This window comes from Manis pentadactyla, chromosome 6, assembly GCF_030020395.1.
Source record: "Manis pentadactyla isolate mManPen7 chromosome 6, mManPen7.hap1, whole genome shotgun sequence".
NCBI classification, from domain to species: domain Eukaryota; kingdom Metazoa; phylum Chordata; class Mammalia; order Pholidota; family Manidae; genus Manis; species Manis pentadactyla.
In genome coordinates this window covers 95,558,093-96,134,808 of record NC_080024.1, presented here as the reverse complement: position 1 = coordinate 96,134,808, position 576,716 = coordinate 95,558,093, and the positions used below count along the sequence as shown (strand labels likewise).

At 43.7% G+C, this 576,716-nt stretch overlaps 2 protein-coding genes, 1 long non-coding RNA gene and 1 pseudogene across 17 annotated transcripts; 3 read left to right on the top strand and 1 right to left on the bottom strand.

The window, feature by feature from the left end:
* Positions 1–94,753: 94,753 nt before the first annotated feature.
* Positions 94,754–95,693, top strand: LOC118912190 (PAXIP1-associated glutamate-rich protein 1-like; annotated as a pseudogene).
* A 90,000-nt stretch (positions 95,694–185,693) lies between these two features.
* Positions 185,694–518,770, top strand: DTNA (dystrobrevin alpha). 15 transcript variants are annotated; one of them, XM_057503962.1, is made up of 22 exons: positions 185,694–185,931; positions 390,230–390,499; positions 398,844–398,911; positions 406,502–406,582; positions 435,644–435,857; positions 445,749–445,834; positions 450,268–450,422; positions 453,851–453,956; positions 455,948–456,114; positions 458,389–458,513; positions 462,818–462,901; positions 471,252–471,329; positions 471,871–471,963; positions 484,053–484,122; positions 485,660–485,757; positions 488,218–488,331; positions 494,694–494,790; positions 503,869–504,028; positions 506,661–506,750; positions 508,258–508,444; positions 510,669–510,801; positions 517,688–518,770. In XM_057503962.1, the coding sequence occupies exons 3-22, from the start codon at positions 398,845–398,847 to the stop codon at positions 517,826–517,828; spliced, it is 2,346 nt and encodes a 781-aa protein (XP_057359945.1). In that variant the 5' UTR covers positions 185,694–185,931; positions 390,230–390,499; position 398,844; the 3' UTR covers positions 517,829–518,770. The 15 variants fall into 15 exon arrangements, 13 of the variants coding, with proteins under 13 accessions (XP_057359945.1, XP_057359947.1, XP_057359940.1 ...); XM_057503966.1 differs by lacking the exon at positions 390,230–390,499 and adding an exon at positions 512,517–512,565 and having other exon boundaries at positions 185,695–185,931; positions 517,688–517,819; XM_057503960.1 differs by lacking the exon at positions 185,694–185,931 and adding an exon at positions 293,059–293,400.
* On the bottom strand, positions 293,411–295,990 carry LOC118912381 (proline-rich antigen-like). Its single transcript, XM_036885391.2, has 2 exons — positions 295,502–295,990; positions 293,411–293,805 (listed from the first exon to the last, which is right to left on the bottom strand). The coding sequence occupies exons 1-2, from the start codon at positions 295,781–295,783 to the stop codon at positions 293,776–293,778; spliced, it is 312 nt and encodes a 103-aa protein (XP_036741286.2). The 5' UTR covers positions 295,784–295,990; the 3' UTR covers positions 293,411–293,775.
* A 7,969-nt stretch (positions 518,771–526,739) lies between the features above and the next one.
* On the top strand, positions 526,740–528,970 carry LOC130684239 (uncharacterized). Its single transcript, XR_008998429.1, has 3 exons — positions 526,740–526,868; positions 527,612–527,689; positions 528,768–528,970. It is a non-coding gene; the product is annotated as an uncharacterized LOC130684239 (long non-coding RNA).
* The last annotated feature ends 47,746 nt before the right edge of the window (positions 528,971–576,716 follow it).

The window sequence follows — 576,716 nt, the reverse complement described above, 5'->3', positions numbered from 1 at the left end:
AGCATGCCGCATGCCCTTCTGCAGGGCATGTGCTCACGCACACATGCACACACGCTGCCCTGGCTGCTCACTGGGAAGTTACCTGCCCTCCTACACCCTGTTTCAGGACCAGGGCCTCAGGGCTGCAGGAAAATCTCTCACCCCTGAACATAATCATCATCCTTCATGGCACTGAAGCAACATGTGATGCACAGCAGAGGCTGGCTGAGGTCACACCTGCCGCAGAGCAGAAGGGCTAGTGCCCTGAGGTTGAGCAACAGCTCTGCCATTTCCTAGATTTCTGACTGTGGCCCACTCATGAACCTCTGGAAACTGTTATCCGTATGTGGAGAGAAGAGGATTATGTCCACCTTGCGGGCTGATGAATGAATCAGAGAAAACGTACCATGGTGCCTGCTGGTGCATACTAGCAGTTGGTAGATGACAGCTCTTATGTATTTACCCATTTTCTTTATCCTATTACTGATTCTTAATAATCCCTACAAATACAATTACCAATTCAGCAGGAAAAATGATCATCATGCCCACAGTGTATTCTGAACATGCCAGAAACTAGGGCAACAGAGGAGATTGGAACCTGTGGCTTCATCCTGACAGTCACTGGAATACCAGTGCCTAGAAGGATGATAACAGAGTTCCTGCACCTATATTCTCTTCATGCTGGTGCAGTAGAAGGGCTGTATAATTTGAAATTTTCAAAGGCATTGAATTTTCTTAAGAACAGCAAATAATAACAAAAAGCTAACTAAGTACTTGAAACAGCAGGGTCATAGTATCTCATCTGGAAGGGGTGTTCTCTTCCCTTCTCCCTGATGCTCTAAGAGCACAATATCATATTTACGCCCTGATCTGGAAACTCAAAGACCTATATTGTATTCAAGGCTGAAAAGTGAAGAACAAAATAACCAAACAAATCATTTCTCTACACTCAGCTAGTTCATCCCTCACCCCCACTCCCCAAACGAAGGAAAGAAAGAAAAAATAGTATAACTCATAGTAAAGGAGCTATTTAAATAAAAGATAGTATTTTTTAAAGTGACTACATTTCTTATTCTCATTTGTTCCCGGCCTGCTAAAACTCCACGGTGGGGCAGCACAGGCTGTTTGGGAGAAACTAGGGGCCAGAGCCAGAGACCAGATGGCACTGGCCGGTCAGCGTAGCCCCAGGCTGTTTTGGCTCTGCCTCTCCTGGCATCAGGAAGATTGGACTCCATCGCTAACGTCCTGCCCAGCTCTCCCTGTCAAACACCCTCCAAGTCAACCTAAGGAGTAACCCTAACCCCTCCTCAGGCAGAGGACACTGGGGAGGCCCCCAGCCTTGCTGTCTGCTGCTACCAGAATGGGGCAAGGGGGTGGGGGGTCACGAGGAAGCATCGAGGGGGCACGTCAGCCCTGGTGTACATGCACATCTCCCAGGCAGTCCTACTAATGTGTGTGCTGCTGGGAAGATATTCTGCAAGTGTGATTAAGGGTCTCTATCAGTCAATCATAAGAATGAGAGAGTATCTGCGTAGGTGACCTATCAGTCGCCCAGCCCACAGAATGGGGAGATTGTCTTCCCTGGCTGGCCAGAGGAAGGAGTCGGAAAGACTAGCTCTGCCGGGCGGGAAAGAAGCCCCCCCGGGTTGCCAGCTGCCCTCTGGGCTGCCTGGCAGGCACCGTGAGCGGCCTCTCGAAGTGAGAGCTTCCTGGCTGACAGCCCGCGGGAGAACAAGGGTCAGTTGCATGACGCACGGAAATGAATCCTGCCAGCAACCGCTGCACTCAGGAGCATGTTCTCCTGGCAGAGCCCCCAGAAGAGCGCTGGGCCCAGTCGGCACCCTGACTTCACTTCGCGACTCTCTGGAGCCACACTTCCGACCCGCGCAAGTGCGAGCCGGCGCACAGGTGCCTTCTGAGCCACGCTGCTCCCGGGACCGTGTCACACGGCTGGAGACCTAGCGCATCCGCGACTGGCGACAACGACAGGTAAGTGGGCAGCCTTCCTGTCTGTGAGCAAATACTCCCTGAACCATCAGCTTATGAACCCCTCTTCACCGAGCTCAGCTGAAATGTCATTCCGCCTCCTATGACTTACCTGCCAGAAACCCCCGGGCGGGCCTCTGTCCGGGTGTGCGGCGCTGGGCCTTCCTCCCCTCCGGGCCTCCATGGGGATGGAACCCGGGTCCCTGTGGGCAAAGGCGCCGCACACCCTGGACTGCGCGCTTCGTGCCCGTTTGGAGTTTGGGTGTGAACGGCTCCCTCCCAGGACTGCAGCCTTTGGCCCTGTTTTTCTTTTCTCAGTGGCACATTTTGTCTCAGGCTAGCGGGAATGAGTGAGCAGGCTGCTGGTCGGGACTGGCTGGAGCGCGCTGCCAACTTCCAGTGATCCGTCAGTGGAGAGGGTGGCAGGGCCCTTTACGGCCATGAGAGGAAGGCCCGAGGCGGCATCGGGGGCGTCCTGAACCCCACTCCTGCTGCTCGGAGTCAGGCGTGTGGCGCCAAGTCTTCACGCTTGGGTCCCGGTGACGGTGAAGCGTGAACCAAGCCCTGGGCTCCCACAAGCGTCCCAAATGGGAGAACGACCCAGGGGGATCTCAGAGAAAACACCGAGAACATTTTTTCCCTAAGACCATCGAAGTCTGAAGAGTGGGTGTTTTTATTTTGTGTGCGTGCGTGTGTTTTGATCAACCCTTTTCCTAAAAAGAAAATTCCAGCCATTTCACTAAAGGCGCAGCCAGAGCGCCACCACGTGGTGGAGCCGTTATGAACCGAGGGGCTTTCAGGCTGTGGGCTGCAAGAGAAAACTTGTAGGTATGGGCTTAGCATGGGGACAAAAGCCAGAAAACTTAATGCTGAAGGTCGTGCGTGTCTTTGACAGCTCGGTGTTAGGATTTTTTAACCATCGTATGTCTAGAAGGTGTGACAGTGGCTTCCACTCTCATTCAACACTACGATGCTATCGCTGATGTGGTTTTTACAAGTGAAGTTAGTTTAACTGCCCTGATTATTTTCAAAAAGAAAGAACAGGGAACAGGGGCAGTACTGCATCCATCACAGGATGGAACACTTGCTCAAGTCTCAGGAATATCGCATTCATGCAAATTCCCCGCGCCCCCAGCTCGGCCCTGAGTGGTGGGGATGATAGCCCTGTTGGTGTCTTTTTGGTTTATTTATTTGGTTGTGGGTTGTTGAGCAGATAGAAAACGTGTCACCCCATTCCTCAGCCAGAATGATCAGCTCCGCTGCCTCGGCGTTCCTTTATCACCGCTCCAGGTAAAAATTCTGTAAGAGGGTGTTTGCTAGCTGCGCTCGTTCCTCCGATCAGCTTCTGTCCAGAAGCTCGAGGTCTGGCCTCGAGGTCTGGCAGGCACACCACGTGGAGAAGGGGCGGCTCCCACAAGGGAAACAGGGCAGCAAGCAGCAAGGGAACCGCACAGCCAGCCAACGGCAAGCGCACTGTCCGTTTCCAGGACTGGACCCCCGGGACGCGGCCACACACCCAGGCACCCCGTGCCAGGGTCCAGCGCGTCGCCACGGGGTGCTGCGGGGCAAAGACTGTGTCTTTCATCCTTGCTCTGAGGAGGTGAAGGCGTGCGACCTGTCCATGCGGCTTCTGCGTGAGCGTGCGGTCTCGGCCCCTTCCGAGAGAGCTTGCTTGTGCAAGGACGGAAGCAGTGTCCGAGGATACTTACAAGCTTGCCTTTGTATTTGTACCATGTCGAAATGAACTTCACCAGAAAGTCCCTTTTCTGAGGACTTACGACTGCTTCCTCTTCAGATACTATGTAGTCTGTATGTAGATCAGAGAGGACTCTGTTATCACGTCCCAAATCAAGGAAGAGAAGGCTGGTACAAAGTGTCGCGGTGGTCCCTGAAGTCATCACCGGGATGACACCAGGGAGGGGCTTTCCTGCTACCATCACTCCGTCCCCCCGGGAGTCGGCCAGTCTCACCTCCTCCACAGGCCTCCAGGAATCCCGATGCCTCAACCTCCGTGACAGTTTCTTGGTATTTCCCGACTCCTAACTTATTGCAATCGAAAAATGAGCACAGTCTGGCCTCAGAGAGGGGACCCAGATTAGAGGGCCCCCAGACGGCTGGCTTGTGGCCCTCCGCCTGGGGTGCCGACTCTCTCTGCAACTCTGCTTCTCCACGGCTGTGATCCCTTCTCCTTCTGACATCTGCATAGCATTATTTTTATGTTAGGAGATCATGGAAATAGGATTACTAAAGCCATAGAATAAAAAGTATTAAAATTAAAAAAATAATCATTTGTGTTAATTATTAAATTATTTTAAAAATATGTTAAAATTAAAAGATATTTAATCATCCCTTTTATATTATATATATATATATATATATACATATTTGTGATATCAAATAGCTTTAAAATATCTTTACAAACTGTTCTATTTATTAGGTTCAGCCAATTTCTGGGCAGAAAAAGATTCCAAGGTTCACTTAGTACCTCAGGTTTTAATGGTTAATTTCAGAGGTATTCCTTTTCTTGGAGAATAAATTTTTAAACTATTTTCGAGATAAATGTTATATTATAAAATCTCCTGAGCTCCAGGGTGATTTTTCATCTTTCTGGTTGCCTCGTTCTAACATTTTTATGTCAAATGCTGCTCTCTCCAGCATTTTTTCTTTCTAATTTCTATAGAAAAGTCATTAGAGGGAGTAATTTTCTCCAAAACGTCCCATTATTTCTAGGCACACAGCAAGAACAAGTTGCTGCTTGAAGACAGCTTTGGCTGATGGACACGTGCTGCTCTGAGTGTGGCTGCCCCTTGTCACCTCCGTTGGGTCAGTGTGTGGCAGGTTCCTAGGTGTCCCCTTTATCAATGTCACAAAGTGGAAGTCAGCAGTGGGGGTCAGCAAAGGTTAAAGGCACCAGGTCAGAGCAGCAGTGAGACTCCATGTTCAGATTGTAGGAAACAACAGAAAACATCAAAACACTCACTCTTAATAGCAACCTCTACTTGCACCTTTTCATGTTGAGAAACATACACATTTCATCCACTTCCTAGGATATAATCTTTAAAAACTAGTTAGTAAACACAAAATGCTTCGACAAGGAAACTTCTGATATTTCCTCTGCTGCTTTCCTCTCTCCAGCCCTCAGAAAAGTCCTATAAGGCAGAGACAGATGAGCAGTTTCCATCAGCATACACTCCCTTTATGACCCATATTTATAGCCTTGAGTACCATAAGACTAACTCTTCCAATAACCCAGAGGAGGATTTACAGGGAGGCCTTTCTCAAAAGGAAAGCCCCTCACAAATCACTATCCCGTTTTCATTTTCTGGAAGGGATGGAGGTTACATTCACCTGCAAGTGAGGTACAGAGATCACTGCGATTCAGAACCGAGTATCTGTGCTTACTAGGTACTTCTTATACTGATGAGGAGCTTCATACAAACAAAACTGCAATGATGTGTATTTTCCTAGCAGCCAGAATTGTAATGCTCTTCTGATATTCAACTGTCTGCATTATTTTTGAAGATTAAGAGAGAAAATATGCCTAAGCAGCAGCAAACAAGAAGAGCCTTCTGGACTCTATGTGGAAGAGGCGCCAGGGGTATCTATCTGTTTAGCACCTCGAGCAGTCTTAAGTCTGCACTGACATAAAATAAGGAGGAATATGATGAGTAGGGTCACTATTAGATGATATTCCCTCTTGATAAACTGCAAACCTTTTGTATAGTTCACTCCAGTCTCTGAGGAACAACCGCACTCGACTCCTATACTGAACTAATTAGTCTTTAAAAAATAATCGGGGGTGAGGCGGGCAGAGTCAAGATGGCGGCATGAGTAGAGCAGCAAAAATCTCCTCCCAAAAACATATATATTTTTGAAAATACAACAAATACAACTATTCCTAAAAGAGAGACCAGAAGACACAGGACAACAGCCAGACTACATCTACACCTGCGAGAACACAGCACCGTGTGAAGAGGGTAAGACACAAGCGACAGGACCCGAGCATCCCTCACCCCAGCTCCCACCAGGAGGAGAGGAGTCAGAGCAGGGAGGGAGAGGGAGCCCAGGACTGCTAAACACCCAGCCCTAGCCATCCATACTGGAGGACAGACACACAGTGTGTGGGGTGCTGGACTCTAGGGAAACGGGACAGTAAAACCTGCGAGCAGCTCCCTGCAGCCAGTACCCCTGGGACAAAGAAAAGCGAGTGCCCTTTGAAAGTCTTAAAAGGACAGGGACCCCACAGCTGGAAGGAGGTGCCCAGGCGCAATCAGCCCAGTAACTGAGAATCCCAGGGAACTCCAGGAGCCCTAACCCCCTGGGTGGCAGAGCACCTCCGAGGCCCCTCATGGTGATAAACAGCCCCCCGCCGGTTTCCCCTCCGGCACGGCTACGCCATAGTGGCAGAGGCCACACCCACAGCAACTGCGTGCGGAGCTTCCTTCATAGTGGCCAGGCAAGAACCAGACACCCCGTCTGCGTGCAGCCACCCAGTACAAGGCCTTAGAGGTCACCATTATCCCAGGAGAGGAAGGCCACAAACTAGCAAGAAGGGACATTCTCCCAGCTGACATGTGCCAACTACCCGTGACTATCTCTAACATGATGAAAAGGCAGAAAACTTTGATACACACCAGATTAACCCAGACAGTCTCCCCTGAAAAGGAATCTGGGGAGATAGACCTAACCAATCTTCCTGAAAAATAATTTAAAAGTAAGGTCATAACCATGCTGATGGACTTGCAGAGAAATATGCAAGAGCTAAGGAGGGAGAATGCAGAAATAAAACAGTCTCTGGAAGGATTTAAAAGCAGAATGGATGAGATGCAAGAGGCCATTGATGGAATAGAAACCAGAGAAGAGGAATGCATAGAAGCTGATGCAGAGAGAGATAAAAGGATCTCCAGGATTGAAACAACATTAAGAGAACCGTGCAACCAATCCAAAAGGAGCAATATCTGCATTATAGGGGTACCAGAAGAAGAAGAGAGAGAAAAAGGGATAGAAAGTGTATTTGAACAAATAATTGCTGAAAACTTCCCCAGACTGGGGGAGGAAATAGTTGCTCAGACCACAGAAATACACAGAACTCCCAAAAGAAGGGACCCAAAGAGGACAACACCAAGACACATAATAATAAAAATGACAAAGTTCAAAGATAAGGACAGAATTTTAAAGGCAGCAAGAGAGAAGAAAAAGGTTACCTACAAAGGAAAACCCATCAGGCTATCATCATACTTCTCAACAGAAACCTTACAGGCCAGAAGAGAATGGCATGATATACTTAATGCAATGAAACAGAAGGGCCTTGAACCAAGAATATTATATCCAGCACGACTATCATTTAAATATGAAGGAGGGATTAAACAATTCCCAGACAAGCAAAAGTTGAGGGAATTTGCCTCCCACAAACCACCTCTACAGGGTACGTTAGAGGGACTGCTCTAGATGGAAGCACTCCTAAGGCTAAATAGATGTCACCAGAGAAAATAAAATGAAAACAAAGAAAGCCAACCAACCACATACTAACTAAAGGCAAAAAATAAAGTCTACTACCCACAAAAGCAGTCAAAGAAAACACAAAAGAGCACAGAATAAAACACCAAACATATAAGAAATGGAGGAGGAAGAATAAGAAGAGAGAGAAATAATCATCAGACTGTGTTTATAATAGCTCAATAAGCGAGTTAAGTTAGACAGTAAGGTAGTAAAGAAGCTAACCTTGAACCTTTGGTAACCACGAATCTAAAGCCTGCAATGGCAATAAGTACATATCTTTCAATAATCACACTAAATGTAAATGGACTGAATGCACCAATCAAAAGACACAGAGTAATAGAATGGATAAAAAAGCAAGACCCATGTATATGCTGCTTACAAGAGACTCACCTCGAACCAAAAGACATGCACAGACTAAAAGTCAAGGGATGGAAAAAGATATTTCATGTAAACAACAGGGAGAGAAAAGCAGGTGTTGCAGTGCTAGTATCAGACAACATAGACTTCAAAACAAATAAAGTAACAAAAGATAAAGAAGGACATTACATAAGGATAAAGGGCTCAGTCCAACAAGAGGATATAACCATTATAAATATATATGCACCCAATACAGGAGCACCAACATACCTGAAACAAATATTAACAGAACTAAAGGAGGAAATAGAATGCAATGCATTCATTCTAGGAGACTTCAACACACCACTCACTCCAAAGGACAGATCCACCAGACAGAAAATAAGTTAGGACACAGAGGCACTGAACAACACACTAGAACAGATGGACCTAATAGACATCTGTATAACTCTACATCCCAAAGCAACAGGATACACATACCTCTCAAGTGCACATGGAACATTCTCCAGAATAGACCACATACTAGGCCACAAAAAGAGCCTAAGTAAATTCCAAAAGATTGAAATTCTACCAACCAACTTTTCAGAACACAAAGGTATAAAACTAGAAATAAACTGTACAAAGAAAGCAAAAAAGCTCACACACCATGGAGGCTTAACAACATGCTCCTAAATAATCAATGGATCAATGACCAAATTAAAATAGAGATCAAGCAATATATGGAAATAAATGACAACAACAACACAAAGTCCCAACTTCCATGGGACGCAGTAAAAACAGACAATTTGGTACTGGCACAAGAACCACAGACCACTGGAACAGAATAGAGACTCCAAACATTAACCCAAACATATATGGTCAATTAACATTCGATAAAAGAGCCATGGACATACAATGGGGAAATAACAGTCTCTTCAACAGATGGTGCTGGCAAAACTGGACAGCTACATGTAAGAGAATGAAACTGGATCACTGTCTAACCCCATACACAAAAGTAAATTCGAATTGGATCAAAGACCTGAATGTAAGTCATGAAACCATAAAACTCTTAGAAAAAAACATAGGCAAAAATCTCTTGGACATAAACATGAGCGACTTCTTCATGAACATATCTCCCTGGGCAAGAGAAACAAAAGCAAAAATGAACAAGTGGGACTATATCAAGCTAAAAAGCTTCTGTACAGCAAAGGACACCATCAATAGAACAAAAAGGTATCCTACAGTATAGGAGAATATATTCATAAATGACAGATCCAATAAAGGGCTGACATCCAAAATATATAAAGAGCTCATGCACCTCAACAAACAAAAAGCAAACAATCTAATTAAAAAATGAGGAGAGGAGCTGAACAGACAGTTCTCTAAAGAAGAAATTCAGATGGTCAACAGCCACATGAAAAGATGCTCCACATCGCTAGTTATCAGAGAAATGCAAATTAAAACCACAATGAGATATCACCTCACACCAGTTAGGATGGCCAACATCCAAAAGACAAACAACAACAAATGTTGGTGAGGTTGTGGAGAAAAGGGAACCCTCTACACTGCTGGTGGAAATGTAAATTAGTTCAACCATTGTGGAAAGCAGTATGGAGATTCCTCAAAATGCTCAAAATAGAAATACCATCTGACCCAGGAATTCCACCTCTAGGAATTTACCCTAAGAATGCAGCAGCCCAGTTTGGAAAAGACAGATGCACCCCTATGTTTATTGCAGCTCTATTTACAACAGCCAAGAAATGGAAGCAACCTAAGTGTCCATCAGTAGATGAATGGATAAAGAAGAAGTGGTACATATACACAATGGAATATTATTCAGCAATAAGAAGAAAACAAATCCTACCATTTGCAACAACGTGGATGGAGCTAGAGGGTATTATGCTCAGTGAAATAAGCCAGGCGTAGAGAGACAAGTACCAAACGATTTCACTCATCTGTGGAATATAAGAACAAAGAAAAATGGAAGGAACAAAACAGCAGCAGAATCAGAGAACCCAAGAATGGACTAACAGTTACCAAAGGGAAAGGGACTGAGGAGGATGGGTGGGAAGGGAGGGATAAGGGCAGGGAAAAAGAAAGGGGGCATTACGATTAGTATGTGTAATGTGTGTGGGGGCACAGGGAGGGCTGTGAAACACAGAGAAGACAAGTAGTGATTCTACAGCATCTTACTACACTGATGGACAGTGACTGTAATGGGGTTTGTGGGGAGTACTTGAAGGGGGGAGCCTAGTAAACATAATGTTCTTCATGTAATTGTAGATTAATGATAACAACAACAAAATAAAAAATAATCGGGATGAGGGAAACTTGAGAGGACTTCTGGGGGTGGATTTCCAAGCCATGCTAATCAGCAGACTCCCCTAGGCGCTACCAAAAACTCCGAAATAAAGGGAACAAATTTCTGGGCTCTGAGCTCAGGGACACACTCTGCATACGGAAGGACTTCCTAGGATTCTGAAGACCAGCCAGGTTAGGAGCTGCCTCTCTTCCCTTTTCCCCACTGCTGAGGCCATCCCCAGGTCACCCCCAAGAGACAAACACTCCTTTTTAAAAAAAGAGGAAATGCCCCAGTTTTTCAAAACATATGTATATTTTAAAGGCCACCTAGAAATAACCTACATATATTGGTTCTATTTAAATATTTAACATTTTGATTGAGATTTCATTTGGCAAAGTAATTCATTAGTAAAATTACTTGTGTTCTTTTATTGTTATTTTTACTATTTTACTGTTAATGCATTTTTAAAAAGCATAAATACAGTGAAGTACAAAGGTAAAAGCCCATTGTGCCAGGATTTTTTTTGCTTCACATCCTTTTTGCTTTTGTCAGTTTGTTTTGAGAAATAAAACTTTGGAGGAAAAGTTAAGTTTCCTCTATTTCTTTTATTGGTTCTGTTCTCCACACCATATCTTCTTCTTTCCAACAAGATAAAAACCATCACAGATTTGCTATATAAACAGTTTACAATTTTATACTTTCACCCCACATCTATATCCATTAACAATATACACATGTAGATTATTTTTTAAATTTACATAGATGATTTCATAGTGTATTTAACTTTCTGAAACTTGCTTTTTTCTTTCAACATTCTATTTTGAAGATCTATCCATGTTGACACATTTATATTGAATTCATAAATTTTAAATACTGTGTGCACATTCTGTCTTACAAATATACCCCCATAATATACCTGTCCATTCCCTTGCTGGTAGATTATTTGAACCTTTTAAAAATTGTTACCTTCACAAAAAAATACTGCTGGAGTATCCATGTATTCTCCTCTTAATGATGTATACAAGAATTTCTAGGTATTTCAGTTTAACTGCAAAGTTGTATGGCATATGCACTTCCAATTTGGTAGTGTCAGATTGTTCTCCAAGTACTGATGAGAACTTTAATCAACTGCAAATGTATACATGTGGTTCCCACATCTTTGCCAATGTTGGCATTACCGGTTCTGTATAAATTACGTGAATGTGATAAAACCCCAGTGTTGTTTTAATGAGCATCTCCCCAGTTACTGATTATGTTTTTGTATGTTTATTGTGTGTCCGAAGTTCCTTAACACATTTATCTTCTGAGCAAAACATTCCTGGAGACAAATGCTTTGACCTGACATTTCTCTGCCCCTCTTCCCACTTTTACTGCCCATTCACCCAGTTGTTTGCATTTATCAGTCATAATGGGCACATTTATGTAAGAAATTTATCATGATGTGAGGAGTCTGAAAACAAGTTAGTGAAAAAACCAAATGCCTCAAAATACCTATAAACATGCATTAAATGCCCACCAAATAGTATAGCAACATGGTGAAATATGTTGTCTGAGGAGTGACCACACAGTTTCAAATCCTGGCTCCCTGTTTCAGAGCTGAGTGACCAAGGAAGATTTCTTAACCTCTCTGAACCGCAGTGGCCACATATATAGAATGGAGGTAGTAATAGTACTTAACTGTCGAAAGTTCTGTCGTACATAAACATAAGCATCCACACATGACAAGTATGCGTATCAGTCATTACCGTCGGCACTCCCCTGAAGAGACTCTAGCCGGGGGCGAGCAGGCAGGCTCATCAGGGGTGCCCTGCAATGCCCGCACAGGAAGGGAGGGAGGGAAGGGGGGCCAGCCAGACAGATGAGGTCATACTGATGCGTTCTGGCAGCGGCTCGAAACTCGCAATTTCAAAAATATCAGAAGTATCACCCCTGGGCCATGTGCTCCTGAGGAGCAGGAAGGGGTGGGGGGAGGGGAAAGGACGAGGGAGAGACAGAAGAAGCCTGGCGCTATTCTGAACGTTTTACACACTAGCTAATGTAAATCTCACAAATCTGTGCAACAACGCTTGGGTAACAAATGACAGAAATGAGGGAATTTAAATAACGAGCTCACAGTCCCACAGCTAGAAAGCGGAATAATAGCTGGAATCTGAACCCAGGCGACACAGCTGCAGAAGGCGGGCTCTCAGCCCCGCGGCTTCCGCGGCTGCCCCCGTCCGGTCTGGGGCTGAGGGCCTCGCTCGCCCTAACAGCCGATCTGGGACTTACGGTGACGCACGGCGCTGCGCTCCAGGCACGTAAGCTGGAGCTGCGGACACCAGGAGACGCTGAGTCACTTCCGCGGATCTCACGTCCTGCTTGTCTGGCTCTCAGATTCGGCGCTTTTTCCCAGTATGATGGTTTTATTTTTGACAAAGGACTTTCTTTTCCAGCAAATTGATGACTGTATTATACCTCTCATGTCATGCCTGTCCTCAGATAGTATCAGTTTAACTTCCTTATTGCTTACGTTATCTCACATTGGCATCCTTTTAATATTCTCCATGTGTGTTGCCTTATTTAATTACCAAATCAGAATTGAGCATGTAGAGATTGACAATTTTGAGTACCTAATGGGAAAAATGCCAAGTGTTTCCTACATTCTGAGTTCTCATTTATTGTTCAATGCCATAACTACCTTGTCAAGAACAGAACTGCTGTGCTGACTCATGTCTAATACGCTTTCTGAAGTGATGGATAGACTTCTTTCTATGGTGCTTGGTTCAGACTTCCTACATGTTCCATTTGTATAATTTGTCTAAAAATATGCTAAGCATGTTTACTCCTTTGCAAATGTGTGCAGTTATTACCTATGAAGGGCCCCCACCCATAAGATGGCAAAATTCCTGCTTCTCCTCCGGGTCCTCGGTTCCTGTCGGCACCATCTGAACCCCAATCACCCCTCAACCCCTAATCCCAGCACCTAGCCAATAGCCACCAGCCCCGTAGAAGTGACACCACAATCACCCATGCCCCTTCCTATATAACCCAGCACCTTTCCCTAATAAAGCGGAATTCTCCGGAGAATTGCTGCTGTGTGTCGCTCCTTTCCTTTCATTGGTGCCAAAACCCAGGAGACGGGACACCCCAACTGGGCCCCGTCTTCCCCCCGACACCAGCAGCAGCTTGCTCTCGTCCTCTTTTTCCGGTGCTGGCTCTTCACACTCACCACTCCTCTTTGGCCTTTGGGTAAGTTTTCCCCTGGAGTGGGCCACTATTCCCCGACAAGGAGGGAACTCTCCATGCCTTAGACCTTCACAGCTGCGGCGGACCCTCAGGCCCTTCTTCCAACAGCCATAAACGAGGTGACTCCTTTGCAGATGAGAATGCTCCCTTCCCCCCCACCTCCTTCCGTTCCTTCCGCCAAAAATTCCTTCAGCCGAAAATTCCTTCCGCCAAAAATTCCTAGTACTAGGTACTGCGTGACTCCGGCACTCTGCCTTCTTAGAGAAGTCTGGGTGACGACCCACACTTCCTAAGAAACCGACTCATATATGAGTTTCCACAGACCACTAAGGATCATCAGGGACGCCCTTTGTCTCCTTGTGGTCTGCTCCCAGTCTGAGGATCTCCGTTCGTCTTCCCCTGTTTGTCTCCTTCTCTGTCCTTTAGCCATGGGAGCCTCCTCATCCCTCCCTGAAAGTTCACCTCTTGAATGCCTGCTCAAGTATCTAGCCACCCTCTCCCTGACACCTGATATAAAACCAAAACTTCTCCGTAAATAGTGCTCCCAAGATTGGCCGACATACCCCCTAGACAATAACAACCAATGGCCCGCAGGGGGAATTCTTGATCCTAACATCACTCGCGATCTCTTTAACTACTGCCAGCGCCTGAAAAAATGGAAGGAGATTCCCTATACCGAAGCTTTCCGCCTCCTCCTCCTGCCTCCCTCGCCGCCGCCGCAGCCTCCTCCGCCCGCTTCCCCCCAAGTTCTCCTAGCCTGCAAGCCGTCTCTCCCACAGAAGCCTCCCATTCACTCCCTTTCCCCTCCTCTCCTACAACAACCCCTCCCCCTTCATCCACCACCATCTCCTCCCCCACCTCACCCCCCTTGCAGTTCAAGCCTGAGCCTTTCAGCCCCCCTCTAACTAAGTCCCATGAGCTTCCTCCGTCTTTGCCCCCATCACCTGTTTCTCCCCCACAGACTGAGCCAGAACCCTTCAGTCCCCCACTGCCGTGCGTCTCCGCTCTTGAGATATCTTCATCTGCTGCATAATAGCAGGTCTGAAAAACGCAGCTCATAAAGTAGTCAATTTTCAAAAGCTCCAAGACATAATTCAAAAGAGTGAGGAAGCTCCCTCCGAGTTCTTAGACAGACTCACTCAAGCCCTATTACAGTATACCAGCCTGGACCCAGAAACACCTGACGGAAGACATGTCCTTATGACATACTTCCTAGCTCAAAGCTACCCCAACATTAAAGCTAAACTCAAAAAGTTAGAACAGGGCCCGGCTACCCCACAGACTGAGATCCAAACAGTGGCCTTTAAAATCTTCCATAATCGGGAGGAGGAGAAAGAACACGTAAACAAAAGGCTGATCAGGCCAATTTCCGAATGTTGGCCCAGCTGATAAAACGACAACCTGGGCGCCCTTCTACAAACAAGCCCTGTCCAGGAGCTTGTTTCAAGTGCAGACAAGAAGGACATTGGTCAAGGCGTGCCCCTCCCCCAGATCTCCTACCACCCCATGCCCCAGATGCCACAAAAAGGGCCACTGGGGGTCTGATTGCCCAGCCACCCGAAGGGGAGGCTGGACGAACAGCCCCCATCCTAAGCCCGCCGTAGTGGGGCTGGCAGAAGGAGATTGACGGGGCCCGGGGGCTTCTCGCCTGACCATTTCCATCACCAAACAGGAGCCCAGGGTTACTTTAATAGTAGACGGTCGCCCCATCTCCTTCCTCCTAGATACAGGAGCCACCTTCTCAGTCTTGCGAGAATACCGGGGCCCTACCATGCCTGCCATTACTCCTATAGTCGGGGTAGGAGGTAAACAGATTTTCCCATTAAAAATACCCCCCTTTTATGCACAATCCAAGACAATCCCATACCTTTCTCCCACTCCTTCCTGGTTATGCCCCAGTGTCCCATCCCTTTACTAGGACGGGACATCCTTTCTCTCCTCCATGTTTCCATAACTATATCCACTCCCACAGCCCCCAGTACTCCCTTTCTGATGGTCCTCATAGCCGACGACCCCCCTCTACCCAATGAAAGCTCCAGTTCCACCCTCATAGACCCTGTAAATCCCAAAGTTTGGGACATTACAAGCCCCTCCGTGGCTCTATGTCCTCCTGCCTCTATCAAATTACGTGACCCCTCTCAGTATATCTGTCAGGCCCAATACCCCCTAACCACTTCAGCCCTCACAGGCCTCCAACCCATCATTCAAGATCTTTTAAAAAAAAAATTACCTTAGACCCACTCACTCCCCGTTTAATACCGCCATATTAGCTGTTAAAAAAAACCAACGGATCTTTCCGCCTCATCCAAGACCTTCGCCTCATCAACATGGCCATCGTCCCTATCCATCCCTTAGTCTCAAATCCATACACCCTTTTTTCGCAGATCCCTGCCTCGGCCTCCCACTTCTCAGTCCTAGATCTCAAGGACGCATTTTTTTTCTATCCCTCTGGACCCCTCCTCCCAAGATTTTTTTACAGAAAATGGCTCCTCTCTGACCTGCCCGTTCCCAAAACCAAGACAGAAATCCTTTCCTTTCTAGGCCTGGCTGGGTATTTTAGAGCGTGGATCCCTAACTTCTCCCTGTTGGCAAGACCCCTATACAACCTCAGCAAGGGCCCCCCTGAAGAACCATTATCCTCCTCACTCCAACACTCCTTCATTAAGCTCCGTCAAGCCCTTGTGGAAGCCCCAGCTCTCCATCTTCCTGATTTGTTGAAACCCTTCTCATTATACATTCATGAGAGGTCCAGTCAAGCTCTAGGAGTCCTAGGCCAATATTATGGCCCATCATTTGCCCCAGTAGCTCATCTTTCCAAGCAATTAGACCCCACAGTTCAGGGATGGGCCCCCTGCCTGCGGGCATTAGCCGCTGGACAGCTCTTGCAGAAGGAAGCTCATAAACTGACATTCGGGGCACCCCTTACCATTCTGTCCCCACATCACCTAAAGGATCTCTTAACCTACAAAAGTTTACAGACTCTCCCTCCCTCCAGACTCCTGACCTTACTGTCCTCTTTCCTCCAAAATCCCGTTCTCCCCCTTTGCCATCCATACCCGAATCATAACTTTTTCCTCCTTTACTGCTCTCTCGCTCTCTCTCGCTTTTTTTCCTCATTCCTATTGTCTTCCCTGCCACCCCAGCCTCCTTTGTATGGCGATTCAAAGTCAGACAGACTTACACACAGCATCAAACAAAAATTACTGCCCTCATTGCCACATCAGACTGCCCTCTGAAAGGCTGCTCCGAGCCTTTATACCTCCACTTTCCTCCCTCTAGCAGCTACCTTTATTCTCCCTACCTCTGCTTCCTCTATGACCAAAAACAAACCTGTTGCAGGCAATGGCCAAACACCTACAGGGATGTCCTTACTGGTCTTGCACCATTCACTACATGGGTAACTCCCGGTACCCACAGTATTACTCCTCCAACCCATTCTCTTCAATACTAACAAACCCCTTCCTTACCTGGCTTTGGCCCATTGCAGGCCCTATAATAATTATTCTCCTCGCCTGTCTCTTCTTGCCTTGTAAAGTTTTTCAAATCCCAAGTTGGTAAAATCTCTAATCAAACTTTCAACCAGCTTTTACTCAGGAACTACCAGCTTTTAGCCACAGAAGATCCCTCACCCTCACGTAACCTCCTCACCACATGCTGAGATGGACCCCTCTCTCCGCTGGAAACTGTTCCTGGAAACAATGGCCGCAGACGCCTGGCTTCTGGCACCCGTATCCTCTTGGCACCATTAGAATCAACAAGTCCTCGACCTATGGTTACAGGGAACCTTCATTGATTTCCAACCTGAAGAAGTCCACATCTACTCGTCCTTACTGTGGGGAGTCCTATCAACCCTTTCCTCCCAGTCCTCAAGCCCTCACTCCCTTCTCCGCCCCCATTCAGCAGGAAGCAGTCAGAGAGAAAGCAACGTCCACAACCCCATAGAGGAGAAAGGGGGGAATGAAGGGCCCCCACCCATAAGATGGCAAAATTCCTGCTTCTCTTCCGGGTCTTCGGTTCCCGCCGGCGCCATCTGAACCCCAATCACCCCTCACCCCCCTAATCCCAGCACGTAGCCAATAGCCACCAGCCCCGTAGAAGTGACACCTCAATCAGCTCATGCCCCTTCCTATATAACCCAGCACCTTTCCCTAATAAAGCGGAATTCTCCGGCGAATTGCTGCTGTGTGTCGCTCCTTTCCTTTCAACCTACCTAGTCCTAAGTGTCCCATCTTAAAATTAGAGCATTTCACAGATATGTACTTAAATAAAACTTAAAAACCTTTCCTTATCAGATTTATCTATACAAAAATTTCTCTTGGATAAGATGTAAAGAGAAGTTTCATATAAATTCTAATATTATTTCTCTACCACAACCCTTGGGTACAACTCAAAAATTGCACTCTTTCTAAAACATCTTAATTCTATGAGGTGCCTCAAAATATTTCTTACAAGTGTATGTGTGTTTGTATATGTTAATTTAGTCACAAATTGATGTAATGGGACTCTAAGAAGCAGGAACAGTCTAAACAATGTGCAAACTTTAGTGCCCTAAGAATACTTTACCTCTATGTGAGAAACTCTCTTATTTTGGTGGAAAACCACCACACGGGCCTCTTTGGTTTCGCAGAACTGCAAGCACTGCATTGCTCTCGAGGAAGACCCTCAGTGAAGTGGCTGGTCTGAGACAATTAATATTCCAGATAGTCATGTAAATCACATCTCTACAGACAGTTATACTAGGTTGGGAAGATGTTGATTCATTCTCTTTGGATTTAGGCTCCTTACTTGTTCTTAGATACTCTTTTTACTCCCAGTGCTCACTGGCAGAGATCCTGGGGACTCTATACGGACACACAGGTGTGTCCCTGGCCTCACGCCAGAGGGTCAGGGCAGATGGTGCTGGTCACAGCCCCACACTGGCAGAGCTCTTGGTGACTCACCACTCCTAGAGGACGGTGGAACAATTTCAAGGTCAGATTAGTGCATTCTGGTGAGTTTGGGGGGGGCGGGTCCCTGTGAGTAGGGATGTTGTTTACTTTTAAGGGGATGAATTTACCTCCTAAGTTGCCAATCATGCCATTCCTGTTTACATCCTCCCCCCTGATGCTCTCCAGTCTCATGGTGTTTAATAAAACACATATCAAAAACTTCTAAATTTTTATCTTCAGTTCAAATCTGTTTCTTAAACTCCATATTTATAAATCTATTTGTCTACTCTAGATATGCACTTGGAATAGACCTCAAACTCATCACGTGTGCAAAACTCTTCACCTTCCCAAGCAACCTTATTCTCCCTTCAGTTTTGCACTTTTCAGTCCCAAACAATTCTGTTCCTCAAGCTGTAAGCAAAACCTTGGGAAACAGCTTTGATTTCTCTGTTTCATATTCCACATCTGACACTTCTCTCAGTGCTACATTCAAAATACATCCATGATCTGATCAACACCACTCCAACTGCTAAGACATCTATGATCTGATCGACACTTCCTAGCCCAACCGCCACCCAGTCCAACGCATGGAAACCTCTCTGGCTCCCAGCAACAGTCTCCCTGCAGCTCTGCTCCGTGCTCACTGGAGGCAGTTCTCGGCCCAAGCAGCCTCCTGGGTCTCCAATCACAGGGCTCCTCTGCTCCACGCCCTTCCCTCCCACTCAGAGCGCTCTGGGTGGCCTACAAGGTCCCTTGGGATCAGATTCCCCTCAAACTCCCTGTGTTCACCCTTGTCCTGGTCCAGCTACAGCCCCGATCTCATCTCCTCCTATTTCCCCACCTTTCACCTCCCAGTATGCACACCAGCCACCTAGGGGCCTTCACCTTGCTGGCCCTGCTGCCAGCACCATTCTTCCTGCAGCTGCCCGCCTGCTTCTTCTCTCATCTCCCAGATCCTCCTAGATGTCTGCTTCTCAGTGAAGTCTTCCCCAACCCTACTTTAAACTGCAATTTAAAATAAATCATCAACATTCTTCTTCCCTTTCCCTGCTTTATTTTCCCCCAGATGACTTGTCACCGAATAACAGCGTCGGTATTTTTCCTTATACACTGTTCCCTCCTCTAGAGGAATAGACTATAAGCACTATAAGGACCAGGGTTTGCCCCTTTCACTTTTTAACTACTGGTTTCCCAGGACGCAGCACATAGTTATTCAATGAATACTGGCTGAAGATATTCATTTATTTGTAAAAATTGAAGACCTCATCTTTTTTTAATGATTTTCTCACCTGAGGGTTTCAGCCTCAGGCAAGTTCACTCTTGATTCAGTAAGACTGAAAAATGACAATAGAACATTGGGGGTAAAAGGGTTTATACACAACTTTATTCTTGTGGTGGCAAGCAAGGTGCTGGAATCCCGTCTACCTCAGGGCAAGTGTGCCTCTGAGTCCCTGTGCCTCCCCACAGCCCCAGAACACTGGGCAGAGCTCTTTACATAGAGTCAATAATAGCCGATTGTCAACATATGTGCAAGCCTGCGGCTGTGAGCATCACACATGCACAGTGGGCAAGCAAACCAGGGTCAGGTGAGGATCCTGGCCATGGAACTTCAACTTTCTCTACAATGATTATGCAGGGCATGAGAATTTAAGGACCTAGGTAGATTTTTAAGAGAGGTGAGCTACATGCATACCATTAGATTTGCAGCCATATGAAGAAGAAGTTTGATCAGATACTACCAAAGAAAAGGATGTGGGAGCCTGGGACTTGGAACAGAGGGTCTGATGGGACAGGGAGCTGCTGACACTGCTTACCTCTCAGTCTGGGGTGTGTGTCCGTGGCTCTGGGAGTGGAAGGTGCCTGAAGTATCTCCCACTGGGAGGCACATCTGCCACCCGGTGACCCTTAAGCCATTGCTTTGGAACCTTAGGTTGGTGCTTTGTGAGAAGAGACTCTGACATGGCTGGAGAAGTGCTAGGCTTTGCCTTTTGAGCCCAGAGAGGAAAGAGACAGTATGGCCAGACACAGGCCAGGTTGTCTGAGAGGAGCATGGCTCACTGGTACTGAGCAGCAAAACCCACCAACCTCTGGGCTTTGGGTAGAGAAACAGAGAAAGAGAATGAGAGTGCAGAGGGGATGCCAATGACCAGATAGGCTCTGACCTTTCACCCCAAGCACCTGCCCACAGCAGCTTCCTGCTTACTTCCCACCCACACAATATCCACTGTGGGAACAGGAAAGGAAGTTCAGAGAGTCAGTTAAAATGCATGAGGAACTAAAGCCAATTCCATGTCCAAAGAGCAAAACTTCCATGTCTGTCATGCCCCTTACAGCCCCAAATGCCAGCCCCTTAAGTCACCTCTTTGCTCTCACTACTCTGTTCCTCCTCCCAGCTGACTCATTCTTGACCTAAGCAACTCCTCACCAGGCATCCCATTTGGTAATTTGGAACTTACACCATACAGTTGACTACCCCAGTCTGACAGATTCAGTTGGCCTTTCTCAGAAATCCCAAATGCCTGAGGACAAGGGGTGTCATTTGTCTTCAGCTGCTACATGTTGGGTGAACATCCTGCAGGAACACCCCTTCCATGGGTGTCTGAGTTCCCTGGCCACCACACCCTTACCCTCCTCTCTGATATTACTTATCCGCCTTTGGTCATTTCCCAAGCCGTCTTCTGCAGTCATTCTGGGACTTCTTTGGAAACATATAAGCCACCCATCTGTCACTGCTTCATGGTCTGTGAACTTCACAACTAATTCTGATTATCCCTTTCTCCCCTATGCAAATGCTTTGTCATTCCCTACAGCCACTCCACCTCAGAAAACTGGGCACCAGTAGCAGCCTGCTTAGCACTATCCCTCCTTCCAGCTCTCACCCACCACATCTTCCCTGTCCACCCAGCGAGGACCCCGTCCTTGAACTCCTCCGACCTCTCCTGCATCCCTCTCCTGTCCCACTCAGCGTCCAGCAGGGCCCACTAGGCGACTTCTCCTGCGTCCTTCTCCTGTCCTGCTCGGCGTCCAGCAGGGCCCACCAGGCACCTCGTTCACTGTTCGCCATTCTTCTCCATCCCTTCTGCCTGTTTGGATGCCCTTGCCCTGCAGAGTCCCAATTCCCTGATGACTCTGCTCCAACCTTCTGTGATCCGCACACAGCACCTGATCTGGGTTCGTGGTCAGAAAGAGGAAGCATACCCCTAGCATGTGCCAGTGTGTTCCTTCGGCCACAGACCCAAGCATGATGAAGCTCTGGCACCATGCGACACGTCACTCAGTGCTCACACCAACCTAGGAGCAGCGGTAGTCATCAGCACCCACTTTCCAGTGAAGAAGTGAAGAGTGACCTCCTGCGGCCACACAGGCGTCCAGTGCCCCAACCTACCTTCAAACTACCACCCATGTGACCCTCGGGCCCTCTGGGCATGCCTCTCTCAGCACAATACTGCTGTTTGTGAAGGGTCCAAATGAGACTGTGTTTACGTTTTGTTTCTCTACTCAACAATCTGTTTTAAAATAGGATTTGGTTAGAATGTGATACTGTGAAATTTCTCATAAGGTAAACTAATCAATATTTTCTATTTACATGAAATCTGTGGTCTTCATAAAGTTTATTTACACTCTCTCCTAATCCACACCTTTCTCTAGCATGTTGATCTCTGTGTAGAACCCATCTGCCCAAAGCTCTCTCAGTTAAATGCTTGCTTTCTTTAGAACTAGTTAACAGTGTTGAAGGTTCAAAACAAATCAGCCTCTCCTATCAAAACCACATGGGGTACATTCAGGCACAACTGAGGAACTTAGAATGGCTTATGTGTTTCAGAATCTAGTTCTGTGGCCACCGCATGGGTCTCTCCCAGGGACAGACGTGTGTCTCCAGAACTCCCTGGGTATCAGAACAGACAACTCCCTTCTTTGGGCCCCTTGCATTTCCAAAGCACTTCCTCGTCATCTGTCCTCACTCACGTCCCCAGGCAATCTGCTCTTCACCTTCTGAAGTGGCGGACATGCCAGAAGCACTCAGCTGCGAGGACTATGAAGAGAAGCACCTGCCTCCCTGCCCTGAGTGTTACATGTGTGGGTGTGGGTGGACAGAATCTTAATTTGAGGTCCTGTCCCAGCACATGTATGACTTGTACATGTGCCATTTTAGCTCTGTGGACTTCAGCAGTCTTTCCTCTTCTCAATAGGAATAGAAGTATTTTACCTATAGGATTTGGGCCAGATGTTTTTTCTTGCAATACTTTTAGGAGACATGATTAGGTATAAATAACAGAATAGCACTCATATTTAAAAATTAAGTCAATAAAAGCTCTGCCAACATTTCTACCCACAAAAAAAGGAAGAGTATTTATTTCCTTATAATTACCACCTAATCCAAGTTGACTTAAAAATTTCCTAAAAACTGAACTGGATTCAGGTTTTCTAGCACACTCTAACCATACCTATTCACCACGTCCTACTTTCAAGTGACTTTAAAATATTTTCCAAGACAATGAAAGATAGATGGTGGTAAATCCTCTGGAGGTTAAATAATTAGTAAGAGAAATATAAGAAGACATAAAATCTCCAAACTTCAAACAATACTCTCTTACTGGCCATGCAGACCTACCCCACAAACTCCACATGTTACCAGTGCAGGCAACATATGGGCAGCACGTGATTTCTGCCCACACTCGGAGAGCAGCTTCCCTCATACGTCCCAAAAGCCATCATGACAAAAGGCAGCCTTGTGTCTTCCCCTCAAAAGCCTGAAGCAACCTTTCCAGCACCCACGCTGCTGAGACAGAGGTACAGGTAAGAGGCATTGAGGGCAGAAGAAAGGACACAAACATGAAGAATGACATGTAATTTAAATGATCATGTGAAGGGTGACTGATCAAGGGTCACTTTATTCTTTTACTCTGGAAATACAGTGCTAGTCATAAGGAAGAATTAGGAATTGAGATTTTAGGGAAACAAATCCTGGTTCACTCCGTGTGCTCAGCAGCTATATAATAATATGCTGTGTCCATTATTCATTCAATGATTGTAAAATGAATGAAGTCCTACATTCAGCAAACTACGCACATAATAAATGGAGGAAAAAAGAAAAAGGTAAGCAAAACACGTCAGCATGATCCTTATCAGAGTGAGAGGCATTCAGGACAGAAGGAGGAAAGTCAGGGACCAGGGACTCCTGTACTCAGACACACCCCTCCTTAGTCTCACGGTGCAGTAGCCACCTTTCCCCTTGAGAGTTGGAAAAATTTACCCCACACAGTTAACTAAAAATTAAAAATTGGCAAAAGGTCTGAACACAGCTCACCAAAGAAGCTGGACAGACAGCAAACGCAAACAGGTGCATGAAAAGCTGCTGCATATCGCATGGCAATGGGAAAGCAAACTCAGACAACTTGAGTTGTTTTACACGCTTACTAAATGGTTAAAATCCCAAACACTAACACTAAATGCTGATGAGAACGTGGAGCCATGGGAACTCTCACCCATTGCTGGTGGGAGTGCAAAATGGTGTGGCCACTTTGGGGGACAGTTTGGCAGTTTCCTCCAAGGCTTTGACATCCAGCAATCTTTCTCCTGGGTATTTATGGGTTGAGGCTTACATCTACACAAAACCTTGCATGATAATGTTTACAACAGCTTTATTCACAATTGCCAAAATACAGGAAGCAGCCAAGATACCACTCAGAAGGTGAAGAGATTAACTGTGGTGCTCCATACAATGGGATATTATTTGGTGATAAGAAGAAATAAGCTATCAAGGAAATACATGGAGGAAACTTAAATACGTGTTGCTAAGTGAGAGAAGGCCGTCTAAAAAGGCTAGTGCCATATGATTCCAACTTCATGATATTCTGGAAAACCTAAGACTCTACAGACAGTAAAGAGACCAGGGGTTGCCAGGAGTTCTGAGGGAGAAGGAAGGAATGGATGAACAAATAGGGAACAGGAGATTTCTAGGGTAGTGAAACTATTGTGTAAAATACCATAATGGTTTTCTACATTTGTCAAAAGTTATAGGATGTACAGCCCAAAGAGTGAACCTTAATGTAAACTATATACTTTAGTTAATAATAATCTATCAATATTGGCTCATCAAATATACCAAATGTCCCACACTAGGGCAAGATACTGATAATAGGGGAAAGTGTGGGGCAGGAGTCATATGGGGGGATTGGGTACTTTCTGTGCAATTCTACTGTAAACCTAAAACTGCTATAACAGATTAAAGCCTATTAATAAAAAATGAAAAAGAATCTATAAAGATGGCCCTTTAGTCAGGACTCTTATAGATGGACTCTGGTCAGAATCCATAGAATTTTTAGAAGTATTCTAATTTGTAAGAATTCAAAGTGAATCGTGTCTGAGAATCAAAACGTGGGTTCAGAGATCATCTTGTTTAGCCTCCTTACTCAATAAATCTTTCATCCGATATACAAATTACAAAATATAGAAAATATAACACATAACAGGTAACAAAAATCCCTGAAGTCAGAAACATATTTGGGTCAATGTGTCTGTCTGTGTGGGAAAGAAAGCAAAGGTCCTTTAATGCAGGGCTTGCTCACAAGAGGAAGTGCTTGAGAACTCGGGCGCCAGACCCTCCGAGCTCTGCTCACTGTGCTGAGACCAGGCCGTATGATTCACAGACAGAAGATGGCCAAAGGCAGCGATGATGCTCCTGGAATAAGAGCTCAGGCTGATGCTCAGGGGGCCTCCACTCTGTGTAGCACTGCCAGTTACCTTCCTTTTGAACACAAGTAGACCTACAGTGAGTATGGGCAAATGGGATTCATATCTGGTACTTGCCCAAGGAGGCTTGAGAAGAATCTAGGAAACCTGCCACCGGACTGTCTTTGATAAGGTTCCAGATGGATGTTCTCTGCCATCGAAATTCCAACAGATAACCATTAAAAATACTCAGTATAACAAAGAATGCTTCACCGAGATTTACTTCCACCTCAATATCATCAAAGGATGCTAAAATGCAGATTCCCTGGCTGATCCCCAGAGATTCTGATTCAGTGAGTTTGGAAGAGAACCTGATCATCTGAAATAAAACCTAACAGAAACTACTTTTTTCTATCTGAAAATCAATAAAAACCAGAGCAGGTAACACAGTCCCTGGCTGATACTCAACTCAGATCCTTCTCTGGTCTCCCTCAACGTGACCTCCCCTCCCCAGCCCCAGGACCATCCAGACAAAAGTGAGATGCAAGATGCAGGCATATCTGGGTCATCTCCCTCTTGACTTCTTGGTAAATAATCCCCACAAACACATCTGTTAAGACAACTCCTAGGCAATCTGAAAAATGTCTCTTCCTCTGTAAACATTAAGGTAGCTTTACTGCTTCTCTACTGGCAAAAAGAGCAAGTGGAGACAGGACACAGCAATACTTGGTTTTGAATTTTGCCCTCACTTTGTAAATCTGCAGATCTCTGATCACAGGGATTTGGTTCTCATGTGGAGGATTACACATTAGTTCTCACATGCCCCAACGGCAACTTCACTTGGGCAAGATGACCGTGCAGCGGTAGCGATATCCCTCCCCAACAGCTCCTTGTGTTTCCTCTTTTCTTCTTCTCTTGATGTCTGTGTTTCAAGTGCTCTTTATCCCAGGAAACGTTAAGAATGTGTATAGACCTCAACTCTACCTGTGTTTAACTTCATAATTCACAGGCCGAATTTATGATAAAGTGCCTAGATCAGTGATGGTAGTATATATCTTTATTTATAACATTATTTATGATTATTACAGTTTCATTGGATATTGATTATTCTCAGTTACAAAGTGAAAACAAGGATTGAGGCAGGCTGCTGCTGCTTCAGCAAAGCCCTAATTCTAACAAATTTCCCTCCAGCAATAATATTTGTTCAAAGGATGATGGACACCTAAAGGTATACTCTATCTTGCAGGGGGTAGGGCAGCCTCTGTCCCGTTTTCATTTTCCTTAGGGAAGTTCACAATATCCAGTAACAAATGTCTGCCAGGGGGCAGCAGAATGCAACACTTTCATTCCCCAGAGATTCTGGAGGATTGTATGAATGCTACAGCCATATTATGATAATTAACTCAAAATTAAGCCTTATAATAACTATGTTACACCACACTTAGCAGCTAAGTTTTAAGAGTTCCTTACTAAATCATATTAAATACTTGAGAAAACTAGAACTCTATCTTTAGACATAAAAATCAAAGGGAAATCCTAAGACATTGATGTTACTTAAATTATTTGCTACCAGATTGTGTCCTTTATAACTTCTCCAAGTTTCCCTGCTCTCTTGAACCATTTGTAAATAGTCATATTGCTTTTACAAGCAAAATAAGACACTTAAAATTTAAGAATACTTAGTTATGTTCAAAAAAAGTGACATCTTGAAAGAAGTAGAAAATTGTTATTTTTCTTGCTCATGACAGAAAAAATACTTTCATAATAAGCTGTAGCAAAACTTGATAGTAAATCACTCCTGAGTATGATGTTAGGTATATGTGAGCCACAGACCTGCACTGGACAGGACAACCCCATGGGGGGAGGAGCCACACCAAATTCCTCCAAAGTCTTATTATAAATTCAAGGAATATGTGTTCAGAATCCCAGGCAGGGCGCTTTCGAGCACATCCTTTGTCCACCTACAATTGTCTTTTATAAAAAAGTACGGACTTAAAAAGGTACCTGGACTAGTCCTTCTGGGATCTTCATTAGTTGAAGCTAATGCCCCAAATTGTATAAAGTGAGCCTTCAAATGTACCTCTTTTTAAGTAACTTGTTTTAATCTGTCTAAAAGTTCTATTTATTTTGCTTGTAATGTTTACTCTGAGTAATGCTCTTTAATAAAATGGTTTCTAGGGACTTCTGATTAAAGATACTTCACCAAAATTAAGTAATCCTTAAAAGCCACAAAACCACAGAGTTAAAAAAATCAGGAGAAAAATAAAAACAGAATTCTGGAAGCTAGAAAGCAGATGGCTATGGGGTAACTGCTTAGAAAACTTGAGATGAATTTTAAGCTTCAGTGATAGAAGTTGTGCAGTAACATGAAATAATTGCGGAACTTCCAAATGGTTCAAAAACTGATGGCTGTGAGGGTGAAGGTGTGGCTGAAAAGGGGCCATTCAAATGCTAATTAAAGGAGCAGTTAGACCCTCAGACTCCCACCCCTACTCAGATCATCTAGGAGACTCCCTCTGCCCCACCTCATCAGAAAAACGGAGATTTATTCAGAGAGGAATAAAACAGAGGTCCTGTGAGCACGAGGTGTTTCTGTAACCTATCAGTGTGCACCGAGCTACTTCTCAGTATGTGGCAAGAAATAGCCACCTACCTGTACACCTCAGATTCTAGGGCTGACAGAGCTCAGCTGGGCTCTCAACTGTGGTCAAGGCAGTTGGCGGCTGGGCTAGAGTCTCTGAGGCTTTGTAGGTTGATGTCCAAGAAGGGCTCATTCACATACCTGGCTCTTCAGCCGGGATGACTGGCCAGCTAGAGGATGTCCAGAGGCTGTTCTCTGCACACAGCTGGCCTCTCTGTGTGGCTGGCTTGTCTTCACCATGGCTGAGCAGTCTAGTTAGCTGAAATTCTTCCACAGAGACTGACTTCTTCTTAAGCAAGCATTCTGAGAGACCCACGTGAAAGGGGCAAAGGCATGTGGCAGAGAGCTGGCAGTTACACGCATGGCTTCTGCCACACAGTGCTCAGGAGAGCCACGGGCCTGTCCAGATGCAAGATGAGTGCACCACACAGAAATATAATGCCAGGAGGTGAGGTTCCTTGGAGAGAGGGAATCCTTAGGGACTTGCTGCCACAAGAGAACAAGCACCAGATACAGCTGATGCCTGAAAGATACTAAAATGGAGGGACTAAATGTAATGTTAAACCTTTCCTCACTGAACTCAGAATGTGTTGGACAATCAAGACTGAAGTGCACTGGACGATGAGCCCAGAATAAACACACAGGATATCAGTGCAGCTTTTTATTCCATACTCCTAAATGTAAGATGGTTAAGGAGCAGCAAACTAGAGAATATGCCAGGACAACCAAAGAAGTGAAAAGGAAGTGAATAAACACACCATCGTGGGTAAAGAAGACTTCAAATCATATCTTTAATCTCATCAGAGAGAAAAGGGAATATAGTGCAATCTTGAAACAAAAGCAGGATGCTATTAAAAAGTAATATTCAGAGAATAAAAAAGAGCTCTTGGAAATTATACACACAGTAGTAGTGTGTGGGTGGGTGGGATATTGTTTGTATATGACAGAAAAATATGAAAAATTAAATTAAAATATTAGAAGATACAGACTTAAAAAGAAAGACATGAAAAATAGGGGAAAAGTTGACATAATTAAGTGATCATTTCACAAGTTCCATGATCCAAATAACAAATGCTTCAGAGAGAAAAGAACAATAAAGAGGGGATTTTTCAAAGACACAATTCAAGAAAATTTCCCAGAAGTAAAAGAACTGAATTTCTAGTTCCAAAGGGTTATAATGGCTTGAATTTTGTCCCCCACAAAATGTTGAAATCCTAACCTACACTACCCCATAAAGTGACATTTGAAAATTGGGTCTTTGCACGTGTAAACAAGATGACATCAGGAGGGTAGGCTCTGATTCATCATAAATCGAGTCCTTACCAAAAGGGGATATTTGGATACAGACATAGATGCACACAGGGAGAAGGAAAGCAGAAATGTGGATGAGTTATCTACAAGGCCAAGAATGCCGAGACTGCCTTTAAACCTCCGGAATTAGGAGAGAGACGTGGAACAGATTCTCCCTCACAACCCTCAGAAGGAACCCACCCAACCGACAGCTTGACCTCAGATTTCTGGCCTTAAGAACTGTGAACAACAAATTTTTGTTGTTCAAATTTCCCACTTCATAACACTTCGTTGTGGCGATCTAGGAAACCAATCCGAGCCACTGAGTATCCGGCGACAAAGATGGACACAGACCCACAGCCAAGCACACGACGTGAACTGTGCAGACTCAAGTGAGGATAGAAAAGTCTGAGAGCTCTGGGGGGAGGTTGAGGTAGACTAGACCACCCATTGTTAGACTAGAATACAGGTGTAAAATTCCAAACATTTCATTTCTCAAGCATCTATAGGATGAAGGATGGAGTAAACAAGAAAAGGAAGTTAGGGAATTCAGGAAACAGAACCCAGCGCAAGAGACAAACGGAAGGTGTTCCGAGATGGCTGTGAGAGGCTCTTTCAGGATGAGGGCGCATGGCGGGCTAGAGGAGCAAGCAGACTGCTTCAGAGCAGGTCAGATGGCTCTACGAAGGGCAAGAGTGAGACACGGAACATGTAATCGGTTTGAAGAATTTTATACTCATGACACAGGGAAGTGGCTGAATGAATAACCATTCATAGGGAAAGAAAACTCCAAGGGAATAGCAAAAATTGTGCAAAAAGAAAATGAAAAAGTTAGAACATCTTCTGAATAAGTGTATATTTGAAGTATCAAGACAAGCCTATGGCCATTTACTCCATGGCTAGTGACTCATTGAGTGTCACAGGCCCAGGGGTCACCCGACATTTTGTTGAAAATGCAGGGCATTTGCCTCAAGCTCCCAAGAGGTGGCAGTCCCGCTTGTCCGTAGACCACGTGTTTGAGTAGCTGGGCTATAGGACAGTATTTTCAACTCAAGCTAAGTATTTACATCACGTGAGAAGTTTGAACAGTGCAGATGGTTAGGGACTTAACTCCTTCAGTGACCCCCATACTGCTTTAATCCTGGAGAGCAACACAAAAGGCTCCCGCATGCGTGATCCTGCCCCGCTCTGCTACCACGGCCCCATTCCCACCAACTCCACCTGCCGTCGGGACCCAGGCTGCCCCGAGCGCCCGCAGGAGAGGAGCCAAAGGCGAGCTCTGTGTGCCGACTGTGGGCTGTTGGCTCCTCCACGGCAGACTGAGATCTGTCAGCTCAAATGCTGGCAGGTGCCAGCGTCAAGTTTTTATTCACCCATTTATTTTTAAAATGGCCCAAACAAGCAGATTTTTAGCCATTTACAGACTGCCTGCTTTGCATGCCCCCACACCCCCCTCATATTTGCTGGTAATAGATAAACGCTTTGCCCTCAAGGTCCCAAGCTGCTGCTGCCCTGCTGAGTTCCCTGACCCAGAGAGGCCTTGCGCTGCTGAGCTATACCACCAAGGTGCGTGGTGCCCCCTCCACCTCTTCACCCGCTCTCCTCCCCTCCCCACCCACCAGACCCCCTGCCCTCCTCCCCTTTATTAGGTAAGTGCAGTCCTGGCGCCAAAGCCTGGGGCAGACGCTGCAGTGAGGTCTTCCCGCCAGCGGGGATCCGTGCAAGCCCTGCCCATAAGGCCTGGGTGCTCCCCACGTCATGGCCTCGAAGATCTCAGTGTCCCCCTACAGGGTTTTAACACCCTTCAACCCACTCTGCTGTAAGTGGCTAGTTTTCTTGTCCTTTAAGACTCATTTTAGCTGCCAAGTCCTCCAGGAAGCCTTCTTTGGCCTACAACATGGAGAGTAATTAGCGCCGTGCCTCCCAATATCTCTACATGAAACATAAACATGAACCAGAAGCTCCTAGAGTTAGGTTCACCTTTGCTGATCTAAAACAGCATGTGGAAAACCTCCCTTTCCCTGTAGATAAATGGGATCTGGGTTCTCATTCCGTCAACCAATGTTTACTGAGCAGCAGTTCTGCACCAAATACAGCCTCTAGATTGGACTTTCAATGGTAAGAAAAGAAAATAATGGAGTTTCTGCTCTTATAGAGTTTAAAGCCTACTGAAGAAAGCAGGCACTAATTAGTCACATGCTAAGTACAGGTGTGATTGGGGTAATACTCTGAAGAAAGGTACTCAGAAGGGGTCACAGGCACAGTTCATGCGAGCAGTACTGAGTACAATAGACACAAATTTCACTTTCAGTCCTCTTGGAAGCAGGGCCCTCACACAGCTTCTCTCTCTCTCCCTGTCTGTGGGCTCTGAGCTAAGATCCTTGTGCCTGTGCTCTGCAGGAAAGGACTCTGGGCCTCGTGCTGCTTTATGGCGAGGCACGCAGAACTCCAACGGAGCTCGGAGCGCAGGTGCTCACCGGGCCAAACTGGGCGTGGATGCGGAGCTGCCCTAGATCGGGCATATAGCCCAATGGATGTACATTTTCTTTCCTTCATTTCAAAAACCTTTCTGATTATAAATATTATATATCATAGAATGTTTTGAAAATACAATTTATTATGTTTAAATAAGAAAACATCACCATCCATATGTGGGCATGGTTAACAGATTAATAATCCTGCCACACACAACTTTTATTTTACGTGATCAACATACATAGTCAATTTTGTGTCTTTTTTTTTTTTTTGATTACTACATGGTAAAAACTTTATCCAAGTCATAAAATAGTCTTTGCAGACTCCATTTCCAAGTCTGCAGAATAATCCCTCTTCTGGTCTGCTAGCTGCTGAACTGGCTGCCAGTCGGCAATTTCACATAGTGACAAAAAGCTCAGGATTTGGACTCAGCCAGCCTAGGCTGGAACCCCAGAGAAGATACCTAACCCCTCAGTGCTTTCCCTGTAAAATCATTTTTTTATAAATAGGAACACTAATATTACCTATCTCACATAATCATTAGGAAATCTAGAAGTAAACATACATAAAGAGCTGAAAACACAAATAGATCAATATTGGTAGTTGTTGCTATAGTTATTTGAGTTTTGAATTGTTTCTAATTTTTAATTTCTATAAACTATGAGTATGCATGTATATAAACATGTTTTGCTTTTTACTTTTTTCGATAGAACTACAGAATTTCTATTAACAGACCAAAAGCTTTGAATCTTTAAAGGCACTGGATATATTTTGCCAAATCATTTATCAGAAAGATTATATAATTTTACACCCACACAGCAGTTAAACACTCTCCCTTCAATAAATTCTCCATCAACAAGCAGAATAATCCTTTTGAAAAACACACTGGATCAAGTCCTTCCCCAGATCTTCAGCCTGTCATTGGGGGCCCTGAACACAGTTCCTGCCCACCCCTCCCACCTCTCCCACCAGCTCACTGTATTTGGGCCACACAAACTTCCTTTCCACTCCTAAATGAGCCACTTTTCTTCTGACCTCTGAACCACAGAGCCTTAAAACATCCTACTCCTTCTGCCTGGAATGTCTTCCCTCATCACCCACAGCACCCCATCTCCCCAACTTTGTCTAGTTAACTTAATTCCACATACACACTCAAGCACCAGAATATGTATTTCCCTATTTATACACTCTTCTGGCACTATCTTTTGCTCCATCCCACTTATGCAAATACAATTAGTTAACTGATTAATCATGCAATGACTTCTTAAGTGTTCTCCTGGCTTGTCTCTAAGCACCTGAAACAGGAATTGTGAATGGCTTCAGGATGGTCACAGAATCCCTGCTGTCCTTTTTAGAAGTGCAAGGAAGACACTAAATGAATGCATACTGAGTGACAGAAAATGGATAGGGAAGAAGACTCCCATGACTGGATCAGGGCTTTCCTCCAGTAATGTTTGTTTTCCATTCACCTGTTAAAGTTCACTGTATACCCTTCTCTACCTAAATATCCCATCAGAAGCACCAGGTCTTCACCCACTAACTCAAGCTGTATCTCTCCCACCGTCAGGCTGAAGACAGAGGCTTCCTCTCTAAGAGGCTCTAGCCTGAGACCCACAGGGAGGGTGGCAAGGCAGAGCACCCACCGTGACAGCGTGATGACAACAGTAAGATAAACTGAGTCCTCTTCCCACTTCCTCAAGCCACTCAGTTCACCAACCACTCCAGGGGGCTTGCGGCCCGGCCCCCAGATGGAGGATTTCTCTCTGGGCAAACCGGCCTGCTCAGGTTCCTGACCTTGAAGAAAGCATTCAGTGTGAGAAGGAGCAAAAGAAACAAACAAAGAAATCTGGATGAAACGGAACGATACAAGCAGCAAAAGACACTTCCATGATGTGATAATATTAACATTGTAAAAGAGATGAGAGAACAAGAAAGTAATAGGACTTTTTCGAGGGATATTTCAAAAACAAGAAGAACTCGTGGAATAGAGTAGCAGAAATTGAAAAACAATTGAAGGTTTGGAAGCTAAATTTGAGAAAATCAATCCAATAACCGAAGAAAAGGCAAAAAATAGAAAATGGGAAGAACGAAAAATAGGGGATCAATCTAGCATGAGCAGCACCTAAATGATTAATGTTCCTGAAAAAAATTTTACACGTTTTTAAAAAAGAGAACAAAAACAGAGGACATTACCAAAATAAATAAATGAATAGTAAGTATGGGGCTAAGCTAAAATGTTTTTAGGCTCAAGGATGAACTCTCCCAAATGAGGGAATGACTGGAAGAGAGCAGATGGGGAGTTCGAGACAGGAGCGAGAAGGACGTGCCGGGGTTTCCGTGAGCGAAGCTCCGCAACAGCTGGGTCACTGACTCAGGACTGCCAGACCAGACGGGAACACAGAAGCCGCCCAGGGACGGCCTGACATGCTCGGAAACACCGAAGGAATTTTACGCATCATTCAGAGTTTTAGAGTTAGTGGCGGAGTATCTCCTCAAATTTAAGGTGGCAGAGATTCTAACCCGTACCATCATTTTATACAGTACCATGAAAAACAGATGGTTTTCCAATTAAGTATGACTTTTCTTTTATGTATATTGAAATTTAGGCTTATACACGAATTTACATCCCACTGACTATATGTAAAGAGGGAATACAAATGAAATAAATTTATCAAGGTATTTCTAAACTCCCATTTTTGAAGTTCTGATTTCAGATATGTTAACATGTAAAACAAAAACCAGTATGTCTTAGAATCCATAAACTACTATAAGAGCAAAATAACAAAGCAAATACAAAAACAGTAAAAAATAATATTATCAAAATAGGAAATGTAACAGACCATCGTGTGGCTCAGCTACAGTAATATTTATATAGTGACTGTCATTGAGAAGGACTTGGAGACAAGAAAAGCATATAAAATAAAACTGGATGGTACTTAAATGCATCGAGGTACTGTGACCTTAACAAATCCAAGGAATATTAAAACAATTCATAATATCATCAACCAGCATAATCCAACCAAGTGATGAAATAGCCTGACTGTGGTGGTGTGGAGTTAAAGGAATTCAGACTCAAATTTAAAAATTAAGTAATGAGTTACTGGAATCCCAGGTACATGGACCAGAAAATCAACTTTTTTTAAGGGCTCACCTTAAAAAACTAATAGTTTTAGGCTTCGGGGTGGGCCAGCACAGTCCACTGACCAGGAATTCCAATTTGCTTAGGAAGAGGTAAGTTTCCTTAGTATGACAGTCTTTGACTCTGGGAACTTTAGTATAAGATAAGACATTCCATTTAGCCCCCAATAACATGTTAACACCTTTATTTTCATTTGGTATTTAAGAACCTGATATTCCAATAGATTAATGAACCCAGCAGATTAATCCTAATATTCTGGAATTTTTTTTTTTAAAAAGGACTTGAGGCTTTTAGTTGTAAAATATAAGAGAATTTTAGAAAATAGATCAGCCATATTGGAATGTTTAAGGTAGTGGAGAGTCACCATATTTATAAATTTGCTTTGCTAGATTTATTTGGATTAAGTTCTTGGTTTGGTTTATTAGTTAGCAAGATGAAATACTTAAAAATATTAAGTAAGAAAGTTTAAAGCTGTTTAAAGGATTTTAAAGAACTAAATTTGTACAAGGGCTGAAACATTAATAGAAGATCCTTTTATAAATGACTGTTTATAATAACAGATTATGGATAGAATAGCAACATTTGTAAATTGAGCTTAAAAGCTTAAAGTAAAACATTAAAAAAATTATAACATTAAGGAATTGAATCATTGTTTTAAGTCCCAAATAAACACAAATATTAAGTAAACACAAATGTTACCCTGAACACACACACCAAATACCCAAAGTCCTAATAATGTAAACACTGCAATACTGACTTATCCCCAAATTGCAGAATAACTATATTTGGAACAAGGGAAGAAACGAAGTTGTGTGTGGGTGGGGGTGCAGTGGTCAGAGGACAAATTGTTCCTCTTTTAGAGCAGGACTCAATAAAACACATCTAAGGCTGAAAAATAAAGAAATAACAACATGAGCATAGTATTTAGAAATATAAAGGAAAATAACAGAAGGATCAGTTCAAAGAGATGGAAGCAGAACGCCTGGAAAGGGGTGGGGGAGAGCGCAGACAAGCCGCTGTGCTCGTAAGCTTGTATGAAGAAGAACACTAAGAAGATACATCACTTTGACAAAAATAGAATCTAAATTTTACAAAGAAACACCGAGAAAGTCGCTCAGTTTTTATTCTAAGTATATTGAATTAATTCAATAATTAATATTAAAATAATTAATAATTTTAAGCTACTTTGCTCACCCTCTGAAACCAAAAATTCCCATTTTCTTGAAGTCTCCATTCCTTTTTTTCTATTACCCACCCAAGATTATTCCTACCCTCCTTCCTTCTGTGTAACTCTAATCATCCTCCCAAACAAAGCTCACACAGGCATCTCCCATCGAGGGGCCAAATACAAGGAAAGACTTTGCTAGCAAATAGCCAAGCGCTTGAAGCACCTAGAGGTGAGTGTTCCTGCCCAAAGGGCTTCCGGACTCACAGGAACACCATCTGTGCACTGGAGCCTTGACACAGCATGACCACATTCTCCCAGCTAAAGCCAGACTTTGGCAAATTAATAGAAAAGCTGGCTTGCATCTGTGCTCAAATCATTATACCCTTAGAGATCAAGATGCTTATTCCTTCTCCTTGGGCTACTTAACTCTTTTCTCAGAGCCTATTCACCTGTTAATTCAAATAAAAGTTTTTGATTTGAAAACCTCAGTACTATTCATATTTCCATATGGACTTTCTTTTCCTAAAATAGTTATTAAAACATTCATTGCAAAGTTATACCTTTTTCTTCCCCATCCTTTAAAAACTTCTTATACCCAGATAAGCCAAGAAGATTTTAATAATTGCAGCGTATTATTTTTAAAGTCACTGCAAACATAATGGCCAGAGTCAAGACATCTTTATTCTCAATTAATCCTTTGACTAGACTTCTTTTCTGTCTACCTTTCTGGAAAACTGGTCTTTAATTCTCAAGACTCAACAGAGAAGTGTGACTGTAAATTCTTCTTGATCCCACCAGGTAGAATTGTTCCTGTCTGCCTCCCCCATCTCACTCTCATTCAGACTTTCTTCCTAGAACCAGCATGCCTGGTAAGCTTTATCAGACTCAGGACTTCTTGAAGGTAGATACTACATTTTGTCCATCTCTGCAGCCCCAGCACATAACACAGTGTCTTTATACAGCAGGCACTTAATAAATATTTGGTGACTAAGTGACTAATAAGAAGTACAATAAATTAGGAGCTGGAAGGGCATGGATTTAATGCTGGTTTTGTAGCATATTAGCCATGGAACTCTAAATTTTAGCTTCTACTTTTATAAACTGAGACTAACAATACCAATCATTCTATAATTGTAGAGTGGCTATGATAAAATGAAAGAATGAATTTGAAAACTGTAAATGATTACATGAAGTATTATATCTGTACTTTAGTCATCCATGCAACAAGTATATATTGAACACCTATTTGTCCTAGGCATTGTTCTAGAAATCGGGATACAACAGTGAATAAAATGTGAATATTCCTGTGCTGAGGAACTTAATTTTGGGGTGGTGGGGGAGGGAGAGGCAGACAATAATCAAATATGCAAAATACAGTGTATTAAATAACAATAATCACTATAAAGAAATATAAGGTAGAAAGAGGGAACAGAAAGTAAGGGGGTGCAGTCATATCGCGTTCGCTCCTTGTGGCGGTGACGACAGCGATACGTACACAGACCTGGTTCACTTCAGTTCTTTATTGTTGCTTGGAAGGTCGGGAGAAGGTGAGTGAGAAGAAGCAACAGCCGGAGAGAGCGAGTGAGAGGAAGAATGAGAGAAGAGAGACTCTCTCTCTTTCCTGCTTATGCCTTATATAAAGGAAGCTGGCCTATGGTGATCAAGATCATGCGTGACCTTTAAGCTGATTGGTAGCATGCCTTCTGCATGAGTTGAGCACGAGCGCGGAAACATGGGGCAAGCCTATAGGAGCAACTTCCTTATGCTAATGCCACCAAACCAGGAAGGGTGGCGCCCAGGAAGCGGGCGCCATCTTAGGGCGTTGGTCAGCTACAGTGGAAGGGCGGTGTTCAGCCATAGTGGGACTCAGCCTCGGCCGTAGGCCGGCCCCTACATCTCCCCCTTTTTTGTTCTTTAACACAATGAGGCTTGGGGACCATGCCTGTCTTAGGTTGTCAGGGAGGTGCAGCATCCTTACCCGTCATAGGGCAACAGACAGCTAAGGTCTGCGCCCTGTCTGAGGTTGGTATGCGTACCTCCTGATCTTACCCGTCTTTGACTACTGGTCCAACATATTGAGCCACACCCTAGGGGAGATGCCTTCCTCTATAGCTGCCATGGCCTGCACCAGAGCCATCCGCACTTCTCGATGTTGCCGTTGCATGGAACAGACTTTTCTCCCAAGTAGGAGAAGACCTACAAGGAGTAATATACCCATAACACCCATGCCTGACCAGGCTTTGGTGGCATTTAGCACGGCTTCAGCAAACTGAGCTACAGACAGCGCCTCTACCTTTTGGGAACTAACATTCAATATTTCTAGCCGTAGCTGAGTGGTGAGCACGTCAAACTCACTGGACCAATTGGTGGATAACATCTTGCCTAATTCCCTGGACAGATTGGCAGCTTTAGAGAGGTTATGAAAAGGAATGCCAGTAACACATAGAGCTGTCAAAGGGCAGATATGGGAGATTAAGTGTACTATTGGTAGAGAAAAAGGCGGGAAAGGTATGTGCAGTTTCAGTCACCGGGAGTGGTAGAGGCCAAGCCTTCACCAGACACCATAGTTCTCTGGGTTCCGCTATCGCCTGCTGAAGGATCAGTAGCAGGATCAGCATCAGTGGGGTCGGCATCTCGCACTTCCGGTTCTGGTCTTGCCACTCTCCATGTCAGGCATTCAGGCACCCAGATGGGATTGTTTCGGTCCTGTGGGAAAACACAAACAGAGCCTCGGTTCCAGATTAACACTGGATCCGGGCCTTTCCATGATCCTTCCAATACATCCTTCCACATAACTGCGGGCATGTCTTTAGGCCTGGAACGGCGATTATGCCACTCTGCTGCACTGTGGCCATCTTTGTCCAATGTCAAAAAATTTAAAATGAATAATATGATGTTAAGTTTGTCTCTGGGGTATCTGAAGTCTGCCCCTATTCCCCCTTTTTGTTTATAGAGAGCATTTTTAAGGGTCAGGTTGGTGCGCTCTACCACGCCTTGCCCTTGAGGGTTGTAGGGAATACCTGTGGTATGGGTGATATCCATTACCCTTAAAAATCTAAGAAAGGATTGGGATGTATATGCTGGTCCATTATCAGTTTTTACATGCTTGGGCTTTCCCCAGGCCGAAAACGCCTGAAGGCAGTGAGTTATGACATCTCTAGTTTTTTCCCCTGTATGGCAAGAGGTGAAAATGATGCCTGAGCAGGTGTCAACAGACACATGAATATATTTCATCTTGCCAAACTCTGGAATATGAGTGACATCCATTTGCCAAATGTGATTGGGTAGAAGTCCCTTTGGATTGACTCCCTCTGAAATGGTGGGTAAGAGTGTAACACACCATTTACAACTTACTACTATGGCTCTAGCTTGGTCTCTAGTAATATTATATTTTAAGCGAAGGGTGTTTGAATTCACATGAAATTGTTTGTGAAATTGTGTGACTTGTTCTACATGGTCAAATATCACTGAGATGTTAGACTCACGGGTCAGGGCATCGGCACATCTGTTTCCCTCAGCAATGGGTCCTGGGAGGGAAGTGTGGGCTCTTACATGTCCAATAAAGAAAGGTGTTGATCGATCCCAGATCAGTTGTTGTAGCTTTCTAAAAATACCGGCAACGGGGGAAGACTGGCTAATATAACTTACATTCTCTAAGATGGACACAGCATTCACTACATACTGACTATCTGCTAAAAGGTTAAAAGGTTCCTGTGAGAAAAGTGTAAAGGCTTGTGCTACAGCCAACAGCTCTGTTTGTTGGGCTGAAGTGGTTGGAAAACTGAATATCCAAGATTGGTCACCAGTGACCACAGTCCCGATGCCATTCTTTGACCCATCAGTGAACACCACCTTAGCCTTGGGTATGGGATTACATCTTGTGTTTTTAGGAAAGATGACGGGATTAGAGAGGCAGAACTGTAGCCAAGGATGTTTTGGGTAGTGGTTGTCAAAGGAAGCATTGGTGATGGTGTAAGCAACAGCCCATGCATCACAGCATGCAGTAAGACATTCAATCTGCTCAGCAGTATAAGGTGTTATTATTATGTTTGGGGGAATCCCAAATGTTTTTATAGCTGTCCTGATTCCCTTGATGATCAAATCAGCTATACTCTGAGGTTACCATCTTAATGTTTTTCCTGGAGAGTGGGCCAGATATACCCAGAGAATTGGCCCTTCCTGCCAAAGTACCCCTGTTGGGCTATTATTACTGGGTATCACTATAAGGAATAGCAATTTGCCATAGTCTATTCTATCTACCTGGGCAAGCTGCAAGCGGGATTGGACTAGGCTCAAGGCTTCCTTGGCTTGCTTACTGAGAGAGCGTGGAGATGATAAATCAGAATCGCCCTTCAGTGTCTCATATAATGGACTGAGCTCTTCATCTGTAAGCTTTAGGAATGGCCTTACCCAATTTATATCCCCAAGGAGTTTTTGAAAATCATTGAGGGTGCTTAGATGATCTGTTCTTATGATCACTTTTAATGGTCTAACAATAGTATCTTCCAATTTTATTCCTAAATACTGTTTGGTACAAGTTACCTGTACCTTTTCTGATGCTAGTTCTAAGCCCCATTGTTTAAAATGTTCTTGCAAGAAGCAGAGGCCTTCATCGACTACACTGTTCCTTTCATGACATAAGAGAATATCATCCATATAATGATAGATAATCACTTCAGGGAACCTTTTTCTAACTTCTGCCAGGGCCTTATGTACAAACAATTGGCACATAGTAGGGCTATTCGCCATGCCTTGTGGCAACACCTTCCATTCATTCCGCTCATCTGGGTGACCATGATTGAAGGCTGGTACTGTGAAGGCGAACCTTTTACAATCCTCAGGATGAAGAGGGATGGAAAAGAAACAATCTTTGATATCTATTACAATGGTCTTCCAATCTTTTGGCAGGGCCATAGGCAATGGTAAACCTAATTGTACTGATCCCATGAGAATCATCTGATTATTTACAGCTCTTAGATCATGCAGCAATCTCCATTTTCCTGATTTCTTTCTTATGACAAATATGGGTGTATTCCATGGAGAAGTAGAACTTTGAAGATGCCCTGCAGCAATTTGCTCTTGTACTAATGTGTGGGCTGCTTCCCTTTTCTCTTTAGTAAGGGGCCACTGAGGAACCCACACGGGCTCCTCTGATCGCCATTGTATTTTTAGTTCTTGTCTGTCCTCAATGGCCCCGAGAAAAAACCCAGTCCTGGGCCTCCAATCCTACTGGGTACCACTCCTGAGAGCGGGATGGGTGTCTCTCTGCCAGTCAAGTTTTTTCCTATGCCTCCAGTCCCTGTATGGCCCTGCTTCCTCATAATGGACGTTGCCTGATTACTATAGAAGGTTTCTGTTATTAGTTTAAGATTCATCTGGGTCAGTATGTCTCTTCCCCAGAGAGACACCGGTATGCTCAGCACATAAGGTTGAACTACTCCCTCATGCCCTTCCAGATCTTTCCAGGGGAGTGTGGCAGCACTACATAATGGGGCTTGAGCTATGCCCAGCCCTCTTAGAGTCTGAGCAGCTCGGTTTAGAGGCCAATCTTTAGGCCACTCAGCTTCCCTTATAATGCTGCGATCTGCCCCTGTGTCTAATAGTCCTAAGAAGTTCCTATCTCTAATCTTCAGGACAAGCATAGGCCTGTCTCCCAGCTCCATTGTGAAACAGGTCAGAGGGGCCCCAGATGATCCAAATCCTGATTGACCTCTTTTCATGTTTTTATGTCCATATTGTCTATGCTTACTAGGAAGCATAAGAATTTGAGCAATGCGGTCTCCAGAATTGATGGCTGTAACGCCTCTTTGGGAGGAGACCATAATCTTTACTACTCCCTCATAATCTGGGTCAATAACTCCTGGGTGTACTATCAATCGTGCTTTGGTTGTGGAACTCCGGCCCAATAGGAGTCCCACTGTATCCTTAGGTAATGGACCTTTAAGATCTGACTCTACTAACTGGACCCCCATCTCGGGTGTCAATACGAGTCTGGTGGTGGCACGGATGTCCACTCCTGCGCTCCCTGCGGTGGCTCTCCTTGGTTCTTCAACTCCAAGCTGGATCCTTGATCTGTCAGATGAAAATATGTCCTGGGAATTTGTTGGATCACCCCATACATTTGAGGGCCCTGAGGTGGGGGGCCTGGCCTCCCGCTTTTTGCCTGCTGCGGGGGTAGTGGGCATCCCTCCACATCTACTACTGATCTGCGCTCTCTTGCCCAATGGTTTCCTTTTCTACATCTGGGACATAATCTCGGTTGTGGTTTGATGTTGGTCACACTGGCTCCTCCTCCACCTAATTTCGGGCAATCTCGCTTTAAATGACCCATCTGCTTGCAATGGAAGCATGCCCTGGGAGGGGTACCCCTGCTACGTGCCTGTTGCAGTCCCTGAGTTATGGCTGTGGCTATCACTTGTCCTTGCACTACACTATCATTGATGTCTCGGCAAACTTTGAGGTACACATTTAAATCTTTATTTTTCCAAGGCCTGATAGCTTCTTTACACCATTTATTTGCTTGCTCATAGGCCAACTGTTTTACTAGGGGCATGGCTGTGTCAGCATCTCCAAATATATGGCCTGCGGTTTGCATCAGTCTCGCCAAGAAATCTGCATAAGGCTCATTTGATCCTTGGAGTACTCTGGATAGTTGACCCTGTAAATCACCAGAGCCCTGGAGTGTTTTCCAGGCCTTGACAGCTGCTGTAGCTATTTGCATATACACTGCAGGCGGGTAATTTATCTGATTATGCTGTCCTAAGTAAGGTCCTGTGCCCATCAGCATCTCTAGGTTCCACTGATTGTTCCCTGCGGCAGCGTTGTGCCGGGCAGTGTCTTGTGAAAGCTCTGCCCACGCAGTTTTGAATAGCAGGTACTGACCTCCAGTAAGGCATGCTCTGGCTACATTAGCCCAATCATCTGGTGTTAGATTCTGAGTGGCTAATGACTCCACTATGGCCACAGTGAACGCTGCTTGCACTCCATAGGTGGTGGCAGCTTCCTTTAGGCTTTTTACAAGCTTAAAATCTAGGGCTTGATGGTATCTTTGCTGGGTGTTTGGATCTTCTATTACTGGGAAGGCTGCATTCCCCTCCATGGTTAGCCATTCCCTCCATCTATTCTTGCTCAATTGTTCTTGGCACCCCTGGCCACCACAATATGAGTAACTCTGGTAAAGGGGTGGCTCTGCTCTATAGGTTGGAGAGCAAAATGGATGATTTGGGGCGGTTGGCACAATCTCTTCTACCTTACTGCTCTTATTGGGGAGAGGAGCCGAACTAGTCTCTCCTTCCTCTCTACTTATTCTCAGTTGGCTCAGTGAGGGGTACAATGTGGGCCGATGTCCTCTCTGAGCAGCCCTAGCCTCTAACTCTTCTCCTGATAATTCTTGGTCCTCTTCCTCATCAGAGGACCCCCCCTGTGTAGATCCTCTTTCAGATGCTCTCGCAGAGGCTCTTTCTTCTTTCACTTCCTCAAGAACCTCCTCTCCTTCCCTTATGGCCTCTCTACAACTAAGTTTATTCTCCTTTAGGCAGCTCCTAACCAGCCCCCATATGGGGAGCATCCCAGCCGGGAGCGGCTCCCTGCGATCTGCGTTGCGCAGATCCTCGCCTAACTTTTCCCACACGAGGGTAGTGATTCTTCCTTCATCTAGGAACCATGGAGCATGCTTCTCTACCGTGTGGAGGAAAGCCCTTGCGGTTTTTGTTTTTAATGGTGTTCCGTTGGCCCTCAGGAGTGCTCTCAAAGGCTCTTCTGCTCTCATTCTAGACCCTTCAGACCCCATGTTAATAGTGAAGAGATTAAGATATACTCCTGATGTCTATAGGTAGGGGGTACTCTTATCACTAATTTACATTTGTCGCTATACCGCGAACTTTCCTTGCTTCGTCGCTATCCCGCGAACTTTCACTGGCGCTCTTACTTCATCTAACATACTTAGCAACAACAAACACAATAATAAGCACAAGGATGAACAAGACAAACAGACAGAATAGAAATCCCCACCTCGGCTGCTTACTTTCGTTTTGCTTGTTGATCCACTCACCCTCCTCTTTCGAGGTGCCCTCCTGAACGATCCTTCCGAATGGAGTCCACTGGTACTGCTTCAGGGTAAGAAGCTCTATGGCATCCGCGTCCGCCAGTTTCTCCTCTGGGTGGTTGGAGAAAAACTCCCGGGTTTTGGCACCAGATATTGCGTTCACTCCTTGTGGCGGTGACAACAGCGATACGTACACAGACCTGGTTCACTTCAGTTCTTTATTGTTGCTTGGAAGGTCGGGAGAAGGTGAGTGAGAAGAAGCAACAGCCGGAGAGAGCGAGTGAGAGGAAGAATGAGAGGAGAGAGACTCTCTCTCTTTCCTGCTTATGCCTTATATAAAGGAAGCTGGCCTATGGTGATCAAGATCATGCGTGACCTTTAAGCTGATTGGTAGCATGCCTTCTGCATGAGTTGAGCACGAGCGCGGAAGCATGGGGCAAGCCTATAGGAGCAACTTCCTTATGCTAATGCCACCAAACCAGGAAGGGTGGCGCCCAGGAAGCGGGCGCCATCTTAGGGCGTTAGTCAGCTACAGTGGAAGGGCGGTGTTCAGCCATAGTGGGACTCAGCCTCGGCCGTAGGCCGGCCCCTACACAGTCATACATGAGGTCATGAAGGAAGTCCTCAAAAGAAAGCAAGAGAGCACTTGAGCCAAGACTGTAAGGAAGAGCATCCAAGCAGCAGGAATAGGGAGCACAAAAACCCTGTAGTGGATGCGTTTTGCGTATTTCTATGGCAGCCAGAAGCCAGGGTGGCAAGAGGGCTGGAACTCAGTGAGCAAGAGAAAGCAGTAGAGGTGAGGGCCAAGAGGTAACTAACGGCCAGAGACTGCAGGCCCCACTGGCTTGCTGTAGAACAGCGGCTTATTCTAAGAGAGACGGAAAGCCACTATGGGTCTGAGCAAAGCGAGGACATAAGCTCATGGATAACGATACCCCTCTGGTGGCTGTATTGGAAATGGACTGCAGAGAACCCAGGGAAGAAGCATGAGAAGGCACCAGACCACAGGGGCTCCATCCAGTACTACGAGGAGCGCCAAGCCTTCATTTCCCATTCTGTAAAATGGGAAAAGAAACAGAAGGCACTCCTTAGACTGATGAAGTCAGTTGAAGTGCACAAGGCACTTACAGAGTGCACCATAGGGTATGCCCAGCATGCCAGAGACCCAAGTACTGTCAGAGAGTTAGCTCTCAGCAGCAATAGTTGGCCTTCTGCCAAGAATGTGATTTTATCCTATACATGCTATGAATTATGAATTATGCTACAGATCAGAGGCACACTGATGTATTTAATGATAAAACTGGTGTGCTCTGACCCTCTGGCAGAGCACAGCTGTGTACCCATATTTTGACCAAAGTATTCAGACTTACTTTGTTACAGCTGAGCATACCTACTCTCATGAAGTTTTATCACAAGAAACATTGTACTGGGCAAACTGTTCAAGCAAGTGGGAAGTGGGGTTCATCTAGCTGAAACACAAGGAGAAAAGCATACAGAAAAATCAGGCTGGCTCCAAAATAGGCAAGACCTGTGCCTCCCTGTTTCATGGGAGAATAAGGAATAAATGAACAGCTCTCCGTCGCAGTCACTGTGCTTAAAGGCAGTCGAGTACTATGAGCGTTTACCAAAAGTGGCTGAGTTCCACCAGGCAGTGATGGTGGTGTAACTAATGGTGACACAACTAGTCTTCTGTGGCTCTTTTCAACCCCTCAAGAATGCCACCAAAGATCATGGCATTCAAAAGCACGACTGAAACCCGGAGTCTAAGAACTGACCTGGAACTCAAAGGAGACATGCAAGGCCTCACTCGGGGCACTGTTCTGCTGGCTTGACTTCTCGACCTGTCTTACTACGCCTTTACTGACTGACTTCTGTGGTACATTATTCTCGGTCTTACTTTATGTTGTTTGGCTATTTTTATTCAGCTTTATAGATCACCTTGTGGTCAGCATAATAAGGGCCCAAAGGTGTCCACAGCCTCGTCCCTGCCATCTGTGAAGAGTTATGCTGCCAGGCAAAAGGGGTTTAGGACTGCAGATGGAGTAAAGGTAGCCAACTGGCTGACCTTGAGCTGGGGTGATTATCCTGGATTGTTCAGGTGGACCCTGCATAATCCCAAGGGTTCCCAAAAGTGAAAGAGGGAGGCAAAAGGGTCAGAGTCAGAGGGATTTGGTGAGGGAACTCAACCCACAGGTGTGGCCTTGAAGACGGAGGAAAGAGACTGAGCTAAAGGACTGCTGGCAGCTCCCGGAAACAGAAGAGGACACGGACCATCCTCCACAGCCTTCAGAAGGACACACTCTTGCTGACATCTTAATGTTCACCTACTGAAAACCCAATCCTGACTCCTGACTCCCAGAATTATAAGATAAAAAGTTTGTGATGTTTTAAGACCTAAGTTTTTTTTTTTTTAATTTTCATTTTTTTTTCTTTTAAATAATTATTTTTTATTGAAGGGTAGTTGACGCACAGTATTACATTACATTAGTTTCCAGTGTACAACACAGTGGTAGAACATTTATATACATAATTCTAGGTTCCAGCTATAACCCTACCAAGCTGTTACAATATCTTGACTATATTCCTTATGCTATACATTACATCCCGGTTACTTATTTATTTTACCATTGGAAGTCTGTCCTATTTTTTTTTTTTTGTGAGGGCATCTCTCATATTTATTGATCAAATGGTTGTTAACGACAATAAAATTCTGTATAGGGGAGTCAATGCTCAATGCACAATCATTAATCCACCCCAAACCTAATTTTCATCAGTCTCCAATCTTCTGAGGCATAACAAACAAGTTCTTACATGTAGAACAAATTCTTACATAATGAATAAGTTACATAGTGAACAGTACAAGGGCAGTCATCACAGAAACTTTCGGTTTTGCTCATGCATTATGAACTCTAAACAGTCAGTTCAAATATGAATACTCATTTGGTTTTTATACTTGATTTATATGTGGATACCACATTTCTCTCTTTATTATTATTATTTTTAATAAAATGCTAAAGTGGTAGGTAGATACAAGATAAAGGTAGAAAACATAGTTTAGTGTTGTAAGAGAGCAAATGTAGATGATCAGGTGTGTGCGTGCAGACTATGTGTTAATCCAAGCTAGACAAGGGCAATAAAACATCCACGTATGCAGAAGATTTATCTCAGAACAGAGGGGGTGAGGTTCTAAGCCTCACCTCTGTTGATCCACAATTTGTCACCTGATGGCCCCCCTGCGACTGTGCCTGTCTTAGGTTGTTCCTCCCTTGAGGAATCTTACCCGTCTCTGGCTAACCAGTCATCTTCCGGGGCCATACAGGGAAATGTGAAGTTGGTAAGTGAGAGGGAAGCCTTATTGTTTGAAAAGGTTACCTTTTTACTTCTTTGCATATTTATGCCCTGTGGCTTCTATGCCCAGCATATGTCTTGAGGTATCTTTACCACTTGGAAGAATTATGATACTCGGTAAATTTGATATGAGGCACGAATTCTATTTAAGGGTTGTAATTAGGAAGGAAGAAGAAAAGCTATAGAAGTAGCAGGTGGAAGAAAACATGGGAAGATTGATTATTTCTTTGACATATCTTCTTGTAGAGTAACTTCAGCATGTATAGGTTTTAAGCTACTACTTAAATTGCGCACACACATTAACATAATAGGAGTATAGTTACATAACCAAAGCATTCCTGTAATTACCAGCCATCTCCAGTGAAACCAAAAACACCAGTTAGGCACCTTAGGCATTTGTGAAAACTTATCTATGAAAAGGTGGATATTGTCCAGCTGAACTTGAACAGTCTGAGAGAAATCAGACAAATTAAAACAACCCATTCCTGGGGAATGTTCACATCCCTTATGTTATTTTAACAGTAAATAGTCTGTAGTTGTAAGACTTTGGAGCGCTACAATTTGCACTTCTCCAAATTCTTGGTTGAGTTACAACAGTATAGATCCAGTCAAATTTGTTGTTTTACTGTATGCACAGGCCAGCTTAGATATCTCCTTCCTCATTCCCATGGCAAGTCCAGGAACTGGTGGGATGAGTGCATCTACAGCTGTAGCAGTGCGTGGAACTTTGTTGGGGTTTTTTGATGATCATCTTCTGGCATGAGTCTTCCAGAGAGTGCTGATGTTGGAAGTTCTCTTTCATATCGTATCTTAGTTCATTTTCAGGGTAGCCCAATTAGGCTTTGATCTTCTGTATAAAGGCAAACAGACCCTTTGCCTACACTTTTATATGCCCTTTATACCCTTGTGTAGAACTCATTGGAGGTTACCACACAGGAACTGCCCTTTTGTTTTTGTTTTTGTTTTGTTTTTGGTATCACTAATCTACACTTACATGACGAATATTATGTTTACTAGGCTCTCCCCTATACCAGGTCTCCCCTATAAACCCCTTTACAGTCACTGTCCATCAGCATAGCAAAATGTTGTAGAATCACTACTTGTCTTCTCTGTGTTGTACAGCCCTCCCTTTTCTCCTACCCCCCCCATGCATGTTAATCTTAATACCCCCCTACTTCTCCCCCCCTTATCCCTCCCTACCCACCCATCCTCCCCAGTCCCTTTCCCTTTGGTACCTGTTAGTCCATTCTTGAGTTCTGTGATTCTGCTGCTGTTTTGTTCTTTCAGTTTTTCCTTTGTTCTTATATTCCACAGATAAGTGAAATCATTTGGTATTTCTCTTTCTCCGCTTGACTTGTTTCACTGAGCATAATACCCTCCAGCTCCATCCATGTTGCTGCAAATGATTGGATTTGCCCTTTTCTTATGGCTGAGTAGTATTCCATTGTGTATATGTACCACATCTTCTTTATCCATTCATCTATTGATGGACATTTAGGTTGCTTCCAATTCTTGGCTATTGTAAATAGTGCTGCAATAAACATAGGGGTGCATCTGTCTTTCTCAAACTTGATTGCTGCGTTCTTAGGGTAAATTCCTAGGAGTGGAATTCCTGGGTCAAATGGTAGGTCGGTTTTGAGCATTTTGATGTACCTCCATACTGCTTTCCACAATGGTTGAACTAACTTACATTCCCACCAGCAGTGTAGGAGGGTTCCCCTTTCTCCACAGCCTCGCCAACATTTGTTGTTGTTTGTCTTTTGGATGGCAGCCATCCTTACTGGTGTGAGGTGATACCTCATTGTAGTTTTAATTTGCATTTCTCTGATAATTAGCGATGTGGAGCATCTTTTCATGTGTCTGTTGGCCATCTGTATTTCTTTTTTGGAGAACTGTCTGTTCAGTTCCTATGCCCATTTTTTAATTGGGTTATTTGTTTTTTGTTTGTTGAGGCGTGTAAGGTCCTTATATATTCTGGACGTCAAGCCTTTATCGGATCTGTCATTTTCAAATATATTCTCCCATACTGTAGGGATCCTTCTTGTTCTATTGATGGTGTCTTTTGCTGTACAGAAGCTTTTCAGTTTAATATAGTCCCACTTACTCATTTTTGCTATTGTTTTCCTTGCCTGGGGAGATATGTTCAAGAAGAGGTCACTCATGTTTATGTCTAAGAGGTTTTTGCCTATGTTTTCTTCCAAGAGTTTAATGGTTTCATGGCTTACATTCAGGTCTTTGATTCATTTTGAGTTTACTTTTGTATATGGGGTTAGACAATGGTCCAGTTTCATTCTCCTACATGTAGCTGTCCAGTTTTGCCAGCACCACCTGTTGAAGAGACTGTCATTTCGCCATTGTATGTCCATGGCTCCTTTATCAAATATTAATTGACCATATATGTCTGGGTTAATGTCTGGATTCTCTAGTCTGTTCCATTGGTCTGTGGCTCTGCTCTTGTGCCAGTACCAAATTGTCTTGATTACTATGGCTTTATAGTAGAGCTTGAAGTTGGGGAGTGAGATCCCCCCTACTTTAGTCTTCTTTCTCAGGATTGCTTTGGCTATTCGGGGTCTTTGGTGGTTCCATATGAATTTTTGAATTATTTGTTCCAGTTCATTGAAGAATGTTGCTGGTAGTTTCATAGGGATTGCATCAAATCTGTATATTGCTTTGGGCAGGATGGCCATTTTAACGATATTAATTCTTCCTAGCCACGAGCATGGGATGAGTTTCCATCTGTTAGTGTCCCCTCTAATTTCTCTGAAGAGTGACTTGTAGTTTTCACAGTATAAGTCTTTCACTTCTTTGGTTAGGTTTATTCCTAGGTACTTTATTTTTTTTAATGCAATTGTAGATGGAGTTGTTTTCCTGATTTCTCTTTCTGTTGGTTCATTGTTAGTATATAGGAAAGCCACAGATTTCTGTGTGTTGATTTTGTATCCTGCAACTTTGCTGTATTCCGATATCAGTTCTAGTAGTTTTGGGGTGGAGTCTTCAGGGTTTTTTATGTACAGTATCATGTCATCTGCAAATAGTGACAGTTTAACTTCTTCTTTACCAATCTGGGTTCCTTGTATTTCTTTATTTTGTCTGATTGCCGTGGCTAGGACCTCCAGTACTATGTTAAATAACCGTGGAGAGAGTGGGCATCCCTGTCTAGTTCCCGATCTCAGAGGAAATGCTTTCAGGTTCTCGCTGTTCAATATAATGTTGGCTGTGGGTTTATCATAGATGGCCTTTATTATGTTGAGGTACTTGCCCTCTATTCCCATTTTGCTGAGAGTTTTTAACATGAATGGATGTTGAACTTTGTCAAATGCTTTTTCAGCATCTATGGAGATGATCATGTGGTTTATGTCTTTCTTTTTCTTGATGTGGTGGATGATGTTGATGGACTTTCGAATGTTGTACCATCCTTGCATCCCTGGGATGAATCCCACTTGGTCATGGTGTATTATCCTTTTGATGTATTTTTGAATTTGGTTTGCTAATATTTTGTTGAGTATTTTTGCATCTATGTTCATCAGGGATATTGGTCTGTAGTTTTCTTTTTTGGTGGGTCTTTGCCTGGTTTTGGTATTAGGGTGATGTTAGCTTCATAGAATGAGTTTGGGAGTATCCCCTCCTCCTCTATTTTTTTAAAAACTTTAAGGAGAATGGGTATTATGTCTTCCCTGTATGTCTGATAAAATTCCCAGGTAAATCCATCTGGCCCTAGGGTTTTGTTCTTTGGTAGTTTTTTGATTACCGCTTCAATTTCGTTGTTGGTAATTGGTCTGTTTAGATTTTCTGTTTCTTCCTGGGTCAATCTTGGAAGGTTATATTTTTCTAGGAAGTTGTCCATTTCTTCTAGGTTTCCCAGCTTGTTAGCATATAGGTTTTCATAGTAGTCTCCAATAATTCTTTGCATTTCCGTGGGGTCCGTCGTGATTTTTCCTTTCTCGTTTCTGATACTGTTGATTTGTGTTGACTCTCTTTTCTTCTTAATAAGTCTGGTTAGAGGCTTATCTATTTTGTTTATTTTCTCGAAGAACCAGCTCTTGGTTTCATTGATTTTTGCTATTGTTTTATTCTTCTCAATTTTATTTATTTCTTCTCTGATCTTTATTATGTCCCTCCTTCTGCTGACCTTAGGCCTCATCTGTTCTTCTTTTTCCAATTTCGATAATTGTGACATTAGACCATTCATTTGGGATTGTTCTTCCTTTTTTAAATATGCTTGGATTGCTATATACTTTCCTCTTAAGACTGCTTTTGCTGTGTGCCACAGAAGTTGGGGCTTAGTGTTGTTGTTGTCATTTGTTTCCATATATTGCTGGATCTCCATTTTGATTTGGTCATTGATCCATTGATTATTTAGGAGCGTGTTGTTAAGCCTCCATGTGTTTGTGAGCCTCTTTGCTTTCTTTGTACAGTTTATTTCTAGTTTTATGCCTTTGTGGTCTGAAAAGTTGGTTGGTAGGATTTCAATCTTTTGGAATTTTCTGAGGCTCTTTTTGTGGCCTAGTATGTGGTCTGTTCTGGAGAATGTTCCATGTGCACTTGAGAAGAATGTATATCCTGCTCCTTTTGGATGTAGGGTTCTATAGATGACTATTAGGTCCATCTGCTCTACTGTGTTGTTCAGTGCTTCCGTGTCCTTACTTATTTTCTGCCCAGTGATCTATCCTTTGGGGTGAGTGGTGTGTTGAAGTCTCCTAGAATGAATGCATTGCAGTCTATATCCCCCTTTAGTTCTGTTAGTATTTGTTTCACATATGCTGGTGCTCCTGTGTTGGGTGCATATATATTTAGAATCGTTATATCCTCTTGTTGGACTGAGCCCTTTATCATTATGTAGTGTCCTTCTTTATCTCTTGTTACTTTCTTTGTTTTGAAGTCTATTTTGTCTGATATTAGTACTGCAACCCCTGCTTTCTTCTCACTGTTGTTTGCTTGAAATATGTTTTTCCATCCCTTGACTTTTAGTCTGTACATGTCTTTGGGTTTGAGGTGAGTTTCTTGTAAGCAGCATATAGATGGGTCTTGCTTTTTTATCCATTCTGTTACTCTTTGTCTTTTGATTGGTGCATTCAACCCATTAACATTTAGGGTGACTATTGAAAGATATGTACTTATTGCCATTGCAGGCTTTAAATTCGTGGTTACCAAAGGTTCAAGGTTAGCCTCTTTAGTATCTTACTGCCTAACTTAGCTCACTTATTGAGGTTTTATATACACTGTCTGGAGATTCTTTTCTTCTCTCCCTTCTTGTTCCTCCTCCTCGATCCTTCATATGTTGGGTGTTTTGTGCTGTGCTCTTTCTAGGAGTGCTCCCATCTAGAGCAGTCCCTGTAAGATGTTCTGTAGAGCTGGTTTGTGGAAAGCAAATTCCCTCAGCTTTTGTTTGTCTGTTAATTGTTTAATCCCACCGTCATATTTGAATGATAGTCGTGCTGGATACAGTATCCTTGGTTCAAGGCCCTTCTGTTTCATTGTATTAAATATATCATGCCATTCTCTTCTGGCCTGTAGGGTTTCTGTCGAGAAGTCTGACGTTATCCTGATGGGTTTCCCTTTATAGGTGACCTTTTTCTCTCTAGCTGCCTTTAAAACTCTTTCCTTGTCCTTGATCTTTGCCATTTTAATTATTATGTGTCTTGGTGTTGCCCTTCTTGGATCCTTTCTGTTGGGGGTTCTGTGTATTTCCGTGGTCTGTTCGATTACTTCCTCCCCCAGTGTGGGGAAGTTTTCAGCAATTATTTCTTCTAAGATACTTTCCATCTCTTTTCCTCTCTCTTCTTCTTCTGGGACCCCTATAATACGGATATTGTTCCTTTTGGATTGGTCACACAGTTCTCTTAATATTGTTTCATTCCTGGAGATCCTTTTGTCTCTCTCTATGTCAGCTTCTATGCGTTCCTGTTCTCTGATTTCAATTCTATCAATGGCCTCTTTCATCCTATTAATTCTGCTTATAAACCCTTCCAGAGTTTGTTTCATTTCTGCGATCTCCTTTCTGGCATCTGTGATCTCCTTCCGGACTTCATCCCATTTCTCTTGCGTATTTCTCTGCATCTCTGTCAGCATGTTTATGATTCTTATTTAGAATTCTTTTTCAGGGAGACTGGTTAGGTCTGTCTCCTTCTCTGGTGTTGTCTCTGTGATCTTTGTCTGCCTGTAGCTTTGCCTTTTCATGGTGATAGGAATAGTCTGCAGAACTGGGACGAGTGACGGCTGGAAGGACTTCCTTTCTTGTTGGTTTGTGGCCCTCCTCTCCTGGGAGAACAGCGACCTCTAGTGGCTTGTGCTGTGCAGCTGCGCGCAGACAGGGTTTCTGCTTCCTGCCCGGCTGCTATAGAGTTAATCTCCGCTGTTGCTGTGGGCGTGGCCTAGCTCGGGCAGCTACTCCAAAATGGTGGAGTCGCGTTGGAGCAGGAGCTGCTGGGAGGCTATTTATCTCCGTAAGGGGCCTCCCTGCTCCCTGCAGCCCAGGGGTTAGGGTGCCCAGAGATCCTGGATTCCCTACCTCTGGATTAAGTGACCCGCCCTGCCCCTTTAAGACTTCCAAAAAGCACCCGCCAAAACAAAACAACGTCCACCAAAAAAAAAAAAAAGAAAAAAAAAATTTTTTAATTAAAAAAAAAAAAAAAGATGGTCGTTCGTTTTTCTTTATTCTCCGGTGCCAGCCTCAGGCCTCTACTCACCGGTCTTTCTGCCCTGTTTCCCTAGTATTGGGGTCCCTATCCCTTTAAGACTTCCAAAAAGCGCTCGCCAAAACAAAACAGCAAAAAAGCAAAAAAAATGGTCGCGCGCTTTTCTTATGTCCTCTGTCGCCCAGCCTCCAGTGCCTGCTCACTGTTCTTGCTGCCCTGTTTTCCTAGTATTGAGCGCCCTGCACTCTGGCCCGGATGGCTGGGGCTGGGTGTTTTGCAGTCCTGGGCTCCGTCTCCCTCCTGCTCTGCCTGCTCTTCTCCCGCCGGGAGCTGGGGGGAGGGGCGCTCAGCTCCCGCGGGGCCGGGGCTTGTATCTTACCCCCTTCGTGAGGCGCTGGGTTCTCTCAGGTGCAGATGTGGTCTGGATATTGTCCTGTGTCCTCTGGTCTTTATTCTAGGAAGGGTTGTCTTTGTTATATTTTCATAGATATATGTTGTTTTGGGAGGAGATTTCCGCTGCTCTACTCATGCCGCCATCTTCCGCCCCTCAAGACCTAAGTTTTTGATAATATATTACAACAATAGGAAACTATCACAGTCTTTAAACTTTTAGAACTTGGTTTTTAAGTTAAAAAGTAAAAGTTTAGTTAGAATAGTCATCAACTTTTAAAAAAATATGCTAACAAAATATGTCTAAGTTCAAACATTAGAGAAAGAAATTTAAAAAACAACACAACTCTTTTAAAATTCTTAATTGCTTTAGAACCAAATTTTTTCTATTCATTTATTTATTTCAGGAACAGCTGATTTTCCTAGCTATCCCTACTGTGCCATCCAGCCATTCACATTCTCGTGTTCTATTAGGCAGACTAGACTCTAACTCAACACTGAAAGGCAGTTTTCTTTCATTGTTTTAACAGATTTTTCTGTAGGTAAGTGCCTGTAGAGCTCATTGTTAGACAGGGACCATGGATGAAGTCAGAGTAGGGTGAGGGCCTCTGGAGGGGGCAGGGCGGGATATTTGCAGTCAGAGCAATGTAACTACATGCAAGGAAACCCCCCTGCTAAAACTCTATGTTTAACATTGAGCTCTAGAATCATTCTTCAGTGAAATCAGTTAATGTTCCCCAGATAAAGAAGAGTAGCACACGTTTTATTACACTAAACATTTGTAACCATGTGTAAGATTCACTTTAGCATGCTAAAAGGCCCAGGCCTATGTGCTGTCTTTCCTCCTTCGGATCTGATGAGGTGATTCTACAAACTGAGCAACTAACTTAGCATGCAGACCCAGCTGTAGACAGCATAGCAAAAGGCAGGAAGAATTCCATCTTAAAGATAAGATTGCATTTTAACATCCCGGAAGTTCAAGAGGCAGGATTCTTTAGCAAGTAGACAATACCTCAGCCCACCTTGGGGGCTGGGCACGCAGCCTTTTGATATGCTCCCAGACCCAGGCGCAGGTGTCCCAGAGAGAAATCAAGGCAGGAAATTCCTTACGTTAATTTTTAATATTCAGGGACCACTTAACAAGTCCACACCCCTAAGTTTTTTTCATGTTCTTGAAAAATCCTCAACTGCCTATAAAACCCCCTAGACAACACACCACTACGGGCTCTCTTGTCCCGTCCTGGCATGAGCCTGGAGCTCTGTCCTTTCACTTTATCTCTAAATAAAAGCCTGTACCTTGCTCTCCTACTTTGAGTGTTTGTGAAGCTCATTCTTTGGCTTCTTGAACAAGAACCCCGGCATCATTACCTCTGGCCTCTGCAGTGACCCACAGCCAAAGTCCGTGGGCCCACCCAAGGGACTAGTTAGACAAATGCTGCTTCAGAGGTAAGCGCCATTGAGGAAATGGTACAGAAAGCTGTCAATGAGCCAAGAAGTGCCTACATATGGCACAAGGAGAGGTGCACTTGTTTTGGTTTGGTTTTTTGGCAGTTTGGCAGCTATCCTCCTTTGAATTCCTTCAGAAGCTGACCCTGAGAAACACATTCAAGTGCAAGGTGATTTTGGGGAGACAAAGGAAACATTATCAGGGGAGGCAAGTCAGTTCTGAGGAGGGAAGGCAGCCAGTAAGGGGTATGTTATCCAGCCAACTGCCACAGTGAGAGATTTGAGCTTCTCTCACCTGGGAATGCTGGTAAATGGTATAAACACACAGTTATCCCACCCGAGGAGACAGCGAAGAGAGAGGGGCCTCCCACCAGTCCCTCGGGCACCTGCGGCCAGCCCTGGGGATGAGCAGAGCCTCCTTTGCTGGCTTCGCGAAACAGCCTATGAGCAAAGACACGGGCAGTTGGATGTCAGTCAGCCAGAGCACACCAAAGCGGTGACGTTCACGGGATATGTGTACGTTTCTGCCATAGTATCTGGACTTGATCCAAGGTTTGGACAATTGCCAGCTTTATGACCCTTGGTAGGAAAGAAAAACCACGTAGTACCATGGAAACATAAACTGTGAAGTGCAGGCTTTCTCAGACTCCCTGGCAGCTCGGTAACAGGCACATGAACTAGGCTCCACCAATCAGACACACGTGAACAATTTAAACAGGAAGTTCAGCAAAGCTCTCTCCTTCTATTGAGACAGGGACCATGGGTGTAGTCAGAGTAGGGCGAGGGCCTCGCCGGGGGAAAAGCAGGGCGGAATGTTTACAGTCAGAGCAAGGTAACAATGGGCAAAGAAGTCCCTACTGAAACTCTGTGCTAAGCATTATGCAATGTCAAGGTCACACTAATTCTCTAGGGTAAAGATATAGACATTTTCAGTGAGATCAGTTAAAGGTCAAAAAGCCAGGAGCAACTTGGCCTGGAATGTTTGAGTGTTCTGCAAGGGTCTCAGCATAACCCGTGACTCCCCTGTCAGCCCTGGCAATCAGACTACGACCCAGCCCACCTTGAGGACAGGGCCGGTGATGCAAGTCCACACCCCTAAGCCTTTTTTTTTTGGATGTTCTCGAAAAATCCTCAATTGTCTATAAAACCCCCTAGACAGCGCACCACTAGGGGCTCTCTTGTCTCCTCCTGGTGTGAGCTCTATTCTCTCATTTTATTTCTAAATAAAAGCCTCTGCCCTTGCTCTCCTACCTTGAGTGTTTGTGAAGCTCATTCTTCGGCTTCGTGAACAAGAACCCCGGCATCACTATCAAGGGTAATAGTAGTTAATTTATCAAAATCAAATTTAGCATACCAAGCAGACGGCTCTTCCCAACTCGCTTCTGTCTCCAGCTTTTCTTTCTGCTAAACATACACACACCATCAGCTATAAAATTTGAAGGACCCAGTGTAAAATGAAAATATGGTTATATGGTTTTTTGTTCAAAGAGCAGAGGAAAAGTACATGTAAAACATTTTTCACTTTTTCCAGTTCTCTCTAGACTTGTCATGCTGTTTTTTATTTGCTATTTAATATTAATTTTAAATATAGTGAAGTGAAAATTAAATTTTAGCATAAATTTAACCATCTTTACATTGTGCAATGCCAGTTTTAAATGCAAATGTCAAAGTATTTAACTTATTTGTGACATCACCAAAATCATAAAATTCATATTTTGTGGCCCAGAGGAGGCCTTGAGATGGCCAGCAGAGGCAAAAAGAGGCCAGAATCAAGAAAGTTGGAAGGAGGAAGAGAGGTTCCCTCTAGTCACAGAACTTGGAGACCATCACAGCACTCAGGTGGCCCCCTCACCACGGGAGGCCCTGTTCTGCCTCCAGCATCAGGGGCGCCAGCTTCCCCACCATGCGCTATGCCTCAAGAAGGGCGGCATCTGGTAAGATCCAGCCAGTCATCTCCCTGTCACCCAAGCCACACAAATGAGTGAAACCCTGTGATCCTTCACCTCCATGCTGAGAAGCACAAAGCACCTGGATCCAAGCTGGGCTCTAGGCTAGTCCTCGCTGACAAGGGGCCTCTGGTCCCAGCAAACACTTCATCATTTGCCAGCGCAGCAGAGGATGCATGTAAGCAAACCCAGCCCAAGACAGGCCGGATGCACACGCCCAGCCCTGACCACCTGCGCTCTGCGCCAGCTCCTCCCACAGGCAGAGGCTGGCAGCCATGAGGGCGGTGGAGGGAGGCGAGGCCAAGCAAGCGAATAACAGAGCCCCTCCCGGGTTGGGGGAACAGCAGGGATGCAAGAGAGCTACACAGCCTGGCACACTGCACTGTCTGAGCAGCGTGGATTAAACGCTAGTGCGTTAAGAATCTCAAGACCACACACACACGCAGCCAGCTCGGTGCACAAACACACAGTTCCCTTGACCACAGGCAAGCTTCTTGAAAGAAAAGCTCATGCTCACTATCCTGTCTTCTCCCTCCCACTCACATGTCAACTCATTGCATCCTCTCCACAAGCAAGGATGGGTCAGGCTTTGTGGTACCTAAAGTTCACACAGTTTTGAGGCTATTTCAGAAGACAGGTTGCAAAATATGAATGTGAGGTCAGGAATTCAAAGGAGAATATGCATTTGTCTTCAATTCTTTACTTCACAGTGAATGCTCCTGAAGCTCATGGTCCTACTTACACTTCCTTAGCTTCACAGTAAATCCTCCTCCTCAGCCCACAGTCTCTCTAACTGGCCTCCCATTTCCCTTCCAACTGCCAAATCTAATGGACAAACTTCAGGCTGAATCTTGATATCCCCCCATAATAGGCATGGATATCACTGCTGGCTTGCTCCTTGAAACCCTCCAAGCCTGCTTCTAACACATCGTCCACCTTCTGGCTAATTCATTTCTTTGTCTTTCTCTGTTTAATTTCTTACACATGTGGTACCTGGATAACTTTTAGTATACAAATTTATTTCCAAAGGAAAGATATTACTTAAAATCATAATCTTATAAATATATATGGAAGTACTTTATAAATTGTGAAGAACTACATAAATATGAAATATTATTATTACTAGGTGTTAGAGTCTATAATTTATCCAGCAAAGACTTTATCTTGATTTTCTTTTTTTTCCAAATGATCTTTTTATATCCTAAGAGATATGCATGTAAGAGATTCTTGAAAGCTGCAGAAATGACTTTATGATTCATACAGTATTTCTATGGGTTTTATATATTTTGTATTCCCTGTTATAAAATAAATAACACTGAAAAATTAAATGAATGATGTTTATTGTGTGTATATCTGTTTCTCCCATTACATTAGTGAAATTTTTACTTTTATGGAATTTAGTTAGATGAAACTGAAGCAAAAATATCTAAATGTGGCAGATATATTTCCCTAAACAGAAATTAATCTGTCCAAAAGAAAACCAACCAAAACACATGATTTCTCTTTCCTTATTTGAGTCTGCTCATGTATGCCACTCAAAATAATGACTTCATTTTGCTATAAATTCTTTTTCTGCTGAATTTGTTGAGTAGTTTTGTCTTTGCCTAAATAAGGATCAACCTATCTGGAGGCAGAGATAACTTGTAAATTGTTAATATCTTGTCTCAAAGTTGATCACAGTTTCACAAACTATCTACACCTTAAAAAAAAAATCCACTTAGGTTTATGAAGGACTTCATATAAAACAATAAAAACATGCTTCATGGATAATATATTAACTACCAAAAGGAAAATGATAGTTTCCTCTTTATAATGGTGATTTAGTTGCTCTAAAGAGGGGACTAGGCAACCATGATCTTCATATTTGTAAATCCATCATTACAATGGCAAAAGCAAGTGTTAATGGCAAAGTCTTCTTTTAAAATGACTATTAAGGCTACTACTCCCTTTATTACAAGTTATGTCCAGATTTTGTTTTTCTTATTACATCAGGGAGAAAAAAACTCCTACTGGTTTTCCTAACAGTAAGTTTTCCAGAGATGCTTGGCTTCAGTGCTGGCTTTGTTCTTCTCCTGCCCATAAAATAATGAATCGTATTTCAATAATGCCCACATGGGGATGATCACTTTCCTAAATATACTCAGTGAGTCTGGAAACTCTACCCCAGAATAATAACACAGAGAAAAGAACAGCATTCATAGCTATTAAGATTTTACACCATGTCTCTGGACTTCCTTAACATGCCTGTTTCGGGTAAAGGCGTCACACCAACCGCGTTGCACTGGACTCTGAAAAAGGCAGATTTTCCAAAAAACCACTGTTAATTTAACAAGTGGGTCTGGTACCTTTGATGGGCATGGACATCTGAGCAAAACTGCAGAGACATCACTTTTTCCCATCAGGGAAACCATGATGGGAAAAAGCATGGGTAATGCATGGAGTTTGACCAGAATAATTATGCACGTTTAGAGGCCCCCTCAACTGTAAAACTGCCAGTAGAACTGATGTCATATCTGAAGCTATTAACAGTCCTGCCTCAAAAGGACTACAGCTCTCAGTCTTCATGCGTGGCAGAATAACACCTGGCTTCCAAATAAAAATTCAACCCTTTCTACAAAGAACATGAATGGACCTTGTAAATAAATGGCCCATGCTAGAGAAGGCTAAAAAATCATCATGGGATTTTGTTTAGTATTTAGCTGTTATTTTCTAGAAGAAGTAGTATTTTGATTTGTTAAACCTATCAACTATTCAACAAATATTCCTTGAGCCTCTAAGATCAAACTGTATCCATATTTAAGTTAGAGAAATTAAGCATTAAATAGCTTGTTAAATAGCATTAAATAGCTTATTTATGCATATAAACATATGGGATGTATTTTAGGGGGTTCAACAGAGTCCCTAAAATGCAAGCAAAGAACCTCATCTGTTGCAAAGCTCAAGGAGAAGCCAACTTGATGGAATCACTGAAAGATGTTCTGCATCTATCTTCTGTTTTTTATGAAGGATTTAAGTATTTTTGAAAGCATTTTCACAGACTCAATTTTTGCTTTTATGCACACTTCAGAACTCTTACCCCAACATGCTGCTGACCTCCCTTTTGCAATGAGATTCTACTCTGCTAGATATTTGGTATGGAGGAGAAGAGAACCACTCCTTGCCCTCAAGAAACTTACAGATTAGAAAGAAGATATGCTCTCAGTCAGTTCTCTGTGAAACAATATCAACCTGATAACCGCAATACAAATAAAAGGTCCCAGTGACCTCTGTCCTCACACTCAAAGTCCATTTATTTCTGAAAACTTCCTGCTACTAAAATTTTTGGGGAAAAGAAAAGGATAAACTTTGAGAAAATTTATCTGCCAAATTGTACATTTAGTTAACAAGAAATAAGTTATCAGCAATGTTTTACTCATCAGTGAATAACTTCAAGGGGTTGGCATGCATTTAATCAAGGCCCTCTCCTTACAAGTATAGCAAGTATCTACCTTAAACATACATGGATTTAAATGTTTGTGTGGCAATCTGCTTGACAGACTGTAAAATTCCATACATAGTTACTTCTATTATACTCCAAATTATATATTGAGAAACATCTCAATTAAAAAGTTACACAGAGGGGCTGAGCCAAGACGGCGGTGTGAGTAGAGCAGCGGAAATCTCCTCCCAAAACCACATATATCTATGAAAATATAACAAAGACAACTCTTCCTAGAATAAAGACCAGAGGACACAGGACAACATCAGGACCACATCCATACCTGCGAGAACCCAGCACCTCGCAAAGGGGCAGCCCAAGCCAGGCCATGCCCACAGCAACAGCGGAGATAAACTCCTTAACAGCCAGAGAATAAGCAGAAGCCCTGTCTGCATGCAGCTACTCAGCACAAGCCACTAGAAGTCGCTGTTCTCCCAGGAGAGGAAGGCCACAAACCAACAAGAAGGGAAGTTCTTCCAGCCGTCACTCATCCCAGCTCTGCAAAATATTCCCATCACCATGAAAAGACAAAATTACAGGCAAACCAAGATCACAGAGACACCAGAGAAGGAGACAGACCTAACCAGTCTTCCTGACAAAAAATTCAAAATAAAAATCATAAACATGCTGAAAGAAATGCAGAGAAATACGCAAGAGAAATGGGATGAAGTCCGGAGGGAGATCACAGATGCCAGAAAGGAGATTACAGAAATGAAACAAACCCCGGAAGGATATATAAGCAGAACGGATAAGATGCAAGAGGGCATTGATGGAATAGAAAACAGAGAACAGGAACGAATAGAAGCTGACATAGAGAGAGATAAAAGGATCTCCAGGAATGAAACAATATTAAGAGAACTGTGTGACCAATCTAAAAGGAACAATATCTGTATTATAGGGGTACCAGAAGAAGAAGAGAGAGGAAAAGGGATGGGAAGTATCATGGAAGAAATAATAGCTGAAAACTTCCCTAAACAGGGGGAGGAAATAATCAAACAGACCACGGATATACACAGAACACCCAACAGAAAGGATCCAAGGAGGACAACACCAAGACACATAATAATTAAAATGGCAAAGATCAAGGACAAGGAAAGGCTTTTAAAGGCAGCCAGAGAGAAAAAGGTCACCTATAAAGGAAAACCCATCAGGCTAACATCAGACTTCTCGACAGAAACCCTACAGGCCAGAAGAGAATGGCATGATATATTTAATGCAATGAAACAGAAGGGCCTTGAACCAAGGATACTGTATCCAGCACTACTATCATTTAAATATGATGGCGGGATTAAACAATTCCCAGACAAGCAAAAGCTGAGGGAATTTGCCTCCCACAAACCACCTCTACAGGGCATCTTACAGGGACTGCTCTAGATGGGAGCACTCCTAGAAAGAGCACAGAACAAAACACCCAACATATGAAGAATGGAGGAGGAGGAATAAGAAGGGAGAGAAGAAAAGAATCTCCAGACAGTGTATATAACAGCTCAATAAGCGAGCTAAGTTAGGCAGTAAGATACTAAAGAGGCTAACCTTGAACCTTTGGTAACCACGAATTTAAAGCCTGCAATGGCAATAAGTACATATCTTTCAATAGTCACCCTAAATGTTAATGGATTTAATGCACCAATCAAAAGACACAGAGTAATAGACTAGATAAAAAAGGAAGACCCATCTAAATGCTCCTTACAAGAAACTCACCTCAAACCCAAAGACATGTACAGACTAAAAGTCAAGGGATGGAAAAACATATTTCAGGCAAACAACAGCGAGAAGAAAGCAGGGGTTGCAGTACTAATATCAGACAAAATAGACTTCAAAACAAAGAAAGTAACAAGAGATAAAGAAGGACACTACATAATGATAAAGGGCTCAGTCCAACAAGAGGATATAACCATTCTAAATATATATGCACCCAACACAGGAGCACCAGCATATGTGAAACAAATACTGACAGAACTAAAGGGGGAAATAGACTGCAATGCATTCATTTTAGGAGACTTCAACACACCACTCACCCCAAAGGATCTATCCACCGGGCAGAAAATAAGGACATGGAAGCACTGAACAACACAGAAGAGCAGATGGACCTAATAGACATCTATAGAACTCTACATCCAAAAGCAGCAGGATATACATTCTTCTCAAGTGCACACAGAACATTCTCCAGAATAGACCACATACTAGCCCACAAAAAGAGACTCACCAAAATATTGAAATTCTACCCACCAATTTCTCAGACCACAAATGTATAAAACTAGAAATAAATTCTACAAAGAAAACAAAAAGGCTCACAAACACATGGAGGCTTAACAACACGCTCCTAAATAATCAATGGATCAACGAACAAATTTAAATAGAGATCAAGGAATATATAGAAACAAATGACAACAACAACACAAACCAGCAAATTCTCTGGGACGCAGCGAGAGCAGTCTTACGAGGAAAGTATATAGCAATCCAGGCACACTTGAAGAAGGAAGAACAATCCCAAATGAATAGTCTAATGTCACAATTATCAAAATTGGAAAAAGAAGAACAAATGAGGACTAAAGTCAGCAGAAGGAGGGACATAATAAAGATAAGAGAAGAAATAAACAAAATTGAGAAGAACAAAACAATAGCAAAAAATCAATGTAACCAAGAGCTGGTTCTTGGAGAAAAAAAACAAAATAGATAAGCCTCTAGCCAAACTTATTAACAGAAAAAGAGAATCAACACAAATCAACAGAATCAGAAATGAGAACAGAAAAATCACGACAGACTCCACAGAAATACAAAGGATTATTAAAGACTACTATGAAAACCTATATGCCAACAAGCAGGGAAACCTAGAAGAAATGGACAACTTCCTAGAAAAATACAACCTTCCAAGACTGACCAAGGAAGAAACACAAAAGTTAAACAAACCAATTACGAGCAAAGAAGTTGAAACGGTAATCAAAAAACTACCCAAGAACAAAACCCCTGGGCCGGACGGATTTACCTCGGAATTTTATCAGACACACAGAGAAGACATAATACCCATTCTTCTTAAAGTTTTCCAAAAAATAGAAGAGGAGGGAATACTCCCAAACTCATTCTATGAAGCCAACATCACCCTAATACGAAAACCAGGCAAAGACCCCACCAAAAAAGAAAATTACAGATCAATATCCCTGATGAATGTAGATGCAAAAATACTTAATAAAATATCAGCAAACCGAATTCAAAAGTATATCAAAAGGATCATACACCATGACTAAGTGGGATTCATCCCAGGGATGCAAGGATGGTACAACATTCGAAAATCCATCAACATCATCCACCATATCAACAAAAACAAAGACAAAAACCACATCATCACAATAGATGCTGAAAAAACATTTGACAAAATTCAACATCCATTCATGATCAAAACTCTCAGCAAAATGGGAATAGAGGGCAAGTACCTCAACATAATAAAGGCCATATATCATAAACCCAAAGCCAACATTATACTGAACAGCGAGAAGCTGAAAGCTTTTCCCCTGAGATCGGGAACTAGACAGGGATGCCCACTCTCCCCACTGATATTTAACATAGTACTGGAGGTCTTAGCCATGGCAATCAGACAAAACAAAGAAATACAAGGAATCCAGATTGGTAAAGAAAAAGTTAAACTGTCACTATTTGCAGATGACATGATATTGTACATAAAAAAACCTAAAGTCTCCACCCCAAAACTACTAGAACTGATATAAAAAAACAGCAAAGTTGCAGGATACAGAATTAACACACAGAAATCTGTAGCTTTCCTATACACTAAGAATGAACCAATAGAAAGAGAAAACAGGAAAACAATTCCATTCACAATTGCATCAAAAAGAATAAAATACCTAGGAATAAATCTAACCAAAGAAGTGAATGACCTATACTCTGAAAACTACAAGTCACTCTTAAGAGAAGTTAAAGGGGACACTAACAAATGGAAACTCCTCCCTTGCTCATGGCTAGGAAGAATTAATATCATCAAAATTGCCATCCTGCCCAAAGCAATATACAGATTTGATGCAATCCCTATCAAATTACCAGCAACATTCTTCAATGAACTGGAACAAATAATTCAAAAATTCATATGGAACCACCAAAAACCCCGAATAGAAAAAGCAATTATGAGAAAGAAGAAAAAAGTGGGGGGATGTCACTTCCCAACTTCAAGCTCTACTATAAAGCCATAGTAATCAAGACAATTTGGTACTGGCACAAGAACAGAGCCACAGACCAGTGGAACAGACTAGAGACTCCAGACATTAACCCAAACATATATGGTCAATTAATATTTGATAAAGGAGCCATGGACATACAATGGCGAAATAACAGTCTCTTCAACAGATGGTGCTGGCAAAACTGGACAGTTACATTTAGGAGAATGAAACTGGACCATTGTCTAACCCCATATACAAAAGTAAATTCAAAATGGATCAAACACCTGAATATAAGTCATGAAACCATTAAACTCTTGGAAAAAAACTTAGGCAAAAACCTCTTAGACATAAACATGAGTGACCTCTTCTTGAACATATCTCCCCGGGCAAGGAAAACAACAGCAAAAATGAACAAGTGGGACTATATTAAGCTGAAAAGCTTCTGTACAGCAAAGACACCACCACCAGAAAAAAAAGGAACCCTACAGTATGGGAGAATATATTTGAAAATGACAGATCCGATAAAGGCTTGACGTCCAGAATATACAAAGAGCTCACACACCTCAACAAACAAAAAACAAATAACCCAATTAAAAAATGGGCATAGGAACTGAACAGACAGTTCTCCAAAAAAGAAATACAGATGGCCAACAGACACATGAAAAGATGCTCCACATCGCTTGTCATCAGAGAACTGCAAATTAAAACTACAATGAGGTATCACCTCACACCAGTAAGGATGGCTGCCATCCAAAAGACAAACAACAACAAATGTTGGCGAGGCTGTGGAGAAAGGGGAACCCTCCTACACTGCTGGTGGGAATGTAAATTAGTTCAACCATTGTGGAAAGCAGTATGGAGGTACATCAAAATGCTCAAAACAGACTTACCATTTGACCCAGGAATTGCACTCCTAGGAATTTACCCTAAGAATGCAGCAAGACAAGTTTGAGAAAGACCAATGCACCCCTATGTTTATCGCAGCACTATTTACAATAGCCAAGAATTGGAAGCAACCTAAATGTCCATCGATAGATGAATGGATAAAGAAGATGTGGTACATATACACAATGGAATACTACTCAGCCATAAGAAAAGGGCAAATCCAATCATTTGCAGCAACATGGATGGAGCTGGAGGGTATTATGCTCAGTGAAACAAGCCAAGCGGAGAAAGAGAAATACCAAATGATTTCACTCATCTTTGGTGTACAAGAACAAAGGAAAAACTGAAGGAACAAAATAGCAGCAGAATCACAGAACTCAAGAAGGGACTAACAGGTACCAAAGTGAAAGGGACTGGGGAGGATGGGTGGGTAGGGAGGGATAAGGGGGGGGAAGAAAAAGGGGGGTATTAAGATTAGCATACATGGGAGGGTGTGGGAGAAAGGGGAGGGCTGTACAACACAGAGAAGAGAAGTAGTGATTCTACAACATTTTGCTATGCTGATGGACAGTGACTGTAAAGGGGTTTATAGGGGGGACCTGGTATAGAGGAGAGCCTAGTAAACATAATATTCATCGTGTAAGTGTAGATTAATGATTAAAAAGAAAAAAGCAGTTCCTGTGTGATGACCTCCAATGAGTTCTACACAATGATATAAAGGGCATATAAAAGTGTAGGCAAAGGGTCTGTTTGTGTTTATACAGAGGATCAAAGCCTAATTGGGCTACCCCAAAAATGAACTAAGTTACGATATGAAAAAGAACATCCAACATCTGCACTCTCTGGAAGACTCATGCCAGAAGATGATCATCAAAAAACCCCAACAAAGTTCCACGCACTGCTACAGCTGTAGATGCACTCATCCCACCAGTTCCTGGACTTGCCATGGGAATGAAGAAGGAGATATCTAAGCTGGCCTGTGCATACACTAAAACAACAAATTTGACTGGATCTATACTGTTGGAACTCAACCAAGAGTTAGGAGAAGTGTAAATTGTAGCGCTCCAAAATCTTACAACTACAGACTATTTACTGTTAAAAGAACATAAGGGATGTGAACATTCCCCAGGAATGGGTTGTTTTAATTTGTCTGATTTCTCTCAGACTGTTCAGGTTCAGCTGGACAATATCCACCTTTTCATAGATAAGTTTTCACAAATGCCTAAGGTGCCTAACTGGTTTTCTTGGTTTCACTGGAGATGGATGGTAATTACAGGTATGCTTTGGTTACGTAACTATACTCCTATTATGTTAATGTGTGTGCGCAATTTAATTAGTAGTTTAAAACCTATACATGCTGAAGTTACTCTACAAGAAGATATGTCAAAGAAATAATCAATCTTTCCATGTTTTCTTCCGCCTGCTACTTCTATAGCTTTTCTTCTTCCTTCCTAATTACAACCCTTAAATAGATTTCGTGCCTCATATCGAATTTACTTAGTATCATAATTCTTCCAAGTGGTAATGACACCTCAAGACAAATGCTGGGCATAGAAGCAACAGGGCATAAATATGCAAAGAAGTAAAAAGGTAACCTTTTCAAACAATAAGGCTTCTCTCTCACTTACCAACTTAACATTTCCCTGTATGGCCCCGGAAGATGACTGGTTAGCCAGAGACGGGTAAGATTCCTCAAGGGAGGAACAACCTAAGACAGGCACAGTCGCAGGGGGGCCATCAGGTGAGAAAATGGGGATCAACAGAAGTGAGGCTTAGAACCTCCCCCCCCCCTGTTCTGAGAGAAATCTTCTGCATATGTGGATGTTTTATTGCCCTTGTCTAGCTTGGATTAACACATAGTCTGCACGCACACACCTGATCATCTACATTTGCTCTCTTACAACACTAAACTATGTTTTCTACCTTTATCTTGTATCTACCTACCACTTCAGCATTTTATTAAAAATAATAATAATAAAGAGAGAAATGTGGTATCCACATATAAATCAAGTATAAAAATCAAATGAGTATTCATATTTGAACTGACTGTTTAGAGTTCATAATGCATGAGCAAAACCGAAAGTTTCTGTGATGACTGCCCTTGTACTGTTCACCATGTAACTTATTCACTATGTAAGAATTTGATCTCCATGTAAGAACTTGTTTGTTATGCCTCAGAAGATTAGAGACTGACGTAAATTAGGTTTGGGGTGGATTAATGATTGTGCACTGAGCATTGACTCCCCTATACAGAATTTTATTGTTGTTAATAACCTTTTGATCAATAAATAGGAGAGATGCCCTCACAGACCAAAAAAAAAAAGTACACGCTTCCAATTGTAAAATAAATAAGTAACCGGGATGTAATGTATAGCATAAGGAATATAGTCAAAATATTGTAACAGCTTGGTATGGTGATAGCTGGTACGTAGAATTATCATGTATATAAATGTTGAATCACTATGTTGTAAACCTGAAACTAATGTAATGTAATACTGTGTGTCAACTATAAAAAAAAAAAAAAGAACATATGGGATGTGAACAGTCCCCAGGAATGGTTTGTTTTAATTTGTCTGATTTCTCTCAGACTGTTCAAGTTCAGTTGGACAATATCCACCATATCATAGATAAGTTTTCACAAATGCCTAAGGTGCCTAACTGGTTTTCTTGGTTTCACTGGAGATGGATGGTAATTACAGGTATGCTTTGGTTACGTAACTATACTCCTATTATGTTAATGTGTGTGCGCAATTTAAGTAGTAGCTTAAAACCTATACATGCTGAAGTTACTCTACAAGAAGATATTTCAAAGAAATAATCAATCTTCCCATGTTTTCTTCCGCCTGCTACTTCTATAGCTTTTCTTCTTCCTTCCTAATTACAATCCTTAAATAGAATTCGTGCCTCATATCGAATTTATCGAGTATCATAATTCTTCCAAGTGGTAAAGATACCTCAAGACAAATGCTGGGCATAGAAGCTACAGGGCATAAATATGCAAAGAAATAAAAAGCTAACCTTTTCAAACAATAAGGCTTCTCTCTCACTTACCAACTTTACATTTCCCTGTATGGTCCCGGATGATGACTGGTTAGCCAGAGACGGGTAAGATTCCTCAAGGGAGGATAAAGCTAAGACAGGCACAGTCGCAGGGGGGCCATCAGGTGAGAAATTGGGGATCAACAGAGGTGAGGCTTAGAACCTCACCCCCCCTGTTTTGAGAGAAATCTTCTGCATCTGTGGATGTTTTGTTGCCCTTGTCTAGCTTGGATTAACACTTAGTCTATAGGCACACACCTGATCATCTACATTTACTCTCTTACAGCACTAAACTATGTTTTCTACATTTATCTTGCATCTACCTACCACTTCAGCAATTTATTTAAAAAAAATAATAATAATAATAAGGGAGAAATGTGGGATTCACATATAAATCAAGTAAAAAATCAAACAAATATTCATATTTGACCGATAGTTTACAGTTCATAATGCGTGATCAAAACCAAAAGTTTCTGTAATGACTGCCCTTGTACTGTTCATCATGTAAGAACTTATTCACTATGTAAGAATTTCTTCACCATGTAAGAACTTGTTCGTTATGCTTCAGAAGATTGGAGACTGACAAGAATTAGGTTTGGGGTGGATTATTGATTGTGCATTGAGCATTGAGTCCCCTATACAGAATTTTATTGTTGTTAACAATCATCTGATCAATAAATATGAGAGATGCTCTCTCAAAAAAAAATGCTTAAGATGTTCAATTTTACAGTATGTGCATTTTACCACAATAAAAAAAATGGGGGAAAAAAAGTTACACAGAAAGTCTCTGGACCTTTATCCACCTGTCAATTTCATTTAAAGTAAGCTCAGTTTATAAAGTGAGAAATGACTTTTCTAACTTGATAACATGAAAATCTAACCTTAGACCAAAGAAGATGTTTTTACTTTCTTATTTCTGTCACCGACATAAACTGACCATGAGTCTTTGATGAAACATTAATGCAAGAAAAGACAAGACATAAGGAGACATAACTTGTTAAAATTTGCAAAATGGAAGAGAACTTTTGTTTTTACTTTAACTTCCAAAGAGCGTTCCCCTGTAGTTTAAAGGGAATGCATATTTAATGCATGTTCTAGGCAATTTTATTTTACATGCCACTCACCCAGTCACTAGCTTCGTCTTTCATTTGGATTGTTTCCTACTCCCAACCAAATTCTTTCCTGTACAAACTGAAGGTTTTCTGCTCAGAAGATGATTATCTATAAAATAGGACTTAGTATCCCAGCTGTCCTTTTCCTTCATGACCCCATAAAACAAGAATGTTAAGTGGCTTAATGTGCCAAGGAGTCAGAAATTCAAAAACAGGAAAAACATAATCCACTATCCTCCATGAGGGGTGGAGACATACCAGTAAACAAATAGTTGCAAGAAGGCATAAGAAGTACTATTGTAGAAGTACGAGATAGTTCAAGAAGATAAGAAAAGCTGTGATCAACCTCCCCTAGCATGGGGTGAAAGGGTTAGCGAACACCACACAGGACACAAAGATGAAGCTTAACATCTACTTAAGTTCCACTTAGGTTAAAGCTCTCCACTCTACACAACAGGGCCCCTGAGGCAAAGAAAACGTTCCTGAAACCTGATGGCTCATTCAGTGCTCTTAGAGTGCTTAGTGCAAGGTCAGCAAACTCCAACCAGGGGCCAGCTCTGGCTCCCCACCTGTTTTTATGCAGTGCGTGATATAAGAAAGCTTTTTACATTTGTTGTTGTTGTTACCATTAATTTGCAATTACATAAAGAACATTATGTTTACTAGGCTCCCCTCTTCACCAAGTCACCCCCACAAACCCTATTACAGTCACTGTCCATCTGGGAAGTAAGATGCTGTAGACTCACTACTTGTCTTCTCTGTGTTGCACATCCCTTCCCATGACCCCCCCACATTATACATGCTAATTGTAACGCCCCCTTTCTTTTTCCCTACCCTTATCCCTCCCTTCCCACCCATTCTCCCCAGTCCCTTTCCCTTTGGTAACTGTTAGTCCATTCTTGGGTTCTGTGATTCTGTTGCTGTTTTGTTCCTTCTGTTTTTCTTTGTTCTTATATCCACATATGAGTGAAATGATTTGGTATTTGTCTTTCTCCGCCTGGCTTATTTCACTGAGCATAATACCCTCTAGCTCCATCCATGTTGTTGCAAATGGTAGGATTTGCTTTCTTCTTATGGCTGAATAATATTCCATTGTGTATATGTACCACCTCTTCTTTATGCATTCATCTACTGATGGACACTTAGGTTGCTTCCATTTCTTGGCTATTGTAAATAGTGCTGCGATAAACATAGGGCTGCATCTGTCTTTTTCAAACTAGGCTGCTGCATTCTTAGGGTAAATTCCTAGAAGTGGAATTCCTCGGTCAAATGGTATTTCTATTTTGGGCTTTTTTGAGAAACCTCCATACCGCTTTCCATAGTGGTTGAAATAATTTACATTCCCACCAGCAGTGTAGGAGGGTGCCCCTTTCTCTGTAACCTTGCCAAAATTCTTCTTGTTTGTCTTTTGGATGGTAGCCATCCTTACTGGTGTGAGTTGATATCTCACTGTGGTTTTAATTTGCATTTCTCTGATAACTAACGATGTGGAGCATCTTTTCATGTGTCTGTTGGCCATCTGAATTTCTTCTTGGGAGAACTGTCTGTTCAGCTCCTCTGCCCATTTTTTAATTGGATTATTTGCTTTTTGTTTGTTGAGGTGTGTGAGCTCTTTTATATATTTTTGATGTCAAGCCTTTATCGGATCTGACATTTATGAATATATTCTCCCATACTGTAGGTACCTTTTTGTTCTATTGATGGTGTTCTTTGTTGTACAAAGCTTTTCAGCTTGATGTATTCCCACTTGTTTATTTTTGTTTTTCTTTCCCTTGGCCAGAGAGATATGTTCATTAAGAAGTCGCTCATGTTTATGTCCAAGAGATTTTTGCCTATGTTTTTTTCTTAGAGTTTTATGGTTTCATGACTTACATTTAGGTCTTTGATCCATTTCGAATTTACTTTTGTGTAAGGGGTTAGACAGTGATCCAGTTTCATTCTCTTACATGTAGCTGTTCAGTTTTGCCAGCACAATCTGTTGAAGAGACTGTTATTTCGCCATTGTTTGTCCATGGCTCCTTTATCAAATATTAATTGACCATATATGTTTGGGTTAATGTCTGGAGTCTTTAGTCTGTTCCACTGGTCTGTGGCTCTGTTCTTGTGCCAGTACCAAATTGTCTTCATTACTGTGGCTTTGTAGTAGAGATTGAACTTGGGGAGCGAGATCCCCCCTGCTTTATTCTTCCTTCTCAGGATTGCTTTGGCTAGTCGGGGTTTTTGGTGTTTCCACATGAATTTTTAAACTATTTGTTCCAGTTTGTTGAAGAATGCTGTTGGTAAATTGATTGGGATTGTATCAAATCTGTATATTGCTTCTGCTTTGGGCAGGATGGCCATTTTGAAGATATTAATTCTTCCTAGACACGAGCATGGAATGAGTTTTGATTTCTTAGTATCCTCTTTAATTTCTCTTAAGAGTGTCTTATAGTTTTCAGGGTATAGGTCTTTCACTTCCTTGGTTAGATTTATTCCTAGGTATTTTATTCTTTTGGATGCAATTGTGAATGGAATTGTTTTCCTGATTTCTCTTTCTATTAGTTTATTGTTAGTGTATAGGAAAGCCACAGATTTCTGTGTGTTAATTTTGTATCCTGCAACTTTGCTGTATTCCGATATCAGTTCTAGTAGTTTTGGAGTGGAGTCTTTAGGGTTTTCATGAAGAATATCATGTCATCTGGAAATAGTGATAGTTTAACTTCTTCTTTACCAATCTGGATTCCTTGTATTTCTTTGTTTTGTCTAATTGCCGTGTTTAGGACCTCCAGTACTATGTTGAATAACAGTGGGAAGACTGGGGATCCCTGTCTTGTTCCCGATGTCAGAGGAAAAGCTTTCTTTTTTTTTTTTTTATTGAAGGGTAGTTGACACACAGTATTACATTAGTTTCAGGTGCACAACACAGTGATTCAACATTTATATACATGATAATTCTAGGTACCAGCTATCACCATACCAAGTTGTTACAATATTTTGACTATATTCCTTATGCTATACATTACATCCCAGTTACTTATTTAATTTACAATTGGAAGTGTGTATATATATATTTTTCTGTGAGGGCATCTCTCATATTTATTGATCAAATGGCTGCTAACAACAATAAAATTCTGTATAGGGGGGTCAATGCTCAATCATTAATCCAGCCCACGCCTAATTTTCGTCAGTCTCCCATCTTCTGAAGCATAACGAACAAGTTCTTACATGGAGAACAAACTCTTACATAGTGAAAAAGTTACATGGTGAACATTACAAGGGCAGTCATCACAGAAGCTTTCGGTTTTGCTCATGCATTATGAACTATAAACAGTCAGTTCAAATATGAATACTCATTTGATTTTTATACTTGATTTATATGTGGATACCACATTTCTCTCTTTATTATTATTTTTTTAATAAAATGCTTAAGTGGTAGGTAGATACAAGATAAAGGTAGAAAACATAGTTTAGTGTTGTAAGAGAGCAAATGTAGATGATCAGGTGTGTGCCTATAGACTATGTGTTAATCCAAGCTAGACAGGGGCAATAAAACATCCACGTATGCAGAAGATTTCTCTCAGAACAGGGGGGGGAGGTTCTAAGCCTCACCTCTGTTGATCCCCATTTTCTCACCTGATGGCCCCCCTGCGACTGTGCCTGTCTTAGGTTGTTCCTCCCTTGAGGAATCTTACCCGTCTCTGGCTAACCAGTCATCTTCCGGGGCCATACAGGGAAATGTTAAGTTGGTAAGTGAGAGAGAAGCCTTATTGTTTGAAAAGGTTACCTTTTTACTTCTTTGCATATTTATGCCCTGTTGCTTCTATGCCCAGCATTTGTCTTGAGGTGTCATTACCACTTGGAAGAATTATGATACTAAGTAAATTCGATATGAGGCACGAAATCTATTTAATGGTTGTAATTAGGAAGGAAGAAGAAAAGCTATAGAAGTAGCAGGCGGAAGAAAACATGGAAAGATTGATTATTTCTTTGACATATCTTCTTGTAGAGTAACTTCAGCATGTATAGGTTTTAAACTACTAATTAAATTGTGCACACACATTAACATAATAGGAGTATAGTTACGTAACCAAAGCATACCTGTAATTACCAGCCATCTCCAGTGAAACCAAGAAAACCAGTTAGGCACCTTAGGCATTTGTGAAAACTTATCTATGAAAAGGTGGATATTGTCCAGCTGAACCTGAACAGTCTGAGAGAAATCAGACAAATTAAAACAACCCATTCCTGGGGAATGTTCACATCCCTTATGTTCTTTTAACAGTAAATAGTCTGTAGTTGTAAGACTTTGGAGCGCTACAATTTACACTTCTCCTAACTCTTGGTTGAGTTCCAACAGTATAGATCCAGTCAAATTTGTTGTTTTAGTGTATGCACAGGCCAGCTTAGATATCTCCTTCTTCATTCCCATGGCAAGTCCAGGAACTGGTGGGATGAGTGCATCTACAGCTGTAGCAGTGTGTGGATCTTTGTTGGGGATTTTTGATGATCATCTTCTGGCATGAGTCTTCCAGAGAGTGCTGATGTTGGAAGTTCTTTTTCATATCGTAACTTAGTTCATTTTTGGGGTAGCCCAATTAGGCTTTGATCCTCTGTATAAACACAAACAGACCCTTTGCCTACACTTTTATATGCCCTTTATACCCTTGTGTAGAACTCGTTGGAGGTTACCACACAGGAACTGCCCTTATAATTATTTTTTTTTTGCTTTGTTTTTGGTATCACTAATCTACACTTACATGATGAATATTATGTTTACTAGGCTCTCCCCTATACCAGGTCTCCCCTATAAACCCCTTTACAGTCACTGTCCATCAGCATAGCAAAATGTTGTAGAATCACTACTTGTCTTCTCTGTGTTGTACAGCCCTCCCTTTTCTCCTACCCCCCCATGCATGTTAATCTTAATACCCCCCTACTTCTCCCCCCCTTATCCCTCCCTACCCACCCATCCTCCCCAGTCCCTTTCCCTTTGGTACCTGTTAGTCCATTCCATTCTTGAGTTCTGTGATTCTGCTGCTGTTTTGTTCCTTCAGTTTTTCCTTTGTTCTTATATTCCACAGATAAGTGAAATCATTTGGTATTTCTCTTTCTCCACTTGGCTTGTTTCACTGAGCATAATACCCTCCAGCTCCATCCATGTTGCTGCAAATGATTGGATTTGCCCTTTTCTTATGGCTGAGTAGTATTCCATTGTGTATATGTACCACATCTTCTTTATCCATTCATCTATTGATGGACATTTAGGTTGCTTCCAATTCTTGGCTATTGTAAATAGTACTGCGATAATCATAGGGGTGCACTGATCTTTCTCAAACTTGTTTTGCTGCATTCTTAGGGTAAATTCCTAGGAGTGCAATTCCTGGGTCAAATGGTAAGTCTGTTTTGAGCATTTTGATGTACCTCCATACTGCTTTCCACAATGGTTGAACTAATTTACATCCCCACCAGCAGTGTAGGAGGGTTCCCCTTTCTCCACAGCCTCGCCAACATTTGTTGTTGTTTGTCTTTTGGATGGCAGCCATCCTTACTGGTGTGAGGTGATACCTCATTGTAGTTTTAATTTGCAGTTCTCTGATGACAAGCGATGTGGAGCATCTTTTCATGTGTCTGTTGGCCATCTGTATTTCTTTTTTGGAGAACTATCTGTTCAGTTCCTATGCCCTTTTTTTAATTGGGTTATTTGATTTTTGTTTGTTGGGGCGTGTGAGCTCTTTGTATATTCTGGACGTCAAGCCTTTATCGGATGTGTCATTTTCAAATATATTCTCCCATACTGTAGGGTTCCTTTTTGTTCTATTGATGGTGTCTTTTGCTGTACAGAAGCTTTTCAGCTTAATATAGTCCCACTTGTTCATTTTTGCTGTTGTTTTCCTTGCCCGGGGAGATATGTTCATGAAGAGGTCACTCATGTTTATGTCTAAGAGGTTTTTGCCTAAGTTTTTTTCCAAGAGTTTAATGGTTTCATGACTTACATTCAGGTCTTTGATACATTTTGAGTTTACTTTTGTATATGGGGTTAGACAATGGTCCATTTTCATTCTCCTACATGTAGCTGTCCAGTTTTGCCAGCACCATCTGTTGAAGGGACTGTCATATCGTCATTGTATGTCCATGGCTCCTTTATCAAATATTAATTGACCATATATGTTTGGGTTAATGTCTGGATTGTCTAGTCTGTTCCATTGGTCTGTGGCTCTGTTCTTGTACCAGTACCAAATTGTCTTGATTACTATGGCTTTATAATAGATCTTGAAGTTGGGGAGTGAGATCCCACCTACTTTATTCTTCTTTCTCAGGATTGATTTGGCTATTCGGGGTCTTTCATGGTTCCATATGAATTTTTGAATTATTTGTTCCAGTTCATTGAAGAATGTTGCTGGTAGTTTCATAGGGATTCCATCAAATCTGTATATTGCTTTGGGTAGGATGGCCATTTTGACGATATTAATTCTTCCTAGCCATGAGCATGGGATGCGTTTCCATCTGTTAGTGTCCCCTTTAATTTCTCTTAATAGTGACTTATAGTTTTCAGAGTATAAGTCTTTCACTTCTTTGGTTAGGTTTATTCCTAGGTATTTTATTTTTTTTAATGCAATTGTGAATGGAGTTGTTTTCCTTATTTCTCTTTCTGTTGGTTCATTGTTAGTGTATAGGAAAGCCACAGATTTCTGTGTGTTGATTTTGTATCCTGCAAATTTGCTGTATTCCGATATCAGTTCTAGTAGTTTTGGGGTGGAGTCCTTAGGGTTCTTTATGTACAGTATCATGTCATCTGCAAATAGTGACAGTTTAACTTCTTCTTTACCAATATGGATTCCTTGTATTTCTTTGTTTTGTCTGATTGCTGTGGCTAAGGCCTCCAGTACTATGTTAAATAACAGTGGAGAGAGTGGGCTTCCCTGACTACTTCCCGATCTCAGAGGAAAGGTTTTCAGCTTCTCGCTATTCAATATAACCTTGGCTGTGGGTTTATCATAGATGGCCTTTATTATGTTGAGGTACTTGCCCTCTATTCCCATTTTGCTGAGAGTTTTTATCATGAATGGATGTTGAACTTTGTCAAATGCTTTTTCAGCATCTATGGAGATGATCATGTGGTTTTTGTCTTTCTTTTTGTTGATGTGGTGGATGATGTTGATGGACTTTCGAATGTCGTTCCATCCTTGAATCCCTGGGATGAATCCCAGTTGGTCATGGTGTACGATCTTTTTGATGTATTTTTGAATTCGGTTTGCTAATATTTTGTTGAGTATTTTTGCATGTAAGTTCATCAGGGATATTGGTCTGTAGTTTTCTTTTTTGGTGGGGTCTTTGCCTGGTTTTGGTATTAGGGTGATGTTAGCTTCAGAGAATGAGTTTGGGAGTATCCCCTCCTCTTCTATTTCTTGGAAAACTTTAAGGAGAATGGGTATTATGTCTTCCCTGTATGTCTGATAAAATTCCAAGGTAAATCCATCTGGCCCGGGGGTTTTGTTCTTTGGTAGTTTTTTGATTACCGCTTCAATTTCGTTGCTGGTAATTGATCTGTTTGGATTTTCTGTTTCTTTCTGGGTCAGTCTTGGAAGGTTGTATTTTTCTAGGAAGTTGTCCATTTCTCCTAGGTATCTCAGCTTGTTAGCATATAGGTTTTCATAGTAATCTCTAATAATTCTTTGTATTTCTGTGGGGTCTGTCATGATTTTTCCTTTCTCGTTTCTGATACTGTTGATTTGTGTTGACTCTCTTTTCCTCTTAATAAGTCTGGCTAGAGGATTATCTGTTTTGTTTATTTTCTCGAAGAACCAGCTCTTGGTTTCATTGATTTTTGCTATTGTTTTATTCTTCTCAATTTTATTTATTTCTTCTCTGATCTTAATTATGTCCCTCCTTCTGCTGACCTTAGGCCTCATCTGTTCTTCTTTTTCCAATTTCGATAATTGTGACATTAGACCATTCATTTGGGATTGTTCTTCCTTTTTTAAATATGCTTGGATTGCTATATACTTTCCTCTTAAGACTGCTTTTGCTGTGTCCCATAGAAGTTGGGGCTTAGTGTTGCTGTTGTCATTTGTTTCCATATATTGCTGGATCTCCATTTTGATTTGGTCATTGATCCATTGATTATTTAGGAGCGTGTTGTTTAGCCTCCATGTGTTTGTGAGCCTTTTTGCTTTCTTTTTACAGTTTATTTCTAGTTTTATGCCTTTGTTGTCTGAAAAGTTGGTTGGTAGGATTTCAATCTTTTGGATTTTACTGAGGCTCTTTTTGTGGCCTAGTATGTGGTCTATTCTGGAGAATGTTCCATGTGCACTTGAGAAGAATGTGTATCCTGTTGCTTTTGGATGTAGAGTTCTGTAGATGTCTATTAGGTCCATCTGTTCTAGTGTGTTGTTCAGTGCCTCTGTGTCCTAACTTATTTTCTGTCTGGTGGATCTGTCCTTTGGAGTGAGTGGTGTGTTGAAGTCTCCTAGAATGAATGCATTGCATTCTATTTCCTCCTTTAGTTCTGTTAATATTTGTTTCAGGTATGTTGGTGCTCCTGTATTGGGTGCATATATATTTATAATGGTTATATCCTCTTGTTGGACTGAGCCCTTTATCATTATGTAATGTCCTTCTTTGTGTTTTGTTACTTTCTTTATTTTGAAGTCTGTTTTTTCTGATACCAGAATTGCAACACCTGCTTTCTTCTCTTTGTTGTTTGCATGAAATATCTTTTTCCATCCCTTGACTTTATGTCTGTGCATGTCTTTGGGTTTGAGGTGAGTCTCTTGTAAGCAGCATATGGATGGATCTTGCTTTTTTATCCATTCTATTACTCTGTGTCTTTTGATTGGTGCATTCAGTCCATTTACATTTAGGGTGATTATTGAAAGGTATGAACTTATTTCCATTGCAGGCTTTAAGTTTGTGGTTACCAAAGGTTCAGGGTTAGCTCCTTTACTATCTTACTGTCTAACTTAACTCGCTTGTTGAGCTATTATAAACATGGTCTGATGATTCCTTATTACTCTCCCTTCTTATTCCTCCTCCTCCCTTCTTCATATGTTGGGTGTTTTGTTCTGTGCTCTTCTTAGGAGTGCTCTCATCTAGAGCAGTCCCTGTAGGATGCCCTGAAGAGGTGGTTTCTGGGAGGCAAATTCCCTCAACTTTTGCTTGTCTGGGAATTGTTTAATCCCTCCTTCATATTTAAATGATATTCGTGCTGGATACAGTAGTCTTGGTTCGAGGCCCTTCTGTTTCATTGCATTAGGTATATCATGCCATTCTCTTCTGGCCTGTAGGGTTTCTGTTGAGAAGTCTGATGATAGCCTGATGGGTTTTCCTTTGTAGGTAACCTTTTTGTTCTCTCTGGCTGCCTTTAATACCTTGTCCTTGTCTTTGATCTTTGCCATTTTAATTATTATATGTCTTGGTGTTGCCCTCCTTGGATCCCTTGTCATGGGAGTTCTGTGTACCTCTGTGGTCTGAGAGGCCATTTCTTCCCCTAGTTTGGGGAATTTTTTGGCAATTATTTCTTCAAAGACACTTTCTATCCCTTTTTCTCTCTCTTCTTCTTCTGGTATCCCTATAATGCGTATATTGTTCCTTTTTGATTGGTCACTCAGCTCTCTTAAAATTCTTTCATTCCTGGAGATCCTTTTATCTCTCTCTGCATCAGCTTCTCTGCGTTCCTGTTCTCTGTTTTCTAGTCCATTAATGGTCTCTTGCATCTCATCCATTCTGTTTTGAAGTCCTTCCAGAGCTTGTTTTATTTCTGTATTCTCCTTCCTTAGTTCTTGCATATTTCTCTGCAAGTCCATCAGCATGGTTATGACTTTTGTTTTGAATTCCTTTTCAGGAAGACTGGTTAGATCTATCTCCCCAGGTTCCTTCTCAGGGGAAGATGTAGCAGATGCCGAAGCTGTCTGGGTTAGTCTTGTCTGGATCATATTTTTTTGCCTTTTCATGTTGGCAGGTGCTATTGACTGTCAGCTGGGAGGGCCAAACTTTTCACTTGCTACTGGCCTTTCTTTTCTGGGACAACTGCGACCCCTAGTGGTTTGTGTTGGGTAATTGCGTGTAGGCTGGGTCTTTGTGTCTTGCCCGGCCGAAGTGTAAGAATTTTCCTTTCTCTTGGCGTGTTTTGCCTTAGGCTATTTCTATGCTTTCACAGCACCCGGAGGGGTAATGGACCGGGTGGCTGTTTGGCTGTTTACCTCCGTGAGGGGTCTCAGAGATGTAGCCCAGGGGGTTAGTGCGCCCGGTTTTCCCTGTATTTTCCAGCCACTGGGCTGTGACCTGTGTTGTTCCCGTCTAGCTGTTAAATCCCTGTCCCTTTAAGACTTTCAAAAAGCAGTCGCTTTTCTTTGTCACAGGGGCATCAGCTTCGGCTCCCGCTCAGAGGTCTTGCTGCCCTATTTCCCTAGTTTCCAGCCCTCCACGCATGCACTGTGTCTGTGCTCTGGTGCGTGTGGCTGGGGCTGGGTATTTAGCAGTCCTGGGCTCCCTCTCCCTCCCGCCAGGAGCTGGGGGGAGGTTTGCTCGGGTCCTGTCAGGCCGGGGCTTGTATCTTACCCCGTTCACCAGTCAGTGGGCACTTGTACATGTGGATGTAGTCAGGCTGTTGTCCTGTGTCTTCTGGTCTCTCTTTTAGGATTAGTTGTATTTGTTATATTTTCAAAAATATATATGATTTTGGGAGGAGATTCCCACTGTCCTACTCACGCCACCATGTTGGCTTCGCCCCCGCCTCGGAAAAGCTTTCAACTTCTCGCTGTTCAGTATGATGTTGGCTGTGGGTGTATCATATATGGCCTTTGTTATGTTGAGGTACTTGCCCTCTATCCCCATTTTGTTGAGAATTTTTATCATGAATGGATGTTAAATTTTGTAGAATGCTTTTTCAGCATGTATGGAGATGATCATGTGGTTTTTGTCCTTCTTTTTGTTTATGTGGTTAATGATGTTGATGGATCTTCAAATGTTGTACCATCCTTGCATCCCTGGGATGAATCCCACTTGGTCATGTTGTATGATCCTTTTGATGTATTTTTCAATTCAGTTTGCTAATATTTTGTTGAGTAATTTTGCATCTACATGCATCTATGATTTCTTTTTTGGTGGGGTCTTTGCCTGATTTTGGAATTAGGGTGATGTCGGCTTCATAGAATGAGTATGGGAGTATTCCCTCCTCTTCTATTTTTTGGAAAACTTTAAGGAGAATGGGTATTATGTCTTCTCTGTATGTCTGATAAAATTCCTAGGTAAATCCATCTGGCCTGGAGGTTTTGTTCTTGGGTAGTTTTTTGATTTCCGCTTCAATTTCTTTGCTCATAATTGGTTTGTTTAATTTTTGTGTTTCTTCCTTGGTTAGTCTTGGAAGGTTGTATTTTTCTAGGAAATTGTCCATTTCTTCTAGGTTTTCCAGCTTGTTAGCATATAGGTTTTCATAGTAGTCTCTAATAATTTTTTGTATTTCTGTGGGGTCCATCATGATTTTTCATTTCTCATTTCTGATTCTGTTGATCTGTGTTGATTCTCTTTTTCGCTTACTAAGTTTGGCTTATGGCTTATCTATTTTTTTTTATTTTCTCAAAGAACCAGCTCCTCGTTTCACTGATTTTTTCTATTGTTTTATTCTTCTTAATTTTATTTATTTCTTCTCTGATCTTTGTTATTTCCCCCCTTCTGCTGACTTTAGGCCTCATTTGTCCTTCTTTTTCCAATTATGATAATTGTGACTATAGACTATTCATTTGAGATTGTTCTTCATTCTTTATGTATGCCTGGATTGCTATATACTTTACTCTTATGACTGCTTTCACTGCATTCCCACAGAAGTTGGGGCTTTGTGTTATTGTTGTCATTCGTTTCCATATATTGTTGGATCTCTATTTTAATTTGGTCATTGATCCATTGATTATTTAGGAGCATGTTGTTAAGCCTTCATGTGTTTGTTAGCCTTTTTGCTTTCTTTGTACAATTTTTTTCTATTTTTATACCTTTGTGGTCTGAAAAGTTGTTTGGTAGGATTTCAATCTTTTGGAATTTACTGAGACTCTTTTTGTGGCCTAGTATGTGGTCTATTCTGGAGAATATTCCATGTGCACTTGAGAAGAATGTGTATCCTGTTGTTTTTGGATGTAGAGTTCTATAGATGTCTATTAAGTCCATCTGTTCTAGTGTGTTGTTCAGTGCTTCTGTGTCCTTACTTATTTTCTGTCTGGTGAATCTATCCTTTGGAGTGAGTGGTGTGTTGAAGTCTCCTAAAATGAATGCATTGAATTCTATTTCCTCCTTTTGTTCTGTTAGTATTTGTTTCACATATGCTGGTGCTCCTGTGTTGGGTGCATGTATATTTATAATGGTTATATACTCTTGTTGGACTGAGAGCCCTTTATCATTATGTAGTGTCCTTCTTTATCTCTTGTTACTTTCTTTGTTTTGAAGTCTGTTTTGTCTGATACTAGTACTGCAACACCTGCTTTTCTCTCCCTGTTGTTTACATGAAATATCTTTATCCATCCCTTGACTTTTAGTCTGTGCATGTCTTTGGGTTTGAGGTGAGTTTCTTGTAAGCAGCATATAGATGGTTCTTGCTTTTTTGTCCATTCTATTACTCTGTGTCTTTTGTTTGGTACTTTCAGTCCATTTACATTTAAGGTGATTATTGACAGATATATGCTTATTGCCATTGCAGGCTTTAGTTTCGTGGTTACCAAAGATTCAAGGTTAGCTTCTGTAGTATCTGACTGTCTAACTTAACTTGCTTATTGAGCTGTTATAAACATGATCTGGTGATTCTTTATTTCTCTCTCTTCTTATTCCTCCTCCTCCATTCTTTATGTGTTCGTTGTTTTATTCTGTGCTCTTTTGTGTTTCCTTTGACTGCTTTTGTGGGTAGTTGATTTTATTTTTTGCCTTTAGTTAGTATTTGGTTGGTCTGCTTTCTTTGCTGTGTTTTTATTTTCTCTGGTGAAATCTATTTAGTCTTAGGAGTGCTCCTATCTAGAGCAGTCCCTCTAAAATACCCTGTATAGGTGGTGTGTGGGTGGCAAATTCCCTCAACTTTTGCTTGTTTGGTAATTGTTTCATCCCTCCTTCATATATAAATGATAATCGTTCTGGACACAGTATTCTTGGTTCAAGGCCCTTCTGTTTCATTGCATTAAATATATCATGCCATTCTCTTCTGGTGTGTAAGGTTTCTGTTGAGAATTGTGATGATAGCCTGATGGGTTTTCCCTTGTAGGTGAGTTTTTTCCTCTCTCTGGCTGCCTTTAAAACTCTGTCCTTGTCTTTGGTCTTTGCCATTTCAATTATTATGTGTCTTGGTGTTGTCCTCCTTGGGTCCCTTCTTTTGGGAGTTCTGTGTACTTCCATAGTCTGAGCAATTATTTCCTCCCCTAGTTTGCAGACGTTTTCAGCAATTATTTCTTCAAATACACTTTCTATCCCTTTTTCTCTCTCTTCTTCTTCTGGTACCCATACAATGCAGATATTCTTCCTTTCAGATTGGTCACACAGTTCTCTTAATATTGTTTCATTCCTAGAGATCCTTTTATTTCTCTCTGCATCAGCTTCTCTGTGTTCCTGTTCTCTGATTTCTATTCCATTTACGGCCTCTTGCACCTTATCCAGTCTGCTCTTAAGTCCTTCCAGAGATTGTTTCATTTCTGCAATCTCCTTCTGGACTTCTTCCCTTAGTTCTTGCATATTTCTCTGAAGATCCATCAGCATGGTTGAGACCTGTATTTTGAATTCTTTATCAGGAAGATTGATGAGGTCTCTCTCCTTCTCAGGGGTTGTCTCTGTTATTTTGGTCTTGATCAAATTCTTTAGCCTTTTCATGGTGATAGAGGTAGTTGTGGGGAGCTGGTGCATGTGTTGCCTGGGAGATTGTCCCTTCTTGCTAATTGTGGCCTTCCTCTCCTGTGAGAACAGCAACCCCTAGCAGCTTGTGCTGGGCAGGTGTGCACAGACAGGGTGTCTGGTTCTTGCCCGACCGCTGTGGAAGTAGCTCTGCCCGGTTGTTATGGGCGTGGCCACTGATGCTATGGCAGAGTCGCGCCAGAGGGGGAACAGCTGGGAGGCTGTTTATCACCATGAGTGGCCTCCGAGATGTGCTGCCACCCTGGGTGCTGGGGCACCCGGAGTTCTGCGGGTTCCCAGTTACTGGGCTGATTGCACCGGGGCGCTTCCATCCAGCTGTGAAGCTCCTGTCCCTTTAATATTTTCAAAGGGCACTCACTTTTCTTTTTTCCCAGGGGTGCCAGCTGCGGGGACCCACTCACAGGTTTTACTGTCCTGTTTCCCTATTACCCAGCACCCCACGCACTGTGTGTCTGTGCTCTGGTGCAGATGGCTAGGGCTGGCTATTTAGCAGTCCTGGGCTACCTCTCCCTCCCCACTCCAACTCCTCTCCTCCCACCAGGAGCTGAGGTGAGGGGATCCCTTGCATCCCGCCAGGCCGCAGCTTGTATCGTACCCCCTTCACGAGGCACTGGTTTCTCACAGGTGTAGATGTAGTTTGACTGTTGTCCTTTGTCTTCTGGTCTCTCTTTTAGAAATAGTTGTATTTGTTGTATTTTCAAAAATATGTACGGTTTTGGGAGGAGATTTCCACTGCTCTACTCACGCCACCATTTTGGCTCAGCCTCTGTAATTTTTTTACATTTTTTAATGTTTGGGGGGAAATAGAGAAAGAAAAATAATATTTCATAGCATACATGACAATTATATGAAATTGACATTTTGGTGTTCATAAATAAAGTTTTATGGGAACATGTCCAAACCCATTCCTTTGTGTACTGTCTATGGTTGCTTTTGTGCTAAAATGACAGAGCTGAATAGTTGTGAGAAAGACCATTGGTCCACAAAGCCTAAAATATTTACTATCTGGCTTTTTACAGAAAGTGTGGCATGTCCTGGTTTAATGTGACGAGAGCAGAGCCTTGAAGAAGTGAGACATGAGGCAAGCAAAATGAAATGTTGGGGACTTCCTTCCTGGATAATGTGCATGTACACTATCGGTGACAGACAGTGAGGGAAGCAGGGAAGTTGTCAATTATATAGTGATACTATTAGATTTCCAGTTTTGCTGGTTTTGAAGAGCAAAGCTAGAAGCAAAGGGAGCTGTGAAACGGCCTGCGCTGAGATGGTGAGGTCTGAGCTGGAACCATCATGAGGGGATGGAAGGGAATGTTTGGAGGATTAACAAAGCTTTGTGGTGAACTCAATGTAAGGGTGAAAGGTGGAGAAGAACTTAGTTTCTGATTTGATTTCAGGATGATTGGTGGTGCCATTAACCAAGAAAAGGGCTAATTCTTTTTCCAGTTTTTTATCATTTAGGAAAACTGTATCTATATCTGTGTGTATATCTAAATACCTATTGAAGGGCCCCCACCCATAAGATGGTGAACTTCCTGATTCTCTTCCGGGTCCTCGGTTCCCGCTGGCGCCACCTGAAGCCCAATCACCCCTCACCCCTCTCCCAATCCCAGCACGTAGCCAATAGCCACCAGCCCCGTAGAAGTGACACCTCAATCAGCTCATGCCCCTTCCTATATAACCCAGCACCTTTCCCTAATAAAGCGGAATTCTCCAGTGAATTGCTGCTGTGTGTCACTCCTTTCCTTTCATTGGTGCCAAAACTCGGGAGACGGGACACCCCAACTGGGCCTGTCTTCCCCCCGACACCAGCAGCAGCTTGCCCTCGTCCTCTTTTTCCGGCGCTGGCTCATCACACTCACCACTCCTCTTTGGCCTTTGGGTAAGTTTTCCCCTGGAGTGGGCCACTCTTCCTTGACGAGGAGGAAACTCTCCCCACCTCAGGCCTTCACGGCTGCGGCGGACCCTCAGGCCCCTCCTACAACAGCCATAAACGAGGTGACTCCTTTGCGGATGAGAACGCTCCCTTCCCACCCCCTCCTCCTTCCATTCCTTCCACTGAAAATTCCATTCCTTCCACCGAAAATTCCTAGCACTAGGTTCCTCGTGACTCTGGCACTCTGCCTTCGTAGAGAAGTCTGGGTGACGACCCACACTTCCTAAGAAACCGACTCGTATACGAGTTTCCACAGACCACCAAGGATCATCGGGGACGCCCTCTGTCTCCTTGTGGTCTGCTCCCAGTCTGAGGATCTCCGTTCGTCTTCCCCTGTTTGTGTCCTTCTCTGTCCTTTAGCCATGGGAGCCTCCTCATCCCTCCCTGAAAGTTCACCTCTTGAATGCCTGCTCAAGCATCTAACTACCCTCTCCCTGACGCCTGATATAAAACCAAAACTTCTCTGTAAATACTGCTCCCAAGATTGGCCGATATACGCCCTAGACAATAACAACCAATGGCCCGCAGGGGGAGCTCTTGATCCTAACATCACTCGTGATCTCTTTAACTACTGCCAGCGCCTGAAAAAATGGAAGGAGATTCCCTATATTGAAGCTTTCCACCTCCTCCTCCCGCCCCCGTCGCCGCCACCACCTCCTCCTCCTTCCGCCTCCCCCCAAGTTCTCCTGGCCTGCAAGCCGCCTCCACCCCCACAGAAGCCTCCCGTTCACTCTATTCCCCCTCCTCTCCTACAACAGCCCCTCCCCCTTCCTCCACCACCATCTCCTCCCCCACCTCACCCCCCTGCAGATCAAGCCTGAGCCTCTCAGCCCCCCTCTAACTAAGTCCCAAGAGCCTCCTCCATCTTTTCCCCCACCACCTGTTTCTCCCCCACAGACTGAGCCAGAACCCTTCAGTCCCCCTCAGACTCAGTCCCGAGGGCCTACCAAAATTATCGCCCCCCTCCGGGAGGTAGCAGGATCCAAAGGCATCTTGTGTGTTCATGTCCCTTTCTCCTTAGGAGATTTAGCCCAACTTGAGAAACACCTAGGTTCCTTTTCCACTGAACCCACGACATATATCAGGGAGTTTCAGTGGACCCTCCAGTCATACAGCCTCACACATCATGACATTTTCATGCTCCTGGCCAATACCCTCCTTCCTGAAGAGCATAGACGAGTTTGGGACTTCGCCCAAATGCACGCTACTGAAACCCACAGGACTGACCCCACCTATCCCCCTGGCCCCACCGCTGTCCCCGAACAAGACCCGCACTGGGATTATAACACCACCGTGGGTCTCCGCTCTCGAGATATCTTCGCCTGCTGCTTAATATCAGGTCTGAAAAAGGCAGCTTGTAGTCAATTTTCAAAAGCTCCAAGACATAATCAAAGGAGGGAGTTAACTCCCTCCGAGTTCTTAGACAGACTCACTCATGCCCTATTACAGTTACCAGCCTGGACCCAGAAACGCCTGACGGGAGACATGTCCTTATGACATACTTCCTAGCTCAAAGCTACCCCAACATTAAAGCTAAACTCAAAAAGTTAGAACAGGGCCCCGCTACCCCGTAGACTGAGATCCTAACAGTAGCCTTTAAAGTCTTCCATAACCGGGAGGAGGAGAAAGAACGCCGTAAACAAAAGGCTGATCAGGCCAATTTCCAAATGTTGGCCCAGCTGATAAAACCACAACCTGGGCGCCCCTCTACAAACAAGCCCCCCCCCCCCAGGAGCTTGTTTCAAGTGTGGAAAAGAGGGACATTGGTCAAGGGCGTGCCCCTCCCCCAGATCTCCTACCACCCCATGCCCCAGATGCCACAAAAAGGGCCAATGGGTGTCTGATTGCCCAGCCACCCGAAGGGGAGGCTGGACGAACAACCCCCATCCTAAGCCCGCCGTAGTGGGGCTGGCAGAAGAAGATTGACGGGACCCGGGGGCTTCTTGCCCAACCATTTCCATCACCAACCAGGAGCCAAGGGTTACCTTAATAGTAGACGGTCGCCCCATCTCCTTCCTCCTAGATACAGGAGCCACCTTCTCAGTCTTGCGGGAATACCGGGGCCCTACCATGCCTGCCATTACTCCTATAGTCGGGGTAGGAGGTAAACAGATTTTCCCATTAAATCCCCCCCTTTTATGCACAATCCAGGACAATCCCATACCTTTCTCCCACTCCTTCCTGGTTATGCCCCAGTGTCCCATCCCTTTACTAGGACGGGACATCCTTTCTCTCCTCCATGTTTCCATAACTATATCCACTCCCACAGCCCCCAGTACTCCCTTTCTGATGGCCCTCATAGCCGACGACCCCCCTCTACCCAATGAAAGCTCCAGTTCCACCCTCATACACCCTGTAAATCCCAAAGTTTGAGACATTACAAGCCCCTCTGTAGCTCTATGTCCTCCTGCCTCTATCAAATTATGTGACCCCTCTCAGTATATCTGTCAGGCCCAATACCCCTTAACCACTTCAGCCCTCATAGGCCTCAAACCCATCATTCAAGATCTTTTAAACAAAAATTACCTCAGACTCACTCACTCCCCGTTTAATACCCCCATATTAGCTGTTAAAAAAACCAACGGATCTTTCCACCTTGTCCAAGACCTTCGCCTCATCAACATGGCCATCGTCCCTATCCATCCCTTAGTTCCAAATCCATGCACCCTTTTATCATGGATCCCTGCCTTGGCCTCCCACTTCTCAGTCCTAGATCTCAAGGACGCATTTTTTTTCTATCCCTCTGGACCCCTCCTCCCAAGATTTTTTACAGAAAACAGCTCCTCTCTGACCTGCCTGTCCCCAAAACCAAGACAGAAATCCTTTCCTTTCTAGGCCTGGCTGGGTATTTTAGAGCGTGGATCCCTAACTTCTCCCTGTTGGCAAGACCCCTATACGACCTCAGCAAGGGCTCCCCTGAAGAACCATTATCCTCCTCACCCCAACACTCCTTCATTAAGCTCCTTCAAGCCCTTGTGGAAGCCCCAGCTCTCCATCTTCCTGATTTGTTGAAGCCCTTCTCATTATACATTCATGAGAGATCCCGTCAAGCTCTAGGAGTCCTAGGCCAACATTATGGCCCATCCTTTTCCCCAGTAGCTTATCTTTCCAAGCAATTAGACCCCACAGTTCGGGGATGGGCCCCCTGCCTACGGGCATTAGCCGCTGGACAGCTCTTGCAGAAGGAAGCTCATAAACTGACATTCGGGGCACCCCTTACCATTCTGTCCCCACATCACCTAAAGGATCTCTTAACCTACAAAAGTTTACAGACTCTCCCTCCCTCCAGACTCCTGACCTTACTGTCCTCTTTCCTCCAAAATCCCGTTCACCCCCTTTGCCATCCATACCCGAATCATGACTTTTTCCTCCTTTACTGCTCCCTCGCTCTCTCTCGCTTTTTTTCCTCATTCCTATTGTCTTCCCTGCCACCCCAGCCTCCTTTGTATGGCGATTCAAAGTCAGACAGACTTACACACAGCATCAAACAAAAATTACTGCCCTCATTGCCACATCAGACTGCCCTCTGAAAGGCTGCTCCGAGCCTTTATACCTCCACTTTCCTCCCTCCACCAAAGTGTTCACTAGCAGCTACCTTTATTCTCCCTACCTCTGCTTCCTCTATGACCAAAAACAAGCCTGTTGCAGGCGATGGCCAGACACCTACGAGGGATGTACCTACTGGTCTTGCGCCATTCACTACATGGGTAACTCCTGGTACCCACAGTATTACTCCTCCAACCGTTTCATAAAATATCCCAACAGCTCATTCTCCTTATCAATCCCAGATCCCTGGGACTCTCGATGGGCCGCCAGAGTCACAGCCTCAGTTTACTATGGGGGGTCCTCGACCCCCTACGGTACCCTTCATATCTCTCGGGAGTATGTTCCCTCTCATTCCCAGATCTCTCAAGTTGCATCAGGTATCAGACCTTCCAAAAAAGTCATTATTCAAACATTTGATGGCGCCTCTTCATCTTCCTATCCCTGCCCCTCTTCCAATTTCTCCTACTCTTGGTTACAGCTCATTCAAGACACCATCATCTTTCTCAACCACACCCTCAACACTGCCAATTGTTTCTTGTGCGCATCAGTACAGCACCCACTGCTGGCTGCCGTGCCCCTTAATATTTCCAACTACTCCTTCCATGCAGAAGGACAACCCCTCCGCCCCCTGGCAGACATACCCCTATAGGAACCAGAATACGCAAACAATCTCACCATCCACCACTGTGTAGGCCCAACTCCACCCCGCTCCAGCGCACTTCACTACCTCTCTATCTACACCCTTACCTCCGGCTCTAAGACTTTTACTCAACCGGGACACTTCTTTTGGTGTAATGGCAGTCTTTTCAACTCACTGCCTCCCAACTCCAGCACACCCTGCATTCTCGTCACCCTAATCCCACAGCTTACACTTTACAGCATGGCAGAATTCCTTGAGCTCCAACCTCCCTTGCCTTTGCGCACAAGAAGGGCTGCTTTCCTTCCCATTATGGTCGGTATTTCCCTAGCCACCTCAGCCATTGGGGCAGGATTTTCAGGGGGAGCCTTGGGTCACTCTCTATGGGCAATTAGAGATCTCAACACCAAACTTGAGAGAGCCCCGACATCCACTGCTGATTCCCTGGCCTCTCTCCAAAGACAGGTCACTTCTCTAGCCAAGGTCACCCTTCAAAACCGGCGGGACTTAGATCTGCTTACAGCCGAAATGGGCGGCACCTGCGTCTTCCTTCGGGAAGAGTGCTGCTATTACATCAACGAATCTGGCATTGTAGAAACTGACATTACCAAACTCACTGACCTTGCCTCCAGCCTCCACTCTGCTTCCAATTCCAACCCATTCTCTTCAATACTAACAAACCCCTTCCTCACCTGGCTGTGGCCCATTGCAGGTCCTATAATAATCATTCTTCTCGCCTGTCTCTTCTTGCCTTGTATAGTAAAGTTTATCAAATCCCAAGTTGGTAAAATCTCTAATCAAACTTTCAACCAGCTTTTACTCAGGAACTACCAGCTTTTAGCCACAGAAGATCCCTCACCCTCACGTAACCTCCTCACCACACGCTGAGATGGACCCCTCTCTCCGCTGGAAACTGTTCCTGGAAACAATGGCCGCACACGCCTGGCTTCTGGCACCCGTATCCTCTTGGCACCATTAGAATCAACAAGTCCTCGACCTATGGTTACAGGGAACCTTCATTGATTTCCAACCTGAAGAAGTCCACATCTACTCGTCCTTACTGTGGGGAGTCCTATCAACCCTTTCCTCCCAGTCCTCAAGCCCTCACTCCCTTCTCCGCCCCCGTTCAGCAGAAAGCAGTCAGAGAGAAAGCAGCATCCACAACCCCATAGAGGAGAAAGGGGGGAATGAAGGGCCCCCACCCATAAGATGGCGAACTTCCTGCTTCTCTTCTGGGTCCTCAGTTCCCGCTGGCGCCACCTGAAGCCCAATCACCCCTCGCCCCTCTCCCAATCCCAGCACCTAGCCAATAGCCACCTGCCCCGTAGAAGTAACACCACAATCACCCCATGCCCCTTCCTATATAACCCAGCACCTTTCCCTAATAAAGCGGAATTCTCCGGTGAATTGCTGCTGTGTGTCGCTCCTTTCCTTTCACCTATATCTGTATCTCTAACTATATCACCTGTATATGTATCTGTATCTCTAATCTACATTTCTATCTGTATCTGCATCTATATCAATATATGTATCTATAACTTTATAACTATATCTATATACCTATATATCTATATCCATATCTGAGTCTGTAACTATTTATCTATATCTGTATCTGTGTGTATATCTATATATCTATATCTGTATCTCTAATCTTTATTTTTATCTATCTATATCAGTATATGTAACTATAACTTTATGACTATCTATATCTGTATACCTGTATATCTATATCAATATCTGGATCTATAACTATAAATCTATATCCATACCTGCATGTCTCTAACTATATATCTGTATCTGTATCTGTCTCCATAACTACATATCTGCATCCATATCTATATCTGTAATCTATATTTCTATCTGTATATGTATCTCTACCTGTAACTGTATCTAGACCTTTATCTCCCAGACTCTCCATCCAGGAATGCTCATCAAATCGATGTTTTTAAATAAGGAAGTACAGAATGTTAAAAAAAAGAAAAAAAGATGCATGGGAGACATCAAACAAGCCTCAGAGGTGGGGAGCTGCAGCATCACCATGAGTGTGGGGAAGGGTGGTCAGAATGCTGCAGATGATTGAAATAGCATGTGAGAAAACCAAGGGATTCTGAAACTAAAAGATATTCACTATACCTGGAGCTTCTAGTCTAAGATAGTGAAGAGTAAGATGAGAATGGAAAGTTCGCTGGGACCATATCACACAAAGACTTGTTTGACAAGTTGAAGAGTTTAAAGTTTGTCCTGAAAGCAATGAGAGTTGTTGAAAATGGAGAATGTTTTAAGTTGCAAGTAACTGATTCAGAACCAAATTTGCAAATACCACTCTGAATGAGGTTCAGGGAACACAGTGGGGGGAAGCAAGGAGTAAGACAACAAAACCATGTGACAGTGTAATGTTGTAGCTGAGACACGATTTTAGATCTGGCCCAAACTGAGACAGTAGCCAACGGGGTAGATAAGAGCAGTGGCATGTGAACGTGTTAGGAGTGGAGCTGACTGCTGACATGGAATGAGAGGACGTAACACAAGTCTGTGCACCTAGGGGCTGGCATTCACTGAAATAAGGAACAGATTTAGAGGCAAAGATGAGTTTGCTTTTGGACAGGCTGAGGGTTACATGTCTGAGTTTAAAAGGGGTGTCTGGTCTAGAGAGTCTTAGGTGTCATTAGTCAGAAATGGTGAGATGGGCCTCAGGAGTTTACTGCTGAGGAGACAAAGCACTGGGGCACACCTGGTGAGCACCAACTTCAAGGAAGGGCCTTACGAAGGATTGCAGACTTAACGGACTCTTCGAGAATCCTCAGTCATTACCTTTCTCTCCCTCTTGCCACCAGAGTGATACACGGCCTCCTCACAGTTCGGGGCATGTGGCCCCAGTGTCATCCCCTCCTGCAGGCTGATGGGAGGACTGTCTTCCCTGTGGTGGGCACTCTCAACTCGCTCTGCTGGTGACCTGCTTAAGAACTTCTGTTTTCTCTTCACAGATAATGTATGATGGTCATTGGGCTGGAGGCTAGCACTTGACAATCTTTCTTGATAATTCAGTCCCTTTCTCTTCACTTATCACTAACCCTCCGAGCTCAGTTAGGGGAACCTGAGAGGCAAGCGGCTCTTGATTCCCAGCTGTCTTCCCACTGCACGTGGGCACAGTGGGACTCCTGGATCTCCGTTATGCCCCACGAGAGCTGAAAGGCTTGGCGGGGCACTCCACCTCTGGTCCTCACCACCTCTCTCTGCTGGCATTAGGGCTGCAGTATTGCCCCTCCTCAGAAGCCAGATCCCCAGACCAATCAGGGACTTCTACCTGTTGCTTCTCCTTCTCCAAGGCTGCCCCTCTGAAGAAGAGGCCAGGGGATGGCAACGGAATTCTACACCAATCTAAATATTCTTTCCATCCTTTCATGTGATGCTGATCCCAGGTGTTCAGCATGGTGATCCCCGATCATGCATCCACGATGCTCCCCGCGGCGAGTGCGGTCACCGTCTGTCCCCACAGAGCTGTTGTGATGTTACTGACTGTGCTCCACGCACGCTTGTCACTCCAGGGACTTCTTTAGTTCATAACTGCTGTTTGTGCCTATTATCCCCTTCCCCAGTTTGGCCCCTCTCCCTAGCCTTCTCCCCAATGGCACCCACCAGCTTGTTCTCCATATTTAAGAGTAAGTCTATTTCTATTTTGTTTATTGTTTTGTTCTTTTTAGATTCCACATTTAAGTGAAATCATATGGTATTTGTCTTGCTCTAACTTATTTCACTAAGCACAATACCCTCTAGGCCCATCCATGTAGTCACAAATGGCAGTATTTCTTTCTCTTTCATAGTTGAGTAGTATCCCATTGTGTATATGTACCAAATCTTCTTTATCCGTTCATCTACTGATGGACACTTAGGTTGCTTCCCTATCTTAACTATTGTAAATCATGCTGCAATAAACACAGGGGTGCATATATTTTGTTGAAGTAGTTGTTTCGTTTTCTTTGGGTAAATACCCAGAAGTGGAATTAATGGGTCCATATGGTATTTCTATTTTTAATTTTTTGAGGAACATCCATACTATTTTCTATAGAGGCTGCACAAATTTACATCCCATCAGGATTCTTTATTCTTATTGTGAGAGGCAAAAGAGGTGTAGATGGGGGCAAAAGAGGTATACATAGAGGCAAAAAAAACTACACACACACCAACCAATGCCAACAACAGAACGCTATAGTCCTGAATTTGAATTAGAGGCATCAATAGAATTCATGATAATATATACATAGATGTTTGTATTAATATCTATTTATGCTTACATGTTATATATTTGGGGTATATGTATTTCTTCACTGTATATCCCCTGAAAACCGTTTGAAAACAATGAGGAACCCAGTAGCAATGTGCATCCTTAGCACCCAGATTGTGGTCTCTAAAATACATTTCCCACTAGAAGGAAACAGAAATTCATAGTTAAATGGCTCATTCCATCCACAGTAGACAATGTATAAAATAAATCTGAAATATCTTGTAGGATCAGACAGCAAGGAAGCCATCAATGACTAGTAAAGTCATGTCAACAGAACTTAGGAGTCAACTTAATGAGGTACAGACTGGCCAAAAATGGGCTATTTTGTCATTTTAGCTTCAAAAATGATAATAAACTATGGACTAAGAACCAAGTATGTCTGAAGAGGGGCAAGTGACCTCTGGCCTCCAAGCTCTAGCTGTGGTGGATACGATACCGGAAGCCCTTCTGCTTCGGCCAATAATGCCAAGGACGAAGGGGGAGGAGGCCGGAAAGAGGCTGAGCCTGAGGGGTCTGGGGTCGAGGAGGTGCAGGGAGAAGCCCCCAGAGCTGAGGGGGAAGAGCGAGCCAAGGGAGAATCCGAGGACTGTTGTGTGCTCTGCAGAGATGAGGAGATGGAGCTGCCTGCGAATGGGCAGCCCCGGATGCCACCCCCTCTGAAATCCAGAGGCTGTATGAGCTGTTGGCTGCCCACGGTACCCTGGAGCTTCAGGCTGAGATCCTGCCCCACCGACCACCCATGCCTGATGCGCAGAGCGAAGAGGAGAGATCCAATGAGGAGCCAGAGGCCAAAGAGGAGGAAGAGGAAAAACTGCACATGCCCACAGAATTTGACTTTGACGATGAGCCATTGACACCAAAGGACTCTCTGTTTGACTGGAGACGCACCCCAGGAAGCTCAGCCAGGAGCCAGAAATGGGAAGCCCACCTAGACAAGGTCCTCTCAGACATGAAGCGACACAAGAAGCTGGAGGAGCAGATCCTTCGCACTGGCAGGGACCTCTTCAGCCCGGACTCAGAGGACCCCAGCCCCAGCAGCCTCCCACTCCGGCCCTCAGGGAATACTCTCTTCCCCCGGCAGCGGAAATACTGACTGCTGCTGCCCTAACCCTTAAGATGCAGAGCATGTCCCTGGGCCTTGTCCTGCCCTCCCTAATCCGGGGCACTGAGAAACCTGGGAAGAGGAGAGAAACTCCAAGCTCCCAACACAGTACCTTGCCAGAAAGAGGGTATGTGTGTGTGTGTGCTGTTGAACATCTGTTTGGATTTTCTAAATCTAAAATAAAAAATATAAAGTTCTCTTAAAAAAAAGAAATACTTGCCCCTCTTCAGACATATGAGTTCATAAAGGTCATAAAAGTAAAATGTAACTGGCCCCTTTTGGAGAACAACAAAGAATCAACTCATCATCTTGAATACTGTTAGATAAAGGGAACATAGTAAGCATTTATCCTGTGTTTCCTACATGAAATGGAGCAATGGGTAAAACCAAATAAGAGCTGAAGAGAACAAATCTTTATAAAAGCCTCCCAAATAAAAAATGACCAGAAGAAAATGAGAGTTCACTAGTTTTGGAAAGTGACCGTTCTCCAAACCCCCAACTAGAGGTAGGCTCTAAGTATCAATGGTTATTGCCATCATAAAAGAGAGACAGCCAGACAGTGAGTGCTTCCTGATCAAAGAATTCACCATCTTGCCAAGGCAGTCAACCTGAATCTGATCAAGCCTCTAGAGCTAACTTTAATGTACAGGAAACTGAGAACACAGCAGCCCGTTAAACAGTTCCACAAGGAAACAGTATGCACAATTCAGACTACGGGGAAGTCCAGAGAGACACGTCAGCCAATCACCAAATATAACTCATTTAGATCTGATTCAAATAAATGGAAAAAGAAAAACATATTAAGCCATCATGATGTTAATGAATAATTAAGTAGTGGGTTAGGTTAAAGACTTTCAAAATTTCTACTTTCCTCTGTTACAAAATATATGTCCACCCAAGGAAATGATCAGAGTAGTAATTACTGTGGTCAGTATGAACCATATTCCCAAAGAAATGTAATTTCTTCTCTTACATTGCCTATGGAAGCATTTTATTAGTTACGATAATTTATGTTTTTAATCTTTTCAGTTAATATACCCAGCAGCAATAGAACTGGAGCAGCTAAGAAGGCAGAAATGAATACAATAACACAGTATTATGCATGAATCCAAAAGCATTGAGAAGCAACTCATTCTTTGGTTTCTGAAATCATGTAGGTCAAAATGTTCAAAGAAAACTATGAAATCTTTATTTTCCTTTTTGATCACTGATTTTTATAATGACAACTATGAAAAATCGCTTATAAATGTGGGAATACTGAATCACACATTAACAACTCCCATGTAGGACCAGTTCATTCCAGAGTGTCAATAGTCCCATCAGAAGTAATGTTCTGTTTTCCTAAACTTCTGGGAAATTATTTTCCTGAATATGGTACTCTCACAAATCCTACAGCTTCAAACTTGAGAGGGGTTTTAACTTACTTATTTAAAAACAAATATTCCATACACGAGCATGCCCTATGCTTCCTCTGTCTGAGGTGGGGAATGCCATCGGCTGTCTGCCCCCCATGAAGGCCGGAGGCCTGCAGTTCCAGGCCCACAGACGGCGCTTGCACCTGAGCCTCTGAGCTATCAGCCAACTTTTACGACTTTATTTTAAAGCTTTCCTTTCTCACTGGCAGAAAAAATAACCTTTACTTTCCTACCAGAACTCTCCTTTGATGACAGAAACAAGTTTGTGCATCAAAAAGATACAAGGCTCCTTTATATTTTGTTCTGTAAGGAAATAGCAGCTCATAGCCGTGCTCCTGCAGTATCTCCCCAGCCCATTCAAAGTCACCCCCAATTCTGTTTGTGCTGCTGAGATATTTTCATGCCTAGAGCACAGCAAGATAAAATCTCTATTGGAAAATTAAATAATATAAAACATTTCTCCTGATGACAAACTAGCTCTTTTGAACTCCATTGCAATGATACGTCATTTAAAAAAGTTAACCACTTTTTTCACATTTCAAAGAACCCACTAAAAATTAAAATAATTTTCTTTTTCTAGGACTCATAGACAATGTGACTGTGGTCCCCTTTTAAATAGTATTTGAATAATTCTTCAGTGAGACCATTTTCTCCTTCACAGAATGTATGAAGGGCCAGAATTTCTCTTCATGAACTATCACCCATCTTTTGAACTCATTATTACTTATGTACTTTGACTTCAACGTTTCAGTGAATTTTTAATTATATTTGAAGCTGTTAATAAAAAAGAATGAAGAAATTTAACCAAGATGACTAGTCATAAAAAAAACCACATAACTTCCAAGCACAAGAGCCATGATTCATTAATATGACAGTATCTAGCACATAGCAGAGGCTCAAACAATGTATCCTGATGAGCATGAGTAAGTATAGTGGCAGTCAGCACATGGCACGCTACAGTGAGTTCATGCGCGTTCAGACACCCACACAGTGACCTCCCGGGGCACAAGACACATGCCTGGTGGCTGGACCACCATTTGGAACATAGATCATGAATAAGTAAATATTGAAGGAACAAAGCAGGTGTGCAGGCCTCACTCAAGAGAAAACTGTCCACTAGTGTTACTTAGACACACTCTTACAGTCCATACTACTTTTGACTTCCTAACTTTGGTATAATGAAGCACAATGACTATTTTGTACAAATCATCCAAATCTTTGTCAAAAGTACACTGTGGCTGTTACCCTTGGATGTTTTTTAACTTGGTGCTTGTCTTTACTACCATTACAGAGACTAGGAAAATGCTATAATCATACAGAGTCATGTCTGTAGGCTATAGGAGGGTGCAGTATGTACTTATTTCAGGTTTCAGTAGTGCCATCCAGCTGGCCAGCTTCCCCAAGGCCTTGAGGACTGGAGAAACTGATAAACCAGGAATGTATGAAAATGCCTTCCTGAGAGTGTGAGTTGTTTTAGTAAATTGTTGAAACTGATGAGGGAGTCATGGAAGCCCCCAATTTATAGCTGGTCAGTCAGAAGGATGGGTGGCCCAGGCCCGTGACTGACACCTGAAATGGGGGCAGTCTTGTAAGGATGAGCCCTTCAACTTGGATCTGATGCTAAGTCCAGGTAATTAGTGTCAGGACCAAACTGAATGGCAGGACACACCATTTGTGTTTGTAAGTTCAGAAAATTGGTTGTTCGTGCTGGAAAACACCCCGGGGTCACAAGCACTTGGAACGTGAAAATCAAAATGTCAGACACCAAGAAAGACCTCCAAGGGGTGTGAGCTGAGTACTGAAGGGTGACCTGGAGCTTGGCCAGTTGAGGAGGTCTGGGGAGGTGGGAGAAAGCCACACAGGCAGAAGGGAGAGGGTGCGTAATGATGGAGGGATGCAGGAGAATGTGTGGCCTGCCCGCTCTGGTGGCCGGAACACGGAGGGCTGGGCCCACAGAGGTGAACTGGGAGACGAACTGGGCAGGTGGTCATTTCAGTCATTTTCAGTCAGGTGTGACTATCACCTTGAAGACTCCCGGAGGACTGTAAGCAAAGAGTGGGAAAACTCTATTTTTGTTTTGCAAATGTTAATACAAGCCCAAAAAATCCCTCCCATTCCTTGTCTGTATTTATGGTACACATTTATTATAGGTCACTAGCTACTACTGTCATCACAGCTTCCCCAGGGTTTTGTGTCAGAGACACTTCATGTAGAAACACTAAGCTATGATTTGAGATACCTGGGATTCTGCCATGATCTCTGGAAAACCAGCATCTCTCACTTGCCAGTGGGATGTATTTGCCAGAGTCCCTCTCCCATGGCAGAGGCTGGCTCTCTGCACATGAACTTGGTCCACAGACAAAGGATGTGTTTGGCTTTGGCTCAAGGAAAATAGATCCTTATCAGACCCTGTTTTGGTTCAGGGATTTTGCGCAGCACCCTTGAATACACCCAGCATTGGCAACTAAGATTGAATAGCACGTACATGCTCTCTTAGTCTCACAAACTCCCACACGTTAGAAAGGAAGGATGTGAAAATCCTAGACTCCCCAGTCCTCAGATCCCTCCATCAGCTTCTAAACACCCCCCTGCTTGGTGCCTAAGGGCAGGATGCCAAGCTCAGAGAACATAACCACACAGCAGTTCTCAAGGTGTGGTGGGGGAATCCCTGAGAGCCCCTGAAACAGTTTCAGGCGGTCCTGTAAGTTGAACTAGTTTCATAATAATCTAAAATGTTGTCTGCATCTCACTGTGCTGAAATTTACACTGATGACACAGAAGCAGTGGTTGGTAAAACTACTGGTGCCTTCTAACAAATCAAGGCCGTTACAGCAGTCACTGGGTCCTTCACTCCATCCACATGAAATGAAAAAAATAAAAGAGGCCAGGTTCACTTCAGAATGTCTCTGATTGCCTAGTAAAATGTATTAAAATATTATTAAACCCAGCCAGTGAGCACATGGCTGTTAGAGTCTGTACGACTAAATGGGGATCACCCACATGTGCCTGTAGCACACCCAGAGGATACCAGTTGTCACAGGGAAATGCCCTGTGAGGGTCAGGAGCTCGGTTGAGCTGGAGACAGCTGAGCACTGAGATGTCTGGGCCGCAAGTGTCAAAGGCGCCTCCCGAGGCAACAAGCCAGCGGGGAGAGGGAAGCCTTTACTCACTGCGCTGGCACAGGCGAGGCTAAGACTGGCAACATGCCTACCCCCTGGTCCATTTTCCCCCGTGGAAGGGCGCACCAGTCGAGGGTCAGGTGAATCTGCACAGGGTCTCTTACTGGTGAGAGACAGATGAGAGGCTCTGGCAGTTTTACGGGCTCAGGTTGGGAGATGGGCTCAAGGTCAGGCTTGGAGCAGAAAACACTGGCACTGAATCAGAGATGGGATGTCTTTACGTTTCCCCTCACCGCCCATAAGCAGAGGCACCTGAGGAAGACCTCTGCCCAAGACCTCAGATAAAGGACCTAGGAATGAAGGCACCCATACAAGGAAGGGGGTGGGGGCCCAGTCCTTGACTGCAACACTGCTCAGAGGCCACAGCACACTGGCTGTGCATCAAATATGGTGTGGGGAGGCCTGCAGATAAAGCCTTTGTAGTGGCCAATGGTCAGGTCTGAAAAATCACATAGGTTTTTAACCAGAAGCCTGCTCCTCACTAAGGACATTACATGGAAATGTGACTGAGCTGCAAGCACAACTAGCAACTTTCTCACAGAGCTCCATTTTTATTTGAAAGAGCAACTGACAACTGTGGCTATACTGAAACAGGTACCTGGCAGACATTTTCACAAACATGAACAAAGTGAGCCTGTCACTTCAAGGAAAACAACTGATAGGATTTGTTGCCAATGACAGAATGCAAGCTGCCAAGCAAAAACTAGAATTTTGGAAAACGTGTACCCATCACAGTGAGCCTCACAATTACTGCAGACTTTGAACTGAGTTCAGTGGTATGTTAATAATTGCAACTGCAATGGCTTGAATTGTGTCCCTCAAAAAAAATCTGTTGAAGTCCTAACCCCCAGTACCTCAGAATGTGGCCTTATTTGGAAAAAGGATCTTTACAGAAACAATCAAGATAAAATGACATCATTAAGGTAGGCTGTAATATGACTGGTCTCTTTAAAAGGGGAAATTTGGATGTGAAGACTGTCAACCTGCAATTTCTGAGAGACAATAAGCAAAAGCATGTATCTGGGATCAAAGAATTGCAATTTGGGGTACACATATTTGGGCAGCAACCCAAACAATGTCCCACTAGGAGGCAAAGATCAAGGATTTTTCAAGGCAAAACGGGAGTGCTTGTGTACCCTGTTCACAAAGAATTTTGACTGGTGTTGGTGGCAAGAAACCAGTCATGGCTAAACACAGCTGGTCGCTGGGCCACCACTGAGCACCACGGAGCACAGCCTGTGGCAGGCTGCAGGCATTCCTCTGTGCAGGGTCCTGGGAGTATTAGCAGTTTGGCCCAGTTCAGAAGTTCATGGTTCCATCTGGTGAGGACGTGCAGAAGGCCCACCTCCTTAATAGCCTTCCAGCTCCACTTAACAATCCCTTGATATAAGTGACTCCATTTTACTTCATGTTTCACACACCACGCACAGAGGGAAATGAACGTGAAGATGCAGGATTGCAGTGATGCACCAGCAAGGCAAGACTGCCCACGACTGCCAGCAAACCCCAGAAGGAGATCACCCCGCACTTCAGAGGGAGTACGGCCCTGCCAAGCCCTGGGATTCTGACTTCTGGAGGCAGTACATTGCTGTTGCTTGGCCACCCACTTGGTGGTGTTTTGTTACAGCACCCATAGAAAACAAACATGGCAATTCTTACACACTATGACATGAAATGTGTTGTACTGGGAAGCAAGGTGTGCTACGGTGAGCTAGTATTTTCCAAATCAATGTGTAAAATTACAAAATCATGCTTGGGTGAAATATGCATTCAAGGTTTAATGGTTTTCAGTGCAGCAGAGCATAAAGAGTCACTGACACAGTTTGACATAACACGGATCCTGCTCTGAAAATCACCACTTGTTCACTTTGCAAACCACATCAAAGGAGAATATCCACAATTATCAAAAAGGACTGTTAAAATTCTTCCTTCTAGAACTACATGTCTGTATCAGGGCACATTTTCTTTATACACTTCCCACAAAAGAACATACTGCAACAAATTGCCTGCAAAAGCAGGTATAAGAATTGTATTATATTAAGCCAAATGTTAACAATACTTGTAAAAGTACAAAACAACATCTCTATTTTATTTTGAGAAAATAATAGTTGCCCACATAAAAATATGCTAATTATGTTAACATCTACTGAGTTTGTTATTTTTTGATGAATTAATATTTTTAAACTTGCTCAGTTTTCATTTCTAATACAGCAAACATTGATAGCCTGAACATGAAAGCTTTTGGGATCCTCAGTAATTCTAAGAGTCAAGGGGCACTGAGGTCAGAGCTGGAAGACTGCTCCTCTAGCAAATGCTCGCCTTTGCGGCTTACTGCAGTCTGGTTCGCCCACCCCTGGGAGCTGAGGTAGGTTGGCTGGAGGCTAGGGATCCCTCCCTTCCTCTTTCTTGGAGAAAGTGCTGTGTTTTCTGACTCTCCTGCTGAGTAAGTGGGCATAGCAGTGCAGGCCCACTTACTGCATGGGCCACATGGGAGATGCATCCTCAGAGAGCCAATCCTAGGCAGAAGAAAAGAGCACCGGGCCCCTCCCACAGAAATCGCATGCCCAGCACCCAGAGGGCTCCCGGGGGGCCCGAGGAGCCTTCTCATCAGCACCACCAACAGCAGGTCCTGTGGGAAGTCTTAGGACTTAGGACCCACTGCAAGAGAGCCTGTGCATCTGAGCTGGACTCCAGAGCTAGCATTTTCCAGGAGCAGCTCAAAGCACTCTAGAGCAGCTGGTCCCTGGGCCACATGCGAGACACAGTGCCAGCGGGTAGGCTGTGCTCCCAAGGGTGACCCAGTATTAGGGGAGCTGCTGGCGAGCTCAGTGCTATGGGCCAGTGACTGCACAGACAAACTGCTCCATGACACCCAGAAAGAACTCACACCTCACGATTTCACACAGATCAAGGAAGATATGCTGGTTACCATCAGGAAACACTACGTGCTCTGGGTAAGAGGAGGAAAAGAGTGGTCAGTCTGGGACCCTAAGTGGGAGAGTGGCCCTTGCAGTGGACTCACCTGGGAAATAAAACTGATGCAGAAGGAGTGTCAATTACCCAGCTCCAGGGGGGCCTCTCCACCCTCACTCCCTTTTGAAATGTCATTTGCTGTTACCCTTACATGGAGTGCCCATGACAGTAATATCTACGTGCCCTTTAGACCCTTGAGAAAAGCACAGTTCATTTAACTGTGGAGTAAAACACAATCCTTGCTTCTTTCACAGAGACAGAATGACGGTACAATTGTAGGTAAAACCAAAGTCGGAAAATCACTAACGCTATATTGTATCCTTGTATAATTTGTGCAAATTATTTTTGGAGAAGGTAGAGAACATCAATATCATATGCGGTAGACTTAATACTGTACTTACCCTGTCACAAATAAGCAAATTAGCCTTTAGCTTTATAAATCAGCCTTTTGTGTTAGGTTATTCTCCTAGACTGTCCAAGTCCAGCAAAAAAACCTTCCTGCTCCTAAGATTTCCCTGCCCCCAGCCTACACATTTACTAGTCTTATCTTTCTAAAACACAAGTGTGTTTAGGTATCTACACTGTGCCATGCTACCACACTGCTCCCCTTCACTGGGTACCTTCTGGTTGGCATTCAGCAGCTGGTTTTCACCATCACCACTATCCTCACCACAGACCCTTAATGTCCGCCCTATGCTCCCCATGTCACACATGAAGAAAATGAAGCTCTAAGAGCTTAAACACATTTATTTTGTAAAAAAGCGATTATCTGCTAGAGTAGAGCTTCTGCCAGCAGAAGGCTCTGACCCTTAAGCCGATACTCCAGCCCGTCTCCCAGGCTAAGGGTGCTTGGATAAACTGACAGTGTCAGGTTCTAAATCAAAGCAGCTGAGGTCACTTCCTTGGCTGGTACCCCTGAATCGCTCAGCTGGCCTTACCCATCTCCTATGGTGACACATGGGATTCTCCTGGAAACAAACTACTGACAGGCTAGTTACAGGTGGGGTCCAAACTCTCCCCACAGCACCAAGGAGAGCTTTGTGTCAAGCCTCTGAATCGCACAACAGCACAATAAAAATAAGAATGACTAATATTTTCCGATCTCTGTCACATCTTCTGCCAAAGAGCAAAAACTAGAAGGATGCTTCTCAAAGCATCACATCTGGAATAGTCAGGAACAGCCCCATACCCTATGTGTAAATGTAACTTCAGGTCTAGGGACTGCTGCTCACACAGAGACATGCCTAAAAACCTCGGTGTTCTCAGGTCTTTGAGATTCTGGACCCTTTTCAATGATCTAATGTTCTGTGCTTCTGGGGAGCAAACTGAAGGGCTAAGCTTGAGGAATTTAAATTATTAGAACAAAAAGCATTTTTAAATGTATTTTCTAGTGCTGAATTGGATTTTTTAAATTAAATTGAAAATTTTTGTATTTGTTTATTGTACTTGCTTTGTTTTTTTTTAAAGAATGTCTACAGTAAAAGCAAACAACAAAACAGAATATGCACATCCTCTGTAGGGGGACTCCCAGAATACTCAGTCTCTCCAATGTTGTCCCACGTTAACATTCTTCAAGTCAGAGCACTCAAGAGTAATGAGTCTCTTTATTTCTATTACCTAATCACTAAGAAGTAAAATGTCCAGCACTAACAAACAGCCATTTCAGCAAAAGGAGATTTATTTCTGCTTGGTTTGTATTTTCTCATTAGTAAAGTAAATGAAAGAAAGTCTGATTTATCTGGATTCTTTTCCCCAATGAACAAAAAGTAATTTGGTGAACCTAGAGTTTTATTTTTCATTATATTGTATTTTTTAATTAAAACTGGCCAGTGGAACCTCTCTATCCTAAAGCATCTAGAGAGAATCCTAAAGCATCTAGAGAGAATTTCATTTTTAGTGAACTGCAAGGCATTAAAATCAATAAATGGGCTGATGATGCAATTAATATGCTAGAAGCCTTTAATGGAAAAAAAGAAGATTTAGTGTTAACAACCATTACTTCTTTCAAAGAAATATCTGAGACTGTGTTTTATTAAGTAAACTATGTCCTCAGCACCACTGAATCATAGGTGTATTTTTATTGTAGTTCATATTCATCAGCCTGCTTACTTTTGTTGCAGTTAGCATTAATTTAAAGCCTGGGGTGCTGCTCCTGAACAGCGCCTGTATATAATCCATAACCCAGAATAAGCCCACTGACATAGCAAAGCCCTGCAGGGAGGCCATGACTCCCAGTACCACTCTGAAACTGACCCCAGGCGAGTCTGCGCAGGGTCTTGCAGAGACCAGACTGCCCCACAGCTGGCCCAACAGGAGTTGCTTTTTCATAAAGATGACAAGGAGAGAGGCATTGTAAAAATATTTTCACATGTCTTTGTGTCTTAAAGATACAGTTATTTTAATAATTACAAAGCAGAATGTACTAGCCTTAAGGCAAAGTGTGAGACACAGCAGAGCAGTCGGGGCACGTGGAGATGACAGCTTGAACTGCGGCATGACGTATAGTGTTGTGGAGGTGATGAGATTTCTACCCACGTGCCCAGAGGCCATGCTAACCCCAGCGGAACCTGCGCACTGTGAGGAGGGGGACAGCCCTGGATCTACCCAGCTCAGAAGCTCCGAGTCACAAGAACTTGGGCAAATCCCTCTGCCTCTCAATGTCTCAAATGCTCTGTGTATGAAATGGAGATGGTAACCAACATGCAACATTGTTTTTTTTTGTTTTGTTTTGTTTTTTGAGAGGGCATCTCTCATATTTATTGATCAAATGGTTGTTAACAACAATAAAATTCTGTATAGGGGACTCAATGTTCAATGCACAATCATTAATTCACCCCAAGCCTAATTCTCGTCAGTCTCCAATCTTCTGAAGCATAACGAATAAGTTCTTACATGGCGAACAAATTCTTACATAGTGAGTAAGTTCTTACATGGTGAACAGTGCAAGGGCAGTCATCACAGAAACTTTTGGTGTTGATCACGCATTATGAACTATAAACAATCAGGTCAAATATGAATATTCATTTTATTTTTATACTTGATTTATATGTGGACCCCACATTTCTCCCTTTATTATTATTATTATTATTATTTTTAATAAAATGCTGAAGTGGTAGGTAGATGCAAGATAAAGGTAGAAAACATAGTTTAGTGTTGTAAGAGAGCAAATGTAGATGATTAGGTGTGTGCCTGTAGACTATGTGTTAATCCAAGCTAGACAAGGGCAATAAAACATCCATGGATGCAGAAGATTTCTCTCAAAACAGGAGGGGTGAGGTTCTAAGCCTCACCTCTGCATGCAACATTGTTTCGAAAATTAAATGAGATAATGCACACTAAAAAAACCTAGTGTAGCACCTTACATGTAATAGACATTAGCGGGGAGGCACACTTTGCCCCTCCTTCAGACTAGGTTCACCCCACTCCAAAGACGAAACGTGCACCACTGCAGACACATACTCAGGTCAGCTCCTTCACCGTCAAGGGAGCTGCATTAAGGATATGTCATGAGTGACAGTCAGTGTTGTGATGATTGTGTGGGACCTGAAAACTTGTTAATGTGGGCATACAGAGCCCAAGAGAAGTTGCCCACTTCCAGCGAACTTCAGCTTCAGATGCAACATCTGAAGAGCTCTGACTTTCCAGAGGGAGAACGCAGACATACACAGCTGTGGCTAGGGACAGAACAGCAAAAGAGGTTTCAGTCTTGAATCCAGAGTAGCCTTGGAATCCTTTAAAGTAACAAACCGTTCAGGCTTATTTCTGAGTTTTCCGCTATAAATACTCACCCAACAGCATTCCCGGGGAAGCAGCCTCAGGAAGACAGGCCCAGGACTGTCCAACAGGCCTCTCGTCACCTGTAGACCAGGACCACAGACACCCCTCTGGGCTACTGGGCACTTCAGTGATGCCGCCCAACAGGTAAGGAGCCACAAAGCTGAGCCACGTGAGGTGCATATTTGTATGAACCTCACATGGTTTTCATAAGGAAGGACTGTCACTCAGTATTCATCTCTTGCCTCATTCCCAGCCTTTCAATTCCTACAAAACTGAAATAAGTCACCTGACAGCGGGTGTGAGAGAGGAAGTCAGCTGCCTACAGGAAGCACAGAATGAAATTTTCTCTGCACCATAAATTTTATCTTGTCAGTGACAAGGCTGGGAAGTCGTGCAAAAGCACAGTTTTGCATTCTCATTAATTAGGGTGCTATTTGATACCCATCTGCTAAATTCTTACTTCTCCTCTGGTTCAAAACTCAAGTAGAAAAGAGTAGCTGCTATGTACCAGGTCCCCTCAAAGCCATTTGATAAACAGTTCCTTCAAATAATCCAAGGAAGAAAGTAATGTGTATCATTAAGAAAAATTAATAAAGGTAAAGAGCTGTGATGGCTGAAAGAGAAGACAGCTTCTCTTGGTTGCTTGGAGGCAGCAAATTTCACTGAGGGAGTGAAACTGGGGTGGTCCTTGTAGAACTGAAAAAAGTAAGCAGTCATATCCAAGCACTTGAACAAAGGTAGACATGAGAATGTGGGACCCACTGTAAATATGGATCAGAAAACTGGTAAGTTTGACTAACACACAGCAGGACCTCGACAACCAGCACAATCTAAGGACACTGAATTTTGCTCAGTGAAAAATAAGAGACCACTGAGGACACATTAAAAGTCTCAAATGTTGTAGTTAGAATTTACCTTTGGATATCAGTGAAATGTTAAAGGATATCTTTATAAGGGTGAGTTTATTGGGTATACATAGTAGAGTTGGAATAATACAAAGAAAAGTAACCTGGCTCTTGCATAAAGATAATGAAATTCACAAAACTCTGTGTTGTTTTAATGTATGATCGATTTCATACAACTATGCATCATGCAGTCACTAAGATGATGTTTTGAAAAGTACTTAATAAGAAAATGCTGAAGAAATGCTAAGTGTGAAAAGGATTTAGAATATTAAGTACAATAATCTCAGTTTTGTTATAGATAAAAAATAAAGAAAATATGTGTATAAGTGTATATAAACACAAAAATTAAATGTTATGATATAAAATATACTATTTCTGAGTGTTAAATGTATGATCAATTTTAGTTTTTTGCAAATCCCCACAAATTTAAAACTCTATAATACATTTCAAAGCACAATACCCTTAAATAGTTTAAGAACCAGTTATACATCTGATTTGAGATGCCAAATTGATACCATCCTTACTACTATATATTTCTAGCAATCCATTTTTATATGTATTAGTGATAATAGGAAAACAATGGCTTGCTTGCACTTACATAGTACTTTAAAATTCATATAATTTACAGATGTCATACAATGGCTCCTGGGCCATGTGTATAATTAGGTCATGCTAATAACCAACTATACAGCTGAAAAAATTGTATTCCAGAAAAAAATCTCTATTTCATATAAAGACTTCTCTCATATAACTGAAATGTAGACTTTTGCACAGCCAATTCTTTACTCCATTTAAGTTAGGAATACTGTTAAATTCAAATTACCTCTAAATCCTAAAATGTAATGCTGAGGAATATGGTGGGTAGAGGGAAGCTTTGGAGATGGAGACATAGAGATTAAATATGAATCTAGATTACTTCTGACTTTTGACAGCTGTATGACTGGGCAACTTCTCTGAGCTTTAGCCTCCTCATCTATAAAATATGGAGAATAATTCCTATTTTATAGGATGAATATGAATTAGTTAATATAAATTAGGTTGAATTAGGTAATATAAACAAACAAAGCATTAATCACAACTTACTAGAAGCTAGAAAAGCCACTTATATTCCCTTGCTGTGCTGGATAGGTGAATTGCCTGATGTCCGCACCAGCCACCATTACTGTTTACACCGGTAGCCCCACTATTACCATATCTTACAAGGTATACATTCAGACTGTGCTTGTTTTGTAAGTATTATGAGTTGTGATAATCTGTTCCACAAGACCATTCTTCTCGGGCCACTGCAGATCGAAATAGGATCATCACCTTACTTGAGAACCATGGATCTATAGATTCTACAATAGTTTATTAGGTGGCCAGCTTAAGAACTTTGCCCACCGAGGATAGTGGTGATTAAAAAACAGTAACACACAAAAGTTTAACTTGAAAGTTTGTGATGAAATAGATATTAGAAGACAACCAGGAGAAAGCCGGGCCCAGGTGCTGTGAGTCAGCAAAGAGCAACAGTCAGCAGAAGCCACGCGAAGAAACCCAAAGGGTACAGGCAACAGAAGAACAGGGGGAGTCAGCTCCTCCCCTGCTTACCGCCCAGCTGAGGGGCTTCTCGGGCCACGTGGAACCAACAAACGCTCAGACCAGGTTCGGGATGGGGACCAAGGGCCAGGGGGCAGGACCGAAAATAGAGATTTTTAACACTACCGAAGACACCATTTTCATTTTTCAGGGATAGTTACAACTAGAAATTGAACTCTCAAGCACTAGAACAATTAAAAAGGTAAAATAAAACCCGTAATAAGATGTCACATTCATATTGCCAACTTTTAAGACTTTTTCAGCTACGATCTACATCTACACAGTGCCAACATCATTGTATGTTTCATTAACTACTGTTGTCACTGTTGTCTTTTACTTCCTCACAAAACTGGGAAAGATTAGTGTTTAGTGTTAGGTGTCCATTTTTCCCATCATGATGAAAGTTTAAGTGAACTTTTCCTGAAGTATATCTTTGGATATTTGTTAAAGGTGGTTATTACATAGGCTTTTCCTGTGGTATCAGAGGAGTAAAATGTAATTGACTATTAATAAAGAAGATGTGTCTTTTAGTATATTATGTGTTCCTTTCTGATTAACTGAATGCAAAAGCCATTGTTTTGTGTGTTTTTGTGGTTTGTAATTACATAAACCAATGGTTCTCAATTTTTTGTATTTTCTTGGGCTAGAAAATATTTAAAGAGAAAACTGGAGACCCTAGCTTATTATTGTAATTTAATAAAATTAATTAATTTTAAAACTATAATTTGGATTAAGTAATTTAATTTAGTTATTAGCAAAATTTCCTAACTTATCCTTACTGCTTTCACATCACTATCAGTCAATAAAAACATTTTCAACTTTTACTGGTCTGTGACAGTATTTGGAATCACTAATGATAGTCTTTTTCTTTTGAGATCCAGAGAGTAGTTGTGGGGAAAATCGATAACTTCTGAAAATCCACCCAGAAAGTGTGCCTATAATAAGTAGTTTAAGTATTAAAAAATCTTTTTTATTGTTGTTGATAAACTATATTGGTTTTAAGTATACACACAGTTATTTGACAGTTGAATAATATACATTTACATTATTTAATGCATAAATATTTTGCATAATATACATTATTTAATGCTCACCTCAACTAGTGAGGTTACTATCCGCCAACACAGAAAGATGTTACAGAGCTACTGACTATATTCTCTATGCTGTACTTTCATCCCCATGATTAATTTATGTTATGACTGAGATTTTGTGCCTCTTTATCCCCTTCACCTATTTCATTCCCTCACCTAAGTATTTTTTTTTAACTTCAGAAATTTGGTAAGCTGAGAGTAGGTACTAACTTAGAAAACCTAAACAAAAGCTTAAACATATGTATCCTTTATTCAGTGGTTAGAGGAAACATTCAAAATCTTTAAATTCAATCATTGAAACAAGGCATTAATATAGATACTATCTTTTTAACTGAAGGAACCAAACTGATTAAAATCTTTGTTATTCCCATATGCATATTTTAAATAAATTTTGGTGATATATAGTCATATAAAAAGTATTGTGTCATATTAGATGTATCAATGAGCCCTTTCTATCTCTAATTAAAGGGAAAATAATTAATTTATACTCAAACATCCTAACACTTAAGGGTGTTTATATGATGCCAAATATAGAATTGAAAAATATAAAATTCAAATACTCAGATGTTTGCAAATATCTATAACAATAATATTAATTAGCACCTGAATGCTTAATGGATTTCTTTTCTATTTTGTCTGAACTTTTTTGGGCCCACCACTAACATTGAGATTAATTATGATCTGTTTTAATAGGATACTAATACATTATTTTCTGGTTTAAGAAAAAACCAACACATTTTTAAAAACAGTTATTATGGATATAGCTTTGGTTGGTAGAAAAAGTTATTATGGATATAGCTTTGGTTGATGCAGTTTCTACTTTCAGCACTTTGAATATGTCATCTGACTGCTTCTGAACTTAATTGTTTCTGATGAGGAAATAGCTTTTGATCTTACAAGAGCTTCCTTATACACAGCACATTGTTTTTCTCTTACTACTTTCAAGATTTTCTCAGTATCTCAGGCTTTCAATACTTTGCCTCTGCTCATCCATAGCAGAGCTTCAGAGAAGGGCGTCTCCGTGAGACAGGGACAGAGGCAGAGGAGAAAGTTGCAGCTTAAATGCCACAGACTCTGTTTTTACAGTGATTTTTAGAGATTCTTGAATGGCTGCTTCTCCATTTGCTGGAGTCCTTACAATAATTTCCAAAGACTTTAAATGACTGGTTTCTTTAATAATCATATCTAGTTAAATGGTAAACCAAGGGGTCTGCCAAACTCATTACTCTGCCTTTCTAAGCATCCTGCCTCGCACGATATGGCCTCTTTCTTGTGAAGAAAGAACACACCATAAGTGGTAATATATAATGTCACTGATTTTGCATTGAATTTTTTTTAGGTCATGCTGTATTTTATTAATGTTACTAGCTCCCATTCTTGGAATTTCTTTCAACGAGGTATATCCAGAATCTGCCACTGGTATAGTTTTTCTGTTTCTTTTATCAGGATTACAATTAGGCCTCCTTAAGTGGTTTCTGCTAACCTGTTTCTGTTATAGCAGTTAGGCCTAGCTGAGTTTCGAGTAGTGTTTAATCATACTTCTGGACTTTAAAACTCAACCTCCCTACACAAGAACAGTATGGTCTTTGCAAGTCTGTTAGCCTCTCTAAAAATAAATTTCTTCATTTGCAAAATGGGGTTTTGCAACATTGGTAATAATCTACAATGATTAAATAATTCTACAATGATTAAATGAGGTATTTAGATAAGTATCTTACACACAGGAAGTATCAAAAGGTATAACTTTAGTAGATCAGGCTTGGATACTGAGATGGACAAGAATATGATATACACTCACTTTTTTGAGTTTTATTCCCATAAAAATAAACAATATAATCACAGAAGCACATATGCATAAAATATAACAATTGCTACTCATAATTATATGATGAGAAAAAGGTAAACCTAAACAATGACAAATAACCATGATGGTAAATTGAATTGTTTTTAGACTTACCCATACAAAATTCACTATTTTTTAATCTTCTCTCACCTTGAGATACCTCTCAAGTTTATACATAAATTTGTCTTCCATCTGTTACCAGCTGGTGTTAAACAACCTTATCTATTCTTCTCAGGATATATCGGAAGAAGAAACTACTTCTGGGTCATTCCAGAAGAGCTCCATCTAGCCTCCCCAGGTCTGAGCTCCTAGCACATTCTCTTCATGCTATTTCCCTGATGTAATCATATAGTTTAGATGGGGCATCTACCAAGTATGTGAAGTACTCATACATGTGCCTAAAGAATGCACTTACTCAATCTGGGTAGATCATCACTTCGAAAAATTGTTAGGTTCCTATTTCCCTCTACATGCTTGAATTTTTGACTCTTACAATGTAACTAATGGCATACATCTCTCCTATGGGAATCCACAGGGCTTGGTGAAATGTCACTCTCAAGTACAGTAAAATCTTGGCTTCTTTCTCTCGCAATAAAATAAATAATACACAATGTTTTCAAAGGTTTTGTGAAAAAAAGTCTGCCTAGAAATTATGATTCCTTGTTCTTTTGATGTTTTTGTGAAAGAATAGGGGAGAGTATGACTTAGGGTCTGAAAGGGCTCAATAAATTTCATTCCTTTTCTCCCAAATTCTCAACCAACCATGTCAGAACAATGGGAAGGCAGGTGGAAAAAGTACTTTTTTTATTTCATGAGACTGACATGGAGAGTGTGGCTCTTGCCTTTGGACAAGACACATGCAAGACACATCTGAGCCTCTGAGTACAGAGCCTGAGTGTGTGACCAAGGTCGGTGCAGCTCTGAAACCTGGGAGCTTCCTCATGAAGGAACCTACTCGGTAAAACTCGCAGAAGGGCAGGCCAGAAATAAGGCCTGACCTTAAAATGGAATTGTGCCCAGTTCTCTCCTAGTTCCTGAAGCAAGCCCAGATTCCTGTGGGTGAGACATTTATGTCCAGATCAATTGAACCTAACCTGGTGATCAACACCGTGGCTGATTCCTGACCTTTCCATCTGGCCACCTATATGCCTCACAATCAAGGATCTTTTTCTTTACTTCACTCTTCTCCCTTCCTTTTCCCAGCACTCTGTTTTTCTTGAAGAGGCTAGCTTTTTTAAAAATAAAACTTAAATATTATGAACATATAGATGACAAGAGCAAAGACTGTCACAGTGTTTACCATGTGCCAGACACTTTTCTAAGCATTTTGCATGTATTAATACCATCCCCAGGAAAAAACTAGGCAATAGGTACTAATATTATCCCCATGTTACAGATGAGGTAATTGAGGTTCAGAATGGATAAGGAACTTATACTAGGTTTCACAGCGAGTAAGTGTGGGGCTCAGATTCAAATTGTAAGCTCAGAGTTTATGTTCTTAATTATTATCCTTTACCACCTCTCAAGAGAGAGACTGATAGAAATAGATAGTTGATGGATGCCAGATATAAAGATACCTATTTCTTCAGAGCATCAAGTCACAATGTATACATTTTTTGTCATTTCAACTATTGTAGATAAGTCATTGCATTGACAAAAATTCTGAAATAAACTGTGAAACTCATAGACATAGATAATTAAAATACTAGGAGAGTGGGGGTACTTGTTACTTGGTTGTGGTGGGAGTGGATCCTTCCAGGTAAAGGTGCTCATATCTTTCCTGTGATTTTATTTTCTGACTTATTAGAATACTCCTGATTTTTACATTACTCCACAGCAAAAGCACAATTTATGTTTTATAATTTCATAGCTGTTTTCATATAGTTTTAACAGCTATCAATTTTTATTTTAATTTCTAGCCCTTGGGAAGGAAGAGTTTGGAGGGCCTAGAGGACGTGTGCGGTACCAAGTGCCTCCTCTGTCTATGTATGCCCCCTCATTCCATGCTTTCACTTATGAACCTGTGAAAGCTTGGTACTTAACGTATAAAATTAATAACATAGAAAACAGCTTATTTACTTACTTAAACAATACTTTATTTCATTGGCTCTTTTCTGCCTAAAGGTATGTCTGTGTGCAGAAAAAGGTCTGTGTGCAGACAGGAATAAATTGCTTGACTGCTCAGTGTTACAAATGTAAAAAAAGTTACATTTTTACTTAAATCCTTTTACTTCATCCTATAAGTGTTTTATTCCAATTATTAGAAATCTTCAAAAAGTACACCTTCCCAACTTTCATATTTTCAGGAGATTGGGCAGGCTTTTAAATGAATCTTGCAGAATGCAGTCAGGAAAACAGCTTTGAGAACTTGGTATAGTTTTAAACTATTTATTAGAAATTAATAGTAAACCAAGTTATTAGATTTTTTTTTGAAAGTTACCATAGCTAGTTACTCCAATTTGAGTCTTAGGGGTTTCTGAATTGTGTATTATAAGAATTGATGAAGTTAACTGCCTTCTAAAAGCTCCCACAAGAAGTACGTATCTTTTATGAAGAATAAATAAAGCACAGAGAACTAATAATTTACCACTTCACTGTTTAGGAAAATATGAGCATGAGAGTCTTTTCCCTTCAATGCATGAAAAATTTTAACAAGAGATTTAATATTCTGTTAACAGGAAGCAGTTAATTTTTGTATTGGATCACAGACCATCAGCGGCTCAGGTTTTCCCCGTATGCTGACGGTTCCACCTGGTTTTTTGGTGACAAAGGCAGAAACGGTGCGCTTGGGACCAAATGAAATTAGCCATTAGAAATGGTTCTGCCTTCTAAAGCACCGAGTATAGAATTCCACTGTCTGCTTGGGGGTCAGAATGGAAATAAAACTTCCGGATGCACGGAGCTTCGGGTAACTGAGGACAGGTGGAGGCGGCAGGCGGCTCTGCACGCCCGTGAAAAGGCGCTGCTGCCCAGCCTGTGAACAAACGGAAACCCATCACCGGGTAAAGGGAATCACCGGGACCCTGCGGGGCAGGAACCCCTCTCCCGGGTCACCAAGCCGGGCCTCCCTCGGCCCCACCTCCGGCGGGCGCCCCCGACGGTCCCCCGCAGCGCGGCTCCTTCCCGTGGGACGTGAAAGACACAGGCTGCCCGCGAGCCGAGGTCCGGAACGCTGTCCGCGGCCCCGCGTGCAGACGGGAGGCGCCCCCTATTTCCCCGACCCCCGCGGCCGCGCAGGCTCATTCCCGTTCGGCGCAGGCGCATTCCCCCGGGCCGCGACGCCGGCTGAGGGCGTCCCCGCGCGGCGGTAGCGGGCGGATGGCCCCGGGGAAACGGGCCGAGGCTCTGCCCTCCCGCCGCTCCCCAGGCCGCGCGGGCTGCGCCCGGAGGCTGCCCCTCCGGAAGCGGCGTCGCCCCGGCGGCCCGCCCGCGGGACCCTCCCGTGTGCCGGACGGGGCGATGGGCCGCGGAATACGCTGCGAAGAGATCCATCCACACAGTTAGGGCTAGAAGAGCCGCGCGGAGGGGCATTGTACCAACTTTAACGGGCGCGTGTCCACGTGTACCAGTATGAGAGACCGCAGGGCGCACTGATGGCGGGAGAGGACACGCGCGGCCCATGCCACGTCCTAGATGCCGTTCAGATCAAGTGTGGAACTACGTGACGGTGCTCGAGATGTGTAAGCGCACAGCGGGGTGGGGAGGCTGGGTCCCCGCTGAGCATAGCGCTCATATCTATAAAGAAGAATGACAATAGCTTTAGACTGGAAGAGGTTGAGTTTCAATTTTATTGGAATTTTATTTAAAATTCTCATTTTTAAATCACCTTTCAGATATATCCAGGAGGTCAAAATTATTTTCCTAACAGTTTGCCTTAAAATTCTTGAAAGCAGTGAACTAGGAAAGGTATGAAAAGTATATGACAATCCCTAGTCAGTGATAAGTATTATTTTTCTTTACAGTTTTTCATCATTTGATATGTGATAATATCTGGTACCTAGTTATTTTCATTTACATATTTTAGTTGCATTTGGGACTTAATATTTGCCCATGCATTTATTAGTCATTGGATTTATTGATCTATGCATAATCTACCCATGCCATTTTTCCATTTTCTTTGAGAACTTTATTGCCGACTTAAATGATTGCTTCATATATAAAAGATATTCCCTTTTGTCATACTTACACATATTTTCCCTCAAAGGACCATTTAAATGGCCCTAAGAAAATAGTGTGCCGTGATCTATTTTAAAGCTCAGAACAAGAAAGTCAGTTTAAGAATGATATACTTTTAAGCTATTTTTATTTACATCCATGCTAATTCAATTTTATTCCTATGTATTATTCCCATCACTTAGATTCCAATGTACTTTTTTGATGAGAAAAGAATGGTTAGCAGCCTTGAATGTCTTGACTATTGACCAAATTCATGGTATCTTACTGCAAGTGTCATCTGTGAGGAGGCTTATGGAAGAAAAATAGTTGAGAACTGCTGCTTTAACCAACCAACAAACTAACAGAAGGCCCACATGATGCATGGTGACCTCTTATCATACCTGCTAGTAATCCATTATATGTGGTTGCCCCTCTCTCTACTAGATGGTAGGATCTGTGAGGTCAGTCTTGACCTTCTTGCTGTCCTTGTATCCACGTACATAACTGTTGAGTGCACAGGTGAACAGTAAGAATATAGAATCCCATAGGATATTCACTGTTCCGCTACCTTAATAGTTCAAACAAGAGCAGCAGGAATGGGTATTTTTGTTTGCCCATAAGTGCCTCTGATCCTGCAACGTTACCATGACTGTTTAAAACAAATGTTACAATTTTCTGAACCCTTAAAAGTAATATTACGTATGTATTTATTTATCTTTTTATTTATTCCATATGCTTTTCCACCTAATTTGGAATACAAATTGCCTAGAAAGTAAAAAAAAAAAAAAACTTACTAAATATGGTGAGTTGGAAACGTAAATGTTCATTTCTGTCAAATTAGCGCAAAATCTTGAGCTTAGACTCAAAACTAATTACATACACCCTTCATCTGAAGACCCTCGGGGATGTGCTATGGTTCTGCTGCTTTGTCTAGTTCCAGTAGGATGTTTGACATTGGGGATCTGGAACAGAGCCTGACCTTGTTTGTAACTCGGTACTCCCCTCTTCACCTTTCCTTATAAGTGATGATTGCCCTTCCCCTCTGGTTACCCTTTGTTGGGGAGGGATAAATTTCCTCTACCTCTTGAGGTTCTTCTAGCTGGTCTAAGAATCAAACTGACGTGAGACAGATTAACAGGAGAGAAAAAACAAAATTTAATTATGTACCTATGAGGAAGCCATAGACCTGGGTTCCAAAGAATTGGGGGAGAATGAGGAAAATATGTCATCCTGAACCAAGGAGAAAGTGGGTAGGGATCTGAGACCACAAAGGAAAAGGGAATTTACAGGAACCTGAAAAGAGTGTTTGGTAAACAAAATGCTTGATGGCCCCACACTGAAACAATGGCTCACTGAGAGAACGTTTAGCATATTTAGCCACATTAAATTTACCACCCCTAGTTTACATGATAATATAACTTCTATAGTGATAGCGCTCCTCCTGGAGCAGGTGCCCCTTTTAAATTGGTTTTTGTGGCTGGGGGTGGGTGGAGGACAAAGTATTTTCTGGAGTCTTTTGGGCCTTGGTAGTTTTTCAGCTCAAAATAATCTGCATGTCACAATGGCACGCCTTGGGGCTGCCTGCCCTTGGTCCCTACACCTTCCTTACGTTCATAATCCCAACACAAAAACTAAAGAAGGAGGCAGCAGTACATTCAGGCAATTCTTGCCGAAGAGTCACACTGTGGAGCAGCCACTGTGTGCCATATTTGGACCCCCCAGGTCTGCTCCAGAAATGCAGTTTCATCAGTTTTCCCTGAACTAAGACTCAGATTTGTCAAACACACGAGACGCTGAATAGAAAACCAAAATGCCAGTTTATTAATTTAAATTACAATACACATCAGTACTTTTGCTCATTAGCCAGGGCAAATATTTTCCAACAGAGGAGACATTTAGGAAGTTAATTAGAAAAATCTATTCAGTGAACATAAAATAATGGAGCACAGGATGTTCTTGAAAATATTTCACCCGGGTTGTAGGGACGTCTATGAAGGCCTCACAAAAGAGAAACCAATGCTCACGTCTGCCAAGCTGAGCCCCCTGTCTCTCTTCCTAGAAGGGCGCTACGCATGCATATGAATTCTGCCTGTTTACTTCTTTTTAATAGATGTGAAAAAAGCGACTAGATATAATAAAGCAAGTTCAATGAACATTTTTAGTAGACCACAGCATCCTGTGAATCACTGGCATTCAAGCTGTTTTTATATTTGTGTAAGTAGTTAGTGAATATTAACTGGATCATTATACTTTTGCAAGCCAATGCCTACAGTGTGTCTAAGATAACTCTACTATAATCTGTATATAAGTAAAAAATACCCAAGGTTCAGATTTGGTCAAATAATCTACTTAATAGACTAAATTTCTTACTAACATATTGATGCCGGGGTTCTTGTTCACGAAGCCAACGAATGAGCTTCTCAAACAGTCAAGGTAGGAGAGCAAGGTACAGGCTTTTATTTAGAGAGAAAGTGAAACGACAGAGCTCTCGGCTCATGCCAGGAGGGGATAAGAGAGTCCGTGGTGGTGCATTGTCTAGGGGTTTTACAGGCAGTTGAGAGACCAAGAGTTAGGGAGGTGGATCCACCAGATGGTCTCTAAGTGTTTATTTTTAAAGAGACACTAAGTTTCTTATCAGTTTTTCAGACTGTTTTGTGGAGTTAACGTAAGAAATTTACCATTTTGATCCTTTCTCAGAATAGAAGTTTCTTGGTTTGGGAGCACATCAGTCAAGGCTGCTTGTTTTGCTTTCAAGGTGAGCTGAGTTACTGACTTGATTAGGGCTGGAGGAGGAAAAGCAGCATCTGGGTAAAGTTAAAGATAAACTTGGCCTTTTAGCAGGCTAAAGTAAATTTTACAATAGCCTCATTTAATTGACACAAACAAGACATGGGCTATGCTGAGGTATTTTGTTATCTGGGGGATGTTCAAACATTCCCAGCCAGGTTATTCCTGGCTTTTTAGTTTTAACTAATCTTCACTGAAGAATGCTTATATTCCTGGTTTAATATTTTACTTTAGAGAATTAATGTGACTCTGTCTTTGTTTAATTGTTTAATATGGAGTTTTAGTAGGGGTCTTTTTCCGGAGGCCCTCGCCCTACTCTGACTACACCCACGGTCCCTGTCCCATTCCCCCCTCTACAGATGGAGACCCTAGCTGCTGCTAGGGAAAGGGGGTGACGACCGCTCTGGCTGCTTCATGCTGAGAAGGGACGCAGCAAGGGGTGCAGTTAGGTCTCCATCAGTGGTCGGTCAAGAGGGCCTCGGAAGATGGGCATTTCCATCCTGGGTTCCATTTCTATCACTATTTGCAGTTTTATGGCTTCTAAGCAAGATAGAACAAATTGTGTTATTAGGTTATGTAGCAACATCTGGAGTTGGATTTTCCATTCTGGAAGGACAAACTTGATGAGATTAAGAATGCATGGTTGAATATGAGAACTGGAGATAGTAAAACTTAATTGCAATGATAGGAGAAAACTAAAACATCTGGAAAATCATAGCCAGATATTTTGAAGAAGCTGGAATTCTGGATCTAGTTTATGTCCCAATGACTAGTATTAGGATTTAGTATGGATAAGGCTGCATTATTGAAAGAATACTTTTCTCTAAAATCACCCTCATTTTTATTAGAAGTAACGAGGTTAAGAAAATAATTAACACTTGGCTTTATTATTTGCATAAGTGCTGCAAGAAGAGCAATTGATTACATAGGCTCTTTTAAATATGCTTTGCTGGAACTTTTTGTAAGGAATTTCAGATTGAACTTTTAAAGGCCTCTTGAGGCCAGACAGCCAACCTAGGCTTGCCATCAGGCTTTGCCTGCAGTACCTGTAGATTTGGGTGAATTCCTCTCTTCTTGAGGTTCCCAAGACATCCTGAGGTTCCTGCACCTGACAGGAAGTGACCTTCCTTACTCACCTGGTAAGGCTGCTGGGAACCCTGTAAGCAAGGTACCAGGCCAGTTCTTCCAAGGGGCTTTATTGGCTTTATAAAGTCAACCTTAGTTCCTTAAATCTGTTTATATCTGAGTTTATGCACGTGTCTCTTAGGTATGACATTCCAGTCAAAGCTTTGGTAGTATAACCTGTGTTTTTAATTGGTCCTCTTACAAGGAAAGCGGTTCTTATTGAACTTATGCAAATAAACATACTGCCATGAAATATAAAAATAGTCACTGAGTTTTTAAATTCTGGAGGGATCAGGTAGAGAGAAAGATAAAGTTTCAATTCTGCTTATAAAGACAGTCATTTACTAAACTGTTGTCAGCTTAAGAGAAAAAGCTTAAAACACTTTATCAGCAATATCTGAAACAAAAAGCCACAACATCATCTTCTTTAGTTTACTTAATCCTATGTAACTAATAGTTGTTCTGCTGAAATCTAGTTCTTTACTAGTTTAGGAGTAATAAAACAGTGACTATAAATGACAAAAGACTTACAAATGACAATAGTTAAAGATCTGATGAGAGCTTACTATAAGACAGTTGACATAAGGAAATTCAGATATTTCTGTACCTCAAAACGTTCAGTAACAAGTTTAGCATCATTCCTTTTGACAGTGCTTTGCAGGCAGTTATATATCAGATAAATAAGCCAAATTAGCCAAATAACTTTCCTCAATGAGAAAAAATTCTTCTGACATGTTCTAGGGGTCTTCTGGAAAATATCAGAGTTAACTAGAGGTAAAAGTACCTTTTTGAATTTGGTTTTGGGAAGTTGTCAGAAGAAAGTTTCTTCGGCACTTGCTTAAATAGGTTTATAGGTTGCCATGAAGCAATACTTATCTATTTAACCAGAATGATAGCAAAATACTTTAAAGGCAAATAAAGAAGGTTACACAGTTGTTAGCATAGTTTAGCTTTTAGTCCTTTTAATATTAAGATCTCATTTTTTAAAAATACTTGGACAACTCACTGAGACTTTAAGCATGAGAAACTTCTTTGATAAAACAATAGAGAACACTTTGCAATCTTTCAACAGAAAGAGCAGACTAACAGTTAAGAAAACCTAGTCTTTTTAACTGAAAACAAAATTCTAATTTTGCTGTGTACTTGATATCGAGACTCATTTGCTTAAATTTTATATAGCATGACCATATTAAATCTTTCTACAAGCTTTTTACAGCTTTCCTTTTACATTCAGACTTCTCTCTCTTTAAATAAATAGCTGTACTTTAGAACAATTACCTTTTACCCTCAACAAAATGAATTTTTATTCTTTATACTTTCTCTTATTAAAACACACATCTTTTTTAGCAAGTAGAGATGTCTTCTTCTTTAAGTAGCTTTAATTAGACCTTAAAACTATTAGGAACCTTAATTTTCAGTGAACACTGAGAAATAGGCTATGTAAACTATTGCACCTGCATTCTCTAGATTAACAAATTTATGAACACACTTTATAATTCCTGAAACCATGTGCTTTACAGCATAATCTCTAAGCACAAAATATGTCTACTTAACATAGCAAAACTTCAAGATTCTAGGTCAGCACAAAAATTCCCAGGCAGCAGGCAGGCACACACACTGCAACATACAATTATTAAGGTGTTCACTCATTTCTAACAACTATGCTAGATTATTTACAAAACTTTTGCTGAACATTAGACAAAGTCAAGCTTCTAAGCATTTTATTCTTGAAAGATTTAGCAGATAACATCAACTTAAATGACTTTAGGTAAACTTAGGCAGCTGATAACCAATAAGGACATGTCTATGTCAGTTCACCTAAAATTAGCATTGATGCTTAATATTTTCTATTAGAATTTTTGGAAATGTTAGAATGCCCAATTTTCACAAGCGCTTGTCTTTAAATCAATTTTATTAATACCCTCCGGAGGTAGAAAAATCTTTCATTTCACACGCTTAAACACACAAACATACAGATTGAGACATAATGACTAGTTAGTAATTCTTTTCATAGAAGAACATATACACAGACAGATAAGCTGATACAGAGATTTGAGTTACTGATATCTAATTGCCTTTCCTTTTAGCTTATTTGACTAAAAGTATCTCAGTTCTCAAGAATACACTCTACAGGCGAGCAGTTTATATAACTCGGTTAAGGTCTAGATGGCCCTAGACTAACAGGGCCGATGAAGGCTCTGAACTGATAGGGACTGTGTGTGTCCAGGAGGCTGGAAATGAAATGCAAGTACAATTCTAGCACCAGTCAGTTAAAGCTAGGCTGTATTGTAAAAGATAAATTTCTTCTTTTTCAGGGAGTCTAGTTTAAAAATCTCCCAATTTTTGAAGATAACGAACCCAATAAGTAGAATAGATTTCCACCAAAATAATTTAGAAAGCTAGTTTCATATTGTAGTAGTTCACAGGACTTTTGACTATTTTCTTTCCTTGCATTAAAATAAATTTAGCTGCATAACCTTATTATATTGTATACTTCTCGGGGACCAAGCCTCTCCAATCAGAGACTTTGTATTGAAGCCAGGCTTGTGTGAAGAAGATAAGGCAATTTTTTCAAGATCTGCGGATCAAAATTGCTCCCAGTTCTTTAGAATGCATGCCAGAGGCGTGTCTGGCTTTAAACTTGAAGAGGAAGCTCCCACCTGGAAGAGAGAAAGACAGGTGCACGACACCTGGTCAGCCTTTTCTCTGTTTGAGGGCGTCCCCTCGCCTTGGAGTTTAGGTGACAGTGGTCAGTCACCCCCTCTGCCAGCCTACTGGATTTAACCACCCCTTACCAGCATGGCCTGCACCTTGCCTTGATTCCCCTCTTGCCTTCCCACTCAGCAAGAGTCGCCTCGGAGCTCTGGATTTAGTGGGACTTTACCTGTGTGCTCCTACTTTACGCCTTTTGGGAGTTTCCCTAGTTTTCTCTGCACGAGCTCTCCTTGAGAGCCCCCTGCCTGTCTGATAAGTGCAGGGACTGTGTGACTTCTTGCTGCCAGAGTCCTGATCTAAGTCACAAGCCTGTCTTGCTTTCCCGGAGCTGCAGAAAAGGAAATACTTAGCTCCAGGAAGACTGCCTCTAAGGAAAGGAGATCAACAGAGTAGAGCCATTTACATGTTGGTCTCAGATTTCAGCCTGATTACTTTGCAGACTTCATTTACATTACACAGGAGAAAGTGGCGCAGGCCTACGGAGACTGCTTTGAATGGGGAGCCAGGGAACTTTTTGCTAAGGCTAGAAATAAAATTCAGGGGCAGCCATGGACACTTATGGGGCGGGGGTGTCTATACTCTCAAACATCAGTTTCTGCCACTGCTTGGGAATTATCCCATTAGTCACCCACTGTAAGAAGTCTGATCTATGAGACAAGAGGTCGGGTGTCATCTGCAACTCTCGCATAGGCAGCAGCCTAGCCGGAGGTTCACTCACTCAGTGCCACGGGATCATTCGGCCAGAGCCGAGATCTCAGGACCACTGTCTACTAGTCCAGTCTGCCCTTGGAGTCCACAGATTAGGATAGGAAACTAGGAAATCGGCTCAGCCACTCCCTGACATTCCCGTCCGTCTGGAGGCGGGGGATTAAGGAGCGGCAGACACTGGGAAACCTTTCACCCAAGACTTAAGACTGTTAGCTGATGCTAATCGTCTTTTAAGTGGCTAACGGGTGCCCAGACACATTTTTATGAGATAAAAAGTACAGCATTTAGTCAGGAATAAGAGCGAAGCGTAGGTCTCCTACCTTGCGGTGCTGAGCATTGGGTTCCCTGAAATTGATGAAGTTAGAAGGGAGTTAGGGATGCCCCCTGCCTCACTGAGGCCAGGGCGGCCTGAAGAAGCAGGCTGGAAGTCAGAGGCAGAGACGGAGAGGCACTCCTTGTGGACACCCAGTCGGGCTGTCGGGGTCTGATTCCAGACACGCGGGCCTTTGAGAAGCTGCTGAAGTGTAGCCTCAGCCTAGACTCTCACAGTTGCCCACGGCCTTCCTCAGTCCCTTGCATCCAGGGAGATGCCTCTGAAGGGGAATCCTGGCCTCCACTCAGCTGACATTCCTGGCTCCCAAGGGAGACGGGGGATCCACTGAGGGAGATGCAGGGGAACCTGTCGCTCGAGACTTTGAGATCAGCAGCCAGGCTAGTCCCATTTAAGTGGCTGTCAAGCGCCCGATGTTGTGTGCCACAGACGACTTGGATGCCGATACTCACCTCCGAAGTTATCCCGGGTGAGCCCCCAAAAATGATGCCGGGGTTCTTGTTTGCAGAGCCGAAGAATGAGCTTCACAAACAGTCAAGGTAGGAGAGTAAGGCACAGGCTTTTATTTAGAGATAAAGTAAAAGGACAGAGCTCCCGGCTCACGCCAGGAGGGGACAAGAGAGTCCGTGGTGGTGCGTTGTCTAGGGGTTTTACAGGCAGTTGAGAGACCAAGAGTTAGGGAGGTGGATCCACCAGATGGTCTCTAAGTGTTTATTTTTAAAGAGACACTAAGTTTCTTATCAGTTTTTCAGACTGTTTTGTGGAGTTAACATAAGAAATTTACTGCTTTGATCCTTCCTCAGAAAGCAGTTTCTTGGTTTGGGAGCACATCAGTCAAGGCTGCTTGTTTTGCTTTCAAGGTGAGCTGAGTTACTGACTTGATTAGGGCTGGAGGAGGAAAAGCAGCATCTGGGTAAAGTTAAAGATAAACTTGGCCTTTTAGCAGGCTAAAGTAAATTTTACAATAGCCTCATTTAATTGACACAAACAAGACATGGGCTATGCTGAGGTATTTTGTTATCTGGGGGATGTTCAAACATTCCCAGCCAGGTTATTCCTGGCTTTTTAGTTTTAACTAATCTTCACTGAAGAATGCTTATATTCCTGGTTTAATATTTTACTTTAGAGAATTAATGTGACTCTGTCTTTGTTTAATTGTTTAATATGGAGTTTTAGTAGGGGTCTTTTTCCGGAGGCCCTCGCCCTACTCTGACTACACCCACAGTCCCTGTCTCAATATCATGCATCGTCCTGGCATGTATATATAGAAAGGGCTTTACCTCTCAGTTTCATGAATATTTTTACATCACCTAATGTCAGTCATTCTTTAAAGTTCCATTTAAGGGACGGAATTATGATTAAGAGTCATTTAAAGAGTATCTATGAAATTTTCTTACTGATTTCCATGATAGCAATGACTATCATTAGTAATTTATCTCCTACTAGGTTCATGATTTTATACTAAGTAGGCAAGGAGAGGGATATAAATACTAGGAATGAAAATTTCATTATTATACTCTTCACATCATATGTAAAGTATAAAGTAACAGGACAGTTTAAATCAATTCAGTAGGCATCCTAAAACCACATGTAGAACATCGACTTTCCATTCATTTGTTCAAATACTTTCTTTCGTATTAAAGCTAATTCTGATAATCACCTGGTTAATTCTGTTATGCAAAATTTCTCATGAATATAGCTAGATATTTCCAACCCTAGATTTTATTGTGACCAGTGTCACAGTAAATTGTTGTAAAATAACTGGTTGCCATCCTAACATCCATTCCTTCTGTTCCCCACCAACAGTACTTAGATTTCCCTTGGGAAGTTCAGTGCCCCCAAATCCTTAGCCATGTGGCAGGGGTGGGACTGACCCCCATGTATAGCCTTGAACTGAGCCCTGTAATTGGTTCAAGAATGGAAATTTTTCCCAGTCTGGACCAACAAAGAGGAAAAGTCCCATGACATGTGCAAAGCTATGGTAATTGATCTATTTCCGATGGTATAATTTAAAAGTTTAAGTCCTGCACAGGCGTTCTGTGACTGGAGGGGGCCGCCCTGTGGCCTGAGGGCAAAGCTGGCAGAGTGGGTCGGAGCTGAGAGCAGAGAAGCCAGGCGTTGGTGGTACTGCCTGGACAGCCCACCGCTCAGCCCTCACCCGCAGCTTGCTGAGCCACAGGACTTTTAGGATAAAGTCAGTGTATGACTCTTTTGTTCGTTTGTCCGTTTTACCTGTTTGAGTTTCTTTTCCATTGCATGTACCTAAAAGATTTCTAACTCACATAGAAACTGAATCCTCAGAATTAAATGGAGTTATGATACATATGCATTTAGGAGGTATCACAGCAGGTAAGTTCATTTCTGCATTCAAGAAACACTTAGTGAGCACCTGTTTATTTCAGGCAATGTGGTGGAGCTGAGGGCACAGGAGAAAACAAAGCACGCATGGTCCCTCTCTTCAGAATGTCCTGCTTGCATTCTGACAAGCAAGAAGGACATTTAAAACTAACTACACATTTATTCGTTCACTTTAATTTTAAAAGGGCTTTGAGGAAAAAGAAGAGAAGCTCATGGAGGCTTATCACAGAGAACAGGCCTTGTCTGGGATGTATTAGTTCCCTAGAGCTGCCCTAACAAATAACAACAAATGGGGTGGCTTGAAACAACAGAAATTTATTCTGTCTCAGTTCTGGAGGCCAGACGTCTGAAATCAGGATGTGGGCAGGACCCCAGGATCCCTCACTGCCTCCTCCTTGCTGTAGTATCCAGCTGTAGCCAGGTTCCGAACCCGAGTTCTGCTGCTCCTTGCTCGAAAGGCAAAACTGGAAAGGTGGGTGTTGGGAAAAAGGAAAGATTGCTTCAGTCAGGAAGCTGGCAGCCTGGCAGATGGCACCCCAAGACCATCTGGGTGTGAGAGTGTGTACAGGGGACCCCCAGGGTCAGTGTCTCCCAACAGACTTGCTGGTATCAGGGAGGCTGTGGGCTTCAAAACTGCCTGAGGAATGGAATGTCCTTTCCTGTGTTGCCAGGGGGCTCTAGGTGAAATTACCGAAACTCAGACAGGACTGGTTAGAGGGCAGCCTTGAGGGAGAGGTTTGACTTCATAGTTCGTTTCAAAGTGAAGCAAGAGAGGCTTTTCTAGTGCCTCTGACAGCCTCTGGTGGCTGTCCACACTCCTAGGCGCCCCTCGGGGTGCAGCTCTCCCTCCAGTCTCTGCCTCTGTGGTCATAGGGGCTTCCCCAGGTCTCTGTCCCCAGATCTCTCATTAGAGGATTAGAATTTCAACATCTTTCTGGAGGATGCTGTCCAGCCCACAGCAGGCAGTTAGGTGAGGCCCTCTAAGGTGAACATCTCGAGTGGACAGCGGCGGAGCCCTGGCTTGGTCCCTGGCGTATATGCTGCCATTGTGGCCCTCGGTTCCCGCCTCATCTTCTGTCTACAGTCCCAGCCTGTGAAGGGGGAGGAGATGTGGAAGGGCAGCTCCTAAAGGCAGATGGACTCTCTTGGCAGTCCCTGAGCCACGTGATACATGAGTCCTGCTCTTGTTTCTATTCATTAAGATATTTTTTCTAGAGCGTTGGTGAAGAGTAAATGAGAGCCCAATTAGGAATTTCTCTCCTTTTTTTTTCTTGAGCGTAAAACTGTATTTAATGGTTGTTTTTATCCTCTAAGAAATAAGCACACACTCTATTTTCTACCTTTAATTATCTCTGCTAATATTAAACTAATAACACATAAATTTTGTTTATTGCAGAAATTACTTTAAAATTTTCTCAGCTAAATGTTCTCAAAACAAAATTTAGACACACTGCTGCCAACATTTCCAGAGGACCTTTAGGTTTAGTCATCTTAAATCAGTTCCCCCACTAAGTGCGAACAGCCCTGTCCCATGCAGCCTTCCCTCCTTGGCGCTCACCCTCTAGTGGCTGATCTCACTGTCTTTTCTTCCACAGAGGGATTTGTTCATGAGCTTTATTCAACACTTTCCAACTTTCTGACCATAGGAAAAATAAACTAGGATTACATTTTGGAAAAAAATTACAATTTGAGTTGTATGCATTATTTTATAATCAGGAAAAAAATTGAATTTTTTCCCTTATTTGAACAAATGTCATTATGAATGTAAAACATTTTATTAGGTTGTAAAACAAAAATATTGAAAAGTTTATGCATGTGCAGAATCTCACAGTTTAGTGAATCATGGTTCACTGTACTCATTTTGCTGCCTGGTTTCCACAGCAGCTTGAAATGAAGTATTACTTTTACCTGTGATTACTTCATTGACTAAGATGACTGACACCTGAAGTCACATAGCAAGTAAATATGCTCAAGTAGAGAATAAAAACTTATGTCTGTCTAACTTGTAAGTCAGTGTTTTTTCCATTCATACACCCCCTATGTTTTCCTAAATTCTCAAATTTAAAAAAATTTGCACATTTTAAAAAAGTGTATATACTATATTCTCTTAACCTAAAATTCATAACTCACAGAGGACTACTTTTACTTATGTGCTCTCAGAAAACTAATGTTCTAGGAGCAAATCTTCCTCCTCATCATTAATGAGCATATTTTTTAGCACCTACTTTGTGCACATCACTGGACAAAATTCTTATATCACTGAAAGCATGGGGAAATGGGCCATCTTTACAATCTAGGAAGGAAGTCAAAACTTAGAATTCTTAACTGACTGTCTACTGTTCCTGAATTTGTTAACAAGACTCTATGATCTAGTTTCACCTCAGTTCTTTAGCTTTAATGTTTTTCATTGATGATCTTCTTTCCCCCTCCCCAAATTCTAATATGCAGCCATCCTAAAAGTCAAGCTCCTAAATGCCTGTTCCTGCCTTGCCAAGATCTCTGCCATCTCCAGCAATCATTCTGTCAGGTTTGCTCCAATCATCCTTGACTAACCTATGAATTTCTCCTTAGAATGATTAGAACACAAAATATGATCGACCATACAGATTTGCAAAGACAGTAATGCTTTTCCTTGTCTGACGGTTGATTTTTTAAAGGAATTCATCCATTGAGAAATAAATTTTCTAGAAGCAAGTACCATGACTCTATAACCATGTCCACGTCAGGTCAAAGTTCACAATGTGTCCTCATGGCATAGCCCATCACAGCAAACAAAAAGGCTTTTGAATTTTTTTATAGAAAATTGGTTTTTAAAATAAACCTATGTGATCAAAGAGAAACTGCTCTGTATCATTTTTAAAAATCTAATGACTGATAATATAACTTTAGACTATGCATTAAGTCATATTTATTCATCCCTTCTAATTCTATCATCCTTGCAAAATTCATTGATATACACCAAAAAATTAACTGATTTAATTATATTATAACTGTTAATATGCTAGATAGTAATAACGGTGACACAATTAGTGCAATGTAATTCCAAGTTTGTAATTATTAGGTGAGACCAAAATTTAAAAGTTTTAAATTAAAGTTTAATGATTTTTCAAAAATTAACTTACAATGGATTAAAGACTTAAACGTAAGACCCAAAACCATGAAACTCTTAGAGAAAAATATAGGAAAAAAAGTTCCTCAACTTGGGTCTTGATATTGATTACAATACAATTACACCTAAAACATAAACAGCAAAATCAAAAATAAGAAAGTGGGATGACATCAAACTAAACAGTTTCTGCACAGCAAAGGACACCATCAACAAATTAAAAAGACAACCCACAGAATAAGCTGAAAATGCTTGCAAATCACGTATCTGATAAGGAGTTGATAAAATACAACTCAGCAGCAATGAAGTAAAATCCAATTAAAAAATGGACATAGGACCTTAATAGACATTTTTCCAAATAAGATCTGTGAACAGCCAGCAGGTATATAAACAGATGCTCCACATCCCTGGTCATCAGGGAAATGCAATCAAACCACAGTGAGACACCACCTCAAGCCTGTTACAATGACCGCCATCAAAGAGACAAGGCCTGACAAATGCTGCTGTGGGTGGCGAGGAGAAGACCCTGTGCCCTGTCAGTGGGGGTGTGAACTGGTGCAGCCACTGAGGAACACAGTCTGGAGGGTCCTCAAAAACTACAAACAGAACTACCGTATGATCCAACAATTCCACTCCTGGGCATGTATCTAAAGGAAACAAACAACTAACTCAGAAAGGTAGATTCACCCAATGTTCATACCAGCATCACTTACAATGACCAACACATGGAAATGACCTGAGTGTCTGTCCATGGATGGATGGATGAAGAAACTGGTATATACATGTAATGGAATTTTACTGAGCCATAAAAAATGGGGACATCCTACTATTTGTGACAACATGGATGGACCCTGAAGGCATTATGCTAAGTGAAATTAACTCAGAGAAAGACAAATACTGTATGATCTCACTTGTATGTGAAATCTAAAAAAATACTGAAGTCAGAGGAAAAGATTAGATTTCTGATTACAAGAGATGGAAGGAGTTGGATTGGGGTGTGGGAATTGAAGGAAGGTGGTCAGTAAATACAAACTTCCAGTTATAAGATAAGTTCTAGGGATGTGATGTACTCAAGAAGACTGTAACTAACAGTGCTGTATGATATATAGGAAAGCTGTTAAGAGAGTACATACCCTCAGAGTTCTCATCAATAGAGAAAATTTTTTCTTCTTATTTTATCTATGTAAGATGTGGATGTTAAGTAAACCTACTGTGGTAATCATCTCACAATATATGTAAAAACCATCACACTGTATACCTTAAACTTATACAGTGATGTATGTCAACTATTTCTCAATAAAACTGGGAAAAATGGACAATATTTGACTAACCCTATTGCTGATTCTTTTTTTATTATTAATAAAATTAATTACTCATGCAGCAGAAAAAAAAATGGTGATATGTCTGAGCATGAGACAATCAACTTTAATTTGAGTTATCATGTTCAGTATCTCTAACAAAATGTTAAAATGGAATTGCTCTGCCTTAGGTTGACCCTCAAAGTCTGGGAACAATGCAATAGGCACAAAATTTTCCAGATCTTATAATGAGAGATTATGTGCAAAACATGCTACTGGATTAGGAAACAGGCTCTACCAATTTTGGATTACCCCCTCCAATCTTTAAGAGAGGAGAAGAGAACTTTGGAGAGACTCTTTAGGTGTTGGGCTTCCCTCCCAAGACAAGCTAAGGGAAGAAGAGTCTGCAAAGTCAGGAGGTCAAGAGGAAGTGAGTTTGGGGGTGGTAGTCGGTCTTCACCACCCTATGCCTGCCCCTTCCCTGCAGGGGAGGACGATTGCCCACCACCAGAGGAGCCCCAAGGGCACTGCTCCCGGGAGTCTGATGAGTGTCTCTACTGGCTGGGGCGTGGAGGCATGAGTTTTCCCCAAAGCCTGTCTAATCTTGAGGAAAACGCAAGCCTGAGTCATTTTTAGATGGATTCTCCTCAAGGGGATTACTTTTCTGGAGAACAAAGGGATCCCAACAGAGGTGACACGTGAGAGGTAGAAGCCAGCATACCGACAGGTAGAGGGAGAGTGGAAAGTGGCCGGCCATCCTGTGGCCAAGGGACGCCCTGGAGGGGTCTCCAGAAAACACACAAGTGCTGGCCTGAGAGAGCAGCTGTGCAGCATAGTGCTTCTCCCCCTAATGCCTTCTTCCCCTGGGCTCACAGACTGGCTGCCGGACAGGCAACAGCCCTGAAATTGGGGGCAGGGGGAAGCGGGGGAGGGGGGCACAAAAATGAAGCAAGGGGAAAGGCCTACCCCCTTCCCTCAGTGGAGGCTTCCCGCTCTGGGCTGGGAAAGGGGACCAACTAAGTTGAGTGAATTTAAAATTCTGCTCATTATACCAGACAGACGCTTACACTGCTCAGATGAGATTTGTTCCTATGATTAAAAAATGAGAAAAGCTGTGGGGTGTGTCAGAGACCTGATGCAGGAAAGAGAAAGAATGAATTCACTGAGCAAGTTTAATGGGCAGTGGTAAAATAAAAAATGTGCTATCTTTACCAAGTTCAGTAAAAACAATAACATGTTTATCAAACATTCACTAGGTACCAGCCACAGCACTAAGTGATTGATATATACATATACATTGTTCCCTGCCAACCCCGGGAAGATGGTAGTATTATCCACTTTTACAGGTGAGAAAACAGGGTTACAGACACTGTTCCATCATCCTGATAACACTGTGCTACTCTGCAGAGACAATTCCTACAGACGCTGCCTCCACACTCCACCCTAAGTTCAGAGCACGTAATGAAGTAGGTAGTCATCACTCTGTTCCTGTAGCTCTGAAATGTTCTGAAGCAAAGAGGAGAGAACATCATGCATCAAACAGTAAGTGCACCTTTATTAGGCATATATACTGCACCAGCAACATCGTATAGTAACTCTAATACCCAAAACTCCAAAAGAAGTTGTTGATTTCATTTTATAGGTTAACTCAAAAAAGCTGAGTAATTTGCCTGATATTTTGCAGCTGGTACACAATAGAGCCGGGATTCAGATTAGGTCTGTCCGATTCCAAGAAAGGCACCCTTTCCACTACTACACTCCCTTCTGTGACAATGCAGATCCGTGATTGAGGGTGGAGAGCATAAACATTTTGTCAAATTTAAGTGGCCCTCTTAATGATAATTTAAAGAGATTAAGTAATTTCCACGTATTTAATATCTGAGATCTATGGGAGAATTATTTACATTTTACTGATAGGATAAATGAGGCCCCAAAACTTGAAATGTCCATAGACACAATAAGTCAGGGCCCAGGCTCAACGACAGCTCACATCCTGACCTGCACACCCTTCCTGCTTCACAGTGGTCCTCACGACGATGGAGACAGCTGCATTTACATGGGCAGACACCCAGACAAGATGGTTGAAATGGTGAAAGAGAGGGTGCTTTCTTTACATTTCGTTTCCCAAAGTAATAGGAAAACACTACATATTGCGGTTGACTTACTTAGAACACAATCAGCCAACCTCTTGAATATGAAAAATTATAGTAAAACACTGCAAGCTACTTAATAGTTGTAACAATTAGGTCAAAATTTCCTTACAAGGTTTAGAATGTGAGGTAATCTTCACAGCAATTTTACTAACCACAATAAAATTCCAAGATAGAAAATACTTGATGTCAAAATATGTAATGTTATACCCAACATCATAACTTACATTATCCCCTTAAAACTTTTTCAAATAGGATTTATAAGCCAGAATTATTTCAAAGCTAACATGAGAATTGAAGTTACAAAGCCAGAAGTCACCTAAGTGATTGGTCATTATGTTTACCCATTTTCTCACTGTAATTTTATACAATCTGTGTTTAAAAGCTGAATTATGAACCAAACAGCCATGATTATATTTATATCTCATTTTCTTCTTTATATAATAAATAAAACATAAAAGGTATGACAGTTAACATTCTATCTTCCAGATGTTTAAGTTACTTATACGCTAAAAGTAACGCTTCAATTATAAGGATAACCGAGGAAGAAAACAGGCACCATGCGTTTTCATTCTGCACAGGATTTCCCCCATGCGTCACTGACCAGGCTGTGTTCTAGGATTAGCTGGAGAACTTTCATGACTATTTGACCTTGCAGGACAGTATGTTTTATATCCACTGCTGCTTTTATACTATTTGGTTTGAAAAGAACATGTGTCAAATATTTGTATTACCATCTTCGATGAAATTAGTTCCCTCTGTACTGCAGTTTGTTTTTTCAATTGTAGTTTCAACACATTTATTGATAGAAAATTAGAGGAAGTAAAAATATGATATACTTCATTTTTACCAACCACCCCTAAATTTTATTGGCTTTTTTTAGGTATAAAAATGTTATTACTGAAAATAAAGACAGCTTTTCTTTTTCCTTTCCAAGGCATTTTCCTTGTATGTGTTTTTCTTGCTTTATCACACCAGCTAGGACTCCAGTACAGTGGTGGAATAGCAGTGGTGAGAACAGATAGCCACACGTTCCTGAGCTTAGGAGGAAAACAAACATTCAGACTTCCTCCATCAAGAGTAGTCTTAGATGCAGTTTTTTCATAGATACCCCTTATCAGACTGAAGAAGTTCATTCTATTCTTTTTAAAGAGTTTTTATCAGGAATGGCTGTTGAATTTTGTCAAATACATTTTCTCTGTTGAAATTGTCATATGATCTATTGATACAGTGAATTGCATTGATTGATTGATTTTTTTAATTTAATTTTATTTTTATTTTGTTATCATTAATCTACAGTTAGATGAAGAAAATTATGTTCACTAGGATCCCCCCTTCACCAAGTCCCCCCCACAAACCCCACTACAGTCACTGTCCATCAGCGCAGTAAGATGTTGTAGAATCTCTACTTGTCTTCTCTGTGTTGCACAGCCCTCCCCATGCGCCCCCACTACATTATACATGCTAATCGTAATGCCCCCTTTCTTTTTCCCTACCCTTATCCCTCCCTTCCCACCCATCCTCCCCAGTGCCTTTTCCTTTGGTAACTGTTAGTCCATACTTGGGTTCTGTGATTCTACTGCTGTTTTGTTCCTTCCGTTTTACTTTGTTCTTACACTACACACATGAGTGAAATCATTTGGTACATGTCACTCTGCCTGGTTTATTTAACTGAGCATAATACCCTTTAGCTCCATCCATGTTGTTGCAAATGGTAGGATCTGTTTTCTTATGGCTGAATAGAATTCCATTGTGTCTATGTACCACATCTTCTTTATCCATTCATCTACTGATGGACACTTAGGTTGCTTCCATTTCTTGGCTATTGTAAATAGTGCTGCGATAAAAATAGGAGTGCATCTGTTTTATTCAAACTGGGCTGCTGCATTCTTAGGGTAAATTCCTAAAAGTGGAATTCCTGGGTCAAATGGTATTTCTATTTTGAGCTTTCTGAGGAATCTCCATACTGCTTTCCACAATCATTGAACTAATTTACATTCCCACCAGCAGTGTAGGAGGGTTTCCCTTTCTCCACAACCTCTCCAACATTTGTTGTTTGTCTTTTGGATGGTGGCGATCCTTACTGGTGTGAGGTGATATCTCACTGTGGTTTTAATTTACATTTCTCTGATGACTAGCAATGTGGAGCATCTTTTCATGTGTCTGTTGGCCATCTGAACTTCTTCTTTGGAGAACTGTCTGTTCAGCTCTTCTGCCCATTTTTTAATTGGATCATTTGCTTTTTGTTTGTTGAGGTGCGTGAGCTCTTCATATATTTTGGATGTCAACACTTTATCCGATCTGTCATTTATGAATATATTCTCCCATACTGTAGGATACCATTTTGTTCTATTGAAGGTGTCCTTTGCTGTACAGAAGCTTTTTAGCTTGATATAGTCCCACTTGTTCATTTTTGCTTTTGTTTCCCTTGCCCGGGGAGATATGTTCACGAATAAGTTGCTCATGTTTATGTCCAAGAGATTTTTGCCTATGTTTTTTTCTAAGAGTTTTATGGTTTCATGACTTACATTCAGGTCTTTGATCCATTTCGAATTTACTTTTGTGTAAAGGGTTAGAGTGATCCAGTTTCATTCTCTTACATGTAGCTGTCCAGTTTTGCCAGCACCATCTGTTGAAGAGACTGTCATTTCCCCATTGTATGTCCATGGCTCTTTTATCATATATTAATTGACCATATATGTTTGGGTAAATGTCTTGAGTCTCTATTCTGTTCACTGGTCTGTGGCTCTGTTCTTGTGCCAGTACCAAATTGTCTTGATTACTATGGCTTTGTAGTAGAGCTTGAAGTTGGGGAGCGAGATTCCCCCCCCCCCCCACTTTATTCTTCCTTCTCAGGATTGCTTTGGCTATTCAGGGTCTTTGGTGTTTCCATATGAATTTTTGGACTATTTTTTCCAGTTCATTGAAGAATGCTGTTGGTAATTTGACAGGGATTGCATCAAATCTGTATATTGCTTTTGCTTTGGGCAGGATGGCCATTTTGACTATATTAATTCTTCCTAGCCAAGAGTATGGGATGAGTTTCCATTTGTTAGTGTCCTCTTTAATTTCTCTTAAGACTGTCTTATAGTTTTCAGGTTATAGGTCTTTGACTTCTTTGGTTAGGTTTATTCCTAGGTATTTTATTCTTTTTGATACTACTGTGAATGGAATTGTTTTCCTGATTTCTCTATCTGTTAGTTCATTGTTAGTGTATAGGAAAGCCACAGATTTCTGTGTGTTACTTTTGTATCCTGCAACTTTGCTGAATTCTGATATTAGTTCTAGTGGTTTTGGAGTGGAGTCTTTAGGGTTTTTTATGTACTATATCATGTCATCTGCAAATAGTGACACTTTAATTTCTTCTTTACCAATCTGGATTCCTTGTATTTCTTTGTTTTGTCTAATTGCTGTGGCTAGGACCTCCAGTACCATGTTGAATAACAGTGGGGAAAGTGGGCATCCCTGTCTTGTACCCGATCTTAGAGGAAAAGCTTTCAGCTTCTCGCTGTTCAGTATGATGTTGGCTGTGGGTTTTTCATATATGGCCTTTATTATGTTGAGGTACTTGCCCTCTGTGCCCATTTTGTTGAGAGTTTTTATTATGAATGGATGTTGAATTTTGTCGAATGCTTTTTCAGCATCTATGGAGATGATCATGTGGTTTTTGTCCTTTTTATTTATGTGGTGGATGACGTTGATGAATTTTTTAATGTTGTACCCTCCTTGCATCCCTGGGATGAATTCCACTTGGTCATGGTGTATGATCCTTTTGATGTATTTTTGAATTTGGTTTGCTAATATTTTGTTGAGTAGTTTTGCATCTATGTTCATCAGGGATATTGGTCCGTAGTTTTCTTTTTTGGTGGGGTCTTTGCCTGGTTTTGGTATCAGGGTGATGTTGGCTTCATAGAATGAGTTTGGGAGTATTCCCTCCTCTTCTATTTTTTGGAAAACTTTAAGGAGAATGGGTATTATGTCTTCTCTGTGTGTCTGATAAAATTCCGAGGTAAATCCGTCCGGCCCAGGGGTTTTGTTCTTGGGTAGTTTTTTGATTACCGTTTCAACTTCTTTGCTCGTAATTGGTTTGTTTAACTTTTGTGTTTCTTCCTTGGTCAGTCTTGGAAGGTTGTATTTTTCTAGGAAGTTGTCCAGCTGTCTAGGTTTTCCAGCTTCTGAGCATATAGGTTTTCATAGTATTCTCTAATAATTATTTGTATTTCTGTGGGGTCCTTCATGATTTGTCCTCTCTCGTTTCTTCTTCTGTTGATTCTCTTTTTCTCTTAATAAGTCTGGCTAGAGGCTTATCTATTTTGTTTATTTTCTCAAAGAACCAGCTCTTGGTTTCATTGATTTTTTCTATTGTTTTATTCTTCTCAATTTTGTTTATTTCTTCTCGGATCTTTATTATGTCCCTCCTTCTGCTGACTTTAGGCCTCATTTGTTCTTTTTCCAATTTCGATAATTGTGACGTTAGACTATTCATTTGATATTGTTCTTCCTTCTTTAAATATGCCTGGATTGGTACATACTTTACTCTTAAGTCTGCTTTTGCTGTGTCCCACAGAAGTTGGGGCTTTGTGTTGTTGTTATCATTTGTTTCCATATATTGCTTGATCTCTATTTTAATTTGGTCATTGATCCTTTGATTATTTAGGAGCATGTTGTTAAGCCTCCTTGTGTTTGTAAGCCTTTTTGCTTTCTTTGTACAATTTATTTCTGGTTTTATACCTTTGTGGTCTGAAAAGTTGGTTGGTAGGATTTCAATCTTTTGAAATTTACTGAGACTCTTTTTGTGGCCTAGTATGTGTTCTATTCTGGAGAATGTTTCATGTGCACTTGAGAAGAATGTGTATCCTGCTGCTTTTGGATGTAGAGTTCTATAGATGTCTATTAGGTCCATCTGTTCTAGTGTGTTGTTCAGTGCTTCTGTGTCCTTATTTATTTTCTGTCTGGTGGATCTGTCCTTTGGAGTGAGTGGTGTGTTGAAGTCTTCTAAGATGAATGCATTGCATTCTATTTCCTCCTTTAATTCTGTTAGTATTTGTTTCACATTTGCTGGTGCTCCTGTGTTGGGTGCATATATATTTATAATGGTTATATCCTCTTGTTGGACTGAGCACTTTATCATTATGTAATGTCCTTCTTTATCTCTTGTCACTTTGTTTTGAAGTCTATTTTGTCTGATACTAGTACTGCAACACCTGCTTTTTTGTCCTTGTTTGCATGAAATATATTTTTACATCCCTTGACTTTTAGTCTCTGCACGTCTTTGGGTTTGAGGTGAGTCTCTTGTAAATAAGCAGCATATAGATGCATCTTGCTTTTTTATCCATTCTATTACTGTGTCTTTTGATTGGTGCATTCAGTCCATTTACATTTAGGGTGATTATTGAAAGATATGTACTTATTGCCATTGCAGGCTTTAGATTCGTGGTTACCAAAGGTTCAATGTTAGCTTCTTTACTATCTAACTGTCAAACTTAACTCACTTATTGAGCTATTATAAACATAGTCTGATGATTGTTTATTTCTCTCCCTTCTTATTCCTCCTCCTCCATTCTTTATATGCTGGTTGTTTTATTCTGTGCTCTTTTGTGTTTCCTTTAACTGCTTTTGTGGGTAGTTGATTTTATTTTTTGCCTTTAGTTAGTATTTGGTTGTCCTGCTTTCTTTGCTGTGTTTTTATTTTCTCTGGTGGCATCTATTTAGCCTTAGGAGTGCTCCCATCTAGAGCAGTTCCTCTAAAATACGCTGTGGAGGTGGTTTGTGGGAGGCAAATTCCCTCAACTTTTGCTTGTCTGGCAATTGTTTAATCCCTCCTTCATATTTAATTGATAGTCGTACTGGATATAGTATTCTTGGTTTCTGTTTCATTGCATTACATATATCATGCCATTCTCTTCTGGCATGTAAGATTTCTGGTGAGAAGTCTCATGATAGCCTGATGGGTTTTCCTTTGTAGGTGACCTTTTTTCTCTTTCTGGCTGCCTTTATTACTCTGTCCTTGTGCTTTATCTTTTCCATTTTAATTTATGCATCTTGGTATTGTCCTTCTTGGGTCCCTTCTGTTGGGAGTTCTGTGTGCTTCCGTGGTCTGAGCAACTATTTCCTCCCCTAGTTTGGGGAAGTTCTCAGCAATTATTTCTTCAGAGACACTTTCTATCCCTTTTTCTCTCTCTTCTTCTTCTGTTACGCCTATAATGTGGATATTGTTCTGTTTGGATTGGTCACACAGTTCTCTTAATATTGTTTCATTCCTGGAGATCCTTTTATCTCTCTCTGCATCAGCTTCTATGTGTACCTGTTCTCTGGGTTCTGTTCCATCAATGGCCTCTTGCATTTCATCCATTCTGCTTTTAAATCCTTCCAGCGATTGCTTTATTTCTGTAGCCTTCCTCCCTACTTTGTCTGTTAGCTCTTGCATTTTTCTCTGCAGCTCCATCAGCATGGTTATGACCTTTATTTTGAATTCTTTTTCATGGAGATTGGTTAGGTCTATCTCTCCCAGCTTCTTCTCAGGGGCTGTCTCTGTGATTTTGGTCTGGGTTAAATTCTTCTGCCTTTTCAAGGTGATAGAGGTATTTGTGGGGAGCTGGTACTTGTGTCGGCTGGGAGAACATCCTTGTTGCTAGTTTGTGGCCTTTCTCTCCTGGGAGAATGGCGGGTGACCCATAGCAGCTTGTGCTGGGCAGCTGCGTGCAGATGGGGTCTCTGATTCCTGCCTGGCCGCTGTGGAGGAAGCTGTGGCATGGCCAGTCTCAGGCTTCTGCTCCACTATGGTGGAGCCATGTCAGAGGGGGAATGGGTGGGAGGCTGTTTATCGCCATGAGGTTCCTCAGAGCTGTGCTGCTGCCCAGGGGGTTAGGGCACCTGGAGTTCCCCGGGATTCCCCTCTGCTCGGCTGAGTGTCCCGGGATGCTTCTGTCCAGCTGTGGGGTCCCTATCCCTTTAAGACTTTCAAAAAGCACTCGCTTTTCTTTGTCCCAGGGGTGCTGGCTGCAGGGATCCACTCGCAGGTTTTACTATCCCGTTTCCCTAGTTTCCAGCACCCCACACATGCACTGTATCTGTGCTCTCATGCGGATGGCTAGGGCTGGGTGTTTAGCAGTCCTGGGCTCCCTCTCCCTCCATGCTCCAACTCCTCTCCTCCTGCTGGGTGCTGGGGTGAGTGGCGCTCAGGTCCCACTGGGCCATGGATTATATTTTACTCCCTTTGTGAGGTGCTGGGTTCTCCCAGGTGTAAATGTAGCCTGGCTTTTGTCCTGTATCTTCTTGTCTCTCTTTTAGGGATAGTTGTATTTGTTGTTTATTTTCAAAAGTATATATGGTTTTGGGAGGAGATTTCCGCTGCTCTACTCACGCCGCCATCTTGGCTCCTCCTCACATTGAATGATTTTTTAATATTAAGCCAATCTTTCATTACTGGGATGAACCTCACTTGGTCGTGATGTATTACACTTGTATGTATTGCTGCATTCAATTAGCTAAATTCATATTAAGGATTTTTGCATCTAGTCTCATATATTGATTGTTCTTGAGTTTTCCAGGTCAGTGGTGGCCTCACAAAATTAGTTGAAAAGAATTCCCATTTTATTTGCTGTGGGAGTTTGCATCAGTTTGAATTTTTTTTCAAACCGGAAGTTTGATAGCAGTCACATGCAAAGCCATCTGGGTCTGGAGTTTCTTTGTGGGAAGTTTTCAGGTAAGTAATTATATTTATTTAATAGATACACACTCATTCAGGCTAAGTCTGTGTTTACAAATGTGCTTTGGTAGTGCATGTATTTCAAGAATTGTTCCATTACATCTAACTTGCTTACTTGACTGGCATGCATTGTTCAGACTATTTCCTTATTATCCTTTGAATCTTGTAGATTTGCAGTGACATTTCTTCTTTTATTCCTGATACTGATAACTGTGTCATTTTTTTTTTCCTTGACTAGTTTGACTAGAAGTTTATTGATACTATTGATCTTTTCAAAAACTTAGTTTTATTGATTTGCTTTTATTCTTTGCGTTTTCTACTTCCTTAATTTTGGCTGTTCTTATTACTACTTCTGAATACTCTGGGTTTAGTTTACTTTCCTTTCTAGTTTCTTAAGATACAAGATTATATCATTGATTTTAGACCTTCTCTTAGAACATAGGTGTATAATTCATTGAGTTTTCCTCTGAGCATGGCTTTACCTGCACACCACAAATTTGGTAAGTTTTATCACCTCAGGTTTCCTCAGAAAAATATTTTAAAATTAAATTACATGTGTAAGAGATTTATTAGGGGAATATTGAGGGGAAGCAGAAGGCCTTGAGAACCTTCAGACTGAGATGTTTCTGAGGCACTTGGCAAATGGAAGGCAAGGAGTTCCCCCACTGGAATATAGTCTAGGGTCACAACCAGTGAAATCTTAAGCAACTAATGCATCCTTTTTCATCTTTTGTCAGAGATTATTTATGCCTCACATTCCAGCGAGGGAGTAAATGATCCAATCCCCAAACCCAGTCTGACTGCCTATTTTCTCAGACTACTTCTAGTACTTACTGTGTCAAGTAAATATTTCTCCAAGAAACAAATGTCAACACAGAATTAGGCGAACAAGCATTTTCTTGGGGGAAACACCTGTGAAGGATAAGAAGGAATAGGAATTGGTATGAAGATCTCAGAATATGATGGACGCTTGTGAAAGGGGTGTGAGAAGGAAGGAGGTTTGGGTAGGAAATGCCTCAGACTGAATTGCAATTTTGAGAAAAGCACAACGAGGCTGCTGGGGAGTCTCACAGTAAACACTATTCAGAGTACTTAGGGAGCTCCATATTGTAGGAATGACCCAGTCTGCTGCCTGCTATGCTTAGCCATGAAGGTAGGGCAGCCCAGGAAACCCAGGAAGAGGACACAACTTTGGTGTCAATGCTGCAATGAAGCCCAGAGGCGTGGCAGGTGAAGGTGTCACTCTTCACAGCATGTTCTTAGCTGGATATGATTCTCCACAGGTCTCTCTCATTTCTACAGCTCTTATGAAGCACTCACCACTTTTCTGGACCACTTTTTAAAAGATGTGTGAATAGCAAGCAACCTTGGGAGACAGATTAGGTTTCCATCTAGAGCAAAAGGCAGTTATACTTACTGTTCAACATGAAAGATGCTCAGTCCCTAAGCTCAGGGCTCTCATGCAGTGCAACCTTTGGCATCCATTTGGGCTCATCTGTTTTGACCCCCTTGTTTGGAGACAAGGGAAACCAATGGTAATAAGCTGATGTGCATGCTGTTTGCCATGCCAAGAGTAGTAAAGTCAACTGTCTTTAACCCAGCATATCAGGCTGGCTTACTGACTGGCAAGCAGGGTAGAGCTCAGTCCCTCACAGTTGGCATGGTTCTCCCTTGAAAGCCGTTCCAGGAGCCGCGCCCCCACTAACTACCACCCTTGTACTTTTGATTTCAGTCACTTCGAAAATTTCCTTACTTCCCTTGTGATATCTTCTGTAATCCATTGATTATTAAGAAGCATGTTGTTGGAAACAGCCTATGTACCTACTAACAAACGTACGGGTTTTTTAAATATGTGGTTATATACACAGTGGAATATGACTCAGCCATTAAAAAAAGAAAGAAATCATGCCATTTTTGACAACATGGATGAAACTCTGAGACATTATACTAAAGTGAAGTAAGTCACTTATGCTAAGTGAAGGCAAATACTGTATGATCTCACTTAAATCTAAGGAAAAAACCCAAAACTTAAAGAAACAGAGTAGATTGGCGGTTGCCAGAGGCAGGGGGTTAGCAGTAGGAGAAATGGTGAAGGTGGTCAAGAGGTACAAACTCCCAGCTATAAGGAATGCGTCCTGGGGCTGGAATATGGAACTGGTGGCTGTCGCCAGCAATGCTGTGTTACATGCCTGAAATATGCTAAGATAGTACATCTTAAAAGTTCTTCTATGCAAGAATTTTTAAATATGTGAGGTAATGGATGTGTTAACTAACCTTCTTGTAGTAATCATTTCAAAGTCATGGTGGACACCTTAAAATTACTTAATGGTATATGTCAATTATATCAATTAATCTGAATAGGGGGAAGAAGTATGTTGCTTAATTTCCAAATATTTAAGGATTTGATAGATATGGTTATGTTATTGATTTTGTAGTCTAATCCCATTATTATCAGAGAACATATTTTGTTTGAAATTCCTTTAAGTTTGTTGAGATTTGTTTTTGGACCCAACTGTGGTCTGTCTTGGTAAGTATTACAAAGGCACTTGAAATACATGTTTATTCTGCTATTGGGTAAACTGTTCCATAAATAGCAATTTGATCCAGTTGTTCAAGTCTTCTGTCCATAGTAAATTTCTCTACTGTTGCTGTTACTTACTGACAAAGGAGCATTGAATTCTCTACTTATAATTAGGAAATTTTCTATTTGTTACTTAATTCAGTTTTATAAGATTTTGCTTTATATATTTTGAAGATCTGTTAATGGGTACATACATATTTAAACTTTTTACATCTTTTTGATGAACTGAGCTCCTTATATAATGTCTCTTTATCTTTGTCTGATTCCTTGCTCTGGACTCTAGTTTGTCTGATATTAATATAAATACTCCAGCTTTCCTTTGATTAATGTTAACATATCTTGTTATTTTTTTTACTATTAACTTAAGTATCTTTACATATATATAAAGTATCTTCCCCATATACAATTTATAGTTGGGGCTTGCCTTTTTATCTAACCTGACACTTTCTGCCTTTAAATTAAAATGTTTAGACCATTTACATTAACATGATTATATTTATGCTTGGGGTTAAAACCACTATCTTGCTATGTGCTTTTTATTTCTCCTATCTCTTTATTCCTTTTCCTTGTGTTTCTTTGGTTGTGTGTTTTCTATGATTCCATTTATTTTGATTAATGTCTTATTAGCTGTATTTGACTTGTGTTCTTGTAGTAGCTGATCTATCATGGGAAATGTCCCATGTGTACCTGAGAAGGATGTGTTGTTGGATGGAGTGTTCTGTGTGTGTATGTTAGATCAAGGTGGTTTACTGTGTTGTATAAGTCCTCTGTTCCTTGCTTTTTTCTGTCTGGTTGTTCTAGCCATTACTGAGAGTGGAAATTGAATTCTCTAAGTCTTTTTTTTTTTTTTTGGTATCATTAATATACAATTACATGAGCAACATTGTGGTTACTAGATCCCCCCATTATCAAGTCCCCGGCACATACCTCATTACAGTCACTGTCCATCAGCATAGTAAGATGGTATAGAGTCACTACTTGTCTTCTCTGTGCTATGCTGCCTTCCCCGTGCCCCACCACCTACATTATGTGTGCTAATCATATATTTGAATATGGTAAGGTTCTCTCCAGTTTTTTTTCTTAAAATAATCTGATCTGTGTCTCCATGTGGCTCCATCATCTATGGTGTTCTGGCAGAGCAACCCCTGTGTCCCTGAATACCTTTCTGTTTCCTAAAGTCCGCAAGTCTGCTGAACTTGGTCCAGATTCTTCTTTTAAAAGTGCAGCCTGGAAACTGCATCCAGGCAGGAAGCTGAGCAATTACAGGGGTAGCCTCCTTTGTCTCCTTTCTTTCAAGAATCACAGGCTTTTGCTTTCTTTCCCAATGTCTGAAAACCATCATTATTTCATTCATTTTTCTTGTTTCAATATTTCATTCATTTTTCTTGTTGTTTCTGGGGTACAATTCCCACAGCTATTAATTCTTTGAGGTTGGAAATAGAAATACTGAAAATACATTCAGCAATACAGAAATACACAAAAATAAAATGCAGAAATCTTCTTCCTCATTCTTATGCAGCAGAAAATTTAGTATATGTCCTAAGAAATTTTGCTTCTCTGCAAAAGAATTACATGTAATTTTTGCTTTACAAAGATGCAATTATAGATGAAATATAGTTATTGAAAAGTAATGAAATGTAGTTATTTTTCTTACCAACACATATGGATAAAATTTTATTTCAATTTATACAACTGTACTGTTACATATTAGATTACTGAATTGTGTTCTGTTGTATGTCTCTCCTGCAATTTACCTAATTCTTTAAAGAGGAGTATATTGATTGTTTTCAATTTTTTCTCTTTTGAAAATAGTGATGCAGCATAGGTCATATAGTCAATAATACTGTAATATTTTGGTGATGGATGGTAACTGCACTCACTGTTGTGAATACTTTGTGACATATGTTGTTGAATTATACATAACATATGATGCAATGTTGAATCACTATGTTGTACACCTGAGACCATTATGATATTGTATATCAACTGTATTTCAACTTTTTAAAAAAATGGTGCAACTCAGATTCTTACCTTATTATCTACTTTTAGTCACATACATGAATTCTAAGAAAAATTCTTACAATTTATGTATCAAAGAGCATGTGAATTAAAAAATTTATTAAATACTACCACTCCCAGACCTCCTCCAAAATGTGGTTGTGCTTCCTCTAAATGGCAGAGCAGGGTTCTAGGATTTTTGAAGTAGTTGTTTACTGCTCTTCATGTGCACAGTTAAATAAAAACAAAATCAATTTAAATGTTGTGGTCTACCCATTAATTCACTAGAGTCATATAGCTATAACCTATGTTTTAATAATGTAACATACATAATTTACATATATATAGGACCAGAGATTCAAATGATCCATTTAAAAAGTCACTCCATGTGTTTCATCCAAAATAACAATTTAAAGTAATTATGAGTGGAAAAAAAATTCAAGCATGTGATGGAGAGATTGATTCACTTTCTTAAAAACCTTGTTCTATAACAGTATGTAATGCTTCATATTTAGGTACATGTTTCTTAATATAGTCATTTCCTTTTGTAGAATGTGTTGTTTTACCAGAGCAATGCAACTTAATATATTCTTCTCATTTTAAAAGTACCTTGCACTAGAGCTTCACCTTTTATTTTATCTGAGAGCACTATATATAAACCTGATGTCTGGCCCTACAGGCATAACTGATTGCTTCCTTAGACCAGCTGGAGTTCAAGGCTTGAAGACTGAGCTGAATTAAAGTCATGCTAAATAAAATCTTACTAGTGTCCTGGTAGTGTGTGTGGAGAGAGAGAAAGAGGGAGGGAGAGAGGGAATGAGAGAAAGTATGCCAACTTTTGGCTTTTCAAGGTCTAGAAGAAAGGTCAAAGAAGATAAAACACCACTGTGTCTGGGAAAGCTGTTATGAACTGTCTCACTGTCAGGCAGGCTGCCTCTGCTTCACGCTCCAGGTGACATGGGGGAACATACATAGTAAGCCATCACCAGATCCCTTCTGACACAGAATTGATTGTGAGGTTCTTGTTACAAAAATAACACATCTTTAGCTAATGTCTACTTAGATATTAGATCTTCATTTCTGCATCTCGAAGATTTGTCAGAATACGTCCAAAATTTATAGCAAGAATCCATATTTGTGCATCTAAAACATTCATTCAAAAAATATTTATTAAGTATCCATGATAGTCCAGACACTGTTCTGAGCACCAGTGGAATACAGCAAACACACAAACTCCAAGTCTTCATAAGGTTTCATTCTAATGGAGAGAGACGGACACCAAAAAAATAAACAAGGAATAAATAAATATTACATAGTATTTATTGTAGAATTTTAAGATATTCTCCAGTGACCCTTGCCTTTGTGTGATTATCTGGCCTTGAATTGGGGTAGAATTATGATAGAAACCACTTCTGTGAATGTTACCTTATATGGCAAAGGAGGTTGTATAGATGTAATTACACTCCTAAATCAGTTGAATTTAAGATAAGGAGATTACCTGTAAGGACCTGACTTATAAACCCTTTGTCTGCAAGTGGAGGTCAGAAACTGGGACATCAGTGATTTGAAGTGTGGCAGGATTCACTGCAACGAAGATTCTCTGATGCTGCTGATGACTGGGGCCGTGGGGCAAGGGCTTGAGAACATCCTCTAAGAGCAGAAAGCAGCCCCTGCCGACAAGCAAGAAAACTGAAACCCACTTCTACAACTTCAGGGGACTAATTTCTGCCAACAACCTGATTGAGGCCAAAAGCAGATTTTTCTCAGAGCTTCCAGTCAAAAATTTAGCCCTGTTGATAGCTCAGTGTTAGTCCTGTGAGACACTTAGCAGAGCATTCAACCACATCATGTTGAACTCGGGACCTACAGAATGTTTGCTGATAAATGAGTATTATTGTAAGTTGCTAAATTTGTGGTAAGTTGTTATGCAGCAATAGAAAACTAGTAACAGTGTGGATAAAATTGCAGTATTTCCATAATCTCTCGCCTGGCCTTAGGGCATCTCTGTATCAATAGGTTTTTCCAAAGGGTGGAGAGAAGTAGTTCATCTCCATATCAATAGGTGATTATGTGGGGGAGGAGGGCATATCTAGACAAGAGAGGTTGGGTGGGGTCCCTTTTGCAGCTGGGTCTTGAGAGACACGGCAGAAGTAGACGACTGCTTGTAAGCAATAAATAGGTTTTCCCACTTTATTTTCCCTTTTGACTGATTTTGGTTTCAAAGGCAATTTTCCCTGGGCTGGGAAGATATTTTCCCCCCAGAGTTACATAGGCTGTGGTAAAGAAGAACAGAGAGATGGACGGCCTAGACTGGCAACTCAGGGAAGGCTTCTCTAAGCAAATGATATCAGGGTGGAGCCAGGACAAAAGAGTCCAGGAGAGGGGGCTGGCTGGTGGCGGCACCCAGCAGAGAGGAGACTGGTGGTCAGAGCCCGGGGAGGCCGGAGCACACCCACAGGAGGAGCCTCAAAGAGCCCGGAGTGCCTGGGACATGCAGGACAGAGGCCAAGGGATGGGGCAGGTGGGGAAATGTTCAAAATAAACTGGGGGACATAAGCCAGGCAGTATATACAGGTCTTTTGAGCCACGTGAATGCGTTGAGATTTTGCCCTAAGAGCAACAGAAAGCCAATAAAAGTGCTAAATGTGGGGGAGGGGAGAGAATTTACCTTTAATAAAGATTGCTCTGGCTGTTACCTGGAATATAGGTGCCTGTGAGTCAAGACTGGAGAGAGGGAGTCCAGGCAGGGGAGGCCCCACCCAGGGAAGGCCCAGCTCACGGAGAGAGACACAGGCAGGCTTTGGCAGGGGCCATGCAGATAGAAAGGGATGGACTCAGGACAGAGTTGGGGGGAAATTGGTGAGAATATGCTGTGAAAGGATTGCAGAAGTTTCCAGAATAATTGCCAGGTTTCTGAGCTAGCCCACTCTGTGGACGTCATTACCTGAACTGTGTCTAATTATTCTAATAGCTGCATAATCAAGTGCACTGTTATTGGGGCCAAGGGCAGAGCATCCCAAAACGTGTCTTTTTGACATGAAGATTACTTCAAACTTAAAACAATCAAGGCCTGAAAGACTCAGGAAGAAACTCTGACCCCCGCTCTAACTGCCTAAAAATAATTAGATGGAGGACCCGGTCCAGAAGGGAGAGGTCTGCACTGCAGTAGGGGTGGAAGACAAGGAATTTAGAAAAGTCAGTGTGTTAAAATTCCTTTCTATGTCCCGTTGTTTCTGTGTGGCTCAGCAAACATTTGTTCATCAAACATTTTCTTTTTCATATTCCTGTGAATTCCTTTCCTTCCCTTTAAAGTCTGAAACCCCTACCTGCCTCCTCCTTAGTTCAAGATGACACACACACCTCATTTCCCAGCTGTCTTTGGAATCTCATATCCTTGTGGATTCCCAGTAGTATGGAATTAGATTTGATTTTCTTCTGTTAGTCTTTATCACATCTATTGAGTCTTAGACCAGTTAGAAGAACCTTGAAGGGTAGAGGAAAGTTTTTCCTCCTCAATACTGTGAAGGTAAGTGGTACTGGGTACAACTGTAACAGTAGAGAAGAAAAGAGGAATTTGGACAGGGAAAATGTTAGAGAAGCCTTCTGAGAAAGGTAGAGATTGGCTGGGACTCAAGGCAGGATGGCATTTGATTGTAGGGGAGGAGAATGGGGCAACAGAGCAATTGCAGGGTGATAGGAAGAAATACGACTGATGAGAGGCCAGTGCAGAAGGCCTGAGGAAGTCACAGGCGCCTGTGGAAGCAAAACATTTTTCTAAGGGTCAGGTAACAGAAGAACTTCAAAGGGAGGTTTTGGAGTGTTGGACCTGATCTAGTGGAAGCATGGTAGTTCAGTGATGAGGAGCAACTGAGCAAGAGCTCCGTGTTTGAATATTAGTATAGCTTCAGTTGACTGGATATCTGGGTGCAGGGAGAGCAGATAAGTTGTTTCAAAACTGCAAAGACCAGGTAATGATGTCACATATCATTGCTGATTAACTAGGAAGTGTTAGGCTGGAGAAAGGAAAAACAAGGACATGCAAACAGAATAGAGAGATGCCATAGGGGGAGAACAGACCAGACCCCAAAGTCCGTGCCATATATGGAAAGGGGACAGCTCTCCCTGAATTCCATCCTGATGTGCCAACTAAGACCAGGATGTCAGCCTCCTCCCTCTTGGAAAGAAAAAAGTTTCTAGTTGACTATTATGTCACCTTTAGCCAATCATACCTCTCAACACCCCCTAAAATAGTCTGCCCTCTCCTCCCACTCCTAATCCCTTATAAGCGCCCCACCTCCCTAACGGGGCGTGACTTCTCTGGCCTCTGGCAAGAAGGCCATGGAACCTCACCCGGGGGTATTTAAATAAATTACCTGGCCCTTTGTTGCCTCTCTTTGCCTGCTTATTCCGGCTAGAATTTATCTTACAGGAAGGACATATAGATAAAGACAGAGCTACATGTTTGGAAGGACCAGACACTGAGCAGACAAGCCCTGTCGCACTTTGGGCTGGATTCTTCCCACTGGGAGCAGAAGTTCCATGAAGCAGTCAGCATGGCGCGATCGGCAGGCAGCAAGTGCGGCCCGCACTTGCGTCAGCGAGCAATCCTGGTGGGCAGTGGCTCGGAGGCCGTTCATAGCTGGGAAACCTGCCAACCGCTGGCAGAGCTCCACCCAGCGAGCCGGGAGGGAAGGAAGACCCGGTCCTTGTTCCTGTCCCGGGCGAAGCAGGCGCCGCAGCCGTGGAGGGACTGGGCCGCTGGGCAGCTAGTTCCTTCAGGAACATGAGGACCGCCAACCACCATCCACACTCTGTGATGAGGAAGACTGAAGTTAGCGCTGAGGAAAGATACAGTCAGTTCAGACTTGGGCCACACAATCCAAAGAGGAGATAGTCTGGAAGAGACTATTTGGTGGCCGAAGGCCTTTATACTCATCCTGGTTAAAGTGAAAATGGATACACGGAGCTCCTGGAGTCAGGCCACACCTGCTGGTCGGGTGCCAAGGTTGTTGAAGAGGAAAAAAGAGTATTTGGAATCAGGTGGGGCCAGATAATAAACGCCCAGAAATAAATAGTTCTACATTAATTAACATCCACTATATGCCAGACACAGTGTTCTTGACAAGACCTTTATTATCTCTGCTACTCATTGTCCTTGTGGGAATTAACGTTACCTAGATTTTCTGAGGAAACAGCAGTGGAGAGATTAAATCAATAGCAAAATCACACCAATAGTACCTGGTAAGGCCAGAATTTGAACCAAGCCCTCTGTGGCTTCAGAACCCAGTCTTATTCCAGCGAAAAGTACAGCATGGCCTTGCACTAAAAATGGGCACACTAGAGGGTATGCCTTGGAAGCGGAGATTCAGGAGTGGGTCCAGGAGCCTTCTGGGGGAGACACGACACTGACCGTAGAGAACGTGAGAGGCGCGGGGAGGAGGCACAGGTGATGCTGAAGCTTTGGGCCCAGCAGAGTATTACACTGGGCTGGGTGGAAATGAGAAATGTGAAGGGAAGTTCTTTCTGGTGATATTTTGGTATGCGTAGATTGCTGATGAGAGAAGGAATTGATGAGGAAGGAAGTTGGATTCATTTTTGGAAGAATTTAAGTGAAAATATTTTGGAAGCATTTGTAAATAACACTTAGGACGTAAATATTTGGAAGCACATTTTAATTTGATTCTACTTATTAACACAGCGTCTTGACTGGAAGAAATTAAAAGTTCTGGTCTCTTTGGAACCTGTGATCATTCTTATGATTTAGACTATGAGAAAACTACTGTAGATAATGTTTGTATGAGTGTGTGACTTTAGGTGATTTGTCCTTTAGGGGTGTGCAAATGATATAGCAGATTACATAACGTGTGTGTGTGTGTGTGTGTGTGTGTGTGTGTATGCATTCAGAACTGGCTACAGAATATTTTCACATACACTTATTTTTGATATAAATTAAAAATCACAAGAATTTGCAAAAAGTAGTACAGTTTCTATTTTTTATCCAGCTTTCCCAATGGACACATTGTAAATGACCACAGTTGATTTTTGAAGTCAGTATAGATATTAATTACAATACTACTTACTAAATATGTACCTTATTTGAGTTCCATCAGTTTTTACACATACCCATTTTATTTAGTGTATGTTATGAACATTTATCACATATACACATTTGTGTAACAAGCACCCAAATCAGGAGACACAACTGTTCCCCCCACAGAGAAGCTCTCCACTCCTCCTTTATAGCCAGAATCTGCCTTTCTCGGTGGAGCCTGATGACCACTATGCTTTCTTCATTCAGAAAGTTTGTGTAAATGGAATCATATAGTATGTGAGACTTTGAGCCTGGATTTTTTCACTCAGCATGACAGTCTCCAATTGTGCATCAAAAGGCCATTCTTTGTTATTGCTGAATAGTATTCCATTTTACAATACACCACCATTTTTTAAATTCATTCACCCATTCAGGAAAATCTGTGTTATTTCCAGTTTGGAGATATTACAAATAAGGCTGCTGTGAACATTCTTTTTCAGATTGTGTGTGTGTGTGTGTGTGTGTGTGTGTGTGTGTGTGTGTGTGCGCGTGCACGCATGCGTGCAAATGTGCGTTTTCCTTCCTCTAGGATAAAAACAGTATGCTGAGTGAAAACTTAGGTACAAAGTGTTTGATTCTCTTTTTCCTTGGTTTTTATTGAAGTATCACTGATAGACAATCTTATATTGGTTTCAAGTATACAGTACAGTGGTTCAGCAGTTACCTGTATTATTAAACCCTCAACCCCTGTGGTGTGGTTACTGTCAACAGAGAAAGAGGTGACAGAATCATTGACTCTATTCTCTGTGCTGTACTACCCTCCCCATGACCAATTCATATTGTGATTGCCAAGTACTGTGCCCCTTTATGTCCCTCACCCTCCCCACCCCACTGTGGTAACCACCAGTCACTTCTCAGTGTCCATGAGTTTACTGCTGTTTTATTCATTCTTTTTGCTTTGTTTTTAGATTCCACAAATAAGTGAAATCATATGGTATTTGTCTTTCTCTACCTGGCTTATTTCACTTAGCATAATACCTTCTAGGTCCATCCATGTTGTGAATGGCTGAATAACATTCCATTGTATATATGTACCGCATCTTCTTTAGCTATTCATCTATTGATGGACACTTAGGTTGCTTCCATATCTTGGCTATTGTAAACAATGCAGCAATTAACATAGAGGTGCATGTATCTTTTTGAATTGGGGATTTTGTTTTCTTTGGGTAAATTTCCAGAAGTTTATTCCAATAATAAACTTACTGAGTCTGTCTTTCCTCTTCACCTCATCTTTATCCTTCAAGCAATCCATACACACACACAAATAAGTGTGTATAAATATATATATATATAGTATATACTCTTTTATATATAATTTAACAATACATGTTTCTAATTATATACACTATATATGTATATAATCATATATATGAATATGTATGTGTATGCACATGTTATATACACTACGCAAGTAAAATATAGTACTGTAAAATTACTTTTAAGAGTGTATACAGGCTATATAAAACTTCACTTGATCTTAGTATTTTAAAATTTCAAGGATATGTGCAAAATTAAGGACATATATATTCAGGCTCAATGCAAATATGAGAAGATGTGAAAATCAGGAAGACTCCTATCAGGGAGCCCTGGTGAGAAAAGGCAGCTTTGTTAAGTGCATCAGGGATGTGCTGCTGCAGCAGGGAGAAACCATTTTCAGGGGTCCGTTCTGTGAGGAGTGCTGTTCAGGACTCTGGGTATTAGGATGAAATGTCACATAATCACGTTTTATGTGAAAAGCCACAAATCTTTAAGAAGCATCCAGGAATTTAAGAAATAAGGGCCCTTCCTGAGGAAGGCCCTTCCTAATCTACTAAGGAGTAAGTCTGTTCAAGAAACGCAAAGAGCTGAGGAGTTAGTAATAGGACTGGAGATTTGAATTTGGAATCTTGTAAGCATTTTGCATAATTATGAAATTAAATTAAATTTTAACAAACTGAAAAAAGTTTTCTTATGAAATGAAAAAATGCACCAAAGTAGGAATACAGTTTGTGGCATAATTACACAGAAAGGCACAATAAATTGACTCAGATACAAACCTAAGACAAAAAGAACTGCAAAAACGATAGTAATTCAACTGTTTTAAGTAATCATGTTAGTGGTAGTGCTGTTAATGGTACTGTGAATTGTTATATATATATTTGGGGCTATAAAACAAATATATAATGCTGTACTCACTGCCGGGGAACTGGAGACCTGTGTTCTGTGCAGGAGAAAATTGATTCAGACCAGATGTAAACCTGAACTGGACGTACAACAAGGGCTCATATTTTATATTGTTATTTCTGAATTCTGCCAGTAGAAAGGCCTAGAAACAAAGAGCAAAACAATGGCAGCAAACACCCCTAATACTCAGATTCTGATCTTGAAAAATCGTTTTCCCATCTAAGGAAAGAAACAGGGATCCTAGGAGAGAGGCTGAGTCCAGATCTGGGGCCAGAGATGTGCAAGCTGCGTCCAGAGAGCAGACAGCGGGAGAGCTGCCAGAGACCATGCGAGTCACGTCGGTCGGACACCACCACCTGGGGAAGCTCCCTGGCCAGAGACGGGGTACCTCATAAAGGATAGCTGAAACACAGCAATATGTTTGAATTCACAAATTCAAAATTATACTAAAATGAACTAACTGATCACCTCTGGAGAATATGGTGAACCAATTCAATATTGTAACAATGGCAAAGCAATCAGAACAATGGAACCTTTCTGTTCCCAGTATGAATGGCACCACTGGATAACCAAAGAGTTGTGGGGGAGAATTCTGCCTTTGGACTTTTTAAAACAGAAATATCCCAGAGAACAAATGAAGAAGAAATAAGAGAATATAGATACTACCATTTTGCAACTCCACGTGGCTCCTAACATCACTAAGAGCCACCTAGAGACTGAGCGCTTCTTTCCGTATCGAAGCGTACTTGATAGAGTCTTACTTGGTCTGTCGTATTTTACTTAGCATAACACCCTCTAGGTCTATCCATGTTATCACAAAAGACAAGATTTTGTTCCTTTTATGGCTGAGTAAGGTCCCATTGTATTTATGTACTTCACCTTCATCCATTCATCTATCAGTGAACACTTAGGCTTGTCCCGTTATCTTGGCTACGGTAAATAATGCCGCAATGAATGAGCAGCACTCACATCCTTTAAATTAGTGTTTTCAGTTTTTTGAAATAAATAAATACCCAAAGTGGAATTGTTAGATCATATAGTATTTCTTTTTAATTTTTTAAGGAACCACCATACTGCTTTCCACAGTAGCTGCACCAGTTTACATTCCCACCAACAGTGCACAAAGGTCCCTTTTTCTCCACATCCTTGCTAACAAGTTTTCTTTTGTTTATTAGATACTAGCCATTCTGGCAGGTGTGAGGATATATCTCATTGTGATATTGGTTTGCATTTCTTCAAAATAATTTTTTTTTCTGTCCTTTTTTTTTTTTTTTTTTTTTTGTGAGGGCATCTCTCATATTTATTGATCAAATGGTTGTTAACGACAATAAAATTCTGTATAGGGGAGTCAATGCTCAATGCACAATCATTATTCCACCCCAAGCCTAATTTTTGTCAGTCTCCAATCTTCTGAGGCATAACAAACAAGTTTTTACATGTAGAACAAATTCTTACATAATGAATAAGTTACATAGTGAACAGTACAAGGGCAGTCATCACAGAAACTTTCGGTTTTGCTCATGCATTATGAACTATAAACAGTCAGTTCAAATATGAATACTCATTTGGTTTTTATACTTGATTTATATGTGGATACCACATTTCTCTCTTTATTATTATTATTTTTAATAAAATGCTGAAGTGGTAGGTAGATACAAGATAAAGGTAGAAAACATAGTTTAGTGTTGTAAGAGAGCACATGTAGATGATCAGGTGTGTGCCTGTAGACTATGTGTTAATCCAAGCTAGACAAGGGCAATAAAACATCCACGTATGCAGAAGATTTCTCTCAGAACAGGGGGGGTGAGGTTCTAAGCCTCACCTCTGTTGATCCCCAATTTCTCACCTGATGGCCCCCCTGCGACTGTGCCTGTCTTAGGTTGTTCCTCCCTTGAGGAATCTTACCCGTCTCTGGCTAACCAGTCATCTTCCGGGGCCATACAGGGAAATGTGAAGTTGGTAAGTGAGAGAGAAGCCTTATTGTTTGAAAAAGTTAGCTTTTTAGTTCTTTGCATATTTATGCCCTGTAACTTCTATGCCCAGCATTTGTCTTGAGGTATCTTTACCACTTGGAAGAATTATGATACTCGGTAAATTTGATATGAGGCACGAATTCTATTTAAGGGTTGTAATTAGGAAGGAAGAAGAAAAGCTATAGAAGTAGCAGGCGGAAGAAAACATGGGAAGATTGATTATTTCTTTGATATATCTTCTTGTAGAGTAACTTCAGCATGTATAGGTTTTAAGCTACTACTTAAATTGCACACACACATTAACATAATAGGAGTATAGTTACATAACCAAAGCATATCTGTAATTACCAGCCATCTGCAGTGAAACCAAGAAAACCAGTTAGGCACCTTAGGCATTTGTGAAAACTTATCTATGATATGGTGGATATTGTCCAACTGAACTTGAACAGTCTGAGAGAAATCAGACAAATTAAAACAACCCATTCCTGGGGACTGTTCACATGCCATATGTTCTTTTAACAATAAATAGTTTGTAGTTGTAAGACTTTGGAGCGCTACAATTTGCACTTCTCCAAATTCTTGGTTGAGTTCCAACAGTATAGATCCAGTCCAATTTTGTTGTTTTACTGTATGCACAGGCCAGCTTAGATATCTCCTTCCTCCTTCCCATGGCAGGTCCAGGAACTGGTGGGATGAGTGCATCTACAGCTGTAGCAGTGCGTGGATCTTTGTTGGGGTTTTTTGATGATCATCTTCTGGCATGAGTCTTCCAGAGGGTGCAGATGTTGGAAGTTCTTTTTCATATCGTATCTTAGTTCATTTTCGGGGTAGCCCAATTAGGCTTTGATCCTCTGTATAAACACAAACAGACCCTTTGCCTACACTTTTATATGCCCTTTATACCCTTGTGTAGAACTCGTTGGAGGTTACCACACAGGAACTGCCCTTTTTTTTTTTTTTTTTTGCTATCACTAATCTACACTTACATGACGAATATTATGTTTACTAGGCTCTCCCCTATACCAGGTCTCCCCTATAAACCCCTTTACAGTCACTGTCCATCAGCATAGCAAAATGTTGTAGAATCACTACTTGCCTTCTCTGTGTTGTACAGCCCTCCCTTTTCTCCTACCCCCCCATGCATGTTAATCTTAATACCCCCCTACTTCTCCCCCCCTTATCCCTCCCTACCCACCCATCCTCCCCAGTCCCTTTCCCTTTGGTACCTGTTAGTCCATTCTTGAGTTCTGTGATTCTGCTGCTGTTTTGTTCCTTCAGTTTTTCCTTTGTTCTTATATTCCACAGATAAGTGAAATCATTTGGTATTTCTCTTTCTCCGCTTGGCTTGTTTCACTGAGCATAATACCCTCCAGCTCCATCCATGTTGCTGCAAATGATTGGATTTGCCCTTTTCTTATAGCTGAGTAGTATTCCATTGTGTATATGTACCACATCTTCTTTATCCATTCATCTATTGATGGACATTTAGGTTGCTTCCAATTCTTGGCTATTGTAAATAGTGCTGCAATAAACATAGGGGTGCATCTGTCTTTCTCAAACTTGATTGCTGCATTCTTAGGGTAAATTCCTAGGAGTGCAATTCCTGGGTCAAATGGTAAGTCTGTTTTGAGCATTTTGATGTACCTCCATACTGCTTTCCACAATGGTTGAACTAACTTACATTCCCACCAGCAGTGTAGGAGGGTTCCCCTTTCTCCACAGCCTCGCCAACATTTGTTGTTGTTTGTCTTTTGGATGGCAGCCATCCTTACTGGTGTGAGGTGATACCTCATTGTAGTTTTAATTTGCATTTCTCTGATAATTAGCGATGTGGAGCATCTTTTCATGTGTCTGTTGGCCATCTGTATTTCTCTTTTGGAGAACTGTCTGTTCAGTTCCTCTGCCCATTTTTTAATTGGGTTATTTGTTTTTTGTTTGTTGAGGCGTGAGAGCTCCTTATATATTCTGGACGTCAAGCCTTTATCGGATGTGTCATTTTCAAATATATTCTCCCATACTGTAGGGATCCTTCTTGTTCTATTGATGGTGTCTTTTGCTGTACAGAAGCTTTTCAGCTTAATATAGTCCCACTTACTCATTTTTGCTGTTGTTTTCCTTGCCCGGGGAGATATGTTCAAGAAGAGGTCACTCATGTTTATGTCTAAGAGGTTTTCGCCTATGTTTTCTTCCAGGAGTTTAATGGTTTCATGGCTTACATTCAGGTCTTTGATCCATTTTGAGTTTACTTTTGTATATGGGGTCAGACAATGGTCCAGTTTCATTCTCCTACATGTAGCTGTCCAGTTTTGCCAGCACCACCTGTTGAAGAGACTGTCATTTCGCCATTGTATGTCCATGGCTCCTTTATCAAATATTAATTGACCATATATGTCTGGGTTAATGTCTGGATTCTCTAGTCTGTTCCATTGGTCTGTGGCTCTGCTCTTGTGCCAGTACCAAATTGTCTTGATTACTATGGCTTTATAGTAGAGCTTGAAGTTGGGGAGTGAGATCCCCCCTACTTTATTCTTCTTTCTCAGGATTGCTTTGGCTATTCGGGGTCTTTGGTGTTTCCATATGAATTTTTGAATTATTTGTTCCAGTTCATTGAAGAATGTTGCTGGTAGTTTCATAGGGATTGCATCAAATCTGTATATTGCTTTGGGCAGGATGGCCATTTTGACGATATTAATTCTTCCTAGCCACGAGCATGGGATGAGTTTCCATCTGTTAGTGTCCCCTTTAATTTCTCTTAAGAGTGACTTGTAGTTTTCAGAGTATAAGTCTTTCACTTCTTTGGTTAGGTTTATTCCTAGGTATTTTATTTTTTTTGATGCAATTGTGAATGGAGTTGTTTTCCTGATTTCTCTCTCTGTTGGTTCATTGTTAGTATATAGGAAAGCCACAGATTTCTGTGTGTTGATTTTGTATCCTGCAACTTTGCTGTATTCCGATATCAGTTCTAGTAGTTTTGGGGTGGAGTCTTTAGGGTTTTTTATGTACAGTATCATGTCATCTGCAAATAGTGACAGTTTAACTTCTTCTTTACCAATCTGGATTCCTTGTATTTCTTTATTTTGTCTGATTGCCGTGGCTAGGACCTCCAGTACTATGTTAAATAACAGTGGAGAGAGTGGGCATCCCTGTCTAGTTCCCGATCTCAGAGGAAATGCTTTCAGCTTCTCGCTGTTCAATATAATGTTGGCTGTGGGTTTATCATAGATGGCCTTTATTATGTTGAGGTACTTGCCCTCTATTCCCATTTTGCTGAGAGTTTTTAACATGAATGGATGTTGAACTTTGTCAAATGCTTTTTCAGCATCTATTGAGATGATCATGTGGTTTTTGTCTTTCTTTTTGTTGATGTGGTGGATGATGTTGATGGACTTTCGAATGTTGTACCATCCTTGCATCCCTGGGATGAATCCCACTTGGTCATGGTGTATGATCCTTTTGATGTATTTTTGAATTCGGTTTGCTAATATTTTGTTGAGTATTTTTGCATCTACGTTCATCAGGGATATTGGTCTGTAGTTTTCTTTTTTGGTGGGATCTTTGCCTGGTTTTGGTATTAGGGTGATGTTAGCTTCATAGAATGAGTTTGGGAGTATCCCCTCCTCCTCTATTTTTTGGAAGACTTTAAGGAGAATGGGTATTATGTCTTCCCTGTATGTCTGATAAAATTCCGAGGTAAATCCATCTGGCCCGGGGGTTTTGTTCTTTGGTAGTTTTTTGATTACCTCTTCAATTTCATTGCTGGTAATTGGTCTGTTTAGATTTTCTGTTTCTTCCTGGGTCAATCTTGGAAGGTTATATTTTTCTAGGAAGTTGTCCATTTCTCCTAGGTTTCCCAGCTTGTTAGCATATAGGTTTTCATAGTAGTCTCCAATAATTCTTTGCATTTCCGTGGGGTCCGTCGTGATTTTTCCTTTCTCGTTTCTAATACTGTTGATTTGTGTTGACTCTCTTTTCTTCTTAATAAGTCTGGCTAGAGGCTTATCTATTTTGTTTATTTTCTCGAAGAACCAGCTCTTGGTTTCATTGATTTTTGCTATTGTTTTATTCTTCTCAATTTTATTTATTTCTTCTCTGATCTTTATTATGTCCCTCCTTCTGCTGACCTTAGGCCTCATCTGTTCTTCTTTTTCCAATTTCGATAATTGTGACATTAGACCATTCATTTGGGATTGCTCTTCCTTTTTTAAATATGCTTGGATTGCTATATACTTTCCTCTTAAGACTGCTTTTGCTGTGTCCCACAGAAGTTGGGGCTTAGTGTTGTTGTTGTCATTTGTTTCCATATATTGCTGGATCTCCATTTTGATTTGGTCATTGATCCATTGATTATTTAGGAGCATGTTGTTAAGCCTCCATGTGTTCGTGAGCCTCTTTGCTTTCTTTGTACAGTTTATTTCTAGTTTTATGCCTTTGTGGTCTGAAAAGTTGGTTGGTAGGATTTCAATCTTTTGGAATTTTCTGAGGCTCTTTTTGTGGCCTAGTATGTGGTCTATTCTGGAGAATGTTCCATGTGCACTTGAGAAGAATGTATATCCCGCTGCTTTTGGATGTAGAGTTCTATAGATGTCTATTAGGTCCATCTGCTCTACTGTGTTGTTCAGTGCTTCCGTGTCCTTACTTATTTTCTGCCCAGTGGATCTATCCTTTGGGGTGAGTGGTGTGTTGAAGTCTCCTAGAATGAATGCATTGCAGTCTATATCCCCCTTTAGTTCTGTTAGTATTTGTTTCACATATGCTGGTGCTCCTGTGTTGGGTGCATATATATTTAGAATGGTTATATCCTCTTGTTTGACTGAGCCCTTTATCATTATGTAGTGTCCTTCTTTATCTCTTGTTACTTTCTTTGTTTTGAAGTCTATTTTGTCTGATATTAGTACTGCAACCCCTGCTTTCTTCTCACTGTTGTTTGCTTGAAATATGTTTTTCCATCCCTTGACTTTTAGTCTGTACGTGTCTTTGGGTTTGAGGTGAGTTTCTTGTAAGCAGCATATAGATGGGTCTTGCTTTTTTATCCATTCTGTTACTCTGTGTCTTTTGATTGGTGCATTCAACCCATTAACATTTAGGGTGGCTATTGAAAGATATGTACTTATTGCCATTGCAGGCTTTAAATTCGTGGTTACCAAAGGTTCAAGGTTAGCCTCTTTAGTATCTTACTGCCTAACTTAGCTCGCTTATTGAGCTGTTATATACACTGTCTGGAGATTCTTTTCTTCTCTCCCTTCTTGTTCCTCCTCCTCGATTCTTCATATGTTGGGTGTTTTGTGCTGTGCTCCTTCTAGGAGTGCTCCCATCTAGAGCAGCCCCTGTAAGATGTTCTGTAGAGGTGGTTTGTGGAAAGCAAATTCCCTCAGCTTTTGTTTGTCTGGGAATTGTTTAATCCCACCGTCATATTTGAATGATAGTCGTGCTGGATACAGTATCCTTGGTTCAAGGCCCTTCTGTTTCATTGTATTAAATATATCATGCCATTCTCTTCTGGCCTGTAGGGTTTCTGTTGAGAAATCTGACGTTAGCCTGATGGGTTTCCCTTTATAGGTGACCTTTTTCTCTCTAGCTGCCTTTAACACTCTTTCCTTGTCCTTGATCTTTGCCATTTTAATTATTATGTGTCTTGGTGTTGCCCTTCTTGGATCCTTTCTGTTGGGGGTTCTGTGTATTTCCGTGGTCTGTTTGATTACTTCCTCCCCCAGTGTGGGGAAGTTTTCAGCAATTATTTCTTCTAAGATACTTTCCATCTCTTTGCCTCTCTCTTCTTCTTCTGGGACCCCTATAATACGGATATTGCTCCTTTTAGATTGGTCACACAGTTCTCTTAATATTGTTTCATTCCTGGAGATCCTTTTGTCTCTCTCTATGTCAGCTTCCATGCGTTCCTGTTCTCTGATTTCAATTCCATCAATGGCCTCTTGCATTCTATCCATTCTGCTTATAAACCCTTCCAGAGTTTGTTTCATTTCTGCGATCTCCTTTCTGGCATCTGTGATCTCTTTCCGGACTTCATCCCATTTTTCTTGCGTATTTCTCTGCATCTCTGTCAGCATATTTATGATTCTTATTTTGAATTCTTTGTCAGGAAGACTGGTTAGGTCTGTCTCCTTCTCTGGTGTTGTCTCTGTGATCTTTGTCTGCCTGTAGCTTTGCCTTTTCATGGTGATAGGAATAGTCTGCAGAACTGGGACGAGTGACGGCTGGAAGGACTTCCTTTCTTGTTGGTTTGTGGCCCTCCTCTCCTGGGAGAACAGCGGCCTCTAGTGGCTTGTCCTGCGCAGCTGCGCGCAGACAGGGTTTCTGCTTCCTGCCCGGCTGCTATGGAGTTAATCTCCGCTGTTGCTGTGGGCGTGGCCTGGCTCTGGCAGCTACTCCAAAATGGTGGAGTCGCGTTGGAGCAGGAGCTGCTGGGAGGCTATTTATCTCCGTAAGGGGCCTCCCTGCTCCCTGCAGCCCAGGGGTTAGGGTGCCCAGAGGTCCCGGATTCCCTACCTCTGGATTAAGTGGCCCGCCCTGCCCCTTTAAGACTTCCAAAAAGCACCCGCCAAAACAAAACAACGACCACAAAAAAAAACAAGAAAAAAAAAATTTTTTTAATTAAAAAAAAAAAAAAATTTTTATTTAAAAAAAAAAAAGGTGGTCGTTCGTTTTTCTTTATTCTCCGGTGCCAGCCTCAGGCCTCTGCTCACCGGTCTTTCTGCCCTGTTTCCCTAATATTGGGGTCCCTGTCCCTTTAAGACTTCCAAACAGCGCTCGCCAAAACAAAGCAGCAAAAAAGCAAAAAAAAAAATGGTCGCGCGCTTTTCTTATGTCCTCTGTCGCCCAGCCTCCAGTGCCTGCTCACTGTTCTTGCTGCCCTGTTTTCCCAGTATCGAGGGCCCTACACTCTGGCCCGGATGGCTGGGGCTGGGTGTTCGGCAGCCCTGGGCTCCGTCTCCCTCCCGCTCTGCCTGCTCTTCTCCCGCCGGGAGCTGGGGGGAGGGGCGCTCGGCTCCCGCGGGGCCGGGGCTTGTATCTTACCCCCTTCGCGAGGCGCTGGGTTCTCTCAGGTGTGGATGTGGTCTGGATATTGTCCTGTGTCCTCTGGTCTTTATTCTAGGAAGGGTTGTCTTTGTTATATTTTCATAGATATATGTTGTTTTGGGAGGAGATTTCCGCTGCTCTACTCACGCCGCCATCTTCCGCCCCCTCCCCAAAATAATTTTTAAGATTAATTTTACAAGATTTCTTCAAAATAATATAGGAAGAGAGTAAGTGGGTGGAGGTATAGACAAAATAAAATTGTGTATGTGTTCATAATTATTGAAACTGAGTTCAGGGTATAAGTGGATTTATTATGTTATTTTACCTACTTTTGTATATGTTTGAAATTTTCCAAAGTAAAAATATATGTTATTTGGGGCAGAAGTTTAGACTGCACAAAACAATATCCTCTTGAATTTTGGACTGTCCTCTTGTAGAAAAAATCGTAATGATGAGAGATGCAAATGCTCAAAAGAGTGCTGACTGGCAGAGATCTGTTCCATGTGGACCAAGTAAGTAGATTATGTGCAACCTCATTTTCTAAAGAGGATTTTGACCAAAATCAGGAATTCTTAGCTTCTTGTAGATGAGGATGTCATTAGTACCCTGCTGAGAAGCGTGCCTAGCAATGTACTAGAAGAAAGAGATGGGGTAGTCAGCCTCACCTGCCGAGGACCTGCCGGTGAAAGGACTGCTGGCTGAGCACGTGCAGAGTGACAGGGACCCACAGGGAGAGGAGACTTCTGGGAGGTGGCACGGTGGGAGCGGGAAGCTGTGACAAGCCCTGGGCCTCAAGGGCAGGGGAGAAAACAGTGCCACCCCAGTCCCGGGAGAGCTGAAGCCCTACAGGCCGTCCTCCTAGCAGGGGCTGTGGTCACAGGCAGGTGACTGCTGCCCCAGCGGGGAGACATCATGGAGGGGCGGGGTGGCCAGCAGACTCATTTCTCCTGCTGCCTCTGGCCACCTGCAGATCCTCCCACCTATGGAACCCAGCCAGCAGCTGAAGGGCAAGGAGCCCCTGGTGCCGCCCTCGGGGGTCATGCTCCCAGGGCAGGGCAGAGAAGACAGGTGGTGGGGCTAAGTGGGGACCAGCTGACAGGGGCCAGTGCCCAACGTGTTGCTCATTAACACCAAGGCCACCGTGTAAGTGTCATGTGTGCACACTGATGGGATGGTGTCATCTATTGCATGTATTTATGGTTAAGCATATCTACTCCTTAGGGCGTGAGGGTGTATGTGTATGGAGAGAGATCCAGAGTACGGTTTCATTTTACCTTTATATCTAATCCTTCAGTTTTAAGATATTTAAAATAAATCCCTAAAAAGGAAATACAAATGTCTGATAAACTATAAGAAGAGATGCAGCATTGCAGAAATCTGGAAATGCGAATCAAAATAACAAAATCCTATTCTTTTACCCATCTAACTAGCAAGTATTTAAACATTTTATACTGTCACGTATTGGTGAAGGTGGGAACTCAGGCGAACACCAGGGACAGTGCAAATCCATCTGGTCCTTGACAGGATCTCTGGCCTCTGTTCCGGCGGCTGCTCACTGATGCTGCCAGGGCTCAGGCTCTGCCGTTCAACCTCCATGTAAACTTCAGCGAGTAGCTAGATTTCTCTCATCTTGGTTTACATCTTCTTACTCAAAATCTTAACCTCCCTATGCTTCCGTTTCCTGATCTGGATAATGGGGAAATAATAGCACTTACCTCACACTTGAATGTCTGCCAGACACCTTAGTGCTCAGTAAACACACAAAAAATGCCCATACACCAAGTCAGCAATCTTACTCCTCCTATATTTCCATAAAGAAACTGGCGCAAGAATATTTATTTCACTATTATTTGTTCTGTCTGTTAGAGCAAATAAATGGAAACAACCATTTGTACTCATTGCCAACTATGGAAAAATTCCTGATACACAGTGTTGAGTGAATAAAATATTAATGAAAAGTATGTGTTTTCCATGGATTTGTAGTTATATCTATTAAGAGCTATAATGTATTTATATGTATACCTGTGGACATTTTAGAAAAATGTGGAGGAAATAGATCTAAACTGACAACAATAGTTATTTCTGCAAAGGGATTAGGATGAGGGGGCAGAAAATATGGTCAAAAGAGCTTGTGTTTATCTGTTGTGTTTGAATTCTTATCAGGAAAATTGATTCATGAGGCACTTGTGTGATTAAAAAATTAATACAGTTTTGAAGAATAATTCAGGTCCACCTGACTCCAGAACCAGTGCGTGTAGTCACCGCACATCAGAAAACCTTTCTTTTGCCAGGAAAGCCTTTCCTGTCTGGCTGCTTCTTCATTTGAACTATAAAAACTGTAGTCATGTTTACAGTTGTTTTCACTTACTGCCTTGCTGGAGTTTTTATGATAATCATTTATTTCCCACTAAATGTGAGTTGTATCAAGATTCATGAATGGCAGCAATAATCTGTATCATTGCTATCTGTTAATTTCAAATATCGTTTTTTCCTCGTAAAAAGAAAAGAATGACAATAATTAACACTAATATGCAGTTACAACTTATAGTTACCTAACATTTTCACATCAACAATAGGAGTTTTAGGGAGGCAACTTAATAATTTTCCCCTGAAGAGTTGTAAATAAAATTGAAAATGTGAGATATGGAGTTAAAAATCAAGATGGAAAAAAGAATAATGTTGACTAATTCAAAGTTCAGAATGAGCGATTATCCAAACTTTCAGATGAAATCTTAAAAAATAAAAAAGCAAAATGGTAAGCAGATGAAGTTTGGGAGGAAAATCAAAAATTGTAGTTAGATGCTTTAATTTGTTTAATAAGTTTTCTGAATAAAATGATTATTAAAATAAGTATGCAAGTGTTAGAAAGTGGACAGTTTGTTATTATTTGTTATCTTAATGATGATGTTTTACATTGTAGAAAAGTTGGAAACGATTCGCCTGTATGTGTACCATGTTTTTCCCTGGGGTCTCCAAATCAGGGGAAGCATGTGGCTTTGTAAACAACTATAAGCTTAAGTTTCATCTGGGGGCATCTATCCAAATTGGAGTCCTAGGGTTTACAAGGAATCTGCCTCACACACAATCAGGGGAGCTGAGCAATAAACCCACAGATTGTTTGTCACCAAAATTTTCAGTCAGCTCAATTTATCTTTGGATGTTGGCTCAGAGACAGAATAAAAAGGCATAACGATAATGACCAGGCTGAGCAAGAGAGGAAAAAATCGGCCAGCTGGAGAACAGAAACCAATCAAGAAGAGATTAGGACAAAATACATCTACATACGTAGTCAGCCGTTTCTTCACCTAACCAAGTTTCCTGACTACCCGGTGTGTGCCTGGCGCTGAGCTAATCCGAGTGCGGAGAATCTCTTACAGTCAGGTGATAAGTAGCATGACAGAGGTAAGCTCAGTGTAGAAGACTTTTACAGAAGGTAACTTTCCATAATGGAGGTAAGAAATGGTGGGCAGAGACAGAGAAAGCCAACTAAAAACAGAGATAAGGCATGTGGAGTGTTAAATTACTTAAACAAGGAGGTGACTTTAATGCCATGGGCCCTACATAAATCAAAATCTAAGCCTATAAATGCTTGAAGGTTGCAAAATTGAAACCTAAGACAACTGATCAGAGACAGCCACCTGTCTTTTCAATGTAGCCAGTCAATAGTCTGCTCATTTTGCTCATGCCTTTTCTCTATGAACATCTGTCCCTGAGCTTCAGCCAGAGAGTCACCTCTTACTGTCTCTGGTTTGGCTCTGCCCCAGGCTAACTGATTTTTGCTCAAATAAGTTCTAAAGATTTTTAATATGCCTCTGTTTGTTTTTTAACAGGAGTTAGAAACTGCAGTATCTCTTATTGTCTTATCCGACCCACAGGTTTCAAATTTCAAATGAAGTCGCTATAGAGGTGATCCAGAGCACAGTAAGTCCTATTGCAATAGAGGTGTGTGTCTCTAAATAACATACAGTGTTAGGAGATGATGGAATGCATCAAGCACCAGGAATGGATGAGGACTGAGTCCAGGCTCTGCTGTTCACGTCTCAGCTGGGTGGACCCTCTCAGTTTGATCTACTTTACAGGGTTATTATGAGAAAAGAAATTAAAAGCCATCATTTCTTTAACTTAAGGCTGCCCCCATATGTTGCAGGAGTGGCTGGCATGCTGACACCATGTAGGCAGGGGCACAGTCTCTACACAAATTATGTCTGCATAATATCAAAGTAACTAAGTGGCTCAAAGCAATGAGAAAATAATTCTAACTATTTTAAGGAATTTATTGGTTAAATTACAATCAAAACCATTATTTAATATTTTTGGTAGGTAAAGTTACCATATGATCTGCTTCCAAATCAACATAATTTTTTTTGCATGTTAAAGAGGCTCAAAACATGTAAGTGGTCAAGTCACATAATAAATCTAGCCTCAGTCTCATCTATGAAGTGAGAAGTGGAATGATAGGCTAAGTTTCCTTTTAGGTAGTACATTTTATTATATGTAAACACTAAGTCTTGAGAAAGCAAAAATAGCTTCTTCAACATCAGGCGTACTAAAAGGTGTCAGAAGGAACAATTGCCAGAAGAACCTAAAACCATGGGATGTGATTGATACCGTCTGGACTTTATTCTACAAAAAACCTTTATGTCCTGAGTATTAATTAAAGTGTTCTGTTCTTGCAAGAGGCACAATCTTTTTTTTTATTAAAGAGTTGTTAATTAAAATCTTATGTTGGTTTCAAATGTACATCACAGTGGTTCAACAGTCCCTGTGATCAACTTCTATTATGATTGTGAATTATTGTGTCCCTTTATCTGCCTCCCCCTTGGTAACCACTAGTCCCTTCTCAGTGTCTGAGTCTACTGCTATTTTGTTCTTTCTGTTCTGCTTTGTTTTTATATTCCACAAATAAGTGAAATCATATGGTATTTGTCATTCTCCTGCTGGCTTATTTCACTGAGCATAATACCCTCTAGCTCCATCTATGGTGCTGAAAATGGCAGGATTTCTTTTCTTTTTATGGCTGAATAATATTCCATTGTGTATATGTAACACATCTTCTTTATCCATTCATCTACTGAAGGACACTTAGGTTGCTTCCATTTCTGGGTTGTTGCAAATAGTGTGGGGCTAAACCTCGGGGTGCATATGTCTTTTTAAATCAGGGATTTTATTTTCTTCAGGTAAATTCCTTGGTGTGGAATTACTGGGTCAAATGGTACTTCTATTTTTAGCTTTTCTAGGAATCTCCATACTGTGCAATAAGCACAATCTTAAAGAGAGGGAATAGGAGCATACATTCTAAGCCCCATTTCTGCTGGCACAGCAAGGCAGGGGTGGGATCTAGGAGGTCGAAGCATGGTCCTCAGACCAGAAGCACAGTCATTGCCTGGGATCTTGTTAGAAATGCAGAATCTTGGGCTCCAGACTTACCAAAACAGAATCTGCATGTCATTAAGATCCCCAGTAATCCCTGTACACATTCAGGAAGTCCTGGTATACAATCCTATTGGATCTCCACCAGAGCATGAGAAGGCTTACATGCTGCCATGGAGATCCACTGATGTCTTGTCTTGAGTTAATTGATGTCATGATGTCACTTAGTAAAAGAAATGTGACTCTGAAGACATTCTTCAGGAAGAAAGGAGCTTGCATCAGACTCCACTAAGAATGGCAGACCATCAAGGGGACCTCCTCTACTCTAGTCAAGGAGCCCACAGAGAAATTAAGTTTGAGATTTCAGCCAAGGTCCTTTATTCCCTGCCACTTCCTTCACCGAGGCAAAGCAAGGAACATCTGGAGAGCTAGACAAAAGACACATATGTTCTTTCTCATTTCACAATTCATGTTCCACTTTTCTGCAATCTTATTGTTGAAATTGCTTTAAGTCATACACAAAGGACTATTTCTTGCCTGAGCTTCATTAAGCTTTTTTAAGGTATAGGGTTACAATGATGCTTGGAAACTAGTAAACTGAATTAACTGCAAAGAGTACTTGTTTGATTTAACATGGAGAAGAGAAGAATGAAGCAAACAGAAATGAACATTTCTTGAGTATCTACTCTGCTAAGTACTACACTAAAAGTTCTATATAAAGAACTAGTAAGAAATGCAAATTAAAACCACAATGAGATATCACCTCACACCAGTTAGGATGGCCACCATCCAAAAGACAAACAACAACAAATGTTGGCAAAGATGTAGAGAAAGGGGAACCCTCCTACACTGCTGGTGGGAATGTAAATTAGTTCAACCATTGTGGAAAGCAGTATGGAGGTTCCCCAAAAAACTCAAAATAGAAATAACATTTGACCCAGGAATTCCACTTCTAGGAATTTACCCTAAGAATACAGGATCCCAGATTCAAAAAGACATATGCACCCCTATGTTTATAGCAGCACTATTTACGATAGCCAAGAAATGGAAGCAACCTAAGTGTCCATCAGTAGATGAATGGATAAAGAAGGTGTGGTACATATACACAATGGAATATTATTCAGCCATAAGAAGAAAACAATTCCTAACATTTGCAACAACATGGATGGAGCTAGAGGGTATTATGCTCAGTGAAATAAGCCAGACAGAGAAATACAAGTACCAAATGATTTCACTCATCTGTAGAGTATAACAACAAAGCAAAAACTGAAGGAACAGAACAGCAGCAGACTCACAGAACCCAACAGTGGACTAACAGTTACCAAAGGGCAAGGGATTGGGGAGGATGGGTGGGAAGGGAGAGATAACGGGCAAAAAGGGGCATTACAATTAGCAGACATAATGTAGGGGGTGAGGGGCACGGGGAAGGCAGTATAACACAGAGAAGACAAGTAGTGATTCTATAGCATCTTACTAGGATGATGGACAGTGACTGTAATGGGTATGTGGTGGGGACTTGATAATGGAGGGAGTCTAGTAACCATAATGTTGCTCATGTAAGTGTATATTAGTGATACCAAAATTAAAAAAATAAAAATAAAAAAGGACTTGTATCTCTAAAATATTAAACCTGAGGTTTGTTCTGAAATCAGATAAATACAATGTTTTTATGATCTGCCACTATTATAAAAACTATAAAAACACAGTTTTTCAATCATTTAATAACTTATAAATATTTATGCAATTTAAACTTTGCCTTATTATAAACTACTAACATTCCAGGTCTTTCCCATCTCCCCAGTTAGACCCTATTAAGAAAATTCCCTGTAACTGAGGAGGTCCCATCCCATGTGCCTGTCTTAGATCTTAGACACACATGGTGATCTTGTCTGGGCTCCCGTGATGTCACTGCTTATCTGATATGGTCTTTGAAAGAAACTTGGGACTGTAATTGAGATCACTGTGCCACCAGTCTCAGCACAGTGCCCTGTGTGCACTCCTGGGCACACAAGGGCTGCCTGCCTGACTGAACAGCCCCCTGTGGGCACTGCTGGGCGAGAAAAGCAGGAAGGTATTAGGGAGGCCAATACTTGTGAAAGGAGTAACAGGAGATTTTACCTTTTTAACAGCCCTTAGTCTAAAAGGATGCTTCAGTAGGCACCATGCACAGAGTGGATAAAACTCCTACAGAAAATCTGCAGACTTTCTGAGCCAGAGAATAGATAACTGAGTGTCAACACCCCTGTCTCAATAACTGATGGAACAAACAGGTAGATAATCAAGGTATAGAATACTCTAAAAATATAATCAACCCATTTTCCCTAAATGTAATTTATAGAACACTTTAGTCAATAACAGAAGAAAATGAATTATGTTCAAGTGAACACAGATTATTTATTAGAATAAATCATATTCTGGACCATACAATAAACTTCAATAAATTATTAGGATCAAAATCAAAGTATGTTTTCTGTCCACAATGGAATTAAATGAGGAATCAACAACAGAACAATGTCTGAAAACACCCCCATTATACAGACATTAAAATCACACTTCTAAATAAAATAGGCCAAAAAAGACATCACTGGAAAAAATTTTTAATGATGATAAATGAAAAAGAGTATATCAAAATATTTGAGATGAAGCTCAAGTAATACTAACAGAGAAAATTACCACATAAAATCTAACATGAAGAAAGAAGGGCCTCAAATCAATCATCTAAGTTTCTATCATAAGGAACTAGAACAAGGAAAGGAAATTAAGCAAAAAGAAGGAATAAAGAGTGAAATCAATAAAAAGGATAACAAAATAACCCCAAAGTAGCTGATTTTTAAAAAATGGATAAATAAAATCAATAATCTCTATAAGACTTACCAAGTATTTACCAAAGAAAAGTGAAAATATAGATACAAAAATAAAGCCTATCAGGAATTTTTACTAAAGAGTTGAAAATATAGATCCTCTAAAACGCTTGTGCAAAGACATTCATAGCAGCTTTACTAAGTGTCAAACACTAAATAACCCAAATGCCTATCAAAGGGAGGGCGGATAAACCAGGCGTGATGTATTTAGGCAATGGACTAGAACTTAGCGATGAGAAGGAATCAGCTATTGATACAATGACATCGGTTGTGATGAATCTCACAGACATAATTCTGAGATAAAAGAGGAATACAGAAGTGTATATGTTGTATCATTCCATTCATGTGATGCTCTGGAATAGGCAAATTGAGACTGTGAAGATAGTTATGAAAAGCAGAGGAGGGAGGCCAGGATTTATTAGCAAGGGCCAAGAGGGAGTTTTCAGGGTTCCTTGTATCTTGATCTGTGTGTTACAAAGGTGTACACATTATCTAAATCCTCAGACTGTTCACTTGATTGGGGATGGCGGTGGGGAGAGGGAGAAGAGGCAGGACAGAGAGAGAGAATATGCAAAGACAAAACCAAAAAAGAGAAAAAAACTGGCCAGGATCTTGTGGGAGGAAATTAATTTGGACCAGGTATAAAAGCACAGAGGAGTTACAAACCAAGGCCAACTTGGAGAACTCAGAAGTGAACACCAAGGTAGGAAGGGGCAGTCTGCTGAGAATGGCAGGAGCCTCCTTATTCACCCTGTGCTCACACACTTGCACTGTGATTGTGTGTGCGCATGTAATTTCTATTTTATAAACAACCACACTAGCTTCAAGTATGTATGTGTGCAATAAGAGCCATGTTAGCATTTGTAAATTCCCTAAACACAGAAAATATTATGGTATTCTGCCTTATCTATCCCCACTATGTAATTTTAAATTGAACTTGTATAGCCATAGGCTGAAATATTTACAGATGAATATGTATTACATGTAGGATGTGCTTCAAAATAACATGGTTGGAGAGATGAATGGGTATGTGCAAGGGTTTGGGCACGGATTGATTATTACTTTCATTAATTATCACTCAGCTACAGCTGGGTAATGGGAACTACTATGTATGTTTGTAAGAAAGTTAAAGAAAACTGTAGAAACCAAGTATGCTAACACCAGCTAAGTGTTTTTTTGCTTTTATGAATGACTGTACTGTGACGCTTTCCAAACACCTTCCCGTCACGGAGGGCCCCATGTTGCTAGTGTTAAAGGCCCACATGCAGAGTTGACCTCCTGTGACTATGTTTCTGCGGACTGAGGACAGCTGCCTGGGACGGCCTTCCCTCAAGAGGGTTTCGGAGGCTACAGGTGGCCAGGCGCCGGCGCCAGTCAGAGCCATGAGGAGCCGGGTCCTCTGTCGTGGCCTTGGGAGGAGCATCTGTGCTGCCCCGAGGGGGGCCGAAAACGTGTTCACAACAGCGAGGTGGGGCGGCACGGAGCAGTCTTAGTGTCTTTAAAATAAATCAAAGTTTTAGATTATTAACATAAAAAATAAAATTATGTTACCCCAAATGAATGATACTGTAGTAATCCTATCTGGTTAAGGTAGAAATTGAGGAGATCATAGATAGAAATTACTTGTCATAACTAAACAACAAACTGACTTTAATTCTTACTTGTTTGTTTGTTTATTTATTTAGATACAGAAGGAAGATTTCTGTTTTCAAACTTTAAATCATTGTAAAAAATGTTGATGCTGTAATAGAGACACGTATATATAAAGACTTGAAAATGCATGCAGACTAATAAAGACATAACTTTCATATTTGGGGCAACATCATGTCAAAACAGTAACCTGTTTTCACTTAATCAACAATCTACAAGTATTTCCTAAATCACTACAAGATGCTGTGTAACACAGAGATGTGTGTGGTGCACATACAGGAGTTCACAATCCTGATGTCTAATACACAAAAAACGATCAGCGAACAGCACATAATGTGAAAAGGTTTCAAGATAGTGTTTCCAGGAGTAAGTCTCATATGGGTTCATGGGGAATGGATAGATAACCGCAGGCTGGAGGATGCACTTGTGTGATGGTGAGAAAAGAACAGAGTATCTGGAATAGAAATAGTTTGTGCACTGCATAAAATCCTTATTCACTCTACTTCTATAAAATAAGTAAATGCTGCTATTTTCTTTGAAATAAAAACAAGATCTTAAAATATTCTCTATTTCCTTTAATGTAAACCATGAAATATGTTTTAGAAGCTCAGTTTCTCTTTTAAATATTTAGGACAGGTATAGACAAGTGGAGTTAAAATTATTTTTCTTTGTTAAATTGAAGAAATTTAATTACAAAGAGAAATATCCTGTGCTGGTATTGATCACAATGTTTAAATGAATATCCTTAAATGTATATAATTCTGTCATCCAAAAATGTGTTTGGTTTCAACATACAGAGAAAAAGTTGTATGTATCCCAATACCAAAAGCAAGCCACCCAGGGTATTCAGTCCAGCTTGTTCATATAAAGCATACAAAACTATGCTCTGTCAAAGGTATTTACAAGGTTAAAATAATTTTTTCCATATGCTGCATAGTGCCAGAGGTAAAAGTTTTGAGTTTTCCTCACTGTCATCCTTACCTTGCACCTCCAAGCATCTTCCAAACACCTCCTGTATGAAATAAACATGCCTGATTCTCTAGGGAAGAAAATAAGGATGTTTTATTATGGCCCCGGTCCTTGAGAACCTTACAATGCTTTTTAAGGTATACATAAATAAAAAGAGGACAATTTCAAAATCAGGAAATGTTCATGTCTAGTTGGCAACACAAATGATGCCAACCATGGATCAGGAACTGGGCACGAAGGTAAAGCTTTGGGTCATGATAAAACTTTACAAGAGGTCCACCATCCCTGCTTCTGTCAGTCTGGCTGACTGACATAAAAAAGGGGAAAGTAAGAGCCTCATATAAATTAAAAAGCATTGAAGCCACAGAGAATGTTAGAGCTGATCTGATAATGCAAGTCAGGGGCAAAAAAGCAGAAATCGCAGGAGAGTCATGCATCTGAGGTACAAATAAAAGAGAGGCATCTTAATAAAGAAAATTTGCATATTAGTAAATATATTATCAGCTCATAAGAATATACTTTGAAACATCTCAAAATGTAATCCCCTAAAAGGTAAAATACCATTATTTCCAATAATAAATTTTAATTACAGATCTACCTACAAATTTGATAATACATTTTTAGAGATAATGACTTTAGTTTCAGCTCCCCACCCCCTTTGCAGCATGAAATAAATTATATGGTATTTACTGTAAGGGTTACCTTTTAAATTAAAACGTGTGTTTGTTACATGGTTCTTGATGTCTACAGGATATTTGAGCTAAGTCTGTATGACATGTAAAGAATCCTTTCAGTGGGAAATAAGTAGGGCAAACTGATTTCACACAAGTAAATTTGTTTTGACTAAGCTTTTCACGCTGTAACAGGTTTCTTTGGTATTATAAGAACATTAGGTTTTATTTAGAAATCATCAAAAAAATTTTGACATTTCCCTGAGACAATGTGGATAGATATTGAGAGAATTCATTTTCAGTAAATGCACTTTTTTTGGCCTTAGTTGTTTGGATTGATCATCTACACTGATCAAATGTATTTGTTATTAATGCTCCTGATTTATTCAGTATTATTCTTAGTTATGTGTATCAGGATATTCTGTATTCTTGGGCAAAAGAAAAACATTCAGCCCCAAAGCAGTTAAAGAGTGGGTTAAAAACAGTGCTAGCAGTCAGGTGGGTAAATTCTAAGCACCTTCTGTAAAGCTCTCCTCTGCAGCTGGTTGGTTGTCACTTTGCCTCAGCGACAGCACTGAACTTCCATCTCAAACATTTTCATTTTGTCGATGGTACACTGAGAAAATGAGCTCTCCTGGGTGTGAGGGTGTGCAGTGTGTAGCCCGCTGGGACGCGGGCCAGCGCTGTGCGCACCGAATAATCGCTTCCACAGGGCAGGTAACCACTGCTCCAAGCGACGACAATTCCCCCGTCCTGACGTGAGGGAGCAAAACGCACTTGGCCACTTTCACCTGTCTCCAGGCCACGTCCTCCCCTTCTGTCTGGGGACACGGGTGAAGCAGAGAGTTCTTCCCCAGAGTAGCTGGTCAGAGGGAGGCCAGCTGTGGGGACGTGGTGGCCGAGCATGGTGGGGGGACCACTGGCAGCACCTAGGAGGGAGGCTGTGCCCCGAGCATGGGGGGCTGTGGTCAGCTCAGCGGGCGGCAAGCGCAGGTGGGGTGAAAGGAAGGGAGCCCGGAAGCAGGAAGAGAGGGACGTTGGAAAAAAACGTGGACAGGAACCAGATTTGCTGATTTGGTGATTTTGCTAAAATCCACCTCTTCTGCAGCAATCTCCGAGATACTGTAAAGCCATTAGGGTTGGCCACATGCTGACGCTTCCAGTTTAGCTCCAATAGCCTGTGTAAACTCCTGGATTATAAGTCAGTGTTACAAACTATGCCTGGGAACCTATCTAGTTGTATTGTTTTTGAGAGTGACTGGAGGGAGGTATACTGAGTCTGGATAAAGTGAAGGCTCTGGTGGCCGGGATTCTCACCTGGCCCTGGCTGGCTAGCTCACTACACACGTGTGGGCAATGCTTGTTATTGACCCTGTATAAAGAGCTCCACCCAGTGCTCTGGGTGACATGGTGGCACAGCTGCAGGAGAGCAGAGACTGGAGTGGAGGCAGCACCGAGGACAGAGACTGAGACGGCTGCAGGGGCAGAGAGGCCCAGGGGCAGAGACTGGCCTGCTGCACGCAGACTTGCTCTGAGTGGGCAGGTTTCTAGCGATTGACCTGCCACTTTGGGAATAAAGTTGGGTATAACCCTTTCACCCCAAGAACGTTCCACTGTCATTTCATTGGTCTCACTGAATCCACAGTGAACTTGCCCGGGGCTGAAACCCATTAGCAAGACAGTTGGTATAGTTGGCAGGATTCATAGTTGACCAAGGAGAAAAAACAGGCTGCCCTCATGGAAGAAGTGTTTCAGCGGCTGCCGCTATGGACAGAGAAACATCCAAGTGTCCCCTGTGGACATGTGGTGCTGGGAAAGGGTGGAGGACTGGGGTCCACCCCAAGATAAAGAAAATTTGTTGGTAACTGAAATGGCATCACTACAAGGTTCTGTGGAAATGGTAAAGGATGTTGTGGTGGCCTGAGAAGAAGCAGCGCCAGAAGGAGTGGCACAAGAAGCATCAGCTCAAGAGTGCAGGCTGACAGGTGCTGTGGGGCAGGTGGAGGATGTAGTGAAGCCGTCAGCCCCAGAAATGGAGGAGCAGAGGTTTGACAAACAGGTGGGGAGGAGGTCCTGCTGTTGCCGGAGGCATCAGCCCCTCCTCAGTTGAACCCCCACCTAGTTAAAAGCTGGTGGAAAGCCAGAAGGACTTGGAAACCGCAGGTTCTTCCAGGAGAGGTGCAGCCTCCTCCCCAGGTTCTGCTTCTATCCTCAGGCTCAAGCACAAAAGGAAACAAGGTCTGCATCATGAAGGAAGAATTTAACAGGTGCTGTGAAGGTCACAAGGACCCAGATGTGGGTTGGTTTGAAAAGGAAGGAGCAGACAGAGAGAAATTGGATGACTGGAGCTGTGGGAAGAGCTGAGACTGGAGCAACAGTTCCACCTGATGAGGACAAAGCAGAAGCCAGAGACAAAGCAACAAGATCAGCCTGTGTGTCTGCAAGACATTCTGCTGGAGATGCTGGAGAAGGTGGGTATTATAAGGGCCCACCCATGGTTCTTTTACAATGCTCCAGCTTCCCTGCACAGGGACCATTGCAGAGGATTGAGGGCACATAGATTGAGAAGCAAGAATCCTGGAGGGGTGGAGTGTGCATAAAGTGAAGGTTCTTATGGCCAAGATTCTCACCTGGCCCTGGTCGGCTAGCTCACTACACACGTGTGGGCAGTATGTTGTTATTGACTCTTTATAAGAAGCTCTGCCCAGTGCTCTGGGTGACACAGTGGCATGGCTGCAGGACTGAGGACAGAGACTGAGACGTCTGCAGGGGCAGAGAGGCCCAGAGGCAGAGACCGGCTTGCTGCATGCAGGCTCACTGAGTGGATGGGATTCTAGTGATGGACCTGCCACCATGGGAATAAAGTTGGGTATAAACCCTTTCATCTCAAGAACGTTCTACTGTCATTTCTTTGGTCTCATTGAATCCATAGTGAACTTGCCTGGGGCTGAAACCCATTAGCAAGACACTGAGAGACATCTTTAGGGCTGACTGATCAGAAATTACAAATGCTATTTCTAAAGAAAGTGCAAGTTTTCAGCATTTCTCCATTCAACATGTAGAAAATGGGAGAATTCTTATATTCTTTTGAAACAAAGCCCACAAAGGTGCCTACCTCTCATTGTTATTAGGCTCAATAAAGACTGTGAAAAACATTTGGAAATATCTAAAGTGCTTTTAAAATATAAAGTGTTGTTATTCCTATTGTCTATTCTAAATACTGCAAACATAACTCTTTCTCGCCCACTTTAGCATGACTGTGACTTGGGTTTCCATTTACCTCCCTGATTTTCAGTGTTAATTCCTTTTAAACAATGTTATTTATAACATGGATATTTGCTACCATTATCATTCTTATTAGTGCTTTATAATGATAGGACAGTCTATTTTTCCTAATGGGTACTATATTTGAATCCACTTTTTAAAAAAATCCACTCAATTTAAAAAATTGAGATCATTCAGGGTAGCCTCTACAGACTGACACCTGGTATTTTTTCCATTAAATTCCAGTATGCTTATCAAAAAACAATGTTTGATAACAATAAGAAAGTCTATGATTTCCTAAATTTATTTGCCATGCACCAAAATTTGGAAAATTTTAGCTTTCAGCTGAAAGTTGAGCCTTTTCCTTCTCCTTTTGCATTTTCTTCTTCCTGTAATTCCTTACTTCCTTTTTGTTCTCACCACCCCTCATTCTTCACTGCTTCCTCTTCAGCTTTCTCCTTGACCTATTCTCCCTCACACCCCATTTCTCTTCTCTTTATATTATTAGAACTCTGGTTACCTGCTGAATTTTTTTATATACACCCAAACAAAAGCTACCTAAGAGTGCTCTTTGTGAGAACTTTTACAATGTAACGACAAACACCCATTTAGTGTTTCCATGAATGTGGTGCAGGTGAAGGGCAGAGGTACCCTTGGCCAATGAGATTCTGTGATGGTCAAAAACACACTGAAAGATGTGGCACACAGAAATGAATGAAATAATTTTGACATGGAACAGAAAGTAAGTAGGTTAAAAAGATAAAGGAGGGAGGAGCCAAGATGGTGGCATGAGTAGAACAGCAGAAATTTCCTCCCAAAACCATATATATTTTTGAAAATACAAAAATACAACTATTCCTAACAGAGAGACCAGAGGATACACTACAATAGCCAGGCTACATCTACACCTGCTAGAACCCAGCGCCTCGTGAAGGGGGTAAGATACAAGCCGCGGCCTGGTGGGACCCAAGCACCCCTCACCCCAGCTCCCAGCAGGAGGAAAGGAGCTGGAGCGGGGAGGGAGAGGTAGCCCAGGACTGCTAAATACCCAGCCCTAGCCATCCATACCAGGAGCGCAGACACACATTGCATGGTGTGCTGGATACTAGGGAAATGGGATAGTGAAATGTACAAACAGGTCCCTGCAGCTGGCATCCCTGGGACAAAAGAAAAGCGAGTGCTTTTTAAAAGTCTTAAAGGGACTGGGGCTTCCCAGTTGGATGGAATCGTCCTGGAACACACAGCCCAGTAGGCCAGGAATCCTGAGGAAATTCAGGCACCCCAGCCCCCTGGGTGGCAACACAGCCGGAAGCCCCTCATGGTGATAAGCAGCCAGTGCAGCCAGGCCACAGTAGCCAAGCAGCCTGAGAGCAGCCATGTCCATAGCAGCCGCCCAGAACTTCCTCCCGGTGCACAGCCGCCTTGGCTAGACCCAGAGGCCACCAACAGAAATCTACCTAGCACAGACAGAGGAGGCTGGGGCAAGGTCCAGAAGGCACAAAGGGGCACCTTTCTTGCAGGAGAGCACACCTGGAGTGCCTGCCACTCCCCGCAGAACTCTGGGCTACCCTGACAGAGGCCCCGTATATGGTGACTCAGGGGATTAACCTAGAGTCTGCTCCAGGTGTGTGGGTAACTGGCACAGGCAGCAGGGAGGGGCAAGGTGACCAACAAGCAGGAAGGGACTTTGTTCTCCTAGCTGACACACGTGCCACCTGCCTGCGACTACCTCTATCACCATGAAAAGGCAGAAGAATTTGGTCCTCTCCAGAATTACCCAAACAACTGTTGAGAGAGGGCCTGGGGAGATAGATATAACCAATCCTCCTGAAAAAGAATTCAAAATAAACATCACAACCATGCTGATGGACCTGCAGAGAAATATGCAAGAACTAAGGAATCAAGTCAGGAGAGAGAAGACAGAAATAAAACAATCTCTGGAAGGACTTAAGAGCAGACTGGATGAGGTGCAAGAGACAGTTAATGGAACAGAAATAAGAGAACAAGAATACAGAGAAGCTGAGGCAGAGAGAGATAAAAGGATCTCCAGGAATGAAAGAATATTAAGAGAACTGTGTGACCAATCCAAACAGAACAATATTCTCATTATAGGGGTATTAGAAGAAGAAGAGAGAGAAAAAGGGATAGAAAGTGTATTTGAAGAAATAATTGCTGAAAACTTCCCCAAACTGGGGGAGGAAATAGTCTCTCAGATGATGGAAGCACACAGATCTCCCAACACAAGGAACCCAAAGAGGACAACACCAAGACATATAATAATTAAAAAAGCCAAAGATCAAAGACAAGGACAGAGTATTAAAGGCAGCCAGAGAGAGAAAAAAGGTCACCTATGAAGGAAAACCCATCAGGCTATCATCAGACTTCTCAACAGAAACCTTACAGGCCAGAAGAGAATGGCATGGTATATTTAATGCAATGAAACAGAAGGGCCTTGAACCAAGGATACTGTATCCAGCACGATTATCATTTAAATATGAAGGAGGGATTAAACAATTCCCAGACAAGCAAAAGTTGAGGGAATTTGCCTCCCACAAACCACCTCTACAGGATATTTTAAAGGGATTGCTCTAGATGGGAGCACTCCGAAGTCTAAATAGGTGTCACCAGAGAAAATAAAATCACACCAAAGAAAGCAGAACAACCAAATACTAACTAAAGCCAAAAAATTAAATCAAATATTAACAAAAGCAGTCAAAGGAAACACAAAAGAGTACAGAATAAAACACCTAACATATAAAGAATGGAGGAGAAGTAATAAGAAGGGAGAGAAATAAAGAATCATCAGACTGTGTTTATAATAGCTTAAAAAGAGAGTTAAGTTAGATGGTTAGATAGTAAAGAAGCTACCCTTGAACCTTTGGTAACCACAAATCTAGAGCCTGCAATGGCAATAAGTACATATCTTTCAATAATGACCCTAAATATAAAAGGACTGAATGAACCAATCAAAAGACACAGAATAATAGAATGGATAAAAAAGCAAGACCCATCTATATGCTGCCTACAAGAGATTTACCTCAAACCCAAAGACATGCACAGACTAAAAGTCAAGGGATGGAAAAAGATATTTCATGCAAACAATAGGGAGAAAAAAAGCAGGTGTTGCAGTACTAGTATCAGACAAAATAGACTTTGAAACAAAGAAAGTAACAAGAGATAAAGAAGGACATTATATAATGATAAAGGGCTCTCAGTCCAACAAGAGGATATAACCATTATAAATATTTATGCACCCAATACAGGAGCACCAACATATGTGAAACAAACACTAACAGATTTAAAGGGGGAAACAGAGTGCAATGCATTTGTTCTAGGAGACTTCAACACACCACTCACTCCAAAGGACAGATCCATCAGACCGAAAATAAGTAAGGACACAGAGGCACAGAACAACACATTAGAACAGATGGACCTAACAGACATCTACAGAACTCTACACCCAAAAGCAGCAGGATACACATTCTTCTCAAATGCACATAGAACATTTTCCAGAATAGATCACATACTACGCCACAAAAAGAGCCTCAGTAAACTCAGAAAGATTGAAATTCTACCAACCAGCTTCTAGAAGTAAATTGTACAAAGAAAACAAAAAGGCTCACAAACACATGGAGGCTTAACAACATGCTCCAAAATAACCAATGAATCAATGATCAAATTAAAACAGAGATCGAGCAATATATGGAGACAAATGATAACAACAGCACAAATCCCCAACTTCTGTGGGATGCAGCGAAGGTAGTTCTACGAAGAAAGTATATAGCAATCCAGGCGTATTTAAAGAAGGAAGAACAATATCAAATGAATAGTCTAACGTCACAATTATTGAAATTGAAAAAAGAAGAACAAATGAGGCCCAAAGTGAGCAGAAGGAGGGACACAATGAAGATAAGAGAAGAAATAAATAAAATTGAGAAGAATAAAACAATAGAAAAAATCAATAAAACCAAGAGCTGGTTCTTGAGAAAATAGACAAGACAGATAAGCCCCTAGTGAGACTTATTAAGAGACAAATAGAATCTACACACATCAGCAGAATCAGAAATGGGAAAGGAAAAATCACAAAGGACCCCACAGAAATACAAAGAATTAGAGAATACTATGAGAATCTTTATGCTAACAAGCTGGATAACCTAGAAGAAATGGACAACTTCCTAGATAAATACAACCTTCCAAGACTGACCAAGGAGGAAACAGAAAATCTAAACATACCAATTACCAGCAACAAAATTGAACAGGTAATCAAAAAACTACCCAAGAACAAAAGTCCTGGACCAGATGGATTCACCACTGAATTTTATCAGACATATAGAGAAGACATAATACCCATTCTCCTTAAAGTCTTCCAAAAAATAGAAGAGGAGGGAATACTTCCAAACTCATTCTATGAAGCCTGCAGCACTATAATACCAAAACCAGGCAAAGACCACACCAAAGAAGAAAATTACAGACCAATATCCCTGACGAACATAAATGCAAAAATACTCAACAAAATATTAGCAAACCCAATTTAAAAATACATCAAGAAGATCATACACCATGATAAGTGGATTCATCTCAGGGATGCAAGGAAGATACAACATTCGAAAATCCATAAACACCAACCACCACATAAACAAAAAGCAGGATAAAAACCACATGATCATCTCCATAGATGCTGAAAAAGCATTCGACAAAATTCAACATGCATTCATGATAAAAATTCTCGACAAAATGGGTATAGAGGGCAAGTACCTCAACATAATAAAGGATATATATGACAAAACCACAGCCAACTTCATACTTAACAGCGAGAATCTCAAAGCTTTTCCTCTAAGATTGGGAACAAGACAGGGATGCCCACTCTCCCCAGTTTTATTCAACATAGTACTGGAGGTCCTAGCCACAGCAATCAGCAAAACAAAGAAATAGAAGGCATCCAGACTGATAAAGAAGAAGTCAAACTGTCACTATTTGCAGATGACATGCTATTGTACATAAAAAACCCTGAAGACTCCACTCCAAAACTACTAGAGGTAATATCTGAATTCAGCAAAGTTGCAGGATACAAAATTAATACACAGAAATCTGTTGCATTCCTTTACACTAACAATAAACTAGCAGAAAAATAAATCAGGAAAACAGTTCCATTCACAATTGCATCAAAAAAATAAAATACCTAGGAATAAACCTAACCAAGGAAGTGAAAGATGTATACCCTCAAATCTACAAGATGCTATTAAGAGAAATTGAAAAGGACACTAACAAATGGAAACTCATCCCATGTTCTTGGCTAGGAAGAATTAATATTGTCAAAATGACCATCCTGCCCAAAGCAATCTAAAGATTCAGTGCAATACCTATGAAAATACCAACAGCATTCTTCAACACACTGGAACAAATAGTTTTAAAATTCATATGGAACCACAAAAGACCCCGAATAGTCAAAGCAATCCTGAGAAGGAAGAATAAAGTGAGGGGAATCTCGCTTCCCAACTTCAAGCTCTACTACAAAGACATAGTAATCAAGACAATTTGGTACTGGCACAAGAACAGAGCCACAGACCAGTGGAACAGAATAGAGACTCCAAACATTAACCCAAACGTATATGGTCAAATTAATATACGATAAAGAATCCATGGACATACAATGGGGAAATGACAGCCTCTTCAACAGCTGGTGTTGGCAAAACTGGACAGCTACATGTAAGAGAATGAAACTGGATCATTGCCTAACCCATACACAAAAGTAAATTCGAAATGGATCAAAGACCTGAATGTAAGTCCTGAAACCATAAAACTCTTAGAAAAAAACATAGGCACAAATCTCTTGGACATAAACATGAGCAACTTCTTCATGAACATATCTCCCCGGACAAGGGAAACAAAAGCAAAAATGAACAAGTGGAACTATATCAAGCTGGAAAGCTTCTGTACAGGAAAGGACACCATCAATAGAACAAAAAGGCATCCTACAGTATGGGAGAATATATTCATAAATGACAGATCGGATAAAGTGTTGACATCCAAAATATATGAAGAGCTCACGCACCTCACCAAACAAAAAGCAAATAATCCAATTAAAAAATGGTCAGAGGAGCTGAACAGACAGTTCTCCAAAGAAGAAATTCAGATGGTCAACAGGCACATGAAAAGATGCTCCACATCTCTAGTCATCAGAGAACTGCAAATTAAAACCAGAATGAGGTATCACCTCATACCAGTAAGGATCGCCACCATCCAAAAGACAAACTGTAACCAATGTTGGCAAGGTTGTGGAGAAAGGGGAACCCTCCTACACTGCTGGTGGGAATGTAAATTAGTTCAACCATTGTGGAATGCAGTATGGAGGTTCCTCAAAAAACTCAAAATAGAAATACCATTTGACTCAGGAATTCCACTCCTAGGAATTTACCCTAAGAATGCAGCAGCCCAGTTTGAAAAAGACATATGCTCCTCTATGTTTATCGTAGCACTGTTTACAATAACCAAGAAATGGAAGCAACCTACGTGTCTGTCAGTAGATGAATGGATAAAGAAGATGTGGTATATACATATATATACAATGGAATATTATTCATCCATAAGAAGAAAACAAATTCTACCTTTTGCAAACAACATGGATGGAGCTGGATGGTGTCATGCTCAGTGAAATAAGCCAGGCAGAGAAAGACAAGTATCAAATGATTTCACTCGTCTGTGGAGTATAAGAACAAAGAAAAAAACTGAAGGTACAAAACAGCAGCAGACTCACAGAACCAAAGAATGGACTGACAGTTACCAAAGGGAAAGGTACTGGGGAGAATGGGAGGGAAGGGAGGGATAAGGGGGAGGGGGTGGGAAGAAGGGTGGCATTATGATTAGCATGTATAATGTTGGGGGTGGGCATGGGGAGGGCTGTGCAACATAGGGAAGACAAGTAGTGATTCTATAGCATTTTACTATGCTGATGGACAGTGAATGTACCGTGGTATGTGGGGGGTCTTTGTAATGGGGTAGTCTAGTAAACATAATGTTCCTCATGTAACTGTAGATTAATGATACCAAAATAATAAAAAATAAAGAAAAAAAATAAAACCCAGAAAAAAATGGAAGATATTTGCAGATTATATATATAAAAAGAAACAAACATCTGTATCAAAAAAAGTGGAAGAAAGCCTTATAGAGGTTGATCAGGTTGTCAATTAGCAAAAACATCATTTTAATTTTCTGGATTATGTTTTACTTCTGGAATTTTTCAGCTATTAAAAATGTGTACTTAATTGTGATTTTTCTTATTCTAAATAAATATTTCCCTTTATGTCAAAAAAAAAGGTAAAGTAGTGTTTCTTGTACTTTGTGATAATTCGCTGACACCAAAAACACTAAAATGTTTCACCTGTAGGTCACTTAGTATGTATCTTGTTTCACCAGCTAGAGTAAACTAATGGAGGTCAGGTTCTGTGAGTTAAACTTCTCTGTGGCCTTGGAAACGGCACAGTTATCTGTATACATCGGGCACTCAAAAGGCGTTTGAGCGAAATATATGAACCATCATGAATTTCGTTAGTACCCCAAACACACTGATGATAATTGATATTTCTACGGTGTTTAAGCAACACAAACGAATAGGAACATACATATGGATACACAGACATATATCATACACAAACCCCCAAAAAAGGTAAGAAGGGAAATAATTTAAAACTATGGAACTGGAGAAAATGCTAATATACAGGAAAAAATTACACGAAAACATGTACACAGAGAAAAATGAATTTACAGTCTTAGTGGTGACTAAAAATAATCAAGAATATCTTCATTATTTTCGGTAACATAAGTCTTCAATAATTGATCATAGTGAATAAGCAGCCTGTATCTGTGCAATTAATATTACAGTGAGGTAATGGCTTATGTGCACTTGGGTAACTCATGTTGTCTGACCTATGTTTCTGTGCCTCTGAAGTGACAACGCTGTTTGCCTTCTGGGCCACCTCCTGTACAACGATGCTCTGCAAACAAATGAGGTAATGCTTGGGAGACGTTCACAGCTTGGGAACGAAGCCCACTGCACACATTTCAGATGTAATTACTATTCTATGGTCAAGCCTGGTGCATTATTCCCTCTGTTTTAAATGGAAATTGTACTGTTTGAGACCTTGGATTCTGACCAGAATCTGGATCAACGTAAGAGGAAGATCATTTAAAATTTTAATTCGGAGGCTCTGCTTGGATCCCTTGCACCTGTGAGCGAGAACTGTAGGAAATAAACAAAGCACATAAATCAAGCTTCGAGAGAGGACAGTCTCCATCCGTAGCGGCTCTCTCCCAGGAGCTGCGCGCTCCCGCCCCGAGGCGTCCTCGGCCCGAGCAGGAGCGCGCCGGGGAGCGCGCGCGCGTGCGGCGCGCAGCCGCGGGGCGGGGGCGGGAGCAGGATGAGATCATAGTTCCAGGATCCTCAGGAAACCCTGGCGCGGCGGCTGCCTCTGCTGCGCCCACATGACCCACAACTCTGGCAGCGCACCCGGCCCTCGCAGCTGCCCCGGACACGCCGAGAGCGGCCCCCGCCGCGCGCCCGCGCTTCTCCGCGGACCAATGGACACCATCTAGGAGTTCAGCGAGTCGGGGACTGCGGCGCGCGTCCCTCCAGGTGAGCAGCGGTTGCGGTCCCCTCGGGCCGGGGCGGGGCGGGCGCGGGGGCCGGGGGCGCCCAGCCCGGGGCGGGCGCGGGGCTCGGGGGCGTGGGCCGGACGCGCCCATGCCCGCTCGCGGGGTCCCACCTGTGCGCCGGCACGGCCGCCTCGAGCGCCAGCAGGTGCGGGGCCGCGGCCGGGACCGGGCGGAGGCGCCGTGGCAAGTGGATCTCTGCCCACCGCCCGGTGCGGCCGCGCGCAGCCCGCTCTCTGCCGGCGGCGCGCGTGGAGTTGCTCTCGGAACCTCGGCTGTCCCGGGGGTCCTCGCGGCCCGGCTGCGGGAGGGGGCGTGGCCAGCCGGGCCTTGCGTGGGGAGCCCCGGCCCGGTCCCCTCCGGCCCCGGCGGCTGCGCGCGGTGCGGCGCACTGCGGTGCGGCCGGCGCGTGGTGGGCGAGCGGGGCCGGGGCCTCAGTGCTGCCGCGGGGCGGAGGACGATCCTGGGTCGGCGCGCGGAGGGTGTGTGTCCGGCGCTCCCGCCAGGGACAGGTGGCGGGGCGGTGCCGGGGCCCGGCTCCAGGCCTGGGACTTGGGGGCGCTGCGCCCGGGCAGGCCTGGGGTGCGGCGTGGGAACGCGTGCGGAGCCCGGGCAGTGCGGGCGTCCCCGTGGGGGAGCTTTCGCCTCAGGCTAGTTCCTGCTCCAAAATACCGTCTTTGAGGCGGTGGTTATGCTCGGGTGTCCCTGTTACGGTTATGATCACTTGCTATTTCGTGTGTTTCCTTTTGAACTTCACTGTAACCTATGTTAAAGTATACATACTTACTAATTTCTTTTACAGAAAATACTTTGCTTATTCCGAAAGTAGAAACTTTAGATAGTAAAAAGCTTCCCCACCTGTCCCAGGCACAGGCCTATGGCTTTAGCTTCATTCTCTCAATTCCCACACCACCTCACCGGTAAACGGCACGACCAGCCAGTTTTACAGATGAGGACATGCAGACGCGGGGGGGTGAAATAACTTAACCAAGGTCACACAGTTCACTAGGTGTCACCCTGGTGTGCACTTAACCGGCTCCACGCATATGTAAAAATATGTCCAATCTGTATCTCAGATCTTCTATATTTAATGTATTACCACATCACTATCAAACTCTTAACTATGTGCTACACGTTGGGAGCAATTAACTTTTTCTAACTTTTAAAGCTGTAATTCTGGCAATCTTGGAGCAGTTTCCTTTTGCCACAATTAACCAAATTTCTTACAACAGTCAACAATGAAAGTAGAATTTATCAGCAAAGTTAAGATATTTTAGCAGTTAAGATGTATCAGCAAGGTCACTTATTGTAAAGATGGCTGAATCTATTTGCACTGAATTTTAAACTTCCTAAGGTATTAATCTGTTCTTGGCTCAAAGCACGGCCATCATTATCTTCAGAACACCATCTTGTAGAATTTTTGAGTAAGTTTAATCTCTTTAATCCAGTCATTCTGACAAGAGGTTAGACCTTTTTAAAAGAAGAATTATGCAATTCTCTTTCAACTGTTCGTGATTAAAAGCAGGCTACATTTTGAGGGTGTTCGTGTCTGTGCCTTTTAGCCAGCTGTATGTACTTTATAAAAAGTTGCATGACAGTGAAGACTGAAATAAAAAATGCTCATTAGTTCTAACTTGAAATATTTTAAAGTCTCCACTTGTTTTAAATCAACCATGATGTGAAGGAAGGTCTCAGTGGGGTGAGCTCCAACTGCACATATTTAGAAAATTACTCTCAAGCTTATCACGGAGCTCTCATGCTACTCTTTTATTGGACAGATGTCTTTCTTAAGTCTTCCTCTGTTATGTTTCCAAATAATTTAATTGCTGCTTCACATAATGAGCTTCAAAATTATTGTGACATTCATTGATTTCCTTAGTTCTTGTCTTTCATTTAAAATTAAATATACATATTTCAAGTCCATTCTTATTCAATATTCATGAAAAGAGACTAGAATCCAACTGAACTACATGGAAACATGGTCTTTGGATGTGAAAAAAAATCATCCCACTCTTCAGTGGTTAATCTTCTCCATACCCCAAACTGTGGCTGCATCTTTATTTTGGGGTGCTGTTGTCAAAATAGTTGCATGCCATCAGGCATAGACGTTTTTGACATTGAAGTTGAATCTGAATTTTCTGAGTCTATATAAAATGTTCATTGTTATGAAGGCATCGACCCTATGATGCTCACATGTATCCTTTCTAAACTGATTCACAGCTGTTCCAGTTTCCAAGCTTCTGACTTATTTTAGAGGAACATTTCCTTTCTGCTTTTACCTCATCTGGTGGTTTTGACTTTTCAAGTCTCTCACCTTTAGTTTTGGGAGATTGTACTGTCTGTACTTGCTTGGAGCCCATGTTCCAGTGCTGGGCAGAGATCAGGGGATCTCTGGTTAGCAGAAGGATGACAGCCTGGCCAACACAGAGGGTCAGACCTTAGCAAAATGATTATACCAATAAACTATAGGAGTAAATAATTATACAATAAATTAAACAACAGTTTATTTACAATTTTGGTAAATTCCCTGAAAGAAGGAATTCTATAACAATGCATAATAAAGGATTCTGGACCAGATACAGAGGTCAGAATAGGATGCCCAAGAAGTATTTGTGGAGGTGTGCCGAGTGAGGAGGTGTTTACTAAGCCAGGTTGTCTTCCTAAATGCTTTCGTAAGTGTTCTCTGAATTATCTTCTGAAGCAGAGGACTATGTCTTCCTCTGATTATCTCTACAGTCTGTAATGACCAGGAGACGTACTGTTTCCCGTTATTATTCACCTATCTACACGGGGAGGCTTACAAAACTATTAATACTTTCCAAAGCGCATAGGGCGTGTGCTTTCCTTATCTGGTGGTTATACTGTTTGCAAAGAGTTATTTAAGTTTAATGGAATATAGTCATTTTCTTTTTGTGCCTTAAGAGCTACTTTCAGATTCTCAAAAGTAGTTGTGTGTGTGTGTGTGTGTGTGTGTGTGTATAGTTGTTAAAGTGGCAGGATGTCTAAAAGTAGAAATGCACTTTATTCATGACATTGTCCCTAAGATTCTCTGAGGTGCCCAAGGGAAGAGAAGAGGCCCCAGGGTAAGGATGGTGATAGTAAGTGTTGACTCTGCTGGGGAAATGGATATTAACAGTGTAAAGCTAATATACTGAAATGCTGAATACTTATTTGTAAAGCAAATATACTAAAAATATTGAATACTTCCCATGTGCGGGACATCATTCTATGAACTCTCTGTAAATTAACTAATGTATTTGTCACAGTACCTTATGAAGTCTGCATGAATACCACTGCCCCTGTTTTATAGAAGGTGAAACTGAAGCACGAGGGGGACGATAATCATGACAGAGGCAGAGATGAGCCTGGACTCAGGTGCTCTTGTTCTGTAGTCCACACCGGGAACTGTTGTTGCACAGCACCTGTTCATCGTTTTACTGGTGCATTAAATTCCTTCCCATCATTGCTGAAAATAATAACATCTCCTAATTTGATCCTTTGGTTATTTTCCCTTAATAAAAAAATCAGTGGATAAAAATAGAACTTCCTTTATGTCAATAATTTTTGCCCCACAATTTATAGCCAAAATACAAAGACGAGACTGCTAGGTAATGAGAAATTTTGCATTATATATATATATTTTTTTAATTAAAAAATAGTAACTTGGACATTTGAAACCATTGACATTTTTAACATCAAGAAAAGACACTTTAGCATTGCAGATAACTAGGGAAATATCAAACAGTGGGAAGTTCTGTGACCATTAATAAACTTAGAAGTTTAAGTCACCTGGTTCATTTATCCACATTGTCTCTGTTCAGAGTGTGCACTGCAAGGAAGGTGTAATTATAACATAATTTATGTTTAATCCTTGAGCTGAATTCTCTCTGTAAAATTTAAAAGACCATGTTAATTTTTACATTGGGATCTTTTGATATGACTCATAGTGATTGTTATTAATAAAAAAGCAGTAATTTTAAATATTTTCCAAGTAATGTTAACCAAAGACACATGGTACATGTTAGTGAAGTACTAATTGGTTAAGTGTGCTAATGCATATAGAGATCTTTGCACAGTGTCTGAAAATGCTAGTGTTATTTCTCCCTGCAGATGATGGGAAACATGCAGCTGATGTGATTAATGCTAGTGTGAACCATGAGTCGCGACTCACACACAGTGCACACAGATGTGTGACTCTCTTCTTTGAAGCTGTTGGAAAGGCTTAAGGCAGTGTGTACACTTTCTGTGACTCTTGCATCCCTATTAGGAATGTGGCACATCATTTCTCTGTGTGCTCAGTTTCATAGAAATCTTGGCACCATGGAGTCATAAGTGAACTGTGGCTCTAATTTATACCACAAGGGAAGAAATGCAAGACTTCATTTGACTTGGTGCATGTGCTTGTGTTTGTTATCAACGTGGGGATGCCAGAAAGCACAGCAATGAGCAATTCATCAACTGGAGTTGATAATCTGATGTCACAGTGCAGTGTCCTATTTCAAAGGGTTTTGTGTGTTGGATGTAAATATAAAATACGTTAGTCAGAATAGTTTAGGTCATGCAGTCATACCAAACATCTCTAAAATCTCAGTGACTGAAAATAACAAAAGCTGATTTCTTGCTAAATGTTATGTGCCCATGTTGGTCAATAAAGGACTATTAGACATCTTCATCAGGGATCCAGGCTGACAGAGCACCTGCCGCCCAAACATCTTCATCCTTCATCAGGCACATGGGAACGTGGTGACCCACACACACGTTCTTAAAGGCTTCTGAGGAGGCAGCACCTGCCAGTCCCCCTCATGTGTGGCCTGCCACATGGATCATGTGGCCATTCCTGACTGGAAGAGGGAAGGGAAGTACTGTCCTATCAAGGGCCAAGATGGAAGAAAACTGCAATAGTAGTTAACAGGTCTGATTAATACCACTTAAAACCTCAATTGTTTTATCACCAAAAAGAATTTAGAACTTAATGTAAAAATAGAATCCCCAACAACCGTGCTTTAGAACTTTAGCAGAGGAAGGTAATTCCTGCATAAAACTTCCAGCACAGGAAGCAGAGGCTAACCTTGTGCAACTGATGAGATCCCTCTTTTTCAGTGGAGGTTGTATTTAGTCAGGAATGATGGTAAAGCTGTGGGTTATTTAAGTGCATGCATGAGGTAGCCTATTTGATAGGAAGAACAAACCAAGAATAGTGTCAGGACCTGCAGAGAGCATCCACACTGTTTTCTGAACAGATTTGATAGTATGTACATGGTACAGAAAGCAGAAGGGCTATGTGTGTATCTTTTTTTATCTGCTCCAGTGTGAACAAAAGTATTATATGTGGTATCTTATATTATTGTAAAAAGTAATACAGATAAAAACTTAGAAATCATACTGTATGCTTATTTTACATTACCAACACAATCTGAAAAGTCAGAATATATCCAATCCATACTTTTTAGTCAAACCTCTTATTTTGAGATAATTAGAGATTCACTTGCCCTTGTAAGAAATAATATAGAGTGATTCCATGGTCATTTCTCCCCAGTTTCCCACAATGGTAACATCTTAAAATTTAACAGATAAAAAAACTTAATTAGAAAATGAGCAAAACACAGAGACGTCTCACCAAGGAAGATGTACAAAATGGCAACTAAACACGTGAAAAGATGTTTAACATCATTAGCCATTAGGGGAATGCAAACTAAAACCACAGTGAGATATCATGACACCTGTTAGAATATTCATTGCCAAGTGTATAGAGATTCATTGATTTTTCTGTTTGTCTTATATCTTGAACTTAACTGAATTTATTCTAAAAGATTTTCGTGATTTCTTAGAGTTGTCTTTGTAGAGTTACCATGCCATCTGAAAATGACAGTTTTATATTTTTCTTGCTGTATGCCTTTTGTTTTCTTGCCTTATTACACTGACTAGAACTTTCAGAATATGTTAAATAAGGGTACTAAGAGGGGACGTCCTTACCTTCTTGTGATTTTCAGGGGAAAGCATTCAGTCTTTACTAAGCACAAAATCAGCTGTAAGCTTTTTTGTAGATGCTGTTTATCAAATTGAAGAATTTCCCTTCTATTCCAATTTTTTCCTGTGTGTTTTTGTCATGAATATAAATTAATTTTTGGCAAATACTTTTTATCACCAAGTGATATGACCATTCAGTTTTCCTTCTTTAGCCTGTTAATATGGTGGAGCCAATTGATTTTTGACTATTGAGCTTTGCGTACCTGCAATAAACCCCGTTTAGTCAATACATAGAATTATTTTTATAATCTGTGTGCCAATATTTTGTTCAAGATTTTTGCATTTATGCTCATGAGAGACACTGGTCTGCAGTTTTCCTTTTGGTGCTGTCTTTGTTACTGGCACCTGTGCAATACCAGCTTCATTGTACAGATCACAGCATATTCCCTCCTCTTCTGATTTCTGAGAGAGATTGTGTAGAATTGGCATTAATTCTTCTTTAAGCGTTTAGTAGAATTCTCCAATGAAACCATTTGGGCTGGAAGATTTCTTTTTTGATATATATTTTTTAGGTATGAACTCCATTTCTTTACTGTTTGTATCAGATTGCTAGGACTGCCATAACAAAATGCCACAAACTGTGGCTTACATGACAGAAACGTATTTTCTCACAGCTCTGGAGGCTGGAAACCCAAGATGGAGGTGCCAGTGGGCTGGCTTCCGAGGCCTCCCTCCTGGGCTTCCAGGTGGCTGGCTCTTTGCTTTGTCTTCATGCGGGCTTTCCCATATATGTGCATCCTTGGTGTCCCCTGTGAGCCCAGATTTCCTTCTCTTACACAGACACCAGTCAGACAGGACCCAGCCCAATTAATGCATTTTAGCTTACATTTTAAAGGCTCCATCTCTCACACCTGTACTGGGTATTAGCTCTTTAACATAGGGATTTGGGGAGGACACAGTCCATCCCGTAGTGGTACTTATAGGCTAAACAGACCATCTGTTTTGTATTGTGTGAGTTGTGGTGATTTAAGTTTTTTGAGGAATTGGCTCATTCATCTAAGTTGCCCAACCTATTTGTATGGAGTTGCTCATAACATTGGTTTTTGTTCTTCTGATGTCTGCAGAGACCCTAGTGACATCCTGGCTTCATTCTTGATATTGGTGACTTGTGTCTTCTTGCTTCTGCCATTTTTGCTAGAGGTTTGTCAGTTTTACTGGTCTTTAAAAGACCACATTGTTTGTTTCATTGATTTTTCCCTATTATTTTTCTGTTTTCCATTTCATTGATTACTGCTCTTATGATTATTATTTCCTCCATTCTGCTTGCTTTTGGTTTATTTTGCTCATCTTTTTCTGTTTCCTGACTGGGAACTAGATTATTGGTTTTAGTTTTTTCCTCTTTTCTAACGTATGCCTTCAGTGCTATAAATTTCCCTGTCAGTACTGCCATACATTTTGTACCCCATACATTTTGATATGTTGTATTTTCAGTTGGATTTAGCTCAGGTGCTTTTTAAACTTTTTCTTGAGATTTCCTCTTTGACCCTTGAGTTATTTGGAAATGTGGCGTTTAGTTTTCAAATACTTGGAGATTTTCTTGTTAACTTTCTGTGTTTGGATCAGAGAAACTTATCTGCTGTGTTAACATTCTTCATTTTGATCAGTGAACATAAGCTGTTATGATTTCAATTCTTTTAAATCTCTTGAGACTTATTTTATGGCCGAAATGATGTTTATCTTACATGTCCCATGGGCACCTGAAAAGATTCTGTGTTCAGCCATTGGGGCAGAGTTCTATAAATGCCCACTAGATTCTCTTGGTTCATGTTGCTGATGAGATCTTGTGTATATTTGCTGATTTTCTAATTGTACTACTGATCACTGTGTATGTGAGGACTCAGTTATAATTGTAGATTGATCTTTCTCTTTTCACTTTTATCAGTTTGACTTTATGTATTTTGCAGCTCTCTGATTTGGTGTATAAATATTTGGGATCACTATGTCTGCTTGGTGTATTGACTCTTATTACATAACATTCCTCTTTAAATCTGGTTATTTTATTTGTTCTGATTATCTGATGTTAATATGGACACGGCTTTTTTTTCTTTGGTTGATGTTTCCATTTCTCTTTTTCCAACCTTTCACTTTTAACCTACCTATATCATTGTATTTGATTTGAATTTCTTGTATGTAAAATGTAGTTGGGTCATGTATTTTAATCCACTCTGCCAGTCTTTGTCTTTTAATTGTGTATTTAGACCTTTACATTTACTATAGTTATTGATGTGCTAGGGCTTATGTTTGCCATTTTATATATATTTTTTCTCTGTTTCTGTTTTTGTTTTTAGTTTCTCTAGGTATTTTTCCTCTGCCTGACAGTTACTTGAGCTTTTGTACAGTTCCACTTTTATTTGTCTATAGTGGTTTTAAGTATATCTCTTTGTATAGACTTTTTAGTGGTTGCTGATACATGTATAATCTATCACTGTCTATTGTACTGTCATTTTACCAATTCTAGTGACGCATAAGAGAATTAGCTACCTTTACATCCCTTATTGTCCTCTATTTATAATATAATTGTCTTAAATATTTCCTCTACATACATCAATGTTATAATTTTGCTTCAGCTGCCAAATACAATTCAGTAAGCTCAGGAGGAGGGAGAACGTGCATTTGCATCTTATCCATATTTTTGCTTATCACGTTCTTTCTTCTTTCCAACACCCACTTCTTGCCGTTTTGCTCTGAGAACCTCATCTAGCCATTCTTTCAGGGCAGCCAGATCTCCCGGTGGCAAGGCATCTTTGTGTGACTGCATCTGAGAATGTCGTGATTTTCCCTTCATTCCTGAAGCTTATTTTAACTGGATATAGGATTCTAGGCTAACAGTTGTTTTCTTTCTGCACTTGAAAACGGATGCGCTACTTCCTTACGGCCTCATGGTTTCTGGTTAGAAATCTGCTATCATTGTAGCTGATTTTCTCCCATAGGTGAAGTGTCATTTTTCTCTTGCCCTTTTCAAGATTCTTTTTTTGTCTTTAGTTTCTATAAATTTAACTATGCTGTCAAATATTGGTATGGATTTCCTCAGGCTTATTATGTTTGGCATTCAAGTTCACTCGGATTCTTGAATCTGTAGATTTATGTACTTTGTCAAATTTGGGAATTTTTCAGCTATTACTTCTTTGAGCAGTTTTCCAGCACTGTCCATTTCCTCCTCTCCTTTCCAGGTCCCTAAGACGTGAGTGTGACTTCTTTTGTTACAGCCCACAGTGTATCCATTTCCTGTGGCCGCTGTGACAAGCTGCCACAAATGTGGTGTTTCACACATTCACTCTCTCTCCGCTCTGGAGGCCAGAGTCAGAAATCACTTCACGGGCTCCTTCTGAAAGCTCCAGAGGACAGTGCATTCCCTGGCCTGCCGGCAGTATTCTGATTCGCATCCCTTCGTCCCTTCGCTCCGGCCCGTGCTTGCGGGCAGCTCTCCCACGGCCTTCCTGTTTCAAGGATGCTGTGGTTACATTAGGGCCCACCTGGATAGTCTGTGCTACCCTCAAGACCTTTAATCATGTCTACAGGATCCCTTTAGCAATATAAGGTAATGTCCACAGCTCCCAGAGACTCAGGCCCACCTCAGTGTCTTTGGGACCCATTATCCAGCCTCCCCCACAAAGGTTTCTGGGGCTCCGCTGTGGTTTTCAGTCTTTGTCCTTTGTTCAGACGGGCTGATTCCAATCACTCTGTTACCCAACTCACAGATCTTTCCTCTGCCTCTTCTGTTCTGTTTTTGGGTCTCCCACACATTTTTATATTTGGTGATTGTTTTATTTTCCCAGGTTGTAAAATTTCCGTATGTCCTCTTCCTTTGGTGACGCTTCCTGCTTTTTTTACTTGTTCCAACCACGGTCATAATTGCTCATGAAACTTTTTTATCATGGCTGCTTTAAAACCTTTGCCAGACAGTCCTAACATTGCCAACGTCCTGGTATTGGCACCTGCCAAACGCCTTTTTTCATTCAACTTCTGTTTTCCCAAGTTCTTGGTAATATGAATGATTTTCAGGTAAGACCTGTTTTCTTACTCTGAAGAGCTTCCAGACCTGACCTAAGTCTGCTGTTCAGTGTCCACTCACCCGCAGGCCAAGCGGGGCCGGCGCCCCTCGCCGCTGCTGGGCGGGGCGGAAGCACGGGTAACCCCCGGCACCCCCTGGGCCCGGAGTTCAGGCTCCTCTCTGGGCGCGGTCGGTGCGCCTCTGGTCTCCGAGGGCAGCCCCGGGCATGGAGGCAGCCGTCCGGAGGCCCCTTGGGGAGACGGGGCGGGGGCACCCAGTGCTGCCGGCAGGGGCGCGAGTCCGCACTCCCCATGGGGCCTCTGCAGACTCTTCCTTGGGGCGGGAGGCAGGGGGTCTCGTTGCCAGCTGGGGGGACAGGCAGCTTGGCCTCCTGTGGTCGCCTTGGTGGGGGTGAGGGCAACTGGGGCGTCTGTCACAGGCCAACGAGCATGGAATCCTTGGCCCACTGCTCGTCTTTGTTGGGATGGGCGCAGAGGGGCCAGGACTTTGTTTCTTAGTTGGCCGGAGTGGAGCAGGTTCTGCCCAGATGTTCCACTGTGCTCCGCTGCCGCCTGTGGCCGGAGAGACCCGGCCTTACTCGGCCTCTTCGTCCATGCCTCTTGGCATTTCTGGGTGTCCGCTCTCCTCCAAGGACCTCAGAGCCCACCACTGCCTGAGTCCCAGGCGTCCTGGCCGGCCTGCCCTCTCTCTAGCTTCCAGAGTCTGCATCAGGGGTGACATCCAGGGTGTCCACCTGGACATAGTGGGAGGGGTGGGGAATAGGGCTCGTTGCTCTGTGAGGACTGGCTGCTTCGCTGACCAGTCCACACGTTTTACTCAAGTGTAGACTGAAAAATACCACTTGACGCTGATCTCAGCCTGGGGCTCGGGTTTGCTGCTGAGCTGGTTTTGAACAATAAGCATTCTAGCAGTCAGCAGGATAAGGAAGCACGTGCACAATGGTGCTGATAGGACCCAGCACACGCCGTCGGTGCTAAGGTTCAGGGACCGCAGGGAGGGCCTTTCACTCCAAGTCCATGCTTTCCGCTCTCCTGGGAAACCATCGCTGCAGCTGTAGCAAGATGGAAATCCCCCCATTCTCATAGACAGTCATTTCTGGCAGAGCTCTGAGCCGACACCATCCCAGCCCCGCTGAACTCCCACCACATGTGCTTTATTCTCAGGAACATTAATCCACCTGAGATGTAGTTTTGGATCTGGAAGCATGTGGGGGAAAATGTTGGTAAGCTAAGGAGGAAGCAGTAAACACAAAATCCATGTTTACACTTTGGGGAGCACCTACCAGAGAGCATTCATGTTAATTTCTCTTGATGTGAAATTATACACTAAAAATAAATATACTGATTTTGTCAAGTTGTTCACTACTCAGTAGATAAAGTACGAGAAATGGGGCTCAGAATTTTTTGCCTGAAACCAATATTCTGAGGAGTAACAGTTGACAGGAGGCAATGCAGTAAGAGTCTAGGAAATTCTCCTGAAACACAAATCAAGTTCCTGACCTCGTGGTCAGCCCTGAAGTCCCCGCTGCCCTGGAGCCGTGGTTCTTAGACAGGCAGCGCCCATGGACGCAGAGATCCGGGAGAAGCCGGAGGTCTCTTGTAGGAAGCCCCCTGGGCGCTCCCCATGGGCTGGGGATGGAATGGGCTGCGCAGAGCAGACTACCCAGGGCGCTCGGTTTATACCTTTCATCAGCTTGGGTTTGGGGGAAATTTACTTACTACATTTAACATGTTATGTGCTGTAAGTATTTTTTTCGAGTAAGTATAGTAAATAAATTAAAAACTTATTACTCACGGTGGTGTGTTTAGTTTAATGTCTTAATGATTTGCACAATTATTTTGTATTCTTAACCCATATTGTCATAACTGCTCTACATCTGATTCCGTGGTTGAAACCAAAAAATTACGCCTTGCCCCAGTCCCCTGCCTGTGTGCCTCCTAGTTGCCAAGTCCTGCATTAATGGGGCTTGGGGGCTGTTTTTATATTCTTTGCGGGAGCTGACACAGGTCATGGAGATATTTGGAGGTGAGGTTGGGGGCACCTCTGCATCACTTCAGGAAGATGTGTTTCAGGAGACCCTGGCACACAGTATTGTTAGCAACAGATGGATATGCATGTCCAGCCTCCTCCTTGTCACAGCAGCTCTGCCGTGGCCATGTGAGATGAAAGGGCTTCTTGGCCACTGAGGCTGTCCTGAGGAAAGAGAAACCATGCTTCTGAATAGAGATTTTATAATTGGGGTGCAGTTACAAACCCCCTTAGAGGCAAAATCAAAAGTAACGGTTTCAAAAGTTTACAAAATGTTTTGTGAGTGTAATAGAATACAGACAGATGCCGATTTGAGAAGTATTCTGTGGCTTCTGTTCCTAAATAGACTTCAGTTTTATGAGTAATAGTTTATAATATTTTACACTTTCAATTAGCAATTCACTCAACTTTGAGAACATAATAGATTTGAGTTCACTTAGTAGTCACCACTTTTGGTTGATAATATTTTTGCTTTTTGATTAGCTATCACATTTTACTATTCTTTTTAAATTGAACATTTTAGCTTCAATAAATGATAACTTTCAAGCCATATACCCTTTAATCCATATACCTTTTTTAAAGGTGTCTTGCTGTTAACTAGAAAAATGGCTCATGAACAGTTTTCCTGCTTTGGATTTAGAATGACAAGCCTTCTTGGTCTGGAAAATATTATTCTCTCCTCCTTTCAGCTTTCCTCATACCAGTTGTGTGGCTGTTCCCACCCCTCTGCTCCCTTTGTACATTCAGTCTGGTGATGCTGCTTTACTCACTTTGCTTGGGTGTGGAAATGGCGTGTCTCCGCAATGTTTTGGGGAGAAGACGTTTTCAAACCTTCACAATACAGTGTTGGTGAAATAACACCATTTGGGCAGGTTGGGGGAACCACCCCTCCGAAAACATGTTTTCAGCGGTGCAGCAGATGCTGGCGTGCACTCATCCTGTATAAAATGCCGCCCCTTGTCCTGGAGGCACTAATCACGTGTCTTCTTAATCACTCGGTAGGTGTTTTTTTAATGCAACAATTAAATTACCGCCAGAATGGTTAGGGAAGGCTTAAATGCAAAGAGAAATAGCTCGTACACTGTACACGGGGGCAGGAAGCAGGGTCGGAAGGGAGGAGCCATAGGCTGAGCCAGAGGGGCCTGGGAGCGGTCCGTGGGAGCAGGCAGCAGTGGTGGAGGAGCAGCTCAGGAGCAGACGCGCTCCCAGAAGTCGACTGGAATCCCAGCCCGACGCACAGCTGCCTGAGCCAGACCCAAAGGCCGCTGCTGGCACACAGCTGCCGAGCAGGGGCGCTGGTATTGCAGAGGAGTGCACCCGGTGCACCTGCCACTCCTCACAGGGCTCTGCACTGCTTTGACAGAGACCCTGCCCACAGCAGCTTAGGGGACTAACCCGGTGGCTGCTCCAGGAGTGCGGGTAACTGACACAGATACGCAGAAGGGCAAGGTCCAGCAAGCAGGAAAGGACTTTCTTCTACCAGCTGACACACCCGAAACCTGCCTACAGCCACCCCTATCACCATGAAAAGGCAGAAAAATTTAGTCCAGTCCAAAATAGTCCAGACAACCCCTGAGAGAGGATCTGCAGAGACAGACCTAACCAGTCTCCCTGAAAAAGAATGCAAAATAAAAATCATAAACATGCTGATGGATCTGCAGAGAAATATGCAAGAGCTAAAGGAGCAAGTGCAGAGGGAGACTACAGAAATAAAACAATCTCTGGAAGGACTTAAAAGCAGAATGGACGGGATGCAAGAGGCCATTAATGGAATAGAAACCAGAGAACAGGAACGCATAGAAGCTGACACAGAGAGAGATAAAAGGATCTCCAGAAATGAAACAATATTAAGAGAACTGTGTGACCAATGCAAACTGAACAATATCTGCATTATAGGAGTACCAGAAGAAGAAGAGAGAGAGAAAGGGATAGAAAGTGTCTCTGAAGAAATAATTGCTGAGAACTTCCCCAAACTGGGGGAGGAAATAGTTGCTCGGACCATGGAAGCACACAGAACTCCCAACAGGAGGGACCCAAAGAGGACAACACCAAGACACATAATAATTAAAATGGCAAAGTTCAAGGACAAGGACAGAGTATTAAAGGCAGCTAGAGAGAGGAAAAAGGTCACCTACAAAGGAAAACCCATCAGGCTATCATCAGGCTTCTCAACAGAAACCTTACAGGCCAGAAGAGAATGGCATGGTATATTTAATGCAATGAAACAGAAGGGCCTTGAACCAAGGATACTGTATCCAGCATGATTATCATTTAAATATGAAGGAGGGATTAAACAATTCCCAGACAAGCAAAAGTTGAGGGAATTTGCCTCCCACAAACCACCTCTACAGGGTATATTAGAGGGACTGCTCTAGATGGGAGCACTCCTAAAAAGAGCACAGAACAAAACACCCAACATATAAAGAATGGAGGAGGAGGAATAAGAAGGGAGAGAAATAAACAATAATCCACTGTGTTTATAATAGTTCAATGAGGGAGTTAAGTTAGACAGTAAGGTAGTAAAGAAGCTAACCTTGAACCTTTGGTAACCACAAACTTAAAGCCTGCAATGGCAATAAGTACGTATTTCAATAATCACTGTAAATGTAAATGGTCTGAATGCACCAAACAAAAGACGCAGAGTAAAAGAACAGATGAAAAAGCAAGACCTATCTATATGCTGCTTACAAGAGACTCACCTCAAACCCAAAGACATGCACAGACTAAAAGTCAAGGAATGGAAAAGGATATTTCATGCAAACAACAAGGAGAAAAAAGCAGGTGTTGCAGTACTAGTATCACACAAAATAGACTTCAAAACAAAGAAAGTAACAAGAGATAAAGAAGCACACTACATAGTGATAAAGGGGTCAGTCCAACAAGAGGATATTTATATATATGCCATTATAAATATATATGCACCCAACACAGGAGCACCAACAAATGTGAAACAAATTCTAACAGAATTAAAGGAGGTAATAGAATGCAGTGCCTTCATTTTGGGAGACTTCGACACACCACTCACTCCAAAGGACAGATCCACCAGACAGAAAATGGGTAAGGACACAGAGGCACTGAACAACACACTAGAAAAGATGGGCCTAATAGACATCTACAGAACTGTACATCCAAAAGCAGCAGGATACACATTCTTCTCCAATGCACATGGCACATTCTCCAGAATAGACCACATACTAGGCCACAAAAAGAGCCTCAGTAAATTCAAAAAGATTGAAATCCTACCAACCAGCTTTTCAGACCACAAAGGTATAAAACTAGAAATAAATTGTACAAAGAAAGCAAAAAAGCTCACAAATACATGGAGGCTTAACAACATGCTCCTATATAATAAGTGGATCAACGACCAAATTAAAATGGAGATCCTGCAATATATGGAAACAAATGACAACAACAACACAAGGCCCCAAATTCTGTGGGATGCAGCGAAAGCAGTCTTAAGAGGAAAGTATATAGCAATTCAGGCATATATAAAGAAGGAAGAACAATCCCAAATTAATAGTCTCATGTCACAATTATCGAAATTGGAGAAAGAAGAACAAATGAGGCCTAAGGTCAGCAGAAGGAGGGACATGATAAAGATCAGAGAAGAAATAAATAAAATGGAGAAGAATATAACAATAGAAAAAATCAATGAAACCAAGAGCTTGTTCTTCAAGAAAATAAACAAAATAGATAATCCTCTAGCCAGACATATTAAGAGAAAAAGAGAATCTACACACATCAACAGAATCAGAAACGAGAAAGGTAAAATTACGACGGATCCCACAGAAATACAAAGCATTATTAGAGAATACTATGAAAACCTATATGCTAGCAAGCTGGAAAATCTAGGAGAAATGGACAACTTCCTAGAAAAATACAACCTTCCAAGACTGACCCAGAAAGAAACAGAAAATCTAAACAGACCAATTACCAGCAAAGAAATTGAAGCGGTAATCTAAAAACTACCGAAGAACAAAACCCGTGGGCCAGATGGATTTACCTCGGAATTTTTTCATACATACAGAGAAGACATAATACCCATTCTCCTTAAAGTTTTCCAAAAAATAGAAGAGAAGGAAATACTTCCAAGCTCATGCTATGAAGCCAACATCACCCTAATACTAGAACCAGGCAAAGACCCCACCAAAAAAGAAAATTACAGACCAGTATCCCTGATGAATGTAGATGCAAAAATACTCAACAAAATATTAGCAAACTGAACTCAAAAATACATCAAAAGGATCATACCCCATGACCAAGTGGGATTCATCCCAGGGATGCAAGGATGGTACAACATCCGAAAGTCCATCAACATCGTCCACCACATAAACAAAAAGAAGGACAGAAACCACATGATCATCTCCATAGATGCTGAAAAAGCATTTGACAAAATTCAATATCCATTCATGATAAAAACTCTCAACAAAATGGGTATAGAGGGCAGGTTCCTCAACATAATAAAGGCCATATATGATAAACCCACAGCCAACATCATAGTGAAGAGTGAGAGGCTGAAAGCTTTTCCTCTGAGATTGGGTACTGGACAGTGATGCCTACTCTCCCCACTGTTATTCAACATAGTACTGGAGGTCCTAGCCACAGCAATTAGACAAAACAAAGAAATACAAGGAATCCAGATCAGTAAAGAAGAAGTCAAACTGTCACTATTTGCAGATGACATGATATTGTACATAAAAAACCCTAAAGACTCCACTCCAAAACTAGTAGAACTAATATCAGAATTCAGCAAAGTTGCAGGATACAAAATTAACACAAGGAAATCTGTGGCTTTCCTATACACTAAGAATGAACTAATAGAAAGAGAAATCAGGAAAACATCTTCATTCACAATAGCATCAAAAAAATAAAATACCTAGGAATAAACCTAACCAAGGAAGTAAAAGACCTATGCCCTGAAAACTACAAGACACTCTTAAGAGAAATTAAAGAGTACACTAAGAAATGGAAACTCATCCCATGCTCTTGGCTAGGAAGAATTAATATCGTCAAAATGGCCATCCTGCCCAAAGCAATCTACAGATTTGATGCAATCCCTATCAAATTACCAGCAGCATTCTTCAATGAACTGGAACAAATAGTTCAAAAATTCATATGGAACCACCAAAGACCCTGAATAGCCAAAGCAATCCTGAGAAGGAAGAATAAAGTGGGGGGGATCTTGCTCCCCAACTTCAAGCTCTACTACAAAGCCATAGTAATCAAGACAATTTGGTACTGGCACAAGAACAGAGCCACAGACCAGTGAACAGAATAGAGACTCCAAACATTAACCGAAACATATATGGTCAATTAATATATGATAAAGGAGCCATGGACATACAATGGGGAAATGACAGTCTCTTCAACAGATGGTGCTGGCAAAACTGGACAGCTACATGTAAGAGAATGAAACTGGATCACTCTAACCCTTTACACAAAAGTAAGTTTGAAATGGATCAAGGACTTGAATGTAAGTCATGAAACCATAAAACTCTTAGAAAAAACAGGCAAGAATCTCTTGGATATAAACATGAGTGACTTCTTCATGAACATATCTCCCTGGGCAAGGGAAACAAAAGCAAAAATGAACAGGTGGGACTATATCAAGCTGAAAAGCTTCTGTACAGCAAAGGACACCATCAATAGAACCAAAAGGTACCCTCCAGTATGAGAGAATATATTCATAAATGACAGATCCGATAAAGGGTTGACATCCAAAATATATAAAGAGCTCACACACCTCAACAAACAAAAAGCAAAGAATCCAATTAAAAAATGGGCAGAGGAGCTGTATAGACAGTTCTCTAAAGAAGAAATTCAGATGGCCAACAGACACATGAAAAGATGCTCCACATCGCTTGTCATCAGAGAAATGCAAATTAAAACCACAATGAGATACCACCTCACACCAGTAAGGATCACCACCATCCAAAAGACAAACAAGAACAAATGTTGGCGAGGATGTGGAGAAAGGGGAACCCTCCTACACTGTTGGTGGGAATGTAAATTAGTTCAACCATTGTGGAAAGCAGTATGGAGGTACATCAAAATGCTCAAAATGGACTTACCATTTGACCCAGGAATTGCACTCCTAGGAATTTACCCTAAGAATGCAGTCGCCCAGTTTGAGAAAGACAGGTGCACTCCTATGTTTATCGCAGTGCTATTTACGATAGCCAAGAAATGGAAGCAACCTAAGTGTCCATCAGTAGATGAATGCATAAAGAAGAGGTGATACATATACCCAATGGAATATTATTCAGCCATACAAAGAAAACAAATCCTACCATTCGCAACAACATGGATGGAGCTAGAGGGTATTATGCTCAGTGAAATAAGCCAGGCTGAGAAAGACAAGTACCAAATGATTTCACTCATATGTGGAGTATAAGAACAATGAAAAAACAGAAGGAACAAAGCAGCAGCAGAATCCTAGAACCCACGAATGGACTAACAGTTACCAAAGGGTAAGGGACTGGGGAGGATCGGTGGGAAGGGAGGGATAAGGGTGGGAAAAAGAAAGGGACCATTACAATTAGCATATATTATGTGGTGGGGGGGCCACTGGGGGGGCTGTGCAACACAGGGAAGACAAGTAGTGATTTTACAGCATCTTACTACGCTGATGGACAGTGACTCTGAAGGGGTATGTGGGGGGGACTTGGTGAAGGTGGGAGCCTAGTAAACATAATGTTCTTTATGTAATTGTAGATTAATGATAACAAAAATAAAATACAGGTTTCTAAACCCCATCCCCAACCCACTGATCGAGAATCTCTCTTTCTGACTTTAGGATTTTAAGGCTAACACTAACTGTGGGGTTAGTCCAGGTCTGCACTCACAACCTAGAAAACCTTTTTAAAAATCAGAATGTGTGGGTCTTATCCCCAGTTTTCCAGTTTAAACCTTTTGATATGATTCTAACATGTATGTTAACAACCAGAAAAGAAACTGCAGAAGTTGGACAGAAAGGACACAGGTTGGTGTTGACAGAGAAGCATCTCTTTGGTGAATTCAGCAAGGGCAGGGATTGGTCTTCCATTATAAATTCAGAAACTGATTTTTCTCTCAAGGTTGTCATCACATTAACCAAGTGTATAGAGACTGACTATATATAAAGAATGCATTTTTAGAATAAATACTGTCAGTAGGACCAGCATGATCAGGGGATCCTTGCCCAGTAGGCAGGAATTTCCACAGGAAGAAAAACCATCAGGAGTTTGCTCCTTGAATCTGGAGTCAGACTAAGGAAATTGGTTGAATAAAAGTAATGAAAATACTGAATGAAGAATTACTGTCAGCAACTCTCCTAAACATTTCACATATGTTATTTCATTTCTCCCTCTCGACAGCCTTTTGCAATAGTATTATTAGCTCTTTTTTCTAGATGAGAGAAAGAGAGGGAGAGACTTGATCACTTGGCCCACAGCACCAGGCTGTTGAGCGGCAGAGCTGAAACTCCTGGATCTGTGACTGAGTAGTTACTGAAAGAAGTACACGGCCATTGACTTCAGAGTGGCTTGAGCCTGGGTGTCGAGTAAGCGATCGGGTAGGGGGCAGGGTTGCCTCTGGCCGGGGGACAGGAAAGGAGCGTGCAGACCCTCTTCACAGAAAAGGTGCCTTTGGGTCATGAGTGATGAGGATGCTTAGCCCCGGGCAGACGAAGAGGGCGCCTTATCACGTGCAGTGTATCCCGCTGATCTCTCCGTAGTGATTGAGTGAAAGTCTTACACGATCAGGTTCTGCTTTCAGATTTTCTTTTTATAAAGATGTATCCCAGACATATAGAAATAGTAAGTCATAAATATTAAGTAATAATACAGGCATGCTTAAATATAGTAGACAAGTCTGCCTATCTCAGCCTCTTGAGTGTCCCCAAGTCCTGAAATAACCTTGTCTCAGAAAATATGAGTGAAATTGGCTCAAACTCCCACTACCTCCAACTCTGGCAAATTTTCTATTACTTTGGGAGATTTTCATGTAGCTCACAGTCTCCCTGTGTCTGTTCTAAGCTCCTGCATCTGTTAAGTGCCTGATTGCCCCTCTGAGTTTTGCTTCCTAAGCACGAGGCCCGCTTGCACACAGGTCGCTCCACTATTTCCCACCTCGACCCTGGACGCTCCAGCACACCATGAGCTCCAGCTCTTTGCTGTAGGGCTTGGCGATGGGATTGAGCTATGCGACAGAGATCCTAGTTACCCCTAGTTTAAAATGCCCCCAACCATTTTTGAAAAAGTCAGTTTGTGGTTTTGACTTGGGTTTCACCATCCAAACAGGTGAGAAATGGGGTTCTTTGTAAGTGTACATATTCATCTCAAAGTGGCAGATGCACACTAGTCATACATATTCTCGTTCTCTGCTTTCCCTAGTTCATGTGCTGGGAACTGTCACATTCTTAGCTACTATTGAAATGGAGCCTCACTCTCTCAGACAGGGAAAGCAAATGGTCCTCCTGTCTGGGAAGCAAACGCCTGCCAACAGCAGCCCCTGAAACCCCGGAGCAGCACATGCATGTCCCACCCTCCAATGGAGCCCTGCAGACACAGAGCACAGCTGTGGTGTGGGGCAAATACTTTGAGACCACTTTAAATCAGAGGCACAACCCTAACTTCACTGTGGAGTGGTTACCATTTGCTGCAGGTCCTTGTGAGGAGTTTGTAGTCTGCAGAGAGTAGAAAATGTTTGGGCTCCAGGTAAGAAAAACTGTGTATCCTTAAGGGGACATCTTCCAAAAACAAAACTGAACTAAAGCCAACTCTTTCCAATGTGAGAGAGGACTAGTAATGTCTAGGTAAACATGCTTTGCATCCTGCAGGCTACAGTTTACTTAGTTTTGCAGATTTGGTGGGAAAAAAATAGAAATTTTCTACTGTAACAAAAAGTAACCACTGCGTTATGAGATAAAAAGTAGTGAGCCAGAAGAGAAGAATGCGACTTTCTGAGGTAAGATGTGCCCCTGGCTGTGATGGGGGGGATGCAGTGAATGAGGCTCGCTGGCACACATCTAGTGATACATGGAAATCTTCAGAAGTTGCTTAAGACTGGCCGCAGAAGTAGCAGGCACACTGTTCAGACTGGCTTGCCTTTGCACATAGTTTTACAACTCAAGTTATCTTCCAGAAGTCTTTTGCCACACCTCTTAAAACTGTCCAGGTGTATGCTATTGTGGGCTACATCTGTTACATCGATCTCCAGTCTGTGATACCAGAAAACACTGGTTAAGATTGATGCAAACCCCTAAGGTAAATTTACAGGTATGCTAATTGTACGTTTGATATAGAATTGTTGCAAACCTGAAGAGCTTACGTGGTCAAACATGTGTCTGTCTTTACCTAGTGATACATCAAGAGAAGACCATGGCAGATCTCAGATGCAAAAATAATATTTTACTGCTGACCTCATTGTTTTTAGCAATACCTGAAATTTTTAAAATTAATGTGTGTGCATTAAAATATAGCTTGCAAAGTGATTTTCCCACGTATCTTAATTCCTCCTCACAACAACCCTGTGAATTAGTGGCTCCTTCTCCCATCTGCCCAGAATTGTGATTTCTTAGAGATTATACAGTAGATGGTCGATCAGGAATTTGAATCCTTCCTGGGGGCTCCCAGACTTTGAGTTCTTTGCCCATAACTGTTTGAGTTACAATTCCTGACAGGAGAGATTCTTCTCCCTGGAGGGAACTGAGGGGATAGAACAGAAAAAATAAAATCTGGCCCAAATAGAGATTCTAGTTGGTCAGAACTCCCGATAATGCATATTTAAGGACCTTAAGGTTTGCTCTCTGCTGTCACAGGTTTTTATTAGGATGGAGGATCTATTTCCATTTTTAAGAAAATCTGTGATAGGCTCTTTGTCTTAATCCCACATCAGAGAGGAATTTGGAACCCCAGAAATACATAGTTGATAGATAGATAGATAGATAGATAACAGATAGATGATAGATAGCATTTAGCATGTATCAGAATCACCTGAAGAGCTTTTGAGAACATGGATTTCTGGGTCCCAGCCCTAGAGTGTCTGACTCAGTGGGTCTGGGAAGGGCCAAGAATGTGCATCTCTAGGAAGTTCCCAGGTGACCCAGGGACCCTACTTGGAGAGCCATCAGTATGGTACGTAAGGCCCATGCTGAATCACATTGATTTTGTAAAGAAGTAGGTCATTTAATCATAATATCTAAGGCACATTTAAAGAAGAAATGGGGTGTTGAAGTGTGGCCACAGAGGGTTTGTTTTACGGGTCCTGTGCCTTGATAGGGTGAAGTGTGGGGCTTTGGAGGGTGGCGGTAGTGTTCATGGGTTGATGATTCTGGAATAGAAGCTTGTAAACTTGCAGGTTTTGTCGAACAGTTCTATTACTGGGGTAGATTCCCTTCCCCTTGCATGATGCCTTTTAAAATATTTGCTCAAAAAACCCAAAACAGCTGGCTCAGCTCAGTCTACCTGCTTCTACCCTGAGTTGAGCTCTGTCTAGCCCACTCCAGAGGGATTTTTCCACCTATGTTGCCTGCAGGTTCACCAGCCTTGTTCCCCTTGTAGATGGTGATCTTCCTACAGAAAAGACTGCTTCAGGTTGTATTTGGTTTAATCCCTATGCATTGGTGCATTTTAGGCAAGGCTCTGAAATAGTGTTTCTGATCACAAACTTTGTTAGCTAAAGAAGTTTTGTGGGTTTTTAAAAAAACTGTTCTAATTTTCTAATCTGTGGAATAGGTGTATCCACCGCCCTAGAGTTTGCAGGATTGCTTTGCAGACCAAAGAAGATGGCAAGCCCAAAGGCCTCGATGGTAGTGAATTTTTAGCACATCAGTTCCTTTTTCCTACAAGGTACTTTTGAGATTATTTAGAATAATATTTTTCAAACTTTTTTTTTAAAGGAGGAAAGCATCTTTTCCAAGGAGTCTTATGCAGACCTGTAAAGCAGGTGAAAGTAAAGCTGTCTCCTCTTACCCAAATTTTCAATTGTAGCAACGGTGTGTAAGCAGGGCTCTTCAAAAATCACTAATATAGTAAGACCCTCAATTTACAGGTGAGAAAACTGATCTGAAAGGTACCAAAAGTTCCCTTGTTCGCAGACCCTGGTCTTGTGCCCAGATCACCAACTCTGCTTTTCATACTTTTCTGAAATCTCACAGTACGTACAACTCATTAGCATGGCCTTGCATGGCGGCCATGGTTCCAGTTCCAGGAGAAGCTGGAGTCTGAAATGCTCTCTGGGGTCGGCGGCACTCCCGTCCATCGTGGTCTGCAGAGCCCCTGGAGCACTTTCAGTGGGGACGACTGGCCGTGTCGAAGGACTGGGCTTTGGCGCCACCTGGGAAAGACGCCCAGGCTGTTCCTGCCACCGTCCTCTCCGTGGCCAGTGCTGCCAAGCTTTTCACCTCAGAGGGCTTAGAAAGCTGTGTCCTTGGGCAGTGGTTTCAAATAAGGAGTTAATCAGGGAACATTTTCCAGTTACAGACTTTGACTCAGCCCTTAAAGATCTTGTCAATAGACTTGGAGTGGACTTTAAAATCTCCCTTCTTCAGCTTCCCAGGTGAGGCTGGCATTTGAGGGCTGCTGCTCTGTGTCCCAGCCCAGGAGCCCTGGAGTGGCCCATGCTGTTCCCTGACATTTCCTTCCCAGGTAGCTATTGCTTTTGGACGCTTAGTAACATTGCCCAGATTTGCCTGTGCACTGAACCAGCATGCGCTCTGCCCTAAGCTGGCCTGCTGCCATGCGTCGCGTCCTGAGCCTTTTGCTGTGGATGGGGGCATTCTGTGTTCGCCCATTTCTGCAGATGTCGGAAGTCTGAGCCGTAGACTTTCCTTCACAGCTTCCCTCCCTTGGTACATGCTCCTACCTATCTTCCTCATCATGCCCAGATCTAGGTGTTATTCTCGTCTCTCATTTCGTTGACACCCATAGCCCATCCAGCAGTAAAGTCTGCCAGCTGTTCCTCTAAATATACCCGAGTCTGGCCACTCTCATGGCCTCCAGCAGGAGCCACTCAGTCCAGGTCACTCGTATTCCTCTGTATGTTTTGGTAGCTGCATGGCTGGTCCTTGAGAGGCGAAGCAAGAATAATCCCATAAAAGTGCAGATCGGACATGTCGTTCACTCACTGGCCTAAGACTCTCAGTCTTCCTGTCAGACTTAAATTAAAAATTAGTGTCCTTGCCAAACATCCCCTACAGGTCCTGCAGCTTCCAGCTTGGACTCTTGCTCCCTCATCTCGTGTCGCTCTCTCCCGTGGCCTCCTTCTGTCTGCTTTGCCGCTGTGCCCACCTCAGGGCCTGGACAGCTTTCCCTAGAGCTCCCCAGGGCTCACTTCACATGTCGTTCTCAGCAAGGCCTTCCCTGACCATCCTAACTGAACTAATGCCCTGTCCCTCTCTATCCCTCTTTCCTGCTTCCTTTTATTCATAGCGTTTATTTCCCCTGACATTATTGCCCTCGTTTATCTGGTGGTCTGTCCCTCTCCCCAACTAGAGTATAAGCTCCATGACAGAAGGCACTCTGTGTCTTTCCCCTTTGTGTCCCTGGCACCTGACACACAGTCAGTGCTCATTAAGGGTTTGTTGAGTGAATGAATGAATGTGACAGTTGTTATATCCTGGGCTCTCCAGATCCCAGTGCCTTTGACTTTGTCCCTCCAAAGTACATGGGATTCCTGAAAACTGAGATGACATATGTCCTGATCTCTGTCAATCATGTTTGCCTTTTGTTACTGCTCTTTAATATTTATAGAGAACAAAGCTGTTCCCAGAACAGTGAGCCCTTCATATATCCACTGATCCCTCCAAATGCAGCCACCGAGCTTTGCCCCCTGTCCTCGGCTTCAGCACTTTCCAGTCATATTGAGAGGGCTGACGGGGGCATGTCCCTTTGGGTACTGGTGCCCTAGAGACAGGAAAGCACTCCCCATTTATAGTCTCTCCCAGATCTTCACAGAACCACATCAGAGAGGGAAACATACGTTTACATGGGTGATAAGAGTGCTTGCTCCAGGCCTTCATAGTGTCCATGTCTCACACCAGAAATGTACAGATGGGCGTCTCCTCCCCTTCCATGTGTGGTCTCCTCGTCCACTGTGAGCCATTTGCTACCAGACATTTTGCAGGTGTTCATGTTCACTGACACCTGAAGTGCAGGTGCAGCTCCACCCTGCTTTATTCACGCTATGAGCATTTGCGGCACACGAAAGCCAGCAAGCATGGCCAGGTGCTGGTTGGGAGGAGGAGGATGCCAGCTCCCTCCGCAGTGCCCCCCAACAGGGCCTCAGGAGGCTGGCAGCCCTGCTGAGGAGGAACGGGTCAGCCTGATGGTGGGCGCCTTGCTATCAGAGCAGATGGGCCCAAGTGGGGCCGGTGGCAGGTGCACGTCCCTCTGGCACATGCATATTTATCGTTGGTGTCTTTAATTTACAGGAGCCAAATTCTTGATAAGAAAGCCTAAGTTTACAAATGAGGAATCAGGAAGGAGAAGTTTTCAGCCCTTAATTAAAATAGTCAACCAAAGAAATCAACATTTTTATCTCATTTCATGAAACCTCTGGAGTGACTTGTTACAGGCCCTCTTCAGTCCCAAACCCCCATCACTGATGGGGCTGCCTTGCCTCACTTGGCAGGTTTTCACTTGCAAACTCGAGAGGTTGATTAATCTTTCAAAAACGACTAGAGACACAGGAGAATCACTGCATGCAATGAAGTTAATTTTAGTGACATATCTAATTATTTGAAAATATTATTACAATTATTTTCCAAAACTATTTTTCTTTTTAATTTTCCTGTTTTAGTATAACAAGGATGAAATGTCATGTCTTTTCCTGCTAACTTCATAAGTTGTCACTGTCTGGTGCTAGGGCTTGAATTGCAGCAGAGGCAAAAATATCTGCACTTTGGAATATTTACAGTAATATCTGGGGGTTACTGTTATCATAGTCTTTACAATCTTGCGTTCCATTTTTAATTTTATCAGGGAAATCTGACTGTGGAGGCCTAAGGGGAGCTCTGTTTTAAGTGTCTTGGCCCCTGACCGCAGAGCCAGCATCTCGCAGCTGCTGGTTGATGTGTCCCCAGGCCCTTCGGTTTTGGCAGCAGCCGGGCCTTCAGAGCCTTGAGGAGGTCCCGGCTTCCCCAGCACCTGCTCACTTTGTCAGTGACCGTGCTGGCACTCGCTCCTGAGTGTTGCCTGCTGTTCTGCCATTTCCTCTCCAAGATGCTGATGGTCTCACCGCACTGGGGACTGTGGGTTGAGCCATATGCTGCGCTTTTTGTTTTACAAACTCAAATGGTGACCTTTATCTGAAATAACAGCAATAAGTGGAAGTCTAGTAAATTGCTGTGCTCTGGGGATCCTTTGTGTGAAAATATGCTCTTGTAAAAAAATACAATATTTCATTTTTTACTGTGCCTAACTTAGTAATTTTTCCCCCACTGGAAATACTGTTCTTATTTCAACATGCTACAAACATGCCATAATTACTGTTCACCTGTACCATTAAAAATTACAGACTTTTGCTTTGGGACCTGAAGCTGATAATGCAAGTTTCTAGTCTTGAGAACCAATCAAAAGTCTTTTGAGAAGTTGGCTCATTTTTAAAGAAATCTGGAAAACCACCCTTCTCATGAGGCTTAGTAGGATATCATGGGACTCTTATTATAAATAGCCTGTTTGAAGAGATATAAGTCAGTCAGATTATAGACTTTTCCAGGTAGTTGGTATTGGTTATTGGATTTGGACAGAGACCAGTAATTTTTCTTTGTGGCTGGCCTCTGGTATGCGAGAGTGTTGTGCCTTCTCTTGTCAATGGTTTGCTGGAAAATTATAGTTTTTAAGATTTAGCAGAGACACGGGAGGATTCTTTTAAAGGTTTATTCATTTCTCAGAATCTGAAAGAAAAATATATTTCAGGAAGTGGTGACAGCCTGGCCACTTGTGTCTGATGGAGGACTCACTTCAGCCACAGTACAGAAGCCTAGCGCCCAGGAACAAGCAGGTTTGGGGCACACAGGAGCTGTACACAATAGATTTATAGCCAGATGACAGCTACTTTCTAAAACCCACTAATTCCTTAATTCTGTCTTGAGCTCATAGTAAGGGGAACAATGAAATTCAGCACATACCCAAGGTAACACATGTTTGGAAAGAATGAGATTTGATGTCAGCTTTTCAGTCAGTACATGTGGAAGCCACTAGTCCGTTGTGTCCTGAGACAGGACGGCCCTGAAGTCTGCGTGAATCCCCAGAGAGCAGTGGGCATGTGGGAGTGAGTAAGCACTGTACCCCAAAGGCGTCAGGGGCTCCGGTGGTGCAGGGGGAGCCCCAGCACGTGCCTCGCCCGCCTCCCTGAAACGCAGGGAGATGTGCCGAACCTGCTGGGCAGCGGTGCCCCACCCGCCCCCCGCTGTCCCCTGCCTTTCTCCACTGCCTCCTACATCTCTCTGTCCTCTTCCTCTCACTTCCTGTCTTGTCTTCCGTTCATCCTCTTGCCCTCTAAGTCTTGCAGCTCCTCGTGTCTGATTGCAGAGTTCGGCAGAACCTGCCTCACACTATTCTGAACCCCTGGGGGAGTGTTTAGATTTTGGTTCCTAAATCTTGGAAAAGCACTTTTAAGACCCAAAGTTCTTCTTCATCCTTCTTACCTTTTGTTAGAGGAGAATATTCCTAGAACATCAAAGAAAACTACCTCTCTGCCCCACAGTGGTAGAACTAGAAGTAAATAATTCCTCAACAAAATGTTACTGATCTGAAAGGGACCAGTAGATTTTAGTGAACACCAAAGAGAATGATGCCTATGGAAGTATATTTGGACATAATGCAAACAAAAAGGCAATGTATTGACTAGGCAATGTGCTTCCAAGAATTTTAGATTATCCGTGCATCTGTTTTCTCATGCGTGCATTCGCCCTTCCTGTGGGCAGGTCGGAACCATATCCACAGCACGTGGCCAAAGCCTCACTCGCTTCCCCTGGGTCCAGCCCAGCGTCTTCCCTCGGCTTCTCCGTGTCGTGGGGCTTTGGGGGTGACCACTTCCTTGAGCTCCATGCTCCCTTGGGACCCCGAGCTGTACTCTTAGGAGAATGTTTGCTGGGAGAAAGGTGTGGTTGGTGACACATGATAAAAGGATGTGGTCACATGTGTTCTGGTCAGAAGCTAAAGATCCGTTATTCACCTTTTGGTTTTTACTGTCAAGGGTTCTGAGAGATACACAATTTTTCACAAAATTTTGTTTCGCACAAAAGAAGTGGGGGACTTAAGAGAAATAGTTGTGATTTTGGCTTGTATATTTTGTCTTCTAGGCTTGCTGTCCTCCCACTGTTTAGGCTACGATTGGTTGATTAAAAAACACAGTGACTGTGAAGCCCCTGTAGATATGGGTAGTGTCATGGTCAGGAGCAAGGGTTCCAGAAGCACACAGACTGAGTTCAGATCCTGACATCTGACTCTTAGTGGGTGCCTGCTCTTGGGAAATTCCCTTGCACATTTCACCGGTGAAAAAAGGGATAATCCTGACACCTACATCATAAGGCTGTGGGGAATATGCATCTACCGGATGTAAAATAGAGAGTAATACCTGGCATATGTTAAGCACCATGTAAGTTTTAGCTGTTATAACTAGAATTAACCAATAATAAAAACCTTCTACAACCTTCTATTTAATCATCACAGAAATACTAATTCTAATAATAGGAATATATAAAATTATAATTTTGTGAAGCTGTAATTCATACATTTGACTCAGTCTTATGCGAACAATACCTGACCATCCCTAGCATAAGAATCTGACCCTTCCACTTATTTAAGGATGCACAATTTGTATTTTGCCCATTCTTGAATTTTTTTCTCAATGGGCAAAGAGAGAAAAAGCCATTTCTGTAACACAGAAGCTGCCTTTCTGCTCAGCCTCCTCTTTTTCTTAAAGTTGGAGTCGTCACTTTGCAGCACATGGTTTTCATCTGCCAGAGGCTCTGCCATACAACACAGCGCCGCTGAGAACAGGGTGAGCAGACCCTGGAACCCACTGCTCGTTCTTCCTGCTTTTCTCGGGCTTTACTGCCTTATGGCGTCTGGTCATCATGTCCCCCTCTCTCTGCTCTCTGCCGCCTGTCCTTTCAGCCACCCTTCCCGTGCATGTGAGCACATGGATGCCTGTGTGGAAATGTGTCAGCCTGATGGCACGCTCACAGCTGGTGGGGAAGCTCTTTCTGCTAAAGGGACCCAGCGATAGGAATGGTTAGATGGGAACTCTGAAGGCCATATAGTCAAAATCTTTTATTTCAAGTAGTACTTCCCACAAACAGAGGAGAATTGTTTACTCACCAAGAAATAAATTTCTTATCTTCCTTTAGGCCTGTGCAAAAGGGTGTTTTTAGTGATTTGCCAGATGCTGCCAACAGTTCATAAAGAATGACATTTTAATAGTAGACATTCTAGATATAGACAGAAATCTCAGTGAAAAAGACAATGCTTCATTTTATTTTTCTTCAAGGCCCTGCAGTTCCAACAAAAAAGGTGAAATCATTTAAGTGGCACAACAAATCTATATTTAGAGTGAAGACATATTGTTACTAGTTTAATTTCTCTAGTTTTGTGACTTGTATACTTGATCTTCCATTGTTTTAAGTTATATTTATTCTACAGAACAAGCTTAGAAATGTAACCCTGTAAAGTCAAATGCCTAGTCCAAGGTCAGAGAAAATCATTGATAAGACAGAGTGTGAAACATCCAGTTTTTGGTCATTAAACTATTACTTGGACCACTAAGCTGTAATAATTGAGGCTAGATACTGTAGTTAAACAAAATTCTAAGCTTTGCTTGAGTCTGTGTCCAGCTCAACAAAGTCACCTATTTGGGGAAATTCTTTGAATTCTTTCTTTAAGTGAAGTTATTTAGACCCAGTGAAACTGTTTTCATGCTCAGCCTTTCGCAGAGTATTTGAGAGGTAAGGGTTTTCTCCTCTGGAGGGCACATGAGTGTTTATACACCTGCTACTCTGATTGATTCATTATTTAATTCTGTTTTTTGTTTCTTCTTTTAATGAGTCAGCATTTCCACGCTTCTGTCTTAAAAACCTACCAGTTTCTAATGCATGGCTGCCATGAAAGCACGCCCTTAACCTGGATTTCCTGTGCATTGGACAAGACCTTGAGGTTAGACCTTGGCTGAACTCAGGGAACTTCTGAATGTTGGAATTCATTGTCAGAGTTACTTGGGATGAAGAAGAGCTTTAACTTCATAGCTTGCAGCTTGTTCCATTAAAAATTCTGGGATTGCCGATCTAGCTGGTGGTGCAGTCCACTCCAGACAGACAGACAGTCATGGGTTTTCATATTAAGTCAAACAGTTTGTGGCTACAGAACAGAAGATTGGAGAATTGCAGTAGAAACAGACGTCATAGAGAAAGAACCCTACTAGCTTTACACTCATGAACACCACATATATTCACACATTTTTTCTGACTTAAATAAATCTAGGTGAATGATGGTTCATACTCTGGGTTTTAGATCGAGTGCTTTCTAACAGAGAAGCACTGCCTAGCACTAATAGGCCATGCTCCACAGTGACATCATTCTGGGGGGTGCAGCTCCTGCTAAGTTGTCTAGAAAAGAATGCCTTTCCATCATCAGGCTGTATTGAACCACTTAAACCACCAGTTGTGTGTTTTTGTATTTTAAACATGAGCCTATATTTTCCTTGAAAAGCTGGAAAATAGAATATGACTGAAACTTAAAGTAATGGTTGAAACTTTAGGGTCATTTAAATGAATTGCTGTATTTCCATGGTTGATGTCTGTAGAAGACTTTATGGTGTTGCAGTCAGTACCTGATCCCAACCCTACAGACTTGCCCAGCCCAGAAAATTTCACAGGCAGGCTTTTCTAGTCCCATGCAGAGTAAGGATGGCAGTGTGGTGCAACTCTGAGCCCTGAGGTGTGGATGCTTCTGCTGTGCCCGTCCTTTTCATCCTGCTTTGATCAGTTGGTGGACCTGCAGCAGCCATTACGTCACTACAAGGGAGAGATAAAGAATACAAGATGGTAAGTCCAACATGTTTGAGCAGCTGACCCCAATGCGAGTGATGCCTACTTCTAGAATCCTTATAATAGGACATTTTAGAAATCTGTATAGTTTGATACACCCTCGGTTCTTTATCCATTTTTAAAAATTTTATTTTGGTATCATTAATCTACAATTACATGAAAGACATTATGTTTACTAGGTTTCCCCCTTCACCAAGTCCCCCCAACATACCCGTTCACAGTCATTGTCCATCAACATAGTAAGATGCTGTAAAATCACTACTTGTCTTCTCTGTGTTGCACAGCACTCCCCGTGCCCCCCCCACTATACATGTTAATCGTAATGCCCCCTTTCTTTTTTCCAGCCCTTATCCCTCCCTTCCCACCCGTCCTCCCCAGTCCCTTTCCCTTTGGTAACTGTTAGTCCATTATTGGGTTCTGTGTTTCTGCTGCTGTTTTGTTCCTTCAGTTTTCTTTTCTTATACTCCACATATGAGTGAAATCATTTGGTACTTGTCCTTCTCTGCCTGGCTTATTTCACTGAGCATAATACCCTCTAGCTCCATCCATGTTGTTGTGACTGGTAGGATCTGTTTTTTTCTTATGGCTGAGTAATATTCCATTGTGTATATGTACCACCTCTTCTTTATCCATTCATCTACTGATGGACATTTACGTTGCTTCCATATCGTGGCTATTGTAAATAGTGCAGCGATAAACATAGCAGTGCATCTGTCTTTTTCAAACTGGAGTGCTGCATTCTTAGGGTAAATTCCTAGAAGTGGAATTCCTGGGTCAAATGGTATTTCTATTTTGAGCATTCTGAGGAACCTCCATACTGCTTTCCACAATGGTTGAACTAATTTACATTTCCACCAGCAGTGTAGGAAGGTTCCCCTTTGTCCACACCCCCTCAACAACATTTGTTGTTGTTTGTATTTTGATAATGGCGATCCTTACTGGTGTGAGGTGATATCTCATTGTGATTTTAATTTGCATTTCTCTGATGATTAGCGATGTGGAGCATCTTTTCATGTGCTTGTTGGCCATCTGGATTTCTTCTATAGAGAACTGTCTATTCAGCTCCTCTGCCCATTTTTTAATTGGGTTATTTGCTTTCTGTTTGTTGAGGTGTGTGAGCTCTTTATATATTTTGGATGTCAGCCCTTTACCGGATTTGTCATTTATGAATATATTCTCCCATAGTGTAGGATGCCTTTTTGTTCTATTGATGGTGTCCTTTGCTGTGCAGAAGCTTTTTAGCTTGATATAGTCCCACTTGTTCATTTTTGCTTTTGTTTCCTTTGCCCGGGGAGATATGTTCATGAAGAAGTCACTCAGGTTTATGTCCAAGAGATTTTTACCTATGTTCTTTTCTAAGAGTTTTATGGTTTCATGACTTACATTCAGGTCTTTGATCCATTTTGAATTTACTTTTGTGTAAGGGTTAAACAATGATCCAGTTTCATTCTCTGGCATGTAACTGTCCAGATTTGTCAAATTAACTGTTGAAGAGGCTGTCATTTCCCCACTGTATGTCAATGCTTCCTTTATTGTATATTAATTGACCATATATGTTTGGGTTAATGTTTGGAGTCTCTATTTTCTTCCACTTGTCTGTGGCTCTGTTTTTGTGACAGTACCAAATGGTCTTGATAACTGTGGCTTTGTAGTAGAGCTTGAAGTTGGGGAGCGAGATCCCCCCCACTTTATTCTTCCTTCTCAGGATTGCTTTGGCTATTAGGGGTCTTTTGTGGTACCATATAAATTTTTGAACTATTTGTTCCAGTTCGTTGAAGAATGCTGTTGGTAATTTGATAGGGATTGCATTGAATCTGTAGATTGCTTTGGGCAGGATGGTCATTTTGACAAATATTAATTCTTCCTAGCCAAGAGCATGGGATGAGTTTCCATTTCTTAGTGTACTCTTTAATTTCTCTTAAGAGTGTCTTATAGTTTTCAGGGTATAGGCCTTACACTTCCTGGTTAGTTTATTCTTAGGTATTTTATTCTTTTTGATGCAATTGTGAATGGAATTGTTTTCCTGATTTCTCTTTCTGTTAGTTCATTGTTAGTGTATAGGAAAGCCTCAGATTTCTGTGTATTAATTTTGTATCCTACAACTTTGCTGTATTCCGATATCAGTTCTAGTAGTTTTGGAGTGGAGTCTTTAGGGTTTTTTATGTACAGTATCATGTCATCTGCAGATAGTGACAGTTTGACTTCTTCTTTACCGATCTGGATTCCTTGTATTTCTTTGTTTTGTCTAATTGCTGTGGCTAGGACCTCCAGTACTATGTTGAATAACAGTGGGGAGAGTGGGTATCCCTGTCTTGTTCCCAATCTTAGAGGAAAAGCTTTCAGCTTCTCGTTGTTCAGTATGATATTGGCAGTGGGTTTATCATATATGGCCTTTATTATGTTGAGGTACTTGCTCTCTATACCCATTTTGTTGAGAGTTTTTATCATGAATGGATGTTGAATTTTGTCGAATGCCTTTTCAGCATCTATGGAGATGATCATGTGATTTTTGTCCTTCTTTTTGTTGATGTGGTGGATGATGTTGATGGATTTTCTAATATTGTACCATCCTTGCATCCCTGAGATGAGTCCCACTTGGTCATGGTGTATGATCCTGTTGATGTACTTTTGCATTTGGTGTGCTAATATTTTGTTGAGTATTTTTGCATCTATGTTCATCAGGGATATTGGTCTGTAATTTTCTTTTTTGGTGGGGTCTTTGCCTGGTTTTGGTATTAGGGTAATGCTGGTTTCATATAATGAGTGTGGGAGTATTCCCTCTTCTATTTTTTGGAAAACGTTAAGGAGAATGGGTATTATGTCTTCTCTGTATGTCTGATAAAATTCCGAGGTAAATCTATCTGGCCCGGGGGTTTTGTTCTTTGGTAGTTTTTAGATTACTGCTTCAATTTCTTTGCTGGTAATTGGTCTGTTTAGATTTTCTGTTTCTTTCTTGGAAGGTTGTATTTTTCTAGGAAGTTGGCCATTTCTTCTAGATTCTCCAGCTTGTTAGCATATAGATTTTCATAGTATTCTCTAATAATTCTTTGCGTTTCTGTGGGGTCCATCGTAATTTTTCCTATCTCGTTTCTGATTCTGTTGATGTGTGTAGATTCTCTTTTTCTCTTAATAAGTCTGGCTAGAGGCTTATCTATTTTGTTAATTTTCTCAAAGAACAAGCTCTTGGTTTCACTGATTTTTTCTTTTGTTTTATTCTTCTCAATTTTATTTATTTATTCTCTGATCTTTATTATGTCCCTTCTTCTGCTGACTTTAGGCTTCATTTGTTCTTCTTTTTCTAATTTCGATACTTGTGACTTTAGACTATTCATTTGGGATTGTTCTTCCTTCTTTAAATAGGCCTGGATTGCTATATACTTTCCTCTTAGAACTGCCTTTGCTGCGTCCCACAGAAGTTGGGGCTTTGTGCTCTTGTCATTTGTTTCCATACACTGTTTGATCTGTATTTTAATTTGGTCATTGATCCATTGATAATTTAGGAGCATGTTGTTAATTGATAATTTAGGCTCCATGTGTTTGTGAGCCTTTTTGCTTTCTTTGTACAATTTATTTCTAGTTATATGCATTTCTGGTCTGAGAAGTGGGTTGGTAGAATTTCAGTCTTTGTGAATTTACTGAGGCTCTTTTTGTGGCCTAGTATGTGGTCTGTTCTGGAGAATGTTCCATGTGCACTTGAGAAGAATGTGTATCCTGCTGCTTTTGGGTGTAGAGTTCTATAGATGTCTGTTAGGTCCATCTGTTCTAGTGTGTTGTTCAGTGCCTCTGTGTCCTTACTCATTTTCTGTCTGGTGGATCTGTCCTTTGGAGTGAGTGGTGTGTTGAAGTCTCCTAAAGTGAATGCATTGCATTCTATTTCCTCCTTTAATTCTGTTAGTATTTGTTTCACTATGTTGGTGCTCCTGTGTTGGGTGCATATATATTTATAATGGTTATATCCTCTTGTTGGACTGCCCCGTTTATCATTATGTAATGTCCTTCTTTATCTCTTGTTACTTTCTTTGTTTTGAAGTCTATTTTGTGTGATACTAGTACTGCAACACCTGCTTTTTTCTCCTTGTTGTTTGCATGAAATATCTTTTTCCGTCCCTTGACTTTTAGTCTGTGCATGTCTTCGGGTTTGAGGTGAGTCTCTTGTAAGCAGAATATAGATGTGTCTTGCTTTTTTATTCATTCTATTACTCTGTCTTTTGATTGGTGCATTCAGTCCATTTACATTTAGGGCGATTATTGAAAGATATGTACTTATTGCCATTGCAGGCTTTAGATTCGTGGTTACCAAAGATTCAAGGTTAGCTTCTTTAGTACCTTGCCATCTAACTTAACTCAATTATTGAGCTATTATAAACACAGTCTGATGATTGTTTATTTCTCTCCCTTCTTATTCCTCCTCATCCATTCTTTATATATTAGATGTTTTATTTTGTGCTCTCTTGTGTTTCCTTTGACTGCTTTTGTGGGTAGTTGATTTTATTTTTTGCCTTTTAGTTGGTTATTTAGTTGGTCTGCTTTCTTTGCTGTGATTTTATTTTATCTGGTGACATCTTTTTGGCCTTAGGAGTGCTTCCATCTAGAGCAGTCCCTCTAGAATACCCTGTAGAGGTTGTTTGTGGGACGCAAATTCCCTCAACTTCTGCTCGTCTGGGAATTGTTTAATCCCTCATTCATATTTAAATGTTAATCATGCTGGTTAAAGTATTCTTGGTTCAAGGCCCTTTTGTTTCATTGCATTGAATATATAATGCCATTCTCTTCTGGCCTGTAAGGTTTCTGTTGAGAAGGCTGATGATAGCCTGATGGGTTTTCCTTTGTAGGTGACCTTTTTTCTCTCTCTGGCTTCTTTTAATACTCTTTCCTTGTCCTTGATCTTTGCCATTTTAATTATTATGTGTCTTGGTGTTGTCTGCTTGGGTCCCTTCTGTTGGGAGTTCTGTGTGCTTCGGTGGTCTGAGAGACTATTTCCTCCCCCAGTTTGGGGAAGTTTTCAGCAATTATTTCTTTTTGTTTATTTATTTATTTTTAATTTGGTATCATTAATGTACAATTTCAGAGTGAACATTATGTTTCCTAGGTTCCTCCCTTCACCAAGTCCCCCCCACATACCCTTTCACAGTCACTGTCCATCTGCGTAGTAAGATGCTGTAAAATCACTACTTGTCTTCTCTATGTTGCACAGCCCTCCCCGTTCCCCCCATGCACTGTACATGCTAATTGTAATGCCCTCTTTCTTTTTCCCTGCCCTTATCCCTCTCTTCCCACCCGTCCTCCCCAGTCCCTTTCCCTTTGGTAACTATTAGTCCATTCTTGGATTCTGTGATTCCGCTGCTGTTTTGTTCCTTCAGTTTTCCTTTGTTCTTATGCTCCACATATGAGTGAAATCATTTGGTACTTATCTTTCTCCACCTGGCCTATTTCACTGAGCATAATACCCTCTAGCTCCATCCATCTTGTTGTAAATGGTAGGATCTGTTTTTATCTTATGGCTGAGTAATATTCCATTGTGTATAGGTACCACATCTTCTTTATTGATTCATCTACTAATGGACATTTAGGTTGCTTCCATATCTTGGCTACTGTAAATAGTGCAGTGATAAACATAGGGGTGCAACTGTCTTTTTCAAACTGGAGTGCTGCATTCTTAGGGTAAATTCCTAGAAGTGGAATTCCTGGGTCAAATGGTATTTCTATTTTGAGCATTCTGAGGAACCTCCATACTGCTTTACACAATGGTTGAACTAATTTACATTCCCACCAGCAGTGTAGGAGGGTTCCCCTTTGTCCACACCCCCTCACCAACATTTGTTGTTATTTGTCTTTTCGATAATGGCGATCCTTACTGGTGTGAGGTGATATCTCATTGTGATTTTAATTTGCATTTCTCTGATGATTAGCGATGTGGAGCATCTTTTCATGTGCTTGTTGGCCATCTGGATTTCTTCTATATAGAACTGTCTATTCAGCTCCTCTGCCCATTTTTTAATTGGATTATTTGCTTTTTGTTTGTTGTGGTGTGTATGAGCTCTTTATATATTTTGGATGTCAATCCTTTATTGGATCTGTCATTTATGAATATATTCTCCCATAGTGTAGGATGCCTTTTTGTTCTATTGATGGTGTCCTTTGCTGTGCAGAAGCTTTTTAGCTTGATATAGTCCCACTTGTTCATTTTTGTCTTTGTTTCCTTTGCCCGGGGAGAAATGTTCATGAAGAAGTCACTCATGTTTATGTCCAAGAGATTTTTACCTATGTTTTTTTCTAAGAGTTTTATGTTTTCATGTCTTACATTCTGGTCTTTGATCCATTTGGAGTTTACTTTTGTGTATGGGGTTAGACAGTGATCCAGTTTCATTCTCTTACATGTAGCTGTTCAGTTTTGCCAGCACCATCTGTTGAAGAGACTGTCCTTTCCCCATTGTATGTCCATGGCTCCTTTATCCTATATTAATTGGCCATACATGTTTGGGTTAATGTCTGGAGTCTCTATTCTGTTCCACTGGTCTGTGGCTCTGTTCTGGTGCCAGTACCAAATTGTCTTGATTACTGTTGCTTTGTAGTAGAGCTTGAAGTTGGGGAGTGAGATCCCCCCAGTTTTATTCTTCCTTCTCAGGATTGCTTTGGCTATTCCGGGTCTTTGGTGGTTCCATATGAATCTTTAACAGTTTGCTCCAGTTCATTGAAGAATGCTGTTAGTAATTTGATAGGGATTGCATTGAATCTGTATATTGCTTTGGGCAGGATTTTGATTATATTGATTGTTCCCAGCCAGGAGCATGGGATGAGTTTCCATTTGTTAGTGTCCTCTTTAATTTCTCTTAAGAGTGTCTTATAGTTCTCAGGTTATAGGTCTTTTACTACCTTGGTTAGGTTTATTCCTAGGTATTTTTTTCTTTTTGTTGCTATTGTGAATGGAATTCTTTTCCTGATTTCTCTTTCTGTTATTTCCTTGTTAGTGTATAGGAACGCTACAGATTTCTGTGTGTTAATTTTATAATCCTGCAACTTTGCTGAATTCCAATATTAGTTCTAGTAGTTCTGCAGTGAAGTCTTTAGGGTTTTTATGTGCAATATCATGTTATCTGTAAATAGTGACAGTCTGACTTCTTCTTTACCAATCTGGATTCCTTGTATTTCTTTGTTTTGTCTGATTGCCGTGGCTAGGACCTCCAGTACTACGTTGAATAACAGGGGGGAGAGTGGGCATCCCTGTCTTGTTCTCGATCTCAGAGGAAAAGCTTTCAGCCTCTCGCTGTTCAGTATGATGTTAGCAGTGGGTTTGTCACATATGGCCTTTATTATGTTGAGGTACTTCCCCTGTATGCCCATTTTGTTGAGAGTTTTTATCAAGAAGGGATGCTGAATTTTGTCAAATGCTTTTTCAGCATCTATGGAGATGATCATGTGGTTTTTGTCCTTTTTGTTGATATGGTGGATGATGTTGATTGATTTTTGAATGTTGTACCATCCTTGCAACCCTGGGATGTATCCCACTTGGTCATGGTGTATGATCCTCTTGATGTATTTTTGAACTCGGTTTGCTAATATTTTGTTGAGTATTTTTGCATCTACGTTCATCAGGGATATTGGTCTGTAGTTTTCTTTTTTGGTGGGGTCTTTGCCTGGTTTTGGTATTAGCGTGATGTTAGCTTCAGAGAATGAGTTTGGGAGTATCCCCTCCTCTTCTATTTCTTGGAAAACTTTAAGGAGAATGGGTATTATGTCTTTCCTGTATGTCTGATAAAATTCCGAGGTAAATCCATCTGGTCCGGGGGTTTTGTTCTTTGGTAGTTTTTTGATTACCGCTTCAATTTCTTTGCTGGTAATTGGTCTGTTTAGATTTTCTGTTTCTTTTTGGGTCAGTCTTGGAAGGTTGTATTTTTCTAGGAAGTTGTCCATTTCCCTAGGTTTCCCAGCTTGTTAGCATATAGGTTTTCATAGTAGTCTCTAATAATTCTTTGTATTTCTGCGGGGTCCGTCGTGATTTTTCCTTTCTCGTTTCTGATACTGTTGATTTGTGTTGACTCTCTTTTCCTCTTAATAAGTCTGGCTAGAGGATTATCTATTTTGTTTATTTTCTCGAAGAACCAGCTCTTGGTTTCATTGATTCTTGCTATTGTTTTATTCTTCTCAATTTTATTTATTTCTTCTCTGATCTTTATTATGTCCCTCCTTCTGCTGACCTTAGGCCTCATTTGTTCTTCTTTTTCCAATTTCGATAGTTGTGACATTAGACCGTTCATTTGGGATTGCTCTTCCTTTTTTAAATATGCTTGGATTGCTATATACTTTCCTCTTAAGACTGCTTTTGCTGTGTCCCACAGAAGTTGGGGCTTAGTGTTGTTGTTGTCATTTGTTTCCATATATTTCTGGATCTCCATTTTGATTTGGTCATTGATCCATTGATTATTTAGGAGCGTGTTGTTAAGCCTCCATGTGTTTGTGAGCCTTTTTGCATTCTTTGTACAGTTCATTTCTAGTTTAATGCCTTTGTTGTTTGAAAAGTTGGTTAGTAGGGTTTCAATCTTTTGGAATTTACTGAGGCTCTTTTTGTGTCCTAGTATGTGGTCTATTCTGGAGAATGTTCCATGTGCACTTGAGAGGTATGTGTATCCTGTTGCTTTGGGATGTAGAGTTCTACAGATGTCTGTTAGGTCCATCTGTTCTAGTGTGTTGTTCAGTGCCTCTGTGTCCTTACTTATTTTCTGTCCGATGGATCTATCCTTTGGAGTGAGTGGCGTGTTGAAGTCTCCTAAAATGAATGCATTGCATTCTATTTCCTCCTTTAGTTCTGTTAGTATTTGTTTCACATATGCTGGTGCTCTTGTGTTAGGTGCAGATGTATTTATAATGGTTATATCCTCTTGTTGGACCGATAGCCCTTTATCATTATGTAGTGTCCTTCTTTATCTCTTGTTACTTTCTTTGTTTTGAAGTCTATTTTGTGTGATACTAGTACTGCAACACCTGCTTTTTTCTCCTTGTTGTTTGCATGAAATATCTTTTTCCATCCCTTGGCTTTTAGTCTGTGCATGTCTTTGGGTTTGAGGTGAGTCTCTTGTAAGCAGCATATAGATGCGTCTTGCTTTTTTATCCATTCTGTTACTCTGTGTCTTCTGATTGGTGCATTCAGTCCATTTAGATTTAGGGTGATTATTGAAAAATATGTACTTATTGCCATTGCAGGCTTTAGATTCATGGTTACCAAAGGTTCAAGGGTAGCCTCTTTACTATCTAACCATCTAAATTAACTCTCTTTTTAAGCTATTATAAACACAGTCTGATGATTGTTTATTTCTCTCCCTTCTTATTCCTCCTCCTCCAGTCTTTATATGTTGGGTGTTTTATTCTGTGCTCTTTTTTGTTTCCTTTAATTGCTTTTGTGGGTGGTTGACTTTATTTTTTGCCTTTAGTTAGTATTTGGTTGGTCTGCTTTCTTTGCTGTGATTTTATTTTCTCTGGTGGCATCTATTTAGCCTTAGGAGTGCTCCCATCTAGAGCAGTCCCTCTAAAACACCCTGTAGAGGTGGTTTGTGGGAGGCAAATTCCCTTAACTTTTGCTTGTCTGGGAATTATTTAATCCCTCCTTCATATTTAAATGATAGTCGTGCTGGGTACAGTATCCTTGGTTCAAAGCCCTTCTGTTTCATTGCATTAAATATATCATGCCCTTTTCTTCTGGCATGTAAGGTTTCTGGTGAGAAGTCTGATGATAGCCTGATGGGTTTTCCTTTGTAGGTGACCTTTTTTCTCTCTCTGGCTGCCTCTCATACTCTGTCCTTGTCCTTGATCTTTGCCATTTTAATTATTATGTGTCTTGGTGTTGTCCTCCTTTGGTCCCTTCTGTTGGGAGTTCTGTGTGCTTCCGTGGTCTGAGTGACTATTTCCTCCCCCAGTTTGGGGAAGTTCTCAGCAATTATTTCTTCAGAGGCACTTTCTATCCCTTTTTCTCTCGCTTCTTCATCTGGTGCCCCTACAATGTGGATATTGTTCTGTTTGGATTGGTCACACAGTTCTCTTAATATTGTTTCATTCCTGGAGATCCTTTTATCTCTCTCTGCATCAGCTTGTCTGCATTCCTGTTCTCTGATTTCTATTCCATTAATGGCCTCTTGCATCTCATTCATTCTGCTTTTAAGTCCTTACAGAGATTGTTTTATTTCTGTATTCTCCCTCCCAACTTTATCCATTATTTCTTGCATATTTCTCTGCAGCCCCGTCAGCATGTTTATGACCTTTATTTTGAATTCTTTTTCAGGAAGATTTCTTAAATGTATCTCCCCAGGTTCCCCCTCAGGGGATGTCTGTGTGATTCTGGTCTGTATCAAATTATTCTGCCTTTTCATGTTGATAGAGGTAGTGGTGGGCAATTGGCACATGTGTCAGCTGGAAGAACAAAGTCCCTTCCCACTTGCTTGTCGCCTTCCTCTCCTGCGAGAACGACGACCTCTAGCGGCTTGTGCTGGGCAGCTGCACACAGATGGGTCTCTGATTATGGCCAGGGTAGCTATGGGGGAGGCTCTGCATGGCTGCTGTGAGTGTGGCCAATCTCAGGCTGCTGCTCTGGTCTGACGGGGCCGTACCTGATGGTGAATGCGCAGCAGGCTGTTTTTCGCCATGAAGAGCCTCAGATCTGCGCTGAAGCCCAGGGCGTTAGGGTGCCTGGAGTTCCCTGGGATTCCCAGCTGCTGGGCTGAGTGTGCCGGAAAACTTCTGTCCAGCTGTGATGCTTTTGTCTCTTTAATACTTTCAAAAGGCACTTGCTTTTCATTTGTCCCAGGGGCGCTAGTTGTGGGCAACCTCTTGCAGGGTTTACTGTTCCTTTTCCCTAGTATCCAGCACACCACACACTGTGTGTCTGCGCTCCCAGTGTGGATGACTGGGGATTGGTATTTAGCAGTTCTGGGCTCCCTCTCCCTCCCCGCTCTGACTCCTCTCCTCCCACCAGGGAGCTGGGGTCTGGGTCTCGCTTGGGTCCCACCGTGCTGCGGCTTGTCTCTTACCCCCTTTGTGAGATGCTGAGTTCTCGCAGGTGTAGATGTAGCCTGGCTGTTGTACTGTATCTTCTGGTCTCTCGTTTAGGAATAGTTGTATTTGTTGTATTTTCAAAAATATGTATGCTTTTGGGAGGAGATTTCCACTGCCCTACTCAATGCCGCCATCTTGGCTCCTCCTTCTCTTTTAGCCTTTTAAATATCATGGTTTAATGTTATCATCAGAAGTATGAATTCATCATTAATTATTCATTCAGTTTTAGCATATGACTGAAGTCAGCATTCAATATGGCAAAATAAAATTTTAATGATGAGAAATGTAAGGCAATGACAAAATAATGGCAGAAAAGTCCAAGCCAAAAGAGCACAAAAATACACCTAAAAGTTTTATACGTTTTTAGAGATTAGACAGAAACTCAGCTCCAACCCTCCGGCGTCCAGCGTAAAGGGGTACTGGGATGGATTGTGTAACCCAGTGCCTATAAGAGAAACAGGCCGGTTGCCCCACAGAAGGCCGCTGCTGCAGACTGGGGAGTGGTGTGTCCCCTCTGTTGACATTCACAAAGTGGCCATCGTGTCCTGTGCAGAACAGAATCTTCACCTGTTTTCACACAGTTACATGCTTTATATGGATTTTTTTTCTTTGACTATCTGTTAGTGTAAGCTGATGTTAGTCAAATTGCACTTTAGCAGAAACAATTTTATAAGTGACCAGTGTGATGCAGTATAAATTCTTGATGTTTTGAAAGTCTGGTTTAAGCCAGGGTAGAGCTGAGAGCACCTAGAAAAATGTAATGTGAGAATTTGCTTCAGGACGTCCTTCCTCAGTTGTTTCTCATAACCAAAGCTCTGGTAGGTAACAAGAAACACTGAGTCATGAAGTACTTTTAATGAATCAGTGTATGCCTGGATCCTCTGAGCAGAGATGTGGTAGCGTGTCCCCTCTCTGCTCTGTGAGACTGTAATGAAGGCAGGGGCTGCGGAGTTCTCTTTAAACTGCTCTGTCCTTGAGAAAACACATGGGTGGTGGCGTTTGGCCCTGGTGCTTGGGGCAGGTGGGTGAGTCCGTCACCGGCCCACTGTCCTCCAGGGCAGAGCAGACTCCAGGGGTCAGTCTAAACCTGGTGCCTGGGCGGATGTGAACATCTACATCAAGGCTAATCTGTGCCGATTTGGGACTTTAAAGAATGATGATGCCTTAATGAAATGTAACGTCTTTTCAATGGACCACTACTCTTGATCCTCTCCTGTTTGTGCTGTGCCGTCTACGTACCTCTGCTTCCTACTCCAGCTCTTTATTCATTCTCCTTCAAGAAAAATGAAGTGATTCCGAAATCATGATGAAACTGTTTCATGTTTACCTTGGAGATCTGTCTCCAGTGTCGCTTTTAGTGTCTTAGGAATACCCTTCCTTTTTCTTATGAATACCCTTCCTTTTTCTTATGAATGCCCTTCCTTTTTCCAGTTGCCCTGTCTCCATTCCCACCCAAGTCCCCAACTCTGCTTTCTATTATATTTCCATACATGGAAAAGCAAAGTTAATAATTCTGTATATCCACTAATAATAATAGCTAAATTATCGGGTGCTTAAGTGCCAAAACCTTTTATAAGCACTTTTGCCTGTATTGTGTTATTTAACCCATGTAACAACATGCTGAAGAAGATAAAAAGCGTGATTTTCATCCCAGTCTTACTGATAGAAAAGGCCAATGTCCCACTAACTAAACCCAGTCTCTCTAACCAGGGCCCCCACTCCCAGCCGCTCTGCCCCACTACTCCCGGAAGGCCAGCCGACCCCCAGGCACAGAGCAACAGACCTTTGTCCTGGTCGCCAAGGATCTGGCAGGGAACGCCTTGTCCTAGGACAGTGTGGCATCCAACAGCCCCAGTCCTTCCCATTCTCCCCCGCCTCCATTCAGAACACAGTCTACAGCATGTTTCCTGGGTCCCAGGACATTGCTATGCAGTCATCCAGCAACTAGAACTTGGGGATTTATTTTTCTAATGCTTTAAAATTATAGTCACTTCTGGAAAGCCCCTGATGTGTGGTAGAGGTGATCGCACCATACCTCTCACTGTGATTGAGAGACCAGTGTGAATAGTGTTAAAGGTGAAGAACACATAGGGAGCTCGGCTCTCTGGAAGTCCCTGCCTCAGCTTATAAACTGTATGTTGAACTCTGTGATTTACGCCACTTTATCGGAGTCATCAAGGCCTAACACTAGTGACAAGCTGAGGACTGAAGGTCAGGAGATGGAGGATTCCAGTCCAGCTCTCAGGCTCTCTGCCTGACTTTAAGGTTTCCTCATCTCAGAAGCATTCAAAACTTTGCTAGGGACCCCAGTGCACTGCATTATGAAGCCATGTCCATATAAGCTATGTCTTCATTTGAAAATTGAAACTGTGCTGTAGGCAGTGACAGAAGTATGTCACATGTCACTCTCCTATTGCTCTCTCGCTTGCACGTCCATTACCCAGCCCCTAACTCTCTGCTCACCTCATTCACTGGACTACACTCTACATAAATTATTCTACTCTGCAAATGCTAACAAAATATTTAGTAATTAAGACTAGTCAAAAAGTATAAGACCATCTAAATACCTGGTTTCAGTCCAGTTTTTAAAGTTAATCTAAAATTAATTGTTCTCTGTCCCATCAGGTAAGAATTCTACATCATTTCTGACTTTGAGTTCCAATAATTTTTTTAAAAGCAGCTGAAAAACTCTAAAACAAAGGAAGATAATACTTTGTTTCCACATTTTTCTTCCCCATCCTATTAGAAACTCTGTCCCAGAGCTGGAAAAAAAAAAACATGAAAATCTTCAGCCAAAAGGTCAAATGTTTTGAATGGAGGGCCTTTCAGGGGAGTGCCCAAAGATCATGAATAATAAAACTGTCTTAACCATTTAATTTAATTCAAGCATTTACCGAGCAACTCCTAGGTGTCAGTTATTGTAAAAGCCCTCTGAGGACTGCAAAGATGAGAAACCTGGCACCTGCCCTCTATTGGCACACCATCCAGTGGAAGAGAAAGATGCCTGTGAGCCACCTAAAACAGGGCAGGTGGGATAAGCCTTAAGGGGAGGGTGAAGTGATGTGAGGGAGGGAAGAGAGGAAAAATAGATGAATTCTGGTCAGGACATCCTAGCAGGCTGCGCTGAGGAGGTGGGGTCATTCCAGCTGCTCCTTGGAAAATGGTGAAGGGATAGAAGGCCATTCTGGGCTGAGAAAACCAAAGCCAAGAAATAGAAGAAAGGGCTGGTGCTCAGGCTCCCCAGGGAACTGTAGACAAGCTGTGGGGGCTGTGGAGTGTGGGACGCTGTTGGAAGGCTGTTTTATGGAAGGTGTGAATGCTGAACTGCGGCTGTGGGGTTTGGAATCCACCCGAAGCAAAAGGAAGCATTGGAAGGTTCTGTTGGTTTTGTTCGTGTTTTAGTAATTAACACCTTGAAAGGAAGCCTTTGTTATTGTGCCCCTCTCTCTGGCCCCTAATGCTGCCCCTTCCAAATGTCACTGGACCTTCTGCAGTGGTGTGCATTGCGCTGCGACTTCTGTCACCCTGCTGGACTGTGAGCCTTCGAGGGTAGGACTATCGGTTTCTGTGTCCTCCAAATCTAGGCACATAAGAGGCAAGTGATTTTTACTTCATGTGTCTTCATGGAACAAACACATTAAAAAGGTCAGAAGGTACGTGGTTGGAGCACGTTTCAGGAGGAGATATCTGGCAAGCACACTTAGGATGTGCCGGAAGTGGAAGAGCACGTGGACAACGGGAGCTTTTGTGGCTGTCTGGGAGGAAGAGGTGGGATATCGAGGATGCAGTTTGGACAAGATGTGGTGGCTTCTTGGGTGTGACACTCAAGGAGGGAGCAGAAGAAATGAAGATTTGAGTGTTCTAGCCTGTGCAACAGGACTGAGTACACCATCAGCTAGATAGGGAATCGAAGGAGAGGGTTTCAGGGACATGCACGGAGAGGGAGAGGATGCATCTGTTTTGACTGTGGCAAATCTGAGGGTTATATCAGTGGCTACTATGGTAGGAACTGTCAGTTAAGTGAAATCAAAGATAAACAAAGGTTTAGCTCCCAAAATAATTGGTTACCTGTAATATCCCAGGTGCTGTGGTAGGCACTTTATACATGTATAAGCTCATTTAACTCTTAAGTAATTCAGTAAATTGAGTGTTGTTACTAACCTCCTTTTGCAGATGAGGAAATGGAGACCTCCCTTTATATACTGGTTATATCATTTGCCCGGGTGCATGCAGCAGCTCAGTGTCAGGGCCAAGATTAAAATCCACAGCCCAACCCTTGGGGTTGAGCTCGTCACCGCTCTGGTAGCATAGCACACGAATGCAGGGCACTTTACTGGTGAGATAATGTAGAAGGCTTTGGGAGGTGAGCAGTAGGATAGGTTCACCCCAAATCTGGCTGCCAGAAATAGACTCTCAGTCTCATCGATTAGAATGCAGGGAGTGGGAGAGGATGCCTGCTGAGTGCGATGGCCCTGCACGTACCACCTCCTATGCTGATCGGGTGCCAGCAGTCAGCCTCTGCAGAGTCTAGTTAGTGGCGCTCAGCTGTGTGTGACTGGGACCAGAGGGCAGCCGTCTGCCAATAAAAATGGCCAAAGTGACCTTTCAGTGTGCCTCCCTGCAGGGAGGTCTTCAAAGACAGGTTAATGTGTGGTAATTTAATGACTCATTTACAGCATGTCTTTTCTGAAAATTTGGTCCTTCTCTCAAGGGACAAAATGTGCACAGAAATTAGTAGAGGAGTGTTTCTCCAAGAGGAGGGGGTTCCCCGCTTCAGGTAGCTTTACTATGAATTTGTCAAAGACCGAGTAATAACGGAACATTAGGAGTAAAGGGGCTCATACTGAATTTTGTTCTCACAGCAGTAAGTCGAGACTAGACGCGCCTCTTCCTGCCTCAGTCTCTGGCCCCAGCCCCGCCCCACCCAGGCCCCGCCCCTTCCCAAGGCTCCGCCCCCACCCTGGCCCAGGCTCTGCACACACACCCCGCCCCACACTGGGCCCCTGTCCTCCACCGGTGCCTGCGTCTCCGCTCCTGCTCAAGGCACCTGGCGGGACTCTGGGCGGGTCTCTCCGGTGACTGGCAGGCGCCTGGACCAATCACGTCCAGGCGCTGGTTTGTTTGCTCTCCATCCCTCCTCAGGTGGATGCTACGGTGACTTGACAGTTCGCTCCAGGGGCCGAAAGCAGTATGGGCGGTAAAGTGTGCGAGTAGGCACCTGTGTGTGTACAGTGGGCGATCTGAAATTGGGTGAGAATCCTGGCCATGAAAGTTCCATTTTCCCTACGAGGAGGGAGAAAGGGAAATCTGGAAATGTATGTGGGATATCCTAAAACATACAGGAAACAAAATATATGTTCAATAAGTAAATATCTGACTCTCTTCTGGACATTGTATTGAAAGACCTTGATTGAGGCTTTTTATAGCACAGATGAAAATCTGATGACATTTGTTCTAAAAATAAAGCCAGTCTTTAGCTTTTCTGCATTCCTTGAATTTGGTGAGACATTTTTGTTTGGGTTCTGCAAGAGCAATTTAAATGGCTTTGAGAAATGTATGAATTTTAAAGAGAATAAAAATTAGCTTGGTTACCAGTCTTTTAAGACCATAACCGTTTGCAATTCAGTTTCCTTAGCTCAGAGTGGGAACAGAAGGGACTTCAAAAACACACCCCTGTTAGAGAATTAATTAAATAATGCAATTAAATATTTGAAGAAAATATTCTTCCTTTGGATGAAGGATTCAAATATGAGGCATGTGGAGTCATTACAATTTATGTCCTAGGTAAACAAGTGAACTGGAGGCCACATCAGTTCAACTTTGCCATTATAGCCAGAACAATAAATACTGTTAAATGTCTCCACACAGAAATGATAGGGAAAAGTCTATTATCCCTTCTGAGGGTATTTGAAAATTAGAAGAGAGCCAAGGACAGATTAATTCCTTTCCCTCCTGCTACCTCCTCACCTCCCTCCCCTTGTGAATATTTGAGTGCCTCTCCAGTTGAAATACTGGTATTCGCACTGGGGAATACTACAGTGATCAAAACTGTCATGTCACAGCCTCCTTCTGTCCTCCATACTGTCCCCCACCCACCCACCAAAATTTGTGTCTTTGCTGGCAAGCGTCAGGAAATGGGATTTAAGCCGTTCCCTATGAGAGGTGCTTTTGTGCTTTTGATTGAGGTTTTCCTAATGCTCTTCACATTTTAACCATTTATAAGCAATAAATGTTTTGTGTTAGGCATTCTGCAGAAAGCTGTTCTTTATTGTAATCTAAGGCAATATGTAATCCAGTAGGTGAAGACTCTCCCAAGATCTGTTTTGGTAATTATCCATAATTAAAAGGGAAAGGTAACCAACTCTTGTATCAGTTACAAGGAAATAACGTGTATGGTTATATATGTCAGTGTTTCTAGAATCGACATTTCCATTTTCTTCCTATGTCTTTTTATTCTCAGACTTCCTCCATCCCTTTCCTCTTGGCTAAAAGCAAACCTTAAGGGCTCAGGACTGGTTGCCAATCAGTCATTGAAGACCAGCTCCCTCCGGACCTGCTTGCTCAGCCCGTTTGTTTTCTCCATCCCACTTACCCCGATCCCCTTTCTCCATTACCAGGAGGGGCGGTGATCTGAAAGGATTACTCAATGAGTTGTCACTGGCTTTGAGGTTTGACTATGTTAAGCTACTAACTGGCATTGTGGTTTGTCATGTCCCTTTGTTCTCAGTTTCCTCCTGTGTGACATGAAGAGGTTGCATTAGGTAATTCTGAATTTGCTTCCAGCTTTAAATTACTCTTTTCTGGTTTCTCTGGAGTCAGGCAAAAACTAACATCACTGAACCCCGTCCCTTATCTTTTCCAGTGAAGTAGCTAATCTGACTGCTGATTTTAGTAACCCCAAATCTTAAGCCTATCAAACCCCAAACTGCTCTTTAAGACAAGTATTTTGCCATGCCTTAACTCTCCTGAAATAAAATTCATAGGTAATAAAATCGTACAAACAACTAAAACAAAATATCAATATAATCCTCTAAGTGAAACATAAAGGAGAAATTAAGGTAAAACACTAGAACAAAACAGTATGTATCGCAGCATCTAAGTGCTCAGACCTCACTACATAAAAGCAGTGAAACATCAAGATGCTTGCACCTGCTCGTAGACTCACCACGGGTGTGACAGCTACAGTGCAAGTCGTGGAGACATCTGTGCGGATACAGGTATATCGTTCTGATGACAGATGGTGCTACTGGCAGTGGTGTTGGTGATAGGATTGCCAGGATGGTGAACAGGATTTGGTTAATTTCCCCAAAGAGTGAAGTTTTCCCTGAAATCCTGTGGGAACTATGTAAAAGGTACTTTGTGGTTTTGGGTTTTTTTTTAGGATATTGGCTCAGAAAATGGTAAACAGGTTTTTCACTTATGTGACTGTCCCAAAGTATATTTATTTAAAGGTCTTGCAAGACTTGGGCAGCTCTTCTTGTGAAGGAGCCTGGTGCAGTGCAGGACACCGTGTACCCCGACCTCTACTTAATGTAATGTCAGATGGGCCACTGCCTCCGCTCCCACAGCCCCGGGCATAGACAAGGAGACTTTGTCTTCGGATCAGAGCCAACCAGTTCCTTGGTTTGGAATACTTCTCATGATCATGAGCTGCATGTTTATTTCATGTGAGTTTTGGCATTAGTTTGCTTTGAGTCATCTAAGCAGACAGGAGTTTATTTGGTGTTTCTTTTGAGCACTTGTGTTCTCGACATCTAGCATAGAAGAGAAGAGAACAAATATTTAATGATTAAAAGAAGGAAAGAAGGGAATATATCTTCCAGCCTTTATTTATATGCCCTGTTAACAGCAGTAAAAAACACAAAGTTTTTGATTTACAGTTGAAGAATCTAAGCTACCATCATTTATAAAAAACAAGGAATAGGGAAAAGAGATACATAGTAATACAGAATTGAGAATGGTTGAGCCGAGATACACATGTTGTGGAAAAGGAAAGGAAAAATGAATTTTTTTCTTAATGGAAGAGTAAAGTTTCTGCAGACAGATGCCTTCAGCATTAACAACTAACACCTATCTGGTTTGACTACATGCCAGATGCTGTTCAAAGTCCTCCACACATGTTAAATCACTTTATCTTCACAACAGTCTCCATTTCACAGGTGAGGAAACTGAGGCACCGAGATGTCTGGTACATTGCCCAAGGCCACAGTTCCTACACCCCAGGAGAAACCTGGGGCTCTGATGCTAAGCTGTTTCCAGCCACAGTTCTCTACCCTGGAGCCCTCTATGCCTGCCACTTAATGGTATTTTTAACTAATATTTTGCTGAGAAAATTAGTTTTAGAATTATAATGCTATGAAACATTTGAAATAACATGACTGACAGCACGATGGGTCAGAATGGCTTGTGGTTGTGAGACACTGTCCCCCACACGGGCAGGCCGGACATCTGACTGCTGCCACCGAGTACCAGGATCTGTGTCATCACACAGCACATGCATGCATTCTTATGACGAAGCTTAAAATGAGCAAGTTCAGCGAGTAAAATCGTCTTCCTTCATTCCTCTAACAAATTAGTCTTTCTTCCTCAAACATAAGTTTGGGTGTTCCTGCTCCTTTTTCTAAGAATCTGTGAACACATACACACACTATTTTCTAACATAAAGTGCACTGCAAAGCATATACACTTTTTCTTTGTTACATTTATTCTGGCGGTGTTTTGATTCCTGAATATATGGACCTTTCTAGTTGTTAATGGTTGTCTAATAAAACAAAACTATATGATGGTAATTTGTAAAATCATTCCCTTACTTGCTTTTAACTTTTCAAGCAAAGAAACGTGAATTTGTGTTTGGATAAACTTCTTCATGTTCATTGCCAACTTTTGTTTTTGTTTTGGGTGGATTCCTCAAAGTGGAATTTCACTGGTATGATTAACCTTTCCTCTAAAAGGGTTTCCCCACATAAATTTACCTTAAGGGGTGAGTGTTCATGCTCTTGCACCTGGACCATTGATGCACATTACTGACTTTTTTTTTAATGTTTTGCCCATCTGATCTGTAAAAAGCCATAATTCCTTGTTTCAAATTGTATTTGTGAAGGACATTAACATCTTTCCATTTCTTTTTGGCTATTTGTAGTTTCTTTTTATAGGTATTTCTTCTGCTTTATTGAGTTATATTTCCCTCAGTGTGGCATATATTTCTTACTGTAGTGTCTTGTGATAGAGAAATTTAAATTTCTATATAAGCAAATTTGTCAGTCTTTCCTTCCATGGATGCTGGGTTTAAGAAAGGTGTTCCCTACCCAAGACTGTAGTCATTCAATTATGTATTATTTTATGATGTTTACATAGATTTAAGTTTAGGCCTTTAGACTATGTGGAATTCGTTTTGTGTGAAGTAAATATTGTCCAAATAATACCAGTCAATAGTATATGATATTTAGAATACACTAGAGAAACTGGGTTAAATATTTTTAGTGGATTACCATATTTAATCCTCCCAATATTCATACCAGATAGTTATTTTCTTACTAACTGTATATGTGCAAATTGAAGCACAGACAGGCCACTGACTTGCATAGGGTCATAGGAGTCGGTGAGAAAACTAATCTCAGCTCAAGCAGGCTGATTAAAGGTGCTAGTGGTCAGAATTTGCTCCGGGGTAGACATTAAAAGTTGCTCTTAATTCTTGCAGGGTTTCATTGGGGTGAGGATAACCTGTGACTGTGGGATCTCTAATTCCACACCAACTGAGAGAGATGGAATTTGGAATCCAAGATATATATAAGACAGTGGTTCCCAAACTTGGCAAAATTCACAGTCTCCAGGACAGCTTATTAAAACCCAGATTGGAGGACCCCATCCTGCATCTGACTCAGCAGGTCTGGGGTGGGACCCGAGAATCTGCACCCCTGACAGGCTGCCAGGACATGAGGCTGCTGACACATGGGAAGCCTCAGGCTGTGGTGCCTTGACGGACGCTTTCTCCACGTCCCAGGGTGACTCTCGGAACGGTGCGTCCTTTCTTCGCTGATCTGAAATGCCCCTGCTTTCTATAAACTGAGCTCTATATGTCTGTGAACCCATTTTTCAACTCTCTGCTGCTGCTTTAATGTATTCATCTATCTTTAAACTAGAAAGTACTTTAAAATGGTAGGAATAAAAGTACTACACTGAGGAAGAGCCAAGATGGTGGTGTGAGTAGGACAGTGGAAAACTCCCCCCAAAAACATATATATTTTTGAAAATATAACAAATACAACTATTCTTAAAAGAGAGACCAGAAGATACAGGACAACAGCCAGGCTACATCTACACCTGCGAGAACCCAGTGCCTCACGAAGGGGGTAAGATACAAGCCAGGGCCTGGTGGGACCTGAGAGCCCCTCACCCCAGCTCCCAGTGGGAGGAGAGCAGTCGGAGCGGGGAGGGAGAGGGAGCCCAGGACTGCTAAACACCCAACCCTAGCCATCCACACCGGAGCACAGACACACAGTGCGTGGTGTGCTAGATTCTAGGGAAACAGGACAGTAAAAGCTGCGAGCAGGTCCCCTGGGACAGCGCCCCTGGGACAAAAGAAAAGTGAGTGCTTTTTGAAAGTCTTGAAGGGACAGGGGCCTCACAGCTGGATGGAAGCGTCCCAGCACACTCAGCCCAGCATCCGGGAATCCCAGGGAACTCTGGGCGCCCTAACCCCTGGGCAGAAGCACAGCTTGGAGGCCCTTCACAGCACTAAACAGCCTCCTGCCTGTTCCCCTCCAGTGCACACCAGCATAGTAGAGCAGCAGCCTGAGAGCGGCTATGCCCATAGCAACTGCGGAGCTTAACTCCACAGTGGCCAGGCAATAATCAGAGACCCCGTCTGCGTGCAGCTAGGCATCGCTGTTCTCCCAGGAAAGGAAGGCCAGGAGCAAGTGGAAAGGGTCTTGGTTCTTCCAGCTGATGCACATGCCAACCGCTTATTACTACCTCTATCGCCATGAAAAGGCAGAATAATTTGATACAGACCAGACTAACCCAGATATCCCCCTGAGAGGGAATCGGAGGAGATAGATTTAACCAATATTCCTGAAAAAGAATTCAAAATAAAGGTCATAACCATGCCGATGGACTTGCAGAGAAATATGCAAGAGCTAAGGAGGGAGAATACAGAAATAAAACAGTCTCTGTAAGGACTTAAAAGCAGAATGAATGAGATGCAAGAGGCCATTAATGGAATAGAAATCAGAGAACAGGAATGCAGACAAGCTGATGCAGAGAGAGATAAAAGGATCTCCAGGAATGAAACAATATTAAGAGAACTGTGTGACCAATCCAAACAGAACAATATCCACATTGTAGGGGCACCAGATGAAGAAGCGAGAGAAAAAGGGATAGAAAGTGCCTCTGAAGAAATAATTGCTGAGAACTTCCCCAAACTGGGGGAGGAAATAGTCACTCAGACCACGGAAGCACACAGAACTCCCAACAGAAGGGACCAAAGGAGGACAACACCAAGACACATAATAATTAAAATGGCAAAGATCAAGGACAAGGACAGAGTATGAAAGGCAGCCAGAGAGAGAAAAAAGGTCACCTACAAAGGAAAACCCATCAGGCTATCATCAGACTTCTCACCAGAAACCTTACATGCCAGAAGAAAAGGGCATGATATATTTAATGCAATGAAACAGAAGGGCTTTGAACCAAGGATACTGTACCCAGCACGACTATCATTTAAATATGAAGGAGGGATTAAATAATTCCCAGACAAGCAAAAGTTAAGGGAATTTGCCTCCCACAAACCACCTCTACAGGGTGTTTTAGAGGGACTGCTCTAGATGGGAGCACTCCTAAGGCTAAATAGATGCCACCAGAGAAAATAAAATCACAGCAAAGAAAGCAGACCAACCAAATACTAACTAAAGGCAAAAAATAAAGTCAACCACCCACAAAAGCAATTAAAGGAAACAAAAAAGAGCACAGAATAAAACACCCAACATATAAAGACTGGAGGAGGAGGAATAAGAAGGGAGAGAAATAAACAATCATCAGACTGTGTTTATAATAGCTTAAAAAGAGAGTTAATTTAGATGGTTAGATAGTAAAGAAGCTACCCTTGAACCTTTGGTAACCATGAATCTAAAGCCTGCAATGGCAATAAGTACATATTTTTCAATAATCACCCTAAATCTAAATGGACTGAATGCACCAATCAGAAGACACAGAGTAACAGAATGGATAAAAAAGCAAGACGCATCTATATGCTGCTTACAAGAGACTCACCTCAAACCCAAAGACATGCACAGACTAAATGCCAAGGGATGGAAAAAGATATTTCATGCAAACAACAAGGAGAAAAAAGCAGGTGTTGCAGTACTAGTATCACACAAAATAGACTTCAAAATAAAGAAACTAACAAGAGATAAAGAAGGACATTACATAATGATAAATGGGGCAGTCCAACAAGAGGATATAACCATTATAAATATATATGCACCCAATACAGGAGCACCAACATATGTGAAACAAATACTAATAGAATTAAAGGAGGAAATAGAATGCAATGCATTCATTTTAGGGGACTTCAACACACCACTCACTCCAAAGGATAGATCCACCAGACAGAAAATGAGTAAGGACACAGAGGCCCTGAACAACACACTAGAACAGATGGACCTAACAGACATCTATAGAACTCTACACCCAAAAGCAGCAGGATACAGGTTCTTCTCAAGTGCACACGGAACATTCTCCAGAATAGACCACATACTAGGCCACAAAAAGAGCCTCAGTAAATTCCAAAAGACTGAAATTCTACCAACCAACTTCTCAGACCACAAATGTATAAAACTAGAAAAAAATTGTAAAAAGAACACAAAAAGGCTCACAAACACATGGATGCTTAACAACACGCTCCTAAATTATCAATGGATCAATGACCAAATTGAAATAGAGATCAAGCAATAGATGGAAACAAATGACAACAGCAGCACAAGGCCCCAATGTCTGTGGGATACAGCGAAAGCAATTCTAAGAGGAAAGTACATAGCAATCCACGCCTATTTAAAGAAGGAAGAACAATCCCAAATGAACAGTTACAACTATCGAAATTGGAAAAAGAAGAACAAATGAAGCCTAAAGTCAGCAGAAGGAGGAACATAATAAAGATCAGAGAATAAATAAATAAAATTGAGAAGAATAAAACAAAAGAAAAAATCAATGAAACCAAGAGCTGGTTCTTTGAGAAAATAAATAAAGTACTCTAGCCAGACTTATTAAGAGAAAAAGAGAATCTACACACATCAACAGAATCAGAAATGAAAAAGGAAAAATCATGACGGACCCCACAGAAATACAAAGAATTATTAGAGAATACTATGAAAACCTATATGCTAACAAGCTGGAAAACCTAGAAGAAATGGACAACTTCCTAGAAAAATACAAGACTGTCCCAGAAAGAAACAGAAAATCTAAACAGACCAATCACCAGCAACGAAATTGAAGCGGTAATCAAAAACTACCCAAGAACAAAACTCCTCCGCCAGATGGATTTACCTCGGAATTTTATCAGACATACAGAGAAGACATAATACCCATTCTCCTTAATGTTTTCCAAAAAATAGAACAGGGAATATTCCCACACTCATTCTATGAAGCCAACATCACCCTCATACCAAAACCAGGCAAAGACCCCACCAAAAAAGAAAATTACAGACCAATATCCCTGATGAACATAGATGCAATAATACTCAACGAAATATTAGCAAAGCAAATTCAAAAGTACATCAAGAGGATCATACCCCATGACCAAGTGGGATTCATCCCAGGGATGCAAGGATGGTACAACATTAGAAAATCCATCAACATCATCCACCACATCAACAAAAAGAAGGACAAAAATCACATGATCATCTCCATAGATGCTGAAAAAGCATTCGACAAAATTCAACATCCATTCATGATAAAAACTCTCAACAAAACGTGTATAGAGGGCAAGTACCTCAACATAATAAAGGCCATATATGAAAAACCCACCGCCAACATCTTACTGAACAGCGAAAAGCTGAAAGCATTTCCTCTAAGATCGGGAGCAAGACAGGGATGCCCACTCTCCCCATTGTTATTCAACATAGTACTGGAAGTCCTAGCCACAGCAATTAGACAAAACATAGAAATACAAGGAATCCAGATTGGTAAAGAAGAACTCAAACTGTCACTATTTGCAGATGACATTATATTGTACATAAAAAACCCTAAAGACTCCACTCCACAACTACTAGAACTGATATCGGAATACAGCAAAGTTGCAGGAAACAAAATTAATACACAGAAATCTGAGGCTTTCCTATACACTAACAATGAACTAACAGAAAGAGAAATCAGGAAAACAATTCCATTCACAATTGCATCAAAAAAATAAAATACCTAGGAATAAACCTAACCAAAGAAGTGAAAGACCTATACTCTGAAAACCAGAAGACAGTCTTAAGAGAAATTAAAGAGGACACTAAGAAATGGAAACTCATCCCATGCTCTTGGCTAGGAAGAATTAATATCATCAAAATGGCCATCCTGCCCAAAGATTCAATGCAATCCCTATCAAATTACCAACAGCATTCTTCAACAAACTGGAACAAATAGTTCAAAAATTCATATGGAAACACCAAGGACCCCGAATAGCCAAATCAATTCTGAGAAGGAAGAATAAAGTTGGGGGGATCTCGCTCCCCAACTTCAAGCTCTACTACAAAGCCATAGTAATCAAGACAATTTGGTACTGGCACAAGAGAACCACAGACCAGTGGAACAGAATAGAAACTCCAGACATTTACCCAAACATATATGGTCAATTAATATATGATAAAGTAGCCATGGACATATAATGGGGAAATGACAGCCTCTTCAAAAACTGGTGTTGGCAAAACTGGACCGCTACATGTAAGGAAATGAAACTGGATCACTGTCTAACCCCATACACAAAAGTAAACTCCAAATGGATCAAAGACCTGAATGTAAGCCATGAAACCATAAAACTCTTAGAAAAAAACATTGGCAAAAATCTCATGGACACAAACATGAGTGACTTCTTCATGAACATATCTCCCCGGGCAAGGGAAACAAAGGCAGAAATGAAGAAGTGGGACTATATCAAGCTAAAAATCTTCTGTACAGCAAAGGACACCATCAATAGAACAAAAAGGTATCCTACAGTATGGGAGAACATATTCATAAATGACAGATCCGATAAAGGACTGACATCCAAAATATATAAAGAGCTCACATGCCTCAACAAACAAAAAGCAAATAATCCAATTAAAAAATGGGCAGAGGAGCTAAATAGACAGTTCTCTAAAGAAGAAATTCAGATGGCCAACAGGCACATGAAAAGATGCTCCATATCCCTTGTCATCAGAGAAATGCAAATTAAAACCACAATGAGATATCACCTCACACCAGTAAGGATCGCCATCATCGAAAAGACAAACAACAACAAATGTTGGCGAGGTTGTGGAGAAAGGGGAACCCTCCTACACTGCTGGTGGGAATGTAAACTAGTTCAACCATTGTGGAAAGCAGTATGGAGGTTCCTCAGAATGCTCAAAATAGAAATACCATTTGACCCAGGAATTCCACTTCTAGGAATTTACCCTAAGAATGCAGCAGACCAGTTTGAAAAAGACAGATGCACCCCTATGTTTATCGCTGCACTGTTTACAATAGCCAAGATATGGAAGCAACCTAAATGTCCATCAGTAGATGAATGGATAAAGAAGAGGTGGTACATATACACAATGGAATATTACTCAGCCATAAGATAAAAACAGATCCTACCATTCGCAACAACATGGATGGAGCTAGAGGGTATTATGCTCAGTGAAATAAGCCAAGCGGAGAAGGACAAGTACGAAATGATTTCACTCATATGTGGAGTATAAGAACAAAGGAAAACTGAAGGAAGAGAACAACAGCAGAATCACAGAACCCAAGAATCGACTAATAGTTACCAAAGGGAAAGGGACTGGGGAGGATGTGTGGGAAGGGAGTGATAAGGGCAGGGAAGAAGAAAGGGGGCATTACAAATAGCATGCATAATTTGGGGGGGGGGCACGGGGAGGACTGTACAACACAGAGAAGACAAGTAGTGATTCTATAGCATCTTACTAAGCTGATGGACAGTGACTAATAGGGTATGTGGGGGGGACTTGGTGAAGTGGGGAGTCTAGTAAACATAATGTTCCTCGTGTAATTGTAAATTAATGATACCAAGAAAAAAAAAAGTACTACACTGTCTCAGTCACTACATCTTTATAGTCAATCAGCACTGATACCCGATGAGGCAACTCCCCTCAATTGGAAGTGCTTTTTCTAAATAACTGATGTTATTCTAGGCTGTTTTATCCTTCAGATTTCTTTATTCATGTACATGATTTATACCATGCTATTGTTTTCCCTAATGTTCCTCATCTATTTCTGAAACTAGCATTGTGTAAGAACACTCACTTTTCCAGTGACTTGGGATATGGGGTCCATGTTTTTCATAGAGGGAGTATTTGTTCCTGTGTGAACGCCACCTTGAAAACTGGATTTATGGGTTTTTAGGTGTAGGTTTCGTGTGGTTCTCAGCTCCTTCTGTGTATTAACCTGTTGGAAGGTCTCCTTCTGAACACCACTTTAATCATGTTCCGTAAGTTTGACTGTGTTCTAGTCCCATGATGGTTAATCTCATTTGTATTCATCTGAGCACCTTTGGACACCAAACACTTAAAATATGGCAGAAAGCAAGTCAAAGAGGTATTTCTTCTGCTTTACTGAGCTCTGCAGGAGCTTGTATGCTGGTGGAAGTGGAGGCTAAGAGGCAAACATATGCATAAATAGGGTGATACCAGATGAGGGTAGGTGCTGGGAGGGAAATGGAACAGGATGATGTGAGGTGGGGTGAGGTGAGGTGGGACAAGCAGTGGCTGCAGCTGCTTCAGACCTGTACTCTGAGGAGAGGACAATGAGCTGTGAGCTGATGAGGAAACAGAGTCCATCATCCCAGGGTCTGGAACAGGGCTGCAGACAGAGGGAACAGCAGGGCTGTCCGTGGTGACACGGTCAAGGCGAGAGAAGGGAAGACCGGTTAAGCCTACTGATCATACCCTTAACGTCTATTCTGTCCGTAATTTATGATAATTGACATCCAGATTGGATGACACTCGAGTGAGAAAGGGAATGCTATGAATAAGTCCTTAGGGAGATCATCCCAAACTGGGACCATCAGACAGAGCCGGACATAGGCGCACCCTCGTAACTGTTTTTCTGTCCCCGAGTCAGTCCATTGTTGACACAGGGACCTCCACCATCCCCTGCAGGGGCGCTGTTTCTTGCTTTTCTGTGGGATGCCTCCACTTATTCGCCCTCATGTTCTGGCCCTTTGTTTGATCTAGTACTCAGGTCGGTTAGCACTCACCTGGAACCCCTTGTGCACCCATTGGTTGTCAGCTTTTATTGCCATTGTGCTGAGCATAAGGCCTGTGGGCAGCACAGAGGGACGTACCCAGACCCAGAAACTCAGGTGGTTTAATGTTGTTTATTCACATTTATTATGATTGTGAACAATGTGGACTCATTCCCTCCATTTATTTCTTATATTCATACTTTCTTGTTGCTTCTTTTTGCTTTCCTGCCTTTTAAAATAGAGCAATTTGTCTTTATTCTGGTTTTTCCTGCTAATGATTCTGAAGTTACATACCGTATTTACAGTGTCCTAATAATTACTCATAAATTTACAGCATACTTTTTAAAGTTCATAATCTTTCATCAAAATCCAGAGTTAACCCACCTCCCTCTCTGTCCCCATAAAAGCCTTAGCACCCTTTTTCTTGTTTTCCTGATGCCTTTCCCTTTACTGGGTTCCAATCACTTGCTAAAGTCTGGAATTAGAGTCTCGAGTTACTGTTGAGTTTACTGCAGACCTTCCCTCTGTGTTTTGGACTACTGCCATTCTTATTTTAATGCATTTGCTACATTGGAAATGCCTAAAACTTCAGAAATTGAGTGCATTAAGGTGGGTGCCTTGGAACTGTAACTCACAGTATCACAGATATTGTGAGGATGCGTCGTTTTCCTTCACTTGATGTCTTAACATTTTGAGTAAGCATTGCATCCTAATCAGTACAATGGAATTCCTTAGATTTCTTTTTCTTAAAAATGTTTTTGAGTGCTGTTTATGTGAATTTTCTTGTGAATTCATATGCTTACTTTCAGCATTATACATTTTCTGTAGATGTTTATGCTTGCTATGTTAGCTAGAAAGAGTAGCATAAATAATAGAACATCATCAATAGATTCCATTACTTTAAGAATGCCTAATATATTTCATATTTTGAATTAATAGTAACAACTAGTATGATGTAAGAATTTGTCTAAGCCTCTTACCTGAAGGAGTTTAAAACCAGTATTTCAAAAATGTAGAAGGACATGGTTTTGCCTTAATAGTCACATGGCTCAGGCAGGTGCATCTGCTCATTAACAAGTCGTTCTGGTAGTTCGTATAGCACAGCTTGACTTCAAGGGAGCAAAGGAAAGAATCTCTTTTATTATCCCTACATTTTTTTCACTTATCCATCTCACTCTGCTATTATAAAAGCAGCTGGCTGGCTTATATTACTCTGTACCTGATACTCAACAAAGGCCGCCATATCCCCTTTCTTCTTTCCCCTCCCATATCATTTGCTGTTCAACAAAAGAGAATATTTAGCTGTGATATATTTGAACACTTTTATACAAACATTAGGGATATTATTGTTATAGCACAGACGAAAAGGGTAAATTGGCACATGGGTTTTTATCTATTTAGTAAGTGGGCGTACATATTCTATGCAGCTGGAAAAGAAACCCAGATTAAATAACAGCCATACTTTATTATATGATAGAAGATTGAGTTGTTTCTTAAATATAAGCTAGGAGTACATATAGAGGATGTGTTCATCATGAAGACTTGGATTTGAGGGAAATTTGTTGCTTTTTTACGTTAGTCAGAAATAAATTTGAAGAAAATATGTAGATAAAACTCCTTATTATTACTCAGAAATATTTTTATTTGGTAATATTTATAACCATGATAAAGTATCTCAAAACCATCTTAAAATGTTAATCCTTTTTCTGTCCAAAACACATATTATCTCCATAAAAACTTTGGTTTGTAAGCAAAAGTTTACATGTGTCAAACACAACACAGTTTCACAAGTCAAGTAGTGATGCCACCGTGGTCCACAGTACTTTGGTTTTAAGCTCTTTTACATTATGACTTTTTATCATGCTACTGAATTTTAAATCCTAGAAAGAAATACATACAAGAACTGTGCATTATATTAACTTGCAAGATTTCATAAAATATGTTGATGTCAGCATTCAAAACATAGGTATTACAAAATAAATGTCTTTGGTAATCCATTCCTTTATTCATTCACCAAATATATTCTGTGAAACTGCCAGTAATGCCACAGGAAAAAAAAAAACAGATAAAATCTAATCTCTATCTGTACTGTTAGAGTCTTGGAAACTGTTCTAGTGGAAAACAAATCAAACAAGTAGACAAAACTTGCACATTTAGGTGCTGATAGATTTTGAAAAGGGAAGATAATCAGGTGGAGTGTGACCATGGGCACTTGTGACTCCAGGGAAAGGAAATCTCGGGGCAGAATACCTAGCTGGAACCGAAATTGGTCAAAGGGAGAAATGAAGTTTAGAACCCATTTATTGCTTACAAACTGCATGCAGTCCATAGCCGTCTCTCTCTTCCCTGCTCCGGCAGAAGCAAGTGAGACCTCCCCCAACATCTCAGTTTCAGATAAGCCCTCTGTCACCCAGGTGATCACCCATTTGTATGGAGACGAACCTTTATCCACCCCTGAGGAATGCCTGTTGATATGCAGGTGCACTAAAGCCAGGCAAGATATTCTGGAATATTACAATTTTACCCACAGGCCACCCCTCCAGAAATCTCACCTTACAACATATTCATACCCTCTCTTCCACAATGGTCTCTGGGTGAGAAAACTGGAGCATTTTGACCAGACTAATGACATAACAATAGCAACAGACATAAAATTATGATAATCCTGAAGCCAGAGGATTCACCTAGGTTCAGAGTACTATGCAGGTTAAGTCTGTAACTCACCCATTCCACAGGCAGGCGGTAGCTGAAGAGGTGGAGGGTTCAGAGCAATCATCACACGGCAGCTGCAGCCAGGGGGTGCATCCAGGCCACAAGGACTGTAGGAGAAAAATAACCTTAAAGGCAATAAGATAAATGTTTTAATGATACCAGCATAGGCAAATCTTGTCCATCAGGTAGGATACATGTAAGAGAGTGGTCTTGTGATAGGACAGTGGCAGGAATGGGGTCTCGTCCTGGTCTAGTATACCAGACCTTCACCCCCCTCCCTGTGGGAGTTACAGATGGGTCAATACATAGGGCTGCAGGAGGCACATGCACTGGCCATAAAGATAAAACAAAACTTCCCTGTAAGATGCTCTTACCTCCTGGACGTTTTGGGTACACTACCGGGATCTTTGGGGACCACTCAGCTGTTACTCCAGGAATACACATGAGGCCAGCTTCCAGGCCTTTTCTGCAAGGAGCCAGAAGGGCCAGCCATCGCTGGTCCATGTGTTGAAATGTCCAGGGCTATGTCCATTCAGCAGTGTCTCCAGGGTTTAATGCAGAAGGGGCTGGCCCTGGCTTCAATAACTCCTCTTTGGTTTGTATGTACAGTTGTACTGGAGAGGCAGCAAGGTGTGTGAGCATGTCCACAGGGCTCAAGGCTCCTTTTCAGGGCCTCTCATTCAAACACCACAACATCGTCCATAAACAAACTGATGAGCCCTGTAGACTATTCATGTCCGACTTCAGACCAGATTTCAACAAACCGTTGTACCTCTCTATCATGCATGCCCTGGTAGGATTACATGAAACTTCCACTTTATTCCTAATTGGTGCACCTATCATTATAATGCATGTCCAGTGAAGTGGGTGCCTTGATTGCTCTCAATCACCTGCAGCTGGCCATAGGCTGCAAAGAGATGCTCCAGGCCCCTCTTGGTGGTTTGATGATCTGCACAACATGCAGGAAAAGCAACCAGTAGTCCAGTAGCTGTGTCCACACAAGTCATGGCATATCAATATCCTTCTGATACGGGCAGAAGCCCAGTATAGTCTATCTGCCACCTGACAAGGGGTATCGGCCCCCTTATTATTGTCCCTTGTTGCTGTGGGACTCAGTGTAAGTCCCTCTTAGAGCACACAAGGCACTGCTTCTGGGCTCTGCTGGCTTCTTCAAAGGTCAACAGCAAGCTCCACTGATGGGCTACAGCCCACATTGTCTTTTGCCCTGCGAGCAACAAATGCTGGTGTAGCCATTGGGCCACATCAGAGGCAGGCTTTCCTTCTAGCCAGCGCACCAGGGCCAATGTGTCTGCTTCATCATCCCCTGGGGATGCCAAAGGCAAATGGCCGGTCACATGATACACAGTAACAGTTGTAATCTGCCCAGAGGCCCATAGGTCTTGCCACAACTCTTGCCCCCAAAGGGGCCGGTGACCAACCGTCCAGTTGGCATGGTACCATGTTGGTAGCCACACGGTCAGGCCCCAGTAGATGGCCCAGCTGTCAGTGCAGATAGCTATAGGGAAGGGCTCCTGGTGATCATGAGCCATACTCCCCACAACTCAGCCCACTGGCTGCTCTTCCCCTCTCCATCCTCCATCCATATTGTCCCAGTATTAGGATGGAAAGCCACAGGCCTCCACTTCGGAGGCTACCCACGACTGGAGCTGTCTGTGTACCAAGCATCTTCAGGTACAGGGGCTTTTCCCTCCTGATAAGGAGTCTCAGCTCCCAATGGCTCAAAAGGAAGTTCTAATTGCTTCCCTCTGGTATATGTCACTGGCCCCAGTAAGCATTGGAATTCAACACTTAAAGGGCTAGTAGAGAGGGCACTGTGCTGCTGTAAATATGCACCCCATTCGGCCAGTGTAGGTGTCTGTGCCACGCCACTCCATGGCCTTTGCATCCAGTCTCACACCCACCCCATGATGGGTTAGGTGGTTATTACCTAGGTCAGAGCTGTTACAGCAATGGGCTCTGTAGCCAGCAAGGCGTGGTACACAGCAGCTAGTTGCTTCTTTATCAAGGTGTACCGGACCTCTGCTCCTTTCCATAGTTGTGACCAGAATCCAATAGGTTGGTGTGTGTGTTCAAGCCGCTGCCAAAGACCCCATCCATAACCAACTTTGGTTACATGAACATCTAGTTCACAGGGCCTTGATGAGTCCATTGCATTCAAGGCCTGTATGGCCTTGACTGCCCGCTTGGCAGCAATAAAAGCAGCTGCACATGTCTCATCCCAGTCCCACCTGATGCCCTTTCGTACCAACCAGTATAAAGGCTTCAGAATTGGTGCCAAGTGCTGGATAAACTCTCCAGTAGCCCAAAAGACCCAAAAACTCTTGTAATACTGCCACAGTGGTAGGGGCGGGGAAAGCCTGGACCTTGTCTATGACTACTTCAGAAATAACTAGTTTTACCCGACCAGACAAGCCCCAAGAATTTCACAGACCAACCAGGTCCCTGAACCTTGGTGCTGTTCACAGCCCATCTGTTTTCCTGTAGATGTTGCAGCAGTCTAGGAACTGCCCCTTCTAAATCTGAAAGAGAATCAGATGTGAGCATATCATCAATGTAGTGATACAACCCCACCATTTGAGGTTTCTTCCATGTGGCCAAGTCCTGGGCCTCAGTCCATGAGAGACGATGGGACTGTGGAGGTTTCCCTGTGGAAGGATAGTGAATGTCCACTGCCAGCATTCCCATGTGAAGGCAAACTGATCCTGGCTTTCCTGTGCTATGTCAATAGAGAAGAAAGCATTAGTAAGCTCTACTACACAATGATATGCTCCCAGCTCATGGCTGAGGGTGTCCAGAATGACAGCTATAGAGGGCATGGCAGCATGTAAAGGGGGTGATACTTTATTCAGTTCCCTGTAGTCCACGAGCCATCTAGCTTCTGCACTGGCCACACTGAGGAATTAAAAGGACTGAGTGGGCTTTATGATGCCCACCCTCTCCAACTCCTGTAGAATTTCTCCAATTTCCTTGTGCTCCACAAGCAATTTATACTGCTTAGTATTTGTCACCCACTGAGGTACAGGCAGAGCTACAGGTGGGTGCTTAGCATGTCCCCTCAGAACTGCCTTTACCACATGTACCCTCAGTCTGAACTCAACTGTAGTGGTCTTGTAACCACAGGCCCTGCAGGATATCTACCCCCAAAATATATTCAGGGATGGGAGAAATATACACAGTATACTCCCTTGGGGGTAAATGCCCCATCCCCAATGGAATTTGGGCTTTCATCACTCTAATTGCCTTACCCCCATAGCCATCTATCACAGCAGGGGTCCTGGGAAAATGCTCAGGGTTGCCACGAATCAGAGAACATTCAGCTCCTGTGCCCACCAGGGCCAGGACACTGTGTACATTCACAGGGGACCAATGAATTGCTAATTCTACATGTGGCCTCTGGTCCCCACCATGTCCCCCAAGATGGGGACTTGGACCTCCTGCTCAGTTGAACCACGATGCCCAATCATCCACCTGTGGGGGTGAGGGCTCAAGTGAATCCTGAGTACTGCCTCCCATGATGTTTTGCAGGGACACAGGCTGGGCATAGGCCTTGACCCTGGTTTCTGTGTCCTGGACCTCAGCGGCTGGAACTGCTGCTCTGGCTTTAATTGGTGCCACAGTTCTGACAATATTCTATTGAGCTGCCCATCGAGTTTTTCTTTCACTACCCTGGCCATTATCAAATCAACCCACATCTGGGTTCTCGAGACCTTCACGGGGCATTTTGCACCTCTCCTTTCAGTCATAGCCCGTACTTCCTTCTGTGCCTTTATTGTTTCAACCTCCCCCAGATCTGCTAAAGTACGAGTAGCCTCACTTATGGGTTGCCCTAGGTGGGGGCAAGAGTATTCACTAGGGACCCAAAGAGAGATGTGGAAGCTGTATGCAGCACCAGGTTTCTCATTCTTACAGTGAACATCTCCTCATCAGGGCCTTGGGTGTCCATATTATATATTTATTTCATACCCAATTCCTGCAGTACCTGTTCGAGCTCTGCATACGTTTTATATCTAGTGGATAAATATGGCAAATCATCCTGATTAGGACAAACTACCCTGATGGCAGCTGCCAGCCATTCCAGAAGTGTCTGATTCCCTGAGGCATGACGGGCATTTTGGAGGGAAGGGTGAGTTGTCAGGGAAGCCAGTCTACTCATCTCAGTACTCGACATACGTTTACCACCCCCATATCCCAGAGATGTAAAAGCCATGTAAGCAGAGATTCTGATGGCCTCTGCCTTTACTGGACGCTCATGTCCACCAGCTCATCCTGGGTATAGGGGCGGAGCATAGAGTGCTCCACAACCTGGGGAGGGGGTCGTTTCATTTTTATTTTCTTAATTACAGCTGGGCAGGCCTTTAAAACAGGAGAGACTGGTACCTCTGGCGGTGGCCAGGGTAGCAGATCCGCCAGTGGAACGGCCCCCTCCTCTTCTCCCTTGGGCTCCTCCACCCACGGCTCCTCCTCCACCATTTCCCCGGCTGAAGGCACTGCTCTTTCCTTCTCCACCCCCACGGCCTCCTGCAAGGCGGCTTCTCCTGTCGCCTCCCCCCTTGCCACTGCTAAGGAATCTCCCAGGAGCTTGACCTGCCTTTTCAGTAACTGTCTCTCTTCCTTAACAGCGTCCCATAGGTTATCACCCAGCTCCTCCAAGCGATGCTGACGTGTCTCTCTTCTCGCTAACCCTCTGGATAATCCTGTTTCTCCTTGATAACATTTTCCACTATCTCGATTAAAAGAGACCCTACAATGCCAGCTGCTAACGGCCACTCAGGGCACCTAAGCAGCCTTCTAACTCACTGAGGGCTCATTCTACAGTTTCCAGAGTCTTCACCCTTCTAGGATGTGCTTTATCCTAGAGCAGTTCCCCACTAGGGGCTCCCAAATCGGAAGCCCACAGATGGGGGGACAGTAACAGGTGAAGTGGCACCCTCTGCCGCTGCATCTGCTGGGGCCTCCCCACTATCCACAAGCGGGGGTTCCAGGCATCTCCTCACCATCTCTAGGGGCAGCCCTCCCCAAGGTCACACCCATTTAGACAGATTTTGGGTTTAGAGGTCCTGCCAACTACTGCCAGATGTAAGTCCGGGGAGAGGAAATCCAGGGACAAAATACCTAGCTGAAACCAAAATCAATCAAAGGGAGAAATAAAGTTTAAAACCCATTTATTGCTTACAAATTGTGGTCCAGGGCCATCTCTTTCCTGCTGTGGCTGAAGCAAGTGAGACCCCACAACCTCTCAGGTTCAGATAAGCCCTCGGTCACCCAGGTAACTGTCCACTAATATGGAGATAAACTGCTTCTCTCCACCCCTTAGGAACACCTGCTCATATGGAGATAGAGCCAGGTGAGAGATTCTGGAATATTATAATTTTACCCACAGCACTATTTAGATAAAGCAGTCATGAAAAGCCTATAGAGCAGGGGCCTGAATGAAAAGTGGGAAAATCAGAATTTGTGGGAAAAGAGTTATTCACTAGGGATCTGTACTTGGGAGAGATCTTGAGACAAAGAAATGAAATGCTTGAATCTTTCAAGACACAGAAAGGAGACCCGTGTCAGCAAGTGAAGAAGAAGAGCTGAAGGGACTGGGCAGGACCGGCAGGCTGGGTGGGACCTCGCAGCCACAGAAAGGAATCTGGGTGTTTTCTGAAATGATGGGGAATTGAAGCAGACCACTGACATGACCTGATTTTTTATTTTGAAAGCTCACGCAGGCTATCGTGTGAGAATGCATTTCCGGTTAGGGTGGGGTGGGAGCTGGAGAACTGGAGGCAAGGACACTGACTAAGAGGCTATTTTAAGGCTCTAGTGAAAGATGATGGTGGCTTGGCCTGGAGTCGGAGGGACCCAGGTGGTGCACAGTGGTTGAGTTCTAATGCATTTGGAACATGAGAAACACACGCTGGTGGGCACGGCACAGGATATGTACGAAGGAGAAAAGTCAAACGTTTCTTCAAGGCCTGACTGACTAGATAATTTTCTAGATAATTAAAAAGCTGTGGGATGGAAGAAACAAATGCATATTTACTAAGTGAAAATGCCAATCTTAACAGACTACATATTACATGATTCCAACAGTAGGGCGTCTGGAAGGCAGAGCTGAAGTAGAGGCTCAGTGGTCTCTAGGGGTCGGGGGCTGGAACGAGGGTGAGCAGGCAGAGCTCAGAGGAGTCTGAGGGCAGTGAGAGCACTCCGTGTGATATGTGGAGATGGTACATGCCGTCATACATTTGTCCAAACCCGTAAAATATACAACAGCAAGAGTGACCCTGATATAAGTTAAGGACTTTGGGTGATTTTCATGTGTCATTGTAGGTTTATCAGCTGAAATAAATGCCCCTCTGGGGGGGATGTTGACAATGGGGTGGTCTCTGCATGTGTGAGGACTGGGGTGTGTGGAAGATCTCTGTGCCTTCCCTTCAGTTTTGCTGTGAACCTAAAACTGCAATAAAAAATTAGGTCTTGATTTAAAATTTTAAGTAATCATGGATTAACCAACAGAAATCACATTCCTTAATGGTCTACTGCTAACTTAAAAAAGAAAAAAAAAACTGGGAAAAGCTGGATGGCAGGATAGTGGGGGATTTAGAGTTCAGTCTTAGTTCAGAAGGGCCTGTTAGTCATTGGAGGTGCGGTGCCTGGGGAGTTACCCGTGTAACTGGGACTGCCTGGCAGGGCCGTGGCAAGAGCCACACGCCTGGGTAGGACTGGCCTTGCGGTGCACTCAGAGGTAGGCACTGACGCGATTGCACGGGTGAGTGGCTTAGAGAAGAGAACGGAGCCACGTGCAGAGGTCCCGGATGCTCCGGCTCTTGGAGTCCACAACGAGGGATCCATGCCTTGGCGGAGACTCAGAAGCCAGGATGAGTGAGGTAGGAGGCCCTCAGCAGCCAGCACGTGTGTTGGGGGCTCGTGCAAGGTCGGTGTGATGGGACTGAAACCTCCCTGTTAGACTTGGGACCACAATTACTGACCGTGTCGGGCGCTGTCTCAGTAGAGGGGGTGTGGAGGGTGACAGGGTGACGAGAGTGGGATAAGGGGAAACGGGACGGGAAAACAAGCACATTTGGGGTCTGCTGTAAAGTGGAACACGTAAGTGTCACAGTAGCTGGAGGAAGGTATCAGAGCAGTCCAAAAGAGAGGAGGAAATTAATGAAAAAGAGTCATTGCAAGAACAAAATCCTTGCAACTAGAAGGCATGGAACCTGTGGGCATGTGTGGATGGCTGCAGCTTGAGGTAGCAACTCTGACAGTTCATCCACTGTAATGGGAAAGGAAGGAAGTTCTCTACCAATGCACCTAGGTGAGTGGACTTGACTGTGGGAAAATGAGAATGTTTTCTTAAAGTATTATTTCAAGGGAATAGAAAGCAAACACTAGCTGGGAAAGAGGAATAAGGAGAAAATGTAGACAGAGGAGAGAGGAGATGGTGTTAAATGGCCTCCTGCATAGAGGTAGGGACTGACCAGGGAGAAGGGAGGTCCAGGCGGTATTGAGGGCCCACTTGTAGTTACAGATCCAGGAGAACGGACCAAGGCCAACATAGTGAGTGAGTGAAGGGCATGGCAGCTAGCAGATAACCACCAGGAAAGGTGCTGGGTGCCCCAGTCTGATGGCGCAGGCTCCAGGGGCCGGGATGCTCCGCCTCTAAGAGGGAAGGGAAAGGGCCTGCAGGAGGCTGTGAGTTGGTGTCACTGAAGTCTGGCCCAGGGTGGAGTGACGTGTTCTCCAAGGATAGTCATTGTAGCTTGTGTGAGAAGGCCCTTGGAATGCTCCCGGGAGGGGTTCAGAACAGAGGAGTCACGAAGGGCGGGGCCGGGGCTCACTGAGTGGGAAGGAAGGTCAGGCCCGAAGATGTCCAGGGAAGTGTGGAGACAGACATCCTGGGGAAGAGGGCTGGCTGAGGAGCATGGGCCTCTGGCCGTGGCTGCAGTAAAGAGCTGCAGGCCGTGATGTTTACAGTCCTGATGGTCTCAGGGACAGAGGGCGAGCAGTCCCGATTGATGCCTCCTCGGGAATCAGCAAATCAGAGGGCGTTGTGGCATGGGGGCAGAAAGGCTCCAGGACATGGGTCCAGAGGAGAGGGTGTTTCCATGGGGCATCTGTGGGCCTCCCTGTCAGTCCCTGTGGCCAGTGTTCCCTTTAAGCTGGAGGGCACAGAGGGGAGGAGAACTTAACAACACGACGAAATTGCTCCATTTTTTGTGGCCATTGATCTTTCTCCATTCCTTTGTCTAATGTTTTTTTTTGGTATCATTAATCTATAATTACATGAGCAACATTATGTTTACTAGACACCCCCTACCATCGTCAAGTCCCCCCCACAAACCCCATTACAGTCACTGTCCATCAGTGTAGTAAGACGCTGTAGAATCCCTACTTGTCTTCTCTGTGTTACACTGCCTTCCCTGTGCCTCGCCACCCCCGCCGCCCCACCCCCTACATTATGTGTGCGAACCGTAATGCCCCTTTTTCCCACTTACCCCTCCCTTCCCACCCATCCTTCCCAGTCCCTTTCCCTTTGGTAACTGTTAGTCCATTCTTGGGTTCTGTGAGTCTGCTGCTGTTTTGTTCCTTCAGTTTTTGCTTTGTTCTTATACTCCACAGATGAGTGAGATCATTTGATACTTGTCTTTCTCCACCTGGCTTATTTCACTGACATTATACCCTCTAGCTCCATCCATGTTGTTGCAAATGGTAGGATTTGTTTTCTTCTTATGGCTAAATAATATTTCCTTGTATATATGTACCACCTCTTCTTTATCCATTCATCTACTGATGGACACTTAGGTTGCTTCCATTTCTTGGCTATTGCAAATAGTGCTGTGATAAACATAGGGGTGCATATGTCTTTTTCAAACTGGGCTGCTGGATTCTTAGGGTAAATTCCTAGGGGTGGAATTCCTGGGTCAAATGGTATTTCTATTTTGAGCTTTTTGAGGAACCTCCATACTGCTTTCTACAATGGTTGAACTAGTTTACATTCCCACCAACAGTGTAGGAGGGTTCCCCTTTCTCCACATCCTCGCCAACATTTGTTGTTGTTTGTCTTTTGGATGGTGGTGATCCTTACTGGTGTGAGGTGATATCTCATTGTGGTTTTACTTTGCATTTCTCTGATGACTAGCGATGTGGAGCATCTTTTCATGTGCCTGTTGGCCATCTGAATTTCTTCTTTGGAAAAATGTCTCTTCATATCCTCTGCCCATTTGTTAATTGGGTTATTTCCTTTTTGGGTGTTGAGGCATTTAAGTTCTTTATGTATTTTGGATGTTAACCCCTTGTCGGATATGTCATTTACAAATATATTCGCCCATACTGTAGGATACCTTTTTGTTTTGTTGATTATGTCCTTTGCTGTACAAAAAATTTTTAGTTCGATGTAGTCCCATGAGTTCATTTTTGCTTTTGTTTCCCTTTCTTGAGGAGATGGGTTCAGGAAGAAGTTGCTCATGCTTATATTCAGGAGATGGTTGCCTCTGTTGTCTTCTAAGAGTTTTATGATTTCATGACTTACATTCAAGTCTTTAATCCATTTTGAGTTTACTTTTGTGTATGGGGTTAAACAATAATCCAGTTTCATTCTCTTGCATGTAGCTGTCCAGTTTTGCCAACACTAGCTGTTGAAGAGGCTGTCATTTCCCCATTGTATGTCCATGGCTCCTTTATCATATATTAATTGACCATAAATGCTTGGGTTAATATCTGGACTCTATTCTGTTCCACTGGTCTATGGGTCTGTTCTTTTGCCAGTATCAAGTTGTCTTGATTACTGTGGCTTCGTAGTAGAGCTTGAAGTTGGGAAGCGAAATCCCCCCTGCTTTATTCTTCCTTCTCAGGATTGCTTTGGCTATTTGAGGTCTTTTGTGGTTCTGTATGAACTTTAGAACTATTTGTTCCAGTTCGTTGAAGAATGCTGTTGGTATTTTGATAGGGATTGCATTGAATCTGTAGATTGCGTTAGGCAGGATGGCCATTTTGACAATATTAATTCTTCCTAGCCTGTCTAATGTTTTTGAAAGTGTCTTCTAATTGTTCAAATCTAAACCTCTGCAAATTCAGTTTTATCAGTCTAATTCACCACTGAGAACCGACCACTCAGGACAACAGTCCAATTTCAAATGGCTTCAGTGGTACATTGTTAACAATTCCCAGCTTCCTGAGTTCAGTCTCATGGAATCCATGACTACTGAGTAGATGTGCGCCCCTGCTGTGTGATCCTTTCCTTCATGGGCTGTTTCTCTGCTCTCTGAGATGAACGCTTCTTTGGTTTTATGCCTGCTCACTAGCGCCTACATAGTAACTCACCTCTGATGAAGTCCAGTCCACGTTGACAGTGTTTCATTTATACCCGCCAATTGAGGCCGAGTATTTTCATAAAATGAATCATTATTTGATTCTAGTTACTGATTCATTCAAGTTGCTGAAGAAATGTTCCAGAGGCTGGAAAATTACACTCCTTTTCTGTAAAAAGTGCAGAATTAAGATAAGGGTGGAGAGGTACTGTCATTTAAGAGTGTTAACAGACTTTGGGCATCAGTATACCTCTATCATTTTTTAAAATTAAAAATGGACAAAAGGACACAGGATCACCAACCACTAAAATAAAAAAACTGACATGACCTAACACAACTAAAAGTAACAACTAAAATTATTTTCACCAACATTTCATTAAATTGGTGTTTTCACACTTTAAAAAGTCACTACATTCCACATTTTGAGAAATGTATCACTTGGTCCCATGTTTTTCCTTCTTTCTGGAATATACTAATGAAAATCTCAGCAGGGGCCTGAAGGCTGCAGACCAGAATCAGAGACTGAATCAGCTGACCTCTGGGCCTGTGCAAACAGGTGCCGTGATGGTATTTAGTGGTTCGCAGAAAATGTGTATTTGGTTCTCTATTAGTCTACTTTATTAAGCCCACTTTGAGTTTGAATAAAAGTTCCAGAAACATTAAAATCTATCATATCTGATGCCTCTGTATATTATTTACTTTGCTATAGTGTCTTCAAGCATTGCTACAAGATCAGTACACAGCTGTTCAGACTGTGCAATATATATACTTTTAAATGTAGTAACTTAGTAAAAACATTGTAGTGATGGTATTGAAAGAAAATGGCAAACAAAAAATCATGCATTATTTGTTACCTAAGTTTAATATTTCTTTTTAGCGTATTTCCTAGTATTTTTGTGAATCGGTTTACAGTTTTGCATGTTGTAGCCATAATGTACATGAACCCACCTGTTAGTGCAAAGTGTATGTATAATAAGAAAGGAAATTCACGGAGTGATAGATTCTAAGGTCTAGCAAATACATAAAAGGTCATTAATTTTAACCTGATCAGATGGATGCTTAAAAGTGTTCATTACCAACAAGAGGATATAACCATTATAAATATCTATGCACCCAACACAGGAGCACCTACATATGTGAAACAAATACTAACAGAATTAAAGGAGGAAATAGAATGCTATGCATTTAAAAAAAAGTGTTCATTATAGCCTTACCTTGAGAATGTCTAGTGATAGAGAATTCAGTCCTCTCCACGAAACCCATTTTATTATCTGCCACCTCTATAATTAACTTTCCTTTCCATATAAATCGCTTCCTATAATTTCCCCACATTTATCCTTTTTGGGACATGAACCACATACATAAACTCATTGCTTTTCCACATGATGTCTTTTCAGCCTCATACATCTTTCCTTTCCTTGGTCCTCTCAGGCTCAATATCCTCAGTTTTTGTGGTTCCATTCCCATAAGGTTTTCAAGTCCACCATTAGACTGTATTCTTCGCATGAAATGTCTCCCAGTTTGTCTGTTTGACACTGACTCAACTGTCTTTTGGGTGATATAACCAGCAGTGAATGTAATAAAAGTAGCACTTCATAATTTTGGATATAATACTACAGACTAAGATCTAATTTTTTTTTGCAAGCACATCACACTGTGGCTTATGTTTATCTTACATTCAACTAATATCTTCATACATTTTCCACAGTTTTTCTGTTCCTATATTATTCTGTTAAATGGAATATTAAAATTTAATTTGTGTAAGTTCACCTTTTTTTTAGACTGAACCCCTTTATTCTTTTTGCTAAGGTGGATGACTTCAGTGGCCCCCTGCCCGTGACACGCACACCCCAAGAAGTTCAGTGGCCTCCGCACTTCCAGAACTTCATTCAGAGCCATACAGATACAATCCCCCAAACTCTTCCTTTTGGCATTACCCATGTTATTTTAGAATTTTCTACAGTTTCCTGTCTGTGCAGAGTTGTTAGATGTGTGGCTGTTAAAGTGATTTGAGGATGCTGGATGCTACTCTGTGCCCTAATAGGAACACTGTAAGAGACCCGGCTGTCTGCCCAGAATATATGCCACAGGTATAGAAAACTACTGATCATAAATGTCATTTATTTGATATGTAAAGACCCCAAATTTAAAATTCAATATGCCTTTCTTGACTATATTAATATTTATAGTTTCCATTTAGATTATATATACACACATAGAAGCACATAGAAAGTTCTACTCCTTGGGCCTGAATAGCTTACAGAGCCTCTGTCAGGCCTTTGGAAATTCAGATTCATATATTCTACTGTGTTTTCCCATCTAGTGACATTCAAAAATGAAGCCAGTTTGCATTTATTTTTTTTCCTTAGTAAGCCCTTCCTGCTCCTCATGACCATTTCTTCCTTGAAGTTTCATAAAGTATTGACTTCATTATAAGGTTCAAGTCTGTTTGCTGAGTGGAGTGGTCTTCTGATGTACCAGAAACCACTCTGTTAGTGATTACATTGACCACAGTGACTGCTTATGTCCTGAGTAGTGGCTGTGCATGAGTCAGACCGTATGGTGCCACTTCATTGTTACCCCCATGTCTAATAACAGTGAAAACTGGAATGGTTAAGTATGCCCAGGGCCGCATATCTACCAAGTGATGGGGCCAGGGCTCAAACCCAGGCTGAGTCCAAATTACAAATGTTTTAGTGCGTCCCCTGCCAGTCCAGCATCATCCATGGCCTGGGACTAGCACAGGGAGTATAGAGCCATGAACCGCCACGTGGGCAGTCACTGTCCTGAGTCATGATGATGACAGAGGAGTCTCTGAGGAACTACTTTTAGGAAAGAGCAGACCCAGGACGTGTAAGACAGGGTGAAGGTCTAGAGGCAGCCCAAAGTTCACAGGAAGCGTGGTTAGCATCTCACATTTGTCCTTGGCTGGGAAGGCTGGCCTGGCCCTGCTTTGGGGACGGGTCATTCCTGCTCCTGTAGCCAGTTCTTATGGAAGTCACATAGCATAGCAGAGCTGTCCCCAGACCAGACTCCTCTGCTGCCCAGCGCGGTAGCTACTTATTCGCCACAGTAAGACAGCAGGTGGAGCGGCCAGTGCCCTGGCTTCTGGAGCTCAGCCCTGCGTGAGCTCCCTGAATCACAGTGCCGGGGCACCTGTCCTGGAAGTCCAGGCAGGGGCGACAGAGTGAACCGCAGACAGCAGCATCACGTGCGTGCTGTGTGTGCACGTGTACATGCACACAGTCCCGGAGGTCATGCTGGATTCTCTACAGATGCTCTGCAACTTTGTGGCAGAGCCAGCAGACATCGGAAAACCAGAAAGACGAGAAAACCAGTCTGAGCCACAGTGATCAGGATGTGAAGGAAGGGGGCATGTTTTGTACAGATTTCCAGGGCCAACTGGTAACTCCAAGTGGTGGTTGTAAGAGTGATAAGTGTAAAGAGCAAGATTCTCTCACACACAAATCCAGTCAGTTTTGTGAGTACAGGAAAATATTAACTGTGCAAAGTGGAAATGAGAGTACTTCCCTAGAAAGATTGTGCATCATAGTCTTTTCTAGTCCCTGACCACGCAGAAACCATCAAGAGTGACATCATTTATAGGTACAAGAAGTAGCAGAGGTAGGGCTTTTTCATGTAAATTATGCTACACTCCAGCTTACTTCAATTCAGAAATACATAACAGTGTACTTTAATGTTATCATGTATTTCCTGTCCCAAATCTGTGGTTAAATAGATTGGTTTTTTTATATGACCACAGAAACTCTTGCTATACTCATTTACAAAATTGAGGAATATTAAGAAGGCCCGGTTTCAGTGGACACTCCCTCTTGAAAGGAGATCAGACAGTGCTCAACTAACTAAACAAGATCAGACTTGGGAACTTCTTTTGGTCTTAAAGCAGAACTAGACAGGAAAGTCCAGGAATGATGTCTCAGTGAAATTTTCCATGTAATTGTGAACCTTTTATGGAATGCTCAAAAGCTTGGTTGCTATATCAGAATTTAAAATTATATGTGTGTGTGTATAATTACATCAACATTGGTGGTTTATTTGGAAGAGTAACATCCATTTTTCCCAGCACTTTGGGAAGTCCGATGGGTGAAATGTTAGGTATCTGCCCTTACACTTATGAGAAAGTGTCTTGTGGCAGGTGACTGGCCCCAGTGATATTCTGACTGTACAGGCAGAAATTGATGCTGCACCTTCTGTGCTGAGGGGGAAGCCTGGAGACTTGCAGTTGGTGAAACTGGTTGGCAATAAATGCCCAGTGCCTAAAAGGACAGTGTCCTTGAGGATACTGCTGGAAGCACTTGGCACACTTTGTTACTCAGACTTGCTGGTGCAGTTCAGGAGAACATGGGGTTGAGTGCTTCTGGGAGGCGGCAGGTGTGTTCAGGGGGAGCCAGCCTTGTCTAGCAGGATTTCCTGCAGAGTGTGTGCAGAACCCTGTTGCAGGGAGGGACAGATAAGCCCTTGGCAGATACCTCATTTACAACAGAGCTTGCTGAGGGCTGATGGGAAGGGGACATGGTGAAGGACCAGTTGGAGCAGTCAGTTCCAAGGGTCTGCGTGGCAGTAGAGAGAGGGGACAGTCATGACATCAGAACCCCTTCAGCCTGGCTTGCCAAAGGGCACTGGGCCTGGAAGTTCCGGGTGATCTTGAGTCCCTCTAGGGTAGAAGGGACAGCCACTGCACAGCCCTGCAGTGGGGAACCAGGGTATGCTGTGGAGCTGAATGCATAGTCCTGCATGGGCGGCCACTCAGAAAGCCATTAACCTTTCCAAAGTTGGTTAGTTATATTGTTACTTATTTCCTAATATGTGATAAACTCAACAAGGTACCATAAATAGTTAACAACAAAAAGTTCATAGTTGATTTTTAAGTATAGAGGATGTACCTTAAAAAGCAGATCTAGCAGTTTAGTTTCACAGTAGCGTGTAAAACACTGAAACGGTGCCTTTATTCTACCCTCCTTGTTTAAGCCACATGTGCAACAAAATGCCACATATGCAGGTTTGAACCCCAGAGCTAGCCACTGCCTGGTAGATTTGATCTTCTGCCCAACTCTAGGATTTCCTGAAGTACATGTAATACATTCATGTAAAGTTTTAAATGTATTTTTATAATAAGTGGCCATAGGTAGAGTTTAGTACAGTTTGTTCAATTCATTGTATGTTTCTTTTGTACAGTAAGAAAGAAAATAATTGTATTGGCTTCTTATGGCTGGTTGGAGAGTTAGGTTAATAGTTCATGGGGCCTGTTTCTTCTGTCAGCACTCTCAGCAAGATGCTGGGTCCCAGTGGGCATAGCTTTCTCAAAGCACAGTGTGTAAGGCATTTATTGAGGGATCATTAATTAATCTACAAATGCTTAGCTCTGTTCTACATATTGTAGGAAGAATTTTTTAAATACAGCTTTCCTGTAAATTAGCCACAAGAGCATAAGGAATGCCTAAATGCTTCCAAAAACGATTTGACTGGTCCACAGTAAGCAAAACGTGGGTCTCCCCAGCCCCCAGCAGCGGGAATACATTTCTTCTCATGTTTTCATGCTCTTCCCTTCTGCCTCTGGATAATCAAATGTATAAGTTTTGGGTCATCCTAAGTAAACATTCAGGTTCACTCTGTGACCATGGATGAGTGATACTAGTACCTTATTTACATGGAAATTTGTACCATAATTAACTTACATGAAGGTGTGTCCTATAAACTGAGCCCAATTAGTCCAATCCTAACGATAGGCAATCTAAACATTCACTGCTCACCCCTTCCAGCATTCTGCCTCAGTGATTGATACTACCATGTCCTAAAACATATTTGAGCGAATCAGGAAATAGTCACTATTTTTCACATTCTGAGATACGTAGAGCAAGCCCTTACCCAGCTCACACCTGCTTGATAAGGGTCACCTTAAGATTTCAGTAAACATTCAGTTCTCCTTGATTGTTCTGCAATTCTGAATTAATCATGCCTCCTTAATGGTTTAGGGGAAGACTCCCAAGGATTAATTTAGATTTCCAGAAGGATCTAGGGTCACACACGGCTCCCCGCTTGGCTAACTCTATGCTAGTAACAGGGACAGATTAGTCACACAGATTCCATTCTCCAGGAAATTCAAAAGCAGGTCATAATTTATGCATCCGACATGCCTCACAAATATCAAATTAGCACTAAAACTTTAAAATTAAAGTGACTTTTTCTGGGTAAAATGTGTGTCATTTAAAAAAGGGACATGGTGGGGAGAAGCTACCCAATAATTACCTGCCCTTATTTCAGTTGTAATGTTCTTATGATTACAAATTGGTCATTATATTTAAAAATTTTTTTATACTGAGGTAATACAGTAAAATGCACAAATCTTAGTATACACTTAATGAATTTTGACATGTGCATACATGCATGTAACCATCCCCCAGATGAAGATACCAAAGGTCCTCACTCATTTTTCTCCTTCACCTGTTTCACCCATCCCTCCACTTTCTTCCCCTGTGGCAACTACCAGTCTGTTCTCTGTGTTTATGAGTTTATTTGTTTTGTTTGTTCATTTGGTTTTTTTAGGATTTCATATGTAAGTGAAATCATGTGGTATTTGTCTTTCTCTGTCTGACTTATTTCATCTAGCATAGTACCTTCTAGGTCTATCCACATTGTTTTGAATGACAAGATTCCATTATTATTTATGGCTGAGTAATATTCCATTGTACATAAGTGCATCACCTTCATCCATTGATCTGTGGATGGACATTTAGGTTGTTTCCATATTTTGGACATTATAAGTAATGTTGTGATAAACATAGGAATGCATATATTTTTGGATTAATAATTTTGTTTTTTCTTTCAGGTAAATTCCTAGGAGTGGAGTTACTGGATTGTATGGTATTTCTATTTTAGTTTTTAAGGAACTTCCATACTGCTTTCCACAGTGGCTGCACCAACTGACATTCCCACGAACAGTGTAGGAGGGTTCCCCTTCTCCACATCCTCTCCAGCACTTGTTAATTCTTGTCTTTTGGATGGTGGCCATTCTGACTGGTGTGAGGTTAACTCATTGTGGTTTTGATTTGCATTTTCCTGATGATTAGTGATGTGGAGCATCTTTCATGTGTCTAAGGCTATCTGCATGTCTCCTTTGGAAAGATGTCTATTTGGGTGCTCTGCCCATTTTTCAATCAGATTATTTGTTTTTTTGGTGTTGAATTGTATGAACCCCTTATATATTCTGGATAGTAGTCCTTTGTTGGGCATATGATTTGCAAATATCCTCTCCCAGTCAGTGGACTACCTTTTTTGTTCTGTGGGTGGCATCCTTTGCTGTGCAGAAGTGTTTTAGTTTGATATAGTCCCACTTGTTCATTTTTGCTTTTGTTTCCTTCCCTTGGCTGGGGAGACATATCCAGAAAAAGAATACTGATGCTGATGTTCAAGAGTTTACTCAGTTATTATGATATTGTCTAAAATGATAAAGAGGGAATAATTATAAATCATATTGGTAAGTCACTAAAAATTGAAGTTCTTAAAGTAGTATTTTGAAAGAAACTTATCTTCCTTTTATAAGTTTGATCATTGGGCCCCATCCCTCATCAGCAAAGAAATATATATATATACTTCAAAAGCATATAGGTCTATTTTTATCTTATAATGACAATTTTTAAATTATTAAATTTCTCACTCTTTATGCCAGGGAGCCTTTGTCAACCTGCCGTCTTCTCCCACCTTTACTTTCCCATCAAAAAGAGAGTTATAAGCTGCAAACATTGATCTTGCTATGGATTTCACTCTGAGCTGCCACCTGCCAGGAATTACTCTACTGTGTGCGTCACTGCAAGACGTCAGGGGAGAAATCTTATAAGGCGAGAATGACTCTGTGTGCTGACCTGTATGCATAAGTCTGACTCAATGAAAATTACAGGCTGCCTTTTAATGCAGACACATTTATGAAAGACATCCCTTATTAGTTTTGAAACAACAATGTGCTCTTAGAAATATACTTTACTGTTTCCCTTGAATGAGTTGTTTTGACATTTTCTTCATCAGAAAACAAAACAGTCCTCTTAAATAAACTGTGTTCTTTATTTATAGATATAGGAGGACAAACTCCACATTTGAAAGTCACTTCTAAAAGGACATAGAACTGAGCTGAAATGATAAAAGTTGGAATAGGTTGTTTAGAAGACAGTAGCTGGGTATTACGCCTTGGCTTGAAGAATGTGAATTTTAATGTATCCCAGGTTTGTGTCTACATATATCAGCCAAATTGTGGTCATCGAAACCAAACTGTTAAACCCACCAGAACCTTTCTTGGATGGTTTTGAGATAAATATAGAAGAAATGAAACTAAACAAGATTTAAAGAAAGGTTAATAGACAATCATATAAATATAGCTGACTTTTAATGATGGAAGAGTGAATACTTTTGGAAGTCAGGGCAGCTTTTTTCCTGTTTTCTTGAGGCTTGATGAGTTTATCCTTGTGTCACAACTGGGTGGAGACTGGTCTTCCTCCTTTAAAGAATGCCTGCCTCCTCTTTGTCCCATGGTGTATTTCTCTGTGATGAGTCTTTTGCTGGGGATGGGTCCTTGGGCTTGTGAGGAGAGGGAATCCAAGAACAGACACAGAAGAGCCATTGAGCACTCAGAGTTTATTTGGAGATTTAGAGTTGAAAAGAAAGGAAGGAGGATGCAGAGGAGGTCATGCAGAGAGAGCAACAGGGAGCCTTTTTTCTGTGAGAGAGTAGGCTCTTCGCCAGGCAAGGGTGGCCGGTGGCAGGTGGCCAGTGGCAGGTGGCATGCTTCTGGAGGGGCTCATTCCATGCTTGGAGCCCGTTTGGGCTGTTCCGTCCGCCAGGACTGCCTTGGCGGGGGAGCATGGCTTTCACACAGTAATGGACTTGGGGTGGAGTTTGGGCCGCTTTCTCCGCCGCATGGGAGCCAGCCAGTTTGGGCTACCATGCTACCTGTATTCTCCCTCCACATCCGGCAACAGCTTAGGTGGGATGTGTAGAATATGGGTGAGCATCTGGCCTGGTGCTGACACCCCGGAGCCCCAGCCCCACTCAGGCCTGACTCTCCACCTACTCTGACACTCAGCACCTGGACGTCTGAGAAGTGCTGGCCTAGGTCTGTGCAGAGCTCTGCCTTCTCTGCCTGCAGTCTCGCCAGGGTGTGCGCCGCAGTTATTCTGGTTGCAGGAGCCCCCAGACGAGGAACCAGCCAAAGCTGTAAGGATCTGGTCTGCAGCTAGCGCACTCTCTCCTGGGCAGAAATACTTCTGCTTTTTTTAATAGTAGAAACAATTTGCTTGATGAACTTTGATGATAATTAACATTATGCATAGAATTTTATAATTGCATTTCTTTCAGTGTTTAAAGATAAAGCATTAAAAGGAAGGTATCATGTGATTGAAAGGGTACCAAACCATGTGCTTTGATTTCAAGGGGTTTAAAGAAAGTGTTATTCATCTGCTCATATCCGTTCACCCTCTTCCCTGACCCAAGACCACTGCTCAGCCTGGTTACTCTGTTAAGCTTCCAAGACAGGAGCCCCAACTCCTGATACCTGGAGGTTCTTCCTGGTTCTTTGAGGCTGTCCTTTAACTGACCCTTGAGCAAAAATACCTGCAGACCTTCACTGAGGGCAATGTGATGTCCCTTGCTCTTTCTTATGCGAACCCATTAAGACCATTTTGGCTTGGAAGAGAGGAAGCAGGAGGCCAGTCCTGGCCCACGGGAACTTTGTGTCTGACCCCATCATTCCTGTCAAGGAGTAATTGTGCAGTGATGACTCTTCAGTGCTGTGGCATTTCTCCCCTTCATCCCTGCTCTAGAAAGGGTACCACTTTCTAACAAATCCCTTCCAAGCCAGGAGCCAGTCCTGCAGAGCTAGATTAGGCAAGACCCTTTATTGTCTGTAGCAGCCACTGGCTTTATTGCTGATGGCGATGACAGCAGCTCCTTTGAAAGTCAGGTGTTAAAGGGGCCCCCAAGGGGTAACTTGGAAACCAATCTGTTAATGGCAGATGGATCATCATTTGAAATTGGATGAATGAACTTGTCTTGATGAACTTTGGTCATTAAAAAATGATTTACAGTAAGTATTCTCTGATTTCAAACCTTGTCTTTTACACCTTAGTTCTGTTACTGAAGAAATGGTCCACATCACTCTCTCTGCCTTAAAATCGATGGTTATCCAGGAAGATGGGCAGACAACTCCAGAAGCTGCTAATAGTATACTTTACCCACTGTCTGTCTTCCCAGGGTGCCACCTTAGTTGATTCAGCCTCATGGTACAGAATCTTAACAAAGGAACTTGCTGCCTTTTTCATTACTGTGAACAAGGAGGTTGTGTGAGTAGGTAGGGCAAAGTGTCAGTTCCTCAGAAATTGTGCAGTTGGCGTTCCCCATGTACTTCTTCCAAGAGACTAATGAGCAAAGTGTCGCTGTGGCTGTTCAAAGGTGCAGAGGCTACTTGCTTGCTTTATTGTTTTATGGCCTGGGGCTCTTAAACACAAAGCTAAATGATCTTCCTTGGCCATCCAAAGAAAGTAACTATGAGGTTTTGGATTGTCAAAAGAGGGTTCAGATACCAGTTTAGCATTTAGTCACATCCAGGTGGCAAGCAGGTGGGTAAACACAGTTTTTAAACAGATTTTTCCAAAATTATTTAAGTTCTTAGGGTGCCCCTTAAGTCTAAGAATTGCCAGTTGGGACTATATATGTCTTAATATATAATCCAAGTTAATTACATTGTTAAAAGAATAAGAAAATTAGCTAGTGTTGTTTTAGTTGTGTTTGTTATTCATTACATATCAAGTGATTTCAGCTCCTCAGGTTCATTGCATGGCCACCCAGGTCTCTTTAGCCTCTTTTGTTACTTTGAAGATGCAGTAGAAACTAATTTAGGTCTGAATGTATCATTCCCAGTCAAAAATGGATGCAGCCCTTTATAAGAAAATAGTTCTATTTTCCTGCTGTATTATGTTTAATCCTCACTCCTCCTGGTCACCATATTTATTTTTATAACTTTTCTGTTCATTGCATGGAGTTTTTTGCTGACTTCGCCTGTGTTCTGTCTCGTTCAGTGGAGCCCCCCCGTGGGCACTGCAGTGGCTCTTACATCCCCTTGGCCATCTGCTGAGCCTGGGATGCTATTTTTGTCATCACTATGGCTGCACTGGACTCCATCCTGTGTCCTGACCTTCTAGCCTGTGAGCCCTCGGAACAAGAGGGCTTTGTCTTAGCTCTCCCATCTTGTATTTCACCACAGTTGACCGTTTCACACTCGACTCCTACAGTCTGAGTGCCATTCACGTGCGGGCTCCCCCTGCCTGCCCTTCCATCCGGCCATGTGCAGGCCACAGCGGGTCAAGGCCTTCCCTGCAGACCCGCACAGGCGTTCCCCTCTGCGGAGCCACACCCCAGGCCATCCCTCAAACCCAGGCCACCACTGTCTCTGGCCTGAACTGCTGGCCTGCATCCGCTGCTGCTCTGTGCACACAGCCGGGACACCTTCTGCTTTGGTGTTGGAGCTCTTTTGTCTGTGCTCTTGGCGTTTCAGGGTTGGCTTCCAGGATGGGATGACGTCAAGGGGCTCACTGCTGTGCTGTGTCTCAGACTCCAGGTCCCCAGCCAGTCTGTCTTCTCTCTAGCATTCGTATGTCTGTTTAGTTTATAATGGGAAGGGCTTTAAACTGCACTTAGCAGGAAGAATAGGGAGAAGTGTGTCTACTACATCTGGCCTGGACCTGGAAGTCCAGAATACCATTTAAAAACGTAAATCATGGTTTATCATTGCCCCAGGTTTAAGCCTTTCAGGGCTTCCCACCGCTGTTAGTGTGCAGTGCAAATGTAAGTCAGGGTCCTGCAAGACCCCAGGTGCCATGACCCGTGACCTGTCTGCAGCGGTAGCCTTGTGGCCACTGGCTCTTGTTCCACTGAGCTGGCCTTTTATTTCCTTGCTGTGCAAAGACTTTGCTCACTCAGAACCTTACCCTGTGTTGTTCTCTGCGGCTCAACCGTTTGTCATCGGTGCCACTCAGCTCCTTGGCCTTCAATCTGAATCTCCTCCTTTGTCATGCTCTTCCCCAGCCATCCCACCTGTCATCCTCTTACTCTCCTGTTTAAATTTCCCTCAGGAATTAGTGCAAATCAGGTTATTCAGCCATTGCTCTGTGTAGTTAGCCCACTGAACAGGTTTCCAACATGGCCATTAATCTTTTGAGGATGCACTTAACAAACACCTCATTTGCAGGCTGTTAAGTATATTAGAATCAACAATTTTATAGACAGATACAAAAGTCACCCCAACTTACAGATCAATATGGCATCATAGGCACAGTCGCTAATTTTAATTCACTTATTTTGGTTCACTGATTCACTTAACTAATATTTACCGAGTGCCTATTATGTATCAGGCACTATTCTAGGTGTTGGGAGACAGCTGTGAACAAAACAAAATCCCAGCTCTTACAGAACATGCAGTCTATTAGAAGGAGAAAAACAGTAAATATGAAAGAAATGTTTACTATGGCATTAGGTGAGCATACAAAATAAAACAGGATCAGGGCAGACAAGTGGCTGGACATGTGATGTGGGGAATAGCAGGTGTTTATGTAGAATCCTCAGGAAAGGTGTCTGTAATGTGACATTTGAGCAGGCACTTGAATGACATGGGAGACCAAGCCATGCAGACAACCACAGAGAGTAGAGGGACATGTTCTGAAGCTGAAATGTTTGTGCCATTGCTGACAGGCAGCAGGAGACCTGTGTGGCTGGGGCCTGGGGCCTGAAAGGGAGGAGGTGGCCCGAGGTGGTGAGGGTGGAGCAGTGGCAGAGGAGACGGGGCTGGTTGTCATTTGCAGACTTTGACCACGGCCCTCGGCATGTGCCTGTTACACACGCCCCCCGGCGCTGCCCCCGAGCAGGGCAGCAGTACGCCGGGGGGAGTGAGCTGCCTGGTGAGGTGTGATCCCAGACGTTACATGACAGCTGGAAGTTCAGTATGAATCACAAGTAGAGAACCTGTGAGGCCCGATTTACCTCGCTGACTCCACGAAGGCAGAGAAAACGAGGAGATAGTAGCGATGATCAGAGCAGATAATAAAAAAACTGTAAGTCATTCTAAAAGAAGTTATTTAAAATACCCAACCCACAGCTTAACTGCTTTCCTGTATCGCAGTGTGACTGGTGTAAGGACCCGAGCCAGGTTCTGCTGATGGGCAAAGAGAATGATAAAAGTTGATGTTCCAGAAACACAGTGGAAATTACATACGTGGATCTTGTATTTTTCCAGTGGAAACTTGGTGGTCCTCTCTATGGTACCCATCAGTGTCATTCATCCATGCAGGCTCACATAAGGAAGACCTTTAAGTCTGATGTTGACTGTGTCTGATTGAAACAGAAAATCCAGTTTTCATCCTCACTTTTCCTTCCTGCTCTTCCTCCTGAGGCAGAACTAAGCCACTTTCCTGTAGCACCCTGTTACAGTCAGAGCTCGACCGCACCCTTTCCCTCCTTGGCCACCCGTCTCTTCTCTAGTAACCTGGGTTCATGTTTCATCTTGGTCGTTACATGCATGGAACCCCAAAACGTCCAGAAAAGTACAAATTACACAGTGTTCAAAATAGTATTTCCCATATGTAATTATTACAATAACGGTAGACCATGCTCACCTCAATAAACCGCTAGGGAGTCTTTTGTTCCACCTCCTCCTGTTCACTCACGCGCCTTCCCATGGACGGTCTGCCTGCCTTCCCCACCCATGCCCGCTCTGCCCTGGGGTCTCCTGCTTCTCCTCCTGGACCAAGGTTCTCAGCGGCCTCTTCCTGGAGCCTTTCCCAAATCATCTCTTCTCCGTTAGCTGCCTCTTTGTGCTTTAATATCAATACACCTGCAGTGTAAGAGTGACCCCTTGTGATGATGGTGCGCTTAGATCTGTCTTCTTTAGGATACAGCAAATGCTTAATTTTTCTATTGTCCACAACATGTAACACAACGCCACGAACATGGCGAGGCATGCTAAATATCGGTTGATTCACTGAATTAACACAATCCCTAAACAGCAGTCTATCATTTAGCTAAATGTAATAATGAGAAAGTTGTAGTAAATTCTAAGTTCATGAAGATAATTACTACTTAGAATTCCTTTTAAAGTAAATACACTGTAGTGTTATTATAAGTAATTGAAATAAGCCCACATTACATTTTACTCAATTATTTTGATGTTCCTTGAATTGAATCATGATTCCACTGAATACCCTGAATATACGCTGCATATCCTGGTACTCACTGAGCATCTACAGCAATTTAAAATTTGAGTAAAATTTCTTGACAGTATTTTTTTCATTAAGAACTGACAGTGAATGAAAATGATCTAAATCTATTTGGTTAAACATATTAAGTTCTGCATTTTCATTTTCGACCTGCTTGAATTGAATGCTAATTATAGTCTGCTCAATAAGCTTGATGTTTACACATTACATCATTTGTTGTTGAAGTGGGCCTTATCAGAAAAGAGAAAAAATATATTTTTCTTCCTTTCTTCAAGATGTAGCAACAGATTTGTAAACACACACCACAAACAGGACTATGACAATAACAGATTTTGTCATACTGTCAAAGATGAACTAGGTGTCCCTAAAACCTGTTTTCCTAACATCCTTAAAGAGAAATTGAGGTGGAATTTGAAATGCTGTCTTTGGGGTCCTTAAGAACTTTACAGAGGCACTCACTGCTGAAACCACTGCCCTCAGGGATATATTTGCATGTATTTTATAACACATAGGAAAGGATTATACCTTTAGAAGTCTGAAGTACTAGCAGAGGAACTTGTTTTCTCTTCTGAATTACATACTGGCATTTGCTACCTTCTTTGTAGTTGAGTCTGCAAGAGGAATGGCTTTCTTATGCTGCTACCGAATCTGAAAAGGCTTTGATTTCTTCACAAATCAAATACTTTACTGGACAGAAAATAATCCATTCTTTTTGTACCTCATAACTTACAAAAAATTAAAATTTTGCTGTACATGTTTATTATGGTAGAGGAAAAGTTATAAATGGATGCTTGTAGCAACCCTGACTTATAATCCTTCTTATACTGATGAATTTTTTGCTTATGTGATTTTTATTGATTTAGGAATAAATTTCAATTTTGCAACCACTTCAACTGTCTGTACTACACAGAGGAAAACTGAGGACGCAGTATCGTGGTGACTATTCAATTCAAACTTAAAAGTTAACTGCATGAATTTTTTCGTTTCTATTTTCCAAATTACCATTATTTGAATTTCAAGATGTTAATTGCACCTCCCTTTTTTTCCTGTATTCTAGAGCCTGCGGCAAAGTTACATGGCTACATTTATGGTGTTTTCTGGAAAACTACTTGGAGCCATTAACTTGCTCCACCGCTGCAGACATTCATTTATTCACCAACTGTCCCTTAAAATAAAAACGGCATATTTTACAAAAACTTCTGTAAAAGGATACAACATATGCACACATGCTAGATCCCTCTAGCTGAATCGGAGGAAGTAACATAAATCATACCTGGGTGTTTCAGCACAGTTACCATCCATTGAGGTTGCCTTAAATCCCTCAAAATTTAGAGACACTAGCTACACCAGGAAATGCAGGAAAAAGAAAATCTTCCAGTTTTAAAATATAAACTTTGTTTCTTCAGGAACCCAGACTAGCCAGGGTGGGTCCAATCATCGTCCCGCGTGCTGTGCGCAGCCTCCCTCTTCAGCCAGACAGTAGGTGTGTCATGCTACCAGATGTGGTGTCTTCCACCTCTTCTTTCTTCACTATCAAATTCTGTTTTCTTCAGCTTTAATAATAATTGTAGAAGGGGAGGGAGCTACATAATGAAGGAACAGACCTTCCTTCCTGAGAGTGATGGGGACTGTGGCCTGATGGCCATTTAGGGCCCTGGGTCTCAAAGTGTGGTCCCTGCGCCTTGGTGTTGGGGCCACTGGGGCTTCTTAGAAATGTGAATACCTAATCAGAGGGTCGGGCCCAGCAAACTGGTGTCTTAACAAGCCTCTAGGTGACTGGGAAGCACACTAAAGTCGGAGGACCACTGGTTTAGAGAATAGTTACCATGGTAGCCACACATTAGAGTGCACAGAAAATTCTGTACCATCCTTGAAGATCTTCCCCAAATTTATTGGTTAAACTCAGGAAGAAGTTGATATACAAACACGTCCTGTGTCTCTGGACTTACTGCAAACTAGGAAACTGTATCCTAAAACAATTGTGACTGTGGGGCATTTACCTCATGAGTTACAGCCTGGAGTTTGAGCACTGCAAGTGGACGCTTTCCACTGAATTGAGTGACGCCCCCAGTTCACACCCTCCTGGGGACTCAGAATGTGACCTCATTGGGAAACAGGGTCTTTGCAGATGTGATGTTGAGTTGAGGTCATGCTGGTTAGGGTGGACTGTAATCCAGCTCCTGGTACCCTGATCAGAAGGTCACGTAGACAGACATCCGGGGAAGAAGGTGAGATGAGGGTGCAGACAGAGATTGGAAGGAGGCGTGGATGGCTTCTTCCCCAGAGCCCCAGTAAGATGTGAGGCCTCCTGAACTATGGTAGAACACATATCTGCTGTTTCAGGCCAGTTTTTGCTAGGTTGTTACGGCAGCCCCAGGTCTCTGTCTGATGAGTGTTCTTTGGTCCATAAACACCTTCCCATGAAAACATGCTCTGCACGGAAGGAAGGCTGCCCAACTCTCCAACCCACTCCTGCTCGGCCCACTATGCACCCTCTTAAATGAACTTTGAGTGAAGCTTTAGTTGTGAAACTCATATTCTTGTTGGAGGAAAAAACCCAACTCTTCTGCGAGAAATTAAATGTAGAACCCTCTCATTGTAGAAAACGAAAGTGTTTGTGTATTTGTAGTTAGAAATTATGCTATTATCTCCCATCTGTCAGTAAAATTTTGGATTGTTGTGGATTATGCTTTTTAAGATGCCTTGTACTCATTTGTTCAAATGCATAACAAGCTTTTTTAATTATTATTTTTATTAAGGTATTATTGGTATACACTTTTATGAAGGTTTCACATGAAAAAACAATGTGGTTACTTCATTCACCCATATTATCCAGTCCCCCCCCATACCCCATTGCAGTCACTGTCCACCAGTGTAGTAAATGCATACCAAGCCTTTTAATTGGACTATTTTATATGGAAAAAACTATTATCTGAATCTCCTTCTGTTGATGTTGTGTGTCATACATGCACTGACGTCCCACAAACAGGGGTAACTAGAATGATGTGTGTGCGTGGGCCTGCAGCTGTTGCACCATCGCTGCCAGCTCTAGATCTAATATAAACAACAGAGACCAACTAGGCAGCGCTGTGTGTCTTAAAAACAAAACGTGTAATTATGAATGATATGTTTAGGGAAGTCTGCCTCAAGGGAACGGATTGCCTCCACTGTACCTTATGTGAATAGTTCCATGAGCAGCTCTGCTAAAATTTTCCCCCAAATGACTTAACAAAGAGTGTCACATTTTTTTTAAGAGTGTCACATTTTAATTACAAATATGTATTTTTAAAAGTCATAGGAATTTAAAGAAACATTTAGTAACAAGTTTAAAACAATAATTGGTGACTTAAAATCTTTTTTAAAGGATTTAAGTTTAATATTTAAACAAAATGTTAAGAGCATGATTTTCCCTGTGCTTCCATTTCTCATTTCTGAAACTGACTTTCAAGTTTCCCTTAAACCTTCTAATGTTCTTAGTTTATCATTGATTCCTAGTATTTCTCAATTATACTTTTTAGCCAGCATAAAGATCTCAAAGGTATTTTTGAGACAATGACTTCTACACGATAAAATCAGCTCCATATTTTAATCTAAGTGCTGTGCAGTTTGAATTCCATACTAGGGAGTGGGAGTTTACTTTTAAACATCAGTGTGGGTGATACGTATTTTTGTGTACAGAGAATAGCTTAAAAAATGTTATGCCATATTTGAAGGTGTTATCAAGACTACTTGAAAAGGAGAAGATACACGTTTATACACATGGATTTATATATACCAACTGTTAAAACAATTATAAAACCTTTTGTTTCATTCCTTCAGCCTGTCTGCTCTGTGCATTAGGTGGTAGGGATAGACAAGAAATTCAGTCCTACTTTCAAGGGATAGAAGTCTAACGGAAGAGGGACAATAAACAATTATAAATCAGCTTAGCACAGAATTGGGGCCCTTAGACTAGAAACCACAAAGGGCCTGTGGTTTCTTAGGGTCGCAGAACAAGTGACCACAGATTTAGTGGTTTAAGATAACAGCAACATAATCTCTCAGTTCTGGAGGCTAGAAGCCCAAAGTCAAAGCCCCACCCCAGCAAGGCCTCCCGCCCTCTCATGGGTCTAGGGCTGGTCCTTCCCTGCCTTTTCCAGCTTCCATGGCTCCAGGTGTCCCTTGGCGTGTGGCCACAAAGCTCCATTCTGCCTCTGTCTTCTCTGTGTCTCTGTCTTCTCATCTTTTGTCACTTATAGGACATATGTCATTGCATTTAGGACCCATCCTAACCCAGGATGATCTCATCTCAAGATCCTTAACTAAATCACATCTACAAAGACCCTTTTTCCAAATAACATTCCATTCACAAGTTCTGGGTGGACATACCTTTGGGGACCGCTGTTCAGTCCACTGGGGCTGCCCTGAGTGACAGCTCTCCTGCAGAGCAGGTCTGAGGAGAGAGCGAGGGTGCACAGAGTTCTTTCAGGCATGGACGGGGTGACATGCCCAGGTGTTTCCACTTTGCAAAACGCCTGGTACGCAGGCGAGAACCCCACAGCTGTGCGGTTATCGGTGAGATGCACTCATGAAAACACTCATGGGCAGGCGGACGTGCGAGTCTGGAGATCAGGGGGCGCACCTGGGTTGGCGGGAGGCTGGATGGACCGCCAGGGAGCGCTGCACGAGACGAGGGGGCAGTCCGGGCTCAGTCCTCCCCCTTACTGCCTGTGGCGCCGAGGGGCCCTTCGCGGCGGGCTGGGCCGTTCCCAGACTACTGTTCCGACCCAGACCCTCCACGTGAGAGACCGTCCTCTGGCTTCCCACCGAGTCTACCGCACACGCCCGTCTGGCATCCCGGACGTGGTCGGATGCCGTCTGTGGGCAGCGCGAAGGCATAAGGATCCGAGGGCCCTGCGCTCCACATGCTGGAGGTTGAACTGCATCTTACCTCGATGCCATCACCAGCTTTTTCCTTTACAGCGACATCTACTGTTCAGTGAATTTAGGTTTTATTATGTTAGTAACTGTACCCTGGTGACTATAGGCTCAGCTGTTAGAAGGATGCTGAGGAAGCTCCCTGTGCCACAAATCTGACCTTTGCAGCTCGTTGTTGAGGAACGCTTGGGCACTGCGGTTTCTTCTGTGACTTAGTGACCCCCACATTCCGGATGCAGACACAGTAGTAGCTATGTTCTAGCTCATTTGTGTCAACTAACTTTTTTAAAAAAATAAGACTACTTTTGAACATTTTGAATGTTGTTATTTCACATGGTAGCAATCACTGGAAAGTTTTAAATCCTTTTCTCTGCTTTATGAACTGAGGTCATCTGAAAAACTAAAAATGGACTTGCCATTACTTAAGTTGAGCCTTAAAATCAGGCAAAATTAAAGAACTTACTTAAAATGAACTCTGTTACATATTTTTTAGATTTGATAATTAAAAATCTGGATATGAACCTTGAATGAATTATTAAAATTTGTTTCATAAAGCTTTTGTTAGACTTTCTAAATCAGAATTAGAAAGTATATAATAGGTCAACAAGGAATTATTAAATTGGAACATGTAAAATCTGATTATGCTATTTAATTATGCCATTTTGCAATAACTGACACATTTTAAAACCTATAAACCTGGGATTAATGCCAACATGTCAATAGATAAACACAGACTTCATCTTAGGGTTGAATTACACAATGTTAAAATCTTTTATTATTCTTTCTGCTATTTTGATGTGAAACTCAATCATGACATGATTCTAAAACTTCTTTGGCACAGCATGAAAAACCCAGCAGTATATTTTCTGCTCTTTCAGCATTTGTATTCACAAGCTACATATATGTACTAATTAGAATTTAATAAGCCTTTCACCCAAGAGAGAATTCTGATCTCTCTAACGCTTTTATCGTCACCCTACTTAGAATGTCATGATCCTTGTCATGATCCTTTATTCTGCAGGGTTTTTTTTAAAGATACAATTATATGTTATTTTCTTGTATGTTACAATTATGCAATTTCCTTTACATGAGTATTGCTTTCTGGAGAAAATGTTCTTTGAAATACTAGGAAAATAAAAACAATTATTTCTATAGAAGTAGGAATACTCTCCATATAAACAATAGATTAGAAAATGAGGCACATTCAACATGAATCTGAGTCTTTGTTGTCCATACTAAATGAAGGGTAATTTTACAAAAATAAAGCCAGGAAAAATGAAATAATGATTTCATAGTTTTTCAGAGGTCAAACATTTTTACTGCCAATAATTCAGCATAATGTAGCCTCAAACCACACTCTACACTGAGGGTGTGTGTGTGTGTGTGCTATGACTTGTCAAGGCAGTCTGTTATTACAAATTTGGGAGAGAATTCCCCTGGAATTTGGCTGCAGATGGTGCCGTTTTATAAAGGAGGCGCGGCCATCAGTGTCTTAGGTGAAGTGATGTGTTAGTTCAGCTGCGTTCGGGGCTTGTCTGCCCCCCACCCCCGCCCTGTGTCACCCACTTGCCACTAGCCTTCACTTTGTCTCAGGTTTCCTTTCTCTAACCTTAAGTTCCCCCAAGCATAATCATGCAAGGTCCCTTTCATTATTATTCCTTTAAAAAGTTCATCTCCAAAGCAATCATGATGGATCAAGTGACAATTTGTTACTCAAAGGTGTTCGTAACTGTCAGTCAAGCCTCTTGCTTGGCCTGAGAGAATGTTGCCGCTCTGGGTGGATGCCCTCCCCTCCGGCACAGAGCTTCAGCCCTTAAAGTTGGTTCCAGCAATGAAGAGCCACCAGCAGTATGCCCACCTCCTGTGAGACGGGGTGGGGAGTCCTTGGGTGTAGCCCACTGGGAGACTGGCCACATGCATGTGCACACATGCACCCGTGTGATCATGTGGAGACCTGGCACAGCCCCAGGGAAAGCAGAGACGAGGCTGCGGCTGCGGGAGCAGAGGGCATCACCGTGCTGAGATGGGTCTGGAGCACACACGGCAGGTGAGCGGGAGGACGGCACGGCTGCCTTTCCTGTGAAGTGGGGAGAGGAGAGCAGGGAGCCAGCAAAGATAAGGGGAGCCTTTTAGGTAAATGGAAAGGGTGTTGAAAGAAATGATGATGGGTGGCCTCTACCTCTGGGCGAAACAGTAAGGAATCCAGGGAGGGACTCCAGTCTGGAGAAGAACATGACAGGATCCATCCGGCTCAGATGTGTCCCTTATTTATCAGGGTTTGCAGAGAACAGGACCAAGATAGGGTGCATGATACAGAGATTTATTCTAGGAATTAGGGAGCCTAGCAAGTCCAAAGTCTGCATGATGGGGTAGCAGGCTGCAGACTCGGGGGGTTGATGGAGCTCAAGTCCAAAGGCCAGCTGCTGCTTTTGGGGGGCCAGCCTTCAGCTGATTAAACAAGGCCCACCCCCATCACGGAGGACAGTTTACGTTCCATAGAGTCCACCAAATTAAAGGTGAATCTCATTCACAAAATGCACCTGTACAGGATGTCTGAAGTAATGTTTGAAAAATCTCGGTGCTGTGGCCCAGTTAAGTTGACATGTGAGATTAATCATCACATGCATTTCCCTTTACTTCTTGGTACCTCTGTTCTTCAAGAACCCGTTCGCCAATCTCTGCCTCAAGCTTCATCCTCAGGTGGGAGTTTGCTCCCAGGACTGAATTCCCAACTGCTCTTCTCTGATGCCCTCAACTGGAACCTTGTCCCTGAACCTGTTGACTTTTTGTTCACATCTGTTTCTCCAGCACCTAACCTGTCTCCAGCTCTATCAAATGCATGCAATAAAAGTTGATGGATGAGGGAATGAATTGCATTTCATTTTTGTCTGTTTTCCTACACTGTGAGTGCCCTCAAAGCAGGACAGCCTTCCTTGCTTTTCTGTACTGAACCCTTGGCACAAATTTCCATATGACCAGTAAATGCTGTTAAAGGAATGAATGGATACATGACCTACCAGTGCCTTCGGTGTGTTTTTCCTTATCCTGATTACTTCCTGTTTTCTCCCCAGTATTTTTAAAAGGATTTTGAAGAATTTACACACATTTGTATTGCTATATGTACAGATAAATTATACTAGCAACTAGGGCTGCCAGTCAGAAAATGTGGGGGTGAGAATCAGCAGTTTTAAAGCACTGCAGGTGACCTCAGTGGTTGGGACTCCCTGTGCTAGACACCGTTAAAATGGGAGGAAGGGAGGCTAGAAGCAGCAGGTGACTCTGTGGATTGCAGGGTCACATGGGGACATCAGGAAGGAGGCCTTGAGCAAGTGCCAGAGTGAAGGACACCTACAGAGGAGAGAAACGCTGGAAAGAAAGCTCCAGGTGCTTCATTAACACATTAATACATCCCTGCACATCCCTGCACAGTGTTACAGTCTTGTTACAGATGAGTTAAGTACAGGTTTCTACAGTTTAAGTTCCTCAAGGCCCCACATCAAGGGAAAAGCAGTATTTCAAGCCGTGGTTTCCTGGCTACAGAGTTCATGTCCTTTCCACCCCAAAAGTGGTTCTCTACCCTAGCTACATGGTCGAGGCTCCCAAATTTACACCTGCTTAAGACTGTTACATCAGAATCCCTGGGTGAGTGGCCCTGGTATCCCAGTAACGTTTCTGATGCTCAGCCAGGGTTGAAAGTCACTACCACAAACACCGCAGATGCTCTTCCATTTGCCAACCTTCACACCAGGTGCTGCGTCCAGGAAGGCAAGCCTGGCTCAGTAATGGGCTGCTTCTGTTCCGAGAAGGGAGCCCAAATGGCCACTGCTCACTCGGTTTGCCGGGGATTCAGGCGCTCCTACTAGGTGTCGTCCGCTGTGATGCTGCAGGAGTTTTATGCCATTGCTACTTTCTATTACTGAAGTGCCTCCTCTCTGACTCTCCAGAAGGAGTCCTGCTCTTCGCCTCTGCCTTTGCGGGTTTCATGACAGCTGCTGCTGTTTACATTCTGCCCCATTCCAAAAACAGGTGATGCTGGGACGGACACACACACACACATCCCTCAAATCAAATGGCATGGTAGATGTTGTGAAGCAGTTGTTAAATTTAATGTCAGAGTTTCTATTAATTTTGGGAACATTTCATCTGTAATTTTCATTAGTATTATAAACTTGCAGCTAATATCCATGGTCACTAACTTCACGTGGAAAAACCCATTTGTGCAAGCCCCTGAAATCATGGCAAAATTCAGTCCAGTACTTCATTGCATGATATATATGTAAAAGTTTACTAATCAGTTTAATCTCAATCCCAGTAAAAAAGATTAGGAGGAAAACGATAAAATTGATAACATAGAGTCGAATTTCTCTACTTTGGTTGCACATTAGAATCTAGGGGCACTTTTTAAACAGATAGATGCTCAGAACACACCACCTAGAGATTGATTACATTGATTCAGTGGGTCCATTTTGGGCTGAGATACTATTATCTTAAAAGCCCTGTAAGTGATTCAAATCTGTTGTTTTTCATTTCTTCCCCAGTGAATATTCAGATTTATATATTCACTGTGATGATGGTAAAGATGATGGCAGCAATGACAGTAACTCTGTGCTAAGCAACTTTACCAAGTATTTTACATATAGTAACTCATTTAGTGTTCACAGCAGCTATTTTATGTGAGCAGTATTATCTTTCTGCAGAAGACAAACAGGTGTAGAGAGATTGAATGACTCAGTGCAGGATGGCAGAGGCAGAATGAGAATCCAGAGTCAGGCTGCAGCCCCCACCTTTTTATAGCCTCAAGTGAGACTATGAAAAAAACAAGATTATGTCACCCCAGCTTTCCCATCAGTGTCCCTTTCCCTCTTCTCGATTTGCAGGGCCTAAGTAGGTACAGGCCCATTAATGCCACCATTAGGTGATCAGGAACCCGAGATTCCTCTCACCACCATCTCACACCCACACCCACAGTATCTGCCTTGCAGTGACCAGCACCCAATCTCCCAGATTCAAGGAAGTAGAGCTAGGTAGTTAACCTGCTTTGGAAAAGGAAACCTTCGTTTCTCACAATGGAAAAAATTTAAGTCTTTGGAATCAGGCAGATAAAAGATCGCATTTATGTACATTGTTTATTAAAGCTAGTAATCTAAGTAGTTTAATCTGACATTCACATTTTTAATCTAGTAAATGGAAATAATTCCCAGTCATAGGATTTTAAAGGATTATGTGGAATAGCGTAAGTTCCCTTGCACACAGTAGGCGCTCGGAGCCCCCAAGCTTCCTGCCCTTCTGTCCCGCTCCCAGTCCAGGGAAGCAGTCAGCTTTGCACCCAGCAGCTCTGCTGACCTCTGCGGCGCTGCCCTCCCGCGCCCCTCCAGCCTCTGTGTCCAAGCCGAAGCAGCTGAGGAAGGCCTGCGGGGCCTAGGGGATAGCCGCCTCCGTAACGCGAGGCCCTACAACAACACTAGGAATAGAAATGCCTCTTGAACCTTATCACCACTGCCCCTCCGCACCAGTTGATCCAAAGGTCTAAAATCCCACCTTCAAATCTCCCCTTAGAACCCGTCGGAGAGGTCGCGCCTGTCCGAGTGGCGCATCACCTCGTGCTGTGTACACTGGCGGCGTTCTTACGCCACCATGGGCGTGCGCCACCGCGTGCTGACGCGTGTGTTGGCGCTGTCAGCGTGTATCGCAAGAGCTGGAGGATGGCAAAAGGGGCAGGTTCATACTTTTACACAAAATCTTACGTGAACACAGCCCCACTGTAGTTGAGCCTGAGAACTTCTTAAACTGTAGGGAAAAGGCGGCCTCGGCAAACCGAAATAGCTCTCAGAGTTCCGAGCGTGTGCAGGCGTCGCACTCGTGAACGTGCCTGCTCGTCATCGCCGGGGCGCCTCCCGCCAGGAGCGAGAGGGCGCGGCCCCCACCGAGCGGCTCCCCGGCCCGAGGCCTCTCGAGCTGCGGAAAGGCTCCCGATACCCCCCTGCGCAGCCAGGTGTCCCGCGAGGTCTGTTTCGTTCTCTTTCTGCGCATTGGCCGTTGGCTCTCATCAGCCTTTTAATCTCGGTTTCGATCTTTGCGTCTTTCGATTCTAAAGGTGCTCACTTGCTTTGGAGAGCTTTAATATAATACGTCAGCCCTTTCATCGTCCCCCACTGATTTAGCACGTGTTTGGTCAGCTTTTTCAAAGGCTTGCAAGGGAGCATTTGCCTGACACGTTACGTGCGTGCGTCTCCGAAGCCTCCCAGCCGAGCTCTGGCGCTCCCTCGCCTCCAGCCCCAAGAAACCATGCCCCGTGTCAGCAAACACGTCTGTCGCCTCCAACGAGCAGGTAGGTGGTCCGGTTCTAGACCTGAGGGCCCTCCTCGTGCACAGACTTCCAAACATAGCTTTTCTTTTCCACCCTTTTCTCCCCGTTCATTGACTTCACTCCCTCTTTCTTTACACCCTTTACCTTTAAGTGAAAGTAGTTTTAAACTTTCCTGAAGGTTGGGATTTTATCCGGACTTTCCTACAGTACTCTATATAGCTGTGCTTTATACTCTTCTGACATAACTTTTAAGGCTCTTCTGGCAAAATTCATTTGGTATTAGAATTTATCCTTTAATGACGGTGTTGTGTCTTTCTTGTAATGTCAGCTATCTCCACACCTTCAGGACAGTTAGATTTCTTTTCTCCGTTTTCTTTTCTAGCAAGGTATTTTATCCCCAATAAAAAGTAGGACCTGTTCTCTTTTAAATATCTGCCTCCATACTCAGCATTTCAAATAACTTTATCTCAGTTATGGCCTCTGATAAAGTCTCCAAGGGTAAAGTCTTAAAATGCTGGAACCCATCATAAATTGTAACTTTTTCTTCAACCAGGCCAGGAATCATTCTGTCCAGCTCTTTATCCCTATACGTATAAAGCAAGCTTTTAGCTATTTGCAGCCCAATGCCAGGTCCCCAAACCACCCTCTCCCAGGAGGCGCCCGCCTGCAGGCAGAGCATCCCCACCTATAGTGAAGCTGTGTGCCTGTGACCTGGTCTCTGTGGCATAAGTGGCTGCTGCAGAGTGCAGGTGGCCAGGGTCCTGCAGTGGCTTGGACTTCAGGGACCCCGGATGTCCCACTCAGAACTGAGTCAGCAATGGGCAGTCAGGACCGACCAGTGGGACGAAGTTGAGGGTGCGGACGGACACCATCCTTTGACCTCTGTGTTCTCACGGGACACAGAATGGTGATGTTTGCATGGCCTCCAGGGAAAGTGGGTGGGGCCACGTGGGACAAACCGTGTCTTGTGCCTGTGAGCCTTCCCAGCATGCTGGCTGTCAGGTGAGTCACCAACTCACGTCCTGTTCTAAGTATCAGACTTCCAGGCTACAGACCCAGAGATGCATTCTGCCTTGAGAAGCCCAACCCCCAAGACACCCCACCCTAGTTTTTTGTTGGCCAGAAATAATGTGTGTTTTGGAATAAAGAGCATTAAGAGAGTCTTTGCCTTTAAACAATGACTGTAGGTTTGCCTTTTTCGCTTCAACTTTGTCAATTTTGAAGGCAGAGAATTCCAATAATTTAATTCCAGCCTCTTCCTCCCAGTGAAGCCCTATACTGTCAGTAAACAAACCCGTACTTGCTGAAACGGAGGAAGCAGGGAGCACAAAACGTCGAGGACTATGGACATGCTTTCTGGAAAGCAGAAGGGAGTGGATGGTACTTGAATGGGTCAAGCAGAGAAGGTGGAAACCCTGGTGCCTACAGAGGAGAGGCCAGCAAGATGCAAATGGAGGCTCCCTGGAAAACCCTGGAAAAGCTCAGGACTGGAGGCCAAAGAGATGGAAGCTAAGGGTGGGATGTGGAGCTGAAAGCAGGACTTCAGGACTTGGTTCAAAGTCCTAAAAAGGACCCTTTGGGCTCCCAAGTCACCTCCTTGACCCTATGCAGCCTGGCGATCACCCCTTCACCTTCAGGAGACATGGTGGGACGGGGGGCACATTATTCTCTGGAGTGACTAAGCGGAGAGGCTACAAACCTGGCAATAATGGGAACTGCAGGTGGGGGTAAGCTATAATACAGAAGTGGAGAAGGTGAAGTGGAAATCTGCAGGCTGAGTCATGATGAATCCCCTCCCTTTCAAACCTCCTTACCTGGCTCTGCTCCCAGGACCCTGGCAGCTGGCTTGTCCCTGCCACAGAGCATCGGAGGGGGTCTCTTGGGAGGTCTGGCAGCTCAAGGCGGGAGAAACCTAATTGCTCTTCAGGGTGTTTCAGTGATGGCTCAGCTTTGTGTAATTGCCTTACACCATGTTGTAACACCCGTAACACATTGTGTGAGCAGATAGCTAAGGTATACCCAGTATACCAGAAAGTCTCTAACATAAAAGATACCAAAACAGACAAGTAAACAAGGAATCAGAGGAAGCAAAGCTGCTGGGGAAGAGATGAAAGCTTAAAAAAAAACGAAAATGTATATTCTGGTAGATACTAGAAAAGAAATTGTGGCCATGGAACAAAATATGGCACTGTGAAAAGGAACAGTTAGAAACAAATGTTATTCATGGAAAGTAAACATATGTCAGCAGAAAAGAAATACGCAACAGAAGGGAGAGGAGGAATTATTCTAGAGAGGAGTAACAGAAGGAAGATGAATAGGAAAGAGTGAGGCTAGAGGATTAGATGGGGGTCCAGCAGCCATTGAAAGGAGTTTGTTTTCAGAATAAAAGAAGAGAAGATAGAGTTCATAAAAGCCAAAGAAAAGGAATAAAATGTCCCCAGAATTAGAGGCCATGAGTGAAAGTCCCTTGCGTCTCAAACACAGTCAGTGGGGGGAGAGGGATCAGTCACACCAAAATGGACAGTCACAAGATGTCAGGACACCAGGGTGACTTCTCAGAAACACCAGAAACTGAAAGACAGTGAAGACAGACCGTGAAATTTCTGAAGGAAAAGTATTTCTAAACGGTGAATTCTGTGTCTAGTCAAGCTGACAATCAATGGAAAAAGAGAATGAAGATATTTTTAAGCATTTAAGTTCTCCAAAATTATTTGTCCCAACCATCTTTCTCAGAAAGCTTTTGGAGTATATGCTCCCTGACCCAGCCATGAGGGTGTCCATCAGGGAAGAGGAGAAATCTAGGCAAGGGACTCACAGCAGCACAGGGCAGACCCGGATGGCCCGGCAGCACCACTGGCCCAGGAAGAGGGGAGGGGCTCAAGGACAGCAGCTACGTTCGTCTGTGTTAAGAGGAATGTTACAGCTATTGGAGAATTTGAAAAAACATAATGATGGGCAGATAGAAAATTAAGCCATCAAAATTAGGACACAGCTACCAAGGTCAGTAAAAAGAAAACTGGTAAAGAGGGGAGATGGAATGAAATCCCATTTGTTTACATACAAACAATAGCCATGGAGACTGATCAGCGCTTCACCTAAAGTTGTCATGTAATTAAAATGGGAGGATTAAGGAAGGGAAGTGTGTGTGTAAAAGGGAGGGAAGGAGGGAGACAGGACACATGCTAGAGGAAGTATGTGTATGAACGAAACCCTTGTCCTCCATAAGCCAACAGATAGTATCTACATTCAAAAAAATTTTTTTGAAGTATGAAAGTATCATTTAAGATATGGAGTGATTGTCATAATTAACAGTGAAGGTGGCTGCCTCTGGATTCAAGAAAGGGAATGGGGTTGGTATGGGCCCTCCTTTTAAGCTTTATCATTCTATATGGCTTTATAAAATACATGCATGAATTGTTTTTAGTATGTAAAAGTTACAGTTAAGAACTTTAAAGCAACGAGTGCTGTGCCCTGTGGTTTTCAGGCTGTGCTTCCAGGGGGTTGGCCTTACAGAAAGGGAGCTGGTTGCGGGGGCCACAGGCCTCATGCCTGAGCTTCTGCTAACAGATCTGTGCCTGGGCCTTGCAAAGTTCCAGTGAACTCTTCCCTCTGAGCAAAGGGCTCTGTAGTAAACTGATAGTAAAATAACAGTGCCCACAGACAAGTTTGCAAAGCACTTATGGGCCATGTGCTTGTCTGGAGACAAACTCCCAAACAAATAAGCTGAATAAGGTAGCTACCAGACTCAGCCCAGTCTGGTGTCACTTGTCATTTCTAGCTTTTGGTCAATCTCCAGAAGCTTGGGATACAACCAGTTTGTTTGGGTCACAGTTATGGGTTGAACATATGATTATGAAAATGTGCACAGGGTTGAAGTGAAGACATTAAATACACTTTTCCTCCCCAAACAAAGTGCACCCTCACTTGAGAGGCACCAGTCATGGCATATGCTGCAGAGTTGAGGTAGGAACAGTAGGGGTACTTCAGTGTCCCCAGGATTGCCTAGTGATAGATACGTTTATGACTGCGCTCTACCTAATTAGGGTTGATTTTGGCCCCACAAAGGAAAGAAAACCTACCCCAGATTAAAAGAAAATATGCAAATAAAATCTTTATTTTGGTATTGTGGATGGTCCATTTGTGTAAAAGTGGAATATTGATTATTTCCTGGGCCATTGAGCCTCACAAAATCAAAACATTCTTAACTTGGTGACCTTAATTTAGGGAGAAATCAAATGCTGAAACAGATAGTATACCAAGAAAGCTATTCTCTCCATCAACCAGTATGTGTACCTTTCTCTCTTCCCCACCACCTCCAACAAGAGCACAGTTTGAAGTGTTGTACCTCTTCTGCAGACATCTGTTCTCTCTCAGTCTAAAATAACTAAAAGCAAAATCTTTCAAAAACAACTACATGTAATTTTAAAATATGTTTATATGAAACATAACTTATAAAAACATAGATTAATTCAGTTTACATATTCCTGTTTTACAGGAATGTTTGACCTTGGTGTTTGACCTCTTCTGTGTCTAATTGGGTAAAGGAGAAAAGAAACCTGTATTTTCAGAGTATCAATTTACTTGGGCCAAAGACCTCTTAATTCATAAAAACCTAATTTTTTTTAGAAGCATACATGTAATGCCAAACACCCTGATAACATGTTTCAGATGGCTGGCCCACCCTTTCCGCCTGGATGTTCCTGGCTTTGGCACTGAGCACCCTGCACCAGGAATCCCTGGTTCCAGGCCAGCTGGGCTGGTTTGTCACTTTGCAAAGGGTGCTCAGCCCCAGGGACTGTAACAGTGCCCCACCTGCCCACAGTGAGTGACACAGGAACTAGAGTGAAAGGGTGTGGAAGCAAGCATGACCAACAGAACAATTAACACTCGCTTTTCAAAAGTCTTCATGTAACCAAATACATCTGTAGATTTAAGGTCTATATCAGTATCGTCAAGCATCCAAGACACAAATTTGGCAGCAGCAGATCTTGAACAGGGAAGGCCTGTCTTAAGAGCTTCATGAGAAGTCACAAAGCACCAGCCAGAGGTCTGGGGCCAGGCCTCCCAACCCCCTCAGCCTCTCCAGGCTCCAAGGCTGCCTCCCTAGAGGAGCTGCTCTTGTCTGGCCTCCAGCCTGGTCCCTACTTCCTGTGTCAGGGTTCTGTCCCCCACCCCCGTTCTCACTGCTTCTTTAGCTTACTCTTCTTCTGGGTATTTCCCTCTATGCTCTTTCCTAAAATCAACACAGGCCCCTTAAGCTGATCCTGTGTGCCTTTCCACTTGACAGAGCCTCCCCACTCCCCTCCCCAAAGCCACCTGCCATCCTAGATCCAGAGAAGAGAAAGAGAAGAGCCTTCCAAGACAAGGAGAGGGAGGGCATGAGGAAAGATGCAATTATTCTCATTGAATATTTTGGGGGGGGTGTATGTATGTACCCATAAATCATTTTGATAGGATTTTTTCTGGCCCACAGGTACTCTGATACAGTTGAAACCATGCGCATGTACCTCTGTATGCTGTCACTTTTAGCCCATGTCTTTCTGTTGCCATTGAAACCATCGCTGTTCGCAGATGTTCCTACTGAATGTGACATAATTAGCATATTTGTACACACTGTCCTTTCCATAAGGTTAGACACAGCATCCTCCTGTTTGGGAACCCGGAATTTCATATCTGTTGTTAGAGCCCCTGTCCTTAGTGTTGTTTATGTGGCTGTTCTACGTTTTCTTGGACAGTGTCTATTTTAATTGCTTTTCATAGATCTACTACTTGGACCTACCAATTTTTTTCCTTAGCGGAATAAACCCACTATTCACTCCTTTGGATAGAACACCTCATTTAAAAAAATATATATATAGTGTCTTAGTCCTTTCTGGCTGCTCTAACAATATAGGGTGGGTGGCTTATAAACAAGAGAAATTTATTTCTCAGTCTGAAGACTAGAAGACTAAGATCAAGATAGCTATAGATTCAGTGTCTGGGGAGGGCTGCACCCTGGTTCACGCAGGGCTGCCTTTCCGCCCTGTCCTCGAATGGTACAAGGAATGAAGGAGTTCCCTGGCGGCTCTTTTATGAGGGCACTGATCCCATTCGTGAGGCCTCCACCCTCATGACCTAATCACCTCCCAAGGGCCTCCTCCTAATACCACCACACTGGAGACTGGGTTCCAACATAAGGGTTTAGGGGGTTCACAGATATTCAGTCTATAACAGTATTTTTAAAACATAAATGATGCAAAAGTAAAAAAAAAAATCATCTGCAAAACCATCAGCCTGAGAATACCATGTATGTCAGTCCCTGAAGGATGCCTGGGAGGGAAAATAGCAGGAAACATTTGCTTTTCAACGACCAGCTTCTTCATTCTTGTGGGTGCCTGCCAGGTCCGCTAAGACCTGAGTCTGAATACCCCGCTCGCCTCTACTAGGAGCCTGCCAGCAGCCCACTGCTTGCACAGGACTGCCAATACAGACCTCTTCTGGAGAAGGGGGCAGAGACGAGCTGCTGTTCACGGCCAGTCCAGGGACTGGACTTGCCTGTTACATGCCCAGTTTCCTTTGGAAGCAAGCTCTGGAAGCTATTTTTCTGATCAAATCCTAAGTCTTATGTTAGTGCTTATGAAAGAGAAAAATAACATTTGCTCATGATAAAGACTGAGTTCTAGACATTATAAATCTTACCAATTGCCTCCCGAAGTTTAGGGTAATAAAAAAGAAAAAACAATCCCGTTGTTCCCGCTCGCCCTTGAGTTTGGACTAATGCTACTGATACTGTTCCAGCTGTTCTGGGATTTCCATGCTTGGCACGGATGAGACTACAAGGGGTGATAAAGCTGGAAACCTAAGGGGATATTTGACTGATGAGTGTTGCCCTTTAAGGAATGGCCAGTAGCAATTTAATAAAGAAAATTGTTATAGTTTACTAGTTAATGTGAAATAATAGAAGGGCCTAACATTTCCTTTTCTCTCTGTTTTTCTTAAAAGCAAGCAAGATCAACAAAAACGATCTTTGCAATATTTGCCATGTTGATATTTAGAGTCAGTGACACAAAACGTACCATGATTTTGTTTTTGCGGTGGGGCTTCAACACAGGTGCTCAGTACTGATGCATCTTCCATAAAGTCTTTTGGTTAATAGCTTGAAAAGAGAAATACTCCCCCTCCGCAATCATTAAGATAAATGTAAAATATATTTATCTAAAATGTGGGCCAACATACAACCGTTTTTCACATGTTAAAACAGATACTTTTACATAACAGCTCTTCAGTTTAAGCAAACATTTCTGGAGTGTCAGTTATGTGCTAACGTTCACTCAAAAGTACAGCATGCACAGGGAAGTGGGCTGCACGTGAGCCGGATGGCCGGTCGCCAGCTCTGTCCACTCTTCTAGGTTCGTAGGTGTGTCGACCCCATTCATTAGCTTTGGGGAAGAGGTTTCAAAAGGGACAAACAAACAGAGACAGGGACATGTGCACCCCAGGGCATGGTTATTTCTGTTTCCTCTGCAGGCTTTTGCACACCCCCATGTATCAGCATTGCATGTAGCTTGAAATTCCCCTGAATCAAGTTTGCAAATAAGAATAAGGAGGTCTGTTCCTTCTCTACCTCCTCCTTTTAGTCTTTTTTTAAAGGAATCTAGTAAGAGGTTAAGGAGTAAGCATGCTGGTAGAACCCCATCTCTATGGGGCATCAAAATACCACTGAAATAAATCAGCAAGGTGATGCCAATCAGTGAAGTTTTCACTCACGGTTCCCTATTGTGGTCTTGTTAGATGTGATAAAAGACCCCTTAGAACAGAAAATGTAAAGCCGGCCACAGCAAGCAGGAGAAAGCATTCTTGGAGCCAGCCTTCTGCTGGTGAGTGTGTCCGAGACATTTGCACGGACTGCATGGAGCAGCTGCGGGCACACCGCTGCCCCAGATGCCGCCTGCTGGTACTGCTCCTGGGCGGCAGCCATGGCCAGACGGCCTTTGGGGACCCAGAATGCTTGGGTGCAGGGCTTTCCAATTGCCAGAATCATAAATTCTTTATCAGGCTTTTCAAGATGTTTTTTGGTCCTGAAAATTGTACATAATTAATACACCATGTTGAAAATAGAGAGGTGAATTATTTTCAGCAGGCTCAGAACTTTTGACCGCCAGTAACCAATGAATGAATATCATACACAAGTTTATTGGTAGTGATGTGAAGGGACCCTACATTATCAATCCTTGTCAGGCCCTGTTTGAGGAAATGTGTTTTTCCCTAGTTTCCATCCCTTCAGTTTTTCTTCATTTATGTCACTGTACACACATGCTCTTTCTTTCCCAGAGCTTACCACAGTTTGCAAGGCAGTCCTGGAAAAGAAGTGCCCGGGAGATAAAGTCCCTTTGCACCCTCTCCTCCTGCCGTCTACAGTTTGAAATGTAGGACAGTTGGAAACAGTTTTTCCACAACTCCTGGGAACAAGATTTTCCCTCACAGAAAGGCCACAGATTAGGCAGCTGCCCTCCAGAAGCCCATCAGCCAGGCAGTGGGACGTGTCTCCCACCAGTGGGTCCCAACTTATTTACTAATGAGGGGATCCAACTTCCACCAGACTTGCCATTTCATTTTCTTACTGCACGCATAGCCATTTTGGGTAAAATTATTTGTGAATATTAAAACTTAGATGCTGTGGGACAACAAAAATATTTATAATGCCCCCAAGTATCTGCTCTATTCTCAGAGTCAAGAAAAAAAAATCCAGGAAGCATACTTGTCTGTATGATGTGTACCTGGGACGTTTTTTATGCTGAGTAACAGAATAAAACTTGAGCTGTTGCCTTCTGCTCCCGGGAATGCCAATCAGAAAACATTCTTTTTCAGACAGCCAAGTTTGGAAGTCAGTTGGTTTCTGGCAGTGAGTTGGGGGAGGGGGGTGGGGAGAAAAGGCACCGTGAGTCCTCAGCTGAGCCTCAGCTTCCAAGTGTCTCCCTTAGAGCTGTCAAGGAGAGCATCTCCTTCTATGCACAGAAACAGGTACAGAGACAGAGGAGTAAGTCAGCCTTCGGTGCCCTGGTGGAAGCTCGGTGGGAGGGAAGAGGGCGGAGGACAGCGTTTGCAAGCCTGCCACTGGTGAGCTTCCAGAATCCAAAGCATCTGCCCGTGGACCTCAGCGGAATGTGAAACCAAGCCATTTCAAGTTAAAGATAGACACAGTGCACAGCAAGATCTGGAAGCCGGGTCTTAAATCCATGTCTCTCCCTATAATTTCAGAGTTCTGTTAGGATCTCTGTTGTAATGGACATTTCAGTTAAGTTTATTCTTTAAGTGAATGTGCTAAGAATTCATATATGCTCTGGATGTACTAGAAATCGGAGGACTTGAGGCCACGGTGTACACACTCCAGGGTAAGTGAAAAGGTGGTCTGGAGGCACATCGCTTCTCTGGGAAGATTAATGTTGAATTTTTTTTTCTCTGTGTGGATGAAAATGCAGTGCTGGAGATTCACCCCTGCTGCAGCTTTCCTGCCTTTCTCGATAATACTTGGTGTGTTAGGTTGGTGCAGCCAAAAGAAATAGAGGATTTCAGCTTAGTTGTGAGATTTTTCTTGCACATCTGTAACTTGAGTTTTGCCTTACCCCTCTAGCATCTTCCTCTCTTAACCCTTCCTTAAATACCCTGCATTTATTGAGTTGTAATGTCAGTAGTTACACGTCCCAGTACTGATGGGATGTCACTGTCTGTGATGTCATTGGAAGCAACTATATTATTGTGAGATGGGGTTAATCTCTCACATGGCATGATGGCTCCTCCTAATTTAAAACAACAACAAAAGGGGAAAAGGTGGTTTAATGGCAATAAAAGTGCATAAGGAGCCTTCAGAGGATATTCTGTTTTTTAAGAAGCAAATGAAAAAAAAATTGGCAACTTTCCATTGAAAGAGAACAGCTTATTAATAGGGGGCTTTTTTGGTGTTGCCTCATTAATTCCAAGCAGGTTCTCCTCTATAAAACCTGATACTTGCTCCGAGATGGAAGTGTGCTGACTACACAGAGCCTGAGCGTGCAGGAGGAGAGTCGTCCAGTCTGCTGTGGCCACACTGTGTTTGAAAGGAGTTCAGAACCTTTTATTTAAAAGAGAGAATGACAAACTCTAGTTCCTTTCATGTTTTGACCATGTAGAGGCTTTGTTTCTTGTTTTGTCAAGTGACCTCTCAGCTCTACTTTAGAGACAGCTTTTCCAAACTTCCTAAGCATTCCTCTGAATAAATACTGTCCATAATAGTCACAGAGTACATGGTGTGAGCTGGAAATCCTACTTTATATGGGGAAAGTAAATCTGTTGACATTCTTACTTCACAGTGTGGCACTGAACAGTTGTTAAATGTAACTGGCTGGGCTTTGCTCTGTCGGGGACTGGAGTCTAATGAACTTAAGTTGGCTAAACGAGGCACCCACAATGAGTGACTTGATGGGGATCTTTCATGCAGTTTTGATAAGAAAAAATAATATACTGTGTCACTGTTCTAAAATGAAAAATGAGCATCGTGTTGGGATAGTCACTTGATTTTACAACCACTGGGTATTCAGCAAGTCCAAACAGAATGTGCAGTTGGCAGGGCTCGGCTTTGGCACCCTCCCACCATTCCTGCCCATTGTCCCCATCCCCCGTCAGTCCTTCTCCCCCCAGACCGGGATGAATTTCATGCTCAGCACCCTACTTTTCTTGCAGTCAAGACCTATCTTGAAGAAGGAATCTGACTCTAGAGTGTTTTAAAGTCAGTGCACTAAGTCCATCAGGAATATTTCCATTTCAGTAGAAATACCTCACCTGCAGTTTAGACAACTTTGTTAAATCACAGATAACCTTCTCTAGCCCTCATAACCAACGTGCTAGGTGGTAGAAGTTGCAGCTGATTTTCTTTCCTCTGCAGGAGGATGGTATGTTGGTATGTGTTCCCTGGTGACACCGGCTTCAGGTGTCCTTGCCTTACCCAGCTGTGCCCTGAACTGTCAGCAGTAGGAGTGAGCCTGGCAGAAATCATAGGTGTCCCCAGAAACGTGGGGGTGCTCAGGACACACATACCCCATGTGGCTAGCCTTTATTTGGCTGGCACATTTCCGCCTGGATCACAGATATGATCACATCAGGCTTGTCAGTATGGGGTTCTGATGTTTTCAGTGTGTCAAAAGCAAAGCAAAAAAGAGTACAGAAATTTTAAATTCTAAACTGTAAGAATTTGGCTGAAGAGTGTTGATGGGAAAGGGGGAAGAATGATATTTCTCAGCTGCTGTTATGCCACTAACAGTTTGTAGCCCCTGATGAAATCGCCAGGCTTGGATTTCATTCCTTTGAATCGGTAAATGCAGATGTTCACGCGTGTGCTAATTCTAGGAGCTCGGGTGTGTTACAGGCTTGTTTGTACTGATGTACTCGTCTGTTCTCGCTCAGTCTTACTTTTCTAGTTGCTTGGATAACTAACTGCTGGAAATGTATTTTTTAAAGTACCTGTAAGAGTAAGTTGAGGCCCAGCAGGACGATGTTTTCCTCCAGAAAGGGCTTCGGTTTGGCCCGCCAGGCCCCGGGGGCTGCCCGGCTCATCCTCCGCCGGAGGCCGGCCGCGGGTCCGGGTGAGGGTGGTGGTTCGGGTCCGTTCCAGCCTGGAGGAGGGTGTGGCCTGGAGGCCCCGCGGGTCTCCCCGGGCCCTGGCTGGCTGCCCGCTACGGCCAGGCCCAGACGCAGGCCGCGCGGCCAGAGGTGGGCCCCCTCGCGGGCCAGGGCCCCCGACATGCCCGTGTGGCATCCTCACCGTCTGTCAGCTCGTTGCTGTTTTCACATCTTAAGTATTTGTGATGGGCTCCCTGCGATGTTGGCGTCTCCGCCCGTCTGGGTGCCGGGCCTGGAGCCCGCGGCCGCACCCTTGCCGAGAGCAGGCCGGGCGGCTCGCCGCCTCTCAGCGTCGGCTGTGGGCCTGCGCCTGGATCTGCCCGCGCGCTCGGTGGGGGAGCTGCACCTGCCGCCCTCGCCGGGCCGCCCGCCCTGCGTGCAGACTCCGAGGCCCCTCCGCCGCCGAGCCTCCAGGGCCGCGCCCCCAGGCCCGCCGCTGCCCCCGGCTGCCCCCCGCTCTGCCCATCCCCACACCAGAGTCAGGGCGGGCATACCCCCGGCCCGCAACCCCCTCGCGACGGGTGCCTCTGGACGCCGGAGGGGCTGCCCCAGGCCTCGGGCTGCTCCCCGACCACTGTGGGCGCCGAGGACGCGGAGCTCCGCCCCCCGAGGACCCCGTACGCTGCCGCCTCTCTGCGGGCCGCCGCCCTACACTGGCCACAGGGACCCGGCTCGCCTTCCCTGCGGTGACCCTCCTCCGGTGTTGCCCTTGAGTCACCCTCACCGTGCAGCCCTTACCGGACCGCCCGGCCCCGACGGCGGGATGTGCCGGCCCGTGTGCGCGGCCTCGGTGACGACGCGGCCCGAGGAATGAACCGACGGCTCGACTCCGCTCTCACTTTGTTCTTTTTTGTTCTAAACATCATTATTCTTTTGACTTTAGACTCTTTGTCTAGAAAAGTGATTGCTAATGGCACTCTACGTCAAGTAGAGTCAGTTAAAAATACATTTATTTGTTTGGTTATTGCTTTCAGGGGATGGAGGTTATCTATTTCCCTTTCTGCCAAATGAGACTCTGTGACTTGGTTGTGGTGACAAGAACAAGAAGGACAACAGAAATTTGAGCGCGATGAATAAGCAGAAACAAAGTCATAGAGTTGGAAAACTGACACGTTTCAGCAAAACTAGTCCAGAATGCTGGAGCACAAATGGAAAGATTTGGTGCCGCACAGTGAAGTTAAAACCCTCTCATCCATACAACCTGAATCTAAAGCATCAGAAAACATGGCTAGACACAAGGCAGCTTGTGCAATATGATTTCTGACCCTGAATCTTAAAAGTTGGCTGAAATTTTTTCTAAAAAATGTTTAAGGCCTTAAAGTGATTAATCTCAATTTGTTATGTTAACTTTAAAAAAGCCTGCATCTACTGTAAGATAAATTCTAGCCGAAATAAGCAGGCAAAGAGAGGCAACAAAGGGCCAGGTAATTTATTTGAATGCCCCCAGGCGAGGTTCCGCGGTCTGACTATCACAGGCCGGGGAAGTCATGTGAAAGCAGACACGCAGTGAGTTTTTAAAGCAGGTAGGGGGAGGCAGAGCTTAGATTCACAGTGGCGCAAGGATTGGCTAGCCCAAGGCACATTTTTCAGTTTGGGAGGGGACAGCAGCTGGGGATTTTGACACGTCATCAGTGTCTGACGTGCTGCCTTCTCCCCCCAGTGCCTTCAACCTTGCATCTTCTACTTATTAAAAATTGAATATAGTTGGTGGGGACTAGAGGAAGAGGGGAAACAGCCGTCAGTTCTGAATATGTTCAATCTCATGCTCTTCACAGCAGTTCCATGTTTTTCACACATTTACTGTATGCCTTTGATATGCCACCTCCCAAGGTTTAGGAAAATAAGAAACTTGGTTTATATTTTTTCTCATATAGGCCTCTCCTACCTCCACAAAGATTAAAACCTTAATATGCATGCAGTCAAAATTTATCTCTAAAAAAATACCTTTGAATCTAATTAAATATTCAAAGTAAATATTTAGGTGAGAGCCCAGATTTCTCCACCACAAAACATGAAAATACGGTATTATTGGCCTTGGCTTTTTTGCCTCATTGGTAAAAGAAATTAAGACTAGCTCTTGAAAACAGGCTGATTTTAAACTATAGCTTCCAAGTAGCTGGACTGATTTGCCCCATTCATTCCGATCTCTGCCAGGCTCCTGCCTGTGCCTGTGCTGGGCTGGATCATGAAGCTATTTAGCCCCTTCACTGGACATTGACATTGGAGTATGTCATGTTAAAATAATGGATGTGATGAACAGATTCCTTTATATTATTGTTTCAGTAATATTCTTAACTTGTGGTAATCACACAAAAAACAAGTGACTTGTTAAAAAGTCACTTTGTCTTTTTTCAACAGTTAGTGTTTTCATCTCAGAAAGCTAAGTTTTAAGAGTCCTTGGGATTATCTTAATTCTTAAAATGTGTCATATTCAGTAGATACCTTATTATAGAACAGAGAGACCTAACAAAATTGTAAAAATAATAAATAAACACAAGAGTCAAGTAGAACATGTCGATTTATCACACAGGAAACTGTTGTATCTTAACATAAAGTAGAAGTACATTTATTTACATAAATAAAGCTGACTTTGCATTCTTGCAAAATCAATACGGTGTAAGGGTGACTCAGAGACATCCTGAGTCATGAAAACTTTGTGAGGCTTTGTGTTTTTAAAGAGAGGAATAGAGTTATTTTTATTATTTTTCTCATTTAGTGTCACCTGACTTTAGTACCCCATTCCTGTGCAATGTGACAGTGCATGGATTTATGAGGCTGAGAGAGTGAGTTCACCGGACCAATCAGAGTTCAAGAATACAGATGCCTTTACTGCTTTAATTAAAAGATTTAGATTAATTTTGAATGAAACTGATCTTCTAATGCAAATGAATTTCCTAGTCTTAGCCTGTTCACTGCTACACATTTGTAGAAACATATTTACTCATCAAAAGATGTTGTTTCTAACACTTCAGATGAGTGTAATAATTCTCTTCTAAAACGCATCCGTTTCATACCATTTTGTAGGTAAGAGACATATGTTGCTATTTTCTTTTATATGTGATAAAACTAAGATGCAGACATATAAAGTGCTCAAGAAGATACTACACGTGGTTTCCTGAGGTAACAACCCCTAAAGCTTAGTGGCTCGTGGGGTTTCCTGCCCACTTGTGCAGATTATCCATCACGGACTGGCTGGAGGCCCTCCACGTGCTGTAGCCTGGAAATGACCTGTGTTCTCCATGCTCACATTTCCTTGGCCGAAGCATGCCAAGTGGTCATACCAAACCTCGGATGTGCAGGAATGCAGTCCTGCAGGATGCCTGGAGAGAGAAAGGGCTGGAATGAGGAAAAGCTCCCATAAATCCACACTGATGGAGGACACGTGGGCCCAAGCCCTCCGCAGAACAGAGAGTAGACCTGAGGTCTCACGCGGCACCCTCCCTTATCCCCAGTTCTGCTTACCCTCCGTCAGCTGTGGTTGGGAAGCAAATAATCCTCCTTTTGACAAATCATCAGTCGGCAAGAGCCTAACAGGTCACAGTGCCCTCGCCATTTGCCTCACTTATCTCAAGAGCATTCATCTCGAGAAGAAGGGTATGACAGGGCGGTAAGGCAGGCCTCACTCACCTGACTTTCACTGCAGTACATTGTTACAGTTCTATTTTACTTTTATTGTTGATCTCTTACTGTACCTAATTCATAAATTACACTTTGTTATAGGTATGTATGCATAGGAAAAAACTATGTATATAAGGTTTGGCACTCTCCAGGGCCTCAAACACCCAGTGGGGCTTTGGACGGCACTCCCTGCAGAGATGGGTCTCCTGCACACCTGCGAGCGGCATCCGGCCACACTCGGCAGCCTGCTGCCTGGGATGTGACACCGACATTTCTTGTCTGTTTCCATCTTTTGACTCTTGTCCCACAGAGACTTCTTGGCTCGCTAAGATTTTGTCACGTCTGGAGTGTCTGTGGCCTTTCCCGTCCCAGCTCTTCCAGTCCTTTGGAGCCCCAGCATTTTACCTGTCCTTGTGGCTTCCTCTCAGGGAGTCCTGGCCACAGCTGGGAAGGGAAGGGCCTCGGACAGGGCGTCCCTGGAGAATGGAGAGAGCCCCGGGGGATGCTCACTCTCCCATCCTGAAAAGCTGACCGTGGGTGCTAGAGCAACGGAGAAGATAACCGAATGAAGTTCTCATCCCCAGCCCCCACGTGTTCCAGGAGACGGAGTGAAAGGACTAAGCTTAGGGGAAATGCCACGGAGTTGTCTGTATTACCCATTAGAAATGCACGGTTCTGAGTAGCAGCCTCTCACTTTGGCCCTCTCCATTTTGCTTTGCATTTAGTTTTAAGCACTAACAAGGTAAAGCTGAAGAATTCAGGGATTAACAAGATACTTAAAAGTTGAAAAGTTATTAAGCCAATATTTTAAGGTCTTTTGGAGTTTACATTAAATCAGCAGATCAGTTTATGTTCTTGAGAGCAGTAATTCCAGGAAATTCTGTATGGTGGAGACAAGGGGAGTGTGGGCCGGGCCATCTGGGAGTGCTGTGGGCCACGTCCCCTCCTGGAGGCTCAGGTGGCCATCAGTATCAAGGTTCTACACTAGAGGGCCGTGTCTGATTTTTTTTTTAACCCGTTGTTTCTCTTTGAATATATATATATATAATTTGAATGTATGTAAATATATATATCAACATACATATATATATATATATATATATATATATATATATATATATATATATATATATATATATCATTTTAACACCCTTGGTAAATTCTGGTTTAAATCGCCCCTCATTCATTGTATTAATAATTAAAGGTGATAATTTGGTAGCTCGTATGTTACTTTGAGAATGTACAGCTAAGAATCTTTAAAGGCTTCTAAAAATACCTTTACTATTGATTACTTTATATTATCTTAGTGAATGGCATTGATTTCAAACAACAACAGAAATCAAATTGTAAATGGATAGGTTATCCAATAATAATTAACTTTATTCAAAAGGGATTTGATTATTTTACCCATTTCACTCAAAGCTCTAATAAAACTTTTCCATCTTAGAATCTGATTATACATTATTAATTCAATCAGGGTTGCTGATCCTTTCTTTGTGCAGACTGTATGAAGAGAAAAGGGTAATACTCAATTTCAGCATCTTTTGATTTTTTTGTTGCTCACTCCTGTAAGTTAAAAATTTTTAAAGCTTAAAAAGGAAAAAGAAACAGTAGGGCTTCCAAAGATGCTCTACTGAATAACCATCTATGGGATTTTTCTGCATCAGGAGAAGGGCTGCAGATGCATAGGAACAAAGTGTTCACTTTTTTCTTCAGAATGTGTGTCACACCGTTAAATGCTGTGACCACTTAAACTGAACCAATTGTCCCAGCAGCTTTTATACTGTCAGCAGCTCTATTCAAAGGATCCCTTGATACGAGGCTTACTACAGGCACCAGGGTGTGACGGTGCAGCCTGTGTCCTTTGTCACCTTGTCCTCTTTGCTGATATTATTCTGCTTTTTGTTATCAACATTTACTTCTTTTTAGTCCTACCTCCATTTTAAAGTGAGAGGTAATTCATTTTTTGAGGAATATTATTTGGGAAATATACCTTCTTCCTACTTCATATAAAGAAAAATCATTCAACCAAAAGTGTGGGAGTGTGGGTAGCATAAATTCTTAGCACACATTTTTCCTGGCTGATGTTTGTTTATATGTTTCCCTGGGGTTAAAGTAAGAGTCAAAAACTGTAACTGCAGGAGGATCTGCACACATCTCAGCACGGCAGTGTCCTGTGCGGCTCTAAGCACAGTCTCTCTCTCTTTCGTTATATTTACATTCCACATCTGCCTTGTGCCTGAGATGTTTGGAATGCTGAAAATATCCTGGGTAACCATTTGTCAAACACCAGAGCATAAATCTAAATTACCTAGGTTTACAGTATTATAATCTCTCCTTTAAAATGACATGAGGGAAGTGTTTAACTTAATGAGGTGGAGAATCCTGGTGTGCAAATTACATTTTTCATTGCCGGGGGTAAATTATTGCTCTATTCTCATATATGGTACCCCAGTGGCCTCAAAGACACAATGTAGCCTTCAGAAATGTCCACTTTTGTCTTAGGCAATAACTTACTCCATGAGAGCATGCTTTCTGAAAATTATCCATAACATTTCTTGCAGTAGGCTGAATTTCTTGAAGGTCATTCATAGATACTAGCTGAACTTGACTTTATTTTTCTTTAACTTAGAAGCATTGACTGAAGTGGTAAGTCTGCATACGTTACTATACCAAAGAGAAAACTGATGAACATTTTGTTTGTCTAAAACATTTAGAAAACAAGCAAAAAATTCTGAGTAAAAAACTAAATGAGAGGGCATAAAATTTTTTCTTAGCCTTTCTCCTTTGATGTTGCCAGCTTTTTAAAATAAGCATGGGTCTGTTGGAAGAGGTCTATAAATATGTTGGACTAATATAATTAAATATATTCTATACTTGCAAAGAAAGCATCTTATTCCTATATTAGACATCATCTGTCTGACCCCAAATGAGCGGGAGTTTTTCAACAAGCTTTACTCTCCCATGAGGTCACACAGGAGTTTAATGAAAGTGGAAGTGCTCCTCGCCCAGCAGTGTGGCAGCATTCGGGTGAGTGCTGGAGCTTGACAAGTTCCAAGCTGGGGACCCCACTCCAGGCTTTCTGCCCAACAGTTACTGGTAATCTGATGACGAGATGGAGCAAAGGAGAGTGCGGCTGCCTGGCTTAGTTAGATACGCATTTGCTGAAAGAGAAGCCAGCACATTTCTTATGCAAACCACCCAAATTCCAACTTGAGAGCATGCACACACGCGCATGCACACACACACACACACACACACACACACTATGCTTTTACAAGTACAGGAATATACACATTAAAATACAGTTCTGTGCTTAAGGGGGACACAGAAGTAGCAGATGAAGACAGAGTTGACTGAATCCTTTCTGCATCTTGAGTGGTTTTAATACACAGCCATATTTCTCAATGGCTGCAGTGGAAGTAATTCAGTTACTCAGATCTGGACCAGGTTTAGGACTGCCTTTACGTGGTTAAATTCTAGCAACTACTTAAAATCTCTCATTGGTAATGGGTGGATCAGGCTGCTGTTTTCGGTGGCTTATTTAAGTGATTTGGACAAACTTTCATGTTCCTGTAATGCTAAAACACAATATAAACGTGATGTAAAAAAGTAACTAAAGCACACATTTTTATCTCCATGCTGTGCTACTAGCCCTGTGACCACCTTATAGTATGATTGAGGTTTTTGTTCCCCTTTATCCCCCTCAACGTGCCCTGAATGCTGCCCTACCCATCCCCCTTGGTAAACACCAGTCACTTCTCACTGTCTGTGAGTCTCCTGCTACTCTGTTCATTCTGTTTTGCTTTGTATTTATATTCCACAAATAAGTGAAATCATATGGTATTTGCCTTTCTCCAGCTGGTTTATTTCACTAAGCATAATACCCTCTAGGTCCATCCATGTTGTTGCAAATGACAGGATTTCTTCTTTTTATGGCTGAATAGTTTTCCATTGTGTATATGTACCACCTCTTCTTTATCCATTCATCTATTGATGGACACTTAGGTTGCTTCCATATCTTGGCTATTGTAAATAATGCAGCGATAAACATAGGGGTGCGTCTATCTTTGGAACCAGGGATGTTTTTTCTTTGGGTAAATTCCTGGAAGTTGAATTACTGGGCAGAATGGTATTTCTATTTTTAGATTTTTGAGGAACCTCCATACTGCTCTTCACAGTGGGCATCCTTGTCTTGGTCCTGATCTTAGAGGAAAAGCTTTCAGCTTTTTGACATTCAGTATGACATTAGCTGGGGATTTGTCATATATGGCCTTAATTGTGTTGAGGTACTTGCCCTCTACACCCATCTTGTTGAGAGTTTTTATCATGAATGGATTTTGAATTTTGTCGAATGCTTTTTCGGCATCTATGGAGATTATCATGTGGTTTTTGTCCTTTTTTTGTTGATGTGGTGGATGATGTTGATGGATTTTCGAATATTGTACCATCCTTGCATCCCTGAAATAAATCCCACTTGCTCATGATGGATAATCTTTTTGATGTATTTTTTTAATTTGGTTTGCTAATATTTTGTTGAGTATTTTTGCATCTATGTTCATCAGAGATATTGTTCTGTAATTTTCTTTTTCTATGGTGTCTTTGACTGGTTTTGGTATCAGAGTGATTCTGACCTCATAGAATGAGTTTGAAAGTATCCCTACTCATCTACTTTTTGGAAAACTTTAAGGATAATGGGTATTGGGTCTTCTCTAAATGTTTGATAAAATTCAGCTGTGAAGCCATCTGGAACAGGAGTTTTGTTCTTAGGTAGTTTTTTGATTACCAGTTCAATTTCATTGCTGGTAATTGGTCTGTTGAGATTTTCTGTTTCTTTCTGGGTCAGTCTTAGAAGGTTGTATTTTTCTAGGAATTTGTTCATTTCTTCTAGGTTGTTCAATTTATTGGCACATAATTTTTCATAGTGTTCCCTAATAATTCTTTGTATTTCTGTGATATCTGTTGTGACTATTCCTTCTTTGTTTCTGATTTTGTTTATTTATGTACTCTTTTTTTTCTTGATAAGTCTCACTAGGGGTTTATCTATTCTGTTTACTTTCTCAAAAAACCACTTCTTGGTTTCATTGATTTTTTTTCTATTCTTTTATTCTTCTCTCTTTTATTTATTTCTGCTCTGATCTTTATTATGTCCCTCCTTCTACTAATCTTGGGTTTCGTTTGTTCTGCTTTTTCCAGTTTCTTTAATTGTGAGTTAAGACTGTTTATTTGGGATTGTTCTAGTTTCTTGAGGTAAGCCCGTAATGCTAAGCATTTCCATCTTAGAACCACTTTTGCAGATTCTCACAAATTTTGAACTACTGTATTTTTGTTTTCATTTGTCTCCATATATTCCTTGATTTCTGTTTTATTTGTTCATTGATCCATTGATTATTTAGAAGCATGTTTAGCCTTCATGAGTTGTAGGCTTTTTAGTTTTCTTTGCATAATTTATTTCTAGTTTCATACCATTGTGGTCTGAGAAGCTGGTTGGTAAAAGTTCAATCTTTTTAAATTTGCTGAGGGTCTTTTTGTGGCCTAGTATGTGGTCTATTCTGGAGAACAGTCCATGAACACTTGAGAAAAATATGTATCCTGCTGCTTTTGGGTAGAAAGTTCTGTAGATAACTGTTAAGTCCATCTGATCTAATGTATTGTTCAATTTATTTTCAGTCTGGTTGATCTACTGATGTGGTTGGTATGTTAAAGTCTCCTAAAATAAATGTGTTGCAGTCTATTTCCCCCTTTAATTCTGTTAGTATTTGTTTCACATATGCTGGTGCTCCTGTATTGGGTGCATATATGTTTATAATGGTTATATCCTCTCTTTGGACTGAGCCCTTTATCATTATATAATGTCCTTCTTTGTCTCCTGTTACTTTCTTTGTTTTGAAATCAATTTTGTCTGATACAAGTACTGCTTCTCCTGCTTTTTTCTCCCTATTATTTGCATGAAATATCTTTTTCCATCTCTTCACTTCTAGTCTATGTATGTCTTTGGGTCTGAAATTAGTCTCTTGTAGGCAGCATATGGATGGGTCTTATTTCTTTATCCATTTTGCCACTCTGTGTTTCCTGATTGGTGCATTCAGTCCATTTACATTTAAGGTAATTATTTGTAGGTATGTACTTATTGCCATTTTATTAATTGTTTTCTGGTTGTTTTTATAGCTCCTCTCTGTTCCTTTCTTCCTCTTAAACACTTCTCTTGTTATTTGATGGTTTTCTTTAGCACTGTGATTAGATTCCTCTTTTTAAATTTTTTGTGTATCTATTATAGGCTTTAGGTGTGAGGTTACCGTAAGGTTCAAGGATAGCTTCCTGACTATATAAAACTCTATATATTAAGTTGCTGATTGCTCTATTTGAAACATAGTCCCTTGACTGATTTTGTATATAGTTGGTTTTGCTACTTTTATTTTAATTTCGTACTTACTTGGCAAATAATTGGTCTACTACCTTTGCTGTGGGTTTATTTTTACTGATGAAAACTATTTAGCCTTAGGAACATTGCCATCTACAGAAGTCCCTTTAACCTATCCTGTAATGCTGACTTAGTGGTTATAATTTCCTTCACCCTTTATTTGGGAATCATTTAATCTCTCTTTCAAATTTGAATTATAATCTTGCTGGGTAGATGTTTTTTGGTTAAATGTCCTTATGTTTCAATACATTAAATATTTCATGCCACTCCCTTCTGGCCTGTAAAGTTTCTGCTGAGAATCTGCTGACAGCTTGATGGGGTTTCCCTTGTAAGTGATCTTTTTTTCTCTCTTTGGCTGCTTTCAATACTCTCTCCTTATCCTTAGTCATTGTCATTTTAATTATTATATGTCTTGGTGCTGTCTTCCTGGGGTTCCTTTTGTTAGGGACTCTGTCCTTCCTGAGTGTCAATTTCCTTCCCCAGATTGGGGAGGTTTTCAACAGTTATTTCCTCAAGGAGACTTTCCCTGGGTCTCTCTCCTCTCCTTCTGGTGCCCCCACTGTGTGACTATTGTCATCATTCCTTCCTGCCTAGAGACCCTTTTGCCCCACCCCTCAGCTCTGTTGTGTTCCTGCTCTCTCTGATTTCCACCTCACTGTCTCCTCTACTGGCAGCAGTCGAGTGTTCATTCCCTCTGTTTTGTGTTTCATTTTATTTACTGTGTCTTCTGCTCTGAGTGGCTCTTCTCCAGCTCTTGTATCTCTTTGTTGAAGTCCTCCCTGAAATCTTCAGTACTTTTATGCAGATCAGTGAGCATATTTTTTATTTTTACTTTGAAATCTTTATCAAGAAGATTGGTGATCTCCGTTCCATTTAGCCTTCTTTCTGGTGTCTTATCCTGTAGTTTTGTTTGGACATATTCCTCTGCCTCATTCTATCAGAGTTTCTGTGTTTCTTCCCTTTTTATTAGGTGGATCTGCTGTGCCTCCAGTCTAGAGGGTAATGGCTTCATGAAGGACGTTTCCTCTAGTGCCCAGATGCTCAGGATTCTTCCCTGTCCAGTGCCTGCTTCTCCTTGACTGTGGAGCCCCAGTTGCTGTCGGTGGGCAGTGGGCAGGGCCGCCTTTCTGCCTGTCTGCCGGCAGTGGCCTCAGTCCACGCCAGCCAGAAGTTTGCCTCCACCGGCCCTCTGTGACTGGGGCGGAGGCCTCTGCTGGGATCACTGTGGGCAGGGCCACCCTCTGCTTTCCCTGCGGTGATGGTGGGGCTGCAGGGTTAATGGGTGAGCAGGGTGACTGCAAGGCTCTGGGGCAGGGCGCACCAAGGCTTGGCCACGGGGAGCTGGCCCCCCAGGCTCCTCCCCAGGGTGGGCTCCAGCCCCAGGTGGGCTGACAGGGCCTGGAAAGCTGGGAGAGCCCCCCTCTGCTGGCCAGGCAGCAAAGTCTGACACTGCTGGGCTGAGCGGGCCAGCCCACTAGGGGCACGCAGGGAAGCACCTTGGGGCAGAGCTGCTGCCAAGGGGACCGAGTGTCTGAGGCTCCCAAGAGTTCCCAACCTGCTGGGCCAGGGGAGGGCTGGGGAAACGTCTGCCTGTCCTTTCTCCTGAGGAGAGGGCTCCTTCCCACCCTCCCACCTCTGGTACCCCTCCCACTGCTGGCAAGTCTTCCAACTGCCGCCTCCGCTTTGGGTCTAGTGGGCTGGCAGAGCGTGCCTGTCCTCCCAGGGGCCGAGTCTCAGCCTCCCAGAGGGCTCCAACTGTCCCTCTCTCTGTTTTCTATCATATTATATTGTCCAGCCCTGCTAATCACCAGGACCCAGTGCAATGTGGGCTCATGCTTCCAGAGCGGATCTCCAGGGCCAGGTGTACAGAAGTCCTGAGCACCTGTCCCCTCCCCTCTCTGTCCGTCTTCCCCTTGCCTGTCGGCTGGGATGGGGAAGGTCTTGGGTCCCCCTTGACTGCAGCTCTGCCACTTTACCCCTCCCTGTGTGGACCTCTCCCCTTCCCCAGTGCAGGTGGTCTGCTCCGCGGTCCTCAGGCCTTTTTCAAGGTTAGCTGCATCTGCTATAGTTGCCTCTGGTGTGTGCGTGGAAGGAGGTTTCCATCTTCCTATTCCACCATCTTTTTTCCATCTCCAAAGCACATATTTTTATAAAAGGAAGACTGAAATGTTTTAAGTTCTCAGGAGGGAGGAATGTTGAGTAAATAACTGAGTATTTGCATATATTATTCTGACCACTGGAGGGCTCTCAGAGTTTTTTACTTCAATTGGGAAATCTATTTGATATAACTGCAACTTTACTACAACAACTTTAAATTTTGGTGTTATAAAGCCTGTATAGTCTCCTAGCTTATAAGCTCATATATATTTTCAAAATGCAAAATGGAAGGGAAGTTGGATTTAATATACTGTGTTCCTACTATTTCACAATAAAAAGTTCACAACAAATAAAAGAGAAACGAACTATATGCTTGATTTTTAAATCATTTCATAGCCAAGGCTCATGTCAAAATTACATGATCTACAACCTGTATATCAGAGCAGGAAGCTCACAAACCTCAGAGTCAGTCCTGTAGTCGAGACAGTCTGGACTTCGCCAAGCCCCTGTGTCTGAGGGGTCTCCTGGTCAAGACAGGTGCATGTGGTGATCTAGTCATCGTGCAGAAAGGGACAGCGAGTCAGGGTACCCAGAGAGGTCCCAAGGGAGGTGACAGCTACGTTGGATCTTGAAGGGGAGTGGGAGTCACCGAGATGAGGAAGGTGGGAGGGCATCCCAGCCTGAAGGGCTAGCGTGGGCAAAGGCGGGTGTGCAGCAGCCCAGCAACTGTTTGTGTCCCCAGAGTTTGGGGCCAGAGTGAAGGGGGCTGAGTTTGGAGAGGCAACTTGGTCTCCAGACATGGAAGGCCTTGTATGTCATCCCAGGGATTTGGTCTCCGTTCCTTAGATTCTGAAACCCAAACCCCTCCCTGAGAGTAAAAGCAAAAATAAACAAGCGCTCGCTCACAGGGGCACCTAGAGCCGGCGTTCAGAATGGCCTGCCGGGTGCCTCGGGCTCGTGGGACACTCATGTGTTGCATTTCACTGTGAATGGGTCTCTGTTTCAGAAACAAATAAAAAAGAAGTCTTTTTCTCCGAACTTCCAGAAGTTGCATCATGTCTATCCAGTAGTGTTCCATTCTTCCAACACATTGACTGTCCTTTAGAACATTCTTTGATAACAAATCTCCTTTGCTTGAAAAGTACAGCTGTAGGCATGAAGAACTGTAAGAAATGCATTTGAGGTAGATTGATTCCTCTAGATGACGATTTTAAAGAAGGCAGAAATGGAGGTGTAGAAGAGAGAATTTTGCTGTAGTCTGCTCATAAAACATGAGGAGATTTAACTCACTCCATAATGCCTCGTTAGATTGAATATTATTTTGATGACTAAGGAGGGAGGTTCCCATATTTCTTTTAGTTTAATTGTTTACATGACTCTGATATAAGCTGAATATTCCCTAGCCTTGTTCCCACATGGACATTCTATGCAACATTTACACAAAAAAGAGACTCCGGACTGTCATTCTCACTCCCCGCACAGAAGCGTTTGCCCAGTTGGGGCCCTCCCACGTCTTCTCGTGACCTTGCAGCAGTCCTTCCAGAAGCACTTCAAGTCAAGAGACTTGCCGGACGTTTCTTCACCAACTGACATAGTCCACGTTATCCAGCATCGGTTGTTCAGAAGATACAGAATTCATAGTTAAGTAGGGCGGAGCCAAAGGAGGTACCATTTTGATACTCGAAGAAGATTGTTTCCAGACAGCTGGTTAATAAATGGTAAAATGCAAGGTGAAGGGCTATGGTAGTATAAACCTGCATGTCTAAGACTCTACAGCCCTGTGACTTGAATCTTAAGTGGCTACGATGCCAATTAAGGGGAACCCAGACTGTGTCTGCCACCCTTAACAAAGCTACCTGAATGTTATGCCCTTCTGACAGACTCAGGTACTACTGTAGATCTTACAAAAAGAGCCATGCCACATCATCCTTTGTGAATCTAAATAACAGGATTGTTGTTCAGGTGAATTGAAGACCTAGTTATGTGCCCAAGCCTGCAGGGATATATGCAGCCTGTGCCACGACGACGGTGGGCTTACTGTCTCACAGTTGGCAGTGGCCTCACAAAGTGGCTGTGTCTTTTACAAAGTGCTACTGTGAAAAAACATAAAGACAGCTAGAAACAAAACACACATCCTCTAATATTCAAACGAATACTGGATAACTGGCGGGTCAGCTTGCTTATCTACTTGAAGCATTTCATGCCCTAGAGGACCCACCCATCTGTCTTTGCACTCAAATATTCAGATATTTGACAAAAGTGTTTCTTAGGTTATTTCCGATAGCATAATAGTGAGAGCCACCCATAAAAAATTCTAGGCTTTAAGGAACTTGGAAATCACAAGAGCAGATCCAGAAAAAAATATTCTTGAAGTGAAGTTGCTCCGTCTCTCTGTGTATTGGAGTGATCCATCTCTGTCTGAGAATATAAGTCAGGCTCTTAATTTTTCCATCAAAATGTCAACTCTGCTGCCTTTTCACCTGCTGTTTAAACACATAGCTCCTTCAACCTACCGCGTAGAATATCGGCATTTCTCACGCTGCCCGCACCTTGACCTTGCATGTGCAGAGCCGGCCAAGGCATCTCCCCCAAGTGCCGTAGCGACAGGGGCACGCGCTGCTGACGCTGCCCTCCCTCACACGCGTGGAGTCATCCTTGGGCAGCCATTCACCTTGTGCACTTGGCCACTGCTGTTTGCCATCACATGTGGCACTTTGGAAACATAAAGACAATTACTTTGAAAAGTGCAGTGATACTGCTAAGTGTGGCTTGACATCTTCAGAATGAGGATGCCAATCCTCATCAGGATTTGTGCTAGGAAAATGTGTATCTTTGAAGATAAGTGTCTAAGCTTTCTTTATTGTACAAGGAAGCTTTCTTTATTGTACAAGGAAAGCTATATGACCTATCAGATCTTTTTTATTGTGAATGCCTAGATTCTTAGAGCCCAGTTAAATGCTCAGTTGTACTAATGATCTAATTTTCAGTGCTTGATATCTTTGCTGCCTCAGATGTTTCTGGTGGCACCTTGTCAAAGCCCCGTTGGCTTCCCCTTCCCAGCAGTCCTCACCTGTCTCATTAGGGTGCGATTCATGCTCTGATCTCTGAATTAGGAAGTCTGCTGACCCTCCACTGTTTCTCAGCACCAAGCGGACAGTGCTATTGTTGAAATGACATGTTTGCATGCAGACAGTGCTATTGTTGAAATGACATGTTTGCACTGTCAACAATGAAATACTTCATTTTGAACATAGGAAGTAAAATGTTAAACCATCAGGATGGGCAAACAAGACTGTTGAAAACAATGAACAAAAACAGTAATACTTCCTATGGGTATTTCAAAGCCATTTACTGCAGAGAGCTTGGTGATACCCTTTAATCTCCACTCCATCTTTGCCCAGAGTCTACATTTATTGTTGTTCTCAGTCAGGTCACATTTGATTTTATTGAGTTTTATTGTCAGCAAGTTTTAACTTTCTTGGAGTTTGTGTCAGAGAACTCCTGACAGAATGGTTGAGTGGTAAGGTCATGCTTGATTACAAAGTGTTTATGTCATCAGTTTGTCCTGTTCTGGCCACTAAGGCTATTCATCGGTCCGTGAGGAGACTTTTGTAAACTAAGGAAGGTCTTGCCCATGAGTCTGTCTTTATGAGAACTGGGATGAGTCGGACCAACTGCCACTCCCAAGGGTTGGTGTCTCCTCATCGAAGTCATTGATGCAGGAGACCGAGGCTGGGGTGATTGAGGATCCCCACAGACCAGAACCATTCAGTCTGATTGGAAGTCTAAAACCCAGGTCTTCTGATTTATAATCCAGAAATCTCTTAGATATTCCTCAAATGTGTCTCATAGGTTCTCTGAAACAGTGTACTGAGGGAAAAAGGGTGAGCCAGCATTTCCTCACTGCTGAGATGACTGCATGGAACACTTTGGGGCACAGGGGTGGTGGTTGGTCTCTTTGCCTCAATGGCACCTGTTTACTTTGGGGTACACTTAAAGAAAGGATAGGTCCAAGGGGGTGGAGGCAGGAGGAGGACACCGTGAATGATGATGTACATAATCCAAAAGGAAATTAAGAGAACCATAAAATATTATGTGGTCTTTCATGCATTTAACCTTGTATATTTTTTTCAGCTAAGACCCAAATATCTTGCTATAAACTGTGCTGTGTCGGCCTACTTCTTTAACTTTTTATTCTTATCTGTTAAACTTTGTGTCTCATCTGATAATGATAGGGCCTCATTCTAGGACCATTGAGAGGATTCCACAAAAAAATCCATGTAAAGAATAATGAGCTCAGCATACTGCACATAGTGGAATTATATCTATGAAAAGCATTAATGATTTGGGAAAATGCGGATGTCATCATGTAACAATAATGAAACCATGTAATTGTGCAGTTGATAGTAATTATGTAACACTGATAGAAACAGCCTAGAAGGAAACGTTAATTGCAGATATCTTTAAATCCTGAGATATATGAGATTACTTTTTTCTTTGTAGTCTCCTGTATTATACAGAAGTTATATAAAGCTCATACAAAATATGCTTAGGGAAACAAAAAATTCCTAAAAGTAAATCTTAAGCTGCTAAAATTCCCCCTTTTGGAACGTGACAGTGCTTGGATCCTTGGAGGAGACCCGTGCGGCTCTGTTTGCTCACAGACGTTCACCTGCTAGTGCATGTACTAGTTAATGCACATCACAAGTACACTGAGGAAGTGGTGCTCTTCTATTCCAGTCCAAAGCCCTTCCTACCCTGCAGACCAGCTCATTCACCTCGAGTGACAAGGCAGCTGGCAGACTGGGCTGTGGTCCTACTCCTGAACGTTTCTCAGTCTCAGGTCTAGGGATCTAAGAATCTCCACTCACAGGTGCTCGTTTTCCCCCCAGAACCTGTGCCATCCTTCCAGCAAAGAGAAGGCTGAGGAGAGCCATGTGTCCATGAGGGGGCTGGGGGCTGGGGCCGGGACCGGGACCGGAGCTGGGGCAGGTGCATCCCAGACGCTGGCGTATCTGTACTGCCTCGTCTCTGCAGAAATGTATGGAACTGGCCCTGCTGGCATTGGCTGCTGAGGAGAAGCAAACACAGAAAGGTTGTTGGCATTGATTTTGCAGGGCTTACACGCACCAGCAGACACTATTACGCTTGGACATCTTCAGTGGTGCCCAGCCTACCTGTAAACATTTCCCCACCAGGGTACCTTGCTTGTAGCTTATAATTATGAAACACTAAATGCATTAATCTACAGGAAGATATTATACCCATGAGAATTAATCATGACTGAAAGGATTTCAGGGCAAAAAATCAATTACAAGGAGCCAGCCTTCATGGTCTACTCTTACTGCTTTTAAAAACACGTATGCGTGGCTTTATGAGAACTTACTCCTCTGCCCTCCATCCCACCTCTTTGATAATAAAATTTTCTAATATTATACTGGGTCCAGAGAAGCTTATGTCTGGACTGAGTAACCAAATTTAGAGCTAGGAGCAGGCTTAAACATTTATCTAGTGACTAGTTCAGTTTGTTAGTTTTATGGAAGAGGAAACCACAGCCTAGAGATTAGCTTTGTCTAAGATCACAGAGGCCAAGAGAAGAATCCCACCCAGTTATGCTCTGTTACATCTTGGTGCCATTTGCAAATCCATGGTAACCATTCTTCAGTCTTTACAGTGATGATTTACCAGCCTGAGCTACTTCCGTTCACCTGGTTTGGAGTTCATCCTGGTTTGGAGTATTTATAGGCAATACCAAGAAATGATTTTTGATGAAGAAAAACTAGGGGAGAAGCACTAAAAATTGGCATGTAAAACATTGTAAAGTATCAGTGGTGATGGTAAATCACCATTTTATTCAGACACAGTGTCAGATCATTCTCTCTGTATAGAGAGCAGGCAGATGGAAGCATGTCCTTCAAAGGATGAAGCAGAGAGGTCGTAATTCTGTGACTAGCAGAACAATGAGTTTCTCAATCAGTTTTGGTTATTCCTTCCTGCCTGTGTCGCTTTTAGAGGCTGAGACCAAACTGCTCGTCATTAGAAGTAGCTCTTGATGTTTTCCAGGGCTTTGTGCTGAAGGTGAAGGGGAAAACTTCAAATCGGTGTCACGTTGAAACATGAAAAAGCAATTACTTGCAATCTTAGCATTTTGTGCTTTCATAAAATCATTGGTAAAATGAGTGACCCTTGATAATGAGGAGAGTCTTTATTTTTTAGTTCCTCTTTCATTCATTCACCATCTACTTTGGTTACCAGCCATGTGCCAATTATTGCATGAGGTCTGTGGATGCCGTCTCTGTCCTCAGGGAGCTCATAGGAAAGACAGATACACAAGCAAATCATCACTACTTAATGTGACAGATGACACAACATAAGCCCCCAAAGGCACAACAAGGGCAAAAGATTAATAGAAGGAGAGATAAATGAGCTGAAACTTGAAAGATGAGTCAAGTTTGACAGGCATATTTGGAAGGAGAGAGGCATATATGAATGCAAAGTAATATCCTGGGAAGAGTAAATATCACTTAAAAAGTACTAGAGTGGTAAGAAAGCCTAATATTTTTAGTCAACTGAACATGATTAAGTATTGCTAAGACATAAAATGTGTTGTGCTAAGTCGTGCACATTGACTGGATGAATAGAGGCATCACAACAGGTCTTTAAAACTATGTTAAAGAGTTTTAAAACACTTGGATAATGCAAACACACTGGATAATGCAAACCCATCCAAGAATATCAGGGATCGTCTGAATGTTAGCAAAAGCACTATTGCCCCAGTCTGTAAGGGACCCCAAACCAGGAAGAGCAGCAAAGAGGCAAACACACGGCAGGTCCCCAGCAGGGAACACCGGATCCTGATGTGCTGAGGAGGTCGCAGTGGGAACGGCCATGCAGACAAAAGGGAGGGCAGGGGCTCCAGGGGAGAGGTCACGGACCAGCGGGATTCAGGGCCGAGGGCCCTGGTTCGTAGGCACAATGCTAACTTTTGGTCTATAAAACTTTCCTGCCCTCACTTCTACAAAGGATCACATAGTGTTTGAGACCAGTTTTCTTAAAGATCATTGTGTGTTAAGAAAATACTCAGTGGAAACAGTTTTGGCAAGAACCGCTCTGTCTGAACCGGCCTACACAACTGTTGCAGCTGACTCCTGTTTTCAAGTGTGTTTTGTCACCGGAAGAACAATTTAAATCGTCATCAGTAAGCCACACTGGTTTAACCCAAATGCCAGTTTGATATATATGATAGGGTAACATCAGACTCTCTTGAAAATGGGGGAGATTTTTGTTATTAAAAAATGCCATGGGGTAAAACGGGTAAATCTATGTTCAGGCTGTTGGCAGGACCTCCGCGGGGAGAACTAGAGGCACCATTCCCACTGATACATGAGGACCACACAGCACAGTAACGTGGCCAGTAGAGGGTCAAGGACCAGAAGATACAGGCTTTACCGAGACGGGACAGAACGTGGTTCAGGATCCAGAGTCTGACCCCTGAGCGAGCAGGGCAGAGCCTTGTCAGGAGTCCATCTCGGTTCTGCAGGGCAATAAACATCAAAGAGGACACCACTCATACTGCATATTCCTTAGAACTGGACTTGGAGAGAATTTTCTGGCAGATGGAAATGCCTTTTCTAATAAAATGTACAACAGGTTTTCTTGTTTGCACAAAGGCCATTGCTTTATGTTGCAAGATCCTCTGTTTCTCTAACCAGTTCTCACAACTTTGTCATAGGAGCCCTAGGGCATCACTGTATTTGGGGAACATTCTGGTTTAGAACCCTAGCGACAGCTAGTACAGGTGGAAGGATGTAAAGGGACTACAGCACAGCTCGTATACCCTTCCATTACTTATTCCCCAGCAAGTACTTTGAGCCCCTGTCGTGTGGCAGGTGTGTGCTGTGCTCTGGCCACGGGCCGGCTGAGACAGAGAGTGGGCTGACGGCACAGGGCACCAGGCACAGCTGAGATGCAAGTGTGCTGCAGAGTGGGAAATGCAATGCCTCGTGGAATGGGGCCTCAGGGTTGTGTTCTGAAAGTTGCATTTTTAAAGCCATAATTCTTACAAATGTGTGAAAAATTGTCCTCAGAAGCTATTTTAATGTTGCACAGACACGGTGCATTTATAACAGGAATACGCTCTATTTTCAGCTCAAGTTCTTAAGTGGGGAAGACACAGCAGATGGTCTTACTAAACTTAAGAGATTTATCTGAACTGAATTTTACTTAAAATTACTCAAAGGTCCGGCGAGCAGTGTTCTCATGACTGAGCCCCTCAAAAGTTCTGTCCCCCAAAGAAAGACATAGTGTGTTGCTTAAATCAAGATACCAAGAAAAAATGAAATAACCAGCTATTGATTGGTTATGTCATGAGGTTTTATTGAGTGTTACAGTGGAAAGATACTTTTTATTTTACATTTGCCAGCCACAGAGATACTAATTTACAATGATATTAAAGGGAAAAATTTTCAATGAGGTAAAATATTATGCTGTGAGCAGTGTAATATATTGATATATGAACATTTTTACTAAAAAGTACCTACTATGTTGAATATCTATTTTTGCAATTTGACATAGCATATACCTCTTCAATAATGATGGTCTTATAACACAACTGATGAATTTATATTTAAATTGACACATCAGCATCAGTGTTGCCTAAAGGAATTAGGAAAGCATCAAACTATTATTTTCTTTTCACATACCAAATGTCAACATAATTTCTTCAAGAATCATCATTTTTAAGTGTGGAAATGTTTGTTCCTCAAAAAGAGGACTATAGGGAAGGGTACCACATTAAACAAAGTAGAAATTTAATAGAACATTAGCAACCATTATTAAGTTCTCTGTGTAAATAGTAACATTGGAGGTACTTCGAAAGAAAAAGGTGGTTTAGGACTGTTACTCATCCAGAGCTCACAACATACAGTGGGAAAGGCTGTGATATGTGCTTTACTGGCTGAAAAACTACATCCAGGCCAAAAGCACTGCAGGGAGCATGAGGTACAAGCAGAGCATCAGGCACCACAAGGAACAAACACACCATGGCCCTTTCCTTCAAGGAAATTAGTTAGCATCCTCTCGGGGAAGTAAAAGACTTACACATAAAAGAGGGGACTCTCTAAGTAGAGAAAATATTATGAAATGTACAATTGCATACAAAAGAGCACTAGGTCTCTATCAGAAAGTAAAGACTCTGAGAGTTGAGTAGAGGGAGAAATTGGTACTGACTGGGGAGATAAGTGAGACCTTGGAGAAGATGGCCCATGGGATGGGCTGGGAAGTGTCAGAAGTGGCGGAAGGGAAGGCCTGGGATGGGAGCCGTGAGTGAAAGCAGGAGGACCACAGTCTGTTCCACGGCCCCTAGAGGCCAGCACAGCTGAAGCAGCTGGTCTTTGGGGAACACAGGCAGAACTGAGTGGTTGCGTAAGGGTGGGGGTATGGGGGTGTATCGTGAACCCAAGAGGAGGAACCCAGACTTGATCTGATAGAACAGGGAATTCCTGTAGTTTGTCCAGCAGTGCATGGAAGCAGCCAGAAAGACACACTAGGAAGATGAGTCTGGATGTTACTGCTTTTCTGAAATAACTGTTTCATTTAAAGTTCTAACAGTTTGTATTCTGTAAAGCTTTAGACCGATATAGAGTTACTACTACTGGAGACACATGCCAGGAGATAATGAGTGTATTTGCAACCCGAATACCTGCACAAAGTGTTCTGTAGAATCTCGTAGCTGAGACTTAGAAGGACTCACTGGCCTTTTCTGCCATAAAAGAGTAGCTGGAAAACAGATAATGATGGATTAGCAGGCATTGAAACAGCGTGAGGGAAACAGAAGTGGAAGTGTTACATGAAAAGAAAGATTTATATACAAAGGGACCTGTTTTCATATTTTAGGAACCTTCAGAAGGTGTCCTGTAGTTGAAAAAGAGAAAACTTCCTTTTAGAACACCTTTTAAAAGGGAGAAATATCTTTGGGAATTATAGACCGGTTGTCTTATCTTTAATACCTGAGAAGAGAGACTCAGCAGGCTGGCAGCAGCCAGCAGGGCACTTCCCAGGGTGTCACTGGTGCGGCCTTGTGAAGAAAGCAGGGCAGATCAACCCAGTGTCCTCCCAGGACACAGGAATAGATTTTAGGAATAAGAAGGCTTATATGTGGCTGCATCTCCATAAGATTTTGGGATCTGCCTTACCTGGCATCCTTTTTAGTAAGCCACACAGTCTGTGGGTCTTGCATGTGGACATAGCTGTGAGAGTTTAATCCAGACGGTACTATTGATTAAGGATGTCTCACCATTAGCAAGGAAACACTTTTCTGTAGCTGTAAACTCAGTGGGAAGATGTTCATGCCCATGGTGTCCAAGTAATGGAACTGCCCTCCCAGTGGACTCATTTGTCCTGGAGTCACATTGCCAGCTGGGGTCAGTCCTTTCCCTGAATCACATGCATGTTGTCACTGAAGGACCCAGACAAGAATGGTAGAAGAGAATAATCCATCATCATGTCAAGCGGGAAAAAAACCTCAAATCCTGCTTCGGCAAAGTCTATAAACACAGATGAGTCTGACAGAAAACCCACAGGCCGATTCAGAATCCCTACCACATCAGGGAAGCTGATGGCGTGACTGACTTGAACTTCTGTGTGGGCACATGTGACAGCTGGCACTGACCATCACACTAGGTAGTTCCTGTGCAAATCACATCTGCTTTCTCCTCTCTCGCTGCAGAAATCTCTGCCCTCTTGGCCCGGGAAAGCTCATACCTCCCAGCCCCCCACAGCTCCTCATCCAGTCCTTCTAGCCCCTCGTGCTTGTGGTAGCATCTTTATGCCCTGGTGCCTCCCCCCAGCTAGTGTGATGTATCTGTTTACAACATTAAACTTGGGCAGGCTGGTATCAGTCTGCTTAGAGATCACAGAGGCCCGGCGTCTGCACTGCAATGCCTGCGGGTGAGACGGGGCCCAGGCCTCTGCATGCATGCGTGCAGTGCTGTCCGGTGTGTCCTGGAGCGTGGCGCCGCACCTCGTCTCCTGTCTGGAAGGACACTGACCTGTGGCAGTGCCTCTGCTCACAGGAGAGCCCAGCACAGCCCTGCCTCTTAGATGTGTGGCCCTGTGCGGCATATGAGAGGTTTTCTTCTCAACTCCATTCCAATGCTGCTAGTATTTTTTCTAACATTTGTTCCTCTTAGGAATTTCTCTATGTGTTTTCTGTCTTCTGGCCATAACCTGCTTATAAAAATAGGAATTTTTATATGTAAGAATATGTTTTCTGCAGTAGCTATTAAATGCTCCAGTGTTTCTTTAAGCTGTCTCTCTAGCTTTAGTAGAGGGCATATAAAATTCATATGCATTCCTGCTCTGCCAGCCATAATCTTACTTTAATAAAATGTTAAGTTGAAAGATGTAAACAGCTCTGTGCCAAATGAACCCTATGGATGTTGTCACATGTTATGGTAAAGGATCCATATATTTGTATGACAGTGATTTTTTTAGATCCTCTTTTGCCATAGGATCTTTAGACATGACATGTGGCTTTATAAAGAAAATTAGTCATCGGATTAGTGACCCATTTATGGGGACTCATTTCGCTCTGCCTCTACTTATACAGTGTTCAAATTGCATTATGTTGAGTTTTTTTTTATTGATCTAGATAAATCTGGCTTGATGCCTTTTCAAAGAAATGCTTATGAGAGAATTTCCAGTAACCTTCTGGCATTTCAAAATTACATATTCTCTAGATAACAATTTTATTTGTTGTGATTATAAAGCTTCAACATTCTGAAGACAGAAGGCATACTAATGCAGAAAGATGGCTGTGGGAACTGCTGTTAGCTGCTTTCGTTTCTTCCAAGCTCTTTATTTTTCATTTTTTCATACTTGAATCTGTTTGTCACACTTGGTGAACTTATATTTTCAGACTGGTTGAAACACTTTATTCAGAATCTATGAAATACTTAACATGCACAATATCTGCAATACCCTGTTTCTTTGGTTAAATAATGTTACTTTTATGTAGTACCTTTTTCTTAGTAGTATACTTTCATATTTTTTATTACTAATCAAATGTTTTATTAATTATGAATAGCACAGCACACAAAATACTTCAACAATGAAATAATTCTTCCCATGGTTACACAAACCCTTTCAGTTTCCTGATAAAGAACTATTCAGCTCTCATTACAGCTCAGTTTTAGTGTCAACCAAAACATAAAAATCTTATCACATTATTTATATTAAGAAATAACTCATGGTACATATACACAATGGAATATTATTCAGCCATAAGAGGAAAACAAATCCTACCATTTGCAACAACATGGATGGAGCTAGAGGGTATTATGCTCAGTGAAATAAGCCAGGTGGAGAAAGACAAGTACCAAATGATTTCACTCATCTGTGGAGCATAAGAACAAAGCAAAAATCAAAGGAACAAAACAGCAGCAGACTCACAGAACCCAAGAATGGACTAACAGTTACCAAAGGGAAAGAGACTGGGGAGGATGAGGGGGAAAAAGGGGCATTATGATTAGCACACATAATGTAGGGGATGGGGGGGCATGGGGAAGGCAGTATAGCACAGAGAAGACAAGCAGTGATTCTATAGCATGTTACTAGGCTGATGGACAGTGACTGTAATGGGGTATGGGGTGGGGACTTGATGATGGGAGGAATCTAGTAACCACAATGTTGCTTATATAAGTGTATATTAATGACACCAAAAAGAAAGAAAGAAAGAACTCATTAGGTGAACAATTTTTTTTTAATTGTAAATGGCTCAGAAGATCCTTCACTAGAGCAGTATTTCCAAAGTGCATTTCCATCTGAGCCGGTGGAGTGCCCACAAGGACCTTAACCAGCCGTCAGGAAGCAGGCTGGGACTTGGAAGTTCAGACTTTTATTTTATCCCTTTATCTTATCTTCATTTTGTCTTACTGATGAGTGAGACACCTTCAGCCCTGACTCAGAGGGTCTCTAGTGCTGGTCGAGGAATTCATTCATTCATTCCATGTGCTACTCTCCTTCTGGGCTAGGATTTCTTTAGAAAAATAGTGAACTGAGGTCTTAGAGAAATCATTCCAGGGAAGCCTGGGGAGCCCCGAGATGGATGTCAGGGATGGTCTGCAACCTCCTCTGCAGAGGTGTCAGTCACCTGTTACCTCTGGTCACAGCCCAGCAGTAACCCCTTGAGGACACAATGTCCTGAGCTGCTTCTCTCCTCTGTCCATTTTGGACTAAATAAGCACTGTTCCTTGCAACCCTCCGTGCACCATCACACTTCACTTAAGCATGCCCACCCCTGCTCTGAGGGGAGCCTCCGGGCCTCTGCATGCATGGCTTCCCCAGCAGCCCTCTGCAGGGGGAGCTGCTTGCCCTGCCTCACCCTCTGCCTCAGGATTACATGTGGTTGGCATCCTCCTTTCTCCTCCATGTGGTGTCTAGGTCTTCCTCTGCAGTCCTTGCAGAAAGGCCCGCTCTTGGGCTCTGTCAGGTCCACCCTTACCCTTCTCTGCCTTCATTGATCACATGTGGAAGAGTTAGAAGCCAGTACCTGGCACTCTGAACAGCCCAGTAATGCCATCCTCTTAAGTGATCTCCAACTGTGGGGGACGACCTGTGAGCACTGCACCCCCTAGGCCTCATCTCCAGCTGTCTCTCTGCCTGCTTCAGGCACCCAACTGCCTCAGCTGCTGGCCCTGTGCAACATGTAGTAATGCTCTCAATAGCTGCTGTGGGGGATAGTCACAGTTAAGAAGATGAAACTCATGGCAGCGACTGAATTTAAGAGGAGAGGCCAGTGAAAAGTCACTTCATTTGCAGCAGGGAAGACCCCGGGTGCCCAGGTTGAAGCAGGGGCCCAGGAGGTGGAGAGCAGCGTCAGTTCTCAGGGGCGTGAGCAGGACAGGATCTGTTCCTGTGTAAGATGGGTAGACTTGGGTGGCTTCTTAGGTTTAGAGAGAAGCAAGGCGTGGAGGCTGATTCCAGGGCATGTAGCCTGGGAGACTAATCAGATGGGATTTGTATTAAGGGAGCTGGAGTGTAGAGCCATAGATGATTGATTGGAGGGATTTCCAAGTCAGTCTGGGCAAAAAGAAGGTAGATGTGTGTGCTTGGAGCTCACAGAGAGATGAGAATAGAAGATAAAGCTTGTGGAATCCCCAGCACACAAATGAACTTGAGGTTCTACCAATTTTAGAGGAAACTCCCAGGGAGAGTGTGTGGAGTCATGAAAAGGTTCTTAAGAATCCAGCATTTGTAGGAGACGACAGCAGACATGCCAGAGTCACGGCCAGAGAAGAAAGCAATGTGAGAGTCAGCAGTAACGGCCGGTGTGCTGGCCTCCTGTCCTCCAGGCGCTCCACTACGGTGAGCGAGAGCACAGGGTGCTCGGCCGGCTTGGCTCACAGCTGTGGCTTCCTAGCGGTGGCCATGGGCATGTTTCTTCAGCGATCTGCAGCTTGAGGGTAAGAATAGTCCCAGCCTCATGGGGTTGGTGTGAAGGCTAAGAGGTAGTGTGCCACCTAATTAGTGCCTGGCTCATAGGAAGTTCTGCATAGGGCTGATGGTTATTTTTATTACAATTTCACTTCATCCCCACAATAGCTCTATGAGGATGTTTGGTTACTGCCACTGTTTAGGTCAAGGAAGCAGATTCAGAAGGTTACGCTACTTACTAGAAGCTAGTGTTAGAGCAGGTTTCTCAAAGAGACCAGACTGACTAGGGAGCCCATATATTTAACTGGCAAGAAAAGATGTTGTAGGGACCAAAAGGAAGCAATTTGAAGAAGCAGAGAGTGACTGATCATGTTGCATGTGATAGAGTTATGAAATTAATCCACTGGCCCAGTTCTTTTCATTCATCGGGTTGAACAAGAGCAACAGAAATCTGGATGAGGTTGACATGATTTCAAGACTGGACACTAAATGCACCTTTTACCACTCAGAGGATGAGCTACCAGGAGCCAGCTTCACTCCTAACCAGACCTAGGTCCTGAGGACTCCCACGTGCAAACAGGGCTTCGCCCAAAAGCGGCTGTGCCCACAGAGCTCAGAGGTGTGTTCCCTGGTGCGAACATGGAATTGTCACACTTAGTCAGCTCTGCTCCTACCGGGAGCATCACAATTAACATCTGACTCATTTTACCTTGAAGTCCATCCTTTATGGCCAGTGCATTACATTGTTTTTTTATCACATTTTTATGGATCTATTCTTTCTCCATTTGCAGAATTGCAGTTTCTTGCTCACTATTTTGCACCATCATCACAAAGTTTATGTGTTTAATCACCATCACCTTGTGTGTCTTGAAACATTTTCAATCTGATCTGTTTTCAATTAAAGAAAATAGAATTTACATGCACTTCCCCATAAGGATTTATAAATCTCTTGGCATCAGAAGCAGATTACATGGCAGTGTGCTTCCTTTCTCATGAGGTGGCACAGACATAAACAGCTTGCACATTTGGGACAGTTTGTGTCAACTTTTCTTTAAGCCCATGAGGCTTATATTCCCTTTGTTAATGATGATTTATGGGGACGATCATGTAGAAAGCAAGCCTCTGTCTTTCTAGCGGGATAGCTAAAAACTGCCAGTCTGCTTTGTTTTAGATTTCCCTGTCGCTCTGGGCATGGTGCCTTGTGTCGTCTTGGAAAAGTCCTCTGCAGAAAATGCCAGGACTCAGCTTGAGCCCTTGTCCCCTGTTAGGAGAATCTTTCTGTCTGCAGGATTTCTCAGCTATTTCACAAGTCACTCAGCATTTTACTGGTAGGTTTTGTTCTTTGGAATGTGCTGACTGTGGCTTACTCTAATTGTTCATCCTAAGAGCTACAGAAGCAAAGTATTTTATCAGGGCATTTCATCCTTTGCTACAAAGTTTTTAATGTGGAAATCTTAATTTTCATTCATGGAAGATTTTCCATTGTTTTTCGACTCATTTAAATGACATGAATGTTTACTTTCCTTTTAATAAAATGAGATTTTTTTCCTTTAGGACAGTTTCACCTGCAATCAATAACAATAATCTACTAAATTTAGAGTCAGCATGTCCTTTGTGATACTAAATATGGGAACTTACTCATTTTTATTCCTTACAATGCTATTGTTATCCCTCCTTACAGCTGACATAACTGGTACAGAGAGAGGACAGGACATTTCTTTCAGGTAGTGATTATAAACCAACCCTGGAATCCAGGGAGTCTTGCTTGAGCCTGAGCAGGGAGAGCGCTTGGCATATTTTGTGAATGAAGCATGTCCAGAACACTGAGTCAGTGCTCCTCGTTTGTCATGAAGCAGTGGTAACTTCCAATAGCTGGGTTAGGACAGTTCTCTACCAACCTATTAGCTCCAAGAGTCCATTGCAAATTAATTATTTGAAGTTCAACATATAATGCCAGAAAGGGCTGGAACTCTGACCAGCTGACAAAATCCTGTTTAAACTCTAAGATAGTTGACATGCTATTTATGGTAACCAATGTAAAAGATATGTTGTAATGCCAGAAATCAAGAAAAATATAAAACGATAAAAAACTTAAGAAAAATCTTGGATACTATTGCTTGGATAGATGTATATAAAGTTCTTTAGTAGAAATAAAGGGACTGAGTTGGGCACTTTACAAGGCATAATGATATTTGATGAAGTGGAAAAGCTGCAGTTGAGAAACAGAGAAGGCAGCTGGTGTGGATGGGAGCAGGGACAGTGGCATGCGGGAGTATTTCTGAATACATGTAGTATTGACAGGCCATATACTCAAAGGGCTCTGTAATTGCTGAACCGAAGATGTTTTGTGGAGACACATATATTCTTTGGTGTGCAGCAGAGCTTTATGTATATTTCTCATTTCGTCACACAAAATTTGAAAATGCATTTTTAAATGTAGCCTCCTTAGCTAAGGGTATCCCTGCAAATCACATAAGGTGGTGAATATGGAGCACAGAGATTTAATAAAACAATAATTTTTACTGTTGCATCAAGGACACTCTTAAGTGAAGCAAATAATTTTTTAATTGTCATTAAAAACTACTAGTACGATCTGATTAACTCATAGTTACTTTTGCGCCATCAGTGCAAATGATAATATGCCAAGCAAATTGTATAACGTGTGTATTACTATGAAAATAGTACAGATCTGTGGTTACCGCAAAAGTCTTGGGGCTTCCAGGGGCCATGGCCACCCATGAGGAATGAACACTGCTGTACAGAATGCCTGTAAGTCGGCCTCGTTTGGTCTGTTTTAAAGCTTCTTCACCCAAAGCCAAGACTGTGTCATGAGGGTACAGTTATCAGCTAGGTGTGGTGATGGGAGGCAAGTGAAGGAGCTGGGACATTTGTTTGATGATGGCCTCAAAATGCTGTAGGGGAAATAAGTGTTTAGACATTGTGGATCCCAACTTCCAGGTCATTTCTTCTAAATTCAGCCCAGAAAAGAGGGATGAAAGTGGTTGGCACCTGCGGGCCCCTTAGTTCTCAGGAGGGCTGCTCCCTCTAAATAAATAAATGCCACACTTACTTACACAACGCCCTGCTCACTTGATTGCTGGTCGCTTCCTCCTAAATTGTTTCCAGAGAAAGGAAGTGAATGGGGTTCGGTCCCCGCAGTGCGCAGGGAGCAGGGAAATGAGGTGCTCGTGCCCATCCTTGCGGCAGCAGAGCCGTGCGCTACTCGGCACCTCCAGCGCCCGCGACTTAATTCGGCCTAGTCCGTCGTCCCCTCATCGGCTGCTCTTACAAGATCCTCAGAAGTGTTGCCTCTGTTGCCTAAAAAATGCTGCCTGCAAGGGAAAGTTACAGGAAAAGTAGAATATATTTCCCCCAGAATTAGAAGGAAGAGAAAGTACCCGAAAGGAGAGTGTGGCACACAGGCAAGCAGCCCATGCGCACACAGCAGGCCGGCCCACCACAGCCCTCCGCACCCCCCACCGCGGCCCTCCGCTCAGCCCACCACGGCCTTCTGCTCCGCCCACACAGTCAGGAAGGGGACTTGGCTCCGGGGCGGACCCCTGCGCCCCCGGCTCGCGGAGGTGAGGTGTGTGGCGCAGAGTCTGATGGGCTCAGGCTGAGCGCACGCTTGTGGGCAGAGGGCCTGTCCCCGGCCAGCAGGTGCAGGAAAGGAGGCAGATCAGACTTGCTTGATCAGATTAAACCCGTTTGAGGGAAGTCTGCTAGGTGATTCAGATATTCCAGAACGTGGAGTGACATGTGCATTTCCACAGCCGAGGCGAACGTGCCGTGAGCATCTTCTCCATGTGGGCCGGCCCTCGTCGCCCTGACCTGGCAGCACTGAGCTAGGCTCTGCCCATCGCCAGGCCTTCGCCATCTGGAGGCCACTTCTTACTGCCCTTTGGTGCTGGGCCTCCCAAGCTGCAGGTACCCCTGCAAACTGAGCGAGGCAGAGAACGTGGAGCGCAGTGAAATGCCTGGACCGTGGAAGAGCAGTAAATGCAGTTACTTCTCTGACTCTTTGCTTTCTGTGTCTCCAGTTCTCATTGACACTGCATTCCTTTAGATCCGCTAATACCTCGATAAAATCATTGTTCAGCCTCGCAAACTGGCTCATCTTTGCTGCGGGCTCACAATGTAGCGGGCGTTGCATCTACTAAACCATTTCGGTGCGTCATTTCTCTCAGTCCTCGTAGCGGTGCTGTGCTATGATTATTCCCGTGTTTCAGGTGGGGGACCTCCCTGTGGTCACTGAATTTACCCGCCTGGAAAATGGGAAAGCTGAGGTTGGAATCCAGGCAGTGTAACTCTGACACCACATTTTTAGATGGTGCTGACCCCTGACACTCAGGCAAGACTTGCCTGGGCACCGTTCTTTATCTTCATGGGGACGTCACATACCCCAGCTCACTTCATTGTGCATTGATTTTTGTTTAATTTGCAGAGGACATCTGAATTCCTACATTTCTATGTTCTTGGTGGGGTGCCTATCTTGCCAATGGGTTTCAGCCCTGGGCAAGTTCGCTATGGATTCAGTGTAACCAAAGAAAATGACAGTAAAATGTTCTTGTGGTGAAAGGGTTATACCTAACTTTATTTCCAGGTGGCAGGTGTCACTAAAATCCCGTTCATTCAGAGCAAGTCTGCATGCAGCAAGCCAGTCTCTGCCTCTGAGCCCCTCTGTCTGCACAGCCATCCTCTGGGCCTCTGTCCTTGGCGCTGCCACCACTCCAGCCTCTGCTCTGCTCTCCTGCAGCCTTGCAGCCCTGCCACCGTGTGCTGCCAAGAGCACTGGGCGGAGCTCTTTTTATAGAGTCAACAGCCATGTATTGCCCACAGGTGTGCAGTGAACTAGTCAACCAGGGCCAGGTGAGAATCCTGGCCTCAGGAACTCTCATTTTATCCACAGTGGCCCATCATCTCCTTAATTCATAAGCATTTATGTTTATTTAATTTTTAAGTCTATGAAAATGTGGCACTTATGACCACAATATAAGCCAAAAGATTCTTCTGGCTTAAACAGTTTTTCCTAGTATTTATTCATGCTTTTAGTTAAGTATTTCTTGATCACCCAGCAGGCATTATTTCAGGAACTGGACCAGAGAGTCTAGGCCAGAGGTCCACAACCTGGGCACGCTGGCATCTTGACGAGTTCTTTGTTGTGCACTGCAGGATGTGTACCAGGACCCTCTGGTGTACCCCAAGATGCATTCTTCCTCCACCACTGTGGCAGCAAAGAATGTCTCCAGACATTGTGCCCTGTCCCCTGGAAAGGGGCAGCGCAGCCACCTGACCAGGCCCCACTGGCCGCCTCCCTCCTTCACGGGGCTTACTTACAGTTGGGCTAAAAAAGTAGAAAAAAAGAGAATGTAACTGTAGGGAATATCAAAGGAAAGCGATAGAGCGTGGTGTGGGCGGGGCCTCCCCTCCAGCTTTTCTCGTAGCCCCAGGCTGCTAGAACAGGGCTCCCTCTGGCCAGTGAGTGGTGCCTGTGCGAAACCCTGAAGGGCCCTGTGGGGCAGAGCCATTCACGCACCAGCTGTGAGCCTGGCTCTCTGGGACCTGCTCTCCTGCTCTCAGAAGCAGAGATGCAGGTCAACTGAAGCCAGAAGAGGTGGAGGCACTCGAGGTGCCCTTTTCCCCGTTCTGCTCTTGGCGCTAGCGCCGTTCTCACAGCTCTCTGAACCGTGCTAGCTCTTTAGGGGCCAAACAGCTTCAGATCTGGGACATGCTAAAGTTTTCTTCTGTTTCTATTTGGACACATTTCCCTGAGATTTACTGAGATAGGATTAGCATAATAGCTCAGAGATTATTTTCTGCACAGCTCAGTGAATGCTTGAAAATAAACTCTCTTTTAAAATATAAATAATGATATTTTAAAAGTTCCAGTGAACATGTTTGATACAAATTTCTGCTGGTCTGAGTTTCAAACAGTCAGAAACAGCTATTAACTGCAATCAGGGGGGAATCAGAGATAATAACCCTTTTCATAATTTCATATCATCAACCCCATTTTGTAAGCAGTTCCCTTCTGTTGTACCTCAGACCGCTTCGTTACCTGTCCCAGCAGTGATAGCTCCCTGCCCAGGGGCCCCCAGCCTAGCTCTGCCTCCCTTTCTGAAGGTGCTGTCAGGCAGAAACACAAGCATCTACAGATTCACAACTCTCTTCTTGTCTTGGTATTAGGCAGTTGCCCTGGTTTTATTCTGCTTCAGGTGGCAGGTCCAGTAGCCAGACCCTGCCACACCTCCCTCCCTCTGTCTCTGACCTTATGGGGGCTGCCAGGGGACCGGTGACCCTGACAGGGACCCCACTGCCAGTTTGAAGACACTTGTCACTTTTATATTCTCACTCATCCTATGATCATGTATCACATGTTGCTGTAACCAGGCTACCAGGTCGGCACACAGACCACCCTACCCCCATACTCCTGCTCGTCTTTCTAGGCCTCCTGCTTGTGGCCAGATTCCACAGGCCACACTTCCCCCAGCTCCAACAGTGTCCCCCACGATTTGCAGCTAAGCCCAGGTGACTGCTTGTTTCATCTGTATTAATCAAGTCAGAGTTTAAGCTCCTTCCAGCTTTCACTTAGTGTACCTGACAACTGGCTACTCTCTATTTGTATAAATTTCATTCTTAAAACAAAGGTTTGTTTTTTGTTTCTGTTTTTTCCTATGGACTTCTAGCTGCCTTTCATTGCATAGGAAGGACTGACTTGATATTTTTAGTTTTTGTGTTTTGGGTTTTTGTGTGTGTATGTTTGTTAGGAAGAAATTTAAAACTGTTAGGCACCTCTAGGCTGGGGATAAAGACTCCCTAATAATCAAATACTGATGTGGCCATAAAATGTAGCTACTAGTATAAATAAATATTAAAATAAAACCCATGTAGATTTCCGGAACTCAGAACATGTAACATATGAACCTGAGCTAATGACATTAACATTTTAACTGTCTAGCTAATCATAGAATCTCAGAAATCTTTAGGAATGTATTAGTCATTTATCAAATCCCATGCCTAAAAACAATCAATTATGTGATAATTAACATTTATTGAATAATTAGTGTGCCCCATTATGAGTGAGGCATGTGATTAATAGAATTTAATCCTGGAAAATTATCCTCTCCAGCACTGAACTCACTGTGGACAAGGCAGCCAGGATGTTCGAGAGCAATTCTTGAATGAGCTCTTCAGTGTATTCAGTCCAAACCACCCATTCTCTGCCTGTTCCCCTGGAACCTGGCTAAACAGACCATTCGCCCTTCCACATGTCAGCCCTTTAAGTAGTGATGACGACAAGCATATTTCCCTCGAGTCTTCTCTTCTCCAGGTGGAACATCACGAATAATCCATTTTAGTCAATCCATCCTCTAGGAAAATCTCGTGCCTCATCCCCCTCCTCCCATCAGATAATCACTGCTTCTAAAAGTGTGGCTCATTCAGGTATAAACAGACCTGGGATATTCTCTCTTTGGTTCTGTATTTTATTTTAATGGATGTAAGTTACGTCGTAGAGTCAAGAGGTGGAGAAAAGACACAAAAAGCACTGCGTGCCAGAGAAGTAAGTTGACTAGGTCACATCAGATAGTTTCTGGTACTGACAGTCAGCGATCCCTGAGAAACAGCACACAGAGCAAAGTCCTGGCACCATAACCCCCAGAGGGGCACTAATAGTGTTCCTAGTACCACTGCTGTAAGAGGGCCGCCCCAGCTTCAGAACCCTCATTTTATTACTTGATTGCTGGTAGCTGCCTTTCACATAAGACCTCTGCTTATCCACTGGGTGCGCGGTCACACTGTACCAGGCAGAAGCTGCCTAGCGAAGGTCTCCTCACAGCCTTGCCAAGCAGCAGAGTCTGGGGGCCACGGCCATCCTGGGAACCCTCTGGGGTGCCCTGGCGCAGATTCCAAAGTGGCCCCAGGGCAGGAATGAGGGCGCTGGTGCAGCCCTGCGGTGCCCTCAGTGTTTGCCCACCAGCAGCTGAGTGTCTGGGCAGCTCCCACCCTCCATGTGGGGTTTTCCCAGGGGTCCTAGGGCTTGGCTGGTTTGGGAACATATGTGGTTCCTCACTGCCTAAAACTGCTGAGTGCTGTTCGAGTACACCGTTTCACCTCCTTGAGGGGGCACTCAGTCCCCTGACAGCACAAAGGCTTGCACGTTCCCCGTTGTTTCAGGCTGATTCTCGGGGAATCATGCTCCCTCAGCTCCAGGCCGAGCCTCTCTGCTCCAACCCTCCCAGAAATGTCACAGCAGCGCCTTGTCCCAGGCATGGGGCACTAACCTTCAGTCCGTGCCAGGAACCAGCATGCCATAACTCAGCAACAGGCTGTAACCAAACATCTCTGGAGCCCAGCCAGGAAAAAGCAGGCATGTGGTGACTATTTGTGGAAACATTCTTTTAACTTGGGGATGCTGCCAGCCTTGGTGGCAGTGAGTGAGTGTGTAGCTTAAAGGCAGAGTGGCAAGACGTGTTGGCACCCAGTTCCCCCAGCTCCCCGACGTTTGCCCCTGGTGCTTTTAACCACAATCAGAATCCATAGTCGCTCATCATGGTGCTAAAACATGTGCCCCAAATATTTTGAAATATCAGTAGTAGAAGAATGCATGACGTTAGTTTTAATTTTTAAAATGAACACTCATTAAAAAGTATGTGATTTGCATTGGCATGTTCTTGTTTTGTGACCAGCATCTACAAAAATCACTCTTAAATGACAGTGGCCCATTCCCAGCTCTAGAGTTTAAATACAGTATGACAAAAGATCCATCAACAATGTGCTAATTATAATTAGCTCAGTTCTGATTTACCTTCATTTCCATGTTTCATGTCTTTAGTGAAATCTATCTGTTCTTTATTATTCTCTGCAGAAGTTTTGAAAATCTATTCACTGGGTAGACCAGAAATGGTAGGAACCGTAACACCAAGCCCCACGGTTTTCATTGTTCAGGCTGTTGGCCAGAAGCATCTGACCATTATCCCAGTATTTTCCTTAAGCATATTTTAGATTAAATGATAGAATCTGTCTTTTTAAAAAACTGGGATTCAATTTTCTGCTTTACATCTTAGAGTTAGTTGCCAATATGAAACCTTAATGAAACTATTATAATTCACAGCAATAAGATTATATTCCCTAATGATGTAATTTGTCAGATCCCCAAACATCATTAAGCATCATCTTAATACACCTAGAAAAATTATAAACTCCTATAACCTGAACCTAAATCGCTAGAACAAACTCTACAACTCATCAAATAATTCATCTTTCTTCAACTGTATTTTAGATGGTTTTCTCTAAATTACCACTCTTAATCATGGCCAATGTGATTTTGGGGAGATAACCCAGAAATAAGAATAACACACCCCTAAGTACACCAAACCTCACTAGAGTCAGTAGTTCTAGTCTTCCCTTGCCAGGTCCTCGGCCATTCACGCCCTTAGCTGTCCTGTTCACCTCCCGGTGGGATTCTTGATAAGTAGTGGGCCTGAGCAGCCACAGAGCCAGCCGACTCACAGGGCATGTGGGGTCTGAGAATTATTATCAAGAGGATTGTTTTTCGAATGTTAAGTATTTATGACTCTATAATGTTTATATTTACTAATTGAGATATAGTGAGAATATAGTTACATGGCAGCTAATGAAGTAACTTTTTAAAGATTGCAGCTTAAACATGGTCATCATTTTAAAAGGCTTTCTGGAATGACAGACTTTGAAGCGTTTCTCAATCTTGCTAGGGGGTGAGCAGGCTGTCCCAGGGTTTGTAGTTGCTCAAACACCTCTAACTCTATTTTTGAGTTACAGGTGCGGTTCGGTCCCAGTGGGTTTATAATCAGGAACATTCTAGAAATACAGTTTGGCACCTCACTTTGTAATCTGATGAGAACATCACTATGTGTCATAAAAATTTTGAGGAAAGCAAAGCCATAATTTGCAGTTCACTTCAACCAGTCGTTTCTCTTCTGCCTAATATGGAATAAAATGTATCTGGCATTAGTGTTTCCTTGTATTGCCACAGCTCGCCAGACTGTTTACACTTCTGCCAAATGACTCCTTTATTACAGCAAATGTAGAAAGACAGGATTCTAAACAACTCATCGTGTTCCTTCTAATGTTCCTCGTACTTGGGAACATATTCTAATATATACTAAGTATTTGAATTCATTTTAGGAATGGCATATTCATTCGCTTAATTGCTGCCCTTTAGGAGTTCTTAATGCACATGCATGAGGTTGTGAACTGGATGCATCAGTTATGATCAATTTCACACTGGAAAAAAATTCCGTTTTCCAGTTTCTCAAGCTTATTTATTACATGGCTTTTGGATGTAATGGAGGAGTTGCTGTCTTAGAATCTATCCTAAAGCCTGGCTTTAGGATTATTTCTATCTATCCTGTAGTTTCTACCCTGTAGATTCCAATTTCGGAAGATCTTTGGAGATTTTTGCATTATTTGAAGGATTTAGTTAAATGAATTGTGTGATTTCAGATGTGTTTATTATCCTCGATATTAAGCACTTACAGTAAGCCCTAGATGTACTTGCTCTTTACTGTTTATAAATTTGCATGTGTATTTTTGAACCCGTTCATGAAACTGGCAAAGTTTGAGAGTGTCGTTAATCCCAGCCTGCAGTGTGAGCAGGGAATTGAGCGGGGATTACTATTGACGGAGGCAGGAGGGAAGTCACATTAGGCGTTGCTGAAGGGGCACTACCTTTAGGAAGAGAGCAGGCCCTTTCCGTTCTGATGTCCCTGTTCATGGAATAACCTACAACACGTGTCTATGTGTAGTAGGTAAAGAACAGGCCTGATAAGAGGTCAGACTGTATGGGCAGTGCGTGTGTACACTGGGCTTGGCCTGGAGGTATCGCATCTGTCCTGGCAATGGAGGGGTTCCTAGACCTGGCCTTTGAGCAAGCATGTGCAACAGCATGATTGGAACAGCCAAGGAGCCCCTTCAGTTCCCACAGTGTTTTTTCTGGAAAAGGGGAAAAACAAGTAATTTGGTTGCTTCCTCAGCTGTATTGACTTTAGAAACTGCCTAACATCATTTAAGTCATTTCCTAGTCTTGCAACTATTTTGTGAATCGCAGGTGTCATTTATTAATATTTTCATCACTTGTTCCCTTACACTAACCCAGAGATCAAGAACAGAGGTGGAGACCCACCTCCCAGACATGTTAACCCTCCTGTTGACGTCCCAAGCATGTGGATTTAACTGTGTTGGTGGTGCTGACTGGTCATGTATTTCCTTCATTGGCTGTTGCTGTTCAGTATTTTGAGGGAAGTCTGTCATTCATCCTGACTTGCCAACGACCCTTTAGTTTGGTATCTTAAAGGTCCTTGTATCAGTTACTGTAGAATAGAACGACCCAAATAACAATAAACAATAACAATAAAACCAAATAACAATAAAACCTTCCTCATTAGATGATGAAAAATCACAGCGGAAAACTGGTGTATTACCTGAATTCCTGTACTGAACTCAAAATTTATTTATGCTTAGTATTACCAATAAACTTGTCTTTCAGATTTAAGCATTTTCAACTTGATAGTTTTAAAATTAGTAGGATGCAGCTCATATAAATCACGAGTAACCATCTATGTCATATTTTGCAGTTTACTGTGAAAAAGTGTATTTTATGTCCATATTGGTTATAGAACATCCGAAAGTCAGCTTGAGCTATTAAGCAAATGACATTCATTTACTGAAGGAACAATTCCCAGTTTTAACTTTTAACTTCTTGATTTACAACAAGTCAATGTCTGGTATAAAATGGCCATTTCAGGTTACTTTTCTTTTTTTTTATTATCATTTATTTTAGCAATATGACATCAGAAGTACTAAATTTCATGCTAAAAATTTTTTATGAAGCATAGACCACGTATTGAAATTATGTATTGTTCTTTACACTCTCCATTTGACACCAATAGTTTTTATGCTCAAGAGGTTCACAGATTCTGAGAGGAGTGGAGGCGAACTTGTGACCTTCATTTTCCTGAATGTGGGTACAGGGGACTGTCCACGTGGTCTCCAGGAAACAAACCGGGGTTAAAAGTGGGGGTGATGAGCAGTGGCCACTTTGACTAATACCTGTAAGTGCTAATGTTGATAGAAAAGCCATATCTCTAACAACTTAGATAGGTAGTAATACATGCTGTTGTTACAAATAGAGCCCCAACTTTCCCTTTCACAGACTAGTCTCAGGGAGGCGTCCCTGGTCAGCAGCAGGTGGCCCTCCCCAGGGGGTGTCCAGAGAGCCAGGCCCACTCCCTGCGTGGCTCTGCCGTCCTTGGACCACAGTCCTCGGTTTCCCGCCAAAGTCGGATGCAGGCTCAGATGAGGGCCCAGGGAAGCCCACTGGGTCCAGCTTGCAAGGAGGAGTCCTGGGAGGTACAGTGGTCCGGGAAGCAAATGCTAGTGGTCTTGCCCACCCACCATTTCATGTGTTTCTAAAATGAGGAAAAGCGCTAACATGCTGGAAATAATGGCCTTGTCACTGAGGAGTTGTGGAAATTTAACAGGTTCTAACCTCTTTATCTTTCATACTATTTAGACTCGTGGAACTCAGTCTGAAAGAAAAGACAATTACCAAATAAACACACAAGTAAATGTATAATTGCAAATTGATTAGTCTCCATGACAGCAGGGAGCAGGCCTCTGTGGCACCTGTCGGAGTGCCTGCAAGGCACACAGTAGGTGCTCAGCAGTGACTGTTGAATGAATGCATGCCTGCAGGCGTGATGAGGGACTGAAACGGCGTGATGAGAAAGGACAGATGTAGTGGAAGAAGGCAGTGGGCGGCGACCAGGGAAGGTCTTTCTGAGGAAACAGTATTGATGTTGAAACCTGAGGGACCCGTAAGTTACCAAAGGGAGGAGTGGGAAGTAGACGGAATTTTGCAGGCAGAGGAAACACCAGGTTGAAAGGACTGAGCTGGGAAGGAGTTGATAGATTTAAGAGCTGAAAGGAGGTTCGTGCGACAGGAGCCCCGGGGGGCCTCCGTGGTAATGATGGAGGTCAGGCTGGAAAGGTGGGCAAGGGCCTTTCCGTGCAGATTCCGTGAAGCGTCCAGCCTCGCCTTCCCTGCAGGCACAGTGGGCAGCCCGTGAAAAGTACAAAGAAGGAAAGCGGTGATGTGATATTTTCATTTTCAAAGATCATCCCGCTTCTGTGAAGTATGGGCTGAAGTGGGGTAGGGACAGAAGCAGAGTGCCTACCAGTCTCCTGCAGAACCGAAGCAGTGGCTTAGAACAAGACGGAGGCTGAGCAGGTGGAGGGCAGGGCTGGAAGTACCGCAGCGGGCAGAGGGAAGCTGGAGCTGGTGGGCGGAGCAGCCAGGGGGCCCCTGGCTCCGTGATTCCCTTCGAAATGACGTCACGATGACAGCTGCCACTCAGACTGGACCTTTCAAGAGTCGTAGTGTGACTTCCTTCAGATGCTTACAGAAGTGTCTCAACTCTGAAAACTCGCTCAAAGATCGGTCAAATACAGGCATTTAAACTTAGGCTAGATTCTTGGGTTCTTCAAAACTGCTCCAGATCATGTTATATTTCTGCTGCTGTTTGTCTTTAAGAAATTTATTAGGCAAATTGCATAATTATCATGGAGGGTTTGTATTTGGGTGCGTGTGTGTGTTAATGTATCTTTAGTGTCCAAATATTTCAAACGTAAAATTTTCTTAAATGTTGGACCATCTCAAATATCTTCATGTGGTACTATTGGTTTTGTTAAAATTTTTCAGTTTAATGTTTTAGGAAGTAATCCAAATATTGTAATAGAGTTAAAGCTTCATCCTTGAAGCCGGTGTTCTGCTCTTTCAGAGTCGGTTGTAGTGGGTAGGCCTTCACCCAGATTTCTTTGCCGATAAGAACACAGTTCAGAGAACTGGAAACCCAATGCTCCTGAATTCCGTTCTGCTCGCGCCCTTTCCCAGTTCGTTCTTGGCTTGCAAATTTATCTCTGTCGGTATTTATCATCTCGAAAACTGACATCACAGTGATTTCCCAAGGGGTGTTAGGAGGCCTGTATTTTAGTGTTTATCAGTCAGCTTTTAAGATGATCCAGCAAAGGGATGCTGTGATCTTGGGAATCGATGTCCCTGCGCGAGAAGCCGGTGAGGCCGCCGGGGCCTCTCATGGGGGCTCCTGGCCTCACCCCAGGGACAGAGCCTCGTCTCTGGCAAAGACATCTGCATGTGTTAAATGCTGCTTCAATTTTAAATAGTTTATTTGAATAATTTTTCACCCAAGATGTGCTATTTTGAGTTATTTTATTGGTAGATGAAATTCTTTGATGGCCTATTGATCTCTGGAGAAAAAAACAGGTTATGTTTTTTCACAAAGGAACATTTGGTTGTTTCTGCCAACACATCGATGTTTATAACCTTATTTCCTCATTTCATGTCTATTGTGACATTCCTCACTTTCTCTGGAACAGGCCCCATTCTGAATAAAAACATTTTTCTAAAAATCTTCTAAGCAGCTTCTTCATTTCCCCTTGCTCTTTCCCGTCCTGGAGCCACACCACTTCACGGTCATGCTCTACGTTGCCCAGAGCAGCCACAGGGACTGAGGGAATCTCATTGTTCTGACTTGGTTTTTATGTAGAAGCAGGGTAGGGATATAAAAATGGCTAAGGATTGCTTTGAAATTCCAAGGTATTAACTGTGATTCCAGGCAGGTATTTGCATTCATGCATCCCAAAACTGGTACTTCTCACTCCGCTAATAAAAACGAACTCAGGAATCAAAGTTTTAGATAAAGTCAGTTACACAGAAAAACTTAGGAGTCAGAGAATTGGACATTTTCTGTGGATTCCCAAGCTCACAGCCCAGCCACACAGGCCTCTGATCACAGCTTTCTGGCACCTGGCAGAGGAAATGAACTAAAATGAATCTAAAAGCAAAATGTTTGAAGAGAAAAAGTTGACCTTCCAAGCATCTAGACATACTGCCAAAAACTAAAACGAGTGGTGAGCACAAAATCTGAGTCAGGGGAATACTTCATTCCACCTCAAAGGTGAAATTCAGTGAATCAGCTGGACACGGGGAAGAGGTGTGCATGCATGTGTGTGTGTGCATGTGTTCCCTCTGCTTGTACACACCTGCTCTGCTCCTGTTCTCCCCTGGGGACACAGTCTTTTTATAGTGATGGTGTAATTAGATCCCTTCCTCTCAGATGCCCATCTTTTGGATCTGGAGCCAGTGGCTCTCCCTCAAAATAGAATGACAGCCCTGGTCACTCCTTGGTGCTCAGCGAGCATCTGAGCTTAGATAGAGGCACCATCCAGGCCTATGCAAAGAAGCTGCTGCAGTTCAGTATTTATGAATATCTGTTTTAATGACAGTAAGGAATACAAAATTAGTGCATTTTGCAAGAAACAGAATCTTGGTTCTGTTAAAAACACATTTTTCCCCATTACAGTGACACCATCAGATTAAGAATTTGCCTCTACATCCTAATGTCCATTAGTAATTTATTACAGCTCTGTGACTCATGAGTCATTTGAATGTTTAAAAATTATTTTCTGTCTTCCACCTTCTCCTGGTAATATCGGTGGTAAATCTTTTTTCCAGTCTTAAAACTTACCTCTTTGACATTGTAGTAGATTTCCAGTGGATAAATCTGTCGTCTTTTCCAGACCATTCAAAGCTTCATAGACTTCACATCATCTTTTTAAGGGCCCATCTTTTTTAGTCTGTCTCTATACAGCCTCTCTATTCCCTATAGAGAGGGATTCCCTAAAGTATCTAAAGATACTTTATATATATCTTGTGAGCTGTGGTAGCCTTGAGTACATAAGTATTGAAGGTAAAGACACAGAGGTTTTGTAAGGAGGTCAAATTTTATTTATGTATAATTGTAATTAGGATTTCATTTTCTTACTACCAGTATCTTCCCCGTAAGATTACTGTAAGGATTAAATGAGATACTGCTTGAAAAGTAATTAACATGTGCTTGGCTTGGCCTGGTAATCAATAAATGTTAACAATTGTTACTGTAATTTTTATAACATTTTAATGACCATGCTCCATTGCCAGCCATTTTTATTTTTTAAGGTCTGTGTTGCACGCCCCCCACCCCCAGGCAATACCGGATACGCTCCAGTCAGATCAGTATTCCTGATAGTCATCTCTAGTCTTGTCTGTCTCGTTCATTCAGCACTGCATCTAACGAGTATTTGGGGCTTGAGCCAGGAACTGGGGTAGAGCTACCGATGGGTAGGGTCTCTGCCATCAGTGGGGAGAGTGATCATTAGAGGTGCAACGAGAGGCGCAGGGCCAGGGTGAGACATGGAGAGGGGGGCTGACCTCGGGGCAGGGGGTGGAGGGGGCGGTGGGCTTCCTGCAGGAAGTGATGTTGAAGCTGAGACCTGAAGGTAAGGAGGGGTCAGCCAGACAGAGGGGCCAAGAGGACAGACAGGGAAAGATGATCAGGAGGATAGTATGTGGTGCTTGAAAGTGAGAGAAATTGCTGTTTGTGGGAACTGAAATCCAGTGGGACTACAGAGGCAATAACAGACGGGGAGGCTGCAGATGTGGGCAGGCACCAGAGCTCAGATCTCAGACGGCCTTTGCGTCACGGAGTTTGGGCTTGATCCTGTGGCAGTGAAACTGGCTTCTCTTCCCCAGCCCTCCCTTGGCTAGACTGTGTACAGTCTGGCCCACTGCCTTTCCTATTTCCCCGCACAGCCCTGCCCGCTGCTCCTGATGTCCGTGTGTGTGCTTATTTCCTTGACGGGAGTGTTCTTCCTCAGATTCTATGGTTCAGTTCAGGAAGCATTTCTTGAGTAACTGGTGTGTGCCAGGCATTGTGTGGCTTCACCCTCCAGTGTCTTATTCATTCATTTATTCATTCATCAATACACATCCATTAGCACCAGCATGTAGAGGGTGCCATACTACTTTTAAAAGGCATTTCTTCCATGAGGGCCCCTGGATGCCCCAGCTGGGCTAACTCCCCACTTTTCCTCATCCTCTGAAATCCCAGTATCCTAAATGTGTCTCTCCTCTGGCCCTTGCCACTTCTGATGCTGCGTTATGGCTAATAACCTCCTGAGTCCGAGTCCTCTGCGAGGTCTCTGAGATTCAGGGGACAGAGTCCAGGTCTGTGTCCATCACTGCCTCTTCCAAAGTTCTGACCTTGAATTAGTTTTGGGGCTGCAATGCTTGTGATAAATATGTAAACAAATGAATACATTTTCAGAAAATGGATAATGATCTTATTTTGGTAATTCCTAATGACCCACAGTATGTTTCAATAGTGATTAAACCTAAATCTAGTATAATTTCTAAAAAAAAATCATTGTTTCATATAGCATTCCAAAATTTACATTAAAACCCCACAGATGAGTTATTGCTATTAAGGATTGCATGTTTAAGACAGTCTGCATTTACTCGTGCTTTTGCAGTATTTTTATAATCATGGTAAATCTACCTGTGGATTGACAGAAGTATAAGTCAGCCTCACCTGTAGCTTGTCAGCTTCACCTTCAGGGATTTACAGCCGCCCTTGAGAGCTCACTTCTGCTTCCTGCGTGCGGCTGGCCTTCTGGTGAGTTCACGGTGAGCACTGTACTTAGTACTGATCATCTCCCCCACGAATACTCTAACTGAGGCTTGATTCTCTCCCATGCATTGATGGTCTTTTTGAATAAGGGACAAGAAAAACCATGAGCCTAAGGAATTTTTAAATCCCCCTGAGGAGCCTGTGCTGAAATATCAGACAGCTTGAACCGGAGACCCAGATACCTGTGCTCAGACACGTTCCCCGCACCAGCCTGCTCAGACACCGTGCCCACCAGGGCTCTTGAGATTTATTGGAAGCTGCGTAAAACGGTTTGAGGACTTTCCTGTCAAGACCGTTTCAGATAATCTGCTGAAGCCCACATTCAGAGTATTCTAAGAGGAAGTCCTGGAAAGGCGGTGGCTCACCAGGGCCCTGTGGTTTCAGTTATGGGCTGGGTGGCCTCGGTGATTCACCTGATCACCCTACTCAGTTTTCTCTCCTGTGTTTGGACAGTGGTGTTCCAGCTGCATTAGTGATACTCTGAAATAGCCAACGTAACAGAGCTGTGGGGAATTGACAGAGGCGATCTTCACGTAAGAATTGTCCTGGGCCGCATTTCTGTTTAGCTACTTCCCACTCCTGACCCAGGTTAGTAATCCTAGAGCAGCTACCAGCCGTTGAGTGAGGGCCCTGTGCATGTGCAGTGCTTTCACTATCTACATCGGTCCCCCAGGTCCCTCTAGGGAGGCACCACCGTTCTCTTCATGGTGAAGACAGGGAAGTACCTCCAGAGAAAGTAGGCCATGTGCAGCCAGCTCCATGCCCTCCCGCACCCTGTGCCCTGCTTTTGTGAATCTGAGCCCAGGCAGGGACATTGACATGAACTCAGACAAGGCTTAGTGTGACAGTCTCTTGGGAACATTCTGAAAACCTAATATTCTGAAACTAAAATGCAAAAGCTTTGGGAACTTATCCTCTGTGTGGGATAATCTTCTTACTATGTATGTATTTAGAAAGTTGACTGTAAAACTCCAGAAGAATTTTTTAAATATAGCAATAAATATTAAGGAATTCTTTTCCTCATACATGTAATTCTTTTCAGAACCCTGCAGCATGCCGGCAACATAAAATGTCCCATTATCCTGCCAGGCATAAAGCAAACCCCAGTCTAGGTGGGCTGGGTGGACAGCGGACTGCCGGGCTCAAGAGGAGGCTTTGCCACACCATGCGCACCCGCCGCCTGCTCTGGCCAGTTGGGGGTGCTTCCTCCCTCTCTCTTACACAGACAGTGGAGCTTTGGAGGGAGAAGGTGCACACGCCCCTCTCACAGCACAGATCATTCCCAGCCTTGCTCAGAGGTGCCGAGAACTCCACCTGCTCACCTTTGGTGGAGGCAGAGGTGGCGAAAGGCGTGGCTGTGCAGGATTGAGGATTCTGTTCATCTTTATTAGCTGTTAGCAGATGAGAAGGAAAAGCCAGGTAGACTGTTGTACATTTTTCCCTATCAGATGTCAATTTTCTTACATGCTTTCATTTTTCATCACAGAAATCTTAAAGGTATTAATTTCTAAAACTATTCCAAGGGTCACTACTTGGGTTAAACATGTCCTCTTTTTCACAAGTACTCACATTTGCTATTGATCGGTAGTAACTGATACATTTTTCTGAAAGTTAGATTTTTCTTGATGCACCAGAATACAATATAACTCTAATTTTGTTGAAGTGCGAGTGTGCCATTCTTACCGGAGTCTTAGAGTGTAGCCACAGAGGGCATGGACTCTGAGAGAACATGCAGTATTCACATACACCAAGAAATTAAGTCCTCATTTTGCCATATTCTCAAACCTATCAACTTTCATATTCTAATCTTAAATTATCAAACGAGAGGCTTACACACACACACACACACATACACACACACACAAACACACAGGAATATTTGTCAGCTGTTTCTCTGGCCGCAGATGAAAGAATCAAGTTATATGAATGGAATTTATGTCCTTGGTAGTAATTCTGTGGTTTGTAGAATCTCACTGTGGATGGCTTATGCCGTTATCAAGTTCTAGCACCAGTCATGTTTCTTTTATATAGTTACAGTTCCAAGTTCTTTTTATTTATTTATTTAGGTATCTCCCAGTCATGATTTTAGTTGCAATTTTAATGCCGTCAGACACCAAACCGTCAGCCCTAGAAAGGTGAGGTGACCGTCACTGACACATGCATGTGGCTGAGCCAGTGAGGGCTGTGTCTTTCGGGTTTTATTTCCAGCACATCATCCCACTAGGAGGCACACTCAGAGCAGAGGGGCTTCCTTACCTTAGATGTCCAAGGGTGATGCCCTTTTTTCTGTTAATGGGGTGGGGTGCTGTGAGGCCTGGGGATGAGCAGCCCCTGAATGGCCACATCAGGGAGCCATGCAAGGGTGCTTTTTACTCCCATGCCCTGGTCCTCAAGCCTATCAGGTCCCCAGACCGTGTTTCACAGGTGTGTGAGCCTTTAGCGGTGTGGCCTCCTGTTTTCTTTCTCTGAAAAGCTTTCATTCACAATCTTAGAGTACACATGATTCCTTATTTTTACTATATTTCTTGGTAACAAAATCTAGGACAAGGAAAAGAGAAAGTTCTGTTAGATGTTGAAATGGTATAATACTATAACACAGTCATCTAAAAACTGAGTGAAATTAACTCCTTTGATTTTATGTACCCTTTCCATATTTGCATATTCTCATTCAACATCTTTTTCACCCCAACCATTGGAATCTGGTAATCTAAGGTCACTATTCTGCAAATGCTATAAGCTCATCTGAGCTTGCCTCAGTTTTCTTGCTTTTGTATATTTTTCAAATGTAGGCACTTCTTCTACTCAGAAGATTAAAAAATTAAATGTCAAAAAGTGAAATGGGTATAAAACAATTTCACTTTATTGTCCAAACTGCAAAAATTAAAATAACAATCCCCCCAAAGTGTGGTAAAGTGTTTATCTAGTTTTAATCCCTTATGAAAATGTTCGTATTGTAACACTCAACTTTTTAAAAATGAGAAAGCATATATAGGAAAAATATGTGAAAAATCATTAAAACATGAACCTGTTATTTTTCTTTAAAATATTCCCATAACTTTAAGTGACTATATTAAATTTCTCACGTATCCATTTCGAGAAGGAGCAATACCAGAAAAGACTTTAGGGGACTGTGATGGACTCTGTTCTGGTCGTGATCCCCAGAGACTGGTCTGAATTTCCGAATTTGAAGGGTAAAATTAGGTCATTGATTTGGAAAGAGGGAGGACATCACAAAGCCTTAAATGAGGAAACATTTGAGGAACTCCGGCCTTTCTTGCAACTAGTCCGGGAGCCGAGAACACTGTGGTCTTTTGATCGATCCCATTGGCAGTCGTTCAGCAAGGCCGAGCCGCCACAAAGCAAGCCTCCGTTCACCTGTTTGCTTCCCAGGTATGCTCATTAAAATTAAGTCAATCAAATTACAATGGGAGTGAAAGAAACTTAAGGACAAGAGGTGGGTGGCTTTGGAACCCTGAACTGGCACCTGTTCGAGTCCAGGACCGAACAGACCACAGGGTACATGACGGCCGAGAAGACAAAGGAAGCTGGCTGGGGGGCCGACGCAAGACTGAAACTGAAGAGTCCGGACCCGGTGCGGGAGGAGGGCTGCGGGGTTCTCAGCACCAGCCAGAACCCGGGCGATGGTCTGGGAGCACTGCCACGTCACACTGAGAACACACAAAAAGCATCTAGAAAGTATGACTTTTCATCGGTTGATTCTAGACACTAAGTAGTCGAATTAGTGTCTAGAGTTTGCTTTTATTAAAGTCCTTATAAAGTCTAGGTTTTAGCCCTAGGTTTTAGCCCATTGTGTTAGGGTACAGTACTGACCACCACGGTCAAATCATCCATGAGAGCATCCAAGTCTGAAACAGACCAAAGTTGCAGGAAGCCGCACGGGCCCGTTTCCCCAGGTCTCCTTCTATTCCCTGCGTGTCCCGTGGGGCTTTCTCAGCGCATTGGCAGCGCCTTTCACTCTGGGTGGAGTGGCAGTGATGCCGGGGTTCTTGTTCACGAAGCTGAAGAATGAGCTTCACAAACACTCAAGGTAGGAGAGCAAGGTACAGGCTTTTATTTAGAGATAAAGTGAAAGAACAGAGCTCCCGGCTCACGCCAGGAGGGGACAAAAGAGTCCGTGGTGGTGCGTTGTCTAAGGGGATTTATAGGCAGTTGAGAGACTAAGAGTTAGGGAGGTGGATCTACTAGATGGTCTCTAAGTGTTTATTTTTAAAGAGACACTAAGTTTTTTATTAGTTTTCTAGACTATTTTGTGGAGTGAACATAAGAAATTTACTGTTTTGATATTTTCTCAGAGTAGTAGTTTCTTGGTTTGGGAGCATATCAGTCAAGGCTGCTTGTTTTGATTTCAAGGTGAGCTGAGTTACTGACTTGATTAGGGCTGGAGGAGGAAAAGCAGCATCTGGGTAAAGTTAAAGATAAACTTGGCCTTTTAGCAGGCTAAAGTAAATTTTACAATAGCCTCATTTAATTGACACAAACAAGACATGGGCTATGCTGAGGTATTTTTTTATCTGGGGGATGTTCAAACATTCCCGGCTAGGTTATTCTTGGCTTTTTAGTTTTAACTTATCTTCACTGAAGAATGCTTATATTCTTAGTTTGATATTTTATTTTAGAGAATTAATGTGACTCTGTCTTTGTTTAATTGTTTAATATGGAGTTTTGGTAGGGGTCTTTTTCCGGAGGCCCTCACTCTACTCTGACTACACTCATGGTCCCTGTCCCATTCCCCCCTCTACAGATGGAGACCCTAGCTACTGCTTGGGAAAGGGGGCGACGACCGCTCTGGCTGCTTCATGCTGAGAAGGGACGCAGCAACAGGTGCAGTTAGGTCTCTTTCAGTGGTCGGTCAGGAGGGCTTCGGAAGATGGGCATTTCTATCTTGGGTTCTATTTCTATCACTATTTGCAGTCTTATGGCTTTTAGGCTAGACAGAACAAATTGTGTTCTTAGGTTATATAGCAACATCTGGAGTTGGATTTCCATTCTGGAAGGACAAACTTGATGAGATTAAGAATGCATGGTTGAATATGAGAACTGGGGATAGTAAAACTTTAATTGCAATGATAGGAGAAAACTAAAACATCTGGAAAATCATAGCTAGATATTTTGAAGAAGCTGGAATTCTGGATCTAGTTTATGTTTCAATGACTAGTATTAGGATTTAGTATGGATAAGGCTGCATTATTGAAACAATACTTTTCTCTAAAATCACTCTCATTTTTATTAGAAGTAACGAGGTTAAGAAAATAATTAACAGCTGGCTTTATTATTTGCGTAAGTGCAACAAGAAGAGCAGTTGATCACAAAGGCTCTTTTAAATATGTTTTGCTGGAACTTTTTGTAAGGAATTTCAGATTGAACTTTTAAAGGCCTCTTGAGGCCAGACAGTTAAGCCAGACTTGCTATCAGGCTTTGCCTGCAGTACTTGTGAATTTGGGTGAATTCTTCTCTTCTCGAGGTCTCTAAGACATCTTGACGTTCCTGCACCTGCTAGGAAGTGACTTTCCTTACTCACCTGGTAAGGCTGCTGGGAACCCTGTAAGCAAGGTACCAGGCCAGTTCTTCCAAGGGGCTTCATTGGCTTTATAAAGTCAACCTTAGTTCCTTAAAGCTGTTCATACCTGAGTTTATGCACGTGTCTCTCAGGTATGACATTCCAGTCAAAGCCTTGGTGGTATAACCTGTGTTTTTAATTGGTCTTCTTATAAGGAAAGCAGGTTCTTATTGAACTTATGCAAATAAACATACTGTCATGAAATATAAAAATAGTCACTGAGAGTTTTTAAATTCTGGAGGGATCAGGTAGAGAGAAAGATAAAGTTTCAATTCTGCTTATAAGGATAGTTATTTAATAAATTGTTGTCAGCTTAAGAGAAAAAGCTTAAAGCACTTTATCAGCAATATCTGAAACAAAAAGCCACAAAATCATCTTCTTTAGTTTATTTAACTTTATGTAACTAATACTTGTTCTGTTGAAATCTTGTTCTTTACTAGTTTAGGTGTAATAAAACGGTGACTATAAATGACAAAGACTTACAAATGACAATGGCTAAAGATCTGATGGGAGTTTACTATAAGACAGTTGACATAAGAAAATTCAGATATTTCTGTACTACAAAACATTCAGTAACAAAGTTTAGCATCATTCTTTTTGACAGTGCTTTCCAGGTAATTAAGCAGGTAATTATATATTAGATAAATAAGCCAAATCAGCTAAATAACTTTCTTCAATGAGAAAAAATTCTTCTGACATGTTCTAGGGGCTTTCTGGAAAATATCAGAATTAACTAGAGGTAAAAGTACTTTTTTGAATTTGGTTTTGGGAAGTTGTCAGAAGAAAGTTTCTTTGGTACTTGCTTAAATAGGATTATCGGTTGCTTTGAAGCAATACTTATCTATTTAACCAGAATGACAACAAAATACCTCAAAGGCAAATAAAGAAGGTTACACAGTTATTAGCATAGTTTAGCTTTTAGTCCTTTTAATATTAAGATCTCATTTTCTTAAATACTCGGACAACTCATTGAGACTTTAAGCATGAGAAACTGCTTTGATTAAACAATTAGAGAACTTTTTGCAATCTTTCAATAGAAAGAGTAGACTAACAGTTAAGAAAACAGTCTTTTTAACTGAAAATAAAATTCTAATTTTGTTGTGTACTTGATACTGAGACTCATTTGCTTTAATTTGATATAGCATGACTATGTCAATTCTTTCACAAACTTTCTACAACTTTTTTACATTCAGTTCTCTTTCTTTAAATAAACAGCTGTACTTTAGAACAAAGTTACTTTCTTTTATCAAAAGACACATTCTTTAGCATGCAGAACGAATTTCCTTATACTTTCTCTAATTAAAACATACATCTTTTAGCATAAAGAAATGTTTTCTTTATTTAAGTAGTTTTAACTTAAAACCATTAGGAACTTTAATTTTCAGTGAACACCAAGAAGTAGACTATTGTAAACTGTTAAACTAACATTCTTTAGATTGACAAATTAATGAACACATTTTATAATTCCTGTAACTATGAACTTTACAGCACAATCTCTCATTAAGCACAAAGTATATCTTCTTAACTTAGCAAAACTTTAAGGTTTTAGGTTACTACAAAGATTCTCAGGCTGTAGGTAGGTATACACACTGTAACACACAATTATTATTGAGAAGTTCACTTGGCTATGTTTAGTTTACTCATTCTTAACAACTATGCTAGATTACTTACAAAACTTTTACTGAATATTAGACAAAGTCAAGCTTCTAAGCATTTTATTCTTGAAAGATTTATCAGATAACATCAACTTAAATGACTTTAGGTAAACTTAGGCGGCTGATAATCATAAGGACATGTCTATTTCAGTTCAACTAAAATTAGCATTAATGCTTAATATTTTCTATTAGAATTTTCTGGAAATTTTAGAATGCCTAATTTTCACAAATGCTTGTCTTTAAATCAATTTTATTAATGCTTTCTGGAGGTAGAAAAATCTTTCATTTACACGCTTAGACACACAAATGTACAGATTGAGACATAATGACTACAGTTAGTAATACTTTTCATAAAAGAACATACACAGACAGATAAACTGATACAGAGATTTGAGTTACTGATATCTAATTGCTTTTCCTTTTATCTTATTTGACTAAAAGTATCTTAGTTTTCAAGAATACACTCTACAGGCGAGCAGTTTATATAACTCGGTTAAGGTTTAGATGGCCCCAGACTAACAGGGCTGATGAAGGCTCTGAACTGATAGGGACTGTGTGTGTTCAGGGGGCTGGAAATGAAATGCAAGTACAATTCTACCACTAGTCATTTAAAGCCAGGCTGTATTGCAGAAGATAAATTTCTTCTGTTTCAGGGAGTCTAGTTTAAAAACTTTCCAATTTTTGAAGATAATGAACCCAATAAGTAGATTAGATTTTCACTAAAATAATTTAGAAAGCTAGTTTCCTATTGTAGTAGTTCACAGGACTTTTGACTATTTTCCTTCCTTGCATTAAAATAAATTTGGCTGCATAACTTTATTATATTGTATACTTCTCTCAGGGGCTAAGCTTTTCTACTAGAGAGCTTGTATTGAAGCTAGGCTTGCGTACAGAAGATAAAGCACTTTTTCAGGGTCTGGGGATCAAATATGCTCCCAGTTCTTTAGAATGCAAGCCAGAGGTATGTCTGGCTTTAAACTTGAAGAGTAAGCTCTCACCTGGAAGAGAGAAAGACAGGTGTGTGACACCTGGTCGGCCTTTCTCTGTGAGGGCGTCCCCTCACTGTGGAGCCTAGTTGACAGTGGTCAGTCACCTCCTCTGCCAGGCCTACTGGATTTAACTACTCCTTACCAGCGTGGCCTGTATCTTGCCTTGATTTCCCTCTTGCCTTCCCACTCAGCAAGAGTCGCTTCGGAGCTCTGGATTTAGTGGGACTTTACCAGTGTGCTCCTACTTTACGCCGTTTGGGAGTTTCCCTAGTTTTCTCTGCACGAGCTTTCCTTGAGAGCCCCCTGCCTGTCAGATAAGTGCAGGGAGGGACTGTGTGACTTCTTGATGCTAGAGCCCTGATCTAAATCACAAGCTTGTCTTGCTTTCCCAGGGCTTCAGAAAAGGAAATGCCTAGCCCCATGACGACTGCCTCTAAGGAAAGGAGATCAACCGAGTAGAGCTATTTGCATGTTGGTCTCAGGTTTCAGCTTGATTACTTTGCAGACTTCATTTACATTACACAGGAGAAAGCAGCACAGGCCTAAGAGGACTGCTTTGAATGGGGATCAAGGGAACTTTTTGCTAAGGCCAGATATAAAATTCAGGGGCTGTCATGGACACTTATGGGGGGTCTGTACTCTCAAACACCAGTTTCTGCTACTGCTTGGGAATTATCCTGCTAGTCACCCACTGTAAGAAATCTGATCTATGAGACAAGAGGTCGGGTGTCATCTGTGACTCTCGCATAGGCAGCAGCCTAGCCGGAGGTCCACTCACTCAGCGCCATGGGATCAGTCGGCCAGAGCCAAGATCTCAGGACCACTGTCTACTAGTCCAGTCTGCCCTCAGAGTCCACAGATTAGGATAGGAAAGTAGGAAATCGGCTCAGCCACTCCCAGATGGGGAGGCGAGGGATCAAGGAGCGGCAGACACCAGGAAACCTTTCACCCGAGACTTAAGACTGTTAGCTGACGCTAATCGTCTTTTAACGGGTGCCCAGACACATTTTTATGAGATAAAAAGTACTGCATTTAGTTAGGAATAAGAGTGCAGCTTGGATCTCTCCTACCTTGTGGTGGTGAGCATCGGGTTCCGTGAGACTGATGAAGTTAGAAGGGAGTTAGGGATGCCCCCTGCCTCACTGAGGCCAGGGCGGCCTGAAGAAGCAGGTTGGAAGTCAGAGGCAGAGACAGAGAGACGCTCCTCATGGATACCCAGTCGGGCTGTCGGGGTCTGATTCCAGACACGCGGGCCTTTGAGAAGCCGCTGAAGTGTGGCCTCAGCCTAGACTCTCTCGCAGTTGCCCACGGCCTTCCTCAGTCCCTTGCATCCAGGGAGATGCCTCTGAAGGGGAATCCTGGCCTCCACTCAGCTGACATTCCTGGCTCCCAAGGGAGACGGGGGATCCACTGAGGGAGACGCAGGGGAACCTGTCGCTTGAGACTTTGAGATCGGCAGCTGGGCTAGTCCCATTTAAGTGGCTGACGAGCGCCCGATGTTGTGTGCACAGACGGCTTCCTTCTATAAGGACAGTGAAAGAAATGGCCAGCTTGGATGCCGATACTCACCTCCGAAGTTATCCCGGATGAGCCCCCCAAAGATGATGCCGGGGTTCTTGTTCACGAAGCTGAAGAATGAGCTTCACAAACACTCAAGGTAGGAGAGCAAGGTACAGGCTTTTATTTAGAGATAAAGTGAAAGAACAGAGCTCCCGGCTCACGCCAGGAGGGGACAACAGAGTCCGTGGTGGTGCGTTGTCTAGGGGTTTTACAGGCAGTTGAGAGACTAAGAGTTAGGGAGGTGGATCCACCAGATGGTCTCTAAGTGTTTATTTTTAAAGAGACACTAAGTTTTTTATTAGTTTTCTAGACTATTTTGTGGAGTGAACATAAGAAATTTACTGTTTTGATCTTTTCTCAGAGTAGTAATTTCTTGGTTTGGGAGCATATCAGTCAAGGCTGCTTGTTTTGATTTCAAGGTGAGCTGAGTTACTGACTTGATTAGGGCTGGAGGAGGAAAAGCAGCATCTGGGTAAAGTTAAAGATAAACTGAGTCTCTTGGCAGGCTAAAGTAAAGTTTACAATAGCTTCATTTAATTGACACAAACAAGACATGGGCTATGCTGAGGTATTTTTTTATCTGGGGGATGTTCAAACATTCCCGGCCAGGTTATTCCTGGCTTTTTAGTTTTAACTTATCTTCACTGAAGAATGCTTATATTCTTAGTTTGATATTTTATTTTAGAGAATTAATGTGACTCTGTCTTTGTTTAATTGTTTAATATGGAGTTTTAGAAGGGGTCTTTTTCCGGAAGCTCTCACTCTACTCTGACTACACTCATGGTCTCTGTCTCAGCAGGACTCAAATAAACTACAACAAATGCCCTTTCACTCCTGCACCCAAAGTTGAGGCCGACTGGCAGTTCAGGACAGGAGGTCTTTCAGTGCGATGGCTTATGTTATACCCATTTTTTGGCTTAGAGAACTGCACAAATCACCTTAAGTGAATTGTGAAGCCTGTATTTTTTAAATGGTCTATTACTGTGCCCTTCTCCCATTCTATCCCTTGTGTGTGTGTGTGTGTGTGTGTGTGTGTGTGTGTGTGTGTGTGTGTGTGTGTGTGTGAGAGAGAGAGAGAGAGAAACTAGAGAGAAACTGGAAGACCCTACCTTCTTCTAAAGCAGCATTGTGCAACAGAAATACAGTGCAAGCCACATATGTAATCTTAATTTTCTAGTAACCATGTTAAAAAAATTAAAAGAAACGTGAAATTAATTTAAATGTATTCTACTTAACTCAATATATCAAAAAATTATTTCAATATGTAAATAATATAAAATGTTATTGGTGAAATATTACTCATTCTTTCTTTGGACTGTGTCTTTGAAATCCAGTGTGTATTTCACGCTCACAGCATATCGCGCCTTTGATGAGGCACATTTCAGCCACTCAGGAGCCCCACGTAGGCAGCCTGGGTCAGAAACACGACTCTTACATTCGCAGTACCTAATTCCTTATATTTCAGATCTCAACCTAAATATGTTGTTTTTTTTAATAGAAGAAACCCATGTATGTAAATATTTAAATCTAGGCTGTAACAGACACAAACATGAACACAGACATGAACATCTGGGTTTTAGTGACCGACCCTGAGTTCCTTCTAGATAAACTTGAAAAGTAAGATGTTTCTCCCTCCAGAGCCTTCTGAAGGAGCATGTCACCTGCTACTGCAGGCATCACCAAGTCACCGCATTCAGTGCCATCAGAGCGCCAGCTCCGCCCCGAGCGGCCCTGAGGCCGAAGTGATTGTTGGGCAGAAGGCCAGGCGGCCTGTGCTTGTGAAAAGCTGACCCTGTAACAACATCCACATTCTTCTGGTTGGTTTTGCTGACATGCTGTCAACTCAAAACTCTTTTTAAAACAGAAGTATAATGAAGTATTGAGCTTCTAAAAGCAATTGTATATCAGTGCATTGAATTATCTGAGTGTGTCAAGGAGGGCAAAATGGAAGGAAATACGGGGAGGGCCACCCCTGAAGGTTAGCATTTGAGCTACAGGCGTATTCCTGGGGACAGTGCTCTGATACAATGTGTCGCCCCAATGTGGCCAAGGCTCTCATGGGATCTGTTAACTTTCTCACAAACCTTTATTAACCTGTATTATCAACGTTTTTGAAATTCTATTTAATTTTTTCAAAATTGCAAAATTTCTCCCATTCCCCACCCTTAAAAATGCTTTCCACAAATTAAACTTCTAAACAAAGGCATATAAGATGCTCTCCATTAATTGATAAGTGCTAAGCTACTACTAAATACTTAAAGCATGGATCAAATTAGCCCGGTAGCTAGGTAGAGAGCTCTGTCTAGTAGGCAAGGTGATCCTTCACACCACACTCATGCATACACGTCTGTATGGGTCAGACCTGCACGCACATCTCACACATCAGAGCCAGAGTCTGCTTTGCTGATTTTAGTGTTTCACGTACATGCAAGTTTGCAGTAAATAAGCAGAATGAATGAGTTTCCAGCCAGTTGTTTTGGTACTTTCCAACCACTAGAGAGAGCCCTCTGTTCCCACCTGTGCCTCCAATGAGTGTGGTCGACAAGACAGAAGGGAAATGAAATTTTGTCTTTGGAAGAATCTTGCCAACATGCTTTTTTCTGTCCTATCCAGTTTGAGGCAACATTTATACCTGACATAGTAGAAAAAAACATTCATAATTAACATAGTAGGAAAAATGTGTATCTGCCTGTAGTTGGTACAAAAGAAATGTAGATCTAAGATGGGATTGTTGTAGCATAAACAAATCGAACAAACACACTGCTATTCTGGTTGGCTCACATCATTGCTTCTCGATCTCAAAAAGAAGCAACAGCATAAACTAGTAATCAGAGTTAACATCTGTTGAGTTACTGTGTGTCAGGCACTGTACTAAGTGATCGGATCTCCTTTAAATTTTGGAACAACTCTGTGAGGTAAGATCTGTTATTCCTATTTTAGAGAAGTGGAAAATAAGTAACTTGCACAATATAACACACATACCGAATCAGTAATGAGGTGAGGTTTACCAGGGGCTCTGTGTGAACTCAGAGCCTCCACTCAGCTGTCCTACTATATTCCCCTCCTTGCAGGTCAATGGCTCTCAAATCGAGGTCCCTCAGATAATCTGGGGGAGTCCAGGAGGTAGAATTTTAATAGTAACTCTAACATATTATTTTCTGTTTTCAGTATGTGCACATCTGCACTGATGACACAAAAATAATGGTGGGTAAGATCCTGCGACCCTCAAGGCTGCAGCCCTGCCCCGCACTGGCGGTGATTATATCTGTCATGGCCACACACACACACAGGAAAACACAAAGCAAGCACCACCAGCAAGAAAAACCTTATTAACTCTTGAAACTCACACACACACCTTTTTAATACTTCGTGTGAGGAAATGGGAAGTATGCATAAAGCACCTTTGAAAATGCTGAGGGGCAACAGCTGGCTGCACGTAAGACTGGCTTGCAAACCCCAGGAGCCGCAGTGATAGGACAACGTGCTCACTTGAAGGAACAACTGGCAGAGAAGCTCTGCTTGGAAATAGTCTTTGGCAGCGATTTCCTTGAAAATGAAATGAGCCTACCACTTCAGAGAAAACTAACAGTATTTTCTGATAATGATAAAATTCACACTTTGAAGTAAAAACAGAATTTTGGAAATCTTGCATCTGCCACAGTGAGCTTGACAGCTTCCCAGTACCTACAAAACTATTGTAATGAGATTGCTGGTGATGTTAACAAATGTGACTTTGTTTTTGAAAATAAAATACATCAATATTTAGAAGATCTCTGTAACTCAGTGAATCAGTACTTTCCCAATGACCAATTCATGTGTTAAAAATCATACATAAGTAACATGTCTATACAAAATGTGAGACACGTAATGGATTTTAATGTAATGGACTATGTGAAGATCATTGATATTTTAAAGAATAACCTCTAGAAACAACCATTTACTGAGTTCCATTTTCCTATTAAAGAGAAATACCTTCAATCGTACAAAAGTCTATGAAAATACTCTTTTCCAACTGCATACCTGTATCAGTTTGGAGTTTCTTCATATTCTCCAACCAAAACAACATGTTGCAATAGGTAAAATGCAAAGGCTAATAGGAAAATCCTGCTGTCTTGCTACTGAGCCAAACATTAGAGATTCCCAAAGTTAAGCCATGCCAAATCTCTCACATTTCTTCGTTTTGGAAAATATTGCTATTTCATTAAAAATAGATATTATTTGTATTATATTTAGTGGGTTTATCATTAGGGAAGAAATTTATAAATAAATATTTTTTAAGTTTCTAAGTCAATTTCTAATAAGGTAAATATTGATGGATGTAACCTACATAAACAAAATGTCTTTGGGGTCTTCAGAGGAAAATGTTTAAGAACCTGTGATAGGGGGTATTATTTCTTTTCACTTCAAAGTGGTATGACAATTTACTGATGCCAAATTAAATGCCATAGTTTTAATCTCCATTTTTAAAAAAAACACTGATTCTGTGTGAGTCAGATGGCGATGAGGCCAGGTCCTCAGTATGTCTGGCCAGCTACGGCTACATGTGGCACACAGCAGGCTACCTGTCATGGTGTAGCATGGCAGAAGTGCAGCACTAAAGGGCGAGGCCTGGGCATTCCTTCCCAAATGGGAGCCTTCTTTCTCTTATGCTTCCAGAAGAGGCGTTGCCTTGCCTATGAAAAGACCTAGCCATATTTTGCACACAAATATTTTTGTCTGGGGAGACAAGATATACATTTAAGAAAAAAAATCTCAAGAATCTGGTTTTCATGCCAAAGAGTTTGTCATTGAAAGTGTGTCCAAATAGTGGCCACATGTGCATACGTGTCGTTCCATGTAGTTAGTCTTCATGCATGTTAGAGACTAGTGTTTGAAAATATGAAATTCTGTCTGCTTGGTACAAAAACTTAACTTAGGGTATTTGTGGGAGTTGTGGTCCTCTGCATGCAAACATTTACTCTCTTATCCACTTTACATCCTCGTTACTAATGTTACTAACACAACTGGTCAAAGTCCTAGAACATCTTTTTTCTTGATTTTGCTATTTTTTCCTATATCTAGTTTCCTTACTTCCTTTCTTATTTTGATTTGTTTTGATCTTTACACCAGGTAAAATCAAATAGACACAGTTATATTGAATCACACTGTGTAATCATCTCTTAGACATGCGTAGGACTTTGCTGACAAAGGAATGAACAGAAAATATGAACAAGCTATTTGTTGATGGCCGCATACTACTAAGAGATTTCAGCAGAATCTTAATATACTTGCATATGGTTTATTAAAAATTTGTCTTCTTAAAAGTAATTAGATTAGTCTTTGGCACATTTTTATTTAACCCTTAAAATTCAGTTTAACTTTCTTTTTGACCAGTTAGGCAGGTGTATCCTGAGATGCATGAGATAAAGTCTAAGGTTGGATAAACATTTTTTTCTGGTCAACAGAAGTATGTTAATCTTTCTGCCTTGGAATCAGTTTCAACATGGAGAGTTTAAAGCTTCAGTGAAGCCAGCACTCTGGGTGGTTTCTGCCTCTACTCTGTTAGAGTTCTATATTGTTCTATTTAATTCATAAAAGGAGATTTTCATCTAAGAAAGCTTGAGATACTTCAGTTTAGTGATTGTTTGTGTAAGGAAATGAGACATTCATTGGTATTGCAGCTGTGTTTTTTTGAAAGATGCAACATGAGATAATCACTCTTTAAAAGTGTATTCTGAGAAAATGACTCCAGTTTCTGTGGTATTTTAGGGCCCATGGTTTTGTACAGTTGAGGTTCCTATAACAACATAAGCACTAGTATAAAATAAAATGAGTACCTTTCCCTGAAATGTGGCAGGAACATGTTCTGTGTGGAGGTGAATATATATAAAGCACAAAAATAAATGAAAGTGGTCAGTGACTTGATGGGCCATGTCTTTGTATGTGTCACATCCTTATTTGCAAGTTTGATAAGATAATCTTATAACTATAAAAAGAGGAATTATTTATGCAGAATATGTATGGATCACTAATAACAGGACACAAAAAGTAAAACAAAAAACCAAAGCTAGATATGGTTTATAATCTCTCAATTTCATTAAATATTATGTGTGTGTATGTGTTATTGGAAGTGAATGTGTAAAATCTTCACAGGGATTGCCTCTGGTAGTGGGATATGGATGATATTAATTTTCTTTATTATTCATTTTATTTCTCACATTTCCGTAAAAGAAAATTACTTTGATTTAATGGGAAAAAAGCCTCTATAAGTTTCCAGCCATCTCTTGATCCATTTTTTATTAAACTTGCTTAATTATACCCATATACATGTAATTGTTCTTAAATTTCTTCCTTTTAAAGAGAAAAAAATGATGGGCATTCAAGGGGGTTCTTAGTTAAAACTCTTTGAGGAGCACTGGCCAGCGGCAGCGCGAATCATTTACACATGGGGGGCGGGGAGGGCCTTTTAAAATGCAAGTGCCGTGTGGGTAGCAGCGCCTGGAACTTACAGGCAGGCCCAGCAGAAGCACGAGGCAGGCGCTCCTCAGGGGAGAAGCACGCTGTTCAGGGAACGGGATGGGCAGCCCGCTACCGACCACCTTCCTCCTCTGCACCTGCCACGCCGCTGACTGAGCACTCAGCTAAACCGATACGACAGGCAAGGCACCCTGTTTTGTCTTAACAGCCCCTGAATGCCACCAGTCTCTGGCTCTCCACAGCCGAGACCCCGCATTCTCTGCCGAATGCATCTGCCTTTCCTTCCAACAGCTGGACCGTCCAAATGGTGCTGCTCCCTCTGCTTTATCTTTAACCTACGTGATGAAGTATGACTTTTTTATCCTTGGCTGTTGGTGAAATACCGAGAGGGAGCTGAATACTCCACTCCCATCTGCACTTGCCCAGGTTACCACAAGTCGTATGCAATGTTCAGGTAGGCAGCTGAGAAGGGAGCTGGGGTCTCTGCTCTAGACAAGTGCACCTAGATTTTTAAATTGTGAGGTACAACCGAGGTTTCTCTGATCATTGGGCTACAGTTTGATGGAAAGAAACAACAGATGCACAATTCTCTGTAAGATTAGATTAATTTCCCTGGTTTTTTGGCCAAGAATTAAACCCTCACAGAAGTGAGATGGCCACAGAGCCTAGAATCGGGTCCACCAGTCTCGACAGGGCCCCATGGCACACAGAAGCCCTGGTCGGGGGGTACCCAGAGGGCTACTGGGCTCTCCTCTGTGGATGCTACATTGGGCCTAACCCTGAGCTGTCCCAGCACCACAGCCCCTTCGTCCTCAGGGCCCACTGTGACAGTCTGTTCCCTTAGTAGGAAGCACACGTGGACACCCAAGGCCTTCCTGGTGCTCCGGCTGAAGGTGTGTCACCAGGACCGATCCTGGGGGCAGGGGCCCCATGTACCTGGGCACGGATTCTGTCTCCAGCACTCGGAAAAGTGGCTTCCCAGCTGTTGTCTCCCTGGCTCTGCCCGACTGGCCTTACATCTGGGGTGATTCTGAGTCACCAAAGGCCTCCACCAAAATCCATTCCAGTGTAGCTTCCTAAGCCTCTGTGACAGTCTCAGATCTGAGTAAGTTCATAGCACACCTGTGGGCAGGAGCTGAGCAAGGACATGCTGAGCTTTGTGTTGTTAATGATTCCACCACCGACCATTTGCTCAAACAAACGTTTAATGAGGATTAAGTTGGCACGCTCAAGATGGTGGAATGAGATGGCCCTGCCCTCAGGCCACACAGAGAAGGAGACCCCAGCAGGCCCACATGGCGACGTGTGCTTCCCGGTCTGGGTGGGAGAGGGCTGGATAACAGAGCTGGGAAGTGCAGGAGGGAGTGTAACAAGTGCACTGGGCTGGGGAAGCCTCAGGAGGGGGGCCAGGCTCCCTGAGCCCTCGGAGGTCTGGTGGGACCAGCAGTGTGACTACAGGACAGTGGTGGTGCCATGAGGACCCGGCCACCTGGCCAGCGTTCCTTAGCCTGGCACCCCTGCCATTTGGGCTGTATAGTTATTTTCTGTAGGGGGCTGTCCTGTGCCTCGCTGGGTGCCCAGCAGAATCCCTGGCCTCTACCCACCGGATGCCAGTTGCGCACACCCTCCCTGCACACCCAGACTGTCTTCAGACATTGCTGACTGTCCCTGAGGAGGCAGGGGCAGAATCACACCAGGTTGGGGACCTCTGGGCTAGACTTACTCTTATTTCACTGATGAGGAAATTGAAACCTAGTTAGCGTAAATGACGTGCCAGCTGGTTGGTGGTAGACTCAAAATAAAACCCAGTCTCTGCTCCTTCCACACCAGAAGGTGCTGCCGGGAACATCTGACCTGTTTGTCCCTCTTCTGGCCTCTCCCTTGGGATCTGGCGGTGCCATGCCTGCAGAAGAGGGCCAGCCAGGTCCCAAGCTAGACTCAGCACTGGTACAAAGCCCTAGCCCACCCCCGTGGATGTGGCAGCAGAGTCACCCCAGAAAAGCAGGACCCTTTTAAGTGGTCGGGAAATACTTGGACAAGTGGCCACTGTTCCTCAGGTGGCCATCACCATCCTCAGCCAGAACCCTGAACAGCGGTCCCCGAGGCCAGCCAGTGGCCCCACATGCCAGGCGGACCGCGTCCATGTGTCTGCAGTGCGGCTCTGCCCCTGCCCTATGCACAGCGCCTGTGCGGGTCTGGGCCTCCATCTAGAGCTGCTTCTCACGCACTGGACCCTGTGCCCCTCACGGCAGGCATCTGGACGTGGTCTCAGCCTAACCTCTGAAGCCCAGCAAGCCAGGATCAGGGTGGTGCCCTGAAAGTGATTAGACAAGAAGAGAGACTGAGCTGGCGAGCACCGTCTTCAGTCCTGCTAACACGGAGGCTGCCCTCTTCCTGCGGAACCGTGGGGGGAAGCAGAATGTCTACCCGGCTTTTCATTGTTTCCATGCAAATATAAAGCCTTTGAATTCTTCAGATTGTCATGAAATTATTTTCAGTATAGTGTGAACTCATGGGTGTCGGAAAGAGGAAATTGGATGAAATGTTTGTAAGGAAAGAGAAGCAAAATATATAGACATTCATTCACAATGACTATCACTGCAGGTCTGCGATTTGTCAGGCATTGTTCTCAGCATCAGGGGTACAATCGTGAACAAAGTTTCTGCCTTCGTGGAACTTGTATTCTAGTGTGAAGTGGCAGACAATGAATAAATGATAAACAGTGGGTGTGCTGTGCAGGAGAGTCGGTCAGGAACCGCAGCTGAGTGAAGAGGGCGCTCAGATGGGGGGATCGGGGAGGAAGGAATGTTAACTCTGCGCCAGTCCCATACTTGGCCAGCTCTGTATAACCTCAGTGACCCCTTGTGCTGTCTTTGTGTGATGAACGCGCAGGCTTGACTGAACCCCATGCCACTTGGGTGTCGAGCCTTTACTGGCATCAGTAACATTGGTGTGGGAATTACTGTAGTGTTTAGGTGGCCCATTCTGTTTTTGTGTGCTCCAAGTGCAATTTTATTAAGCAAAAATCTGCCTCCCCTCAACTTCCATCCAACTTCTGTGTCTGTGGTCCCCAAATGATCCACTCCTTCCCCCCGTGGCACTCCATGGGGGAGGCTGACTCCTGACCCCAGGCTGGGCACTGGCGGGAAGCTCCTCAGGCAGCTGCATGGAGGAGACAGTATTCTATTTTATCCAGTGACGCTAACTTCTAATTTTTAGTCACACAGAGTCAAACTAGACGTTGACATGGAATTCAGTAGGGATTTAGAGAGAGAAAAGTATCATCTTTTGTTCCCACCCAGTGTCCACACAAGAAGATTGCCCTGCAAGTGTCCGTGGCCTGCGGTGGGAACATGAGCAGGACAGATGCCCTGACCCGGGCCCTTGGGGGACTGCCGCCCGCAGGCTCAGGGTGGGACTCGTTACAGAGTTTCTGTTGGGGGGGCAGGGATGTCACTGCCTACAGACCAAACGGCTGCTTTGCTCACTGCCTAGGAGGCACAGGCTGTGTGGGGGCCACTCCTTGGTGGCAGGAAGAGCAGAGCCTGAAGCCAGGCCCGAGCCCAGAGTCCATCCAACTGCCGACTCCTCCCAGGGCCGAGGCCTCACTACGGTCACAGCCTGGGCCTGCCCGCGGACCCCTCAGCACAGCTTCTCTGCTGAGCGCTGTCCCATCTCCCTCCTCTCACTGTCTGGGATGGCCCAGGGACCTGGGCAAAGAGGAAAAATGCAAAACGTGCTCCCCCAGTTGCCAGGTAGAGGAGAACCCCCAGCAGCGTGAGCCCAAGCTGCCCCCAGGGCAGTGCCAGGGGATTTCCCAAGTGACGTTATATTGCCAAATACAACTGGGTATAAATCTATAAGTGTAAACTTACACATATGTGTGAATATATTTCATGCAAATATATAGTCTTATGTGAAGGTATGTAAGACTGTGTAAGATGTCCATTTATGTCCTGATACTGTGACTTAGCTGCATTCCCAGGGAGGGATAATATTTTTAATACATAACTTCTTCCCAGATGCATTGGTCTAATTTACCTAAACCTCAATTAAAAAAAAATAGTGGCATGTGCTTTAAGAAAACAAAAAATATACCATCTGAAAGTACTCCTGTTGGAATAATTCATTAAATCAAAGGATGCCGTATACACGTATGTGCCTAGGATCTAAGCACAGGGACATGCAGGTTCTATTGTCACAGAACAGGGGCAACTGTGTTGTGGAAATGCCTTTATCTCCTGCTAAATAAATCTCAGGTGATAATGAATATACCCGAGCATGTGGATTAGTGGCAGGGGGAGTTAGTGTATAGAATTTTCTCTGTGAACCTAAAATCCTAGAATGCCTGAGGCCACAAAAACTGAAATAATTGTAATACTTCCAGGTAGCCTGAGTTAGAGACGATGTTGGGAGAGGAAAATGCAGGGGTGGTGGAGGCAGAGGGCACCTGTCACCCATCCCTCTGCAGAGCTGGGCTCCTCTGCCCCATCCTCGTCCAGCTCACTGCCCTCCTGCCCCTCTTCCTTCACCTGAACGTGGAATTTCCTGAGCTTCAAACAGCTGCTGCCTCCCACCGTCTAGCACCTGGGCAGTGACATCCAGCTTGTATGTCACTAAGGGGATGAAGTGGGGAAATGAGGGAGGCAGGAAGAAAGATGGCAAAGCCTGTCTGATGGGAGGTGAGGGGGCACCAGGCCCCACTGGCACCGGGAGGCACCCTACAGCCTCTCCTTAAGGGCTCCAGCTTTTCTCTAAAGGCAAAAGATCATAAAACCGTTAACTCTGTTAAGAAACATCAACAGACAATTGTCTGAACTGTTCACTCTCTGTTACTAGCACACGGCGTGATGTCGCACGACACTATAATGGCAGGCTAGAAATTTTTCTTTTCTGTGTGTGTGATGTACTTTCAGAGCCAGACAAATGTATGCCGGACTCTCCTTCTAACATGTTCATAGTGTCCTGCTCTTCCTCAGAGCGTGTGATCTACTCCAAGACCATAAGGAGCTGACTTTCTTCCATAGCGTCATTCACAAAAGGCACATCTGGAGAGAGAAAAAGCCTTACCGTGTTCCAGAGAAGGCTACATTCCTCCCATTCAGTCACAGCAAATGAGGCGCTCACAGCCTCATTCAAAGACCCCCATTTAAATAGCCACAAACTTAGCCCCCCTTAGCCACATGCCTCCTGCACAGCCAGTGAGCCACCACGATGGACACGGCATGTCACCCCCGACCCCAGGTGCACGATGATACGGAGCATGTCACCCCCCAACCCCTTGCACGTCCCACAGCACTTTGAAGTTTCCTCTGGCATAAAACATTTGCACCTTGACAAAATTACTCTAATATAAAACCTTCCCATTCTCTCCCAGGTGCTCCCTACAGTACAAGGGGTAAAAGGGTCTAAGAAGCAGGGCTTGTAAATCTCTGCCTTAAACACGGTTCTGAACCGCATTCCTTCTGATAAAAGGGCTCCTTTGAGGTTTTCCATATCACCAGCTCTGAGGCTGTTGTGTGGAGGTCTGTCACTTGTAAGCATGAAGGCTTTTCAGTAAAATAGTATTAATCCACTTTCTGAGAGCCTCTAAAGGCCTTCATACATCTGACTAACAGCAAAGGTCAGAGTTTAGTTCATCTTGTAGTTGCCTTCTCAATGAAGTTTTCAGATCTTTTTCATACTCACATGGGCTGTTCATGCTTTCCGTGCGCCGACCACAGTGAGCCGCAGTGCCTGGGGCCCAGCAGAGGCGCGTCCAGGAGCCCAGAGAACGTGAATGAATGACCAAAACACTGTACTGGTTTCAGCGGTGACCTGGGCTGTGATTCTGCCCCAGCCATACCAGAGGTTTCTAAGGGCTTGTCAAACAGTGGCTTTCTCAGAAGTAGCTCATTAAGTCATAAAAATGAGAATTAGCATTTATGATTTGATGGGGGAAAGAGAATGACTGGAGAAGCAAGAGACCGAATCCTGAAGCCTTTGATGCCCTTTCTACAGAATACAGAGTGAAACGTCTTCTAGGACTCACTCCAAATCAGCATTTTCCAAATGCTTATGAGTTCATTTGATCAGCTTGGGGAGGAAAATGTTTCAGTATTTTTTCATTCTTTGATAGTATTGTCTTTGTCAAGTTGAGTTTCTGAGGATTCTGAAACATCTCTACCCCCTTTGTAAGGCCATTGTTTTAAAAAGCAAGGTAGAAGCAGAGGAATAATGGGTGGAAAAAGAGGACTTCTGGTTGGATGACAAACTTAACGCATAAAATAAAAAAAATACCTGATTCCTTCTGAAGAAAACACTAGCACCAACTCAAAGTGCATCCATGTAACGTCATTCGGTTCTAAGTGGGCCTCTTGCTTGTACACCTGGGCTTCCAAGATCCCAGCATGAAATATTGCTCCTGGTTAAAATATTTCACGTAAGTAAAGGGGAAGAGGGACATTACATTTTTATGAAAACAGGAATGGATGTACTACTGAATTGAAAGCAAAATTAGCATGAGTTTTTAAGGGGAAATAAGACATCAAAGAAATGCCAGTGTTGGAAGTGATCCTGCCGTCAGGCCCCCATCCTCATCCTGCTTCACCCCAACGAGGAGGGACTGAAGAGGTGCACCGGACAGGCTGCACACTGCAGGCCTTGGAAAGAGAGCGGCTTTATTTAAACAGGGCAAACGTCACTGCTCACAGCAAAATCATTTGTGTGGCCTCCGCCCTTCCTATCAACAAGACAGAAACATTATCTACCACCATTTCTTGACCTGCCCTGAAGCAGCGGCTCTCAGCTGGGGCATCTTCCTCACAACAGACATTTGGCGACATCCGTAGACGTTTTTGATGGTCCTGCTTCAGGGGTGGGGGGTGGGTAGGATGCTGTAAGCATCCCGTAAGTGGAAGGCATGGTGCTGCTCAAGATGGTCCTGCAGGAAACAGGTCCTTCACCCCAGGTCGTCAGCAGTGCCAAGGATGAAGACCCTGCCCTGAGGCGCCAGGAGCTGGGGTCCCTTTGGGCCAGGTGCACCGTGTGCCCTCCCTGTGTGCTGCCGCTTTGGTGCCTGCTGCCGTCCATGGGACCAGTGCCCTCGTGCTTAGGGTGGTGAAACCGAGGTCCAGAAGGTTAAGTGACTTGCTCAAGGCCATGCAGTCAGCAAGCAGTTGGACCCTGAACCCAGATAGATCAGCTGCTCTCAGGTCACTAAAGCGCCTCTGTTCCAGAACACGGAATCAGCTGTCCTCTGTGCTTCCAGAACCTGCGTCGCCAGGGGCCCTGTTAAAATGCACACGTGGTGTGGCCCATCGCCCATGCCCAGGGCCTGGATGAATTGACTGGGCTCTAGGGACATGGACTGGATAGGAGGAAGTAACCTCGTTAGAAGGGGGCAAAGGTTTCCTGAGAAGGAAATTTAACTTTAAAAAGCCCCTCTTTGGAAGATAACTTGGCAGGGAAGTCGGGATTCCAGGATGTGGGGTGTGGAAAAGGCCACCTTGTGCCCCGAAGGTGGGAGTGTATGAAACAGTGCCTGAGGGCACAAGCCTAACAGGAGGAGGTGCACTCCTGGTTCAGAGGAGAGGGCGGGCCAGCTTCTCCGGCTGCGCAGGCCGCTCCCTCCTGGCTGCCTGCCCGTGAAGACAGCGAGGCCTGGGCCATGTGGAAGCCCCAGACAGGTGATGATCCACACAGGCAGAGGACTCGCTTTCGCCAAAGCAGAACCTGGCCCTCGCCTGGCTGGTGTGCACTGCATGTCCCAGCCACGCCGGATGCCCGCTGTCCTCATCCCCCACCCGTTCCCTTCTTTCCTTGAGTCTCTTTTCTGAGTAAGGAGACTTTCTCAGAAACTGCGTGTGAATTTCCTGGAGCTGCTATAGGAAGTACCACAAACTCAGGGGCTTCAAACAACACAAACTTATAGTTTAGGCATCTGAGAAGATTCTTGAAAAGCGAAGCAGGCCACTCTCATGCTGATGGCTCTGGAAGACTCCATCCTACCCCCGCAGCTTCCGGCCCCAGCAGTCCTGGGCCTGCCTGGCCTGTAGCTGAATCTCTCCAGTCTCCGCCCATCTTCACAAGGCCTGGTCCGTGTGTGTCTTTCTCCCTTTGTCCTCTCCTCCTCTTATAAATGTATCAGTCACTGGATTCAGGGCCCACCTAAATCCTTAACTCAGCTTAATCTTTAACTAATCACATCTCCAGAGACTGTATTTCCAAACAAAAGGTCACATTCAGAGTTTTTGTGATTGTAAATTTTTGAAGGACACTGTGGGTAGGAGTCAGGGTTCTTCATAGAAACAGAACCAATACGGTATATATACATAAGGAGATTCAGTATGAGACATTGACTCACACGGTGATGGAGGCTGAGATGGGCTCAGGTCTGCATCCAGAGGCCCGAGAGCCAGTGGACTCTAGTCTGGGTGCAGAGGCAGGAGACCAGTGTCCCATCTCGGAGGCTGTCAGGCGGGGAGCGGATTCACTCCTGTCCAGGGTCCCTTCTGGCGGAGCTTCAGATCAGACAAGCCTCACCCACACAGGGACGGCACCTGCTCTGCTGAAGATGCTGATTCACATGTGAGTCTCACCCAGAAACACCCTTTCAGACATGCCCAGAAAGTGTTTAATTAAATACCTGGGTGCCCACGCCTGGACAGACCGACAGGAAGTCGCTATCATGACCCAGTCCAGGCGCCCCCGCGGCAGGTCGTCCTCCTCGTCTCAGGGGCGTGGGGGCTGCAGTGGTGACGACTAACTGCGGACCGTTCTTGGCAATGCAGGAGAGCGGGTGTTGGGTAGGTAAACAGCAAGCCCACCACCTGTATCTCCATATAATTCTTTTTTTGTGAGGCAGACCCGTCCATACTCTTTGTGCTTCATGTTTGCAAGTGACAGGAAAAATCCTTCATGCACTTTAACAAAGCGGGTGGCCGGGCCTCGGGGAGGGGCTGCCCAGGGCCTCGTCTCCTTCCTGTTTCTCTGCTCTGTTTTCCTCTGGTGTCGGATTGATAATTAATCAATGCAGTGATGGGGAAGAGCCACCGGCATCTCCCAGCTGGATCCCCAAGAAGGAAGGAGCATGGCTGATTCTCACAGGCCCCTGGTGGGCGTTGCTCCCTGCAACTCACGCCTTCATTCTCCATCACTGCAGCGAACCCATCAATGCTCCAGTCACTGCCTTTCTCTATGCAGAGAAAAATCCCCCAGTCAACCTCAGCCGCTGCTTCTCTGACCACGGGAGCTGGCGGCCAGTGTCCTCAGCCAGGAGTGGCACACGCCAGCCTCCGAGGCCGCATGCCAGCCCTCCTGCCCATTTGCTCCGACCTCTGTGTTGGCGGGCCTTATGCTCGTTGCGGGACCCCTTGGTCCAGATGTTCCTCGCTACCTCTTGACCCCTGTCCTCACACCCCTCCCACCTGCTTGGGTCCCGTGCCCCTTTGCCTTCCGAAGCCCTTCAACCCCCGGGCATGACCCTCTTGCCCATCACATCTGCCAGTCAATAGCTGAGCCGTGGATGGACCCACTCCCCTGACTTGCCTGTACTTTCATCTAGTTTTCTGAGCTTTGTGGAAGAAAACCACCCAGCTCAGCACGCTAGATGCATGATAACCATTTCAGAAGTGCTCACGGCACTCCATGGCCACGGTGCTATTTCCAGCCACCTCGCTGTCCTGCTCTGCACCGCGAATGGGTCAGTATTTCCCCGCTTGCGTCAAACTTGTCTCCAGTTCCTTGTTCTGAGCTGGCAGTCTTGCTTCTTACTTGGGAGAGACAACAGAAGCCATCAGAGGGCCTCTTCCTGTTCCCAGATACACAAATACACCTTCGCCTACCGCCTGCGTCTTCTTCTTTCACCCTGTCATGGGAGAGGCAGTTCCCCCGTATCCTCTGCATCTGGGCCCCTCTGATCCTCTTAGGGACCTAGTGCACTTTCTTTCCCATGTCATCAGTCTCTCTGCTGCAGTGCACTGTGCTCCTCAACATGTGACTATTTCCCAGAATCTCCTGTATTTGAAGCAGCCCCTTGATTCCATGCTGCCTCTCAGTTGGCTGCCCGACTTCTCCCACAAATCCAGCTCTTTCAAATAAAATGTTATCACAGTCTGACCACTTTCTCACCCCCGATTCTTCTGCCCCTCATCATACCGTGAATGAGGGTTTTAGTAAGGTCACAATTATCTCCATCTTCCAACGCTAATGAATGCCTTTCCACTCTCGTCTTACTCAGCTGGTCACTAGCTTTTATTTCAAAGACCACCCTTCCTTCCCAAAAGCTCTGCTTTCACAGGAAAACACTCACAGGGCCCCCTCCTGCCCCAGCCCCTCCATCGGGGCATGCTTCTGCACACGCTCTCCTCTCCCTGGGGCTTCAGAAAAATCTCTTTGTACCTACAGTCCCCACGTGTGCATCTCCATCCCAGCCCCGTCTGCAGGGCCCCAGACCCGTGTGACGCTGCTGACCAGTGGTCCCTGAGAACTCTCGGAGCCACCAGGCTCCTGCACACATGCCTCACCCCTCACGGCACTCCCTCGGCAGGCTGCAGCACCCGCCTCTGCATGCAGTGAGTGGGCCCCTGCTCACTTCAGAGCTGGGTGTTCTCCTTCTGCCCTGTGCCCACTCCTGCTCCTGCAACTGCTCCCTGTCAGGCCTGCTTCCGAGTTGTACTTCAGAGGCTGAATTTCTCATCCCACCCTCAGCATTTAGTCCAGAATCACCAAGCGGCCCTCAGATTGGTTTCACCTTATTCCCCCTGCCCCCTCACATCCATCCTGCACACAGTACCCATGTGCTTTTTAAAAATAAAAGTGATCTTATGTTACTGTTGTGCTTAAATACCTTAAACACCCCTGCTGCTCTTCAAGCAAATTCCAGAATCCCTGACAGGGCCCAGAGAGCCTGGACCTTGACCCGGTCCATGCCATGACCTCCGACCCTTACAGAGTGTGCCAGCCACGCCAGCCTCGTGGCCCTTCAACGCCTCAGCCCCACGGGGACCTCCTAACGGCTCTTCCCTTCACCTGAAAGGCATTGTCATTCTTCATACATCCTCTCCAATGGCACTTTCTCAGAGAGGATGGTCTTTCCTCAGACCCAGTTCCAAGTGTGGACAGAGCTGATTACCCTGTGACGCCCAGAGAAGTTCTCAGAGCTTTCCTGCGGTCACGACAGTAACAGACAGCTTGGAATATTGAAGATCAGTTAGCGTGATGCCCTAGACCACAGCCTCCCTCCCGAAGAGAGTGCATGCTGGACACCATGTTGGAGAACCTGCTTCCCCTACGGGCAGGGACCTGGACCTGCGCCCACCGTCCAGAATGCTGACACCCTGTATCCCTGGACCAAGTCCCCAGGCCCTTCCTCATCCCAGTCAGTCACTCATCATTTTCCAGACCCACCTGCCATGAAAAGAGCATTTTTCTCTCTTATATAGAATGGCTTAGTTTCTCATACATTTACCACTATCTTCCAGACTAGTCTGTGTGCCCAATGGACCCAGTAAAGGTCATTCCAAAAAGAGCATTCATCTTCAAAGATTGCCAGGAAGTCCGAAGCCTCCCTCAGAAGGTGGGAAAGGCTGCAGTTTCAAAAGTAACAGTCAGTTTTAAAACCAAGCTACGGGTTCACTTAGAGACAGATATGAGTAGACAACTGTGGTTGGTGGGATTATAAGTGATTAGTAAATATTTTTGCTTTTCTTTTTTATTGTTCTACTTGTTTACTGAAGACACAAAGCCTGAAACAAATAAAACAAGTGGGGTTTGTGTTAATACTTTGTGTGTTAGTGCTCGCCGGTACTGACGTGCGCTGATGCTCACCAATGCCCATGTGCACCCGCATAGCTCCCAGGCCACCTCCTTTTCTCTTTATTGTCACCTGTGTTCAGAGCTTTCTGTACTGTGTCCATCTCGAGTGTCACTGTGGGGCTGGAAGCAATGCAGGGATCTGCGAGGAACTAAGTGGAACGATGTGGGTGAGGAGCCGGGCGACCCCGGGCAGGCTAACCCGGAGAGTCCCGCAACGTCCCATACGGGGGCCTCTGCGAGTCAGGTGGGTGATCCTGCCGAGGAGCGACTACCACCGCAGACACCCAGAAGGGGCTGGTGTGCCTGATGCCTTTACATGAGGGCTCCAGCACCAGGAATTGCTGGCGGGACTTACAGCCAGTCATGTCACCTCGTGGAGCTAGTTTCCTCATCAATAAAACACAGTGTTTACTAAATGATAGTTATGGTTCCTGCAGTTCTCACATTGCGTACTTAGATTCTCTTAAGCTTACAGGAATCCATTTTAAGGGGATAACCCAGCTATAACCAAAAACTTTTGTACAAAGGTACATCACTTAAAATGAGCAACCTGGAAAAGAATATATGTTTAACAGTTAGAGATGGCTAAATAAATTCTGACACATCCAAATAGTAGAATTCTATGCAACTATTAAAAAATACTTTCAAAGAATATATAATACCAGTGTGCTTATTTTACATAGCTTTTATTAAGCAAAAGAAAGTAATAGTCAAAAATTTCCAGGATTTTTATATAAATTAAAAAATACATCAAAATGTTAATATTGGCTATCTCATAGTTGAAGTGTATGTGCATTAATGTCATTTCATAGATCTTTCTGTATTTTTCAACTTCTGTACACTAGATGTGATATTACCTTTTCATGAGAAAACTGACAAGAGAAAGTATACCTTTTTATTTAATTTAAAAACCAAGTCAGTTTTTCACTAGGGAAAAATCCAGAATATAGCTGTATAATTCAGAATTTTAAAGAGATGAAAAATATAAACAAATTTGGGAATAGATTTCCATAACTGAAGAGGGCAAAATGATTCAGGGTGAACAATAAGTCATCTGTAGGATATGTAGCCATCGATTTCACAGTGTTCTGACCGGCTTCGCGCCCCTGCCGGCTCCGCCTCAATGCACGCGATTGCCTTCCCAGGGCGCAACGCTTAGGACTGCTCGGAACTGCAGGGCTGCCAAAGCTATTTTGGTAATCTCTACTGATTGTTGTAGGATTTTTTTTTTTAATGATAGAAAATCTTGCGATGCAGAGCATTCATGTTACTCTTTCAGGCAACTTCCTGCAATGAAAGTTTTTTCTCTGCCACGGTTTTTTTTGTTTGTTTGCTTTTAACCCCAGGCTGCTGCTTTGCACTGAGTCTTCAAAGTGAATTTTCCTATGCAGTTGGCTTTGGGGTCAGGTAATTTCCTGAGTCAGATGACTGTGGAGAAACGCAGCCAAAAGCCTGGGTTGGTGAGCAGTTTACAGTCCTTGTTACAGATCAAGGTGACCTTTCAAAAGCTACTATTAATCAAACATTGGTAAACTGTTTAAAATGTGATCTGTGTATGTGATTTCTATTCTGAAGCTATTTCTGATGAAAATATACCCCATTTTAATTTGGAAAAAATTCACTAGTAAATAACATATAGACCACTTCTTGAGAATCCAGTATAAATATCAAAATGAATTGCTTTACTAAAGTGTTTTTCTTTTAGAACTTTTTCAACCCTCTTCCCACAGTCTGCCCCCGCACTGGGAGTATGTGATTTGGTCATTTCCCCCGGTCGGTGTGGGGGGAGCAGCCACCCTGGCTGTTTGCCTGAAATGGCCCCTGTATTTATTCATGACCCGAACTCATATTATGGAGCATCTGATTGACAATGTGTGTCTGGTTGAAAATGACAGTTTTATCAACAAGGGGCAGTTAGGTGTTAGTGAACTTTCTCTTTGTCTCTCGTTCCAAATCATAAACATTTTCACTAAATGATACTAGTATAGAGCACTTAACTCTGTTTCAAGCTCAGTGCTCTCCTTGGACTATCTCATGTAATCCTTTCCATAACTCTTTAAAGTGGGGATATTATGAAAGAGTGACAGGTGTAGAGAGGTTAAGTAACTAGTATGGGGAGAGGCGGGTTTTAAACCCCTGTCTGGGTAACGCCAGGTGCTCTCCTCGCCTGCCCCCTGTGCAGCGTGCAGCGTTCTGGAATCGCCTGCAAGGCCCTTACCGTTTAACCACAGCAGGGAGGCTGTGCCTGGAGCTGCTGAAGGTCCCCCACTACGCTGAGGTGAAGCATCCAGCCCTGCTTTATCGAGAAATAGCGGCTGAGCCCTACCTTACCAAACCCTGTGCTGACTGCTGTGTGTAACCTCCACGTTACTCCTCCTCAGAGAGCCCATGTCTAACGGGGGACGGGTGGGTGTGTAAACAGGTTATGTGGAGTCTGGGGAGTAGGCAAGGCTGTAGAAGCGGCAGGGGGGCCGTGCAAGGCAGGGGTAAGGCAGCCGCTGGCTAGGACGGGGACCCGCTGGCTAGGACGGCCGCGTGGGGGACGGGCAGTGGGGACGCGCAGTGTAGCTCAGTCCTGCCCCCCCCCCACCCCCCACACTCCTGGGAATAAAGTGAAGGTGGCTCCATAAGCCTTCATTACGCGGCCCTGAGCTGGGGTCCCAGGGCACTTCACAGTGATGCAGCCCAACTCCAAGATCCCCCCTCTTCGTACAGGCCCCCACGCACGGTTTGGAGCGTTTAGCCAGCTGTGTCACAAAGATCCAAGTCCACCAGGCTTTTAAATAGAACCGACGCCTAATGTGTTTAAATAGTGGTTAAACACAGGGCTTTGATGAAAAGAAAATGAACAATTTTACCTCCCACCTGTGGACTGCGATTAGACGTGTGCTTAGGAAATCCCTTTGAGGATAGCCCTTCACACACTGGTGTAGTGTTTACTGAGACGTTTAACTTTTTTTATAGCTTTAGAAGAACTGTGAGATCATTGCTGGATTTCTGTTGAGTTAGTAACTGGCATTTAAAAATACGTGTTTGGAAGAACTAGTGAGTAATGACCAGTATTTCAAGAGATTAGTGGCAACTTAAAAATGCATGTGATTATTTCATTAACTGGTGCGAGTGCTTTGGGGCCTGTTATCCGCACACCTCGGCTGTTCACTGTTCTTTTTTCTTGTTCATGAAGTTGAGTCAGCAGCAGAAAGACATTCAAATTCGACTTGTCATACAGAAAAAAATGTGACTTTGCCAGGGTGGGCGGAGGGAAAAAGCAACTTTTGTCGGCCTTTTGTGTTTCGGCAGCTGGAATCATCGCTGCCATGGAAACGGGCCACATGATGAGGTGTATTAGATTGCTGTGCGGAGCGCGGGGAGGAGGGGGCGCGGCCGCCGGGAGTGAGTGGAGGCCTCTATGGTGTCTCCTCTGTGGAAGTGTGTAAGGCCAGATACTGTAGCTTTCGGCATATGCAGGACCTTAGAGGAAGAATTAGGGACGTGTTGGTGCGTTTAGCAGCAAAACCAGGTAAGGTACGGCTGAACTTGCAGCCCTGCACATGGGGCTCCTCTGCGGGGCCACGGCTTGCTGGGTGCGATTCCATGCCCGCCCCACCCCCACAGGGGCATGGGACAAATTGCTCCTGGTCTCTGACAACTCCCTCATCTCCAGTTTCATCCTTTATTAATCTGACAGTCTAAAATGTGTGAATTTTTATAGTTTTATGGTAGTGTGTGTGTGTGTGTGTGTGTGTGTGTGTGTGTGTGTGTGTGTGAGTGTGTAACTCAAAGGAAGAAAATGGAAAGTTATAGAATCCAATAATTAGGGTCTTCAGATCAGTGTAAACCTGACCAGTGATCTCCTTGTTTTGATCTTTGAAAATGGTCCACTTTTCCTAAAGGACACCTTATTGCTGGCATTGGCCCAAAGCTGCTTGTTTCTTGTATTAAATTAAGCAGTATGAAGAGTTCTCTCGTGCCTTATTTAGTGTATTTACTGTTTGTGGGCTGTTTTGCCTCTTTCATCATATTGCTGCCAGCTGCAGCCAACGTGAATCGTTCTATCTGTGATTTTTACACATTATTTGTTCCCGTTAGTGTTCTGTTCATTCAGGCATTTGGCCCTTTGTGTCTTAGAAGATTTAAAAGTAGAAGTAAGTACAATACTGGTTGGTATAAAATGAACTCTCGCTTGGAGGCTGGTGAGAGCTGAATGTAAACAGCCCCAAGTGGCTGGTGAGGCGCCTGCTCCCAGAACTCAGAAGCCGCCTCCTGGTTGTTTACTTGGCACCCCAGCAGCTTGCCTCAAAAGGGGAGCTTTGTAATAAATGCTCAGAGCAAGTTAAGGAGGAAGAAGATTTCTTTATCAGTACCTTTGATTCCTTATTTGTGGTTTCTACGGATGTTCAGTGTTTGGCTTTCTCCTAAGACATTGGATTTGCTCTGTTTTTTTTAGCTAAGGGCTAGCTACGCAACTTCTCTTAGAACAAAGCTGTCTTGGTAGCTTTGCAAACAAACCTAACCAGGAGAAAAGCCCCACCGTTACTCAGGTGGACTCACTGTCCACTGGAGTGCTTCCCCATAGGATGCAGGGAAGTCTTCCAGAAATACTTTCTTAGTCTGCTCAGATCAGTTATCAGCCACTAACTGGCCCTGATGGGAATAAAGGCCAATAAATTATCCCAACGTTGGTCGCATACCCCTTTCTTCAAAAGGGGAAGCCCAGGTCCCGTCAGGTCCTCGTATGCCCTGTGACTGTCATGGCTGTTCCGCTTCTTGCTCTAGTTCTTATACATCCAAGCCATCTTCTAACGTGATCAAGGAGTTACAGTCATTCAAAACAGATTGTTTACTGGGACTGCAAATAAAGGAACTATTTTCATGGTACCAAATATCAAAAGCATTTATAACAACACTGAACATTTGTAAAATACTCATACTCGTACCCAAATTCATTCTCTCCTTTTCTCCTTTGTTGTTTTGAATATGGAACAAGCTGTGAGCATGTCCTCTGAAACACGAAGCATTTTCACAAGAATAAGTTCTTACTTAAGAATAGGAAGTTCCTAAGAACTGGTGAAAGATGGTACCTGGTGAAATATTTTAAGGTGTAAAATTCCCAAAACTGAGAATATCTGAGGTGGGAAGTGATTTGTTATATTTAAAGGGAAAATAAAAGAGTGAGGGAAAGAGGGAAAGTTGGGGACAGAGACAGAGAGAGGACACAAGAAGTGAAGGACAGAGGTAAAGATAAGATGGTCTCGGTGCCAAGCGGCTTCTCTCCCACAAGAGCTGTAATTGGGTTAAATCTGCACATGTGAGAGAAGAGAGCTGAAATGGTGTGAATGAGGTGGTTTCCACCAAGTTCTAGCCTTCCAGTCTTCTGCGTTTGGAGTGCACCCTGAGGCAGAGATGGTTCCTCTGTATGGTCACGGTGCAAACACATTCCTGGAGTCGAGTGTTTCAGCCCTTCTGCCCTGGGCCAAAGTGCCAGCCACTGAGAGACAGAGCCAGGAGTGTGTTGGACCCACACACACCAGCACTTCTGTGATCTTATCCTCTGACCCTGGGCCGTAGGTACGTGTCCATTCTAGGGTCATCATAACTGGGGGGTCTATAAGGTGCAGGCCCCTTTTCAATTTTATTTTTAATAGGAATTGTATATGTTTAAGGTGTCCAGTGTGGTGACTTGATATACATATATATGTAGTGGAATGGTTGCCACAGCCAAGCTAATTATTCCCCTCACAGAGCTGTCAATCATCTGTGTGTGGTGAGACACCTGACATCTGAGCCAATTTCCTCTATGCAATGTTCAGTGTTATTAACTGGAGTCACCGTATCCAGGCTTGTCCATTTTATGTCACTGCAACTTGTGCCTTTTGAGCAGCAGCTCCTCGTTGCCTCCACCTCCCCACCCCTAACCACCATTCTACTCTGTGTTTCTATGTATTTGACTCTTTGAGGTTCTGTCTGTAAGTGAGAGCATGCAGCGTTTGTCTGTCAGTGTCTGGCTTATTGCAGTCAGCACAGAGTCCTCCCAGTTCACCCACATTGGCAGGACCTCCTTCCCTCTAAGCTGAGTGATACTCTGTTGTACGTATGCACCATCCCTACACTGACCGACACTGAGGTTGTTTCCACACCGTGGTTATTGTGGAGGCGCTGCTGTGCACAGGGGCACAGGCATCTCCTCCAGGTGCTGACTGAATTCCCTTTGTGCATCTACTCAGAAGTGGAATTGCTGGCTCATGAGGCACTTCTATTTTTAGTTTTTTGAGAAGCCTCCACACTATCCCCATGTGGCTGTATGGAAGCTCCTTTTATAGCTGTTTTGACACTTAATATTTCTAAGATGCAAAATGACTTTTCATATACTTGCTTTAAATTAGAAGTTTTGGCACAGTGTTTTAATTCTACCATATTTTTGTCAGCCTTTGTTTAAGTCATGTTTTATTGTTACTTTTGAATGATTGGTAGTGTTTCTTAACATTTTAGCCTTAATTCCTGGAGTTCCCTAGCCTTTCAGGCAAATAGCTAATTATCTGCAAACATTTACCTCTATTAAAGAGGTAGATGTTCAACAGGGTCAGGATGAAGAAGAATCATATTGCCTGCTGTATAGCCTCTTCAATAAAATTAATGATCATTTTGAACCCTAAGACAATATTTCTAAAATAGATGAAGATCAAACAATTAGTGATGACTCAGTATCAGCTAAATATTCCATTTGTAGCAGTTGCTATTTTTAAACCTATGACTTCATTAAAGTGGATTTTATTATTGACAGCCATGTAATTTTTTTGTTTCAACAGAATTAGACTCTTTTAAAAATATTCTTAAATGTTTCAAATGAAAAACAAGTAATGGTACTATGATCATAATCACAATGAGGGCAAAAATGATGAACTCAGAAACAGGCCAGACTTCATTGGAGAGCTCTAGGCTCTGTGTGTAGTGAAAGGCCAATGTTTTCTAGAAAAAGAGTGGAAAATTCTACTGGGTGGTATGATTCTCAGATATTTATTCCCAAATGTAGTTAATCCCATTGATAGCATTTACAAGTACTAACAACAGATGTGCTTATTTTATTCTTATCAGAGCTTATAATTGACTTTGTTCAATAAACAGTAGAGGCTTTCATCAATAATGATTAAACTTACCAAGAATTATACATTGTGTGGGCCAGTGTCTGATAGGAAAAGAGTAAACTCATCACTAGGAATGAACAATTTGTTACATTTCTGATATATGAAAAGGGAAAATCAACTGGGCTCACTTTCATGGTAATATTAGTGTGATATATTTTATAGTGATTTTATAATAATTCTCCACTGCCTGGCATGCATACCATGAAATGGTCACTATTGACAGCATTTCAATATTTTAATCATCTCTTTAAATTTAAATTTTAAATTATTTACAAATAAATAACAGTATTTTACATCTGAAACCTCTTTTCTTGGGTTTCCTTGGTAAAAAATTATACTCAGAAAAATCACTTGACTCTACCTACCCTCATGTAAAGAAAATATTAGATGGATTAGCAATTCCAATATAAAATATGTATTCTTCAAAGTAGTAGCAGAAGAAATGCAACTTGAAATAGAAAAGCACACCTTCAAAGACAGAAGCCATAAAGGAATGTTTACATGAAAAGTTACCACTTCTCAAAAATGTTACAAGCAAAATTAAAAGATAAATTGAAAGTAAAATGAATATTTCTAACATACATGAATGAGAAAAGGTAAGTGTCCATAATATATAATGAGATCTCATAAATCACTAAGAGAAAGAATAGCCCACTTAATTTTTAAGACTTTATTTTTTAGAGCAGTGTTAGGTTTACAACAAAAATAAGGGAGAGATACAGAGGACCCATATGTTCCCTGCCCCCATACCTGCATACCCTGTCCATGATCACCATTATTTACAGAAATGGTACATTTTCTACAAGGATGGACCAACACTAACATGTTATGATCACTTGAAGTCTAAGGTTACACGTTACAGTTCACTCTTGGCGTTGCGCATTCTGTGGGCTGGACAAATGTATAATGATATAAATCCATCATTAAAATGCCATATAGAGTATTTCCACTGCCCTAAGAATCCTTTGTGCTCTGCGTAGTTATCTCTCCCTCCCACCCTCCTCTCCCCTTTCTGGAAATTACTGATCTTTTTATTGTCCCTGTAGTTTTGCCTTTGCAGAATATCATATGGTAAGAATGATGGCCACAAAATGTGACCTTTTCAGACTGGTTCCTTTAAATTATTAATATGTATTTAAGATTCTTCCAAGGCATGGCTTAATTGCTCATTTCCTTTTAGTGCTGAATAATATTCCATTGCCTGGAAGTACCACAGCCTACATAGCCTCTCACATTCTGCAGGACATCCTGGTTGCCTCCAAGTTTTAGCAATTACAAATAAAGCTACTGTAAACATCCATGTGCAGGTTTTTGTGTGGACATGAGTGTTCACCTCCTTTGGGTAAATAGCAAGGAGTGTGGTTTCTGGATCATATCATCAGAGTGTGTTTAGTTTTGTAGGAAACCACTAAACTGTCTTGCAAAGTGGGTGCACCATTCGCAGTTCCACCAGCCGTGCAGGAGAGCCCCTGCAACTCCGTCCTCACCAGCGTCTGATATTGTCTGGGCCCGTGACTTCAGCCATTCAGATAGCTGCAGTGATGTCTGGCTGTTGTGATCTGGGTGTCCCTAATGGCACACCTGTGAGCATCCTCTCACGTGCCTCTTTGCTGTCTGCATATCTTCTTTGCTGAGGTGTCTGTTTACGTCATTGGCCCATATTTTAATCAGGTTGTTTGTTTTCTTATTGTTGAGTTTTAAGAATTCTTAGTATATTTGGGTCATGGTCCTTCATCAGGTGCTTCTGCAAACATTTTCTCCCAGTCTGTGGGGCTTCTCCTCCCATTCTCAGCATATCATCTTTCACAGAGCAGAAGTTTTTCATTTTAATTAAGTCCAGCTTATTGATTATTTCTTTCATGGCTATGCCTTTGGGGTTGTATTCACTAATTATTTTTAAAATACCGAAAATTAAGCAAGTATCATTTTAATTTTTAGCAAATATTTATAAACAGCAACAGGAGGGAGTGGGGGCCATAATACCCACTGTTGGGAGGGTGTGGGAAATGGGAACCCTTGCTGCACTGTTCAGAGTATAAATTGATACTTTCCGTGGGGGACAGTCCACCTGGCAAGGCACAGCAGGGACTTTAAAAATTACATACCCTTGGACTCACAATTCTGCTACTAGGAAAACATCCTAACAAAGTAAATGGTCAAATATATATACAGGGTTTTTCATTGCCATGGTGTTTATAAACATAAACAAAGGGCAGTCATTCTGAAAAGAGACCTATCTCCTGAGAAATGTGACAAACGACACCAGCTTCTGTTTCCGCTCTGATAGCTATAAGCTGCAAGAAGTCATTGACGTGGCTGCATGCTTATCTAAACGTTCCACCTCTACCTTTTAGATACAGCATGAAGGGCAGCACAGTGTAGAGAAAAGGTATTGACTGAAGAGTCCGGGTGCCTGGGCCGTGCTGTGGGCTGGCAGTGTGATACAAGGGTACAAGACATAGGGAAGGAAAGAAAAGCCAGGGATTGCCTTTACCCGGTTATTTGCATCTATCTTTACAACTGGTGTTGCAAATAAAAAGCCCTATGTCAAGTGGGAGGGAGAGGGTATGTTTTTGCAGTTTCACTGAAGGAAGTGTTGATCAGTGATATCTGGAATGCCATGACTTTGATAGAAACACAGCAAAATATTTTGAACACGATATACTTTACAATTATTGTTTGAAACTTGTTGAAAAGAAGCTCACATTCGTATAAGGACAGGCAGAGGATGTTTGGTCTCGAATGTAAATGTGTGAGTGTTCAGGTTCAGGGGAGACACAGAGGTCCAGGCGGCGATGTTCAGGAGGACCTTCTGTGGTGCTGAGAATGTCCCAGGTCCGCACCATCCACTATAGAATACTCACCGCCTGTGACTGGTGAGCCCTCCAAACATGTCCTATGTGACTGAGGAACCATATTTCTAATCGCATCTAATGCTACATCATTTAAATTTAAATGGCCATGCATGACTAGTGCTGTCTCACTGGACAGTGCGGCTCTGGAATTAAGCACAACAAATCCAGTCCTTTATTAAAAATGGGATTCATTTCAAGCATCTCTGATGAATTAGGGTGTATAGGACAAGAAGGCGAATATTTTTATGAAATTTCCCTTCCATTCAAAGAAACACTGACCGGGGAGGCCCTCAGATGCTGGCGGCTGTAAGTATAGGATTTCTGGAGAAGCCTTGATCTCCAGGATTCCGGAGCCTTGCTCACATAAGAATTATAATATTCATTCACCTTGTCATTTACTTAAAAAATAAGCCACTTAAGTTGAATTTGTATGTGTCAGTGTGTAAGAAAAAAGCCCTCTTTCCCTTTATTCTCACATCACGCCTGCCTGCACACCCCTTCTGACATGCGGGGATCCGCCGCACAAGGCCGTCTTGCCAGGCGACCTGGCAGTGGCCTCGCATGGCGGGTCAGGGCCCGTCTCGGGGCGCACCCCCGCACCAGCGTCAAGTGCCGGCTGTCGCCTGAGTTCCTGACCGGCTGGCTATAAATCGGGGCTTCTCACAACCCCTCCTCTGTTTTGGGCATTTGCCAGAACAGCTCACAGAACATCGGGGAAAACATTCCTGGTTTATTATATAATAAAAACTATGATGACGGCTGTGGATGAACAGCCAGATGAAGAAAGGCACAGGCCGGGCTCCCCAAGGGCCCTGAGCACGGCCACCCCGGGCGCGGAGTTGGGGCAGCACCCCGGCCCCGGAACACGGATGTGCTCGCTGGGCCTCTCCCAGCCCCGCACTCCCGGGACCTTATGCAGCATCATCGTGTCGGCACAGCTGGCCATTGCCTCGGCCTCCAGCCCCTCTCCCTTCGTGAGAGGCTGGGGCAGAGCTGAAAGCCCCAAGCTTCTGACCAGGCTTGTTCTTTCTGGGGGTTAGTCCCCACCCCACAGCCGTCTAGGAGTCCCTGAGTCACCTCATTAAAAGAAAAGACGCTCCTGTCACCTAGAAAATTCCAAAGGATTTAGGAGCTCTGTATCAGGAACTGGGCACAAAGACTAAATATGAGAACAAAAGATGCTCCTAGTACTCTTATCACTTAGGAAACTACAAGGGTTTTAGGGACACTATGCCAGGTACCAGGGCCAGAGACCGATATATTTCAAGTCGAATGCTGTACTATTAGAGGACATTGTATCAAAAACTAATGACAGTCCAGAGTCCCTAGTTTCCTGAAATATGTTTAGGAATCAAATGATGCTGAACAGATATTACAGAGAAAGGGTGAGAAAATTCTTTGTGGAGAAGGAAGTACTGGGCTAAGCTTTTAAAACAGTGAGCATTAAATAGGAAGCTGGGAAAGAGGAACTGCAGAGAGGGACCAGGAGGAGAAAATGAGGGCGAGACAAGGAGCGGAAATCTGAAAGTGTAAGCTGGTCATGAAGGTGTACACATCCATGCAGCTCCAACCTGTGGTGGAGAACACTGCTGATGGCACTAATGGGAGTGAGCAAAGCCCCTTTGCATGCTTGATATTTAAATGACATGTCAATTTGTGCAGTGAGTCTTGCTAGGAATTAAATGCTCTGACATTTGCATGACCTAAGGGAGATAGGGATAGGCTGGTGGCCGGGAAGGGTGATCAGGCCAGAGGCTGGGAAGGTGAAGTCCTAAGGGGATAGATCGGTAGGAGCCCTCAAGGGTGTGGGGGTGCCTCCCAGCAGAGCCCACCCAGACCCTGACATCAGGAACAGACTTGGGTCTGACCTCTTCCCTGTGGTGTGGGTTAGTCGAGGGTAGGTGGATCGTCATCCTCTGGACAGAGAAATTTTATGGAAAATTAGGTGACTTGAAAACTGACTGAAGTACGAATGTCAACAGATGCAGAGGATGCTTAAACATCACAGATTCCAGCAGTGCAAGAATGGCAGCTCAGCCCTGTTGTGCTGGGGCTCCTGGACTGAACAATATTGCTGGGGACTGTGTGCATGAGAAATGGACAACAGCCCAGGCAGCGGAGGTCTGAGGACACCACGGTTAGGAAGCAGATGTGTGAGGACACTGGAGGGTTCCGGAGTCTGCAGGAGAGGGCCAGGTAGAGCCTCAGCTGGGTGGCCAGCAGTCAGCCTCGCCTTCTGCATCTCCCCTAGCTCCCTGTGCGTCGTGGTCTCAAAGTGCTTGGGCCAATGATCTCCCTGGGGGGTGCGAGGCAGTGTCAGAGGACAGAAGATGGCCAGCAGACCTCCTCCACTCTGCTGCTAGGAGGGGCAGCTGGGCAGATGAGCTGGGAAAGTCCGTCTCTGGATGTTTGTTCTTTTCTACGTCGTCAGCCCATCTCAGATGGCTCTTCTCCATGAGCTTCAGTGGTTTATAGTGTCTTCAACTGTTAGAGAGTGTGTGGGTGGTGGTAGTGATTCGTGGGGTCTCCAAAACAGTCTTTCCTACTGTTATGTGTCATTGACTATCTGGAGAAGTAACAAGCTTTTATTAACCATAATCACTAACAATTTTACTGTGATTTGCTGTTGACAAAATATTTTGAATGCGTTTGTGACAGTCCTCCCAGGGAGACGACATCATCTTTCCTCTCGAAAGAGAAGAACATCAAGCTCAAGGACTGTCTTGGAGGCCTTGAGTTAGCTAGTGGAACACAGACGTTAATTTCCTGATTTACTGACACAGGCTGCTTGGCTCAAAGCCCCTCTCCTCTTTAAGAGCAAAACCTCAGTGACAGCTATGTGCCTTTAGAAACGTGCTGTTGCAAACAAAGAGCTCTTGCATTTATTCAGATTATTGACATTAAATCCTCCTTTTTGTTAATACTCTGAAAGTAGTTTATGTACACAGTAGGCATTTAATAACTGTTAACTGCCTGATTATTGTCTCGGTGGTCTGCCCCATGATCCTTCTGATTCCTACACAGCTGATGGAAAGATAATTCTGAATCGAAGAGAACAATCAGCAATTACCATGTCCAATGTGGGAAACAAAGAAAAATGTGAAACAATTCTTAATTTAAGAAAATGAACTAACCTTTGACATCTAAACAAGCAGATTTAACTCAAATGTCCAAATCCAAAAGGCAACAAGGCAGACACCTTATGCATATGCAAAACCAATATAAGGGGATTTCTGTGAGCCCCCAAACTCCTCCCCCCCACGGTCACACACAGCCAAACCGCTCACAGATATATCCTGCCAATGTGCCCTCCCATGGTCCTAGGTGTGTTTTGTCTTCATATTATACACCATCCATTTTCTTCGCAGCCTTCCTGTAACCAGCATCGCCCATGAGTTTAGCCATCTCTCTTGTGGACCAGGTATCAAAAGTACTCCTGCCCCAGCTAGTTCTCTGCGGGAAGCAGTGAGTAAGTCTGGGCAGGAGAAACAAAGCATGATCAGTAGCAGTGGTTTTTCCAGTCTGGTTAAGCTTGAGGAACTCAAGTTCCTAACTTGAGTCAGTGTGGGTGCTGTTCAGGCTTCCTTCTGCTTATTCTTTTCCTGAAAATTTAGAAAAGCCATTCTGAGTCACATTTCTTACCTCTGGCATTTAAAATTGTGTTGAAATAATCTCTGGGTTCAAATGTTCCCTTCTGACAGTAATGCTAAGGTCTAAGACTCTTGTGTAGAATCAGGGTTCGAGCAAGAAAAAACTATTAGATGAAGGAGAGATTTTCTTACTAGCTATTAAGTATTTTATAAAGCTGTAATTATAATTAAATTGAACTACAATTAAAGAGGGTGTTGATATAGACAAACCCCTGGAGTATAAGCAAATACTAGAATGATTATTAATGTATGCTTGCCCAGCAGTACGTATCATGGGGAAGAGTATTATTATGATGCAGTAAATCTTACAGAGAAGGAGGTCTTCATTCATACTACAAAACAGATTCCAGCTAGGTTAGACTTGATTCTTATATCAAACTATAAGAAATTAGAAGAAGAAGTAAGGGAAACTTTGTCATACTACAAAACAGCTCTATTGAGATATAATTGACAATAAACTACACTATTTGAAGTATATAAATTTATACACATTGACATGATGTGTATACCCTTTAAACCATCTCTGGGATCAAGATAGCATTTCCATCCTCTCCAAGTTTCCTCATCTCCCTTAGTGATACCCCCATCCCACCCTCCCCTGTCCCCAGGCTACCATAGACCTGCTTTTGGACACTAGAGATGTGTTTGCATTTTCTCAAGGCATATATATATATATATTTATATATATTCTCAAGGTTTATACAGTTCATACTTTTTTTGTCTGGTTTCTTTCACTCAGCATAATTATTTTCAGATTTAGCCATGTGGCATGTATCAATATGTTCATTTTTATAGCTGTGTCCATTTATCCATTCATGTTGATGGCCATTGGGATTACTTCCAGTTTTTTACTATTACAGATAAAGCTGCTATGAGCACTCATGTGGAAATCTTTTTTTTTTATTAAGGTATTATTGATATACACTCTTATGAAGGTTTCACATGAAAAAACAATGTGATTACTACATTCACCCATATTATTGAGTCCCCCCCAGACCCCATTGCAGTCACTGTCCATCAGTGTATTAAGATGCCACCACAGATTCACTATTTGCCTTCTCTGTGCTACTCATGTGGAAATCTTTAAATGAATATTTATATTTTCTTTCCTTTGAGTAAATACCTAGAGGAATTTTAAATGGTTTGTGAAAGAAAAGGGTTTTATAAGAAATAGAAATGAAGGTTCATAATGGAAAAAATTTATATTTGACAACATTAATACTTTAATTTCTGCTTATCAAAAAATGTCATTAACAAAATCACAGGTTAAATAATAGTCAAGGAAAATACATAAGTTGTAGCTAGTAGTGGGAAGAGCTTGCTCTAGGCAAGGGTTAAAATTGTGTGTCTGTTGCGTCAATTAATCTGCACAACAGTCCCAAGAAAGACACTGTTTCCCTAGTTGAGGGCCACCCAGAACTTGACCGGTGTTCTGTGCTGCCTCCCGTGGAGTGCACCTGTCAGGGGAAGTTCATTCTCCTACTGTAGAAAAGCATGCATGAAACATAATGAAAATAATTCATAAAATGTACACGTGTGACACATGTATGTAGGATAATAGGTCAATAACTGTAATATATGAAGAACTTGTGCGAAATATGTAAGAAAACACTAAGGTAAAATGGGAAAGAGACATAAATAAGTAGTTCTCACGAAGCACAAATAAAAACGTATGAAAAAATATTAAACTGAAGTTTTAATTAAGGAAATTAAAGATAAAACAACACCATCAAATCCTGACATTGAAATTAAAATTAGAGAAAGCTAAAGGCAATGAAAGAAACCAAATGTCAGCGGCGACTCATCTGTGTGTAACGGATGGATTTTCGGGTCCGCTTGCCCGCGGTTTCTGATTTCCTTAGGTAGGTACCACCTCCGCGATGCTGGGATATAAATTAGGCTATAGAGGCAGGCTCCGAAAGTGAAAAATCGGTGTGAATGCGGTTGTGAATAGAAAAGAGGCAGGCTTTTATTTCCTTTTGTATTATTTTTGGAATTTTTCTAAGTAATAAGGAATCAGGGTGAAATTATTTTGAGAAAAAGAGGGAGAACACAAGGCCCTCTCGAGTTACATGGAAAGCACCGCGGGGACCCAGCGCCTCTCCCTCCGGGGAAGGCAGGCGGCGGAGGGACGCGGAGGGAGCGGGGCCTCTTGGCTGCTGACCTGCCGGATCCGGAGCCCGGGGGCAGCCCCGGAGCTCGGTCTTCCCGGCTCCAGGCCCTGCTTGTTCCTGCTTCACTCTACTGCCGGTGGGCCCTTTTCACGCAGATGGGCTCCCACCAGCTCGTGGACAGGGCCTGCGAGGCGGCAGGCGGCGCGGCCCCGGCAGCCCCCAAACTGCATGCCGCCCCCAGAGGGACTCAGCTCCTCGGACAAGATCCCGGCCAGCGACCGGCAGGGGCTGGCTTGGCCTGTGTGCGCAGCCCGGAGGGGTTGCCGTGGCGGGCAGCGGGGCGCTCCCACCCCAGGCCTGGTCCAGGCGTCCGCTTCTGCGCCCCAGCGGAGAAGGCCAGTCCCAGGGCCGTCACACAAGACGGCTGGCCGACCGAGGTCACCGAGAGGGGAGGGAGGGCGATGCCAGGACAGTGGGGCCGGTGCCGGGGCAGGAATTAACGGACGATGCCTCTCACTGCATCAGGCAGGTTTCCTCCTGGAAATTCCAAAGGAACTGAGAATAAGAAAACCAAGTCGTTTGCCCAAGAACGGGCAAGCAGGACATGGGAGTGAAGAGGTTTGCGCAAAGGTGTGTCTAAAGCTGCGGCCGAACTTCCCCTCCGAAGCGCTTGTCTTCCCATTAGCTCTGGGGCTGCTCCATGCGCAGCGGAGGGACAGACACACATTCCGTTCCTGGCTTTGAGAAACAGCAAGGGGGCAAACAAAGCGTTAGTCCCCAAAGCTGGCTTTCCCCGCCTCTGAGAACATGGCTTTGAGAAGAGCTAGCAAGGAAACTGTCAGAGCGTGTGTCTTATACGAAATGTTGGTAATTTTCCACACATTAAAACTGTGTGTAGAACACAGACACATTAAAAGAATCTCACTCTCAAATTTTTACCTTTTTTGAAGAAAAAAGCACCGTCCACCAAGGAGAGCACAAAGACATAATCAATTCAGTTGATTTTCTTTTATTATTAGCTATATTGATCATACAGCATCCTTCCCCTCCACGTAAAGACTTCTTCCTGTGACCTTACTACTTCTAGAATGTATTTCTCACTTAAAAATTGAAGTTAATGGGAAAATAGTGTTCAATACACAGAATTTCAGTTTACAGCAAACTTATCTGGAGGACAGCTGTGCCGTGGAGCTGGGCATCCTGCTTCAAAGCCCTGCATGAAAATGACCTCTTTGGTTCGAGAAGTGACAAAATCTGGGGAATAATTCCCCCCTTGCTCCTCCTGTGATCTGAGCTTCCTGCTTCACCACACGTCTCAGCTTCGTCGAGAAGAGCATCAGGGGCCACAGGGCAGCAACTCTCATCTCCCAGGGCTCAGGGAGACTCCGGTTCCATTCAAAACTGGGAAGTAGTAAAAATTAATTTCTATTCCCTTTGAAACAGCTATATAATGAAAGTATCGTTATTCAGACAATGTTTGGCTTCTTTGAAAATACTCAGGGTTATCCAAAATTGACCATTTGGGGCTTGACCAAAACAGGACTGTATATTTTGGGATATCTTAACACCCATTAAAGAAAGAGCTAGCTAACATTTATTAGGGAGATTGAGTCAAATTGTCCCTATGATCTAATTTCACATCCGCATACAGCACATGATTTAAAATTTTACATGATGAAAAGGTGCACAAAATTGTTTTGTGAAATGACCATGAAGTTTCACTTATTTTGGTGAAACCCTAATTATTTCTTTCAAGATGGTCTTTCTTCACCATGTCTCCCCCATCTCTTGAAAATAAATTTGAAGTCATAGGAGTGAAAGTGAGTGATTGCTCTCTCTTTATTTCTAAGTAGTTTATCTTAGCAGCACCTGGGCCATCCTGTCTGATCCTCCCTCTCAGTGCACAGACAGGCCACCCGCAACGGAATAGTTCCACCGCGGCCCCTCCAGGCCAAGCCTTCCGACTCAGTCTCTGCACATCCCCGCTTCATCCCATCTGGTCAGTGTTCTGTAGCTACAGCGGCACTTGTGACGCCTGTGCCCAGACCCCTCCAGCAGCCCTTTCTTTCCTCCTCTGTGCAGTGCAGGCCACCAGGGGACACAGACAGTGCGAGACGACCTCACTCAGGGTTTCAGGCCCTGGGGGCGCTGATGGACGCCCCTGAACCGGTTCCCACCCTGTGAAATGGTCTGAGTGATACACCAGAAAAGCGCATCCACAGAGAACTCTGGTTGTGGTGGCTCACGGGAGGGAAGGATGAGGACAGCGTGAAGGCAGAAGCTTGAGTATTGGGGGATCAGGGAGGGCCCCTTGTCCATGGTACTCATGGCTCTGGCCAGGTATGGTGCTCAGAGGGCTTGGGATTTGCCCGGGGAAGAGAAAAGAGAATATTCCAGGCAAAGGATCAGCAGAAGGGAGGTGCAGGGCGGTGAGTGGAGTGCCTGGGCCACCGAGGACCCGCAAAGCCACTCGAAGGCTTCGGGACTATAAAAGCTGCACAGGTCCACCTGGCCTTGATGGGCTGCTCTCCAAAATGCATCTTGGTTCACACGGGGCCATTAGCACAACCGCAGACTGCTCAGTGAGCCCGTGAGATCACAAGCTGCCCCAAGAGCACATGTCAGCAAGGAAGGCAGCCAGCACCATGAGAACGTCCCTGCACCCCAGGAACTAAACCACGTCGTGTGTCAGCCTCAGTCAGAACAAAGGTGTCCACACTTCTTGTCTGCCACCCAGAACCTACGACTCACTGAGAATAAGATCATCAAGAACACCAGGCTGAGCATGGACGCCTTCGTGAGGCCGAGTCTGGCCTCATCAGCCCCTCTCCCGCTGTCCCCCCAGTGTGCCAGCGCCTCGTCGTTCTCCACCTCCGACTGCTGTCCTGACCTGACAGGTCCCCTCCCACTACCGTCGGGAGCCTCTTGGTGAGCACAGCTGGAAGTGCGGGTCTGGTCGGAGCACCCCCTTCCTGTGCCCCTTATGCCTCGAGCAGAGTTGGTATTCTGGCTGGGTTCTGCCTCCGAGCGCCCGGAGCCGTGAGCGGCACATTAGTGGAGGAACAGGACTGGTTTCTGGGCTCAAGCGGGTTTCCCACAAGTTTCACACAGAAAAGCTGTGTGATTAGCTTGAACTTTTAAAGCTAAGAAACACCTGGCTCTGATTCTGGGTGAGTAGGATACAATCAGCCTCTATATTAAAAATAAATACATTTGTCATACTCTAAGTGATGTATTTTAAAAATGTGACTCATTTTTCTCTTTTTGTTTGGAGGGAAAGGGCCTGTTGTCTTTGAATTCTTCACCACCACAAGTAGACTTCCCACTACAGACCTCTGCAAAATTTTGGCAGAATTCTAGTTTGGATGAACGAAGGCAAACCGAACTTTAAAAAGCTCTATCATTTCAAGGTCTCATTAGCTCAAGTTCAAAACATGTTCAGGCATATGGTGCCACAGGACAATGACTTGCTTTTTTGAAAGATTTCTGTGGCCCCTTCTCATGACAACTGCATTTGAACATCAAGGTGTTGTGACTCTTCAGTGCCCCACACCTATCCCTAACACCCCAATTCATTTCTCGATGAAAGTTCTCCAGAGAGTTTTACACCAGGGCCTGGCTCAGAGAGACAGATCTTTAAATCAGAAAAGAGAAAATGTCACTGACTTGGGAAGGCTGTGTAGTACCATATACTGAGAAGATCTTTAATTGGGACCCAAGCATTTAAAATTTTTGACTTTGCTAGTTCACTGTGCTGCCTTAGACCTGTCACTTGACTTCTGAACATCACTGTTCTCACTGAGTGACACCACAGAGTTGGGAGCAGCAGTACAGACGCATATCACAAATGGGACAGTAGTGGTCTGTAGTCTGACTCTTCTATACACAGTTTGTGTTTGCCTAGAAACGTAATGCAGGCTCTGTATTTTATTTGAAATGTCCTGACATTATGTAACTCTGAGAAGACTGATTCATGTTTCAAGCCCAGTGATTTAGCAGCTCACAGCTGGAAGGGAGCCCCATGAGACAGATCTCCATGCCATGCGATCCCACAGGGTACTGCTGTTCATGCAGAGTGAACTCCCTAAGTTCCAGAATCCCCTTCAACAGCTTTCTGCAGCTTTTAAAGAGCAGTCCTCTGGTAGCTGTCTCTCAGTGCCTAGTCATTTCTGGGAGTGCTTAGACTCATGGGGTCTTTGACGTCACTGATGTGCTGTGGACTCATCGCTGTTCAGGAGCCCAAGCAGCAGTGGCATGGGGATGCAGGTCTGTGTGCCAGCTCTGTCCGGGAAGGCTCAAGTGCCTTAGCAAAGTCCTTGTTAGAAAGGAGCTGCTCCTTCAGTCTGAGGCCCTGAGCCTGCACCTGTGATCCTCTGTGTTGTCACGAGGTCCAGGGACACTTGTTTGCGTGAGTGTGGATGCTGAAACATGCATCCAGAATGCTTGTGGTGGTCACAGAGCAGACACATGAGGTGCACACAAGTGCTTCTGCAGTCTCAGAGGTGTTATCCACATGATGTTAATTTATCTGAATAAAAATGTTTTGTTCAGGTGCTACAGCTCTTACTGCATCACTGTTTCTCGTGGTGTGTCTACAGAATGGGGTAATTTGAAGTATGGGCACCATTCAGAGAAGCACAGTGTGTGTGTGTGTGTGGATGTGTGTGTGGGTGTGAGATCTGTTCCATTTATAAGCACTAACTTGGAGGATTATGACTCAAAAATCAGCTTTGTTTTGTGGTTCTCTGGGCAGATCTGTTTTCTACATAACTGTAGTCTACTTTGTCCTTTATATTATGGTAAGAACAGCATAACATTAAAAGATGTGATCTTTTAATTGGGTTATTGTAAGTCATTGTAGGACTAGCTTTTGGGGATTATAAGGTTCCCTGTGGTTCCCAATAGCAGGACCTCATTTCCAGACCCCTTGGTCAGCTAGCTACCCTGTGTTTCAGAATATTGTATCTATTATAAGCATCTGGGTGATTTTTTAATATGTGACTGATTGGGGTTTCAGTGGCTCTTCTAATGTGGTTGTCGAATATGTGATCTCATATTTTAGTAATCTGAAAATACTCTACTATATTTACCTCTATTAAGTTTGGTTATATTAATTAAGCAATGAGAGCTAATTAAATGTGCTGATATAGATGGGATCAGAGTGTAGCCTGGTTAATTCTAATCATGAAGCCCCTGAGATCAAAAGGGCTTGTGGAGGTGAGTTTGTGTGCAGAGAGCCCAGCACTGACCCTCAGGAGTGGATCCCCGGAGCATCAATGACATAGCGACTCATGGAAAAGCTGTCTAGACATGTCCAAGATGAGGGGCAGGGTATTCAAACCTGAGCTTGTGTTTTCTGATGGCATTTGGCAGATGCCCGATAAATGTCAGTCAAATGTATATGGCAGTAGGATGAACAGGTTAAAGCGTGGAATGAAAAGTCAGTTCTTTAAAGTCTCTAAGCCTCACTCTCCTCATCTGTAAAGTGGGGATAATGACACCATAAGATCTGAGGATTAAATAAGATCATGAACATTAGGAATTCATGTAGAAGGTCTCAGTGAGAGAGCAGTGTACTGGTCGGGCAGGAGCCTCCGGGGAAGCTTCTGAGGCACCAGCCCAGTGCTGCCAGAGGATGATCTGATAGAAGTGCCTTGACCTTTCTCAGCGGCAGTAATTTCCTGCTATAATAAATTACCACAAATTTAGTTTCTTAAAACAAGGTCCAGAGGTCCAGAAACCCAAAGTCAGTTTGGGCAGGATCGCTTAGCTTCTGGAAGGTCCCGAGGAGAACCCACAGCCATTTCCTGCTCCATGACCGAGACGCTCACTCCACCGGCTCAGCACGATGGCTCGGAGGGAGAACAGGCCCTTCTCGCCGGCCCCCCTCACTCAGGTTCCTGGCTGCCGTCCGCCAGAGCCATGGATCTCGAGAACAGACTCCTTCCAACCATTCCTTGATTTCCGACAAATTCTTTTCAGTGAAAGAGGCATGTGTAAGAACCTTGTAATTCATAAAAAGGTCCAGAGGCGAGAAATAGGGCCACCTCTGTTTCTTCTGTCTCCCTGGTGGGCTGTCACGGCAGGCAAGTCCCAGGGAAAGGACCCTGGTGTGCAAGGTGCCATTGATTGCTGCTGGGCTCCTGTTCAAGCTTCGGCTGCCGTGCACTCTGCCTGCTGCTTTTCCATGTGGCTTATTTGATTCTGGCCTGTGCATTCCTAACCCCGTATGCTGGGCTGTGCTTTTGCTGGACAGTGGTCACCAGAGTCCCTCCAGTGTCACTGCTGTTTTCTAAGTTGTTTTCTATACTATCAACCTGAGATATTCTAATGTGAGAGAATTTGAGTGGGGAGAGGAAAAACTAGCATGATATTAATTAATATTTAACTGGGGGTTAGTCTCTATTGTACTTTTTACTGACACATTTAATGAAATTGTAAAGTTGTTAAATATAGGCTCCCTGAACTCCTTATTTTAAAGAAGAAGACAATAGCTCTTTGTACAACCTAGAATTTTTGAAATTTACCCTTTAAAAATATTTGTTCTAGCACAAATAAATTTTGAGAGACATACAGAAGAAATAACAGGGAGGAAAGGGATTTTTTTAATTTAATAGACATTCCCTTTCATCTTCTCATAGGCTTTATGGCCACATTTGGAACTCTGTGTTCTTACACTGCATTATCTGTCCTGCATCTGTGAATCCATGGTGGGGCTCATGCTGCGCTTCCTGCCTGCTGCCTTAGCCCTCACCCACCTGGGCCCTCCCACCTGCCTCGAAGGAAGTCTCCCCATGTGGCCTCTGGAACATTCCATCCAAATCTGACTTCCCCAGGAAGTGCCCAGGCATCATCATTATTTCATTTCCCAGTTAATCAAAATAGCCATCTCCTCACCACGATTATCTCAGGTAGGTGTTAAGGAAAAAAACGAACTGAATTAATTACACTGTGGTGAAGTTTCTGGTTCTCCCATGGGAATTGCATTTTTAACGGTGTAAAATTATTTTTTTCAGGTAAATGTTTATTGAGGTGTTATTGACAAATAAAATCATAGCATATTTTAAGTGTCCAGTGTGATGATTTATCATACCTATACATTGTGAAACGATTTCCAGTGAGGTCATTAACACACCTATCACCTCACAGCCGCTTGTTTCTGTCAGAACACCTGCGACGCACCTGCTCTCTCAGCGCATCTCAGGGTCGGGAGACAGTGTCACCGACTGTGGTCAACACGGCGTGCGGCACCCTCGCAGCACCTTTGGCACAGGCCCCTCTTCTCCTCTCACGGGTCTGGTCTCTCTTTCTAGAGCTAAGGACTGTTTTGTTGGTCAGATTCCCTGATAACACATAGAAAGAAGAAAGCGAATAAGGGAGCAGAGCTGAGGAAAAGAAAGAGCAGGAAGGGAGGGCTGGGGCAGCTGGAGGGGGAGGGGCAGGGGGGAGGCGGGCACCCCGAGCTGGTCCCATCCCGGGGGGACGCCGCCCCGCGCAGAGGCTTCCACCTCCTCCGCCCAACCGCGGACGCGTGTCGGTGTGGGAGCTCATTTCCGTGTGTTTGTGGGCGGTGTCCCACCACCCCTCTCGGGAAGAAAGCCCTTATTTCGTATACGGCACTTTGATCTCCCTTAGGAAGCTGGTACTTCTGTGGTCAGACATGTCTCGGGTGACTGCCTGATCGTCTGAAGCTCAGGCTCCACTTTGGGAAACTGAGAATAATAATGCCAACATCACAGTGTTCTTACGAGAACTGAGAGCAGTTCTGCTCAGCACTGGTGGAGGTCAGACTTCGGACGGGCAGTGACGCTGAGAAGCAGCCCTGTGGCGCCGTCCACTCTGTTCTCATTGCTCCTGTTCCTCCCCCAGGAGTGTCTGGTTTTCTGTGCCCATTGCAGGAAGCCACTGTTACCTGCTTCTCCCTGCCCACCAGACTCAGCACTCCCCACCCTAAAGATAGAAAGTGGAACTATCACAGCACACAAGCCTCCCGCCTGCCTCTCGATGCCCAAAGCTCCAACCGAGACTTTTACCTCACGTGGCTTTTCCCAATCCTCCTCATGGAAATCGCACTCCTAGAATCCAGGTAACAATCAGCCACGGTCTCTGCAGCCCCAGATTTCTGTTTTCTCAGTGCGTTAGAGTTGGGCAAGGGAGGACCTGTTTCTTCCTACTACTCTTTCTGAGATCTTCAAACAGAAAAGGTGAGCTAGAATCCTTTCAAGCCCCAGGAGTCGAGCACGTAATGCCCTCAAGCACTTACGATTGCCACATGCAGGTGTCTGCCTGTCAGGAACAGTGAGCCCGTGTGTGGAGGCTCTGGGTTTCTGCCATGAGTGGAGCCTGCCGCTGCCTGCTCCTGTCATCACTGCTCCACTCGGGGTCTTCCCCCTCCCCTAGCCTCGGAGGGCACCACGTGCTTTCCTGCCCTCTCCCTGGGCAGCTGCTGTGTCCGTGTGGGCATTGCAGCTGCTCCTGTCACCAGTAGTTGGTGCCCCCTATACAGTGAAGCCACCTGTGCTTCTCACCAGACCCCAGCCTTCTTCCCCCAAACCCAACTGTGTAAGCAACTCTACTTTTATTTGTGTATCCATGAACACTTTGGTGGGGTAAGGGTCCATACCTTTTATCAAATCATTAAAAGGGTCTAAACTTTAGAATTATAGATTATAGACTAGACAGCATTTCACTGCTTAATTTACTATTACATTCTGCCATGTTACAGCCTCTGTATTGAGAAGCTAATTGGACTCAGTCACTTGAATTAAAGTTTTCCAAAATATTTTACTTTTATAAATGTTTATGTATATATACAGTATAATCCCACTAAACTGGATAAATGGGGTCCAGATTTTCAGTTTCAAAATTTGGGGTTGTCTTACTGCAAGATTCATGAAAGAAAGTCAGTCTTCTAATTATGGGGGGAGGGGATCTTTTGTTCATTGCTTTCATTTATTATATGTGAGAAAAAGAAACAGACTCTTGTTTATCAACAGTGTCATCTTACACTATATCAAGAAAGTTCCAAATGATCGCAAGGCAGTCATTTCCTAACACCCACCCCAGAAGCTGGGAATCCAGCGGCAGGACCAGGAAACCTGTCTGCCCTGTGTTAGGGTCAGCTATGGGCCATGACCACGTGGACCTTCACACGGAACATCATTGCCCTTGAGGAACACAGACACGCACACACACACCCAAAGGCACATCGCATCAGATAGGCCACGGTTCTCTAAAGAATCTTTGGTCGTGTGCAATGCTGGACGCAGCAGTGAAGATGACCCCCTCCTCAGGGTAGGGACCCTGGAGGTCTTTTGATAACGCACCTAGGCAGCAGTCTTCAGTCATTCAGACACATTCTAAAAACATTGAACCTCACACCACAGAGCCTGAATGTTAATCGTCTTCCCCCCAAAACCTTTTTCTTGCCCATGCCAGGTTGCTACTAGCCTGGCTGCACACCCGTAAGCCCTTACCAGTGGGTCAGGGCAGGCAAACAGCAGGGCAGCTCTTAGGAACCAAAGGACGTCAGAGGAAACTGAACAAGGCGAGAGTCCCTGAACATGTGTCCGCTCCTGCCCTGGAGCAGCAGGTTCCTTCCTGACTTGAAAGTGCCAGAGTAGTTCATTCTGGATAAAAATGGTTTTCTCACTTTTTAATGGCATTTTCTATTAAAGTTTGCCTCATTAGGTGCCTATATCAATATATGTATATGTTTATGTATATTTAATTCCCTGAAGAATTATCTCCTTCCTTGGCTCAAAGTACATTTTAAGGTGGGTCTTACAAGGTAGAGAAACGCTACAGAAGTGACATAAGAATTCTAATCTAATATACAAACAAGTTTGTGGTCAAACTCAGCTGGCACCGTATTTCTAGCTCCAGCCTGGCTATGTATCGGGAGCCCCGGTGGGGCCTCAAAACCACACGGAGGCTGCAACTCTGGACTCAGCAGGCCCAGGTCTTTGCACTTTGATAAGGCCTGCAGGCCAATACGAAGGGTGCCACAGCAGAGCGATACCAGGGCGGATACCTTCAAGGGAAGGCCACTCTATTGTCAAAGGTAGGACGAGCATGTAGATCTGAGAAAGTCATGCCAGAGGCCTCTCTCATTAACAGAAATAGAAACAGGCATTTCTGTGCTGTGATACATCAATCGAAGGAGGAAAGGAGCTTGAAGTGGCCTTTGTTGCAGTTACCAACTTGGGGCTGCAGCAGTGGATGGCTCTGAACCCAGTCTCTTCCCGCCATCTGCCCGGAGCGAATGGGAGGAGGAGAGAGCACGGGGCAGTCTCATCACACAGGCACAAGGTGTGCGGGCCCCGCGTGTTTGCTCAGGTGGAGCAGAAGCAAAGCTGAGCCAGATGCTTCTAAAGGCATGGTCAGCCTCTGTGGACGCAGAATGTGGGAGTGTGAGTCAGTGTGTGTCGGTGTTTGTTTATGTCGAGGTCAAATCAATCTGGACACTGGGAATTGTCTCCCTGATTATTGTCTGGAGAGCAGTGTTTTAAAATAGGAAGATTCCATTAACAAATAGCATAAAAAGGAATTTCTCAGTGAAATTCAAGGACACCGTGGACCCTCCTCTCCACTCTCCTTTCGGCATGCTAATCAGCAAGTTCTGGCCACCTCTCTGCATGTACCAGCTTCTGGGAATTCTCAGTCTGTGTGGAATGTGATGGCCAGAATAAGATTGCTGGTGTTTACAATCCATCTCAGCCTAGGAATTAATTAAAAAAGAAAAGCAAGAACATGGACCCAGTTCCTGCCCTGCCAGAAAGTACTTTGTTTTTGGACAGCCACTTTCCCTACTGAGGCTCATGTTCTTCAGCTGTTACGTGGAAAAGAATCTCCCAACCTCCTCACCAGGTTATAGGGAAAAAGCATTTTATATTCCTCAGAAAGCCATACAGATATAAGACGATGTTAGTTTAAGTTTCTACCTTTAAAACTTCCAACATGTCATGTGTGATAGAAATGTATGGTTATCATGGATGATGTTGGATTAAAGGTGGGTCGTGAAGGGACTCGAGACTGTGATAGAATCACCCAGTGTGAATTCACTCTTGCTGTGCCAAAATACAGTTCACACTTCTTCTGACACTCTGTGCCTTAGAGCTGGATTCGTTCTTTATGTCTTGGTGCTTCCTGTACTGTTCTACTCTTCATCCCTGCCCCATAAATGGGCAAGAACTTAGCACCCTCCCTGTCCATTTTCAGCCTTCTTTTACAGATGGTGCTGTAAGAGAGGCGACCTGCTGAACTGCCCTCCTGTGAGCTCATTGTTGCCACAAGGGGAGCAGGTTGCTCCCCCTTATGCATGGAGCACTTGGGAGAGCAAAGCTGAGGCCTCTCCTTGGCCATTCTCCATGTGGACTGCCAATCACCAAGTCCTGCTGAATGTGCCCTGATTCCCTCTCAGATCAGCCCCTTAGTGTGAGACATACTAGTCTGGCTCCTGAATCATAAACGTGTCCAGCAAACTGCCCTCTTCCCACGATCACATGCTCCCATCCCTGCCCTCCACCTACCCAAGACCTCAGTCTTTGTGTATCAGCCCCCTGCCTGACCTCGGGTGGCTCCCAGCCTCGGAAGGGAAGCCCAAATCAGACAACACAGGCTTTCTAGGTCTGAGTCCTGTCCCCTTCCAGCATCTCCATGTGCACTTGAACTCATCAGTCCTGAACTATGCCCACTCGCCAAATGCACCATATACCCTTCTTAAAGCTCCATGCTTTTTCATTATTCCCTCTATAATGGCCCTTTATCCTCTCATTTCTATCTAGAAAATTCTTACTCATCCTTTAGAAGTCTGTTCCAGAGTTACCCTTTGGTACTTTGTTCATATTTTCTTGAAAATAAGCGACTATATTGGCAGTACTTACCTGCACAATTGCACAATTGCACCTGATCACAACTGTTAGCTAGTTTGTTTCCTCTCCTGGAATGTGAGCTTCTTAGGGCAAGGATCATGTTGTTCTCATCTTGGAATATCAGTAAACAAGCAGAGTCCTGACAAATTACAGCTATTTATAAATATTTCTTAAGCAGATGAATAGGTGGATTCTCATAAGTAAAAATGGCACCGTGTGTTGCACAGTTTGTGTGTGTATAATTTGTGGGGCTGAGCACTAGTACAGAGCTTATCACTCATTTATCCTTGTTAGGTCTTTCTGCTATTTTGACATTTATGTGACCTTCAGGTAATTTCCAAGGTTGTAAGGATATCACCTACTTGAAGGAGCAACAGAAACTGGCCAAATGTGGCCTGTTTGGTGAGCTGGGCATCTTGTGTGTATGTGTCATCGTGGATGGGTTATTCCCCTTCATTTCCTCCATGTGACTTTGGGCAGCTGTTGTTACGCTGGAATTCATGAAAAGCAGATCTTCATGGTGATTTCAGAAGCAAAATTGCTGTGTTAAAGCAAAATCCTGCCTACTGACAGCTTTGCTCTTCTCTGAGTTGAAACATTCACTGCCCAGAATTAGACCAGGAACAAGGAGCCCTCAAATGCCCCCCGCCCATTTGATTCCTGAACTGACTCGCTCCTGAGTCCGCCACTGAATTTGTGTGGGCTGTCAGCTCGCCTGCTTCCCCTTTGCTATTGCAACTCAGACCAGTGGGTAATAAGCTAGTATTTTCAATTTTAGCTAATAATAACTCAAAGGGTAAAATGAGCAGCATGTTATTTTTTATTTTATATTTTACAATTCTATTCCATGCTTTCCATTATTTACACCACTGTGGTTTCCCTTCTTGTTGTAAGGTACACATTTTACTTAGAAGTGAGAGCTAATACCTGTTATGAAACTAATGACTTTTCTTCTGTGACTTAATTGACCAAAAATGGCAATGAATAGGCCAGAAGGTGTCATTGGTGTGTTTTACATCTATTTCAACTTTTTTATAAGATAAGATTTTGCTTGAAAATGTATTGTCGTAATTTATAATGGATACAAATAGTTTCTCTATTTTCAAATAATCTCTGAAACTAGTACAAGAAGAATTTAACTCCTCTCTAAGTCACTTTTTGGAAAAATAGTTGAAAGTGCATTTCATGGAAAGCAAACTTGGCTCTTATTTTTCTCTTTTTTTTCTGTTTTACTCATTTGTTCAATAAATACTGGCTAGACAGATTATTTGTTGAATGGATTTTGCTAGGCACTGTGAAAAATTTAACATTTTTGAAGTTACTGCTCTCAAAAACCTTACAGGAAGACATGCAGAACGTTGACTAGACAAAGAGGTGTCACAGACCCATACTGAGTGAGCCCTCCCGCTGCCGTCCTCTGCGGTTTCCTCTTGATGGTTCTTTTCATCTTGTTCCAGCACAGAGACAGACTCGAGAACAAGTCACTGGTTCTAACCCCTGCCTGTCTATTGCCTCAACTCTACTTCTGAACTCTTGAAATAAAAATTGGAAGCTGTATCAAGACTATTCTGTGAATGTCAGATTGTTATCTACACACTGGCTCTGGAGTAAAGGAGATGGGGTCATGTGAATCAGGAAGAGCATGTTCTTCCTCAGATCTCTGTATCAGCCATACCTGCATATTTCACATCTAATAAAGTACTTGGCTGTGTTTAGCAGTGAATTGTTACCAAATTGAGGGAGCTTCCTTATTAACTCTTCTCCTTCCCAATTATTATTTAGGCCTGACCCTCATTATATCAGCCCCTCCCCCCATCATAAATGGGTACACATTCTTCCCTTAAAACTGTAAACCAAGGCTATTCCATTGCCACTCTTTCCCTTCCTGACAATGGGCAAATAATCCTTGACTCATAGAAGCACCTGGTAAAGCTTTTTAAGCAGTCTAGCATCACACTGGTTTTCACCATGAATTTTTCCTTTTGGCCTCAGATGAGTCATTTTGTACACAGCCCCCATATCTTTTGAGCAATCTTCTGTAACTTATTCTGTTAAAATTATGCCCAGGTCATCAACCTCTCTCACATTCACATGTTTTTCTTCCCTCTTGTGGGGCTGTAATGACCTTCTTGTGCTCCTACTCCTTTCATGCTTCTGTGTCTGCCCCACTAGAGGGTAAGCCCCTTGGGGCATGGCTACGGTTTGATCGCTGTTTTGTACCCAGAGCTTAACTGGGTTCTAGAGTACTGAAGGTACTCAATAAAGATCTGTTAAACAAATGCTCAGGTGATGGAGGCTCAGAGGAGAGGCACAAGCCCAGCCAGTCAGGGAGTTGGCGGATTTCAGAGGAAGGTGCGCCTGAGTGGGGTCCTGAAGGGCAACGGCAAGTCATGCAGGCTGGAAGCGGGCCACCCAGACCAGCAGGCACCAGGCAGGGACAAAGACCCACCCCTGAGAGACAGAGGCCCCCTTGAAAGGCAGGCAAATGCGGCGGGCATGTGCCTTAGGTCACCACGCCTGGGAATCAGCAGGGCAGCGTGCACATACTTGTGTGCATGTGTGTATGCATGTACATGTGTGCAGGAGATCGGACTTTAGTTTATAAATTAGTTTTTAATTAGATACGATAAAAAATAAACCTACAAGACCTGAAACATTTAGCCCAATGTCCTCTATCAAGCTAAACAACATTTCTATGAACTTTCTCATTATTTTCTGTTTCCTTAAGTCAAATTTTAAGTTTTTTAATCTTTTTCTGTTCTCTTGTAATTGTTAGCATTTTCACAGTATGTTTTAAATAGCTCCACTGTAGACGTTAGCATGGCTAAGTAAAGAGGCATCACCCTGACCACCTTGCGTGAACTGTCACATGCAGGAAAGTAGCTGCAGGTTCTGTTCAACCTGGAGATGAATATTTAGAAAATGAGCTGCTTCTAAACTGAGGTTTTGGGTGGAACATACTGGGTTCAGATACCCATGGTGTGCACTTTACTGAGTCCATGAAACACTCAATCTCATCATCTGTTGAGTGGAATCCATATCACCTCTATATTCTTTGTAGGTATTCCCAAAATTGAAAAAGAAACAAGTGAAATGAAGCACCCAGAAGATGGTAGATGGTTGTGTTGAGTTATGCACAATGTCATCTTCTGTTGCTATTTTTATGTTAGAAAATAAAAATTTTATTCACTCTCCAACAACTGCAACAATATTATATGTGGAAAAATATGTACAGTAATTTAAATTGTGAAAGTTAAGCTATACTTTTTAATCTACAGTTTTAAATAGTGTGTCTCTGTTTGTAGCCAAGTGTGTTTGCATAGAAGTGTCTTTGCCTCATTAGCATGCAGATAATGTACATTGTAACCATTTTGTCTCTTAGAATGATTGAAGATAGTGGGAAAAGAGGAAATACAATGGCGGAAAGAAGACAGCTATTTGCAGAGATGAGTAAGTATAGAACTTTAAGGAGCACCATACACTGGATGCTCATAAAGCGCTAGAAATAACCACTTACAGCATTTGTACTTTTCCTTAAAGTCCTAAATTCCTTGCATAAAATGTACATCTGGACATTCTTGTCTCCTATTAGCTAAGGGTTAAATTAGTCAGTGAATCCCCATAATTTGTTACTAGACTATACATATTTTATATGAAATAAAAAGTTCCATGCACCTATATGTAAAGACACATACAGGGACATACTTGATGGGCACACTTGATAAATGCTATTTAGTGTGGCATGAATACAGTCACTAAACTACAGCCTGTGTTCACCCCCTGCACTGTCACTGTGCCTGGTACACTGTAGGCACTGGATAAAATTCATGAAATGAATCATTGAATGTCTTACCTGCAAAATGATGTATTTTCATATGGGAAAGAAGAGTCAGGCAGGATTCCAGACCCAACTATACACTGTCATTTGGACTTCACGCAGGGGGAAGAATCTGTCCTACACCCAGTGTCTTAAAAGGAAAAAGGAGGAGCTTGGAGGTGACCTGCTGTACAGTGAAACCTAGGCTGTATTTACCGACTGCAGTGGAGAGCCCACTGAATAAAGGTTCCTGGTCACATAAATGCAGGTTCCTGTCTAAGCAGTCAGTTGGTGGTGTCTTCTTTATAGACCATTTTTTATTCATAAGCAAGAACTTGACATTGGGGGAACCCATCTCTAATTAAATATTATAAAGAAAAGGGTACAATTCTCTTACTGTCTTTCCATTTCTCCTTCACTGCCTAAGGAACTAGGGTGAGCAGACTTGACTGTAAGCCTTTTTCTCTGAGAAGGCAGTAGGCAAAATTAGGTTTCCACTGAAGATTGGAGCTGATTGGCAAGAATGAGAGTCAGAGCAGATAAAGGAAAAGTCCCAGATAATAAAATTCCAATTTCCCTTTACCATTCCCAATGACCTGGTGGCAACAGGATGGTGTCAGAACTAACAAGGAGGAAAGAAAGTTAGGATTGAAGTGAGGAGTCCCAACCATACTCCTTGTTTTTTCCACTTTTAGAAACACATCTGAGTGTCGATAGTCTCAGCCATGACTTCCCAGTTTCCTGGCCATGTTTGGTAGTGTGTCTTCACTTCTGGCTTTGTGGCCTCTGCTGACACAAATCTAACAAGCCGGGAACCTAGCTACTGCCTGCCCATCTAAACACAATCTAAATGGCACAGTGTCTTCTCAAACCACAGAGTCTTAGACTGAAAAGGCAAGAGCTGCATATGTCATGGGCCAGTGTTTTGTAAGGAAAAGAAAAAACTTAATATGTAACATATAAAAGCAAAAAAGACTCCTGGGAAATCTTCGAATCTATCACTGTTACATTTTAGACTGTGTTAGCCAGCACATTGTAAGAGTTATGAAAGTTGCTTAACTGATGATTTTGTGTATACTTATCTGAGTTTAAGTGTATCATCTCAGGTCCTTCGGCCTCCGATGCTGTGCAGGGCACAGATACATATGTCACAAATGCCTTTTGAATTAAAGTTGTTCAACTCAAAGAAAGATTGACATAAGATTTTTAGCCATAGAGACAGAGAAGTTGTAAGTTTTTCAAGTGAAAGAGACACAGGAAAATTATGCATTTATTTCCCAAATTGTAACTTTCTCGTTTCACAGAAACTTCTCAGGGATGTCATACGCTTCATTAAATCATTGTATGTGTCCTTCTGATTTGTGATTGGCATAAACAAGCCACACAGATATTACCTTCCTTCCTTTGGTATGTTAGGTAATGGAATAAGATGTTGGTCAAAAACAAGTAGACATGTCTGACCTTGACAGTCCAGTGAGCACCAGGGTTAGGTCACCACAGAGTAGGACATGCCCACAGTGAGTGGGATTCTGTTGGATAAAACAGCTGGTTGATTTCAAATAGAGGGCTTGATTTTGATAGGTAGACAGCTAAATGAAGGAAAAAGGTAATCTCATTGAGAATATGTTAAATAGTTGAAAAATATATGGGTTACCCCAGCTCTATCAGCAGGACACCAAAAAAAAAAAAAAGACAAGGAAATTATTATCAAATACTGACATCTAAACTTGGGAAGTAACTTCTTCCTGGAATCTGTGATGTCTAGCCAGGAAGCTAAAAAGGAGGAACTTACAAATCGGGTCAGCTAAGTATTATCTAGAAATGCATTTTTTTAATAGCAAAAGAAAGTGCCAAAGAAATTCTCTGTTTCAGAAATTACAAATATCAAAGAAAATTTGCATGTGAAGGAGTTTAGAAGGCAGGGCAGACTTTATGCAAGACTATTGCAAAAGGGGAGAGAGCTTGAACTCCACTCCAGGGGGACAGGCCGGAGGGCTTTTAAGCAGGGGAGGGAGCTGAGCCTGTGCAAGGGCAGAAAAAGATAAAGTGAGGAAGTTGATCAAGTGGTTGTTTGCTGTTTGTCACAATTAAGAGGTTACCTCCTCCCTCCCACAGAGACTAGGAGGTCTCCTTCCAAGATGCCAGTGCAGAGGGACAGCTCCCAATCCCTGGGTTGTAAAACTGGCAGGAGGCTGGGAGAGTTACGTCTCAAAGGGGCAGGCAGAGAATTTGCAGTGGAAAGTGTTCTCAAGTAAATATTATAAGAAAAGGTTGGTCAGAGACCTAGAGTCAGGTAGAAGCCTGTCTAAAGTTTAGTCACACTGAGGGAACATTGAGGTATCTTGGTCTTACAAAGCCAAAGAACAGAGAACAGAGATCCACAAGTGATAAGAACACATGATAGGAAATTTGTGAATGCAGGTGATGGTAGGTGTTTGAATTAAACATCTGCTCTGAGCTCTTAGCCACAAGTTGCTGAAGCATAAAGAAAGGGAAGGAAAGGAAAGGAAAGGCAGGGCTCACAAATAAGCAAATAAAAACTGACCTCATGGGTATTTAAAACAATTCTGCGGCCACCTACGATGATCAAAGAAGGTCTGGGCAAGTTGCCCTTAACCAAAAATCCTCTTCAGTAAAATGCTTTAATTACCGGTTTATTTAGCACCGAGGGTTAAAGCTGGAAAGGCTCTGGTCAGATGTGAATGTCATTCTCACCTTGGCCTTCTCAGCCATCAGATATGTTTACCAGACTGGCCATTAGCAGCACACCTGGTCTGTTCTTGGAATTAAACTGGCCTCCTTTGTTTTTCTGCTCTCAGAGCACATTTACTCTGCCTTCTATGATGCGTACTTGTGAACATGGCATGTCATTCACTGTCGTGAGCTGCTCCTTTGGGACAAACCCTAGACCCTTACCTTTAATCCATTCACCTTAGGTGCTGAATCAGTGTTGATTAAAAAACCCACAGAGCACAGGATAGTTGGGTTTTAATGAAAGGAAAGTCATTAGAAAACACTCTTTCAAAACAAGGCTGCCTAAAAACGTGAGGTAGGTCACGGGGAAAACCGACCTTTTGATACCCTGGCCTCCAAGCAGAGGCAGGGCTGGAAACCGCAGGAAGGCAGGTGTAGGAACACAGCAAACACCGTCAGATTATCTGAAGGCAGGCAGCTTCTCTGGAAGCTGACCGCAGTCAGAGGCACATGGCTGGAACAAAACGTCAGCATGATTTCACAGGGCACACCGTGGGCCCTGGCGGGCACAGTGCTATTTCTTTGTCTTCATTTCTGTGCTCTCAGCCCTGTACGATGGTGGTGCCATGGTCACCATCCTGGAAATCCTCTTATGCCACCACCCTAGTCTTGTCTTCTGCTTTTTTGGACCACCGTACTTCTCTTTTTCTATCTCTTAGTGCCCTCCAGACCCCCTGAAGTCAGATTTTACCAGAGTTTTGTTCCTAACCAGTTCTCCCCATATGCTATTTGACTTTCTGTCCAAGGCTTCACATTATCATACAGCTCTAAGTGTTCAAGGAGCCCAAAACCACCTTCCATTCTCCCACGAGCCAGCCTATGCAGAATGGACAGCGTGTAAACTCCGTGTCCCTTCCAGCCTTGCCATCTTGCTGTCAGGGCATCCACTGATGCAGCACCTTGCAGGCCACACGGTTAGTTGCTGATAGTGCTTGGCACAGAGAAGCTGAGGTCCTCACCACTTTCCATATTCCTGGAGCCATGCAGTCCCTGGACTACCACCAAACATCTGGACACTGTTCAGAGACAGGGAGGAGCTCCTGTTCCCAGGTTGTGCCTCATTTTGCACAGTGAGGAATACCTTCTTGTACACAGTCTCCTACTGCAAAAATATTCCCAGCCTTGGCCCTGTCAGGGTGCACTGCCATGTTTTATGTTGGTTAATAATGCCTGGAATGTATTCCATAGTCGGAAGGAGTTCCATGTCCATATATGCAGCTGCCCCTGGATATCTCCACTTGGACATCCCACAAGTGACCCAAACTCTGAAGGCCAAAGCTGAACTTTTCACTTTCACCCACCTACAGACCTGCTCCTCCTACTGCCCGTCACTGACCTCCGTGTGCCTTCACACCCCTCTGTCGCACACACACGTGCATCCTGGCAACTACCAAGCATGGAAAAGAGCTCAGGCGAGGTCTTGCTCTGCATGAGGCTACTCAGACTGTGATGATGCCAAAGCCAAAAATTAAGTAGGGCTGATTCGTTGGATGGCTGGAGAGGTGGATGAATGTAAGGGGAGAAAGTGGGAGGAATGGAGGGAGGGAGAGTGAGAAAGAGTAGAAGGAAGCGAGGAGGGAAAATCTTGGAAGGAAAGACTGGATTTGCAGGAGAAAACAATGTGATCCATCAGAATTTCCCAACTGCGTCGTTGCATTCATGTTCACCACTTCTCTCCAACTGTGGCAGGAATATGAGAGCTTTGAGGAAATGGTGTCAGAGCATCTAATTGCCTTCAATGAATTAGCTTTAAATTTTTATTATAGAAAGTTTCCAGTGTATAGCCAAAGAAGCTCTACTTCATGTAGCACTCCTCTGTAGAGCAGAAGTAGAGCAAACAGTATTCCTGTCTAGCCCTAATCACTCATCCCCAGACCGCACTCAGCTTTCTGGGTCCCAGAGCCCATTATGGGTCCTGTGCCCCTCGCCGTGTCTGTGCAAGCTCATGTGCTGTGTCCAAAAGCCTGAATTCCTCTCTCACCACATGCCCTCAGCCGGGAAGAACTTCACCAGCAGGAGACACTGGCAGACCTCCAGAAGCCAGCTGAGCATCATCTCTGCGTCCTTCTTTACTGCACCCCAGAGAGATGCGCCTTTGCCAAATTGCGCCTGGGTCCTGCATGAGAGGGAGATGCTCTGTTCTCAGAGAATACGATCTGGCAGGAACTAGGGAATTTAGTTGTGTGCTACATCACAGCCCTTTTATACCTGGCGTTTAAATTGCTATTCTTGAAGAGCTTACACAAATAATATATGTCCCTAATGTCTTCTTTTAAAGATACAGAGACTCTCCTGATTGTTGAGCTAAACTCAGCATCAGTAAAAATACTTCTCATCCCAGGAAAAGGCAGAGTTAGGGTTCAGGCACCCCTCTGGCTCCTCAGCACCCCAGAGAGCTCATTTCCCAGGGGATCCTGTCAGATTCACAGAAGACATGAAAGCTTAGAGACAGGAGACAAAGATAAAAAAAGACTACCTTCCTACCTGTAGCTCCCAAATAAGCATTTAAATGGAAAATATGAAAGATCTGACTTAATATAATTACATATGATTCTTAAAATCAGTTTTTTAATGAGTTGAAAGCTTAATAAGAGCCAGAAGAATGAGCTATCTATTTAAAAAGTTGATTTAGTAAGTGTCCTTAACAAGGTTGTAATAATTGCTTTCTATATAGTCTATCCAGGTGAGGCAATAGCTGTGCTATTTGGCTTAATTTTGTGTATCTTATTTCAAGAAAATATTAGCCAGCCCTAGAGCAGGGTGACTAGATGGTTAAGAGTCTCAAAACCATGTCTGGTGATAATGAGAATAAAAATAGTGACCATGTTTTGAAGCCCTATTGGGTTCTGTGCTCTACAGTGGATGTAGTGCTTGAAGTGGCCATGGGGCTGGATGTCCTGAACCTTAGAAAGTCGAGGAGAAGCTACCTGCTCAGCTAGACTTTACGTGCCACAGTGTGCATGACCTTCAGATGGCCCAGAGGTGCTCACAGGGGTCATGGTAGCTGCTTCGCAGGGTTTGAGAAGTGAACCATCCACCAGCAGGGAGAAAGATCATGGGGCTCCAGAAGTCAGCTAGCACAGGCAGACTGAAGTTATGGGAGGCAAATCAAAGCTCAGATATAAGAAGACATTTCTACCGCTGATCATTGCTCAGAAATGGCCCAGGAAACCTTTTAAGGGATCCCGTGTATTAAGCGCCCACTGTGTACCAGCTGCAGAGGTCACCAGCTGGCAGACTTGATATTTCTATCCCCATTTCATATGTGAAGAAATCAGATGCCAAGTCAAGACCTGTCAAAGTTCACACGATGAGGAAGTGAAAGCTTAAGGTCACTGACTCCAAGGCTCATTTTTGTTCACATCCTACCATTGAAAATAACCCTATGTGGCCATCACCCAGATGTCCATCTAGAGAACATGACTAAGAGAATTCCTGCACGGTGAGGGTAAGTCCTACCTCTGATCTCCAGACGTCCAGTGTCAATGAGCCTGTTGGTCAAGCAATAAACTCTCATAAGAATGAATGTTCAGTGATCTGCCTCACAAAACCATATAGTAACAGGAGAACTGACAGTAGTTTTAAGTGAATCAAAGGATCAGTTTGAGTTGAGGGACACCTGCTCTCTCATTAGGATGCGCTGAGTCAGCTTCCTAGTATGATTTCTTCTGAGCCCACTCATTTCCTTGCTGTCCTGACTCTTGTGTTCTGAAGCATTCATGTAGCACTCCTCTGGCCCCAAGAAAGGTCAGTGCAGGTCAGAAGATAGCTCTGTGCCTTTGAATCTGTTACAAACCATAAACATGGGCTTGGAGAAAGTCAAATATTTAGAAGTGGAGAAGAACAGACATTTGTTGAAAGTCTTCTGTGTTCTATAAACAGCCCAGAGATCAGCCCATCCAGGGAGCATCACCAGGAGCTCAGATGAAACAGGTGGCCCTCCCAGGGCCGTGGGGCAGTGGGCAGGGGGCACAGCAGGCCATGGGGTAGCAGTGAGGCGACATGATGGGGCCATGGAAGTAGAGGCAGGTATGCAGGACAGAATGAGGAATCATAGTGGGTGCTCACCTGGCACTTGCTGGGTGAGCACAAGGCCTGGGCACTCCAGGCATAGTCACACCTTTATTACCCTCACAGCAACTACATCCCCCACCTTCTGGATGAGAAACCTGAGGCTTTGAAAGCAACTGGCCTCAGGTCACATGTGGGACACACCAGTGTTCAGTGCACTCACAGCTGGTTGCTGTCCCTTGTGGATGACTGATGGCATTCCTGTCTGCTGTCACCTGGCTGTGCATGACAGCTTGACTGGATTGTTCTCAGACATGGTGCTCTCTTCTCCTGGAATCTGAGGACTAGGGGCAGACCTGTTCAAGTTATAAACGTATTTATATTCTAACAGAAATAAGAAGCACGCTGAGTGCATGGCTTATGGCAGAGCTGTTTGACATCCGTGTACGTTCCCCCAGGGGCGCAAGACCTGGACCGGATCCGCCTCTCCACCTACAGAACGGCCTGCAAGCTGAGGTTTGTCCAGAAGAAATGCAACCGTAAGTATGCCAGTTGTTTGGCCCAATCACCTCCTGAATCTTGTCATTTACATTTGTTTCTCAGTTTACTGAAAACAGATTTTCTTGCAAGTATTGATAAAAATATGTTTACATGACCAAAAATCCAGTGTTGTGCTACCCAAAAGGCAGCTTAGTGGCCCCAGGAAGCGCTGACTGCTCCTCACCACCACAGCCCTGGTGGATGAGCCACTGGACCTCGCATGACCTGTTCCCAGGATGGTTTATGTCTGGATGGAAACTTCTTTCCTCTTTCCGCAGTATTGTAAATTCAGGACCACCAAACGGTTTCCAAGAACTTTATAACACATTAAACATTAATTCCTCCTCATATTTATATTTCCTTTACAAGTACAGGAAAATGTTTATAAGCTTCTGGAAAACATTTAAATCTCTTTCTGAAACTACAAAATTAGCTCTTCTTATCATAGTTTGAGCTACATTTACCTACATCAGACGTAGGAAGAGAAGAGGCAATGCTTAAAGAAACAAAGGAACTTGCTCTGGCTTCTTCCCAAATCTTAAAGCCAGATCATCGATCTCCGTGGGCAGCTTCACACACACCCTCCCTGCTGGGCAATGCTTCTGCAGAATTACCACATCCGTTTGGTCAGAAAAAAATTGCTTCACAGTTCATGGATACGAACTTTATCTTTTCTTTTTTGAAAACTGCTATAAAAAATTAATAGCTGTTATTATCTAATTAACATTGGATAAATTAAGAAAATGGAAACCATACTGTCCTCGTGACATACACATGGGTCTGGAATGACCAGCATGGGGCTTAGACCTGGCAGCGGGTAAACCCACCACCTCCGCATCCCGGACTCCCAGCGCCCCTGGCAGCTGTTTCTGGGACCCCGCGGCTCAGCAGTCATGCCTGCGGGAACGGGATGGTCAGTGGGCAGCTACTCCTCCAGCTCCTCGCCCGCGGGAGTGGCTACGAAAGGGGTTGAAGTTTGGGACAGGAGAGAAGGGGATAAAAAACAGGTTGGCCACATGTCAGAGATTCCGCAGGATGCCGGAACGATCCAAAACCCGAAAGCAGTGAGGCAGCAGTGCCCAGCAGGCTGTAGCCACGCGTGCAGTCCTCGCCAGCTGGCTCAGGGCTCTTCTCCAGGACAGGCGTCAGAGGACCGGGACACGCCCCCGCGGAGGGGCCCCGAGCACCCCGCGGAGGGGGGACGAGCAGGGACGGGAACGGGTACTCTGTTTCCTTCAAGCCCTGCCGAGCAGAGCCTTCCTTAGGCTGCTCTGAGCAGAGATGGGCGTCTGGAAAAGTCCTTCCAAAAGGGTCAGGGTGAACGAAAAGCTAAGTGACTGAGAAGGAGAGGGAAGGTGGGGAGGGCGCAGGGGGAGCGAAGGGCCGGGCACCTGGCAGGCCCACAGCCAGTGCTGCCGAGACCCTAACTTCCGAGCCGGCCCTGCGTCCCCCCTGCTGTCTGGGCTTCTGCTTCCCCTCTTCCCGTCTGGCCCCATCCGTGTCCTGCACCCAGAGTGGTGCTGTCCTCACAGTGCCCTTGGAGAGCAGTAGGGAAGCCAGCGATAGTCCATCCCCAGGTACAAACAGCTCAGACCTGCCGTTTACCCCTTTGTTTAGTGAGCTTGTGGGGAACAAGCCACTTGCTGGAGGGCGGCCTGCACCCAGCACAGCACATGCTGGGGACCAGACACAGGGCCGCGGTAGGCAGGCGCCACCCTGCCTGACAGTCCCAGGTGCAGTTAGGTAGATGGGCTTTTAGATGGACGTGCCTAACTGGCGTGGGACTGTAGAGAGGAATTTGGGCCCTGGCTGTGGGATCCCAGGAAATAGGGTCCTGTCCTGGGTGGGAGGGCCGCTGAGAGAGGAGAGGAGCTATCTGGACTGATTCTTTTTTTTTAATTGAAGTATAGTTGATACACAGTATTACATCAGTTTCCAGTATGCAGCACAGTGGTGCACCAGTTACCCACATTATTAAATCCTCACCCCGACTAGTGCGGTTACTATCTGTCAGCACAGGGAGATGTCACAGAGCTGTTGGCTCTATTCTCCAGCTGCACTTCCATGCCCATGACCAACTTATATTATAATGGAGAATTTTTGTGCCCCTTTATCCCCTTCCCCCTCCCCACAGGAACCACCCGTCACTTCGCAGTGTCTGTGAGTCTACTGCTATTTTATTCATTTTGTTATGTTTTTAGATTCCACAAATAAGCGAAATATAGTACTTGTCTTTCTCCATCTGGTTTATTTCACTGAGTATAATGCCCTCTGGGTCCATCTGTGTTGTCATAAATGGCAGTTTTCTTACAGTACTGAGGAATATTCCGTTGTGCATATGTACACCTCTTCTTTATCCATTCAACTGTCAGTGGACACTCAGGTTGCTTCCATATCTTGGCCACTGTAAATAATGCTGTGACTAACATAGGGATGCATATATCTTTTCAAATTAGTGATTTTGTTTTCTTCAGGTAAATTCCCAGAAGTGGATGGTGGGTCACATGGTGATTTCAGATTCTGAGGAACCCCCACACTGCTCTCCACAGTGGCTGCACCCGTTGGCACCCCCACCAACAGGGCAGGAGGGCCCCTTTCCCACAGCCTTGCCTGCACCCTGTATTTCTTGTTTTGTTGATATTAGCCATTCAGACTGATGTGAGGTGATACCTCATGGGTTTTTTATTGTATATATTTTTTATTGAAGTATACTTGATATACAATATTATATTGGTTTCAATATACAACATAGTGATTGAGTTATTTACATTATTAAATCTTCACCCCAATGAGTGCAGTTACTGTCTGTCAACATAGAAAGATGTTACAGAATCATTGGCTGTATTCTGCATACTATACTTTCATCCCTGTGACCAGTTTCTATTGTGACTGAGCCTAATTCTGAAAGAATTAGCAGACATTATGCAGAGAAATGTTATTTGCCCTACAATGTATCTTAGAAATTTCATACATTTCCAGATGGGAAAAACATTACATTCTATATAAGCTAAGCAAAATTAAGCTTTAAGGAAGAAAAATAAGCATATTTTAAATGTTCTGCTAAAATCGAGCTGCTTTTTTAAGTTGTTTCCACCTGGTCAGAAGTGTTAAATGCAAATAGTGTATGTGTCCACTGAGTTTTCCTTTCTGACAAACATGACCTTCGCGATGTTAGTATCTCATGATGCTCACACAGTTGGGCCTGGCTGATCTTAATCAAAGGTGGAGCCTGCCTTTTAGAAAGATAATGGGGAGCTCAGTGTTTATGTGACATGCTATCAGTCAGCATTGAAGATACAGCCCTGTATCAGGGGAAGATCGCTTTTGTTTGCAGTGGAACCTAATCCACTCTAAGTCATGTATCTTACCATGGAGATTTACCCTTACAATAGAAGAAATGAAAAAATCCAGGTAATATATTAGTAAGTATGTCACTTCATTGGAAACTCATATAGTGTTTACTTCATGGGAAGCGATGGACCTTCACTGAGAGCTTGTTTATTTTCAGGCCCAGACCTTATTTATGGTAAAATTAATTTTTGTGTATTGACAAAACTAAGCTTTAAAATCCTATAATGAAGGAAAAAACAATAACTGATACTTACAACGTCATCACCTAGAAAAAAATAAATGTTGTCTGTTGATAGCATGGGGTTTTTAGGTTTTCAGATTTATCTTTTATCTAAATCCAGACATTGGAAAGGCTAGTTAATTCCCCATATTTACTTCCCCGCAGCCCTGGCCCACTTTGTTGGTGGTCTCCCGCAGAGAGCTGTGGTCCCTGTCACCAATGGTCATGTCCACCCCCTTTAATGCAATTCCTGATGGATGCTGAGAATAACTGGCTCCCTGTATTCTAGAAAGTCTCCCTATAAGAGACAGAAAACTGGCCTATGGACTAAAATGTAGCCCAGCGCCTGTTTTTGTGTAGACTGTGAACTAAGAATAGTGTTACACATGTAATGGATTTGGAAGTGGAGAACCAAGCTGTGACCACAGTTACGCAGAATGTCAGCCCCTCAGAAGTGCCAGTCCTCTCATTGGCAGACCATTTAAAAAAATGACTACTATTATATTTCTAAATTTAATCAGTAAAAATGTTGTGGAAATTTCCTTTCTCTCACATATATGCCAAAATATTACTACACAATATAGTGGTACCTCTTGGTCCACAAAAACATGTACTAGCCTCTGCTATAAAAGAAGAGTTATACAACCCCCCTCTTTTTTCCTCAGGCAAAAGATTCCTTATTCCTTCAGCTTTTCTCCATGGGATCTGTTTCCAAGTCAGCTGCTTCCCTCACCGTCCATCGTTGAGCCCTGTCCCCTCCATCCCCACACCGTGAATGCTCGTCACTAACGCAATACAAGAGTGACTATCTCTGAAAATTAGGAAACAGCAAATCAGCTATTTTATTTTCTAGGAGGAATAGGACAGAATGTAGAATACAAATAATATTCCCAATAATGCTTTCTGACCAACATTAGCTTCAGGTTTCCTGGTAACTTTTCACAAAAATAAATGCCCTAAATGCCAGTTATAAACGTGTGAAATGGCAACATATCAGCCTTTATTTTAAACAAATAACTATTTCCTCCTAGGACATTATTTCCTCAGTCAGCATTGACATGGTTAATAACCCAGAAACTCTATCATGTCAGCAGATCTTCAGAAACTACTTTGGATTCAAAGTAACACAGCCTCAAGTTCAGACACAACAGAAGGCACCGAGAGACGTAAATCAGAATCTCAATTTCCTGCTGTTTAATAGTGGGAATGGACATAAGGAGACAAGGCCACCCTCCCCACACCCACACCTACCGGTCCCACACTGTATCATGGTTCTGGTCACAGCCTAAATTTCCTTTCTGTCCCATCAACTAAAACTTAATTTTGTTTAAAAGGAAAAGAGGAGAAAAGGTATACATTTGCATCTGGGCTTTCAGAGTTTCTCAAATATCTTTCCTCTAGGAAATGACGCTTTTTGAAAGGATCCTTCATCCAGTTATAATCTAAAGTTAGAACACATGCTTTTGTTGGTAATATCTCTGAACTTCTGTCAGGATTTCTTGTGCACCTATTTCCCTAGTTTTCTCTGTCACTGTGGAATTAACCCAGATGAGTGCTGTCTGTGTGGTAAACCCTGAATACATGCTCTGTAATGAGCATGCTGCCCCTGATTCTGTCCTCACCAGCCTGGTAATGAGCCTTGTGCTGCAGGAGTAGCTGTTGGGTAGGTTTTAGAAGTAAGTGCTGGTATCCCATCTAATTTTCTTCAAAGTAGCAGGCCAGCATATCGCTCCCCTCCACCTCACCTTCATGCAAGCAGATTGGGCTGCCTGTTCCAGTTTTCCATCACTGCAAAACAAATCACACACGCTTACTATCTTACATCTCTGTGGGTCAGAAATCCAGTGCAGCTTGACTGGACCTCCACTCAGGGCCTCACATGCTGAATCCAGTGCCAGCTGTGTCTGTGGTCCTCACCAGGGCTCGGGGTTATCTGGAGGGGGAACTGGCTATCGGCTATATGCCAGCACATAGACGTTTACCTGCATGCCAGGCACTGTGTCTCTCTGACTTCCTCTTCTGTGGCCAGCCAGAGAAAACTCTTTGCTTTTAAAGGATTTATTTCAGCCTACCAGAAAAATCTCCCTATTTTAAGGTCAACTGATTCGAGACCTTAATTATATTTGTAAAATCCCTTCACAGCAGGCCCTGGGTCCGTGTTGGCGTATATGCACACTGTGGACCAGGAGTCTGTGGGGAGGGCCCGTGCCTTAGGAACCTGCTTACCACACTGTCCAAGAGCATGGATATCTGTGTTACAGATAATGACACTTAGAACCTTGGATGAAGAAATAAAGTTTATAGTAAAAACTCAGGCAGGAGAAATGATCCCCAAAGAGACACATATCTAAAAGAGGAAGAAGGACTCTTTCCATCAGGAGCTGGAGGAAGAACAGGAACATTTGGTTGGAGAAGTGGTGGCAGATGGCAGACCCTTGGAGCATGATTATCTTTGTGCTGTTCCAAGTGTTTGGGGCACACATTTTCGTTCCTGATGTTGGTCACTCTGGACACTTGTTTCGAATAAAGGAAAGGACATTGCACTGGAATGCAGTGTTCCCAAAGATCCCTGTGGAGAAGCTGGTGACAGCAGCGAGGCACAGACCCTCGTACAGGTGCCCGTGCAGCATGGCGGTGGAAAAGCTGCTCCGGGGCACCCAAGCCTGTGACGAAAACTGCCTCAATCAGAGCAAACTTCTGGTGCAGAAAAGCAATGATTCTAAAGTCAGTGCTTGTGATATGGGTTTAATTAAAGCCGCTTCATCCCTTTAACTACTTTAATACATAAGATCTTAAAGATTCAGGGCCTCATTTCCTGTATCTACATTTTCTGAGAATGGTGCAGTTTTGTCTGCCCTAGCTCACCCAACATGTGGACCAAGCCGTGCCTGGCATAGCCACCAGACAAAGTCAGGGACTGAGAGCTCCACTTCTGACTTGCAAACGGTCGCCAAGTGCCATGGTGACAGGCTCTCTGTCCCCGTCATGGAGAAGCAAGCATGCAGACACTGCACCTGTTGGGAGGCTGATAATGGCACCTGGCCGAGTAGCCTTAGGTTCTCAGAAAAATAAGACATTTCCATGTGAGATCAAGTACAACGCACTTTAATTTTCAAGTTCAACATGGCTGAAAAGCCAGAAGGAGAATTCGAGGAAGAAACCATTGGAATGTGGCCACAGCCACCGTTCACAGCTCTGCTTGCTCCTGCGCAGCTCTGCACCAAGGTCTGTGTGGAAGCCACTTGTTTGGGGCCCAAGCCGAGAGCAGAACCTGGACACGGAGAGAATGCCAACAGACCACGCAGGCACATCCTAGGAGCCCCTGAAATGTACCCCGGAGCCGTGTACCCGGGCACCGAGGAGGGGTGCTGATCCGGCCGCTCTGTGCTGCCTCGGTCAGAGGCCTCAGGGGTTGACCCCTCCATGCTGCTGGGCTACACCCGTGTGAGTGTTAGGCAGGTACCGGCTGTCAGTGCTGAAGCGTCAGGGGCCAAGTGCTGTCTGAACCACACTGAGCCTCCCAAGGTCTGCGTCACAATGGCCCCTCCTGCGGGGCCTGGAGAAAGAGGGGCTGGGGTTGTGAGAAGCACAAAGGAGGGTCAGGAGGTCACCTGTGGGGACCTTGGCTTCCTGCCGGTGGACGTTTCCTCATCAGTATTTCCTACTGACTTCTGAAGATTTTTCTTTTTACAAGAGATATGCTTCTTATATTCCTGACACCACTCAAGATACCTAGGGGTAACCTGTCCTGCGCAGTGCCCATCTAGGGCCTCTTCATCCCACACGCTGACCTGTCCCCCAGACCATGTCCATGCACCTGGGAACGGGATGGGTGGAAGGGGGCTTGCTACAGATCCTGAGCAGAAGGCGTGAAGGCGGGGAAGGCCTGGGCCAGGGGTGTGGCTGGGATGTAGGGAATGGGAGGCACACTGAAGAAACCTATAAAGCCACAGGCGAGGGTAAAGTACTACCAAAGGGGAGGACACTTGAGCATCTGGCTTCTGAGGTTGTTAAACAGATTCTGAGCAAAGTTAACACTGCCCCTGAGAAGTTAGGTCCTGTTCAGGTCTTTCTTCTCATTTACCTTCTCTTATTATTTTTACAATCCTTGGTATAATACTTTGAAAAATAATAGGCTTAGTAATGCTTGTTCAGTTGAATTTAATTAAATTTAATTTACAGTTTGACAGCTATTGAGCCAACAATGATTATATCTCATTTTGAATAATGATGCTGGTTTACAAGCGCAATTTAAGGAAAACAATACTTTTTCCTAATAGACAGTGGATGTGAGGACTGGCATGATACTCAGTTTGATTTGACACCAAAATTATATTGTGGGCCTTTCCTGGAAGGTCCATCATCCACTTTCACCAGGAAATTAAGTGAAACTAAAATGTAATCTTTGTAAGATATGATTCTCTCCAAGGATCCGTACTGTCTTGCTGGTAGGGGCAAACCTCGGGAGCAAGAAATATGTTGAGTTTGAAAGCATAAAATAAATCAGTGAGCTACTCAGATGTTTAGATTCTTATTCTAGAAAGGTAGAGCTCGTGGCTCGCTACTAGAAGTCAAATATGAAAATTATCTCTAATTTTTTTTCTGAACTTGTTTGGTTGAGCAATGGCTCTATCATTGATGTAATCACATCAAAGTTCATTTGTTGACCCTGGCAGAGCAGACCACCTCACTTCTTCCTCCCTAACAGCTTTTTAAACACTGGTATGATCAAAGGCCTGCATAAGGTATAAAAATAAGTTTTTTATTTGAGAAAATCTTAATGACTAGCTAATTTGCAATTGGCTTTCTTGGTCACAGTGTTCCCAGGAGTCCCATGATCCTTCTAAATAAATTCCTCTCACTCCAGTGAACATCAATTTCTTGTTCTTCCTTCTCTTTTTTAAGCCCATCTTTTAAGTCATGCTCCCTAGCAGTGCTCCTCAAACTTCCTTTATCGCAGGGCTGCCAAACACCAGGCCTGTGGAACCAGAGGCCGCATCTGAGACCTACTCGGCACCCATTTCTCACCGCTGCACTGGGTGGCTGTGGGCAGTATTCATTTGGAAATGTACTCAGCATCACACTTTACCAGACAGAAATGCACAGGTTCTCTGTCTGCTTACTGCAGAATTGGAGGAGTGTTATAAACTGGGCAGTAGAAAAGTTATAGACCTGACTTTCCGGTAAACCCCACCAGAAACTCTGCTGGCCAGTCACCATGCAGGACCTGAGAGGCCATCCTCACTCACCGCTCTGCCACTGGTCTGCTCTGCAGGCCTCCCCCGGGGGTCCCCTCAGGTCACGTGGTCAGGTCCCCTGTAATTGGGAGCCAACCTGAGCCCTTCCCACCTCTTATAAACTTTCCTGTTTCCCCCCTGCATTTGAGCTGTAATAGCTGCTTAAACCTGCCCTAAGGATATCGGTTTTTGGTGACTCACTCTGATCCTGATCTTCAGTTGGGCCATCTGAAGGGGTCTCTCCCAGGGAATCATAGCCTCATTTATGGCCCGGCTCTCACTGTTAAATCACCTGTAAACATCAAGCATAACGTATTGTACAACCTTCACAAATACTGGTTGGGTTTCATTTCTTTAGAAAATATTTTGGAACCTCAGTTCCTGCCCCTTCCTCCAGCCCTGCGCATAAGCACAGGCCGTCTCTCTCCACGTTCCGATGGCCGCACGGGCAGCAGCTATATGGCAGGTAGGGATACGTTCACCCTCTTCCCCTCATGAGCTGGGGCGCTCTGAATTTCATGATATGATTTAATCTGAAAGTGACTAAAAGGGTCACTTCTGTGTGACAGTCTGACATCATCATACCCATCAGGAGGAAAACAAATCTGGAGTTCTAGAAGAAAGCTTGTATTAAGGGACAAGTATCTTCTTAATAGAGTGGGGCAAAACTAGGATTTGATTTGAAAGAATTTGGGGAGGGAAAATGTTGTAATACTATCTGAACACGACCCTAAATTTTAATGCCTGTTTTCTCTCAAAAAAAAGAATAATGCATAAAATGTGTATAGTGATTTACAGTTTACTAAATGTTTCCCATTGTAATTTTTGTTCCCCAGAACACCTATAAGGTAAGAAAAGTGGGTATGAATACTCCTATTGTACAAATGAACAAACACTTAAGTGCAAGTCTACCATCACTAAGCCCATGATTTTCTCTATGAGAGAAAAGAGATGGTTGCGTGTACATCCCACTGGCTTGTTAAATATCTCTGTTCTCCATCGCCTGTAAGTCCTGTGTTCTCAGGGACCTGCCAGTTTCATCTATACTAATTCTAGAACCCAGACCTCTGCGGCCATATGTAAGGGCTGAACAAATACTGGCCATATGAAGGAAATGTCTAGTATCTGGAGAGGAAGGCTAAGAACAAAGGCTGCTAGTGGCGTGGGGAATGCATGTGCGGAGGAGCCTGGGGTCATTCCCAGGGCTCACAGGGGAAAACGCTCCTGTCCCCCCCTCACACCCCAGCCCTGGGGTGACATGACCCGCATGTGAAGCTCCTTAAGAGCATTTTTGCTTACAGTATACTTGGCATTAGAATTCTGAATGAGACTTACCATTGCAAAGCTGTCATGGGAAAAGGCAGTGCTCACATGTGCTTGCCTTTCAGGGCCAAGGACAGAACTTCACTGGCTGGCTCAAAGAATGAATCCCATGGCTAAATTCCCTACCAGCCTACAGATACATTTTAGAAATCTGATATGTGGATGAATACAACTAGGCACTTCAAACCCACAGTATAAACCAATGCCAGAAGTACCATGTGAACTTGGTTCTCATACTCTGAAGAGTCTGGTTACATTGGAAAATTCATGTTTCCTGAAGGCCAGGGAACTTGGGGAGCAGAGAACTGGATAAGTTTTCAGGTGAAGCAACCCATCTTCTTTGCAATGAGCTTGTCTCAGAGATGGGAAAATAAGTCCTAGCAAAGCCTCAGAGAGTAGTCATCATCCCTTTAAGCTTGGTGGCAAGGGGGGTGGGGTGAAGTGGGTGTGTGCATGGGTGCATGTGTGTGCACAGAGTCTGCACACTAGAGTGTACATATATTCCCAGTGGCTTATCGACACTGTGTTCAGCTCCAGACTAGCTGCAGTTTCCCCTTCTCCTAATTAAGACAGCATATCACAGGCAATGAGTGACCGTCTCATACATGTAAATATCATACCCTCTAAAACAATGTGTATGTGCCTAGTTAGGTAAACCATTCTTAACCTAAATAAATTGATAGTGACCAGCTCCTTGTGACATCCTCACAGCCCTCTAGAGCATGGCAGGCTGTCCTGATACCAGAGGACTGAGAACTGCTGACTTTGTCAGGAATACATACTGCTCAGGGATATTGTTAAGGGGCAGATTCCCATTTGCCAGGTCTGGGCTAGGGGCTTGAGAGTCTACATTTCCAGCAAGCCAAATGCCTGTGACCAAGGATTGTCCTGGACCGGGAGCAGCAGCATCAGGAGCCACTTTACAGCCTCGCAGGGTGCGGATGGATAGCCCCTGCTGAGAACCTCTACTCCAAAGAGACTAAAATGAGGTCACTGTGAGATGAATGTTTATTGACCTTCTCCACTGCAAGCCCTGGAAGCCTTCGAAGGGTTTATAAATCAGTGACTGTTAGAATTGCCTGGAGAACTTTGTCACAACCTTTTCCCATCCTCCTAAATTTGGGGAATCAGTAAGTGATAGTATCTGGGCTTGGGAATTTTGAAGAGATCTCTAAGTGCTTTAGAAAAAGGACCTATGCTCAGAGTCACTGACCTGGACCCAGTTTCTATGATGTGGACCAGGGAAGCTGGCCCTGGACTAATTGATGACATAGATTAAACCCTGAAGTTGTCCTTTGACATTTCTATCCTTTCTGTACCCTCTCTCCCAGATTCTATCCTTTTTATATAATTTTCCTACTTCTAACGAAGTTGATGGCATCAGTCATTTCTATCTAGGCACAAAAGGGTTTGCCATTTTTGCAATTTTCCCAGGGATACTTGAATTTAAGTCATCTTTGTGGACTAAAGAGTCCATCTCCTATTAAAATAGTGTGAGGCACCAGCAAACAGATAAGAAACAGTGCTGGAAATCAATGAACCCTTTTCTTCCCACCTGCAAACAGTTCCCTCTACTCCCATACTTCTGTCCCTGACCTAGCCCTTTTCTACCTGAGATTGCCTGGATTTAAGGAAAACTCTTAAAGCTTTGTCTATTGCCATTTATTTGTAAAGACAAACTGTGAGGTATTAGTAATTAATGTTTGAAATTAACAGTAATATAATTTTTAAGATTCTATGAAGTGCTAAATACTACTTAAAAAAATATATTGTTGATGGAAAAAGATGGTGGCATGAGAAGTAAGACAGAAACCTCCTCCCAAAATCACATAAAACACAAAAATACAGCAAATACAAGTAATCCTGAAAAAGCAACCCAAAGACTGCAGAACAGATGGCCTACACCTGGAGAAAAGGACCTCACAGAAAACAGTGAAGTAGCAAGCCCTCCATGCACCCTAGACCACAGGCAGGGAAAACAGAAATGGGGCAGGGAAGGAGTAGAAGCCCAGGACTGCTGAACACCTAGCCCTGGAGACTTGCTCCAGGAGCATGAACCCACATTACATGGTGCTCTGGAAATTAGTGGGGTTAGAAAACAAAGATGGGTGGATTACTTGGAGAGACTGAGATTCCAGTCACTTGTGGAGAACAGGTACCCACAACTGCCCCCCCTGGAACAAAAGAAAGGTGGGCACTTTGAAAGGCTTCCCAACAGTGAGAGGGCTGCTAAAGGGGCAAAGATTACACAGAGCTTGCAGCTCAGGAGGAAGGGCACATAGACAAAATCATCCTGGCACACTCAGACCAGCATGTTAGGAGCTCTCAGGAGCTTCAGGCACTCCATCGCCCTGGTTGGCAACGCAGCCCCAGGGTCCCCCACCGTGATACACAACCTGCCACTCCTTCCTCCCAGCAGAAACCAGTCTGCACACCTGATGCCCCTGCCATCGCGGCAGGCCAGCCAGAGGGCGGCTCCACCTATGGCAGCTACAGAGGCATAGGACAGAGGCTTTACCCTGCACACTCGGACCACTGGACCTGACAGTGGAGGCAGGCGCTACAGCCTGGAAGGCAGGAGAGAGCTCTTTCCTCCTGGCACAAGCTGGTTCTGCTTGCCTGTGATCCCCACCATTGCTGCAGGTACTCAGCAGCTCCAGAAAGTAGAGCTTCTGGGCACTAGAGGGTGCAGCCTACACAAAGTTGTTATTCCATAGTAATCATTAGAAATATGAAAAGGCAGAATAATCTTGTACAAACCAAAATCCCTCAAACACCAGAAAGAGGGTTCAGTGAAACTGAAATCACCAATCTTCTTGATAAAGATTTCAAAATAAAAATTGTAAACATGCTCATGGAGCTACAGAAAAATATTCAAGACCTCAGGGAGGACTTCAAGAAGAGAAACTTTGAAAAATACAGTATCTGAAATGAAACATACAATGGAGGGATTTAGAAGAAGAATCAATGAAGTAGAGGAGATGGTAAATGAAATAGAAATTAGAGAATAGGAATACAAAGAAGCTGAGGCAGAGATAAAAAAAAAAGGTCTCTAGGAATGAAAGAATATTAAGAGAACTCTGTGACCAATCCAAACAGAACAATATTCACATTATAGGGGTACCAGAAGAAGAAGAGAGGGAAAAAGGGATAGGAAGTGTCTTTAAAGGAATAATTGCTGAAAACTTTCCCAACCTGGGGAAGGAAATAGTCTCGCAGGCCACAGAAGTGCACATATATCCCAACAGAAGAGACCCTTGAAAGACATCACAAAGATATATAATAATTAAAAGGGCAAAAACATCAAGGATAAAGACAGAGTATTAAAAGCAGCCAGAGACAGAAAAAATATCACCTACAAAGGAAAACCCATCAGGTTATCAGACTTCTCAGCAGAAACCTTATAGAACAGAAGGCAGTGCCATGATATATTTAATGCAGTGAAACAGATGGGCCTCCAACCAAGAATACTCTACCCAGCAAGGTTATCATTTAAATTTAAAGAAGGGATTAAACAATTAAACAAATAAGCAAAGGTTGAGGAAATTTACCTCCCACAAACAGTCTCTACAGTGTATTTTGGAGGGACTGCTATGGATGGAAATGCTCTGAAGGCTAAATACCTGTCACCAGAGAAAATAAAACCACAGTAAAGGAAGCAGACTAATTAATTACTAAGCAAATGCAAAATTAAATCAACTACCCACAATGTCAGTCAAGGAATACACAAAGAGTACAGAATATGACATCTAACATATAAAGAGTGGAGGAGGAAGAAAAAGAAGGGAGAAAATAAAAGAATCTTCAGATTGTGTTTATAATAGCCTAATAAGTAAATTAAGTTAGACTGTTAGATAGTAAAGAAGCTGTCTTTGAACCTTTGGTAACCACAAATCCAAACCCTACAATGGCAATAAGTACATACCTATCGATAATCATCCTAAATGTAAATGGATTGAATGCACCAATCAAAAGACACAGAGTTGCAGAATGGATATAAAAACAAAACCCATCTGTATGCTGCCTACAAGAGACTCACTTCAAACTCAAACACATACACAGACTAAAAATGAGGGCATGGAAAAAGATACTTCATGCAAACAAAAGGGAGAAAAAAGCGGGAGTTGCAATACTTGTATCAGATAAAATAGACTTCAAGATAAAGAAAATAACAAAGAAGGACATTATATAATGATAAAGGAGTCAGTGCAACAAGAAGATATAACCATTATAAATATCTATGAACCCAACATAGGAGCACCCAAATATGTGAAACAAATACTAACAGAATTAAAGGGGGAAATGGAATGCAATGCATTCATTTTAGGGAGACTCCAAAACACCGCTCACTCCAGAGGACTGATCAACCAGACAGAAAATAAAGAGACAGAGGCACTGAGCAACACATTAGAACAGATGGACCTAACAGACATCTATAGAACTCTACACTCAAAAGCAGCAGGATACACATTCTTCTCAAGTGCACATGGAACATTTTCTAGAACAGATCACATACTAGGTAACAAAAAGAGCCTCAGCAAATTCAAAAATATTGAAATTGTACCAACCAGTTTCTCAGACCACAAAGGTATGAAACAAGAAATAAACTGTGCAAAGAAAACAAAAAGGGCCACAAACATATGGAGGCTTAACAACATGCTCCTAAATAACCAAATTAAAACAATGACCAAATTAAAACAGATATTAAGCAATATATGGAGACAAATGAAAACAACAGCTCAATGCTCCAACCTCTGTGGGATACAGCGAAGGCAGTTCTAAGAGGAAAGTATATAGCAAAACAGGCCTATTTAAAGAAGGAAGAACAATCCCAAATGAACAGACTAAATTCACAATTAATGAAACTTGAAAAAGAAGAACAAATAAGGCCCAGAGTCAGTAAAAGGAGGGACATAATAAAGATCAGAGAAGAAATAAATAAAATTGGGGAGAATAAAACAATAGAAAGAATTAATGAAACCAGAAGCTGGTTCTTTGGGAAAATAAACAATAGATAAACCCCTAGCCAAACTTATCAAGAAGAAAAGAGAGTATGCATACTTAAACAGAATAAGAAATGAGAATATGGAGAAAGGGAACGCTCCTACACTGTTGGTAGGGATGTAAATTAGTTAAACCATTGTGGAAAGCAGTATGGATATTCCTCAAAAAACTAAAAATAGAAATACCATTTGACCCAGGAATTCAAAAAGACATACGCACCCCTATGTTTATCGCAGCACTATTTACAGTAGCCAAGATATGGAAGCAACCTAAATGTCCATCAGTAGATGAATGGATAAAGAAGATGTGGTACATATACACAATGGAATATTATTCAGCCAAAGAGAAAAACAAATCCTACCATTTGCAACAACATGGATAGAGCTAGAGGGTATTATACTCAGTGAAATAAGCCAGGCGGAGAAAGACAAGTACCAAATGATTTCACTCATCTGTGGAGTGTAAGAACAAAGCAAAAACTGAAGGAACAAAACAGCAGCAGGCTCACAGACTCCAAGAAGGGACTAGCAATTCCCACAGGGAAGGGGCAGGGGAGGGTGGGTGGGGAGGGAGGGAGAAGGGGATTAAGGGGCATTATAATTAGCACACACAATGTGGGTAGGTCACGGGGAAGGCAGTCCAGCACAGAGAAGACAAGTAAATGACTGCATATCATCTTACTACACTGATGGACTGTGACTGCAATGGGGTGGGGTGGGGCCCTGATAATATGGGTGAATGTTTAAACCACAATGTTGTTCATGTGAAACCTTCATAGGATTATATATTGATACTTCAATTTTAAAAAATACATTGTTTTTTTTGATATGTTATGTTAACGAAATAAATCCATTATGCAAGCTGTTGCCTTATCTAACATATTAGTATGAAATGTATGCAGTTGTATAAGTGAGGAAACACCCTTCCTATGTCTGTGCCTAATAGCAGATGCACTACGATGGACAGTTAAAGCTTGGTGGACAGTGGAGTTGCGCAGTGCCATCTCGTGGTCTGTAGTCATTAGTGCACAACCTAAATAACAGGAAATGATTTGATATCTCAGTAGTAAGCAGTATATTTATTCAACTGTCAGGCTTTTAAAAGACACCTCTTAATTTCCTGATGATTCTCAGCTTAGCACATTTCTTAATGGTTCTGTTTAAGGAAAAGACTAGTGAGACTCTCCTTTCTAATGATGATAAATAGATATTGAACACTTACTACACACTAAGCCCTGTGTGAAGTGCTCTACGTGGCCCATCTCATTCGATCTGTGCAATGACCCTGTCGTGGAGGAACTATTATTGCCCCCATTTTACAGATGAGGAAACTGAAATTGAAGGGCATTAAGTGCTTTGCTCAAGGCCATATGGGCAGCCAGCAACAGAACCCCCTGGGAACCCAGCCAACAGCCAGGAACCTGCCCCGCCCCGCTGTGTGCACCTCCCAAAGAAGTTCCCTGTGTCATTGTTCCAGGAAGTCCTTAGGAGGGTCATCCCACCAGGTCTCTAATGATCAGATACAGTAAAATTGATTCACACTCCACTAAAGCAGAATTTATGACAATAAACTGAGTATCTGCTTTTGTGGCTGGGATGTGGCTTGTGCTTCTATCACCCACAAAATATGTTTAAAATTATATGTTAATTATTACATTTGGAGGACTGGGCTAAAACTTAGGTTTAGGAGTCACAGATTTTATAAATTAATAATAGCATAGCTATAGAGGATGTTTAATTATTTTAACACTAATAGCTGTAGTTTGTTGAGCACTCAATATGTGCTAAATGCTGTGATCAGCACTTGTATATACATTTTCTGCTTTATTCTCACTACAACCCATTCTAGGTGGTGTTACTTTCCTCTTTTCTAAAAAAGGGAATAGTAAAATGTATGGAGGTGAAATAAGTGGCCCACAGTTTTACAGCTATTAGTGGAACCAGGAGTGAAAAATTCCATCTCTGTGATTGCAAAATCTGCCCTCTCTGCTTTGCCACTCCCAGGAGGTCAGCACGTGTACTGTGCATGATGACAGCCCTCTGTGCACTGCGCCCCTACCCAAAATACCACCACCTCTTCTTGGACTGTAGCAATGGCTGCAGCTAGGCCTACACGCATGGTGTCCACCTCCAGTCCTTCCTTCTCTTAGTCAGAAATGATATTTTTAAGCTGCATTTCTGGTCATGTCATGCTCCTATTTAAAACCCACCTCTCAGAGGGAGCCAAGATGGCGGTGTGAGTAGAGCAGCGAAAATCTCCTCCCAAAACCACATATATCTATGAAAATATAACAAAGACGACTCTTCCTAGAATAAAGACCAGAAGACACAGGAAAACATCCAGACCACATCCACACCTACCAGAACCCAGTGCCTCATAAAGGGGGTAAGATACAAGCCCCGGCCCAGTGGGACCCAAGCGCCCCTCCCCCCAGCTCCCGGCAGGAGAAGAGTAGGCAGAGCGGGAGGGAGACGGAGCCCAGGACTGCTGAACACCCAGCCCCAGCCATCTGGACCAGAGCACAGACACAGTGCGTGCGTGGGGCCCTGGATACTAGGGAAACAGGGCAGCAAGAACAGTGAGCGGGTACCAGGGGGCCTGGCGCGGGAGGAGATAAGAAAAGCGAGGGGGCTTTTATTCATTTATTTATATTTTTTTTTATTAAAAAAACATTTTTTTTTTTGGAGTCATTGTTTCATTTTGGCAGTTGCTTTTTGGAAGTCTAAAAGGGGCAGGGTGGGACACTTAATCCAGAGGTAGGGAATCCAGGGATCTCTGGACACCCTAATCCCCTGGACTGCAGGGAACAGGGAGGCCCCTTATGGAGATAAATAGCCTCCCAGCCGCTCCCCCTCCAACGCGACTCCACCACTTTGGAGCAGCGGCCCGAGCCAGGCCATGCCCACAGCAACAGCGGAGATAAACTCCATAGCAGCCGGGCAGGAAGCAGAAGCCCTGTCTGCGTGCAGCTACCCAGCACAAGCCACTAGAGGTTGCTGTTCTCCCAGGAGAGGAGGGCCACAAACCAACAAGAAGGGAAGTTCTTCCAGCTGTCACTCGTCCCAGCTCTGCAAACTATTCCTATCACCATGAAAAGGCAAAGCTACAGGCAGACAAAGACCACAGAGATACCACCAGAGAAGGAGACAGACCTAACCAGTCTCCCTGAAAAAGAATTCAAAATAAAAATATAAACATGCTGACGGAGATGCAGAGAAATACGCAAGAGAAATGGGATGAAGTCCGGAGGGAGATCACAGATGCCAGAAAGGAGATTACAGAAAAGAAACAAACTCTGGAAGGGTTTATAAGCAGAATGGATAGGATGCAAGAGGCCATTGATGGAATTGAAACCAGAGAACAGGAACGCATAGAAGCTGACATAGAGAGAGATAAAAGGATCTCCAGGAATGAAACAATATTAAGAGAACTGTGTGACCAATCCAAAAGGAACAATATCCATATTTTAGGGGTACCAGAAGAAGAAGAGAGAAGAAAAGGGATGGAAAGTATCTTGGAAGAAATAATTGCTGAAAACTTCCCCAAACTGGGGGAGGAAATAATCGAAGAGATGACGGAAATACACAGGACCCCCAACAGAAAGGATCCAAGGAGGACAACACCAAGACACATAATAATTAAAATGGCGAAGATCAAGGACAATGAAAGAGTTTTAAAGGCAGCTAGAGAGAAAAAGTTCACCTATAAAGGAAAACCCATCAGGCTAACATCAGAATTCTCGACAGAAACCCTACAGGCCAGAAGAGAATGGCATGATATATTTAATGCAATGAAACAGAAGGGCCTTGAACCAAGGATACTGTATCCAGCACGACTATCATTCAAATATGATGGTGGGATTAAACAATTCCCAGACAAACAAAAGCTGAGTGAATTTGCTTCCCACAAACCACCTCTACAGGGCATCTTACAGGGACTGCTCTAGATGGGAGCACTCCTAGAAAGAACACAGAACAAAACACCCAACATATGAAGAATGGAAGAGGAGGAATAAGAAGGGAGAGAAGAAAAGAATCTCCAGACAGTGTATATAACAGCTCAATAAGCGAGCTAACCTAGGCAGTAAGATACTAAAGAGGCTAACCTTGAACCTTTGGTAACCACGAATTTAAAGCCTGCAATGGCAATAAGTACATATCTTTCAATAGTCACCCTAAATGTTAATGGGCTGAATGCACCAATCAAAAGACATAGAGTAATAGAATGGATAAAAAAGCAAGACCCATCTATATGCTGCTTAAAAGAAAATCACCTCAAACCCAAAGACATGTACAGACTAAAAGTCATGGGATGGAAAAACATATTTCAAGCAAACAACAGCGAGAAGAAAGCAGGGGTTGCAGTACTAATATCAGATAAAATAGACTTCAAAACAAAGAAAGTAACAAGAGATAAAGAAGGACACTACATAATGATAAAGGGCTCAGTCCAGCAAGAGGATATAACCATTCTAAATATATATGCACCCAACACAGGAGAACCAGCATATGTAAAACCAATACTAACAGATCTAAAGGGGGAAATAGACTGCAATGCATTCATTCTAGGAGACTTCAACACACCACTCACCCCAAAGGATAGATCCACCAGGCAGAAAATAAGTAACGACACGGAAGCACTGAACAACACAGTAGAGCAGATGGACCTAATAGACATCTATAGAACTCTACATCCAAAAGCAACAGGATACACATTCTTCTCAAGTGCACATGGAACATTCTCCAGAATAGACCACATACTAGGCCACAAAAATAGCCTCAGTAAATTCCAAAAGATTGAAATCCTACCAACCAACTTTTCAGACCACAAAGGCATAAAACTAGAAATAAACTGTACAAAGAAAGCAAAAAGGCTCACAAACACATGGAGGCTTAACAACACGTTCCTAAATAATCAATGGATCAATGACCAAATCAAAATGGAGATCCAGCAATATATGGAAACAAATGACAACAACAACACTAAGCCCCAACTTCTGTGGGACACAGCAAAAGCAGTCTTAAGAGGAAAGTATATAGCAATCCAAGCATATTTAAAAAAGGAAGAACAATCCCAAATAAATGGTCTACTGTCACAATTATCGAAATTGGAAAAAGAAGAACAAATGAGGCCTAAGGTCAGCAGAAGGAGGGACATAATAAATATCAGAGAAGAAATAAATAAAATTGAGAAGAATAAAACAATAGCAAAAATCAATGAAACCAAGAGCTGGTTCTTCGAGAAAATAAACAAGATAGATAAGCCTCTAGCCAGACTTATTAAGAGGAAAAGAGAGTCAACACAAATAAGCAGTATCAGAAACGAGAAAGGAAAAATCACGACGGACCCCACAGAAATACAAAGAATTATTAGAGAATACTATGAAAACCTATATGCTAACAAGCTGGGAAACCTAGGAGAAATGGACGACTTCCTAGAAAAATACAACCTTCCAAGACTGACCCAGAAAGAAACAGAAAATCTAAACAGACCAATTACCAACAACGAAATTGAAGTGGTAATCAAAAAACTACCAAAGAACAAAACCCCCGGGCCAGATGGATTTACCTCGGAATTTTATCAGACATACAGGGAAGACATAATACCCATTCTCCTTAAAGTTTTCGAAAAAATAGAGGAGGAGGGGATACTCCCAAACTCATTCTATGAAGCTAACATCACCCTAATACCAAAACCAGGCAAAGACCCCACCAAAAAAGAAAACTACAGACCAATATCCCTGATGAACGTAGATGCAAAAATACTCAACAAAATATTAGCAAAACGAATTCAAAAATACATCAAAAGGATCATACACCATGACCAAGTGGGATTCATCCCAGGGATGCAAGGATGGTACAAATTCGAAAGTCCATCAACATCATCCACCACACCAACAAAAAGAAAGACAAAAACCACATGATCATCTCCATAGATGCTGAAAAAGCATTTGACAAAGTTCAACATCCATTCATGATAAAAACTCTCAGCAAAATGGGAATAGAGGGCAAGTACCTCAACATAATAAAGGCCATCTATGATAAACCCACAGCCAACATTATATTGAACAGCAAGAAGCTGAAAGCTTTTCCTCCGAGATAGGGAACTAGACAGGGATGCCCACTCTCCCCACTGTTATTTAACATAGTACTGGAGGTCCTAGCCACGGTAATCAGACACAACAAAAAAATACAAGGAATCCAGATTGGTAAAGAAGAAGTTAAACTGTCACTATTTGCAGATGACATGATACTGTACATAAAAATCCCTAAAGACTCCACCCCAAAACTACTAGAACTGATATCGGAATACAGCAAAGTTGCAGGATACAAAATCAACACACAGAAATCTGTGACTTTCCTATACACTAACAATGAACCAACAGAAAGAGAAATCAGGAAAACATCTCCATTCACAATTGCATCAAAAAAAAAAAATACCTAGGAATAAACCTAACCAAAGAAGTGAAAGACTTATACTCTGAAAACTACCAGTCACTCTTAAGAGAAATTAAAGGGGACACTAATAGATGGAAACTCATCTCATGCTCGTGGCTAGGAAGAAATAATATCATCAAAATAGCCATCCTGCCCAAAGCAATATACAGATTTGTTGCAATCCCTATCAAACTACCAGCAACATTCTTAAATGAACTGGAACAAATAATTCAAAAATTCATATAGAAACACCAAAGACCCCAAATAGCCAAAGCAATCCTGAGAAAGAAGACTAAAGTAGGGGGGATCTCACTCCCCAACTTCAAGCTCTACTATAAAGCCATAGTAATCAAGACAATTTGGTACTGGCACAAGAACACAGCCACAGACCAATGGAACAGACTAGAGAATCCAGACATTAACCCAGACATATATGGTCAATTAATATTTGCTAAAGGAGACATGGACATACAATGGCGATATGACAGTCCCTTCAACAGATGGTGCTGGCAAAACTGGACAGCTACATGTAGGAGAATGAAACTGGACCATTGTCTAACCCCATATACAAAAGTATACTCAAAATGGATCAAAGACCTGAATGTAAGTCATAAAACCATTAAACTCTTGGAAGAAAACATAGGCAAAAACCTCTTAGACATAAACATGAGTGACCTCTTCTTGAACATATGTCCCCAGGCAAGGAAAACAACAGCAAAAATGAACAAGTGGGACTATATCAAGCTGAAAAGCTTCTGTACAGCAAAAGACAATAGAACAAAAAGGAACCCTACAGTATGGGAGAATATATTTGAAATTGACAGATCCGATAAAGGCTTGACGTCCAGAATATATAAAGAGCTCACACGCCTCAACAAACAAAAAACAAATAACCCAATTAAAAAATGGGCAGAGTAACTGAACAGACAGTTCTCCAAAAAAGAAATACAGATGGCCAACAGACACATGAAATGATGCTCCACATCGCTAATTATCAGAGAAATGGAAATTAAAACTACAATGAGGTATCACCTCACACCAGTAAGGATGGCTGCCATCCAAAAGACAAACAACAACAAATGTTGGCGAGGCTGTGGAGAAAGGGGAACCCTCCTACACTGCTGGTGGGAATGTAAGTTAGTTCAACCATTGTGGAAAGCAGTATGGAGGTACATCAAAATGCTCAAAACAGACTTACCATTTGACCCAGGAATTCCACTCCTAGGAATTTACCCTAAGAACGCAGCAATCAAGTTTGAGAAAGACAGATGCACCCCTATGTTTATTGCAGCACTATTTACAATAGCCAAGAATTGGAAGCAACCTAAATGTCCATCAATAGATGAATGGATAAAGAAGATGTGGTACATATACACAATGGAATACTACTCAGCCATAAGAAAAGGGCAAATCCTACCATTTGCAGCAACATGGATGGAGCTGGAGGGTATTATGCTCAGTTAAATAAGCCAAGCGGAGAAAGAGAAATACCAAATGATTTCACTCATCTGTGGAATATAAGAACAAAGGAAAAACTGAAGGAACAAAACAGCAGCAGAATCGCAGAACTCAAGAATGGACTAACAGGGACCAAAGGGAAAGGGACTGGGGAGGATGGGTGGGTAGGGAGGGATAAGGGGGAGGGAGAAGAAGGGGGGTATTAAGATTAGCATGCATGGGGGGGTGGGAAAAAGGGGAGGGCTGTACAACACAGAGAAGACAAGTAGTGATTCTACAACATTTTGCTATGCTGATGGACAGTGACTGTAAAGGGGTTGATAGGGGGGACCTGGTCTGGTATAGGGGAGAGCCTAGTAAACATAATATTCGTCATGTAAGTGTAGATTAATGATAACAAAAAAAAAAAAGCAGTTCCTGTGTGGTGACCTCCAATGAGTTCTACACAATGATATAAAGGGCATATAAAAGTGTAGGCAAAGGATCTGTTTGTGTTTATACAGAGGATCAAAGCCTAATTTGGCTACCCCGAAAATGAACTAAGATACGATATGAAAAAGAACTTCCAACATCAGCACTCTCTGGAAGACTCATGCCAGAACATGATCATCAAAAAACCCCAACAAAGATCCACGCACTGCTACAGGTATAGATGCACTCATCCCACCAGTTCCCGGACTTGCCATGGGAATGAAGAAGGAGATATCTAAGCTGGCCTGTGCATACAGTAAAACAACAAATTTGACTGGATCTATACTGTTGGAACTCAATCAAGAATTAGGAGAAGTGCAAGTTGTAGTGCTCCAAAATCTTACAACTACAGACTATTTACTGTTAAAAGAACATACGGGATGTGAACAGTCCCCAGGAATGGGTTGTTTTAATTTGTCTGATTTCTCTCAGACTGTTCAAGTTCAGTTGGACAATATCCACCATATCATAGATAAGTTTTCACAAATGCCTAAGGTGCCTAACTGGTTTTCTTGGTTTCACTGGAGATGGCTGGTAATTACAGGTATGCTTTGGTTATTTAACTATACTCCTATTATGTTAATGTGTGTGCGCAATTTAATCAGTAGTTTAAAACCTATACATGCTGAAGTTACTCTACAAGAAGATATGTCAAAGAAATAATCAATCTTCCCATGTTTTCTTCTGCCTGCTACTTCTATAGCTTTTCTTCTTCCTTCCTAAGTACAACCTTTAAATAGAATTCGTGCCTCATATCAAATTTACCGAGTATCATAATTCTTCCAAGTGGTAAAGATACCTCAAGACAAATGCTGGGCATAGAAGCCACAGGGCATAAATATGCAAAGAAGTAAAAAGCTAACCTTTTCAAACAATAAGGCTTCTCTCTCACTTACCAACTTTACATTTCCCTGTATGGCCCCGGAAGATGACTGGTTAGCCAGAGACGGGTAAGATTCCTCAAGGGAGGAACAACCTAAGACAGGCACAGTCGCAGGGGGGCCATCAGTTGAGAAATTGGGGATCAACAGAGGTGAGGCTTAGAACCTCACCCCCCCTGTTCTGAGAGAAATCTTCTGCATACATGGATGTTTTATTGCCCTTGTCTAGCTTGGATTAACACATAGTCTACAGGCACACACCTGATCATCTACATTTGCTCTCTTACAACACTAAACTATGTTTTCTACCTTTATCTTGTATCTACCTACCACTTCAGCATTTTATTAAAAATAATAATAATAAAGAGAGAAATGTGGTATCCACATATAAACCAAGTATAAAAATCAAATGAGTATTCATATTTGAACTGACTGTTTATAGTTCATAATGCATGAGCAAAACCGGAAGTTTCTGTGATGACTGCCCTTGTACTGTTCACCATGTAACTTATTCACTATGTAAGAATTTGTTCTCCATGTAAGAACTTGTTCGTTATGCTTCAGAAGATTGGAGAGTGACCAAAATTAGGCTTGGGGTGGATTAATGATTGTGCATTGAGCATTGACTCCCCTATACAGAATTTTATTGTTGTTAACAACCATTTGATCAATAAATATGAGAGATGCCCTCACAAAAAAAATAATAAAGTACACACTTCCAATTGTAAAATAAATAAGTAACCGGGATGTAATGTATAGCATAAGGAATATAGTCAAAATATTGTAACAACTTGGTATGGTGATAGCTGGTACCTAGAATTATCATGTATATAAATGTTGAATCACTGTGTTGTACACCTGAAACTAATGTAATGTAATACTGAGTGTCAACTACCCTTCAATAAAAAATAATTATCTAACAAAAAAAAAACAAAAAAAAAACCCACCTCTCAGCATCAAGACCAAAGCCCTGCCATGGTCACAGTGCTCCTCCAGCTTTATCTTGCTCTTCTGGCCCCTTCACAACCATGTTATAACCCCGTTTTGTACCTTTCACCTGTCTGGTTACCTGTTGGTGTGAGTGCATCATGGCCGTACCCACACCTGACTGTTAGCTTACCAAGGCAGGAGCCACATCCATATGGTTCACTGTTGTGCCCCACGACCCCCCCATAGTGCTTGCACATAATTATGAAAACTAGCTTTAAGTAATATTTTTTTATTAAGGCATCATCGATATATAATCTTATGCTCAGGTTTCACATGAGGAACATTGTGATTACTAGATTCCCCCCTATTATCAAGTCCCCACCCCACTCCCCATTACAGTCACTGTCCATCAGTGTAGTAAGATGCTATGGAGTCCCTACTTGTCTTCTCTGTGCTATACTGCCTTCACTGTGCCCCCGCCTCCCCATATTATGTGTTCATTAAGCTTCTCTGCCATGTGAGGCTGGGATGAGGATGGCTGTCACCACCGAGTCTCTTCTCGTGGCAGATACAATGCAGTGGGGGAAACAGACACCCAGCTCTCTACACAGAGCCCACTAAACGCCATGGTGGGGAAGAGTGGGGTTCTGGGTGGTGTGTAGGAGGGTACAGCCCTAAAGGCAGGGGATCCAGAAAGACATCCTTGAAAATGTGGTGTTGACACTAAGGTATGATGGGAAAGGCATAGATGAGAAGTAAGTGGGCCTAGAGCAAACGAATATTTTGCATGCCCTGTTGAAGAGACAGATTTCAACCTAAGGACTTTAAGCAGCACATAAGTGACATGTTAGATCTGTCACTCAAGAATCTCACCCTGGCTGCTGTGAATACAAAGCACTGGAGTCAGAGTGAAGATGAGCCCGAACCCAGCCAGCCCGTCAGAGGGGCGGGGCCTTGGCTGACGGAACTGGGACCAAGGAGATGCAGGGGCTGAAGTGGTGTCCAGTGGATGGCGTGCCCAGGATGCAGCCTGGCAGCACATGAGACCTGGGGAGCCAGGGCGAAATCCACGTTCTAGCTGGGGCCACAGGAAGGGTGAGAAGGGGTGCCATGTATCAGGGGAGGGGTGCCCAGGGACAGCGGGTCTGACGCAGTGTGAGCTGGGCGACCAAAGGCTGCCGTGCCTGCCGGACTCCTCCCTGGGCACGCTGGCCATGCCGTGGCCGGTGTGATGCCACCCCTGACCTCCAGAGTGTCCCTGTGCCCTCAGAGGCTCCCCGGGAGAGGCAGAGGAGCCCAGGTCCCCTCTTTCCAGCAGCCATTTCTTTTTCTGGGCTTGTAGCCATCTGCCCACTGTGCTCACATTCACACCCATGCCGTTCTTCTCCGAAGCCTGTTTCACACGATCCCCAGCCGGGGACCGGTGAGAGTCGGTCGGGACCCTCCCCTGTGCGGGCACGGGCAGGCCCCTGGCAGAACAGCAGGCTGGACCTCATCACCTCTGCTTTCTCCACCCGGCACCCAGACGTACCCCACAGACTAGACCGAGGGGATCAGATCAAATATATGGGAACAACTATAGAAAGTCCAGCTATTTCCCTCAGAAATTAAATAAGCCAGTAAATTCAACTTGAAGATGCATCTCCCTGAGAGTGCCTTGATTACTACGTTGAAAATTTGGATAAATTACACCAGAAATGGTTTCCTGCTGTGTGATATACAAAGAAGGTTAAATTCGGAATCACATAAATCCGAATTTATCCAAATCTAAATATTAAAGTATTTCAGTTGGACAGTGATTTGTATTCCTCTGCTAAAACCAGAGAGTGCCAAAGTTTTTCTTTTGACACTGTTCACTTGTTCACGTATAATGTTATCTCTGTGCACCAAGCTCTCCACTTTGGACTTTGTGCATTTCCCCACATGAGGAACACATCCCACTTCATAGATGAGGGAGGTGCAGCCCTGATCCTCTGGAGTCAAGAGGATGTTCGCTTACAGCAGCAGAGCTGGATATGGGCCCAAGCCCAGGAGTTCAGTACATGATAGGTCTGTTTGTTTTTAATACAGTGTCAGGAATGAACCGAGAGGTAGGAGACTGAATCTTGGAAGCTGGTGGCAGGAAAGCATATGGGGAGCACATGTTCATGAGGACCTGAGACATACATGTGTATTTCACTGGGAAAGACCATGTATTTATTTTCAAATGCAGAAGTATAATGAAAAGGGAATCTTAAACTTGGTGAAGCCATAGAAAAACTAGAACTCTCATACACTCTTGACAGCAATGTAAAATACCACAAATACTTTAGAAAACACTTCAGATGTTTCCCCAAAAATGATTTATCTACCATATATCCTAGGCACCTTGTTTCTAAGTATTTACCAAGAGGAATGGAAGCATTTGTCTATTCAAAAATATGTGCATGAGTTCATAGCAACTTTATTCATAATAGCCAAAAACTGGGACAATGCAAATGTCCAACAGCAGGTGAATGGATAATCAAATTGTGATATATCCACATGACAAAATATTATTCAACAACAAAAAGGAACAAGCATGGGTGCAGCAACATGAGTTTCTCAAAGAATCCAGCGGAAAAATGCATCCTGTATGATCCCAGCCATGTAGAATTCTAGAAAAATATAATGCAGTGAATGTGTGTGGCTGCTTGGGATGAGGAGTGGGTTCAGAGGAGCACGAGGAAACCTTATGGGGTGATGGATGTGTTCATTGTCTTGATAGTGGTGTTGGTTTCTGAGATATGATAATAGAACCTCAAGGTGAGCAAGGAAGAAATAGCAATGGACTCCTTGACGACCCTAGTGGAAGAGGCTGTGACTCGAGCCATGCAAGTCAGTCAGTCAGGTGGCCAGGACGGGTTTGTTCTTGGCCGGGTGAGGCGGCCTGTGACTCGGCTCTGCTGCCGCATTGCATGGCTACCCTTCCTTTCCACTGCCCATCTTCCTGCCTGCCTTAACCTTCCCTGTTTTCCTTATTCCAATACTTCCACTACCAAAAATATATAAATAAATGAAAAGGCTTTAAATACCCAAATGAAGTCTTGATATCTTTTCTAACACAAGAATTTAAGTGTTGTTTTTCTCTCCTTTTTTTTTAAGGGGTCCGTGTGTACGTTAAAGCCAGAGAAACTTGTTATTAATCACGAGTGCTATATACCTCAAGGTTGCTAAGAAACTAGATCTTAAATGTTCTCACCACAGAAAAGAAATGGTAATTATTGCACATGATGTGCTAGCTAATAGTATGGTGGTCATCATAGTGCAAAGTAGAAATGTATCAAGTTGACAGGTTTACACCTTAAACTTATGTGATGTTCTACTTCAATTACATCTCAATATAAAAAAAGCCAGATAGGCTTGGATTTGAAAGCCAGTTTTGCCATTGGCTGACCTTGGACCTGTGTAACTGTAGGTCAGCTTCCCTGATCCTCCGTTTCCCCACATGTTGTATAGAGGTAATAGCTGTATTTCAAGGGTCATTGTGAAGATTAGAAATAACTGTCTACTGTTGTGTTCAATCACTTGCTTGCTGCTACACATTGTACATGACCTTTGAGATCAGGCACTATGTGCATTTCCTTAGGGCAGCCTCTGCGATGGTCGGACACACACCAAAGCCTGTGAGGTGTCATGGTGAAACAGGACCCAGGTTACACATGAAGTAAGGAATCTGCCCTCCCATGCAATTGGGCTGACGTGTTCACTCTGCTTTAATTGTACATAGTGCACCTGGTGGACATCTGGAATGTCATAGAAGCATTGCGGGAAAATGCTCTCAACAACCTGGACCCAAACATAGAACTCAGCGTGGCCCGATTGGAGGCTGTGATCTCAACCATTTTTTACCAGCTCAACAAACGGATGCCAACCACTCACCAGATCCAGGTGGAGCAGTCCGTCAGCCTCCTGCTTAACTTCCTGCTGGCCGCCCTGGACCCGTAAGCTCCCTGTGCATGTGTGTCACTCTCTGCATATTTGGTCTCTCCTTCCTCTTGTCCTTCTTGGTCTTTACTCCAAATAATTTTCTAGGGTAATCAACTACCTCTCTTTTCTTGATCAGATTATTATCTCAACAAAGTCCCTGTGGAAAAGACTAGAAAGTGAAATAGTGCCGTAGGAAATCAAAGACAGTTGCAGTCTATGTGCTGACCATTATGTAACTCATCCCAGCAGCTGTGGACACTTGCAAGTGTTGTGTGATGGCATCCCCATGGAGTGACTCAATGACACATGAAGGGGGAGGATGTTTTTAACTCTCTTCTTTGCAAAGTGTCTAAGATAGTGTCATAACAAAACCATAGCATAAACAGGGAGGAACTGAGATGTGTTTCTGGACCGGCCCAGTGAACATAGCCATGGCTTGCATTGAATGGAAAAATGTGATTCCATCCACATACCAGGACTGCAACTCAGGCTCATTATCACTCAGTTTCCCCTCATAGAATCAGAGAGTTTGAGAGCACCTGAGCTCTTGGACTGTCCTTCCCAGTCTCCCATTTTACAGAAGAGGGCCTGAAGTGCAAAGAGGTTCTCCCTTGTCCTGCACCTCTCGGTGTGTTAGCGCAGAGTAGGGACTTAGGTATTCAGCTAAGGTTTCTTTTCCAAGATACATGGCAGCCTTGCAAATTATAAAAACTCTCCTGGATTACACCATCAGCCTCGGCTCTCCAGTGGCCTTTTGCTGAGAGCGGCTGGTCTAGATACCATATCAGCACCTCTACTTTCAGTACTGGTTTTGAATATTAAAAAGGAAAATTGCTAACTTGACCTTTTAGCAATCACAATTTAAGCCTCTCAAAAGATTTTGCTCAGTCTTCTTGTTGGGCCAGTGCTTGGGAATATTTAAGCCCGGCCCTGGAGATGTGCCAGTCGGACTCACATTACCAGGCTACTCATAAACGTTACCAGCTGTCACTTTGCAACCTTGATTGGCAACAGAGCTGTTCATGCTCAGTTTGACCAGTGTACAGTATTCTTTCCATGATGTTTACATTTTGAGAATTCTCGAGTAGAAATGAACAATTCTGAAGCAGGCAGTCCTTGATCTATTCTGTGCTCGGTCTGTTCAGACTTTCCAACTGGTGTCTGCTGTGGCTCAGTCACTGTGGAATCCAAGAGGCCAGCAGGTGGAGAAAGCTGTGGTTCCACAGGGCAGGTGGCAGAATGGAAGCTAGCTGTGGCATCTCTGGAATGCCACTGCCATCCTGTCCCCTTAACAAGGGCGTGGAAGCTTTCCACCATAGTTCTCGAGAGACGTATTTGTTATAAGTGTAGCAATGGGAAATGTAAAGAGAAACACAGTTTCCTGATAAATCTTGGAGTGCTGCTAGAGGATTCATGAGGGATCACAGCTAAAATAGTTCGTATGCACTCCATAAATACAGAAGCAGGCAAGATTAACAGTAGGGAAGGGGGATTTTGTGAAATATATGAGATCTCAACTAATAGAGTCAGATTTTTCACTTTTGTTTAGAAATATTGGGGAAATTATGTGTAAAACACAGAGCTATGTATGTTCTCTCAGCACTGAGAGCGAAGTTGAGCCACTTCACGGCTGTGAGCACAATGTCTAAGAACTAGCCAGGTACGGAGCCGCTCACACAGGTATGCCCAAGCAATGCTGGGCCCCTGCTTCCTGACAGGTAGGAAAGCCCCAGATGTACATGCTCCGTAATCTATTGTAGGAGATTTTTAACATGTCGGCATAGAGAAATCTCACTGTACAGGTTTGCAGACACATCCCCATGGACACCCCGGTATGAGGGAGCTCTGCCCGCTCCCCTTTGGCTGATGAGGACAGCAGTTCACATGTGCACAGATTCCTGTTTCATGGCTTTTGATATTCAGATGATGTGACATAAGTTATCAGAAAGCTCTGCTAACTGGAAACATTCACTTAGAAGTGAGTATAGGAGGAGAAACATAGGAATGAAATGAATGTTCAATTCTATTTCTTACAATGGTCCACTCCTATGGATCCATATAAGATCCAGGGTGGAAAGCTGATGCCTGCCCTTCCCACCAACTGCCCCTTCACAGATCCGAGTTTAAGGGAGCCCTCTGTGCTTGGACTTGAAGTACATCAAGGATACATGGTTGTTATTATAGGATCACTGAAACACTCAGGAGATTTTCTCTCATTTGCTGCAAATTTAAATGGTGTATAAAAAGAAAGAAAGAAAAAAAAATCCAAAATAAAAGTTAGAGATGCCTTAAGAACCTGCATTCTGAAGAGGTAATGTACAAAATAAGAAGAGAAGAAAGACAGTACAGCAATTTAAATTCAAGAAGAGTAAGAACTTGCATTCAAAGGATCTTGGTCATTATATCATAGTGCCTTAAAATTCACCAGATCTGGGAGCTGGACTGTGCCAAGCAAATGGGGACCTGAAGTGAGGATCAAAGCCTGCTTCCTTTGGTTGGGTCCCAGACCCAGACTCACCTCCACGCACACACCCTCCCCAAGAACCATATTCCTCGCTTCTCTCCCCAAACAGCGCCTGGTCCCAGCACTTCTGCAGCCACATGCACCCAGCAGACCTGACCCACTTCCTGGTGGTGAGATCTCTCTGCCCTTTGGCCAAGGGGGCCTCTTGGGAAATACAAGTCGCCCTGAGGGTGGTATGTGGGATGCTCAGAGCTGGCCCCCATCTGTCTCTGAGCCTGGCTGATGTGTGTGCCCTGACCTCCTTCTGAAATGGCTGTGTCCTAGGAGGGGTCAGCCAGGGAGCTGCTACCAGCTGACCTCTGAGCCGACCCTGCTGCACCCAGACACCACTTCCTCCAGGGCCCTGGGGAACTGGGTGAGAAATGAGGCATCAGAAGGAGGGAGTGGGGCCTGAGCAGGACGAGGAACATCAGGACACACCTGGAGCCCTGAGCCAGCCCCTTCCTCTTGCCCCTGCTGGACACCCCAGGGTTGGCCTGCCTCCTGCCCACACTCACTGCAGGAGCCGCTCCCCGGGACTCTCACCCTCAGAGTCCACGGACAGATCGGAGCAGCTTTTCCCTCACCTCTCATGTGTATCTCAGAGAGGAAAATACTCTTTTAAGTGTTGTCAGAACTTCCACTGCCTCATTCCTGTGTAGACAGCAGACAATGGCAGGACAGCACAACGGTACCATGTTACAAAATGAAAACAATTTTTTATTTCAACAGCTCGAATGAGATGGAATTGTTACCTTGAAAAGAATTCCAAAAAGTCTAACATATGGCCTTTTGGAGAGGCTGGGTCAGAAGCTCTGGCCCCTGTGAAGCCTGCCACCCATCGTGGCCGAGGGGCCACCCTTCCCCAGGGCCCAAGCTTCCTGTGCGTGACTCTGCTCTTATAAGGCACGTCTTAATGCTGGTATGACCGCCTCCCCAGCCACCGTAGGGCAGGGGCAGGACTGCTTCTCATTCTTGGTGTGTGCCGCACTGACAACACCCAGCTCAGAGTGAATGAAAAACCAGAGGCTGACTTTTCTTAGTCCGTGTCACCCTAATTTCTCTTCATTCTTTTTCTGAGATGAAGTCCTCCTTAATCCCCAACATATTACCAAGACTAGTAGGTCTAAGTTCGCTCTGTCACCAGATTCATACCCCATATGTTTACTTGTTTTTTGCAGAGAAGAAAAGCAGACATTCATGGTTACTAGTGGGATGACCCTGTTCCCATGAGATTCACTGTACTTCTCTCTCTTCCTGCTTCCCTGGAAATACTAGCAAAAACATTAGTCTGTTGACTTGATCTCATTTCAATTCAGCAGACTTGTTCTTCACAGGACAGTTCCTGTAGCATAGACTGTGTGACTGTGGCCTTGTTTTTAGCAACCATTATGTTGATACCTATTCAGCCACTCAAAGCTCATAGTAGAACATGATAAACATTAAAAAGAACAGTTATTTTCCTTTCTTCAGGAGTCAAACTATATTATTAATACCAATTCTCTAATGATAGTAATAATAGCCAAGATGTTCACAGCCAGCAGCCTTACTGGTTTGACTGTATAACTAAATTTTTTCAGTTAGAGTAAGTGATGAAGCTGAGACACAGGTTAAATAATCTGCATATCACACAGCTTCATGTCGATGAGCTGAGGGAAGAAAATTGTTTTGCTTCTGGCATGAGTTTAAGTTCAGCTCTGTTTATGCTCTGTTTCATTTTTTTTTTAATGAGAATTAATGTACTTTTTCCCCAGACTTATCTTCTTATCTCAAGATATTATTATGCTCACATTCCTAAACCTTCCAGTTTGGGGCATTTAGACATATTTGACAATGCATATGAAAGAAGTATTTGGACTTAACAAATCTTACACTGTAGATTTTACAGTCAGTTTTATGACAGCCATCCAGCATGCTAAATCCATCCTATAATTGTCTTTCATGGAGAATACAAAAACCATGTATTTTCCTCTCTGTTTGACAAACCGCACCTTGCTGAACATTCAGTCATCCACTCCCACTGCCGAGTCTCCCGACACAATTCTCAGATGTGTGGCTATGAAATAATCCTGGCACTCTGCCAAAATCCTGCCACCTTTTGAGTTTTAAAAATGATTTTGATGTTTAATGCAAGATAGACTATCAAGTGCAAGCCACATTTTCACTTTTGAGGCTATATGGATGTGGAAGGACAAAGGAGAAGGAGAAGAGGGGCATAAAACCCAATGTTCTGCTCGTTTCTTTTAGTGTCTGTATGACTGAAACTATTATGTATTTCCCATAGTGTTTGCTTGGCTTGGGAATTCTTTTTTCCTTACCACATTGTAAATTCAAGATATCCATGGAACATTCTCCTCTAGTCCCTAAAATTTTAGTCCAGTGCAAAATACTTTGTTCCAAGGTTCCTACATGTTACTGAAATGGAATCTCTTCCTGGAGAATCTTCACAGTTGCAGATAAATTGAGCACCCCTTAATGTCAGATTTATTCTTTGGATGAGCAACAGATGGAAGCCCCTGGCAGTAAGGAGGCCTGTCAACAGTACAGGTGCTTTCCATTCTGAAGCAGGTCCTGGCAAACCAGACCCAGTGCTGTAAGGAATTCTTCACGGATGTTCTGTTAGCAGTACGGGGAGCCCAAAGAGATGCCAGGGCCAGTAAGGGGTTTCCATCTGTTCACGTGTTAACCTCACTATCCCCAAAACGAGTAAGTATGTATGTGACCACCTGTAAATTCAAGTCATCATGTGACAGCACAATCACATATTAAGGGCCGTAAAGTCCATCTTTGTGATTTTGCTCAAACACTAAATATTTCTCAACCTAAACCTTAAGGGGTCAGTCAGAAAGTTTATTTTGCTTGTGCATTCACTAATTTAGCTAACAGTGAGAGCTTGCAATGTGCTGGGTACCAGGCAAGGCTGGGGATGACACATGAGTAAGAGGAGGCCCCTGCCCTTTGTAAAAATGTGCTACATTAACATTAACTGGTCTTGATTCTTTCTTCCCAGGAGACTATGAGCAAATGGAGGGTAGGAGTTACATCTTATTCACCTTTATATCCCAACCTCTGAGGCATTGCCAATAAATACCTGCTGAGCTATTAAATGAGTGATCCATGTGAACAAAATAAATGCCCCATAAAGAATTTGTTATGACAGAGGCATGTTGTGGAAGCCAGAGGAGGAAGCTATTCTGTCCATTAATTAATACACCAAAATGTGTGAGAAAGAGCAGTTTGACCGCTGTGCTTTTCAAAATGCTTACCAAGTGCTTTTGTAAAATATGTTGGTTTAAGAAGAGCTTCTGGTTTGACTGTTCTTCCTTAGAGAAGTAATTCCTCTGGCCAGTTCAGAAAAGAATCCATCAAAATTTAAATCTCACCTTTGAGGAGTTGAAATTTATCCTGGAACCCTGAACTTCAACAGGAGGCTCTGTTGGCAACTTAGAGAAAACGTACTTTTCTGTTCCCAGTCCAGCCTAGCACCCCAACCTATCAGCATCTAACTCACTGTTTTCCTTTCTTGTCAAAAGCAAATTTCCCCTCCCAGACATTTCCCTAAAAATAATATCTTTTTAGTTAAAAAGAAATTTGTGCATCTCTTTGTGCTCCTGGAAAACTCAGCCCAGCACAATGCAGTCAATCAGTTTTTATTATGAGTGAAACTTTTAAGTAATCTGTGTTTTTAAGGCAGACACTCTACAAATCTCCATTTGTATTTTGACCAGATGGAAGTGCTTTCCTGTTTCCATTTTCAATCAGTCACCTCTTAGGGAAATTTGAAAATTTTCAGAGTAAGAAAACAAAATAAATATAAATGGAAATAAAAGATTCATTGTGAACAATTTCAGTTTGTGCTTTTGATAATTTGCTGGCTCTCTTAAATACCCTTTTCGGTATTAATTATCAGTTTAACGATTTGATTGATTTTTTTGACACCAGCCTAGAACAGTAAAGTCTGTGTAAGCAACGATAATTGTCTTAAAAACAGAGTGTATCCCAATACGCAAAAAAAAAGTAGTGCAAAAAAAGAATCAAATGTTTATTATGCACTGTGTTCTAATTCTACAATGAAAGGGAAAACACTTAAAATAAGTAAAATTTTTACTTTAAAAATAAAATTACTCCTTTTATAACAGAGGCTTATAGTTAAGTTTAAACCCCTGCTGTATCCTTTACTCTGCGGGAGATTCATCCGCGCCGGAGGCGCCCATGGCCCGGAGGAGCCAGCGCGTGGATCCCCTAAGGCGGCTGCACTGCGCCCCCTGCCGGTGCCCCTGGGCGCTGCTCCCGCACCTGGTGCCCCGCGCTGCAGCCCCTCAGCATGCTCACGGGGTCCGCCGAGATGGGGGCGCTGGAGTAACGCCGCTGCCCTGCTCGTTCGCACAGACCCTGGAGCCTCTGCTGTGCAGCCTCGGGGCCCTGACGCCCACCTCCGGGGCACCAAGGGCGCTTCCCCCCGGGCGGCGGCCCCCGATAGGCACAGCGCCTCCACGCGGCTGACCGCTTCCCTGCTCCTGGCGTTGTGGATATGCCTGTTCTTTTTTCACAAAAAAACAGGAACCCTGACCCCAAGGTAACTAAGCACTGGCCTTTGCTATGGAATCTTGTCAAAGGCCTTCAGGAATTCTTTCTCTTCCTCATTTTCTTCATTCTGTGTTATGCTCTGACAATGTCCCTAAGAAGATCCGCTCGTGTCTAAGCCTGTGGAGCCCATTCCCCTTGTGGACCCTCACTGCCGTCGCCCCTTGGCCTCCTCCAGGGGGTATCCGGTCCCGGGTTGAGCGAGGCTGCCGCCCGCCTGGTATGGCCCTGCTCACCGCATCCACCTTCCTGCATCCTTACCCCCATGGGTCACATCTGCAATCTTCACAGGAGCTCGCCTAGCATCACATTCCAGGGGCCTAATCTCACCCTTTAGTTCCTGCAAAACTCTCACTGAGCTTCCCTCCACTCGGTGATTCGTCTAGATTCACTGCGTCAGTTTGGCAGAGTAGCTCTGATCGGCCCCTGTGGGATGTAGCAGCATGAATCTTGCATTTCCAGGAACAGTGCAGGACTGGTGATCTCCCAACGATCTTCCTTAAAAGCCAAGGTTTGAGGTTTCAGCCATGAGCTGTCCTCACTTCATCCTCTGAGGAACTCTCTCCTCCACATCATCTGTGGTCTGTCCTCCGTGTTGAGTCAGACCGTCTCTAATGGCTTTGAGAGGCTTGCACTGCTCTCAAAGTCTCGCCTGTAATCCTCCTCATTCCCTTTGCATTTTGAAGGTTACGTTATTGCTATGTGACTCCCATTATTTCACACTTTGTAGACTTTCCTATTCTCATTATTTGAGTCATGTTTCAGCTTAGGAAAAGAAGCTTAATTGTTTACTGAAATTAATTTTTGATACTTCTAGTCACCCCTGCAATTGGGAATGTAGGGACCATGGAATAATTTTGAGAGAGGTGGCTTTTACAGAATCATTGCATTTATATTATAGCTGTCTGTCTAAAATTAGTAAACAACTTAGTGAGTGGTCATTCTAGGGGTACCTATTATGATTAATAGACATTAATTAATGATTTCTTAATCATTGTTCACTGTGTGAGACAAAGTGCAAGGCGCTGGGACTCTAACCGACTCGGGACGTGGTCTCTGCCCCCAGGGGTCTCACAGCTGGGGTCGGCTTGCCTGAAGGCGTGTGGACAGGCAGATCGAGGTCCCCCAGGTGATAGGTGCCAATAATAGGGGAAAGTGAGCAGGGGAATCATGGCCACCACGTCCCCGGGGAAGCTGCTTGCATCGCGGAGTGAATGAGGGCACCGAGCTGAGGCTTGAGTCGGGGGAGAGTCGTGGGCAGGCGGTGGTGGGCAGACCAGGGCACTGAACGGCAAGACTAGTGCGTGGAAGGCAGCGCAAACTGCAGCAGAGGAGGCTGAGAAGACAGATAAGGTTACAACCATATCCTGGAGGCAGTAAGCATTTTAAATAATGAAATAATACAGTCAGATTTGTGGTACCAGTGTGCAAGCAGAGAGATCATTTAAGAAGTCATACAGTATTAAAGCTGATGGAGGCGACGGCAGTCGGATGGGAAGCACGCGCTGGGCGTGATATGCCATTTGGAGGCACACCTGAGTCCCTAGAACGTTTATTAAGGTGGTAGTGAATTAAGGAAGAGCAGCAGGTCAAGGGTGACCCCTCCCCCAGGGTTCATTTTGGGTAAATGACGACCAGAGAGGGACTTCCGAAGGAGCAGGCCAGTGGTCAGCTGGCCTGACTGTTAGGGGACTTTGTAAAGATAATGAGTTCTGCTTTGACCATGCTGGGTTTGACATGGGGTGGGTATTCAAGTAAAGTTTTCCAATAAATAATTGGGTAAGACTGGTGCTCAGGTTTAGAAATATAAATGGGAGGGCCGCTAGCATAAGGTTCAGTCAGCTTTGCACCCGGCTAGCTGTATTTCAGGCACAGTGCTGAGAGGTGAACAGCAGGCGCTCTCTCTCCCAAGTCAGTGAGGAGCAAAGACACGGTATTTGTTAAATCTTATTCTTCTGGAATGTTAGATACATGAATCTTATTCCTGTAAAGACTTACTTTGTACACAAAACCCTTGTCAATACAGACTTCACTTACCTTTCAGCCACATTCTAATTTTAAATAACTCCTTTGACTGCCTTGGAGAGCAGCAGCTGTCGGCACAGTGAGCTACTGATAGGACCACCTAAACGTTGATTCCAGCTGGAAGGGGACCTGGCTGAAACCCTCAGGCAGTGAGCCCTCTACACCGCACTGTGCGAAGGCTGAACCAGTTACCATTCCCGTATCAGTGACAGCTGGGCAGGTCTGCTGTCGTTCAGGAAAAGCAGGATGACTTTACCCCTTTAGAAGCTCTCCCTTTGACAAGCAAACACATCATAAGCACAACTGACATGTGGGTAGAAAATGATGGCTGAAAAAAGGTGTGATGGAAAAGCCCCCATAGTTACTGCAGCGAACTGGGGAATTCTCTGACAAAAAAAAGATTTTCCTAAAGCCTTGTTTAAATAAATTACAGAGACTGTGTACTCATCATGCATAAAGTTGCTTTAGGAAACTCAAAGGGAAAGCATGTTATGCCATTTCAATCCATAGTCAAATAGGACATGTCCCTCCAACTGTCAGTCCAGGCTTTGAGTGACTGACACATACACAGAGTCACTTAAGGATTCTGTTATGTCTTGAAAAAAGGAAATATTGAATAGACAGTTTCTCGGAAATGTATGTTGAACTGTGCCCACAACCTTTTCTAGAGTGGCTGTGCTCACATAACGCATGCAGCTCTGTGGCCTACGATTACTACAAAACAGAAAATGTCAAACCGCACTGTGGGAAGTTCTCCAAATAACATCTTTTTTTTCCCAATTATCTTAAACAGGGAAGGCCATGGTAAAAGTTCAGTATTTGCTGTCAAAATGGCGTTAGCCACATTGTGTGGAGGGAAGATCATGGACAAATTAAGATGTAAGGTATTCGTTGCATGCCTCTTTGTTTCCCCTCCCATTTTCTGCACCTTCCTCTCCCCGTTCCCACTCACTTGTGACTTTCCTTGTTCCTTAAGAGTTGTTTGAAATATGACCCTCACTGATTTTTTATTTTGTCTGAGAAATATTTCCTTATTCTGTAAATGCTAATGAAATGAATGTTTTCCTCCTAATTATTATTATTATTATTATTATTATTTAAAACCTGTTGAGTGTCAACTAGACTGTGATATTAAAGTGAGATATGCATCCTTTAAAGGTCACTGTGCTGTCCTGCCCTACAGGCATGTTCCATCAGCATAGGGCACAAACTCTGGGCCACGTTTAGGTCCTCCAAAGCCAGCTCCTGCCACACCCTCCCATCCTTTGCAGCCCAGTCCCTGGGAGCTGCAAGGTCCCAAGCAGACGTTGCTGGGATGGGCACAGAGATGGCACAAGTGGAGTGCTGTCTGAGAATTACCGGGGTTCCAATGAAAACGCGACAGCTGAAGTGCTGAGTGAGGAGAGACCTTTAATGTACATTTTGTCACTAAATGGGGTAGTTTTTAACCTACAAAGAGTGGGAGTTTGTTTTAGGTAAAGAAGCTGAGATTCAGAGTTGGAGTGAAGTAGGTCACATAGGTAAGATGATGCTAGGAGTTGAACCCTCACTTTTTTCCCTACACCAGTTGTTCTCAAATTTTAAGATGTATAAAATCCCCTGGCAGGCTTTTTAAAACATAGATCTCTGGGTCCTACTCCCAGAATTTCTGATTCAGAAGGTATAGCTGGGGGAAGAGGCCAGAATTTTCATTTCTAACTATTTTTGTGTAATGTATATGCTACTGTTTGAAAGAAAAATTTTCCATTTCACCCTTTCCCTGCCCTAAATATTAGGAGTTCAGGTTATAATGCTGTGGAAAGAGCACTGTCACAGAAACTGGGAATCCCGGGTTGTAATCCAGCTATGTGACTAATTAGCTGAGTCATCCCCTGACAGATACATCACTTGTTTAATCCTCAGCTTCTTTCTCCATCCGAGATTTGGGGATCTTGTTGGATCCCTGTAGGGTCCCTCCTCCCTGTGGTCATCTGTGATCACACCCTCTAGTCTCTCTCTTGCTTCTTGATGCACTAGGAGGGAAAGCACGACAGAGATACAGAAAAAAGCCCCTTGTTCCTTTGAATTTCCCCAGACACGCTCCAAGGCAGAGCCGTGTCAGTGGACCGCAAACAAGAGGAAGGCACGTGGAAACCCCGCACCGCCGTCCTCCTTCCCGCCTTCCAGGAACCCTTCTCGTGGCCTGGCCAGAGGCAGAGGAGAGGGGCCCAGACAGACTTCTCAAGGACCAGCTTAGTTTCACTTTAGCCTGAAAGATGTAAGAAGTTAAAACTACCTCCGTTCTTGATTGAGGATGGTAGTTAAATAAAGCAGTGATGGAACCAATTTCCTTTTTCTTATTAAAAAAAAAAAAAAAAAACAGCTTCAGAGTAATCCCAGAGGCATTTCCTTCCAGGTTAGGCTGGGAAGAGAAAGTTCAGCAAAATGGACCCGGGCAGAACAGGCTCCAGAGGCCCTGCCTGCTGACCTCAGGCCGCCAGTGGCCAGGTATGCTGAGGACACTAGATGAATGTGAGAAACATTCCCAAATATTCAATATTATATTAATAGCTACCTGGATAAAAGGGTCCCATGCTAAAATGAGTTTGAGGAAAACTGAGAGAACCAGAACACAGAGCCTTTCATGAGCCAGGTCAATTCTGTGCCCTCGAGGACCCAGTTCTCCATCTTCCTACTCAGCTTTCTGGAGCATCAGACTTACCCTCCTCCTGGGAGAAAGGTGGGCAGAGCACCTGCAGGAGGCACAGCTCACTCCAGAGGCCCCCCAGCCCTTCAGTCTCATTGCCCAGGGGTATTACGGACCAGTTACTGGTGGTAGGACCCCTGCCACCCTCTGGGCTGGACGGTCTGACTGCCCATGCCAGTCATGGGGTGACCCCCCATCACCTCCTGGTCTGGGAGGGCTGCTACTTTCCTGAGCCCAGGAAGAAACTTGGGGAATAAAGGTGAAGGGAATGGTTGTTAGGTAAGCAACGAACATGATCTGCACAGTTTCAAAGTCAACATATAACAAAGGTTTTGAGTAGATCTTTACCAATCATTAAACTCCTGTGGTCCTTGCAAGTGTGGGAATTCAAAGCAAACAGTGTACCTGCCCCAGGGCTGTGTCCTCACCTGATCCTGTCACCCACTGAAGGACCCAGTCAGTGAGCACAGCGTGCGTGCTGTCTCGTGGCAGGAGCAAACCCTCTCCAGAAGCAGCAGGTACACGTCCCATTGGAGAGAAACTTCTCCAGTCTGACAAAATGAGCTTCCCCGTGTCACAGATTCTGTGGAGAACAGTGTGGTGTTGGCACACCATGCTGCTCTCCCCCAAGGTGGGCCCGAGTCACAGCCAGTGCGCCCCCAGGGTCCTGACTAAGGAGCCGCTCCTATACTTACCCAGCAAGTGGGTTTGGTGGCTTCCTGGTGAGCTGGTCAGAAGCACATTGACCAGAACACTAGCAGTTTCACTGGAAGAACCTCCAGTGAACTTTCAAAATGTTGGTGAAAAATGAATATCCTTAGTCACCAACATTTCCTGTTTCAGTGATAGTCGTGAGCCAGATGAGCAAACACAGGCCAGTCCCCCCCGGCAGCAGGGCTGCCTCCTGCCCTGCAGGATTGTGAGGTTTCTCTAGTATTTAATAACAGGCAAAAGTAATGATTCTGTGTGTTGCTTTTGTAGTGAGAAAAGGTAAAATAAAAGGATATGGAATTTCTCAGGATCCAAGGATTTTGTTTTCCCTTCTATAAGTACTAATTTTTAAGCCCAGTGCCAGCTGTGTGGTCGGGAAGTTTTTCTATCTGTGTGCATCCTCAGAGACCTCTCATTTCTTGGAAGCCCAAGTGGCCATTGAGTGCACTGCGCTTTAATCCCCAGGACCCAGGCTTCTTGGGCTAGTCCTTAGCAGAGCTCCAGCTATGCAAATGAGTTCAGTATCAGCTGCACTGTTCATGCTCCTCTGCCTTTGCTCAGGAGACACTGAGTTCTTCCAGGTGGAGGCTTGGACAAGCCTGGAAAATCCAGGCCTCGAAGGTCACAGGTGACCCAGTGAGGTCGGCCAGCCTGCCCAGCAAGGGAAAAAGAAAGGGGGTTTCTTTTCCCCTTTCCATTGGAATTCTTGAGTTTCTACATTTGGATTTACATAAGAGTTCTTGTGCTGTTGGCAACCTTTAATTTTTTTTCACTTGTTATAATGAAACATAAGAGATAAAATCCACTAAGTAAGCAGCATTGTGAAGGTGGATGAGAACAACATTAATATTGTTGCTCAGGTAGAAATTCTATAACCTCATAATTGATACACTATTTGAAGCACAACAGAAATCCTGTATTATTGGAGTATTAAAGAAAGCAAGAGCCAATTCACATCCTCAAAACATAATCCAATAGAAGCCTTTAATATGCTTAACGTCTGACTGCAGTGTAAAAACAATGTCCTCAGGTTACATTTTGACCTTAAAAATGAAGCCCAAATGAACAGAGGTAGCACAGTGCATTTACAGTGGTTAATCCCAGCAGCTGTGCAGCCTGTTCGGTCCAGCACGGCAACTATGCAACCCTTTCATTCCAATAGTGGTTTCCACAGAAGGGTTACACTTCCTTGGGAAATTTTGCCATTAATATTCATTAAGAGTACACAGTGGCAGCGGCTGCGAGCAGAGGCTCAGTGAAGCCATGCACTCTGCTGAGAAAAACCTGGGGCTTTACCTTGTTGGTCATGCACAAGGCCAGGCCCCATGGACATCCCAAGTCAGATGGCCCTTCGCTGTGATCCAGGTACCTTCCACCCAGAACACCACGGTTTACAGGAAGCTTTCTGCTTCTGTGGGAAGTTAATCAAGTATTTCTGTTACATCTTCATCCCCATTCTGTCATTTCTCAATATCTTAAACTGAAAACCAAGAGTATTAATGGTAATATAGATGGATAAATAGCTATACACACACACACATACACACACATTGGAGTAAATTTTTTATTATGTATTTCAAATGAAGTCAGCGTATTTCTCATATGCAAAAATTCCCCCCCATAGAGTTATATACAAGTTGATAACTGGCCTCAAAATAAAAATGTGATGTTCTCTGTCTTGTCAGAATATGCTAATTTTACCCAAATTACTAGTTAATGCCATGCACTAAGACTGTCTGCAAAAAACACCCAAGGAAACATCGTGCCAGGAATATTTCAGCATAAAAATTAACTTTCATGTTATTGTTCCATAAAAAATCGTTCTGTCGCGTGTTCGTCTGCAGCGAGTGGGCTGAGCTAAAGTCGTGGGCGTGCTAGCATGGTGGATAGATGCCTGCCTTTTTCCTCCCGCCAGATATTTTCTCAATGATTTCTGACTCCAGTGGAGTGATGGTTTATGGACGCTATGACCAGTTCCTGCAGGAAGTTCTCAAACTGCCCACAGCAGTTTTTGAAGGCCCTTCATTTGGTTACACGGAACAGTCGGCTAGATCCTGCTTCTCTCAGCAGGTAGGAAAAACATGGGTTTTTCTCCTTCTGTATGTCACTCCGAGTCACTCCAGTGTATCTTCCAGACTCACACAAATGCCCCCTGAGCCAGGATCTGAACTCACCACACCTGTTGGCAATAATAGGTGTGTTTCCTGACCCCGAGCCAGGCACCTTGCTGAATTCTTTAGTGTCCATAGTGTTACTGCGCTGCACCTCGAGGGCTGAGTTGTCATGACCTCACGTGTCTGGTCTGACTCCGCACCAAGCCTCTCCCATGTGTAGCAGTGAAGGCAGCCACAGAGTCAGAACCTGCCACACACCATCTGGAAGGCCCAGACCAGCACAGGCAGCTGCCTCAGTTTCATGACATCCATTTGTGGTTCAGGGACATGTTTTAACTGGGGGACATGCAAGTCTCCCAGGGGAGCTGCTGTTCGCAGACCCTCATTGTTTATACCTGCCCGTCATGCTGTAAGTCCACAAGTCTGGCAACATGTCCTAGCATAGCACAGTGGTACTTTCAAATCCATAAATTGAAGTTTTGTTGACAATTAAAAAAAAAAATCCGAACTAAGCAAGTGTGCTCTCTAAAAAGGACCCCTTAAATAAGACATCAGTGCCTAGCAGCCACTGAAAAACCTGCATTTATGTCCAGTTGGTAAACCCCATCAGTCTGTTACCTGGTTACTGAGGTGCCTCAGACATCCCCGAGGTCGTGGATCATGCGGAATCACAAATGCATCCATGAATCAGTAGAAGGGATGGTTTGGTACACTACATGCCAGCTCCAGCCTGTGTTTCCCACCAGGAAGCCTGTGGACCCTGCCCAGTTCCCACCCCCAGGCTGACTTCTGTGCCCTCCCCGTCCACCACCAGAGCCTGCTCCTCTTTAGAGCTGCCTTCCCAGATGTGACCTCATGCTGCCTTCTTCTGTACACCTTCACTCAGAACTTCTCACCCAAGTCCTGCTGACTCCAGGACAGCAGTTTCTAGAAGTTTCTCAGATCTCTTTCCTCCTCCTCATCTATTGCCTGACCTTAACGTCCAAACTGATCTCTTTGCCTCTGAATTTGTTGATGTGTACTTTTGTTGTATTTATTTGTTGTATTGCATTCCCCATTGCGTTCCAAACTATTTCAGAGCCTTACTACAAAAAGGCCTTTTAGGAGGCCCTCAAAACACACAGAGTAAAACAGGATAAAACACAGAGCAAATGAGGGAAGCTTCCTTTCTAATCGCTCCACACAATGCCCCACGTGGCGGGCCACGCTCCCACTTAGCAGCCTGCATCACCCACAGGATAAATGGGATTTCGTGTCAGATGCCATGAGCCCTCCTCTCCGGCTCCAGTTTGCACCTCCACCCCCAAGGGGTCCTCTACCCGCTTCCCCCCAAGCCCCTGCCCCGCCGGGCGCGCCTCTGCATGGCTCCTCCATCACCAGCTCCTCCTTCTTGCCAAAGGTCACTTTTGGCCAAGACTTAAAGCCTCTTATCTTCACCATCTTTATATCCTGGAAAGGTGGTTTTCCGGCCCCATAAAAGGCACATAACAAATGCTCACTGTACTGAACCTCACCGATCGGAGAGCCAGCGAGACTCACCGGAACTAATGTTTAAGGACATTGGTTGTCTCAAGACACCCATCGAGTGACCCACCTTTGTTCAACTACCCAGCTTTCCAGCTTTTCTCACGGCTTCCTAAATACATGGGTCCATGTGTTTTTGTAGTGCTTAGTAATTCAGAGAACTGGCGCTGGTTATGCCTTACAACAGCCCTGCAAGCTAGTGAGGATTTTAGCATGTAAGGCCACGCGAGTGAGTGTGGGGGCCTGGGTCTCTGGGGATGGCCCCCCGACCCCAGTTCCAGTCTGTTAGCGTCCCTGTGGTGTTTTGTTGTTTCGTGCTTTGTCTGTGCAGACAGTCAACCCAAGGAATTGTGACCACATGTTACATGGATTCACTCTATCAGAGAAACAAAATAATTGTATTAATGCTGAATTCTTAGATTTTAGGTAGTGTATTGTAGAATCCTCAGTAAATTCATAAATGCCTCAGAATATTTCTTATTCAAAATTAACTAGAATAATAGGACCTTTAAGAGAACTTAATAGTACCTGTATTTTCAAAAACATTTATATATGATGTTGCTATTGCTCAAAATTCCTTTTGAAATATCATGTAGACTTTCCCAATTTTATAATCTTTAATATATCCTCAATGGTGAGAAATTTACATATGCTGAAATCAGAATATATTTCTGAAAACTTTCCGGCATAATTTTTAGCCAGTATGATGAATGGTCAAAATGAATAAGTGATTTTAAGTACAAAAAGAGGCAATATGAATCAAAATATGAACAATTTACTTTTATGCCTCATAAACTGGCTATAACAGCAGTTTGAGTAATAAAATTCTAAAATTGTTTGAATTACTCCTTTGCAAAAAGTCCAAGCCAGCCCAAGTGGTTGTTCTGAAAGACCATATTTAGGTCTATAAATTGTGGTAGTTAAAAAAAAAACACTGTCTCATTACTTAGACTTTGCTAAAAATGCCGTTTCATAATAATGTTGCTACCAATCATATAAAAAGCTTAAGCTATTTAATATTATGAGGAAAGGCTAAAACTGTAAATATCTGCTGGTGAGAATGATTAATTGAAGGGAAAAAGCAACTCTCCTGTGAACTGCAAGGACTCGTGTGGGGCGTGGGCCTCAGGAAGCCCCTAGCTCTTCAGGACAATTTCTTATCCAAAAATATAAAAATGCCCCATCTACCTTGGTATCCTAACTCAAAATGTCAACTGAAATAGTGATTTTTGCATATGAACATGTAATTTTTTGTCATTCCTACTATTTTAGTATCACATATTAATGTAAACTTATTTTCATCATTTTGAAAGAAGCTTATGATACATTCCTCTTCTACATCTGAAAGGACCAGGATCATGAGGCAATACAGACTGAAGAAAGTAGTCAGAAGAAAGGAAAGAAAAGAATCTTTCTACATTAGATCGTCCCCTCCAGGGAGGGTGGAGGGGTGGGGGTGGCCCAGGTGGGCCCTCCCAGCAGGAAGTCATTGTGCACATTGAGAAGACTGAGGGGCATGATCACAGTATGGTCCTGACCCCCTACTGGGTTAAATTCTGCAGAGATGCATCTCTATCTTCCACTGTCACTTTCGTACAGCCCCTTGCACACAGACGGGGTCCTCTGGGATTACTTCTCTCCTTGTGACACTGAACCAGGCTGAGTGGAGATAACCTAGCCCCATGTGTACTGATGTGTAGAGAGCAATCGGTGTTTTAAACTAGGAACTAGTTTCAAGTTATTTCTTTATATGTTAGAGGTTAATTGAATGTCTTGTTTTTCTTCAATCTGAAAGTATTTATATAGCAAGTAAGTTAAGATTGTTCTCTGTTATAAATTTCTGTGGGTTTTTCAATGCAGAAAAAGGTCACCTTAAATGGCTTCTTGGACACACTCATGTCAGACCCCCCCCCACAGTGTCTGGTCTGGCTGCCCCTCCTGCACCGGCTGGCAAATGTAGAAAATGGTGAGTACTCACTACTGAGCTAAGGCAGTTCCTTAAATTATGGAAATGAGCCCATCCAGGTTATTATTATTAAGCCAAGGTCATTGTTTTACACAGTCTATTTAGTTCTTCTGAGCTTGGGTAGAACTCTCCCTGATTAGTAAAGCCTTAGAGATGTGCTGCAATTCTAAATATTTATTAAATTTCACTGTGTACCTCTCAGGTACAGGTCAGGTGCGTCTTAAAGACTTGTTAGAACAGGAAAAGTATCTCAGTTAGGAATGTGACATTTTCTAGTATTTGTTTTAGGTGCACGTTTCCAATACTGGTAGACACGGCATGGACTTTATTCCTAGGTGCCTGGCCAGGAACAGGTGAAGGAGATAAGAAAAAAATTGGATGATAGCACTTTGCTAATCTTTAGTCATATGCTCCATTGTAAGCTTTCAACAGTTGTACTTATGCATAAGAAAAAATAATGTAACTGTTGTAACATGCTTTTTTTATAAAAGTAATTATTTCTAAATAAAAGAAATTACAGTTAGCATATCTATATTTAAATATGAAACGCAGTTCAAAACAAGATTTAAAGAAATTTAAACAGAACAATTCTGTGCCTCGATCTAATATTTAGATGTTCTTATTTATTGTTTAACTGAGATTTCTCCAGCTATAAGTGGAAAATATAATCCCATATCTCTTGGCTAGAATATTTACTTCCATACATTTCTTTAATATACATGGGGACTAAAGTTAGTTTAATTTTAAATTCCAAAGCAGAGTATTTAGCATCTGCCTTATTCTCTGTTTTAGGTAAAAGTTATAAATCTCTCCTGTTTTGCTCATGAGAAGATTTAAAGAAAGAATTTACTAGTCTCCCTCTGATCACTACCAAACATAGTTTTATTTTTGTGCTTCTTATTCATCTGCAGAGGCAAAGAGCAGTTGAGGTCCAGATCATACAGGATGAGTCTGCATTTCTGTTTACAGTGCCAGAACCACTGTTTTCCAGGCATAAAGCTATAATTTTGTTCCTTCTCCTCAGTGTTTCCTGATCTTCCGTCAGCCCCGTCCCTGCACAGTGCCCCTGGAGTCCCCGCACGGTACTCTGGGAGCCAGGTCCTCCCCAGCCTTCCCAGGAGCCAGGAAGAAGGGATGTTGCCCCAGAGCTGGCTGTGCCCTTGTGTCTGCAGTCTGCTCTTCACCTGCACATTCTCACTCATTTGCATTATTTTCCCTGGCTCCTTAGCCAAAGATAACTTTACCAAAGGCAAGAATTGCTGCTGTTTGATATCTTCAGCTCATGGCGTGAAGAAAACTATTTGGATTCAATCATTTGTTAGCTTCAAATCTGAATTAGTCTTTTACCTTGCCTGCTTTATAATTCAAATTTCCTGCCAAAGAAAGTGTAAGTGCCTCTTGAACTACCTGAATCAGAGCTGTGTTTGGGTATTTTGTACGTCTCTGGGTCCTACCATCTGCCCCTCAAGAAAGGAAAAAAGTGTTGTTAAATGGAGGCAGTGTCACTCATCAAATAAGCCCATTAACCACTCCGTTTTTCACAAAAGTGATTCCGTTCTCTCATGAGGTTTCCTGCTCCCCACATCTCCCTTTCTTCGTCCCGTTCCCCGTTTCTCCCATATCGGCCCCCCGCCCACTGGACAGCCCCCTCTGCTCGCCCTTTGTGCTCGGACCTTCCGGTGAGCTGGGCTGGTCTCCCGGAGACACAGAGCGATCTGGGCCCCGGCGAGGCTGCTGGGGTAATTTACATGCTGGTGGTGTAAGAGGTGGGAGGAGAAAGAACAGAGGGTGTTCCAGGGGTTCGCGTCAAAGAGCGCCTACCCACCACCCATTTCACGCTTGGCAAGGCCGGTGCAACTCCAGAGACGCGCAGAAGGCCTCCTTGGGCCCCGACGACTGCCGTCTGGCCCCCGGCACAGGCCCGCTAAGCTCTGCCTGTCCTTCTTGCTCAGACTTGGCTCTCCACCTTTTTCCTCACGTCCTCCCCCCAGTCTTCCATCCCGTCGAGTGTTCCTACTGCCACAGCGAGAGCATGATGGGCTTCCGCTACCGATGCCAGCAGTGCCACGACTACCAGCTCTGCCAGGACTGCTTCTGGAGGGGGCACGCCAGCGGCTCCCACAGCAACCAGCACCAGATGAAGGAGTACACATCGTGGGTAAGGCCGGGCTGCGCGGGCGGGCCGGGGAAGGAGGCAGGGCGATGGGCCGGCGCCTTCCGCGCTGGCGCTCCCGCACCCTCCTGGGGCATCTCGCTGCGCCCGAGCCCCGTGTGACCTCCCCAGCCTTACACCATAGGAAGCTCAGTGAGGTAAGGGCCTTTCCCTGTTTGTTAGGGATTTTCTGTAAGAGTCACTTAAAAATTACTGTTAGCTTCCTTCTCCTTAGGTTCTGAGTTATCTGAAGGGCATGGCTGGAATATAAAGGAGGCCTATAAGCATGGGCAATGAGTAATTTGTTCCATTTACTTTTTGGGAGGAGGAGATTGTGGTTTTAGATTAGCAAAATCATCTTCCCTCATGAACACTGAGTGGCCAGCTTGCCAAGGTGACCCCTGAGGGGTCTTTAGGAGGTCTTTACAATATGCATTCTAAATCAGAATTGTTTTTCTAGAAATTGCTATTGGGAACCAGTATTCAGTGTACATATATTAGTTGTTCTCTGTCAAATTCCAAATTCAAGGAACAGTTCTCTTCACTAGCTTCATATACTGAGGGCCTCATCCAGTCTAAACGCCATGTGCCAAACCAGCCACTATTGGTTATACCACATGCTAAGGACAGATATACTAACATGGCATTCACGATGGCAGACGGGAGAGAACGCTGTTTCCTTACTGTCAACATGTTACCAATTCTCAAACTTGTTCTATCTCAACTCCTGAAAGGTTGGTGTCTAAAGACTAATCATCTTTAATTGTTGTTTAATGTAAATACAAAAGTCAAATAAGGAGTCTTTTTCTTAGGGGCTGTGGACTCTAAAAATCATATGGCATGCCAACATCCTTACAAAGCAGGATCAGACCCCCTGGAGGATAAAGGGACCCTGATGTTTATAGGGTGAAGAGCTGCTCCATTTTAAGTGTTCTAAGAATTACATCCTAGAAGAAGCTAAAGAGGGGGTGTTTGAACAATGCTCCTATTAAGGCACCTCAGGGACACTGCAGGGTCGGCTCCCAACCACCACACAGAGCAAATAGTGCGAAAAAGAAGTCAAGTGAATCTTCCATTCCCCAGTGCAGAAGGTCCCGTTTGCCCTATGCTGTCATCTATTCAGTGCGCAGTAACGTATCTAAAAAACAATGTGCACACCTTAATTTAAAAATATTTCATTGCCAAAACATGCTATCATCTGAGCTTTCAGGGAGTCATTATCACTGATCACAGTCACCATCACACATACAGTAACAACGAAACAGCATGATACTGCAAGAATCACCAGATATGACACACAGACATCAAGTGAGCAAATGCTGTTGAGAAAATGGTGCCAGCAGACAGGCTTGAGGCCGGTTTGAAGTCTTGCTGCCAACCTACTGTTTGGAAGGACACAGATCTTTGAAGTGCACTAAAGCGGAGTGTGAGCCAACCTGATGTCTGCACTTAGCTTGTAAATGATGAGGACAAAATACTTCATTGTATTGCCAGAGACAGGTTCTAGTTGTAAAAGAAAGTGACAAAATAATAAGCAGCTTCTCATGGGAAGGAAAAATGTGGGTAAGGATTTATTAAATGCAGTAGATTTTTAAAAATTATTTTGGCTATGGAATTTTAAGGTAAACATCCCATCAGTCTAAGTGAGAAAGTCTCATGATGCTTGGAAAGAAAACAAATTTTGAATTCTGAAGACTTATATGAAAGCTCCACTTTTAACTGGCTGGATTCTGCCGCACCTGAACCTCTCGCACACGGACTCCTGAAAACTGCCTGTCCCTCTCCTTCCTCCCACTGCTGTCCCCTCCCAAGCCACTTCCTGTTGGGCCCAGCAGTCCTAGAACGGGTCCGGTCCCATCAGCTCTGTGACCTAAGCTCTCTGTTGTCTCCTGCTGTATTTGAGATGAAGACTAGTCCTTGTGCGACATGTCAGGACCTGAATGATCCACCTCCCATTTTCCTCTCCAGAATGGTCTCTTCTTTCTCCATTTGGACTTATTCCCAGGCTCCTGAGTTTTGTCAGAAGGACCCTGCTGTCCCATTAAGTCCCCGCTTAGATGTCTGAGGTGAGGACTGCTCCCATTTATGACAGCACCTGCCAACGCAAGCAGCAGGCACAGGCTCCCTAGTGGCCGTTCCGGCGTTGAGCCAGCGCCCTGGCTTAGACACTCAAGGAAGATTGCACGACTGAATGAGTGATTGTATGTCTACTATGAAAGCATGCCATCTGATAACATGATCCATACATGATGGTTTTTATCCCTTCTGTCTGCTTTCCAGAAATCACCTGCTAAGAAGCTAACTAATGCACTAAGCAAGTCCCTGAGCTGTGCTTCCAGCCGCGAGCCTTTGCACCCCATGTTCCCTGACCAGCCTGAGAAGCCACTCAACTTGGCCCACATTGTGTGAGTTTCCCTGCCCTCCAGGTGAAGGGACATTTTTCTTCATTGACGCATGTCCCAATCCACAAGGCTATTTCTTGTCAGTTGTCAAGGAAGGACCAAGTTTTAGAATTTAATGTTTAAAAAAAGAGTGTAAGCAATGTCATTATAATTTTTTCCTCACAGAGGTACCTCTGTTCGGATGCACATGTTAAGTGCACAACCCTAGCATAATTCACCTAGAGGTAGAAAATATCCAAAAAGCACAGGTATAAAATATGACTGTTAGTGGATTCTGCATGATTGGACATTAAAAATCAATGGAATTACCATGGTAAGAAAATTTTTAAGTGCCTAAATACCATATGTGCTTTGTGCCCCAAATATAAAAGCTCTTGTTTGATTCTCTGCAGAGATAGTCATCTTAAAGATGTCAGCAAACTAGAAATTGTTGGGTTGGGTTTTTATCCAAGCTACGTTACTTTAGAAGAATCATAGTCTGTGCAGGGGAAAGTTGAAGGTAGGAGAGGAACTCATCAGAACACCCAAAAGAGACTTTAAGAAACTTTTCTCCAAAGTATGTGTGGTCTGGTGGACAGAGATGGTTGGGCTGGGATGGTGCTGCCAGGCATCCCTTCCATGTCCTAGGACCTCACGGCCTGCAGCTGGGGTGGCCGCAGGCCTACACGAGGTTAAGTTTCTTCCTTGCTGTTACCTTGGGCTCAGAAGAAGAAAGAAGCCCATAAGCTGCCATGCACGATCAGGAATTATGTGGTAGCTGCTCCGGAAAGCCCCTGGAATGGATGGTCCCCCCAGATCTCCCTCTCCTCCCGCATGGTCCAGCGGGACTTCGTGTGCGTGTTGACATAAGGAGGGGGCTGATGGGGCCTACCCCCACAGAGTTCATGCTCCAGGCCGTTCAGACGCAACCTGTGGGAGACCCCTTTGTGGGTCTGAGAGCTGTGTAAGGGCAGGAGGGCTTCCCCTGCCAGGCCCAGCAGCACCTTCCCACAGCATGTGCCGTGGCCTGTCTGCACAGACACCAGGCCCGGAGCTCGCCACGCCCAGCAGTGCGCAGTCTGCTGGCTGTGGTTGCCAGCCCGGACAAAGTGCCCGGAACACCCACGTAAGCCACGTCTGTATGGTGTGCTTCACTTAGTTTGGGGAATTTTGCTCCCAAAAATAAAACAAACCAGGGGAAATAAATCTGGGGACTATCCCAAAGGGCCAGTCACGTGCAGCAAGTGACCTCATTCAAGCTATTCTTGTCAGGTGCCAACTTTCCCACCCAGAGCCAGGGATAGTCGCTAAGTTGTTAATGAATGACCACAGCTGAGTGAGAGCGAGTCTGTGCTCTCTGAGCTCCCCATGGAGTCACTCTCCTCCAGCCCAGCTAGGAGCTTCACCTTCGGAGGGCAGACCGGTGTGAGGGTGTGAGGGAGCAAGAGGGAGCGAGGGTGTGAGCAGTCCAGCTCCCGGGGCTTTGCGATAGAATCTGTTTAGGGTGCTGCCTCCCCCTTGGAGACAGAATTGGGAAGTGAGGCAGTGCAAACTAAAAGCCATTTGCACAGGCGGTCACCCCAAGGTTTTACCAAGCCCAGGGCCTTGTACCTAGTCAGTAACCTGGACTGGAGGATGTGTGTGTGTGCGATTTAATTGGCTAATGAGTAAAAAATGTTTTAACTTTATAGTGGCAAAATGACCTGATCTGTTAATCACTGAGCTGAGGGCAATAGCTACACAATTTGGATCCATGGACAATTTCAGGAATCCCTCAAAATTCTGCACAGATATGCCTTTTTCTGAGAAAAGCTCCATATATTTCACCAGATTGTCAAAATAGTTCTTGAATCAAAATGTTGATCTATACCCATGGTTAATGTATTTTTCCAGGGTGACTGTCTTAATTTCAAAATGCAAAGTGTGTAAAATATTTAATTGTTGAGATAACATGCAACAATTTCTGGATGCAGAAAGTCCAGTCTATATTACAGAATATTTTTTCTACTTTTAGCTTTAGATATTTTTCTACTTGTTATTCAGATGTTATGGCCCTGAACATATATGTATGTCTTTTTTAAATGGGGATATCTAACACTTCTAATTTTAAAATAAGCTGTTTGTTTAGCTATTCTAAACTATCATAGGCACATGGAGGCCACTTCAGTGGTAACATTTTGATATTTGAGAATTTCTTCTTGGCTGTTGCATTCCTTGTAAATACTGCCATGACTAACAGTCTCTATTCTCTTCAATTTTTGCTTTCCAAAGTGATACTTGGTAAGTAGTTCAAGGTCTCGAATGTACTTGTAGATACTTATAAGCAGTTACAAGACACAGAACAAGTGACATGAAGCTAGCTTAAAACTAATTCTGTCTTAAACTGCACAGTTTTACCTTACAAGAAAAATGCCAACTTTATAAAAATGTCTTCTGCAAAGGTCTTGTCCAGAAAGAAAACTGTCCATTAGGCTCCTGTGGCTTTATCTTATGGAAAAAGAAAACTAGATTTCTTTTTCATGACAACACATAAGTTTAAAATTCCCAATGTGTTCTGTTTATTACATTAGGTGACTGGCCATTTGATTAGGGAAGACACAGGAACTTTAGTCCCTTTGAAAGCCACCACTTGGTGCCAAGGTTAGCCATTCTGTGTCCCAAGTGTGACATTTCCATGATGGACCTCAGCTGGGAAGCCATTTACTAAGAAACTGCAATTCAGCTTTGCAGTGACCAGCTCAACAGAGCAGATTTACCAGAGGATTGGAAAAGCATTCCAAATCCACTGTGTTCTCATTTCCTAGAGATAAAGCAAGATGGGAATTTTTCTAAAAAGGCAAAAGAAAAACAGAAATGCTGGTCAAATTGATGCTTCAACTTTTTGCAAAGCTAAAAGGAAAATCTTTCATTCTGCTCAGTGTTTTAAAGTCTGATATACTAGCTTTTCCAAATTCACAGAGGACATTGGTAAAAGTTAACATCCTTCTTAAAAGGTTAAACCTGTTCAGCTCAAGGCAGAATTCATTTTAAACTGGCCGCTTGTGTCAAGGACACATTCTAGATAAATAATACAAAACACTATTAAGATAGTTTTCAGACCTTAAGCTAATAGTTTACAGTACATGAAATAGCAAACCTGCTGTTTCAGCCTCATGCAATAAATATGTCTCATAGAACATCTTTAGCACAAGTACTGGACACCAAACATACAGTGAATTTTTGCATACAGTGCTGACATTTTAAAACCTGCATAGCTTGTGTCCATTCCCATAGACACAGCAGAATAAGCAAGTCCACTTTTCCCCAGGATCTCATCATTGTAGAATCTAAAATCCACTCTGGTTCCCAAAGTTACAAATTAAACCATTACACGTGTGTCTCCTGATCAAGACAGCACTAGATTCTGTAGGTTACAGTAATTAATACCTGGCTATCAAAAAGTCTACACTGTCCAACTCAACCATAGAATTACAGAGGAACCAAAATTTCCTCTGACTCGAAGTGATCCTCCATCTTCTGAACTTTAAATCCCTTCTCCTTTTACCCTGGGATATGTTACAGGAAACCTAAAATAAGGATAAAAACTTCTTGGGGATGAGATGGGAATCTTAGTTCTGTCACATTGCCTGAACGGAGACATTATTGATAGGACAGAATGACAGACAGACATGAAAATAAGAGGGGGTGACAGGCCTGGAACAGGTGGGGTCAGGGCCACAGACAGTCTGAGGAATACTGAACATGTTTTCTTCCTCTCAACATATGGAGAAAGTAAGGTTTATGGCATGTCTTGCACTGTGTGCCCTGTGGCACGGTCCATCCAGGGCACACAAACTCTTGAGGTGCTCGCCTGTAACCTCACTTAGCACAGGGAACAAATGGGGCAGCCATATGGTTCTGCAGCGGAGCCCTCCCGGAGGCGTGTCGGGGGAAGGCCTGTCCCGGGCGCTCAGGACGCAGGCCCGGGCCTCGGTAATCCGCCTCCTCCGAAGCGCCCGGAGCCTCCCTTGGAAGGCGGCCCGTGTGCGGCCACCCGGAGCCCAGGAGACCCGTTCGGAAGTGAGGCCTCAGGGAAGCGCCGCGGCTCGGAGCTTCGAGCTCGGAGCGCGGGGCGGTCGGAGGTCTTCCTCCATGTACGGAGATTCTGATTCTCAGGGAAATGTAGCTTCCTAAAACTCTTAAAACAACGTAATTGGGGAATAAAAAGTTGCATGTTGGTCCTGCGTAAAATAGAAGGTCTTCCCGGCCCCTTTGCCTGAGGGGTGGTGGGTAGGTTCTGCCCACGACCCCCTCTTTCCAGCTCCCCGCACGCGCCTTCTCTGTTTCAGGCCGCCCAGACCCGCGACCGGCGTGAGCGACGCCCTGTTCTCCCACTCCGTCCCTGCCTCGGGCAGCCCCTTCGTGGCCAGGAGGTAAGCCCCGACCCTGTCATGAAGTAAGTCCTCTCTTTGACCATGACCCTTGATTCTGTGCCACAACAAATATTCTAATGGCAGCCAAGTATGGAATATTATGGTCAGAAACTAGTTTGAAGGTATCTGCTTTCAGTTTAATTCATTTGGATTCGTTTGAAGACAGCGGGGGTGGCTTTGGGGTCGCGTCACCTCCGGGACTCCGCGAGGTCCCCACCCTGAGGACACGGGTGTGCCTACGCTCACGGCCAGCCGCTCTCAGGACACCTGGAATGGCCCATCCAAGCCAGGGAACTGGGATTTCAAGATGCACTGGGGGATTATGATGTCCATTCTGAACCATCTCGTAATTTAAAGCTCCAGATATTTAAGAACCCTCTTCTTGGTGAGCTCTGGGGTCCCTGAGACTGAAGACCAAACTCGGAAATGTAGTTTCCACATAAGTAATTTCACGGGTAATAACAAGAACTTATTTTTAAAAAGGTGGATATGTTTCTCATCTTTCTGCACCAAGATCCACTTACATGTGGGCAAACAGCGGGTGAGTGGGTGATTCCCTTAGAACTAGCGTGCTCAGGACACAGGGCCGAGGCACCACATCGTTCAGTCAGAGGTCATGAATGAAGAGCCAGGCAGGCGGTCACAGATACGAGGCAAACCTCCCAGGAAGGCAGAGATGTGGGTAAAGAAAATTGGGATGAAGAACTGAACAAAAGATTTCAAATGACTCTAGGTAGAAACAAAAAACCATGTCATGTTTCATAAAATGAACATGATCAGTCTTTTTCCCTGAAGAGGTTTTGAGGTCCCAATCTCAGTGTGATCCCCTGGCACATTCCAGCTGATTTGCAGACTGTGACTCGGAACCTTGCTGACTTTTCCCCAGTTCCTGCAAACTTTCTGCCCATCAGCAGGAACCCTAAATGACGCTGTTCCCTTTATTCTAACTCGCAGAATAAGCAGAACATGGCAGTTCATAGTTTCTCAATCCTGTTAATTAAGCAGGTCTGCAAACAGTGGGAATGAGGTGACAGTTGAACTGCAGAACATCTTTTAAATAATACACTTTAGGCCCTCAGTGTGACCCTGTAAGCTCTCCTGTTCAGACTACCTTTGCAGAAACAAAATCGACTGTAAAGCCTAGAAGAGACATAGGCCTGTGCGTCTCTCCAGGGAAGGTCTGGCATGCTTTAAGAAAGTCGTGCTTTTATTAGGAAGCTCTGCCTTCTGCAGACCCCAAGCAGAGATAGACCCCATCCTTACTGAGATCGTTTTGTATCATTTCAGCTTGGACGGTGCTTATGGCGGATACGTCTAGATGGGGAACACGGCCCCCTCTGAAATGCCCTCTCACACTCCCCATAGTGCATGATCATTTCCCTTTTTCCCACGTTCAGTCCCTTTGGAACGCAGACATGTGGTTTAAGTCTGCAGCTCCATCATCTTGGAGACTGGCTTCTGGTTTCTGCTGTAAGGGTCTGTTCAATAAAGCTGTACACTGCATGTCTTTCCTCGTTGAGTGGGCCTTGCTCTGTCCGTGGGAGGTTTAGAGAGGTCTCGCTGGGCAACCCCTCAGGTCAGCTGAGGAGCTCCGCTCGTAAAGCTGTGAAGCCCGCGTGGCCATGGCATGATCAGTATCGCGCCGGGTCCCAGCCGGACCATGGGCCATTCCGCCCCACCACTAACCCCAGTGGTGTCTGGTGGAAACAGGCCTCCTGGGGCTTCCTGAGACTCTCTGGAGAATCCGCCGGGAGCTGGACCTCTTAGCGCTTGCCTCCCTCCCCCACTTGCTTTACTGATTTCGTGGCCGTGCAGCAGTGTGTACATGGGAGGTATATGTGCAAAGAGTGACGAGCCAGATCCTCTGCTTTGGACGAGTCTCTGCTTTGCAATCCCCCAAGTGGTGATTTCCTAGACATGAATTAAAGAGCCTTTTGGAATGATTTTTAGCCTGAGTAGGGGGAGGCCAGCTCATACTGCAGTACAAGACTTAAGAATTCACACCTTTCTGGGCCCTGGCCCGGGCGTCTTCCCCAGAGAGGACAGTCTGATTCCTGCCCAAGTAGAATTGCAAAACCAATCCTGTGCTCTTTATGCTCAACTTCTGCCACTTGATAATGTGAGTGGTAATCCACTGTTTACTTCTGTGTGTACACTAAGGCCCATGGAAACCCTTCATACCAAAAGTAGACATAAATTAAAGGTCCTATTCTTCCTATGATGGACCGAACCAAAGAAATCAGACCTAGAGCTCCACTCTCACTCCTATACCACCCCCGCGGCCCCTCTTAACATCAGGTAAAACCTGAAACCTGAACAAGCCAGGAATGGTGCTGGTCAGTGCGAAGGGAGCATTAAGAGAGGAGGGAAGTTTGCTGTGCAGATATTTCATTCAGCCTTAGTTTTTGCACTTCTGTATTGTGACCTTTCTTGGGAAGATAAAGCAGAATGAGGATGAATTGAAATCGCCACTCTGGAGCCCTCACTGCACAGTCCCCTTGGTCCTTCAGAGCATGCCACTTTGATCTCCAGAAGGCACAAGGGTGCACCTTTGAAGATCACCCCTGGTGATCTCCTCACACAGATTCACGAGTGTGTGACTCCGGCTACCACCACTGTCTGTCGCAGCTCCTATTCTTTTACCCATTTCTAGCTAGATACTGGATTCAGCTTTCCCTTACTTAAAAGAAAAGAGGGAATGCTCAAAGACTCCCCTTGATCCTCTGAATTCTCTGCATGCGAGCCATCAAGTGCGTGCACACATTCACTGCCGGTTACAAATTAAGTACAACATGGATCAAAAAACACGATTCACGGACTGATTCACCTCACTCATTTTCTTGATCATAATGTTCATAAACCTAGGTTATTTCCTTATAAATTCATATACATGAATTTATAGGACATATGGCCACATCGATAGAAATGTGTCATCACCACTAGGAGAAGAGCACCGAGGGCTTTGGTGGTGGGGCGGCAGCACTAAGGCCGTGAAGGGCAGCCTTCCCCCTGGAGGCACCGCCGCCCGGGCCCATGCCCTCCCTCCTCCTCGCGGTCCTGGGCCCCAAGCTTTCTGTCACTGTTCATAGCATTATGCTCCCTTTGTGAGATCTTAATTATCTTGCCCAAACCCTTGCTTCATTTATGTGAGAGACCTAACCAGTCCTTTCTTATATAAAATAAGTTCCTGTAATTATGGCCATCTTCTTCTTTAGTCAAAATAAGAACATTCTGAAAGTTTGAAAGGCTCTTTCCAAGGTTTCCTGGGTATCTCCATAGACACGGGCTCTAAAGCAGCAACCACTCACAATGCGATCACTTTGGCTCTCATACATAGCACACAGCCAGCTCTTCCCACCCGCCCAAGCGTCAGAAAATTTCTTAGGATTAAATGAGTGTGTTAAACACAGTCCTATATGCTGTTTTCTGGTTTGTCACAATAATATGTGGTTAGTTATCAATACTGTAATTTGGGCTCAATAGTGTGTATGGGAAGGCATACCGCCCACCGCAAACACCCCCCAAATCCTGATTCTCCCCAGTGGAGTAGCACTTGTGAGTTATTTTTGTTGGTTGATTGGCTTGGGTTTTTAACCACAGAAAGGCTAATTCACTGTGCCTTCTTCAAACACTTTGCTTGCCCAATGATTCTTTACCTAACAAGTCAGATTTTTAATCTGATAAAATGTTCAAACTAGATTTGAGCATTTATGCTGTGGTAATTAAAAGCGAATAAAGTAAAATCAAGGTGCTGAGTTCATCCTTCACTTCTGAAAATCAAAGTTTTCTCCATGATTAATTTTTCTAAGATCAAATCCATTCCTTTTCAGTAAGGAGAGTAACTAAATTTATACATAAACAACCCTGAAGATTTCTTCACTCCTTTTTACACTTTCTGGGCATGTTGTCTGAAATCTCATGAAATTTGAAATAATTACTCTGCAGACCACGCTTTATTCCATGTAGACCCAGAGCTCCACTAAAGTGCTAGATTTTTTTTTCAAACCTGAATTAAACTGGTCTTAACACAAAGCTCCCCTTCCACACCAAAACTTTAGAGCATAATTAAAGCTGCAGTCACCTCTCTGCTTCACTTCAATAAGGTTTCTTCCCTTACTAGAGCTGCCTCAGCTGTCCGTTCATGCCCTGCACCCAGCAAACTTTTCTAGAGGCACTCAGTGAAAATACAGCTGATACAGCTTGGTGACATCAGGGGGGCCACATATCAAGTGTGGTGAGTCAGACATGACCTATGAATTATTATTTCTTCCGCAGTCCTTGCTTAAGACCATTCGACTTTCACACCAGCCTGAATTAATGACAACTAATTTTCCCATCGAGACACTGAGCTGTTTGTTAGCTTGTTCACAGGTTTGCATGAAAGACATTTTGTGTTACAGATGGAAGATGTTGGAAGCCAAAAAGGGAGAGGGAAATAGAACTTTTCCAGAAAGTATCTCTTGACAAAACTGACTTGTGGACTCTTTTTATTGTATTTAAGTTAGTTTGATGACCTTGTTACTAGTGAAGCAGATTTTATTTGCAATTAACAGTTATTTGAGGAAGGAGATGACTTTATAATTTTAAAGTCGTTCTTCAAAAGTCCAAACACCACACGTTTATCAATTATTTAAGATGAATAAAAATGAAAATACCTGTTTTTAATTTCCCATGGTTCAAATATTTTCCATTTGACATTGTGATAGTAATTATTCCGTCTGACATAATTTGTTTATATAATACTGTTGCTCTGTGAGACTGCATCCAGGACCTTTATTTAAATCCTTTTATTTTCATGTTCAATAAAAGAAAACAAATTTTTGACCAGAGCTAATAGAGTTACATAGCATAAACAGAAGATTTAAACCTATATCTCAGGTTTAAGCAAAAAGGAGCATTTGTGTGTGGCTTCGTTACCTTAGAACACCCCAAAAATGTTTGTACTTAAGCAAAAATACTGGCCTCAGTTGTCACCCTTCAAAACTACAGGGTGAGTTTTAAATAAATATGAAATATTTTGAAATCGTTTTACCCTTCCAGAACCCATCGTGTGTGTGAGTGTGTGTGTGTGCAAACTTTGGAGGAAGGTCATTTATCTTTAAATAGATGCTAATTTTCAGGTCTTAAAAAGGAATAGTGAGAAAATAGATGTTTTTAGAGAAAAATAGACTAAAGGAGCATTCCCTGGCTCTTTTTCCAGCAGAACATAGAAACTGCAGAATGAACATTGTCATACCCTCCGGGTGTGATTGCCAGCACTGTTGGCAAGGGTGTGTGTGAAGGGTGTGCTGACGCTTACGAGCTGGCCAGAGTCTGGGGCAGGACAATGACCAGGAAGAAGCTGTGCGCATGCACGTTGGGGATGTCAGCCTCGCTTCTCTTTGGGACCGAGATTAGATAACATTTATCACCCACCGCCACGAGGAGCCACAGCTGCTCCCAGGTGCAGAGGTCAAAGTCAGAATACATTTGAGTTGAGGCATGTGCAGGAGGAAGCTTCTGGAAAGCCGTAGTTGAGCCCAGACACACTGACCCGCCAGAGGCACTAATTTCTTGGTAAGGACGCCAGATCCCAGGCCCTGGTGAATTGGAAATATCACCTAACTTCTCCACACAAACTGCCAGACTACAAAATGAAAGTTTAAAAATCTAAAACATCCTATAGAATGTTGTGGGAATACATTGCTTTGAAGAAATGATAATCTGCATATTGCCACTATCCCCACAGCAACTCAGGAGAAAACTTTCTCACTTTGCAATTGCCTTTGTCAAGCTCCTTGGGAGCTGCTGGGAAATCCAGAGAAGGCGCTGCTCATGAAAAGTCTCAAGTCTTGAAAAGACTCACGTTTTAAGTGAAACTTGCCTCCTGGTCAAGTCTAAGTTCTTGATCCATTTCATTTTAAAAGTGGCTTTTTTTCTTCTTCATCGTGAGTTTGGTTCCTCTGCACAGGGTCACAGTTCTGGCTTCTCAGAAATAAGTGACGAGAAGACCTTAAGGCTCGTTCTGGGGGTACAAAAGCTCGTGCGCACTGAGCACCCTAAGTCAGGCATGCTCTAGGCACGGATACTCTGAGTCGCAGCAAAATGAAATAAATAGTTTATTTCCACAAACTCCTAAATGCAAGTAATGGAATTCCCATATTTTCCAAGAGCTGATTTTCCCAAAAATTCATGCAGGAAGGGAAAGGAACATGAAAAGAACATGAATGATTCCTTCTAACAAGCCTTGGGGTGGGCCCAGTGCAGAGAAAATGAACGAGTGTGCATGGGACGCCGGCATCCCTAGGGAGGAGGAGGGATTCAGGGAGAAGGGAGAAAAAGTAGGTGGACAGACGGGGAGGAAGACCAGGTAAGGGAAGGAGAGAGGGGCCCAGGGGACTGGGGAAAGAGCACAGCGCCCCCGAAGGAAGGCCAGGCGACTGCCCCGGCCCAGAGCGGCTGTGCCTCAGTGTCCGAGGGCTCCCCTGGGCCACCGCGTGGTGTGTGTCTCAGACCCCCGGGCCTGGGGAGCCCCGCGGAGACGCCTTGCTCCTGACCTCCTTTCCCTCTCACGTGTCGAGCGTCAGAGGTCGTGTCTGTGTGATTTTAAGGAAATAGCACCCCAATTTCTGGGATTCAAGGAGCAAGAAACCATAACCAGGCCGTTTAGTTTGCAGAGAAGAATCACTGATAGCTCTCAAGTCCGAGTGGTTTTGCCAAGACCGATCATATGGTAGGCAAGGCTTTCGTGAATTCTGAAAAACGGGGCGGGTGTCATGGGCCACAGGGCATAGTCACTGGGAAATGGGTAGAGCGGGATATGCTTTGGGACGTGGCTTGGATGCTGCGTTGGTGGTGGGTGATGGGAAAACGCCCACTGCGATGGCAGAAGGTGCACAGATTCCAGCTGAGAAGGTGGAGGTTAGTATGCTGAAAAAAATCATTAGGTCCATCAGGAAAGTAAATTCTTCTAGAACATTAATCACCCCATTTTTAAGGTCAGTTTTGTGTGTGCAGCTGTACTTCGGTAGTGCAGCAACCCTTCGTAACGGGTCCGTTCCTGAAAAGCTGGATAGCGCCTACATTCGCCGGACATGAGTGCCTACTCTCCCCTAGTCATTTTCTCTATAAATCAAATTTGATTTTAAATTTACTAAACCTCACTATTTAAGGAGGCTTGTAGTAGATGCCATTATAAAACAAGAAGTCTGATTTTAATGTGCATAATTCTAATGTGGTACACAAATTTCTATTTTTGTGCTTCATGTTCTGAAAGAGTGGTACTAAGTAGTAAATCCTTAAAATTTGTAGTTTTTTAGATTTTGATTACTTTATAGGCCATCCTAATAGATATATAAAGTATTTTTATATATATAAGATATTGTTGTATATATAAAAGATTTAGAACTTCTCAAAAAGTTTGGTTAAACTTCATAATTTTAATCCCAGTAATTAAAATTTGGTATTCAAAGTAGGACAATCAATTTCTGTATTCTCCATGAAGGCGTGGATGGGGGCATAGTTTAGGAAGACCAGTGTTGCACAGGAAATTCTCAACCTGCAAAGAAGCAAACCCTTTAAGCACATTACAAGCACAACTGTAGTATTAGGAATTAACACCGTTTTCCAGGGAAGCTCCGTAGATCTCAGGTGACTGGCTCAACCACACTTTGTTATTTATATTTGTCCTTTTATAAAACTACATTTTAAACATTTAAAACTGCCATTTAAATTACTAAGTAAAATGAATGTTCCTCATAGTGAGTCTGACGTCATGAGAACTTGCTTACTGATGGGACCAGTTTTAGGCACAAGAGTATGAATTTATATTTATAAAGCTCAAAGGCTTATTTTTCTGATCCTCTGAAAGTTTTCTTGGCAGTCTCGCAGCCAAGGCCAGGGAGCGTGTGCCTCCACAGTATAGCCTTTCTAATACGCAGCCTCTAACGAGGGAATTTAAGCCTCTTCAACCCAGAAAGTTGGCGAATATAAAGGCGAGGCTGGAGAAGTGAACTTCTTGAACAGGGTGGGAAGGTGGGAAGGGCTCAGTGAACCACTGGATCGTCTGCATGGCAGTCTGCAGTGACTGCTGAACCCATCTTCATGACGGCTGGGCATATGCGATGGCATATGTGAAGCAAAGAGCAGAGGCCAAGTCGGGGCTCCCAGAGGCTTGTGTGACTGTGGCTGTGGCTCCCAGGCCAGGCTTCCACTTCTGGTTCAGCTCTGTGGAAATCGTAAGCATCCTGAGCGACAAGGCAGGAGTCCGAGCATAGCTCGGGGTGTGGGCCTGGCGTGCCCGCTGCAGTCCTGCCTGGCAGTGCACTGCTGGGTCTATGCTCTGACCGGCTTTTCCTGTCTCGCTGACTAGCTCTCCTCCCAAGGACACTGACGCAGAACAGAGCAAACTGCTGGCTAGGGCTGTGCCAGCTTTTCTGAAGGGCAAAGGGTAAGTCAGAGCTGGAGTGTGCTGGAAGCCCAAGTTAACGGGACTAAACATGCAGGCTTGTGTCAGGAACGCTGTGTGTGAGCCCCTCTTTGCCCTGGTGGGGAGTCTGTGGTCGCCCATTAACAGCACGGGCAGGTATGTCAAGCAGATCCATCTGTGTCACTCACTTGCCCTGTCCTCCTGCCGTGTTTAAGTGACTAAGCTTCAGATTTGATTTTCCAAAGGACACTTAATCTTTGCTTGCATCCCATTTCAGTGTGTTTATTGTACAGATGAATTTCTTGGCCTTAGTGGTTTGGAGAATGCAAACCTGTTTTCTTAAAAGTTCCTTCACCTAAATGGAAGCCTTTACTTTTAAAGTTAGTGAAATGGAATTGTGAATTTCATTGCTTGGATTTTGCTGTGGTTTTCACAGACCATCACTTATTTTCCCTTACTTGCTTGCTTTTTTAAATGCCTTTTTTACTACAAACCCACTGCTGCCTGCTCTCCTTCTGCTGTCTGCCTCTCCGACCAATGCCCTTCCTTCCCCCCATTTCAGGACACAGTACCGTCTGAACGTGGCAGACAGGCTAGCTGATGAACACGTTCTCATCGGGATGTATGTCAGCATGCTCCGGAGCAGCCCCTCATGGTTAGTGCGGGTCTACCTGCCTGACCATCCCTCGAGAGGACAGTCTGGTCTCTTGACACCCAGTCTCAAAGCCAGGCAAAGCCACTGGGTGCCAGAGGTGTCACTCAGACACTTTTTAATTCAATGGAAACATCTTTTGTGATGTTAGTTTTTGGATACATAGAATTGTTGGGGAGGATTAGTTGTCTTCTACCGTTCAAAGTTCTTCTAGGTAGTCTAAGAATTAAATAGACATAAGGCAGATTTATGGGAGAAAGTGAAACAGAAGTTTGATTACATGCCTACCTTGTGCGTACATGGGACTGACTCAGGAAAACTGAATAGTTCCCCAAAATGTCAAGGCATCTCCTTAAATACCATCTTCAGCTAAAGACGAAAGATGCTGGGGGCTGGGAGTCACTTGTGGGGTGTTTCCAGTCAATAAGGAGAAGGTCATGCAGGTGTCAGTCTTTACCTTCTCGTTTGGTAAGAGTTTCTGGAGATTTAGGTCACCCTTCCTGGTACAGCAGGGAGACACTCTTACAAATGGAGATTCCCTTATGCATGTAAATGTCTCTTACAAAAGAGGAGCTTCCTTCTGCAGTTTCTTAAAAGTAACCAGCATGCCAATGAGACATATCTTGAGGTGGCAAAATTTGCTCCCCTTCAGAAGCCGTACCCTTGTTTTTATCAGAGCTAAAGGGGAAACTCATCTAAATGGCACCAAGCTCAATAGCATTCCAGTGGACACAGGACTCGGTCCCCCGTGTCAAACTGCCACAAAATGGTGATGTGATGCAAGAATGTCTCTCATTCTCTGCTGATCTGGAAAACAGTGCTCCATTCGGTTACCTGAAAAAGAGGAAGGGAATGGGGTGGGGCCACGCTGTGTAAATCATTCCTCTGACGATAATAGGAGAAGTTGTCTTTCAACTTTTCTCTTACTTAAGTATTTCTGGGAAGCCATCCTGATAAAACTCACTTTCAAGTCCAAGAAATGCAAAGCTTGCTTTCAGGTATGTATAAATCCAGACGGCCCTGCATGTGAGGATAAGATATCCATCCACACAGTCATTCTCCTTCCACGTTAAGTATGACATACAAGATTCTTCCCACTGGTTAAAGTTACTTGGTTTTAATAATAAATGTACATTTGCAATTTGAATGAAAATAAATGGATAGGCTACATATTTATCATACAGTTCAGCCTAGTTTATTCTATTGTTTTACAATTGTGTTTAGCAAACCAGTGCCTTAGAAATAATTCAGTTTTGCTTAATAACTCTACTTTTCTCTGAAGGAAGGAATTTTTTGCAGTTACAAGTATTATGTGAGTCATTGGGTTAAGTTCCCTTTAAAATAGCCCCTTTTCCTCCAGAAAACATCCTACAAGCATGTAGTGGCCATCGCTCAGTCCTCGTCACCCTCCCACTGTGTATTGTTAGCTATTTCTTTGTTTCTAGAACTCTCCTCCCTTGACTGTTTCCTGCTTTTGATGCCTTGAAACTAATTTTACAAAAATTAGCCTCTGAGATGTGTTTAGGTGCTGCACTGATGAGCATTATTTGTTTTAATAGTTAAGCTGTTGGGAAATCCAGCCCAGGGAGAGCTTCCTGGTTTGGGTGAGACCTCAGCTGGGGAGGGGCAGTTAACTCTGACAGAGAAAGAATTCGCAGGCAGGTGGAACAGGTTCTAGGAGCAGTGTAATAAGGTGAAAGCGCACACTAGAGGGGGGATTGCCGGCGGCTCCAGAGTGCGCTGCAGGCTGGGTGGGGGCCCTGTGGTCCTGTAGCTTCGGCCTGAGCAGGGCAGAATATTCACTGGGATTGGTGGGGTTTTCTCGAAATAGGGAGGGGGTTTCTGGGAAATAGCGTGATGCCCCCCTTTTGTCCTTTGATGTTCTGCCCAAGGGGTGTGATTTTAGTATGTTAATCAGCCTAGGATGTTCTCTGAGATGCAGTCAGGATCCACTTCTCCACGTGTCAGTTTTGGCCAGTCTGGTATCTACACCCTCCCTCCCCACATCCCAGAGAACAGTTTATGCTAATATTTAGGGTATAAACAAGCATCTAACCAAATGTAAACTCGTGCCAGTGTCCCCAGCCCCTTCTCTGTTCATGGCTGGCTATCTGTAACAGTTACATATTTATCTTAATTAGTAATTTAAAAAATACATAACCAGCACACTAACTTCATTGAATACCATATCCTACTCTTTAAGGAGATAAAAATGCACTCTTCAGCTAACCCCATTTCTTTGCTCAAAGCTTCCAAATGTGTGGATCAAACAGGTCCTCTTCCTCCTCACATCTCAGGTTCTCAAAATCAACAGTGGTAAGAGGGATTGCTTTAATCTTATTCCCAATGAGTTGGGCTCCCCAATATTATATGATAGCTGAAACAACAGAACTAAACAGAATTACCAAAAAAAAAAAAAAAAAAACCACAGCAAAATATCTGTATTGGTAGTCCTCAAAGAATACAGCCCATAAAGACTCAGTCATGTCTGAAGACAGTGATACATGATCTTGCCCTGAGTCCTCTGCCCCATAATTCTGAGCACATTCCTGTTGTTTCTACCACTCTTTTTTGATTGTTCCTAATTAAAGTTGTAACAAAGAAATCTCGAAAGAGTTTGCCACTGGCACTCCCAGCCCTCTTCCCTACTCTAGAGGTTGACGTTTTGACTTGATGTTCACTTGAGACCATAAAACTCTCTCAGCAGAGATCGCTTACATCTATTTATGAAAGCTAGATATGATACTTATTTTGAAAACAAAACAGAATTTAAGGCCATGAAGCAGACTCTGTTTTAAAAGCTGCTGCCCTCCATATTTCTCATGTTTTTTTTCCTGTCCTTAAAAATGTCTGACTTCTCTTTTGAATTTCTCACATTTCCTGCCCTTGGTGTTTAGATCCTAACAATTCTCTACACCTGCCAAAGTGATGTAAGTACTGCAGTGACCTCAGCTACTCTGTTACTTTTGTAGCTGGGATGCATTACTATCATTCTCTGAGGAGACAAATACAGTAACAATCATGAGCCACCATTTTTATTGATAGACAGTCTTATGTTGGTTTCCAGTGTGCAGCACAGTCGTTCACCAGTTACCCACACTATTAAATCCTTACCTCCACTAATGCAGTAACCATCTGTCAACGTAAGAAGTGTTCTCCATGCTGCATTTCCATCCCTGTGACCATCTTGTATTGTGATTGAGAATTTTTGTGCCCGTTTATCCCCCTCACACACATGCACTCCAACCCCTCCCCCATGGTAACCACCAGTCACTTCTCAGTGTCTATGAGCCTACTGCTATTCTGTTCATTCTGTTTTGCTTTGTATTTATATTCCACAAATAAGTGAAATCATATGGTATTTGTCTTTCTCCACCTGGCTTATTTCACTGAGCATAATACCTTCTAGGTCCATCCATGTTGTTGCAAATGGCAGGATTTCTTTTTTTTAATAGCTGAATAATATTACATTGTGTATATATACCATATCTTCTGTATCTATTCCTCTACTGATGGACACAGGTTACTTCCATATCTTCGCTATTGTCAATAATGCGGCAATAAGCATAGGGGTGCATATATATTTTTGAATCAGGCATTTTGTTTTCTTTGGTAAAATTCTAGTGGGTAAATTCTTCAGGTAAATTCCTAGGAGTCGAATTACTGGGTCGAATGGTATTTCTAGTTTTAGTTTTTTTGAGGAACCTCCATACTGCTTTCTACAGGGACCACACCAGCTTACATACCCACCAACAGCATAGGAGAGTTCCCCTTCTCCACATCCTCGCCAGCACTTGTTGTTTCTTGTCTTTTGGATGGTAGCCACTCTGACTGGTGTGAGGTGACAGCTCACTGTGGTTTTCAGTTGCATTTCCCTGATGATTAGTGATGATGAGCCATCGTTTTTTATAGCACTTGCCTCACACTAAGCCCGGTGCTCAAACTTTATCTACGCAATTACCCCCAGACACACCAGGAGATGTATCCAAGGTAACGCACCAGCAAATCTCATGCACAAGTCTTCCGACACGGGGTCCTGGCTTTCTACCGCCCCATTCCTCGGGGCCCCTCTCTGTGTGCCCTTCATGAGATGGTTCGCAAACAGGAACCTAATAGCTGTTCTTGATCAAAAGGTTGGTTTAGTAATTATTTGTATATGTTCCTGATTAACTCTGTGTAGGGGACCTTTTACCCTGTTTGAACTACCTATCACAATGGAAAATGGACTTGTGTAAATAGTCAGCTGCTAAATTAAAGAAACGTGAATCCTTGCTGGTTCTGATGTCAGATAAGCCAAATAAACTACCTCAAGGGAGAAATCCTGCTGTCTTCTGATTCAGTGAAGTTTTAAAAGCCTTACAGTTTTCAGGCACCCTCTGTGGTGGGGGAGGGAGGGTAACAAAGTGCAGTGAGAGCTGTTTCTGCCCAGTGGTGCCCGGGAACCCACAGTGGTAGGCAACCCAAAGAGTAGGAAAACAGCCCAGAATCGCCAGCTCTAACCAGAATTACATCCTGATGCTTAACTATTCACAAGCTTCTGGTATATTTCTCTCAACTCCAGAAAGGCCCCGGTATGAGGAGTGAGGGAGTACAGTCTGTACTCTGAAGTCAGGTTGACATATAACTAGGTTAAAATGTGATCTGCTTATCTTTTTCTCAACTGAAGAAATTGTTTATTTGATACCTATTTCTGGGTTTCACATATGAGGTCTAAATCTTTATTGACTTGCCTTCTTAAAACCCTGCAATAGGGCCCCACTGCAGTTAGCTGACACCCTGACTCCCATCGCTGCCGCAGTCTGTGCAGGATCTGGCCTCTGCCTCCCCCATCTCAGCCCCGCCCTGGGGCTTCTCCCACTCCATCTCCATACTTAGGAGCATCAGTTTTCCATCAGTTCCTGTAAACAATTCCTGAAACTGCCTCAAGTCCATTACAGTGGTTCTTCCCCATGCCTGGAACATTCTCTCTGTCTGACCAATGCCCTCTCCTTCCACTCGCATGTACTGGCCACTCTGGCCTCCAGCCTCAGGTCAGCGGCGTCCCTTCCACCAGTCTCCGTGGTGACGTCCGCGTACCCCATTCTTGCCATGACTGTCATCACTGACCAGTGTGTGGCGGCCCACAGTCTGTCTGCTCTTCAGAGCAGGGACCTTCTCTGGCTTCCACCACCACATCCCAGGCACCTGGCACTCACCTGGCACAAAAGGTGTCGCACTTAGACCATTAATGCAGAATACTGATCGTGCTCTAGGCATAAAATTCCCTCTCACTCTAAACAAAATCGTTAGGAGTCCTCAGAAAATATTTTTAATAGAAAAATTAATATTTTTACTATTGAAAAAAATCACCTGTTATAAATTAGCCATATATTGAACACTTAGTGGAAGAGAATAAAGTAGGTAGAAAAGTGAAGTATAAAGCTTGACAGAGAGAGCGGCAGTGAACAGGGGTGAAAGCAGCACCAGCTGTCCACTGAATGGAGAAAACAACCCGTAGGAGGCCAGAGAAGACCAAAAGTGACATTGGGCAAAAATTTATTAAAGATTTTAATGCTCTCTGATCTCCCTCCAGTTTGTATTAGTCTGCTAAGGTTCCTATAACCTCAGACTGTGTGGGGATGGAACAGCAGAAGTTTGTTTTCTTCTGACTCTGAAGGCTGGACGTCCAAGGCCAGGGGTTGACAGCTTGGACTCCCCGGGGTCTCTCCATGGCCAGATGCTGCCCACTGGCTGTGTCTGCCTTTCTCTACACAAACATCCCCAGTCCTGTTCCTCTTCTTACTGGGAAGCCAGTCCCATTGGGCTAGGCCCCACGCTTCTGGCCTCACTGATCTGTCACTACCTCTTCAGGAGGCTATACTCCCAATAGGGCCACACTCTAAGGTTCTGGGGGTTGGGGCTTCGACACAGGAATTTGGGGGAGACACAGTTCAGTCCACAGCCCACTTGAGCACTGAATCCACTGAATTGCATGCCTTTAATACTTCTTATGTGTAGGCTAAAATTTGGTTGCCCCTTTTCAGCAAATATTATGAAAAAAATGTAAGTTTATTGCAACCTTTTGAAAGAAAAAAGAAATTGTTATGTACACTCACTTAAAGTGTCCTTTTTAGATGAGTTTTTGATTCTTTGTTACCCCCACTCCTTTAGTGCCATACAATGTTGTGGGGTAAGACTTCTGAGAAAGGTGTTTCCTTAGATTTCCAGAAATAGAGACCTGACAGTGTCACACCACCAGGCATATATTTCCATTGGCTGTATTGTGCCCGCAGAGATTTTCTGAGCACTATTAGATGATAAATTGATTTTAAGATGGTTTCATTTTCATTATAGATTCTAGTCCATTTTAAGTTTCCATGGAAAATGAGTGGCACTCCCAGCCTGACGAGCTTATTGATGTACATCACCAGCACAGTACTGGGCACCTGGGTGTGACTCAGCATGAGTTCCTCATTTGATTTTGAACAGGGTTTAAGGCACATAGTAAGTAGATTTTAAAATCTCATTTTGTAAAACCTCTGCATTATAAAAATGGTAGAAATAAACTGGTAGCTCATGGACATTCATCGAATAGATGAACTTCAGAATATGTTTTTCTTCCAATGTGCTAAAATATAAAGAATTCAGAATGGGATATAGTCTCATATGTTGCCTGATAAATTGTGTGAAAGGGACATTTTGATTACAAGCTCCAGACAACCTGCAGCTTTGCCCAGAGGAGCCGGGTGGGAGGAGAGGGGCTGTGCCACCGGTAACTCTTCCTTGGTTTAGCAAATCAGACTGTAACCAACACCAACTGCTTCTATGAAATTACTGATGCAAGTGAACTGTCTTCGTTTTGGTATAACCTAAAAAACTAGCCAGTAACCAATCACATTGTCTTGAGCAAAAAGCTAATTTATAGTTAAGGAGGTGATGGTGCAAAACATGGTCAGACCAAGACAACGTCACCCACTTCTCAGAGGTGAGAGTAAAGAGAGACGATCACAGAGTCTAGCCATGTGTCCTGGCTGCTGTAAAGGAAAACTGAGGCCCAGAGCAGGTAAGTGACTGCCCAGAGTCACACTGTAAGTGAGAGGCTAGAGTCTGAACCTGGAAATGGTCCAGTCCACCCTCTTCTGTGGCATCGCCACCAGTTATTCACTCCTGAGAGTCAGCATTTCTTCTCAGGGAGCTTTCAGAGGACATCTGCTTTCCTGATCTTTAAAACGACAACAAAACGAGAACCAGAAGAGAGTTTGTTGTGACTGGAGGTGGGAAGGATCTGATGGTGATAAATGTGAGTGCGTATGATGGCATTTCTATGAAATTTAGCACCTATGTCAAGCAGATTGGGAATCTGTATGCAGCAATAGAGATGTCTTGATTTTAAATCTACCAGATGTGAATAATTCACGTTTCAATTTTAGGTGGCATGACTAGTGTTAAAGTACAGTATGTTTTCTGTATCCTTCTGATTTTCTGAAGTGTTGAGGATTCATGCAGAGCCAAGAAGGGTATAGAACTTGTAGGTCAAAGGCCAAGACATTGCAAGCCTAAGAGAGCTGACCTTTATTACCATTATTCATTCTTTCAGCCAACTAATTCTTAGGTAGTTCCCGCTGTGTTCCAAGCACTGTGCTAAACACTTAAGATCTAATGATGAAAAGATTGAACCAATCTGCCCTCAAAGAAGTTACAATTTAGTGAAGGACAAAGACAAAGGTAAAGGCAGTTAAAACGCCAGGCCATGCAGTGCGGAGCCCTGTGGGACAGATGTTGGCGGGTGCAGGAGGCAAAGCCTGTGGTTTACTTGAGGAACTTAACTGCCGTGAGGCTGCAAGAGTAATAGGGCGAGAGGATGAAGCTAGATTGTGCAGGACATGGGAAGTCTTATGTAAGAGGTGGAAAAATGAGAACCTGCTGAAAAATTTTGTGCAGAGGAATGTGACAGCCAACCTCATTTTTAAAGGATCACTGACTACAGAGGATAGAGAATGAATAGGAGGGGAAACAAGTCTACCATCAAGGCAGCCTGGGGAGAGGGCTTTACACTGATTCAGGATCAGCAGATCAGGAATCTGCGGCCTGGAGCATATCAGTGACAGTTGGAATAGAAGGAAATGGAGCGACTGGAGCATTTGCAGGAGGTGGAATGCTGGGCCTTGGCGGACTATGTAACATGGCTGTAGAGTCAGGGGCTCGATAAAGGAATTTGAAGGCTTCTCTATGGAGAAGACATTATTATGAAAGCTTCTATTATTTTTATCCAGGAAGGTTGCCATCTCATGATGTCCTGTCTTGAACCTTTAAGCCAGTCATTAAGGAGCCAGCTGTTGAAGCTTTGAGAGTTAGTTCATCTCCCTCCTCATTCCTTAGTCCCATAAAACCACTTCTGGCCCCCAACCGCTGTGTCCTTTACACCCCGCTCTCTTCTGCTCTCTGATTCCTAAAGGCCTGCAAAGGGCTCTGTTCTCATAGCATTTTGCTCTCAACCAACTGCAAAAGAGAAAGTAACCTGATAAAGGGACGTCCACTTCAGTGCTAGCTAGTAATGCCTTCCCAGGCGGTATTCCTCCTGTTAGCTATTTGCATTTTAATAGAGTAGTACATGAAGCCTAATGACCTAAGACCTTAAGGTCTTAACCAATTAAATTCTGTCACCATTCAGACCAATGGAAGAAATATTAAGAGAAAACATGGAATTATTTCTGGTGTCCTTTGGACCACATTATTATTTGGCTGACTTCCCACCCTGGAAGTCAGAACAGGCCTGCTGAGAAACCAAAGAAATGTGGCCAAACTGAGTCCCAGAAGTGTTTGCTAGGTCACAAGTCAGCAAGCCCTGCTTAGCTTGGGCCACCTGAGTTTCCTAGAATGTCATTTGAAATCGCTAGCCACAGAGTCTGGCCACATACTTAAGGTAGAAAGAGGAGAGCTTTCGGAATGATAGATGTCCCCACTCGGGAGCCATCTACAACACAGCTGCTTTTTTACTCATCGTGGTCTGGTGGCAAGATTGTTGATTTTAATTTCTAGAAATTAATAGCCAAGGGTAGAGAAAGTGTTTAGCATTGGTATTTCTGTAATGATTTAGGGATTATGGGCCATTCATTTTCAACTATTTGTAATTGAAGTCTTGAAATAATGAAATTTATCAGAAGAATGCTTCATTCACCCTGGTACAATTTGAACATACTGAAATGGCACATGTGAGCTCATAAATCATACATATGCAGGATGAGCTAATATACCCCCTGCCCCCATTCACTTGGCTGGTGGGGGAAAGGTGTGGACATGAGTTACAGCTTACCAGAAAGACTCCCGTAACTTCACTGCTTACATTTCCAGGACTCCTTTTATGTACCTTCATCCTACTTATACTGGCTGGTCATTTTATCATGAGGATTTTTTTATCAAGGTTTTTTTCATTGTTTATTTATCAGAATACTCGCAAATGTTTTTGACAAAGTCACTTTGAGGCAGGCAAACAGATTGTCTTGGCTTGGAGCAGTGGCACTGTGTCTGTACAAACTGTTGAATTAGGTATACAGTCTCTAATACACCAGCCAGAAGTGATAAAATCAAGATCAGCTGTTCCTCCGTGGAGTAGTTTTACTTTTAAAGCAAAGACATTCTCCTTTTTAGAGCTATAACAAGAAATTTAGTTACTATTTTTAACCACTGCAGAGCGCAGACATTGCATTACAAGGACAAACGTCTGGCTTCAAGGCACCATTTTCCAGTACCAATTCCTGTTGCTATTAGAACTGTCCTCTTACTCCAATTGTACGCTGTTTGAAATCTCAGTCCTCAGGGCTTGGTGCTATGTATATGTTAGCCTGGAATCCTAGAACTTTCTGTTTTAGGGAATATTTATGAAATACCATACATACTACATGGATTTCACTTAAATACTCATGTAAAATCATATCCTTTGTATGTTTTACATCTGGGATTCATCTCATGTTTAAATTTTTCATTATATTTTCAAGCCCTGCCAAGTCCTTGCTACTCAAAAGTGTTGTATTTGAGTAGCAAGGACCAGCAGTATCAACATATATTGAATGCTTGTTAGAAGTGCAGATTCTCAAGTCCCATCCCCCGCTAACCCTAACTCCCACTACAGAATCAGAAGCTGCATTTTCACACAATCCCTAAGTGATACGTATGCACACTAAAGTTTGAGAAGCTCTGGTAGGTGTTGGATTTTGAAGGAGACAAGAATTATTAATGAATCTGAACAGGTTACTTAAGCTAAGCAATAACACTGTATTAACATTTTAGGGCATTTAATGTGTTCTAGGCATCATACTATCTTGATGCATTTTACATGCATTATCTCACTTGGTCAGAAGGAAAAAGAAGACTTGGTAAATGGAAAAATTCGGGAATATTCTGGATAGTTACCATGTCCCAGAAGAAAGGGTTAAACCTAGAATGGAGGTGTTTGGACATTAATGGGGTGCATGCATGGTTTAGCATGTGAACATTTACATGTACAGTTTACATATGTGAGGAGTATAAACTAGAGTAGAGGTAGTGAGACAGGAAAAAATGCTGCATAGTGGATTCAGCCAGCCAGGGAAGAGCTATTTGGAAGTGGCATAGCTAATATTCTGAAAGCCCATGATTTTCACTCATCTTCTCACTTCAGAACAAAGGTTAAAAGACTATGTTGAATGTTTACTTCATATGTAATTGTGCTTATAAATAATGTAAATGGATGTTACTTTATATGGATAAAAGTCTTTGCAATGGATAGTTCTTATAATCTTAATATTAGTACAAAAATGTGTTGTTTTTAATGTACAGTCCTGAATATTTTTTTCTTAAGAAATAGGCTTAAGTGTACAAGCCAGTGGAGAATATAAGCATATGTAAAGATGAGAAGAACTAGTTCCTAGTCTTGCTTCTGACCTGATACCATAATAATTGATAATCCAAACTATGACCAAGAGATTAGTGTTACTAATATATTCCACAGAATTTTTCTTAATGGCACCCAAAGCTTAATCTTGGGTGAAGAAACTTCTTAAATATGGGAGAGTTGATCGTGCTTGTATTTGCAGTACTTTTTTAGGAACTCTGATCATCTTTATTGTAGTATGAACAATTTATAGAAATTTATAGGAGGCACACTGTACAGTTCCCATTAATATCATTACAAACAACTGTTAAAATCCACATTTCTGGAAGTAAATATAAAATGTCAAGGTACTGGGTAGTAGTATGACCAACGGGAATCCTGTTGGTCGTCTATTGCGATGTAAGGATTACCCAGACACTTAGCAGCTTCAACAATAAGCACTCATTGTCCCACGGGAGGTCAGGCACCAGGTTTAGCTTCGCTAGGAGCCTGTGGCTCAGGGACATCCACGAGGCTGGAGTCAAGCTATCAGCTGGGCTGTGGCCCCATCTGAAGGCTGTCCCCAGGGCTTCACCCCAGGCCTGCAGTTCCTCCTCCTGGGGCCTTTCCACAGGCGGCCTCGTGACCAGACAGCTGACTTCCCGCAGAGAAGGCAATCTGGAAGCGCTCAGGAGGAAGCTCCCTAAGGTGGAGGCTGCGGTCCCGTGTGACTTCACATGGAGGCGGCATTTGGTCACTTCTGCCTACCTCTGCCCATTCTGTGCGTTGGAAGCAAGTCAGTAGGTTCTGCCCTTACTCAAGGGAGAGGATCACGCACATCTGTGTCTGCCAGCAGGTGGGGGTCACTGCAGATGGACCACAGGTTTTTTTTCCCACTTTGAGTCCATATTTTCTGACATGTCTATTTTGGACATATATTATTTGTGTAATAAGCAAAAATGTTAAAGTCAATAAAAAATTAAAAAGAAAATATTCTTTTATCAGAAATATTACCTGAAAAGTCACTCCTCTTTGGAGCTTTCTTAGTGAGACAGCTGAATTGACTGAACAGAGGATGTGTTAATGACCTTCCCAGCCACTATCAGATCATGTCGTGAGTCCAGGTCTGATATCATTAACCTAACGGTTTTGTATAGCTATGAAATCTTTGCACTGAAAAACTGAAAAAGCAAAGCCCCAGTGGTGCTGTGGACACACTGGTCTTTCTCCCTGCCTGACCATCTCCTTGCTCTGCTCCCAACAGCATGCTCGATGAAGAGCACAGGCTGATCGCCAGGTACGCAGCAAGACTGGCAGCGGAGTCCTCCTCCTCGGTAAGTCTTCTGAGTGAGAAGATGTCATGTTCGTGGTTATCCTGCAGCTGGCGTTACACCAGCAGAGCTGGAGCATTTCACTGTGTGGCCTGTAAGACCCAGGAATGGCCTGGCCTTCCACTACTTCCTTTTTCACTGCTCAGTTCTCATGTTAATATGGACAGATCATAGCCTGAGACACTCTGCCACCACATTGCTGAGCCAGCCCAATATCTGATTCCTCTGGGTGGTTCCTGACCCTGTGATATAAAGAGCAAGGCGATGACTCCAGGCCACAGCGGACTCAGATAAGTCTCTACTGTCAACAGCACGTGAAACATGCACAAGAAAGACAATAGTTATATAATGATGTCAGAAAGAAAAACCTGAATCACAGGTCAAAGTTGCCACATGCCCTATGTAGCAGTGGAAAGCTATCTAGAATATAAAACATAGGACCTCCAAATTATTCATTAGCACCACAAATCATTTCTTTGTTCAAAGAAATATTAATTAAAGAGCAGGCTGAGTTTTCATATCTTTGGCCTTAGACAATCATTTTTTCAAGTTTGGTATTCTTTTGTAGAGAGATTAGTTGTGATTTTTAAAAATTTGTTTTAAAAACAATAAATATTAACATTGAGGAATTTCTACCATGTATTGTAGGACAAAGAAAGCAAGGCACAGAGAAGTATACATAATATGACCTTGTGTTTGTAAAACAGTGACAAATTACTGCTTGACTAAATGCACATATATGCATGTATGATAAATACATATGTACTGTATTAACATTACCTTCACCATATACATATATGTGCATTTAGCCAAGGGTTATTTTGTATATATACATATATATAACTCATTAAGAGTTAATTTGTGTACACACACACACACACACACATACACAAATATAATTATGTGAGAATGGAGAGAACCATGGCTGTGTATACACCAGTTGTTAAAGCTGGACTAGGTTGCATGACTAGAAATTCTGAGCTGGTGGTATGAATATAGAAGAAGTATATATGTATATCATATTCATATATAAGGAGGAATTATATTATAAAATTATGTGTATGAATAGTGAAATGCTAAATGCATGTTGAGCAAAAGAAGAAGTCATATCAACTCTGACTTGAAAACTAGGAAATGTTTGTGTATCACAGTGATTGAACAGCGATTCTGCAGAAAGTGCTTTATAAACAGTAAAGTATTTTTATGCCCACCTGTATCGAGAGGACAGTTGCAGTGGGGACAACATGGCAAGAATGAAATAGCTCCCCAAAGTTAAGTCAGAAAGCTAAGAAACTCTTCCTCCTGTGCTCTGTGTGTTTACCTGCTAGAGAATTCTGCCTGCTCCATTGCAGGGATGTGCTCCAGATCCACAAAAAAGTTGGTCCTTAGCAAAGGAATGGCAATTTGATTTTATGTGTTGGCTTTTTTGTTCTGATAGACAGTTTCTTCCTTCTTGTCTGCATATTCATGATTCCTGTCTTCTCAACCATGTGGGTTCCCATTCCCCATTGTTAAATAACATAAACCACGTATTTTACAGCAGCCAGCTCAGCAGAGAAGTGTTCCGGACATCGCCTTCACCATTGATGCAAATAAGCAGCAGAGGCAGCTGATTGCAGAACTAGAAAACAAGAACAGGTAAATCTTTAGGCATACTGGCTTTTCCGATCAAAGTGTGCCTTTACTGATAACCCCTAGTCATGCTTTAAAATATCCAGGTGTGTCACCCTGTATGACATTTAAGGGGCATCTAGAGTCAGTGATGCTGGCTCCTGAGAGGCTGGTATTCCAATTTTTTAGATATTCAGAAGCTTTATGAGAAAACATATTTAGAGCTCAGAGATGCCGATGCAGTCATCATTCTACATCTACACAGTCTCCTCTCCCTTTTCCTGACACTAGTTTCTGCTGGTGCTGGGCCCTCCCAAGCACTAGGAGGGGAGGATCTCTGCCACGCAGAGGCACTTAGGAGGCTGTCCAGGTGGGTTCCCTGTGAGGACCCCAGGCTCAGAGAGGCATCTGACACCACCATCACCCAGTTGTTCAAGCCAACTATTTCCCCGCCCAGTGGCCTGGCTGTGCCACGGGGACCCCCCAGTGCTGGTTGCTAGCCCACTGGTGGGCTCTGCTCTCTGACGGCATGTTTTTAGGTCCAGAGAGAATAAAGAAATGGGAGTGAGAAGAGAAGGCAAAAAGGAGAATTTCCCTTGTCCCTACCTCCTTTCACGGCCCTACCCCATGCCCGAAAAGCACCTCGTCCATCTGAAGCCATCACTGTGTGACAGCAGCCTCTGGTCCGCAGATCCCAGACCCACGTCCCTGAAGCTTATCCAGGTCACTGTCTGCACCCCAGAACTCACCCCAGGGTCTCCAAGGTGACACCCCAGTGATGGGACCTCTGAGCTGTGGGGCGGGGTAGTTCACTGCTGCACCCCATGTACCTGTGGCATTTCAGCAAGGATCCTGGGAGGACGGTGCTTCCTCCCAGCACACTCACGGGAGCTAGCTAGGGTTAGACCGGGATTAGGAGTCTTCAGGTTAACTGCAGAGATCACAGCCTACCAAGCTGGACCCATCAGACCACATACTGGAGACTGTCTGGTATCCGTGGCTTTGAACTAACCCCTGGATCCCCATCACCTCTACTGCCTGCCTGTGGGTGAGCGCAGTCCTGGAAAGGCCTTTCACTGGTCTGTGAGTCAGTGTCTTCACTCATGACGCAGATGGGCATTGTATACCCCACCGTTGGGGGACCAAACGGGCTTGCAAAGGCAGCGTGGGCCCTGGTGGGGAGCGGGCACTCAGCGCCCACCGTGCACCTTGGCAGGCTGCTCCTTGTCAGGGCCGCCCCTTCTCCTTCCAGGGCCCAGGGCTCTGTGCTTGAACAAGGAGAGCCAGGAGGCTGGCCTGGAAGTGGTTCGAGGCTCACCGCTGTCCCGGCTGGGCACAGGGCGGCCCTGGGCTGGAGAGGCGCCTGAAAGGGGTGGGATGGCAGCACGGGGCCCCCTGCCCTTCCCAGAGTGGCCCCGTCTCGACAGTTGGATGTATTGGGCTTCCACAGGAGAGTCTTTAAAGAAAGGTTTTCAGTGTGGAAAAACTGGGGACAAAAAAGGTTGAAAGCCGTGAATTACAGTCCAGCCGTCCCACCACCCCCGACAGGGCAGTGATGGCCATCAGCGTCGGGGTCCTGGGCAGGGGAGCAGGCAGTTGTCAGTCAGCCTTCGAGTGGGAAGCCGACCCCACGCTCACCAGGTGCCCCTTCCGCTCTTACTGCGCTGTTCCTATGTCTCCGGAGCACTTCGCTAGGTCCAGGAAGACCGACTGTGACCTTGCCTAACGGCTCCCGGTCCCGTGGTGATGACTCACCCGGTGTGCGTGCGCCGTCTGCGCTTCCGGGCTTGCCTCACGCCGCCTCCGCAGCGGCAGCTCCGGCCGCACCACGTCCCCACACGGAGGTCGCGCTCCTGCGTCTCAGACTCGCTACAAGTGAGCCCTTTTTAGAGCAGTTCCGCCCCAGATTGCCCTCCCTGAGGCCATCGCTAAGGCTGAAAATGTCAAGAGGAGAGTTTTGCCTACCTGGGGGCCCCTCGGACAGATGCAGGGAGGGCAGTTCTCTCCTGGTGCGAACGGGGTGTTTGGCTCTGAGGGGTGAGTGCTGTTTGTCGCTGGTTTCCCCCCAAGCACCCCTTCCTTTGAGCTACAGGCGCTCTCGTGGCGTCAGGCTGTGACCAGGGGTGACGGAAGGCACGTGCTGTCTCCTGAGCGGCCTGGGCGCTTCCGCGGCTGAACGCAGGGCCACGGCTGACGTTCCTCTGAGGGAGGTAGTCAGGGCCTGGCGAGCACTTGCAGAGCAGGTCCCACGGAGCCTCTGCCGTCTGGATGTACTGGAGGCAAAGTCAGTCGTCTTTCTCCCGTGGCACCCAGCAAGCTGCAGCCAGCAGCGTGGACACGTGTGGACACATGTGGACATGCTGCTCGGTGAGGCTGACTCTGCTCCCAAACGCAGGCCGCCCTTTTTGGCTCCAGGGCTCTGGTGCACTCAGAGGCTAGTATCCCGGATGTTAACTGACGTTTCTTACCTTCCTCCTCTGTCCCCAGAGAAATCTTGCAGGAGATCCAGAGGCTGAGGCTTGAGCATGAGCAGGCTTCCCAGGCCACTCCAGAGAGGGCCCAGCAGAACCCCACGCTGCTAGCCGAGCTCCGGCTCCTCAGGTACGAGGGGTCCAGGCCCCGGGGGTGCTAGCATCTGGGGCTCCGACACAGCTGACTGGCATGCAGCCCCAGGGCTGCTGGCATCTGCTTTCTTTGCGGTAGCACACACCTAAATGCTGTGGCTTGGGGCCTGGGGAGAAGGTGTTAACAGTTTTCCTGTGACAGAGAAGAGGAAACGGTGTTCTTTAGATCAGAAACAAAATGTCTCACTGGGAAAAACCTAAATTCATTTCTTTTTAGCTATGTGCACTATTGACAAGGTGTTTATGATGCAAGTGATCAAACACACACATGAACAGCTAAATAAACATCACATTTGGAAATTCACCTGTAACCCATAAAAGGGGGTCTGATTTTCTCTAAACCTTGGTCCCTAATAGCCTTACATACAGATTTTAAAAACAGATTTTGTGCCTTCTTGCTCTGCAAATGAATGAGAGTACCTGCTGCCCCTACTCTGGCATAAAATGTTTGAGCTGGGAACCGTCAACTTCATCTGCTTCACCCCCTGAGCTTCACGCCCATCTCCGCGGCAGGAGGGCGGGGCATGTAGGACGGACCGCGCCGGCCCTTGCATGAGAGGAGGGCATGCTGCAGGCTTCACCTCAGACGGGCTCAGCGCCAGGCGTGTGATGCGGCACGAGCCCGGGCCTGCCTGTGCGGCACACAGCACACACGTGACTCCAGAGACACCCCCCCCCGTAGAGATGCCGCGGTCCACAGGCGCTCTTAGTCACCACGTGTGACGAGCTTTCCACGGCTTGGTTTGCGAGCCCGTGCATCCCAAGTGTGCCCCACTCCGAGCCATCCATCCTGTTCACAGGAAGTGTAGATCCTCTTCTCAGAGACTGTCAGAATTAGAGGGCCACTCACCTCTTCCGTGCAAGGCGACTAAGTTAAGCGGGTTCTATGTGGCTGTGCTGTACATCACCACATCACCACTGACTGCAGCCATGGTGTTTCTGGGGGTTCTTTCCCGGTCCTGCCCTTGTGACATGTCAACGTTTGTGCACACGTGGCCCAGGCCTCAGGCCCTCCCTGCTCTCAGCTGGGACTAGACTGCTTCTCCCCAGGCTAATTCACGTGGCCGGAGGGTCGGGTCCCCGAAGGCTAAGAGGAGATCTATGGGACCTGCAACTCGTGGAGGCTCCCCGAGGTGAAGGGATCACGTCATAGCTTTGAATAATGTAGTGAAAGAAAGAGAAATTCTTCCTTTTCAACCTATGTGATCTCTGGTCCTACCTTCAGAGAGATGAATTAGAAACCCTTTACCGTCCATCACCCTGAAAGGATGAAAACAAGCAGGAGGAAGTAATATTTCCCATCCTCCTCCCTAAAGCCATATAAAAATAAATGCCTACTTGAAAGAATCTTTTGTCTGCGAGGATCACGTCAGCCTCCAAGCTCTCAAGTTGAAAGTGAAGCCTAATGTACAGAGAAATACACCTTAACAAAACACGTGGAAATAGAGCAGCCATCGCACCCCAGGCCCCCCGCCCCTGCCCTCCCTTCCCACAGGCGGGCCCTCTCCGCGGGAGGGCCATGACTAGGTGTAGCCTGCGAGCATCTTTCTCCGCTCCTACCAGTCGGTATTTGCTCTCGGCAGTGTTAGGTCCCCCTGGGGTGTCCCGGCCTGGGGGGCGGCCTGGTGGGCCTGGGTCGCAGGGCTGCTTTCCCCCGATGTTTTTTCGCCTCATCCCCCCATCTTGGGATGCACTGACGATGCTGACCATCCTCCTGGCCAACCCCACAGTACACTGAGGGGCAGGCTCTGCACGGACCTTCTGTCCCTGCAGCTCTCACTGTCAGCTGACGCCCGCCCCCGCCGCCCCACCGCCACCCCGAGGCCAAGGCCCAGGACACCTCAGTGCCAGCTGATTCACCTCCGTATTCCACACATGTTCTCTTCCTGGAAGAAAGAAAAAATACCCTCCCTTGGAGGCTTCTCTAGATACTTATACACTCATTGGTGTCAAGATTCCCTGACATCCCAGGTGAGGAAACCCTGCTCTCCATGAACCGAGCTTTACCGTTGGTCATCTCAGACCCTCCAGGAGCCCCCCCAGCAATGGCCTCTTGCACAGGCACTTCGGCCTCTGGGGTGGTGGTGTGGAACAACCACTATGCTTTGATGGAGGTCTTCATCCATTGCATCCTCTGCAGGCTCCTTCTGAGAACCCAACAGGACAATGTTCTTCCAGCTGGGGAATGGGTGGGGGAAGGAGCAGAGCTGTGCTTCCCATGGATGCCTAGTTTATTTTCATCCCTGACCTTTCTCAGTGATCGTATCCCCTTTTTACTTTAGCCACAGGAAAGCTGAAAGCCAGGTTGGCCACCGGACCCGGCAACCAAGTAGGGTTGTGGGATAGCGTTTCTGCGGACTGACACTCCTATGCACTTAGCTGTACGTTCACTGGCCTGTGTGACTGCTGCCACAGACCAGGGAGATGGACACTGTTCTTACACGTTTTCTGTAGACACGGCAACTGAGATCCCAGAAGTTAAAAAACTGCCTGAGGTCCCACACCATGAGTAGCACAGGTCATTCCATTGCCTTTTCTGGGGTCTAATTACCTCCCTCTTAGACTAGCTAGCTCAGGGAACACTCACTGATTCCCCACCTCTGGCCCATCTATGCTATCATCAGACTTACCTTTCCTCATCTTTCCTCATTTTACTGTTCATTCAGTTCCCTCAACAAACAGTTCTAAAGGGCTGTACCCAGGAGGGAGCTGAAGAACATTCTGTCCCTAGTCTCACAGAATTTGTGCTAAATAATAATCACACAAGAAAATATATAAGCATAAGCTGATGAGCACTATAAGGAATCTTCCTTTTAAAAAAGTCATAGTCACCAAACCTGTCCTTCCCTACAGTCTGAACAGGCTGCACTGAGGAAGTGCGTTGAGTATGAAAGATGGATGCACAGGGAGGGGCTGGGACTGCTGAATAACAGTCTCCTGCAGGGAGGACACATGGGGCGAGCGAATCTAGTACACTTCCATGGACCTGTGAGGCCTGTCCACCTGGAGCACAGTGACCAAGGCCGTGCGCAGTGAAGGTGGAGTTGGAGATGTCGGGAGGGGTGGACATGGCCCTGTGGCTGCTGTGCGGACCATCCTGAGGGCAAGGTTGTTTGTCTTGCAACAGGAAGCCCTTGGCGGAGGGCAGTTCGCTTCAAGCTAGCACAGTGGGTGAGCATATCAGATCAACTGGCCTCCTGTGAGCCTGAGATCTTCCTCCAGTGTCAAGCTCCACTAATAGGTTCAAGAATACAGGCCACCAGGAGGCACAGATGAGGCAGAGAAAGGTCTGGAACATTCCCTACGGTCCCTCCCCGCACTGGTTGCAGGACCTGTTGCCACAGGGTCTGTGAGCCCTTCCTGCATCTCCACCCCACGAGGAACTGGCATCTCCTCCTCGGTGATGGCACCCGGAGCAGCTCGCTTGGACTTATATTACACACTCACCATCATTGTTCTGAACTCATTCTCTCTCCCAGTAGCACAAAAACTATATTCAACCCATTTTATTCACAGTGTCTTAGAACAAAAGTGCTGAATGACTGTTTGTGGAATGAGTAGATAAATTTCAAAAATCACTACAAGACAGCTGAAGAGCTGTGTTTGCAAACCTTCTCTAGTGAGGAGAACAGTTACTGGCACTGTGAAGCAACTTCACAAATCTGGAGAAAAACAAGTATAATTTTTCATGTTCATCCCTTGCCTAAAAAATAAACATCGTACTCACTAACCAAAATGTTACATTCTTTTCAGTATATATGACATTATTACTTGAGAAAACTTGTTAATGTACAGTGACCTTTTTTTGTTGTTGTTTTACCAATTAAATGGAATTGTAATCTCTGGTACAAGTCTGCAGTTCCCACACTTGAATTTCACAAACTAGTTTAATTTTTTTTATTATTTTTGGGAAACAACATAAAATCAAATACATCTTGTTTTAAAATACAATGACTTTTTTAAAAACCACCATCTGTTATCACAATAGTTTCATATATGATATTCTACTTTTTTTACTTTTTATTTTGAAAAAAATTTAAGCCTACAGAAGAGTTGTAAGAACATCACAGTGGATTTCCTTCGGGGCCTCACCACCTGGAAACTGCAGACAGTTGCCAGACCTCCAGCTCCCTATATTTGTTTATGGATAGAAAACATACACAGTTTTGATTAGCCATTTGAGAGGAAGTTGCAGATCATAACACTTTATCCCTAAGTATTTATGTGTGCATTTTCTAAGAGAAAAAGGTATTTTCTTAGATAACCATGGCATTATTATCAAACTCAGGAAAATTAATATTGATGTTTATTGTGATCTAATTTACAATTTATATTAAAATTTTGCCTACTGTCCCAGTGCTATCCTAAAAGAAAGTAGGTTTTAACACACATGCAAAATTAGAAATAATCTGACAGGCTTTCAGAATAAAAGGCATTCCTTTAGAGGAATATATTTAGCTCTGTGAATGTAACATCACTATTAGGCAGTGTTTTCTCATTCCTCTTTGGGACAGTGGTGGCTACACCACAGATTTGTTATCAGAACTGCATTTGGCAATACCCAGTGTAGAGAAGGTTAAACAAAGACATTATTAAGTGAATGGGTTTTTTTTTAAGTTAATTCCATCAAATGCATGAAACGAGTGAATGTCATGTATTGAAAGATTACTACTGTAAAATAAATTTACAAATAAGGTTTTGTTGATGTTGATTAATTCTAAATTAATACTAGTTAACTTTTTCTGATAATTTTTAGATGGCTCTCTGTACTTCTCCCCTCCAATATTAGAATTTTACTTCCGCCTTCTTCCCAAAGTGCTCCTAGGGCCAAAAGTTACAGAGCAGGACCTAGAAGAGAGATCAGAAACCTTACTTTCCCTTTAAGCATCCTGTGGATGTTCATGGACACATGTCCACAGCATCAGAACCACTAGTGGACATGCCAGTGGGGAGTATTTTTGAATGGTCAAGACTTTCAGAATCAGAATTCTGCAGCTCAGGAAGACTGAATTAAGACACCATGAAAGTCCATAAAATTATGATGCTACTTGTCCTCAAGATTCAGATCAGAGGCAATTATAAAGGGGATTGAAGGATTGGTTGCTCAGGAGTAAGCCTTGGAAGCAGCAAAAACCAAAAATACAAATATATTCAAACGGAGTTGAGATATGTTTATAAATTTTAAATCCATAACTCACTATGGAGAAAGCAAATTTGAAACCTCTCATTTATGTCTGCAACCTTTACCCCACAAAATACCCCTCAATTGCATGAGTCACTGACCCAGCTCAGTGTGAGACATTTCTATATCGTCAGCCTTCCATTTCAGAACCCCACCGTAGCTCCACTTAGTTCTGCCTGTGCCATTGAGACCCTCCACTCACACCCATTCACACACCAACACTCATATCCAGCATTTCAAACTCAGGCAGAAGCCTTTGGGGCAAGGAAAAAATACATTGTTCAATAATGGTCATGAAATCAGAGATTTGGAATTGATTTGAAAAATATACTTCAGAAATGTGAACCATTAATATTTTTTGTGCTGTTACATTTTTTCCCCTCTTTTAAAGATATTTTTGCTACCTCTTACTGTTAACATAAATGATATAGATCATCCTGTGTGGTTTCCATTCTTGCTGACAGTTTCATAGAAGTTCTGCAAAACAAAACAAAATCTAACACACACAAAACTTGTAGATTATTTTTGGTTAGAACAATTGTGTAGGATTGCTTTATTCTGACTTCACCTGCTGGAGCTGAAGCCAAACCAGAACATTTAGATTAACCATGACAACTATATCCCATGAGTATTTCACCTCAGAAAGGCTACATGTTGCATACTAAGAATGGAAGAGATGAAAAACGTACTTTCCTATACCTGGTTTCCAAACACTAGGGCCATCAGCATGTTCTGTGGGATGCACAGGAGGGTCCTGGGCTTGGGAAGTCTTTGGCATTGGTCTCTGTCAGTGACACTTTGATTTTTCTTCCTCGGCTCATGGGAACCTGGTGGCACAGTGCAGGTCCCACAACACAGAAAGCATTCAGAAAAGATTTCATTAAGTGGGTTACTCAGCATAGAAGAGGGAAATACCCAACAGGATTTGTATTCTGTTTTATTCTGTTTTTTAGTATGTTTTATTCTGTTTTACTAACAAGAAACATATACCTCAAGCTTTAATTGTCCATTCATTGGACAGCAATTCCCTGCCTGTTACCCATGCGAAAGACCCAAAGATGTCCCTTTTCAGGTGGTCCACTAACACCACAAGATTGGGAAGTATAATTAGCTCAGCGAGTTGAATGTTGTTCTGATGACAACTGCTTCTTTCTTAGACAGCGCAAGGATGAGCTGGAGCAGAGAATGTCTGCTCTCCAGGAGAGCCGGAGAGAGCTAATGGTCCAATTAGAGGGTCTCATGAAGCTACTAAAGGTAAGATGTTTCAAATAAATTTTTGCTAGACTTGTGACTGGCATTTGCAAAAAATTTTTGCACATAATGTGCAATGTTTTTTTACAATTACTTTATGTGATTTCCCCAAAAATGTGGTTTTGAACTCACATATAAAAGTTTTTCTAAGACACATCAAATGATAGCTGTCAATTATAGGGCTTTCCTGGAACCAGACTACTGAGGTCCTTCATGGAAAAACTTCCTGGCTTTTTTCCAGTTCCTATGTGCATGAAAGTAATAAAACTAGATTTCTTTAGAAATATTTTACTTTTAATAGCCCTCAGCATTCTGAATAAATTGGAAAGAAGCTACTGTCTAATTCAGAAAATGAAGATTTAGCCATTCACAACTTTTGGTGATTATAGTTTTATCAAGAGGAATAACCATTAATTTCAATGAAATATTTTATCTCATCTGTGATAGCAAGTAAGTTATATAGCTTTAATGGGTCTCAAATGCAAACTGTAAATGGGAAGATACCCTTGCTTTTCTGCAGGCAGAGTGTTTCATAAGATGATCTATAGAGGTCCTCTGCAGAGTGCTGTGCCTGTTACTCTCATTGGGAGGTGGCATTCTTCCTGTCATGAACACTATTCCCGTCCTCAGTAAACACCAAATTACATTTCACGTGGAAAGTAGACTGGCATGGCCACACGTCCACAGCCAGCCATTAGCAGGGTCATCATGCTCTGCTCACTGGGGTGCTTGTCCTGCCGGAAGCGCACAGGTGTAAATGGTCAGGGGCTGGGACGTGACATGGCAAAGGCGGAGCTGGAGCTCAGAGAGGACGGGCCTAGTCGGCAGCTCGCCCCGGGGGACAGGGTGCCCGGCTTGGAGCTCACAGGCCCCACAGCCCCGGTGCACTGTTGCTTATGGTTTCTGTACACGTTCTTTCTCCCTTTCTCCCTTCCTTTCTTTTATTTAACAAATGTGTTGAAATCTGTGTCTCTGGCACAGATGTAAGTGTAAACTTCTTTCTTTTGTTTTCTTTTTGAATTCTTTGTTGGCTCTTCCTGCCATCAGTGTGGGAAATGCTTGAATGTCATTGAACCAAGTTTAGTTTTCAGTGTGTCAGATGTGTGTAGTGTAGAATTCAGGTTTTGATGCTAAGTCAGGACTAGATAATTAATAATGCTTCTGCCCTATTATCTCATTCTAAGATTCAGAAAAGCTCTTTCTGCTTTCCTCCCCCAATGTACCAAATGAAGAGGGCCAGTGCCCTCACTGAATGACAGGAAACCTGAGCAGCAGCCCCCTCCTTGTATTCCCGTAGCCTCTGTCACCCTAGCAGGTGGGCAGGAGTCTATTTGACAGCAGCCCTCTAGTCTCCCACCTGGCCTCACTGAGCAGTCTTTTGCATTGGAGTACACACCCACCACCACACAGAGGGAGACCTGGGCACACGGAGGAGAGAGATGGGTCTTCACAGACTTGGAAATAAAGTCACCAACTGGCGTCGAGGCCGTGGGGGCGTTTTCCTGCTCCCGTGTCCCTCGTGCTGCGCGGCTCCTTCTGGGACCCTGGGTAACCTAACTGTCACCGATTCAATCTTTCTGTAGGAAGAAGAGCTGAAGCAGGGAGTCAGTTGTGTTCCCTATGGCAGGTCTTAACTAACAATGGAGGCCGTCCTGCTGTTTTTCCCATTGCTTTTGCCTCTAACGAATGTTCATGCTTCAGTTTGGAAAGAAAAAAAGTACTGATTGCTTCCTTTTCAATGTAGTACTTGAACTGAGATAAAATGTAGCAGTTTTTGTAACTATTTACCATTGGCACCAGAGGAAGAACTGTTTCGTCTTTTAAGAGGAAACCAATTGTGATTTGTTGGAAACTTTATAGATCTCCAGGGGCCTGAGTTTCAAACCAGTCATGCTTTTCTGGGCTGGCAATCAGCCCCTTCTCTCAATAGAAAGACACCCAACCTAGGAGAAAGCCCACAGCATTGGGAGGCCAGCCCCCCACCTCACACGGTGAACACGCAGCCTGGCCTCCACTTCACTGAAGAGGTGCTGCACCTCTCTTTCTAAAAATCAACCAATTACATCTCTTTTTGTTGCATAATTATTAAGCCCTGTTCCTCACACTCACCAGAATGTACTTAATTCCCATTGTTCCCCAAGCACAGTCCCTACTGTTGGGTGACAGTAATCTCTAAAGAATAGGTAACTTTCTGCTTCCTCTGATCACCGGGAGCCTTTCTGCTCTGGGAGTCCACAGGGTCCGTATACACATCTTCTCTGGAAATAGGAGCATTGGGATTCTCTAACTGTACCCTAACTGAAGTCCTGTGTCTGACCCTGTGGGCGGGTTCAGAAGCCAGCAGAGGGAGCAATATACTAAAAAAAAATAAAATAAAACATAGAAGCAAAATAAAAGCAGCTTTGACTTCAAGTGCATGAACCAAGCGGTGTATGACAATCTATCCACTTGGTAGTGTTATCACAGAAGCTCCCATGATTTCCGTGGCTTGATTAAAACCACAGCCTGTCCAGCTTCAACGTCCCTTTGGATTCTCCTGCTTTCTCTTCCCTGTTATTCATTGTGTTTGTGTGTAACAAAGACTGTTTGCCAAATGCTGGACACGTCTTTACTGTTCATTCCCGTGGCCTGTAAACAAGGAAAGTGTAAAAGACAATAAAGGCAATGTATCACACTGTTTTGTATTTTGTGAAAAAATTTCTGAAGTCAAACTTCAGGGAGAGACAGTCCCCTGGTGAAGGGCACCCCTCTGTGGCCCGTGTAGTTGCCCAGAGTACACAAGTGGGGAATTGCTGTTGTGCTTCCAACACACTTAGATCATGGTAGAGAAAAGCACCTTGTGGGGTGCTTCTCTGCAAACAGCCTTTTCTTTCCTGCCTCCTACTCAGCATGTGCATGGAAAGGAAGTAAGGCCCCACTACACCTGCTCCTTCTAGGGGAGACACAAGGACAGCCTTGCTCTATCCATCTTCCTCCGGGATTCCTGCTCTACTGTTTTCCAGGCAACCCACTCTTGAAAGGCTCGGGGGACCAGGAAGTTCCTAAAGCAATGTCTGTGCAGAGCTTAGCAGTTCAAAACCGGATGGGTGCCTGGAGCCCAGCCGCAGCAGTGCCCGTAGAAGAGCTTTCCTGCCTCCTTTGCCCACTTCTCCGCGGAGCCAGAAGCAGCCGTGTCTGCGATGGTGGCCAGCAGTGGGCACTGCTGCGTCCATCCCGCAGGCCACTGTTAGTGGCACCCAGAGGCCCACGGGCATGGTCTGGGTGGGCCATCTGCCCATCTCACACATTTCTTTACTCGCTTCAATACTCAAGCCTCTTTTCAAAAAGAAGCTGCAGCAGCTTACAACAAAACACATAAACAAGAACTAGAAAAATCTAAAACTAAATGAAAGAAAATGCAAATATGCTCATGGTAGGGACAAGGGTGTTGCTCTGAGCTTCCTGGCAAAGAGGCAAAAAGGGAAAGCATAATTGTTGGTTTTTTTACTACAGAATTGCCAGTTCTCAGGGGACCAAAATTTCTGTTGGCATAAAATGAAAAAGATCTTCACTCAGGGCATTAGAGCAGGAGTACTGACTAATGAAACAGACAGATGCATGTGGATGATTCCTACACTGACCTTCAGTCAAAATTAAAGACTGAGCCCCATATGCCCAAGCCTGTAGAGACAGTGCTACAAGGAAATAAACAAATGCTGTCCAAATATATAGGCTTCTCATTGTACAACATGATCTAAGGAGAGAATTTAGAGGTTTTAGTCTGGCATCTGCTTGCCTCTAAATTCTGCTTTTATTTATGAGCCTTTCCCTTTGAGGGACATCCTCTTTATAAAATCAGATTTAAGACACTGCATACAACAAATTGTGCTTGATTCAATAACCTCTGCTTGTTTTATCATAACTGTGTGGTTCCATGTATTTTATTATACTGGTATATATAACTCCTCCTTACACTGTTTCTTGTTAGAGGTAATGCATGAATTTGTCCCCCTTGAGTGGAGAACATGAATTTTTTTTAAAAAACAGTGTCTGTAATATAATATGATGATTATGATATCATAAGCAATAAATTTATTTTTACAAAACTTGAATCAAAATGATCCTACCCTCTTTCTTCCTTGTGTATTTTTAAGATTTATTGGAGGAACCATAAAAAGAACACTTGTAAAAAATTTAATAATGAAGGCAGCCAGCACATAACTGTAATGACGATGTCCCAGAGTCTCTGGCTTACCACCAGTCTCAAGGACTGCACCCCAGTCAGGGGCCAAGGAGCCCAGCTGTGAGGTCTCAGTAAAGATTTTCTTAGGTCACTGCAGTTGGATCTGAGTTACAGTGGGCCCAGCTCTTCAATCACAGCTGTAAGATCTTGAGTAAATCAGTTAACTTCCTGGTAATTTATTTCAAACATACTGACATCACATGGTTCACAGGGTTGTATAGATTCAAATGATAATGGATGTGAAAGCACTTTGTAAACTACGACATGTATATCAGATTCCAGTACAAAAGTATGTACGTATGTGTACACATGCACATGAGGATATGGAAGCTTTTCTAATTTGACTCATATTTTACACACACACATGCACACACTGTTATTTCCCAATCAGGGGAAGGAAGTCTAACACTGTTCCAAATCCCTCTCCTGCCCCCATTCCCTTCTCTGAGCACCACTGGGTGTCTGGTGATGGTCTCCCAGGCCCCACTTCTTCTGGGCATGTCATGGAATATGAACAGCCCAGAAGTGACAGTTCAAGCAGCTTGGGCTCGGATCCCTCTGTTCCCTGCTCATCCTCTGGTGGATAGGCTGTGGAGCCATGGAGCCATCAGAAGTAATGGCCAGGGAGTGGGGAGGTGATTCACATCATAAACAATCAGCTGCAATATTAGAACTGGCATTAGTGTTCAAAAGCACACCCTTCCAGATTCTCTCTCTCTCACACACACTTTTTTTAAAATCAGGGATCAGTTAACTAATTCTACAAAAAGGAAAAATTATTTCTCTGCCTAAAACCCTTTTAAGATGCCCCTCTAGCTCAGGATAGAGTCTAGTCCCTTTTAGGACACTGGACGCCCCAAGTCCACCGTGCCCTTCCCAGTTGTGTCCCCTCACTCCCCACAGTGAGCCTGTGCTTCAACCCCATGGGCCTCCTCACCCCATGTGTACAATCCTCACACCTCCCACACTTGCTCATGAGAGTCCACGGCCTGGAATGCCCTCTGTCCTCCCAGGCCTTCCTCTCTTCTGCCTGGACATCTCCACTATGAAGACCCAAGTCAAATGATGGCTCCTGCCTGACCGGTCAGAATGCATTCCCACAGCCCCTGGGGACAGTGACAGTGCTGGGAGAGAAAATGGGAACAGGGCTGAATGTCGCTGACCACCACTCTGCCGAACCTTCCCAGGCTGCCAGGTAAAACCAGGCCTGGCGGTGCTGCCTGCTCAGCCACCATGGGAGACAGACATCCAGGGGAGGCCACCTGCTCTGCCATTCCCTCCAGGCCATGCTGGCCCAGCAGTTAGGTATTTGGTCCTATCCTTGACACATCCCTACTTTCCGGTGCTGAGAAGAAACCAAAATACTTCCTTGAAAAGGTCAGAAAATAGATGGATCTTTGTCAGACTTTTTAAAAATTGATACAGCAGCAGACTGAGTGGGCTCAGAGAATGGAGTGTACAAATGGATTTCTCACCTATTCTCTGGGAAGAGAGCTATTTTAAATTCACCAAGTATGATGTTTGTTTTCCTTGTTCCATAAATCTACTCTCTTTTCAGGACTTTTAGCTCTGTGTACAGACCTGTATGGACCATTCTCCCTTACACCTTTGCTCCATTAATCATGCAGTAGTTTCCAAGAAAGGATGTGCACAGAGGTTATCATGCTAACTCCTCTAAAATTGTCAGCACACAATGACACTTCCCGGCCAAGCCAGAGGCTGTGATTCTGCACAGGACACCACCCAAGGAAGTGAGGGTGAGAAGCCTCTGCAGCTGCCCACCACCACAAGGCTGCCCCCTCTCCTAGTGGCCCAGCACAGCGGGAGGGAAGGCCGGAGGGCAACCGCAGGGTAGATCCGAGGGAGGGACTGTGCACCGTGTGGCCTTGAGAGACGGGCCGGGGTCGCCCAGGGTCCTGCCCCAGCTCAACAAAAACCTGACGTGACTCAGGAGTTGTGAGCTGCAGGGAAGATGTGCTGTGTCTCGTCTTCATCACAGAATCTTCCACTTAAATTCTTCACATAATCAGCTTGAAATCATACCACTTAGAGATCCACCTAGGGGATGGCAGCTAGTAGGCATTCTCACATTGGTATAATGTAGATTCTGTCCATTTTTTTCCCTGAACAGGTAACTACAGTCACTTCTTTTTCTCTTAGCTCAGAACCACTAATAGGAAGAAACGCTAGGGGGCATTGGCTGCAGAGACGAGGTGCGGGGCAGGCAGAGGCAGAGTGGGAGCGCCTCAGCAGGCAGCCACAGAGGCGAGAGTCGGGCAGGAGCCCAGGCAGCGCTGCACAAGGTCCGAGCGAGGGCGTGGTCCCCGGTGCTGGGGGGCCTAAGGGGCCCCAGAGCAGCCTCATCTGCAATCACTGGGCCGCATGAGCTCCAGAGCCTCAGAGACTCAGGAACACAGCGCAGGTGCCACACAAACAGCCTCATGTCACCAATGCGACAGCATGTGCTACTCACTGAATTCCAGATTTGTAGGTAAGAGGCTGTGTTCCTGTATTTCTGTGCTGATCAGTGAAGAGCACAGAGCCCCTTCCATGGCTGGGTCCTTGCATTGTTCCCGTGCCCGGCAATTCTGAGGGCTGCCTGGTCCAGGGGACTGCAGGCCGCTGCCCCACTGCACTCATGGTTCTGTGACCTGCAGCTGCCAGACACTGCTGTTAGTGATGCCCAGAGGAGGTGCGGGGTGGCTGGCACAGTGGGACAGGTGGGTGAGGGGTCCCGGGCTCGCCCACCCTGAGAAGCATGTGAGGTGTGGGGGAAAAGCCTGGGCTGGGGGACCCAAGGTGGGCATGGCGTCAATCTCTGCCACCCACTGACTCAGAGGTCTGGGGTGGCCTGATAAGCGCCTTTGGGCCTCAGTTTGCTCACCTGAGAGATGGGAACAGTAGTACCTGATGTGGTAGTTAGGGGATTGAGTGAGGCAGTGGGGCTTAAAGCACTTTATGGACCAGAATTTGCTTCTCGAATAGAAGCTACCATCACCCCTAGCACTGATTGTTGGGGGAATGAAACAAAACAACATATGTATGCCATAAATTACATCAAAAGTGGAGTTGTATTGTTACTGTGACCCTTCTACTACAGAAGAGGGCCTAGTTTCCCAGAGCTGCAAGGGCAGCCCAGGCTGTGCAGCCAACAGGGCCCTTCCTCCATCAGCCTCTCTGTGCGCCCTCCCACCTCCAGGACCCCTCCCTGCTGGCTCCCTGGTAAATAGAAGCCTTGAAAAGGAGGCACAGGAGGGGCTGGGGGTTGACCCTCAGATTCCTGCCAACAGCTGTCTCCCTGGAGGGGCCCTCGTCACCATAGCCCATCCTGTCCTCTGTGGCCCGCGGCAGCAGGGCCCTCAGGCTCAGGCACAGCCTGCATATGCCCACTCCATCTCCCAGGCAATCTGCTCCCAGAACACTGGGGTCCCAAGTGCACACTCAGGGTGACGCTAGCTACTCGGGGCTGCAGAGAGATCAGTGAGCACGTGGACACCCTTCAAACATGGCACGGGAAGCAGGGGAGCTGTGGAAGCTCAGAAGTGGGTTTCAAGGCAATGAAACTGAGCGGCCACAGTCTGCTGGGGAGACCAGACCTGTCCGCTTGGCGTAGGGCACGGCGAGCCGCCAACTTCTCGCCCTGGGGCCTGGACAGGCCACCCCGAGGTACTGTTGGAGTGAAAGTGCCTCAGCCTGTGGGCATCATAAGATTCCTATGCTGTTCTGTTTTGCTTTGTTTTAGTTCTGGATTTTTTTCAATTTAGAGACTTGACTTTTATGTGTGAGGCTGAGCCCTGGAAAGCTAACTGCACGGCCTTTACAGGACAGGTGTGTGCCTTGCTGTGAGCCATGGGGAACTAACCGACTGCTAGGCACCTGCCCCAGTGGCTGCCTCAGTGGGACGGGGTGGGGTGAGGCGCCCCAGGCCAGCCCGGTGGGATGCCTGGGGGTCTCAGCACATCGTCCTACTCGGCATGACTCACTTCCCCTGCAGGCTAGTGATCGGGACAGGGAACATTTTCAAGAGACCTCATTGTAGAGACAAAGGGTGAGATCCGAGGTGCAACAATCTCAGGGCAGTTTCTTGCTGACAGAGAATTTCTGTCGTGCAGAAGTAAACAACTTCCAGTTGTTTTCTACTTTCTGCTTTACTCATTTTTAAATCCTACTCTTTTTACTGCTACCATACTGCTTTTCCATGGGCAAAGAGGACATTTTTTACAGGAAATAGCAGCCAAAAATTAGAAACAAAGATTTGTTTTCTCTTCCCTATCTGAATCCCTGAATCATAGAGCAATTTGACAAATTGGCTTTTACTTTACAATAGGAACTAAACAATTTATACCTCCTTTGACTCCTCATTTGAGATTTAATATGCACGGTATTGCATGACATGATTTGAGCTATAAATCACCCTCTACAGATAATGCCAGGACAGACAGGTTGAAAATTCAGGAACTGTTTTAACCACCTCCATTCCAAATAGTCTTCTACTTTATATTTAAAACTTTCTCCTTAAATGTATTTTTATTCTATATAGAACTTCTTTAGGGAGAGAACATACACCTTGTAATTACTGCTGATTAACAGTAGCTTCATTATGTGGTGCACATCTCATATATTCTAGAACAATGCTATACTAATATTAGCTTTCAATACGTAACCAAAACTTTAGATTATATACATAAGGTCTTAGATTGTCTGCTCCTGCACTCAGGTTTAAGACTGCATCTCAATTACCGAGGATTTCCTTCTGCTTCAGAATTTCATGGCTCTTTTTAACACTCTACAGAAGCATTGGGGACAGTATTCAGCATTTTCCTGGGAAAACCAATTAACGGCTTGCATTGTCTCTGCAGACCCAGGGGGCAGGCTCTCCTCGCTCCTCCCCCAGCCACACCATCAGCAGGCCCATCCCCATGCCAGTCCGGTCCTCGTCTGCCGGCTCCACCCCGTCTCACACGCCTCAGGACTCTCTCACTGGTGTAGGGGGAGATGTCCAGGAGGCATTTGCACAAAGTAAGTGGCTTTATTTTTGTTGTACTCTGCTTTTACATTAAATAGGTTGCCACAGTCTGTTGAGCAGTGACCTGTCAGAGCCACACAGTGCACGCTGAGGGGCTCCAGGGCCCGTGTCAGAACCTGGCCTGCCAGCCATTAGCAGTGCCCTTCCCTAATCGCCATTTCACCTCCCCTTGGCTTCCTTAGTCCTACCTCATCCTTGATGAGTCTTTGCTCACTAAGGGAAGGAAATCCTGTCATTAATATCCCAGGAAACTTGATAAGTGTAATCATTTTAATATTCTGAAGGATCTTATTTCCGCTTCCTTCTCTTTACTTTAAAGCAAACTCAAGATTGAGATTAAGCAGTTCCTGCTCTTTAGGCCTGAGGTGATCAGAAAGGATGCTCAGTAGTTTACACCTGCCCTAAAGAGTCAAATAATTGCCTCGGGCACAGAGGGCCCCAAGGTTAGGCCTGCACAGTTAATAGAGGCATACAGAGTGGTGCCTGGGGACAAACAGCGTTCTCCCACTGGCTGCTTCTGCTGTTTACACTCCACGGGGCAGACAGGTTTCCCAGGCAAGTGATTATTCGTTTGGAAATAAAAATACCGTGTAAGTGTCCATCAGTAGATGAATGGATAAAGAAGATGTGGTACATATACACAATGGAATATTATTCAGCCATAAGAAGAAAACAAATCCTACCATTTGCAACATGGATGGAGGTAGAGGGTATTATGCTCAGTGAAATAAGCCAGGCAGACAAAGACAAGTACCAAATGATTTCACTCATATGTGGAGTATAAGAACAAAGAAAAACTGAAGGAACAAAACAGCAGCAGAATCACAGAACCCAAGAATGGACTAACAGTTACCAAAGGGAAAGGGACTGGGGAGGATGGGTGGGAAGGGAGGGATAAGGGCAGGGAAAAGAAAGGGGGCATTACAATTAGCATGTATAATATGGGGGGGGCACAGGGAGGGCTGTGCAACAAGAAGACAAGTAGTGATTCTACAACATCTTACTACGCTGATGGACAGTGACTGTAATGGGGTTTGTGGGGGGGACTTGGTGAAGGGGGGAGCCTAGTAAACATAATGTTCCTCATGTAATTGTAGATTAATGATACCAAAATTTTTAAAAATGGAAAAAATATATATACCATGTAAAATTTTTTCTTGCCATAACTTTTCAAATTTATAGGAAGTCAGGAAAAAGTCCTGCAGACCCTCTCCCTGGCAATCTCATTCCTACAAGCATTAAATCTGTCCTCAACTCCCTGTATATAAACACAGACGTGTTTTCACAGACACATATTCTCCTTGTTTCACAGAAATAAGGTCATGCATTATGCTCTGGTATGCAATTTGCATTTTCTTTAAATTAGCAAATATACCATGAACATCCTTCCAGACCTCACATATGAATCTATGGGAAAAAGAGGCATATTTGACCACTAGCTTAAAGGCAAGAGAAACAAAGTCAGAAGACAAAGAGTAGACTTGAGGAGACCATTTCTGGCGAATGTGGCCATCAGCTACCAGAGTCTCAGTCACACTTAAAGCATATAGAGATCAGCAAGAAGGGGTACCCCAAGACAAAACTGTGTGGGATAGAAGACCTACAAATCGCCAATAAGGATACAAAAAAATGTTCAATATCACAAATAATTGTAGAAATACAAATTTTAGTAAATGCCACCTTTTTCGCAGCAGATTTTCAAAAAACATTTTTTATCAGTATTAGCCACAGATAACAAGAGTATGAGGAAACTTTCACCCTCATCCACCATGTATGGGCATAAAATCTTACATCTTAAAGGGAGAGAATGATGTCCTCTCTGCTGTGTTATGAGGGTGAAAGGAAGACTTTAGAATGAAAAGTCCTTTCCCTAAATCTTATTGTAATGAAATTGGCAGTATTTTAAATCAATTTAAGCTTTCTACTATAATCAATGTTTTATCTAACTATGGTTTTAAACTTGACACATATTTATTATTTTGCTTAGTTTTGTTTTCTGAGACATGACAGAATGAAGCACAGCCATATGCAGCCCCTAGCTCATAAGGGGCCCGCACTGCATAAGTTCATCAGAAAATCAGATGTTTGGTGTCTTGAGCCCTTTTCTTTCCAAAGATGTCATAGAGATTAGCCCTCTGCTCCATCTCCACCTTGCCCCACTCCCAGGTCAGCCCACAGATGCCCACTAACCCTTGGTGTGCCTGAAAAATCCCAGTAGTCTCTCCCTTCTGGAGAGAAGCATGGCCCATGCTCCAGTTCCAGGGACATGCATCTTCTGCCCACGTCTTGGTAGCAGGAGCAAGAATCTTCATGCCTGTCCCACACTGGGGGCCTTCAGTGCACAGTCTGCACCAGGTCACCCAGTCTCATTAGCAGTACCACCTCCTTTTACTTGCAGAATTGTCCCAGTTTGGACAATAAATTATACAGACCCTGTCTCTTCTTACAGCAGAGTCCACTGCCCCAAGACAATGTATTTTTTTTCTGAAAACAGACCAAAATACTTACAAAAAGGAAATTCTTGGAAGTTTTCTTGTGTTAAGGTATCAATGGAAAAGATAAACTGCATAAAAACCTGGAAAAAAGGAAAAGCTTTGATTTTCTTAATTATCATTTCTTCTTAAGGTTCGAGGAGAAATTTAAGGAATGACTTACTAGTAGCAGCAGATTCTATCACTAACACCATGTCCTCTCTTGTGAAAGAGCTGAATTCTGGTGAGTCCTTGAACTCATTTGTCTGCTCCTCACAGAGGGACCCGTAAGTGCTGGGACCTCTGTTAGAGACCTGTTCATTGTTGAATACAGAAAGACTTTTTAAAGATCTGTGTGATGTTTTCTTGATATATTCAGATTTTTTAGTATTGTTTATCTTTTTGCTGATGAGAAAACTATTGATACATGCTCAGAAAGTGTGAAAAATGGAGAAAAGAATAAAGGAAAATAGCCACTACCAGCGTACATCAAGCTGAAGTTCTATTATAAGGTCAAATGTTTTATTCATTGATTTAGACTCTGTTAAAATTTGGAATTCATGGCTATTTGAATGAGGCTAAACTGAAATTTGCCTTTGTACTATCTCTAAAGAAAGATCGGCCCAGAAAATAAAGAGCAAAAAATTGCAGGAGACTCTTTATTCTAATGATATTTAAAACTGTATCAGCATGAATATGCAAATAAATATATTACCAGTTACTAATACATCTCAACTATTCCTTAAAGTCCAACTAACTAGATATTTGTCTATCAGGACTGTGGTCTACACTTGAGATTATAACACCTGTAAGAAATAAAACCTTAATATTAAGACAAATCTGAATTTAAATTACTTAAAGCCACTATAATACTACTACTTAAAGTAATGAAAATTGTTGCTACTATTTTAGACTAAGATAACCAAACAGGATAAAAATGACAGTAGTTAATACACCATGATTAACGGCATGTACCGACTGTCCTAGCAAATACAGTTGACTCCTGGACAATGTGGCAGTTAGGGGTGCTGACCCCCTTATGCAGTCAAATATCCACATGTAAGTGTTGACTCCCCCAAAACTTTATTGATAGCCTACTGCTGACTGGAAGCCTTACCCATAACATAAACAATCAACACATATTTTGTATGCTTTATTTTTATATACTGTATTCTTAAACTAAGCTAGATAAAAGAGAATATCTTTTCAAATTGTTGCAAATGTCCAAAAATTTTCAGTACATTCATTGAAAAAAAACCTGCACGTAAGTGGCCCCGCACAGTCGAAACCCGTGTTCCAGGGTTCACTGTAATGGCTCAAAATGGGATTCTCACTGTGGATGTCTCAAGTACTATTAGTTTATACTCTTATAACGCTTTGAAATATTCAACATATGTAATATCTAAGCTTTGTATTTCCTCAGTTAAAGTAATATTAAACAAAAATAACAATAGTTTTAATAAAGGCCTTTATAGAGAAGGTAAAAGCAGTTTTAAGGAATTAAGTCAGTTACTAAGACACAAGGATTCCTCATAACACTATTGAGATACAAAGACAATAAAATACTATATACTGATGATTTTATAGTAATTCATGTCAGCGTCCATTCTCATTTTGAAAAGAAACACTTGATTTAATGTACAATAACTGGTTGATGTTTTATGCAGTACAGGCTGATTTATGTTGAGCCCTTTATTTGCTGATCAGAAAGTGTCTAAGTCAGTCTTTATTTCTTCAATTGTACCTGCTAGGGGTAGGGAGTGAAACCGAGAGTAATGTGGATTCTGAATTTGCACGGACTCAGTTTGAGGATCTGGTTCCCTCGCCAACCTCTGAGAAGGCCTTTCTAACACAAATCCACGCCCGAAAGCCTGGGTACCTTCATGGCGGAGTGACCCCAGCCAGCGCACACAGCGACGTGTCAGTATCTTCTTGGAGGTATTTTCTCAGCAACAGAACAGCCCCCAGGAGCCGTGGAAAATACACACATGCTTGCTTGGCTCATTATTTTGGAGAGTGTGAGACAGTGTCCTTTTCCTGCCAGCAGCAGTGGAAGGTGCTCCATTTAAATTTAGTTTTGTGACATTTCCCCTTGTAATTTCTTGAGTGTCAGTGACCAGAACCGAGCAGCACCTGTCGAGGGCCTGGTTCACCCACGCACATGCTAGTTGTATGCAAAATAGTATGAGAAATTGCTCCCAGCCTTCCAGGACCCACACACTAGTTCAGGAGATAAGCCATCCTACCTTCTGACTTCACCTTGTTCTTGAGGGGCCTGCTGATGCTGGAAAGGCCCCTGTTCAGAAGGGGTGTAAATAGCATCCTACACTACTTGGAACTAAAATAAGTAAATGTATAACATCACATTATAAAGGAATCAGATTTGGCCGACTTGAATGTGTAGAAATCTGACCCTGAAAAGACATTTTGCAGAGGTTTCCATCCAGTTAGGCTTCTAGAGCTTGACAGAAGCCTTGGAGTCAGTGGTGTCCCCACTAGAATTGCTGTGACCCTGGGTCAGCAAAAAGCAGCCAGGCGGCGAACACCAAAGCTGAGGGATGAAGGCTGAGCTAGGATAGACCTGCAGAGCCCAGCTTGGGAGGGAAAAGAGTTAAGCTTTAAAGGGAGGCAGAAGTGGGCCTTCAGGAGAGCAAGACCCAGGGGCATGAGACCTGTGCAGAGGCTCCCGGAGGCTGGAAGGCGCTTACTGAGCCCCGAGAGCCACAGAAGGGCGACAGCGGTTCACCAGAAGTACTGCCGGGGAGTCCCCAGAGATAAGCGGCTGTTCTAAGGGCCCAGAAATGCCTTCCTGGTGTTGCTCTCAGGCCTAGTGAGTACAAGGCTGTGATGATGGGGACTTGTGAATACGTGGTTAGAAAGCCAGCTGTGAAATGGCAGAGCAGAAGATCCAAACTAAACAGTTATAACAGTGAAATGGCAATAAGCTGCCACTTTACTTGCAGTTTGCTTTCTTGTCCCTTCCTCAAATTTAGAATTATTTGATTTGTTATTCAAAATGACTACTTGTTATCAATTTAGTCTGGTAAATTCATATCTATTTGACTTTTTATAATTAAGCATTTATACATGGGTTCCTAAAATTTCCTTGTTGGAATCCTAAGATCCAAGACTGTAGCTGAAGCCAGCCCACTCTGCTGTCCAAGGCGCTGGAGGCCATTCTAGCTGCCAGCATGGCTGCGGGATTGGGTACAGGAAACGGAGGCCTGGCAGACCTATTTAGGCTGGCCCCAAACCACTAAAAATAACGAGAACATGCCGTACAGATATAAATAGACAAGAACAGTGGCATTTAAGTTCCAACCCAGAAACTTCTACTTGACCACTGTTTTCATTTTAGGGGATATTTTAATATCTGTACTATCTAGACATGTACTGCTTTTACCCTGAAGATACTTTGCTCATATGATTTAGGTGGTAGATTTAGATTCAGTTGCAGGAAGAGTTTTATGTACACTGGGATGAATAGATGGCGATAGTCACACATTAGTGAATGAGGTCACCGTATCCATTTATTTCACATGGAACTGGACAATTTAAATGGATTTCTTAGATTAAGAAGTAGTACACATTTTTAAGATCAAGAGCTATGAGTTAGTGTATTTGCCTTTCTGACATCAATTAGCTGCTATTCTGAGACTTAATGGTGCCATAAAAATGAAGCACATTTTTATATAGGCATATAGGGTGCATTTGCCTATAATGTGCATAACACAGAGGATTCAATTTTAAACAAAATCATTATTTCACTAGAGGGCTCACTTTCCTTATAGAAAGTGTTCTTGGATTCCATTTTTTAAAAAAGCTCCCAGATTGGAAAACCTATATCCTCCAAAAAGACTAGCCTTCCTTTTTTAAAATGATGACCATTTAAAGAACAACTCATTCCCGTAAACCCTAGGAAAACATGCATCACCAGCGATCACCAGACTGCCACAGAAGGGTCACATGTAACAGTACCTTGGTCAGGTGTTTCTCCAAACTCCCAAGTTCTTTCAGTTTTCTGTTAGGTAAAAGAAGACACTGAACCGAAGCAAAGAAGCAGGTTGGAGGACCGAGGAAATGTGCCCCACAACAGCTGACGTGCGCAGTCTGCTCAGTTTCCTTTGAGGATCTGCTCCAAACCACCAGTGTTTATTCCCAGGGCGACAGAAGACGGGGACACCTGTGCGCAGCCAGAGGGTGAGAGCTATGAACACGACTCTGCCCGGCAGCTAGAGGATGAGCTCCAGATGGAGGAGTACCTGAGGCGGGAGCTGCAGGACGACACCTGCCAGGTAGGTGGAGCCAGGCCCGCCAACCATCCCGCAGTCTGGGCCCGCTGGAGCTGCGTTTCCCTCCTCCCACCCCCCTTTCCAGAATATTCTGATTACTCCTTAGTCCTTATATTCCAGACAGTACAAATTTTAAATACTTCTTAGAGCTGCCACTTACCATGCATTCTTAAAAATTCTGACCTAGAAAGTGGGAAGCAGCCTTGCTGGTCAGCAGAAACATGGACACTGACACTCCTTACTTCTCCAAAGTATTAGAAAGACACTTTTTTCAAAGAGTTTAAAAAAAGATGTAGAAAACAAAAGGCACAGGAAACTGAATAAATGTTAATATATCACCCCTTTGAACCACTGTCCTTGGACCCCGCTGCCCGCCTCAGTCACAAGCAAGAAGGAGCGTGCAGGAGGGGCTGGGGAACTGTAGGCCCCATACTCAGCAGGGGTGGGTGGGCAGATCACATTGACCCTCCTGAGAAGTCACTGAAAGTCCCACGCAGCTGGAATGAAGTGGTTGGTAAAGCCCAGAAACGGATGCGTTTTTCGCATAGCCAAGTTTCCTTTCTCGTTTGTTTCCCTTCCCTGTAATCCACAGGGGCTTCTGGGGTTTCTCAGAGTTCAGGGACATTGGCCTGGCTGAGACTTGCTGCCCCTGTCCCCAGTGGGTTATTCATCACGTGAGGCCTTCTGTCTGAGGGCCGTTCGTATCTGCACTGCGAGATCAGCAGTGACCCTCTCTTACCCTGTTAGGAAAGTAAATTACCTTCCACTTCACATATGCTTACAGATTAAGTTTAGAACTCTTTTCCCAAGAAGAATGCAGCAAGAGGGGAAACTGAAGCCCACCAGCCCCTACCCCCACCCTGCCAGGATAAAACACAAACTTTGTCCCTGGAATGTTCCATTAGCCTTTTTAGCTTAACCACCCTATTTCAGAAGCAACTAAAATGTAGGTCTAGTCATGTTGAAAGGAAGGACCTTAGACTGGGCACATGGAGCCACATCTCGGTGCCACGGGACTCACTGCAGTGGTGCCCCCAGAAAGTGTGCCTCCTGGGGCCCATCCACAGATGGGCACAAGCCTGCCTGGAGCTGCCAGGGTCTCTGGAGCTCTGAGAATGGCAGGCCTGCTCCTGCACCATTTGCCCCTCTGCTAGGGAGGAGGACGTGGTTAAATAGTCCACGCTCCAGTTCACACGTTAGACAGGACTGTGAGGCCTCCCTCTTTGAGCCCAGACCAGTTTCTGGATTTTGGTGACAACAGTAAGTGAAATTCTGGTTGTTCTTTTTTAAAGGGAGGAACTCATTTCATATAAAATATTAGATTGTTATTTACTTGGGTGAATTAGCAAGTTAATCTTGTCTGAGTGAAATGGAGGAAAATCCTACTAACATCTTAAGGTCTTTGGAGTTCTGCCACTCTTTGTAAGCTCCTCTCTCTCCATTCCTTCGCGTACCTGTGGCTTCAAGGGAAAGACAGAGAAAAAGGGCTAGGAGCACACAGTGGGCCTGTGTACCCTCTCAGGACATGTGCCCTGGGGAGCACTGAAGTGGTTTTCCTTGCTCCGTGAGCGCAGTCTGTTTGATGGCTCAGAATGCTGTTTTCACTCATTGGACTCTTTCTGTCTTTCTGCATGGCTTCCAGCCGAATGATTCACCAGCTTGACTGCATCCACACCTGACGTGTCACCTTTCTCGTTTGTGTCCTTTGTCACCCACAGGTCAGCTTGCAGGGCTGAATACAATATCCTTTTACCACTCTCCTCTCAAGTAAGTACCCTCTTATTCAGGAGGAAATGTGGCCACTGTACACTGAATTCTGATGACTTGTAACCTAAATTCACAAGCACTTGCTCTCTTCAATGTTTCTATGTATCAAGATAGCCTCCTTCCCTGTTGATATGGAAGAACATGCCAGGCTATGGAACATTTCTTTATTGTTCAGTGGACATTTGGCATACAACCTTGGGAGTTCACTTTATGCTCTGTTAATTAGGAAAATTGGCACAAAAACTTCTGTAGCACCAGAGACACTCCAGAGAGCTTCTGTGGCTGTGAAGCCACAGCGCCAACCCACAGGAACATCCGTCTGAGCCTTTGTCACCAAGAAGGAAAGATGCAGGCTGCTCAGCTTCCTTAGATGGGTCAGTCCCGGGTCCCACTGTACTCACAACCCAGAAGCTCCAAGGCACAGGCCTTACCTGCTGGAAGCAAAACCATGTACTTTTAAAGAAAACCGAAGAAGCAGAGCATAGAAGAAACTTCTGCAGCCTTCTATTTTGGGAACAGCTGTTTCAAGTCTGTTGTGAACTTCATTTCAAGTATCATTTATGAGGCGTGTGATCCTCACCCCTAAGGATCTGCCTACATGCCTGGAAGCCCTCTGTGATGTAGTCAATGTGCAGAGAACTCCACTTGTCCAGCAGTCACCTGAGTGTAGTGGTTTGAAACTGAAGCTCTGGACTCAATAGACCTGCCCCAAATATGATCGCAGCAAATCTGGATGGGTGATTCAAACTCTACAAGTCCATTCTTTCTATAGTGTGTGTTTTAATGCCTGCCTCAAAGAGGACTTGTTCTCACTGGGGCATAGTTCTTAAAGAGCTTAACACGGCGGCAGATGCCCCATGATTTATTGTGGTCGCATGCATACACACCTGGCACTGCATGGTACTCCACAAGAGGCTCGGTCCTTGGCGCTGCTTGGCATCACCATGGCACTTGGAACGAGCTCACTCTCCCTGTTTCATAAAAAGGCCGGGATTCAGCTACATGTAATGATTTGATTGGCATCAGCTGAACTGGTCTGAAAGACTAGACTGTTCCTCAGGCTCCAGCTGAGGGCCACTTAGGTGTTCCCCCATTCAGTCCAGAGCTAATGTGCACCTTTCACGGTCATCTGGCTGCACAGGCCCAGGGCCTCATGTCTACGTTAGTCATACAGTCCTTCCTGACCATGGGATCCCATAATTTGTAGTGCAGTTGGAGTAAACTCAACTCTGGCTGGTAAATTAAAAAGGGATGTCCATCTCCTAAATGACATGTCAACTGGCAAAGATGCCTTCCAGCCCAAGCCTCGTGTCCCACGCCTCAAGGGAAGATCAAGCCCATAAAAGTTATGGCATGATTGCTGTTACAAAATATATTTTAGGAGCAGTATGGCTCTTCTGTTATGAAAGAGAGGGTCTTACTGCCATGTTCTCTGTCCCCTCCCTGGGACTTGAGAATGCTACCCGACTCGCTGTGACTACAGGGGAACATTCCCAGGGGCTGTTTCTGAAAAATTCACTCCAGTCATAGCAAATCCCAAAGGAGCAAGTCTTTTCCTTTAATAGCATCTTCTCAGCTCCAGCAATTTGATCATTTTTGTTCTGCATGTTATTTAAACATCAGGAATTAGTTCTTAGAAAAACACAGTTTTTAAAAAGCCTAATAAAATGTCCTTGACATAAACCCAGATAAGAAGCAGCTTTTAGTTCTTGTACCTAAAACCCAGAGACATTGGTCCTCTGAAAGTCCTTAGGCCAATTTTTAATCTTTTGCTGCAAATCTGGCAGTGAAAAATCAAAACAGTGTGGCCTCTCCCATTTACTGACTGTGTGCCTGCCTGCCTGGCATTTTGCAAGACTTTTAACATGAACCGGGGTGTCCCTAGAGGGCCACTTAGGCAAAACTCATTTAAAATCTGATTGAGTGCTTCAGAAACCAGTGGTTTTTCATCTTTGCAGCTTTGATTTTCTTGATGTATCCAAGAAATATAGCTGAAATTTTGGAACAGTATATGCTGTTGAAATCTATTTGTTCGGACTTGCTAACTGTATTGCAAGACCAGAAATTATCCTGAAGTATATATACCTCTTATCCAAGGGCACGGAAGCCAGCTTCATCGGCTTGAAGTCGTTTAGGCATGCACAAGGGAGAGCCGTCCGTGGGTCAGGGGCCATAAGCAGGACACTGGAGACTCAGACATAGAACACCTGTGCTGTACAGGAAGAGCTTCAGGCCTGTTCGAAGTTAAACATGCATTTATCAACACACTAACAAGAGTGAGAAGAGTAAAGCCTGCTTTATGCTTTGCAGTTAGCCACTTTGGAAATATAGCATGTGGTAGTTAACACTCAATTTAAGAGTCCACCAAAATTCCATTTTGACCCACTCAGTATCTGGGATTTGTCCCTTTTCCACCCCTCTGGTCACATCTGACCTTCAGAAATTGGGAGATTGGATAATCAAAAGTGGATTTTTTTTTTTACTTAGCATGGCATTCTGAGGACGGGTTAGTAGTCTCATCTGCTTGTCAAGCACAGCACAGGTATTTCTGTTTGCATGGCTTTAACCCTCCAGATGCCTCAGGTAGTAGCATCAAGCAAGAGACTTGACACAGAGGACCCCTCCATCTCCTTCCGAAGGAGTGGCGTGGACATTCCCGGGGTGCTCATTCCTGATCACCAAAGGAAGGAAGGAGAGAGAGAATGTGTGTGCGTTGGGGGAGTGGGGGGAACTTGAGCTTCATAACCCTAATTTAGAGAGCAGTTTTCATCTTTAAACAAAATTACACATTCCTTATTCCCAGGAATGCTATAGTCAGACAGGTAACAGAAACTTGAAAGCCGCTGTGGAAGGAGCGCGCTGAGCTGCCCGCACAGAGGGGATGGCAGCTGGGCAGCAGCCACACAAGAGGGACCCCCCCCAGCAGCCCCCGGCAGATCCCCACCCCAAAAACTGCACCCTGCTGACTCTAGTGCACATGACTTTCTGTTCTAAGATTTGGAGACAGAAAAAGAGGCTTCTGTTCAAAGCCCACTTACCAGCTGCATCTTCTGTGCTGCGGCTCATCCCTGGCGAGAACCGATCATTGAGCCAGACCAAATGGCGGGCTGTAAGCCCGGGCCACCGCTCTCCCCATGGCAGTGTTAACAAGCATTCTAAACCTTTGCACATGATATTGAACCAGTTCAGTTTACAGTGACAATATTAACACTGTTTATTGCTAGAAGCTTGATTTCTGAATTCTGTGAGATTTTAGCAAAACAGTTTATTATACACTGTACATTTTTTCCACAGCAGTTGGGAAAAAGCAACCACTTGCAATTTTTCACCAACCCTGAGGATTTGGTTCCTGAGGGTGCAGACTCAGACCCCAGAGGCCTGCACGGGCTGCCCCCATCCGGGAGTCTCTGGGCAGTGACTGACCAAGCACTCCAGGATGATCCAGTCTCTGGGGCTTCTTTACAATTTGGGTTGTTTTCTTTCAAGATACTCTTATGAATCAGGCATAGAATTTAGTGTAAATATTTTTCTAAATAGATATCATATTCAAAAAAGGAAACGCTCAAATTATATAGAATCTAGTTTTTAAAATCACAGATCTTCTTAAAAACTGTGAACTATGTTTTGAAATACTTGTGACTAAAGCTGTTTATAAACCACAGGTGCCATAAGATCCCCAGATGGACTCGTTATCTCTGCTCTTCCATGGGCTGGTTCCTCTCCTTGTAGCTTTAGGGAGCATGTCTGTAACAGTGCTACCTATCCGAAAGCCCTCTCATCAGGCTGTCTGAGGCCTTCCGCTTCACACGTACAGGCTTGGGGCACTCTGCAAGCCTCCGCTCTCCTGTCATCCTGAATGTCTGTTGCCTTACCGGCCACCTGGTGTTCTGCATGCAGCCTTCTGGGGTCATGCGAGAGGAAACAGGCTCTTCTGAGTTGGGATTTTGCACGAGAAGGGTGAATGGAAGACTGCTGAGGGCCCTCTTTGGGGAGTGCTAAGACTTCCCTTAGGGATTCCAGGGAAATGAAAAAATGATCTACTTGTTTCAAGATTTGATCAAATAAAAATCCTGCAGCATATTACATTATACTTAAATTGGCAGCTTCTCTGGAATTTCTGATTCTCCTTTAAAAGAAAGAAGAGAAGTTCATTTTAGAAAAGTGGTTCTCAAAGTGTGTTCCCTGGACCAGTAACTGATAGCATCAGTGTCTCCTGGAAATGTATTTAAAAATGCAGGTTCTTAGGCCCCGACCCAGGCCTCCCCCTCAGAAACTCTGAAGGTGAGGCCAGCACTCATGTTCTAACAAGTCCTCCAGGTGACCCCTGATGAAGCTGGAGATTGAGAACTGCTGCTTTAGAACACAGTGGCATCATAAAATCTCTGAAGAGGCCTTGCTGGGAGTAGGCAAGACAGGTCCTGGGTCCAGCTCACAGCCTCAGGGACTTGATTTTGCTTCCAGGGCTGGCAAAACCCTTTCCCGTGCACAGAGTCGGCAGTTGGGGGTGTCCTGCCCAGAACAGACACCTGACATCTCCCTCTCCAGAGGGCTCTAAGAGGCTTGTGTGCTGGATTTGGCCATAGCCATCTCTGGCCGCCCTTCGGAACAAAATTGCTTGCCTGGGGGATAGTGAAACGCTTGGCTGGCATTAGTAAGGAGCCCATTCTGTCTGCTGATGCACTTAATTCCTCATGCAGACGGACGTCTTTATGAGTTTATTGGTGTATCTTAATGTCCATCTCCTTCCCCTGCCCACCCTTTGTGAGACCAACCTCTCTAGGTGGGACATGTGCCCCTGTGCCTCCTACCCAGTGCTTAAACCACTACTTCCCAGCTACCCACATGGCTGTCAGCTCTCAATCTTAGCCAGGTGGTTCCTGAGCTTTGGAACTCTGACCCTACAAGCGGCATTCAGCCACTGACTAGGCTGACCTGACAGCCGCTGTCACTCTGTTTCTCCATCAGAATGTGGTGTAAGGGCTGGACTGTCCCCTCGTCCCAGCATCCCTAGCAGGTCTGTCTCACAGTTGTTCACTCCATCACACAGAGCCATTGCAGGGACTCTGGAAACTGCTGCCAGGGACCAACTGCTGACTAACCAGCCACCTTTTCTTTCCCTTAGCTCTGCGGCAGCACTGAGACCAGATTCGAGTGCCCCCGTCCTGTGCCCGAGGCAAAATGGCGTGTGTTGTTTTGGGCTTTTGTGTTTTTTGGTGGGTTTCTTTCCTTGATACTCCAGATTTACTTCTGGGGTCTGTTCTAAGTACCAGCCAGCAGCTTCACCTGTCCTGCCCACTAGATACAGAAATATATTGCAGGGTCGTTTCTTTCTTGTTCCATGACGAGTTGCACCCCACCTCCATCAGTGATGATGGTCTGTTAATGAGCACCAGTCTAACACAACCCCCCCACAGTGCCATGTTCGTGGAGGGAGGGAGGAGAGCGAAATCTACTGTGTGGGATTCAGGAATCAGTTGTGGTTGGTCAAGACGCAAGTTGGGGTAAGTTTGGTCAGAGAGAGACGTGCTGGAGATCGTGAAAAATGGATTCTCGAATGACCTACTACAAGGCAGGAAGGTTCATCTGTAAGTAGTGATGTGAACTGAATTGCATAAGCGTGTGGCCTTGTCGTGATATACTGTGTGTTTTCTGATATGCATGAGCCAAACTGTTGCATCATAATTTAGCAGTGATGTCTGCTTTAATTTTGATCATCTTTCCTCCCTCACTAGTTCTTGGCTGTTAACTGTAGATAATGTATGCACAGCAGCCTCCAGACGCTGCAGTCACCTTGGTTCGATTCTGCGCAAGGAGCCACTAAAAAACCCCACTGTGTCCTCAGAAGAAGGGGCATTATTACCTTTGAACCAAAAAGAGGAAAAAAATCAGAAGCATTACATGTTGAGGCTAATTAACTGTAAGAGACCTTTTTAGTTCTGACTACTGTAATTTGACACCATTTGAACTAAGTCAAAGACACTAAAGATTTCATGATACTCATTGGTATTGTAACAAAACTACTGTATGATTTGTATTGCTGTTAAGTACTGGTGTGTGTGTGTGTGTGTGTGTGTGTGTGTGTGTGTGTGTGTGTGTGTGTGTGTTGGAACCTCCTGGGGACATGTTACATTTTGAAGTGATTAAGCTATTTAATTATGTGTCTATATTTTGGAATGGGATTATTTCTTCATTAAAAAAGTTTTTAAAAACATTGTATCTTGTGTGTTTTATTCCTTTGTTTCAATGAGTTTTTCCTATAGCAACATAGAGTACAGGAGAGACAGGTCTGTACTTGGAGAGTAAAGTGGACCCGTTATTAGGGCTTCATGCAGTGGAGGCAAAATATTTCCCCTTTTCTGGCATTTGGGGGCAGAGTTTTTTTAAATGGAAAGCCTTGTTATAATCAATATGGGGGTGAGTTTGAGAATACAAGTAGCTAACATTTCTTTATATTAGACACTGTTGTAAGTATTTTACGTTACTTCACTGGCTCCTTTGAATCTGCATCTATCCAGGTACTTGGCAGACACTATATGCCCGACAATCATTTGTTAAATGAATAAATGGCTTTTGTTTTATTGTGTTGGAGCCAGTGAGAGAGGAGAATCTGCATTCCTGGAGGCCAGTGTGGTGGCAGCGAAACAATCAAGTCCCAAGGAGGGGACAAAAGCTCAGAGTGGAGGGTCCACAGGGTGATCTCTCCCTGCGCTCGACTTCTCCTGCAAAGTCTCCGTGATTCCCATGCAATGGGCAGTTGTGTGTTTTGTCTGCCTGAGGAGACAATTCCTGCACACAATGCAGTTTTGGGATCTCTGACTTGGAATGGAGCTGAAGTCTGTGTTCACAGAGTCTGGGGTGGATCTGGAGTCGGTGGAAACCCTAAACACTCAAGAGGCACTAGAGAAAGAATCGAAGAGGCTCTGCCTCAATTACAGGAGCAACTCCTGCCTTGGCAGGACCGAGAGGGGAAACTCAGCCATGCTGCCCCTTCGGAGGCAGGGCCAGGGCACTCCCTCGTGACCCCCCAGTCTCCTCCAGCTGCATCTCGATGCCTCACAGCCTCGTGTCTTTGGGGGCACATTCAGCTCTACCTCAGCATCTCCCAAGTTCGTCCAACTGCCAAGGCCGCCTGAGGAGCTGATTGATTCTAATCTAGCAGATCTAGAGCAGGGGCCAGGGTCTGTTTTTAGTAAGTGCCTCAGGTGATATTTCTGGTCTGACAAGTTTTAAGAATTTATATTCCCTTGCTACTCAAAATGTGGTCCAGGGACCAACAGTATTATTGTCACCTGGGGGCTACTTACAAATGCAGAATCTCAGGTTCCAAACCAGACCTAGTGAGTCAGAGGCTGCATTTCAGCAAGATTCCCAGGGGATCTGTGTGTACCTTAAAGAGACTGGGCTAGCTTCCATCCTTGCCCTTCAGGACTAGGTTCACTTGGGTCATCTGGGCATAGAATGACAAGCCAGGGGTGCTTCTTAAACTAGGAGTGCACATTGATTCTCAAACTTGTGGTTCCATTTAGTAAGTCTGGGAGGTGGCCTGAGGTCTGCATTTCAAACAAGGTCTCCAGTGGTCTGAGGACCACGCCTTGAGGTACAGGGCTATAGAGTTCTGTTAAGTGAGAATTTGGGGAAGTTGTTACTCGTGAGCCAGGTACAGTACTCTGGATTTCTGTAAGTGGCAAATTAAGATTCTCAAGTCTAAAGACATGAGCCTGCTATGGATTGGTGGTTTGGCCCCTCAGCTGGCACTGCAGCAGCTAAAATAAGCCAGGAATACTGGCTGCAGCAGAAGTGAAGTGCTCTGTCAAAGATGAAGCTTCTGCTCCAAGAATTGGGACCTCTGTCTTCATGGCACAAGGAATCCATCCCCTGGGAGTAGAGCTGCAATGTCCTGGGGGCCCCAGAAGGACAGATCTGCAGAGTTGGGACAGGGCTAAGTTTGGTGAGAAGCTGGCAACATTTCTGTTTTCCCATTCCAGCAAGCAGGCCAGCTACTGAGACCTTCATTGGTACCCTGAGGGTCTGCAGTTCTGCCTTCTGGGACTCTGACTCCGTGGACCACCCCGGGGCCACTCTGCTGTGATGGAGAATCCCCACTTAAAGCCACAAAGGTACATAGGCAAGGATGTTCATGCAGCCTTGTCTATAATAGTAAAAAAATCAGAAATAGCATACATGGAAAATAAAGCTGCATTTAAACTGCTTTTGGCATGATATGGTAGACTGGATACTAAAAATCCATGAAAATGATGATACAGAGACACATTTACCAACATGGAAGCTATTTATATAGGTCAAACAAAAAATCAAATTATAAAAGTATAAGACTAACCCATTTTTATAAATACTTGAGTGCCTGTGCAGAGAAAATGCCTTGAAAAATACATACCAAAAGATTGCTGGTCTAAATCATCGGATCATGGATGGTATTTTTATTTTCTTCATCATGTTATTCTTTTCCAGGTTCCCTACCATAAATATGTAGAGTAAATCAGCGAATGCATGGATGGATCATGAAAACCCAGGTTGGGCAATTTCTTTGATAACAAGGCTACTGGAGTTGGCCAACATCTTTGAAGGGCACATGTAACAAAGAGACCTTTCTATGCCCTCTGTAAACAAAGAGTTCTCTCTGCCTGTGGAGATGCTCAATAGCATTCTTATGCCACAGCATTGGAAAATATATGTATGCTTCTTTGATTTTAAAGAAAACCTAGTACAAATACTGAGGCCTTATGAGTCAAGTAAAATATGACACTTTTTGGTCCTCCTCCCAGGGCTGATTGGTCCAGTAAGAGGCAAAGACACTGCCAGGAAACCAGCGAGCACGCACGTTCTCCATCTCTGGTCCTGCTGTGTGGAATGGGCTTCGTCGCACCTGTGGCCGGTGCCTTTGCTCTCCAGGCCTCTGACTGTGCCCCTAACGAGGAGTGCTACAAAGGGTGAGTGTCAGGCAAGGACACAGATGGGACTAGATGAATGGTTTCTTTGTCATTCCGTTTTTTGAAAATTCTCTTTGCAGCTGCTCTTGAGAACAGCTACACCTTGAGAACACCTTGCATGTGTAGAAACAAGCTCCACAGATGATTTTGCAAGATCAGTTAGAGTGTCACTGCAATAATCCAGGAAGAACACATGATGATAGCTTAGACTAAGAGTAGAGGGAAGGTGGTCACATTGTCTAAAAATTTTGAGGGCAGGACCAACAGGTGTTGTGAATGGACTGGATGTATGTGAAAGAGAAGAGATGAGGAGGATACCCCAGTCCAGGGGCCCGGATAACCGAGGGAGAGGCATCGCGTCTCTGAGATAGGGGAGCCCAGGAAGGACAGGCTTTGCATGGGGGCGATTTCAGGGGCTCGGGGCTGGAGGAGGTGGTGTGCTGGGGACCCAGGCCTGGGACTCGGGAAGGAAGGCCATCTGGCGCTGTCAGTCTGGGGTCCCCGGCGCAGACGTGATAAAGGAGACTGAGCAGGGGTGGTCAGGAAGGCAGGGGAACACCCGGAGCCCAGTGACAGGCCTGTCCCGGGGCCGCAGGCGCAGTCGGAGGCCGCGCAGGTGCAGGAGAGCGAGGGCATGACGGCGGCGTGTGTGCCGAACTGAGCTAACCGGACCGAGCTAACCGGACCACATTCAGGGGATCTCTGGGGCCCCAGCTCCTGTGCTCCCAGTGAAATCCCGAGGAACTCCGGGTGGAAACTCCTGCCTCTTCCTGTCCGAGCCTCGGGGAGCCGCGCAGAGCCGTGGGCCCGCAGGGCTGGCTCCGGGTGCCGCGTCCGCGTCTGGGGAAACCGTGGTGGGAGCGGGGCTTACATCAGTTCCTTTTCTCTTTTTCACTTGGGAAGTTTACAGTCCTTGTTCATAAAATGAGGGCAATAATTTTTATTTTCAGAATACTCACACAAAAATAAATTTCACTTCACAACAAATGTAAGGAAATCTAGTCAACCTCATTAGGAATGAAACTACCAGAGACTGAAAGAGCGTGCTGGGGGTACTTGGTGGTCCTGTGAGCACCGGCCTCGGGGCCCTCCGGCCAGCTCCCCTGCCCCGGCTGTGGGGCACCGGCGGCCAGGAGACCACTCCAGGGGGACCAGCCCCAGCAAGAAAAGCTCTGAAAATCCTGGCGTGGGCTGACCAGCACCCTAGAGAAAAGCCCCCAGGCTGAGACCACCAAGCTGCCGTTTCGAGCCCCCACTCTTACAAATGGCACCAGACACTTGAGAAACGCCTTTGCCGTGAGTGATAGAGACCAAACCAAAAAGTAGCACCTCAGGGAAAAAAATGGAGTATGGCCGAGGCATCCGTCAGGCTCGCGGAGAGTGAAGGTCCGCGTGCGACAGCCCAAAAGGGGAGTTCCTGTTGGTACGTGGCTGTCCTCCAAATATCAGCTCAGGCGTCCTGGCTCCTGCCTTTTGAAAACTTGTAATCTGTGCTCTATTGTGTAGTGGGTTCCCAATATGGAATCATGTCCATGGCAGCAGAATCTGGGCCTACCTGTTTATACTTAGGGAAGTAAAGAAGAAAAGCAAGATAAATATTCCTTACCAAACTGTAGTATGCCGTATAGTTCAGCTCGACTCTCATCTCCAGCATGCACACAATGATGATGTAAGCATGGAATACTGATCAACCAAACCACAGTAATTGTTAGACAGGTAGGAGTGGGGTGTGTACGTGGACTGGCGGAGGTGTGCTGACTGTTAGGCAGGTAGGAGTGGGGTGTGTAGACAGGTGGGAGTGTGCTGACCTTCCATCTGGGGAGCCATTATTAACACCCGGACTCAGACACATGACACTAGCAGCTTCCTTAGAGGTGAATACCAAAAGAATAAGCTTAAAAGAAAAAGTTGTTTCTAAGAGAGGGAATTTAGGAAGAGTAACCAACTTTTTTAGATCATGTGAACATAATTTTAAGCTTTCAAAAGAAAAAAATAGTAGAAAATACTTTGAAGTATTAACAATGATTGTCTTGGGTGTTGAGTTTTGGGAAAAAAATTTTTAAATACTCTTTCTTCCATCTGTATTTTCTACATAATATAAAATAAACATGGGTTACTTTTATGACTGAAATATCAGATAAAGTAACATGTTTTTCTGCCTCAGAACTTATACGAATTAAAACATGAAATACTTTTAAACTACTCGGCATTTTAAGTTGTTTAGCTATGTTTAAGTATGGAAAATTTTTTATTAGCTATTTTTGACTTAAACAGGATATGAGTTTTCATGACGTTAAGTTGCTCTTCAATTCAATAGAAAGCTTATACATATTTGACCCTTTTATAAAATATATGGCCCTCGTCCACTCATTTTTATAACTATCATAATTTTTCTTTTTTGACAGCAACATAATAAATGTCTCTCTAGGAAGGATTGCAATTTTTAGGACCATTTCAAGGCAAACTTGACTAGTAATGAGAACACTGAGCAGGGCCTACCTTAACTGCACGTGTGAAGGTCCCCTCCGCCCAGGACCTTTCTAGTGATCTGCTTGCCTTTCAGCCACAAGCTGATAAGCATCTCAAGGTCCCAAATCCATATACTTTCTCTCTTTTCTTCTCTTCCTCTTCCCCTTCCTTCCTCTCTTTCTTTTATTCTTTCCTCCCAAATTTCAAATATTGGGAAAATATAACTAACATTTGAGTAATCCTTTACAACATTCAAAAAACCTGCCAAATTCACATTTAATCTTTATAATACCCACATCAGGAGTGCTAAGTCATCCAGAAGCACAACCTAGGGAGGTCTTTGTTGTGAAAAACTCCACAGACCAGGCTGAGATGGGAAGACAGGGCACACCATCAAACTGAAAACAGAAGGGAACACAGGAAGTTTTCCCACCCTGACAAGATGGTACCTGGAGGACTTTCAGAAAGCACGCTTCTCCCCCCGTCCTGAGCTAAGTAGGTGCCCTTCACCCCCAGATCTGGCATCAGCTGAGACCGAGACCTGCCTGGGCTGCTCAGTTCCTTGGCTCTGGCCTAACTCTGCCACCGTCTGGCTACTCTGGCCACACACACTAAACTTGGAGAACTTTTTGCCTTACACATTTGAGCTAGTAGAGGGGAACCAGGAGGCTAGAGAAAAGTGAAAAGAGATTTTTTAGGACCAAGTTTTTTTCTAAGACACCAGACTAAAGCAAGGCCGTGACACACACCAGCCTCCAAGTTGCTCCCCATGGCTTCATGGGCAAACATCAGGAGTGCAGGGGCAGGCCTGGCTGTAGAACACTGGAGAAGATTAGGACAAAAACCTTTTTCCTGCCTCATAGCCAATTTGGGAACAATGGTCCTCTGAAAAACAGAATCCTTTGAAGTCTTTTCTAAAATGTTGCCTTTAAAGGGTTAGTATATGAGAAAAAAGAACTATTTCCCCTCCATTGCAAAGAGATCCAAGAAGCCTCCTTGAAGGAGAGAGATTCAAATGTTTTAACAGGATAGTAAGAAGAGCAAAATTTTACCAACAAACCTAAACCAAAGCAAAGATACTGAGAACTGCATGAAAAGTTTATTTTAGCATCCGGCTCTCACTGCCCACCACTGGGAGTCATACCTGTTCAATAGCAGAGACAGGTTTACCAGCCATCGTGAAGGTCTCTGTGCTGTGAACATTGAGTGATGTAAGGGAGAACATTCAATTTCTTTTTTTGTAAAAGGCACAGAGTCATTCTTCATATGACTACTTAGCATAATGCTAAATTGCAAGTCCGTGATGGTGAGTAAAATAAAGCTAACAATTTATTCCAAAAATATAGCCTTGTCCTGACCTGGCCTGATGAAGGGACAAAGCTTTGCAAATAATTGTTTATTTACATATTTGCTTTTCCAGACCCTAAACCCGTGCTGAGCAGGGCCTGCCCTCATTAAAACATCCCTTAACCCAATGCCTGGTGTAAACGGTGCAGTAATAGACAGAGAAGAATCAAAATGAGGAGAATGCCACTCTTCTAAACATCAGCAGGCACAGCCAGGGTCTTAACAGAAGCATGGGAATAGACTTGGGCAGACTCTGGTCGGCACCAGAGGTGGGAGGCTGAGGAGCCGGCCATGGGCTCCAAAGCCAGGGGGAGGAAATGCTGTTCTGAGAGGCAGAAACACTGGTTTTCATTCTGGCCTCCAGACGGCAAAACTACGACAACCAAGCCAGGACTTCACTCAGAAGGTGACTCAGCAGTTTGCCTGAGACTGACCCAGTTTTAGCTCTGAAAGCCAAATGCTGAGAATGCGTCAGTCCAGGTCCTCAGAGCGACTGGGCCCAAAGGAAGCCGGAAGAGGCACTGGAGGGCCCGGACAGCATCACATCTCCGATGAATTCTGGACCTAAAGCAGGTAAGATGCTGCTCTAGAGTTTGATGGTGGGAGAACAGAAAATGCCTATTCTACCATGAATGTTTCTTTTAAATCAAAGGTTACCTTTTAGCAAGACTATACCCTGATGTCTACAGGGTGATACTAGCTGCAGAATTCAAGTATCAAAATTAAACAACCTACAGAAAAGATTTGCTTAAACATCTAGATGCTAAAACAGATCTGCAAAGATCAGGTTGAAGTTGGGCATAACTGATACTGAGTTGCCTTTTTTTTTAAGGCAGTCAATGACGATACAAATCAATTTACTCTTGGAGCTACCTTGGAAACGTCGACCAGGTCAATGACTTGCCCTCCCATTTCTTTGAGGAGATGATGCCATTCAGTCCATCTAAGAACAGAATCAAATTCTTCAGACATGAGTTCAGAGAGAGGGGCTAAAACTCAGCCCTGTTCTCACCGTTCCATTGTCCCCTCCATGGCCTGCTCCTGCTCTCCTGGGTGCTGACAGACTCTGGGCATAAACATCTAAGCTTAGACCCGACAGAGGGCGCATACAATCGGGCCCTTAGAGACATTCCCATTTATTGAGTCAGCTACATGCTGTAAAGTCTTGTGCTGTCAATGAAGCAAAAAAGAGAGTTCCCTTGATATTTCTGGAAGTGCTACTAACATACAGGGGAGTTTATCTATGACATTATAGATAATATCACTATCCTGAATTTCTGGAGATAACTTGTTCTAACATGTTTTCTTTTTAATTCTCTAAGTAATTCAAGATTTTAAATACATAATAAGCAAATTATGATTACTCAAAAGAGCTACAGAACACAGGACAGATACAAGGTCCTCGAGATTCCCTGAGCACAACACCTCAGCTGCTGCCTGAAGAGCTCACCTCTGGATGGACTGTCTTCCTTAACAGTAGCTGATCCCATGCAGTTCAATAGTAACTGCCAATAAAGAAATTTATGGCTGGAGATTTAGGTATGTATAATCTAAATCTAAACATAATATGTACATTAAGTCTTCCCTCGGTTTCACTTAGCTTTATGTTCCAAACAGCGTGTATCCCTTGGATGCAAAAAATAATCTTATTATTTTTATATCAGAGTAAATATTCTCCTGATATACATATTAATGCTTCCCCACTCATTATAGTAACCGAAGGCCTTGTAATCACAGTGCTGACATAGAACCTACAGTTTTCCTTTTCTCAGTTTATAGCTCAGGGACAAACTTGGCCCTCTTGGAGTTCTATGTTTAATTCCACTTTTTGTGGCTGAAAGAGATGATATACAGATACAAGAAGGAAGTCATGAAGTATAAATTTGGACTAGCAATTAGAAAATAATAGGATCTGTAAGTCACCCACAGATGGACACACTAGCTGTTGTAATAGGGAAGAGGGCCAAATATATGACAATTCCTCCCTGACCATAAGGGAAACTTCAACTAAAACATGAGAAATGCTGGGAGAGAGAGAAAATGTTTTGGAATTCTCTCCCAAAAGGCATATCCCTTGTAAATTGTTCATGACCATAACCTAAAGCTTTGTACTTCCCACAAATCGGCATTTATTGAACAGTGTAAGAGGATAAATAATTGCCATTCCCCCTCTAGGAGCATCTGCTTCCAAAGGAACTTGGGCAGAGTTCACAAATGATGTCAAACCGTCAGGCACAAAGATCACAGTCCGGTTAATTCTTGCTTCTCATTCCTGCCTGCAGGGAAGCCTGCCCAGCCCTGTAAATCCAAGCCAGAGTTTGGAACGGATCACTGTAAATCCTCACCAGAAAACAGAAAAGGTGGGAGCAGGAAGTGCTCAGAACTCGAGTTTTACTGAATCTCTTAAGCATTTATATTCAACATTCCACAAAATGTTGTTTGTAAAGGTGTTTGGGAAAAGAAAAGAAAATTCCAAAGAAACATTTCCGGTCCTGTTCATGATCAACAAATGTTTATTGAATAATGAATTCCTTCGAGGCATAAGGAGCCACCCGGCTCCTCCTTTACGGGCCAAAGCAGGTCCACATTTTTTGCAGAATAGTGACACTTCAGACATCTGGGTGGCTAACTGGGGATGGTATAGTTCCTCAGGAAATTGTTGAGAAAGGATGTTGAGAACCTTACCTAGGCCAGGAACTTCAACGGCCACTCTTGACTGAGGTGATTCATTACTGGGAATATTTTTAACGCGGATGGAAGGAGGCAGCATTCGGGTTTGGCTGTGACTCACGGGGCAAAGGTTTAAGGAAATGCAACTCCTTTGAAGTTGAGGTTTGATGGGTAAGAGAGACTTTCGTTCTAAATTAATCCAAAACAGAACTAAGCACCAGTCTTCACTGAAGTCAAGTAAAAATCTGTTTTAATGGCCAAAAAGAGCGAGGGGTTGGCAGGAGGCCAGAGGAACACAGGGGCCCCGTGGCACACACACCGCGAGTCAGACCTGGGCCAGCTGAAGAGCCAGTGGGTGCCATAGGGATTTTCATGGGGTGACATTCCATCACTTTATGCCTTGCAGCTGTTGAGGCACTATATTTTGTTATGTTTTGGTGTCTCGACGTTTCATGACATCAGATGGCACGTGACTCCCATAATCAAGAGATCTGGGGAAGCTGATTATTCGACCCTAAGCAGACCCCTCAACCTCTCATTGCCAGAAACTTCTTGAGAGAACCTATGCTGGTTTTAAGTTCTTCAAAGATCTACTGTGAAGAGTAAATAAAGTGTTAACCAAGTATAAATATAGCCACATGAATGAAAAGTGTTATGAACAATGTCTTTCACTGCTCAATAAGGTATCACACATCAGTCCTAGCAGTTTACCTTAATGTTTAGATTCAGAGAACTTCCTGTGATCAATTCCCTTTACCTCCTCTGAAGGGCTCTCACCCATAAGATGGCGAACTTCCTGCTTCTCTTCCGGGTCTTCGGTTCCCGCCGGCGCCACCCGAAGCCCAATCACCTCTTGCCCCCCCCCAATCCCAGCACCTGGCCAATAGCCACCAGTCCCGTTGAAGTGACACCTCAATCAGCTTATGTCCCTCCCTATATAACCTAGTACTTTTCCCCAATAAAGTGGAACTCTCCAGTGAATTGCTGCTGTGTGTCACTAATTCCTGTCATTTTGGTGCCAAAACCAGGGAGACGGGACACCCCAACTGGACCCGTCTTCCCCCGACACCAGCGGCAGCTTGCCCTCGTCCTCTTTTTCCGGCGCTGGCTCCTCACACTCACCACTCCTCTTTGGCCTTTGGGTAAGTTTTCCCCCGGGGCGGGCCACTCTTCCCCAAGCTATCACAGTGCCATTGACCATGATCGTCCGGCAAGGCCCTGACGCTCGGGGACAAAGAGGGAACTCTCCCCGCCTCAGGCCTTCACGGCTGCGGCGGACCCTCAGACCAACAGCCATAAACGAGGTGACTCCTTTGCGGATGAGAACGCTCCCTTCTCCCCCCCTCCTTCCGTTCCTTCCACCAAAAATTCCTAATACTAGGTTCCTCGTGACTCCAGCACTCTGCCTTCGTAGAGAAGTCCGGGTGACGACCCACACTTCCTAAGAAATTCTGACTCGTATACGAGTTTCCGCAGACCACCAAGGATCATCGGGGACGCCCTTTGTCTCCTTGCCGTCTGCTCCCAGTCCGAGGATCTCCGTTCGTCTTCCCCTGTTTGTCTCCTTCTCTGTCCTTTAGCCATGGGAGCCTCCTCATCCCTCCCTGAAAGTTCACCTCTTGAATGCCTGCTCAAGCATCTAACTACCCTCTCCCTGACACCTGATATAAAACCAAAACTTCTCTGTAAATACTGCTCCCAAGATTGGCCGACATACGCCCTAAACAATAACAACCAATGGCCCGAAGGGGGAACTCTTGATCCTAACGTCACTCGCGATCTCTTTAACTACTGCCAGCGCCTGAAAAAATGGAAGGAGATTCCCTATATCGAGGCTTTTCGCCTCCTAGCCCAAAATCCTGGCCTCTGCACCACCTGTTCCCCACCCCAAGTTCTCCTAGCCTGCAGGCCACCTCCCTCCCCTCCACACACTCCCAGACCCTCTTCGATTACCTTTGACAAGGCCGACGAACCTCCGCCATACAGGCTTCCTCCTTCAGCCCCTCCCCCTCCTACAACCCCTCAGCCCTCTTCCACCGTCGCCCGCTGCCTCCACCTCCTCCCCCCGCAGAGGCCACCCGCCCACTCCCTTCCCCTTCCTCTCCGACAACAGCCCTCGCCCCTTCTCCCCCACCATCTCCTCCCCCATCTCACCTCCTCCGCCTTCGCCCCCCTCACCTGCCCCTCCCCCGCAAATTGAGCCTGAGCCTTTCAGCCCCCCTTTAACTAGGTCCCGGGGGCCTCCTCCATCTTTGCCCTCATCACCTGTTTCTCCCCCACAGACTGAGCTGGAACCCTTCAGTCCCCTTCAGACTCGATCCCGGGGGCCTCCCCAAATCATCGCCCCCCTCTGAGAGGTGGCGGGACCAAAAGGCATCGTGCGAGTTCATGTACCTTTCTCCTTAGGGGATTTAGCCCAACTTGAAAAATGCCTTGGTTCCTTTTCCACTGATCCCACGACATATATCAGGGAGTGTCAATGGACCCTCCAGTCTTACAGCCTCACATATCCTGACATTTTCATGCTCCTGGCCAATACCCTCCTTCCTGAAGAGCATAGATGAGTTTGGGACTTCGCCCAAACACACGCTACCGAAACCCACAGGACTGACCCCACCTATCCCACTGGACCCACCGCTGTCCCTGAACAAGACCCGCACTGGGATTATAACACCACTGTAGGTCTCTGCTCTCAGGATATTTTCACCTCCTACTTAATAGCAGGTCTGAAAAAGGCAGCTTGTAAAATAGTCAATTTTCAAAAGCTCCAGGACATAATTCAAAAAAAGGAAGAAACTCCCTCTGAATTCCTAGATAGACTCACCCAAGCCCTATTACAGTATACCAGCCTAGACCCAGAAACACCAGACAGAAGACATGTCCTTATGACATACTTCCTGGCTCAAAGCTACCCTGACATTAAAGCTAAACTCAAAAAGTTAGATCAGGGCCCCACTACCCCACAGACTGAGATCCTAACAGCGGCCTTTAAAGTCTTCCATAACCGCGAGGAGGAGAAAGAACGCCGTAAACAAAAGGCTGATCAGGCCAATTTCCAAATGTTGGCCCAGCTGATAAAACCACAACCTGGGTGCCCCTCCACAAACAAGCACCCCCCAGGAGCTTGTTTCAAGTGTGGAAGAGAAGGACATTGGTCAAGGGTGTGCCCCTCCCCCAGATCTCCTACCACCCCATGCCCCAGATGCCACAAAAAGGGTCACTGGGGGTCTGATTGCCAAACCACCCAAAGGGGAGACTGGACGAACAACCCCCATCCTAAGCCCGCCGTAGTGGGGCTGGCAGAGGAGGATTGATGGGGCCCAGGGTCTTCTCGCCCGACCATTTTCATCACCAAACAGGAGCCCAGGGTTACTTTAACAGTAGACGGTCGCCCCATCTCCTTCCTCCCAGATACAGGAGCCACCTTCTCGGTCTTGTGAGAATAACGGAGCCCTACCATGCCAGCCATTACTCCTATAGTCGGGGTAGGAGGAAAACAGATCTTCCCATTGAAAACCCCTCCCCTTTTATGCACAATCCAGGACAATCCCATACCTTTTTCCCACTTCTTCTTGGTTATGCCCCAGTGTCCCATCCCTTTACTAGGACGGGACATCCTTTCTCTCCTCCATGTTTCCATAACTATATCCACTCCCACAGCCCCCAGTACCCCCTTTCTGATGGCCCTCATAGCCGATGACCCCCCTCTATCCAATGAAAGCTCCAGTTTCACCCTCATACACCCTGTAGATCCCAAGGTCTGGGACATTACAAGTCCCTCCATGGCTCTATGTCCTCCTGCCTCTATTAAATTACAGGACCCCTTACAGTATATCTGTCAGGCCCAATACCCGCTAACCACTTTGGCCCTCATAGGTCTCCAACCCATCATTCAGAACCTTTTAAACAAAAATTACCTCATACCCACTCACTCTCCGTTTAATACCCCCATATTAGCTGTTAAAAAAACCAACGGATCTTTCCGCCTAGTCCAAGATCTCCGCCTCATCAACATGGCCGTCGTCCCTATCCATCCCTTAGTCCCAAATCCATACACCCTTTTACCGTGGATCCCTGCCTCGGCCTCCCACTTCTCAGTCCTACATCTCAAGGATGCATTTTTTTCTATCCCTCTGGACCCCTTCTCCCAAGATTTTTTCGCCTTCACCTGGACGGACCCATACACAAGACATTCTGAACAACTCACTTGGACAGTTTTGCCAGAAGGTTTCCGAGATAGTCCCCATATTTTTGGACAGGTCCTAGCTCAGGACCTCAAACAGTTTCATCATGATCACTCTGAGTCTACCTTATTACAATACATGGACGATCTTCTACTCTGCAGTCCCTCGTGAGAACAGTCTCAACTTGACACTGCCTCCCTACTTAACCTTCTAGCTTCCAGAGGTTACCGGGTATCCCCCGTCAAGGCTCAAATCTCTTTCCCTTCTGTCACTTACCTCGGATTCCTTCTATCTCAACAAAGAAAGTCCATTATCTTGGACAGAAAACGACTCCTCTCTGACCTGCCCATTCCCAAAACCAAGACAGAAATCCTTTCCTTTCTAGGCCTGGCTGGGTATTTTAGAGCGTGGATCCCTAACTTCTCCCTGTTGGCAAGACCCCTATACGACCTCAGCAAGGGCCCCGCTGAAGAACCATTATCCTCCTCACCCCGACACTCCTCCATTAATCTCCGTCAAGCCCTTGTGGAAGCCCCAGCTCTCCATCTTCCTGATCTGTCGAAGCCCTTCTCATTATACATTCACGAGAGGTCCAGTCAAGCTCTAGGAGTCCTAGGCCAATATTATGGCCCATCCTTTGCCCCAGTAGCTTATCTTTCCAAGCAATTAGACCCCACAGTTTGGGGATGGGCCCCCTGCCTACGGGCATTAGCAGCTGGACAGCTCTTGCAGAAGGAAGCTCATAAACTGACATTCGGGGCGCCCCTTACCATTCTGTCTCCACATCACCTAAAAGACCTCTTAACCTACAAAAGTTTACAGACTCTCCCTCCCTCCAGACTCCTGACCTTACTGTCCTCTTTCCTCCAAAATCCAGACATTTCTTTCCTCCCCTGCCCGCCCCTGAATCCGGCCACTCTTCTTCCTCTACCCAACTCTCCTCATACTCCCTTGCATGATTGCCTGGAATCCCTTCACAACTTCCTTCCATGCCACTCCACGATCTCCGAAGGAACCCTCTCACACTCCGAGCTCATCTGGTTTACTGATGGGTCCTCCTTTAAACAAGAGGGCACCCACTACGCAGGATACGCAGTAGTCTCCCTCAAAAACGTCATCGAAGCACAAGCCCTACCCCCCGGTACAACCAATCAACAGGCCAAACTTATTGCAGCCACCAGAGTTTGCACTCTGGCCCGGGACACGTCTCTCACACTGTACACTGATTCCAAATACGTATTCCACATTCTCTTGTCCCATGCGGCAGTATGGAAAGAATGAGGCCTCCTCACCACAAAAGGAAATTCCATCGCTAATTCAGCCTTAATTACCAAACTTATAGAGGCTCCACAACTCCCACACCAACTGAGCATAGTCCACTGCAAATCACATCAAAAGGATGACTCCCCCATTACAAGGGTTAACAAAAAAGCTGACAGAGTAGCCCGGTCGGTTGCCCTATCAGAAGACACACCAGACAATGATCCGTCTGCCCTTGCGGTTTTAGCCTTATCACAAGACACCCTCTGTTCCCAGGACAAAGAGTCCCTCTTCTGCTTCTTACACGATGTCTTCCATCCTAGCCCCCAATCCTTGATCCATTTTTTACAATCCTTTTTCTCTCTCTCTCCTGAAGACAAAACCCTACTTAACCAAATCACCTTCAGGTGCACCATCTGCCAACGCACTAACCCTAATACCCCCCTCAAGGCCCGACCCTTCCTGGCTCATCAAGCAAGGGGTAATGTCCCCGCTGCAGATTGGCAAATAGACTTCACTAACATGCCCCCTGTACAGCGTACCAGATACCTACTCGTGTTGGTAAATACATTTTCAGGATGGGTTGAAGCTTTCCCCACCACTAACAAACGAGCGTCCGCAGTTGCCTCTATCCTCCTCACCCAGATCTTTCCTAGGTTCGGGATGCCCACTTCCCTCCAATCAGATAACGGCCCTGAGTTCACTGCCCAAATCATTCAGAACCTCTCCAAGTCGCTCTCACTCCCCTGGCATCTACACTGTCCTTATCGACCACAGGCTTCAGGAAAAGTAGAAAGAGCCAATAGGACTCTAAAAGACATCCTGACCAAACTATCTCTAGAACTACACCTTGACTGGGTTTGCTTACTTCCCTTAGCTCTACTCTGCATTCAGGCCCTCCCCAAAAAACCTTCCTTCTTGTCACCCTTTGAGATCATGGACGGCCAATTTTACCCCCGGGGCTCCCTCCCCACAAAGGACCAATTCCTCCCAACATGGCCCTTCCGCTACTTTCTCCTCTACACCGAATTATGGAAATATGAGGATTGGCTCCTCCCGGATCCATCCGCTTCCCAAAACCCTCCTGTCTTATGACCCGGTCAACTAGTGTTTTATAAGCCTCCAGAAAATAAGCCCCCTCTCACCCCAAAATGGGAAGGCCCACACCCAGTCATTCTCTGCACCCCCTCAGCCGCTAAGCTCTCACTGCCTGATAACTCTGTCACCCCTTGGATTCATATCTCCAGGTTGAAACCAAACACCCAGGACACACCTCCTCTGGACACCCAAGACCCAACCCAGAGTCCTTCGGATACAGCCCAAGACGCTGTCTACTCTTCCACGCTTCATCCCTCTGATCCCTTGAAACTCTGCATCTCCCGTTCACCCCCTTTGCCATCCATACCTGAATCATGACCTTTTCTTCCTTTACTGTTCTCTCGCTCTCATTCCTCATTTCTATCATCTTCCCCGTCACCTCAGCCTCCTTTGTATGCCAATTCAAGGTCAGACAGACTTACACACAGCATCAAACAAAAACCCTGCCCTCATTACCACATCAGACTGCCCTCTAAAAGGCTGCTCCAAGCCTTTGTACCTTCACTTTCCCCCCTCCACCGAAGTGTTCACTAGCAGCCCCCTTTTCACTCCCTACCTCTGCTTCCTCTACGACCAAAAACAAGCCTCATGCAGGCAGTGACCAGACACCTATGGGGGATGTCCCTACTGGTCTTGCGCCATTCACTACATGGGTGACTCTCGGTACCCACAGTATTACTCCTCCAACCATTTCATAAAATACACCAACAGCTCATTCTCCTTATCAATCCCTGATCCCTGGGACCCTCGATGGGCCGCCGGAGTCACAGCCTCAGTTTACTATGGGGGGTCCTCGACCCCCTACGGTACCCTTTATATCTCTCGGGAGTATGTTCCCTCTCATTCCCAGATCTCTCAAGTTGCATCAGATATCAGACCTTCCGAAAAAGTCATTATTCAAACATTTGATGGCGCCTCTTCATCTTCCTATCCCCGCCCCTCTTCCAATTTCTCCTACTCTTGGTTACAGCTCATTCAAGACACCATCATCTTTCTCAACCACACCCTCAACACCTCCAATTGTTTCTTGTGCGCATCAGTACAGCACCCACTGCTGGCTGCCGTGCCCCTTAATATGTCCAACTACTCCTTCCATGCAGAAGGACAACCCCTCCGCCCCCTGGCAGATATACCCCTATGGGAACCAGAATACGCAAACAATCTCACCATCCACCACTGTGTAGGCCCAACTCCACCCCGCTCCAGCGCACTTCACTGCCTCTCTATCTACACCCTTACCTCTGGCTCTAAGACTTTTACTCAACCGGGACACTTCTTTCGGTGTAATGGCAGTCTTTTCAACTCACTGCCTCCCAACTCCAGCACACCCTGCATTCTTGTCACCCTAATCCCACAGCTTACACTTTACAGCATGGCAGAATTTCTTGAGCTCCAACCTCTCTTACCCTCGCACACAAAAAGGGCTGCTTTCCTTCCCATTATGGTCGGTATCTCTTTGACCACCTCAGCCATTGGGGCAGGATTTTCGGGAGGGGCCTTGGGTCACTCTCTGTGGGCAATTAGAGATCTCAATGCCAAACTTGAGGGAGCCCTGACATCCACTGCCAATTCCCTGGCCTCTCTCCAAAGACAGGTCACTTCGCTAGCTAAGGTCACCCTTCAAAACCAGCGGGCCTTAGATCTGCTTACAGCTGAGAAGGGTGGCACCTGCGCCTTCCTTCAGGAAGAGTGCTGCTATTACATCAATGAATCCAGCATTGTAGAAACTGACATTACCAAACTCACCGACCTTGCCTCCAGCCTCCACTCTGCTTCCAATTCCAACCCATTCTCTTCAATACTAACAAACCCCCTCCTTACCTGGCTCTGGCCCATTGCAGGCCCCATAATAATCATTGTTCTCGCCTGTCTCTTCTTACCCTGCATAATAAAGTTCATCAAATCCCAAGTCGGAAAAATTTCTAATCAAACTTTCAACCAGCTTTTACTCAAGAACTATCAGCTTCTGGCCACAGAAGATCCCTCACCCTCACGTGACCTCCTCACCACACGCTGAGATGGACCCCTCTCTCCGCTGGAAACTGTTCCTGGAAACAATGGCCACAGACGCCTGGCTTCTGGCACCCGTATCCTCTTGGCACCATTAGAATCAACAAGTCCTCGACCTATGGTTACAGGGAACCTTCATTAATTTCCAATCTGAAGAAGTCCACATCTACTCGTCCTTACTGTGGGGAGTCTTATCAACCCTTTCCTCCCAGTCCTCAAGCCCTCACTCCCTTCTCTGCCCCTGTTCAGCAGGAAGCAGTCAGAGAGAAAGCAACGTCCACAACCCCATAGAGGAGAAAGGGGAGAATGAAGGGCCCCTACCCATAAGATGGCGAACTTCCTGCTTCTCTTCCGGGTCTTTGGTTCCCGCCGGCGCCACCCGAGGCCCAATTACCTCTCGCCCCCCCCCAATCCCAGCACCTGGCCAATAGCCACCAGTCCCGTGGAAGTGACACCTCAATCAGCTTATGTCCCTCCCTATATAACCTAGTACTTTTCCCCAATAAAGTGGAACTCTCCGGTGAATTGCTGCTGTGTGTCGCTCCTTCCTTTCATCCTCTAAAAAGTCAGAAGCATTGGTTCATTACAACAAATGAAGATACTCTCAAATTGATCACCATGGAAAACCAGCTCTGCTCTGTGGACACCGATCACGTGGCAGTGCCCCTCACCTGTTGCCAGGTGAGAGCACTGCTCCATGCCCTGCGTCCCTTCTCGCTGGGTCCAACAGTGAGGGTAAAGCTTCAGAAACGCCACCGTTTCCTCTATGTTTAAAATTAGGTCTGCTGCATGACCCGGAAGGCTCGGTGTGACCGCTAAGAAGCTGAAGCAAATTGCACGGTGCTGCACCCGCATCCTCCTGCAGTCTGACACGAGCTGCCCAGCTGGAACCACACACAGGGGACAGCGCAGGGTGATCACCCCAGGCAAAGGACATTGTCCCGTCCTCCAAGTAAGTGCAAACGTGTATCTCCTTATGAAAGAGCCATTGTGGGCTAGGCTCGGGTGTTAGGGAGCTTGCTGACCTGTCGCTCACCAGCCCCAAAGGTTCAGGCAGGATCTCAAAGGTCAGAGGAGTAGATATGATAGTAGGTTTTTGGGTTTTTGTTTTCAAGAATGAGTACGGAGGCCTGGCTCCCACTCCATGGCTACGGCCCTGCCTTTAAATATAAACAGTGGCAAGAGCTGAAAATGCCACGTTTGAACACCAAATAAACACAAAATGTCATGCAGATTTTGGGCTTCATATTAAAGCTTGGTTTTCCAATAACCCCTTTTGTTGCCTCTAAGACAATGGTCTCAGTGTTTCTGAGCCAGATCTCTGGGACTGAGAGCAGGGCCTGCCTGGCCACACCCCAGCCCAGCTCACTCCCCTGCAGGGCGCGTGTCCCTTGGGGACTGTAAGTGCGCCATCTCCCCTCTCCAGCCCACCGTTTTTGGAGCATTTGCTCACGGGCAGTGAAGAGGAGTAGCGTGAGACTTGGAACTTACCTACCAGACCCCAGACTGCTTTGGTGCAGGATTGCTCAGTGTTTTTCACTTGGTTTTCTAGCCTTACTGAGCTCTTCGAGGGACTCACAGTGGGAGGGCGTTGGGGATTTACCCCCTTCACCAGCTCGTTGTAGGTTTTATTTTTTGTGATACGTGTTTATCATTTTGGCTGTACGTCACTTTGGGGTAGTAATAACTGACTTGACTAGAGGGGACCTGTGGGTTTTTCTCTCCTTCCCAACCAGCAGTTGAAGCAGCCCCTGAATGCACTAACACGGCTGAGTAAATAACTCAGGTATTCGTGCAGATGTGCATTCCGCTGCAGAGACACAGGAAGCAGCCCAGCCGGAAGCTGTCTGCTCACTTGCGTGGTCTCCCTCCCAGGCTCCGCCTTTCTGAGGCTGTGCATCCGTCAAAGTTATATCGTGGAAGGACTTACATGCTGGGGTCACCTTTCCTCCCTCTTTCCTTACCGTCTGATGAAGCATTCTCTTTGCTGATTCTTCACTTGAAGGAGGAGAATTGGATTCAAAAAATTTCAATAATATTTTGATTATTTCTCTAGCATAATTTCTCATTACGATTTTTTGCTTAGATAAGTTTAGTAAGTTATTAAATGATTTAAATGTAAATACAAAGACATTCATTCCAAATTTTCGGCAGTAATGATAACCTAATGGCCTTGCTGCCAGCTCAGCAGAACCTTCGCATTTTGTCTGTGTGAAAACGTGGTGGTTACACCACTGGATGATTCTTCCTACCTCTGTAGCTCTTTGCAGTTCAGTACACCTTACAGCCACTGCCAGACTTCATAAAACCTTCTGAGGGAGTTTTTATCCTGTCCATAACCGAGTCTTAGAAAAATTAGGTGACTTACTGACGGCTATGCTGACAATGTGAAAAAGTTGTGATTCAAGCCCAGGTCCCCTTACTATGACCCTCATGTCCACTTTGGGGAAGGAGACCAGATGAACAGCAGGGAAGGAAAGAATACAATGTCTGTAAACCACCTGGTGGAGCTGGACATCGTGTTTTTCTTCCTGAGACTATAGAAGGAACACATTTATTCTTCAAGTTTAAATAGCTATTTTGTGGGAAATTATAGCCACTCACCTGTTATGAGAGCTGAACCACTGGCAAATTCTCAGCATTCATTCATTCACTCACTCATGTCTTTACTTATTTGTTTATTTGTTTACTTATTTTTATTAGGAACAATGTTTTTTAATCTCTTACTTGCACTGTTAGCCTGGGTAAACTTGATAAAATAGTCTAACATTTAAAGCATAAGAAACAATAAGCAGGCCACTTGTCAAGTATGTTGTGAAGGAAAACTATAAAAATTAATATGACACTTAGCAACCACATCATGCTAAACATTCTCAGTCACCGGCTCTAAAGCAGCTAACTGCACCCTAAAGAAGACAGGCTTTATAATCACCACTTCTTTCAGCATTTGTAGTGGATTCATGATAGATCATTTCACAAAAGCAAAAATTTCTATACATTAGAAAGACACTGAATTAAAAGGAAAAAAAAACGGCATTCTGCATGACTCAAACCCAGCTCACTACATCTTCTAATGCAGGGTTTTATCATAGAAATCATTTACGATCAGGAGTTTCTGATAACTGTAGATGAAGTTCATGAAGACAAAGAAAAATAATAGAAGTTGATGTTATTAAAAGATAACATTTCTGCCCATACATTCTCTCCCTTTTCTGTGTAAACCCAAACTAAGGTGTCTGTATCTGACAAATTGAAGGAAAGTGGAAGTTTCTAAATGAACCCAATGAACTGTGGGCCAGAATCTTCCTAGACCACCAACTTCTGTGTACATTTAAAAAGTAGTCTATTTTTGAAAACCTATATGCTAACAAGCTGGAAAACCTAGAAGAAATGGACTTCTTAGAAATATACAACCTTCCAAGATTGACCAAGGAAGAAACACAAAATCTAAACAAACCAATTACCAGCAAAGAAATTGAAGCGGTAATCAAAAAACAACCCAGGAACAAAACCCCCAGGCCAGATGGATTTACCTTGGAATTCAGACATACAGAGAAGACATAATACCCATTCTCCTTAAAGTTTTCCAAAAAATAGAAGAGGAGGGAATACTCTCAAACTCATTCTATGAAGCCAACATCACCCTCATACCAAACCAGGCAAAGACCACCAAAAAAGAAAATTACAGACCAATATCCCTGATGAACATAGATGCAAAAATACTCAACAGAACATTAGCAAACCGAATTCAAAAATACATCAAAAGGATCATACACCATGACCAAGTGGGATTCATCCCAGGGATGCAAGGATGGTACAACATTCAAAAATCCATCAACATCATCACCACATAAACAAAACGACAAAAACCACATGATCATCTCCATAGATGCTGAAAAAGCATTCAACAAAATTCAACATCCATTCATGTTAAAAACTCTCAGCAAAATGGGTATAGAGGGCAAGTACCTCAACATAATAAAGGCCATATATGATAAGCCCACAGACAACATCATACTGAACAGTGAGAAGCTGAAAGCTTTTCCTCTGAGATTGGGAACAAGAAAGGGATGCCCACTCTCCCCACTGTTATTCAACATAGTATTGGAGGTCCTAGCCATGGCATTTAGACAAAACAAAGAATACAAGGAATCCAAATTGGTAAAGAAGAAGTTAAACTGTCACTATTTGCAGATGACATGATATTGTACATAAAAAACCCTAAAGACTCTACTCCAAAACTACTATAACTGATATCAGAATACAGCAAAGCTGCAGGATACAAAATTAACACACAGAAATCTGTGGCTTTCCTATACACTAACAATGAGCTAATAGAAAGAGAAATCAGGAAAACAATTCCATTCACAATAGCATCAAAAAGAATAAAATACCTAGGAATAAACCTAACCAAGGAAGTGAAAGACCTGTGCCTGAAAACTATAAGGCACTCTTAAGAGAAATTAAAGAGGACACTAGCAAATGGAAACTCATCCCATGCTCCTGGCTAGGAAGAATTAATATCATCAAAATGGCCATCCTGCTCAAAGCAATATGCAGATTCGATGCAATCCCTATCAAATTACCAACAACATTCTTCAACGAACTGGAACAAATAGTTCAAAAATTCATATGGAAACACCAAAGACCCTGAATAGCCAAAACAATCCTGAGAAGGAAGAATAAAGTGGGGGGGATCTCGCTCCCCAACTTCAAGCTCTACTACAAAGCCACAGTAATCAAGACAATTTGGTACTGGCACGAGAACACAGCCACAGACCAGTGGAACAGAATAGAGACTCCAGACATTAACCCAAACATATATGGTCAATTAATATACGATAAAAGAGCCATGGACATACAATGGGGAAATGACAGTCTCTTCAACAGATGGTGCTGGCAAAACTGGACAGCTACGTGTAAGAGAATGGAAGTGAATCACAGTCTAACCCCATACACAAAAGTAAATTCGAAATGGATCAAACACCTGAATGTAAGCCATGAAACAATAAAACTCCTAGAAAAAAACAAAGGCAAAAATCTCTTGGACATAAACATGAGTGAATTCTTCATGAACATATCTCCCCGGGCAAGGGAAACAAAAGTAAAAATGAACAAGTAGGACTATATCAAGCTAAAAAGCTTCTGTACAGCAAAGGACATCATCAATTGAACAAAACGGTACCCTACAGTATAGGAGAATATATTCATAAATGACTGATCTGATAAAGGGTTGACATCCAAAATATATAAAGAGCTCATGCACCTCAACAAACAAAAAGCAAATAATCCAATTAAAAAATGGGCAGAGGAGCTGAACAGACAGTTCTCCAAAGAAGAAATTCAGATGGCCAACAGACACATGAAAAGATGCTCCACATCGCTAGTCATCAGAGAAATGCAAATTAAAACTACAATGAGATATCACCTCACACCAGTAAGGATGGCCACCATCCAAAAGACAAACAACAACAAATGTTGGTGAGGTGTGGAGAAAGGGTAACCCTCCTACACTGCTGGTGGGAATGTAAATTAGTTCAACCATTGTGGAAAGCAGTATGGAGATTTCTCAAAAAGCACAAAATAGACATACCTTTTGACCCAGGAATTCCACTTCTAGGAATTTACCCTAAGAATGCAGCAGCCCAGTTTGAAAAAGACAGATGCACCCCTATGTTTATCACAGCACCATTTACAATAGCCAAGAAATGGAAGCAACCTAAGTGTCCATCAGTAGATGAATGGATAAAGAAGAGGTGGTACATATACACAATGGAATATCATTCAGCCATAAGAAGAAAGCAAATCCTAACATTCGCAACAACATGGATGGAGTTAGAGGGTATTATGCTCAATGAAATGAGCAGGATGGAGAAAGACAAGTATCAAATGATTTCACTCATATGTGGAGTATAAGAACAAAGAAAAGCTGAAGGAGCAAAACAGCAGCAGAATCACAGAACCCAAGAATGGACTAATAGTTACCAAAGGGAAAGGGACTGGGGAGAATGGGTGGGAAGGGAGTGATAAGGGCGGGGAAAAAGAAAGGGGGCCTTATGATTAACATGTGTAATGTGATGGGAGGCAGGGGAGGGCTGTACGACACAGAGAAGACAAGAAGTGAGTCTACAGCATCTTACTACACTGATACTGACTGTAATGGGGTGTGTGGGGGGAGACTTGGTGAAGGGGGGAGCCTAGTAAACATAATGTTCTTCATGTAATTGTAGATTAATGCTAACAAAATTAAAAAGTAGGAGAGAGAACCAAGATGGCAGCGTAAGTAGAGCAGTGGAAATCTCCTCCCAAAACCAAATATATTTTTGAAAATACAACTAATCCTAAAAGAGAGACCAGAAGACACAGGACAACATCCAGACCACAACCACACCTGCGAGAACCCAGCGCCTCGCGAAGGGGGTAAGATATAAGCCCCGGCCCGGCGGGACCCGAGCACCCCACACCCCAGCTCCTGGCGGGAGGAGAGGAGTCGGAGTGGGGAGAGAGAGGGAGCCCAGGACTGCTAAACACCCAGCCCTAGCCATCCACACCAGAGCGCAGACACAATGCATGCATGCGGTGCTGGATACTAGGGAAACAGGACAGTAAGACCTGTGAGCGGGTCCCCGCAGCCAGCGCTCCCGGGACAAAGAAAAGCGAGTGCTTTTTGAAAGTCTTAAAGGGACAGGGACCCCACAGCTGGACAGAAGCACCCTGAGACACTTAGCCCAGCAGCTGCAAACCTCAGGGAGCTCTGGGTGCCCGAAACCCCACAGCGCAGCTTGGAGGCCCCTCACCTCAATAAACAGCCTCCCGCCTGTTCCCCCTCCAATGCAGCTCTGCCATATTGGAGCAGCAGCCTGAGGCAGGCCACACCCACAGCAACTGCAGAGCTAAATAAACTCCATAGCTGCTGGGCAAGATCAGAAGCCCCATCTGCACGCAGCTGCCCAGCACAAGCCGCTAGAGGTCACTGTTCTCCCAGGAGAGGAAAGCCATAAACTGGCAAGAAGGGATTTTCTCTTACCCAACACACGTGCAGCTCCCACAAACATATCTATCGCCATGAAAAGGCAGAAGAAATTGATACAGACCAAGATCACAGAGGCAAACCCTGAGAAGGAGATACACCTAACCAGTCTTCCTGAAAAAGAATTAAAAATAAAGCTCATAACCATGCTGATGGAGCTGCAGAGAAATATGCAAGAGCTAAGAGATTAGTCCAGAGGGAGATTACAGAAATGAAACAATCTCTGGAAGGATTTATAAGCAGAATGGATAAGATGCAAGAGGCCATTGATGGAATAGAAACCAGAGAACAGGAACACATAGAAGCTGACGCAGAGAGAGATAAAAGGATCTTCAGGAATGAAACAATATTAAGAGAACTGTGTGACCAATCCAACAGGAACAATATCCGCATTATAGGGGTACCAGAAGAAGAAGAGAGAGAAAAAGGAATAGAAAGAGTATTTGAAGAAATAATTGCTGAAAACTTCTCCAAACTGGGGGAGCAAATAATTGATCAGACCATGGAAGTGTACAGAACTCCCAACAGAAAGGATCCAAGTAGGACAACACCAAGACACATAATAATTAAAATGGCAAAGATCAAGGACAAGGACAGAGTTTTAAAGGCAGCTAGAGAGAGGGAAAAGGTCACCTACAAAGGAAAACCCATCAGGCTATCATCAGACTTCTCAACAGAAACATTACAGGCCAGAAGAGAATGGCATGATATATTTAATGCAATGAAAGAGAAGGGCCTTGAACCAAGAATACCGTATCCAGCACGACTATCATTTAAATATGAAGGAGGGATTAAACAATTCCCAGACAAGCAAAAGTTGAGGGAATTTACCTCCCACAAACCACCTCTACAGGGTATTTTAGAGGGACTGCTCTAGATGGGAGCACTTCTAAAACTAAATAGATGTCACCAGAGAAAATAAAATCACAGCAAAGAAAGCAGACCAACCAAATACTAACTAAAGGCAAAAAATAAAATCGACTACCCACAAAAGCAATTAAAGGAAGCACAAAAGAGCACAGAATAAAACAACCAACATATAAAGAACAGAGGAGGAGGAATAAGAAGGGAGAAAAATAAAGAATGACCAGACAGTGTCTAAAATAGCTCAATAAGTGAGTTAAGTTAGACAGTAAGATACTAAAGAAGCTAACCTTGAACCTTTGGCAACCATGAATCTAAAGCCTGCAATGGCAATAAGTACATATCTTTCAGTAATCACCCTAAATGTAAATGGACTGAATGCACCAAACAAGACACAGAGTAATAGAATGGATAAAAAAGCAAGACCCATCTCTATGCTGCTTACAAGAGACTCACCTCAAACCCAAAGACTATAGGAACAAAGAAAGACTGAAGGAACAAAACAGCAGCAGAATCATAGAACCTAAGAATGGACTAACAGTTACCAAAGGGAAAGGGACTGGGGAGAAAGGGAGGGAAGGGAGGGATAAGGATGGGGGAAAAGAAAGGGGACATTACGATTAGCATGTATAATGTCGGGGGAGCATGGGGAGGGCTGCGCAACACAGAGAAGACAAGTAGTGATTCTACAGTATCTTACTACGCAGATGGACAGTGACTATAATGGGGTTTGTTGGGGGGACATGGTGAAGGGGGGGACCCTAGTAAACATAATATTCTTCATGTAATTGTAGATTAATGACAACAAAATAAATAAATTAATTAATTAAGAAAAGAAGAAGAAATAAATAAATAAGTAGTCTATTTACTGCTCCCCATAGTGTTTTTTGAACAAAAGAAAACACCAGGCCTCAGCCACAGCACTGAGCTAAGAACCTCAGATGTGACTGTGTTCACAGGGCTGAGTAGGTGCAGGTGATAAATTTCGAATTGGCTAAAACTCCACTTTTCAAAACAAAATGCCAGGCGAGTGTAAGAGGGGAAACAGCCTGAATGTTGCCAGACTTGCCATCGGCAAGGCAGGGTCAGGGCGTCCGGGGCCTAGAAAGCCTCAGTAAGTCAGCGGGACTTTCCTCAGGCGTTTCTTTTTTCCACAGGAACCTAAATCCTAGAAAAATTGAATTAAACTTTACTTAAATAGTTTCAAAAACCAAGGGAAGGGAAGGTGGTTGGAGAGGAATGGAAGTGGCCCGTCTCCTGCTGGGCACTGGCACCTGGCCCTCCGCCCCCGGCAGTTTCTCTCCTTCCCTTAGAAATCCTCCTCTGAGCTCCAGAAGCCCTGCACGGCCTGCGTGTGCCCTCCCGCTCCCCTTCGGCGCTGAGCCACCTGTCCATACCTTGTCTTTGGAGTCAGTCTCGCAGCTCTGTCAAGTACTATTGGTCAATGAACTTTTTAGGCAAAAAAACACTGGGAGAACTGATAAAGGATTGTGGGACCCTTTTCCTTTAGTTAAATAAAACAAAATTTTTCTCTGCTGGTAAGCTGATAGAGATAAGAAGGTTAAATTGATCACAACTGTGATCTTTTCATTGCATTTTCTTCACTACACACCACCCCCAACAAAGCAATCTCAGACCTTAGTCTCAGACCCCTTGTGCTGCCTGATGGCTCTTTGTAGTCCTGCAGAGGGCTTTTTCCATCCCAGCTTCCTAGGGCTTCTTCAACTGCAGAAAGCATTCCGTTGATAGAATTTCGGTTCAGCTACCAGCTGGATCCACACCCCCAAGCCCCTGTGCTTTGCTTTACAGATGCCCAAGCTGACCCACTGCCCAGAGGAGGAAGCAGGGATGTTACAGCAGATCCTGTCCATGCAGCACGGAGATTTCTGGTCTCACACTAGAACCGTGAGAGACTCTCCCCATAAAGAAATGTATCTACACATGTGCACGCACACACACACACACACACACACACACACACACACACACTCACTGACTAAGACTATAAAGGTTTATGGAGAAGGATGTCTAAGGAATTTTTTAAGCAAACAGCACTTAAAAACACGGGCAACCATTAGCTTTGGTAATTACACAACAGCTGAGGTCTTGATCCTACTCTGCTTATACTGTGTCCTCCTTGGCCCCTGGCTGAGTCCATACAGTTAACATCAGTGCCCATCTTTGATCTTAGCTTCATTCTCATTTCAGGTTTTTAGACCTAGATGTTCCTGGTGCTTCCTGACTTGGCCTGCACCCCCACCCCAGCCCCAAAAAGCTCCCCTGCACTCCCTACTTCTATCTCTAGCCCTGCAGACACTCTCACACCAGGGCCCAGGGGCTCTTCTCAGTCTCCCAGCCCCTCAGTGGGCAGGTGTGACACATACTGCCCACCACGTGTGACCCTTCTGGACACAAAGGGAAGCCCTTGCCTCCTCCAACAAGACATGGTTTTGCTCTTGACAGAGCCTGTAGCCGCACAGAATGAGGAGGTGCCAGCATGTCTTGGGGACTGCACGAGAGCACTTCTTGAAGTTGCCCCAGCACTGCATCTGCTCCCCTCGTTCTGTGAACCCCCTGATTCTTTGTGCCTTTGGGAGCTCCCCATGTCACCAGATTTACCACAGAAAGTCCTACAAGAGATATTTCAAGTTAAGCAGAAAATCTCCGACTTCATGTCCTGGGGTCAGGCTGAGAGCAGGAGTCCTCTGCTGCGGATGGGAGGGCCCGGCCCTCAGTACGGGCATAGGCTGGCCAACAGGGCACGTCTCGGCAGCATTTCCTCCGGTGACTGGTGATCATTTAAAGAGAAAATGTTAGAAATAGTCCTGACCAAAAGCCTGGTGACGTGACCCAGGAATGGGGTCCTCAGCCCCAGATAATGAAATCTAAATCTGATACTGTTTCTGGAAAGACTGATTACACTCTAGTCTAGAATCACTCTAGCCTCCTCTTAGGGAAAAATGTGTGAGTGTCGTTCTGAGGGGAGACCTTTGACCCAGGAAGGGCAAGTAGGCCCTTCCCCAGACAGGCTTCTGATTCCATGTAAGCTGGCAGATGAGAGCCATCTGGCACAGAACATGCACACCGTGGGTGTCTCAATGATGTGTTTCAGTTTTTTACCACACACACACAAAATGATACTGTGCAGCTATTAGAGGCTATTTCTCAATAAATCATGGCTGTATAAGAAACCCATGATACATGTATTAGCTTTACCTATTTTAAGAAGATAACACATAATTTTTGAGTGAGTTCTTGGTGCAACTACCTACTTCCCTGCTTTTACAGTATTCTGTAGAATGCACCGTCTGTCCCCAGACCCCATGGTGCCTTATGGAGGCCATCAGGACCCTTAACAAGGAGCGAAGAGGTCTGGGTTCACCCCACCATCACTCATTGTGGGGGACTGTGCGAGGCAGCTAATCCTCCCAGGTGCATCAGTTAAAGTAACACTAGCTGTGTAACAAACATCCAACACGGCTGGGGATAGTCTCTCTTGTTCCTGGGGCAGTTTGTTGCCTGCTTAGCAGGCAGCTTTCTTCCCGAGGTGACTGAAGGTCTCAGGATCTTCCTGTTTTAAACTCTCCGCCTCACAAGGGCATCCATGTCCTCTGCTTCTTGCCAGCAGAAAGGGAAAGCAGATATGGAAAAGTCCCCTGCTCTGTAATAGTCTGGCCTACAAGGGGCACCCCTCACTGCCACTCTCATTCCAACATCCAGAACTAGGCACATGCCCGTGCCTGACTGCAAGGCCCTGAGCCAGGGGTCGAGAAGTATGTCCAGCCAGGACGAGCATGATTTCAAGTCACAGCTATACACATTTGTGCCACACCAACTCTGCTTATCATCCATGAAATGGTTGTAACAGAACCTGGCCTGACAGCCCACAGGGACATTGAGAGGAAAGCAGTGGCCAGTGTTAATGGGCTTCAGAACAGTTCCAAGGAATCACAGCCCCACAAGATACTTCTTCTCTACTATCTACAGCCTTTTGTGCGTCCCAGTATTTCAAGATCCAAACTCACTTCATAGGGTAGTAAAGAGTGCACATCTCTATGTCCCTATCTATCACCCTCAGCCTCTAGCAGCTTCTGAGGAAGCCCGCCCCTGAATGCAGGAAGGCCAACTCCCTTGGCCTGGGGGGGTCGCAGCGTTCTCCCCACTTCCCGCCTCACTGTCCCTTCTCAGCCCCCTGGGCTAGTGTGCCTCTCACCAAGCGTTTCCATTGCCACAGCTCAGGACTGTACCCAGGGCCGCACCTCTCACCCATCCATTCTCTAGAGGTCACCCTTTCCTATTGATGCTGGGGTTCTTGTTCGCGGAGCTGAAGAACCAGCTTCACAGTCAAGGTAGGAGAGCAAGGTACAGGCTTTTATTTAGAGATACAGTGAAAGGACAGAGCTCCCGGCTCACTCCAGGAGGGGACAGTCCGTGGTGGTGCGTTGTCTAGGGGGTTTTACAGGCAGTTGAGGATTTTTCGAGAAAGTGAAAGTTTAGGGGTGTGGACTTGTTAAGTGGTCCCTGAATATTAAAAATTAACTTAACATAAGGAATTTCCTGCCTTGATTTCTCTCTGGGACACCAGCGCCTGGGTCTGGGAGCACATCAAAAGGCTGCCTGCCCAGCCCCCAAGGTGGGTTGAGGTATTGTCTACTTGCTAAAGAATCCTGCCTCTTGAACTTCCTGGGTGTTAAAATGCAATCTTTTCTTCAAGATGGAATTCTTCCTGCCTTTTACCATGCTGTCTACAGCTGGGTCTGCATGCTAAGTTAGTTGCTCAGTTTGCAGAATCACCTCATCAGATCCAAAGGAGGAAAGACAGCGCATAGGCCTGGGCCTTTTAGCATGGTAAAGTGAATCTACACATGGTTACAAATGATTAGCATAATAAAACGTGTGCTTCTCTTCATCTGGGGAACAGTAACTGATCTCACTGAAGAATGATTCTAGAGCTCAATGTTTAACATAGAGTTTTAGTAGGGGGGTTTCCTTGCATGTAGTTACATTGCTCTGACTAGATATCCCGCCCTGTCCCCTCCGGAGGCCCTCACCCTACTCTGACTACATCCACGGTCCCTGTCTCACTATTGAAAGGGTATCTCCCCACGACCCTCCTTACCCAGAATGACTCAGGAGACACGGGCCCACGCAAGAGACTTTATTATCTGAAGGAGAGAGTGGCTGCCCCAGACGGGGGTGGGGAGAGAGAGAGAGAGAGAGAGAGAGGGAGCAGCAGAGAGCAGTGGGAGGTGGGGAGAGAGAGAGAGAGAGCAGGGAGAGCAGGGGGACAGAGAGACAGAGACAAAGACAAAGAGAGCAGCGAGACAGACACACAGAGACAGAGAGAGGGCAGCAGCGTGGTGCCTTTTATTGTGGTGGATCTGCTCGGCCTGTTGCTTTGGGGGAGGGTCGGGATGTTTAGAGATAAGGCGGGGGAAGCCCCAGGCAAGCCCAGGCATAATTCTCACTGGCTTAAGTGCTTGGGACCATGGGGTAAATGGAGGATAAATTACTATATTCTTACATTCCTCCCTTTTCTGTTTTATAAGTGGTAGAGGATTTGGGAAGGGGTGAAGGTCAGTCTTCAGTAACTGCTTCCTGCTGATTAGGGGCAATGAAGTTCATTTTTGTATTGATGGGGGACAGTCCTCAGATGAGCCCTTGGTCTGCAGTGGCAATGGCATGTTCCAGGTTCAATAAGGATCATAGTCTTTGGAGAGGGATTGGTAATCCTGTAATATAAGCTGGTTAAAGGTTTGGTTAGAAATTTTTTGCATTTGGGCTGATTGCTATGTTTACATAGGGTGGCTGAATTATAGCATTGATGGGGACCTATGTGTAGGCAGCAAAGCAACCTGTAGGGCAAAGGGAATCCTTGATGGTGCAATCTTTTGGACAGTCTGAAAGAGAAGAAAGGGCTGGTGTTGGGAAGATAGGTCTGGTGAGAGAGTAAGTGTTGAGACCAGGGTTAATAATCTTGAGGCAGGAGGCCTCGTGTAGTTACATTGCTCTGACTGCAAATATCCTGCCTTGCTTTCTTCAGAGGCTCTCACCTTATTTTAAGCCAATGGTCTCTGTCTCATTCTCCCCTCTGCAGATAGAGACTGTAGCTACTGCTAGGGAAAGGGGGCGACGACCGCTCTGGCTGCTTCATGCTGAGAGGGGGTGCAGTAAAGGGTGCAGCTAGGTCTCCATCACTGGTCAGTTGAGAGGGCCTCGGAAGGTTGGCACTTCTACTCTGGGTTTCATTTCTATTACTATTTGCAGTTTTGTGGCTTCTAGGCAAGATAGAACAAATTGTTATTAGGTTAAGTAGTAACATCTGGAGTTGGATTTTCCATTCTGGAAGGACAAACTTGATGAGATTAAGAATGCATGGCTGAATATGAGAACTAGAAATATGAAGATTCTAATTGAGAATCATAGCCAGGTATCATGGGGAAACTAGAAGTCTGGATCGAGTTTACATCTCAATGACTAGTATAGATAAGACTGCATTATTGAAACAATACTTTTCTCTAAAATTACCCTCATTTTTATTAGAAGTAGCCAGATAAAGAAAATAATTAACAGTTGGCTTGATATTTGCATAAGTGCAGCAAGAAGAGTAATTGATTACATGGGATCTTTTATAAATGTGCTTTGCTGGAACTTTTTGTAAGGAATTTCAGATTGAACTCTTAAGGGCTTCTTGAGGCCAGAAAGCTAAGCCAGACTTGCCATCAAGTTGTGCCTGCAGTACCTGTAGATTCAGGTGAATTCTTCTCTTCCTGAGGTTCCTGCACCTGCCAGGAAGTGACCTTCCTCACCTGGTCAGGATGCTGGGAACTCTGTAAGCAAGGTACCAGGCCAGTTCTTCTAAGGGGCTTTGTTGGCTTTATAAAGTCAATCTTAGTTCCTTAAAGCTGTCTGTTCATATCTGAGCTTACACACGTGTCTCTCAGGTATGACATTCCAGTCAAAGCTTTGGTAATATAACCAGTGTTTTTAATAGGTCCTCTTACAAGGAAAGCAGATTCTTGTTGAACTTGTGCAAATAAACATACTGCCATGAAATATAAAAATAGTCAGAGTTTTTAAATTCTGGAGGGATCAGGTAGAGAGAAAGATAAAGTTTCAATTCTGCTTATAAAGGCAGTCATTTACTAAACTGTTGTCAGCTTAAGAGAAAAAGCTTAAAACACTTTATCAACAACATTTGAAACAAAAAGCCACAAAATCATCTTCCTTAGTTTACTTAATCCTATGTAACTAATACCTGTTCTGCTGAAATCTAGTTTTTTTACTAGTTTAGGAGTAATCAACAGTGAGTATAGATGACAAAAGACTTACAAATGACAATGGTTAAAGATCTGATGAGAGCTTACTCTAAGACAGTTGTCATAGGAGATTTGGATATTTCTGTAACAAAACATTCAGTAACAAAGTTTAGCATCATTCCCTGTGACAGTGCCTTCTAGGTAATTAATCAGGTAAATAAGCCAAATTAGCCACATACTTTCTCCAATGAGAAAAAATTCCTCTGACATGTTCCAGGGGCCCTCTGGAAAATATCAGTTAACTAGTACCGCGTTCACCCCTTGTGGCGGTGACGACAGCGATACGTACACAGACCTGGTTCACTTCAGTTGTTTATTGTTGCTCGGAAGGCCGGGAGAAGGTGAGTGAGAAGAAGCAACAGCCGGGGGGAGCGAATGAGAGGAAGAATGAGAGGAGAGAGAGACAGAGATTGAGAGAGAATGAGAGAGTGAGAGAGTGAGTGACAGAGTGAGAGAGTGGGAGAGTGAGAGAGTGAGTGAGTGCTTCTCTTTCCTGCTTATGCCTTATATAAAGGAAGCTGGCCTATGGTGATCAAGATCATGCAAGCCTGTAGGAGCAACTTCCTTATGCTAATGCCACCAAACCAGGCAGGGTGGCGCCCAGGAAGCGTGCGCCACCTTAGGGCATTGGTCAACTAGAGTGGAAGGGCGGTGTTCAGCCATAGTGGGACTCAGCCTCTGCCGTAGGCCGGCCCCTACATCTCCCCCTTTTTTGTTTTTTAACACAATGAGGCTCAGGGACCATGCCTGTCTTAGGTTGTCAGGGAGGCGCAGCATCCTTACCCGTCATAAGGCAACAGACAGCTAAGGTCTGCGCCCTGTCTTAGGTTGGTATGCGTACTTCCTGATCTTACCCGTCTTTGACTACTGGTCCAACATATTGTGCTACACCCTAGGGGAGATGCCTTCTTCTATAGCTGCCATGGCCTGCACCAGAGCCATCCGCACTTCCCGATGTTGCCATTGCATGGAACAGAACACCCATGCCTGACCAGGCTTTGGTGGCATTTAGCATGGCTTCAGCAAACTGAGCTACAGACAGCGCCTCTAACTTTTGGGGACTAACATTCAATATTTCTTGCCATAGCTGAGTGGTGAGCACATCAAACTCACTGGACCAATTGGTGGATAACATCTTGCCTAATTTCCTGGACAGATTGGCAGCTTTAGAGAGGTTATGAAAGGAATGCCAGTAACACATAGAGCTGTCAAAAGGCAGATATGGGAGATTAAGTGTACTATAGGTAGAGAAAAAGGCAGGAAAGGTATGTGCAGTTTCAGTCACCGGGAGTGGAATAGGCCAAGCCTTCACCAGACCCCATAGTTCTCTGGGTTCCGCTATCGCCTGCTGAAGAATCAGTAGCAGGATGAGCATCAGTGGCATCGGCATCTCGCACTTCCGGTTCTGGTCTTGCCACTCTCCGTGTCAGGCGTTCAGGCACCCAGATGGGATTGTTTCGGTCCTGTGGGAAAACACAAACAGAGCCTCGGTTCCAGATTAACACTGGATCCGGGCCTTTCCATGATCCTTCCAATACATCTTTCCACATAACTGCGGGCATGTCTTTAGGCCTGGAACGGCGATTATGCCGCTCTGCTGCACTGTGGCCATCTTTGTCCAATGTTAAAAAATTTAAAATGAACAATATGATGTTAAGTTTGTCTCTGGGGGATCTGAAGTCTGCCCCTATTCCCCCTTTTTGTTTATAGAGAGCATTTTTAAGGGTCAGGTTGGCACGCTCTACCACGCCTTGCCCTTGAGGGTTATAGGGAATGCCCGTAGTGTGGGTGATATCCATTGTTTTTAAAAAGCTGAGGAGCGATTGGGATGTATATGCTGGCCCATTGTCAGTTTTTAAATGTTTGGGCTTTCCCCAGGCCGAAAATGCCTGGAGGCAGTGAGATATGACATCTCTAGATTTTTCTCCTGTATGGCAAGAGGCAAAAATGATGCCTGAGCAGGTGTCTACAGACACATGGACATATTTCATCTTACCGAATTCTGGAATATGGGTAACACCCATTTGCCAAATGTGATTGGGGAGTAGCCCCTTTGGATTAACTCCTTCTGAGATGGAGGGTAGGAGTGTGACACACCATTTGCAACTGACTACTATGGCTCTTGCTTGGTCTCTAGTAATATTATATTTTAGGCGAAGGGTATGTGCATTGACATGGAATTGTTTGTGAAATTGAGCAGCTTGTTCTACAGGGTCAAATAGAGCTAAGATGTTAAACTCACGGGTCAGGGCATCGGCACGTCTGTTTCCCTCAGCAATGGGTCCTGGGAGGGAAGTGTGGGCTGCTTCTTTTTTCTAAGGGGCCACTGAGGAACCCACACGGGCTCCTCTGATCGCCATAATTTCAGGCAATCTCGCTTTAAATGACCCATCTGCTTGCAATGGAAGCATGCCCCGGAAGGGGTAGCCCTGCTGCATGCATTTTGCAGTCCCTGAGTTATGGCTGCAGCCATTACCTGTCCTTGCACTACAGTGTCATTGATGTCCCTGCAAACTTTGAGGTACACATTTAAATCTTTATTTTTCCAAGGCCTGATAGCCTCTTTACACCATTTATTTGCTTGCTCATAGGCCAACTGTTTTACTAGGGGAATTGCTGTGTCAACATCTCCAAATATACGGCCTGCAGTTTGCATCAACCTTGCCAAGAAGTCTGCATAAGGCTCATTTGGTCCTTGGAGTACTTTAGATAATTGACCCTGTAAATCACCAATGCCCTGGAGTGTTTTCCAGGCCTTGACAGCTGCTGTAGCTATTTGCATATACACAGCAGGAGGGTAATTTATCTGAATTTGCTGTCCTAGGTAAGGTCCTGTGCCCATTAGCATCTCTAGGTTCCACTGATTGTTCCCTGCGGCAGCGTTGCGCCGGGCAGTGTCTTGAGAAAGCTCTGCCCACGCAGTTTTGAATAGCAGGTACTGACCTCCAGTAAGGCATGCTCTGGCTACATTAGCCCAATCATCTGGTGTTAGATTCTGAGTGGCTAATGACTCCACTATGGCCACAGTGAACGCTGCTTGCACTCCATAGGTGGTGGCAGCTTCCTTTAGGCTTTTAACAAGCTTAAAATCTAGGGCTTGATGGTATCTTTGCTGGGTGTTTGGATCTTCTATTACTGGGAAGGCTACATTCCCCTCCATGTTTAGCCATTCCCTCCATTTATTCTTGCCCAATTGTTCTTCGCACCCCTGGCCACCACAATATGAGTAACTCTGGTAAAGGGGTGGCTCTGCTCTATAGGTTGGAGAGCAAAATGGATGATTTGGGGCGGTTGGCACAATCTCTTCTACCTTACTGCTCTTATTGGGGAGAGGGGCTGAGCTAGTCTCTCCTTCCTCTCTGCTTATTCTCAGTCGGCTCAGTGAGGAGCACAATGTGGGCCGATGTCCTCTCTGAGCAGCCCTAGCCTCTAACTCTTCTCCTGATAATTCTTGGTCCTCTTCCTCATCAGAGGACCCCCCCTGTGTAGATCCTCTTTCAGATGCTCTCGCAGAGTCTCTTTCCTCTTTCACTTCCTCAAGAATCTCCTCTCCCTCCCTTATGGCTTCTCTACAACTAGGTTTATTCTCCTTTAGGCAGCTCTTAACCAGCCCTCATATGGGGAGCTGTAAGAATAGAAATGGGTTAGCATAAGAGTAGCCATCTTTAGGGCCTAAAAGCCATTTCCTGAGTGTGTGAACTGAAACTGGGTAAGGCTGGGAAAAGCAAGATAATCAATCATGAGCACTGGAATAAGGCAACGGTGACCCTTGGTCCGTTAGCCTTGGTCAGTAAAACCTACATACCAAGCTTATCGTGCGGAACCACCCCGACAAAATTGAGGGATGGTCTTACCCTGACCTCTTGCTTAACCCCAGGATGTATGTCCGCCCTGACAATTGAAGAATGGTTTTTTTTATCCTGCCTAACCCCAGGATGTAGTATATATGTCTTGCAAGAATAATGTATAGCTGTAGGAAATTACTATGAGTTAAGTGCTTTGAAAATGATATATAAACCCTTGGTTTCGAATGCTCGGGGTCCTTGTTGAAACCCGCTGTGTCGGGCAGACACTTGGACCCCAGCTAGCTGGAATAACAATAAACCTCTTGCTTGTTGCATCGATCTGCCGTGGCCTTGTCTCCTCACTGGGGGGGAAGCGCAGACCGGAATAAGGCCGTTGGGTCTTACATTTGGGGGCTCGTCCGGGATTGCGTGCCCCCCCCGGAGGGACGACAAGCCAAGGATCGGAGGCTTGCCCTGGCCAGGTATTACTGTGTTTGTATCCGTATCTGTCTTTTGTCAAATCTGTAAGAACGTTCTGTGTTTAATCAGAAAGTGCCTTGCCGGCTGGTGAGCGCACTCACTGTTTTGTTCGCGAACAAACCTGAAACCTGTACAAGCCTGTGGGAGCTCCAATCTGTTTCTGGGTTGGCATAGACTTAGGCGGACGCGCTGGCAGGTCGCCGACCAGGGGTCTTGGGAGACGTCCCTTGCCCCCGTCTGGAGGACGAAGTCCTCATCTGTGAGGGAAATCGGCTGCCACTGCAGTCCGACAGGCCCTCAACCTGTGGGAGCTCCAATCTGTTTCTGGGTTGGCATAGACTTAGGCGGACGCGCTGGCAGGTCGCCGACCAGGGGTCTTGGGAGACGTCCCTTGCCCCCGTCTGGAGGACGAAGTCCTCATCTGTGAGGAAAGTCGGCTGCCGCTGCAGTCCGACAGGCCCTCAACGTACTTTCAGGTTTGTCTTCGCGGCCGCGGCAGACTTTTCTCTGTAGGCGCCTGTCTGTTATTCGTTGTGTTTATCTTAGCTTTGTTGCTGACAGAAGAAATGGGGCAGACGCAGACGACTCCGTTAGACTTGACTTTAAGACATTGGGGAGACATAAAGAGTAGAGCACACAATCTGTCTGTTCTTGTTAAAAAGGATAAATGGAGCACTCTGGCCTCAGCCGATTGGCCTGGTTTTCAGGTTGGCTGGCCTCCCAAAGGAACTTTCTCTCTTCCCCTTATACAGGCAGTCAAGAAGAAAGTTTTCGGTACCGGATCCCATGCACGCCAGGACCAGATTCCTTACATTCTTGTCTGGGAAAACTTAGTCACAGAACCCCCCTCTTGGGTTCAGCCCTTCTTACCCCACCCATCTTCACAGGTTTTTGCAGTCCACAACGGCCTGAAGGAGCCTAAGAAAGTTCTGCCTCCAGCCCCCGACACAGATCTCCTCCTCCTCGATTCTCCACCTCCATACCCTCCTACCGCTTTCCCCCAACCTGCCGCTCCCCCGGTCCCTATTCCTTCCCCCCCCCTCTCTCCTGTTCCTCCTGTCCCTCCTGTTCCCGTTATTCCCCCACCTCCTCCGACCCCTCAGGCCAGTGGAGGGCAGAACGTCGGCCCCGCCGGAGGGACTAGGAGCCGCCGGGCCCCCTCACCAGGGGCCGCTGTGACGCTTCCCCTTCGAGCCCTCGGCGCCCCCTCTGAGGATGGCCAGCAACTCCTACAGTATTGGCCTTTCTCTTCCTCAGACCTCTACAACTGGAAGACCCAAAATCCCCCTTTTTCAGAAAATCCCAGAGGGCTGACCAATCTGATTGAATCTTTGCTTTTCACCCATCAGCCCACTTGGGATGACTGCAACCAGTTATTACAGGTCCTGTTTACAACAGAAGAAAAAGACCGGATCCTCCTAGAAGCCCGGAAAAATGTGCCGGGAGTCGATGGGCGACCCACTCAGAACCCAGCTATTATAGAAGAGGGGTTCCCTCTGACTAGACCTGATTGGGACTTCAACACCCCGGAAGGTAAGGAGCACCTGAAAGTCTTTCGCCAGGCTCTGATGGCAGGTCTCCGGGGAGCGGCGAGGCGCCCCACTAATTTGGCTAAGGTAAGGGGAGTCCTTCAAGGACCCGATGAATCCCCCTCAGCATTTTTAGAGAGGCTCATGGAGGCTTTTCGGCAGTACACTCCGTATGATCCAGTCAGTGAAGAACATAAAGCCACAGTTACTGTGGCTTTTATAGATCAGTCTAGTAAAGACATCAGGAAGAAATTGCAAAAGCTAGAAGGACTGCAGGACAAAACCCTGCGAGACTTAGTACAGGTGGCAGAGAAAGTGTATCATAATAGAGAGACAGAAGAAGAGAAAGAGGGTAGAAAGCTGCGGGAGACTGAAGAAAGAGAGCTGAGGAAAGAAAAACGGCAAGAACGCAACCTCCATAAAATCCTCACCACTGTTGTGAGAGAAACCAGAGAACCTAAGCCAGGGCCAGGCGGCAGGAGGCAACAGCTGGATAAAGATCAGTGTGCGTACTGTAAAGAAAAGGGGCATTGGGCCAGAGAATGCCCAAACAGGAAAAAGAAACTTCCGCAGTGGGAGAAACCCATTGCCCACCCCAAAATTCTAACCACGCACGGAGACAGTGACTAGGGGGGACGGGGTTCGGAGCCCCTCCCCGAACCTAGGGTAACCTTAACTGTGGAGGGGAAACCTACTCAATTCTTAGTAGACACCGGGGCACAGCACTCAGTATTGCAACAAACTGACGGACGACTTTCAAATCGGAAGTCGTGGGTCCAGGGAGCCACGGGAAATAAATTGTACTCTTGGACCACCGCACGGACGGTGGACCTGGGAACAGGATTAGTGTCTCATTCTTTTCTCGTGATCCCGGATTGCCCATACCCTTTATTGGGAAGGGACTTGCTCACAAAAATGAAAGCCCAGATCCATTTCCTGCCAGAGGGGCCACAGCTTAAAAGGCCCACAGAGAATCCCATCCAGATATTGACTGTGATGTTAGAAGATGAGTATAGACTCTTTGAATTCGAAAAAGAGAACCCAGGCATGGGAGACCTCAACCTGTGGCTAAGAAAGTTCCCCCAGGCGTGGGCAGAGACAGCAGGAATCGGGGAGGCTAAACATAGGCCGCCCGTCTATGTTGAACTAAAACCACAGGCCACTCCCGTAGCCGTTCGCCAGTACCCTATGCCGAGAGAAGCCAGAGAGGGAATCCGGCCACAGATCACCCGATTACTCCAGTTGGGGGTATTGCGCAGATGTCAGTCTGCCTGGAACACCCCCCTTCTTCCTGTCAAGAAGCCAGGCACAAACGAATACCGCCCAGTCCAAGACCTGCGAGAAGTTAACAAGCAGGTAATAGACATTCATCCCACAGTTCCTAATCCTTATAATCTTTTGAGTTCCCTGCCACCTCTCCGAGGCTGGTATACTGTTTTAGATTTAAAAGACGCCTTCTTCTGCCTCCAACTTGCGCCGAAGAGTCAAGAGCTTTTTGCGTTTGAATGGAGAGACCCAGACGGAGGAGTGACGGGGCAGCTCACATGGACCCGGCTCCCTCAGGGATTCAAAAACTCCCCCACCCTCTTCGATGAAGCTCTCAACCAGGACCTGGCGCTATATCGAGAAGCGAACCCCCAGGTAACCTTGTTGCAATATGTTGATGACCTTTTGCTTGCAGCCGAAACGAGAGAAGATTGCCTGAAGGGGACGGAGAAACTTCTGGCAGAATTAGGAACTCTAGGATATCGGGCGTCAGCCAAGAAAGCACAAATCTGTAAACAACAGGTAAGCTACCTGGGCTATGTGTTACGAGAAGGGAAGAGGTGGCTGTCAGATGCAAGGAAAGAGACTGTTCTCCATATCCCCCCGCCTGAGACCCCTAAGCAAGTCAGAGAATTCCTGGGGACCGCAGGATTTTGCAGGCTATGGATCCCCGGGTTCGCAGAGATGGCAGCCCCCCTTTACCCCCTCACCAAAGCCGGACCGTTCTCTTGGGGAGAGAAAGAACAGAAGGCGTTTGATGCCATTAAGTTGGCATTGATGTCCGCCCCAGCTCTGGGACTCCCCGATGTGACAAAACCCTTCCATCTGTTTGTGGCAGAGAACAAGGGGATAGCTAAAGGAGTGCTAACTCAGAAGCTCGGACCGTGGAAACGGCCTGTAGCATACCTGTCTAAAAAATTAGATCCAGTAGCTGCTGGCTGGCCTGCATGTTTGAAAGTAATCGCGGCAGCAGCATTGTTAGTCAAAGATGCGGACAAATTAACCCTAGGGCAAAATCTAACCGTGACTGCTCCGCACGCGCTAGAAAGCATAATCCGGCAGCCCCTGCACCGGTGGCTTACAAATGCTCGGATAACTCACTATCAAGCCCTGTTGCTCAACTCCGACCGGGTGACATTCTCCCCGCCGACCAGCCTCAATCCGGCCACTTTGCTGCCAGACCCTGATCTTGAACCCCCAGTGCATGACTGTCAGCAAGTATTAGCCGAAGTCCATGGGTGGCGTAAAGATTTGACTGACCTGCCTTTACCAGATGCTGAAGCCACCTGGTTCACAGATGGAAGCAGCTACCTAGATCAAGGAAAGCGTAAGGCAGGAGCGGCTGTAGTAGATGGAGAAAAGATAGTGTGGGCTCAGCCCCTCCCCGAGGGAACCTCGGCACAGAAAGCTGAGCTCATTGCTCTTACGAGAGCGCTAGAACTGGGGTCCGGAAAGAAAATTAACATCTATACAGATAGCAGGTACGCCTTTGCGACAGCACACGTGCATGGAGCCATTTACCAACAAAGAGGACTCCTCACCTCTGAAGGAAGAGAAATAAAAAATAAGCCAGAAATCATGGCACTTTTAGAAGCTCTGCACAAGCCAGCCAAAGTAAGTATAATTCATTGCCCCGCTCACCAACACGGGAGGTCTTACATCGCCATAGGCAATAATATGGCTGATCAAGCTGCCCGAGAAGTGGCAGCAAAGACTGTAGAAATCTTCCTCTCTGAAACCCAGCCTGAGCCGAGCCTGCCACCCTATCAATATAGCCCAGCAGACTTAGAATTAATCTCCAAAGATCGTACTCACTATTTTGATGAACAGAAGAGAGCCTGGTGCACCCAAGATAAAAAAATCATCCTGCCCCGAGCAACTGCCAAAGCCGTAATTAAACAAATGCACCAGTGGACACACTTAGGAGCGCACAAACTTGTCCAGACTGTTTTAAATTCTGGATGGTATGCGCCGAACCTGCAGCAGATAGCTGAATCTGTAATTAAGCCATGCATTCCTTGTCAAGAAACAAACTCGCCCGGGAAGAAGAAATGGACTGGGAAACGGGCAAGGGGGGACCGGCCCGGACAGTTCTGGGAAGTAGATTTTACTGAAATTAAACCAGGAAAGTATAAGTTTAAATATCTTCTAGTGTTTGTAGATACCTTTTCAGGTTGGGTTGAAGCCTTTCCGACAAGGCAGGAAACGGCTGCAGTAGTAATAAAGAAAATATTAGAAGAAATATTTCCTCGGTTCGGGATACCTAAGGTAATCGGATCTGACAACGGACCTGCTTTCATCGCCCGGGTGAGTCAGGGAGTTGCTAAGTATTTGGGGACTGATTGGAAATTACATTGCATGTACAGACCCCAGAGTTCAGGGCAAGTAGAAAGGATGAATCGAACCCTAAAAGAGACCTTAACTAAATTGACCATAGAGACTGGCTCAGACTGGGTGGTGCTCCTTCCCCTGGCCTTGTTTCGAGCTCGGAACACCCCTACTCATCTCAACCTCACCCCCTTTGAAATTTTGTATGGCTCCCCCGCCCCGCTTACTTGCCTGCATGACCCCCTCCCCGTTACCCAGACTGACAATCGCGATTTATATAATAGGTTGAAAGCTCTCCAGGCAGTCCAAAAAGAAGTGTGGACCCAACTAAAAGCAGTCTACGAGCCTGGCACTCCAGAAGCAGCCCACCCGTTCCAAGTAGGAGACTTTGTGTTTGTAAGGCGGCACCGAGCACAGACCCTCGAGCCACGGTGGAAAGGACCTTACTTAGTGTTGCTGACCACCCCAACAGCAGTCAAAGTCGACGGGATTGTCGCCTGGATCCACGCATCTCATGTGAAACCCGTTACCTCAGCCGAGACAGCTGACGATCATCTCACGTGGAGAGCCCAATCTACTGAGAATCCTCTCCGGCTTAAAATCACCAGAAGACCCCTAAAGTGACCAGGTGCACGTCTAGAGACACCAGCGCCGTTCAGCTGACCCATGCACCGTACCCAAAAACTCTGCTCCAAGATGATCACGTCAGCTGGACAAAGACAATTTACAAAAGCTAAGACTGTGCCGCTCATCTTATATATTTTGTGCCTTTCCCCCATTGCACTCAGTAACCCTAACCCCCATGTTCCTTATCAGCTCACCTGGGAAATAGAGAACTGGGAAACTCATGAAATCTACAACCGCACTTCCCACACCACCCCCTTAGGCACGTGGTTCCCTAACCTGTACTTTAACCTAGACAGAGTAGCAGATTTAGAAAAGAGAGGCGGGAAGGGCAAGAGCCAGCATTCAGGCCCCCCTCTTCCCTGCGCCCCTCAGTTCTGTCCAGTTGTAATGGGAGGGGGAGACTGGCGAGAGAAGCAGCGCCGAGTCTCTGTGAGTCGAAATGGGTTTTATGCGTGCCCGGGGTTTCGAATGGGGCCAGAGAGGCAGCAGTGTGGAGGGGCCGAGTCCCGATACTGTGCACGCTGGAGTTGTGTTACCACCAATGACGGGGAGTGGAAGTGGCAAGTAACCCCCCAGCTCGTCACTCTCTCGTTTGTTAAACCGTGCACCCGAACTAGGTATAGCCCAGACTGTAATCTGCTCAAGCTCCAGTTCACAGAGCAAGGGAAAAAAGACACCCGATGGCAGACGGGGTTAGTCTGGGGCATATATCTTTACCAGACCCCTCCTTTTGGAACCCTTATCCGAGTCAAATTAAAAGTTGAGCCTGTAGTTGAGATAGCCTTGGGTCCAAATAAATTATTGAGACCCGAAGCACCGAAAACCCCTAGACAGCCCCTTAAAGTGACACAGCCCCCTAAGTCCTTTCCCCAGAGCCTGAGCCCAGCTTGGACACCAGCCCCCGCTACAGCAAGCCAGCCATCCCGGCTTCTTAGTCTGATCAGAGGCGCTTTCCAAGTTGTCAATAATACCCGTCCCGAGCTAACTCACTCCTGCTGGTTATGCTATGATGTTGCTCCCCCGTACTACGAAGGTATAGCGTTTGTTAATGCTCTCAGTCAGTCTTCTGACCCCTCCCAGTGTAGATGGCAGCAGAAAGGACCGAGACTCACTTTATCCTCTGTAAGTGGGCAAGGAACCTGCATTGGGAAAATTCCTAAAACTTACACCTCCCTCTGCAACAAGACAGAGGTAATAAGCACCACCCCAACTTACTATATTCCCCCCCCTAACGGGTGGTGGGCTTGCCAAACCGGAGTCACCCCATGTGTTCATTCCCAAAAGTTAAGAGAAACGTCTGACTTTTGTGTTCTAGTACAATTAATACCCCGCCTTATTTACCATCCTTATGACGAAGTCCTGTCCCAGCTAAGCCAGTCCTCGCCCCGAGTCAAACGAGAACCCGTGAGTCTGACTATCTCCCTCTTACTGGGCCTCGGCCTGGGGGCAGCAGGGGCAGCCACAGGAGCATCCTCACTAGTTCTCCAGAACCAGCATTACCACAGTCTCAGAGAAGCTATAGATGCGGATTTAGAAGAAATAGAGAAATCCATATCCACTCTGCAAGACTCTTTAACTTCTTTATCAGAAGTAGTCCTGCAAAATAGAAGGGGGTTAGACATGTTATTCCTCCAACAAGGCGGACTGTGTGCTGCCCTTAAAGAAGAATGTTGTTTCTACGTAGATCATTCAGGAGTAGTAAAAGACTCCATGGCAAAAGTCAGAGAAGGGTTAGCTAAGAGGAGAAGAGAAAAAGAACAAAACCAAGGGTGGTTTGAGTCCTGGTTCAACTCCTCACCTTGGTTAACTACCCTCATCTCTACGCTAGTAGGGCCTTTAATAATCTTAGTATTAATTCTAACCTTTGGCCCCTGCATCCTAAACCGCCTAGTTACTTTTATTAAAGAACGCATTAGCACCGTGCAAATCATGGTGTTGAGACAGAACTATCAGAGTGTTGACCAAACAGATGACCTCTAGTTTCATGATTGAAATAGATACAAGAAGAAGAGGGGAATGTAAGAATAGAAATGGGTTAGCATAAGAGTAGCCATCTTTAGGGCCTAAAAGCCATTTCCTGAGTGTGTGAACTGAAACTGGGTAAGGCTGGGAAAAGCAAGATAATCAATCATGAGCACTGGAATAAGGCAACGGTGACCCTTGGTCCGTTAGCCTTGGTCAGTAAAACCTACATACCAAGCTTATCGTGCGGAACCACCCCGACAAAATTGAGGGATGGTCTTACCCTGACCTCTTGCTTAACCCCAGGATGTATGTCCGCCCTGACAATTGAAGAATGGTTTTATCCTGCCTAACCCCAGGATGTAGTATATATGTCTTGCAAGAATAATGTATAGCTGTAGGAAATTACTATGAGTTAAGTGCTTTGAAAATGATATATAAACCCTTGGTTTCGAATGCTCGGGGTCCTTGTTGAAACCCGCTGTGTCGGGCAGACACTTGGACCCCAGCTAGCTGGAATAACAATAAACCTCTTGCTTGTTGCATCGATCTGCCGTGGCCTTGTCTCCTCACTGGGGGGGAAGCGCAGACCGGAATAAGGCCGTTGGGTCTTACAGAGCGTCCCAGCCGGGAGCGGCTCCCTGCGATCTGCGTTGCGCAGATCCTCGCCTAACTTTTCCCACACGGGGGTAGTGATTCTTCCTGCATCTAGGAACCACGGAGCATGCTTCTCCACTGTGTGGAGGAAAGCCCTTGCGGTTTTTGTTTTTAATGAGGTTCCGTTGGCCCTCAGGAGTGCTCTCAAAGGCTCTTCTACTCTAATTCTAGACTCTTCAGATCCCATGTTAGCGATTAAAGGATAAAAGGCTACTTCTAAGTTTATGGGTAAAGGGTACTCTTATCGCTAACCTGCATTCGTCGCTATACCGCGAACTTTCCTGGCTTCGTCGCTATCCCGCGAACTTTCCTGGCTTCGTCGCTATCCCGCGAACTTTCACTGGCGCCCTAACTTTTCATAACATTTTTGACAAAACAAAACAGTACAACAAAGAACACTATGACGGACAGACAAAACAGAAATCCCCACCACAGCCGCTTGCTATCTCCTTTCCTACTCCTACATTTGCTTTGCTCGTTGGTCCACTCACCCTTCTCATCTGAGGCGCCTTCCCGAGCAATCCTTCCGAACGGGGTCCACAGGTACTGCTTCAGGGTAAGAAGCTCTATGGCGTCCGCGTCCACCAGTTTCTCCTCTGGGTGGCTGGAGAAAAACTCCCGGGTTTCGGCACCAGATACCGCGTTCACCCCTTGTGGCGGTGACGACAGCGATACGTACACAGACCTGGTTCACTTCAGTTGTTTATTGTTGCTCGGAAGGCCGGGAGAAGGTGAGTGAGAAGAAGCAACAGCCGGGGGGAGCGAATGAGAGGAAGAATGAGAGGAGAGAGAGACAGAGATTGAGAGAGAATGAGAGAGTGAGAGAGTGAGTGACAGAGTGAGAGAGTGAGTGGGAGAGTGAGAGAGTGAGTGAGTGCTTCTCTTTCCTGCTTATGCCTTATATAAAGGAAGCTGGCCTATGGTGATCAAGATCATGCAAGCCTATAGGAGCAACTTCCTTATGCTAATGCCACCAAACCAGGCAGGGTGGCGCCCAGGAAGCGTGCGCCACCTTAGGGCATTGGTCAACTAGAGTGGAAGGGCGGTGTTCAGCCATAGTGGGACTCAGCCTCGGCCGTAGGCCGGCCCCTACAAACTAGAGGTAAAAAGCACTTTTTTGAATTTGATTTTCGGAAGCTGTTAAAAGTTTTAAGGCACTTGCTTAAGTAGTTACTCATATTAGACAAAGCTACACTGCACTTTAAGCATTTTTCTTTGAAAGATTTAACAGATACCATCAACTTAAATGACTTTAGGTAAACTTAGGCAGCTGATAACCATAAGGACATGTCTATTCAGTTCAACTTAAATTAGCATTAATGCTTAATATCTTCTATTAGAATTTTCTGGAAATTTTTGAATGCCCAATTTTTACAAGCGCTTGTCTTTAAATCAATTTTTATTAATACCATCTGGAGGTAGAAAAATATCTTTCATTTACACAAGCATACAGATTGAGACGTAATGATACAGTGAGAGGACAGACAGAGCTCCTGGCATGAGCCAGGAGGGGACAAGAGAGCCCGTGGTGGTGCACTGTCTAGGAGTTTTATAGGCAGTTAAGGATATTTGGGAACGTGAAAAAAGCTAAGGGGTGTGGACTTTAAGGCAAGTAGTAGGTGTTAAGGATTGCAGGGGAGACAGAGAGAGCTTGGTTTGGAAGTAGGAGAAAGCCTGGATATATGGGATCTCTTTCCATTTGCCCATGCGCTCACAGAAGTTGTATAAGTTGCGGAGAATTTTAGGATCTAAAGAGCCACTGGGGGGCCATTTAGACTTATTGTCCAAGGGATATTGTGGCCAGATCTCATTACAGTAGTGAACAGGTTTGAGGTCTGGAGTGAGGTGGAGGGGTTTTAGATTATTGAGTAAGCACCCCAGCGGTGAATCTGTGGGAACAGAGGGGCCAGATCCCATGAGAACGAGACCGTTCAGAAGTCGCTGAGGCGTCCCTGAGCGATTGAGAAGGTCACGGAGACCAGGCACATTAGGGGGTCGTCACCACCTCTAACTGTGGGGTCAAGGCGAAAACGCCCGGGAGGCTCGGTACCTGGTACCAGGAGTTTTTGAGTCGAGTAGAAACGTAGATAAAGGGAGACCGGGCCTCAGTGGATGAGGATTCTCACCTTGCGGAGGCAGAGAAGGGTCGACTATGGGGATCAACTGTGACTCTGAAAGTCGTGGTTGGGGGTGCCCCTGTCCCAGAGGAGCCCTTGGGGGTGCCGGACACTCAACGGTCACTTCCCAGGTTCCAAAGGGACATTTAAGTCGACCATGAAGGGGAGACTCACCAAATTGAAGGCCAGTGTTGGGCGAGAAGACGAGCGACCGGGGAAGTGGACGGTGAGCCCGTGGAGGAGGATCGAGCAGTGAGGGTTCCCAAATCAGCTCAGGTTCCCGGAGCAAGAGCAAAGTCAATGGGAGAGCCTCATCCAAAGTCACGGCACCAATGAAAGGGTATCTCGCCGCGACCCTCCTTATCCAGAACGACTCAGGAGACACGGGCTCATGCAAGAGACTTTATTATCTTAAAGAGAGAGTGGCTGCCCCAGACGGGGGTGGGGAGAGAGAGAGGTGGGGAGCAGCAGAGAGAGCAGTGGGACAGAGAGAGGGGGGGGGAGAGCAGGGGGACAGAGAGACAGAGACAAAGACAAAGAGAGCAGCAGGACAGACACACAGAGACAGAGACAGAGAGAGGGCAGCAGCGTGGTGCCTTTTATTGTGGTGGATCCGCTCGGTCTGTTGCTTTGGGGGAGGGTCGGGATGTTTAGAGATAAGGCGGGGTAAGCCCAGGCAAGTCCCAGGTGTAATTCTCACTGGCTTAAGTGCTTGGGACCATGGGGTAAATGGAGGATAAATTACTATATTCTTACAACTATGGCTCTGTGTTGAGTCCAAGGTCTTCTGAGCTTCACACTCCCACACACCACAGCCTCCCCAGCAGCTCCATCAGAAAGCTTTGCACACAGCTTGAGCTTCACGTGCCAAACAGAGCTCCCTATTTCCTTCCCAAAACTTTCCTTTTGCTAATCTTTCCATTTATAATCTCAGCAAGTGGCATCAATTGCCCACATCCAAAAACAAAATCATCTTTCACTCCTTTTCTTCCCTTCCTTCTTGTTGGTAAATCTTATTGGTTCTGCCACACCACCCCAGAAAAATCCTTCTCTCTGTCCACTCCTGCCGCTGTTCCCTAACAACAGTCACTATCTCACCTCACCCAGATTGCTCCAGAAGTTTCTTAACTAGTTTAGCCAATTCCACACTTACCCCTCATGACCCAATCTCCCCAGGAGCCATCCTTTTAAGACATACTGTATTCTCACCAAATCTCTATCGCCCTGGCTTTTTAAACACAACTTATATGCAAAAGAAAAAACATGCCACTCAGACTATGACACAATACTTTCTTATTACATCAACTGTATGTACATTTTGATTCCAGAAATGTTAAAATTTTAGAAAATAGTAATGATGGCTGCTGATTTTGAGTCTACCCACTCATTGTGCACCCTCTGAGAAAACATAAAACTAGCAAAGGAGCAAATAGAATTGTACATAATCCAGCACTTTAGTGGTACTGAGACAGAGGATATCATGACTGTTAAATGGCCTGTAGGGTGAGAAATAAGCCCAATTCCATTTGAACTCCCACTGCCTTCCCACCATAGCCCTTTGGGTACAGGGTAGGGGGTTCTTAACAGACTCCATGGAAATGCTGAAGGGACGGATGCAGGGCACTTTTATGAAGTACAGACAACGTCATCCCAGGAAGAGGAATCCAACAGTAAACACTGACCACAGGTTAAAACTCGGTAATTAACAGCTCTGGTTGCAGGGAGGAGTCTGAGGCTGGGACCTGCCACGGCAGAGTCTGAGAAGTACTGATCAGGGGAAGAAGGCTGTGTAACTTGTGTGTGCATGAGTGTGTGCGTGGTGTGTATTTTAGATGTGTGGCTGTGTGTGTGCGTGTGTGTGTAGAGGAGAAAGAGACAGCAGAGAGAGGCGGATGGGGAGGTGAATAACACAGCAGGTAAGACCAAATGCTAACATTAGGTGAATCTGCAGAAAGGCTACATGGGTGACCTATGTCCTTTTTCCCCTTGTTTCCCAGTTTTATTAAGAAACAATTGACCTGTCTGTATTTTCACTCTTGCAACTTTTTCATAAATGAAATTATTTCAAAATAAAAAGTATATGTTTGAAAAAATTCCTTAGTAACTGGGAAATAAGACAAATGGAATTCCGTCACTCGTTTCAAACCCTTGACCAGCTCCCCAGCACCCCTAGACACTCCAAGCTGCTTCCCCACACACCCACATGCTGTGTGCCCACTGCCAGCCCCACCCAACCTAGAAAGGCCTTGCTCCTGCTCAATCTGAGCACCTGCCACCCGTCTTCCTTCCATCCTGATCTCTCAGTCTTCAAGGCTTCTCACATGAGAGGTTGTTGTTTTAGCCTCCCAGACTTGAGTGCGGAGAGTGCGTGCCTGAGAGCAGAGTCAGTCAACTGGAAGCACACAGGCAGAGTGGAGAGCAGGACCTGACGGCCTCCTTCAGGCTTTGCCTCCAGGCATCACCGAGAGACTTACCATCTGGGCCTGCTGTTCACACGGCCCCGCAGCTCCCGTCTGCTTTTGCTGTTTGGCCTAGAGCCCCCAGGTGCGCTGTCCCCTGCCTAGGGTGCCCTCCCCTCTCTCTTCACAAGGCAACCCCCTCACCCTGGGGCTCAGTGTGTCGCCCCCTCTGAGGTGCCCTTCCTCACCGTGCTGCTCAAATCTGGTGTTGCATCCACGGCCCTTGTTTTTACTGCCTCATTGCAGCCATCACAACTTGCACCATGTCATTTATTTCTGTTACTTCTTTTAAGAATATTTCCCCTGCTTGAATAAAGGCCTGGGTTAAGTGGTCTGAGGTCCCACTGCACCCACTGGGCTGGATATGTTGCCTGATTATCTGGTAGCCACCCAATACTTGCATAGCAAGCACCTCTTTTTTCCTAAATTATACTAAGTCTTTGAATACTGAATAATCTATATTGCTTAAAGGAGGAAAACCCGGAGTTAGCACACGATTTCTAGGCCTAGAAATGATTTTACTAGATTAAAAACTTCTTAAAAAAATACCGTACTGCACTCCTTTTCTGCTGACCCCAAATATCTTGCATGATGCCTTATCCATAGCTTGTGTACTATAATGTGAATGTTTGCCCCCAGTTATAATACCAGTTAAGTCAGCAAAGGAGCCAGGCAGCACTGAACTGACAGTAAACTTTGAAAAAAGGAATTGTAGTTTTGGGAATATTACTGTGAGAATCCATGGGGCCAGGTTGGCACTGGGAAGAAAATTTCCCAGGGAAGTGGATTAGAGCACGGTAAATATTTACTGAATGAATCATATGTCCCATAGCTAAACAAATTCCAGAGAGGAAGACACAGACACAAAAACGTCTCCAACCGTCCATCGTTGAGCCGAACGAGCGGAGCCACGAGCTCTGAAGTCGGCTCTGCCTCCTCCCCCGGCGTTTCCGGGCCCCACGGGTGACGCCAGCAGCCCAGGGACACGCTCCTCTCCCCCTCCCACCGCCTCCCACCGCACGTGGCCGAGCGGGTAACGTGGGGGCAGGAGGCCTGGCACCGTCCTGAACCGTGAGACTCAGGCAAAACGCGAGCCTCGGACTGTCCTGGCCAAGTGGTGACCTCATCGCGTCCGCTTCCTCCTCTGAGTGAGAACAGGTGAGAATACCCACTGTGTGCTTCACAGACTGTATCTGTAAACTAGTAATTGGCTAGCAGAATACCTTGTCAACTGTGTAAATATCATCAAAATTAATAACTGAACATAATCTGTTATTTTTGTCATTGATGCAACCTTTACTCAGATAAAGGGTTCAGGGCTCCCTAACTGTTCACATTTGCCACAAGATGGAACCTCTGTGATCATAGTTCCTCATGGACGCCAGAGAGCCGCTGAGACGGAACACGGGAACCAAGCCCTTGGGATGAAAACGTTTCTGGAAGAGTTCCAGATATTCTCGAACCGCAATAGAAATCCAGACTCTGGCCTTCTTTCTTTTAAATGTTTGCCTCAAAACATGTGGTCTCTTAAAAGTGTTATCACACAGGGAATCATGCAAAAACTGATACATGAAATTTTGGACTATGCAGCCCACTTTGATTAGTAGGGAGATTAGGCAGTTTACGTAAAGTTCCATTTTCCAGCTTTAGATCACCACCCAAATCAGAATTGAAGGCTGTGAAGGATTCTCAGAAAAAGGTATGCTCCCAGCCTCCCAGCCAGTCGCAGGGGGCCATGGAAGAAAAGCCTTTTTGGTGGAAAAGTGGTAAAAGGAACGCTGCCTCGTCTGGCTGTCCCCTAGCCTCAGAGACAGAGAGAAGCTGGGGGACCTCATTCCTGCCTGCAAGAGTACTGCTCGGTGTACAGGGTGAGTACTGGTCTCTAAGGTCACTCAGGAACAGGCAGCATTGGGACACGGGCAACCAACTGACTTAACTTCTCTGCCTAGTTTCCGCATGTGTGAAATGGAGATACTGGAACAATTCTGCAAAGGATGCTGGGAGGAGTTAGGAAAGCAAGATGTGTACAGAGTCACATACCTGGGACATAGCATGTGCTCCACTGAATGTCTCTAACTACTATTACTAAACACAGGAATAAAAAGCTGTTTTTATCTTCCTTTTAGACCTTAGGGTCACAGAGCTTTAATTCTGCTCAGGTTGGCCATACAGCAAGGAATGGTCAAGAGACGCATCCCAAAACACCCGTTTGGCCTGAAACTCTGTGTATCCATCAAATGACACGAAATTTAGCCTGTTGTAATAAAAATTATGTCAAAGTTCTAATGAAGTCATTTAGGGAAGGCTTTAACTCTCAAAGAAAATCTTCAGTTGTACTTTGTTTCTTTCTTACATTGTTTATGTTATATTTTCATTAATCCTAGTAAAGCACTTTTGTTTTGCTTTTAAGTTGTAAGGTTTGAACTTTCTCCAGCACTGCCTTTAAGTTACTTAAGAGGTCCAATATCTCCTCAGCATGTATCTCCTTAGACCCTAGCCACGAGCCCCCAGCCATTTTCTACCCTTGTCCCAGAGGGTCTCAAAGAGCAATTCTAGGCACAAAGGAGACTCCTACTTGAAAATAAATTGTTCTAAATGCTCCTGTGTCATTTTCTCCCCTTGGTCATATTTGAGCATCCAAGCCAGGAAGACATCTGATTAAAAATTGCTTTGAAGATGAATTGCTTTGAAGCCCAGAATTATTTTAATGAATTTCCAGGGTTATCCTAAAGCTGTAAAAAAACTTCTACATTTTAATTGTAAATTTTTTCCCTCATTTAGCAGTTATTTCTTAGAAATAACTAAGTCCTAAGAAACCAAGGGGCGTGTAGGATCTCAGTCTTTTATTCACTCATTAGCTCATCATCACTATCTCCTTTTGCAGGTCTGGTGCTTGGTGTCACTGCATATAACTTCGCCATTATGACCTTTAAGCAGTATCTTAATTGCCAAAGTAAAACAAACCTATTATTTTTAATGGAGTCATGCAGTCTACCCAACACAATGCCTGGTGTATATGTATTCAAATATGTCTGATTTCTAGTTTTCCCAACTCTCCAGAAATGATACCAAAACAAGGATTCTGAAAAATCCTGATTGATGTGAATGAAATTTGTTCATTATTCTTATCCGTAATTCATCAAATTATATGCTTAGGAGGGTTACCATCACAACCATAAAAGTCCTAATGGAAATACATGTATTGATTTCAAAATCCCATCAAAGCATCTTTCTTAGAAATATAATTAATATGTTGTAATTAATGCAGGTCTTGAATTCTTCTCAACAGTAGTAGTGAAATCTTGGTAACTCACCAAGCGTGGGTGTCCATAGCCAGTGTCTCTAAACTGGCAGTTGTCAAATGTGCTCAGAACGGACCAGTGTGGAATGATCAGGCATGAGGCATGCTATAGCGTATTTGCTGCAAATGAAGTATCAATATTTTTTAATTATATTTTTAGATATGATACAGAGTGAATTCTAGCATGTCCTATGTCATTCTTGTCCATTTACTTTGGATATATGATGTGAGAAACACACTCACTGGTCTAAATTCAGTAAGTGGACACGGAGACACAGAGAACAGCAGAGCAAGGCTTTAATGACGGCCTTGCAAGATCGGCTGTCTGGTGGGCAGGCACATCTGGGGAGTTTGGTGCCAATAATTCATCTCCTAGTGCACGAGTCCCTCCCCTGGTTCCTCATTGGCTGAGTACTACAGGGTTCAGTCTTCCCCGGACGTTGCCTAAGCCTGTTATATCTTTCTTTTATATGTCTTATTCTTATTGGTAGGTTTAAAAAACTCAAACAGGTATAGCCAGGCCCTTATCAATTCCCCCACCCCCACTCTCAGCCCGAGCAGCTTCCACAACATGGCCCTTTGTTAATACCTTACTGTTAAAATGTTTAAACATCCTAGTGGGAATAAATCACATTTAGGTTTTATACTCTTTCCTAACAGTTCCCCCCTCTTTTTATTAAAGAATTTCTGATTTTATTCTCAGTAATGTATTTTAATTTACGCTTGGTCCTTTCTCAGATTTCTCTAGTAGCTTTTTACTCTCTTCCTCGTAGTTCAAATTTTCTTCTAAGATTATTTTGGGTGTAGGTCATAGGTATTTGCTTGTTTATGGCTGTCTTTATAAGACTTTGAGTCAAGCCTCTCACACAAGGGATGATACAGCATTCTACAGCAGTTAAAAGTCTTGCAACTATTAACAAGGGATGTTAAAACAGAGGCAACTATACTTTTCTATTTTCCAAACTATCTTTCCAACCAGTCTATAAAAGGGCACTGATGCCAGTTTTCAGCTAATTCATTAGCTAAAGTGGTGCCTTGTAATGATTTACAATGTCTATGAAAAGTTTTTTTCATTGGCTGTGGAAATGCCAGGGTAAATGGAATGGCCAATTGGACTAAAGCTTAAGTCCTAGTCCAGGTGGGTGGCAACAAGTAGCGCAAGCTTCCCTTTCTACAGTACCACCAAACATCCACTCGGGGGATGTGTAATTTCGAGAAGTTGCCCTCTTTAGAGACATTTAGGACATGGGTGCAAGTCAGTATGTTCCCCACAGGAGTTGTGAAACCTTCCCCATTGCCTAGAGAGGCATGAGGAGTGATTTATCTTCTCTGTGGAAAAAGAGGAGATTGCCCTTGGGCCTGACTTCTTTCGTGCATTAAAGAGTAAAGACAAGCCCTTGCCTGTTTTATTTCCCCAAGCATCCTTGTCCTGGTACAGGGCCAACATGCAGTTCATCTCAGTGGGGTCTGTGTCCCAGCAGAGGGAACAGGACCACCTGCGCCTGTGGCCGTCTAGCAGCACATACGTAGCAATTGCTTTTATTTAAAGCGAGTACTGAAAATTTGATTTACTCTACCCAGGCATTCATGTCTCCACAACCTATCTCTATTTCAAGAGTCTGTTTTAGATCTTTTATCTCTGTTACAGTAACTAGTCTAGGGTCATTATGGGGAAGCTCTGGCTTGTTATTTCTCTCAGGATTGGGGGTGGCCACTATGGGTGAAGTCTTGCCTTCAATTAAATTAAGACTAAACCTTCCTATGGGATCTACTTCAATGACATCTGCACTGAGTCTGTAAACATGAGGGGCAATTACAGGGTCTGAGTCTAAGTCTTGAGGTTTATATATACTTAATAAAAGGGGGTTACACTGTCTGTCCTGGCAATTATCAGGAGGAATTCTTTTAGCTAAGTGGAGCTTTCTTTTTAAAGATTTTTCTGCTATATGAGAGGCCGTCCATCCTTGAAACTGGGTAGTCTACCAAACACTGCTCCACCTTGGACATGAGGGCCTACTTGCCTTTTTATTCTATTAAGATTTGTCCATTCAAATCTTATTTGAAGATACTTATTATCTCCAGAAAGCTGTCTTTGGTCATTTAGGTCACCACAAGAGAGAACCTGAGAAGCATCAAACCTAATGGTTTGGGGCTTGATGTTTTAGTAGTATTGATTACCAGTTTGACAGGATAACCAGGAGTTCCTTCCCATTCTAGGGCTTCCTTCAACTTGCCTGTGAAATACAGAGTTAGAACGATAAAAATTAACATTTTTAGGTTCTTTTTAGTTTCAGCCTTAAGGGTTGGTTAGCCACCTGGGACACCTGCCAATTCTGTTTTGTCCCCAGATCCCCTAAGTCAGTTTCTTTACTCTGGTATAATGAGTCCAATCCTTTTCAGCCGTCCTCACTGCAGTCTCCGTGATCAGGAGAACTTGGTAAGGGCCTTCCCAGCTGGCTGGAGTCCATCTTCTTTCCAGGATTTTACTAACACCAGGTCTCTAGGCTGGAAGCAGTGAGCGAAGAACTCAAGTGGGGGAGTCTGGGTGAGGAGTCCCTTCAGCTTGAGAGAAGATAAGTTAGAAGACATGGCCAGCACATATTTTCTTAAAAATTGATCTTTTGTTTTCATAGTGGGCAAGTCTGTTGCCCTTCCCAGATATGGTAGCTCATATAATAATCATTATTCCCTGTAGTACTTTTGAAGTAAAATGACTCTTGTTATCTGAATCAACATTTTCTATTAACTCAAACCTAGGAATAACTTGCTCTAAAAGTACTTTTATCACTGATCCTGCCATTGCAGTTGTTAATGAGTGGGCCTCCACCCATCCAGTGAGATGGTCAACAATCACTACTAAATATTTAAGCTTTCCCACTTTCGGCATCTCAGTAAAGTCAATCTGAATACTTTGGAATGGTCTTATTCCTGGGAGTCTCCCTCCAGATACTGGCTTTCTCATACACTTCTTAGTAATTCTTTGGCACATTATACAGCTCTTACAAACTTGTTTAGCAATGGTGTAAAAATGCTAATACACTCAAACTTTTAGCAAAGCATCACACATCGCCTGAGGACTTAATGGCTCCCCCTGTGTAACATGTTCATCAGCTCTCTCTTAATAGGCTGACCGATCACTTCTCTCCCATCTGGTAAGGTCCACCACCCTTTCTCATCTTGAGATACCCCCACCTCTTGTAACTTCTTAAACTCCTTTTTGGAAAACTTTGGGATCAATGAGATTTTAGGGATATTTGGGGTGAGGTTCAAAAATCTAATTTCATCCTCAGATGCAGCCTCTTAGCAGCTACATAAGCAATCTTATTACTCGTAGCTTCATAAGAACTTCCTTTCTGGTGATCATTCACATGCGTTATAGTAATTTTCTAGAACTTCTTTAATTTTCCATGAATCAATTTTTGTCCTTTACTATTTATAAGACCTCTTTCTGCTCAAATTTTTCTAAAGGTATGGACTACTCTGAAGGCATGTCTGTGTAAATGGTGCCTTCTTTATCTGAAAGTTTTAAGGCCTGATTAAGAGCAAACAACTCACAGGTTTGAGCTGACCAATGATTGGTTAATTTCCCCTTTTCATAGATGGATAACTGGTCTCTATCAATGATGGCATAGCCATTATGTCGTTTGCCCTCTATCATCCAGGAGGACTCATCTATAAACAGTTTCACACCCCCACCTAGAGGAGTTTTCCTTAAATCAGGCATGACTCTAGTCTGATACTCTATTAGGTCCATGCAATTATGGCTCAATTCTGATTGACTTTCAGCCTCCCCTGCTCAGAGGAAGCTGGTTGGATTGAGACAGGTGTCTGTGGTTAACATCAGGTCATCTTTTTCAAGTAAACTTGCTTTACATTTTAAAATTTGAGAATCTATTAGCCAGTGCCCAGCCCACTGATTAAGTAAGCATGACCCAAACCTGGTGAGGAGTACTGACCGTGAGGGTTCTTCCAAGTTAATTTCCTGCTCTTTTCCACCAGTAAGGTCATGGCTGCGATGGCCTGAACGTATTCAGTCCATCCTCAAAAGACAGGGTCCAATAGTTTAGACTTAAAGGCTACTGGTTGTTTCTTTCCTCCCCAGGCTTGGGTCAAAACTCCTACAGGGAACCTTGTTCAACAGTAACAAACTAGTGAAATGGCTTCTCTAATGATGGAAGTGCCAGGACTGGGGTGGTAACTAAAGATTGCTTTCAATTCCTCTAGAATTTGCAGTTCCGCTGGGTCCATTGGAGAGGGTCTGGCTCTCCCTCTAACAATTTGAAATACAAGCTTCTAGCCTCTCTTCTAACACTTTTTGAGCTTCTCTCAGTAATTCTTCTCTAGGTTTTTCATTCCATCCATCTAAATTTTGTAATTTCTTAGATATATCTGGTCAATTTTTGGTTACAAAATTGACTTTTAAAAGACCCCATCCTGCCTG

What these genes read in the sequence shown, in the direction of transcription:
- LOC118912381 (XM_036885391.2), bottom strand. Translation starts at nt 295,783, where the DNA reads ATGTCGGGGGCCCTGGCCCGCGAGGGGGCCCACCTCTGGCCGCGCGGC. An exon ending in GCCTCAACTTACTCTTACAG is followed by an intron (nt 293,806 to 295,501) that starts GTACTTTAAAAA and finishes GTTTTAAATTAG; the next exon opens with GAGGAGCCATCATGCCATGT.
- DTNA (XM_057503957.1), top strand. Translation starts at nt 398,845, where the DNA reads ATGATTGAAGATAGTGGGAAAAGAGGAAATACAATGGCGGAAAGAAGA. An exon ending in TGTCCAGAAGAAATGCAACC is followed by an intron (nt 406,583 to 435,643) that starts GTAAGTATGCCA and finishes AATTGTACATAG; the next exon opens with TGCACCTGGTGGACATCTGG. An exon ending in GTCTCATGAAGCTACTAAAG is followed by an intron (nt 494,791 to 503,868) that starts GTAAGATGTTTC and finishes TTGTCTCTGCAG; the next exon opens with ACCCAGGGGGCAGGCTCTCC.